This window comes from Homalodisca vitripennis, chromosome X (genome assembly GCF_021130785.1).
Source record: "Homalodisca vitripennis isolate AUS2020 chromosome X, UT_GWSS_2.1, whole genome shotgun sequence".
NCBI classification, from domain to species: Eukaryota; Metazoa; Arthropoda; class Insecta; order Hemiptera; family Cicadellidae; genus Homalodisca; species Homalodisca vitripennis.
The window spans coordinates 138,476,443-138,887,892 of NC_060215.1; the positions used below are offsets into that span (position 1 = coordinate 138,476,443).

The 411,450-nt window shown below is 34.7% G+C and overlaps 3 protein-coding genes and 1 non-coding gene across 12 annotated transcripts; all 4 read right to left on the reverse strand.

Moving 5' to 3' along the window:
- Positions 1–27,903: 27,903 nt before the first annotated feature.
- On the reverse strand, positions 27,904–53,796 carry LOC124369903 (mothers against decapentaplegic homolog 3-like). Its single transcript, XM_046828065.1, is given in 9 exon segments — positions 27,904–28,165; positions 32,995–33,139; positions 33,857–34,081; positions 37,336–37,485; positions 39,729–39,962; positions 41,934–42,127; positions 46,990–47,025; positions 53,496–53,638; positions 53,640–53,796. Coding segments are annotated over 9 exon segments (1,305 nt in total). The 5' UTR covers positions 53,694–53,796; the 3' UTR covers positions 27,904–28,041.
- Positions 53,797–67,077: 13,281 nt separating this feature from the next.
- On the reverse strand, positions 67,078–73,728 carry LOC124369904. Its single transcript, XM_046828066.1, has 3 exons — positions 73,595–73,728; positions 70,841–70,916; positions 67,078–67,970 (listed from the first exon to the last, which is right to left on the reverse strand). The coding sequence occupies exons 1-3, from the start codon at positions 73,711–73,713 to the stop codon at positions 67,848–67,850; spliced, it is 318 nt and encodes a 105-aa protein (XP_046684022.1). The 5' UTR covers positions 73,714–73,728; the 3' UTR covers positions 67,078–67,847.
- A 49,892-nt stretch (positions 73,729–123,620) lies between these two features.
- Trnav-uac lies at positions 123,621–123,691 on the reverse strand. The gene has a single exon. It is a non-coding gene; the product is annotated as a tRNA-Val (tRNA).
- A 35,546-nt stretch (positions 123,692–159,237) lies between these two features.
- Positions 159,238–410,533, reverse strand: LOC124369905 (probable nuclear hormone receptor HR3). Of its 9 annotated transcripts, XM_046828068.1 has the most exons (13): positions 246,422–246,719; positions 246,160–246,276; positions 245,055–245,301; positions 192,218–192,445; positions 183,869–184,052; positions 181,836–182,035; positions 175,550–175,681; positions 173,337–173,476; positions 171,679–171,811; positions 170,603–170,827; positions 167,328–167,481; positions 166,078–166,188; positions 159,238–163,246 (listed from the first exon to the last, which is right to left on the reverse strand). In XM_046828068.1, exons 3-12 carry the CDS (start codon positions 245,212–245,214, stop codon positions 166,083–166,085), a joined length of 1,662 nt encoding a protein of 553 aa, XP_046684024.1. In that variant the 5' UTR covers positions 245,215–245,301; positions 246,160–246,276; positions 246,422–246,719; the 3' UTR covers positions 159,238–163,246; positions 166,078–166,082. The 9 variants fall into 9 exon arrangements, with proteins under 9 accessions (XP_046684024.1, XP_046684032.1, XP_046684029.1 ...); XM_046828076.1 differs by lacking the exons at positions 245,055–245,301; positions 246,160–246,276; positions 246,422–246,719 and adding exons at positions 376,376–376,508; positions 379,396–379,461; XM_046828073.1 differs by lacking the exons at positions 245,055–245,301; positions 246,160–246,276; positions 246,422–246,719 and adding exons at positions 301,951–301,980; positions 340,182–340,260.
- Between the last annotated feature and the right edge of the window lie 917 nt (positions 410,534–411,450).

Below are 411,450 nucleotides of genomic sequence, written 5' to 3' on the forward strand. Positions count from 1 at the left end.
AAATCCTATGTAGATCGGTTTGTTAAATTTAACCTTTTGTTTATACATGTGACTCGCTATACAGTTGTCGTCAAAGATAGTGAAGCTTTTGAAGTTCGTTTTCTTGGCCTGTTTCATTGAAAATTCTTCATTTCCTAGTCTAATATCGCATCTATTTCGCACATTTTCCATACTTTTTCCAAAAACTGAGTTGTTCATCAGCTTATAAAAATCCTTCTCAAAGTCACTTGTAGCTTTGGTCCTCATATTAGTATTAAAATCAATGTACTCTTTCATAAAAGGCTTCTGATCGAATGCAATAACTCTATTCACATGTTTCAAAATCATACCTTGTTCCAAATAGAACTTCAAATTTCTCGAATGAACAACGTATTCAGTTTTATCCAGTAGAGTTGTGCAAAGTTTGTTTTTAAAATGTTCTGGAGCAAGAGGTAAATCCTTGTGATGTTCGTGTAAATTCGTTGGATATCCAAGATCAACTTCGAGAATATAGCCATAATCTTCGTCGCCAGTGAGTTCCAAAATTGTTTCTTTCCATTCTGCAGTTGTGTAAGTTTTTGGATCCATCCACTTGATATCACTAAACGGCAGTTTTTGCATTAGGCCATACCCATAAAGGTTATTAGCATCGACGTACAACAGATAGCTTTCTGGTTTTGTCTTATCGAAATCTTTCAAATATTTGTTATTTGCTTTAACATATCGTTTAATACATTGAGAAATGCCTCCGCGAATACCTTTTTTCAATCATTAAATACATATCGTAATCGTTAATTAGCTGAAGCTCAATTTTCGTTAATTTTAACATTGCGTCCCATGCGAGACTGGGAGCTGTTAGATAGTGTGCCGGATCGAGTTTATAACAATTAAGGCAAATGTTTCTGAAATTTTCGAATATATCAGCAAGCAATAAAACATCTTGGATATTGTACAAATCAGAGTAATTTCCAAGATTTTTCTCTTTTAATTTGTTCCAAACGCTCAAGTAGTGTTGATAATCTTTCTCAGATATGCTCTCGTCTGTCAAAAGTGAATAGAAATCTTGAATTTTCAGCTCTTCTGTGTAATCAAGTTTTTCAATACTATCGATAAATTCGTAAGGAAATATACCTTTCCCAGATAGAATTTTAAAGATTTCTTCTTCGTCATTTGGTTGTCTTTCTAGAATTGCGTTCAATATTCATCCATCTTGTATAAAATGATTTGTATGTTTGAAGTCTTCTTTCTTTAGATTTTTAGCTAATTTTTCAATAGACGAGGCCATGAATCTAAATGTGTCTACGAAAGAGAACTTTATAAATTTTCTAGGTTTATCATTGTCAAACTCATAGCCATATCCAGAATTTACTGAATAATTTATATATTTTTCATCGGTGTTTGCAATCAAATCAACATTTCCATATTGTTTAGCCAATTCTTTTATGTACAAATGAGTATCGTAATTTGACATATTGTGGCAGAAAACGGGAATATTCTGAGGAAATTTCAAATTTAGATTACAAATTCTATGAGCTGCTCCTCGAAACTTTCCAGTCAAATGACAATGATCTCTACATTTCTTGTACGTATCATCGTACCAATCATCTGGCATAAAACCTAAAGTTTTTTCTGTATCTTGATACGATATTTCTTCACAAATGTGGCAAAGACTAGAATTTTGATATGAAATTTCTTCTTCTTCAGTTAATTTCATAGGTTTTTTGTTCTTAGAATTATATTTTGTAGCTATGTATTTCGATAATTTATTGAGTTCTTCAAACAATTTTGCAGGAACATTTGGCAAATCTTCTTCATTTTTTTGCTCGATAACATATCGGCTTGTACATACGATTGGTCACATTTGACACTAAATATAGAGTAAAACCATAAGGAATGTGCCTCTGAATCTTGGTTGTAGTCGATCTTTGTGGATTGTTCTTGCATGTCGGAATTTTTTCTAATATGCTCTCAAAGTCCATATAAATTACGTACGGATGGTTAAATTTCTTTTGATAATTAGTAAATTTAGTTGTTTGACCTGGAAATGGCATAATTGGCTTACAAACTTCATGATTTTTACAAATTTCTAAGTGATCTGTTAAATCTCCAGATTTGTAAAAATGGCTTAAACATCTTCTACACAAAAATTTTCTTTCTTTATGTTTAGACAACTGCGAAGAAACAAGCTTATTTAAATCGGTTATCAAAACATAATGAGATTTATCATCTTGTTTAACATACAATAAATCAATGTTTGTTTCAGCGTCATATTTTTCAGAAATTTGTAACGGAACAATGTTAATATTTTCATCAAAACTGTAGACATTGATAGACATTGTTGGATACTTATACTTGGAATTGTAGCTTCGTTTTTCAAATATTTGTATATCTTTCAGAGACATTGGATACTCAAAACCTGAAAATATTTCGTCATTCACAAATTTTTCGTATTGCTTTACACGTTCACAGTCTCTTTCTGGTTTTTCAATAGCACATCTTATTGAGTAAATAAAGCAAAAATCATCTCTATTTTTTATATTTATACAAGCTTTTTTATCTTTGATATTCTTTGGTAAATCGATGTATGATCCTGCATTCATCATTTCGTGTTTGTTAAGGCTCAAAACTAGTTGTTTACAACTTTTAAATGTCCATCCGGAACCTTTATTTGGATTATTCGTTGTTTCTCGATGTGTTAATTTATTAAATTGCTTAGTAATAAAGTCGTTTACGTCAAAGATTTCGTCTGCTTTGATAGTAAAATACATTAGACATGTTTGCGGTTCACCATTCACTAAAGTTCGTTCGTATTCACATTCCAAAGAGAGATAGCCCTTCATATTTTTAACATTTTCTTGAAATTTCTCGATTAAACTTTTAATTTCTGACCGCATAATTGAAAGATATTTGTAAATTGACATGGAATTGTCGTTCAAGTTTGTTAAAATGTATTGCTTGAAAAGACCGTGTATTGAGGATAAAACTTCTACATCAATGATATTTTCGGATTTTACTTTAAGAGTTTTATCAATTTCTTCGATCATTTCAGACTTGGTTTTATCGTTAGTACCGATAGCCAACTTTTCAGCTATTGAATGAAGTTTTTCATCATTAAATAGGTCGAGATTTTTCTTTTCAACTTTGAAATTTCTCTTTAATTCACGTAATTTCTCAATATTAAACATGTTTTCGTGATCGGCAATTTTATTTTCTCTAGCCCATTGTCTTAAATAATTTAGTTCATTATCGTAAATTTGCTTGTTTTTTTCGTGACTTTTAGAATTATAATGGCGATCATAGTTTTTTCTTAAAATTTCTTTTTTGCAGAACGGACATGATATTTTTTCGCGCTCCATTTAGATAGAAAAATTTATTTAACTAAATGGTGCTTGTAAACCAACGATTGCGCCTCTCACGGCGTGATATCACTACGGATATGACGCAGGCGAAGCGATTATCGTGATGGTCGGTCTGTAGTAGCACACCTCGACTGTCATTGAAGATTTTTCCTTTATTCGTAGCAGATTTGACAACATTTTACAAAGCACAGCTTAAGAAAGTAGAAGCAAACAGCTGTAGATTTGGTTAATTTTTCATTCCACAGAGTAGATAGTAATGTACCGATCGCTTTTGGAGACGAACGACTGTAGATTCGGTTAATTTTTCATTGAGATTTGCTGTGTTATTTCTCAGCTTCCTTTATGGTACATTGAACAGTATTTTACATTGCTTTTCGGTCGGCTCCGAAAGTGCGCCAGGAACCCCATATTATTATCTACTTATATATATATATATATATATATATATATATATATGGTTCAAAGACTAATTTTACATGATAAATTCACTCCAGTCTCTGAAACCACCTCAACCTTACATGGTGGAGACACAACCTTACAACTGAGTCAGTAAGGTACATTTTCTGGTCACAAAAGAAATAATGAAACATTTCTGCAAGGAATTGTAAAGCAATAGGTATCTTGCAATCAGGTCCACAGAAAAACTGCGGAGATAAGTACATAGAGTGTTTAAAATATGAAAAATGACCAATGGGAGTGACATTTTTATATTTATGAAAAATATAATTTCCTTAAATTATTTTGCTAAAATACCTGATTAAAATAATCATTTTATTCAACTCATAAATAATTGTTTTAAATCTTATTCCCTAATAAAATGACATTAAAACATATTGTCAATTTAGACTTTCAAAATGTTTCATTAAAAAGTAAATCTGAGCATAAATCTACAAATATTCTTTCAATTTTTCACCAAAACATTCAGCACCTCGAATCGCGAAAAGAATCATTAGATATCATTTTAGATCTAATTAAACCGAATATTATTGTATTGACCGAGCACAATATGAAACCGAATGAATTACAAACATTTTATCTGGAAAGCTTTTCTATTACATCTGAGTACAGTCGTACCACCACCACTGGAGGCGGGGTGGTCATCCTGTCGGAGAGGAGTTTAAATTCAAAGGCTCTTAGACTTGAAAAGATTGAAGAGTTGACAGAAGATAAACTTTTTGAATGTTGTGTGGCTAAATATAAAATAAATAAAATATCTTTTGTTCTAGTGGGAATTTACAGGAAGCCACAGTTACAAAACTCTCGAATTTTTAAATAGGTTAGACAAATTATTTGAAACCTTAGCTGGTCTTAAGGATGTAAAAAACAGTGTAATAGCCGGAGATTTTAATCTCAATGTTCTAAACACTTCATCTGAAATTCAAAAATTTAAGAATATTCTTAAAAGGCATAATTTTTATTACTTAGTAGATTTTCCAACAAGAGTTACTTCAAATTCATCTACTGCTATAGATAATATTGTTACAAATTTTGATAAGTCTCTAACACAGGTGACTGGTATTGTAACTGCACTGTCAGATCATGATGGACAAATTTTTGAACTCAATCTACCAGTTGTGAATGGTCTTGAAAAAAAATTTGAATATGTAGAGTTTAGGGACTTTTCGAAAAATAATATGAGTGTTTTTAAGAATGTCTTGTCCAATGAAAATTGGTTGACAATGTATTTAGCTGATGTAGATAAAAAGTTTGAGGTATTTAACAGTATTTTTCAATACAACTTTAACTTAATTTTTCCTAAAAAAAAAGTAAAAAAATATCTTGGTAAAAGTAAATGCAGCTGGATTAGTGACAAATTGATTATGGAACAGAAGGATATTGTTGAGCTTACAAAACAAGCTAAACGTAGTGGTAGTGAAGATTTCATGAAATATTGTAAATTGAAAACCAAAGATTACAAAACTAAGCTAGTTAATGCAAAAAAAACCTTTTATGACAGACAAATTAGAAACTCAGATAATATCAGTAAGAAAACATGGCAAATTATAAATAAAGAGATTGGAAAAAGTTCTAATGTCCTAAAGGGTTCTATAAATTGTATAAAAAATGATAATGATGTAATAATATCAGACCCTTTAAGCATCTCAAATTGTTTTCAATAACTATTTCATAGATGTAATAGGAGATTTAATCCAAAATACAGCTAAGGAACCACAGTCCGCAAGTCATTCAGGTGCAAATGTTCTAGATCAAAATCTTATACAAAACCCTTTTCGGTGTAATCCGGTAGATGAAAAGGAATTAGATAGAATTATTTCATCATTAAAAAATAAATCATCGTCGGGCCATGACGAAGTTCCGCTGAAACTAATTAAGTATGTTGGTAAGTCCTTGTTGAAGCCTTTAGTTCATTTAATTAACTCGTCGCTTATAACTGGAAATTTCCCTGAAGTTTTAAAAGTGTCTAGAGTAATACCAATTTTTAAGAAGGGAGAAAAATTTAAAATGAATAATTATCGTCCGGTATCGGTTTTACCTTCTTTGTCAAAAATTTATGAGCGAGTTATGTACAGTCGATTAGTAGATCATCTAAAAAACAATGATTTATTTGATAGGCAGCAGCATGGATTCCGTAAAGGTAAATCCATTACTTCAGCTCTGCTAGAATTTACGGAAACTATAATAGATTCTATAGACAAGGGGGACAAGTCCATAGGGGTTTTCATGGACCTGTCAAAAGCATTTGACAGTATTTCTCACCAAGTCCTTCTTGACAAACTTAAAGTCATGGGTTTATCAAACCTTTCTCTAAACTGGTTTAGATCATACCTCTCGGACAGATCCCAGTATGTTGAGATTACGTCAAAACAAAATACTCTAGTAGTAAAACATAAATCTAGCACACTAAAAATCAAGCATGGAGTACCTCAGGGTTCTATTTTGGGACCATTGCTGTTTTTATGCTACATCCAAGGAATGCCCTCAATCTTAAACAACATTAATGGTACAAAAAGTAATTTGATCTTATATGCTGATGATTCTAACTTAATTGTGACTGCTAAAACTTATGAAAATCTGGAAATAGCCTGTAAAGAACAATTAAAAACCATTCAAACTTATTTTCAAAGAAATAGTCTATTTTTAAATGGCTGCAAGACTAATCAAATGATATTTTCCACTGTACAAAGTAAAGATATTTTAGAAATACCAATTTCAGTTAAACAAACTAAAATTGAAAAAATCAATAGTATCAAATTCTTAGGACTTAATGTGGACAATAATCTTAGCTGGGATGGTCACATAAAATATTTAGCGAGCAAAATTTCATCAGGGCTCTACATCTTGAGGCGCATGTCTTTACTGTGTAGCACTGAGACATTAAAGTCAATCTACTATGCACACGTGCATTCTCATTTAGCTTACGGGTTGGCCATTTATGGTGGAACATCTAAAAAAAATCTAGACACAATTTTGATACTTCAAAAAAAAGCACTAAGAACAATTCTAAATTTAGAAGAGAGAATCTCGGTAAAAGAAAAATTTTCCACTTTAGAAATCCCAACAATATATGATCAATACATTTTAGAGTGCATTATGTGTGTAGGAAGTAATCTTGACAAACTAGATACGCGTAGTAATATTCATTCTTATCACACTAGACACCGAAACAACCTAGATTTACCCCAACACAAACTTAGTTTCTACAAAAAGAAAGCCACTTATATGGGCATTAAATTTTTAAATCACCTGCCGACAAATATAAAGAGCAAAATCTATGAAAAGGGCTTCCGGTGTTTTTTAAAGAAATATTTGCTGCAACGCCCCTGCTACTCATTGGAAGAGTTTTTTTCCTAAATCCCAATAAAATATTTATATTTGAGATGCTTTTTGGTAAAATAATAGGACTTAGTATAATCTTAACTCAGAAATGTCATTTTTTATTTATTTGATTTAAAATAGGCTAACTAAATTGTAGTTTAGGTTAAATACATAATTTATGTACTATTCTACATATATGACACTATTCTTGTATGTATGTACAAACTGAATAAAGAATTGAGAATTGAATTGAATTGAATTGAATTCCCTGACATTCAACTCATATACAAGGTGTCCAAAAAGTGAACCCTCCTGAGGTTTTCCAGGACAGTTAATTGTAAGCACTAGTTATTTTTATAATAGGAGCATTTTGGTTTCAAGTGAAAAATCACCTTTAATCAACAGAGGTTAAACCTAAACTATCTTAGTGAGTTTAACGAGTTAAAACTAAGTTTCGGTGTAACCACTTCAGGCTAAAGCTGTTCACAGTAAGTCAGAAATATTTCAAGAGTTTAATTGTACTAATAATTTTTCAACGTAGTGTGAACTGGAAAACTCAGATGACAGTCATGTCACCGGACCTGGCTGATTTCTAAGAATTGAGAGAATATTCGGTCATCACAATATTTGTTCTGAGACTGCTTACACTTTCTAGAAATTTTTCAATGCAGAGCGTGAAACAATAGTACTCTTATGCATAGTTTTCTCAACTATCAAAAGGTCATCAAGTCACTTACCTGTACTTCATTCACATCTGCTAACCTCAAATATCCATTCTACGAGGGTCATTCAATAATTAAAGAGACAAACCGTTCTAGAAAGGAAAACCATTTATTTTTACAAAACAACACTTTTACTACTTTTTAGCATAATCCCCTTGAACATCTATGCACTCATTCCAACAGACCACAAGCTTTTTTATACCAGCTGCAAAGAACTTTTATTTTGGTGTTGAGCTAATTTTCCACTAACTTCTTGACGTCTTCATTATCCTGGAACCTCTTTCAAAGCAATGCCTCCTTCAGTGGACCAAAAATCACTTGGTGCTAAATCGAGACTGTAACAGGGATGAGGCAGTACTTCCCAGCCTATTTTTTTAGCGGTTTTCTCGGGTTAGTTGAGAAGTATGAGGACGTGCATTGTTTTGTTGAAGAATCACACCTCTCCTCTGAAATCCACAACGTTTCTCTCTCATGGATGGCTTCACTGTGTTCAAAAGCATATCCGAGTAGTATTAGCTGGTAATTGTAAGCTGCTCTTCAAGATAATAACAAAAACCGGACCTTCAGCATCCCAAAACACTGTCAACATGACTTTTCCTGCCGATGATTGGGTTTTAAATTTTTTCCTGACAGGTGAGCTGGTGTGCTTCCACTCCGTGCTTTGCCTTTTTGATTCTGGCTCATAATAGTGAACCAAAGTTTCATCACATGTTAAAATTTTGTTGAGGAAGTGCTCACCTTCTCTTTCATAACGTTCCCGTAGCTCTGTGCACACTCTCAACCTTGTTTCCTTGTGTAGCCGTGTGAACTCCTTTGGGACCCATCTTGCACATGTTTTACAGTATGTCATGATTTAATAATGTTATGAACTGTACCCATACTCACATGAACTTTTTCAACTATCATTTCCACAGTGACTCAGCGGTCAGTACGAATTACATCATCAATTCAACTTTCCAGTGAGAGAGTTGAAACTTCAACTGGTCAGCTAGAACGGTGTTCGTCAGTCGGCCATTTTTGAACTGTTCTACCCACTTGTAAAAATGTGCACGATTCAAACAATTTTCACTGTACACTTTAGTCATCCTAGAGTGCAACCACTCTAGGAACTTGTGATTCACAGGTTTTTAAACCTTCAGCAAGTAAAAAACAATAATAAAACATTGTTCAACTAAAGAGGACTTTACATAATTAAATGTATTTTTGAGGTCATAAAAACAACAATTTTAATCAATCAGCTGATCAGGGATTATCTCAGTTATGCCAACTTAAAGCTATAAAAGTACCAAAATTACCTTACCAACAGTTTTCTCCCCAGACCTGTTTGTCTCTTTCATTATTGAATGACCCTCATACTTAGTTCAGTATTATGTGGCAAGTAATTAACTTCTTGCAAGCAGCAAATGACTAAAAGTTTTAAAGCGTTTTAAGTCAACAGACAAAAAATACGGGGTATTCTGGAAAAAACTACTGTATGATTTTGGTTTTGCTCTCAGATATGGAAGATTTAAAGAGGAAGTTATGTTTAGAAACAGGTTTAAAAAACTAAAATGTAAGCAATGAAAAGTGATTTCATTTTACAACCAGTTTTACTGTATTGATAATAAAGTATATACATTATTTGAGTAATATTACTGAAAATGTTACTGCTTAGTAAAAAAGATCCATTCTTCTTACTTAACATTTGTGATTTTACTGAGGAAACAGCTTACTACTACCAGTGTTGAATATATACTGACAGTGCAGAGTGTATACCACATTCCAACATCACTATACACACAACTTATTTCAAATAAATTTATTTTTTCTATATTCAACAAATTATAAAGGTATGAATTTAAACCATACGAAATTTAACCTGAACTTGTGACCTGTCCAAATTACATATACAGTATTTTGTTATTAATGTTATATAAATTCTAAATATGAATCTTGAAAACGATTTACAGCTTTTGAAACATTCAACAAAGACTTTCTAGAATTCCTTATCACACAAGTAATAGCGTACATTTCCTCAGCAAAATATTTGGCCAACAAGTAGATTAATACAGTGAAAATTCTCAATCGGCAAAAACATTGAGGTGGAGAAGGATGAAACAAATACAGCACAATCACCGCAAGTGATACAATGTCTGCTATGGAGGAGTGGGAAGTTACAAAACTTATAAAACAAACACCATAAAAATTCAGTAATCAACATAAAAACTCAGTTGAAGTAGCTGTAGCTTAAATTGGCAAGTGTTAACTATACTATACATTTCTCTACAAAGTATGGCAGTATGTTTGTTACATATAAAATGTATTACAACTAAAATGCTCTGGGTAAACAAAAAGAGCATAAAAAATAAACATGTACAACATTTCATGGATTCAAATGCTCTAAGAGTCAGTTTAAAATTATATAAAAATGTTAATAAAATGTATTTAAATGGGATTTTTTTGAATTTTTATTTTACAGGTCAGATACAATCAAGAATTGACGTATTTAAAACTTGCTCCCTGCATAAAATATGGAACAGTGTTGAAATAGTTCCAATAATTTTTGTTCTATAATGTCCATCCAGCCTTGAAAACGTTGACCACACTTGGCATAAATGGAAACTCTAAAAACAGATAAATAAACGTAAAATGTACATATTTTTAATCAAGCCAACTTTCCAAGCCAAAGATTTTAAAATTATTTATTAAAAACAGCTATTTATTGATGAGCAATTGGCAATGTCAACAAACTATTAAAAGGAATTCCTCCCACATTATCTAAGAGCAATGAACTTCAAAAATATTTTCGAATCCCAGTTAGAAAAATGTATAAAAAATAACTGGTGTAAAGATCTGAAAAGCTCCTAAATCCTTCAATTTTAATAGTGAGATCTGGACGTTGTGAAGTGAAGGTAAATCAACTTGAAAGATTTTCTATATAAGAATTGCAATATTAATACAAGATGATTCAGACATCTATAAATTAAAAATTTTGATGTTTAAAACATTTCTTCTGGACCCTTAACATCCCTATACAATAATAATAAAATCTGCATTATTCAAAATTTTACATCATTTGAATTTTTTTCATTGAGCTTTGATTTATCCAAGTTCCTCTGTAGTGATAAAAATATAATAAAAACAAGTGTTAAAAAATATTAGTGAGATGTACAACAAATTTCTGTTACAAATTTGTTTAACTGTATTGTATAGTGTAATAACACAAATTAGTCCCCTGATTTAGCCACTTCTGCAAGTTTCATATATCCACTGTGGCTCACTCGGCTGATTTATGCTTTTAGGCTTCAACCTCAGTAAGTCATTATTGTTTTGCTCATCTGAAACGAATCGTAAGCCTTTGGGTATAACACCATATTTACCTTTTTTTCAAACCATTCATCAATGTATTTGAAAAAATATCTGTACCATTTCTGGAGGATTCTTCCGAATAACTTGAATTGAATTGACAACCTTATTAAAACTGATAAAGAATTAAACTGTGCAAACAAAAACTTAACTGGTAATTTAAGTATGCTTCTTTTGGTACTTTCTTCAGGTGGAAATTAGCATGAAGTAATAACAAAAATTACACATGATCACAGAAATCCTTTGCTGTATTAGCAGTGCAGTAAAAACCACATTGCGGCACTTTGGTAAAAAAAAGATTAGACTTCAGCTAAAGCATAAAGTACTACTACATCATCATCAGTAGTGAGAGGTAAAGCTGTCATCATGTTACGTTACCATCAAGCAACAATGATAGTAGGATACCTCCAGTGCAGGGTGATGATAGCAATTTAGCCTCCAACTAAAGCATGTGATAACTCCACTACATCGTCATTGGTAGTAAGAGGTAAAGCGGTCATCATATTACGTTACCATCAAGCAAAAATGATAGTAGGATAACTCCAGTGCAAGGGGATGATAGCCTCCAACAAAAGCATGTGATACTGTCAATACATCATCAGTATTAAGAGGTAAAGCTGTCATCATGTTACGTTACCATCAAGCGACAATGGTGGTAGGATTTCTCTAGTACACGGGTATAGTGGCATATAAGGCATACAGCTAAAGTATATTGTACTAAATTTTCATTGGTAGTAAGAGGTAAAGCTGTTATTGTGTTACGTTACCATCAAACAACATTAGTAGGATACCTCCAGTGCATCATCATTGGTAGTAAGAGGAAAGCTGTCATCATATTATGTTACCATTAAGCAATAATTGTAGTAGAGTACCTCTAGTGCAAGGGGATAATGGCATATAAGGCATACAGCTAAAGTATATTGTACTAAATTTTCATCGGTAGTGAGAGGCAAAGTTGTCATCATTTTACAATACCATCTAGTGGCAATGGTAGCAGGATACCTCTAGTGCGCGGAGATACTGGCATAAAAGGCATACAGCTAAATTATGTTGTACTACATCACAATTATTGAGAATTCGATAATAAATTGTTTGTAGAAATAAGACAATTTTAATGTCGAATGTAGGAAAATAATACATTTTTCTATTCAAAATACCTGCTTTTATATTTTTTTTATTTGATTTATTTTATTTTAAAAATAGAATTACCATCCATAGCAATAAAACAATGACAGTTGATATTAATACAAAATTGTAAGAGTGGTAAGGTTATAGTATGTTTAGTTCAGTAAATGTTCAATATCATTGTAGTACTGGAGGGATTTTCTTCTTACATTTGGTAGAGAGAACTACACTTTTTTATAAATCTTTGAACTGAGATAGTGATGCGGATTTAAGAAACAAGACAACCATCACAAAAAGGTCAACTAAAATGGTTCATCTACTCCTAACCTTCATCTCAACTGCAAATTTACAGTTCTCACCAATTATAGTTCTTCAAATCTTGATACAAAATGATCAAATAAAATTTTTCAATTTGGTTCACAGAGGTATAATTTGTTAAATTTAGTGTTAACTCTATTGGTTTAGCTTTTTGTACAAGACATTTGTAGTTATTTTGGTTAATCTGAAAATTCAGAAATCCAAACTGGGCTTAGTATCAATAATTTTTAATTAAGGGAACTCTATTGTACTTGATAATACTTATTATAATTTGATGCTTTGTAAATTTAGGTAAGAAAAACGTGAATATGCTGTTTTTGTATTTCATCCTGTAACAATTAACACTAATGTCATCTTCTTGAATAATTCTTATCAAATTGTTTACACTGTTATGCCACGTACATTATGTTATACGGGGTGATTTTTAACGATATGCACTCGAAGGCAATATTTACAATTTGTCCTTGGAGCTCATATATGGCCAGCTCTACTGGCCATCACCATTTTGTCGGAAGCACACATTCATTTTTGCCTTAATGTTATCTCAGCTCGTATGTCCAGCTGTACTGGCCAAGATATAATACGTTCATAGTTCGTAAGGCCAGCACCTCTGACCTCTAAACACAGGAATTATTTTCTAATATTCTCTTTGTTTTATAATGAATGGTGAGTGACAAAACCTATTGAGCAGCTTTATTTTAAAGTAATTTTTAAGTAAAGCAGTAAATTTTCAATTAGTCTATAATTCTTCTCTAAACATTGACTGTGCAAATAAGATGAATGATGTGTAGTGGGCCCATACACTTAAGTGATAGAAATCTAGAAAATTTAACTAGAAGATGTGTGCTAACTATTCTTGACTGCACATAGGTATGTATTTTTAAACGTGTTATTACGTAAGAATATGTTAAGATTGAGAAAAATATAAAATTGTTCATGTCTGAGTATAACATAACTGTAAAGGTCTACTTTATAACATTTTAATTACATATCTTTGTTAACACTATATGTATAAGAGTTAAATTTCCCAAATGTATGTTTATCTTTGTATTATAAAGATTCATTAAAAATAAATTTTAAATTATTTTTTACTTCTGTAACATTTTAAATTACCATGCAAATAACACTGAAGAAATTTAAAAATAATTCTGATCTGGGGAGGCAAACATCAAATATGGCCACTGAGCTGTAAATGAAAGCATGACCATATGTACTGGCCATAGGAGTTGAGAGGACGAACTATGGAAAAAACCAACACAAGCTGTCTGCAACCTTGGTGTGGCCAGTACTGCTGGCCTTTCGTCTGCAAAGGGTTAAGAAGGTGTAATTGGTATTTTTTGGGGTTAATGATTTTTTTTATACACCAGAAGAAAACAGGGGGTGTGTTTGATGTGTCTTCTTAAATCACAACCATAAGTCAATGACACCTACCTTAAACAATTAAATGAAACTTTTATCAATTGATGAGTAATTGTACAAATGTAAAGTAGTAATGCTATTTTATTGATTTCAAAATCCATGGAAAACATCTGATAATAAGGATGAGTTTTAAAGAATGTATATGAATTATAACTAAAAGGAATCATGGTTCATAATTGAAATGTCATGTAATTTCTTTATGTAATATTTCTTTAATAAAAATGTTGTTCCCTTAATCTTAATTCATATACCTGTTCTAAAATATTCTAATTGTTATCTTCAGATGTTTTTTTTAACCTGGTTACACAGTTCCAGAAAAAGACTCTAAATGCTGATCATTCCTTGTGGAGTGACCAACAAAATTTGAATCTCATCTTCAAGTACGGTACCTTAAAGAACTGTGAATCTGAAATTTAAAACCCTTATTAAACATATTATAGCCTAAACTAAACATTTCTTGTTGTGTAAATGCGGGTCCCAAGTCAGCCCATGACAATTGTTCTGCAGTTCAGTCTATTTCTCAAAAAGATTTTGGACTCCAGACTCAATTTTCTCAATAATGATTTGCCATTGTGAAAAAATGTTTCTTTAATAAAAATAAAATGTAATTTCTGCATTTTAACCAAGTATTTCCTTGGCAAACTTGACAAAAATTAACAAAATCATATTGGGATGTGACACAGACTTGTTATGCTTTAATCTAATTTCACTCATAAAAACCCCACGACATTGTAATTTTATGTTTAGCTGCTAAAATTTAAAAAAGATTGTTTTGAGGGTAACCAAGCGGGCTAGTAGGTCCAAAAGGGGGCATTTGTATATCTATGTTTACAGGATAAGGTCTTGTCCTGACCTTTAGAAAAGGATCTCAAGAAATTTTAAATAGGTTAAGAAATACTACATAAACAATCACAACCACACAAGTATTTAAATTTAACTATGTTTTGTCTTTATTTTGACGTAATCTTAAAGCAAACAATATCAATATTTGTTGGTAAGAATAATACCATTTTATAACTGATTACTGTATTTTTGTACCGAAATTAACTACTTTATCAGACAAACAATCTTATTCAATTTTACAACTTGATCACCTAATCAATAGATCTTCTGACTTTTTGTACATTCTAATACTTTCTCTCTGTAGCTCTATAATTAACTGTTTATATAACGGAACGTTTAGCCATATAACTTTTTGATTTAAGTATTATTTCTAAAATTTTGTAGAACTTGGTCAGCTGGAAATTGGTCTGCTTTAGCACTGGCAGTATTCGCAACCAAATCGGTGTGGAACACAGTGTGCAAAAGGCACTGTAAAAGCTCTGCAACCTGTGAAATAGGGATAGTAAAAACAATCATAACTAATCCTTTCCAATAAGACTTTCTAAAGTTACTCATTTTCAATACTGTTCATTATTTGAAATTATTCTTAAAAAATCTAGCTTTTGTTGATATGTCCATTAAAACTTCACTCCTTGCATTCTTATGTTGACATTTCCGATTCAGGAACAGCGAGTGCAAAGAGAACCTTTGAAGAACTAAAACTGTACATTTTGTACTTGATTTTGGGGTGCATGTCATCTGCCACATCCTTGTCATAAATTAATGTATTAATATGATTATATGCCAGTACATTGATGTTCACTATTGTTCATTAATGTACACTATTATTCAAGACTCTTTTCATAATATCATTTTTTTAAACGTTTTAAGTCTTATGGGCATATATTGGTGTTTGGTGGATAGTAGTCTTTACACTGCGTTTTCAAAGTCAATAACCGCATCCTCAGGAAATTCTAGCCATTGTCTTTACCAATCACAAAATTGAGAAAAATATGGTGAAGCATTTTAAAGGAACCTTTGTTGCATTAACCAGATACGGAAATGTCTCCATCGGCTTTCCTACAGCTTACCTAACTTTTATAAAAGTATGGTGTTTCGTGGGATGCCTCTTTTGATCACACCCTTTCTTGAAGAATTTATATTTGCAAAAGAATAATAGTGAGCTGTTTACCTTTACTTTTGGGTATCAAAGCTGTACCTCAGTATAAAACCAAGAGCTATTGGATTTAAAAATAGGTTACTGTGAGAATCTCATACGGTGAATTATTTAACGATCTTCGTCGTAAAGAGAAGAATAGTATAATATGATACTCATCAAAAACTTGATTAACATTGATTTTCACTCACAAAAACTATTCTATCAGAGTTTTTAGAGCAATAAAAACTAATGACAGCTTGGTCATAAAAACAAATTAGTGACATGTGCAGTAATATTACTAGCAAGTATTATTTCTTGGTGTATGAATTCTTGGTAGCCATGGGACAGTGATGACACACGAAAAAAAATAATAGTACTTTCCTTGTCACAACAGTTCACTTTTTGTAATGTAGCCTTTCAACTCGTGCTGGGATTGACCGAGTTTGTTAACTGCTGTCTGATCAGTTTGGGTTTTGATTAAGTTTGTGGTAAGCCTATACAGTTTGTGTTACTTTTTTGTCTTCATTGTTAATTAAATTTCCAATTCCATTAAGTTTCGTACATGTTGTGTGTACTGTTTCTGAGCTTTTGATAAGTCACAGTGTTAATCATTTGATGGCGAAACAATGGCCTCAAAAACAGGTTCTTGACAGACTACATAAACAAAAACATGTTTCACGTTGTTCTGATAAGTTAAAGTACCATTATTTTTTGTCAATTATTATCTTAGTTACCATGTACGTCATCTAAAAATAAACATTACAAAACTGTTTATTGCTTATTATGTGCTTATTGATTCTTTATAGGTGTCAGATGATTCCCATAAGTACTACATAAAGTATTTTTGAAAAGAGCCTTAATAAAATAACATTGGTACAAATACACTTCATTTGGATTTCGGAACCCTTTCAAATCCCACAACGAGCACAATCAAATTTTGCTCGGATTTTAGTTGAGTTTAAACAATTTTGGAAAAAACAAGAATCCATGAAACTGTGTTATATTGTGTATAATTACATTAATTAGTATAAATAGTTTCTACAACACAAACAAGAAACTATTGATGGTTTAACACAGAACAATGTCCTTGTTAATTTTTGACTTAGATCCTTCTTGTGTAACGATCCTTCCCATACGATGGTATTTTACAACATACAATACATGAAAACAAAGTGACACACATGTTTCACTTAGTTTAATGTCAACGCATACTTATAAAAAGGGTTAATATATCCACAAATTATTTTTCATAAGTGAAACGCTAATAAAAGTTTCATTTACATCAGATATAAAAAAATAATTTATATGTTTATCAAAATTACTTCCTAAATACATGTTCAACTAGAAAACTTAATTGATTGCTTTGTATATTTACTATTACATAAATCGGCAAACAACCTATTAACTTTTACATCTCGAAAATAAAAATAACTTAGAAACTAACCTGTAAAACTACTTCATTTAAGATTGGTAAATCGTCTGTGTGATTGAAATATTATTAAATCGGTTACAGGAATATATGCACAGTCATCAATGTTGATTATGTACAAGAAAAGGAAAGGCTATGATGTGGGCAAACTGTTGCCACACTCAAATTAATTGTAGGGACCAAACCATTGTGAAACTTTTATACTGTTTACAGCTTTCAAATAAATTTTAGTTTTAAACTAAAACAATTTACACTGTCACTAAACATACTGAAAAAACAAATCTCCATTAACTGTCACTTTTATGCTTCGCAGGACACATGCGTACTAGTGAATGTGTTACACATAAATACATATAAATTACGTACTGATATTATATATATTTTTAGCTATCACACCCGCAGAGAAACTTTCACAACATGAACTCTAGCGAATAATAATTCAATGACAATTAATTCAATAACAAATTAATGATGCAGATAAATCTTAGATAGAGATGAAGTTACAAAGAACTGTATCTACGAATGTTTTTGGCTAAAAATCCATACAGTAACCACTACCATGGAGAATTTAACATACAGTAATTATTGTGGATGGGTTAACATTAAACTTATTGTGGTTATTGTTATATTACACAAATACTTCTTATGTAGAGCATTTTGCAAAATTTATGGCAGTTTAAGACAATTTGTAGTATCAAAACTTCTGTACAATTGGAGCTTGGACAGTCTATGCTTTAATAAAAATGCTTTCTTATAACTGACTGACATAATTTCTTTGAGTTATAACTCCCTGTTTTTGATAGCACAAATCATTAGAAACACGCACATGATAAATACATTGGGGTTATTTGAATTGTTGATTTAATATATGGTAAAATCAAGCATAACACTTCAACTAGATTCTAGTTGGTAGCCAGTAAGACGGTTAACCCGTTCATGACTACTTGTCTATGCGTTCATAAGGAACATTGTATTTGTAATATTTATATAAATAAGATTTATATAATTCCTTTGTAGTTAAATTTCTGTTTTTATACGAATATTAATATGAGGAAACAAAGTTGCCTGCTTATGCATTACCAAATATTACCTAATTTAACGTGATGTTTTTAATACATTAAAAGAAGAGTACAACGGGTAACAGGAATATGAAACGTACAATTTTATCTAGCTCTAGCATTTATACTGTGCGGGACAATGTTTTTAAAACCGGCCTACAAACCCCTAAAACCAGCATGTCCAAGAATCCAGTACAGATGAAATGAGTTACAACTGTCTAGAACAAATGCAATCTTAGAGCAATCAGGAAGGAGACTAAAAGTTCATTTTATTCTAGTTTCCAAATTAATTGAAATTTAAACTACTCTTTCTTTTTTTCAATAATTCAATATGGTATTGAATTTTGGGGATCATCTTCTGACTTTGATAAAGTTTTTAAGATCCGGAAAAAATTATAAGATTTATGACTTTTTCATCATTTAGAACTCCTTGCGAACCTCTGTTTAAAGAATTAAAAATCTTATCACTTACAAAATTATGTATTCTGAAAACCCTACTAACAGTACAATCAAACTTTGAAAGCTTATCATGTGATAACTTTGATTATAATTACAATACAAGATTTAAAGCCAATTTTCAATATCCCATACATCGACTACTTTCCAATGTTTTTAAATGCCCAAAATGAGAACCATGGAGTGAAATGTAAAAAAAAACGTCAATATTCAGAATGTAAGTCAATTACGTGACACATTTTCATTAAAAAGCCCACCCACTGTGTTCTACCTCACTGCTGAGGTAGAGGTACCTCAGCAGTGAGGTAGAACAACCCTCTTAACAAATCACACAACCTAACAGAATTGTGTTGATCTAGAAGGTAGAACATATTTCTACATTACGATTTGAGAAGGCAGAACCAACAAATGTGATAGAATTGTGATAGAAATTCATCACTAGTTTTAAGCACCCTAAAGGGATTAAAATGTGTTAGAATTCCAATAACAACATTTCTCTTAAATGAGCATGTGAACATATATCGGGCACAAACCATCAACCAGTAATACATCACTTAGTTAAATCACACCATGAAGTGTAATTTTAATAACCTAAATATGAAAACTACTGGGGAAAATGCAAACAACTTACAACATTCTGTAGTCCTGGAATGAGGTGTGAATAAATTCTGTGTTTTGTATTAGGTTCAAACATATTTTAACTGATTAATTTATAATCTCTCTCTTTAATAATTGTGTTAATGTCAGATTAATTAAAACAGGGATAGATTATGTTATAAATAATTCATTAATAAAATTGATGCCAGAGGTAATAAAATTGAAGCTCAAACAAACACGGAACAAACAATATTACTAAAAATGGTATTTCTGATGTTACTATATACATTAACATATAAAACTTAAACTATATTAATACATTTGATAAAGTTTAATACAATTTCAATCCTTAATATAGTTCTCCACAAGACGTATCCTGAGGTTTTTCAAGGCAATATTCACTTGTACGCAATGTGTCTTACAAATGTATTGCAGTAGAACCCCTCATATCCGACCTCAGCAATTCCACTCTTAGGATATCCTAGCTAGCCAAAATCCAACCGTCTACTTGTTTCCAGTATCAGGCAATTATTTATAAAGTACGCTATATACTTTCATTTGTTAGCTCAAGTTTAATTCACTAATACACATGTTATATTATTGTACAAGTGTTCATCAAATTGTGGACTTTTTTTAATTGGAAAAGGGTTTTTTTTCTCTTCAGGTTATTTGACTTTTTACGGTTCCGACCACGGTCTGGTCATGTCAGGGTTGTATATAAAGGGGTTCTACTGTATGTCTTTTACTAGTGAATCAATGTTTCAGACTATTGTTTTTCTTAAAGTTACAGACGTCATTATTATTATGTTACGGGAAATAACTAATACAAAAAGTAACATAACAAGTTCCACACAAACAAACTAAAGCTAGGGACGGGCGAATTGTAGCCATTTTTATTTTAATTTCAATATTTTTGACTCGATTTTCAATTCTGATTCTCTCATTTTACTATTAAATTTGAATATGAAATTCTTATTCAAGTTTATATTCTGATTTGTCACTACATTGTGGATTTGAATAATTCTTTGATATTGTATTGTCATCATGAAGCATATTCATTTATCAAACTTTGACACTTTGCTTCATTCTTGTATATACTCAAAATTGAGATGTGATATCTCCAGTGGAGTGCTCAAATGTACATTAATAGGGATTCTACCGTGGTTTGGAGTTCCATCACTGCATCTACCAAAACCCAAAAACAAAGTGCTCTGACTTTCTAAAGTACTTTGTTACAGATTTTTCAACTTGCCAGAATACATGTGTAAAAGCATAATTTGTAAACAAAAATTTTTAATAATTTTACCACCACATAGTTGAACAGTTATTGTTAATTGAGAAAACTTATTTTATTGTATAAAATAAGTTATATTTACAAAATCTAAACAGTAGTAAAGATTACTGTAACTTTAAAAGCTAATAAACATAAAATGAATTGTAAATTTTTTTCATACATAATTAAGACACAAGATACAAAAACAATACAAACAAATTACAGTAAACTTAATTTTTACTGTCAAAGATATAAAATATATCTAATCCTTTTGTCAGTCTGTTTTATTTGTAGACAACACTTTATGAGTAGGCCTACATTCAAAATACAAACTGAGTTTTAATTTTAAATATAAAATCTTTAAACATTTTTCTACCATTTTTCTTTTGGCTGCAGAGTTTTTGTTCATAACTTTTTTTAAAGGCACTATGTATATAAAATTCCAGCAGTTTTTTTTAATTTTTTCCCATGTTATTATATTAAAACTTATAAATTGACTGCAGAAGATGAGTCAACCACCCCAGTGCGGCTCACTCAGCATAATTTCACAGAGTAATTAAATAAAAATCTTTCTTTATAAAATTGAGAAATATATTGGTGTCAAAAACTGAAAGAAAGAAAGCTACAAAGTACACATTTAGTAGTCCGGTATTTTAGTTGTTATTCATGTCTCCGTTTTATAGTTTTTATTCGTGTCCCTGAGTATTCTTACTTCTTCCACTGTGTGAAACCAGTCATCTGTTCAGTGCCATCTGCAGTTTTTCCTTTTTAAGTCTTGATCTTGGCTGTCAATGGGTTATATAACTTGCGCTCCATGTATGATGACTTACACCCATCAGAATCATACTCAGACAGACATACGTCATGTCCGTCGACACGGTCCAGCCCTGGTCCCGGTCAAATTATCCAAAAAAAAAACCGGACTGAGTACAGGACTGCCTCCAATACAGTGATGATTGTAGGTTATAGCTGGCAGAATGTAAGTGTTATAGTGGTATTCATCTGTTCCCTGAAGGAGTTAATATATTTTTGTAAACAGGACCACCTCCTGGATGTGTGAACGCTTTCTAGATGGAAAATAAAATTCTCTATTTTTCTTTATAGTCGCCTAACAGGTCCAAGCACCTTGTAACTTTTAAAGATCTCTGGCATTGGCAAACTGCTGAGATGCAAACTAATGCTTCATGTTCAGGGACAAGTGAAACTCGCTAGAAGCCAGGTCCAGGCTGTACAGGGATGATAAAAAATCATACCAAGAAGGAAGTCTATGGCAGAACTCGTTCTTTATGTCTTGTGGTAGTCGATAAGCAGTTTTGGTACCCAACGAGCACAGAAATTGTGTAACCTAGTTTTTTTGTTACTATCTCATGTAAAAGACTATGAAATTTCAGGAAAATGATCAGATAATTCAAATATTACGAGGCGACGGCTCTCACTAACCATTATTATTCACTTTTTTGAGTATGTCATTACTGACAAGAAAAGACCTACCACTCCTTTCTTCATTGTGAACGTATTTTTCTATATTTTTTTTTTAAATCGCATCAATTGATGGTCTATAACTTTAGTCATAATCTTCGGTCCAAAAACTATACACAATTCATGATGAATCTTCGCTGTTCAAATCTCGTAACACAACACGCTTCACACTTCGGCAGGATTTTCTATTATGGCACTTATGTTTTAAGGTTATATCTGAACAAAGATCAAACGTACAAGGCTCCGCCTTGAACAGTCAGAAGCGTGCTGAACTACTGTACACACCGATGTCAACAACATGGCGGCTCTGTTATGTGATGTTTGAATAAATTTAAGTCACTGATATGGTACTGTCTTTTGATGACAGACTGGTTAACTTCTTAAACAGGTTGTGAACATGCCATGTCTATCTATGAGACTTTCATTCATTGTCACATTTAGAAGATTTACACCTCGTCTCTTCCACCAAAATATCGTGCTTTTAACCATACTTAATAGTAATACTAATTATGACGTATCTAAATAGAAAAATAAACTTAAAACTGTAGTTATCTACATATGAAATATTTTATGTAAACTAATAAAAACTAACAACATAAACTTACAATTACACATTAAAACATATTTAAAACTTTAACAATAGCATTGAAAAAATTAATAAAAGAGACATAACACATTGCACTGTAATGTCACCGCAAACAGCAGCCCCAGCAGTCTTACAGGGGAAGTTGTTGACTAATTGAAAAAAATATTTACATGTCAATCCATCCAGTGATAAAAACAAAATACAGGAGGATAGAATATATTACGTTCAGCTTTCCAAAAACAAAAACGAAATAAACGAGTATAATAAAGAGAAATGAGAAATAAAGAAAAGATATCTCAACAAAATAGAACTGTGAAACATAACATTAAGTGAAGCACAGGCTCCATGACCCCAAGTGAGGCATTAATTAAGTGTTATTATCATCAAGAGCAATGACACATTGCCCTCTGAATTCAGATAGATTCCAGATCCATAATTTGAGAAAGTCCATAAAACAAAAGAAGAGTCACCTCTTGATCCATTTGCGTGAAGCTTCTTGTGAATTAATTACTCTGCAATTAAACATTTTTTAAATGCTCTCGATACTGTCTGTTAATTAAATATCGATTTAACCATTTATCAACTTGCTTAAATTTTAGATAAACTTAATACTGAGGCTTCGGATCAACTGTTCAGTTTTGCTGGTAAAGAGGTAACTTTCCGTTTGTTTTTACTGATCCTTTTAATATCAATTGCTTTCCCTAATATTATTTTTTTTAATATTGGTATTTATTATTACTGACAACACTGTCATGTAATATTAATATGAAACAACAATCTGTATTCCACACTGCAATAGAAAAACTTGATCGTACATCTCCGTTAATTCTCGGTGCATACCACTGAGAATGGAGAGCAGAAAACTGATTTGTACATTAGTTTTACACATTGGAAGAAACAGTAAATCTGATTTAAAAACAGCCGAGTTATCAATAATCTTTGATAACAGTGGGAATTGAGAGATATCAGAATTGAGAATCGTAACTGACCCACGAATGAAAAATACACATATATACTATGTGCTGGTTTTCAATACAAACGTGTCAAATAGTATGATATAAGTATAATTAATCATATTTTTTTCTGATGAATGGTTCCCAGTTGTAGACTTTGTGCATGTAACAAACGAGTTGAAAGACATGAGAACGTGTTGGGTGATTGGCACAAAAGTATCCTTCACTGCAAAGTCCTTCACCCTGCCCCTGTCCTGCAAACAGAAACGATACTTCACATACGATGTAATGTAGTAGAACAGTATCAAATCTACCAATGCTTCATCACACACAATTAGGGTAATGGTTTGCATTTTACTTCATTCTTCCTTGATTCTGGGGCATGTATCCAGATGGTTGTATGCATCCTGGCCACTTCGCCGACAATTATTAGCGATTACTGAATACTTATTTTCCTTATCGTCTCACTAACTATAAAGTACTGTGAAATGGAAAATTAAAACAGCTTATTCTGTTTTATCTCTAAAAATTATTTGTTCCTAAAACAAATCATTTCTCTACTAATACCCATATATTATAAACTAATAAACTGAAATGGTAAAACGTAAATATTGATGTAATTATGCACCTCAAATAAACAATACTTCACAATACAATTTTAACCTGTTGGGGAGTACTGACGGCTATAACCGTCATCCTACCTAGTGTATACTAGAGTAAGCAAAATTATCCTTAATGAACTCAAGGGAGTAAAGAAAAAATTTTTGTTGTCTTCATTCAAAATATATTGAAACCTTACAAAATATCATAATAATGCACTTTTTGGATCTACAACTGTATAAAATTCATACATTTTGATTTTTTTTAGAATTTTACAAACGTATGATAGTGTTCAAAACACGGGTACACACAAAGTGCTACTTCACATTTTGTGCACTCATAAGCAGTTTCTTTCCTTTTACGCTCACTCACCCCGTGTTGTATTTGTACACACAAAGCAGCGTTTTAGCTTCCTTCGGCCATTTTCCCTTCCTGGTAGTGGGCGGGGGGAAATGGCGACCTGACAAGCGTAGCGGCTGCTGGGCTCCGCCCAACGGACGCGTCACAGCTGCGGCCTCTTCTCTTGGTGCAACATGTGCTTCCAGTATCTGTCTGATAACGTTAATTCGGAAGTCCATGATGTGAACCTTAACATTTGGGTTTTTTGATTCCATGTATAGCCTATAAATGGACGTGGCGCGAGAAAATGACATTTGGCGGCAAATCTGTGATTATGTATTCCGTCACTAGGAGCCAGCACCATACAGCAATAATTACTTTGAACATTTCACAGTCAAAATAGTATGTAAGAACGCCACTAGAGTGCATAAACAGTTGCAATATTGATTGTTCTAGCAACCCCGTCATGGACGGTCATAACCGTCAATACTCTTTTGGGATCAAACGGCTATAACCGTCTGTACTCTTTTGGAACAACTTTCAGCTACTCCTCAACAGGTTAAACATTAAATCATTTTAAACTAGTATAAATTTACTTTGTATAATATGTGTATGAATCAAATCTGAATGAATAAAAATAACTTTCTTAGTTTTGCAAAATTACTTATAAAACAATTGGAATAAGAAAAATCAAACAAACATAGGTCTTAGATCTCAGTGATCTATAAACACTATCCACTGTCCATTTTTTAATTATGGATTAGGAAATGACAAGTTGTGTAATGAGTAGGAAATATCTACATACATAAAACGTCAAGTTAATTACACTATGAAACTTAAGAAAGGCTTTACAGATTGTAATGATCTCTGATTTGTTGGATTCGTCTCCGCCTGAATGGCAAAATAACTATTAAAATATCGTAAAGTTAAAAAAATCAGGTAAATACAAAAAGATAAACATTTTTTATATAATAGTACACAGACTACATCCACTGTTCTGTGTAAACATTGTTTTATAATAGCACAACCATATATTTAATTAATTAAACCAGTATTATTAAATTTGCTTACATTTATAGTCTTAAAGCAAAAAGTAAGCTTGAGAGTAACAACAGTTCTAATTTAAACTTTTTCTGCAACTACTGTTGATCACATAGTAAGAAAATACTCATATACAAGGTGTGTCCAAAAAGTATCCGACCTTGACGTCTGGCATGAACTGACGTTACTCTGCGGCAACGGCAATCTGGTCCCCTTCAAAGTACTCCCCTCCACAAGCCACTACCTTATTCCAACGCTCCTCCCACTTCCGGAAACACTCCTTAAATTCATTTTGCGGAATGGCTAACAGGTCCTTCGTCGCATTTTGTTTTATTTGTTCAAACATTGTCAAATCTTTTTCCTTTCAAAGGAATTTTAATTTTGGAAATAGCCAGAAGTCACAAGGAGCTATGTCAGGACTGTAGGGAGGCTGTCGTAGTTGGTTGATGTCGTGTTTTACCAAAAAACACTGAATAAGATTTGAGGAATGAGCTGGCACGTTGTCGTGGTGCAGGATCCAGTCACAGCTTGTCCACAGTTTCAGGTCGTTTCCTTCGCACTGCATCTCGTACCCGCCTCAGGACCTCAAGATAATACTCCTTATTCACTGTCTGGCCTCTTGGAGCATATTCGTGATGAACAACGCCGTCCTGGTAAAAAAAAACTGTCAGCATTGTCTTGACATTGCTTCGACTTTGTCTTACTTTTTCAGCCGTTGCTCTTCGCGAGTTTTCCACTGTGAAGATTGATCCTTTGTTTCAGGGTCGTAGCCATAAATCCATGACTCATCACCAGTAATAACTTTTTTAAATAGCCCTATGTCACTTTTTATCAAATCCAGATTTTCCTGTGCGATTTCAAGTCGACAGTTCTTTTGATCTTTTGTCAGCAGCCGAGGAACAAATTTTGCCAAAACACGATTCATTTTTAAATCTTCGTGTAAAATGTTACAAACTGACGATTTTGGTATTCCTAAATCTTCTTCCAGCTCTATCGAAAGCAGTCAATCGACAGTTTTCATTAATTGCTGCACAAACACGTTCATCATTTTCAGCGTTTCTGGCCGTTGAAGGCCTGCCACATCGGTAATCACTCTCCACTGATATAGGGCCATTTTTAAAACCGCCTAAACCACTCTTTTATTTGTGTATCGGCCATAGACACATCACCATAAACTTTCCGTATCATAGTAATCGTCTCTGATGCTGAATGGCCAAGTTTTTGGCAAACTTTAATGCAAATGCACTGCTCAACATGTTCAGTCATATTGAAATGCGACGCACACACACAGCAGTACTGTACGAAACAGAGCGCTGTGACTCACTGAGTGACCGGATCGTATTCAATGCCTAATATGGGAAGGAAGTAGGCTCGCCCCTCCCCTCCAATAACCGGTTCGAGACGGTCGGTTACGCCGCGGCACCTACTGGTCGGCAGTCGGATACTTTTTGGACAGACCACGTAAGGAAATTAAATTTTTAATAAAAATACACTTTTAACTGTACATTTTAACAAATATTAAGTATGTAGTTTAAATATCAAAGACAAAGTTACTTATATAAAATTTACTATACATTTAAAGACTGATATAAAACCCATGTTAGTTGTATTTTCACAGAAGTAGACATCTCAGACATATGTGTGTATATAAATTTCCTTAATCAGGGAAACAAGGCAAAATTAACTATGGCACAAAAAATACTTAGACCGGAATAAATTACAATGGCCATAAACTACACTTTTTTATATATTTTTTGGATTGTGGCATAAAGAAAAACTCAACATTGGCGTTAGAAATATAATTTACTCTAACCAAAAGTGTTTATACACATGCAAAGCCGATAAAATTGTGTGTAAAGCCACAAAATAACTATTACTTGTAAATAGAGAATAACTTAATTACCACATTAAGACATGGAGCTGCAAGGGAGGCGGGGGGAGCCCATCTGTGTGAGCACTCTATCCAACCACTGCAGGGGTCCGTTGAGATGCAACTCTATCCAGCAAGGGGTAGATGTCACAGTCTGTCTCCTGTAACACACCATTACACATCACATTAAGACATGGAGCTGCAAGGGAGGCGGGGGGAGCCCATCTGCGTGAGCACTCTATCCAACCACTGCAGGGGTCCGTTGAGATGCAACTCTATCCAGCAAGGGGTAGATGTCACAGTCTGTCTCCTGTAACACACCATTACACATCACATTAAGACATGGAGCTGCAAGGGAGGCGGGGGGAGCCCATCTGTGTGAGCACTCTATCCAACCACTGCAGGGGTCCGTTGAGATGCAACTCTATCCAGCAAGGGGTAGATGTCACAGTCTGTCTCCTGTAACACACCATTACACATCACATTAAGACATGGAGCTGCAAGGGAGGCGAGGCCATTTCTTAATATTGGAAAGTGGGTGGTAATCCAAAAAAAACCGAATTTGAAAATTGGGTGAGATATAAATCGAGCTAAAGCGATATCCCCTTCTTTTTTATGACCCCAATTAAAAAGAAATGAATTGGAGGGAAAAGAACTGTTTTTGATGGCTGTACAGACATTTTTCTCTTTGAACTATCATTTCAACCAGTGTAATAACAATGTACATTATAAAAACAAAAATAGCTTTTCAAATAAATAATATTTCCAAAATCAGTCCATTTTATCTTAGCTAGTTTAAAAACTATTATATTATTTAACAGCTGTAGTTTTATATTGTCGTGATTAATCAGTAATATGTTTGTGATTGAAAGTTGGTGATACTAATTTAACAAACTCCAAAAACATATCATTCTAATGAAGAGGCAATGTACTTGCAAAACTGATGCAAGTGCAGGACAATGATAATAGTGCGTGATGGCATCAGAAGAAAGCAGTCATCGGAGAAACCTCATACATGTTTCGAAACAGCTGTAAGAGTATCAGCATTTGCATTTATGAACAATATAAACCTAAAAAATTAATTACATTATTTAAAGGAACAAACTAAAATCGGATTTGAAAAAAGACGAACTGACTAATCAACTTATTACAGACGGTTTTATATTAGTTGAGTAAGCTTGACCCACATTTCTTAATTATTAACTTGTTGGGGGAGGGGGGATGTAATACATATGTTATTGTTGGTTACTTATTACTTATGTTACTTATTGTTTGTGTGGTGTAAAACGTAATAATTGCATAGCACCATTTTTTTTTTTAATGTGTCTACAATAAGTTTAGAAAACGTACAATAGTTTAATATGGAATTGGAAACATTATTCTGAAAGTGTACATGTAATGCATGTTGTCTTTAATAATGACTTGAAAAGGATGTAAGACTTATCGTTAAAGAAGATGAATGGAGGATTGGAAGTGAGAAGAAACAAGGAAACATACAAAGGCAGCAATGTTTAAGTCCAGCCCAGAAGATGTGTAAAATGACAAAAACACTTGACCTTCTTCCAATGTTTATAATTGAGTTTAAAACAACGAACCATTTAACATAACTGGCTTCTGCAGCAAACTTGGCTGGTTTCCCCAAATTGTATTAGATCTTGGTTGTATGTATACCTTGTGTAGTTAATTTTCTCCTTAGCTTATTGTAAACTGAATCCTTCCTCACATTTCACACAACTGTTAGTTGTTTGTCACACTTTTATTGTATGTAAGGCTAGTGATATTCTATTTACATTCTGTGTCACAGGACTGTCCCACAGACGAGTTTTTCTATTTCTATTTCACATTTAGTTAAAGTATTTCAATAATCTTTAACTCGTTGACATGCTCTGGAGAGAGTAAACTCCCGTTAAGAGTAAAACTACAATCATGCCCAGATGATACAGTCTTGCTACAAAGCTCTGATTACATAGTTGTACTGTTGTCTGCTACATAATAGTACTGAATAGGCTATCATATATTTAATGTTTCTGGTTGGCATAACTGCATAAAATGTTACTTTTTTGTAGTCAGCTGATATTTGTTGTTCTTTTGATGATTATTGGGGGGAGGGGAACTCATAGCTGTAGTTAGTGTGGTGTAAAATGTCATAATTCCATAGCAATGAAGGTTAAATATGGGTTATCTAGGTCATTGTGAATATTAAAAATAATACTTTTCAACATTTTTCAAGGTGATACACTACACTTATATTCTTTACATGTGCCTATATAGTAAGTATGTATGCATACATATGAAGATCACGAGGGAAAACTTGGTAAGTCAATTTTTAATATTTATTTGATTTTTTCATCCAATAGAAGCAACTGAGTACTTTACCATGTCATACTGAGGAATAACTTGATTAGTCCGGAGCAACAAGCGTTTGAAATTTTAGTGTACAAGGGGGAAAAATTTGGTAAGTCCATGTGATACAGGGGAAGAACTTGGCAAGTTAAGAGAAATTATTCTTTGTAATGATGGCTAGCCTGTCTTACATGACCGGTCAATTAAAAAACAGGGTTGTTTACTTGTTTATAGACTGTGTTTTAGTCTCCGTTTCACACATGTTCTGTTTATAGGTTATCTTCTAAGTTTTGTTTCACACACACTGTTAATTATAGTGATGTATTGTTGGATTGTGATTTGTGAGTTATAGTGAAGTGTTTGAAATACAATGGCCAGTGATCGTGAGGATTCCGATGATTCTGTGAAGGACAGGAAAAAGTTGTAAGAAAAGGAAGTTTTGGAAGATTGAAAGATGTACAGAAGAAGCTTAAGTTACAAAGTCATGAAATAGGTGAGCCTTGTTCTTGAATCAAAAAAATGTTTTGAATCATTACCAGAAAGGGGCAAAAAAGAAATTATCAGAAACATGAACAATATGATAAGTAATGATGAAGTAAACATGTACTTGGCTGGCCTAATTTCATTAGTAACAATTCAACGACGGAGGCCGAGGAAAAATGAAAATGAAGCAAGCTTTCGTGACTGTTCTGTTCATGAAATAAGCAAGGTGTTGTGGAGGAAATTCAAGTCTGTAAACAGGCCTTTATTTCCTTACACAGTATTACTAGGGGAAAGGTAGAGGTTCTCGTTTCAAAAATCGAAAAAGATGCGAAAGCGCCTAGAAATTTAAGAGGGACTCACCAAATCAGATCCAAGAAATTGAAAGATGAAACTTTTGCGGTAGTTAAGGAGCACATTAGTTCATTCCCAAGTAGGAACAGCCATTACAGCAGTAAGGAATCAGACAGGGTTTATTTGGATGAAGGCCTAAACATCCAAAAAATGTTTTATCTATACAAACCTTGTTAGCCAGAAGGTACATTTAAAAAAGTAAGAGACTTTTCGTGGTCAGAAGAAAAAGGCTAAGCGTACCGCAATGCAGTGTGAGACAAAATAAGCTATTTTTATGGACTTTGCCCGAAACTTTCCTTGCCCTAATATTGAAAAAAATGATGCATATTACAAGAGACAACTTTCTTTCTACATGTTAAATATACACGTTCTGTCAAATAGCGCCAGCTGTATCCAGAAACAGTGGGTAACAAAGGAGCGGATGAAGTTTGTTCATTCCTTTCTCATTTTGTCCTAAACTTTCTTCACCCATCAGTTACACAATTGGAAATATTTTGTGACTCGTGTGGCGCGCAAAATAAAAACAATGTAGTAATAAAGCTGTGTCACTATCTAGTTCACACTATGAAAAGAATTACCTGTATTAACGTTTTTTACTCTCTACAGGGACATTCTTATCTAGAATGTGACAAAAATACTGCTGTAATAAACAAAAGAGCAAGGTTTGAAATTCCAGCAGACTGGAGCCATGAAGTGGAATGTGGAAGAGTAAATCCATTTGAAGTGATAAATGTTGAGGAAACACCGGACATAATCAAAGGTTGAACGAATCATTTGCATTTAATCTAGGAAAAATCTCTTTCATTTGCAAGTAGGCCAATGAGAGAACTATTGTTTAATGAAACTCACACAGGATCAAAATATGTAATACTTTCCATGGAAGTACTGTACATGGGGAAATGTTCGGTTGAATAGGGGATTCAAAAAACAAGGAACAATAACTATGACCTATTGTCTATCAGATATTTCTTGGTTGTATTACATTTTTATGATTTATGAATTCACATTCAACCTAGACTAACCATTAGAATAACAACACTACAATCACACAAGTGTTTATTCTCAGCCAACAGTGTTATTTATTAATGTGTTTTTAGGTCTTTTACCAAAATCAAAAGATAAGTTCAACGACATATAAGCACTGAAGCAGTTTTGTGGGCCAGAAGCTAAGGCCTATTTTGACAGCCCACCTTAAAAACAACAGATGGACAAATGTACAGTTTTATATTCTGACAAAAACATTTCAATGTTATAATTCATTTACTCTTTACTTCAATTTAAAATATATTAAAACAGTTTTCTACTTTACAAACCTATACTAAGGTGGAAATCTATATTAAAGGGGAAAAACCTGATAAGTCTAGGGCGTGACTTTGAAAAAAATGAAGTAATTGGGACATATCAATAAAATAGTACAATTATAGGCGAAATAAGCACATACAACTAAATAAAGCTATTAAATAAATAGTTTAACATATTAATATTTTTCATGTTTTTTAAGTTTGAAAGTTAAAAATGCTCTCCTGAAATATTACCAAAATGTGACTTACCAAGTTCTTTCCCTGAGGTCTTTTTCATATGTATATAATACAATTGTAAATAACAGGGTACCCTTTAATTCACTGGGATATGAATAATATATTTCTCCTTCCTATAATTAATTTCAAACACTTAAAGTGTAATTTGGTAATGTTTTATAACTATATCTCCACTACAATTCTAAGCTATTATGATTTGTCAGTAAAACCGACCAAACCATGAAAACATTTGGAATTTCTAGAAGCTGAATCACCACTAAAAATTTAGCATGCGAATGGGTTAAACTAAGAAATTACACCACAATAAGATGCCAGCAATCAACAGAGCCTATATTACGTGAGTAAACAAGAAATCTAAAAGCAGGATAAAAATTACTGTAGCGAGGTCAGATGGACTCAGAAAATGTATGCATGGCCATCTCCTCACAAAATTTACTCAACACGCACTCCAGCTAAGTCTGCAACTCGACTCGCCCAATCGTCCACACTAGACATTTGAACTTGAATAGACAAGTTTACAGTCGTTTACTAACTTGCCTAAGGTAAACTAGCCTTAAGTGATGTAAAACTTACCTGTATTCTGCTCCCCATCCTTTCACAAATGACATGCGTATTGTGCACATCCGAGTTAGTTGATAGACTGCTTCAAAGCCCTGACCCACTGACTGAGACAGGAGTGTTGCAAATTCTTGGTTGTTGAAAATCTTCAAATTACACCCTAAAGAAAACGGAATACCCAATTAATTATTTGCCAGCATAAACAAAATCAATAATGAAAGGATGATTTTGGAAAAATGTATACACTGCATAAATTGCAATCCATTACCTAATTTTTATATCAAAAAGGAATATTGTTCTTTTTTTATATTACATCAATTTTTATAAACGTTTTGAATTTGGGTCTTCTTCGCCGGTAGACAAAATTGGAGACCAAATTACCACTTTATTTGCTGGGATTGCACAGGAGTCACTGTTACACCCACTGTTATTAATCTGATGTTAATGATTTTCAATATAGTTTGCGTTTTGAAATTTTGTTGTGTGTTGAAGGCACTTTTTCCTTGCAACACACCAAATTCTCCAAAAATTGAAATGATTCCAGCCAGTCAGAGACCTCTATCTGTTTGAAGCCAATATTGTTGATCCAGTGGTGAAAAATTAGGTAAATACGGTTCCTTAATAAAATTATTAGTCGAAAGCCTCATGAACTATAGTTAGGTAAACCACCAATACTACAGGTGGTGCTTGGAATTTTGGGTATTATTTTCCCATATCCTACAAAAGGGATTAAATAGAATGACACAACAGTATTAAATGTGAACATTATTACTCTTCTAATTCGTGCTTTTTTCTGGCGTTATTTTTTCATTCAACTGGCTGTTTCAAACTACTTCTAGTTTATAACTGAAAAATGAACAATATAGATTTGACGCACCAGGAGGTATTTTGCACACGGTAGCAGGATGCCAGCCATAGCGTTGGTTGCAGTTGGGGGATTGCACGAATATGGAAGAATCACTGAGGCATTCTGCGAACACCTCTCCCCCGATGTAGTAGAGCCGCACACCCTTGCCTATGTGCCTACGGATCTGCTCGACAACTATGTTGCGGTTCACATTCGAAAGCAGGCCCAGGCAGAATCTCTCTGAATTGCTTGGATCTGTTCAAATAATCTCGTATTACAAATAAAGTTTTCACTATTCCACAGCAAAGCATTAGAACCCAAATTACTTTACTTATAATGTACCGTACAATTAGGACAGTGTTGATATTAAAACAGAAATACAGGGTGGTTATAAATTATTGTACACATTTTAAGATTGAATAAATAAATAACCAATCAACTTAAAAACATGGGAATTGTTTTATTAAATTGTAAATTTAAAACAGTTTTATATACTGACTGAAAATTAATAATTGTACACATTACAATAATTATAAAAAGTAGTTATAAAAAGAAAGTAAAAATGTCACTTAAACTGTGGGTGTAAGGTATGATTCTTCTTAATGACTTGTGTTGTGACATAGTCAGCTGGTCAACAATGGATCTTTCCACACCAGCTGTTAATTACAGTTGACTAAACAAACACTAAACTAACCTCAGTATCAAAATGGCTAGTGTGCAAGAAAAAGCAAGGTGTGTTTCATTGGTTTCATGAAAGCAGATCTGTAATAACTGTTCAAAGAAGGTTTCGTTTAGAGTATGGCCGCAATCCTCCGAGTAACAATTCTATAAAACGCTGGTATAGGCAGTTTGAACAGACGGGAAGTGTCTAACATAGAAAAGGTGCTGGTAGACCTCCAGTTTCTGAAGCTATTGTTGATCAAGTCAGAGAATTGTTTACGAGGAGCCCTGGTAAGTCTACTCGGCGTGCAATTTTGGAATTAGGATTACCTCGATCAACAGTCATAAAAATTTTGCACAAACACCTTAAGCTCCATCCATACAAAATTCAGTTATTACATGAACTAAAACCTAAAGATAAACCTCGACGCTACGATTTTGCTGTTAGATTACTTGACCTCGAAGAACAAACAATAAACATTGGAGAAAGCAATTTCTTGAAAAAAGTAATTTTTTCTGATGAAGCAACCTTTCATGTTTCTGGTAAGGTGAATAGACACAATTGTAGGATTTTGGGTACTGAAAATCCTCATAATGTTCGAGAACAAGAAAGAGACAGCCCTAAAATAAACGTTTGGTGTGCATTGGCTATAGATGAAGTGATAGGACCCTTTTTCTTCGCAGAACCGACACTCACTAAAGAGGTATACCTCGACATGCTTGAACTTTTTGCAATACCGCAAATTGAGCATAGACAACCAAATTTTTTACTGGCAGCAAGATGGTGCCCCTCCACACTGGGGTAAGATAGTACGTGACTACCTAAATGACATGTTTCCTGGTCGTTGGATTGGACGGGATGGTCCAATTCCTTGGCCTCCACGTTCCCCAGACATTACACCCTTAGACTTTTTTTTGTGGGGCTATGTCAAGGACAGAGTCTTCACCAAAAAAGTTCAAGATATTGAGGAACTCAAGAATAGAGTTCGAGAGGTTATTGGAAGCATAACTCCAGCAATGCTCAGAAACACATGGTGTGAGGTTGAATTTAGACTACAAACTTTGCGTGCAAACCTCGGAGAGCACGTGGAATTAGTTTAGTTTCCTTGTAAAAGTATGAGTAACAGTAATCTTTTTGTCCTTCATTGGTAATAAAACTGTTTTAAATTTGCTATTTAATAAAACAATTTCCATGTTTTTAAGTTGATTGGTTATTTATTTATTCAATCTTAAAATATGTACAATAATTTATAACCACCCTGTATTTATGAGTACATTAGACAATGGACAATATATTTTTATTTCTCAGTCAATACATAGTGTACAAAGAGAATTGTCATAGATTTAATATAAAATCATAAGGTCTTCACTAAACATTTGTTTAGATAACATAAAGGTAATCAGTTCTTAATATAAAGATTCTGTAAGAAGTCTAAAATATTGTTGACTATAAACTATCATAATCTAAAACAATTATTACAATTTAAAATAATAAAAAACCCTATTTTATATGAAAGGGTCATCAAAAAATTCATTTACTAAATAGTATGCTTTCATTAACAAAGTTTTTTTTTTTTATTTTCCTTTAAAAACCTTTTGCTGGACACCAATTCTTTGTTGCATTTTAATATTTATTTATTATTTTACAAATCATGTAATTTATGGATTTTTGAAATTTGGAAGAGCTATGTTGTTTTATCTGTATAAAATTATGTCTGGTATTATGTTTATTGGTAGTTTGTATCATGAGAAAAATTATTTTTATGTTTTGTGTAATATTTGCATAACTCATACAGGTATAAACTCGATAAAGTCATGCTTTTTGAATACTGAAAAAGCTTCCTGCAAGGATCAGAGGGGTATTTTTTTATTAATAATTCTTACAGCTCTTCTTTGTATTAAGAATAATCTGTTAAAACTTACTAAAGTTGTTCCTCCCCAGATTCCTATACCACAGTTTACCAAACTTTGAAACAAAGCAAAACACACTTTTCTGAATACTTCAAAACTAATGGTGTTTGATAATATTTTTAAAGAAAAACAAATTGAATTAAGCTTAGTTATAATATAACATGCTGATCATAAATCAAAACTAGACAACGTTTTCCTAAGTAATATATTTTATTCAGTAAATCAGTTTTTATTGAATCAAATGGACTTGTTTATCTAGTAACGAATAAATATTAACATGACTTGTTTTGACCTGCTTATCTATTTACTTCAAATATTTTGTGGCCAATAAACTATTCTATTCTACAATAACCTGGTATAAAAAATAACCTAACATCAAACTCCTGTTTATAAAACAAGAGCTCTTTGGCAAAAAAAAAAAAACTCTTGTAATTCAATATCATACTTGATTCTTTTAAGAAGCTTTATTGGAAGGAATCATGAGATGTAGTTTGGAAAGAACGGGGATGCTCATTGCATAAAATAGTGCTAAAAAGAGATTAACGTTTTTCTGAACAACTATGAAAATATATATTACTGGTAATTTCAACAGATAATTCTCTCTAAAGAAAACTTGCATGAATATACTTTGTTCTTTTTAAACATGGTCCACCAGAAAAAGATGGTAGAGAATCAATTAGATGATGATAATAAAGTTTCAGTCAATTGGCAAGACTTTTATTTCAAAATTGAAATAAATAGCACCAATTAATGTTCTCACATTCCTTATATTTAAAACCTATGTGGGTAATAGCACAATACTAATCAACGTTCAGTGCACAAGTTGTGTTTGAATCACTTTTAGTATTACAATTTGTATTATTTGCTTTCATTTCGAAGACTTTTAAAATGATCCGTAAACTAGAAGGCCATATTTATCAGAGTGAAGCAGCACTAACCTGTGAATCCATCAACAGAGATAGAGGGCTGAGAGGCATGGAAGGTCTCTCCTACTCGTGTGTTGAGCTCATAGTAGCTGATGGAACACCAGAACACGGGCTCACAGTACATGACCGGCTGAGGATCCAAGGCTGGGCTGGGGCTCATGCCTTCAACACATACAAAATAATCAAGAACAGATGCAACAAAATTTGAAAATTGTATGTTTCATAATAGTCAAACAGACTTAGCTGATTATATGCTTAAATCACTAAGTAACTATGATCTATAACTAGGTTTCTGCTAATATCTCTGACTGTATTAACCTTTAAAGCTCGACATACGGATATGTCTGTACCATCACAATTGCATTAAACACGGCATACTGGGATATATTGACAACCTCCTCATATTGACAACCTACGCCGCAAATTAGGTAGCAGCGTCTATGTCATCAAGAGGATAAAATCCATAAGTAGTACCAGAGTAGCAAAAATTGCATATCATGCAATCTTTGAATCACACCTGCGGTACGGACTCAGAGTTTGGGGCAACTCATAGGCAACAAACTTGCAGCGTGTCCTGGTGCACCAGAAAAAGGCTATTAGAGTGTTTGCAGAACTCAACAACAGAGACAGCTGTCGACAGAAAATTAAAGAACTGAAGGTTCTATCAGTGGTTTGCCTGTACATCTTAGAGGTGGCCACTTACGCTAGCACTCTACAGCTACAGAGAGGTACCGATAGACACAAATACAACACTCGACAGGCCTCGAACTTTACTCTACCGACACATCATTTGACCATCTTTGAAGAGAAGCCTTCCTACCTGAGGCCCAAATTCCTCAACCTGCTGCCCGAGGCAGCCAAAGGAGAAGGTGCACACAGCGTGAGAAGACGAACTCACCACATGGTTATTAGATAGACGATTCTACACCATAAAAGAGTTCCTGAACTGGAGAACATCCCCTATTGACCTCTAACAAGAAATGATATTGACTCTACCATTTTATTGTACTATGTATAATTTTGTTAACTACTTGATGCCAATTCTGTACTCTAAGTTCATGAATAAAGTCTTCTAATTTCTGTATTGTCTTATTGTAATTAATTGTGTACATTATAATTCATGAAGGTGCCGAGAATGTGTAGGAATGCCTAAATGTATTGATTTATGACCAAGTAAATTGGATTGCGTGAAGCGTCAAAAATAAATCCATAACCAGTGATATTCTTGTATTTTCGTTTCGTCTGATGATATGTGGCATGGCATGCATATATATATGCATGTGGGATCGGCCTCTCCTTTAAATAAAAAAAAAAATACCCGCGTCCATGTGTAAAATGTGACCGCTAGTATCGGTAGAGCTTTAAAGAAATATATTTCTTTGTTTCTTATTTCTTATTCCAAGAAACAGAAAACAATTTTAACTTTGGGAAAAACAGATTTTTTTTAATTCTCAAAATGGACACTAATTAAAACCAGGCCAAATTTTCTTTGGGACTTTACGGGTTAATCAAATTAAACACCTTCGACAAATCTTATAAGAAAGATAAATTGGTAATAATACAGACATATGGCACAGCAAAATTTACCTTACCAGGCAGATAGACAAACTTATTTTCTATCTTAATTCAGATTTCCTCCCACTTTTTATTTAATATGTTTTTACACACACACAACTGATATATGTTGTCATCTATTCACTCCTTAATCTACATTAATCTAACTGTTTATCATGATGGATGTAAGCTACTTCGGTTTTCCCTAAAATATTCCGGTTACTTCTGACTCACCTTGTGACAAATACGACCGTGTTACTTTATTCATAGATAATACACTTGATATCGACAGACTGAGAGTCAGTACCACATACATCTCACGCATTTGGAACCTTCACAGGTTAGGACATCACAATTTGCTGCTATGAGAGATTAATAGCTCTTTAAGTCTGTTTCTCCTTCCGGAGTAAATTTCGTTTATTTGTACCATTCAAATTTCACTAAATTACAGGTCTAGAGTGAATAGATGACTCATCAGCTCCCTGCGGCAGCCAAGGTCCACCTTTAGTACAATGGCTTCTCTGTCCTTAAGTTACAAGATACTTCTTCTGGCCCATATTATTAATCCATATTGGCACATAATCAGCTGAAATTCCCTTGGGGATCCACTTAATACTCCCACAACTTTTGACTTTAGACCAAGTAATTATATTATGTTTATGCTAGCAATCTGTCACCTACACTCCTTAATTGGTTATTAAAATATCTAAATATAAGCAGACAAATAACTCCTTATCTTGCATTAACCTTTAGTAATTTTAATACACTATTTTTTGCCCCTCCCCCCCTCACGACTTTTTGTTATAATGGGGAGTGATTGTAATTATGAATAGTATCTGTCAAAGACTTACTGAGGTTATCATTATGGTCCATATTGTCGCCATCCTCGGACATGTATCCGGGGGGAGGTGTTTCTGTGGGTGGGCGGGTGGTTGTGGCCTCCAGGGCGAGAGCTAAGGGATGAGGAAGGGCAGGGGCTGACGTGTTTGTGGGTGGGGAAGCTATATGCTCCACCAGCTCCACTCCTCCACCACTCTCTACGCTCGACTCCCCACTAGATCGGGGCACAAGTATTGCTGGTAGAACTGAAACAGACATGGAAATTTCAACGACCAGCTACACTAGATAGCTTTGTACAGTAACATGTTTATAGGCAGGAACCACTGTCTACGCCGATTCCCCAATATATCGACTATTGTGGATCTGTATATGCATAGCAGAACAATCATTTTGATATCATCTCATGCCAACTGTCTAGATGCTATTTTAAGTGATTGAACATGTGGTAGTCACTAGGAGGGTAATCGAGTTGTTCAGTCAAATGATAATGACATTTGAGTTTGAGAATCCGCATGTGGATGGGCACTGACATGATGCAAACAAATCCTCTAACTAAGCATGCCAAGGCTTAAATTTTGGATTAAGCCATTGATGTTTCAACATCAATGACAGTTTAGCTAAGAACTCACCACCTTTATCCCCTTTATCACTACACTGCTGAAAAACGTTTTAATCACTGGCTACGCTAATCATTTAGTTTTGTGTACCTCAATTATTCGTCCACAGCATTATTACAATTTCCAATGATTTAAACATACTTATAAAAGTTTTACAAAGGAAATTTACATGGATCGGCACCTGTAACACTGCAGTGACCATGTTAAGAAGCAACGCACTAACTAACAAAATAACACACCTCGTAGTTTACATTCAGACTGAAATTTAACAATTAACATATGCTCGTGAGGAGGTTTTCATTAAGACTGTTTATGTGGCTTAAGTAACACAACTAAATAGCAGTAACAGTTGGAATAACGGCTGTGGCTTGTATGGCAATTATCGTGAGAGCTGTAACATTAAGAGTGGTTGCTGCTTGGATGAGTGACCGAGTGAGGATTATTTTTGGTTGTTCAGGGTAAAACTCAATGTAAAATTATGTATATTGTTTGACTGTGAAGAAATTTTACAATTACAAAATACCCACAACACAATTTGAGATATTTTATAATACAATTTATGGAGCCTTAGTAAAATAATGTCATTTATATTTGTTTGAATTTGTTATTTCTACAGAATATTTTGCTTGATTAGATGCAAACTGTGTGGGTGAAATATCCTCATGTACAAACTACTTTTAGCAGGTAATGCAATAAAAAAAAAGTAGAAAATCTAGCCAACCTAGTACATATACTTGTGCATGTAAAAATAGTATTAAAACATAAAGAAAAACCTAGCAGTATATTAATTTATAAAATGAAACACATTTTTCACACTTATAATACATTGAACAAATAGAAAGTTGTGCAGTGATCAATTCTTACAAGTAAAGTTCAAAATAATTCATCAATAAGTATTGTCTATTTTAATGCACAATCATTAAAATGTTTAAAAATATCTTACCCTGAAGAAAGGTTGTCTAAACTGTTTTTATAAATAGCTTTCTTACAAAATCCTTTTATAGCACTGACAATTCCTTTACTTTTTAGTATCTCGTTAATGTCATCACTGTTCAACTTATGTTTTGTTTTTTATTTGTTCATCTTAAATTAGTTTTGATCTTTTAGCCTATTTGTTGATTCTAAAAAGAAAAATTGTATAAATATTCTTTACTTTTCACATTTACTTTTCGAAACCTCTTGTTATTATTAAAGTTAATATTATTTATGATTGATCTGTGTTAAAAGCCAAACCTAAAACTGAACTGAACCTAGAACTTGTCACAGTTATTAAGTGATTCGGATAAAGTTTTGATCCAATATTGCTGATAAAAGCAAGGAAAATACACTTTTTAAGAAAATAATTGAAAATTGTAGTCATTTTCAACCAATGCAAATATGCATTAAATAACAAATACAATTTTAAAATTAAGGAAAAAACAAAGGAGTATGCAAACATGGGAAGAAGAGCAACAAATTACAAAACACTGTCAACATTAGGCCCCCTTAGGCACTGTAAGACAACTTTCACAATATCATTAGTGATAAAAGTAGAAACACATTGTTTATCTTGTGTTACAGTTTGGACATTCGGTCACAGAACCACAAGTGACCACTTACCTGGGGCTTCAATCCTGCAATAGTGGTAGGGATTGACACACACGTCGTCTCTCTTGAGCGCAAAGGCGTAGGTGCAAGTTTCTATAGCCCTCAGCTCGTGGTGAGACTGCACCTCAGGCCAACGCCACAGGCGGCAGTATATCACGTGAGGTAGCCCTTTCCTGTGTGACACCTGCACCCTTCCGTCAACGGTCCTACAACAACCGACACGTTATAACAAGTCAGGTCTACCAAGGTTTGTGAGTACTGTAGTCAGTAGTGAAAATATAGGGACTACAGACCGTGTCCGAGAACCCATAATGGGCACAGCAAAATTCGATAGGTCACTTAAATCTAGGCAACCTTATGGATGTCCAGGAGCGGCACATCACTAACTGCAAATGTCGAGATTCTGGAGCGCAAAAATAAATCGATAAATCTAGTCTACTGCAGGAGATGACTATTGGAGTAGGTGGGGTTCGTTCCCTGAGAGTCAAAGGTTCTTGCTAGCCTAGACATAAGTGAGCGGTGAGTCATCCCCTGTCTGCTTTGACTGAAGATGCTAGTTCAGAGCTGGTTTCCTCTTCTTCCAGAAGGGATATGGCTTGAGATTAGTGCCCTAAATTCTTCCCTCATAGATCTCGACAGGAGGCGTCCCCTAACCCCAACCTTACCCATCCAGCATATCCTGTCATTCCAGAAATAGTACAAAGGTCCTTACCTAGGTGCAATTTGCTAAGCTTCTTGTCCTAAGAGAACAAAAATAACTGTGTCCAAATATTGGAGACACCCCAATGATGAAGAAGAGAAGTCTATATACAGTAATAAGGTATTGCTAACAGTCTTGGCCAACACCACAGATATGTATATGGGAACGGTGAGAGTTAGAACAAAAGGATAAACAATAAGGAAACCTATTAACCTATTAGAAAGGCGATTTAATATGAGAAGACCTTCAACTGCTAAGGAGTTTGATGATATTAGATAACACATCTTCTGCAAAAAGTGGACGGGGAAAATGGTTGAGAATGAGCGGTGAGCTACAAAGGGTTGCACTTTACTTTGCAAGCTAAAAACAGAAGCCATCTGATAATCCAGATCTCCGCTATCTCTTCTCTCTTGACAGGATATGCTGGATGGGTAAGGTTGAGGTTAGGGGGCGCCTCCTGTCGAGATCCATGAGGAAGAATTTATGGCACTAATCTCAAGCCATATCCCCTTGGAAGAAGAGGAAACCAACTCTGAACCAGTATCTTCAGTCAAAGCAGACAGGGGATGACTCACCCTTATGTCTAGGCTATCAAAGAACCTTCAGCGGATCCTACTCATTCAAAAGCGAGCAGTAAGAATCATGGCTTCCCTCCAACATCAAGATAGTTGTAGAGAGGTATTTAAAACACTAAGAATATTGACAGTTGTGGCTATTTATATAATTGAAGTCATTGTACATGCCTCCAAACAAGGACTTACTAGAAATGGTGATCTTCATGGCCTGCAAACAAGACATGCTCAAGACTTCAGCCTGGCAATACACAGGACATCTCTATTTTCCAAAAAACCATCATATGCAGGAGCGAAACTCTATAATCTACTCCCACCTAAGCTGAAAGAAGACAATCCTGAAATTCTAAAACGAAGCCTGAAGACCTGGTTGCTGAGAGAATCAATCTACAGCCTGGAAGAATTTGTGACATGCTGTAGAACATCCCAAGGAGAGACATGACCTTATGCATTATTTAGATTTAATTTTTTTATTTGTTTTATTGATTGTTGACCCTTATTCTGTACTTGATGTTCACGAATAAAGCCTACTGATTGATTGATTAATTGTATTTTCTTAAGAGACACTACCAAATAAATATGAGAAGCGGATACTTATATATGTGTTTAATTAAGACTAAACATTTAACTCAATTGTAATTAACGTACTAAACACTATTGGAATCCTGAAGGCACAATTCTAGTGGGATTCCGACAAGTGCATCTAACTGTTCTTAGTAAAAAATGCTGAACTACAATAATGGTTCATTTCAACTCTTGTGGAGGAAACAGGATTTTTCTGGACATTTGCCATCGTTCAGTGAAACAAGAAATCAGTAACACCTGAAACTGAATGATGGCAAATGTTCGGAAAAATCCTGTTTCCTTCACAATCCTTCCAACATCAAAAATAACCTTCAACTCTTGTATCTGCTATTGTATCATAAGCCTGGGCTGTGGCATGAGGCTGGTTGAGCTGAGAATCACACAAGTTACATTCTGTTTACACACACAGCAAGCAAATAATCCTAATGTAGGTACCATTGAATTTTATATTGTATTTCTTACGATGGTTAGTCAAAACTTAAATTTAGAATTAAACTTGACAGAAGACTGACCTGGAATCAGTATGAATGACATAACCATAGAGTGAATCCAACTTAAAATGCTCGTGGTTTATATTACTCTAAGTGACAACTGGTCTCATTGAGTGTACCATCTTACTACCTCACATTTTCCTGCTTTTATTATTTCTGACGGCTGAATAATAAGCTATTCATTGCGTTACACAAGAAAATTACTATGAACAAACACGATATTGTACCCCCTTCGATAGGTTAAATGAATCACTGCACTGTATCAATAATACAATCTACTTTTTATAATAAACTACATGTGTTTGTTAGGCAGCTTAGTTTATTAGCTACAAATTTATCCGTAAATTTAAGGACCTTCTATCACGGCATTTGATACATCTTAAAAATTGACTTGGGCAGTATTTTCCAGATGTTAGGAAAGAGAGCTGGCAATTTAAGTTGACATTAGATACATTTAAAATTGATGTGGGTGTACTTCCTGACCACATTCAGGAACAAGCAATCGTCATAAAATTCTCATGCAAATGCGGAATTCCAAAACGTACATGTCAAATATTTTTGGTTGAGTTATCTACCTGTTTACCCGCAAGTTGCTTTGGAAGCTGCAGAGTTGTTAGTACAATTCTCATCCACACATCTCTAAGAGTGTATTTTCAACATTGGCTTAACTAAAGTCAAAAATCGAGCAAAAGTGGACGGCAAAAGTGATCTGCAGTATATGCTTTGTCACTGCTAAATCCAGATATTTAAAAACTTGTACAAGACAAACATTGCTAACCTTCCCACCAAGTTACAAAGTGACTGATTAAAGTGTTATTAACTAACTTTTGTAGATTTTATAACCAAAACTTAATTTGTGTTCTGTGTTTCATTGTTTTATTTTTAAAATCTTACTAGTGACAATAAGTGTAGGCAAAGACTATTCAAAAAGGTATTTGAGGTAATATTAAACATTTTATTAAAAATTATCAAGTATTTAATTTTAAAAAGTGCAAATCTAAAATCTACCCAAACCTTAAAGGTGCAAATTAAAAATTCCCCACTAGTGTTGACCACATAAGGTGATGATGGTAGAGGGGAGGTGTGACCAAATGTCAGTGTACTGAGGGAAGCATAAAGCCTGAAAGGTTGAGAACCCCTATTACAGATAATGAGGTACAAAATAATACTACAATTAAAATACTGTAATATTTGAGATATAATACCTCTAGACAACAAGTCTTTAATTAATTTTAGACACATTTAGTTACAATTTTTACAACAAAGTTGAGTAACATTTAAATATTTTTGTAGCTATATAGACTATGGCATGGAGTATATGAAATGGTGAACTCGTGTTGTGAATTGGCTCTGGTAGCTGTTTCTGCCCTTTAACCATTTGGGTCAGAAATCAAGGAAAGAACTATAAAGGGCTAAAGGGAAATATTACAAACAAAAGATAACAAGACATGTTCAAAGATATACTAGGGCCTAGTCATCTCTAGACAGTCTGGAATTTAAAATCAATAAGTTTTGACCTTGAGAAATCATACAGTGTTTTCATTGGAAGTAAAAACCCACAAACGCAGAGACGCCCCAGGAGGAAAGCCCCAACATTTTTCTACACAGACAGCTTGAGAACACATGGATTGGTTAAGAAGGTTAGTCATATAGAACACAGAGGCCCTGGAGGGATTTTCAAAATAGAAAAAAGGCCTATATATTATCCAGGGACCCTAGGATTGAAGAACACAGACATATCATTAGCCCTTTATGTAGTAGTATGTAGTGATTGATTAATCTAACAACTATAGCGAAAATTGGCAATATTTTACCTCATGGGGCTCAGCAGCCTTCTATCTTATAAGTTAGCGAAGCAGATTTGAAGGATTTCCAAGCCTATGAGTCTTATTCAAAGCCAGTGCTAAGCTGTCAAGTGCTGATGAAATTAGCACAACACAATCAGATATAGCTGGTATGAGTGCCAGGCCATGAAATGATGCCATCAGAAGAAATGATGAATTGGACTATTGGCAAAAAAAGAGGTCAGGATCCATTCTAACAGATCTAAACCCCTCAATTTGGTATACTCATTAGCTTCTGAAAGAGAATTGTGAAGAGAGGAATGTGTTGAGAGGTAGAAAAACACCCACATGTTAAAAGAGCCACAAGATTTTTACAGGCCCTCTTGTGGAGGACAATGTTATGGGTTTAGCCTTACCACAAGAAGCACTGAGACTTCTAATGGAAATATTAACAAACTATAGGCCTCTCAGAAAAAATTCAGGACCCTAGTACCAAATAACTTGGTTCAGTAGATTTTGTTATGAGCCATCAGAACACATCTGGCTGGATATCTCAAAGCGTCAACAAAAGTAAATGGTAAGTTTTCCTGAGCCCTTGGATGTGTGAGTGGCAGACACTAGAAAGTTAGCAGAATTCTGCTAATCCCAATTTAATGGGAACAAATAATTAGGAGAGCAAAAACAAATAATGTATAAACAAACTTTTCATAGGACAATTTTATCAAGATATTCCACTAAGATTTCAATACAAAATTTGACAAACAACTTTTGTGCTATCACATGTTGCAATAAGCCTTGCACATAGAAGAATTTAAAATTGCTTATCAAGTACTACAATATGGTGTGTGAAATAACTCAGCATTATTTATTACAGAGTGATATCAGTTAGTAAACACTAAATATGTTTGAAACTGCATACTTCATAGTGAAACTTACCTCAAATTACCAATGTCTCCTTTATCAGAACGCAAGCTGAAATCATAAACAACTTTGTTAGGTTTTTATTTAACAAGATAAACAATAAATTTACTATAATGTTCAACAAGTATAATCATGTGCTTGGGTTCTAAATAAAATTGGGGTTTATAAAATGGTAATGGCAAGGCCCCTTAAAGGTAATTTATAAAACATATTCTTGTTTAACTGTGTACAATAGATACTTAACTAACTTTTTAAGAGATGTTTCAACTAAATTATAACAAAATATTAAATAACCAATAACTAAAAATTCAATCTTACATTTTGGAAACCTAATAGGTACCTAGAGATCTACAGATACCTGGAATGTATAAATGATACTAAAACTGAGGTGTAGTGACAAAGGATGTTTCAAAATACATAATTTGTATTCATGGAATGGAAGCCTACCATTCCTTCAAATATTAGTACACCTAAGCAATCAGTTCTTTTGTTTTCATGGAAATGGAACATTTTTTAATAATTGTTTGTTAGGAAATGAAATACCTGTCTTCTTAGGTAAAAATAACAGTACAATTTTATTCATTTAAAGATAAACAATCAAATGATTAACATTTTCCTTAAATTAATATACGTCCTATAATTTTTTTCATCCTTTAGCTTCTAGCAAACTTCCTACAGAACGGAACTCTCTATTTTCAGATTCAAAGAATTGTTTAATTAATTCTTGCAATATTTGATCACCCAAGAAGAAGTTATTTTCAACTGGTTTGCATAATGGATTTTCTATGTACCAATGAGTGTTTCTTTCAATACCTAAGATGTTAAGTTGTTTACAAGTGAAAAGTAGAAATAGTTAAAAGAGATGACTAGGTACAGGTTTTCTTGGTGGCACATCATAACAATGAAAGATTATCATCGCGCAAATAAGGCAGCAAGATGGTGGATCATATTAAACACTGACATACAAGTATCAGGCAGAACCATCGCCTACTGGATCTGTCTATTAATGCAATGATAATATTGCAGTCTCATTATCTAATTTCTGGTGTAACCAGATTAGAAGATTACCCTACAGATTTTTAGGCAAGAGATAGAAAAAGAATTGTACCTTGAGCAGTAACATGACGCAATGTAGCTGTGAAAACAGGAATAGGAATAGGCTACTCTTAACCACTTCAGTTAAGGCTGTACAACGCACTAAAGGCAGAATTGTTTTATAGTGACTCAACCGTCATAATGTAATCTATTACAGCAGTAACTTTGATAAACTGAATTCAGCTAAAAACAATGACTCAGATACCATCCAATCACGAAACTTCAACACTTCTGCCAGTCACTGACTGTAACTAAGGAGACGAACCTTGATGCCATAAACTTTAACCATTTTAATCTCAATAAAAACTTAAAAACAAATCTTGCTTCCACAAATTCCTCGATAACACACATCTTCTTTTAGCACTTTAAATTATAATAACAATGATTATGTGTATGCTTGCTAACTAAAACAAGATATAAATAGTGGCCAGCTGACTTAAAACTTATGTAGGCCTACATTCATTTGAAAACACTCTCTGTTGAGAAGACACAATACTGTTAAGCAAATTTCTCTTATGAGATATTGTAAAGCAACTGGATAGGAAATTTAGTCCCACATAAGAAACTTAAGAAGATGAGAAATGTGGGACTGGAGGAAGTTATTAGAACGAAGGAACAAAAACGAATGTCATTCAAACAATAAACTAGGTTTCATAAACGACCCACTTGGAAGCCAATAAGGAGTTCTATCTATGCCTTAACAAGTTCCTAAATGATAAACTTATTTGTCAAAGGACCACTCTTAGCATAACAATAAACAATCTGTAGTGATATTTTTGAACTAGCATGATGTCCCTTGAAGTCTTCAGCCAAGAAACTTCATACGGCTTCCATGCCAGTTAGCAAGCACGTATTTTCATCTGCACCAATAAAATATCTAACTAGGCTTTTAAAATTAATAACATTCCAGACAGAAATGAGATTTACAATAAAAAAACATCATGTGTCTCCAAATAACCAGCCAAGCCCATCAAAGATCACTTGCAAGTCAACAAACCCTAAGCAATGCTGTCCCAGGGATAGTGGCTGTCTCCGCTTTACAAGGATACAATTTCTTCTAAATAACCTCATTTTGTTCCAAGTCACCAAGGAAAAGTACTAATGGATGAGAAATAATGTTGCCATCAAAGTTGTCCAATAACAAAATGTTAGTCATCCAGATATGTAAAAATGATCTGGGATTTCGCTGAGGAAGCCATACCCCATTACCTCTCCCTATTCATGTAAAAACAGGGTGGTGTTTTAGTGTGGGTGTTCTAGAGAATTGGTTATCTAGAAGCAGGCCTATATCATGCCAAATTCTAGTACATATCTTAGAAGGTAACTTGGCATTAAGCAAGCAAATATCTCATTTGATCAGTTCAACAAGGTCTTACAGAAGATGTTGAATATAATAGGTAAGAGGTAAGTTTTCATTTACTTCTGAGAATTAGAATTCAGTAAACAAATGAGCAGTGAATCATCCCCTTATTCTTTATTTGAGTTTTGTTTTTGAGGATGGATGGATTGTGAAAGAGACAGGATTTTTTTCAGACATTAGCCATCCATCGTCAGTAATACAAAAAAACCTATAGGTAGATTTATGTGGTAGGTCAGTGAGTGCGGACCTATTGTGACCTGTTACTGTAGTTCAGTTACAATTAGTGTTTTGTTATTATTAAGTCATATTTGAGTTATTCTACATGGAATTGACACAAAACGTTGTTGTTATAATTCCTGCATGTCACAATGTTCTGGTATGATTTGTTTATTTTAACCTAGATTGTAGTTATGTGTTAGGTTAGTTATTCACCTAAGGAAGAGACCAGATTTCAGATCTCGAAATGTAGTGTTACTGATTTTTTACATCACTGAATAATGGCAAATTTCTGAAAAATCATGTTTCCTTCACATCCCTTTATCTTTGCTTGTTTAGAAAAAATTACCTACTGTAGAAGAGGTAAATGACAGATCAGATCCTGGCAACTATCGACCTATTGCGTTACTTTCAATATTTTCTAAAATACTCTAAAAAGTTGTTAAGGCGAGGCTAGTGAATTTTCTTACAAAACATAGTTTTTATAGTAAAAAACAGTATGGGTTCCAAAGTAAGTTAAATACAAGTGCTGCCTTATTGGACTTCATGTCTCAGGTCTACACAGGCATGAATGAAGGAAAAGTATGCGCTGGACTATTTGTCGACGTCATGAAGGCGTTCGATACAGTGGATCATCGAGTACTTTTAAATAGAATGCATGACGCAGGCATCAGGGGAATTGCTTTGCAATGGTTTTGTTCTTATTTGACAGATAGAACCCAAGTAACTAGAGCTAATAAAACTTTCAGTGAAGTAGGTAAACTAGGTATAGAGATACCCCAAGGATCAGTTTTGTCTGGCCATCTTTTTCTAATTTATATTAATAATTTGTGCAATGGTAATTTCAAGGGCAAGATTGTAGCATTTGCGGATGATACTGCTTTATTTTATAAAGCACAAGTACAACTGAGTATCCAACATGATGTAAATGCTTTAAGATAGTGGTTTTCTAATAATTTCATGGTAATGAGCCCTAAAACCAAATACTTATTATTAACTTATGTAGAAAAGTATCCTTTATTTCACCTGTTTAAATACCATGTTTTGAGTTGTCATTCTAATAATAATATAGTGTGTAATTGTTCAAACTTAGAATAGGTTGATAGTATTAAGTATCTTGGATTACTGGTAGATTCAAAGTTGAATTGGAAATCTCATATAGCTGAAGTTAAGTCTAAACTAGTGAAGTATGTTAGACTTTTTTATTCTCTTAGAACGGTATGCTATACAGGATTGCTTAAACAAGTTTATTTTGCCTTTATAAATTCTAAAATTGAATACGGTTTAGAAATTTGGGGAGGAACTTATATTACAACCCTCAAACCAATTGTTACTCTGCAAAAACATTTCATAAGAATAATAAAATTTAAGAATAAAATGGAGAGTTCAGCTCCAATTTTCAGAGATTTAAAAGTGTTACCGATAAAAAATCTGTATATCTATAAAGTATTAAAATCATTTTATAATCAAAGCAGCAGTTTTTACAATGCAAATTCACATTATAGTCAGAGAAGATTAAACGTTCAAGTTCCGAGACCCCATCTAACCTTGTTTAAAAAATTCTATCTTTTTTTTAGGACCAAAGTTTTTTTATTGTTTACCAGAATATTTAAGAAAATGTAAAATCAAAAATAAGTTTGTTAAAATGCTTTTGGCATGTTTTGTTATTGGAAGAAGATGTAGACAGGTTTTACAACACTATAGTATGATCATTACACTTTTAAATTGTAACTTTATATTATAATTTACTTGAACATCTGATCAACATTTCACATATATTTCCGTTTTATGTTACTTTTTTTAGAAGTTAATCTAGTTATAGTTGTTTTAGAGTGTATCATTACGAGGATCTGGTAGGGCAGTCCTTTTTTTCGAGTTGCTGTTTCTTTATGTGTACTAGTGTAATTCCCGAACAGGTATTTTGTTACCTCGGGCTTTATTGTTGATTTTAGTTTAAGATCTACTGTATGTAAAATGTACAACTGACAACAATAAAGAAATTTTTTCATTCATTCATTTAGGTGCAGATCAATAAAAAATGTAGCCTACTGCTAATACGATAAAATATAATAATTAATTTGTACAATAACTTGGATCTGTAGCTTTCCCAAGATACATATTTTACAAATGACAGAATTAAGAAAAGAAGTTGTACATTTTCTAATTGAATTTTTTCTTGGATGAGATAGTAAAATTGTACGTAATATATGGTTCACTGATTTGATACGTGGTGGTTGCTTAACCCTACATCGGGCGCTAAACGGATTTTTTCCTCCGTGTATTTTTTATTATTAAAAATAGTACTACTTTTCTGATGTTGGCAGTCGTTTCCCGCAGTGTACTTCACGAGCATCTTTCGGGGAAGAAAAACAATAGCCTCCCGCATATCTTTGTCAAAATCTGTCAGTGTGAGGTCTACTTCCGTGCGAGACTGGACGATTCCTCCGTGAGCACCCGATGGTGTGTTTGTAGTGCTTGGACAAAATCTCCGTGAGCGCCTTATTGTGTTTAGTTTTTATGGAGTAATAATCTGTGTGCGCCTAAATGTGTGACCTGTGATGGTTTCTTTTTAAGTTTTACAATATATTTTATTTGAATTTTGTGAAATGGAGAATGAAGACGAGAGACTTGTCAGTACAGTACCAGGGTGCTAGGAAAGATTTCAGTACTCTTTATGGAGTGAACATTGTCGTTATAAGAACCAGAGGGAAAATGTTTTGAAACTTTATGTAGTGTGTAAAAAAAATTTTTAGTAAAGAATAAATTTTGATTTCAGAGTAATAATTGACATTACAATTGTATATTATCTCAAAAATAGAAGTAAGTTGTTTTTGTAACAAGTTAAAAACTAAGTTAATTTCCATATATTATTACAGTAGGTTAAACATTTTTACAATTAATTGCATTATTCCTTAAAATTAATCATGTTGTTATTATACAATAACATTTTTTAAGATTTTGAATTTCTTATTTGGAAAATTCATTACATAAGGGAGTAATTTTTATTTAATTTCTAAAAATGAATATATTACATTGTAATTAAATCAGTAAGAATATTTAAACAAATAAAAACAGTTTAAACGACTATGATATCCATTATTCGCTAACCTGGAGGAAACCTCCGTGAGCGCCTGATGGTGTTTCTAATTTTAAGCGCCTGATGGAGGGTTAATATACTACTGCAGCCCTCAAGACACATGAAAATTAAAAAATAACTAGAGACGCCTTATAAAAAATCTGTTGATACCATAGGCCTATTATTAAATTATTACAGATGAGCTGTGTTATGCAGGTATACAGAGAACACCTTACCGTGTGGAATTGGGACTCTTATAGCTTGCTGTGGATTTATGTCAGGCATTCATGTTTGCGGTATGGTTTTATTTTATTTCCTTATCTTGTAATATAATTGTAAAACTATAAACCAATTGAAGTTGATGCAGTCATGGCTCAGAATTAAATCTCAAAATGCTTTATTTTGAAATACGCCTTAGCTTTTGTCACTAAACATTATAATAAAAATATCAAATATGTCATCACCCTCTGCGACTAAGTGAAGATTTTGAAAGCATCTTCTCCTATAACTACAGAAACTAAAATAGTATAGACATACATATCTTAGAAGTCCATTTAGCGTTATCATACTACTAGTCAATCGTCGGCTCAATTACGTGGTAAGCTAGAATTATATTGTTATAGTACGTGACTTTCATGGCAAAACATTGTTTTTTAGTCTGTGGGCAACTTATTTACATGTAAAGTAAAGAAGAACCCTACCTTGGCTGATATAAAATACTAGGCATAAAAATTAGTTTAATCTTAATTGTTACCAAGAAGGTAAATTGCTTACCTAGGAATTGTAATGCACCTAGTATTAGGATCTTGAGTAGTTATAGCTTTTTCCAATTCTTCAAGCGCGTTCGTCTTCTTAAGTTTTTTTACTAAACTTTTCACTGCTTTTTCACCCCACTTATCTTCTCCTTCTCCTTTTTTTCCAGCCCAGAAGACGTTTAACAATTGGGGGAGTGAAGGGAAGCATAGACGTCATAGCTACATAACAAAATATTGTACTGACAATTTATTCAGTAGTTTAAAAAAGAAATTACGACTTTTATATTTCAACTAAGAACGAACAATATTAAATATTTATATTACACTAAGAACGAACGCACTATCGCTGTTCTTCACTCTTACGTCAGGGAAGACTGACCGTCTCTAGGAATATGGGATGATTAAAACCTTCATTATATATTTTTTGATTGGGGCAAAATATTATGATTTTATTTTATAAGAACTGTAAAATAGTTATCTTACAAAATTCAGCTGTAAATGTATTTAATACAAATTAACTAAGTGTTTTCAACAATTCACACAACACCTCTGCACCCAAATAATAAATACCAAAAATACCTTCAATACAATTCAGTTCTGCCAAGCCAGATTTTTTCAGTGTTACATCTGTTTTGTTGACTGGACAACATTTTTCCATAGAGGTAAAACATCAATTTCGATTACTGTACTACGATCATATATCTTAATTCAAGATTGAAATAATGAAAATCGTTGTTTTTATTAGTAGGATAGTGTTAGAGATGTTTAATTGCTAAATTATTTGGAGATTTTTTATAATGATAATGTGTTGTATGCTACATTTACATTATATTCTTCATGTTGTACCAACGTTTTCCACAAATTATAAACTTGTTAAAAGGTCTAGATAGCGAAATATTTTACAGCTAAATTAGTATGGACGTTTTAAAATAATTTCGAGAGTGTTTGCCGAATATAGGTGTTTTTTTACATTCGCTGGTACTCAAAGCATTTGTATTAAGCATTGTGATATTCAAACACTCCTTAATAAACAAGATTTATGAAAGAAACTCGTAATTTAAAATAATTAATCTAAAGAACCATAGGACTACACCATTATGAACCCTAGCTTTTCATTTGCCCGCTCTGCACTATAATCTATATCTCACTAAACAGTCAACAAATTATTAAATTTTGACTTTTTCCTCTTCTATCAATATATTTAAATACCTATGTATGTTTTTTTAATTGTGTATCTGAAAATAATTTGGTACTGTACTCGACTATGCAGTTTGTGCACTTGTTTTAGTTTATGTTATTTTTGTGAAAAATAATATATATATATATATAACTTACTTAGTTATTGCACTATATTGCACTCAAAGTAGTAAAAGGTTAGGAACATAACTCTATTGGAGAACGCTATACGTGTTTTTTTAAACATCAGTATCAAATGCGATTCAAATCAATTTAAGGCCATGTCTATATCCATAATTAAATCCAATCTGAGAAAATTTTGTCAATTAACCTAGGATTCTCCTAGATCTTCTTCAAGAACTTTACAAGCATTTCGATCCGTATTCATTGCATAGTCTTTAAAGTAAAATATCTACCACAATTCTGCAAACAGCATTAGGACGTAGTAACAGTTTTTTTAGGTTTAACAATATCATAGAACATTGTTCATGTTAGATATTCAACATTAGGTCCTAAACTATGACTGGAGTGTTTATCATCAAGTTTTTAGCTTGTCAATTTTCTTACAGGCTTAATCTCATATTTTAGGGTTAGACTCTTGTAAAGAGCAAATGCCAGTTCATGAGAAATTGTGATTCAGTTTCTGTAATGTAATAATAGTAAGTGCTCATATTTATATGGTCATAGATTCAGTATTATTAACACCACAGTGGAAACTTGTATGCCCTAGATGTTATACAAATCACGGATGGAGATAAGTAATGACTGGAATTAATCCAAATTTTAATAATGTCTCCTTTGGGTGCAATACAATTTTGTCTCCCTTTGTGGTTCTTATAGCAACAAGGTCTTGAATACTCAAGGCTAATACCTAATATCTAGAATCGCAGAGTAAACTATGGGCGGCCCGAGATAGTAACTTCAACCATTCAAGACCTTATTTCGGCGCCTCTCCCAAATCCGCCATCTTTCGACCTACCCATTCCATACTTATGACACATCCATGTTAGTTATATTTGGATATTTTTTTCAATTTTTGTAATAAATATCCACTCCATAACGAACATACCTCAAAACTTAACTTAACAGTAGTACCTTGTTCTAGTACAGGCAGTGGCGTAGCTACCTTGGGTGGCACCCGGTGCGGAAGTTGGTGGTGTCACCCCATCGAAAATAAAAAGCAATAAATTTTATATAATAAAGTTCTTTTTATTATCTATCACTATAGTATAATACACATTTAACAATTGACCCCAACCAAACACAACACACTTCACGAAACAAATGAGAAATGTTGCAACTGAAACGTCAAAGATCGCGAGTGTGGGACGGGGAATCGCCGAATTATACATAGAGCTGAGCCAGTGTTAGTGGAGGAATCCCCGAAAAAGAAATTTTTGTGCTAGCCATTTATTTTTTTGTTTGTTCTTAATTGTCCTTAAAGTTGAGAGACCGGATAAGTGTCACCCCAAAAAAGGTGACACCCGGTGCGGCCCGCCGGCCCCCCTTTGCTACGCCACAGAGTACAGGTATCTCTTATGAAAGGAGAATGGTGAGTGAGTTAATGTCGTATGAAATTACACAGCATAATTTGAGTTGAAGCCAGACCCAGTAACTCATATTTTGTGAGTCGAGTATTTTATGAACTTAATTGAATATTACATGTTAAAACAATATGATATTTATTGGAAAATATTGACTAAAAATACTACAAATAGGTAAACTTATTTTAACTAACTTAAATTTATTTCTATTAAATAAAAAAATCAAATTGAATAAAATTAGTTTACCTATTTGTAGAATTTTTAGTCATTAGAAGCTGCACAAAAGCAAGACAGCTTTTTTAATCATTATAATATGTACTCATCACCTCTTAATAGGGTCATCAAGGTATGTAAATCTACAACAAAGCATAATGTAGCCCCCTAGAAATTCCATATAACTTTGTTGATTCTGCCAATGGAAGGAATGAATTGATAATAATCCAAGAAAAGTTTAGAACTCAGCACACAATAGTCCTACTCCCTAAAATGCTACCTAGCTATCTGTGAATATGCTGATCGGCTTGCTCTTATATTGCAGATAAAGATTTTCATGAGTACATTTCATAATGGCTGGTACTTCTGACTGAACACTGTGGAATTATTTGACCCATATGGCCCACCAGTTCTCTGCATGGTCTCACTCCCACAATCCCAGTGCCTGTGCCAGTTTCTGTTTTAGAGCCATCTGTAAATCATTCAAGTTCAATTGATGGAATAGGTTTCTTTCCTTCCGACCAAAACTCCCTAAAAGGTGTCAAAATCCTGAAGAGATTTTTGAAGGGAGGCATCTGATCAGAGAATATGAGCAGAGCATTTCTCTAAATCAGGATGCGTATTTTGCAATACCCACTGTTGCAACCCGAGACTGACCGAAGCTCCACCTGCTGAAGACAGTAAGCACTCTACTTGGCATCATCCCGAAAAACAATATCCAAGGAGACAAGATTGAGATAGTAGTTTATAATTGCAACTAGTACACTTAGAATGGCCCCAGGGATAGCCAGGCAAGCCATCCTTTTGATGCTGGCCAGACCAGCTACCACACTCTTGGCCTCTGTTTTTGGTCTCCAGACAACAAACCCAAACGGTAATGAAGGTAAAGACGAAGACGTAAAGCCAGTACAGAAGCCTCGGTTTAAATCCCTAAGACCCGCTTATTCTATCTAGGACCATATATCTCTCTCTCTCTCTCTTTCCCCCCCCCCTCTCTCTCTCTCTCTCTCTTCCCCCCCCTCACTCTTTCTCTCTCTCTCTCGCAAAAACCTTTCCAACTGTGGCCCTCACTTCAGACCCCTATCAAGGATGATGCTTAGGTACTATTTGACTTTACACTTACACATCTCATCATACTTCATTGCACACTTCACTCCACTTTAATTTGCTAGACCTTATAAAACTTACTCCACTCCTGAAACCATATTTTCTGAGATGGAAAATGCCAACTGATTTTGATTGATCTACCCATTTCTGTAAAATACTTATTAATGTAATCTATTTTCATTTCAGGAGGAGGTAATATATTACAATTACTATTTATAGTTCCACATTGCATTAAGTTTGACAGCTAACGTTATTTTGGTCGCTTAGAGGGTGAACAATGTTTCTCAAAACATTTTTGTTTTTCACACCATGCCATTTAATCTGTTTCTTATAGTTTTATAGCAATACCTGTTTTCACTTGCCCTTTTCTTTCAGTATCTGTACCGAAATTTATTCTCTGTCCAGGTTTTTCCTACATCATTCACTTCTTAAATTTATTCTCTTACAAGCAACAGGAGCATACACAGCATAAATTCCTTGATGTTTGAGGTAATAAGCAGTTCAATATCATCTGCATCCTGCATAAAAACAACACTGGTTCAATCAGTTTCAGAAAACGGTTTTGTAACTTTCTGAATGTTGAAATTAAAACAGTCTTTGTGTTAAATTTTAAACAAACAAACCTAGTGTATTGTTTTCACAAACAAGAACATCGATATCTCGAGTTTTATAATGGATCGTTGTTTTCTTGAAAGCCTATATAGGCCTACTATATTTCTTTTTATATCATAATAACAAATCCATATCCTCCAGCTAATATAAAGCTTCTTGGTTAAATGAATCTTATGAAAAGTAATTGTTAACTCTCCTAAAATGGATCTCAGAGAGCAATCGTTAACGTTTAGCTGTTTTGAGAGGCCACTCCACTCCACAACAAAACTGGTCTTCTATTTCTCCCTATTTGAACATTCAACAGAGCCAGTTTTATGGCGTTGGCACCTTAGGCAAAAACAAGTTTTGCATCCTTATTAAGGTGCTTTTTATATATCTATGGCTTGGACAGGGTTTGCCGGGTACAAAACTTTCTAAAAACGGTTTTTTGTTAATAATTTGTATAACAAAGAATTTTATTTTTTTTACCTTTAATGATTGGGACAAGTAAATAAAACAAATATTAATCATACATACAATTTTATATCCACAAACCTCAATGTATTATGTTAATTAGAAAATTGGTTTTAACATTGACTTTGTATAGCTTAATAATTACAAATCTAAATTAGTATTAGAAAAGCTGCATAACATACAGTTTTACATACGGCTATATGGGTTTTATAATATCACCATGCACAGTTCTCTCAGAAACTCAGATAGATTAAGATAATAGTTTTTTATTTTAGTACTCTTAACAATATACATTAGTTCTTGTTTATGTACATTGATTATGTTTTCTTAATAATGGTCCAAAAGTTACTTAGAAAATACTGGTTAAGAGTACTGTATTTATACTCCTAAAGTTCTACTGGTACTTTTCTTGCTTTCTGTTTAGCAAATTCTTCCGCGAGAGCCTTTAAATCTGTTTGCTATCTCACTTTCAATAGAGATTGACGCCAGATCCACAAGTCTCTCCTGACAATTGTACTAGGCAGAGATGTTTTAATTATCTTAGTTTTTAAAATTGTTATTCAGCACTAGCTATGGTTAGTGGCAATGTAAACAAAATATGAAGGACTTCAAAAATGTTATGAAATCCATTTTCAAGATTATGTTGTTAAATGTAGTTTAGGACCTCTTCAGGGTTTTACACTGAGCCATGGAGATGATAAGAAATCACTCTTAGTTCAAACTACAGACCTATAGAAGCAATAAGATTTATTCAAACCTTCATCTTTTTCAATTCTCAATGCTTTTTTAAAAGTTTTTACACACCGAATTAACAGTATGACTCACTGAGTAACTGGGAAAAATAAACAAAAACAGTTTCACTGCCAAGTAACTCAGGGACCATACGGCTTACGATTACGAATAGAACACCCCATTAAATTTAATTAACATTTAATTTTAACCATAATCATTCTGTTAATCTAATTGTAAAACAAACGGTACCTTCCCATACTTACTAGAATTGTGACGTTTGTGCAGCCGACTACTCCATCACAACCTTTACGTATGTGCACTACCCAATTTCTCATCTGATTGCTTTAAAAATGTCTTATTCTATATACATTACCAGTGATAAAGACGTAAGAATGGTACTGCATCACCACAACCTCTCTCTGCATAGGAAGAACTTTGTGAAGATCTGGTGAATCTCATACACACACAAAAAAAAAAACATTGCAGGTCTGTAATTCAAAATTTGTAGGGCGAAAAATCAGTGAGTTTTTTTTTAAGTTGTCACTCTGGTAAAGCAAAAGTGCAATGATAAATTTATAACAGCTGAAAACAAATTCAATCCAAAGGTACTTGGGCAGTAACAAAAAATGAACTAGGAATAAACATTTTAAAAACCTGAAATACCAATTCGTATATTAATAAAAATTGATGCGAATGTCCACTACCTAACATTATTGGCTGATAAATGTAACGATTTTTTTAGTAATGTTCCAAAAAATGAGTAACAGGCAAGTCAACAAAACCAAGGCACAAAAACTTAACAATTTCCACCCCATTGCAAACACCAATTCAGAATTTACTTTTAAATTTTCACAAGATAACATTAGTGGAGTTAGGAAGTCTTAGCCCACCTAAGAAATTAAAAGGCTATGACCTTGGACGATATACCAATTCAGGTCTTTAAGGGCATCTTTCATAATTGGGGACCCTCTTTGTAAATTGATTGACCAATCACTTACACAAGGCATATTTCCAGAAAAATTCAAATATGCTGAGGTGAAACCATTATTTAAAAAAGGAAGAGTGAACGTCCCATCTTGCTACCGCCCGAGTGCATTACTATAGTTTTTTTCTTTTTTTAAATCTATGAAAAGGTAGTAGAAATTAAACTGAATAAATATTTAGAGTCCAACTGTCTTTTAAATCCATCACAATACGACTTTCATACAAATTTCAGCACTGGCAAAGCATTCTCAAATTTGATTGACCGTGTGTCTGGGGCTTTAGATAGGTCACAGAGGGCTGTTGGTGTTCTCTGTGACCTGTCTAAGGCCTTTGGCTGTGTCAGTCATGAAATCCTACAATGCAAGTTATCAAGCGTTGGGATAAAAAATACAGAATTGGGTTGGTTTATCCTTCCACTGACAGGTAGCGATAGCTACTAGGACTTTGACCCTTACCCAACACAAGGCAAAAGCCTAACGGCAGAGGCCTTGGAAGAAGTGGGGGATCCACCCCCTCCCCCCACAGTCACAGAGGACTGACTGATTGGTTTATCCCTTATTTAAAATCCAGAAAATAAAGAATAATTTTAAAATATTTGGTCTAAATTATAAATCAAACTGGAGTAGCCTTGAATATGGTGTACTACAAGGTTCTATTTTGGACCCTCTCTTTTCATAGTAATGCAAATGATTTGGTTGATAGAACACAAATGGAGGTTTACTAGTATGCTGATGGCACAACATTGATTTACAAGGCTGACAGCACTGTCTCTATGAAAAACATTGTAGAGACAGAACTGATTGTTTGAGGGATTGGATCTCTATCTGTCAATGAACTCTCCATGAATATGTCTAAGATCCAATTAATTGAATTTAAAGCAGTTAATTCTAATCCTTACAATATCTTAACATCATAAACTCTATCTATGTAATTGAGATAGAGTTAAATATTGTTGAATTCATTCAACAACATTAAAAACCCAACTTGCTGTTTACCATGCTTATTTCTCCTCACATATGAATTATGGTTTATCAGTATGGGATGTCTCTAGACATGCTGATAAAGTCTTTATCCTGCAAAAGAAGGCCGTGAGAATTTTAGCAGGCATACCTGCAAAACCAGTTTCATTAATCTAAAAATGTTAACACTTTACAGCCACTACATCTTGGAGATAGCATGTTCAGTAAAGTTAAAACTTAACACATTTATGGAGAATCCAACAGTCCACAGCCATAGCACAAGACACAAACATGTTACAAAACCGGTACAGTTTAGACTAACTTTGTTTGAATGTCTGCCTCAGTATGTGGGGCCAAAAGTTTACAACAGGTTACCTATGTATCTTCGGGACATTACTTGTCCAAGTAAATTAAAAAAATCTACATCAGTGGCTTGAGCAAAGGGCATTCTATTCTTTAACAGAATTTTTAGAATACCAATAAGAAAATACCCTATATTACTTAATATCATTTAACAAACTAATATGTTTCAATTGCTGTTTTATTTATTATATTTAGTTATTGTTTGTATTTGACATATTTTAATTTATTGTTCTATTGTATTGTTTAACTGAACAAATCAAATTATTGAATGTATTTACAATTTTTAATATGTCATATTTTAAAATTGTTGTTTCATTTATTATACTTATTGTTATTTGATTTTAATCCATATTTTGAGAATTTTAATTTACTTCAGTCTTTTACGTTTCATGATAAATCACCTGTCATAAAATTATGATGTAATGTGATGCTTATCAATAAATAAAGGTGCCATGTTTCATTCATACCCTTTAATTCCTCGATGAGATCTAGTGTAACACATTTATAGCTTTGATAGCTACATCTGACCCCTGGGAGTACACCATACCCTCTACGGTTACCTCTGGTATTTGCTACAAATCACCAAACAAACTCTCTAGAGTACAAAATATTCTACTAATTGAATATTAATAACAATAAGGGATCATGGCACATAACTCTCTCTTAATGCTAAATCAGTTTTACTTCTAATATCCAACAAGTTTTTAAAGAGTTACAAGAACAGGAGGTTGTTTTTGCATAATTTGAGCCAAAAGAACCTAAAGGGAAGGGAGAACAATTTTAAACACTTTCACGACCTGATTTTTTTGTCGTAGAATTATAGGTAATGTCTCATTTTAAATATATGTTTAATATACATAAAAAAATGTTTAGTTTACAACATTATGATGCATATTTAACTTATGACATCTCTCATAATTCTATGACCTACATTAAGGTCATAAAAGTGATTAACATTGCTCTTATCGAGCTAACATCTAGATGGATCAGTATAGCCGATCTTAAAAGATACAATAGCATCAAAGAAATAGTATTTAAGAGGATGTATGAAAGAATAGATGCACTCTGCTGGATATAGGTAGTTCCACATGGAGAGGAAGGTTCTTGACAGCCTATTAGTTTAATCTGTAAAGATTAGATTAGTATATTACATAAAAGGTCAATTAGACTAATATATCAGACCAAGCCCACTGTGCATCATGTTTTGTAGTATTAACCCTTAGAGTGCTGGATATAAATTTCTATGTTTCCCACTAGCATGCAATTAGTTTATAAAAAATTTATGTTAATCGGCTTAAAATTATATATGAATTAATATTTCTGTAGTTATTATAGAAAGTAAAAAAATTAAACCTAATGTTTTGAAAGACCTTTAAAATAATTTTTTTATAAATATATATATATATGTATAGAAAACAAAACATAAAATTTTCCAACTCAGCGAAAAATAAATAACAACCATTAAAAAAAACACACCAAATTGAAATCTTAATTAAAGCCATTCTGCAGTGACAGTAAATAATGTTCAGATGTAACATATAGCATGTGTAGGAACAGAGCTTGTGTGCAGATCTCAAGAATTGCATTGTCATCCTCCCCACACAGATGAAACCCTAAAACGTGACAGCGTACAACGGAAAAATGGTATTCTGTTGCTGTGACCACCAGTTTCGGATAGATCACATCTATTGTCTGACATCCAGTTAAAATTGTAAGACATTTATCACCAGTTTTACAAACTACATTTTGCGATTGAGGTTAAAATTTTAGCAGCGAGATTTGCTGATATACACATACTGAAATCTTTCCCACGCAGGATTTCCCGTAATATGCGAGACAAGGGTTAAGAATTCTTTCACTACCTTCTATTTGTGTCTTGTCTTATGCTATTCTATTCTAGAGGATTGTCCAAGATTTTTAGTTGTCATTACAGCACTTTAGTATAGTTTCTTTGTACAAATTTAATATCTAAATATATTAAAAGTAATGTAATTTCATCTTGATAATATCGGTTATTCAAATAAAACCATCTTAAACCACACATTAATTCATGTAACCTTTATATATTTAAAATATTGTTGTTTATTTTACAAAAATGTCATCTGTATATAGATTTATATAGAATGTGAAAAGAGAAATAAATAATTTATGACTGTTATAAAAAGAAAGGCACCCAGTACTGGCGCCGGTGGTACACCTATTTGAAAATTACTGTTTCTTTTCTCTCCTGTAAATAACCTCTTTCTAAAAATTAAAGATTTACTAGTAAATATATTTAAGTAATTGCAAATCACACTGCAACACAATAATTTATTTACAAGTGACTGAGTGACAGTAAATTTAGAGGTAAAAGGTTATCACCTTTTTTATACATACAGATAGTTTTAGTGATTTTCAATATAAGTCAGAAACTGAACAAAAATTATTGCTCAGGGAGAGACTTAAGTTTGATATTTCAAACGGTCTATCATTGACACAAAGATCAGGATTGAAGCTGACCAAATAAAATTCAAAAAGATTATCTGTTCCCTAGGACAAATAAGATTATGATTTTAACAGAAAATGTATATAACCTTTTGTAATATACGAGTAAAAACCCACAAAATAGATTGCCAAAACAGATAAGATTGATGCAATGTGCTATGGAAAGTAAGGTATGAAACCATTAACACATAACTTTCCTTACACAAAAATGGAAATAAATACAAGCACAATCTGATAATTTCTTTGATACTTCTGGAAGAATTGTCAACACCATTCTCTTGACAGATAAAAATCTTGGTGTAAGTGTGACAGAAATTACAATGAAACTTCACCAGGTGACTTTCAAAGTCAAAATATACAAGAAATTTCTAATAAAGCATAGTTTTATCTCGCTTAGTTTTCCATCTGTCTGTTTGTTTATGTTCTTAGCTAAAAAAAGTTTTATCTTTCAAGTCGATAAAGGTATGAACTCATAACTTTAGATACCTGTTAGTTTAAAAAAGACCAATATTAAAAAAAAGTGTTACAGTATATAATTATCACTTTCAGTTACAAAGTGCCGCCCATATGAAGTTTTCTATGCTATTTACCCTATTTAAAACCCTTAAATTTGTTAGTAAATACATAGGAGTAACATAACATGGTGAAGGTTTTTATTTATGAACATTTTAAGACCAAGTTTGTTGTACTACAATAATTAACGGAGAAATTTAAGTTTTTCTAGGCACACTCCTTTATTTACATTTAACACACTACAAGTTATTGATCACGGATCATGTCAACATCATTATCAGCTGATTATTATTTAATGACCTATAACTTTTGGAATAACCCGCCCATTGTTGTTGTCTTCATATAAACTTTAGTTCTTGTTTACATTTCATCCGTGATGGAGAATTTTTTTAATGCGGATTGTGTTGACATCCATTTTGTGTATGTATTGGCCAACGGTAATACTGGATTAGCCTGTAGAATGTATGCTAACCGCTTTCCACATAGAAGACACCCTAACTAAAAATGTTTATATCAATTAGTAATCGACTTAGGATTCCCCAGTAGGAGTAACTTCTGGTTGGTTTATATCATCCAGTTGAACCCACACTGGGCACAGCAAAAACCGATGTGTCACTTTAATCTAGGCAACCTTACGGATGTCAAAGAGCGGCACAACACTTGGTGAGGTTCGTTCCCTAAGTGTCAAAGGTTCTTGCTAGCCTAAATATAAGGGTGTACCACCCCCTGTCTGCTTTGACTGGAGAGACTAGTTCAGAGTTGGCTTCCCCTTTAACCACTGTCACTCCAGAAGCATCGCAAAGATCCTTACAGGACTAGGTGCAATCTAAGCTTCTTGTCCTGAGATTAAAAAATCGATTCGGGGAAAATGGAAAGTTTTAAAAGGGCATGAGTGTTGCAGGTGGGCCTAAAACAGTTTGTTTAGTAGATTTTGAAGAAAATATACTGCTTCAAGTCGAAAGAAATTCATCTATTAGTATGAGAGCGATTGCAAATAATATATAACACATAAAAATATACAGTATATAAATGCATTGCACCACAACCTTCAACATACTTTTAAATTGCAGAAATTGTAAGCTTTTAATGCTTAGGATTATTCTAAAAGAGTGGAATGTGCTCGTTGGTTTTTACGGTAAGAAACTCATCAAATTTTCTAAAAAATGGACTATTTACATACACAAAACAAGCTTTAATCGTGAGGGGATATTTAATGTAAGAGTCCAAGTAAATCCTAATGCTATTGTCGAAGTGGGCATCAAATCAGATCTTCAATTATTGTGTGTTGGAATTTGAAATGATATGCTTATTGGGCCTCACATTCTACCTAACAGGCTGAATGCTCAGTCATATGTTGTGTTTCTTAGAGATGTTTTACCTGACCTATAAAATGTGCCTCTTCAACAGAGACTAGACCTATGGTTGCAGCACCAGCACATTTTGTCATTGAAGTTCGAATATATAAATTTAGTGTTCAGAGAAAAATGGATTTCACATGGCGGCACTGTCCCATAGCTTCCACATTCTCCATATCTTATTCCTGTTGTAGGCATAAAGGACCTTGTTGCTTGAACTGTTGAGGCACGAGCTCATTTCCAGGAGACAAATACTTTCCAAGATATCTGACAATCGAGTTTGCGACGCTTCAGACTCGGCAACGAGGAGTGGGGTTGCCGTTTTCAACACTTAATGTGATACTTTGTTTCAAAAAATTCTAGAAGCATTAAAAGCTGTATTGTTTTTTTTATCTCTTAAAAGCTGTGTTTTATATTCTTGTCATACATCTTGTACTAATAAATTTTTTGTAAATAAAACAAATTTTAGGTTAAGATAATTTATTTATTTTTAGTGAAAATATCAAAATTGATAGTAATAGATGCTTATTTCAGGTGTAAAAAGTAGTAATGGCACTGATTCCTTTGGTAAAACTATGAATATTCGTGTGTTAAATGTAAACAAAGGAGTGTACTCAGGAAAACTTAAATTTCTCTGTTATTATTTATCGTAGCACAATAAACTTGGTCTTAAAATGTTCATAAATAAAAACCTTCACCATGTTATGTTACTCCTATGTATTAACTAACAAATTTAAGTGTTTTAAATAGGGTAAATAACATAAAAAACAAGATGGACAGCAACTTAAAATCGGAAGTGATAATTTTATAAAACTTTTTTTAATATTGGTCTTTGTTATACCAACATGTGTGTAAAGTTTGAAGTTCATACCTATATCGACTTCAAAGATAAATATTTTTAGTAAAACACACAAACAGACAGACAGACAGACAGAAAACTAAGCGAGTCAAGACTATGGGTTATTAAATTTCTTGTATATTTTTTTCAAAAAACCCCTGGTGAAGTTTGATACCATAATTATTACTGTACATCCTGTACAGGTAAGGATTAACCAGGGAAGGGAGAAGGTTTTTGCTGACATTTAGGTATGAAATTAAATCACAAATTGAGTATCTCTTGCATTTAATAAAGTTATTCTAAAATGTAAATATAAATTACTATAAAAACGTAACTCACTGAACAGAAAATAGTGAATATAAAACATTCAATCAATAATCCAAGTACTATAACATTGTATATTAAATAATTTCAAAACGATTTTTAACATTTTGTTACAGAGATTATTAATTTGTAGGTCTCAAGTTCAAACATAAAATGGATCAAGTAATTCACAGTTATAATTCTCAATTAAAATGCTATCCTGAGAGTCACGTAAATAACAATTTTTAAACTTGCATTCTTGTTAATAGTAAAAAAATCAACTATTCACTATTTTATACAACACAGTAGGATTACTGATTGAGATTCATCAAGAAAACTGTGATCCAAAAAGTGGACACACAGAAGCAACTCAGTTCATTCCATCTATAAAAAGTAAATTATACAACATACAACATCTTAAAAATAACAGTAATAACGCAAGAGTTGTGCTTATTTTAAACCTGCAAGACAAACTTCAAGCTATAAAAAAATATATATAAATTTTACGACACACTTATTCTAACAAGACTTCAAAATTTGTACAGCTACTTTCAACTAACACACATTTGGAATAAAAGATCATAAATTTCACTATACTGACATAAAAACTGTATACAAGACTCGGATGTTATAATACTCGATATTTCAATGTACAAGAGAATTGCTTGACATAGTCTGAGGAAGATGAGCGGAAGCGATGTTGGAGTGGCCGGTTGTGTTGTGGGGAAGGTGGGGCTAGTTCTGTCGTTTAGTGGCAAGCAGCTGCTTCACACTGAATGACGAAAGGGTAATACCCAGGCCAGCCAACACGATGGCCGAATGCATCACAAGTTTATCTTGTGGCGTTCTTACTCCATTCTGCAACAAATGACAACCCAGGTGTTCAGTTATTATTATGACCCAAACAATATACAATTTAACACTTCTATTACAATTGTGTTTGAAACCCAATTTTTATAAACAGAAAAATAGAACTTTTGAAAATATGTGTATACTTTTCAAGCAAACTCATATTTTTTCTTATTTGTGAATCAGCACAAAGATTACACCCAACAACACGACTTTAATATAGTGCGAGTACCAGTTCTATTGGTGTGAGGAAGTGTATATGGAGGGTGTGGGGTTTAGAGTCCGAATCACTCTGAGTCTGGTAGTGATCATTAAAGTCAATCAACTACGACTTGTAATATCCCTGAAAGTGTGAATTACAGTAGTGTCATGATCAATTTGATTCTTGTGACCATTACTTTTGTGACTGGTAAATTGTGGCTCACATGCAAAAGAAATGTTACAATGGTGGTATTGGGAAAAAACTTAAAATGTGGCTTTTACAACCCACATGGAACCTACTTTCCAAACAATCCTTCATGAGATAATTTTACAAATTTTGATTCAGCTTACATATTGTAAAATTACATAAAAATGTGGGGATGGTTTTTTAAACCAAAATGTTAACGCCTCTGCTAATTTGTGGACAATAATATAGGGAATATTTGTGAGTCAATAGTATATATCTACTACATTTTGACACATTGTAGAAACAAAATTTGTAGAAAACAAATCCAGAGCATCACCCAGTTTATATGGCTGAAGCTAAATAGAGTTTTCTAAGACTTCACAATTTACTGTTAATATTATTATTTGCTGTATTATTTCAACTTGTTTACAATGTAGGCTTTCTTTTGGCTTGAATACTTCTTTGGTTCCAATAGCCTAGTCCACCAACATAAACTAAATTTTGTTGTAATTGTGTCTAATTACATTTTTGGTAAAACGATAGCTGTCATTGTGCACATGTAAAATGTTAATTTACTTAAAATATAATTTGATTACTTTATTAGAATAAAAACTCAAACAAAAACAATTTTTAAGCTAAAATGTGCACCATGTAATCAATATTCCTTTAATAATTAAACTTTAAGTACAATTAAAAGTTACTGTCTGAAACAAACCCATTTGCTCTCTAAGACAAGCCATGTATCTCAAGCTAAATTCTGGACCATTATAAACTTTTTTTGACAATTTAAGTAAAAAGAGTAAACAGATTCTTATTTACAATTATTGCAAAAATTTGCAAATTTATTTGGTGACAGTAGTTTTTAAACACCAAAACTACTTACTTGAGCAACATACTTTATGGTTTTGAACAAAATCAGTATTATGTACACACTGATAAGGCCTTGATGCTGATACAAAGCAAGTTGATAAACAAGCATGCAGTTTGGTGATACCATACCACCTATCGTTGTCATAGCTCAGGGCAAGTTTATAATCAAGCACGAAGTTAAGCGATACCGCCTAGTACTATCTACCAGGCGTGCTCGTGTTGCAAACGTGACTACACAATGTTTCTGGTTGTCAAACATTTCTGCCTATTTGGAAGTACTGTAAGACACTGTAATACGTACATCATACGTACTGCGATTACATTGTCCAGAACCACATGACCCACTTTGACCACTTCTCAATATTTATGAGAGTTATTAAAAATAGTTTACTCCAATTACATCAATAACAAATTTTGGTAGCTTGAGATGAAAGTTATAAAGGAATCGCCGTAAACAAAATGATATCAATTCAAAAGGTATGAATCCATTGTTTTTCAACCAGTTGGAAAGTTCCAAAAAGCCTTGCTCTTTGACACAATTCAATCCCCCCTCGCCTGCCAATAAAAAGTAAACACTTTAATGTTTGCGTGGTTTCAAATCAATGCTCAAATTAAATTTAAGCTGCCCAAGACACCTAAAGTGAACTCATGTTATATTCTTTTACATCACTGAATAAATTTGAGAAGCAATTCTGTATTTATTACTAAACAACTAGATTAGGGGGAACAGGCTAATTCAGAGTCACTAGCAACTAGTTTCCTCTGCTGTCTTTGGAGTTGGTTACTTTACTTCATTCATGACATTAAAATTTGGCATGTTATAAATAAAATAAAACACAAAAAATTAATTCAATTAAACAGTTACTTTTTTATTAATTATACATATAATTAATAAAAAAATACAATATCTTTTTATGTGGTAACCATTACCAAAGGTAAACCACTATTTGGACTTTTGAAAAAAATTAATTTATATAAAAATTTAGCGTTTGTTTCAAATTTTGTCTTCATGTGTAAAATATTTTGGAACAGATTCAATTATAGTGTTTAGTTATAATCTAGTCTTTCAATATAAACAGAATTTGAAGAAATTTGGTTTGACACTTTTTTGTAATAATTAGAGGAAATCCCTGTAAGATCAATGGGTAATAACTTTTATGTATTTCTAATTTGAACTCTTTCTGTAAAGTGTTGCCTTGTTGAAGAATAAGCAATGCTTTGTTGTTCCCAGTGATGATCCCTTGACTCTTCCAGTTTCTTAGTTTAAAGATAAAGACTTCATTGACTGTACAGTGTGAGTGCTTTCATGTTATCTTGGCCTTCATGCTCAGAAAATAAAGGGCTACTAGCATTCTTTCAATAGTATTTCAGCGTGGTGTTTTTTAGGGTGACTTTTTTTGGGGTGGGTAAAGGTGCATATTTTGATTTTACCAAAAATATGAGGTGAATATTTTATTGATAGATTTATTTGATCTCTTCAATCTGGTTTGTCTCTTTCAATGATGCAAAATATATTTGTTACAAATCACATATTTTTAATTAGATACACATTATGTAAGCAATAAAAACTGTCCAAATTGCAGTATTTCCTATTCGATTACTGTATACAATTAATACTGACCTGAGCGTAAGAGAATCTCACAGCATACTGGAGTGAGCGCGACAGATGCATTGCCTTGAGCTCACCGTTTGTCACCCTGCAAAATTGCACTCTTGGTAAAATATTGATAGATAATCCTTACGTTACATACTAGAAACAAGTTTACAGCATTCAACAAATCAACATTACATTAAACTTAGGTTTTAAGATATTAAGAACTTTAAGAATATGATACATATGTCAATATTTAGAATAAAATGTTCAAATGCAGAACTTCTTGTAGAGAGTAAGTAAAATTTTGTTTCCCAACAGTACTTAAAAAACACAATAGGCTACATTTTCCTAGGATGAATTTTGCCCAAAATGAAATACAATCTCCACAATGATAACTGTATTTTCCACTGCACACATCTATTATCCGACTGAGATTCAAGACTTTAGCTCTGGTCATAGACTTTAGTCTTTCTATTTCAGATCATTTTGACCCTATATTGAAATTATTTTTCCGTTTTAATGATTTTGTAATAAGCTAACGTGTACTTGAGATATAAAATATATTGTTTTAATATACTGGCTGTCCAAAACATTAACCCAGTCTGAAAAATGAACTATGGCATGGACTGATAACGAGCTACATAAATAGCTACAATCTTGTCTGGACGAATGCACATTTTATCACAAAAATTTACCTCTTACTGTACCGAACCTTCTTCATCTTACTCTGCTTATTAAGTTCCTTACGCAGGTCAATAGTCTTTGGGGAATGGCAGAATAAGCTTAAAGAAAGAAATTGCCTCTCCTTTAAACTTTTGTTACTATAGATAGATTAGTAAGGCAAATTGACTTTGAGCGAGTGACCATTACATAAAGTATGAGGTGCTGCCACCAGCATTGTTACTGCAAAGGCTACTTCTCAGCAGATAGTACAATGTCCTACATGTTTGAACAAAACTAGTTGTGTTATTGCAGCTCACAGGGACTTCATAAATGAGTGTGGTTAGTAATTTCAATCATCCTAATACAATTTTTGAACAGATAAAATAATTAGTGCCATTCCAGAAATATGGTGCCCAGCCCCAGTATAACAATTGCGTAGCTTTGGACATTGTGATGCCCAACTGCATGAACACAGGATTCCAAAACAATAAACCTAATACTTCTAGTTATGTTAGTTAGAATATGTTTAATGATCGGCGTACGTACGATATTAATCACTTTTAAGGGCAACCTGTATGGTATTGCACTAAAGTATATTTGTAAATGACATGTGCAATTAATAAAGTGCTTAAGGTAAAGAGGAGGTAAAACAATTAAAATACTACCAAGCAATCTGGAAGAGTTTGTGAATTACTACCAAATAATTTTCCTGAACTGGTGCAATCAACGTATATTGAGGTGGATTATGAAAGTACAGAGTCATGCGCAGTTACAACAAACGTAAATACATATCGAGATAAGTAATAATCTGTTAATGCTGTGGTGTTATTGAAGCCACTTGACCTTTCCTTCATTCATAAAGTCTCCACAATTCATAACTGTCTTATATAACCAGTGTTTGACACTTCACAACACTTATACAAATCCTGTAATACAGTGAAGCCATTATGGATATTCCTTCATTCATAAGTCCACCACAATTCATAATTAGTTACTCATTTGCCACTGAAAATATAACTTAAATAAAACTTCATTACTTAAAATGTTTAGAGAGAAAAGATATTTAATATATATTTATATATGAAGGAATGTTTCAATTCAGCTTATTAAAGTTATATATTATTATTGCTTTCCATTAGACTAATTTATTGATATAACAATGTGGTAGTGTGCTTTTATTTATAAAATGCCCTTTTATGCTCAAAGTTAGTTTTAAATTACAATTATCACTATAACTATTAAGAACATAGAAAGGCAATTTACAAATTTATTTTGGGTTCAGAAATTTAATTTAGCCGTAACGAGAATTAAGTATAGGCCTACAAAGAAGTGGCATTTTGAAGTAGTATTTACAAATGGTTTAGTTACATTAATCAATATTTTAATTTGATTATTGAAAACACAACATATTTAAATTTTTTAATAGTTATATTGATAATTGTAATTTAAAACTAACTTTGAGCATAAAAGGGCATTTTATAAATGAAAGCACACCACCACATTGTTATATCAATAAATTAGTCTAATGAAAAGCAATAATAATATATAACTTTAATAATATGATAATGTACAATATACACCATTGTATTCACTAATGACTCATTTCAAAAATTCCATCACCTATTAAAAATGTGTTACCTTCCTCAAATAGTATTGACTAAGCTTCTTGTGACAATTATTCTTCTTGTTGAAAATTTCTCAGAGAAATAATCTTAGCGTATAGAAGAAAAAACTGTAATAATAGTTTTATTCTACATTATCAACCATTCTAGAAATGTAATCACTTGTGAGAATATTTTCTGACAGCGAGGTTTACGAAAGACATTTTTTAACTCAATTAGAGCTTTAAAATAAATAATATTTGTTGTACTTTCAGAATATTCATTGAAAAATAAAAAACATTTAATCAAATTTATCGTATGTAAAATCTTTATTATGTGATCGATAATGGATTGAAAAAATTGCAATAGCAGACAAAATATCTAACGTTAGGATTAATATTAGTAAAATTCTAATAAGATAAAGCATGCAAGCGTAGAGCAATTATCTTTTCAACTGTTATCTTGAGAGACAGTATAAGAGGGACACACGTGACACAGAGAATTGTCAAGGACATACAAATGTGATAACGACAACAGCCGTGCCAAGTACGTCACTGTCGCACACGTTTGGCAGGCACCATTGACTAAACACATATCTTGGGCCTCCACCTCCTGATATGAGTGTGTACAACACATGTGACTCAAAGTGGAGATTAAGACATGAGCTCTTGCTACACATGTGATGGATCTCAACATCAAGAAGGAAATATGTATGAAGCCTAATACGACTCCTGGGAGAGATTTAATAAGTCACGGTGAGGGCAAAGCGAATGTGATTTCCTCACTGAATGTCTATCTTTACAAGCGGACCTTCTCCTTGTTTATTTGAGAAGCTGCCAGACTGGGTTGGAAGTTGGCAGTGATCAGAAGTCTCTGTGACCTAACGCCATGGAACGCCTTGCAAAACAAACATGTTTAAGTAGTTTCAATCACACCCTCTGACCACATTGGATTCTAACTTGAAATTTATGTGCCACGATAAGTCTTGACCAAAGTCTTTAATTGATAACTTTGCTGTAAATAGTCTCAAACTGGGTTAAGCGAGATACAGGGCTTAATGAATTGTCTAAGTTTTATTGCTCAAACAAAGTTCTAAGTTCTGTTCTTAACATGGTAGATCACCTTCCCAATCAAATCTAAACAGTTTAAGTTATAGGGTTACAATGTTACATGGCTCAGTGAGGCATGACTTAAAAGTAAACATTTAAAAACAGTTTTTTAATTTCAAAATGGTAACAGTATTTAATTTTAGATGTAAAACTTCACAAACCAAACAAAATAGCAATAAAACGTCAAATAACAAAAATTTTTTTTTAATGTAAAATATTTGCTACCTAGTTGTTATGAATGTATAATAAAGACATCACTCTTTACCTATTTGGAATAATATTTTATGTTGCTTGAACATTTTTGGTATTATGTTAGTTTACGTAAGAGATGACATACAAAGAATGCTGTAACTGTATTTATAAGTAGTGACTTTTGGTCAGACAGACAGACAAAAACAAGATAAAATCCCATTTTCGTAGGAATTTGTTTTATTTGCATGCCATCAATCACTCCCTCTAAACGTGCTTCATAGACACACTGCTAGTGTTACGAAAGTGAGAGAGATAGTGGAATTGTTAAATTTTGTATTCAAACGGGATCTATAGAGTCTGAACAAGTGTAGACTGAACCGGTATAAAGTGGATACATTGATCACAAATTTGATAATCACGGGCTTTACGAGACCTAGACTAGCCCAACTATTATCTTGTTGTTTAGTGACAGTCATGGGTACAGTACAGTGAGATGGACTTTAAGGAAGTTTTTATGTCATTCAATCTTGTTACATTGAAATACTTAACACATCCTATTTGTTTTCTGCTGTAGTTTTAATGAATTACATCACAAAATAATTTTACATCAATTAGAATTCAACATTATTACATAAGAAACTAACCGTTTCTACACCACCAGAGATTTTATAAAGTTTTGGTCATTGATAGTGTTATACACGCTTCCAACATTAAAGTTTACACAAAATCAAACTTCCATAATTTTTACAGGAATTTTAATGGAGGTGTCATTCTAAAACCATGAAATGTGGTAAAAATGTTAATATTTGAACAGGTTTTCTTCAAACAATGCACACATATTTTGCATATCAATCGACTGATTGGTACTTAACTTCTTAACAGTAGAGATTTTCTAAGCTTCAGTTTTTAACAAGAATATGTTGAGTGAGATGAAATGGGAAAAAGTAGTTATTTTTTGTATCAAAGAATTAATACAAAATTGTCCAGGGTATAAGCAAATTAGACTGAAAATGTAAGTATTAATTGAGGGTAATTTTCATGTACTCTCTCTATAATTAGGGTTGCACAGCTTGAACACTTGCTACTAAACCAGGTACCGGTTACAAATCTGTAGCCAACCTGTATGCTTTATCCTGTGATTTTAAAATGTTTAAAACTATAGAATTGGCCGCCACTTACAAGATATGACCAATGATACATTTTGTGACGAAAATCTATTTGGGCTGCAGACATTAATCAACATATATTTCAGGTATATTGGTCCTAATGCTATTAGTGAAGGTAAAGTATGACAATGAATCAGGGGATTTCAAGATGGCTGTGAAAATGTTTATGACAAAGCTTGTTCAAGACTAACCGTCTGTGATCACCACCAATTTCCTGCGACTGAATTTAAAATAAGTGAGGACAGAAGATTCATGATTATCACAGTATTTCCAAGTAACCTATCTTAGTGACTTACAACGTTGTGTCTGAAAATCTTGGACTTTAAGACACAGTGATTTCATTGGGTCCCTATATTCCTAACTTGGGACCATACAAAAAAAGGAGAAGCGTTTACATGACATTTTTGACTTGTTATGAAGAGGAAAGTGATGGTCCCCTGTCGATTCAGAATGATCAGAGGAGATGGAAACTTCGGTATAACATATTACCTCTTAATTGAAGCAACGATCTATAGAAAGAAGGAACACAAACATATCCTATTGTCGAAGACAAACAGACATTCAAAATGCTAGGTAATGGTACATTTATTAAAGGATAGACATGGTATTTTGCTAGAGGACTTTATGCCCCAAGAAACAACTATTAATGCAGAAACGTGCTGCACAACCCTGACTCGTAAACAAAGTATTTCAAACAAAAAACACATTATGTTGGAAAAAGATATTTAGCTTCTTGATGAGAACACCAAGTTTTACTCTGCTAAACAGACCCACAGTTTAAAAAGTTTTTGGCTGAGAAATTTTGGATAATTTATTGTACAGTTCTGACCTTGCACAGACTGAAATCCAACCTTTTCTGCTTCCCAAACACCACCATGACAATAAGTACTAACAACAATGACAGAGAACTGAAAAGTGTTGTGAATTCTTGGTTATCGCAATAGATAGCACTTTGGAATGAAGAGGGCTTTTTTTAACTTTAGCTGGAAGGATTAACAAGTGACTAAACAAAGAAGAAAACTGTGTAAAAAGTACAGAAAATATACAATAAAAATATATGTTTTCTTTAGTTTAATAAAACGATGTTCTAACTTTAAAATCTGAATAAAATTTGGCCCCAGTAGTTAACCTCTATAAATTCACTTACATATGAACAATTATACAATCTATATATAATTCAAATTTTGTAAAGAAATACTTTTCCAGTACTAAGAAACCCAAAACAGATGTTTAACACAACATACAAAATTACTGTATAGATGGAAGCAATATTTGCTCTCCTATTTATTTTCAGGAGGGATAAGTGAAAAGTTCTTATAAGAAAAGTAAAATATTAACAAAACATGCCAGAATGAAAGCTATTGCATGTTGGATACTGAATAAGTCATGATACACCACATTTTGCTCTCACTATAGAAATCTATTTTTAGTATAAATTATAATGAACAGTCTATATGAATTGATATGGCTCATTTAATAGCATAACAGAGTTAAACAACCTTAAATAATTGTTACTAGAGTGATACAAATCAAACTCTTCTCATGTCATTATTCTCGTTTTATAAAATCTTTAAATTTGCATAACAAATAGATCTCGGTTTAATTTAAGATTTTCCACAGACCTAATAGGCTGTCTATCTGATAACCATGATAACCATCTGATAACTACCGTAAAAACTACTCACTTTTATATTTTATGAAAGCAATCTGTATTGTTTATAAAACATTTTATATTTACATTATTATTCACTACTTATTATATGTTTTACCTATCTATCGCCAAATTGCTGTTTATTAACTCTGAGTTCAAGCTATTTTACATAAATATTTTACAGAAATGAAGTTGAACTTTCTTGTCAATACAGTTAAATGCAGCCTTTAAATATAGCCGTAGATAAACTATTATGCCCTACTAAGAGTACGCAGTTAAGTGTGAATACTAGAGACAATGTGTTACATAAGCTAGCTCACCGAGTAGCAGTGGTGTGTGTGTGGAGCTAGGAAGAGTCAGAGAGATACTGGTGAGGAAGTGAAGGCCGTACAACTACGACTCCTGGGAGAGATTGAATAAGTCACGGTGAGGGCAAAGCGAATGTGATTTCCTCACTGAATGTCTATCTTTACAAGCGGACCTTCTCTTTGTTTATTTGAGAAGCTGCCAGACTGGGTTGGAAGTTGGCAGTGATCAGAAGTCTCTGTGACCTAACGCCATGGAACGCCTTGCAAAACAAACATGTTTAAGTAGTTTCAATCACACCCTCTGACCACATTGGATTCTAACTTGAAATTTATGTGCACGATAAGTCTTGACCAAAGTCTTTAATTGATAACTTTGCTGTAAATAGTCTTAAACTGGGTTAAGCGAGATACAGGGCTTAATGAATTGTCTAAGTTTTATTGCTCAAACAAAGTTCTAAGTTCTGTTCTTAACATGGTAGATCACCTTCCCAATCAAATCTAAAACAGTTTAAGTTATAGGGTTACAATGTTACATGGCTCAGTGAGGCATGACTTAAAAGTAAACATTTAAAAACAGTTTTTTAATTTCAAAATGGTAACAGTATTTAATTTTAGATGTAAAACTTCACAAACCAAACAAAATAGCAATAAAACGTCAAATAACAAAAAATCTTTAAAAATGTAAAATATTTGCTACCTAGTTGTTATCAATGTATAATAAAGACATCACTCTTTACCTATTTGGAATAATATTTTATGTTGCTTGAAAATTTTTGGTATTATGTTAGTTTACGTAAGAGATGACATACAAAGAATGCTGTAACTTCAATGATTTATAAGTAATGACTTTTGGTCAGACAGACAGACAAAAACAAGATAAAATCCCATTTTCGTAGGAATTTGTTTTATTTGCATGCCATCAATCACTCCCTCTAAACGTGCTTCATAGACACACTGCTAGTGTTACGAAAGTGAGAGAGATAGTGGAATTGTTCAATTTTGTATTCAAACGGGATCTATAGAGTCTGAACAAGTGTAGACTGAACCGGTATAAAGTGGATACATTGATCACAAATTTGATAATCACAGGCTTTACGAGACCTAGACTAGCCCAACTATTATCTTGTTGTTTAGTGACAGTCATGGGTACAGTACAGTGAGATGGACTTTAAGGAAGTTTTTATGTCATTCAATCTTGTTACATTAAAATACTTAACACATCCTATTTGTTTTCTGCTGTAGTTTTAATGAATTACATCACAAAATAATTTTACATCAATTAGAATTCAACATTATTACATAAGAAACTAACCGTTTCTACACCACCAGAGATTTATAAAGTTTTGGTCATTGATAGTGTTATACACGCTTCCAACATTAAAGTTTACACAAAATCAAACTTCCATAATTTTTACAGGAATTTTAATGGAGGTGTCATTCTAAAACCATGAAATGTGGTAAAAATTTTAATATTTGAACAGGTTTTCTTCAAACAATGCACACATATTTTGCATATCAATCGACTGATTGGTATTTAACTTCTTAACAGTAGAGATTTTCTAAGCTTCAGTTTTTAACAAGAATGTTGAGTGAGATGAAATGGGAAAAAGTAGTTATTTTTTGTATCAAAGAATTAATACAAAATTGTCCAGGGTATAAGCAAATTAGACTGAAAATGTAAGTATTAATTGAGGGTAATTTTCATGTACTCTATCTATAATTAGGGTTGCACAGCTTGAACACTTGCTACTAAACCAGGTACCGGTTACAATTCTGTAGCCAACCTGTATGCTTTATCCTGTGTCTTTAAAATGTTTAAAACTATAGAATTGGCCGCCACTTACAAGATATGACCAATGATACATTTTGTGACGAAAATCTATTTGGGCTGCAGACATTAATCGACATATATTTCAGGTATATTGGTCCTAATGCTATTAGTGAAGGTAAAGTATGACAATGAATCAGGGGATTTCAAGATGGCTGTGAAAATGTTTATGACAAAGCTTGTTCAAGACTAACCGTCTGTGATCACCACCAATTTCCTGCGACTGAATTTAAAATAAGTGAGGACAGAAGATTCATGATTACCACAGTATTTCCAAGTGCCTATCTTAGTGCTTTACAACGTTGTGTCTAAAAATCTTGGACTTTAAGACACAGTGATTTCATTGGGTCCCTATATTCCTAACTTGGGATCATACAAAAAAAGGAGAAGCGTTTACATGACATTTTTGACTTGTTATGAAGAGGAAAGTGATGGTCCCCTGTCGATTCAGAATGATCAGAGGAGATGGAAACTTCGGTATAACATATTACCTCTTAATTGAAGCAACGATCTATAGAAAGAAGGAACACAAACATATCCTATTGTCGAAGACAAACAGACATTCAAAATGCTAGGTAATGGTACATTTATTAAAGGATAGACATGGTATTTTGCTAGAGGACTTTATGCCCCAAGAAACAACTATTAATGCAGAAACGTGCTGCACAACCCTGACTCGTAAATAAAGTATTTCAAACAAAAAACACATTATGTTGGAAAAAGATATTTAGCTTCTTGATGAGAACACCAAGTTTTACTCTGCTAAACAGACCCACAGTTTAAAAAGTTTTTGGCTGAGAAATTTTGGATAATTTATTGTACAGTTCTGACCTTGCACAGACTGAAATCCAACCCTTTTCTGCTTCCCAAACACCACCATGACAATAAGTACTAACAACTATGACAGAGAACTGAAAAGTGTTGTGAATTCTTGGTTATCGCAATAGATAGCACTTTGGAATGAAGAGGGCTTTTTTTAACTTTAGCTGGAAGGATTAACAAGTGACTAAACAAAGAAGAAAACTGTGTAAAAAGTACAGAAAATATACAATAAAAAAATATGTTTTCTTTAGTTTAATAAAACGATGTTCTAACTTTAAAATCTGAATAAAATTTGGCCCCAGTAGTTAACCTCTATAAATTCACTTACATATGAACAATTATACAATCTATATATAATTCAAATTTTGTAAAGAAATACTTTTCCAGTACTAAGAAACCCAAAACAGATGTTTAACACAACATACAAAATTACTGTATAGATGGAAGCAATATTTGCTCTCCTATTTATTTTCAGGAGGGTTAAGTGAAAAGTTCTTATAAGAAAAGTAAAATATTAACAAAACATGCCAGAATGAAAGCTATTGAATGTTGGATACTGAATAAGTCATGATACACCACATTTTGCTCTCACTATAGAAATCTATTTTTAGTATAAATTATAATGAACAGTCTATATGAATTGATATGGCTCATTTAATAGCATAACAGAGTTAAACAACCTTAAATAATTGTTACTAGAGTGATACAAATCAAACTCTTCTCATGTCATTATTCTCGTTTTATAAAATCTTTAAATTTGCATAACAAATAGATCTCGGTTTAATTTAAGATTTTCCACAGACCTAATAGGCTGTCTATCTGATAACTACCATGAGGTACTCACTTTTATATTTTATGAAAGCAATCTTGTGTATTGTTATAAAACATTTTATATTTACATTATTATTCACTACTTATTATATGTTTTACCTATCTATCACCAAATTGCTGTTTATTAACTCTGAGTTCAAGCTATTTTACATAAATATTTTACAGAAATGAAGTTGAACTTTCTTGTCAATACAGTTAAATGCAGCCTTTAAATATAGCCGTAGATAAACTATTATGCCCTACTAAGAGTACGCAGTTAAGTGTGAATACTAGAGACAATGTGTTACATAAGCTAGCTCACCGAGTAGCAGTGGTGTGTGTGTGGAGCTAGGAAGAGTCAGAGAGATACTGGTGAGGAAGTGAAGGCCGTACAACTACGACACAGGGGGACAGACAGTTAAATATAACCTAACCCAACAGTCATTACCAAGGCTGGTCAGATGACACTACCGGCATGGCGCCGCATCGCGACAGACATGTCACGTTATTTAGCTTATCGGATCCTTCATGATAATAATACTGCAGTTGTTACAGATTCATTTACTTGACAAATTTACCTAATTCTCTTTTGTAACATCCTATCACTTAATCTCCAGTACATAGTACAGGCCAGTTTGCAACGATTAAAACAAATGTTAAAATTGATTCTTAGTGGAAACATCCGTTTTAGGATCACTCGGTTTTAAAAAGTACTTTTTTGTGAAAATCATAACAGAAAACAAACAATATGTCTGTACATTTAAATGTACATGTAAGCACAGGGTATAATAAAACAAACCTACCAGTTTTGAACAAATTTGGCATATACCTGGAAACCTTTCTTTTGGGTACCACCTTTTGGGTGTTATAACCTTCTGTAAAATACAACGATGGCAAATGTCCAAAATACCGTTATCCTTTCTTATACGTTTACAGATGTTTACTCAAAAATGTTTTTTGAGCTAAAAATTAAAGTGTCCTAAAATAGCTTACAAGTATTAAATTTTGATGCCATTGAGATCAATATCTAATAATATTATATGTTTGCACATGTAGCAAATATGATGAACTGATGTATCAGAAGTTAAAAAATGGTTTACATCACATTACCGTGAATTAATTCAATAAAATGTTTAGGAAATACTCAAGAGATAATAACAGTAAAATATAATGTTTTTGAAAATAATTTTAAACTTGAAGATCATACATTCTATACCTACATTCATGTTTGCTATTAATCTGCTACATTGACAGGAGCTAAATAACAAAAAGACGATATGACTCATCTTGAGTGCCACTTGAGTGGTTGTACAAAAATATAACCTATATAAAAAAAGTTTTATGCCTCAAAAGTTTCTTTTGAACATTTGTAATTTACATCAGTGAGTACTTATTACAAGAGTATAAGTAATTATACTTATTGTAAGTACTATGAATGTACCATCTATGTACATATATATTTTCAGATAACAGTATATTCTGAATGTCCATTTATTGTCTGTTAGGTTAAAAATAAAAGATACGTCTTGCAGATTTGAAATATAGCCATTTCCTAGAAATTCGATAATTTCCTTTAAATAGTTTCCAAGTTTTGGTTTACTTTGTGTATTATTGGAACGTTCCAACGTTTTCAAGAGGAAACATCATGTAATGGCCATTAGATGCTGTGAATAATTGTCTTTAGAGATAACAAGTATTAAATTTTAATGTAATGTACAATTTAAACTACACACATGGTATGATGAGCTTCATGCAATATTTTTACTAGTAGATCTACTTAAGATTATCCCCAGTGGATATTTAAATTTTTAAGTTTTTCAAAACACAATGGATGGATTTTGTAATGTAAAAATGCAAATAGATACAATTGTAAATGCTATTTTTATTCAATTATAACTATTTAAATCTTTGTAATTATTAATAAAAAATGGAATATTTGCCAACAATTCTCAATTAAAATAATACAATAATTATTTCGTACATAAAATGACAATTTAATAAATAGATTCTAAAGAACATTTGAAGGTAAGGGTATACGCAGAATGGTCTACGAGCTGAAAGCCAATCTGAACACACACAATATAGTTTTTCAGAGGAATTTCCTCTAAAAAAAAATTACCGTCAGATGCGCTAGTTATAATGGGGACAGAAACAAAATTGTATTAAAAGGGTTAAAAATGTGTATTATAATTTTTAACTTTACACACGTAAAACTCTGATGTGGCTTTTGGCTCCTGGAATACAAAGAAAGAAAATGTGTACTATATTTTATACTTCACAAAATTCTAGGCCCCATCAGGAATGACATCAGACGTAAACAGCACGTCACACTTCACAACATTCTGTAGAACGTTTTAAAAATAGACAAAAGAATTCGTAAAGACGTTTAAAAATTTTTCCTGGGTTCCCACAACACCTTTAAAATAAGAAGCACAAGTTCTGGTGTATGTATGTCGCATATGCCTCAAAATAGGACTGTAATTATTATATAAAATGGTCTTGTCTACAACGGTAACAAACACGTCATGCCATTGAGCGCTATTCCTGGTTTTTCGTGGCAATGATAATGTATTGGCAGCTACCCAAAGTTTGGGATGTCATGTGAACAACGGAGAGATTAATGTGTGCAAGTGAAAGGTTGAATTGAAGATTAAACAAATCTTTGATACAGTTTGTTTGTGTGCTGATCTCTTTCAGATTACTTGGTTTTTATCACCAAGTTAATAAATATTAATTTTAAACAAAGCACAGCTGATAATTTCACTTTGAGGAGTTTAATCACTAATACTGACCAAAACAGAGTTTTATTTCTTTAATTTAGTTGAATTTGGTTTATTAAAACAGAAAAAACATTACATCACTTTTAAGCATTTTCAATTTATAAAAAATGTTAAATAAAAAAACACCATGCACACACAATGATGTAGAGATAATATAATGTAAGTATTTTTATGTAAAAAAATGGAACGTCCCCTAACAAGTTTATTGTCAGCCGATCTAGTTTTGGTTGGGTTTTAAACGGGAAGGTTTCATCAAAGATAAAAATAACAAATAATAGATTTTTCTCAGGTCTTAAGTTTTTAACTTGCCATATTTAATATCAACCACTATACACAAAAACAATACTTACGTCAGCATCAGACATCACAATAAATAAAATGAAGATTGAGACTTTCTTGGCTAAAATAACTTTATGAAATTTTTCCTTTAAATATATAATTTTGCTTGAGAAAATACACTAAACTAATGTCGAAGCCTTGCCTCTTCAGAGAACAAACTATTATACTAAAACAGTAATTTAAACTTTGACCTTTGGCTTTTTAATTAATTTTAAAGTTTTATAAACTTTGAATTTTACAGCAAAACAGTACATAGTACAAGTAAAAATACGTAAACAAGTAATACTTAACGTAATGCAGTTTCACATGCACAGTATTGATACTCTGCCCTTAAAGATTGATAATAGATACACAGTCCAGATGCACCGAACTTTGATTTCATGTCAATATATAGGAAAGTTCAATAATTCATTCGTATTATCATATTTATCTAATGGTAGCTTTTTCGTTACAAGGTGTACACATGATATAAAACTAGTTTTAAACAAACAATAAGTGAATTAAGCAATTAACAATTATAGTACTTAAATTCCCATAATGTATCATTTTATTTTGATTTTACTGTGATTAACATAAGGAGAATATAATTATTAAATGAAGAAAGGAATGTACCATTTATTTATTCATCCATTCATTCAATTTATATGATCATAAATAAAATTTAACTATTTATTAATATTAGACTATATACGTTTATTTTCCATTTCTAACTGGTAAAATACAATTGTACAGTAATTACAATGCAGTATAAAAGTGTTTAACCTATGTCAGACATTTATCAAAATAGAAATATTGATGAGATCCAAAAATACCCAACTGAAGATAAACCTAATCAATCAATCAATCAATCATCAAGTGACACATTCTGGTTAATCGACTATCATTTGTAGGTCGAATATATCAATTTTAGAGATAAAATAATAGCCTTATCTTTTCTTACAAACATTTTTCATTAAACTTTGAATCATTTCTATCTGTAAATATATTCATAAAATTTTAACCAAGGTAATCAATTACTTATTAACATAAAAAAGATTCACTTTAATAAACAACATATTGAACATCAACTTGCATTAATTTAACTCTGCATTACGGTTTAAGTAGAACACACCTTAAAAGTTTAACTGATATTGATTCATAAATATATTACTTAAGTATTCACAGTGAAATGTTAGGGGAAAGGCATCCACTCGGTGATAATCCAGAAATAGTTGTTTACAACTTAAAGTCCAAATGTAATGATAAACAGCTGAGTATGTGCTACAGGAGAATTTCTTACTACAAACATCATAAATACAAATTAAATTACTCTCATTTCTAAATTCATTTTTACAATACATGTGTTCAAATTCACAATGCTTGAATGCAATATTAAGTAATGAAAAAAATACCTTTTGGCATAATCAACAAACAGTCTTGAGTAACTCTGAATAATTCAATTGATTGTTATTTATTTTGTTGTAATATTATTTTTAATTCATAACAGTTTAATTCACCTATTTTTTTGAAAAATTATTTACTAAAAATATATTGCATTTTATTTTTTCTTGAAAATATATATTATATTCTTCGTTCTATTGCCAAAAAATGAAACAAAAGTTATAAAACTCTTTTAAATTATTATTGAACATAAAAAAGTGCAAATTTACAAAAATTAGGCGGGTAATTTAAGGGGAAAACATAGTAAACTATTTACGGCACTCAAAGGCTTAAATTGGCTCTTGAGCTTTTAAAGCAAAATTTGTGAAATAATGTCCTTATTTTAGCTGTTTTCGCCTCATACAAAATAGTTTAAACTATGTACAACTTGACTTTTGCAAACATTTGGAGTTAGTCATTTACTCATTATGAAATACTCAGGAAAAAGAAGCATTACCACAAATATTAAAGTACTTATCATATTGAAAAACCACCTTTCAAATATCATCAACATAGAAGTTTTCCGCTTGATTAACTGCAACACGATAGTATTGACACCATTGTCATTATCGCAGTACAGTAATTAAAGATGTTTTTTTAGGTGAGAAAACATACGGTAGTCAATAGACCCTAGATTGGGGCTATATGGAAACTTATTAGGATGTCCCCAGCCAAATGTTGTGACAAATTTTAAGTTTGTTTTGCCACAAGTGGATGGGCATTGTCATGCAGCAAAACAATCCTTTTTATTGATAGTTAAAACGTTCAATACAAATTTCATAGGCAAAACTTTTTGAAACTTAATAAAACTCGTCTGATAAAAAATAAATCATGAAATGTCTATTCACTCCGTTTCTCATCAAGAACATTCTTAATGCCATCTTTATGGCACAGCTCTAACCAATTTGCGTGCCATTCTATAAATCATTATGTTTGCACACTTCACAATTTTGACAGTGAATTTCAACCGCTTTCACACCTTTAGCACCAATAAAACATATAACCACATGTATATCACAGTCAGTATGATTCTCAATTGACGGAGGTATTTTCAATATGCAGAAACAGATGTAGACACTAACAATTTTTGCCATAATTGCCAAAAATGGCGGGACACTAACCGCAGTGGCTGAATTTCAAAATGGTACTTAACTCTCCTTGCATGACTTATATGAGTTATTGTACAAGTTTTATTTGTTTTGAACAATTTAGGAAATCTACACTGTTATTTGAACATTTAAATTAATATCCGAAGCACAAACTTGGTATTGTTCATTGATATCAATTTCATTGTTACATTTTTCTGTTTAAACCTCTTCTTTTCCTCCAAAGTTAATCAGTTCATCAATTAAGAATTTGGTGCTAACTTGTTGGATAAAAATAATTACAAACTGTTCAATACACATTTTTATTTAAACGTTTAATTTGAGATATTCCAAATATTATATCAACTCTTATTTTTCAGCTTGTGAAGTCAATAAACCTCATATAAAGAAATCCTTGTTTAAAAATTTTTAATGTAATACATAATGTAAGTGATTACACTGTGACTAAGACGAAATATATTTATATTATTGTGGAACGAATAAAGGGTTAAGCTAAAAGCTAACCATAGAAATGAATCGTTAAGAGAATGGAGGCTAACTAAGTAAATCTCACTATGAGTAAAAAACGTTTGACGATAGACTCGAGTGAAGACACACCACACCCATTGCAGTATCAAGTAACATATCACACTTCACATCTTGCTCTTGTATCGTGTTTCAACTGAAAACCTACCAAGCAAGGCTAACCAGCATTAAACTTTACTATAGTTTATCAATGTATAAAAATAAGTATAGTATGTTTAAATTAATCCAACTTTTTGAACATCTATACTGAAACCAATCAAATTATAAAAATATTTAAGTGAGATGAGATGTAACATAATTTAATTAATTAACCAACTACCTTCCACATCCAACATTAACTTATTTTTATTAAGATAATGGTTTCCTTTGAATTGTTTTTAGTATGTTATTCCTATTTTTAGTTATATATATATTCTTAATTTTTACCCTGAATTCTGTAAATTTATTTCAGTAACAAATATCAAACAAAGAAACATAAACCTACAATGAACGATGTTGAGGGCATTTTAGGGAGAGATAAGAGCTTAGAAACACAACAGAAGAGAGAAACAGATTCTTTTAAATCCATAAAGAAAGAATTCTACAACTATCATTGGAGCACACTGCACAACAACAAACACAATGATTCATGGCAACCTACAACCAGTCTCAATCTGATCAGATATAATTAAAGGAAAGTAGGCAAAGCCTGGCCGTTGAGCAAAGATGCACCCGTAGCAACCTACAACCAGTCTCAATCTGATCAGATATAATTAAAGGAAAGTAGGCAAAGCCTGGCCGTTGAGCAAAGATGCACCCATAGCAACCTACAACCAGTCTCAATCTGATCAGATATAATTAAAGGAAAGTAGGCAAAGCCTGGCCGTTGAGCAAAGATGCACCCGTAGCAACCTACAACCAGTCTCAATCTGATCAGATGTAATTAAAGGAAAGTAGGCAAAGCCTGGCCGTTGAGCAAAGATGCACCCGTAGCAACCTACAACCAGTCTCAATCTGATCAGATATAATTAAAGGAAAGTAGGCAAAGCCTGGCCGTTGAGCAAAGATGCACCCGTTAGCAACCTACAACCAGTCTCAATCTGATCAGATGTAATTAAAGGAAGTAGTAGGCAAAGCCTGGCCGTTGAGCAAAGATATGTAGGCAACCGTAGCAACCTCCATGACCAATCTCAATCTCAGCAGATGTAATTAAAGGAGTGTAGGCAAGGCTTGGTCATTGAGCAAAAGATGCAACCACAGGGCTGGATTTACATATGGGCTGAATGGGCTATAGCCCAGGGCGGAAGAATTCAGGGAGCAGCAAATTTTGGTAAAAAAATAAATTATTCCAAAAGTAAAAAATATATGAAAAAATAACTTGTAATACATTTGTAAACATAACAATTTGTAAATGTTGTTACCGCCGCCGACGTCATGTCGACCCACCGCGGTACCAAGGTAAGCCTACATGGTTGGTGGGTCGGGGGGGGGGGGGGGGGGGAAGGCGGCAAATTGTGGATAGCCCAGGGGCTGCAAATCTTCAAATCCACCTCTGTGCAACCATAGCAACCTATGACCAGTCTCAACCTCATCAGATGCGATAAACTGAGTATAGGTAATGCCTGGTTGATGAGCAAAAGATGTACCCAGGTAACATATGACCAGTCTTAATCTCATATGATGTAATCAAGAGAGTGTAAGCAAGGCCTGGTGATTAGGCAAAGGTGAAAATTGAAAACTAGCTCACTGCTTCAACGACAATGCACTATAATTCAATTGCAACAGGAGTATTAGCTCTCAACATTATACGTTTGATTTTCCTCAATTTCCTACAAAGAAAAAAAGAGATAAACTCATTACCTATCTAACACACCATATCAATGTATAACTTAAATTGTCTCTTGACAACTGCAATTTATGGATGAAGTTTATTGTCGTATATCAAGGAAATGCGTATCGTCTAATATTGATTATTTATTTTAAAAACTACGGCACTAATTATTTTCAAAATGTTATGACCACGGTAAATAGTATTTGACAATCTATAAACTTAATTATTAGGAACCAACTCGTCAATGAGTATAACAATTTTTGTTTTAATTTTTTATTAAACTATTTATCGTTGTATAAAGTATATATAAGACTGTTTTAAATAAAGGTACTCCAGCAAGAATTTTTAGAAATAATTTAAAATTTAATGCTGACAAAATCACTATGTTTGTGGGCTAATCTCTAATTGTCCACAAAAAAGTGACCGTGTTCTAAAAAAGTTCATAACCGTTACTAAAAAATATATTAAACATTTTAATGGCTGGTATGAGATGTGTTTGAACTATAGAAGAATGTCAGTGTTGCTTATTTATGTCTCCTGTGTTGTCCGCTGATATTGGTAATGAAACGCAATATACCGGGTGTACCATGAAGAGGTTTAAACATTTGATTTTATATTACTTGCCCATTTATGCACCAAACTTTTCAAACTTTAAAAAAATCATTAAATAGGGTTTTAAAATATTTTGTGAAAATTTCAGCTCTCTAGCAATGGTGGCATTTTGAAAAAACTATACTTTAAAAACAGTATTTTTGGTTTGTTAAAATTATTTATTGACATATTCTAGAGAAATAAAGCATTTCAATCCGAAATTACAACATAGCCTATTAAAAAACCTACAATTACAGTCAACAATTATTCAAACTGGAATCCATCCACAGCGATACACTGACAACAGCGCTTTAACAAATAAATAGTTATCTCTTACAAAGAAATTCTGTGGTATGCGGAGAAGTTCCTCTTCAATTGATTGTTTTAATTCCTCATCATTATTGAAGGTACGACTACAAACTTGTTCCTTTAAGTAACCCCATAGAAAGAAATCACACACAGTTAAATCTGGGGATCGGGGTGGCCAATCTAAAAATTCACTTCCACGATCAACCCAACAGCCATGAAGGTTGTAATTTAATAATTGCTTGACAGGATTTGCGAAATGAGGAGGAACACCATTTTGTTGGAAGATTGCTTGATCCATTTCTGGAACCGTAAAATGAGGCAAGACTTGTTCATTTAAAACCTGTTCATATCTATTACCTACCAGTCATTGTACTGTCTGAAATGTCCTAAGATAGCACCCCATTACAACTTACAGCTGCCCAAACAGTAATTCCTTTTGATTGGATAGAGTCTGTTCAAGAATGCGTGGATTACCAGTGTTGTAATAATTACAATTAATGCTTATTTACAGTACCTTTGTGGTAGAAAGTGGACTCGTCTGAAAAAACGATTTGAGTAAACCAATTAGGATCTAGCTCATGAAACTCAATGATAAGAGAACAAAATTCTACTCTACTGTCCGGATCATCTTCAAGAAGATTATGGACTTGGTGACTTTTGTAAAATTTAAGTTTGTTTTTCTTAATTATTTTCTTTACTGAAGACTTTGGAACACCAGTTTCAAGTTCAACCTTCCTTAGTGATTTCGGTTTACCTGGAGAGCAGAGCATTGATGTACATACTAGTACTTCTCTTTCCTAATTTGATCCTATGGAGTACTTTTTACAACACTTCTAGTTTCTAACAAAAGATTTTTCCACTTAGTTATTGTTAAATTGTTAGGTGGTTCAACTCCTGGGTAGGCAACCTGAAATTGTCTAATTGCTTCTGTAATGTTGCAAGAAGCAATAGCCCACGTACAACACTTCACTTTTTGTTCAACATTAAAAGCCATTTCTCAAACTTCAATATCAGTAAAACTGTAATGGTTGTTTTTATAGCACAAGCAATATTCTTTAATCAAACAGCTGTTTTCAACAATAAGCGTTATTAAACAGTTGTTCTTTAAAACTGCAACACAGAAATAAAATCAGGTAATTCATAAAATGAATTTCTATAGGAAGCAAAATTGTAAAATTTTCAATATGTCACTATTTTGTTTCTACAATTGTTAGGGACCTTTAATTTTCACAGAATATTTTTAAAACCTACTTTATTAATTGTGCAGAGTTTGAAAATGCTCGGTGTATAAATGGGCAAGTAATATAAAATCAAACGTTTAAACCTCTTCATGGAACACTCTGTATTTTGCAGCTGCAGTTCTCAAATGTCCAAAAGTACGTAGCCTACGTAATGTTCAGGATTAAATAAAAATGTTTATATGTTTGTTCAAGATTGGGTAGGAACTATATATTAATTTATAATTTTATTTTAATCAAACAAAATTTGTCGGTAAGTACTTCAAAGTGTAGCTTTTCCAAAAAGTAAAAGTTAGTCAAGGCACATTTCAATATATTCGTAACCTATATACTACTTCGGAGATCAAAAGTCCATATTAACATTATCAAAAAATATAACATAAGTTTGTCATAAAATCAATAGAAATCATATTTCACTCAAAGTTTTATGAAAGTGCATTTCCAAAGTGGACCATGCGTTTCAAAAGATCGAGGTATTTTTAAATAACCGCAATGAGTTGAGTTGAGCATCATGCATTGTAATCAAATAATTTAGGTGAGTTTTATTATTTTTGAAGTGAAAACTTCTTTAGGCGCGTTGAGCGTTTTGGTAGAGGGTAAAATCCTCGGTTCGCGTCACCTACATGCTAATGATACTAACCTGCATGAAAAAGTCAGTCTCGCTGTGTTTTTTAACCGTAGACTTGGCCGCGGACTACTAACCTGCATGAAAAAGTCAGTCTCGCTGTGTTAAAACTGTCCCGGCGGAGTATGAAAACAGCCTGCAAAAATCAGTGACCTTTACGGCTTCCTCTCGCGATTTAAAAGTGAAGCCAATGTTGTACAATTCTGTAAGATGCGTCAAATTAAAGCTCTTAATATTGGCAATCTATTGGTTACATTTTTAAATATTAAAAAAATTTCGAAATAATTTTGATTATTGTTTACATTTTACATAGCATTTACAATGACAAGAAAAAAGTAGTAAGCGAGGATTTTTTTTATATTTTTTGGTCAGACAAAATTTGTCAGCGAGAAAGTTGTGTGAAAAATAGATGAATATTTTTTTTTGTAATTTATCATTTTTTTATTGGAAGTTTAGTTTAGCCTGTAGTAGCGTATGAAGTGATGAGTGAACGTTTCTGCCGGAACTGTAGTTGGCGCATTGGCTCACTGATACCGTATTAACTCAATAAATTAGTTTATTGTGCAATAAAAATACCTTTACGAAAGAACCAAGTTAATTTAACTAATTTATTAGTTTTAAAAATATTGTGGGTTTAATTGTTATTGCAATTATATACTTTATCCGTAGCAATAACTATATTATTTACAACGGTGTTCAACTCACTGTTGTTCACTCGGTGTTTACTCACTTGTATTCTATGTTTAACTAACTATTAATATTGAGCAATTACAACATATTTTTATACAGATAAATGAATAATGAAAACAACGAATATATTTTTAAACATTTTTAATATTTGTACGAATATTTGTATTTAAAATTTAGCATTATTCATTTTAATTATGTTTTTAATATTTAACCTCTTCATCATGAAATGAGTATTATTACGGTATAAGATTTATCTTACTAGCGTGGTAAAATAGATTTCTAGTTATTTGATAATATTTTTTCGTGGATTTTAAAATTGGAAAATTAAAAACGCGTCACATTTACAATTACAGATGTACTGCTACTATAACGTATTGTTAATTACTCTCAACTTAATAGTTCCGTTTTCACTTCTATCGGCAGTCCCACGACTGCTACTGTTTTTTTTTAGCTCTCAAGCTTTCGTAATCAGACCTTCTAGAATTTTTATATTTTACTGATAATGTATTACCTCTAGGGACGTTTCATTTGTCACTGCTTCCACAGCATGTGCTTGTGGCCAGAGGCATTGCCATCAGTCCATACAACTAATAGTTCCTTTTACAACAGGAAAAGCTTAGAAAGTGAATGGGCTAAAAAAACAACATAAGACTATACATCTTGGGAAAGCCAAACAATCTTGAAAAAGGAATTATTGAACAGCTGAAATGACAGTAACGAATGAAAAACATCTCTCGTGACGGTATCTATCAGTAAAATTCTAGAGGATCTGATCATGAAATTCAATGCTTGAGAGCTAAACTAATATAATACAAACACACAAAACACATTAACGCTTTCACTACCGCCTCCTATTTTTGACAACTTTCTTACACTGCTACCAGTTTTAATGTTTTTTTTTAAAATAAATATAATTTGTTAACTAATATTATAAGACAACCATGAGAATTACATTTTTTTTAACTGAGTTCTTCCTCTTTCTACACAAATGCTCATGCATAAATATTTTCAAACAGAAAGTCTTGTTTTGACTAAAAAAACAAGGTATTTAGAAAAATAAAAACTTGACCAAAAAACATCACCATGTACTAGTCTATAGCATAAATATATTTCTCTTATTATTTGCTGTATTCAACATTGATATTACTATCACAATAGTTGCACATATTTACTATTGAAATCCACTTATTTTTAAATATTTTTTAGTGTGGAAAGTCTTGGAAGTCATCTAGGAATAAATCATCACTTCCACTGTCACTTCATTATTCACTCAGATTTTCGAGTTACTCTTCTAGCACTTTATTGTCTTCAATACTGTCACGATTCATTGTATTTACTCACAAAACAAATCGCTGTAAACTAAAGTAATAGTAAGCAAAACAATAACAATACAGACGACAAATTAGCAGAACACCAAAAACGGCCGACGTGACAGTGCGTTCGTAAACAAACCACTTTTTTCCAATATTCTAAATGACTGCAAACATTTCATAGATCGTATTCCATAGAGTAAGAAATAAAAACATGGAAATAGCGAATGACTATCAATGCCGAGGTCCAAATACGTTTAAATGCAGTTTTATTACTGTAAAAGTTGGCGCCCTCAAAAGGTGTTGTCGGCAGTGAAAGTGTTAAATGTCCTACGTACTAAAACTCCCATTGTGTGTAATCTTTAAATACAAGAGAGAAAAACATAAATTTATTTATAATTATAAATAATTTAATATTCTTCATGCTAAACGATAAACATATTGCAAAAAAAACATTGTGGGTGAAAAGTGAATGATATACAATTACCTAAATCTATTTTAAAAATTAACTTATCAGAGCAAATTGTGATTTAAGCTTTTTTTGCTGTTCTGGAAACATAAAAGAAGTTTACAATAGTTTCAGATTTTGTTTCTTACTGTTGTAAGAACAAAAAAAAACCAAAAACTATGAATTTTGAATGATGTTTAGTTTGAATTGTTCTTTAATAAAAGCTGTTAGGTTACAAAAATTGTTAAAAGAAGTAAATGTATTACTGAAGGTCCTAGTATATATAAAACAATTGAAAATGTATCAAAAACAAGCAAAACTGTCTAATGACCAAAATTGGGAAACGTTTTTAAAACCATACATAAGCATATACCATAAAGTATTTAGAGCAGCAAAAGCATACAAAGTAAATAAAAACTGCTTTAGTGACAAATCTCTGACAAACAGCTTACAAATTATTCTGAAAATGAAAAAATGTATTTACTATTTTAGATGCTCATAGATTACTGTATATTACAGCCTGTTTAATGAGCTAAAATACAGTATATAGCCTAAGTCTATCAAATACAATAAAATTTAATTTTTGTGTGAGAGTTTTGCTTAAATCTAGCATTTTTGCATATTTAAATTGATTTGTACAAGAAGGTTAGGTGCAAGAATATCGAGTGGCTAATAGGTTAATATTCCCAAAATAGGCCTAAACTTAAACATGTACAAACGTGAATGCAGGTATATCTCAAGTAACAAATGATTTCCCTTTTTTATGTACACTACTCTAAAAACAAAGATTAAGATATATTTCAATGCCTTAAATTAAAATGTACTAACTCAGGAAAATTATCGATGAATGAAACTGTTTTCTAAATGAGGATGCAGAAAAGTTAGGTTAGAAACTTTTTGTTTAAATTTAGTATTCAAACAAACTTTAATTATAATTATTATTATTACGGATGCAGTGTAAAATAACATATTTAAAATTGCTGCATTAATCTTGTACCATAAGACTAAAGAATACACAAAAATTTAAAAAATAACAACTGTCAACAAAATTACGACTCACCTCGGAAAAAATTCTCTTTGAAAAGAAAAGAATAGAAAAAAACAAATTGATTATACAACACAGAGCGGATACCGTGTGTGCCGAAGCTATGGAATTTCACGGTCGTCAAAGACGTTTAAGTTTCAAATGTCTTTTGATGACCTTACCTATATAATATTCTATATATATGTGTTTTGGCTCACTGCCCAAAATTGTTGTGAGTTCGCATAAACAACACTTATTCATAACCGTATTCTTTGTGCTACTGAGTTTATGTAAATAAATAGCTAAATACGTATAATTGTTGCTAAAATTGAATATTTCGTTTCTTATTTTTTTCCATTTGACTTATATCTTAAGATTGGCTCTTACAAGTAGTATGATAGTTTACTCAAATAGCACGTCCTTCTTAAATGTAATGTTATTGTTTTTACATAATTACATAGACGGTAAATAATTATTTTAGACGATTTGATCAATTATCGTAGGGAGGCATATTTTATATGTTCAACCCCTTGTAAAGTAACCAAGTAATTATTATTTTTAATACAAACGCTTCAATCAATATGCACGCATTTTTTTATTCCGACGATGAACAATTTATCGACTTTTATAGTAATTTGAACATTATTTCTTATAGGTATTTTAAAGGAAACTTTTGAGAGCTTTATAGCCTGAAAAGTATTTCAATTTATTTAGGGATTGCAGGCTTTTCTGTTAAAAGGTGTTAATAAACATTTTTATCCCTCCACAGTTCTTGTAGAAGTTGGTAATGTTATAACAGAAAACAGGATAGAGGAAAATATATTGACCAAATTATGACGTGTTTGAATTTAAATTACGACCTTGACATTATATTGAGGGTTCACACAGTCACGTTGCCAGAGCCAATCTTGTCTGAAAGGTTGATAGTAGTGCAACCATAATAATAATCTGTAAGTATCACATAATATATATTTTTCAATAAACTACGCATACCTATTAAATGTATTGTACATTTTTAAGTAATCTTAAATAAACCAAAATAACAAACGTAAGAACACCTCTTTAGACCTTAATCTCTATCCACCATTGTTCTACTTCTTTGGTAGCATACATAATCCTTTGCAGATACTACAACTATGTAATATGAGACTGGAGGCCTGACACTTAAAAGGTTAAAATGGATAACTATAAGTAGTTAGATAATATTATTTAATAAAGTACGAAGTTCGTAATTTCCCTCATAATATAACTATATAACTATGTAATTTCCCACGTAGTTAGTACTCCTTCCCGTGATATACCTCGTACTACATTTCTTCGGTACCTATTGATAATGTAGCGTGGCAAATGCCCATAGGTACATACTTTTGTATCTCTTTCCTTCACTAACATAAAGCACGGTTTAACTTTCTCAGCGATATGTTTCCAATAACAAAATTGTGTTGAAGGTTGCAAATAGGAATGAGCGCAATATTTTCAAGCGTTTTTAGTGTTTAAAAGGAAAATTACACTGTTTTTATGATGGTATTAGTTATTTAATTACAGTGGTAAAAACTCTCATAAGGTATTTTCCTGTGCCCTCTGCAACTAATACGCAATCTTTTTAAACTCAGTGTTTGAAAGTCAGTGTCATATCCAATTATATTCTTTTTCTTATCGTGCATTTCTTCATCTTTTTGCCGCTGAACTTTCGGCCTCTATCCCATTAATTGCTAAAAACAGCCAGGTAAAATATTGCTGTGGTTTGTACTATCCTTGGTATCTTTCCTAAATACATTTATTTTCTACAGAACAATCTTTACTATTACTATTTTCTGTTACTTGGAAATTCCTTTCCACTATCCATATTTTACTCTCTTATAAATAATTTCTTCGTTGAATTTGTCGTCTCCACTATGCGTTATTTAATTAATTCCACCCTTCTCAGATTTACAACCCTTGTTACTTGTAAGTCGCAAATTTGTAATGCTGATAGTCAGAGATGGGATATCTTGTACACCGTCGTGCACGGTAGTGGGGTAAAATATAAACATTGTTTTACTCTCTCCACTTTATCAGTGAACATTATGCTCCTCCTAAATAAACGTACGCATTTTAATAAGTATTTACTTGTTCATAATGCATATACTTTGTATTTCATATCCCTTACTTTTGATTGAAATGCAATTCAGATTTCGAATATTCATTTTAACTCGATCATACTCCGAAGATATGGTCATACGTGGATGATAGAAGGAAGAATCTTTTACCTGGACAGAGAAAATAATTACTTAGCCTAGATTCAAAGGCTTTATATGCTATCAGAACATATCGATAAGCGCTACAATACAATTCAAGAATTTGCTCTTATTTGTAAGTTTTTCAAATAAACATTTTATTGTTCATTGATTAGGTTTAAAATTAGGAACTGCAGTACATAATCGCTCAGTTTCATTGACCTGGCGAGACAATGTAAAGCGTATTATTTTGAGAACAAACAATATGTATGTAAGGAGACTGTGAGAAGTTTACTTGTTGTTGTTGGCTCTCAAAATAGACACATAACCAAACGAGATGCACGCAAATAGCTGTTTGGCTGTTTGTGCCAAAAAGTGATATAGAAGATCTCGACTTGCGGTCACATGCGTTTGTGACTTTCAAATACCCTCACACTGCATCGAACTGCCCAACTCCGCCACGCCTCACTAGCGTACTCAGCTGCCCCGCCTTCCTTACTTAACATGTCTGTACACAAGTACACACATATCACTTGTCTGCCTCTACTACGTTACATTATTGCAGTGTCAATCGTGTTTAGACATTGATTTTAGGAACGTAAACTAAGTGTAGCGATATAATATGACATAAACAACAACATATTACCCTCTACAGGGATAGAAACAAATTAGTATATTTTGCAAAGTCTAAACGTGATTTAAAAATAATTCTCGCAATGGCCTAATTTTCATTTTCACGTGCTTTATAACACATTATTAGCAACAGTCCCGCAATTAATTATATATTACTATTATAAAAATGTACTTTGAGGCTCATGTAAGTTTAAAATTCTCACATCTTATTCCTAGCGTTGAATTCTTTGACGTAATAAAACATAAACGGAATAATTTCTTTTGTAAACGGACTGTAGGTACACGTCTTCATACTGTCTTTTTTGACATCATATTTTTGTATCTTTTATCTTTATCTTATATTTATTTTTATTCATCGTATCTTATTCTATATTTTACATACCATATCGAAGATAGGTGTTAATCTGTATCAGTGGACAGTTTTAAGCGAACATCATGTAACCTGTAAAGAACTATACCTACATAGTCTGAAACCTAGAATTCTGTAAGTTTATTTTATAAGCCAAAGCCATATCTGCTTGACATCTTTCATAAACACAGTTGCAATGTTTACTTTTTAACTCAGAAATCAACAGGATTATGTTTTTTTGCTGTATTAAGAATTTAATAGATTTACGTCTATTGATCCATCTTATCAATGACGTCTTGTAAAAGATGCAATACCGCATTTTTATGTCAATCAGACAAGTAACCAAGGGGGTTGTAAACCCCCTCCCATACACGAATATTTAAGATCTTTTTAAACTTGTTTTAAACTGAAAATATGCCCGTAGTTCAGCTACTGAACACGGTTCAGTTTTGTTTACATTTGTTTCTATATTGCAAGACTTCCGCATGTTTTTTTTTTCACAGGAAGAAGAGCCCATCTGCATTTCGTACGAGTTCACAATACAGCCTCTGTTGCCTCACCTTCCGCGCTTCCAGCGAGAGAGGCAGCGAATAATGGCAATGGGTAGTGTGAACCTCGTTGAACGGACATCTATTCGCAGACGATAGCTGATGGGCCAACTACTTTTTTTAATTATTACGATTATTATTTACAATTATTGGGTAAATGTTTAGTGAGCCTGTACTGCCAGTTTCTGCCGGATTCTATCTGTCTGAAAGCACGAAATTGACTGTTGAAATGTGAGGTGAACCTTTATTTCTACTACCTTTACATCGATATTGAAAAAACACATATCGTTCCAATCGGGGGTCTAAAAATTTTTTTAAATAGCACACGTCATTAATTTTATTCTTTCTTTCGAAACTTTTCGGCCTGGACCACTCACTTCAGCTTTTTCCACAAAGTCTACTTTCGTCGACAGTATACACCTGGTCAGGACCAAGTTTCAAATCACTGACAACTTTTCACCATTTTAGTTTATAAGACTCACCTGCTGATTCATACAAAAATAGTAATAAACACGTAATAAATGCTGATTCCAATATCAGATTAAACCTAAAATAAAGGCACAGTACTAACTTTACTAGCATCCTGCGGCCTGCTCACTTAGTGTCATTTATATTATTCGGTAATGCGAGGCTAATTTAGTTTTTTATTCTTATTATATCTTATTTGAATGTTGAGTTCTGCTCCAGTTCATCTTCCTCTTATTCCAGTCTCTGAAATCTGACTCTGTCACAGACTTGACTCCAAGAATCTGGAGCCACGTTCGTAAGAAGGAATCCAAAATAAACCGACTTTATTCAGTAACAATTAATCAGAAATTATGTTTCTAAACATATTCACTTATTACGGTTCAATTTGTATACTTCTATACCTTTAAATAGCCACCATCTGGAAACCTGAAAAGTTATTGAAAAAATAAGTAGTCATCAACTTTGCTTGGAATTACTTGACAGTTTAATGAAAAGTCTCAATTTTGATTTTTCTTGTGAAATAGTCGGGATAAAGATTTTGCTCAAATGCCAACGACTGCCATCTTGAAAGGTTTTATTGGTTGAGACTGGTAAACGAACTCATCCAAATTGTGTACAAATAATGGTACTGTAGGAAGTTATAACTATAAATATGAAATTTTTATATATAATTTCATTTTCACGTAGTCAAAACAGTGATTGTTGACGGTAAATATTTTCATTTCTAAGTTTGAATCAAAGAAACATAAATCCTGGAATAGATAAGGATATTATGGCCACAGTTCAACAATATAATGTTATAATTACCTGATTAGAGCAACTAAAGTTAAAACAGATGATTATTGCGGCTTACACACAACACTGCTACCTGCTCACATTGACACTAGCGCTAGCGCTCCTGGCGGCCAGCTGCGGAGTGAGATACGGCAGGTTGCTACAGATAGAATGTTTTTATAGTACACATTGATTCATTATCAACATACTATTTGCATTTTAGTTATACACAAGTGTTAGAAGCAAAAAAGTAATGTAATTAACAGAATTCAACTAACTGGCAGACATGCGCGGTGGCTCTGCTCCTGGATGTGACGATTTGCCTTCTAATACGTTAAAAATAATGTTATACATTTTTATAACAAACAATTAATTAATCTTAGCCTAACTTCCGGCATGTTCCCCCAAAGATTTATACTGGATACAGTTATTCCGTTACACAAGGGAAACAGCAAATCGGACATGAACTACTGTAGACCCATCTCATTGCTTAGTGTAATCTGTAAAATGATTGAGAAATACGTAAAAAACAATTTCAAAATTACTTAAGAAATCTAATAACTTGAATAATCGGAATTACACTTTGATTTCAGACAGTGAAAAAATATTTCAGACGTTTTTTTCAAAATTAATAAACAACTAATGTATTTACTAAATGAACATTTTAATAGTGCTAACATTATAAGTAAACTACGGCGTCGTTCAAGGGCGTACGCTTGGTCCGTTACTCTTTCTTGTTTTACATAAACAACATAGCAAAGCTAAATATAACTGGAATTTTTATTTCAGTTGCAGATGACACAGTAAATTATTTACAAGGGAAGAACCAGGCAAGAAGTTTTATAAGGTTGCTTCGAACGATAATGCTACTATAAAATTGGTTTCGTACTAAAATTCTAACTATGAACGTCAGTAAAACAAAATGTTTACCAACCGCATTGAGGAATGTGAGTGAGCCACCCGCGGAGCTATAATTAGTACTGCACTCGTGCGGTGATTCAGCTAAAACCGCCTGTCACTGCCAGCCTATCGAGAGGGTGGATCAGTTCAAGTACCTAGGTATAAATTATTGATAAACAACTTAGATGAAACCGCACATTAATTATTTAAAATCTAAACTTAGAAAAGTGATTAATGAGTTTTATGTAACGAATTAAAAACTGTTTATTTTGTATATGTTCAGTCTATTTTTCAGTATGGAATCATAGAGTGGGGGAGGGGCGTTAAAAACCATCATTGATCCATTAAGTGATATTCAGAAATCGATATTCAAAGCAGGTCTAACTAAATAAACCTAAAAGTTTTTCATCAAATCAGTTGTTCATAGAATCAGATATTCTCACGATCCGTCAGTTATACAGGGTGAATATAAAGTCAGGACCCCCCCTCTACTTTTTTCTCTAGGTAATATAAGGAGATATCCTTTGGGTAGTGGTGCAATGTGGAAAGGAAGTTTCATTTTATGACATTAAAATTTTTTTTGTCCCCCAAAAATGCGAAATTTTGGGGCAACCCCAAAAATTTCGAATGTAAACCCCTATCAAGTGACCCCTCATTTTAAAGAGCATGAAAAAACTTAAATAGTGGTGAAACCCAGAGATCGCTATCTCTTTTCCAACAACATAGCCAATAAAAATTGTAATTAAGTCTTTACACCTAAATTTATTTTTGTTTGGGTACAGTTTCCATCTGCGGGGAAACAGCTTTATTGGTTGTTTGTGTTTCTCAATGAGTGAGGCATGCAATGGATGAAGAATCCCAATATTAGAAAGTAAACTGATAAGAAGTTTATTGTCAATGAGTGACTGGGCTTTCCCGGTTCGAAGTACAGTTAGTAAAAACTAGTCCATTTTTGCTTTGCTTATTTTGAGAAAATCTCGTTTCAAAGTTTTGATATTGTACAAAACGTACATTAAATTGTAATTATTGCGTAATTTTCAGTAGGTTTGTTCTTGATGTCAATAGCTACACCTGTCCACTAGTAAAATAAAATTATTTAAGTAATTTCATGATTTCTGGATATGCAATTTTTGCAGTTAAAAACTTATCAAACTATAATTTCTCAACTTTTTGGGATAGGAATTTCCAGAAGGATGTAAAGTAAACAGAAACCATTTAAGACTATTTTTATTTATTTAAATATTGTGCACAAAAACTTTTCCCAGAAGAATATTTTTGCGCTTGCAATGTTTTTCCCACTTCTTCCAGCCATTGTCTCATTCCATATAGCACAATATACTTGTTTGATTACACTGTAAGCTGTCATATTGTACACATTCAACTTTCTTGTATAGAAAAATGAACTTATAGATGCTCTGGGACATGTAATGACATTCTCTAAGTCAGAAAATAATACTTTCTTTATGATATTTTTTTTTATTTCTCCAAATAAATCACTGGATGAATTACTTTCTAAATCACTCTGTGCCATTTTTTAATTTCAAAAATTAAGAAATATTCACATCAAATCAACTGACTATCATCAGTGTACATAACCTCAAATGTAAATAAATCGTCAGAACACAATAAGCAGTATGAGTCAGCTGATGCATTATTATTTTATAATAGACAGTAGAGCTGGACACCACAGCTGATCATGCAGCTGGAACATTGTCACTTTCGTATCTTTATTATTAATGAAACATACGACAATGAGAGTTAGTGCATTAGATAGAGAGTGTTTTAAATAGAATAATTGCAAAATAAACTCAATTTTCATAAAAATATATAGTTGGAGGAACCTTTGTCAAGCCAAGGTAGCGAGTAGTTTTATAATCTTAGTAGAACATTATTATCCAGTGGTATTGTGGTTTACTGTTTCCGTGAAGTATTTTTGAGAAGGTTATATGTGTTTTAGTGTTATTACAATAATTTATTTAGATGCACTTTCGCATTGTGAGTTTTAAATAAATATTATCTAACTAATACTGATTACGAGTAAAAATGGCACGTAGTCACGAAGATAAAGTAGAAATGATATTTTACTTTCGGGGCTTCGAATGAAAATTATCATGAGGCAGAAAGGCGGTTTTAATTTGGCACATCCTGATAGACCTGTGACAAGGAAATACTTAAGAACTTTAGTAAATAAGTTCCGAGAATTTGGTTCCCATCAAAGATGCCCCACGCTCAGGTCGGCCTCCTTTAGGTGGTGACAAACAGTTCGAAATTGTTGCACAATTTTGGTTGAAGATCCGCAGCAGTCCACCAGATTAGCAGCAAATCTTTGTGAATGTTTCCCAAATGTCTGTGGTAAAATTACTGAAAAAAATAAATTTCACGCCTATAAAACTAAGCTTATCCATGAGTTAAACGAAGACGAATCCAGAACCGTCGTCGTCTACAATTTTGTGAAGAAATGGAAGCACTAATTTCTGCTCATCCATTGTTTGTTCGAAACGTTGTGTTTAGTGATGAATGTAGTTTTTCGGTCAATGGAGATGTGAACAAACACAACTGCAGGTACTGGGACACAATAAATCCCCATGTTTTTCCGTGAATCTCGCACGCAGTACCCAGAAAAAGTTAATGTTTGGGCCGGGATTTTTGGGAATGACATTATAGGACCATTTTTTATTAATGGAAATCTCAATGGTCAACTGTATATTTGGAAATGTTACAAAATCAATTTTTCCTGCAATAAATACTGTTATTACGGAGAAATCAACATGAATTTTGAAGAAGAACTCGTTCATTTCCAGCAAGATGGTGCCCCATCACATTATCATCGTGCTGTGCGACATTTCCTGGGAACTCAGCTACTACGTGGTCAGTGGATTGGAAGGCGTGGTGAAATAGAATGGCCTGCACGGTCTCCGGACCTTACACCCATGGACTTTTTTCTATGGGGTCACATAAAATCCGCAATTTACAAAACACCAGTAGCAAACATTGAAGATTTAAGAAACAGGATTATTAATTCTTGCAACCAAAATACCACCTCAGACTTTCATAAACGTCAGAGAGGCGTTCACCCTACGCTTGTCTCACTGCCAATATAGGAAGGGCTTCAGTTTGAACATTTGATTTGACTTCGTGACGTGGTGAGTTATTAAAATTGTTTTGGTAATACTGGCTATTATTTCGGATTAGGAAAGAGATAGCAATCTCTGGTTTTCACTACTACATTTAAGTTTTTTCATGCTCTTTAAAAATGAGGGGTCACTTGATAGGGGTTTACATTTGAAATTTTTTTGGGTTGCCCCCAAAATTTCGCATTTTTTGGGGGACAAAAAAATTTTCAATATCATAAAATGAAACATCCTTTCCATATTGCACCACTACCCAAATGATATCTCCTTATATTACCTAGAGAAAAAAGTAGAGGGGGGGGTCCTGACTTTATATTCACCCTGTATATTAGGAATGTGATGGTCTACACCTATAGGCACAGGGAGGCGGTACTCGGTCGAACTACTCACAGCTACTCTATCAGGGCCGCTGTGGGTGGTGGGGGGTGGTGTGCGGGCTCCTGTCATCGAGATGACTTGAACCTGACGAACGCATATTACGTGGCGAGTACATTGTACAAGCGCTTGCCTCCAGTGATAAGGGACCTGCGGGCCGAACCAACCGGTCTGTTCTAACAGCTGATTACTAACTGGCTGCGGATGGTCGGCTCTGATAACGCTGAGTCTCCTCACTCCCACTTATCGTTATAAACTAAATTTTACTATATCTACTTTCAGTTGCTTTGCCGTCGTTTCAGCATACATAACATGTTCAACTGCTTGATTAGATATTTATTTTTTATACGTAACTATTATGTCACTTCGTAAGACTTCATGTGAGAGCTGAATTATTGTGCGTACTGTATATATTTAAAAATGTCTATTCTATTAACATTATTTTAAATAAGAGCTCGCCGTCACGTACAGGCCTCGGCCCATGTGGTGGTATTTTCAGTATAGTATATTCTCGGAATTGTAATTATTGTATATTTGAAAATAAAGAGTAATTTGATTTAATCTCAAAATCAAAATAGTTTTCACTGTTTGTCTCTGACGAAATATTAAAGTCTTTAACATATTTTATAATACGATTGTTTTATCTATAAACATGTTGCTCGGAAAGGATAATGGAATATTTTACTAAATATAAGTGTCACAGTAAATAAGTTCGATTTATTTATTTGGTTGCAGTAAAATAAAATATACGCAACTGCGTAATCCGCCCAGTATTATTTTAAATCGCCGCACCATCTAATAAAAAATCTAACTTCCTAATTAAATGTGGTTTTTCTTAATGCATTTAAAAAACAAATACCTGAGAATCGAATTCATTATAAAATTTGTATAACAAACACAATTTAGTGGGAGGTGAATAATTTGTATAATCAATTATACAAATTGTCACTGACATTTTTTGTACATTTTTATAACTTAGTCCCAGCACTATACTAGCCATCTCAACTATAGGAGGCAGGACAATACATTGCATCAGCTCTTCATAATGATTCCAGGACAAAAAAGATAAAGATGACGCTAAAGTGGAGGATTATTTATTAGACTTATTTAAAAATTAGATCTGCTTAAGTTATGTTTTAGAAATAACTGCATTGTTTCTCGTGTTTAGTCCTTTAAAAGAATTATCAATGGTTATTTCAATTCATGACAATGTCAAGGAAGTCCAACACTTTGGTGTACCTTATGTGAAAACATCCACAGCTTTAATTATCAAGGTCGGTTTTAAATTGCAATGCGTTAGGTCTTATAAGTTCCCCACTGGTGCAAGCTTGAATGTGCTTGAGGTGCAACACATGTTGCTACTCATTTTTATTTATAAGATGTGTCAAATTGTAATCGTTCGTATGGCGATTATTTTATATAATTTACTATAACTGAGGTTGAACAAGTTTTAATATCTTCCCATGTTCAACATGTAAATTCATGGCAAGGGTTTAAATTGATGGAAAAGATTATGATCTGTTTAATAGAAATATAAAATAATTGTCTTAAATTAATCTGCCACGTTCTGTCCAATCTTTCCATGCTCCATATTTTATTCGGTTTATTTTTTTTAAAATCTCATATTTAGCTCACAAACTTACATCACATATATAATTGTGATTGTATTCTGTATAACATTTATCTGACAATTTGACATGAAATAGTTAAATTTGCCCGTTGAAATTATAAGACACGAGCGTGTCAAATTGCATTGTAGGACTTCGGGAAGTGTAAATATAAAAATATAGTTCTTATAAGGATTAGGTTTGAATAAAAAGTACTTTTATTTTTTGTTCAAGCCATAATACCAAATGTAAACTTTTTGTGATATCTGGAAGTGGGAGATTTAGTGGTGAGAGAGGGGTTTGTCTCTTTTATACAGTTGGAGTGCGATACTATTGCTGGTTTTTAGTGCACGGTATATACGGAGTTGAATTTGTACAGTTTTTAGATTCCAACTGCGATAAAACTATTAACAAACTGACATAAAAATGTAAAACTACTCTGAAATTAGACGAAAAAAATCAGCGACATTATTGAATCACGTGCAGGATTTGTAGTTTTGCCTAAAACATTATTCACATTCAAGGTAATTAATTCTTGGCGCCATCATCAGTTGGGATCACCAACCGCTGTGCGCCCTTCCGGGAAGCGTCACAGTTGTCTATCTCAAGTAGCCCTTGCCCTGTTTGTGTGGGGTTGGTAGACCTGGTCCTAACCTACAAACTCGTACTTTACGTCGCTCCCTGGTGTAATTTAGATTTGGTTCCACAACAGATATTTCTGACTCCGGAAATTGTTTTATTAAATTACACAGTTATGACCTCACAGTAAACAGGACATTTATTTTGTTTCCGTAAGTAATTACTAGCTGTACATCTAACCACCAGACTAACAAGGTTAGACGTGCATACAGCAATACAATCCACGCTTGATGTAAACCAGGAGCGCCGCGACTTAACCTTACCACACATGTAGCCGGTTCAAACTCGGCTTAAGCGGAATTTTTTGCACAAGATTTTACCTTCATCTTTATTCCTTCTTATTTTATTCTTACTGTAATTAGTTTTAAATAATTAAAAACCGTATCTAAAGTTTGTTAATTTTATTATACAGTAGTCAATCTTGTTATTATTGAAATATATTTTATTATTGTTAAAAAATACTTGTTTAGTTTTATATTTTAAACTCTTGTTATTTATTACCAAAATTTATTTTTATTCGTTGTTTTGTTTTGACATCAGAGACACCTGGAGTACAGTACAAAGAGGTCTATCAGGTTTCCCAGCAACCATCCAGTATTATCCAGATGAAGAGGTTCTCATCTGGTGTACAACTTCTTGATCGTCGACTTTTTGTATCTCTTAAGGTGTAGATAATTTGTATGCACGAGCACGATTCACATTTGTATTTTACGATTCTTCTAATCTAAATTGACTGCTTTGAGAGAACTGTATTATCTAGGTAATAAGATGGGAAACGTGAATTATTCGATGTAGACTAAGAAAATTGTATTAAGTTACCGTAAAGTAATAATTAAGTTAGTTGCTTAATAAACCAAATTTTCGTTGAGATAATATGCTTAATTAAGTTAGTGTAGTACTGTAGTCTCAATGTCAATCTATTATTGTAATTTCATACACCACTAGACACAATGTTTATGCAATGTTGCATTTTATGATTCAATAAAATTTAAATTGCTTACTTTGAGACAACTATTATCAGGTATCCAAGTAGCCAGATTGGGAACTTAAAATTCAAAATGTAGATTAATCACTAATCAAAAGTTAAGATGCTTCTCTTTTAAAATAAACTAGACTTTTGCCCAGAGTTATATTAAATCAAAATAACTTGATACTATTAACGTCTACATATTATTTGCATGTCAATAAAAGACAATTCAAACAAATTCAATCGCATTTATTAGTTAAGGAGAGATATATGCCTATAGGTATTTGGCTAAATAATCAACTTTTAAAAATAATGTTATTTAATGGTGCATTTAATAGTGAGTCCAGTAATGTGACATACAGGTATATTTAACTTTTTAGTGAAAGTGTATTCATTTTTAACTTACTTGCACAGAAATCTGAGATCGAAATCTACTTATACAACGGCATTTATAACTACATGTAACTTTAATAAACACTTATATAAACTCAAAATGCTCTAGATGAAACTATAAAACCAATACGCAAAGATCTAACTCAGCCAGAACTTATAAAAGAATGCTGTTACATGGTCGTACCCAAAGTGTCAAAGAAAGTTTCAATTCCGTATTGTGGTCCAGGGTTCTAAAAGTGAATTTTGTTGGCATTGAACTTTGAAGTGTGGCTGACATCAGTTTCAATGAAGAGCATAAGGATAAATTAAGTGTTGAAATATCTGGCAGTTTAAGTTGGAAAAAACTGTTTGCAATCAACTCTAAGCAAAATTGACCATGGCCAATTAAAAAACGCTGACAAAGCATGCGAAATGGAAGCAAAGCAGTCCAGGAAAAGATTCAAGAATGGCAAAGAAGTGTTTAAATACAAAACAGGAAAGGACAAGATTATAACGCAGGGATGTTTGAAAAAAGTAAGTTTACCACTAATAATGTAGACTTGCCTTCTTAATCTGTTCTAGGTTTTTGTAATTGGATGAAAAATAAAGAAAAATAATTAGCGTTAACAAAAATGTATATAAAAAGCTTTTTGTTAAAAATTCATATATAACATTTATTTTTTCAAACAAACACTTATAAAACTAGTAGGGACTCTAACAATGGGTTAAGGGTATTTTAAACGGTTAAGACACTGTTGATTAACCAGTTTCAAATAAGAATAACCAAAACGAATCAAAATAATCCTTTAGAAGAGTTTGAAGATGCTGTACAAGGCAGTATTGTGTTGAATAAAATGCGATTGTTTTTGAAACTACATCAGATTTTCTTTTATATGTTATACATAAAAGTCCGATATTATGAAACTATCCACATTTAAACTCAAAAATTATTATTTTACCTTTTACATATATGTTATAAATCTCTTCAGATAACTATACTATTTGCAAAATTCAATTCAAACTACCTATACGATAATCGTGTAATGTAAAATAATTGTAACTTGTTAGTTCCTTATTTTATTTGACAAGTAATCATTAATATTGAACTCGTTTTTCTAGCAAAATACTTTTTACTATCCATTTAATGTTTATATTACGTTAAACTATTTCATAACTATTTTTACGTTTGTCTTGCGTGATACGTCGGCCTATGTTTTGCCTTTACAATGTCGTATAAACATGAATTCTATTAATACTAGTTTAAAAACAAAATATAGATAATTATATTACTACTCGTATTTATTACTGATATATATATGTATGTATATATATATATATATATATATATATATATATATACATTAAACTGTATAAATGGCAAGAGCCTTATTTAATTTCAATAAACATTGAATCACAAAAAGTAGTCCCTCCGCCGGGAGTCGAACCCGGATCTCTCACTTGCCGGGTGAATGTGCTACCATTACACTACAGAGCGCTTACTTTTTCCGATTCAATAATTTTGTATTTGGCCGTATCTGTCATATTCTCATATATGCGTTTAAATAACCAAACTAACATGTGATCGGAAGACCAAATACCTGTCAAACGACTTTTATTTACATTAAATTGTATAAATGGCTATTGCCTTATTTAATTTCAATAAACATTGAATCGCAAAAAGTATTTATATATATATATATACCCCTTTTATATATATATACCCCTTTTATATATATATACCCCTTTTATATATATATATATATATATATATATATATATATATATATATATATATATATATATATATATATATATATAAAGGGGTTTCTTCAATTTTAGCAGGCATACTTGATTTCTGAAGATACTTATTTTGCGAAACACAAGATTGTATTACCAGCTCTACTGTGTGTCTAGTCTCTAGCAAATCGAATATTTAATGCACTTAGGTATATTCAAAACCGTATAGGAAAGTCATATAACATAGGACAAAATTAATTACATAACTATATTCAATAAAACACACACACACACACACACACCACACACACACACACACACACACACCACACACACACACACACACACACACACACACACACACACACACACACACACACGCACACGCACGCACGCACGCACAACAATAATATACAATAACAGGGAAGTCCCTGTTAATAAGAAAGTTTCTAAGTTGTGTTTGTAAATTTAGAATCGGAGGTGGTTTGTACATAAGGATTTGGCCTGTAATATAAATATTAATATGTATATATATATATATATATATATATATATATAATTTTTAATGACCTTAATAATTATAATAATTCATAATTTACAAATGATGTTAACTTTAAGAATATTTCCAGATAAACTAAGACCAAACCAAGAGAAGTGATGGATTTGTAACTTTTTATTTAAATTGTATGATTGTTAATAATATATTTACAACCGTATACCAATGACAGTGGCTAAGGAACGTGTGTACATGGTACGGTATGCTAGTTTAAGATCAAGTAATGAATATTTAACCGTTGTTCTTCGTTAATTGTTCGTAATGCCGGTTTCTCCAGTGCTGGTTTAAGTATTGTTTTATAAGTTACAAATAGTGGATTAAAAATACTTCTGTAACTAGCGCCAAACATTATGACCCCTCCCCCCCTTCAAATGAGATTGACCATATCCGAAAAACGGTTGTATATGGTTGTATTGTTTCTATTGTTATTTCTTCTAAAGTTACAAATTCTTGCATTTTACTTACAGCATAAATGGGTTTTGTACGTCTACCATTAAGATAAAAAAACATGTGCAGATAAATTCATTCTATTGTCCAATATATCACATAAATATTTATACTTGTCAACCCTTTCTGGAGATCTACACTGACAAACCTGACTAGTGGTATCACCATACATATGTAGTTTAATTAAATTAATAAGGGTCTCACTACTATCTCTCAGGGCAATGGGCATGAATTTAGACTTAGAAATATTTAAGAATAGCAAATGTTGATCAAACCATTTTTTAATTAGAAATAGATCACTATGCGCTTTTCGGAAAACTTCGTCCCAACTGGATCCCTCAAAAAATAAAGCAGTATCATCTACAAAAAGTGAAAGCTTCCCATAAATTATAATTTTAAAATATTAATTATGTGGATTAAAAAAAGAATAGGTCCTAAAGTGCTACCCTGGATTACTCCATAATTTACTGCCCTCAGAGAACTATTGACTCCGTTAGTTGTGCTTATTTGTCTACGATTTTCCAGATAGTTATCGAACCAAATAAACTAATTATTTGTTATTCCAACTACATTTAAATTTTGTATCTAACAACTGAATCAAATGCTTTGGCTAAATCGAGACACGCCAACAATCATTTTTTATTAGATGCCATTGGTTCGTCCAGATTCTTAGAGATGTTAAAAAAACATCAGCGATATTCTTAAATTTTCTTAACCCGAATTGACAATCAGTTAATCTATAATCTTCTATATAAGACACTTATTGGTCTTTAAGTACCTTTTCCAATACTTTTAATTTACCACACGCATACCTAAATTAACAATATGATGTGAACAAGCGGAATGCAATGGAACTGATAGATCAATCGAGAGGAACGCAGATATACAATCATACCCCGGAGCTGAGCCACCGCGCGTGCTAGTAACGTATCGGTGAAGTTCTGTCTCGGTGAGAGTGTGACGCAGATATACAATCATACCCCGGAGCTGAGCCACCGCGCGTGCTAGTAACGTATCGGTGAAGTTCTGTCTCGGTGAGAGTGTGACGCAGATATACAATCATACCCCGGAGCTGAGCCACCGCGCGTGCTAGTAACGTATCGGTGAAGTTCTGTCTCGGTGAGAGTGTGACGCAGATATACAATCATACCCCGGAGCTGAGCCACCGCGCGTGCTAGTAACGTATCGGTGAAGTTCTGTCTCGGTGAGAGTGTGACGCAGATATACAATCATACCCCGGAGCTGAGCCACCGCGCGTGCTAGTAACGTATCGGTGAAGTTCTGTCTCAGTGAGAGTGTGACGCAGATATACAATCATACCCCGGAGCTGAGCCACCGCGCGTGCTAGTAACGTATCGGTGAAGTTCTGTCTCGGTGAGAGTGTGACGCAGATATACAATCATACCCCGGAGCTGAGCCACCGCGCGTGCTAGTAACGTATCGGTGAAGTTCTGTCTCGGTGAGAGTGTGACGCAGATATACAATCATACCCCGGAGCTGAGCCACCGCGCGTGCTAGTAACGTATCGGTGAAGTTCTGTCTCGGTGAGAGTGTGACGCAGATATACAATCATACCCCGGAGCTGAGCCACCGCGCGTGCTAGTAACGTATCGGTGAAGTTCTGTCTCGGTGAGAGTGTGACGCAGATATACAATCATACCCCGGAGCTGAGCCACCGCGCGTGCTAGTAACGTATCGGTGAAGTTCTGTCTCGGTGAGAGTGTGACGCAGATATACAATCATACCCCGGAGCTGAGCCACCGCGCGTGCTAGTAACGTATCGGTGAAGTTCTGTCTCAGTGAGAGTGTGACGCAGATATACAATCATACCCCGGAGCTGAGCCACCGCGCGTGCTAGTAACGTATCGGTGAAGTTCTGTCTCGGTGAGAGTGTGACGCAGATATACAATCATACCCCGGAGCTGAGCCACCGCGCGTGCTAGTAACGTATCGGTGAAGTTCTGTCTCAGTGAGAGTGTGACGCAGATATACAATCATACCCCGGAGCTCAGCCACCGCGCGTGCTAGTACCGTATCGGTGAAGTTCTGTCTCGGTGAGAGTGTCAATTACGAATTCCGTGTTAATTGTATGATCATTGTCATCAACGACAGGTGGACAGCTTGAGGCAATATCACGAGCTAAATTGTAACCTACCTGTGCAAAATAATGATTAAATTCTTCAGCCACCAGGTCATAGTTTTATCACCTTTAAATTATAAAATGGAGGAAAGTTTCGTATTATTCTTACTACTAATACTTTTTTGATATGTAATAGTAAAACTTTGCTACTTTATTTTTCAAATTCAATCTATTCTCAGTTGTATGTAGTATTCTCTTAGATTTAGATTGAATGGCTGTTTTTAAGGAGTTTGCTTATTTTATCTTTTTTCCTAATGCCTCTTACTAAATCTTCTGTAATCCACGGTTTAATTTTTTAAATCTATGCTTCTCATGTGTAAGTGTTCTCTTCGACTGTTCAGTAAAACTGTTTAAAATTTGGAAGAATAAGTTTGAACAAACATTGACGTCAGTGATATTTGTTACACATATCTAGTCGCAGTTCTCTAAGTAATTGGTAAGTAGCTTATTGTCAATAAAGGTGTCTTGTGGTTATGTCTTGGCTTCTTAATGCTCATGGAAGTATAATAATGGTCAGTAATACTAGTCTAGATCACCGCTGTGTGTAAACTGACAAAATTATCGTGTTTAATAAAAATGTGGTCAAGACAAGTCTGACTGGTCCCTGCCTCTCTAGTTGAATTGTATATACCTCACATAAACGCACACTCACAGGTGTTGTTGTCAGGTATCAAAATGTTAGCGTCCATGTCACCAATAAGTATATACGTTTTAGTTTTGGTCAGGTGGGAGTAGTGCTCACTGAGCGCAGCAGTAAAGTCGTCAAGATCGTTATCATGAGTTCTGTACACCGCCAGTAGGTTGAATTGTTTGTTATTATAAGTAAAGTCGTACAATAGGCCATGCACACCGCCCACCTTCGCCTCTTGCACACTCACATCAGAAACACACTCTTTCACATACACTAATACACCATCATTCCGATTGGCACTTCTCAACGTTTTGTACCACTTATATCCCTCAAGCTCCATCCCCACTCCATTCTCCAAGACATGTTTCACTTAAAACAATAATATCCCAAGATACCTTAATAAACTAATAAGCAGTCAAAGTATTTAATCTAGCTTCTTAATATTTACAAGTCAACTTTAAGAAGTTAAAGTAACAAGTCTGCGAAAGTTAAACTGATATTTTGTAAATCAACGCCATCAGTTATGGCTCCCTAGCCAATTTGTCTACATATTCGTAGTGTGATATTCCACGCTGTTCCGGAATCCAATGAAGTATAATATTTTTGTCCTTGTACACTATTTTGTATAATACAGTAAGTATAACTTAATATAATTCTTGAAAATATCTTTTTGCATTATCAAGTGTTATTATAGTGAGTCACTATACAGTAAATGACAATTGTTGGCGCTATGAAAGTAGGTGTTATTTAAGTATTCTAAGAATTTCAATATTGCAATTAGTTCAACAGTGTAGTTTGAAATACTGCTGTTCAGCTTGTATTTAGCAAAGACGTGTAACTCGGGTATGTAGTACGCACACATACCTTTTTTTATCCTTGATCTATCAGTAAATATTATTGTACAATTTTGTTATTAGTAGTGGATAAATGACAGGAGTTTTTTCCTTCGACAATAAACTAGATTTGAAGTTAACATCCTAAAATAAACTTTATACTATGTTGTATCTTACAGAGTTTAGCCAAACTTAAGGTTTTGTTTACGAATGTTACCTTTGTATGTTAACCTCTTAAAATTAATATATAAAAAGACAAGTGTATATTTCTTGGCGCAACAATAAATTCAGAATATTATGAAGACAGCAATACCAATTACTTGATTTGTTAAGTATACAAATATTTGTTACGAATTTCTAAAATCACAACGCTAAAATGACACTCCTGTGTCCGCCAGGTGGACATACGAGTTAGTTATAACTGCGGCTACTAGGTGCGCTGACTTCTGTTTTAGTTCTGCAGTGAGCCGAGAGGTGCGGTAGTGTTTTGCGTAGTTCCGCTGTCCACATAAATAAATTATATATTTTAGTATATTGAATAAATAATAATTGATTGTTGCGAGTTGAATAAACTGTAAAAAACCATAGAAATCAGTAGTATTTAAAATAATTGTGCACAATGATATTCAGATTATATATTGTAATCGTAAGTATAGACCCTCTCGTTTTCATAAGATATTATTGTTTTCTACAAGTACCTCCCCATACCATCACCAAGTTACAGGATAATCAAGTAATTCACTTAATATTATTTGAAGGCTGCTGAACCGACACCTTCACCTAGGTGCGGGGAAGCGGCTGATTAAAATGAATTAAAGACTGAGAATGAAGAAGGTTGATTGTTAATGCTCAAAGTGTATCAGAGCGTAATACATACCAGACAATAAGTGTTTAACTAAAATTCATGGAATTGCCAACCTGAGTAATTGATAGCTTAACTGAAGAGATCAAATTGAGGATTATTGTTTACGAGAGGTTTAGAAACTAAAAATCCACTTTCTCTTCGTAAACGGCTTAAAATGTGGTCTACAGGAACTTTATCCCAATCTAGAAATATTAATAAGGATGTTTCTCTTTACTTAGTGACGAACGCATCAGCTGGGTGGTATGTATCAAAATAGAAACAGCCTAATTTAATACTTAAATTAAGTTTACTTCACTATGTAACACAGTTATATGATACATGAAAGTGAAACTATTACGTGACATATTATTTACTGTGATTAGTAACATATTTTTAGAAATAGCATATAAAACTAATATCATATGTGTTTTACTGTGAATGGTATCGTTATTATAACATTCGTTATTCGCATATTTGTAACGCTTTCAGTGCCAATAATAGTAAACCCTATGCTCCCTGTACTGTCACAGAGCTAAACATTGGTACTGTGAGGGTTAATAATAACCTAATCGCCTAGAATTGTTACTAATTATTGGTTTCTCTCAATGCAAAAAAATATCATCAGCAATACGCGTTTTGAAGAGTAAAGAAAAATATAAGGTTTTATTTTTAATGTGGGTTTGAGTGGTGTGTGGGTGGTGTGTTGCGGGGTGCGGTACAGTTTGGCTTAAAGGGGCGAAATACAAAAGTGTGGTCTAGGCCGCAAAAGGTGTTAATCGGGGCCTGAGTTAATGTTCGATTAACATTTTTAGCAATCTATCAAATCCAATTATTGTTCCATTTTTAATTTATTTTCTTACCCTGAGAAATTATACAGATACATGTAATTGCTGTGTACATTTAGATTAGAAAGTAGGTAAATAAGCATAGCATTTTCTTACTCATGTTACTTATGTTCTTATCGTGCTAGAATACCTGATTCTAACATGATATCTAAGTTTTGAAGTAAAAAAACACTGAAGATATTATTTATATCAGTGACATTTAAGGTCCAATATATACGTAATAATAGTACGCACACTTATACCTTTTTTGACCCTTGATCTATCAGTAAATATTGGTACACTTTTGTTATTAGGAGTGGATAAATGACATGAGTTTTTTCTTTCGCTAACAAACTAGCTCAAATAAGCTAATTTATACTATGTTGTATCTTACATAGTTTAGCCAAACTTAAGGGTTTGTTTACGAATGTTACCTTTGTATGTTAACCTCTTAAAATTAATATATAAAAAGACAAGTGTATATTTCTTGGCGCAACAATAAATTCAGAATATTATGAAGACAGCAATACCAATTACTTGATTTGTTAAGTATACAAATATTTGTTACGAATTTCTAAAATCACAACGCTAAAATGACACTCCTGTGTCCGCCAGGTGGACATACGAGTTAGTTATAACTGCGGCTACTAGGTGCGCTGACTTCTGTTTTAGTTCTGCAGTGAGCCGAGAGGTGCGGTAGTGTTTTGCGTAGTTCCGCTGTCCACATAAATAAATTATATATTTTAGTATATTGAATAAATAATAATTGATTGTTGCGAGTTGAATAAACTGTAAAAAACCATAGAAATCAGTAGTATTTAAAATAATTGTGCACAATGATATTCAGATTATATATTGTAATCGTAAGTATAGACCCTCTCGTTTTCATAAGATATTATTGTTTTCTACAAGTACCTCCCCATACCATCACCAAGTTACAGGATAATCAAGTAATTCACTTAATATTATTTGAAGGCTGCTGAACCGACACCTTCACCTAGGTGCGGGGAAGCGGCTGATTAAAATGAATTAAAGACTGAGAATGAAGAAGGTTGATTGTTAATGCTCAAAGTGTATCAGAGCGTAATACATACCAGACAATAAGTGTTTAACTAAAATTCATGGAATTGCCAACCTGAGTAATTGATAGCTTAACTGAAGAGATCAAATTGAGGATTATTGTTTACGAGAGGTTTAGAAACTAAAAATCCACTTTCTCTTCGTAAACGGCTTAAAATGTGGTCTACAGGAACTTTATCCCAATCTAGAAATATTAATAAGGATGTTTCTCTTTACTTAGTGACGAACGCATCAGCTGGGTGGTATGTATCAAAATAGAAACAGCCTAATTTAATACTTAAATTAAGTTTACTTCACTATGTAACACAGTTATATGATACATGAAAGTGAAACTATTACGTGACATATTATTTACTGTGATAAGTAACATATTTTTAGAAATAGCATATAAAACTAATATCATATGTGTTTTACTGTGAATGGTATCGTTATTATAACATTCGTTATTCGCATATTTGTAACGCTTTCAGTGACAATAATAGTAAACCCTATGCTCCCTGTACTGTCACAGAGCTAAACATTGGTACTATGAGGGTTAATAATAACCTAATCGCCTAGAATTGTTACTAATTATTGGTTTCTCTCAATGCAAAAAAATATCATCAGCAATACGCGTTTTGAAGAGTAAAGAAAAATATAAGGTTTTATTTTTAATGTGGGTTTGAGTGGTGTGTGGGTGGTGTGTTGCGGGGTGCGGTACAGTTTGGCTTAAAGGGGCGAAATACAAAAGTGTGGTCTAGGCCGCAAAAGGTGTTAATCGGGGCCTGAGTTAATGTTCGATTAACATTTTTAGCAATCTATCAAATCCAATTATTGTTCCATTTTTAATTTATTTTCTTACCCTGAGAAATTATACAGATACATGTAATTGCTGTGTACATTTAGATTAGAAAGTAGGTAAATAAGCATAGCATTTTCTTACTCATGTTACTTATGTTCTTATCGTGCTAGAATACCTGATTCTAACATGATATCTAAGTTTTGAAGTAAAAAAACACTGAAGATATTATTTATATCAGTGACATTTAAGGTCCAATATATACGTAATAATAGTACGCACACTTATACCTTTTTTGACCCTTGATCTATCAGTAAATATTGGTACACTTTTGTTATTAGGAGTGGATAAATGACATGAGTTTTTTCTTTCGCTAACAAACTAGCTCAAATAAGCTAATTTATACTATGTTGTATCTTACATAGTTTAGCCAAACTTAAGGGTTTGTTTACGAATGTTACATTTGTATGTTAACCTCTTAAAATTAATATATAAAAAGACAAGTGTATATTTCTTGGCGCAACAATAAATTCAGAATATTATGAAGACATCAATACCAATTACATGATTTGTTAAGTATACAAATATTTGTTACGAATTTCTAAAATCACAACAGTTACTCCTGTATTGGCCAGATGGACATACGAGTTAGTTATAACTGCGGCTACTAGGTGCGCTGACTTCTGTTTTAGTTCTGCAGTGAGCCGAGAGGTGCGGTAGTGTTTTGCGTAATTCCGCTGTCCACATAAATAAATTATATATTTTAGTATATTGAATAAATAATAATTGATTGTTGCGAGTTGAATAAACTGTAAAAAACCATAGAAATCAGTGGTATTTAAAATAATTGTGCACAATGATTAAAACTTGTGGCATTCCTGCTGTGGGGAACTATTATACAGTTTTGATATCTGTGACCATGATATGTAAAAATAACCATCGTTTACCAAAAACTAAATGTCCATTTAAATTATTTTAACATATCACAACTGTCAGAAAGCCATGAGTATTAATGGATTTGTTCAATTGGTATGTTTTAACCAAGTCTTCTTTTATGATAGTGATCCTGCAGCCTGTATTCAAGAGTAGGGTAAAGTGGTTTAGAAGTCTGATTCTACATAACATTTATTGTTAAAGAAAGCGTTCTACCGTAGTTTCAGTAACTCTCAACAGATGGCACTGATGGCAGGCAGGCAGGCAGGTTGTGTCTTTGAGTGTGTGGGGGTGGATCTCCCACTTCTGTTAAGGCGTCTGCCGGTAGGCACTTAGTGTTTGGTTCAAAGGTGGTTAAAATTACTATATATTCTGCAGTCGATATGCTTTTTAACTAATACAATACTTTGTACATTTCTTTATTAAAAAAATACAGCTAAAGTATACATATATTAAGTACATGCTTGCACTAATTAAATCTGAACTTTCATATAATAATTAATTATTGCTTAACAGAGTAATTATTATGTAATTACATCATATTGTACCCATGCTGCAGGATGCATCGCAATTAAATTTATTTCATTAAACCTTGATTTTACAATGTAACTAATGACAGGCAATTAATCTTGTCTACATACAAATAAACCAATACAACGGAGTATCGAAAGACCCAAAAAGACGTAAGGAAGTCTAATGTAACAAAGTAACCTCGTTACATTCAGTGGCGTAGCTAGAAAACATTTGAGGGTGGATTAAACATCCAGGAGGATTAAAAAGAACCCTACTAGCAAAATTTAGAAATTTGTTTGTTTACAAGTGTATTTTCAATTTAATTGTACTTTTTAATTTTCTTAGTCACTCAAATGTGATTGTAAGCATTCATGCTTGAAAACATTTAAACTTTTCAAAACATTCGAGACTTGTGTTCTTAGCATAGTAGTTAAATAATGATCTTCAGGGTCTCCAAAATACAAAATCAACAATTAAGTTGCGTTTTTTAATTGCATCCTTTGTATTAAAATGTAAACCAATAACATTGTTTTGTAACATTATATTTGGTTCATTGCATTTTCCAAGAGCCTTAATCAAATAAATATAATTTGTAGGCTAACTATTAGTTAGAAATTATTCGATAATTGCCATGTACTATAGATCAGGTCAGCATTATAATAATCGCGTACGCCAGACGACACATGACACATATCAGGCTTGGTCGAAGTTGCATGCACAATTTCAAGTCTATAGCTTATTTTTCATTCTCAATATATCCAACAAACAGACAGAGAGCTATTGCTATAGGTTAAAACTTGATCGTAATAATTTGAGGTTATTAAAATATTGTATTTATTAATGATGTCACGTGTTATGTTAGGTATTTAAGTCAGGTAGTTGTCATTGATTGTGTCATATTTCTATAATTATGTTTTTGGTTGAATATTTACTCACAATGTTTACTTCAATAAACTATATAAATCAGTGTAATTGTAATTGTATCATAAATCAGTATATTCGTAGCATTAGATATCGGTAGGACTAAATTATTTTCATCATCTGTATTACATAAATATTTCTGTAATATGAGTGTAATATTTCTTACATATATATATATATATATATATATATATATATATATATATAAGTGTTTAAAATTGTAAACCAAACATATACTCATATATGATCTTAAACTGAATTTGTCAGTTACAGTAATATAATATAATTAGGAAAATTTTGTATTTATTAATGATGTCACGTGCTATGTTAGGTATTTAAGTCAGGTAGTTGTCATTGATTTTGTCATATTTCTATAATTACGTTTTTGGTTTAATATTTACTCGCAAGTTTCTTTTTTAATACCCTTAGTTTATTACAGCTATTACATAACTCTTATTACAGATTTTGTAGCGTAATTATTAATTTATTTATTAGCAATTAAGGACTCCACATTATAATATGTTGCTTTTGCCCTATTAATTTGAATGTATTCCAATAGCACAACAAATATATTTACCGTCGTTTTAAGCCTATATGGAAAATATGATGAGATTATGACATTTTATTCGTTGTGCACCATCTCACATTTTGTAAAGTGTCTTTGGAGTTATAAAGAAAGTTCAATATTAATATAATTAATTCGATATAATTTCTATGTTTTGCAGATATGTTCGGATATAAAACGACTCATTAATTCGGATATAAAACGACTCATTAATTCGTAAGATAATAGAAATCAGAACCGTTCCGAACTGAGGTCGCTATCAGACGCATGTACAGGGTTTGTCAGGAATTTTCGGGATTTATCGGTACTGCTCGGCTCTGCCCCCACTCTTTGTTTCCGCCTGGCTTGATCGCCCCATTCTTCCACTGCATGAGGAGCTCGTGCCGCTACCGTCGCTGTCATTGCCAGTCTCATCGCATGTTGCATCGACAGTTCCGACTGAGCCCCACAGCCTGGCCTTAGACACTTACGCTGTGGTACTTAAAGGCCAACTTTCAGCTAACAACACTGACATTCCTGAACAAAAAACTGTATGTTCGTAAAAAATGCAAAAACAAGGTAGACGCAGAACTAAAGTGTCAAAATAAAAAAACCAAATTCGAACAAAAATTTCTCGGTGGAGAACAAAAACAACTAACAACAAGTCTACCACAAATAAGGCTGACTACTTATGGCAAGCGAGTTGAATGCTGATGTTTCTGTCATTTCAGATCTGAATTTCTGGATTGACAACTATGAATTGGCAAACGTCTTTTAATCGAGCACATTTTAAAGAGGAAGGTGTAGCTAATTTTCGGTGTTGAATTCCTTCCCTTCACAATCGATCACAGCGGTGATTTCAATTTTGAAGAGGATAGAGTAAAGTTCAGCCTGAATTCCGAAAACTAAATTACCATAATTGGTTTATATCGCTCTCCAAATGGATACAGCAAAATATTTTATGAAAAGTTTGAAATTCTAAATTCTCTTAGTTTAAAGTCGTCCAAGTTTATTATAATTAGCGATTTCAACATCGATGTTTTGGACCACACTGACCTATTAACCCAGTGGCTAAATGGTTCATAATTCTTTCAGTGTGATCTGGTCAGTAAACACGGCAACATGAGTGACCCACCATATTGAGCACAGCCATCGACAATGTCGTAACAAACATTCCAAACGCCACAATCTCTTTACTAGATGTGGCCGTATCTGACCACTTTACTCAGGAGACCATAATTGATGCCCAAAATTATAATTCCATCTTCCAAAATCAAAAGGGACTTGAGTTCGGAAATCATCGTCGTTATAAATTAATAAAATACAGTCATGTGAGTTTATAAATAACTTTGATAGTGTTGATAAAGCATTCCATGCATTACACGATTTTTTTCTTTTTAACGAAGCTTGTCCGTTTAAAAACTTTAGAGAGCGAAAAAAAAACAAAATCGAAGTCGTGGACGACTCAGGATTTCCTGAATGACGCTAATATTTGAAATTGTACGTTGAAATTGTACTGTTTTAATTGTAATTCCATCTACGTGCAAACCGAGAACGAACTATTTTAGGCGTTTTATAGAAACTTCAAGACCAATTATCGAAAAGCAATAATAAAAGCACGTGAAATATAAAACTTACAAATTCTGGAAATGTTTCCAAAACTGCTTGGAGCATCATGAAAAAATTTAACGACACAGCCCAATGAATCAACACTCCAAAATTCCGAAACTCAAAATACAGAACGAGTTAATTACAGACCCATTAAGAGTAATAGGCGAATTCAACGCCTTTTTTCGTCTGTTGCGTTATCGGAATAATCCTTCAAATGCTCCAACCAAGTGTCATTGATGGGACCGGTCCCTTCCATAGCACTGTCTTCAGTGAGTGAAGAGGAGGTGTCTCGTGAGATACAGAGATTCAAGGCAAAACAACCATATGACTTTAACGGCATATATATGTGGATGCTTAAACGCTGTTTTAAACACTGTCACAAGTGAAACATTTCATCAACATGTCTTTCGATCAAGGCATTTTTCCTTCCACCCTGAACACAACGAATTCTTTTTCGTTTCTTCACCATTCACTAAAATTCTTTTGTATTCGCATTTTAAAAATAAATATCCTTAAATATATTTAAATTTTCTATGAGTTTTAAGTAAAGAGTTATAATTGATTTGTTTAGTCAGAAAACTGTAGGCCAGCCGCACTTATAACCGCAGAAACTAACGGTTCTGTAAGTTATAGGCATTATACTAATAAATATGTTTCTATGAACTTTAATAGCTTACAGATTGATATCTTAGAGTAGGTTTCCTGCAATATAAGCTTTAGTTACATTAAACAGACCTGCCTACAATTTCACAATGAATAGAGTATATAAAGCAAATTATTTCCAAACAACTACCGTTATTTTTTATGGTAATAACAACGATAATAGTAGCTTTTTGGATCTGTTTAGTCAAACTGATACTTTCAAAATAAAACTGCGAAGATAAATGATGCAATTTTAACAGAATATAAGTGCACGAGTTCTACTTTCAGATAGTGACATATGTTATATTCATTTTAGTAAGTACTGTACTTATATTTTTATTTAAATATAATTTAATAACATTAAACTTTACGTATGTATATAATATAAATATTAATTTAATTTTAATAAACATTGAATCACAAAAAGTTCTTGCTCCGCCGGGACTCGAACCCGGATCTTTCACTTGTAGGGTGAATGTGCTACCATTACACCACAGAGCCCTTACTTTTTATGATTCGCCGTTTCTTTCATATATGTGTTTAAATTATTATTGACAGGTATTTGGTCTTAAAAACCGCACGATCAATTATTCTACTTACAATATCAAATATAATGTTCATAATTTCCTTCACGCTAGCGCCAACAGTGGTTAGTTCTTACATTCGCACACAGTGGCGCTGTTGCCCTCAGTTAGCACCTCGCAATGTAAATAAAATCCTATGTCGATCGTATAAATTAATTCACTGTAATTGTATTTCGAGGACCTCCATGCCCTCGACTAACAATATGTTACTCAATGACTCAAATGTTTGTGTGCTGCTCATTCAATCTTAACTAATATTAAGGTTTCAATTTACTGTTCTATCTCTAAAGTAATTAAGTGACAACTGTACATAAACCCATTTCCCCGATACATAAATATTCTAGAACCTCGACTTTGAATCCTTACAGAATCAGAGTAAAAAAAGTTGCCAAACATTTCTTACACTCAAATCCTGATGCTAAACATATTATATACACCACACGTCACTCAACGATCAGTATCTGACTGGTGTTTACTTATGTGTTTAGCTACGAACAAACAGGCATAGGACTCAGAATAATTCCTTGATTTTATTTTACTTTAATTATGTGTTTTGTAACATTTATTGTATTTTACAAGAATATATGTCTAATTTATAATCATAAAAAAAGGTTTTACAGAATTCTAGAGCGTATTTAGTTTGTTTAACATTTGAAGTTTTTTTTTTTGTATTTCAATATTGGGATATTAATAATAAATCATGCAACTAGTCTGAAATCTATCCCAGTTGTTCGAAAGGGGAGAGGTGTCAGTGGATGAGTCAATACAGCAGTCATGTCAAGAGTAAAGCGGTGAGTCCGATCACGAGTCACGTTACAGTAAAGGACGCGTAAATCGGCAGAGTGTCGGTGCGGGCCCGGCTCGGTTACCGTGAGGCCACACATGTCCGTACGCAATCCGAGCGCAAAAATCCCACTGTTTGTACTAGAGTATATTTCTTTTGGATTTTAAAATGAAAGATACTTAAAAAAATGCTCAGCAAGTAAAAAAGTAGTTACTTAGTCATTTTGTAAGTATTTTTATTACAACTAGTAAAACATAGTAAATATTTGTAAAATATATACTAGACTATAATGTTTTTTCATGCTGTCAAACCTTATGACTGCAAATGAAATAGTTTAATTTTAAGAATTACTGTAGTTTGAAGAATAAAATAAATATGAAAAGCCATAGTAATAGTTTAAATCTAAGCCCTACAAAATACAGGAAAGATTTTTGAAAACTAATTTCAATACATCAAAACTAAATATAGTTTTGCGCAAAATAAATAAACTCTTGTTATTTTTAAATGAAAAAAAAATATATAACTTAAATTGCTCTAATATCACTAAATATACAACATATTTTATAAGTTATGTGAATAAAACATGTTTTAATGTCACCTTGTGTGTTTTGTGGTAATTTTAGCACAGTAAGAAAGCATTACTAGTTTACTATAAAAAACCTCTTCCTCACTTCTTAAATAAATGTCTCTGTATCCATGACTATGCCGCTCCCAGACCGCACCTTACCCGTCAAAATTCAAACTTCACGTATCGGTAACGGAGCGGCCACGACGGTCTGGTGTCGGTGCGGACATGACGTGTGGAAACTGCGCTGTAATTCTTTCACCGTATGACTGCCAACTCACGGCCGACTCACGTGTCGGGCGCGGTGCGGGTATGTGTGATATGTTGTTTCATTAGTGACTTAGTGAGTAAACTAATAGTTATTATTTGTCTAACTTGGAAGCAATTAACTATTTTACAGTGACGTACCTGTAAGTAAATACGAGTATCTTGTTCAATACTCAGACTACACGACGCTCTGTCTAAGATCAAAGTCAAATATTACTTGGAAATCGAAACTTACATGGAAATATATTCAAGCATTTAATTCTTTGTCGAAAACACGTTACAATAAACAGTCAAAAACAAACTTTGTTAATTTCAACTTGAGACAGCCAAAAAAAGACATTCTGTGCGCCTACCAAGCAACAATAGCAGTATAAACATCTTCATAACTATAATTCTACAAGTAATGTTATAAAAGTTACAGCAGTCTATAAACATAATAGCTTATTTTTAGTGACCTTTATATATATATATATATATATATATATATATATATATATATATATATATATATATATATATATATATCTGCTGTCACTTGATAACAATTAAGTATGTCTACCTTAGTCTTCTTATACAAGCTAATAAATTTAAATGTGATCAGCCCACATCTCCTTAAGAATCAACTAAAGAATTCCAGCTTAAAAGTAATATGAAACAAAAATGAATGATTCATTATTTATAACTTTACGTTTTGTTATAACTAGGATATACTAATAATTGTACTACTGTATGTTTGAAACTAAATGGAGACTACTATAACTACTGTTTCCCCTTATATTCCCGCGATATTAAATGACATTAGTCATTTAGATATTAGAACTCTTACTTCGGGGCAATTACTTCTTACTAGTAATATCAACCTCCAATTAGAAGGTATATCGAGGTATTGCGGAGCTGCCTTCTGCATTCAGACAAGAATGACAGGGAGACAGCTTCCAAATAATACAATTCAATTTGTTTTGTTAAAGGTGTTACATAAATTGAGTGAACAAGATTATATAGTTTGCCACACGATGTTTTCAAAATGAGAACAATGATTAATCGCTTAAAGTTACAGCAATTTCTTATATAATATATTAAAAATTGATACAGAAATACATGTTAATATATTTTATTGTGTCATATTGATGCATGCTGCGCTAATATTCATAGTTTTATTGTATTTAAAATGCATTTTTGTTTTGATTTAATTAGTTTATTGTACAAGTAACTCAGCCGCTGGCCGCTAGGAGCGCTACTGTGGCTCCCCGTCTCATGCAACGAGCTCCTCATGCAAATTGGAGTGATCGCAACCGGCGCGCCGGTTTCGATCACCCCATTTTACCGCTGCATGAGGAGCTCGTGTCAAGTGCATGTTCCCCTGTTCACATTTTACTTCCAGAGGTCGTGTAATGTCGCTGTCTACCTACATATTGACTTTGGAATTAAAGGATACGTAGCAGCATTCACAGTAACCATATAACTGAAAATAAAATAAATATTAAATAAAATAGTATTTAATTTATTTTAATAGTCAAGTAGTATATAAGAAATAATCACATGTTGTGCTTTCAGAATGTACTTGTTACTTCGATAACATAGGTTATAGAATCATGACAACCAAATTGTTGTAGTACAATATGTTGCAGTTTTCATGTAAAATGCCCCTTTCAGCTCAGTTGGGCGAAAGGTAGATTTCACACGGAGCTGTCATTTCGTAATGTCAAACTGAAGATTAATTATTAGTTTAGATGTTAGATTTGCACAACTCTGATGGGACAATAACTATCATGTTGTTATGTTAATACTATAGTAATACTTTAAAACATTTAAAAAGTTCCAAAAACCTTGAAACTTTGAAGTAAAAGTGTGTTATAACCATATACATTGTGAAATGCTAGTATATTTAGTTAAATTATTCCAAAATTATGTTAGTAAACATTTTAGTTATAACGGTTTAATTGAATAATTTTATGTACAACAATAAACAACCACCATATTTAAGCTTTAAAAGGTATGAAATAATTAGTAGGAATAATTATTATTTGAAATTACTTAACAAAGGCCCTATTTTAGTATATATTGTAAAATATTCCAGATAAATTTTCACTTTTAAAATTGCGAATATACGCCATTTCGAAACCTTTTATCAGCTAAGTCTGGCTAATGAACTATCCAAGTTTGGTTCAAACGTATAAATACCTACGGTAGTTATCATGTCATTAATTATTCCCGAAAAAAAAAACTTTGTACGTCTGCTATCTGGAAAGCCTACGTGGTATTAAGAACACGTGCGGTTGAACATTATTGTAAATTACCTTACAATTCTACAACTCCTTTCATTTTTAAAATAATCTATATACATATTCCTTCTTTCAATAAAAATAATTTTTATCGATTTATCCATGTGACAACAAAGGTGTCTGACTGTGTATTCAACTGGCACTGCGGAAATTCCATTAAATTTTAAATGTATATTCGATTGCCAATACTAAAACTAAATCTACTGATGATTTTTCCAATTATTTCAATTGTGTTTTTTTACTCTTTTGGGTTGTGGTGATAGTCATGCACGCTTCATGGCTGGGATGAGTTTGGAGGCACATACGCAGTTTGGATGAGTTCGTTTACCAGTATTAACCAATAAAACCTTTTAAGATGGCAGTAATTCACATTTGAATTTAGAAAATTATTTTTGTTGAGAGGAGGCAATATATGCATCTTACACGCTGTTTGTCGGATGAGAAGTAATTTATTGCAGTTTGAGTTTTGAACTTGTTCGGATAGATAAAGTTTTAGTTGATTCACAATTGCACATTGTTAGTTCTGTTATTTACATAACTATTTTCGCTTGTAATACTTGTGTATAACTAAAATGCAAATAGTATGGTGACAATGAATCAATGTGTACTATAAAAACATACCATCTGTAGTGACCTGCCGTATCTCTTGAGCTCTAGCGCTAATGGCAATGTCAGCAGGAAACAGTGTTGCGTGTAAGCCGCAATAATCATCTGTTTTAACTTCTAACACTGTATAACTACTTGTTTTACTTATCGTGATTCCACTAATCCAATACACGGGTTATCTGTAATTAGTATTAGGACCTCTCCATCACCACTCTTCCTCTCCGCTGCGTATTATCACCCCATCCAGGTGGCCCATGAGGAGATCGATTAGCCCACCACCTTGCCTCACTATTCGCTTCTCATCATCAGCAAAAATCATCAGAAATACGCGTTTTGAAGAGTAAAGAAAAATATAAGGTTTTATTTGTAGTGTGGGTTTGAGTGGTGTGTGGGTGGTGTGTTGCGGGGTGCGGTACAGTTTGGCTTAAAGGGGCGTAATACAAAAGTGTGGTCTAAGCCGCAAAAGGTGTTAATCGGGGCCTGAGTTAATGTTCGATTAACATTTTTAGCAATCTATCAAAGTTCAATTATTGTTCCATATTTAATTTATTTTGTTACCCTGAGAAATTATACAGATACATGTAATTGCTGTGTATATTTAGATTAGAAAGTAGGTAAATAAGCATAGCATTTTCTTACTCATGTTACTTATGTTCTTATCGTGCTAGAATACCTGATTCTAACATGATATCTAAGTTTTGAAGTAAAAAACACTGAAGATATTATTTATATCAGTGACATTAAGGGTCCAATATATACGTAATAATAGTACGCACACTTATACCTTTTTTGACCCTTGATCTATCAGTAAATATTGGTACACTTTTGTTATTAGGAGTGGATAAATGACATGAGTTTGTTTCTTTCGCTAACAAACTAGCTCAAATAAGCTAATTTATACTATGTTGTATCTTACATAGTTTAGCCAAACTTAAGGGTTTGTTTACGAATGTTACCTTTGTATGTTAACCTCTTAAAATTAATATATAAAAAGACAAGTGTATATTTCTTGGCGCAACAATAAATTCAGAATATTATGAAGACAGCAATACCAATTACTTGGTTTGTTAAGTATACAAATATTTGTTACGAATTTCTAAAAGCACAACAGTTACTCCTGTATTGGCCAGGTGGACATACGAGTTAGTTATAACTGCGGCTACTAGGTGCGCTGACTTCTGTTTTAGTTCTGCAGTGAGCCGAGAGGTGCGCTAGTGTTTTGCGTAGTTCCGCTGTCCACATAAATAAATTATATATTTTAGTATATTGAATAAATAATAATTAATTGTTGCGAGTTGAATAAACTGTAAAAAACCATAGAAATCAGTAGTATTTAAAATAATTGTGCACAATAATATTCAGATTATATATTGTAATCGTAAATATAGACCCTCTCGTTTTCATAAGATATTATTGTCTTCTACAAGTACCTCCCCATACCACCTAGTGATGTTAAGTGATATACGCAAAATTTATTTGCGGACGGTAGATATTATTTGGAGGCTGCTGAACCGACACCTTCACCTAGGTGCGGGGAAGCGGCTCATTAAAATGAATTAATGACTGAGAATGAAGAAGGTTGTTTGTTTATGCTCAAAGTGTATCAGAGCGTAATACATACCAGACAATAAGTGTTTAACTAAAATTCATGGAATTGCCAACCTGAGTAATTGATAGCTTAACTGAAGAGATCAAATTGAGGATTATTGTTTACGAGAGGTTTACAGACAAGTTTAGAAACTAAAAATCCACTTTCTCTTCGTAAACGGCTTAAAGAATGTGGTCTACAGGAACTTTATCCCAATCTAGAAATATTAATAAGGATGTTTCTCTTTACTTAGTGACGAACGCATCAGCTGGGAGGTATGTATCAAAATACAAACAGCCTAATTTAATACTTAAATTAAGATTATTTCACTATGTAACACAGTTATATGTTACATGAAAGTGAAACTATTACGTAACATATTATTTACTGTGATTAGTAACATATTTTTAGAAATAGCATATAAAACTAATATCATAGGCCTATGTGTTTTACTGTGAATGGTATCGTTATTATAACATTCGTTATTCGCGTATTTGTAACGCTTTCAGTGCCAATAGTAGTAAACCCTCTGCTCCCTGTACTGTCACAGAGCTAAATATTGGTACTGTGAGGGTTAATAATAACCTAATCGCCTAGAATTGTTACTAATTATTGGTTTCTCTCATTTGCAAAAAAATCATCAGAAATACGCGTTTTGAAGAGTAAAGAAAAATATAAGGTTTTATTTTTAGTGTGGGTTTAAGTGGTGCGTGTGCGGTACAGTTTGGCTTAAATGGGCATAATACAAAAGTGTGGTTATTTATATCAGTGACATTTAAGGTCTAATAGTGTTATTAGATTAAAACTTGTGGCATTCCTGCTGTGGGGAACTATTATACAGTTTTGATATCTGTGACCATGATGTGTAAAAATAACCATCGTTTACCAAAAACTAAATATCCATTTAAATTATTTTGACATATCACAACTGTCAGAGAGCCACGAGTACATATTATTGGCTTTAAATCATTACGAGTTCATGTGATTTGTTCAATTGGTATATTTTAACCAAGTCTTCTTTTATGATATTGATCCTGCAGCCTGTATTCATGAGTAGGGTAAAGTGATTTAAGAGTCTGAATCTACATAACATTTATTGTTACATAAAGTGCTCTCCCGTAGTTTTAGAAATATTCAACAGATGGCACCGTTTGGTCCAAGGGTGGTTAAAATTACTTTATATTCTGCAGTCGAGTTGCTTTTTAACTAATACTATACTTTGAAGATTTCTTTATTAAAAAATACAGCTATAGTATACATATATTAAGTACATGCTTGCAGTAATTAAATCTGAACTTTGATATAATTTTATTGCTTAAAAGAGTAATTATTATGTAATTACATCATATTGTACCCACAAGTAGCGCGCATATCTGCTTTCTGTTGCCAGGGTAAATAAATACTTCCACGTATAGCACTTCTAGCGGCCGTTACAGAACTGAGTGGATATGGGTTACGACAAACTAGCAGTAATCCTGAAAAGCCTGCCGTATTTATATGACAGAGCAACAATATTAATTTGATTAATATAGCACTGTCCAAGAGAAGGGGCTGCAAACGAACAATTTTGGTTAAATGTGTTTGTGTGCGGCTCTTGCTGGGTGTTTTGTGCGGTGCATGGTCAGAGCGGCGGGGTACTTGCACTAGAGCTAGACTGTGGAAATAGCATTGAGCCAACACACTGTTTATGAATACCCGAATATTGACTTTAGTACTTCTTTATTAGGAGAAAAGGTAAACCGATTCTCTTTTGTCAGGAGCTGGAGTTGTGTGTGGCACAAGACGAGTTCTGGGATACGCTGATCACAAGTAGATCTTGGAATGAGAAATAATGGCGATATTCTGACTGTTACGATATAATATTAGAAGTATACAAAATAAAATAAACGAATTTACAGTTTTTCACATGTGGTTCCGGATGTTATTTGCCTTCAAGAATCTTGGACGACTGACGTTATTGAAGCACTACTCCGTCATATAAGCTTAGTTTATGTTTTATTTCTTTTACCAGGATTTCAAAACAATAATTTTTTCCAGCCTTTGAAAAACACATTGATTATATTATTGAATTAACTGTAAAAACAATATTACAAATTGTGACTTTAATATTAACTTCCTTTGTGGCAAGAACAAATCGTTAGAATTTATGAATAGTTTGTTTTTAGTTTTAGTTTTACAAATTTATTAGAAAAGGTTTGATAGTGCTAGGTAAACAAACAGTGATGAATATTGGATGGATAAACAATAACAATATTAGTCTACTGGAACAAATTACTGAGACTTGAACTTACATCAAAATCCTAATAAATCTTTGATGAAAGTAAACTTTTTGAGTCTTGAACCAACTAGAACACAACACATCAAATAAACGCGGAAATACCGGTTATGGAAGGGAATACAATCAGAAACGTTATGTCGGCGCTCAGTGACAGTGACATTGCCAACTCAAAATTTCCGTGATGCCCAAGCGCAATAGACCGTTGCATTTTGGGATACGATACGAAACATCTGATACGTAATTTTAGAGCAACTGAGTTAAAATAATGCAAAATATAATTTTTATGTAACTTTTACCACAACACAAATTCCATTTAAATATCATTATTTATTAATGAACAATAATCAGGTTATAGTTATTTGTCGTGGAATATATTCTCCAGAGGACCCAGTACATGACTAATAAATATATTTTATTAGTCCAACCATGTTACAAATAAATTGCGCAACTCTGCTGTAAAAATTAATTAATTCGATTTTGGAAAGAAACATAGAGTTGTGTATCTACAATAATTGAAGTTTGAGATTTTGAGAATAGGTGAACAGTTTAATTAGTTTCATTGATGAAGTGTAAAATTTGAAAATGTACTCAAAGTTGATATTTTCACAAAAGACGAACTTGTTTATGAATTACACACTTGTAAATACCCGTAAACTGGGTTATTCTTTCAATCCGGATCTAACTCTCCGCCTACAAGGCTAAACCACACTAGAAAATAAGTAGAGCTCTCCAGTAGTTTTGTTGTAGCAATACACCACAACTAGGTTTCTTATTGGTCGACAAGTTTCAGACCTCTGGACCAATAAAAATAGAAGTTATTAACAATGGAATACCATTGTTTTAAATGTACAGAATTCAACTTGTCCAATTCAAGCTTCAGGGATTACTTGTTTTAACATTATTTTATTTTATTTATTAACGGCAATATACCATTTTACATATAAGGATATTAAGATAACAATATATATTATAGAAAAAATACAAAAGTATAAATAAGGAACAATACAATAACATGTTGCAAGCACGCCAAATAATATATATTATATCAATATTCATTATATATTATCATTATATTATTTAATATTATATCAATATTAAATTTTATATTTATTAAACTAAACTCATTACATAAATTATAACAATTGTGTGTTAAATTTTCAATTTTTTAACAATGTATTATTGTAACTATTGACATATACGGTACAGCCATCAAGAAACCAAAGTAAATTAGTATATGCCCACATCATTACGTGATACTGCATTATAGTAGTTAAGGTGATACCAGATATCGGATAAGATGTTAAAAATACGACTATGCATCTGACTCGAGATAAATCCATCTACACTTTTGAAGAGTTAAAGATTGCAACAAACACTTAACCTTGAAAAGAAAAAAATGACTTGTATTTTAACAAATTTTGGATTTTTACGTTATTATCAAAATCATGTAAATCAATATATTTTGTTGCTAAATTAAAATTAGAAATTGTGCCATTTTCCTGCAATAAAATCACATTGTCAGCTTTAAGAGCACTACTTAAGGTTTCATCATGAATATTAATAGTTTGAATTTCATCAGATGTAGGATCACTAGTCAATGTTTCACTATTTATAACAGTTATAGTTTGAGTGTCCTCTTCATTGTCTAGTGCACTATCCAACATTAACATTATATCTTCATCTTTCAAAGCCATTATTAAATATAAGTAATTCACAGAACTGTCACTGAAATAAACAAAAATGATCATTGTAGACCTTGTTGTCTCATTATTTATTTTGTAAAAAATTGCTAGTTTTCTTTTAAAATAAATAATGGAATTAACATCCACATAATCAGCTATTTTTTTTTTGTTAATGGAATATTATCTTACTTTAGGTCGAGGGCATGCCTACTATTTTTACTTTTATATAATCTTGGTTCATATACTAGTCATTTAATAATGGTTGGCAAAGAATTAAACAATTTAAATTCATGTATTAAATTATTTAGTTCTTTGCCAAACAATTTAAAGTTGTCTAGAACATTAAAGATTAAAAATTAATCCTTTTTGACTCATAAACCTATATGAAATTAACGAATTTTACGGAATTGTACATGCTTGAGGTTAGGTTTATTGTGTATCTATTATTAGGCTAGCCCCAGTTGATGTTTCTTGTTATCTGTTTATTTTAAGTCAAGTAGATTAGTGACCTGCCGCTTCATAATCAAATTTAAATTAATAAAATCTCTTGCCATTGAATGAACTAACTAGGTACTACTGGAGTTAGGCCATCAATTTGTTTCAAAACACTAACAAGCAAAAGTCGTAACTCCTTTCTGGAATTAAAAGATAAATTTATAGCTTTTAAAAAAGGCTGAGCTTAATTTTAACTTAACAACAAGTTACAATGATCATTCTACAATGGAAAAACACTGCTGTACCTTGAGTAAAACACTGAAAAACTTATATAGTTAATCGAAACACAGCACAAGCACCAACCAACTGGACAATCATCTCACTTAGCATTCATCAAAGCATGGTTTGCGGAGTTACGACCTTTGCTAAATATTGGAATACAAGCTATTCCGATACGACTTCTGATAATTGTAATTTTTAATAGTTTAATCATTTTTTGGAGTTACGACACTGTCTAAGACAGCTCAGGCAGATCTCAAGATGGCTGTGGCACAAAACCATCAAAATGACAAAAAAGTGGAGTTACGACCTTTGCTCACTAAGCCGACGATATGTCACTTTTAAGGTACTATTAGAGCTAACAAAAAATCAAGTGAACTATCTAAAATACCACAAACAGATCTACAAAAAACAAACATAAAATTTCTTTTTAATCAAGGGGTTAATCTCAAAGTTAAACAAAACAATACACTGTTTCAAGGGGTTGAAAAGAGAACTAAGTTGCAAAATGTTCCAGAATTATAGTTACCGTATACATAACTTATTGTTTTAAACTGTGTTTTCAATCTAATTTCAAGCACTAACATATTAGGCCTACATTGTAATAACCTAGCCTTAATAGCACTACTATATTGGCAAAATAATAATAAATTCACATTTGTTTCTCCTTGTTTTATTTAAGTATCTCATTTTTTATTTATGAATATTTAATATGAAATTGTTTCTGTAGTGTCATGTGTGACAATTATATTTACCAAACTAAAAACGTTTGGTAAAATGGAAATACGTATATATTTTTTTACTATGGGATTGCGGTATTCTAATAACACTGAAATTTACAGTTTAAATATTTATTTATATTGTTGTGACTATAAATAACCTGCACCTACTCAAAATATTATACAGTCGTTGAAGAAGATAACTAATGATTATTCTAGATTAGGAGATGAGCTGCATATCAACAGTCATGTAAGAATGACTGATTGCAGCTTTCAAATAATAAAAGTTAAAAAATAAGAATCAATTTTGATATGTGTTGGGTGATGGCGTAGCATGATTGTATTTAAAAATAATACAGTTAAATCTGTAGACGGGAGGGTATCTAGTACGCTAGATTGTATTTGTTTGTTTGTATTTATATTGTACTATACCGAATTTATATTTATAGCGATAAACTTTTAAATATAACCACGTTTGATTTACTTTAAGAAAATTTTGTAATTTTATTTTAAATACCAATAAGTATTAACTAGAGAAGAAAAACTAACTACAACGACGCCCCTAACTTACTAATTGTAAACTAACTCAGCCCGTAACCTGGTGGACAGGAACTGAACTAGCAGTATAGAACACAGCAAGGTATAGAACTCCAGTATAGAACTCCAGTAACCTGGTAGACTCTGGCGTAATTTATTTGTAACATGGTTAGACTAATAAAATATATTTATTAGTTATGTACTGTATCCTCTGGTGGAGATACTCCATGACAAATAACTATAAGCAGATTATTCTTCATTAATAAATAATAATATTTAAATGGAGTCGGTGTTCTGGCAAATTAAACTAGTCTTGTCGTGTTAACAGATAAAAGAAACATTATTAATCTCGTAATCTTCAATTTACAATTTTATTTCAGTACAAACTGAGCTCAGTTAGTAAATTATATTATTTTTTATATAATTTTTGTTAGAGCACATTTCAGAATAAATTTTGAACACTTAAATCATTTTATAGTTCCTGAATTTAGCTTGGATTGGTATATTAAAAAAATGTTCTTCTTATAATAAACTAAAACAACTAACACCTTTTTATTTGGTTTCTTGTCCGGTTCACTGATAACCCCGTAACGTGGATTCTTCTTTCAATCCGGATCTAACTCTGTGCCTACAAGGCTAAACTATACTAGAACGTGAGTGAGTTCTCCAGTAGTTTTGTTGTACCTTTACATCACAAGTAACCAACTAGGTTTCCCATTGGTCAACAAGTTTCAGACCTCTGAACCAATCAAAACATTAGTTATTTACAATGGAATACTATTATTTTAAATGTACCTAGCTGAACGTGTCCAATTCAAGTTACTTCGGGAATAACTTGTTTTAAGATGATATTGATCCTAAATTTAATTTTTATTAAAATAAGCTTACTACATACAATAAGTTTGGTTAAATTTTTCATTTTTTTAAACGAAACATTGTGTTATTGTAACATACATACGGGACATATGTAAAACTTCCAAAGTGACATTCTGATCCGGTACTTGTCTAATCCTTATAAAATATTTAAGTAGACCGCTCTGGGGCACCCATCTTTTAATAAAAAAGAATACAAATTGGTTTCGTAGTTCTGAAAAAAATCGGTAGTTAAACATAAAAAACCAGAAACAGTTGAATTGTATACGCTCGTCCTACTTGAGGTCGGTTAAGAAGGGAGACAATGTTAGATAATAAACAGTATTATTGTAATAATAGACTTAACTGGCTGAATCTAACATCTAACATTCTACAAGTCTGTTAGTTTATTATGAAACTATAAATTACATTTGGGTATTTATGTAGCTGAATACAAATTACTAATCTATATATTTATGCTATAATGTTTAGTTTGTAGTAGATTAAATTTAATTAATAATAAATGTATTAATTGTTATTTGTCCTTCGTGTTTATATGGCATCTTTATTTATTGCCTTAATACCATGTCTCATAATAAATATCTCCATCTGAAATAATCTAAAAATGTATTTTCTTTTTCAGTTGAATAGATACTATTAGTTTAAATTTAAATTGAAAGAGTAAACTATTAACAGCCTTCTAGTTTACAATTTAAATATTTATTTTTGTTGGGGTCAAAAATTAGAATTTTTGGAGTTGGTTTGAATTGTTCCAAGTGTTAATGATATACATTAATGCTAATATTATGTAACTGAAAAACAGAAAAATATGCCTCTATTAAAGAGGCGGAGTTATGTTTATCAAACCCTCTCAATCACTCGCCCTCATATCAGTAAGGAAAATTAACAATAATTAACTACAAAGCAAGTTAAATTATTAAGACATCATACTTTATAATAAAATGTAAAAAGTTACCTAGTGAACTACATCTGCTTGTAATTAGTATTATAAGCCATACTCGTATCTTTTACAGCTTTTATAGTGTTATAGCGCAAACTACAAGTACCTGTATTTCTTATAAAATATATACTTTATTTCAAGTTTTTCAGTTCTTAATATAAAAAAACCATTAGGCTACATAATTATTATCATAGATAATTATTATCATTTGAATTGCCTGAAGAAATATTCTCATTTAAACTTGTTTTTCGTATATGTAATATCAGTTATCACGTCAAAATATTATAAATGTTGTGTGGTGATCTTGAATATTTTACTATACAATATTTTTCGTGGTTATATACTGAATTAGTCATGTTATAAATGAGTTTCGTCTACTTATAATCATTATTATACACGATATTTACTTCGTTCAAGTTAACTCAGCCTTTTTTGTTGGCCAAAGAAAGAACTTGTACAACAGATTGTACTGACGACACCTTCATAAAAGCTTACACCCTAATATTAAGGATTTTACCAGATATTTTCTCACTTAATTATTTTAGAGACAAAATAGAAAATTAAAACCCTAAACTAGTTCATATTTCTTTCAGGAACATAATAACTAGAGTCATACACTAAAATATGATATAGATGTTAAATATTTGAATAGCAGATTTAAAATTCTAGTAATATTGTATGTGATCTTTTGTGATCATATTACTATTCATAATAATACTATAATAACCCATTTGCTACACAAGAAATTTGATCACTTCTACCTTACTTTTGACCAATTGTTTTAAAAGATACCTCCCCATTTGATTCAAATATCTTGAACTTGTTAGCATTCGATAGTAAAATTACTTTAGTGTTCGTACAATATTAATTTGCAACATACATGCAATATGAGTTTATAAAATAAATCTATTAAACGCAGTATATCATAATATAGCTAATTAAAATATTCTTTATGATATACTTTGTGTTTATAGAAGCTTTAGCAATATGAGTAGGATCAAAGTAGAAAATAAACGCTCCAGAACAAGCACGAGTGACACTTGGTTGAACAATTTATTAATTTTAAGCAGCGAGACTAATATTTTAAACCACTTATCGCATGATGAAATCGTTGATCAGTTTTCCATAACCACTAAATATAGGAAAGAGTGGTTATCAATATGTTGAAACTCATTTAGCTAGTTCTTCTCTGATTTACTATCACCTCTTATTACTTTATTACATCGTAGAAAATAAATTTTCTACTAAAACAAACTAGTTACTACATTAAGTTGTCTAGCTTATTTTATAGTCAATAATCCCATTCCCGCTTGCTTAACAGGAAGAGGTGGAATATACTTTAATATTAGTATAAATTGTAAATTTGGAAGAAAATTCCACTCTCTCTTGGTCCTGTCTCTTGCGAGACCAACATATGCAAAGCATTGATCTAAGCTTTCAAGAACCTTAGGTGAAAATGTATTGAGGACTATAATTGGATTCTGGCTGTTCTTGAAAATTAGTTTGAGAGGTCTGACATCACCCAGCTATTTAACCTTACACCCAATCTAAACATCCTGCCAAAGCCTTTATTTTAGATGCATAGTGACTCATCCTAACCATTTTAAATAATCTTGAAGGATATGAAATGGATTTGCCCATGTCTTATACAACCGTTAGTTTCGGCAAGCACTAGGAGGTGTTGCAGTGTAGTTCCGTACTCTGCTACCAGAGCGCTGTACTGCTACACGCTGAAAACTGTATTTTAATACACGAACGCCAAACAGGCGGTGTCGACTGTCAGAGGTCTTATCGTTTAAATAAAGTGCACGTTAGACGTGCGTTCACGGTTAATTTATGTTTTATACGAACACTTAAAAAATAATTCCTATTTGTAAAGATAGTATGACCAATTAAAAGAGTTAATCGGCATGATAATTTTGGTGCATGTATTTTTTCAATGTCGGTAGGTATAAACATAAAACTTGTAAAATTACGTTTAAATGTAAGGCCCTTATTATATTATAAAAAAGTCTCGTTCTCTTTACCTGATTTTCCATGCACTTTTGCGATAATTTAATCCTTGTTCTGCTAGTCGGGTCGAAAACGTATCCAATATAGCAGACCATTATAATCAGTACAGCCATTCTTAAGTTATAAATGTTGTAACTAACCCGTCTTTGTTTTATGTATATAGATTTTGTTTAATTCTTCCTGTATTTGCCTTCTTCTGTAGTCTACTGAAAAGTATTTAGCATTATAGAGTATAGTTTTCGAAACATTCATTCAGGAGCTGCAGAGTGAATACAACTATCCCTTGTCAACTCCTCGTCATAAGAAACACGTGAGTCGGACAGTGGGTCAAAGGCCGGGACCGTCGTGGACCTACTGTCCACCCCTTAAGAGTAAGAAATTGTCCCGACAGTTTTACGACGTGGACCTACATTCCGTTTACCAGCACACAGATCAGTTATGAGGGCTTCCAAAAACAATTTTTGAAAATAATGGAAAAATGATCTTGTATGCACTATCGGAGATGCAGAATAATCTACACTACATAACACGTTTCATTAATATTACTGATAACAAGAATATTAGGTGATTTCATAAAAATAAGTAGAATTTAATATGTGCATGAGTTCCTGAAGTGAATAAAATTTTTATGAAAAGTTCTCTATAAACATGTTATGTTTTCAAAACTTTGTATTGTATTAAGTAAGCAGGAGGTAAGTTGTTGTCAAAAACGTGGAGGACACAAGGTACATTTTAATACACATCTCTGGACATACTGCTTGCAACAAAACTGGTTTTTTGAAACTATTTCAAAGAATATCATACCAGTAGTCATACCTTTTTCCACGTACCATTAACATTGTTACAATAATAACTCTACATTAATTTGTTGTGTGTGGTGAGTGAGGATACATGAAAAAGGTCTAGTAAGCCTGATTTTGGATATTGGAACGGTTTTCAACAGGTTAGTATATGCTTCCATTGAGACAGCAATGAAGAGAAAGTGTTGTGGAATAGAGACTCTTTAGAGAACCTCACCCAATCACCCTGGACTTTATAAATAACAGGTGTTATGGTGAGGGTCATTGAATCGACACAGTTATAACATACGTGGTAAACTTTAGCAAGGTAGCAACATGAAATCATCATTTAGAGAATATTATATCCAAAAGTTCGTGACGCTAGTAAGAGACTCTGGGGTATAAATGGAATTTAAAACCCAACAGTCACATATACAGCTGTTGTGTGTTCTTATAACCACAAAACATTGTAAACAAAATAGCAACTTCTTTTCACAACCACAGACCGGATCAAAATTAATTTAATGCGAATACATTGTATAGTTTATATCGTTGCCTGGATAATCAGTCGAGTGTATCAAAATTAAAACGTTACTATAACAAAGGTAGTCCCACAATAAAGAGAGAATATCTATAAAATAACAGTAGCAATAACAAGCATGAACGTAGCCAGTAAAAAATATTAGAGTTTATATATTGATGAGGAGTAGCATTGTTTTGTACATCACTTGTTGTAATGTCTAAATATATTTCTCAATGAATATCAGCCAGCCTGTATTCCATGATACAACAGAGTATCATACTCAGGTTGACAATTCCATGAATTTTAAACACTTATGTGCTGGTATGTATCACGCTCTGATACAGTTTGTGCATAACCTAACAACCTCCTTCATTCTCAATCATTAATTGATTTTAATGAGCTACTGACCATCACTTAAGGTGAAACTAAGTGTCAGTAGCTTTCAAATAATAACATTTCTTTATGCTTTCATATATAACTTAACGGCTTAATGAGGGTATGGGGAGGTACAGTAGTGTAGAAGACAATAATATCTTGTGGAAATGAGAGGGTCTATGTTTACGGTCATATTATATAATTAGAATATCATTGTCCACAACTATTTTAAACACGAATGATTTCCATTGTTTTTTTACAGTTTATTTATCTTGGAGCGATCAATTATTATTTATTTAATATACTAAAATATATAATTTATTTATGTGGACAGCGGAACTACGCAAAACACTACCGCACCTCTCGGCTCACTGCAGAACTAAAACAGAAGTCAGCGCACCTAGTAGCCGCAGTTATAACTAACTCATATGTCCTACTACATGTGTATACGGAATAAATATATAAGCTCGTAAAATATTATTAATATTAATTCATGTTCTTTTATTGAAAGATCTGTAAAAAATAAAGAACAACTGCCTGTTGTTCTGGACAGTAAATAAAATGTATGTTAATAAACATTCTGTTAATAATCAATTAAAACTTTTCATTCTACCCATTATTATAAAGAATTTTTGAATATCATTATAATAGACAATTATTCATAGATTCATTTGGAAAAAAACAAAAAGATTTATGAGAATTAATTAAATTATTTAAATTTAGCCCTAAGAAAATCAAATCGTAATAACTACCAAAATATGTATAATACAGAAAAATTACGGGAATTAAAGTAAATTTGTCAAGTTGAAAATCTATTTAGTAATGAAAAATACATTAACTGCTGATAAGTTATGTATTACAAAAATTAAGATCTGAAACGGTTGAAATTGTTAAAAACGAAAACCTAATTAACGTCGAGATTTTATCGCCGATTAAGGGAATATTTAAACAACATATTCAAACAAATTCATTTGTTCAATCGAAAATGGTATACCTCTTTACATATTTTTCTGCAATGAGACCTGATAATAAACATTTGATAGAAACATTCTTAGAAATAATAGCAATATCATGGGTTATAACTCTCTTTAAAATTCGAATATGAAAAAAATGTTAGTGAATAGCTAAACACAAACTTATTCAATGTATTTTACAATTGATTCTGACATGAAGTTTTTAATGCAAAATCATACTTTAATCTACCTGGATATAATAACGTTAAAAAGGCTGTATGATTTTCAAAAGTATTTTATAAAAAATTCAGATTATTTTAGTAAAAATAATCCTATAACTTCTACTATAACTAAGATACAGAAGCATATTCCTTAAGGTTTTACATTATATCACGTTGGCTTACAAATCCGACTTCTCAAAACAGCCAATAATTAGGATATTTTCATTTTTACTAATAACGTTAATGTTGTTAATAATATTTAAATTGTTTATAAATTTAAAATTACATTCATCATTGTTCAAATCTATAACTAATCCAACATCTCTCATAAAGTTTGTCCCTAATATCATATTCCAAGCAACATTTCCCCTTATTATAAATTTAACATACCTAGTAAAATTTCTAATTTTAATTTTAACTATGCAACTACCAACAAGCAATCATTTGTAGCAGAAAAACATTCCTTGTCAGAAGGATACAAATGTTTTACAAGTTTTTCCTTCACTAAATTTCTTGTGTAACAAATGGGTTATTGTAGTATTATTATGAATAGTAACAAAAGATCACATACAATACAACTAAAATTTTAAATCTGCTATTCAAATATTTAACATCTATATAATACTTTAGTGTATGACTCTAGTTATTGTGTTCCTTAAAGAAATATGAACTAGTTTAGGGTTTTAATTTTCTATTTTGTCTCTAAAGTAATTAAGTGAGAACATATCTGTTAAAATCCTTAATATTAGGGTGTAAGCGTTTCTGAAGATGTCGTCAGTACAATCTGTTGTATAAGGTCTTTCTTTGGCCAACAAAAAAAGGCTGAGTTAACTTGAGCTTTTGCCACCAGGTGAACGAATTAGCTCGCCCTGTATCCACTAAAAGTAAATACATTTAATTAATTTCAATTTCTTTTTGGCCACATCAATGCTTCTTGTCATGGTAACTGCATCTCTGACTGTTGATGCATCTTCCTCTTTTATTTGGAAACTATTTCTCCTGATGAAATTAAACAGGTTATAGTGCATAGTATATTTATACTTATATTCATTTTTATTTTATTATAAAAAATAACCTATTGTTTGGCGAAACGGTTACTTTCTGACGCTCTTTCGTGACTTTCATTTCAGCATGCCAGTTCATGATTTAAATGTTATGTTGAGGTCTGTGACTTACTAAATACCGGTAGTAAGTATTACATAACACTTACCTTAGATGAGGAAGTTCTAAAACACCAAAAAACTTTATAACGTTTTCCAAAACAATCCTGTCAGCTCAATACTCTTCCATACTCTTCTTTGTAAATACGAGAAGCAGTTGATACTTTTTCCGCCAGGTTACAGCACCACGCAACAGAGAAACAGCAGGTGGCTACTCTGATTGCCTATTGCTACATATTTTACTAACATACTCGTATTTTGCATCAATTTCCATTGTTACATAATTAATATGACTACATTTGAGTGAAAAAATGGTCATAAGATTCCATTATATTACGTAATAAATTATTTCACTAAGATGGACGCCCTTAGATCTTGAAAATTGAGTGCGAGGCCGTGGGTAACTGATATTAACAAATATAATAATAATTATTAAGTACTTCTGGATTATTTACATGCTGATTTAGAAGCAGCAAATAAAAGTTGGAGTGGTAGAAAAGGGTGGCAAATTTAGGGCTTGCCCCTCCTGGAAGAATATGTAGCTGCGGCTTTGTCCCTAATGGACTGCCTGTTGTTCTGGACAGTAAATAAAATGTATGTTAATAAACATTCTGTTATAATCAATTAAAACTTTTCATTGTACCCATTATTATAAAGAAGTTTTTGAATATTATTATAATAGACAATTATTCATAGGTTCATTTGAAAAAACAAAAAGATTTATGAGAATTAATTAAATTATTTAAATTTCGCCCTAAGAAAATCAAATCGTAATAACTACCAAAATATGTATAATACAGAAAAATTACGGGAATTAAAGTAAATTTGTCAAGTTGAAAATCTATTTAGTAATGAAAAATACATTAACTGCTGATAAGTTATGTATTACAAAAATTAAGATCTGAAATGGTTGACGTGTTTAAACACGAAGACCTAATTAACGTCGAGATTTTATCACCGATTAAGGGAATATTTAAACAACATATTCAAACAAATTCATTTGTTCAATCGAAAATGGTATACCTCTTTACATACGAAGGTCACATACGCGTACATAATAATTTACATTTTATAAACAAATAATTATATAATTTACATTATTTAAATCCAATTATATAATATTTTTATAATATGTTGTTCTATGGCTCAAGTTTTTGTATGTTTCTCAAAGCAATCTTAACTAATTTTAAGGTTTCAATTTTGTATTCTGTCTCCAAAGTAATTCAGTGATAAGATATCTCTAAAAATCCACAATGCCTGTATAAAGGTTTTCTAAATATCTCCTACAGTCTGTTGTACAAGTTCTTCGTTTGACCACCAGACAGACGGCTGAGTTAATTTTGAATTTTGCCACCAGACTGCCACCGACGAACTAGTTTGCGCTGTATCCGCAAGGTGCGCTGTTGTTGTGAACTATTTCGCAAAAGTAAATAAATATTTACTACTTTCAATCCAAATAAAAGGATTTAAGAACAAATATAAATGTTAAATTATTTTATTAAAAGCATTAGTTATAATAAGTATGTGTAGTAGTTTATTTTTTTTATAAATACAGCAAATATTTTCACAATGTCTTAATATGCTCTCGCTAGTAGAAAAACGTTTTGTTTTTTTATAATAACTGACTAATAACCGTCCTTCATCGACTGCCTGCCTGCCTTCGAGGTCCAGCTGCGGAAAACATCACTGACGTCCATCGTTTGGTCATATTTTGGAAGCTATTGTCAGACATTCTTAAATGAATGTTGACTAATAGCTCATATCAGAGTATAGGTGTATACATTTATGTTGGCATGGATGGGGAGTGAATGTTTGAATGTTGCAAGTTTGAATGTGGGATGAATGAAAAACTTGTATATGAAAATTGACGTTTGCTATGCAATGTGTATTGTTAACTACAATAAACGATTTGATTTGATTTATAAAATACTCTAACTAACAATTAGACTTAATTAGAAGTGGACTTCCAAATCACTTCACTCTTCCTGTGATTGCTAACCTATCACTATCATAAAAGACGACATAGTATAAAATATGTATACCAATTTACAAAGCTGATAATCCTATATTACTGTTGTACAACCAATAACACTCCTGTAAACATTAACGGAATCACGTTAGTCACTGTCAGAATGGAAAACAAACAACGCGGACAGATTTCACGTATCAAAATAAATAATTGGATATTTCATTTTTTGAAATCCAGAGGATATTTTAAAATAACACAGTCATAAATTTCAAGACTACAGTACTTGCTCACAACAGAACAGCTCGTAAGATTCAAATGAATTACCTACTCTTACTACACGGTACATGCTAGGAAATAATCGGCTTTAAATTGTTGTAATAAATACATAACAGTTATAGGGCTGGAATGTTCCCTACCTAAGTATAAATATAATCTTATTATATCATATACTATATACTTCTTTACTGACAGGAAATATATTAGAAGAAAACTGAACAATCTAAACACAATCAAAACAATGTGATCCATTTTGTCCACTTATTTTGAAAGTGTACACGTTTATATTAAGTTATAAACCAAACCAAGTCATTTGTATGATTTCCAAATGTAAACTAAATAGTATATAAGTTGTAGCACACTTTCTATAACATATTCTCTCAGTTCGTCAAAATTAAGGTGGTGAGTGATCCCATGTCTTGTACAACAAATGAGTTAATCCAGTATTAATTTGGATAGGCCTAAGTATGTAATTTTTTGTAGCAATGTGAAGGTCACATACATAATAATTTACATTTTATAAACAAATAATTATATAATTTACATTATTTAAATCCAATTATATAATATTTTTATAATATGTTATTCTATGACTCAAGTTTTTGTATGTTTCTCAAAGCAATCTTAACTAATTTTAAGGTTTCAGTTTTGTATTCAGTCTCCAAAGTAATTCAGTGATGAGATATCTCTAAAAATCCACAATGCCAGTATGAAAGTTTTTCTAAATATCTCCTAAAATCTGTTGTACAAGTTCTTCGTTTGACCACCAAACAGATGGCTGAGTTAATTTTGAATTTTGCCACCAGACTGCCACCGACGAATTAGTTTGCGCTGGATCCGCAAGGTGCGTTATTGTTGTGAACTATTTCGCAAAAGTAAAAAAACTGTAATTTAAATTACTAAGATGAATCTGACAAAATGAAAAAGTGATTGTAAAACAAATTCCAGAAATGACTGGTAAGTTATTACTTTGATAGATGAAGCAACATCTTGGAAGCAAAAATGTGTATATAATAGATTTAATATGTTAAGTCAGTAAAGAGAGATTCTTCACAATTTTTATTCTGTAATCTTGTTGAACTGTCTGATCAAATTGAAGACTATATCAAAGTGCCTCCTTGATTGTTTAAGAAACATGCAGAGAACTGTTAAATTACTAAACTTATAAAAATAAGAAATAAACTGTAATCTGCCATAACATTGAATTGTATTTTCAGAACCACATTTTTTAAAACATAAACAAAAAAACATCTGATGGATTAATTATAAAAAGCAAAATTAAATCAATCATATGTATCAATTCTCCCCCCCTAAACTTCACATTTCAATAGCTGGTCAACATGCCTCCTCCAAACACTTCCATCGTCCATTTTAACTTTGTACAGTAGCGAACTTTCTTTTTCCATAATTGTTCCAAAACTCCACTTGTATCTTGAGTTGGTGTAATCTCGAGCCTGTACTCTGTCTCCCACCTGAAATTGTCTGCGTACGATTCGTGTAACTTCTTGTGCATTTTTGCTATCTGGTAGTAATAGGCTCAAGTGAGTTCAAACACTTCTTCCAAACATTAAGTTGTATGAGTTTGAGCCAGTTGTGTTTGGAGATTGTCGAAGTTGCATCAAAAGCCTGTATAATTTTAGCTCAATCTTTCCCCCCTCATCTTCCATTGCCCTCAGTGATTTTTTTACTGTTTGGACATAACGCTCAGCTTGTCCATTAGACGAAGGATGGTAGGGAGCTGTAGTTTTGTGTACAACACCATTAGCAGATAAGAACTGGCGAAATATTGTAGATGTAAATTGGCTTCCATTGTCTGAAACTAAGACCAAAGGAAGGCCGAATGTAGAAAACATTTTTCTTAGCTCCTTCATACACCATTCTGCTGACGTGTTTTTAGTAGGGATTACTTCAACCCACTTGGTAAAGGCGTCCACAACAATGAAATACCACTGACCTTGTATCGGGCCAGCAAAATCTATGTGTAATCTCTCCCATGGTCCTTGAGGGGTCAGCCATGGATGATTCGGTTCTTTTGCAGGTTGATTTTGTTTTAGTCGACATTGTTTACATGTACGTACCATTTGCTCAATATCTCTGTCAATACTTTTCCACGTGCAAAAACTTCTAGCAAGGATTTTCATCTTCTCCATGCCTAGATGTCCAACATGTAGTTCATTTAACACTGAGTGTTGTAAAGCTTCTGGAATCATTATCCTGTAGCCCTTGAATATGCAACCATTTTGTAGTGTTAGTTCGTTGTCGTGGAAACCAAAAGGTTCGACCGTCTCTCCTGTTTCAAGGGCATGTAGTACTGGTTGTAAATATTTATCTTGAGCAGTTGTTCTGGATATAAGCATACTGTCAATCTGCAATGAATCAAGTTGATTAAGTTGAAAAAGGCTGCAATCGTCCACAAAGTTTGTAGTGCTATGTTCAGTAGGAAAACGAGACAAAAAGTCAACGTTGGCATGGTCAGAGGTTCTTCTATATTCAATTGAGTAGTCAAAACCTGATAAAAAGTGTGCATAATTGAACAGTCTTGTAGCAGATATTGTTGGAAGGGTTTTGGTGGGACTGAATATTGACACTAACGGTTTATGGTCAGTCACTAAAATGAACTTTCGCCCGTAGCAGTAAGGGAAAAATTTCTTGAGTCCCCAGTAAATACCTGTTGCTTCCTTATCAATTTGACTGTATTTTTGTTCACATTTGGTCAAAGTGCGTGAGGCAAAACTAATTGGCCTCTCACTTCCATCGCTGTATCGATGTGAAAGACAGGCTCCAAGGCCCACTGGAGACGCATCGGTTGCAAGCACTAATGGGAGTTCTGGATTGTAGTGGACAAGTACATTGTTACTGGTTATTTCCGACTTAACCTTCTGAAAGCTTTCTTCACATTTTGAAGTCCACATATAACGGTTGCCTTTCTTCAGTAAATTATTGAGTGGGTGGAGGATTGTTGCTAAATCTTTGATGAACTTGTTGTAATAGTTTGCCAGACCGAGAAATGTTCTAAGTTCACTTATGTTTTCCGGTCTTTTGCTGTTCATGATAGACAAGACTTTGTCTTTGGTTTTGTGAAGTCCTTGAGCATCAATGACATGCCCAAGATATTGGATACTCGTTTGAAAAAACTTGCATTTATCTCGGTTCATCTTTAAGTTATTGTTTCTTAATCGTTCTAGAACTTTACGTAATCTAGCCAATAATTCTTCAGCTGTTTTACCCTGAACGATAATATCGTCAAAGAAACATTGTACACCAGAAAGTCCCTGCAAGGTTTTGTCCATGAATTGTTGCCAGAGAGATGGTGCTACCTTCACCCCAAACATCAAACGATTTACTTTGTACATACCTTTATGGGTGCTGAGTGTCTGCATGTGTGCACTTTCTTCGTCCATTTTCATGTGGAGGTAAGCATTAGAAATATCCAAGGTACAAAATAATTTTCCTCCGTTCATTTGAGAGAAGATTTCTTCAATCCTGGGTAATGGATGGTTTTCGTCTTTGATCACTTTGTTTAATCACTTTATAGTCAGCACAAATCCGTGTTTGACCGTTCGGCTTGACAACAGGTACGATGGGTGTTCCCCAGTCTGAATGATCTACTTTTGTTATGATTCCACATTCTTCTAGTCTCGTAAGTTCATTTTCTACTTTACTTCTTAGGGAAAACGGTACTTGTCTTGGTTTTACAAATATTGGCGTCGCGCCATCAGTAAGTCTAAAATGTCCCAGATATTCAGGTATAACACCAATTTTTCCATCAAATAAGTCACTAAATTCACTTAACAAGCTTCCTAGATTTGAAGTCTGACTCGTTGTAAGACTTTTAATCTCACCCCAATCTAATTTAACTTCTCTCAACCAGTCCCTTCCGAATATGGCGTCAACGTTTTGATCAATTAGGTAAAGTTTTCCAACAAACTTCTGAGTCTTGTACGTGCATTTAACAAATGTTACTCCTTTCGGTTTTATGGTTTCTCCTGTATAAGTTCGAAGTTCAATGTTAGTAGAAAATATTTTCTGTGGGATGGCAAACTTTTTAAACTCGTTGTAAGACATTGTACTAAGAGCTGCACCAGTGTCTAATTCCATGGGTAATGTCCTGCCTTCGATGTTGATGTTAACCATAAATTTGTCATTATTTCTGTCACTAATTACATTAATCTCATATTCATTCTCACTATTCAAGTCACTTTTGTTTTCAGTTTGATGTTGTCCAGGTTTCATTTGTAATTGAGATTTACTTTGCAAACAAACACTAGCTATGTGTCCAACTTTTCCACATTTTCGACAAGTTGCATCTATGAATCTGCAGCTATTAGCACGATGGGAGGGTGAACCACAACGATAGCATTTTCCTTTGAGCTTTTCAATGGCTGAATTTGTTGAACGTGGACTAAGTAGAGGTTTTGGCCGAGGTGAGACTCTCTTAGATGTGTTTTCTTCATTTGAATGTCTTTGCTGAACCTGATTTAATTCAATGTGTTCAGTACGTGTTCGGCTAACAGTCATACTTTCTGCTTTGGCAAGCTCTATAGCCGAAGCTATGTTCACAATGTCCTGATAGGTGTGTTTCTCGCGGTCTTGGAGTAATTTAGTCCGAATATCTATGTCTTTCAATCCACGAATAAACTGTAACTTGAGAAATAAGTCTGCAACTGATTTACCGCAACCACAATTGAAGTTACAGTTAATTGTCATCTTCTTGAGAGCCACCGAGAATTCACTAACTGATTCATGTTCTTGTTGAGTCCGTGAAATAAATTTATGCTGCAAGGCCCACTGGCTTGGTTGCGGGTCGATAAAATCCTTAAGAAGCTGTACTAACTCGTCGTAATCTTTATCTAACGGGTCGTTGGGAGCACAAATATCGTATAGTTGTTGGTGCAGTTGGGGAGTGAGAGCATGTAGCAATGTGTAAACTTTAGTTTTATCATCAGCTCTTTGATTCTTTAGTTGTAAAAACACTTCTAATCTTCTCACAAAATTTGAAATGGTTTCATCAGGGTGGTAGGGATTGAAATTTATATTCCCTGAAGTGTAGTTTGAAACCGTACAAACAGCTTCACTTGGAGATGAAGTAGATGTAATGTTTGTGTCTTTGAGATTGTGTACCATTTCTTGTAATTTTGTTGTAAGGTTTAAATACTCATCCTCCACATTACATCTGTATTCTATTTCATGTTCTAAATAGTTTTCATCTGTCAAACAATCAATGCCATTCTGAACCTGCTTGTAACGTTCCCAGTATTCAGTCACAGCCTTGATTTTTATATTTAGTTCGGTTAATGTAGGGTTACCTTCAGCAAGTCTTTTGCCCTTTGAAAATTGGCCCTTAATAATAGATCGAGCTTTTTTTAGTTTTTGTAACTCTTCTTCCTCTTTAGTCATTTCTCCTTCTTTTTACCTCGTCGCCACTGTTAAATTACTAAACTTATAAAAATAAGAAATAAACTGTAATCTGCCATAACATTGAATTGTATTTTCAGAACCACATTTTTTAAAACATAAACAAAAAAACATCTGATGGATTAATTATAAAAAGCAAAATTAAATCAATCATATGTATCAAGAACGAGACATGTACATTGTACAGTGGTTTGTTAATAAGCTGTCATTTCCTGGTTTTTTATCTATTAAGTATGAGATTATGTGTTCTATTCCAATAAACTCTTAAGTAGAAGTGTCCGGATTTTAGAGCTTGTGAAAAAAAGTCTGACACCAATACTTCAGAAGCGGAGAGGAAAGAGTTAAATTAGGTATAGTTCCATGCCCATAAAATAAAATAACTTCAACAAAAACCGGACGATTTTAGAGTAATAGAGACAGAAAATCTGTGTAAAAAGTTCAAGTTAAAATATTACAACAAATTCTTAAATTTATGTTTTAGTATTTTTAATGGTATTAAGATTTTTTTGTCTTATTCGTACAAGCTAATAACAGAGTTTTTTTATTTACTTTTGTCTGTCTATTAACAGATTTACAGCATTATAACAATTGATTAAAAATTAATATTAACATATACAGTATTTAATAGATTTAATTTTACCTCCTCAGAAAAGTCATAGACGTTATTTTTTAAATATTTTTGTGGGAGGCTCCTCGAATTATTGAAGTAAGGTTTCAATGTGTCCCCCTCAGCCCCCCCCACCTTTGTGTTCCAGTACTGGAAAGTTTCCAATGCGCCCCTTACTACCCGTAAGTATTAAATTAAAATTGGCCTCAAAACTTTTTGTAAGACTTGATGTGTCACCAAGAAGAGTTTAGCTCCTTGGCTCCTTGGAGAAAAAAATTCTCAAGATCAAAATGTCAGGTATAGATAAGAAAGGAGTTTCAAAACGAAACAGCAGAAAGTAGAATGAACAAATGAAATAATGCTTGTAAAAAAAAACTTTTTCTATCTCCATACCTTAATGTAACTAGAATGTACAAAGCAGTTTTGGCTAAGTATACTCCCAACTACGTAGGAAAGTCCCCGGTTATCAGACAGTGGTATAATGAAATATTTTCTATCAAAGTTTAACCTGAGTTTTCAGGCACCAGAAGTTGACACTTGTGCAACTTGTGACTCTCTGAACATTCAAATTGACAAGTGATGCATCAGTAGAAGTACATCAAGAACCGCATCATCACAAAGTGGAAGCTGCTTTTACTGAAAAAGTAACAGTGAAAAAAGGTAAGAATTCAGAGGCCTATATTATAACCTTTGATTTACAGCAGCAAATTTACATCCCCCAACTTAGCCTTGCCAAAATGTACTAATCACTAGTTGCTTGTTGTAACTTTTGCGTAACAGTCTAACTGGGTTAACGGTGTGATTTATTATTTACATGATTGATACAACGTTTTGACTTGCACATGCCACAACATTTTGGATATTCAAAATGTTTTAAATATTTTTAATTACTATAATTATAATGAAAGGATATTTGTAAAAATAGTCTTACTTTGTGGTAATAAAATACGGTAAATTAAATTCTGTGGCTGTAACACATCTTTATTTTTACATGGATGATTTTTTTTCTTTTCCTGTAAAATTTGGAAACTAGAATAACTCACTTAAGCAAATTGGAGGTGTTGCAACTGGTGATATGGGAGGGATACTATGTCTCTAACCCTACAATATGATATACCAAAGGGTTGAAAAGGGTACCCGACACCACAACCCTGAGGGTCTGTTGTAACAACTCTGAAATCTAGACAACTGATGTTCCTAGTAGCTAGAATTCCCACCTCAAGGTTTAGAAATGTCCTGTTCAGGTGTCTCCAACACTTCAAAGTCACAAATGATGTCTATAGCAGTGTCCCTGGACTCTTTGCAGAAGTGATATATCTCAAACTCAGAAACACTCATCTTAAACTGGTAGTAGTTAAGCTGGCAATGTCTATTCATCAGACTAGAAAACAATCTGATGTCCAGTCTGAGGCCCTGAGTTGAAGAATAGCTTTGCTGTCAATCGATTTTAGGTCTGCAACAGCTTTTGCAAGTCTTAGGCTTGGAAAACTTCACAGTAAGGAAAAGACTCATCAGCCACCCATTTTGTGACAGTGTTCCTGACGTGACACTATGCCAAGCCATAAAAGGGTTCTGGGCCTGTGAGTCACGACATAGCTCCAGCTCTTGCCAACCTGTCCACTATCTCTTCCCACAATCCCCTCATGCCCCGGCACTCAAAACAGAATGCCTTTTTTTATTGGTAGCCATAGCTTTGAGAAATATTAGACAGTCCCAGACCACTTTGGACATAAAGATGCAGCTACTGAGATATCTCAGTTACACTACACCAACCCTCTGACCCAGTGACTACGGGATATTCTCGCTTCTTTCAGCTTAATTTGGTCCGTGAACTTGCCAACTCGAATGACCGCTTCATCGAGTACAGCCATCGACAACGTCATAGACTGTTCTGTTTCTGTCATAGATGCGGCCATCTCAGACCACTACGCACAGGAAGTCATAATATTACACCATAATCAAACATTTGAAACTCCATCAGTAACAAGAAAACGGGATCTAAAGCCGGCAAACATAAAGCTTTTTAAGAAGTTTCTAATGGAAACATCATGGGAATTTCTGGATTGCTTTAAGCGGGGGAAGGATGCCTTTAACGCGTTTTTCGACTGTTTAACTGACTGCTTAAATTTGACTTGTGCATTCAGAAATTTTAAAGAACTTAATAAGAAGAAGAGTAATACCTGGATTACTCAGGGTATAATCAATTCAAGAGACTACAATTTTATCATTCAATATGTGTTAAATCTGAAAATTAGGATTTCAAATACTTTTTTGGAAATTAAAATAAATTACTGCAAAGACATAAACGCCAAGGCTCGAGACGTTGAAAATCAACTAAAGCGATCCGATAATCTGTTAAAAAGCCCCTGAAATATAATTAACTTAAACACAAAACAACAAAATACTTCCATATTTTCAATTACAAAACTCAAAACTAATAATAAAATTATTGATGATGATCCATTAAAAGTGGCAATTGCGTTTAATGATATCTTTTCAACTGTTGCTGAAATAGACAGTTCTTTGAATCAGAATATCCCCTGCGGGGGTATTGACTAGATCGGCCTCATCCATGTTCCTTCGTCCTGTGAGTGAGGTAGAGGTGGCCCGTATCATGCAGGATCTCAAACCAAAGAAGTCTTGTGACATTAATGGAATGTCTGTGTGGTTAATCAAAAAGTGCTTCAAGCATATTTTGACACAACTCACAAAATTAATCAATCTCTCGTTTGCGCCTTGGTGTCTTTCCGTCTGCACTGAAGATATCCACTGTGATTCCAATTTACAAAAAGGCGATCCTTGCACCTCAAGCAACTATCGTCTAATTTCCATCCTCCCAGTTCTTAGCAAAGTTTTTGAAAAAGCTTTCTTCAATCAGCTTGATCAATTCCTTGACCGCTTCGAAACTCTCTGTGCTGAACATTTCAGGTTCAGGAAAAACAAATCGACCATCAATGCCATAACTGAACTTATTCATAATGTTGTTGATGGCCTGGAGAGAAGAGAATGTGTGAGGAGCATATTTCTCGACCTCTCCAAAAGCCTTTGACTGTGTGCACCATGCGACACTGCTGCACCAGTTATGGACTAGTGGTATTAGGGGTTTGCCATACAATTAGCTCTCGTATCTTAAAAATAGAGAACAATGTGTACGGATTGCAAATGCTCTGTCTAATAGGGTTAAGATGCCCTATGGTATCCCTCAGGGATCAATATTAGGGCCAGTTCTCTTCCTTATTTATGTCAACAAGTTGAATACGTCAATCCAGAATGGAAAGGTGATTCAATATGTTGATGTCACGACTCTCTGTATTAAATAAAAATTTTTAAATGATCTTGAAGTGAAATCATTTATCGATTTAAATTCATGCATAGAATATTTCTCAAGACTCAATTTGAAAACAAACAGCTTGAGTGTCGTCCCGCGGTAAAGATGGACAATGTTCTCTTGGAAGAGGCCAAATCTGTTGAGATCCTTGGAATGCACCTTGACTGAGGGCTGACATGGGACTTTCACATTGACAGCATCTGCTCCAAGGTTGCTTCTGGCATTTATGTTTTGCGTAACCTTGCAAAATTCTATTCTATTCATGTATAAAAAAATGGCCTACCTTGGCCTGATACATCCATATTTGGCTTATGGTTTAAGACTGTGGGGCAGCTGTTCTAAATACAAATTCAAAAGAGTATTTAGAACAGTATTTAAAGAGTCGACTCAAATGCGAGTTGGTCCAAGGAAGTGATGTCCACGAATATGAGACAAGAGGCAGGGTAGACTTTCGGATTGTACAACATAGAACGACGGCATTTGAACACATGCTGTCCCAAGTTGGTGTGGAACTGATAAACAAGCTGCCTGAAGGAATTAAACATCTCAGTGATTTTAAATGATACAAATCTCGATCAAAACACCTCCTGGTGCCACTCTTACTCCATTGAAGAGTGCATGTTGAGTTGCTGGGATAAAAATTATTGAACTATTGAAAACAAGAATAAAATAAAAACCCCATTTCTGTTATACAATTAAATAGCTTTAACTGCAATAGAATTAATGCAAATGTATATAATGATGAATGTACATGATGCATGCATGAAATCTTGTAATTATTGAAGCAATAAAGACTACTATTATCTCAGTGCATCTTGACGGTCCAGTAACCCAGCAGGGATCACTTCTGGCTGATTTACACCTTCCAGTTGAACCTACCACTGGGCACTGCAAATACCTATGTCACAAATCTGGGCAACCTTATGGATGTCCAGGAGCGGCACATCACTAACCGTAAATATCGAGATTCTGGGGTGCAAGGGCAATTTAATAGGTCTACTCTACTGCGAGAGATGACCGTTGGAGTTGGTGGGGTTTGTTCACTTACCTCAGAGGTTCTTGCTAGCCTCAACATAAGGGAGTGCCACTCCTTGCCTGCTCTGACTGGAGAGGCTGGTTCAGAGCTGGCATCTCCTTTTTTCAAGAGGACATGACTTGAGATTAGTGCCTTAAATTCTTCCTCAGGAACCTCGATAAGAAGGGGGCCCTCCCACATCCGAAATATTTTGGGCTAGATAATTTAATCCATACACACAGATATATTGCAAGCATTTCTGCCTGAAAGACATTGAAAAGGAATCCAGGGCCTTAGGACCCAGAAGTTTGGTTATTTGATACCCAGTGCCACCCCCTCATCTCTAAGAACCCTATTTGTGTACCAGATCTGTGTTCCCCTCTCAAAATAGGAGCCAATCTGCTACCATTCTTGGCGCTCTGGTTTGATCACTTGGAATGGGTGATAAAAGTAGAATTGTTTTGGCATTATATCCAAGCAAAATATGAGCAGATGTGGATTTCTCTAGTTATTGATTATATTGTATGCCCGCCATGTATCTTGGCTTTCTTGGATTTTTCCCTTGAAATAGTCTTATTGCACTAAGGGCTGTCTCACCCTTTACTTTTACGGGAGGGCAGTCAGCCCATAAGAGGCTTCCAGAGCTGCCGTGGGATAGAGCGCATGACTCTACATAGACAAGCTAGGCGCTAGACACTGTTAAGTTCTGCCTTCGCTGGTTTCCCTCTATCTTTGGCCTCCAGACAAAACAACCAAAAACAACCATTGGTCTCAGGACGGTCTTGTAAAGTCAGACAACCATCTTAGGTCTCATAACCCTGGATTTACTATAGAACTGTCTGCTGGTATGAAGAGCGACCACTGCTCAATTCAGTAGTGACTTCAACATGGGTCCCTAACCCTAACAACACTGAATTCTCTACAAGTACAAAGGAAAAGAAGAATGAACTGATGTCCCTGACACAGTACGAGGAACTCAGTACCCGGCTATAGAAGGTCATGAGATGTAGTAAGGAAGACAGTGGGTATCTAGTCGCTCTTTGAGTAGATAAGTAATAGATAACTTAATTAGGAAGAAAATTTTGTTGGTTTAATACAGATTGGGGAAATCTCCAATGTATGGTGTAGAAGACATAAGGGAAGATGCAACTGGACACCTCAAAATAAGCAGATAGGATGCTAAGTGAGCTATCCTAAGGAAGATTACCTTGATCTCTCAGCCCTCAACATGGCAACCCTCGCCACTCTCACAAGCGCAGAGTAGAAGATTCTGTGGGGGGGGGGGGCAGCTGGAGCTTTCAACTGACACTGAATAGTGTAAAGTTTCAAGCCTTGTGCAAGTAAATGCCCACCATTTTATTTTGTTCTCTTAGGACAAGAAGCTTATAAACTGCATCTAGTTGCGCTGCTTCCGGAGTGACAGGATATTCTGGATGGGTAAGGTTGGGGGTTGGGGCCGCCTCCTGGGGGAAGGGAAGGCCAGTTCTGAACCATCTGCCATCGAACCATTCCAGTCAAGGAAGGCAGGGAGTGGCACACCCTTGTTGAGGCTAGCAAGAACCTCTGAGGTTAGGGAACAAACCCCAACAACTCCAACAGTCATCTCCCGCAGTAGATAGACCTATTGAATTGCCCTTGCACCGAGAATCTCGACATTTGCAGTTAGTGATGTACCACTCCTGGATATCCATAAGGTTGCCTAGATTTGTGACAGATCGGTTTTTGCTGTGCCCAGTGGTAGGTTCAACTGGAAGGTATAAACAAGCCAGAAGTGATCCCTGCTGGGTTGAATGCCCACCATGCTGGAGGAGTATCTTCTACTGTGAAGAATGGGACTTGGAATTGTACTAATTCAGGAGCCTTGGACCAACAAGGAGAAGATCATAGGACATCCTCACTAGAATATCGAGGTAATTTGGAAACAAAGAGTGCTACAGCTAGGGCCTGTATCCTGATTTAAAATTTAATTGATTATGTTTGCTTAGTAAGATGTTTAACATGGAACTTCGTGCCATTTTGTACTAAACTATTCATTGAAAGCAGTCACTGAGAAATAGTAGCGAACTCTCAAGACTTGGAGAAGGAGAATTTCACTGGATGAAATGAAATGGCTGGTGAAGTACTGTAGTGGGCACAGAATTGCTCAGGTAATTGTACAATATGAATATTTCAGTGACAACTGGTTCATCTTCTAGCAGACCCGAACTGCTAGAAATCTTTAACACTTTGGCAATGTTTGCATGGAATTAAGTTAAATCTTTGTTTAAAATTTGTAATTAACAATACATGATTTAAAAAGATAGTGGGATTTCAGACATCTGCCATCGTTATTATAATTACCATAAAAGTATAATTTTATACTCTTTTGTAACATATAACGATGGCAGATGTCCGAAATCCCACTATCCTTTATATACCTATATAAATATACTTTTTGTAACATAACAATGGCAAATCTCCAAAATCGTACTATACTTTCGATTAAAATCTTTTGTTTGATTATTTGGAACCTGGAGGAAGACCTTGGGATCTCAAAAACTGTTTTTGTAATTTTAAAGATGAGTTACAAATTGGTTCATGTGGCAAAAGTGGCCTCAGCTTTGGAGAAGTTGTGGATGTTATGTTCACCATGACAATGCTCTAGCTTTTTTGTACAATCAATGCAACACTTATCAGTTAAATATGACATAACTATATCAGCTACCTTACAGTCTTTGCATGCAATTTTTCACTCTTTCCTAAAATGAATACTCTCATGAATGAACCAGATTTCAGAAAACAAAAATAAAAATAAAAGGGAGTATAATACAAGGAGTACTTCGAGTCCCTGATACCACAAAGTGACTTGCCTTTAGTGTGCCGAACAAGGACAGATACTTTTCGGACAGACCTTACATAGAACAATTTACTTTATTTTATTTTCACTTCAAAAACCTTAAAATGGTGAGATTGATGAAACACGTAAGCCAGTGGATTGAAATGAAAGTCAGCAAATGAATAGATACATCTTTATAATTTAAAATGAAAAAATAAACAATGCCAATAAATGTAATATTAAAGCTTTGTCAGAGTCAGCTTTGAAACAAAACAGAATTAATAAACATTTAAATATTTTCATAAAACAGTGGGGAGTATTCAGCAATGAGGCTCGGGTTTTTGTACGAATCTTACATCTAAAAGAGTCTGCTGAATGTTGAAACAAGGTGAAATGAGAGAGTTGTACTTCTGAATGGACCCAATAAACATATTTATTGAACTTATATAACACATTTGTCAGTTAACAGTTGTTCTGGACAAGGGGAAAATACCAATTTTGTTGATGCAAAATATCTACAAAATATTTACAGAACGAACATACGCTGTGACTGAGAACTGAGCCAGGTATTAATATAATTATCATAAAGCTTAAAGTATTTCATCCTCCCAAATAAACTCGATCATGAGACCGATACAAACAATTTACATTAAATTATTTCATCCGGTCATAACATTTCATAAACGTACAATAAATTTCTAACATACGAATTAATACATTCCAGCTCATATAAAAATAATAAATTCAACTCGGTGAGGGTGAATATAAACAATAGCTGGTATTTATAGAGTAATACGGTAGGTAATATGATCGCGTACATTGTAACATTGAAGAATGATTAACAATAGAAGTAGAGTGTTTCATAAGACATTGCCTGCGTAAGACACTTGCGGGAGCAGGACCATACGCGACGCGGCGCTCGACACGCCACCGCACGGCTCTATATCTATTGTCACAGCACAATGCAAAGCACTCTTGGCGACACCACACATCACAGGTACTCTAATCAGTACATTACGTTACATACGCGTACTTCCAACGTTTCTTATATAAAACCTCTATCGATACACACGCTTCTCTCAGTGCACAAAAATAAGACTAATAAAATACGTCATAACAGTGATCGCCTTTCTATTGTAAAACAAACAAGATCGTGTAAGTTTTAAAGTCTGGTCCTAAGTCAAGTGAAAAGTACAATGGCAGTGGAAATTTAAGTACAAACGCAAAGTGAATACTGATAATAAAACAGTAATATTCACAATTTCTAAGTTAACTTACTTTGATCACAATTGTACTCATAGGACTTTCTAATAGAGCTTTTGCAGTCTTTGCTTAAAAGTCTTTTGCACAGTTTATACTGGAGATAGAAATAAATTTAGATTAATAGATTATATCACCTACTTAAAATATCTATGTATTACACAGAGATACTTAAAACATAACACAATTTTACAAAGAGACATTTCTGAAAAGTACATTGAACAAGATATAAACATGTAAAAGCTTATGTTTTCTGTGAATGTATGCAAGAGTCACGGCATGAGAAAAATAAAACATGGAACCGACCAGGAGGCACCTCAAGTCTTATCACTATTTACTACAATATTAGTCGACTCCGACTGGTCCAATCACTCACTACTAACTATTTCATCGGTGTTTATCAATTTAATCGACTGTAAAAGCAAATTTTATTAATGAAAATACTACAATCTAACAACAGATATCCACCACTTCCGTCCATACTATACACATACATTGCTCAAATGAAAACAAACCACATATTTATGCAATAATAGACTGAAAATCATACCAAATAATATGTTCCGTTTCCCCCCTATTTCAAACCATGATATGTCACATAAACTATTTCCCTCCAACTTATCATACATTTTTGTCCCTTTAACAGTATATAATTATTTATATCTATATTTCTTAACTGTAAGAATTTTATGACCAACATGAATTTCACTCTTACCTAATTCAACATATAACTAGCTGTCACAGTGTCTTATTTGATCCTATAAACCAAGTCAAGGATGTGCATTCGTGTAAGGATTCGGGGTCATTGCAATACTTGTATAATATATAATTAGAATATATTGGCAAATTAATTTTAAATATTTATCAGAATGATGCCAATGTGTGACAATGAGCACTAATATATTGGAAACAAACATATCTGATGGTTTAAAGAACTTAAACTTTTATAATCGAGCGGTCTAAAGAACAGTGACTGAAGAAGGTTTAAAAATGCCGAAAATGTGCGTATTTTATCGTTGTAGTAATCATGGATTCATATAAAATAATTCATTTTAATATTTCCTATATTATCAGTGCAGATAAAAATGCTATACTTTGTAAAATGATCTCATTTTATTTTATTGAAAAAGTATCTGAAAAGAGGCAATAACATCTGGATCAGAGCTGATGTGATAAGGCAGTTGTCGGAATGGTCCATATGAAGAAACAACACTCTGTGGCAGCTAATAAAAAATATGAACAATCCATCTTCCTATTACATAATCGTACTTTATTACTGATCTTTGTGTTCTCACAAATTAATTTCATCAATGTTTATACACACTATACACAAGGGAGGGTGGCCAATTAAACATCTTCTTAATCAGTCATTATATGAAGAAAATATATAAATATATGTATATCAATATATTTTGTATCCATCAATTCGAGGTCAGTCAAGCTCCGCCTGTGATCAGATAAGACTGGCTTGTATAACTACACGACGCGTTCAGGCAAGGTCTTGTGAAACAGAATCATCACTTCTGTTTTGCAAGGGTATATATACATAAAAAAATAAAAAGTTCTCTTACGTTATGTATTTATCACATCGTACGGCACTATTATCAAAACAATTTCTGCCAAGCACTTGTACAGACGGATCACAGATTCACGCACTCATAACCCGTCCCATTGAAAAATTGTTCCTTACTTAATTTTACTAACTAGCTTACTTTAGATATATTTTCACATTTTCAAGAATAAGTGAACTTTTGTCGTAAAGACAGGTGAAACGATAATAATGAAATCAACGCGGTTCTTACGTTTTGAGTTGAAACGAACTGTCGATGGGACTCGGAAAAAGTATTGAGGTGAACGTATCATTCAAATCTCACTCCGTTAGTAGAAATCTTTGAAGGCCTTGTCTAAGAGAACAAAATGGAAGTGGACTGATGAAGACGACAGTGAATGAAAAGCGATCGCTCTGGCCGAAAAGCGTTTATGGCTTGGTTTTACAAAACTCTACATTCACCCGATATTAAATATTATTAAAAACACAACAAGTCGAGATGTATCATTTTAAAAGTCAAATAGAATAATTAACTATGTCCAAAATCTGTGTCGATATCAAACTATTCTAAATTATCTGTACTTTACTCGTAGGAAGTCTAGACGAGCTGAGGTAATTCTTCGTACCAGTTCAACAAATGTAACAACATCACAGATAATTCCATATAAATATTATATATATATTTATCCATATATTTAACAAACTTGAAAATATTTTAATCCCCTTTCCAGTTTACTTATATTATTAACAATGGAGTTGCTACAAGGTAAAACTTGACATACACAAACTCACAACAATCTAGATTTCTCTTTAAATAAGATAATATGTACAAAAATACAAAACAAGACGAGTTAACTGTCGGAGACACCTCGACTCGACTGACACGACACGAGTTACAGCAGCTCCCGTGCCCGTGTAGCTTACGCTTTCAAATAATCAAAATAACAAGTAATAAACTTTACTGGAAGGAAAATTAGCTCAGCTCAGTTCCTAGGCGTAACAGAACTATATACTAATACAGTACTTTACAAAATATCTAGCTTAGCTATCACTCGGCCCTTGGAGGCATACATGTGACTCCTAGTTCCTCTTCTTTTAAAACAAGATGTGTTAGTAAGAACCCATTCCCAACATCCATTCAAATATTACTACAGTAAGAATAACAATTAAATTATAGCTAATATAAAAAAACTTAATTTTAGCGTTGTCATGGTGTTCAAAAACACTCGTTGCACTGCTTTCAGAGTTCACTGAATTATTTGATGGGTACACTAAAGTGTGGAGGCTAGTCTTGTTGATACACACAGTCGAGGGCTTGTTGTATCAGAAGCGAGTGGCAACTCAGCATGCTGCTCACAGTCTGACTATCGTTGGTACACCTGCAAACACAACAGTGGCGTGAACAACAATCAGTTACAGTACAATCAGTAAGATTGATACACTAAAGTGTAAAGGTCAGTCGGAAGCCAGTGGCAACTCAGCAACCACAGCTGAATTATGAAGCCTATACAAAAGATATCTGACCTGTTATCTTATCTTTGTTGATAAGCCACAACAAAAGAAACATGGCAGAGTCGAACTTTGCACTTCAACTGGCTTACTTGCAATGTTGGGTGAACCTTCACTGATTATATCTTAGACAGTTCATTGCATACTGATGTCAGAAAATTATCATTCAGCCTGTCTATATTCAATTCCGTCAAGAAATCTATGAAATTTGTAAGAAGACTGATGAAAAAATATTTGTTTTTGATGACAAACACATTAACTTACATATTTGTGTGGACAGCTTCAGACGAGTTGAGACCCTGAATAGTTCAGCAAAATTATTGTACAGATTGTATTAAATAATAATTCTTGGGTAACTGGATTACCGGTGGAAGGAGTAGGCCCATATGAATGATAAGGGCTGGACTGTACAAAAGAGGCTGCTATCGGCGAGGCGCGCATCGCAGATGGCAGTGTTTGATAACGAAATTGAGAGGTGGGGTGAGGTAGACGTGCCGTACCTCCGTCTCAGTTCATCGGAAGTGATTGTAACGAGTAGAGTAATTATTGCTTAGAGTAAATCTTTTTGCTAATTGTCATCGAACCTGCGGGTAAGTGAACCTTTTAACTGGAGTCCAGTCAATATTCATTCTTAGTTATTTTGGAATAATTTTGGGAAAGAAATATTGTACAAATTAAATTTAATGGGAATTTAGGAACTTTCCTTTTGATCTGTGCAATATAAAACTTGTTGGTTCAGTGAGCACATGTATATAAAATTTTATGTAAAAATACTAAAAGAGTTTTGTGGTTGTTACACATGCTTTCAGCAATATTTTTGATTTATAAAATCTCTAACACTGAAGAACTTTTTTATTTTAAATCTCTAACACTGAAGAATAATTATAAAGTAAAGTAGAGAAAATTATTAACAAAATAAAAATTGAATTTTGAAGATAAATTAAAGTGAAGAATTGATCAGATTAGAGTGTGAAAGTTTTGAATTTTGAAAATTAAATAAAAAAACAAGCTGTAAGAACTTTGTACATTTTGGGAGTGAAGAATATATTACAAGTTTGAATTTAAAAGTCATCAAGAAGTTTTTATTTTAATTTTAATTCCAGTTATTATTTTTGAGAAGAAGTTTTATTTTAGTTTGAACTTTGTTTATTTCAGAAGATTTACTTTTATTCTTTTTAAACCTTCACAAAAGTTTATTTTAAATTTCAAAGCTAACCCCTCATGTGCCAGTAAAACGGTACATTATAATAAGGTTAAAAAGAATCTAACTGTAATTTTAACTGTGAAGGGATTGATCACTACCAGTATGCCCTCGTATGGATCAAACCTACTACCGTAAATGTATATGTTGTTTACAACATGCAAGTTTGCCATCAAAGTTCATAAACGGATCCACGTGGGAATCGGCAAATTTATTATGATATGAACAGTTTTTGGCTACACCTCAATTCCCACAGTTCCTAAGGCCTCTTCTACTTACCTTATGCATCTCTTTGTGAGTTTTGTCCAGTCAAACTTCAAATGAACAGATTTCAAGATATCGTAAAGACCCCAAAAACTGATTTTGGAAACCTGCTTAAATCAAGGGAAATGAGCTGGCCATGACATTCTGTGATACAAGAAGGAGGACTTTCATGAGTCCTCAAACCCTTAAGTCAAATAATTAAATCCCACATTTTAACTGTGAATAGACCCTTGTAGTTTCTTAAGTCCCACATACCAACCACTGCTTAGCGAAGAGGCACACTTTTAAATAAACAATGAAATAGATAGTGAAATTACTGTTAACACAAAGGAAAAGAAACGATTAGTCATGTACAGAAGAGGTAACCCCTAGTGAATAAGGCTATAATTACTAATTATAACCATTGCTATTATTGCCTAACAAATATTCCTTTACAGTTTTTAAATTGAATTATGACACAAGTTTTCATTTTCTATCTACAATTATGCAAAAATTTGAAGTAAATGACATTAAATTAATTATATCTTATCAATCTATAAATAATTTACAGAGTAGCTTGTAAAGGCTGTGTGAAAAATAACAATGAAATAGGCTGTATAGTATATAATATTTATTTATTGTATGTGACATGATGAGTAAATTATCATAAAAATAAAGGGCATTTGTGTAAAACCTCTGCACCAAATGTGGTCCAAACTCGGAATGAGAAATAATTTTGCTATAAATTCATGTTCATAATAGATATTTTGTCCATAGTACCAAAGTTTCCATCAGTTCATGTTGATAATAAAATTACTGGATGAGCAAGAATGCTATAATTTATTACAGGTGGTTGAATTTCAACGTTTTATTTCCCCAATCCCAGTTCCATCAAAGTGCCTTTCAAGGCAAGGCATTCTGCTAACTAGATAAATACACTAGTTTTAACAAAAGCTTAACTCTCTGGATTGATACTTTATAATGTTCCACTGTAAATAAACTCCATAACTCTATTCATTACATAAAAGATGTTAGTGTGGACTTTGTTTACAAGAAATTCACTATCTCGGCCAACTTAACCTTCTTCAACGTCAAGGTAAAAAGTATTAGAGCTTAATGGAGCAATGAAAAACTTCATGTCTATCAAAGCATCATCTCTAAAAAATGAGGATATAATTTCTAAAGGAATATTATTTATGAAAATATCACTATTCTCAGTTTTGGATGCGTACTTAAATCTAAAATCTGTGTACTTACGTTGCTCAGCTGTCCACTGAAAATAGTTCTTTGTGCAGTGCCGGGAATTCCAGGTGAGGAGTTGTCCTTTTGAACTTTGCAAGAGCTTCCATGTGTAGCATACTGAGGTCTCTGTAAACAAGGAGAAAAATATCCAATAAGATTCAGAGATTACCGTACTGGGAGGGAGTTCAAATTTGAAGGGATCAAATAATAAGACAACAAACACAGGTTACCTGAAGTTAATAAAGAACTCTATAGACAGTCCATTCAATATGTAGGCCCAAAATTATGTAATCAAATGACTGATGAAATCAAATTGAATAGTAACTGAAAACGATTCTGCTCCTTACTAAAATCCTGGCTATTTACAAAACCTGATATCGCTTTTTTAACAAGAAGTTTTATGCAACCACTTATTACATTATTTACATTATTATTACATCATTTTTAACCTGATTGTGTAAAACTATCATAATTATAGTAATGTGTGTGTGAATGTTTGTTTTAGAATAGGTGGATGTTCTATCGTATGTGTATGTATGTGATTTTTCTGATATTTGTATGTAATTTTATATAATACATTAATTAAATTTTTAATTATTTTAATATATTTGTTTATACATTTTTGGACAATTATTTATGATTTTAGTACGTAAGATTGTATTTATGTATTATGTATGTTTTTTAACTGTTTTTTTATTCTTTAAATTGTCTAATTACTTTCTAATAACCACTTTATATTGTATAAAAATCTGCTATAAGTCTTTCTTTTGGTTGTAGCCTTGTGCAGATGTTGCGGAGAGCAGTCTGTTGACTTTTTAGTTTTTTTTATGTGAGAGCAAGCTATAAGCTATAAACTGTTTATTTATGTATTGTTAGTCTGTTACACTGACCAGCTACTTGATTTTGGTCAGTGACTTCCTAAGTTTGTCATTTATTGTAAACACGTATGTAAATGTTGGAAAATAATTATTTATTTATTTTATTTATTAGTTACCATTACTGTTACACTGTTCAATGTAGTTCTTATATTTACTCTTTGAAAGGTGACAGTAAACTCGAATACTCTAGCTAACTTTCGGTACTGGGAATCACTAATTTCTAAGACATATTTGAGAAATGAGCTCTTTCTATTATAGTAGAAAGTCAGCCTGTGTCAAGGATAGCACACTGGGTAAAAGTTTGTCAATATTCTTCCAACACTTCTTCCAAGATGGTACAAAGAAACAACATAACAATTTCAAGAATTTATACAGTAAAGTGCTCACCTAAGCGTAGGTATTTTATTCATGAGAGCATCACAGACTGTGACATCACCCTTGATGGGCATCGTATGGTTCCGTTCCAGTTCCGTACGCAGAGCGCGCAGACATGCCTGCCCCAGTCGTGTTATCTCAGCCAGCCCCTTCAGCCCTTGCCGATCTGTAACATTAAGAGTTTCAGCATGTTCAAAGAAGTACTACAAAAATTACAAATCTCACAGAAATGCAGTAATGAGGGGGAGGAAATGAGTTGGTGGGTTATGATGGATTGATGAAATTCTCTCCCGCAAAAGTCAATCTACCTAAGATCCTCCATCTTTCAGACAACCCAGTGGCTCATCATGAATGTTTTTGGACATAGCCCCTGTCAAAAATGCTGAACATCCCATGCCATAATGCCATAATGATGAACATTCCTGCAGCAAACCAAAATACGTCTTCATTGGCAATACATGGATATTTAAATAAGAGACAGAGCAGAACTTCCTCAGTTCCTTGAAATATTCACTGCACATCTCACTATGGTTAAACTTTCCAGTAATTTTGATAGTCTTTTCTGAATTTGAAAAGAAAATACTGTGTGTTTTTTTGTGAAAATAAAACACTCTCCATTTTGCTTTTGGCACAACTTCTCCAAATCTCACTGTATGTACAAAATGTGAGTGTATTATGCCATAGTAGGCCATTTTGAAGACTTCTGAGAATCAGAATTTTGCTAGGCGATGAAGAGCTTTATACCAGAGATAACTTAAGCAGAGACATTAACAATGTGGTCATCCAAAGTCAGTCCTCTCTCATTGAATATCCTAGGAAACTTATGCAGTTATTTCCTCTAAAAAGAAACCATAAAGACAGTAGGCGACAGTACATCTTCATATGGTCAAAGGCAGAATTTGATGACAATGACTTTGGTAAATTTGCTTTCTTATGAGTCAAGAACCGCCCTTTTTAATATTTGAATCACTTTGGCTGTCTTAAAAAAAACAAGGGACAGTCTCGTTTCAAATGACAAATAGATCAATTTGGTAAGAGGTGTCAACATGTGTCTAAGGCAATACTCAAGTAATCATACTGACATTTCGTTGGTGTCATCTGTTTTTTTTTTATTTTAGTCTCTATATGACGTGAGTCATCTCTTCCTTCCCTTGCCTAACAAGCATGAAAAAGAGGAAGAATAATTGTTATATACAGGGTGATGCAAAAGAACGCATGTATTTTAAAATACTATAGGTTTATTTTAATCACAGAAAAATTGTATTAACATCGAAACAATCAGTAAACATTTTGCATTTTGAGGATTCGCATTACGAATTCCAAAGTGCTTAGTTATTAAAAAAATTGTAACATCATAAAAATTGTGTCATTCTATGTTAGTACACATTCCTTTGCGTATTGCAGCCATCAAATTTTCAAGTGAATGAGGTTTAAGACAATACTCTTTGAATTTCAAGTTATTTAATAAGAAGAAGTTGCACGTTGGTGAGCGAGCAGGCCAACGGAGATCACCGAGACGTGAAATCACGTGATTAGGAAACATTTCTCTAATGACTTCCATAGATGTATTACTCGTGTGGGCTGTAGCTCCATCCTGCGTACCATTTCCTAACAACGTTAAAAATTAACTGTGATAGTTGCAGCACTGTCTTCAAAATATAAGGTCTAACAATACCAATTTTCAGGACCCCAAACCACACCGTAACCTAAAGACTGCAGTTGTTTTGGCATTTCTTGTGAATTGTTAGTTGCCCAATAGTGTCGATTCTGCTTGTTTACAGATCCATTCAAATCACTCATCATTAAAGCCTTATTATTATTTGCAACGAAATCAAGCAGTGTCTTACAAAAACTTCTTGGTTGATCAAAACATTCGTAAAGCTTCTGAACAATCATGATCTTGTTGGGATAGAATTTCAACTCACATGACAGGATGCGCTGTAGCGATCGATGTGATATCCCCTAGGTCAAAACACGCCATCCAGTCGAGCAGTTAAGAACTGAAGCTCTGAAGTTTGTGATGTTTGCGCTCTAAGAGGATGATCAGTTGGTTTATTCTTTGTAACCGATCTTGTTGCACGAAACGTACTTACCCAACGATGTATCATGTTGTGATCAGGAATCGAACTATTGCACTCGACATTAAACTCTCTACAAAAGCTTCGTTGAACATTGATGATACATTCGTATGATTTGAAATACTGTTCACCAGCAAATACCCGATGTTACATGGTCCATTGCGCCATTGCTTTTAAAACTGGACGAGCTGGCCTACAAAATGGTGTCGCTCAGTGGTCAATGACAGATCCACTCCACTGACACTATGCTACTCAAATCCTAGCGTTCTTTTTGTGGCACCCCGTATATTTATACACAAAGATGTATAAACTTGTATGCATAGGATTATATGTGTTTATAAGAAAGGTACATTCTGACAATCCCATTAATTGTTTCCATGAAGTGGAACAATGAATAATGAATTTCCCACCAAGATGGCCTCCCCAAATTTTGCATTAATCAATTCACACATGTCTTATGGTATAAGCATGTATGGAGCTACAACAAAAAGGAATCTAGACTGAATTCTTCACCAAAAAAGAAGGTATTAGAATAATGTTAAATTTGGAACGCAATGAATCTGTCAAACAGCATTTTTATAAATTAAGAATCCTTACCGTATATGGTCTATATATTTTTCAAACTATCATGCTTGTGAAATCAAATGAAGATAGTATACCTAAATTAGGAGCAAATCATGATTATAACATCACCATAGAAATTATCCATCAATCTCAAAACATACTTAGAACTTTTTAATAAAAATCCCACAGCTACAGGATCCAAATTCTTGTTATTTCTTCCAAAAAAGTTTCTAGAAATTTAACAAATTTGCATATTTAATACAAAGTTAAAATAATTTTTAATTGAAAAATCAGTATACTCATTTAAAGAATATTTTGAGGTAACACAGTTTATCTTACAATTTATTAGTTAATATGACATATTATAAATAGTAACCAAATTGTAAAATCAATGTTGTCATTTACATAACATTTTGAGGTAAACTTCTTTATTTCATGATTTATGTAGTCACTAAATAGCCATATTGTAATATAATAGTTGACGCTATTCTGTATTTATACTGTATGTATACATTTTTTAAATCTTGAATAAAGTTAATTTGAATTGAATTGAAAAGCCTTTTTCTCCTCAAGCACAATAAATAATAGCTCCACCTTATATTCTTGGCAGGAGAAAATAAGATATCTGTATACACTGTGACTTACCAGGAGAGAGCAGCACAACAGCTGAGTAGAGCGCCAGCTCTGTTTCTGTGAGTTTGAGTTCTGCAACTCCTCTGGCCACGTCGAATGCGAGTGACACCAGCTTCTGCTCGCTTTGGTCGGTGGTGAAGAACGCTTCCCGTGGCAAAAGTGAATCCGTACACAGGACAGCATCCTGGCTCAACTCGTAGTAACGGCTCATACGCAGAATGGCCAGCTCAAAACTCCCTGAAAGTTATAATTGGAGGTTAATTTCGATACAACACTCTGCAAACAGGACAGCATCCTGGCTCAACTCGTAGTAACGGCTCATACGCAGAATGGCCAGCTCAAAACTCCCTGAAAGTTATAATTGGAGGTTAATTTCGATACAACACTCTGCAAACAGGACAGCATCCTGGCTCAACTCGTAGTAACGGCTCATACGCAGAATGGCCAGCTCAAAACTCCCTGAAAGTTATAATTAATTGGAGGTTAATTTCGATACAACACTCTGCAAACAGGACAGCATCCTGGCTCAACTCGTAGTAACGGCTCATACGCAGAATGGCCAGCTCAAAACTCCCTGAAAGTTATAATTGGAGGTTAGGGTCAATGAGACAAGATAGGCAATATGATTTTAGAATTATGGTTCAGTTTTGAAATAGAATTTCTAAACATTTTACGGACATAATGTCATATTGATCACCAATATTTACTAGTTGTTACTGCCCTCTTCTTCATATTTCAAACCCTATGCATTTGAATGTTAAACCTTCTGTGTTTATGGTTTGAAATCTTAAGAAGACAGCCGATACCAGTTTTAAAACTCTTGGATTTCTGTTGCTATAACACAAAAATGGAACGTCTATAAACGTGTTAATTTTTTAATACATTTCTCTCCAATATACATTAAATAAAGAACTGAGAGTTATGCTACTTTTCATTATATTTCCTCCCTGTTTTATTCCAGTGCCTCGCTCAATAAATGTGTATGATTGCTAATGCACTCGTAGCTGGTAATTTAACATTAGAAAATGTGATAAAACTTGATTTTTCATCACCAATTTACAAATTTCAGTTTCTATGTTTACACTTACCAGCTTTAAGAAGTACTATCTGGTCATCTTGAGTGAGCTTCATGAAACCCGGGACCATCTTGGCGAACTCGATGATTTGTTGGATGACAGTTGTCAGTTTCTGGGCGCACTCCAGCCATAGTTGTTCATGCGGCTAAACACACAAAACACATCAGTTGTCAGGGGGAAATCTACAAGTTGAAGGTTCACTGCAGTGGTTATGACTGTGAAACAAGGTAGTTTCTACCATTGGTTTTATGTCTTTTACGATATCAGAATTTAAAATTTAGAAAATAAAAAACAAATATTTAAAAAAAAACTTAGATACACCATCCTTGCTAACCTAATATTATTCCGCTAGGCTTATAGGTGAATGATGTCAAGACAACATAAATGTGGCTAAGAGCCGGTGTATAACTGTAACTTAGCTAGTGATATTTAGAAGCTGAGTAAATCAAACTTAAACAGTTTCAGTTTCATGTCTTGTATATGGCTATTTTGTATAAAAATCAAGAAAAACAAAATAAATAAGTATATGCCCTATCTAACTTTTGAAAAGTCTGTTTATGCTTCATATTAAAAAATTGCAATTAAAACATAACTCGATTTTCAGCTGCATACATTTTTGTGAATCTTTTTGAGGTAAAAAGAAAAACTCACTATTCAAAGATTTTACGTAAATTTTACAATATTAGTGATATAATGAAACACAATATACACAACATTTTACAAAGAAAGTCTGATAATTTATCCATTATAATTGTATGAGAGAGGAAATAGTGTTTTGTAACTCTGATGAGGCTCTACAAAGCTATTAAGAATTTATATTCTTTTAGGTAAAAATGCATATTTCAGTTAAGACTTGGCTATACTTGCGGCCATCTTGGTGTATGCTTCCAAACTTTTTAACCGTAATGTTACTAATAGAATTATACCTCTATGACTAAAAACCTCTCAATACACTACATTGTATTTTTATAGAATATAAATTTTCTTATTTCAGAATCACCAAAACTGTTTCTGGAGACATTAACTCTGATGAAAGAGCGAGGCTCTTTGAAACAAGCGTGTGAGTTCATTTATATCTTAACTGATAATAGAGACTTGAATGGGATGTATCCATAGGCTTTGAGCTCCCTCCCCACTGAAATACATACTCCTTGTATTTTAAGGACGATCTAGTCCCAAAAGGGATTCCTTAACAAATAATTTAGAAAATGCTTTAAAAATGGTTTCTATGACCTACTGCAAAAAATAATCGGCTAAATCTAAAAAAAGTTACGGAAAGCCATGGGCACACACATCATATATAAATTTGGTTTCTGTAAATACAGCGATTTTGGCTCAGGTCTTAAAAACCAACAATATCACAAAAGAAAAGACATTCAATAACCAAATTTACATAGGGATAAAATAAGGGGCAACAAATTTGTAATTTTTTCTTAATCAAAACACAAGAATAGTTTTGGATAACTCTGGTTAGCAAATATGAAAAGTTCAAAGCAAATAGGAATAATTTTCAATAATAAGGCAGTATTATAACACTTCATGAGATTAAATCTATTAATTGTTATCAAATGTAATATTTTTCCTTAGATGTTAAATGATTAACTCACTAAACGTTTTATTGAGCTTACATAACTACTTCTCCACTAAGCATATGTATTGTAGATACAAACCAGTTCTTTGTAATACATGATTTTGGTTACGTCTTGAGGTTTTCGGAACATACTGTGGATGTGTTCCAAGGAGTAGAGGCAGGTTCTGGCGTGGGCGTCGGCTATGGTCTTACTCAGTAGTTCTGTGATCTGAGATGGATCTGGAGACACAAACAACTGGTCACTTTAGAACTGTGTCTAGCCCGTTATCGTTGCAACTACCCCCAGATTCTGGCTCTAAGCTAGTGGACCACGGATTGTAAAGCTGCATGCAAACGGTAAGATATGAATAAAGCACAAGCTCGTGTTAAACCATACCAGTAGGCATTCACTTTCCAGTCACTGGATTGTTCTTGCTTGATGATCATAGTCATGGTTTTTTTCCTGAATTACTAATTAATGTATTCTTGCAATAAGCTGAGGTAACAAATCAAGTGTGCATTCCCGATTTATTAAAGTAGCTAACACCTCAAACGAAACTTATCTGAATTATCCAAAGCATGCTGAAATTCCTCAACTATTTCAATGAATTTATGTGATTATCTGTTGTTAACCCCTCATTAAAAACTATTTAACCTTGGTAAATTCTCTGGCATCATTTTGTAGTTCAAACCCTTACTAGTTTTATGTTTTTAAATAAACAACACGATTAAAAAACAAAATATGAAACATTTCTTCATTGGACGTGGAGATGAAATCACCTAGAAAAGGAAAACAACTTTCATTCTACATTGTTTTAGTTTCAAGTAATAGGCTAGATTTAAGAATATTCCAGCAATGTGCTAAATTTGATTCAAAACCTAAATTCTGTAGCACATGCATTTTTATTTGCTATTCCATTTGATTTTCCCATTTGGCAAGCAAAGTCACTTGTTTGAAACTAGGACAAAAATCGTGTAAAGTGTAAAGTAAAATGTTATAAACATGTTTATACATATTTTTCTTTGTTTTTAATGCATACGTATTACTTGGGTATATCACCCAATATACTTGAGCTTCTACGAAACATAATTAATACAAAAAAAGTTCAAGTAATTTTATACTCCCCTCCCACAAAACATAGGTTCATAATGCAATAATAAAGTTTATGTAAATGATTAACTGTCTTATAATACAAGTTGTTTTAGAAACTGACAATTTCAAATCTAAAAAATGTCTAATATAACATTTTAGTGAGGAGTTTCAAAATGGCCACTAAATGTGACATTCACAAAGAACCCTGAATTTTAATTTTAAATTATGCCAAACTAAAGATTATAAGCTATTTAGAGTTTAAAAAATCCAACATTATAACTTAAAATCACTTCTAACAATAATTTTTTATCAGAGCATTATTTATTTTTGAAAAGTTATAATAATATTGTAGCTGAATCGCGGTATCAAATGAAAACATATAAGTTTATAGTTGTTACTGTTATTTTACAAAACTATATAGATAGTGGAGGTTACTACTTTTTCTTTTGAATGAAAAGAATGTGATAGAGACAAAAACGAGACTTTTGTTTCCGCAGTTGAGTGAAGTGGTCAGTTACATAGAAGTATAGTGGAAGGGAAATTATGTAAACTTATCTCCACAATTAAGTCAGCAGTTCATTATTATCAAGCTTGTAATAAGGAGTTTACAATAATTTCTTATTCAGAAATATAGTGATATTTTATCTTACCGTAAATCAATGTTCTCATTTAAGCACCAATTACGGAATCTGCACAAAAATTTTCTTTTCTATCTTTCCTCCACTTATTTGCCAAAAGCTTATATGACGAATTCGTGCTAAATGCGTACTTCTTTCCTCGGTTGTGGCTGTGTAATACCGTTCATCTCCAATTACGAAGTACAGAAGATTAGTTTTCCTTTACTAATGTCTAAAATAACTGTATTGGTGACCATTAGATATTTTGTCCGCTGTAAAAACAGAAGTCTGGTTTATATCTGATTCATCCTCAAAACAAGGAAAAGAACATATTTATAGTACAGGAATTACCTTTTGTAACAAATTTAAATTATTTATTTTAAATTTTAAGGACACTGAAAGTTTTCTGTACCTACAATGAAAAATTAGTGTAAGACTGATTTTTTGACTGAGTTTACTTCATATATCGATAAAAGTTAGGTTGTGCCTTTAACAATTTCAGCATCGAAAAACTCAAGTTGTTATTAATTATTTCTTAAATGTCTCATTATTGAAATAGGGTTTGTTTACCAGAGAATCGGAATGATAAGGAAGTAGTCTTACGGGGTAGAGTGGGTTCCTCCAGTTGGCGTGACGTAGTGCTATCTACAAACGTGACGAGTGGAGAGGCTGGCTCAGTGACGGCTGACTCCACCTCCAGCTTCACAGGGCCCAGGGACACACATTTACCACCACCTTGTATTACACCACCCAACATTAGCATTAGATAAGCATCAGGCGTCACCCACAAGCAGTGCATTTCACGCCACCACAACACTACCACACTATACACACTCCGTTGGGGCCTAGATCACCGTACAGTCAAAATAGTTTAAATATACAACAACATGAACAACACTTAAAACCAATTTGGGAAACCGGGTTAACATTAATGAGTCTGCAAGAATTCCGAACAATGATTTTACAAGGAAATTTCTGAGTACACATATGTTTCACTTAATAATACAAAGTTTCAAAAAATGTGTACGTAGCAATTCCACTGAACAATTTCAGGAAATCATATTGCATTTGTATTCACACAGAGAGAGAATAAATCTACGTATAAACTCAAAAGAAAAACCTTTAAATAATAAGGTCAATCCTATGAAGAGCTCGAAACAATTGTTTTTGTAAATAATAATAACAAACTGTACAATTGAAATGTGTTTAGCAAACAAATATCTATGGAAGTTGTTTCCAAAATAGATTTACCTACCTAAGAAGGTGTTTGGCAAACATTTAAATTATAAATTTCACAATTAGCCTGATGAATTAATATAAAATGTTAATGAAGCTCGCAGTGCAGCGTACAAAAAAATTATGGCCAAGAAATTAGGAAATAATTACTATTCAGACATTGATTTACTAATTTATTTAATTTAAACATCTGACTTACTGTTTGCATTTAACAATTACAGACTGTAAATACATAGCGTTTAAGGATGTGTTGCTAACAGTTAAAGTAACGTTACAACTTTGTTTATTGTTTATTCTCTTCTAGCATACACAAGTTATCAATATATGGAATACTTATAAATGTAACCAAGCAATACGTATCAGTAAAATATTCGTCTACTTTAAAAACGATGAAGATTTAAACACCTGTCATAACTAAGAAATTGTAATTTCATCCCTCTTAAAGAAGATCGCTAACCAAAATGATGACTATTACAAAACTCCAATACATTTTCTCAACTTTAATTCAGTTTGTAGCAAATATAAAGCTTCCCTAAAGTACGCATTTTGTGTTACTCTTCATTTATATACGTGATATTTTTTCAACCTAAAGTTTAATCAAACCGAATACACTATGTAAAAGGATGAATAATAAATCAGATAAGTGTGTACTGATTATACTCTGATGGGGTGGAAAACGTATTTCATTCATTTTTACACGCAAAAATAGTATTTAAAATTATTTTTTTAATGAAAAATTATCGTTAAATACATTAATTAATCTTTTTATAGTAATTTATAAAGTTGCAACTTTATAAGTCAATTTATTGATTCTATAACCTTATTTTTGCTATGTGAAAGAGTAAAAAGACTGTTCATAAAGCTGACTTTGTTAAATGTTACAAAACATTTTAGTGATATAAACTCAATAATTATTTATATAATCAGCTGAAATACAAAAAGAATCTGATTACTACTTTGAGATAATGGTCTGATTCTGGTATTATACACCCTCTATTATTTGTAGGAACAATATTTAGTGAGGTTCTATTGAAAATTAATAAAATCTCTGTAAAAAGTTAGTTCTTGATAAAACAAAAACAAAAAACCTGGCATTTACTTGCTACAATTACATATACTTTTATCTTTAGCATTAACAACTTATTGACAATAGTACATTTACATGCAGCACGTTGCAGTTCATAGTTTTTTGAAAAAAATTATATTAGAAAAGCTTAATACTAAAAGAGATAAAAGCTGAGTTACATGAAGTTCATTGCATATCTGCATTTGTGTTTGCAACAGTTTACATTGGGTAAATGAGTTTAAACTGTCCAAACATCCATAAAAAATTAATCTCATCTGGAAGATTCAGTGAAAATTACTATCACCAAAATGGTTCACAAAATCCACAATATGGGTTGGAGTGAACAATTATCAATATGTGTGAAACAGCTGATGCTACATGCAACAGGAGGATAGGAAGTTGTCAGTTTTTTTATCAAAAATATGTCTGTAGTAAGGGTGTCATGGTTTTGCTTGGTGATGACCATAGATTTTGGGAATTATCTACACCGATTACTTAAGAAAGGATTAAATTAACTGAAGAGTATCGTGTGTCATTATTGCATCAATTAAGTGAAGAAATAACAAGAAGATCTCATTTGAAAAAGAAAAACATTATCTTGCACTCATCCATATTTTTGATAGCTATGACTATGAAATTGAAGTTAAAATTATTACAACATTGTTCTCATCAATTGTACATCATCTGTATTTACCAGATTTGGGCTCCAGCGACTTCCAAAAGTCGCAAAGTCCAAAATTTCCAAATTTAAAAAATGGTTCACTCACTGATTTAAACAGAACAAGATCACCGCCCAAACAAATACACTTTGAGGATTTCTGCAACCCTACTTTTTGGAAATGTTAAAAAAATCAGAAAAACAATTGGAAAAGTGCACTGAGCTGAAAGATGATGTTTAAAAATTTAAAATACCAACTCAAAATAATGTTTTACCTACCTTTTTCAAATGACTTATTGAACAACTCTCGTATTACACTGCAATGTTTTAAAAGTAAAAAATTATCATGTTCCTCAACATTTTTGTAAAAATATGAACTCTACTCTTTTAAGTAAAAAAATAAAAACGCACATAATTTCATTAGAGTAATAAATGATGTCATAGCAAATTTAAGGCGAAAAATGATATCATAACGAAATGTAAGTACATTTCGGTCATGATTGTTAGTACAAATGGTGCTAATGACTATATCTTGGTGCTAAAAATATAGAAATTTCATCAATACAAATCACCAGCACCAGATCTGAAGCTGACACTGTGCTATAAAATCTGGTATCTGTATAAAATGAACAAGTGGCATACACTGTAAAAGGTATGGTTGATATCTGATGTGGTTCGAGGAGTGGATAAATGTGAGATATGATCAGTAAGGTAAGTATCGTTGGTAAATGAATAAATCGCCTAGCTACACCTACTGCTCTTCAGGATACTACAAACAATTAATTTCATTCCCAATTCATGAGAATTTACACTTTTATATTGTATTGATGTTTATTACATTTTACGCTATCAGTATTCAACTGCCAACGTTTGTTTTTATCGCAAACAAATCTTTTCATGGGAACAGGGATCTGAAGCAGTGATGCACAGACCAACTTAGTGTTCTATTTGCACATGAAATTTGATTCATCAATTTATTTATCTAAATTATACAGTTTTCTTCAAAGGACCAAATAAGTGATTATTAAGGGCTGTGTGAGAAATAACGTGTTTTTCCAGTGGTATCCTCTTTGGTTTGTACCTGTCTAGTAGAAAGTTGTTGAAAAGACGCTGGGTAGTTTTGTAATAACACAGAGGTATCAGCAACCACTCTACCATTTGGTTCTTCTTTCTATTCTTCCAAAACTGTTTGGCATATTCGATTCCAAATGGATGCAAAAGTCGTACTTTTTCCCACATGGATGGTACAGCTCAGTGGGAAATTTATCTGTGTTTTATCGTGCTAACCTGGCCATCAAGAATGGATAAGACAGCATACCATCCCATTGTCACTGCTTTATCATAAAATGTTGGATCATGCCTACTTTCAGGAAAGCTAAGTTAGGTTCTGGTATGGTTTTGTCCAAGGATGTGGACTTTGGAGAGCTTCAGGGAATCGGTTAGGATTCACTGATTGATGAATGCCAAACCATTGACTGAATTTTGTGGGATTCTTAAACTAGTCCTTGTGAAAGACATTCTTAGCCTTGGCAACTCTTCACCAAGAACATGTCTTGATGACCTGAAGGATGAAAGCAAACAAAGTTTAATTAAGCAACAAAAAAATTCATCCCTTTGAATTCTTGGAATACACACCTTGCTAGTATAATGAAGGAAACATGATTTTTCCGGACATTTACAATCGCTGAGTGAAACAAAAAATCAGTAACACTACGTTTCAAGATCTGCAACCTGATTTCTTCTTCAGGTAAAAAAACTAACCTAACACATAATTACAAACTAGATTAAAATAAACAAATCATACCAGAGCGTTGTGACATGCCTACGTAGTGTTACTTATGTTTTGTTTCACTAACCGATGGCAAATGTCCGGAAAAATCCTGTTTCCTTCACAATCCGTCCATTGTAAAAAATAAACTTCAAACATAGACTTGCTAGTATATATTGTACATAAAGCGAGTTTATGCTCCTGGTTTAGAGACACCTCACTGGTCACTAGGTAGAGAGTCATAATTTTTCATCTTGATAAAAGAACTGAAATAGCTCTTCCTCTCTATGATAATTATATCAGCCCAGAGTCCTCTGGGATGATAAGCCGTAATGATGATTGCCTTATTGAGCTTGACCGGTGTCAGACTTTCAACACAAATGACTCAACTACTTTTGAAACCATAACATAAATTTGGAAAAGATCCTGCTACTGTAAATTCTGGCAGGGGAGTCCTTTCTGATTAAAAGATTCTAGCATTGCAAAAGAACTCCTGACTTATTAGTGTGGTAGTCTTTTTGTTAATGACTGATTGGCTTACTGACTGAAACCAAACATGCTTTTTCCATCATATCACTTTCCGTCAGTAATGTAACCAGGATTTATGAAAGGAGGAAGAGGAGGGTTTAATGAAGTTTTCTACATATAGACAATGGAACAATCCAAGCAAAAACCCTTGATTGTGAGTTTAGTCTAGCTTAAATTAGCTGGTTGGCAATTTTTTGATTGATACAGTGTAGATTTAATTTTTCCAATACTTTTTTTCTCTTCTATTATATTCGCAAATCTCCACGTGATGTATCCTAGGGGAAGGGTTAACCCTCACAACCACTTCCTTGGCTACACCTATATTTCTCATTTCTCTCAAATGGTAATAGCAACCGTTATTTAAAATTGGCGAATTAAATTTCCTGTTGGAGGCTGTACAAAGTTTATGGTACATTTAAGATACGCTTATCAGGTAATTCTGACCCTCCTAATCTTTAAAAGTATCTCTATGACCTCTATTAATGTCAAGTATTTAAATTAATGAAGGTACCTTGAAAAGCTATACATCCCATTCAGTATGTGACTAAAAACGTTAAGGTGATTCACCCCTTTGCCCAGCAGTAGTATTTACTGAAATGGCCACTGTTGTTGGAAAACCCTGCAAACTGTGTAGTAAACACTGTAGTTCTCTTTGGTTTGTGAACAATTTAAAGGTTGCAGAAACTCATCACTCCTTGCGTGCATATTGTGGTTGAAACATTACGAACAACATTGATGACTGAACATGGAGACAGTAGTATTTTCGGAATAGACATACCTATGTCCATGCCAACGAACAAAGTAGTCGGTTATCTTATGTTAGTGATTACGTTAACAGAAAGTTTGAGAATAGCGATGGGCCATTTATACATTTTTCTGCAGACCTTGGAGTAAGACATTCATCAGCTGAGTTTTATGACACTGGTATGAATAACTACTTCATCGTTGGGTAAAGTGCTTTAATGGGGTAAAATAACAATAATAAATATTTTTTTTTTTTTCCTTTCCTGAGGGAAGAGGACAGTTTGTCCCTGCGCTTTGTCCTAAAAAGGACCTTTGCGCCTCCCTTACTTTAATTTTGTGCCCTCAAAGACCGAGGCTTTTGCAAAAACCAATCAGATTTAAGGCCTTCTGTTCTCTAATGTCCTTGGGGCTGAGGAGATATGCTCCCAGGTATCTTTTCCGAGTCTCTACAATGGCAGTACAATCTAACCAAATGTGCTCCGCTGACTCCTCCTCCTCTCCACAGAGTCTACATTCGCTACTCTGACTAAGGCATACCTTCATAAGGTGCTTCCTCAGAGGGGCATGTCCTGTCAACATTCCTAATATCAGTCTTATATCCTCCTTATAATATTTAACCTTGGATTTATCTTTTGATCTACGTTTAGCCTTGCACTAGGCAAATTATCTGAGATGATTGTAATGGAAACATTTAGACAATTGATTATATAAGGGCTGTTACAGGGAAAAACCGGTGTCCGATTAATTTTAATATGAACAGCATGGACAAATTGATATAAATAACTCATGTTAACCGATTTTTGTATTTCCAGGCCAACATTCAGTACAGTATTGTGGTATGCGTGACTGATCACGAGGCAGTTAGTGTTATAGGAAGGAAGTGCAGTACCTGTAGTGATAGTATTGGAGATTATATTGGTGGTGTCGACGGTGTGTATGTTGTCTGTGAGACTGGGACGAGGCAGGTCATAACACGTCGTGCTGTCCACGGTGTACGGGTCCGTGCTGATGTACGGATCCTGTATCTGCTGATGGTAGTAGGTCGAGCCACTGTACACACCTCCTTCCACACTGCTACTGTAAGGATACCTGCACCGCATTAGACATATCACAATAACTTATACACATTGTATACGTACACAAGTAGTACACTATAAATAGTTACATCTTTCCATATTGCTGCTGTTAGAAATACTTGCTCCTCATCAGATAAGTTACATTAACTCATACAGGTTGTATACATACATAAATCATGTACTGTACACATATCCATCCTTTTAAACTGCTGCTGTAAGGATTCCTGCTCCGCATAAGATAAGTTAGATTAACTTATACAGGTTGTATACATACATGAATCACGTACTGTACACATATCCATCCTTTTAAACTGCTGCTGTAAGGATTCCTCCACTGCATTATAAATGTTACAAAAACTTATACACATTGTATAAATTCACATATAATGCACTGTAATATAAATCATAATAACTTTTATACACATTGGCACATACGCTAAAACACCCTGTCATAACGTAATAACCATTACATTTTCCAGATTGTATGTAATCATGTTAAATGTTTATAGAGATCCTGATAACCTCTTTAAATTCTCCATCTTTAAAAACTCAATCTTTAAATAAAGAAGTACTGTTCATACAGATATTGAGTAAGAAATTAGCTTTTTTGTTGCTATTAGCTGAACTGACGTTCAATGTCACTTTTATTGAAGATTTTATGAAATGATGTTGACATAGGAGGGTTATTATAATTCAAGTATGTAATCCATAATGAATAAGATATAACATATTTTATTGCTTATTAAAATAATAACAAAGTAGACTCATACCTAGAATAGAGGTTAATTGAGGGTAACCAACTCCCATAACATAGTTTTTCTCATTATTTATTTTTACTAATGGCAGATCAATACTTTATAGATCCCTGAAATCAATTATAATAGTTGCATTAGATTGTCCAGACAAGTCATTTCTCATCTTATACTCTCATTTTTCCCATTTAACAATTTTTCCGATAACATGCACCATGGGTACACTTATACTTAGGAGGCTGGAAATGCTGACCCAATAGGTAATCAAGGTAAATTTCCTCATTACAAGGTTTGATCACCCCCTTTCCTTGTTAGTGTGATGTATTTATTTTTGCCGTGTTTTTCATGAATACTTGGACTTATCCAATTAACCCAGTGTCTACTTCTGTGTTTTTAAATCTTCAAGTAATACTTTTAGTCCTGTTAATGTTAAAAGGCATAATAAAGAAAATATGTGTAACATAGTTCGTTTTAACAGTTTAATTGATTTGATAAAACAATCTAAAACCGGTAACACTGTAGTACACTTTTGTATGTCTCTTTTTCATTTATTTTTATTTTCATGATTACTCTTTTGATTGAATTCTCGGGCATACAAAGAAAAATTTTTTTGATTTTATGATTTTATGGAATTGCCTATTTATTTTTTAGTTCAGTAGTGTTAACTCATGGTATTTGGTGTGTGTGTGTGTGTTTTTAAATTTGTTATAAAAACTCATTTCTTCATAGAAAATATTTGTAGTATCAGTTATTTTTAGGTATGTGACAGGAAACAGTTTTGATGTTTTATTTTATTAGCCTGCAATACTTACCTCTTTTTCAGTATTCCTGTCTAGTTACAATTTAAACATATGGATTTGCTATAAAATATATATATTTATAACAAATTTAAATTCTCTGCAACAAGTATTATTGTTCAAGCATTGAACACATTCATACAGAAATATACTTATGAATGATTGTATAAAGGCATAACATGGTTCAAAACCAAACAGTTCACTCAAACTCAAGGGTTCAATAAACCAGAACATGCTCCTCCACAGAGAATGTGCCATCAATGTTTACAGAAGCAGGAATGTTATGGGTGGACCTACCCAGTAGTGTTGGGGAAGATGTGGTGGTCGGTGGAGGATGGGGTCTGGTGACCCTCGTTGTAGCTGCTGATGGTGGTGTCCGGGATCTCCACCTGCTGCGCCCTCTGCTGGGCCGCTCGGTGGTACCGTACCTCATCCTCCACCTTCTCCCTCTGCTTCTTCGACATCCGACCAAACTTGACAGCTGCAACATCACAGTTACGCTTACACACGTGTCACAACAGCAAGTGTACTCTTCCTATGGTTACAATTTACTTTTAATGAATCATAAGATTTTCTTCACTGTTCTTTAAATAGTTTGTGCAATAAAGAAAGTCAAGACTGCTTGCCTGAGTAGCTGACATATGTGGAAGATCAGATACCTACCATTAGAAATCGTTCAGTTAGAAACACCTGAGAATTCATGGAGCCTTGGGGATTGTAACCACACACAAGAATATTACTCGGTAAAAATCAAGTTTATCCATTTCGTAGATCTCATTTGAAGTGATTGCAAAACTTAATTACTGAGACATCATTTGAATCTTATCTTAAAGAATGTAACATGAAACAGAAATCTTTTAACAGTGAGTAGTTAGCCATTATTCCACATATATCAAAACAAAATGATAAAAAGCAAAGGTCACATTTGATATAACTGCACAATATATTCTTGAGACATTTTTTAATCTTGTCTTAAATAACATCACTAGAAAACCGATAAATCTTTTAATAAATAACGTAGCTATGGTGAGAAAGGTTGAATCAATGTTGAGTCTAGCTTCGGTTCAGTTTCCTCATAAGGCAACATCTAAAATCTTATGATGTTGCACAGACTTGACTCTTGAATCTGGAGTCATGATCGTCTGAAGGGATCCAAAAATAGTCGGACAATTGTAGTACCTAGGTGTCTATGGTGTTGAAACGATGCAAAGAGTTCATTGAGTTTCTTCGTCACCGATTATTTTTGGATCGCTTCAGACGTACTTAACTCCAGATTTTTCAGTAGTCAAGTTTGCGACAGCATCAAATTTCAGATACTGCTGTTAAGAGGAATGTAAACAGGAGTTAAACTCAACATTAAAATCTTTTAATGTTCATTAGTTAGCCAATATTCCACATATTGTAACAAAATAGAGAAATATAAAAGGTGATAATACAAAAATGAAATTAAGTAATTTAAATTCACTTACGAAGAACGTTACAGTTCACAGACACATCCTTTCAGGCCACAGAACTCTTTCCCAGGTTTTACCCGATTGATTTCACTTGTAGTATGGGGGGGAGAGGAGAATTGCGAGCTCATACGATTAAAGTAACAGTTACATTTCATTTTATTCTATTAGGGTGTAATAATAAATATTAAATTCAGTGGATTTAAAATGATATTATTTTCTGCGTCACAACCTCGATATTTTGCTATCTACATTTGATTTATTTATTGGAGGCTGAAATATTGATGCTGGTATTCATTTAAATGTAAGGAGTCTGAGATAATTATACCAGTATGCATTTATATATCGGAAGAGGCTGGGACATGCATACCGGTAACTTATGGAATAGGGTAGTATTTATAGTAATATTCGTGTATATATTAGAGGAGGCTAGGATATTCATACCAGTATTTATCTATACAGGGTGTCCCAGACCATCCATTTGTATAAGGAGAACGGTATGAGGTGGAACCGCCAAATAAATTTTAAACACAGAAGGGGGTAGGGGATTCAACCCAAAAAATGTAATAATCCTGGCTTATGGGATATCAATTGAAAGGAATTTTTATGTAGAAGAGTAAATCAAACAGAACTGATTAATAATAGCAACTCTAATTTGGGGTGGTAAAAATTTAAAAAATCCTAACTTTGGATATGTTTGGCCACCATTTTGAATTGGATACAGATAAAAACATTAAACATGTTTTTGAATGTTTGGCTTTAAACAAGATTTAATATTATGTAGCACTTGACCTATGAGAAATCTTTGAGATTAGAACCCATGACCCTTTATTCAGGAACAGCCTGTAAGTTTAAACAGTTAAAACTAATTGTATCATATCGCCAGTAGATTATTTTGTGGGTTTACAATTTATTTGGTGTTTCTAGTCCATACTTTCTCCTTATATAAATAGTGGATAAGTGTTTTGGGACACTCTGTATATTGGAAAGGGCTGATGTATGTATAATCATATTTATTTATATATCAGTGGGCTATTTCCCCTTCAAAAATATATCCTCAATTCACCAAAGGTCAAAATCAGAATCATTAGCAAAAATATGTTCGTGATATTGTATAGCACTCAGAGTCCACATCTCGGTAATGTAACATTTTGAAATGTATTTCTGCTAAAAGTGAAAAAGTCAGCACGTAAATATGTGAGGGATGAGGTGGGTCGCTGCCTGTACGGAGACAAAGGCAATAGCCTGGGGACAAGTGTGGATTAAAACTTACAAACTTTTATCCAGCTCCCACTCCACACTCTCGCTGCTTGTGTAATTGTAATCACTTGTTTTATATACTTCATTATGTTGCAGACATACATTTCACGTTTTTTGGATTTCTATATTTAGTCTTAAGTCTGTAGTTTGTTAAACCGATAGGAACATGTTATGTTTAATCGAAATATTGCAATTGATATAAAACGCCTTTATATTTCTGCTATTGTAATTTATTTGAACTTATTGACATTTTTGTGGTCTGCAAACAGCCCAATAAAATGTAAGTAAAATTTGAAATAAAAGAATATCCGTTTACAGGTCTCCATCAAAATAATAAATCTTTCAAACTTTATTCACGGTGTGAAAAATTACTTAGCAATTTCTTATTTCAGACTCAATGCACCAAGGCGAATGGATTCCTCCAATGGGATACCAGGTTCTCCATAACCTAAATTCAATTTATTCTTATATTTTAGAAGAAATGCACATTGGATTATTTTTAAAATATGTGGAAAGAGGGTCTTGGGTTTTAATTTGTTATCTAAATCTACAAGTTGTGTACAGTAAATTGAGTATTAGTGTCAAAATATTTATTTTGACCTTAATACGTTTATCAGTCTACTGTAAATTAAGTATCATCTGATTGTTGTAAATACAATATCAGTAATATAAGTTTCTCAGTGGACTGCCTATAAACAAAAGAGTATGTTTTTGGTGACATGCTCCTTAGAAAAGGCTAGATGCAAATGAGAAAGGAAAAGAATGAACGGTTAACGTTGTATAAATACAAGGATATACAATACATTGTTTAAACCACTGAGAAACCTTAATTATACGAGGGTTTCAAAGCGCAGGGCGTGAACGCCTGCAAATCGTTTATAGGCAAACCATGAGCTGTATCCAAATTGCCTATTTCTGGGCGCCTCCATAATATAAGTTTATCAGTGGATCGTCATCTATAAATAAAAAAGTAAAAAGGGTGTTCATGTTTTTGGAGACAGTCTCGTTAGAAAAGGCTAGATGCAGATGGAAAAGGAAAATAATGAACTGATCACGTTGGAGAAATATAATGATATAAAATATATTATTTAAACCACTCGTTGAAACTATTAATTTTAGATAAGGGTTTCAGAACGGGGGCATGAACGCCTGCAAATCTTCCATAGGCAAACCTTGAGCTGTGTCTAAATTGCCTATTTTTGGGCGCCCTCCACAACTAACGCCGTGTCCACTCTTGAACCTCGCTCGATTCAGTAAGGGAAAGATTAGCAACGATAAATTTAGAAAATGTTGTTTAAAATACAAGTAACCTAATTGCGAAACAATAAGTTTTTACGAATAAAATCCGCTCATAATTTTCTATAACAAATTAATGATATACAGTGACGTAATAGGTGTTAAACTGAGTTGAATGTAGCTTTTCAGCCGAACGCGACGAACTGTAAGGAGAGGAGAAAAGGAAAGATAAACCCTTTTGATAAGAAAGAGCAGTGACCGCCGCAGGTCGATGATCACACTACCCCAAGCTCTACTTCCGGGTTCCGCCAGCACCCCCCCACCCCCCAACTTCCGAATAATTTCAAATGTTCATATAAGAAACAGCGGTTTATTTTAGCGCTTAATTAATTCACTGCTGATCATTGTTGTTTAAAGAATCAATAATTTACCCTTAATGAACTTAAGAAATGCATCAAATTCCGGCAAAAGTATGGAAGCGAGGTCAATGTTCGGCCAACACCCCCCCCCCCCCCCACTGCGTGTCAACCCACCGCCCACCTAACAAGTTCACTTCCGGTTTGAACCTTACAACTACAAAGATTATAACAAGGCATGTATTCGAGGCTGTAGTTTTATTTAGTGCATTATTCTTTATAAAAGTTATACATATCTAATAAATTACCTATAAATAAGCTACTGACAAACTGTTATAGGTTATATCCTCCTATTTCTTGCAACCTTAATTTGTATTCAAGAATCATTTTGGTAATTATTATTCAATTAATTTAGATTAAATATGAATTGTTTTGTAAAGGGGGTTTATAAAATGCGAGAAAAGCTCACAAACAAGTAATTATAAATGTTTGGTAATGAGTAATAATATAGGGGAAATAAGAAACTTTGGGTACGTACTGAAAGTGCTTTATTTGCTGATAGAGTGATTACTAAAACGTTTATCCTGTACAAAATGGCGGGCGTTAAAATTTCAAATTGATCCTTTTTCAATATTCGCCATTAAAATGAATAGAGCTTAATTATTGTGGTTTGCTGGAGTATTTTACGACTTTTTACCAACATCAACAGTCATCTAATGTTGAACAATCGTATGCAAACAACGTGATAATTATTAAACAATTAACACATTAACACTACAAAGATGTTACAGATATTTAAATGTATTAAAAAAACACACAAATTCCAAGGACTGGTATCTAAATCTATTTACGTTTAACCCTTTGGGTTTATAGGATGAAGAAGAGAGGAGATACTAGTAACCGAAATGCCTGAATACCAATTAATTTTAATACTCAACGATGACCCGTAAGCCTTTTGAATAGCATGGTCTGTATTTTACGTAATGATCGAAGTTTCCCTGAACTACACTGTCTATAGTATCAGTTATTCTAATAGACGCCAAACGCTTATTAGCCAGAGATAATAACCGTCCTGCAGAACATACTGTATCTATAATTTTCAAAAACCTTTACGTTGTACAAGAGTAAGACAAATGGACGAAAAGTTAATGCGAGCTGGAATACCAAATCACATCTGAACTCTCCAAAACCGTGAGTCTGGAGATAATTAGACTCGTACAACTATTATAAAACTGATGTGAAACAAAATGAAATACAGAGCCCGGAGTCGTGAGTGGGGTAAGTAAGATCAGTGACACCGAAGTCCCCCCCCTTATCATACTACCCCCTCACACTCACCACACCCCCGCCCGTCATCCTACCCTTGTTTGGCACCTCACAGATACCTGCATTGTTCCAAGTCAACTTTCCGACACAAAACTTCTAGGCCGTTGTCATCTGTGATGTTATGCTACTAAACGTTAATTCTCATAATGAATATTAACGTATTGTTTTTTTTCATATCAAGAATTTAAAAACGTACAGAAAAGGTACCCACATATACGAAATAGTAGTTAATAACACAAAGAGGAAAGGTAGATAATATAGTTTAAAAAGGAATAAATGCTAGAGATGGCCTACTTTCTTGAGAGAAAATACAAAAAGGAAACATAATAAGTTAGCCATACACTTAATTATTATTTAGTTCTAGAGGAAAAATATGCCTGAGAAATAACCGTTAACACAACTGGATGGGATATATTTCTCTAGACACTTACCAGAAAAAAATACTTTTCTTACATTTGCAAGACAAAATACTTGATAAAAGGAAAGTCTTGCTTAAACCCGAGAATAAAACTACTACTAAGGAGGGGAGATGATCTCGCTGAGGTCGAGATTGCCGAAAGTACTGAGGGGATACTGTTACAAGACAATTAACGCCTCAACAGAGGTTTGTTCAACCCGGAATATTCACTTGCCTCTCCTAGCAGCAAGTAGCGTGGGGGGGGAGATGATCTCGCTGAGGTCGAGATTGCCAAAAGTATTGAGGGGATACTGTTACAAGACAATTAACGCCTCAACAGAGGTTTGTTCAACCCGGAATATTCACTTTCTTCTCCTAGCTGCAAGTAGGGTGGGGGGGGGTGATCTCGCTGAGGTCGAGATTGCCAAAAGTACTGAGGGGATACTGTTACAATACAATTAACGCCTCAACAGAGGTTTGTTCAACCCGGAATATTCACTTGCTTCTCCTAGCTGCAGGAAGTCGTCGACCTCTTTTAACAACGATCAAACATAACCAATACAGTGATACTTTGCACAAGGAAAACAGTTAAGAAAAATTAACTTCAAATAAAATTGAATGATGAGTGTTCGGTATATTACATTTACTCTATTTTTTATTCACCGAACAAATATTTAAATTGAAAACAATTTACGCGTTTTGCGTTGTTTGGAGTTGATGCCAATAAACTGTATGACTATTGGCCGGATAAACACACACTCCCTCGTATTTGTATTTGCATGGATTCTGTCAGATTTCTGCGATGTTTATCTCCACAGGTCGTGTGTTCATAAAGAAATGATTTCAAAGTAATACGATTTATCGATATAGTCTCGAAAACTGTTAATACATACACTAAGAAACTCTTACCTTCAATCTCTTAACTTTTACTGCTACATTTTTAAGGGAATTTTTATTTTAAGCAAAAAGTTGGATTGGATTGAAAAGAATTACGGAATATATGAAAACGATTTAATTACGATATACTATAAAAAATGGTTTAGGTTTTAACACTTTGGGACCATACATGATGTTATAAAACAAAATGGAGTTGAAAATTAAGTGAGAAATATCAAAATAAAATCAACTGGAATCAAAATGGAAAAAGCAACTGATATTCCACATATTATATTCCACGTAGACAAGTACACTCCATTATTTACTACTTTACCGCTAAACACGGTAGAAATTTACCACTTCCTTATGGATATCTGTACCGGAAATATCAAGACTCTACCGTTGAAAACATACGGCTCGTAACCCACATGAAATACGGCAAGCGCTGCTAGGGGATTGTCATTCCATGTCAAGAAGCGGTTGGAACAGCAAGTGATAAGAGGTCAATGACCTTGGGTGCGTTATCAGCTGTACGTGCTCCCCCATATCAGCGCACTGCAGTAAAAATCTGCCTGCAAACGTTTATGATATGGGAGAAGCAAATGTACGTTTAGTTTATTAATCTATTGTTGAATAATTCTTACTCAATAAAACATTCAATATAGGACATGTTCTATTTGCATCTCATGCACAAAATTTCAAAATTTTGGTGTAAACATTACGCAAAAGAGAAATCCAAATAATGGTTTTAAGAACCGCGGAGGGTGACCGGATCATAATCGTGTTGAAGTTAGGCGTTACATTCTGATTTTTGTTTTAAATTTTCATTTGGATAACGAATTTAGCTATTCAATTTTATTTGAGCATTTAAGTAAATAATTTAGACAGTATAAAACGTCCACTGAAATATTAAACGTCATAGAACCCTTTGCCCTAAGCGGAAGTCACCCGGTATTAGAGATCTAGGGAACCATAGCCTCATTGTTTGACCAGTTTTAGAATCATGACTTGTGCCAACTAATAAACACTCACTTTTTTAAATATTCTATTAGCAGAAAATAGCTCGTTGACTGTTAGTACACCAAACACTGGATATTTTTGCTATAATTGAATTTTTTAGCCTTCTTGCTTTATATTCATGAAAAAAGTATTTTAAGATCCAAACAATGTTCATTGATGAACAGATAGTGAAAAGAAGAAATACGGACGCATTACACTTTATTTCACGATTATATTCAATAATAATTCAATTCAATAATTCTTTATTGTCATTATTTAACAATTATACAAAATTGTATGACATGCGTCACTAATCCTATTTTTCAACCAATAAGCTTCGTAATGTATAAAAAATTTAAAATGAAAATAACATTTCAAATAAGTAATAGTAATAGTAATAATAATAAAAATGCATCCAATAAATAACTCCACATACACACATATGTTAAAATCATAAAGTCATATCAACTGAGTCGCACACCCTTCAGCTCCCCACATCTTTCAGCTCTGACAACGTTGGTTGCTGAGTTCCAGGAACTCGCCCACGGAATAAAATGTTTTTTCTATTAAATATTCTTTCAACGCCTTTTTGAATTTTGATTGATTAGTGATAGATTTGATTTTTTCTTGTAAACTATTAATAAATCTGACACCCATCTGAGATGGGAGATGGCCATGAAGCTGTAATCTGTGTTGAGCAACTCTATATCTCTTCTATACAGCCAGAGGTCGGTAAGGTACTCACCATCCCTGGACATGCCAAGTCGCAGACATTTCTGGAGCCTGCAGAATTGGCAGCGGTTCCGGTTGACGCGGTCAACGATGCAGTTCTTGTTACGTGGACACTGGTAGTTGACCACGGAGGACTGGCTGCGACGGAAGAACCCCTTGCACCCCTCGCAGGTGATCACCCCATAGTGGACCCCACTGCTCTTGTCCCCACACACTTTGCAAGGGATTATTTCAATTTGAGCTGCAACAAAGAAAGGGATTGCGTAAGTCGGCAGCGGTGTACAAATGAACTTGGATGGTTACAACAGAAATGGTGGCAAACCACTCAAACTTCCTTTAGGTGATTTAGTACAATTGTCAGCTGGTCCTTGGTTTTGAGGGTGATCATGGATGATTTCACTCACTGATGATAAATGATTATATGGATATAGGCATTAAAGTAATCCATAAACATCGCCTCCGTAATTCCGAAAAAAGTTCAGGGTCAACATTTTCAAAGGCAGGGCTGTTGGTATTAAAGGACCTCTTCAACTATCAATACAAGCTGTGCTTAGTATTGGCCTCAATCCTTATATGCTATAAATTCACGTTTAAAATTATTTACTCACTTGATATTAAACAAACGTTATAGGAAAGTAAGTCAATTTAAAAATGGAACGTAAAATGTAAAAAGACATTACACAGCTTTGAATTCAAAGTATTGGATACCTTCAAAAGTCCATTGCCTTCTTCCAAGTTACTTAAAATCCGGCTGTAGTGAAACAACCTTGAGGAGTACCTAACAAGGATATTGTATTGTTACCCTTAAAACATTTTTACACCCTTCTGTTTGTCATATAATTGTGTAAAACGTACCATTTTAAATATATGATCAATACAATCCAAATGCCTTTTTGGTTTTTCTTGTAATGTATATACTTTTTGATTACTTAAACGATGATTTACAAAAAAGTTTGAGACTTTCTTACAGGAGTAACCAGTAAAAATAACTAAAACGCCAGAAAGAGTTTGGATGTGTATTAAGCATATATTCAAAATGGTAAATCCACAATTCTACGACTAAATTATGGTCGTAAACGTGTATGAAGTTTAAATTTACTCTTAGTGGGCTAAAATGAAGGTGGCCAGTTCTTAATAATTAAAATAAACAATATTAAATAGTCTTTAGACATACAAGATTTAAATTAAACTTAGCTGTGACTCATAGTATACTTCTATACACAAAACTACTTTACCCTTTAAAATTAAAATTTTAAAATTTTTTATCTTAAATTTAGTACTGACTTTTAATACGAATTGACCTTATCTTAATAACTTAATTTCTTAATATATGAAAAGTATATAGCAGTTATTTAAGTAAGTCAATACTTCATGAACAATAAAGATTTAAGTATAGACCAAAACATTGTATAGAATTATAGTTTTCTATTGTTGCTTCTAAAACGACAAATCGAATATAAAGACTATATAATCTGACATATTCTTTAAAGTTTGTGAAAATCATACATGATAAACACGAGTGTATGACATTAAGTTTTGTATGGTGATACCCCCACGGAGATATTTAACAGAATTGTAATAAAAACACGTGTCTTTTGATTATTCAACTATTTAGTTACACCTTGATCACACCGTTTCATAAAGTCTGATTGATACTTTCTATATATCTCGAACAAAACTGATCAACCAACTTGGTCAAAACTAATTGGTTGACACAAGGACTTATCAGGTTTTATCAGGGTCAGATCAAATTTTGATTACAAGGGAGTATACTGTAACAGCAGAGTATTTTATACTCTACGTTTACCTTGTCTGGCACTAAGTGAAGCAGGTTGGAAGTAAAGGAATTAATAGAATTAGTTCATTCATATTCAGTATCTACTGGTTTACAAAATCACGTCATCTTAACGGATTAATATAAACTAACTATTCACAAGAACTGCAAGTAAGTGAAGATTGATAATAACAAAAAGAACATGAAACATGACTAAATACTAAGAGGTTACCAACTATAGCATTAAACATTTTTGGAACGGAAGATACCACTGCCAGACCCAAGTCTCGCCTCACCTACAGGAACATGGATTACAAGTGGAAAACCCGATCGCTATCCAGAAGTCTTTCATAAGTATTCTGGTTCACTTTGCGTAAAGATCTCGTATGATGCGGTATGTTAGTACTGAGCAAACAACTTCTTCAGGAAAAGTCCGCTATCCGACACAAAATCAGAAGACTTGAATAAGACACTCCCTTACAGCTCTACACGATGCTTGGTATATCCTTGTAAGGAGCACCTGAATCTGTACAGATGGATTCCTCTAATAGCTCATTAAGTGGTGTACGTGACATGAGCCCGCAATCCAACACAATACCGAGAATCACAATTGCGATGCTCAGAGCTTCTCCTCATCAAGCCTGGTAGATTTCGGTAACTAGCTCCTGAATTTAAAAGCTCTTTGGATGGTGTACGTGACATGACCGGTCAGATAAGGCGGACTATTAAGAGTCTGCAATTCGACATGATACATGACTCTTTACTGAGTACAACATCTCACCACCAAGCATGATACTCACACGTTTTTACTCCAGGTCTGTACAACGCAGTGCGGTGTAAGTGGGGGGACACTGCGCTTGGCTACCTTAAGTTTGATACAACCTTGCTGATAACCTCCAAAAGATTGAAAAACCACACTTTTGGTATGGAATTTTCTGTTTTTCTCAGTTTCGGTTCACAAAAATATTACTATTCGTGGTTTATAATACATCATCGTACAGTAACTTCAGTTTTGACAGAGGTTCGTTCGAATTGTCTTAGAAGAAAATATAGATTTCATATTTCCCGGTCGACCTATTCCAAGGAGTATGTTCCTATTATCCGTGATAGTCTTGAGTTGTTCGGTAGTTACTTTTACAAGTTCCAAGTGAAAGTTGCACACGCTTTACTTATTACTTACACCCAGCTTGCTTTAATACTTGTTTCTTAAAATATTACATGTTGGGTCAGAGCACCACATCAGCCCGCAACAGCATCGACCAACCTACCAGCCTCTCTAGTCTTCCGGTGCCTCATGCTGTCACTCCCACACCCTCAGCAGACCGTCGGGACTGCAGTTTTAAGAATGTTTTGTTGATAGGTGACTCACATTTGAGACACGCTAGTAGTAAGTGCGTTTTCAAAGGGGCCTATCTTGAGTGCTGTCCTGGGGGGAAAATAGTAGATATTAAGAATAGATTGTTAAATTATGTAGGTTTAAGTTTATCTGTAATTTATATTCATGTTGGTGCCAACAACTTGAGGAAAGGGTATCGGGGGGGGTCCTGGGTACAACGGAGGGCATGGTAAGCGGGAGGCCCTCCACAGCATGGCGGATCTGCTGTTCACTGTCAAAACCAATTTTCAAAATTCTAAAATTTTCTTGGACAGTGTACTAATTCGACGTGACATTGGCTATAAAGCTCTACATGACTTCAACCTTCAGTTGGAGCTCATGTGCAATAACTTCGACGTTGAATTCGTCGAAGCTAACACTTGTGTTAGCAGGCGGGACCTCACCCGGGATGGTGTGCACTTCTCCAGGAGAGGTGTTACTCGCTTGGGATCTCTATTTGTGAACGCTATTACTGCGGGTTTGCGGTATCTGGATGCAGCACCAGCCGATGACCTGGGTGAGGACATGTCTAGTCTCGATTTGAGTCCCGGGCCTGGGAATACCATCAGCGGGGACCATGACCCCTCTGGGAGCTGCGATGTTTCTCTGGTCCCGGGAAACTAACTGGGATGGGGGGCACGGGGCGTCTCAAAGTCGCGCACCTCAACATTAGATCCCTCAATACAGGGTTTGAGGAAATGTGTTCATTTGTGCGTGACTTTGACTTTGATGCAATTGGGATATCTGAGACATGGCTTCACCCCGGCACCCCATCAGACAATTATCAGATGACTGGGTACACACTTCTGCGATGTGATCGGCGTGCTGACTTACACGGCATTGCAGACGCGGTGACAGGTGGTGGCGTTGCCTTGTATATTAAGGAGGGAATCTCCTTCGAGCAGCACACACTTACTGAGGATGTGGGCCCTGGTATCGAGTCTCTTTGTGTTTGTCCTGAGGATAAGGGGAGTAAGGCTTGGTTTATGTGTGGTATACAGGCCACCACATGTAAGGTACACCTCACTGTCAGCTTTGTTTCACTCTATCTTTGTTAACTTGGCTATCGGATCGAACTCCATTATGTACTTGGGCGACAACAACATAGATTTATTGTCAAATAGTTGTAATGAAGCCAAGTACTTACGCCGACTCTTGAAAGAATACAATGCAATACAATTAGTAAATGAACCAACAAGAGTGACAGCAACCTCTTCCACCTTGTTAGACCACATAATAGTGGACAGGTCGGTCGAGGTCGAGAGGACCGGCGTCATCGATGCAGCAGGCATTAGGGACCATAGAGGGGTGAAGATAACGGACCACAAGTTGATATATTGTTGCGTAAAAGTTAAGAAAGAGAAAAAAGGGCCAAAAATGATAACCTACAGAGATTTTTCAAAATTCAACCCAGAAAGTGCTGTCAAAGCAGTCGCGGAGATTGACTGGGAGAGAGCAATGCACATTGACGGGGTTGACAATATTGAGCACTTCATCACTACCCATGTTAAAAGTGTATTTGATTCACATGCTCCAATTGTATGCAAGAGAGTGACAAAAAAGAAAGCCCCGTGGAGGAACGATGTCATAAACAAGCAGACTAAACTAAAAAACAAACTCCGTAAGATATATTGGAAAACCAGGGACAGTAAAGATTGGGAGATGTATAAAAGAACACGCAATGAATTGAATGGGATGGTGTGGAGAGCAAAGAGAGATTTTTTCACTGAGAAATTATCCACTAACAAGGATCCCAAAGATTTTTGGACTTGTTTGAAACAGTGTAATATAGTTATGAAAAACAGAAATGAAAACATTCCACACCAACTGAAGCTTGATGACATCAATCAGTATTTTGTCAATATGGGGAATGGAAATGAAGCCAGAGTTGAAGAAATCGATGTCTTCAGAACTAGTAAGAGAATTGAATCGATGAATGATTTTAGCTTTTCTGCTGTCACTGAAGATGATGTAAAAAAAGCACTAAATGAAATAAAATCTAGAGCTGTTGGTAGTGATGAAATATCCATCCAAATGATTAAGGCCGTGAGTCCGTATGCTTTGGGTGCAATTACTCATCTTATTAACAAATCATTGATGAGCGGTGTGTTCCCGCAGAGATGGAAAATGAGTGTTGTTCATCCATTGCCAAAAGTAACGTCCCCTAAAAGTGTCCAACAACTGAGACCCATCTCGATTTTACCAGCAATATCGAAGATTATGGAAAAAATAGTAACACGTCAAATAGCACAGTATATGAACGAAGTAAACATATTGCCAAAAACACAATCTGGATTTAGAAAAAATCATAGCACATGCACTGCCCTGGTAAGTCTGTTCAGTGACTTAATTGATGCGAAAGATAAAGGGATGTGTAGTTCACTAGTGATACTGGACTACTCACAAGCATTTGATTCCCTTAACCATGAACTTTTGTACGCTAAGATGCATTTTTATGGCTTTGGCAAAAATTCAATCGAGTGGGTAAAATCATACCTAGGAGACAGAAGTCAGGTTACAAAGATGGGAAGTGAGACGTCAACTTCACTTGTCAAAAGGCGAGGTGTTCCTCAAGGAAGTTGTCTTGGACCTATATTGTTCAACTTATATACGTCTGACTTCCCAAGTTGTGTTCAAAGCTGTGCAGCTCACCTGTACGCAGATGATTGTCAGTTGCGCTTGTCATACGAGCCTGGCTCCATTGATGAGGCTATTGAGAAAATAAATTCCGACCTAGTGAACATCAACACTTGGTCGGTTAACAATGGCCTTAAACTCAATATAGGTAAGTGCATTGTCCTTCATCTTGCCCCACACAATCTGGTGCAGGCCCTTGGTCAGAGAGGAGTGAGAGTAAGGCTCAGTGGGGAGAGCCTGTCTGTCTCTGAGTCAGTCAAGACTCTCGGAGTTGTGCTTGACAGTAAGCTCACCTTTTCTGATCATGTCACTCATGCTATCCAGCGTGCCCTTGGTAGGCTGAGGGGTCTGTACAGATTTAGAAGTCTGCTGCCAGAATCCGCTAAGCTCCGGCTTATGAGTTCTCTTGTTCTGTCTGTATTTTATTACTGCTATCCTGCATACGGCAACAGTATCTCTAGGGGAGACATAGATCGGATTCAAAGACTGCAAAACTCTGCAGTTCGATTCATTTTCAATTTGAGGCGCTTTGATCATGTGTCTCCCTTCCGAGATGCTGTCAGTTTGTCCCCCATGGAAAATGTATGCAGGATCCTGACATGTGGCATGATCCACAAGGTGCTTGCGCTGGGTGAGCCGCGGTACCTGGTCGAGAGGCTCCAATTTCGGGAGGAGGTCTCTCAACGCAGTGTCCGCCATGGTGACTTGCTTCACTTTCCCAGAGTCAAGCATGAGTTTGGGAGGAGGAGCTTTTCTTACTTTGGCCCAAAGTTGTACAATGACCTCCCCCAGAGCCTTAAACAGACTTCTGTTACTGTTTTTAAAAGTAAACTAAGAAAAATGATTGTACAGTAATTTATTTGTCTTGATTGGGTGTTATATTTAGTCTATAGGTTTTAGTTTTTAATTTTATTTCCCAGTATTGTAAATAGTGTAAGATATGACAAGAGTTGTTCTGTAAAGCAGTTGTTATACTGAGAAACGCTTGCAATAAAGGCATTTTTATTTATTTATTTATTTATTTGGGTCTCAGGACTTACTTGGTCAGTTAATTCTATTTACTACTTCTATTCGCATATCACTCGTTAGTGAAACGAAAAATATGAAAAAAGGACTAAACATCTAGTGGGAGGATCGAAGGATGTTGGACCCTACTATTGAACAGTCTGCCAGTAGATGGAAATACAGCAGTCTTCTTGTGGCAGACCGATGTGGAAACTAAATTGACTTTGAAAATTCCAACTATACTAACACCGAGTAATGTGTAATGTTAATGTTAATGTAACCTCTGGATATTACACTAGTTGGCAACACTGCATCGACGTCAGTCATGTCTAATCATACAAACCCCAAGAATCTAAATTATCTTATCATCGGGACGTTCAACTAAACCAAAACCAATTTAATGTAACCTCTGGATATTACACTAGTTTGAAACACTACAAGAACATCATTCATACCTAATCATTTAAACTCCTAGAATCTAAATTATCTTATCATCGGGACGTTCAACTAAACTAAAACCATTTTAATGTAACCTCTGGATATTACACTAGTTTGAAAACACTACAAGAACATCATTCATACCTAATCATTTAAACTCCTAGAATCTAAATTATCTTATCATCGGGACGTTCAACTAAACTAAAACCATTTTAATGTAACCTCTGGATATTACACTAGTTGGAAACACTACAAGAACATTATTCATACCTAATCATTTAAACTCCTAGAATCTAAATTATCTTATCATCGGGACGTTAAACTAAACCAAAACCATTTTAATGTAACCTCTGGATATTACACTAGTTGGCAACACTACAAGAACATCATTCATACCTAATCATTTAAACTCCTAGAATCTAAATTATCTTATCATCGGGACGTTCAATTACACCAAAACAATTTTAACTTAAGATCTGGAAATGGCAGTAGTTGGCAACACTGCAAGGACGACAGTCAGGCCTAATCATTTAACCTCTTACAATCTAAATTATCGTATTATCGGGATTACCAACAACACCAAACCCGTTTTAACTTAACCTCACTTAAAGCCATTCAGGCCTAATCATATCAACCCTAGAATCTTATCTTATCATCGGGACGCCCAACTACACAAAACCGTTTTAACTTAACCCCCTGGATATTACACTAGTTGGCAAAACTAAGATGCGTCAATCAGACCTACAAATAAAAATAGTTCTCGAAGTTTGACATTGTTCTTATGGGATACATTTCAAGATCATGTCACTTTAACTGGCTCTTAAGATCCGACTGTAGAAAATGGCCTTGAGTTGTTCCCATAAGAACAATGTTAAACCTCATGCAGTAATGCACCATTAATTTCAGTAGTAGAATTATGGGAGGTGTCTAATTTTAAAGGTACAATTAATATAAATCCAAATGTTTTCTATTTTTTTATAAATGGGTTAGTCAGAAAAAATCTCAAAGTTTGTTGTAGTCTATCGTTCAAATATTCTAAAAGCACCCACTTTACAAAAAAACTAAAAAAACGTTTGGATGTGTGTTAACAATATCTTTAAAATCTACACATCCCATAACGCTACGATTTAAAATAAGGGCGTAAACTGTTTGAAGTTTTTTGTTCTTACGGAAAAGAACTCAAGGTTATTTTACTATGACTGGCTTTTAAAAAGGACTTTCGACACATAGCATGTCGGAGTGGTATAGTTTAGCTATCATAATTAAATAAACGTATTATCCACATTGATGTCCCAACAGGGCTCCCCTCAGTTTACAGTCCCATCAGTGGGTGTACACAGAATTAAGTTGTTGCACAATGTTCAGGGACATGACGACACCGTGCAAGGATGTGGATAACTTTCTCTCCTCACTACACTAGCGCCATTGTCGGAGTGTTGGGCCATTTCTTTTGCATTGCCACCAGTGCCAGATGGCACGAGGGTGAGTAACGACCAGAATAGAAAACGAAAGGATGGTAACGGTGCCTACAATAATGACCCCTGGTCAGTTCATACAACTCTCACATGAGGCCTCTACAACCCTTAAAGTTCTCTGGTGGTCATTGTTTGACCTACTGAACTTCATACAGCTGCCTCCGAGACAACTAGGAGAGATGCCTCCCAGGAAATAAGAAGTTAATCTCAACAAGAACTCAGAGGTCTGAGATAACGAAGTTATCTCCAGCGATAGTCCAGGATATTATCCCACACCAAGCGAGTCCAGGAGTAGATAAAATACCATTAAAAGATCAAATAGTTGGCTAAAAATGGTGATTTTAGTTTCTATATAGTTTATATTATTTACATTCTGAAGGTTTTTAAAGTGTACCTAGCAATAAAAAATATCACCTGAGGGAAAAAATGGTCGTTTACTATTTTTAACCCTTTTGATAACTTTCCGTTTCGGCCCTCCACCTAAGCTAGCAAATTCACGAAAAAGTAGGTTCCTTCTTGAATAAGATAGTGAGTAATGAGATAATTTTACTGGATTCGACTGTGGACTTCGAAGATTGAGCCTTAGGGTGGTACAATCAGTTTATGGTTAGCTATTTTTTTTTTTTTTTTTTTTTATTTAAAGTCACAGCCCTGTAAGACAGCTTTCGTGAAACTAGGAGAGTTTAACACTTTTTTATCACTAATAGAGAAATTAAAAGCATTTTAAGTACGAAATTTAGGCAATTTTCTTAACCAGACCAAAATATAAACGGCTGAAGATAAAGAGTTATTTTTTAAGTGATTTTTATCTTTAGGTTTTTCTGAAGGGTTTTCAAGTGTACCTAGCAATAAAAAATATCACCTGAGGGAAAAAAATGGTCATTTACTATTTTTAACCCTTTTGATAATTTTCCGTTTCGGCCCTCCAGCTAAGCTAGCAAATTCACAAAAAGTAGGTTCCTTCTTGAATAAGATAGTGAGTAATGAGATAATTTTACTGGATTCGACTGTGAACTTCGAAGATTGAGCCTTAGGGTGGTACAATCAGTTTATGGTTAGCTATTTTTTTTTTTTTTTTTTTTTTATTTAAAGTCACAGCCCTGTAAGACAGCTTCCCTGAAACTAGGAGAGTTTAACACTTTTTTATCACTAATAGAGAAATTAAAAGCATTTTAAGTACGAAATTTAGGCAATTTTCTTAACCAGACCAAAATATAAACGGCTGAAGATAAAGAGTTATTTTTTAAGTGATTTTTATCTTTAGGTTTTTCTGAAGGTTTTTCAAGTGTACCTAGCAATAAAAAATATCACCTGAGGGAAAAAAATGGTCGTTTACTATTTTTAACCCTTTTGATAATTTTCCGTTTCGGCCCTCCAGCTAAGCTAGCAAATTCACAAAAAGTAGGTTCCTTCTTGAATAAGATAGTGAGTAATGAGATAATTTTACTGGATTCGACTGTGAACTTCGAAGATTGAGCCTTAGGGTGGTACAATCAGTTTATGGTTAGCTATTATTTTTTTATTTAAAGTCACAGCCCTGTAAGACAGCTTCCCTGAAACTAGGAGAGTTTAACACTTTTTTGATCACTAATAGAGAAATTTAAAGCATTTTAAGTACGAAATTTAGGCAATTTTCTTAACCAGACCAAAATAAAAAACGGCTGAAGATAAAGAGTTATTTTTTACGTGATTTTTATCTTTAGGAAGTAATATATTTCTTAATAATTGATGACTTACATTGCTTTTTTATATAATATAAAATATTGCAAGAATTATATTTATAACTTGCATATTTGAAGTTATATTTTTCAATTACATATAATTGAAGAAATTGGTATATGTTTAATAAGATTCTTGTAACACCAAAGGTTTTGTATAAATAACAAATTTCATTTGTACAAGTTATTCTTTGGTGTTATACTGCACGAAATTCATATGCTTATCTTGAACCGTCTTTCATTGGGCTTAATTATAAGATGATCTCTAATTCTGCTTTGAAAGCCTACCCTTTCTCGTGGAATGATCAAAGTTTTTTGACCACTGTTCAGAAAATGTATCTGAACTGGCTGTGAGCAAAATTAATTTTCCCAATCAAAAATCGATCGCACCACATTGATGAATACTTATTAGAGAGGGCGCCTTCGCGGGATGCAAACAAGTTAACACGTCACTTATCACAGCAGTCACTTAACGGCCTACTTTACAATCAGAATCTGGCTTACAGCGTCGTTTTTAGGACTAAATACTGCTTTTGTGCTACCATCCAAATAAAGACGCATCAATGTACTGCAGAAGCATCATTGTTGGACATCCGAATGGCACATTCCACTTGTTATGCATAGGCAGTTCGAATCGATCGTAATCTCGACCCAGGATTGAAAGAAAAGCAGAATCCACTCTTGGACTGATCCAGTGACTCTTAAATTTCAATACCATCCCTCGAATCATGATATTTTCTAGCCCACCACAGAAGATGTGTTGAACCAATCTAGCCCACCACAGGTACTTTGCAAATAGCTCTACTATCCTGAGTAAGAGAGTTCTCAGTCCAATATATCCAATACTTGGTGGGTTAGGAACAGAAATTGCTGTAACAATCGGGGATAATAACTCATACAAGCTTAACAACCTGCTAAGAATATAAACGGGATGGTGGATTCCAGAGATGAGCGCCATCATCCTACCAGGTAATGTATAAACACACCTGGGCGAAACCGAGCCAAAAATTGTAATAAATACAAGAAATGAGAATTTATGGATATTTATCAACCGTTTCTGGGATTTTAAAAGAGTTTCGCTAGGACACAAGTGAATGACTCCGACTTTTTCGGTCCCCACTTGATCTTGAAGCCAACTCTCAGGCAACTTTTCCTCCAGAATCGTCTAGGTAAAATCACATCTTCTTCCATACTGAATGTGGGAACTGTGACTATACCGATTTTACTGTACTAGGAGAAGATTCTAAGCCCTAAACTCGGCCGGATAGAAAATATGCCCACTTTGATAAGCAAACAAAACAAGATCGTCAGCCGATCCCAAAAAATGACTAACAAACGCTCATTCAAAAGGAGATTAAACGCTACTATATCCTAATTTGACTCACATTAGTGCCACCGTTGTTGTGTTGGCCCACGGTCAACTGATATTCCTCGCACTCAAATTAAAGGGGAAGTGGAAGAGCACAGGGACATAGATAACGTTAACACCTCGCCACATTAGTGCCACCGTCGTAGTATTGGGCCACAATCAGATGATGTTCCTCGCATTAAAATTCAAGGAAGTGGAGGAGCACAGGGACATAGATAACGTTAACACCTCGCCACATTAGTGCCACCGTCGTAGTGTTGGGCCACAATCAGATGATGTTCCTCGCATTAAAATTCAAGGAAGTGGAGGAGCACAGGGACATAGATAACGTTAACACCTCGCCACATTAGTGCCACCGTCGTAGTGTTGGGCCACAATCAGATGATGTTCCTCGCATTAAAATTCAAGGAAGTGGAGGAGCACAGGGACATAGATAACGTTAACACCTCGCTACATTAGTGCCACCGTCGTAGTGTTGGGCCACAATCAGATGATGTTCCTCGCACTCAAATTCAAGGAAGTGGAACAGCACAGGGACATACATAACGTTAACACCTCGCTACATTAGTGCCACCGTCGTAGTGTTGGGCCACAATCAGATGATGTTCCTCGCACTCAAATTCAAGGAAGTGGAACAGCACAGGGACATACATAACGTTAACACCTCGCTACATTAGTGCCACCGTCGTAGTGTTGGGCCACAATCAGATGATGTTCCTCGAATTAAAATTCAAGGAAGTGGAACAGCACAGGGACATAGATAACGTTAACACCTCGCTACATTAGTGCCATCATAGTAGTGTTGGGTCGCGATCAGATGATGTTCCTCGCACTCAAATTCAAGGAAGTGGAACAGCACAGGGACATACATAACGTTAACACCTCGCCACATTAGTGCCACTGACGTAGTGTTGGGCCACGATCAGCTAGTGCTCCTCTCACTAAAACTCACAATTTATGATAAAAAATATCAAAAACAAAATAATGAACGAGAGTTATGACTATAATTATGATAGTAAAAATATCAATTAGTAATATGCTCATGGAGTTATATAATAAATACGTGATGTAAAAGAAGATATTTTAAAAGGAACACGGCGACTTCCGAAAGAAAACACAGCCAACAATCACGTATGTGTCTCGAGTTGCAGCACCAACGTGCAGGCGCAAGATTGCAAGTAAATTGGGAAACGTCATCTTCAAAGAACTATATATAAATAATAAGATAGAATTCCATTAGAAGAGTAAAATATATAATCTTTCATCGAAGTTACGTGTTGGTTTGAGGGATGAGGTGAAACAGTTAAACCTGAGAAACCCATAAAATTTAAGGAAATCAATAACGTTAATGGATTTTACTGTGTTGTAGTTAAATGCATATGGGCGTACCAACATTGGGGAGCCAAATAAAACTATTTAGATGTGTTAGCAAGTGAACTGTTAATTTTTGGAAATATAGTTTAACCATTGGTGCTGTATCGTTTCTCGAAAAATACAAGCAGAGAGGTAAAATGTCCAATTCTGCAAATAAAACCTACCATTTCATTTGCAAGCCCAATTTATCAATAAATGATAGCAAATAATTATTACAAAAAACAATAACTGTTCGGTTTAAATGTAGAAGATAATACGAGGTAATGAAGATGTAATGAATGGGAGAGGTAATATCCAATTGTCAAAGAATGTGACAAAATAAACATAGAATAACAGTCACCAAAATTTACATGAACTTCTACTTCAGTTGAAACGAATAAGAGTAAGGGTTAACAAAAGATTATATCTTCGGTGCAAAAACGTTGGAGATGAGTTTCAGTCGAATAGAAAAATCCAGCCCTCTGTAGTGTAATGCCCTTGAATTGTATTACATAAGAACAATTTTAAACTTCTTACACTTTCACGCCCCAATTTTTGTCGCAGGTTTACGCGAGGTGTCTGATTTTCCAATGCCCATCCAGAGGGTTTTTTTAGTTTTTCTTGTAGTGTTCACATTTTGAATATTTATACGATAAAGTACAAAATTAAAAAACATTAAACCAATAACAATATCATAAATACAAAAGGCGTTTGGATGAGCCTTAATTGCATTAAAAAGATTAGTATCGCATAGTTCTACGACTAATAAGAACGTCGTAAAAGTGTTTGCTGGAGTTTAAAATTGATCTTATGTTTAAAGTTTAAAATCAAAATGGCCGCAACAGAGTCGGCTCTTAATGTGGTGCAATCGATTTTGATTTTTGAAAAATTTTTTATGTAACATTCCTAAGCCATTAAGTCGTTAACATTCGTAAATACAAAAATACACAATTATTGATCAAATCCACGTGAATTTACACGCATTCAAATTGAGAAATTTAGGACATTTTGCAATCAGGCCCAAATCAAAACTACTGAAAAAATTAAAATTTTAAAATTTTATAACCTAACGTAAAATTGCCTACTTTAAATTCAATAATGTCACGTGGAGTGGTCAAAATAAATGTTTATTTTTTTATATTCAGGAGAGTTATATCAGGGCTATGAATTTAACACGAAAAAAGTTTCCCAACCTCAAAATCGACTGCAACATCTTAAATGTGCTAATTGTGTCGCAAAGTTGTTCCCTGAATAACTGCGGAAGGTTACCTGACATGTTTATGGTACTGACGAATTTAGACATATAAGTTTAGTGTTGTCGTTTTGAAAATTATAAACAATAAACCGTTTACGTTTTGAAAATTAACTAAATGTTCACAAGGCAGATACTATAGTTTTATGTACGAACTTATACTGTAACCCCCCCCCTCCCCACCGTGTGATAACATCCACTCACGGACACGCACAAGCATGTGGCTCTTGGACAAAGGCAGATAACAGACATGGTTCAAACCCGGCCTGCCTAGATAAGGCCAGTCGGTCTAGGTTGATGCCTTTGCAAAGGTGTGGGCTGCGGAGGGTCACGACCATAAAACATAACCATAACTTTATCTAACTATACATCTAATCTTATTCTGTATTAGATAGACGCAACAAGCCTCATCGCGATCAGTTTTCTTAAAGCAAATTATTTAAAACCAAATCGAAAAACTAGGTTACAAGTTGCGTCATAAGTTTGTAATGTTATCACATAAGTAGTGGTACAGTGTACAGGCAAATACTATTGTACAAATATGTACTGATATACACATGCAAGGCAATGCTATAGTAAGCCAGTCGTAATTATTGTAAGCCACTCGAAGATTAATAGCTCATGGTCTTTGGCGAAAGTCACATTTAATTTAGTGACGTATGAAAGATTTCAACAATATAGTGTTGTGTTGGTTTAAATGGTTACATTTCACAATATTTTTAATGTTTTACAAATCTAAGAAATCTACGGTAAAGTAGAAATTCGCGTTAATACTGTGGGAGGCAAGATTTGTAAGCAGTGAACACTAGTTTTCCTCCTACAGTCCTCTGTACAGTTTAGTTCAGCAGTGCGGTACGGTATATCGTATCTTACGCCCGTGGTTGATGCAGAGGCCTGGTCTAGTGGGCACAACGACATCGCTACGATAACCAAGTCAAGCAACGCCGAGCTTGACTGCTGCTTGGATGGGTGACCGGTGAGCGATCCTGTCCTTGCTAACAACCCTCCTACCAGATTGTGGTGGATTGGAGGTCACCCCTGCCGTCGGTCCGTGGGTTATATAGAAAGAGTTTCTTAGTCCTCACTTCGCTGACTAAATAAGAACTCCTTTGACCTCCTGGGGAATCTGAAGGAGTGACGTCAAAGTGACGTAGCCAGGGCCTGGGGCATGCTGCCCGCAGGCCGGACCTAGCCCTCTTGCTCCACATGTCCGTCGATTGTTGTATAAATCAGTGCCCGGGTGGTTGGCGCGGTGAGGGGAGGGGAGGGGAGGGCTGTGGCGGCGGCTAGGGCCACAGAGTTGAGTAAGGTACCTGTTTGGCGGGTTCCAGGACCAGGAGTACGGACTTTCACCCGCCAAGCCGCAGCTACAGACGGCTACAAACACCTACAAGCTTTCTTCTCAGGCCTCGCCGCGGCTAGCTGGCGTTGGGCGCCCGCGGCTGTACTTGCCCCCCCAGACAATCGAACTGGGTACGTTTGTTCCACAATATCTGATTTTAATAAATCCGACATTTTACTTCAGACGCGAGGCCGGGCGAGCTGGTCTACCAAAGCTAGGGAGATTCGATCTGGCTATTATGATTTAAGAGCGTGTTCTAAAACACGATCCGGTGCTCGTACGTAACAGATCATCCTATCCCAGCATCGAATTATTTACATCCCGGAATACGTAACAGGCCCCAACATTTTATTCTAACGTCCCATTACCTTTCCTGCTGTAAGTTATTGTCTATTCTATTCTGGTTTCAAAATGACGATAACAGTTGGAGATTAGGACAATATAACGTCGAATGGTCCGTTCAAAATACGTAGTGGAATGGTCGAACGTTCTTACAACGAGGAATTGTTACACCTGATCTAAATCAGTATTCGTCCCTAAATAATAAGAACTAAGAATGCAAATATCTAATGAGGAGGGAAGTCTTATGTGAGGGATAAGTCCCGATAAAACGGCTTTTAAAATAACATTTTAGGACATCCTTTGATTATACACGAGAATATTATACAGGTACGGGATAAAATCTGATGCACAGCCGAGTTGTAAGGCATTATTAAAGGACACTGTGTTTGCACACGAGAATATCAGATGGGTGTGGGATAAACTCTGATGCACAGCCGAGTTGTAAGGCATTGTTAAAGGACACTGTGTTTGCACACGAGAATATCAGATGGGTGTGGGATAAACTCTGATGCACAGCCGAGTTGTAAGGCATTGTTAAAGGACACTGTGTTTGCACACGAGAATATCAGATGGGTGTGGGATAAACTCTGATGCACAGCCGAGTTGTAAGGCATTGTTAAAGGACACTGTGTTTGCACACGAGAATATCAGATGGGTGTGGGATAAACTCTGATGCACAGCCGAGTTGTAAGGCATTGTTAAAGGACACTGTGTTTGCACACGAGAATATCAGATGGGTGTGGGATAAACTCTGATGCACAGCCGGGTTGTAAGGCATTGTTAAAGGACACTGTGTTTGCACACGAGAATATCAGATGGGTGTGGGATAAACTCTGATGCACAGCCGGGTTGTAAGGCATTGTTAAAGGACACTGTGTTTGCACACGAGAATATCAGATGGGTGTTGGATAAACTCTGATGCACAGCCGGGTTGTAAGGCATTGTTAAAGGACACTGTGTTTGCACACGAGAATATCAGATGGGTGTTGGATAAACTCTGATGCGCAGCCGAGTTGTAAGGCATTGTTAAAGGACACTGTGTTTGCACACGAGAATATCAGATGGGTGTTGGATAAACTCTGATGCACAGCCGAGTTGTAAGGCATTGTTAAAGGACACTGTGTTTGCACACGAGAATATCAGATGGGTGTGGGATAAACTCTGATGCACAGCCGAGTTGTAAGGCATTGTTAAAGGACACTGTGTTTGCACACGAGAATATCAGATGGGTGTGGGATAAACTCTGATGCACAGCCGAGTTGTAAGGCATTGTTAAAGGACACTGTGTTTGCACACGAGAATATCAGATGGGTGTGGGATAAACTCTGATGCACAGCCGAGTTGTAAGGCATTGTTAAAGGACACTGTGTTTGCACACGAGAATATCAGATGGGTGTGGGATAAACTCTGATGCACAGCCGAGTTGTAAGGCATTGTTAAAGGACACTGTGTTTGCACACGAGAATATCAGATGGGTGTTGGATAAACTCTGATGCACAGCCGGGTTGTAAGGCATTGTTAAAGGACACTGTGTTTGCACACGAGAATATCAGATGGGTGTTGGATAAACTCTGATGCACAGCCGAGTTGTAAGGCATTGTTAAAGGACACTGTGTTTGCACACGAGAATATCAGATGGGTGTTGGATAAACTCTGATGCACAGCCGGGTTGTAAGGCATTGTTAAAGGACACTGTGTTTGCACACGAGAATATCAGATGGGTGTTGGATAAACTCTGATGCACAGCCGAGTTGTAAGGCATTGTTAAAGGACACTGTGTTTGCACACGAGAATATCAGATGGGTGTGGGATAAACTCTGATGCACAGCCGAGTTGTAAGGCATTGTTAAAGGACACTGTGTTTGCACACGAGAATATCAGATGGGTGTGGGATAAACTCTGATGCACAGCCGAGTTGTAAGGCATTGTTAAAGGACACTGTGTTTGCACACGAGAATATCAGATGGGTGTGGGATAAACTCTGATGCACAGCCGAGTTGTAAGGCATTGTTAAAGGACACTGTGTTTGCACACGAGAATATCAGATGGGTGTGGGGATAAACTCTGATGCACAGCCGAGTTGTAAGGCATTGTTAAAGGACACTGTGTTTGCACACGAGAATATCAGATGGGTGTGGGATAAACTCTGATGCACAGCCGAGTTGTAAGGCATTGTTAAAGGACACTGTGTTTGCACACGAGAATATCAGATGGGTGCGGGATAAACTCCGATGCACAGCCGGGTCTTAAGGTAATGTTAAAAGGCACTTTGTTTGAGTACGAGAATATCTGATGGGAGCGGGATAAACTCCGGTGCACAGCCGGGTTTTAAGGTATTGTTAAAGGACACTGTGTTTGCATACAAGAATATCAGATGGGTGCGGGTTAAACTCCGGTGCACAGCCGGGTCTTAAGGTAATGTTAAAAGGCACTTTGTTTGAGTACGAGAATATCTGATGGGAGCGGGATAAACTCCGGTGCACAGCCGGGTCTTAAGGTATTGTTAAAGGACACTGTGTTTGCACACGAGAATATCAGATGGGTGCGGGATAAACTTCGGAGCACAGCCGGGTCTTAAGGTAATGTTAAAGGCACTTTGTTTGAGTACGAGAATATCATATGGGTGCAGGATAAACTTCGGAGTACAGCCGGGTTTTAAGGTAATGTTAAAAGGCACTTTGTTTGAGTACGAGAATATCAGATGGGTGCAGGATAAACTCCGGTGCACAGCCGGGTTTTAAGGTAATGTTAAAAGGCACTGTGTTTGAGTATGATAATATCAGATGGGTGCGGGATATACTTCGGAGCACAGCCGGGTTTTAAGGTAATGTTAAAAGGCACTTTGTTTGAGTACGAGAATATCATATGGGTGCAGGATAAACTCCGGATTTCAGACGAACAATTGAAGAACAATTAAAAATCAATGGGCCCGCGCACAGATTGTGTGTGTTTTGTCGGGTTTAGGTTAATCACAAAACACGCTATACCCCACGTTGAAATCAAAAGTAATTCTAATTTAAATATTAAATCATTCTGCGTATACGTACTAGTGGGCTATTATCTTTAGTGCACGTACATGTGGACTTGAACAGTTTATTTTTGATCCGTCATAAAGCTTATTTCAAAGAATATTTAAGCTTTTACAGTCTAGAGGACAGGTGCCGATTTGCATTATATTAGCAGCAATTCTCGTTTTTAATGAAATCGATAAGGGAATTCACCCCAAGAAAGAAATCCATTTAGCGGGGGTCGAAATGGGAGGGTATCGAATTGGTTAAAATATAAAATTATAATGTGTTACTTTTTTCTATCAGACACGTAAATGACAGTTAAATCAGCTTCCAGTCAATCAAATAAAGACCAAAATTTCTGTCTAATAGCATATATATTAATCCTAAGATATCGGCATACTGTTTAAGGTTAAGGAATAGGTTTGTAGACTAAAGATCTACATAGTACTTTAATCTCTTACAGTTTGGGATTTATACGAACACTAGGAGGTAGCTAATAAGAGTGTCAATGGTCAATATCTTTAACAAAATGGACATTAATATCAACAAAACTATGGAACTTTATTATTTAGGATTTCGTACCTCCTGTCATAAAAATTAAACGATAATTTTATTTTATAAATTTAATCCTTTCAGTAACCGCAAAATATATGTAGCGGGATTCACAAAATACGAATTGGTGAACGTGATGAGCAATTTGGATTTACGGATATTTAAAATCTTTCCAGTCATCTCTACAAGGTAAACTAAAGGTAGTAAACTGAGTTTATATACACCAAAAGACATTACACTTATTAGTAAACCACATACGTTCTCAAAGTACCCTTAAACCCCATAACTACTTAATTCCAAATTTTGTAAAATGCGTCCTTTTTGAGTGACTATGATGACTATGCCTGGCCGGAAAATTCCAACTATAAAACCATTTTAAAACGGAAAATTTAGAATGCTTATTAAAACAAATTAACAGATTAGATGTTTTGAATGAGAACACGTTAAATTCTACAGGGTTATTCGTAACTCTGTTGAATTAATGTAATATGTTACAGTCATTGGCTTTTGTATACTTTGTATATTTGTAATATTGGTCCCATGGACGAATCCTGGGATTCCTGGATTTTGTAGACGAGCGGACTACATTGTTGGTATTCAAATTTTAATTTTATACATTTGCATTACGATGTTTAATATCAAGTGGTATACTTTATTTAAAAAACCTAAACGTTGAATTATATTTTAATACTAATTCTTAAACCTTTTCGTTGATAAAAGGGATTTGTGTGTGTATCCGCAATGACCAATTCCAGAAATGTTATTAAATTTTGGACTGTTTATAAATTAAACCCTTAACGTATACATAGTACCCATATATTTCTGGTTCTCTGGACCTTGATACTTTGAGATACTCAACGGTGGGTTATTTTATTCAAATTCGGAAAGTTTAACAGCTACAAAATTACAATATTTTTAAGCACCCACTTACGTAATGAAGTCGTCAATGTGTAGGTACTGTACAGTAAGCGCTTGCGGAAATTTAAACTGCCCAACACAGGGCCCTGTTGTCCTTACGTCTAATTAGTACCGCCGGAGCTCACACCGTAGGGATTTGCTATTTTCTGGGGACCGTGGCTCTGTAAGGACGAAGTCCTCAAAAACGGCCGATAATGGAACATGGAACCTTGTACGCGCCAGATTTGTGTGAAAGTGGGGACAGTTTCGGCATTGATGGGCGAAGCGGCGACGGCCAGTCACTCACCTCTGGGCCTTGCCGCTCACCGACCGCCCAAGGTCTTCGCCCCATTAGGCATCAGGCGGACTCCTGGATCCGTGCAGAACCTGCAGTAACACGCGAGTATACTCACGCACTTGTGGAAAATAGCAAACGGAAAGTGGTAAATTTCATTTGACAGTAGGAAGGTGAAAAATTTCACTTGATAGTAGGAAGGTGGAAAATGTCATTTGACAGTAGGACAGTAGGAAGGTGAAAAATGTCATTTGACAGTAGGACAGTAGGAAGGTGGAAAATGTCATTTGACAGTAGGACAGTAGGAAGGTGGAAAATGTCATTTGACAGTAGGACAGTAAGAAGGTGGAAAATTTCATTTGACAATAGGACAGTATAAATGTGGAAAATGTCATTTGATAGTAGTTACCGGGCTCTACATCTGAACCATGACAATTTATAAACGTCGGTTATTTTGGTTGTATATTCATACAACAAAAATATTTTTTTGAATAGACTAAAATCATGGCTCTTTCATTTGGAAGATATTGAGTTTTTGTTTAATATTATACAATAGCTTACTTATTCAGATGATCAGTGTTTATCAGTAATGTATGGTTAATATTTGTATGTAAATATTTATTTATTGTTAATACAGTAATGTTGTGAAGTCAATATTTTTGTTTTTATTATGTATCTGTAGTCTATGTTCTGCTTCCTCGTGGATGGTGGTACGGGAAGTCAGGTGTTGTTATTTTCTCTTGTTGCAAGTTGCATTTGTTTATTTTGTTAACTGTGGATAAATTTTTTGCTAAGGCACAACATGTTTGTTTTTTTGAGACCATCTTTGTCAATTTTCTTTAAAGCAATAATTTTTTCTGAGTGCTATTGTTTTTTTTTGTAAGTACTGTAAAGGAACCTCTGAACAGGCTTGCCTTAGAGGCCCTAGATTTTCTTAAATTTCCTTCTTGTGTCAATATTTACCTACTGTAATATGTACATACTGTATATTGTAATAGTTAAGGCTGTTTTCAAGCAAAACTACTAAGTTAAGTAATAAAATAATGGTCAGCCTGACAAGAGAATTATTAAATGTTGAAATAAAAGTATACATTTTGTTAAATGTTGAAATTTAATAAAATAAAATTCTTTATTCTTTATTCTTTTATATTATTTATTTTCATTGTTACAATATACTTTATGTATACAGACATACTGACAAAGAATCCTCATCCAACTGATAAAATGACACGTGGAAAGTAGGCCCTATAGTTTGTGCGGACGCTCAGGAACCCCAGAGGATTATGGCGGACTCCGCGCCCCGACGCGCACACACCGTCACACGCGCATCCCAGCCAACCTGCCGTTACTTTTATTTCGGTGACGCACATCCCTCGATTTAGTCTGCAAAATTTTTAATTCTGATTTTTATGTAATGAAAATAAAGTCCAAACACGAATTGACTATGACATTCCTGACGTATCTTATAAATAAAGGGGTCATTTATCACTTTTCCACCTGTTAATAAAGCAAACCAATAATACATTTTGCAAAACGTTAACGATAATACCAAATTGTTAATGATGAATAAAGATAATAATACACTTTTAATTTTATCATTCATGTTAAATATTAGAGAGATAGATCGTTCATTCTCGTTATTACATTAACAGTAAGCTAATTTCGTTTTCCTTTTGTAAGTCCTACGTATTTATTTAAATATTATTTATTTGCTTTATTAACATGTGTTTATTGATATAACGTCTAGGTAACTGATATTACAAAGTTGAGCTGATCATTGACCTCTTTATATCTAGATACGTAGGGAATGTCGTAGTCATTGCAGTTTTGCAGACTACGGCCTAGGCTTGTGTGAGTCATAGGGACAGTGACAGGAGCTAGGCCGGGCTGCGCGCGTGACGGTGTGCGTGCTTTCGTGCACGAGGGCCACCTAATCCTCTGGGGTTCCTGAGGCTCCGCTCAAACTATAGGACCTACTTTCCGCGCTTCATTTTATCAAACTTTCTTTCATTAGCAGCAGGATGAGGATTTAGTCAGTCTTGTAATCCTCTGGGGTTCTTAAGCCTTCGCAAAAACTACAGGACCTGTTTTCCACGCTTCATTTTATCTTGGTCTTTTATTCATAGTCTTTAATTAATTAGGAGTAGGATGAGGAGTTGTTTAGTATTGTAATCCTCTGGGGTTCCTGAGGCTCCGCACAGAATATAGGACCTACTTTCTACGCTTCATTTTACCAGTCTAATTATTGGCAATAGGATGAGGAGTTTGTCAGTCTTGTAATCTTCTGGGGTCCATAATCCTCTGGGGATCCTGAGGCTCCGCACAAACTATAGGACCTATCTTCCACACGTCATTTTATCAGTCTTTAATTAATTGGCAGTAGGATGAGGATTTTATCAGTATTGTAATCCTCTAGGGTTCCTGAGGCTCCGCACAAACTACAGGACCTATCTTCCACACGTCATGTTATCAGTCTTTAATTAATTGGCAGTAGGATGAGGATTTTATCAGTATAGTAATCCTCTAGGGTTCCTGAGGCTCCGCACAAACTACAGGACCTATCTTCCACACGTCATGTTATCAGTCTTCAATTAATTGGCAGTAGGATGAGGATTTTATCAGTATAGTAATCCTCTAGGGTTCCTGAGGCTCCGCACAAACTACAGGACCTATCTTCCACACGTCATGTTATCAGTCTTTAATTAATTGGCAGTAGGATGAGGATTTTATCAGTATTGTAATCCTCTAGGGTTCCTGAGGCTCCGCACAAACTACAGGACCTATCTTCCACACGTCATGTTATCAGTCTTTAATTAATTGGCAGTAGGATGAGGATTTTATCAGTATTGTAATCCTCTAGGGTTCCTGAGGCTCCGCACAAACTACAGGACCTATCTTCCACACGTCATGTTATCAGTCTTTAATTAATTGGCAGTAGGATGAGGATTTTATCAGTATTGTAATCCTCTAGGGTTCCTGAGGCTCCGCACAAACTACAGGACCTATCTTCCACACGTCATGTTATCAGTCTTTAATTAATTGGCAGTAGGATGAGGATTTTATCAGTATTGTAATCCTCTAGGGTTCCTGAGGCTCCGCACAAACTATAGGACCTACTTTCTACGCTTCATTTTATCAGGCTTTTTTCATAGCAGCAGGATGAGGATTTTGTCAGTCTCTTAATCCTTTTGGGTTCCTGAGACTCCGCACAAAGTATAGGACCTACTTTCCACATGTAATTTTATCAGTCTGTAAGTATTTAGCAATATGATGAATACTGCCTCTTGAGGCAGCGGACAAAATATAATTTTTGATGGGGTCAAAGTGTACAAGAGATGTACATGAAAGGATGGCGCCTCAAACTCAAAATTTAATTAGTATATTAAGTAGTAATTTAATTAGTACATACAATGATGATTTAATTTGATTACTCTGATCTTGTTAGTCTTTATTAATTCAATTGAACATGAATAAAGATTTGTCGGTTTTGTTCCAAACGTTTTTTGGTAATTAAAAACTTTTAGAGCTGAGAGCAAACCAATTGACCCCCTTTGGGAGGATAATTTTTGAACATTAAATGCACCTAAATGCGCCAAAGCAAATTGTATGTGACATAAGATTAATTTTTAATTTATTATTGTTCAAAACATAATCTGGGGGGAGGGTACGGATGTTTCCACCCCCTCCCCTGTATACAATAATATTCAGAGCATATTAATAAGTATGTACAACATGGACTATAATTTGAATACTTTTATCTTGTTAGTCTTATCAGTTGAGTTTGATCTCATTTCTAGCTGAGGGTCTTAGGATTAGTCGAGGATGTTATAAATAAGAACAGAGGAAAGAGTATGAATGGAACTGTTGACCAGTGCTTTCATCAATTCTGTAGTGTATTTTCCGCAATCCTCGAAGTACGGAAAATACTTGCAACGAAATTTGTATAGCAAAATGTAACAGTCGTTTTGTACCTTGCGAGGACGTTCAAGAAATCCTTCTGCGCGGCGACGCAACGCAACGCGATGTGTGTTCAACTCGAAAAAACTCACTCGAACAGTGCAATCCATGCAGCAACAAATTCAAGGATTAAAAATTCATTGGCAACCCCTATTTCTCATATATGTATTAAAAAATGTCTTTTGGAGGAACACGTCCTAAAACAGGCCACTGATTGTATATCCTACTGTGTGAAATCAATGTAGAAACTCTCTAAAAAGAAATTAACAGTAAAGGTTCCCATAGCTCTTTTAAGCCCCAGACCAAATTTTGATACAAAATACAGTGCTTTTAGAGATTAACAAGGACGTGCTGTACTATTGTATGACATGGCTACAACACGTCCGAGCAAGTGTCACTTCTGGGCAAACTGTCCAATCCAGAAGCTCCACCACTCTATCACTAAACTGCCTTCTGAACATAAAATGATTGAAAGGAACTTGAATTTTAGTGTTGTGTTTCATTTTACATAATTTTGTAAATTAAGGAATCATTTTAGATTTTAGGAAAATGTGGAGTTGCATCGGGATTTAACAGACCGATCTTCGCAAGTACGTACGGTACACTGTACGATGGATGTAAAGATACATTAGAGAATGGACGTTGGATGAATTACATGATCTATTACACGTTGAGCGCATTACATAAAGCGCGATGCACGCAACTTGCTTCACAGGCTTCCTCCTTCTGAAAGTGCAACACATGGAAAAATACATTGGTACTTAAATACTGACATGCAGTAACACATTTTATTACGTAACAAATAACTACTATACTATAACTAATGTCCTTAATTACATAATTATGTTAAAAAGAGCACAAGTAAAATACTCATTCTTACAGTAGCCACCTAGCAAATCAAACAGCAGTAGTCAATGTCAACCTATACAGTGTAGATAGAGACGTATAACTTAAAATCGCTTTGGACATTGCAGTACATTAGTGACCGCAGATAATACCAACAGTAATCTCATTTCTTTTGAATTGCTCGACTTTCTTCTCAGTTAGAATGCTTAATTCTAAAATATAAATATGGACCACAAACCGTAACCCCTCCACCAACGGCACATGTTTTACGGCCCAACTTATAAAAGTGAAATGTTACACTCAACTTGAGAACTTTTACGGTTCAAACTCATAAAAGTGAAATTTTGCACTTAACGTGAGAATTTTACTTCGGCTTGACTTATAAAAAGGCTATTTTGCACCTAAGTGAGAATTGTTACGGTTCAACTCATTAAAGTGAAATTTCAGCCTCAACGTAATAACCTTTTTACGGCTCATCTTGTAAAAGTTAAAATTTTGCAGTTAACGTGAGAACTATTTTTACCATTCAACTTAGAAAAGTGAAAGTATAACTAAAAGTTGCTTTGGACACTCTCAACCGTGTAGTACATTGGTGACCGCAGATTAACCAACAAAGATAAAATACCAACAGTAATCTCATTTCTTTTGAATTGCTCGACTTTCTTCTCAGTTAGAATGCTTATGTTTAAAACAAAATATGGGCCACAAACCGTAACCCCTCCACCAACTGCACATGTGTTTACGGCTCAACTTATAAAAGTGAAATTTTACTCTTAACGTGAGAATTTTACTACGACACGACTTATAAAAGAGCGAAATTTTGCAGTTAACGTGAGAACTTTTTAACGGCTCAACTTGTAAAAGCGAAATTTTGCAGTTAACGTGAGAACTTTTTTACGGCTCAACTTGTAAAAGCGAAATTTTGCAGTTAACGTGAGAACTTTTTTACGGCTCAACTTGTAAAAGCGAAATTTTGCAGTTAACGTGAGAATTTTTTACCGCTCAACCTACAGAAGTGAAAGTCTGCACTCAACTTTTTATGCCATCAGTTACTCTTCGCCACTCCGGGGGGGCGGAGGGACTGTGACGACTCAGCGGAAAATCCCCATTGTAGAAACTAGGTCACGTTGCATACAGTGTTAAAGGTATTGATGAGACCGATCCCTGGAAATGAGGAAAATGAGGTTTGGATATCGCCGACAAATTGGCGCCCCCTCTATGACCTTTATATTTAATTATAATTAAAACTACAATAGTTACAAGTGGTACTTTTTTAAATTTCATATTTTCAAAAGAAAATCTTCCTCTCCCTTGCACGAATTTTCGTAGTATTGTCTCCCGACCAGAACCTTGGAAATAAAGTGAAAATTTAGATAAAAAATACCACTTATAAAAGATGCTACCTTACCAGAACATCTGTACAGCCAAGTATAGAATTATTTGCTATAGTTTCGTCAATGTTTACTTATAAATGTGATGACTACGGGCTATAAAAAGTGTAACCGTAGGCTTAGTCGTATTATTCTTCAATATAGCAATGTCTAGTTTGAGGTTAAGTGGTAGATAGGTCTCAATAACGTTCTAATTCATTAATTTTTAATTTATGCAAGTGTCGTGGAAGAATCGCTAAGCTAATCACTAACGGTACAGAAGCAAATGTACACGTCTTTTTATTTTACAGATTAACTTCCATTTTCTCTGTACAATGATCAATACTGAAATTACATTACAGAGTTCATTTACGCGTATCTCTACGTTTGAATTAGGGCCCAACGCACAATTCTGTAAGAATACAAGAAACCTTTATTGCTCGGAACAATTATACAATTGTATTGCAATCGTCAAAATTAGTACTCTATATTGTGTGTATCTCTTAATTAAGTGATATTTCAATATTAATCTTATATCTTTTTCGAAAAGATGTGTTGATTTACAATTTTTAGGATTCATTTTTTTATAATTCCATACCCTAATAATATACGAGTAGTTCATTCAGGTAATTCAATATTAAGTCATATTTTGGATAGATTCACCAAAATATTAGTTAACTCCCCCTCCTTATCAATTATCTTTTCATCCGTACCAGTAATAATATTCTCTCTTACGAGATGCGATTCTGTGAAGTCAGGTAGGAAGAGTGTTTATTACAATGCATCCCTCCTCTCCCGGTATGAATTAGCTTTCATTCCGTAGCATTAAAAATTGTCCCCCCTTACGAGATGCGATTCGTGAAGTCAGGTAGGAAGAGTGTTTATTACAATGCATCCCTCCTCTCCCGGTATGAATTAGCTTTCATTCCGTAGCATTAAAATTGTCCCCCCTTACGAGATGCTATTCTGTGAAGTCAGGTAGGAAGAGTGTTTATTACAATGCATCCCTCCTCTCCCCGGTATGAATTAGCTTTCATTCCGTAGCATTAAAATTGTCCCCTCTTACTAGATGCGATTCTGTGAAGTCAAGTAGGGAAGGTGTACAGGTGTTTATTACAATGCATCCCTCCTCTCCCGGTATGAATTAGCTTTCATTCCGTAGCATTAAAATTGTCCCCTCTTAGGGGTTGTGATTCTGTAAAGTCAAGTAGGGAGGGTGTACAGGTGTTTATTACAGTACTTGCCCTCGGTATGAATTAGCTTTCAATCGGTAGCATTAACATTGTCTCCCCTTAGGGGTTGTGATTCTGTGAAGTCAAGTAGGGAAGGTGTACAGGTGTTTATTACAGTGCTTGCCCTCGGTATGAATTAGCTTTCATTCCGTAGCATTAACATTGTCCCCCCTTAGGGGTTGTGACTCTGTAAAGTCAAGTAGGGAGGGTGTACAGGTGTTTATTACAGTGCTTGCCCTAGGTATGAATTAGCTTTCAATCGGTAGCATTAAACATTGTCCCCCCTTATTGGTTGTGACTCTGTAAAGTCAAGTAGGGAAGGTGTACAGGTGTTTATTACAGTGCTTGCCCTCGGTATGAATTAGCTTTCAATCGGTAGCATTAACATTGTCCCCCCTTAGGGGTTGTGACTCTGTAAAGTCAAGTAGGGAGGGTGTACAGGTGTTTATTACAGTGCTTGCCCTCGGTATGAATTAGCTTTCAATCGGTAGCATTAACATTGTCCCCCCTTAGGGGTTGTGACTCTGTAAAGTCAAGTAGGGAGGGTGTACAGGTGTTTATTACAGTGCTTGCCCTCGGTATGAATTAGCTTTCAATCGGTAGCATTAACATTGTCCCCCCTTAGGGGTTGTGACTCTGTAAAGTCAAGTAGGGAGGGTGTACAGGTGTTTATTACAGTGCTTGCCCTCGGTAATGAATTAGCTTTCAATCGGTAGCATTAACATTGTCCCCCTTAGGGGTTGTGACTCTGTAAAGTCAAGTAGGGAGGGTGTACAGGTGTTTATTACAGTGCTTGCCCTCGGTATGAATTAGCTTTCAATCGGTAGCATTAACATTGTCCCCCCTTAGGGGTTGTGACTCTGTAAAGTCAAGTAGGGAGGGTGTACAGGTGTTTATTACAGTGCTTGCCCTCGTTATGAATTAGGCCAGTGGCCCATGAGGACGGGCAGAATAAGGCTTAAAAGGGGATCGGCTTCTCCTTTTTTTTTTTTTTTTTTTTTAAAAAAAAAAAAGCTTTCAATCGGTAGCATTAACATTGTCCCCCCTTAGGGGTTGTGACTCTGTAAAGTCAAGTAGGGAGGGTGTACAGGTGTTTATTACAGTGCTTGCCCTCGGTATGAATTAGCTTTCAATCGGTAGCATTAACATTGTCCCCCCTTAGGGGTTGTGACTCTGTAAAGTCAAGTAGGGAGGGTGTACAGGTGTTTATTACAGTGCTTGCCCTCGGTATGAATTAGCTTTCAATCGGTAGCATTAACATTGTCCCCCCTTAGGGGTTGTGACTCTGTAAAGTCAAGTAGGGAGGGTGTACAGGTGTTTATTACAGTGCTTGCCCTCGGTATGAATTAGCTTTCAATCGGTAGCATTAACATTGTCCCCCCTTAGGGGTTGTGACTCTGTAAAGTCAAGTAGGGAGGGTGTACAGGTGTTTATTACAGTGCTTGCCCTCGGTATGAATTAGCTTTCAATCGGTAGCATTAACATTGTCCCCCCTTAGGGGTTGTGACTCTGTAAAGTCAAGTAGGGAGGGTGTACAGGTGTTTATTACAGTGCTTGCCCTCGGTATGAATTAGCTTTCAATCGGTAGCATTAACATTGTCCCCCCTTAGGGGTTGTGACTCTGTAAAGTCAAGTAGGGAGGGTGTACAGGTGTTTATTACAGTGCTTGCCCTCGGTATGAATTAGCTTTCAATCGGTAGCATTAACATTGTTCCCCCATTAGGGGTTGTGACTCTGTAAAGTCAAGTAGGGAGGGTGTACAGGTGTTTATTACAGTGCTTGCCCTCGATATGAATTAGCTTTCAATCGGTAGCATTAACATTGTCCCCCCTTAGGGGTTGTGACTCTGTGAAGTCAAGTAGGGAGAGTGTACAGGTGTTTATTACCGTGCTTGCCCTCGGTATGAATTAGCTTTCAATCGGTAGCATTAACATTGTCCCCCCTTAGGGGTTGTGATTCTGTGAAGTCAAGTAGGGAGAGTGTACAGGTGTTTATTACAGTGCTTGCCCTCGATATGAATTAGCTTTCAATCGGTAGCATTAAAATTGTCCCCCTTAGGGGTTGTGACTCTGTAAAGTCAAGTAGGGAGAGTGTACAGGTGTTTATTACAGTGCTTGCCCTCGGTATGAATTAGCTTTCAATCGGTAGCATTAACATTGTCCCCCCTTAGGGGTTGTGACTCTGTGAAGTCAAGTAGGGAGGGTGTACAGGTGTTTATTACCGTGCTTGCCCTCGATATGAATTAGCTTTCAATCGGTAGCATTAACATTGTCCCCCCTTAAGGGTTGTGACTCTGTAAAGTCAAGTAGGGAGGGTATTTGTTACTTCAACGCAATTTCTCTCAATGGAATTAGCTTTTCATTTCCTAGAATTAAAACACTCTCTTCAGATTATATGAATGCCTCGTGTCATGTAAGAATGGTCTGTTATTTTAGTTCATATGATCAACTTATTCACGATCTAAAATAGCGTAAATAGCACCAAATGTACTACAGAACTTTGAGGCTACAATAAAAAAATCGCATTATATTTAGGAGGTACTGTCATTAAATACAAGTTATGTTTATCACTGTGACAAAAGCGACCCAAATCATGGTCTTACAGATCGCTGCATATTACAAGATGTGTATGAAACTCAAAATAAAATTAAGCTTTACTATAAGAATTGATTTTGTACTACTTAACTTTGACATCAATTTATCGTACACATTGTCTAAACACTGTTTCAACACTCAATGTTGGAAATATAATTTTAAAAAAAAACGAAAATATAAAATATTATCTGTGTACAAAGTGTCTGAAATTCGGTTTCATTTTACGATCTGGAACTGATTAGGGCTTTTTACGCACTCGAAAATTTAAATGCAAATTTTACAACTTAAAATCTTAAGTATTTTAATAATGTTGTAGTGTAAGTTTTAGGCCGTATTACAGACAGCATGAGCGTACGAGTAAGTATTCGGTGTGCACGTACGTTTACAGACAACACGTACGTTTACAGACAACACGTACGTTTACAGACAACGATACCTCGATTGGCTTTTATTTTAGCAAATTGAATAAATAACTTGAATATTGTAATTTCATTTTTAGATAAAGAACAGCCGTGAGAAACATAAATAAACTCGTAGTTCGGTAAGAGTCAAGCACATCTTTAAGTTATCTTTCAAGGTCGTGCGAGTTGATAAATAGGTTTATACTGCAGATAAATTTATATTCGTACAACGAAATAGGTAAAAATCGTTCCACTAGGTACATAAGCTACCGAAATGGTATTTACACTGTTCTTATGATTTATATAGCATGCATGTGATGCTTGTTAGAAATTAGCATCTGAACTGGTTCTCAGGTTGAAAGTCTTCTTTGGAAATTTCAATACGGTACAATATTTCTGATAATGCTCGAGGAACTGCATTTTGCTTAGCTGACAGATCGAAGTATTCCACCGTTGTGACCATACTGTCAACAATAGCACGGTTCGGATCTACAACTGCGGATATAGACCTACTCTACTATCTATACCACTCCCTGCGGTATCCATAGTGTCTATACCAAAAAAATAGAAGAAGGGACATTTTTTCTAGGGTTTGAGGGACCTGGCCCTACAGTCGCATAAGAGAGGAGGCGGTCCTGTTATACAGCTACTCGGAGATCAGATCTTCATGGTGGATTGAGGATAGGTGAATTGGAATCGAGTTTCCTGTGTCCTGACTTCCGCACTACTCGCTTCCTGGTTTTGGAAACGGAAAGAGTTTACCGATACAACAAAAATTTGAATTTCCTGATTGATCTCTATAGGCCCTGTAGAACTAATTTTGTTGCCATACAATATTTTGCTATCAATAAATGCCACTAGTACCAGGTCTCAGCCACAAGCAACACTCCACACCATGCATCCATTCTCAAATCTTTTATCCTTATTTGCTCCGGATAAAAACGTACGTCATCAACGTACGCAAATGATAATTTATAATAGTTCATCAAGATTTTACAATGTTAACCTAAACGTGTTTTCGAAGTTTATTGGGGACATTTTTCGATATTAATTTTACTATAGATGCTCATTATCAGAACCATCGCAATAGACAATACTGATTTACCATGAATTTGACAATAGGAGATGGCCTTGAGCTATTGCGACCATGTGGGTAATATCACACAGGTGTGAATCATATTACACATACTTACGGGTTCCATCTATTCTCAGTTCAGTAACAACATCTGAGTTAGCAAAAGCCGACTAAACTCTGTCTTATTATTGGACCGATTGGTCCGGCAGGTACAAATCCGGCATTAGATGGGCAAATTGCTAACCATTACGTAGCTTTGCTACGATGCGGTTTGTATCAGAATGCAAAATATTTAGACCCTCTTATTAATTCCTTCTAAATTGTTCATTAAGAGGCACGTTATTGAAAGTTTAAATCTACATTCGACAAGGTAAGAACTAAAAGTCTGGGTTCATAGCAAAAAGTCCTTGGACCGATTGGTCCGGCAGGTACAAATCCGGAATTAGATGGGCAAATTTCTAACTAATACATAGCTTAGCTACGACGCGGTTTGCATCAAAATGCAAAATTTGTTGACCCTCTTGAAAGTTTAAACCTGCCTTGGACAAGGTATGAACACAACTCTGAGGATTTATCAAACAAATCCTTGGACCGATTGGTCCGGGAGGAGCTTGGCACATTTCTAACCAATACGTACTTTAGCTAAGACGCGATTTGCATCAAAATGCAAAATTTGTTGACCCTCTTGAAAGTTTAAACCTGCCTTGGACAAGGTATGAACACAACTCTGAGGATTTATCAAACAAATCCTTGGACCGATTGGTCCGGGAGGAGCTTGGCACATTTCTAACCAATACGTAAATTCGCTAAGACGCGGTTTGCATCAAAATGCAAAATTTGTTGACCCTCTTGAAAGTTTAAACCTGCCTTGGACAAGGTATGAACACAACTCTGAGGATTTATCAAACAAATCCTTGGACCGATTGGTCCGGGAGGAGCTTGGCACATTTCTAACCAATACGTAAATTCGCTACGACGCGGTTTGCATCAAAATGCAAAATTTGTTGACCCTCTTGAAAGTTTAAACCTGCCTTGGACAAGGTATGAACACAACTCTGAGAATTTATCAAACAAATCCTTGGACCGATTGGTCCGGGAGGAGCTTGGCACATTTCTAACCAATACGTAAATTCGCTACGACGCGGTTTGCATCAAAATGCAAAATTTGTTGACCCTCTTGAAAGTTTAAACCTGCCTTGGACAAGGTATGAACACAACTCTGAGAATTTATCAAACAAATCCTTGGACCGATTGGTCCGGGAGGAGCTTGGCACATTTCTAACCAATACGTACTTTAGCTAAGACGCGATTTGCATAAAAATGCAAATTTCTTTTACCCTCGTAATAATTCCTTGTAATGGGGCAACTTGTTCGCTGCTATGAATATTGTGACATTGGTGCGTTCCCCAAATCCACGTGATTGTCCAGAACACCGAAGCGAATTATTTTTAGCCTTAGTGCTAACGAAGCCAACTTACAGAGAGTGCTGGAAAATGGAGATATACACTTCTCGAAAGTGTTCATAACAGTGTGCAGGTTGTGTTCAAACGTCCACCCCTGAGAAGTTTTGGAGGATCGTATTGTTGGAAAACTCGGAAAATACATCAAGCTCAGTGGGGCCTATTTTTCGGCATACGTCGTTCCAAAATTTGGAACTGATTATTAGAAAGGGGTCACTAATAAAAGCTGACTATCGCCCTTTTTGATACTGAAAAGAGTGAAGGGAGTGGCACATAAAAGATTACTTTAATATCTTTATTTTAAATGATTATTTTTCAAAATCAAACATTAAATTGAGCTCATTAAAAAAATATACTTCTGTCCACGGCCATTCCAAATTGGCAGAACTTTTAATCGTGACGTATTCCGTAGTTGGGCTAAAAATATATTAGTTTGAATGAAAATCGTTTGACGGTATAAATATTGCACGTTTGGCATTGTACTAGAATAGTCAAGTCACCAGTACGTGTTGAGGCTATTTTTGTTACACTTAAGCCCTTCCCCAGTTCGACCCTCTAGGGCGGAATGCGGTAGCGGTATCTCAGTCAGGCATTTCAACACATATTTCCCATAGTAATACCGCTCAGACCAGGTAGCCCACGGAGAACTACAATAGTACATCTTTGTGCTAGAATCAGGGTTTTTAGTATTTTACGCCAGCACAGTTGCGATTTTCGAGGAAGAAGAACGATAGGATGTTGAATCCGAATCAGTTGATTTTTCTGAAATTCCCAAATTTCTTTGAACGAATTCTCAACTTCTGAGTCATGAATTAGCTAGTAAGAAGCTAAAAGATCATTTAAGCAGCTAGATTCTAGTCTAAGATTGCACAAAAATAGTTAATGTTAAGTTTTATCCACAACAAAATTAAAGGTAATTCTATTCAACTACACAGAAATTCAAGGAATACACGAAATGTTAGAAAAGAAATGTTGATAGCTTCGACCTTGCAATGTACACTTAAATTTGTTTTACAGTGATTAAGTATATTTTAAGTAGTGCCTACGTGTACATGTAGAGGATCATGAATTTATAACAAGCGATATTTTTCAAGTTACCGAAATTTATACGAAGATTTATTATTTATATATAAAGTTCAAGACTGGAAGAAAATAAACAACACCTGATAAATTTGACATCTAAGACATTTTACAACATGAAATTGGACTTTCATCTTATATGTCTATATGGGTTGTATTGATATAGGCATTTTATTCTCATTCATTTAAAAACAAACTGCTGAGGATAATATTCAATAATCAGGTATTATAATTCCGACCATTCGGATACATCAGAATCAGGGTCAAACGCAAAGAAGATTTCTGTGAAGATATCCATATGATTAGGGGGCTTCCGCAAAATTCGAGTTCAGTAAACCGTTGCTATACTGAACGATTGTTAAATTAGTGGAAAACTGAATTTAGTTTCTAAATAAAACATTTTAAATCTATGTTACATTCTCAATTTTTAAAATGTACATATAATTATGAAAGAAAAGCGTTGAAACGACGAAAGGCAAAAATACTTTTTCCTGGTATTTTGTAAAAAATTCAAGTCAAACCCACAGAAAACGTCTACGCTTGTTTTCAAGTAAAAGCAGTAAAATGTTGGGAAGGTCACTGTGTTTGTCCGGCTTATCAGTCCGGTGCGTCCGGATTATCGTTGAGCTAAACCGGAAGTGAATAGGCCGCCGTGGTACGGCCACCGGGACGCGACTCACGGACCGGCCGTGCCCGAAAATCTGGAAGTTCCGCAATCTCCAACAGGAAAACGGGGTATAACGGGACTTCCCCGTCGGTAACGGGCATTTGCATTACAACAGATGGAAACGGAGAGAGAGAGAGAGATAGAGAGAGAGAGCTCGCGCAAACAAGGTGCAAGAACAACCGCGTAAACAAAGTCAACGAACTGCCGGAGTAATAATAAACAGAATGTTGATAGCGACCGGGACATCATTAAAAGAAACATCAATTAATAGTGTAGTTGGGCAAAGATTGGAAGACTTCCGTATAGGGTATGGCGTAAGAACGGACCGGGTGGGGAGTAGTGTTGAGCGGGTGGGGAGGGGGGCCGGGAGGGGGGGAAGGCCGGTCATCGCCCTGTCGGGTGTAAATAGCACAAACCAAGCCCAGCCGTTCTGTGTTGCCGGCGAGCATTGCCCTATAGCCACGCTAGCTTTGCTCGTTCGCTTGCTAGTACATACTCGCTTTTACACCCTCCCCCCACACCCCTCAACCATTATATCGCGACGTTTACAATAATTTGCATTATTTTCTGCGATAATTAAATCATACGGCCGCTACATACGTATGCGTGACTTGCCACTCTCGCATTTAATTAACTGATGCCGTTTCCTTAAGTCGTAAACGTACGTGACATAAAAAAATAATGACCTTATCTCCAGTCGTTTATTGGAGCCTAAGAAATTTCCCAAAATTACAATTTTAATAGCCTGAACATTCTAGTGAATGAATAGAAAGTGCTTTATTTGTTTCTGAATCGAGAGAGTATTAATTATAAAACATTGTGACAGTGACATAAAAAAATTACAACACTTCCAAAAACCCAGTGCACCACCTCAATAAGGCCCCTGCTAATTTAGTGCTCGTTGATAATTTGAAAAAAACTTATCATACACAATTTACACATACCTACATCTATATAGGACAGGATAATACACAAAACTAATAAAACGAGAAACCAAAGTGGTACAAAAATACACCACTGTACCGACTACCAACATATATATTTTAAAATAGATCAGCAAAATTATATACTTCCTTATGTGAATAAAAACGTGTCACATATTTGGTCATCTGAAAAAAAAACACCTGTAAAGTATAACAAATTAATTTATTGTTTAAGAATGTTTTACGAAATATTGTTTCAGAAGTATATTTGCTTCTATTTAAAAATCCAACCCTATTACACAAAACCCATTAGGGAATAGGCTAACTAGAAATCTTCATTAATTCAATTTTCAGCAGGTTTCTAAAATATTGCCCAAAATTTAAAGTTACAATTTTACTTTTTAAATCAAATCATTCAGCGGTTATAAAAAAATTGAGGAGACAACATTTTGAAAGATTGGCAGTCTGGTTGGTCATTGCTAAGTGATCATTGAGGTACTGATTACTCAATTGATGTTGAGTTCAGTACGTTCCACCAGTGCGTGAAAAGGGTGCTACGGAACTCGATTTATTGCGTGGGTCAAATAATGGATATATTGCGTGAGGGGTGGGTTTAGCCGTATCTCACATTTGATACTACACATGACACCAGGGGCGAATACTGTGGGGAGCAAAGGGGGGCTATTCCACCTGCGCTTTAGCGTCTATGTAAAATATAGGACGCTAGGCACCCCCAGGAGGGTTCACTTCTGGTTGGTTTATACCATCCAGTTGAATCCACAATGGGTACAACCAAAATACCGCTTATGGGGTCTTATGGGTCACTTAAATCTGGGCAATCTCATGGATGTCCAGGAGCGGCACATCACTAACTGCAAATGTCGAGATTCTGAGGTGCAAGAGTAATTCGATAGGTCTAGTCTAATGCGGGAGATGACTGTTGTAATTGGTGGGTTTTTTCCCTAAGAGTCAAAGGTTCTTGCTAGCCTAGATATAAGGGTATGGCACCCCCTGCCTGCTTTGCCTGGAGAGGCTGGTTCAGAGCTGGCCTCCCCTTCTTCCGAGGGGACATGGCTTGAGTTTAATGCCCTAAATATTTCCTCATGAATCTCGACAGGGTGCGGTCCCTACCCTCAACCTTACGCATCCAGAATTTCCTGTCACTCCGGAAGCAGCATAAAGGTCCTTATAGGACTAGGTGCAATTTTCTTACCTTCTTGTCCTAAGGGGAACAATGCTAGGCACGATACCGACCCACTGTATTCTTGGCCACCTACAGGTATTTTCGAGAAAAGCAAAATTATAAATGCCTACTCTGCATTTGAAGATCCAATCACTGAATATTGTACTTAAATATCCATACGATTAGGATTAGAACGTACCTATATAGAATTTGGAAAATTATACAGCTAGTTGTTTTCCACCGATGTTTTTCAAGGGGATTTGATGCATCAGTTGATTCACATATCTGCAACGACACAAGAGTAAATACAACTTCAGGAGCGTAGCTAGGGAGAATAAGTGCGGGTGCTACTCCAAATAAATGTTCAAATTTGACTTTTGTCACGGTTTTTAATTTATAGAATACTCCGAAATATTGTTTAAAATTGTTACATTTATGCATTATCTTTGTAGTAATTAATGTTCTCCTGATTTCATGTTTTATATGAAGTATGTCCGTATATTTTAGTAGCACGTATCAAATTTGCCTCATATTCATATATTTAAGAGAGGTATGTTTGACTTTAGAGTCCATAAAGAACATTCTTATAAAATGTCCATCACGTTTGAAATAGTAAATAATTTACACGACATTGGGTAAACTGGCGAGCAAAAAAAAGCAATCGCAAAATAATCTTAAATTAAAAGTTCTTAAATTTGGTCCTAATAATTTAAAAGATTTTTTTGGTCTACACATAACAATGTGAAGGCCTTTTATAAAATATTTTTTAGACAACGCTTGGTACAACTGAAGTGACTTTGTCAACAGCCGGAATAGTCGATGCTGGTAGGGCGCATAAACTCCTCATGCATCAAAACAGCCTTAGGCTATAAAAAATTATTTAAAAATTTAGGCTATAAATAATCCACAAGATAATAATCATCAATTTAAGACAAGCAGAATAAATATAATAAGTTGAAATAACAAGACCTAATAAAGGGGATATTTTCCGAAATTTGCTAAAGAGAGCAGAACTTTGCATTAATTCTAATGGCGGTCTGTATTAAAACCAAAACCGAAGAAAATATTATCAAACTTAATGTAAGTAGTTGCACTAAGGGCCAATAGCAATAAAAAAGCAAGATATATTATTTTACCCATTACAAGCCCCTTGATCTTTTCTGCCTTATTTGTTGAGATTTGTAAATTGTGTGAATGAATCCAACAGGTGGGAATTGAAAATGAATCGACTTATGAAAATGTATGGAAATGGAAAATTTCGAAGGTGGTGACGACATAGTTGGTGATTCATGGATCAATAGCGGTACCAGGGCTCTGGCCTGAGTCAACGGCCCGCTGTGCTGCCGACCCACATTACCGCCGCTCACAACACATACCGGTACAGTCGATCCTCACAGTTTTCTGAGATTGGGCATAGGAGGCCCCTCATTCAGGCCAGTCTTACCCACATTACCGCCGCTCACAACACATACCGGTACAGTCGATCCTCACAGTTTTCTGAGATTGGGCATAGGAGGCCCCTCATTCAGGCCAGTCTTACCCACATTACCGCTGCTCACAACACATACCGGTACAGTCGATCCTCACAGTTTTTTGAGACTAGGCATAGGAGGCCCCTCATTCAGGCCAGTCTTACCCACATTACCGCCGCTCACAACACATACCGGTACAGTCGGTCCTCACAGTTTTCTGAGACTGGGCATAAGGAGGCCCCTCATTCAAGCGTCTTACCCACATTACCGCTGCTCACAACACATACCGGTACAGTCGATCCTCACAGTTTTCTGAGACTGGGCATAGGAGGCCCCTCATTCAAGCGTCTTACCCACATTACCGCTGCTCACAACACATACCGGTACAGTCGATCCTCACAGTTTTCTGAGACTGGGCATAGGAGGCCCCTCATTCAAGCGTCTTACCCACATTACCGCTGCTCACAACACATACCGGTACAGTCGGTCCTCACAGTTTTCTGAGACTGGGCATAGGAGCCCCTCATTCAAGCGTCTTACCCACATTACCGCTGCTCACAACACATACCGGTACAGTCGGTCCTCACAGTTTTCTGAGACTGGGCATAAGCCCCTCATTCAAGCGTCTTACCCACATTACCGCTGCTCACAACACATACCGGTACAGTCGATCCTCACAGTTTTCTGAGACTGGGCATAGGAGGCCCCTCATTCAAGCGTCTTACCCACATTACCGCTGCTCACAACACATACCGGTACAGTCGATCCTCACAGTTTTCTGAGACTGGGCATAGGAGGCCCCTCATTCAAGCGTCTTACCCACATTACCGCTGCTCACAACACATACCGGTACAGTCGGATCCTCACAGTTTTCTGAGACTGGGCATAAGCCCCTCATTCAAGCGTCTTACCCACATTACCGCTGCTCACAACACATACCGGTACAGTCGGTCCTCACAGTTTTCTGAGACTGGGCATAAGCCCCTCATTCAAGCGTCTTACCCACATTACCGCTGCTCACAACACATACCGGTACAGTCGGTCCTCACAGTTTTCTGAGACTGGGCATAGGAGCCCCTCATTCAAGCGTCTTACCCACATTACCGCTGCTCACAACACATACCGGTACAGTCGATCCTCACAGTTTTCTGAGACTGGGCATAGGAGGCCCCTCATTCAAGCGTCTTACCCACATTACCGCTGCTCACAACACATACCGGTACAGTCGATCCTCACAGTTTTCTGAGACTGGGCATAGGAGGCCCCTCATTCAAGCGTCTTACCCACATTACCGCTGCTCACAACACATACCGGTACAGTCGATCCTCACAGTTTTCTGAGACTGGGCATAAGAGGCCCCTCATTCAAGCGTCTTACCCACATTACCGCTGCTCACAACACATACCGGTACAGTCGATCCTCGCAGTTTTCTGAGACTGTGCATAAGAGGCCCCTCATTCAAGCGTCTTACCCACATTACCGCTGCTCACAACACATACCGGTACAGTCGGTCCTCACAGTTTTCTGAGACTGGGCATAAGCCCCTCATTCAAGCGTCTTACCCACATTACCGCTGCTCACAACACATACAGGTCCAGTCGATCCTCACATTTTTTTGAGACTAGGCATAGGAGGCCCCTCATTCAAGCGTCTTACCCACATTACCGCTGCTCACAACACATACCGGTACAGTCGATCCTCACATTTTTTTGAGACTAGGCATAGGAGGCCCCTCATTCAAGCGTCTTACCCACATTACCGCTGCTCACAACACATACCGGTCCAGTCGATCCTCGCAGTTTTCTGAGACTGGGCATAAGAGGCCCCTCATTCAAGCGTCTTACCCACATTACCGCTGCTCACAACACATACCGGTACAGTCGGTCCTCACAGTTTTCTGAGAATGGGCATAGGCCCCTCATTTGAGGGGAATAACAGCAATATAATTACGTTATCATCTCATCTCGTTTTTTTAAGATTTTCAATGCAAATGCAACAAAGTAATTTATCTTATTTATCACCGATAATCTGTATAAGGTAAAATAAATGTAAAGGATACAGGATTTTTCAGGACATTTGCTATCATTCAGTGGAAAAAATTAGTAACACTACGTTTCGAGATCTGCTATCAGATCTCTTCTTCAGGTAAATAACTAACCTAACACATAATTACAAACTAGGTTAAATAAATAAATCATGCTAGAGCGTTGTGACACGCGTTTTTTTTTATTAAGTACATGTTTTAGAGTTAGTAAAGTTGATACACAACACGGTGGTTGTGATTCTTGACTTACGCGTGTCACAACGCTCTAGTATGATTTGTTTATTTCAACCTAGTTTGTAATTATGTGTTAGGTTAGTCATTTACCTGAAGAAGAGATCAGATTGCAGATCTCGAAACGTAGTGTTACTTATTTTTTGTCACTGAACTATGGCAAATGTCGGGAAAATCATGAGTCCTTCACGATCCTTCCATCGACAAAAACAAACTTCAAACAAAGAATAAATCAACTATCTTATATATTTCTATCTTTGTTCCGTTAGCTATAACAGTTTTGATATTGCGTTAGGGGGGGGGGGGTTTGATCGTGTGAACGCCCCCAATCAGGTAACGAAGAGCAAGAGTCTACTCAGGTTTAATACTGTTACTGACGTTGTCATGCCTGGTGCGGATCTGGGTCTACTAAACAGTTTAGTATTTCAATAATACCTTGTACTAGTCACTTATTTTTAGAATATCTCAATAGCAGAGAATGCACATCAGTTATGTCAGATTAAATAAACAACGCGATCATTTCAGCAGTGTACCGCCATTGAAATGTGAAATGTGCCACGTGCAACTAGCAAACTGTGTACTGAATTAAATACCGATCTTATAAATGCAATTTATTGAAAACGGAATCCTATCAAACAACAACTGGGCAGTATTAACTGTCGGTTGCGCGTTCGGAATACAAATTCGTTTACCCGTGTCTATGCAATTTAATTGTTATACCCGCACTCCTCTGTGCAATTACTCGGGAGTTATTTTGAGGAAAACGTATTACTCTTCGTCTGCAGAATGTAAAATACGACATTCTTGAGTAAAAGTGAACAATTACTAACCATCAAAATGAAGAGATAGATAACGAAATTACATTCAGTATCCAAATCTTGTTTCAAATTCATAAACTTTCAATTTGATTATTTTTCGTTAAATTTAACTTTTGGCTGATAAAAAAACCAATACGCCTTATTTTAAAAACAAAGTACGTTTCATCGCTAATTACATTATAACTAAGAAATTATAATTAGCATTATAAATAACATTATAACCTTTGATACCACTAGTGAATTACATCTTCCAATATAAATTTAATTTTTCGAAGCCTTTCAGAATTCCATCGTAATTTTTGTTAAGTGTTTTCACTAAATTAGAAAAAAACCATTTTGTAATTTAAGACAAGTGTGTTTAATAAATTACGCTATAGATTGGCTGCGAGTTAATAAAAAAATTTATAATAAACATAAAATATCTGTAAATACAAATAACAGAAGTTCGATGATAAACATTGGTTAGAAGAACAATGGTTGTTAAGTTATTAAAAACTGTACGTTATCAAATTGAAAGTCATGTGCATAGTGTGGGAAGATAATTCAGGATTTCAAAATAATTTTATTCATGAACGTTCCAACTGAATGCGGATGATCGTCCAACATTAAATGTCTCTCAAAAGGTGTGAAAACATAAAATGCGGACAATCTGAAAATTAACACCGTGCATAGCTTAAATCTTTGGTTAATATAAGGATGATAGTAAACCAACCATTGGAATACAATACAAAATCGAATCATCATTTAAAATTAACTATAGCATTAGATACAGTATTAAGGCATCAAAATTATTGTAATTAACTTGGACCCGAATAGGTACAATACAAAAACCCCGAAATTGTGACTGTTATACTTTATCGATTACAATACAACAATGTGAAAATTAGAACATACTCATAAATATTTAGAGACTACTGTAAATTATACTAACTTGTAACCATATTACACTGTGAAGGTCGTTTGAGACAATTGTAGCCTCATGATACTGTGTTGGTTATAATACGTATTTGTAATATATCGGTTTCCAATGTTATAATACAACAGCACAAAAACCAGAACATAATTTAAAAGTTTTGGGATTAAGTGTATAATAAGTATTAACTTGTAATCATATTACACTATGACAGTAATCTGAAAGCATTGAAGCCGCCCACTTGATACTATGTTATTTACAATTTATACTTGAGACCAGGTGATATTTTAGTATAACACAAACTTGTACTGTATATGATGGCTACAAATGTTACAATACGATAGCACGAATACCCCTTCACCGTAGTTATAGACGTTCAGTTATTAGCTCTTATTGTAACCTTCATATAACTGAATCGTCACAAGTACCTGTTATGTCCTTGACAATTATACTCAGTTATTAGCTCTTATTGTAACCTTCATATAACTGAATCGTCACAAGTACCTGTTATGTCCTTGACAATTATACTCAGTTATTAGCTCTAATTGTAACCTTCATAACTAAATCGTCACAAGTACCTGTTATGTCCTTGACAACAATTATACTCAGTTATTAGCTCTTATTGTAACCTTCATATAACTGAATCGTCACAAGTACCTGTTATGTCCTTGACAATTATACTCAGTTATTAGCTCTAATTGTAACCTTCATAACTAAATCGTCACAAGTACCTGTTATGTCCTTGACAACAATCGTACTCAGTTATTAGCTCCTATTGTAACCTTCATATAACTAAATCGTCACAAGTACCTGTTATGTCCTTGACAACAATTGTACTCAGTTATTAGCTCTTATTGTAACCTTCATATAACTAAATCGTCACAAGTACCTGTTATGTCCTTGACAACAATTGTACTCAGTTATTAGCTCTTATTGTAACCTTCATATAACTGAATCGTCACAAGTACCTGTTATGTCCTTGACAATTGTACTCAGTTATTAGCTCTTATTGTAACCTTCATAACTAAATCGTCACAAGTACCTGTTATGTCCTTGACAATTGTACTCAGTTATTAGCTCTTATTGTGACCTCCATATAACTGAATCGTCAAAAGTACCTGTTATGTCCTTGACAACAATCGTACTCAGTTATTAGCTCCTATTGTAACCTTCATATAACTAAATCGTCACAAGTACCTGTTATGTCTTTGACAATTGTACTCAGTTATTAGCTCTTATTGTAACCTTCATATAACTAAATCGTCAAAAGTACCTGTTATGTCCTTGTCAACAATTGTACTCAGTTATTAGCTCTTATTGTGACCTCCATAACTAAATCGTCACAAGTACCTGTTATGTCCTTGACAATTGTACTCAGTTATTAGCTCTTATTGTGACCTTCATATAACTAAATCGTCACAAGTACCTGTTATGTCCTTGACAACAATTGTACTCAGTTATTATCGCTTATTGTAACCTTCATATAACTAAATCGTCACAAGTACCTGTTATGTCCTTGACAACAATTGTACTCAGTTATTATCGCTTATTGTAACCTTCATATAACTAAATCGTCACAAGTACCTGTTATGTCCTTGACAATTGTACTCAGTTATTAGCTCCTATTGTAACCTTCACATAACTAAAACGTCACAAGTACCTATTATGCCTTTCCAAACAATGGTATACTCTATTGTAACCGTCATATAAGTACTAAATCGTCACAAGTACCTGTTATGTCCTTGACAATTGTACTCAGTTATTAGCTCTTATTGTGACCTCCATATAACTAAATCGTCACAAGTACCTGTTATGTCCTTGACAACAATTGTACTCAGTTATTAGCTCTTATTGTAACCTTCATATAACTAAATCGTCTCAAGTACCTGTTATGTCCTTGACAACAATTGTACTCAGTTATTATCGCTTATTGTAACCTTTATATAACTGAATCGTCACAAGTACCTGTTATGTCCTTGACAATTGTACTCAGTTATTAGCTCCTATTGTAACCTTCACATAACTAAAACGTCACAAGTACCTATTATGCCTTTCAAAAACAATGGTATTACTCTATTGTAACCGTCATATAAGTACTAAATCGTCACAAGTACCTGTTATGTCCTTGACAATTGTAGTCAGTTATTAGCTGTTATTGTAACCTTTATATAACTAATAAATCGTAACAAGTACCTATTATGTCCTTCAAAACAATTGTATACAATTATAAGCTTCCATGTTATCCTTCATAAAATTAAATCGTCACAAGTACCTGTTATGTCCTTGACAATTGTACTCAGTATTAGCTCTTATTTTGACCTTCATATAACTAAATCGTCACAAGTACCTGTTATGTCCTTGACAATTGTACTCAGTTATTAGCTCCTATTGTAACCTTCATATAACTAAATCGTCACAAGTACCTGTTATGTCCTTGACAATTATACTCAGTTATTAGCTCTTATTGTAACCTTCATATAACTGAATCGTCACAAGTACCTGTTATGTCCTTGACAATTGTACTCAGTTATTAGCTCTTATTGTAACCTTCATAACTAAATCGTCACAAGTACCTGTTATGTCCTTGACAATTGTACTCAGTTATTAGCTCTTATTGTGACCTCCATATAACTGAATCGTCAAAAGTACCTGTTATGTCCTTGACAACAATCGTACTCAGTTATTAGCTCCTATTGTAACCTTCATATAACTAAATCGTCACAAGTACCTGTTATGTCTTTGACAATTGTACTCAGTTATTAGCTCTTATTGTAACCTTCATATAACTAAATCGTCAAAAGTACCTGTTATGTCCTTGTCAACAATTGTACTCAGTTATTAGCTCTTATTGTGACCTCCATAACTAAATCGTCACAAGTACCTGTTATGTCCTTGACAATTGTACTCAGTTATTAGCTCTTATTGTAACCTTCATATAACTAAATCGTCACAAGTACCTGTTATGTCCTTGACAATTGTACTCAGTTATTAGCTCCTATTGTAACCTTCATATAACTAAATCGTCACAAGTACCTGTTATGTCCTTGACAACAATTGTACTCAGTTATTAGCTCTTATTGTAACCTTCATATAACTAAATCGTCACAAGTACCTGTTATGTCCTTGACAATTGTACTCAGTTATTAGCTCTTATTGTAACCTTCATATAACTAAATCGTCACAAGTACCTGTTATGTCCTTGACAATTGTACTCAGTTATTAGCTCTTATTGTGACCTTCATATAACTAAATCGTCACAAGTACCTGTTATGTCCTTGACAACAATTGTACTCAGTTATTAGCTCTTATTGTGACCTTCATATAACTAAATCGTCACAAGTACCTATTATGTCATTGACAACAATTATACTCAGTTATTAGCTCCTATTGTAACCTTCATATAACTAAATCGTCACAAGTACCTGTTATGTCCTTGACAATTGTACTCAGTTATTAGCTCTTATTGTGACCTCCATATAACTAAATCGTCTCAAGTAGGCTACCTGTTATGTCCTTGACAACAATTGTACTCAGTTATTAGCGCTTATTGTAACCTTTATATAACTGAATCGTCACAAGTACCTGTTATGTCCTTGACAATTGTACTCAGTTATTAGCTCCTATTGTAACCTTCACATAACTAAAACGTCACAAGTACCTATTATGCCTTTCAAAACAATTGTATACTCTATTGTAACCGTCATATAAGTACTAAATAAATCGTCACAAGTACCTGTTATGTCCTTGACAATTGTACTCAGTTATTAGCTGTTATTGTAACCTTTATATAACTAATAAATCGTAACAAGTACCTATTATGTCCTTCAAAACAATTGTATACAATTATAAGCTTCCATTGTATCCTTCATAAAATTAAATCGTCTCAAGTACCTGTTATGTCATTGACAACAATTATACTCAGTTATTAGCTCCTATTGTAACCTTCATATAACTGAATCTTCACAAGTACCTGTTATGTCCTTGACAATTGTACTCAGTTATTAGCTCTTATTGTGTGACCTTCATATAACTGAATCGTCACAAGTACCTGTTACGTCCTTCACAACTATTACCGTAGACAGTTATTAAGGTCCTATGGTAACCTTCATATAACTAAATGGTCACGAGTCCCTACTATCCTTCACAACAGGCATAGAAGGTCATTGGAACTGCATCTCACGCAGTATCAGATAAATATAGAATATGCATTCAGTATTACGAAGCGGCAAAGTTCGCCACTCAATCGTTATTCACAGTATTCCACAGATTCGAGTTTCAATTTTACAGTGTCCTATTTTACAGCAGTATCAGAAACCACAATCCCGTATTGTTCGGTATCCACATGTTTTTATTATACTAGGAAATAAATGTTTTTTTTATTGCCGTTTCATGTAATACTTGGGAAGCGCGATATATAGCTATTAGAAGGCCTTTGCGTAGTACAATTGCATAAACCACATTTTCCTAAAAATGTTCATAGGCATTGTTTGTTTGCGTTACTGTTCTGAAAAAAATTTGTAAAAATAAAGTGGTAAAAAATAGTATTACAACCAAAACAGTATCATATTGCCACAAGATTTTATAGTAACCAATAATATATTTATATCGTATTATTAGAAGATTTTATTGTAACAAATTACAGTATCTTTTAATCCCTGAGCTGTAACCAACACAATATCCCATAGCCACACATTTGCATTGTAACACAGTATCATATTAGCTACAAGATTTTATACGAGACAACAATCAATCAGAATGTTTTTAGAACATTGTATTGTAACCAACACAGTATTACATAGTCAAACATTTGCATTGTAACACAGTATCATATTAGCTATAAGATTTTATACGAGACAACAATCAATCAGAATGTTTTTAGAACATTGTATTGTAACCAACACAGTATTACATAGTCACAACACGTTTTCAGGACGTACGTAGTAGGTATGTGTACTAGTAGGCGTCTATTAAATAAGTTATTGCTTCCCGAGTTGGTGGTTTCGGAATTTCCTGGAATTGGGCTGTGTCTGTTTTAGTCAAAAAGGTTTTGATTATTTGCATAAATCTTTTCTGGTGGTCGACAAATCGAATTGATAATCTACCTAACTACTTTTTACGGGTATTACAGTTTTTCGTTAGTAATTTCTTCCTCCTTAAAACAGGAGAGGTATGGAGATAGTTTACAACTTGAATCAATTTGTACTCAAGGAAGTATCCATTTTGGGATCCCCGGAAAAAAGACTTTTTTCAAAATTGTAATTCAGTGTGTTGTAACTATCGCCCGTGTTGCAATCCAACTTCGATTTCGATCAAATTTGGCGTGTGAATATTATTTTTTGCCATCTACTAAAATATAAATGTCTTATGATTTTAATCCAACACGTTTTAATCAAAACCTTCTTTGGGTATTTTTATTTAACTTTCACAGTATTTTAGTACATTAAACGGTTACCGAACAGACACAAACAGTATTTTTCTAGAAATTTTGTTTGGGAGTTATGAACGCTTTAATCGTAGTCGCGGATGAAATGTATTTAGATCTTAAGCCTCTACGCAAAAGGTTGCGGCATAGACTTTACCGATACAAACAACGACGATCATCGCTTGGCGAATATACTGACACGTATAATGGTTGGATACCGTATCATACGCTATTTGGTTTTATGGTGCTTTGTTTTGTATACTTCCTTAGCCACTCTATATACGTACAACATATCGTATACATTACAAGCATTTTATTTAGAAATTAAAAATAATCTACATTAAAACGGTCCTCGAAATTATCATTACATCAGTTTGGGGGTTAATACTGGTTATGAGAAATAAAAATAGTTTACCGCGATTAAGAACAAGAATCAAAACAATTTACGTTAATTTTTCAAAACGAATTTTGTAAACCAATATTTATGAATATTGGGAGGGTTCAAACCTATGTTTAAATAACATGGTAGTGAATAATGGAACCAATAAACGAGAGAACCCGATTTCTTCAACAAATTAAGAACCAGCTGTCCAGGCAGCCATCTTGATTTCATGCCCATAAGAACAATGTTAAACCTCGTGCACTTTTGTAGCCAGATCTATGGGAGATGTTTTATTTTAAAAATATAATAAGACGCACTGAAATGCTTTTTAGTTTCTTAAATATTTTTAAAAGCTATGTAAAAGAGAACACTTTACAGGGAAAACAAAGAGCGTTTGAATGCGTATGAATTATATCTTTAAATTGAGAAATTGTTGTAATTATACACTCTCTAACTACGAAGAAGTAAATTAGGTTTAAAATTGTTCTTATGGGGAAACCTTAAGGTCATTTTACTACATTCCGCTCTTAACATTGTGTATGATCTATGGTTAAAATATGTTTTGACCCCCATCAATGCGAACGTATTGCTGTGTACCTGCAGCGCTACAATCTCGATGGAAGAACAACTGGAGGAAGTAGTTTAGCTAATGGTAGTGGTTGTAGTGCCACAGCACAGGTGCTCGAACATCTGGTATCTGCAGATGGTTTGGCACGTGGGACGTGGAACGGAGGGGTGTCCTCTTGTCCCCACCGAGTTAGCCAAACATAATTATGTCTTCCCAGACCAGACGGGTGGAGAGGGATACAATCGCGTGTGCGTGTGTGCGCGTGTGTGTGACAAGGCGTGTACTGGTACCAGTACCTTCTGTTGTGCTTACAACTCGGCACGGGTATACCGTTAGCAGTCTTGTACACCGTTGACTAACTTTGGTCTCTCAAATTAGATCCAAATACCTTTTCATTTAGAGTTAGTTATTTGGAAATTCACAGCCGTTCCATTCAGAATGGTTAACATTAGGAATTGTGTCTGAGAAAAAGTTGGATCCCATCCGGAAACAGGGAGATCTTGCACACGTAATCTTCAATTTTTCCAATTCGAATCAGATCATATTTCCTGACTATCTTGACCATAACTGACTGAAATGGGATCACACGTTGAAATTTCATGCATTTATGCATGAAAGCTTTCTTGGGGCTATCATGCCTGACGCCACCTGGCGCCTAGATGCGAGAATGGATAGTGACAAAACTAGAGCTCACTGCCTGGAGGCGACCGGCAAAGCTGCCTCAGGAAATGGGAGGGTACTCGGCAATCATCTCAAGTACGGTCTTGAATAGCTAATGGACAATTCGTGGCCATATATTTCTGGAAGTGTAACGGCAGTAGAACCCAGGAGTGGTAGCGAGGCCACTAGAGACTACTGGCGTCGGTTTCCTGCCCCGTAACCGCGTAAACATCCCCCATTGTGAAAAGTTCATTTGTTGGTGATGGAAAATGGGAAATGGTAGTGATCATCTTGCGACCGACACACAAGTAGGAACTCTACTAGAGTGTTCCTACCAACGATCTCACTGCAACACCACGGTGATCTTTGCACATCGTTGGCAAATGCCATGAACCAGTCACCCTATTATGGAAACTGCATCAAAGATCCGGCTTTCTTTATTACTGCAACATACCGAAGCCAAAAACTCAGGATATTTGGCTTAAAATCAGCTAAAAATAGAAGGCTGATAGATCCAAATAAACTTGCATTCCTAAAATCCACTTTTCTAGTGCATGATGAATCATGGAAGTTTGATTGTTTCATAGGGAAAGAATGTCAGTTTATTTAACTAAATTTTAATCAACGTACTTAAAGACGAGTTAATTCTTTCAAAAATCCTCCGTTTCTTCAAAAATTCCTACTGAAACGAAGCGAAACAGATTGATTGCCGTTGATCTTTATTCAGCCAGTCGGGTAAGAAGTGTTTATTCTGACATGACCTTTTAGAGTTAGTTCACGCGAACGCCTTCAGATCATGTAGACGGCTTTCTTTTGGAGATATATTCGAGCAGTATTGCATGTGTTCTGAGTTCCTGACTCTGGAGGGGGGGGATTGGTATATTAACAAGTCTACCAATAACTGATTAGCAGGCAGTATGAGAAACACTTACTTCAGATATGGCCGCTCTAATTTACAGATTGACAAAACTGTGTGAACTACAAAGCATAAATATGAACCATATGCACACGAACGATGCGTACAAAAGTACAATACGCACTTTTATCGTTTCCTATCAAGAATTTAATACTCCAAATGCCTACGTCATGAATCAACATCATATTTACAGGAGTGATGTTAGCTGTGGAGTTGATTCACAAAACATCCTAATGTACAGCACCAATGAAGAGAGTCATTAAACGCACTGATGACACAATATTAAAATGAGACATCCGCAGGGGGAATCCCACTAATGGACTTACTGGACAGTGTTCAAGAAACCGTACGTTTACGAATATACATTCTGACCGGTAATTTGTTCATGCATGAGTCGTCCAACAGTTTTAGACATATACGGCACAATTAAACAGTGTAACACGTAACGGTACAGGGATTTCGTGCTTTAACATAATAAACTAACACAGAAAATCAAGTGGGTTTAATTGGCAATTACTTTTTTCCCAACCTTGTTTAAATAACTAACCAACACTCGGTTTTGAAGAGGAAAATTGAAGATATACTTTTTGATTTATCAAGACAGTAAACATATTTATAAACATTTACTTCGAATTTAGAAATTTCAAAATCATAAGAACTTCGAATCGTAGACAAACTGGTTATGAGTTTAGTGACCACAATTGCTATTATGGTGAAGTTTTACATTTGGTTTTTTCCGAAGGGTACTTCAAACCAGATAAGGTATTTCGTTTTTAAACCAGGTGGTTTGTATCAGTGGCGTAACTAGGGATTTGGTTTGAAGAGGTTCAAATCCACTAAACGGGCTCGGAGGGGAGATATGAAATAAATCTAAATTTGAATAAATTATATAGGCACAAACAATGAAAAACTATTAACCGTTTTAATTCAAACAAGTTAAATTACTTTTTGTATTTTAAAGAAGTTCTTGGCTGGGTTCCAACTCCCCCCTTCACCACATAGTTACGCCACTGAGCATAATTGCCAAGCGTTTAATGCGAAAAGTAACAACAATTTTTAGTTTCTAAATTTTAACCACACCTATATGCTATACGTATTTTAGTGAAAAGTTAAAAAAGTGAATAAAATTTTGTCGTTTTTGAGCCACCTACCTGGAAGTCTGTGCATTAAAGCGACACTTAAAAACATAACCAGCGATTTTCAGAATAAAAGAGAAGGAAGAGACTTTGACAAGAAAATAAAATGTCATACGAGTATAGTGAGTCTCAAAATGGGAACCAATTACATGCAAATGATAACCACAAAAAAAGGTTTTTGGACATCCCTAGAAAGATTAAAAATTTATCATTATTAAATGTAGTTAAGTTGGGATTACTTTTTTACATTCTTTTTGTTAGCTATGAGGGTAGCTAATCAAATTAGGAATCTGCATTCGGAAAGATATGATAATGTAGATTGATTTCGCATGATCCATCTGATTGATTAAAGTGGAAAAAAATGTTTTTTTTCTCAATTGCGTTCCATCTATTTTGCATTATAGGGCTTTGATTGTTCGTTTTCTAAATGTTTCTTGAGGATTTGAGGATCCTTAAAACTGGAAATTTGATTTTAACTTTTTAGGACGATTTATCCCTGGTCATAGACGAAAAAAGCGAGGTGTACTGTATAATAATTTACTACAACCCCCCATACATTGACTCGTACGTCTCATTCTACTTGCGTGACAATGACAAACTGGCCGTGCTGTACTTGCCACCGGCTACCAGAGCGCTTCAGTTGTTCTCTGGTGACGTAGGCCTACCTCTGATGGAGTTGTTGGTGTGTTGATGCGTCGGCGAGGCAGCAGCGGGGGCAGCGGTGGGCGGGGGGGTGGTACTCGTGACATCGTCACCTCTCACTGCCCCCCAGCTCCCGGTCTCTCCCCCCGCCCCCGCCCCCAGTAGTTCCTCCAATTCGTCCATAGGCGCATACTGTCCACTTCCCGTCTTCCAGTCACCCAAATTCCATGGGAGATATTAGCCTCTGTATCCACGGCCGAGACACCCCTGCTGCAGTGGGGGAGTGCGGTTACACCAGACCACCTAGCAGACTCAGACTCCCGGGACGTTTACCGCGTACAGATGGGAAAGACTGGAGTTTCTCGAAATTTCAATCACTCAAACGGAAGTTTTGTAATCATTAAAAACAAAACTTGAGTAGCTTAAAACGGGTTTAAATCCGAACTATTTAACTAAGAAAACGATTGGGTATTTTATTTTCGAACCACGTGATGAGGGTGTATTAAAATATTGTTGTAGGAATATAGAAACCTTTTGTTCTTGTTCCTACAGTAATGATCTATTCATATCCACTGTTCCTTTGTGCATACGAATTGTACATATCAACTGACACAGATATTATTGCAAACCTCCTTATTAATGTAAACAAGACAAGGAAAAGCAGTACGATTTAAAAAAATCTATTTGACAAAACCGATTGGGGCTTCAGTACTAACACGGAAAATGAAATTGTTATAACTCAGGAAGTAATTGGTGAGTTTAACAATAACAATACATAAACAGCCAGAGAGAGGTTTCCAAAGTGAGATAACTAGTTACTGATAACTATAAAGGCGTCGCGAGATTAGATAACGGAATAAGGCAATAACCTACGTTCGGCACAGGGCAAGCCCGGCCCAGCACTGCACACAGCCAGCCAACTGTAGTTATCAACGGAATTTTAACAGTGGACGATGAAAGTTCATTCCCCTCCGTCTGCGGCGACAGTGTGCCGCCTTTAACACTTCCACACTACCGATCCACCAGTCTTTCCCATTTTCCAAGTAAAAACGTACCTACTTAACCTCAAAATTCAACTTTGCACTTTCAATAAAAAATTAAAATTAAACTTGAAATAAATACTTTTACCTGTGTCGACCTCTTATAATTGGGAATTGAACGCAGAATTAGCAAAATACAAGAAACTGCACTCGATTATAATAAACTAACAAACACTCATACAGCTGCCGATGTTGTACAGTATACCTGTCAACAAAGAATAAAAGAGAAGAAAGATTGTGAAACCAATTAAGGCAGTACGGTATTACCTTAATTAAGGTTCCATTTCATATTTAACAAAACTACATACAAATTATCCTAGCATCGTTATCTATTTTATTTTACTAATTACGGTTAAAACGTAAATTTTCCTGTAAGTCGAATGATAGTTTTTAATGTAAAATAATAATTTAGCAAATTGGAAATTGTAAAAAATGCTCAACGAATTGTTATTATGCTGATGACAACAGAGATTCTATTTCTGTAGCCAACACTCCCCCACTATATAAACGAAACAGGTGATGTCGATGATACGTAAATGATAAGATATTCCGCAGACACTGTACACTGAACACTGGACATGCACTGTCGAGCACAATTCACTGAAATAATGACCACTAACGGCAAAACTTAGCGCGAAACTGGTGTGTGTTTTTTGTAGCCAGGGAAGGGGGTCATTGACCGGCGACACACGGAGTAGAGCCGACGCCGCCCGAACACCTCCGGAAACTACCGAACACCACGCAGTTATGTAATGTGAGGTTATGAGCAGGCAGCGCTCACACTCACACACTCACACTCACACTAACACTCGCATTGCACCATCTAATAATTTCAGCAGTGTGTTTTTTAAAGCCCCATCATTTTTTCGCGTGGATTCGATTAAGTAAAACCGGATTTTGTCGCATCACGGAGAACTCGTGATTCATCTCTGTGGCGCGATGTTTTCACGTTTTAAGGAAACTCCGCAGCAAAGGTGAACGTCCTGAGTTCCTCAACTCTAGCTCCGATGAGCACATTAACTTTGCATTGAATCAGTGTCTTCCATTAATTTCTCTACCTTGATGAAAACGCGTTTTATAATTTATTGTCCCTTTATTCACAGTACAATTTTCTATTGATTACAGCTTTGATAACACATAAATTTTAATTTATGTATCCAAAACTTTATATTCCATAGGAATTACGTATTTATATTCATAAAAATATATCTCCAAAATTTAAAACTTTACAATTGTTTTATACTTACAATTGAAAATCGGAATATACTAGGCACTCAATATATATATAATTTAAATTGTCATATGCACATTTTGTTAAAAATATTATTTTGTTATTGTAATAGGAAAATAGATTAAATGCAGACATATATAGTACAGCCTCGCCTGTAAAACAAAATCAACATGACAATGTATTTTCTTAAACTCAAAACATACGCATGTGTTTGTCGATGTACAATACAACATTTAAAATATCACACAGAGGGTTTTTTACGAAATATTAAATTTATTACTTCATATTTGTGTTATTTCCAGTACTTAAGTGTGCAAAATCTTGTACTATTATACTATTTTCCGCATTTTTAACAAATTTTGGTTCTCATTGCACCCTAAACCCCTTGTTGAGTAGGAAACAGTAAATTTAACAAGTCAATGCATTTCGGCCAACATCTTGGAACCAACTCACATACAAAAACGCATTTTTATAAACGATTTTGAGTGACCTATGAAGGTGAAAAAGTTTTTGACCTAGGACTCGAATTATTGTTTATCAGCCATTGCTTAAACTGTCTTTATTTACCCAACATTTATTATTTTTCCCTATTATCCCCAACTAAGACTAGAACAAATTGTAGAATTGTAGACTTTAATAAGTAGAATAGTTTTAGAATAATACAATTAGTTTGTAGAGAATAGAGAATAGGATTGGAGGCTTAATATAACCTAAGCAGATTGATATAGCTTTATAGCTTTTTATGTTGGGTTTTACATAATTTTCCCAAACTGTACCAATAACACTAATGTTACCTACATTGCTAAATTGTTCAGTTATTTAGACAATACGAAAAGCAATAAACGTAATAATTTTTAAATTCTCACCGTTCATTTTCAAATTCAAACACATAGGCAATATCTGATATATATATATATATATATATATATATATATATATATATATATATGTATATGTACATATATACTCGTATATATTTTAATCTTTCAGACGAAATTAAATATAAAATTATATATTGAATTCTGCAAGAAAAAAACTGTCTGCACATTATATGTCCCTTCTATATATATATTGACATATTATCTATTAGATCATTACGGGAATATATTGAAATACCTAATATAAAGTTATATTAATTTCAAAGCTTCAATGTTTGAAATTGTGCAGTTACGCTTTTGTTGATGCTTCAACAAAGGTGGAATCACGTAGGAAAATGCGAATGAGGTTTTTTTCGCTCACTCGTACACGGCGAAATCGGAAACTATCGCTGCACCGCAATCCACAATGATTCACTTCCGCCAAGCGAAGAGATGCAATGCATTCCGTGCGTTTTGAAGGAATTGTTCAGCTTGTATCTTATAAATGAAGGTATAGTACGACAATGCAAAAATTATTAATAATTATTTACAATTTGCCCTGTGTCTTTACTCATATACGAATTTTAAAAAATCTAACTATGAAATAATTCACAGTGAGCAAAAATGTTGCAATCGTCGAAAAAAGCTTAAACTGTTTTTGTACGTACGAAATGGTGTGTTTAAAAACTGTCCGATTCAATCGTAAAATTTTCTTCATAAAAACACACACACACACACACACACACAAATATATATATATATATATATATATATATATATATATATATATATATATATATATATATACAGTATATATATTGAAGGGAGAATTAATAATGTAAATACATCTAATGTGCAGATTGTTTTTTTCTTGTAGAATTCAATACATAATTTAATATTTAATTTCGTCTGAAAAATTAAAATATATACGAGTACACCCTACACTCAATACAAAACACACCCAATTTGTGTGTGGTTTTTAAACACACACACAGTACAAAATTACTGTTAAACAATTATTTCAACAATGTAAATTTTTGCTATGTAAGTTTTGTAAATTGTTTTGCTGTATTTTAAACACGAAAAGTTATAATTGTGAATTTTAAAGAAACGTATAGAGAAATATAAGATACTAAGCGTGCACATAGTAAAACCACAGTTAACAATACATTATGTATCCTTAATCATTCCAACTGCGAAACACTGGAAATAAAACTGTAGATTGGCTACGAATAAATTTTGCTGTAATTTAAGAGGGTGAAGATGAACACAACCCAGGCTCGCCTATTATTGTTATTATTAGCCTATAATTGTCCATGGGCGTTTATTATTTTTTGGAGTTTGGAAGACCATAATACGATATCATAGATTGATTTGCTCCTGAACAAAAAAATTGTTGCTTCTGGGGCGTTTTCATATTTTTTATTCAAGTACTTTTCGGTTTTCAAAATGTACGAGGATTGCAATTATCATTTGCTGGTGTTTCGGAGTACGTTGGTTAGGGAAATCTCTTTAGAAACGTCTTGATTTAAATAAACTTCAATAAAACGCTGGGTTTTGATATTTTTACGCACAAGGTCAAAATGAAATTGATTTTTTTTTTAAAGGCTCACAACTTTTGTTTAGCACGTACATTAATTGTTATTAGCTAATAAGGAGAGGATTAGGAACGATTTAAATAGTTGTTCGAACAGGCGGTGGAACATTGCCGTGCGTAGTGGCGTAGAGTATTGCGGTGTTGAGCAACTCAGCTGATGTCGGTGCATGTGCGTGTGTGAGCGCGCGGCCGCGAGTCCGACACCAAGTGGCTGATATACCGTTCTAACAGTGGGACAATGACCTGACCTACTTTCTTGCCAGGCTGGCCTCGCGCTGCGCGGCAACGGGGAATTTCCCTGCCCACACTTTCCGCCTTGTGCGAAATTTTACCGCTCCTTTCCGGCTCCTCACAGGAGTACCACTAGGTAGGCACTCTTTGTGTCTATAACCTAACCTCTCCTTTCTGAAATCGGTCCAGGATCCACTGAAACTGTAAATTATTTCGACATTTTTGTCACAATTTTACTACAACGTCCCTTGTTTGATTTTAATTTAAATTAATAAAAAAAAACATTTAGGTTTATCAACTTTACCCAAATAAAACATTTGCTTTACGGACATTTGAATATTTAAGGATGGTCTTTACGAATTTCTATGTTATATCTATCATAGCAAGATTTAAAAGCGCCAACTTGAGAGAACTACCATATAATATGTATGACCTGACTAGTTTGTATGTTTTATATATTCATTATGAGTTCGTTACGATTTGTATTATTCTTTCCATCAACTTTACCTTAATTGACCCATTTTTACTGATAAGAAAATTACCAGTGCTTTTGCACTTCTAAGTAAGTATTTTATAATAAACATCTACTTATTATTACACAGCAGCTAGTTATTATTAAACACAGAACAACAACCATATCTCTTTTACTTGTATCCTTTACAGAAATAAGATTAGAAGATCAGATATAAATTTATGGATAGCAATTATGTCTTGGACTTCGGCTAAAAAAATTTCTTAGAAGTAGACTTTGATCCGAAGTCGTTTAAAAAGTTAATTATGCGCATAACTGAAACATAAAATTAAATCTTTAGTAAAAGCACAAATTCTCGTTTATGACTAAGCGTAAATTTGCAAGTACATGAGAATAATCTGTATCTTACTAAAAAATAATAAAATTTTGAAATCTTCGAATTTGTGTACAATTAAGTGACATAATATCTACTGCAAGTCTCGAATTATCATCATTAGCCACCGACCTTTTTATTAGCAAAAATATTATCTATTGTTGTATGCTAATAACCTGAAGAGCTTTTTCACTTGTTTGTTATTTAAAAAAATGGTGATAAAACATTTCCCTTCACATCGCATTGCAGCTCTTTCCCCTAATAATCTGCCATTTTTGTCTTTATCATTTATTTTGATTATTAATTTTTAATATTATTTCTCATTATTGTAAATATAGTTTGGCTTCGATAAAGGTTTAGTCCGATTAAATTTTAAGATTATTGAGAGGGTTTATTTCTTAAATCACCCATCACCCTCACGGGTATAACCTCTGAACACTGATACCATTAATGAAGAGAGGGAAAACGGAAACAATCATTCTAAAAGAAGCTGTAGGCCTTTAAAGCTGGAGTTTTTTCAGAAATTTTGTAACCAGGCCAAAAACGCCAATCAAGGATTTGGAGTTTTATTTTATGTACGATGTATGAACTGTCACTTCTAGGAGATAAATATTTTTAATGATTTATAACTTAAGGAAATGCTTTGTTTGAAGTTTGTTTTTAATGACTTTGCTTTAATAATTAGTGTTTACTCTTATCAAGTGTATGTTTTATAATTATTGTGAATAGAATAGACACACAACATAGCTGTTGTTATTCCTGACTTATGCGTGTCACAACGCTCTGGTAGTGATTTGTTTACTTTAACCTAGATTGTAGTCATGCATTAGTTTAGTCTTGTACCTGAAGAAGAGATCAGATTGCAGATCTCGAAACGTAGTGTTACTGACTGTATTGTATCACTAAACGATGGCAAATGTCTGGAAATCCTGTTTCCCGAAGAAAATGGCTTTTCTTCTAAGTAGAATTTAATAAACTTACGGGGTTTTTAATAATATATTAGTTGAAGACAATTTTTTCCCAGTAATAATTCACATGTCTGACCACCTTCTACATGGTTTATATATCCGATATTAACCTGTTTACATTTGTTTTATTCTTTCTATAAATTTGACCTTATTTTGCACATTCTTACTGGTAGGGACATTACAAGTGATTTTGCCAGTGATAATTTAAATAATATCTTCATCAACGGCAGTATTTCTGGGGTTATGATTTCGAGATAGACCCCATAACTACCTGAATGTTCACGATTACTCATGGAGTGATAAAAAATCGCCCTCAGAAAAGGTACCTTAAAAGGGTGCGAGTACAAAATTTAAATATTCAAAGGTCCAACAGAAATCCGATTGCATACGTAAAGTTTAACTTAAGTAGACATGTTTAATGACTTAGTTAAATGTTATGGTAAGAATCGGGATTATTCATAAATTATAGCATTGGTACCTCATGCACGAGAAACACATTTGGTGGGCCATAAAAAAATACTAGTAAAAAAATTTTAAATTCTAGTATTTTTCTTACCGATCGATGAGGTATTGGCAGCTGAAGAGAAAAATTGGAAAATGCCAAAGTAATGTTCCTAAGCACAACTTATGTTTACATAGCCAAGCAAAGGAAATCGGCGACCATAGAGGAGTTGAAAGAGTTAAGCAAGGACGAGTTAGTATACTTACACGGGAGACGGCTACGGGAGGGAAATGCGTTGTTGGGTTGGTACTGGAGGTTGTCCATTCTTCTATTTCAGTCAGCTTGACCAGTACATCAAAGCTCTACTACTTAAATAGCCAAGCTCGCATCAATCGCTCAAAACGTACGCCCAAAACTATAAAGCTTTCGCTACGCGTAACTCAGGTACCAATCCAAGCGGTCAAATGTTTAAATATTTTTCAATACTTCTCGTTAAATGTTGAATTACTAATGTATTCTTAGATTGGGCAGAAATTAATACACGAATAGATTATCATTGCAAAATGACTCATGATACAAATAACTGAAAATTAATAAACTCCTAATTTTAATATGAATACTAATTACGTTTCTTATTTCGGTATTAATATTTCGAATGTTTATATAAAATCAAAAATATCTTATGCAAATTTAGAAATGTTCAACATTTTAAAACCTGTAGCGCCAAAAACTACGTAAATTTCAAATTTCATTATTCCGCCATGCCCCCCACTATCCAAATAAAATAAAATAAGTATCCAAGTAAAATCCAAGTAAAATAAATATGTTTGCCACAAACTTTTGTATATAAGGTATGTAAGAAGATTTAATTAATTTAACAAATTAAACATTATTACTGAAAATACGGAATATTTTTTAAACTTTAAACTACTACTAATTAAAAATTAAACTTACTAAGTAAAATTGAAATATTCACATTTCATATATGGATATAATGCATTTTAGAAACAATATGGGGTGATAGGATTTCGGACATTTGCCATCGTTATGGTTACAGAAGCTATAACACACTATAAAGTATAACAGTGTTATACCTTTTGTAACCATAACGATGGCAAATATCCGAAATCCTGTTATCCTGTCAAACCTTCCATGTCAATAACAAACTTTAAACAAGCAATATGGGCTGTAATAACCTTCAAAATATAATTTATGTCATTGAGAGACTTCCAGGTGAGCTCAACGATGAGTCAGCCAACGAGATAAAACGACTGAAAGTCGCCATTTTTAGCCAGACGGTCTCCATATGGTTGGCTGACGCGGATTTAACTTTTACTTACGCGTTTGAAGATTGGTTTTAAGTGTGTCAAGCTAAAATATATGATATAGGAATAGATGTTGTTGAACATTTTAATCCTTTCTGTTAGCGACCGATTTGTTTCTTACGAAAAAAGTCACGAATTCGTAGACTGTGTACTCAACAATGCTAATTGGTTCTTGGAACGTAGACTAAAAAGGTTAATCAGGATTACTGCACTATTCTCTGTAATGAAAGTAATCATATACACGTTGCTGTGGTCTAAATAATCTGTACAGCAAAACAAAGCTACGAAATGCTCTCCAGATCAGAAGATGAGATAAAATGTCTTGCACTTATGCCTTAATGTTTCGATGTGGGCACAACTGGTTGCAAAATTCTGTAAAGCCAAGCAAAGCTAGGAGATGCTCTCCAGATCAGATGATTAGATAAAATGTCTTGCACTTATGCCTTAATATTTCGATGAGGGCACAACTGGGTGCAACATTCTGTAAAGCCAAGGAAAAGATAGGAAATTCTCTCCAGATCAGATGATGAGATAAAATGTCTTGCGCGCTTATTGCATGTTTCGATGAGGGCACAACTGGGTGCAACATTCTGTAAAGCCAAGGAAAGATAGGAAATTCTCTCCAGATCAGATGATGAGATAAAATGTCTTGCGCTTATTGCATGTTTCGATGAGGGCACAACTGGGTGCAACATTCTGTAAAGCCAAGGAAAGATAGGAAATTCTCTCCAGATCAGATGATGAGATAAAATGTCTTGCGCTTATTGCATGTTTCGATGAGGGCACAACTGGGTGCAACATTCTGTAAAGCCAAGGAAAGATAGGAAATTCTCTCCAGATCAGATGATGAGATAAAATGTCTTGCGCTTATTGCATGTTTCGATGAGGGCACAACTGGGTGCAACATTCTGTAAAGCCAAGGAAAGATAGGAAATTCTCTCCAGATCAGATGATGAGATAAAATGTCTTGCGCTTATTGCATGTTTCGATGAGGGCACAACTGGGTGCAACATTCTGTAAAGCCAAGGAAAGATAGGAAATTCTCTCCAGATCAGATGATGAGATAAAATGTCTTGCGCTTATTGCATGTTTCGATGAGGGCACAACTGGGTGCAACATTCTGTAAAGCCAAGGAAAGATAGGAAATTCTCTCCAGATCAGATGATGAGATAAAATGTCTTGCGCTTATTGCATGTTTCGATGAGGGCACAACTGGGTGCAACATTCTGTAAAGCCAAGGAAAGATAGGAAATTCTCTCCAGATCAGATGATGAGATAAAATGTCTTGCGCTTATTGCATGTTTCGATGAGGGCACAACTGGGTGCAACATTCTGTAAAGCCAAGCAAAGCTACGAAATTCTCTCCAGATCAGAAGATGAGATAAAATGTCTTGCGCTTATTGCTAAATGTTTCGATCTAGGCACAACTAGTTGCAACTGTTTGCATTAATCATTAATCATTAATACTATACTATGTATTTATTTACATAACATTAATTATATTATACCCGTCTAAACTACACTGATGCCAATGAGAGTAGTGATCGTAGTGTCGTCTATAAATTACAGATTCCGCAAAAATTAACAGATTTTAATCTCCACGACAAGATCACGATTGAACATACTTTCGATACACTCAGGACTGTCTTAAAGTTTATGGGCAATATACATCAAAAGTGCAAAGTCTTCGATCATACATGTTGTAACCAAATGTTTTTACCTTTATCCGACATGAAGGTAAGGAAACCCTACCTTTTCAGCCTACTCTATCAACGTATTTGCTAGTCTTCCTTCCTAATCAATCAGTAATGGGATTGTAAATTCGGAAATGACATTGTAAGTGGCCACATGACTAATCGTTTAATAGTTGGAAATCTTCCCCGTTTCATTTAACGACTATGCACGATTTTTATATTTATCATACGCTTCAGAGAAGATATTGTGTTCCGTCAGTTTAAACATTTTTAATTTTGACCAATTGGAAAAGTCTCATTGTAATTTTTATGTTAGCTATAAACATTGTGAGTCTGAAAGCGTTGCGCCCTGTATTTTAAAAGTGTTGCTCCATTTCTCGTATGATATTTAGGGACATAACAGTTTATTTAAACTTTTCCGTTGCTTGTTGAGACCGCAATCAGACTAAAGTTCAGCTTACAAGAGGTACCGTTATATTGTGGAACAGACGTCAATTTATGCAATACTAGAACGGTACAATTTATGCGTCAATTATTCGGACGCCAGTTCAAGATTAAAGTGCAATTCGGTTGGCTTTATTTTTCAATTTTTAGTCGCGGTCCTTCAGATGATTTCTTTGAAGGCAGAACAAATATAACTGTTTTTAGATCACCCCATGAGGAATCGTTTATAGATAGATATTCAAAATAGTAATTGTGAGCCATGTTGTACACAGATACAAAAACATTCAGCTGAAAACGTAAATACTTTACAATATGTACGTTACGACTTCAAGGAATTATATGTTTATGTATGTCAAAAATGAAATATAATTTAAGAAAATGGCATGTTTATTATGACATATTACTTAAGCACACCAAATTTGTTATCAATAAAAAACACTCCCTTCTGTCAGGCTACATATAAGTACATAAGAATCCAATATCTTTATATCCAGTCGTTATTCTGTTGGGCTGTTTACAAAATCTTCCCGCATATACAAAAATACAAATTCCTCGTGGGATAATAAAACATTTAAAAATATATTTTTTACCTGTCTTCTAGAAAGGTACCCTAAAGGATTGAGACAAAAAAGTTTCGAAATAAATCAAAAATAAATTAACACAGCTGAACATCTAATGGACCATTTTGAGCAAGAAGACTGATATTCACTATTCACAGACACCTTCGACCCTAGGAGTGATTACAGGACTCATGAACCATTTAATTTTCGAATTTGGAATAAGCTAAACTTAGATACCGAGTAATTACTTAAAATGGCTTTTACAAAATTAGATAACACTTAAAATTAGCCTCAAGGCTCATTGTCGTATCCCTTGGATACACCGTAATATTCTGCGGACAAATTGAGCAGGCTCTGTTTATTTATACGATTAAAAAGCTTTCAATATGTATGAGCGTCAGTTGCATTGGTGTAACAAGAGATAAAGATTGGGGGGGGGGGATCATACCGTGGTCGTTCAAGTTGTAACGGAAGTTTAGAACGAAAAAGATGAATAGAACCAACATTTTTAGAAAATCACACGTCATGCCTCTACGCACTCCTGGATTTTTACACCATTTCAGAAGGGTAAACAACTGATTATTCACCTATGCTCTACATAATATTAATTTAAAACCATATACAACTATAATTTTGCTTCTTCGGGAGGGAGAGGGGGGCAGGTTACTGTCCCTCGCTGGGTACGCCCATGGTCACTTGTAGTAAAATACACCACCCATCGCAGAACCACGTCCAGCGCCTCAAGGAGGTAAAATCAATTTTTGTTTAGGTTAATATTTTTAAAGTTCCGAAATCTTAGCCCTTTAAGGTGGCCTAGACGACAGGTAAAACAGAAAACTGTTCGATAGGAAATATCACTATACAAGGAATTACAGGCATTGGACATTTTTTTATGTGGCCCAAATAAAAGAAATTAACATGTAAAATGTCATATTAACAGTGTACACGTTATTGTCGTAGTTATATCTTCAGGGAGTAGCAGTTTTAGTGGGGTTTTAATGATTTTATAACTTGTGGAAATCATATTTTCCTAATGACATGTAATAAAATATTATAAGAAGATTACAATTACAACTCACGCGAGCGCGCTATATACTTTTGGGACCAATTAGCTCGACTAGCTAGTGAAAGTAATGCCTTATTTTACCAAGGCGAAGTTAGAGCTAAGAACCCCTCTCTAACACTTAACCTGGGGACCAACGGCTTAAAGGTGACTTCCGAACCACCACCAACGGCCAGGCAGGCGGACTGCTTGCAAGGACAGGATGGGTCAGCGGTCACCCATCCAAGCAGCAGCCACGCTCGACGTTGCTTGACTCGGTTATCTCGCGATAACCACCGTACCCGCTAGTACTCTGAAGATATGGTGAGAAATCAGGTTTATTACAAATAAACTCCAGGTTATTCCCTCATGTAAACTTTCATCTACATAATATTATAAATATCCTCATCTTCAACAGTTTTTCTTTGGATCAGGTTATAAGGTACCACTAAGTACTTATTTAAATACGAAACACTCTTTTAGGAATGATCAACCACGTCATTTCTATTTTTATTCAAATCTGTAACAGTTTTCTTTTGGTCTTGATTACAAGATGCCACAAAAATAAAATGTTACATACCACCAACTCCAAGTGGGATGATAACAAATGATTGTTTCCATCTTCCATGTCGTTCTCGTTTCTTATAAGAGGTAAAAAGATGGTGCTGCATTCGTAAAATGAAAAGGAAACAGGATTTTCCGGACATTGCCATCGTTCAGTGAACAAAAAATTAGTAACACTACGTTTCGAGATCTGCAATCTGATCTCTTCTTCAGGTAAATAACTAACCTAATACATAATTACAAACTAGATACATAATTCACTGAACGATGGCAAATGTCCGGAAAAATCCTGTTTCCTTCACAATTCTTCCATCGTCAAAAATAAACTTCAAAAAAAGAATAAAATGAAAATATGGAAAACACCAAAATTGTTGATATTGCATTAGAGCTTTAAATCTGTAACTTTTAACTGATGTAAAGATATTGTGATGCTTATACACACATCATTTGAATAAAATTACACTACCAAATACAATCGTAATATAGAGTAAATGAATGACGCCTGCTTTGAAATGAGAATCTTATTCTAAGAGATTGCCTGTAGTAATATGATTCATTACCAAGGCGGTAAAGTTATGTGATATGTCTCTATACTTGATCAATCATTACTGACATCATAAAGAGTTGGTCGTAAACAAATGATTGACTATTAACACACCATCAATCAACAACACAACTTTTTTTTATTCAACTAACACAATTTACTTTAATTAAACATAATAAACATGCCAAACAATTCAAACATTTTCTGCACATCTAGTGTATGTGTAACGTGGTATGCAAATATTTTGATATTAAAGCATTGGGATATGTCTACATTGGTTAAAGCAGGCACCATTTGTTTTTCTACTTTAATTTACTGCTACTTCTTTCCACTTTATCATTACGTGGTGCGCCACACTATGTGTTGTAACAGGCTACACAGAGATTGCGTGCAAAATTTCAAATCTAAAGGGAATTTCATTTTGAGGTTTCCTGCGGACATATAGCCAGAAAGAAAATCATACAAAAAGGAAGTTGGCATATAAGTGACGCATCAAATAACCCATTCTTGTAGATATGAAGTTTAATGCAAAATTTAAACTCTACAAAGGACATCTTTCTTGGCATATCTATCCACATGGTAAGTTCATGTTTTTGTTCATTTAATTTTATCAGTGTTTAAATAAAAATATCAAAACACAACATCACTATAACATGATATATGTATCAGGATAGTTAGGCACATGTGTTCATATGTCACATGTTTGAATCTCCTATGGGTGTATTGAGTTTATCTACAAGTGCATCTCTTCTGTGTATAAAGACGTACCACCAATGTATAAATATTATATTCGCTAACGCTCAGCCAAATTGTATGGAATGGCATGCACCATCATCGAACTCAGTTCCTCATATAGATGTAAAGCTTCATACACAATTTCAATCTGAAGGTCAGTTCGTTTTCGAAATATCGACAGACAGCAGATAGACAGACAGACAGAAATGAAATGTTTCCTACTCCATGAGTGATAGGCTTCGCTAAAGCTCAGCCAATTATTATTATGGATTACTTGTTGCAAACTTTCATTGTGATAAACTAGCGATCAGGAAGTAACCCATATTCTTATTATGTCACACTACTAGTACATTCACGTTTTTTAATGTGTGCTATTCACTTTGAAAAAATGATCTTTGAAAGAGATTAATTGATAAATTACATAACGCTTTGAAGCATGAGAAGTTTCGTGCACATTATATGTGTTATATAATGAAAATTGAATTTTGCCATAAGTAATTATTATTATAGCGTTTTATGCCGCGCCAGCCGATTTGGATACTTATACTGTTGGTCTAAAAGCATTGTATAATATTGCAGTGTTGGATAAAAATAAAGAAAGAGTATCAGATACGGAATTACCAGTTGAATGAACCATTTAAAACCAATCATATGAACCAACTAAAATGGTTGAGTGTATGACAATGCCTTATAGGCAGATAAAACGAATTGTGTGTTTCAGATACACATTTATATACCAGACGAGCCATATAGTATATGAAAACAATTAACTGATAGATGCTCATTTACTATACTGATTGAATATATGCCAATGTCTTTTCGTGCAATATAACGAATTGTGTGTTTCAGATACACATTTATATAGCAGACGAGCCATTTAGTATATGAAAACTATTAACTGATAGATACACCTTTACTATACTGATTGAATATATGCCAATGTCTTTTCGTACAATATAACGAATTGTGTGTTTCAGATACACATTTATATAGCAGACGAGCCATTTAGTATATGAAAACAATTAACTGATAGATACACCTTTACTATACTGATTGAGTATATGCCAATGTCTTTTCGTGCAATATAACGAATTGTGTGTTTCAGATACACATTTATATAACAGACGAGCCATATAGTATATGAAAACAATAAACCGATAGATGCTCATTTACTATACTGATTGAGTATATGCCTATGACTTTTCGTACAATATAACGAATTGTGTGTTTCAGAATACACATTATATAGCAGACGAGCCATTTAGTATATGAAAACAATTAACTGATAGATACACCTTTACTATACTGATAGAGTATATGCCAATGTCTTTTCGTGCAATATAACGAATTGTGTGTTTCAGATACACATTTATATAGCAGACGAGCCATTATAGTATATGAAAACAATTAACTGATAGATACACCTTTACTATACTGATTGAGTATATACCAATGTCTTTTCGTAGCAATATAACGAATTGTGTGTTTCAGATACACATTTTATATAACAGACGAGCCATATAGTATATGAAAACAATAAACCGATAGATGCTCATTTACTATACTGATTGAGTATATGCCTATGACTTTTCGTACAATATAACGAATTGTGGTTTCAGATACACATTATATAGCAGACGAGCCATTTAGTATATGAAAACAATTAACTGATAGATACACCTTTACTATACTGATAGAGTATATGCCAATGTCTTTTCGTGCAATATAACGAATTGTGTGTTTTAGATACACATTTATATAGCAGACGACGAGCCATTTAGTATATGAAAACAATTAACTGATAGATACACCTTTACTATACTGATTGAATATATGCCAATGTCTTTTCGTGCAATATAACGAATTGTGTGTTTTAGATACACATTTATATAGCAGACGAGCCATTTAGTATATGAAAACAATTAACTGATAGATTACAACCTTTACTATAACTGATTGAATATATGCCAATGTCTTTTCGTGCAATATAACGAATTGTGTGTTTTAGATACACATTTATATAGCCAGACGAGCCATTTAGTATATGAAAACAATTAACTGATAGATACACCTTTACTATACTGATTGAATATATGCCAATGTCTTTTCGTGCAATATAACGAATTGTGTGTTTATAGATACACATTTATATAGCAGACGAGCCAATTTAGTATATGAAAACAATTAACTGATAGATACACCTTTACTATACTACTGCTTGAGTATATACCAATTCTTTTCGTGCAATATAACGAATTGTGTGTTTCAGATACACATTTATATAACAACGAGCCATATAGTATATGAAAACAATAAACCGATAGATGCTCATTTACTATACTGATTGAGTATATGCCTATGACTTTTTCGTACAATATAACGAATTGTGTGTTTTCAGATACACATTATATAGCAGACGAGCCATTTAGTATATGAAAACAATTAACTGATAGATACACCTTTACTATACTGATAGAGTATATGCCAATGTCTTTTCGTGCAATATAACGAATTGTGTGTTTTAGATACACATTTATATAGCAGACGAGCCATTTAGTAATATAAAACAATTAACTGATAGATACACCTTTACTATACTGATTGAGTATATGCCAATGTCTTTTCGTGCAATATAACGAATTGTGTGTTTCAGATACACATTATATAGCAGACGAGCCATTTAGTATATGAAAACAATTAACTGATAGATACACCTTTACTATACTAATTGAGTATATGCCAATGTCTTTTCGTGCAATATAACGAATTGTGTGTTTCAGATACACATTTATATAGCAGACGAGCCATTTAGTATATGAAAACAATTAACTGATAGATACACCTTTAACTATACTAATTGAGTATATGCCAATGTCTTTTCGTGCAATATAACGAATTTTTGTGTTTCAGATACACATTTATATAGCAGACGAGCCATTTAGTATATGAAAACAATTAACTGATAGATACACCTTTACTATACCTGATTGAGTAATACCAATGTCTTTTTCGTGCAATATAACGAATTGTGTGTTTCAGATACACATTTATATAACAGACGAGCCATATAGTATATGAAAACAATAAACCCGATAGATGCTCATTTACTATACTGATTGAGTATATGCCTATGACTTTTCGTACAATATAACGAATTGTGTGTTTCAGATACACATTATATAGCAGAACGAGCCATTTAGTATATGAAAACAATTAACTGATAGATACACCTTTACTATACTGATAGAGTATATGCCAATGTCTTTTCGTGCAATATAACGAATTGTGTGTTTTAGATACACATTATATAGCAGACGAGCCATTTAGTATATGAAAACAATTAACTGATAGATACACCTTTACTATACTGATTGAGTATATGCCAATGTCTTTTCGTGCAATATAACGAATTGTGTGTTTCAGATACACATTATAAAGCAGACGAGCCATTTAGTATATGAAAACAATTAACTGATAGATACACCTTTACTATACTAATTGAGTATATGCCAATGTCTTTTCATGCAATATAACGAATTGTGTGTTTCAGATACACATTTATATAGCAGACGAGCCATTTAGTATATGAAAACAATTAACTGATAGATACACCTTTACTATACTAATTGAGTATATGCCAATGTCTTTTCGTGCAATATAACGAATTGTGTGTTTCAGATACACATTTATATAGCAGACGAGCTATTTAGTATATGAAAACAATTAACTGATAGATACACCTTTACTATACTAATTGAGTATATGCCAATGTCTTTTCGTGCAATATAACGAATTGTGTGTTTTCAGATACACATTTATATAGCAGACGAGCCATTTAAGTATATGAAAACAATTAACTGATAGATACACCTTTACTATACTAATTGAGTATATGCCAATGTCTTTTCGTGCAATATAACGCAATATAACGAATTGTGTGTTTCAGATACACATTTATATAGCAGACGAGCCATTTAGTATATGAAAACAATTAACTGATAGATACACCTTTACTATACTAATTGAGTATATGCCAATGTCTTTTCGTGCAATATAACGAATTGTGTGTTTCAGATACACATTTATATAGCAGACGAGCCATTTAGTATATGAAAACAATTAACTGATAGATACACCTTTACTATACTGATTGAGTATATGCCAATGTCTTTTCGTGCAATATAACGAATTGTGTGTTTCAGATACACATTTATATAGCAGACGAGCCATTTAGTATATGAAAACAATTAACTGATAGATACACCTTTACTATACTGATTGAGTATATGCCAATGTCTTTTCGTGCAATATAACGAATTGTGTGTTTCAGATACACATTTATATAGCAGACGAGCCATTTAGTATATGAAAACAATTAACTGATAGATACACCTTTACTATACTGATTGAGTATATGCCAATGTCTTTTCGTGCAATATAACGAATTGTGTGTTTCAGATACACATTTATATAGCAGACGAGCCATTTAGTATATGAAAACAATTAACTGATAGATACACCTTTACTATACTGATTGAGTATATGCCAATGTCTTTTCGTGCAATATAACGAATTGTGTGTTTCAGATACACATTTATATAACAGACGAGCCATATAGTATATGAAAACAATAAACCGATAGATGCTCATTTACTATACTGATTGAGTATATGCCAATGTCTTTTCGTGCAATATAACGAATTGTGTGTTTCAGATACACATTTATATAGTAGACGAGCCATTTAGTATATGAAAACAATAAACTGATAGATGCTCATTTACTATACTGATTGAATATATGCCAATGTCTTTTCGTACAATGTAACGAATTGTGTGTTTCAGATACGCAGTTAACTAATAGGTGAACGTTTGTTATACTGAGTTATTATAGGGAGGATTATAGGTATTAGGGCATTTGACCCGTGAGGAAGACGGTAGATTTCAATCCTCGAAACGATGTCTACTTTTTAAGATATAACGATGGCAAATGTCCCAATCCTATTGTCCTTTCACATATATCATCAGTCAACAAAAAACTTTAAACAAAGAACCAATTTATATAGTGAATTTATAGATTAACGATACGATGTTAACTTCCAGACACACCTTTGTTATATTGATGGAGGCCTATACCAAGAGTATAATATAATGAATAGTAGATTAGGCAGTTAACTGTGGGATGAATCCGTAATGACTGAGTATATGACCATGTCCGATAGTACGGTGTTGAACAATTTGTTTTAGTCATAAAGTTAACTAACAGGCGAACCGTTCTATATTGACTACATGACCTGATTATGAGTATGACCCAGTAAATTACAATTTAACGCCAAACTGTATTAGCTTTCAGAATTGCTTCGGGTAAGAAAGTCGAGCTTACGATATTTTCACATATTAAGATATAATTTCAAATTTTGTTCTGAAATTCGGATTAATTTTCTTCAGTTCGATTCTGAACGATACGGCTAAGTGTTATCAGCCACCGAGTTTATCTGACATCTTCTGCTCTGGGACGCGAGGTTGGAAAAATGTTGACACATCTGGGACACATCGGTCCCAGCGTGTACAGGTAGTTCCCAAAATCAAAACTGATCACAACTGCGAATGTTGGGTTTGTTCCATTTCGCCTTCCGCTTAATCTGAAATATGACACTGGCAGAATCTTGACTCCTGGAATCTAGAGTGTATACGTCCGAAGAGATGCAAAAAACAGTCTGCGACGAAGAAGTTCAAAAACGAACTCATTGCATCGTTTCGACATTAGAGGCACCTAGACTGCAAAATAGGGAAATCCAAATGATGAGGTGTCCACGTTGTCTCATCAGGTGCAAAATTGATTCCAGATATCAGATCTCTGACAGTGTCAGGTTTAAGACGCTGCACTCAACTGAAGGTGAAATGGAGTTAATAGTCAATAGTCAATTTTTTATTGCGGAGACAAAATACATTTGTATAGCAAACGTCAAATATGTTAAAATTTGGACATACATACCACATCGAGCTCTAATTCAGACATACATTTGATCATTCATTCCACGTTCATCCATCACCAATAATTCCCACTTCGTTCGAGAGTCAGTCTTGTTATTGTGTGGTCTCCCACAGTTAACTCAATATTCCCATAGAATCGACCCTTCTCACCTTAGCTACGTTATGTGTATCCACGACTGTCATTCGATGTATTGAAACATTTGAGTTCCCAGATTTGTCGCCTTACACTGGCAACATTGTCGGGCTGTCAAAAGTACTCAGATGTTGGCACCCGACAATGAGGGTATCCGGTTTTGTCGCTCCGAACTCTGCAACCTCTGAGAGATCACCACAGTGTACATAAGCTTGCCAGAGTTGACGTAAGGTTACGGTGTGTAATATACGTACTGACAATCGTGTGAATGACGACAGATCGCCATCTGTCACTACTGCAGGACTAGAACAGGTGGTGGTGACGTGGTGATAGTTTTTACATCGACCGGAGAAGGAACGGGCACGGGTAGGAAGGCAGGGGCTATTGTACTGGTCGACTCCCACGTGACGGACCCCGTTACTCCGCTTCTGTCTCTATATACCTGGCCCTAGCCCGGCCTAACGGGACCCCGTCTATCATCTGTTGCCTACAGCCCTTCCCCGGCCCCGAGATATGATTGAGACTCCAGATTAATATCGGAGCCCTTCCTTTCTCTCACGCACACCGACACGTCCTCCTGAGAGGACATCGATAGATTTGAGATGTATAAAAAGTTCCAAAAGAATAAATGTTAACCAAAATAGAATAGCGTACAGTCTTACTGCAACAGAATTAATTAACAACTTAATTTAAATAAACATTATTCATATCAATTGAGTTGAATGTTCAAGTAAATACATAAATGCTAACACATAACCACGCCTAAACTTTCTCCTGCCACTCTTGTAATAAAAACACTGCTCGTCATACTCGGTGGCACTGGGCCATGAAGTACCGCCTTGCCCTGAACCCATCTTGTCATCCGCCATAAAACACACATACGTACTTGATTAAGATGTCAGCACTCTGCCCACATTACCGTCAACGTAGTACTGAGTGTATACTTCATTCATCAGCAGCCATTCCTCCTACCAGCCACAAGAGGGTATATAGCGTACTAAGTACTTGATTGAAATGTCAGCAATCTACTACATCGTCCTCAACGCAATATTTAGAGTAACACATTAACCGGTACTCATTCCTCCTACCAGCCACAGACGTGTATGTGGTGTACTAAATACTTGATTCTAATGTCAGCACTCTGCTATATCGTCCTCAACGTAGTATTGAGTGCAACACATTCACCTGGACTCATTCCTCCTACCAGCCACAGGATGGTATTTAGCACACTAAATACTTGATTCTAATGTCAGCACTCTGCTATATCGTCCTCAACGTAGTATTGAGTGCAACACATTCACCTGGACTCATTCCTCCTACCAGCCACAGGATGGTATTTAGCACACTAAATACTTGATTCTAATGTCAGCACTCTGCTATATCGTCCTCAACGTAGTATTGAGTGCAACACATTCACCTGGACTCATTCCTCCTACCAGCCACAGGATGGTATTTAGCACACTAAATACTTGATTCTAATGTCAGCACTCTGCTATATCGTCCTCAACGTAATATTGAGTTCAACACATTCACCTGCACTCATTCCTCCTACCAGCCACAGGATGGTATTTAGCACACTAAATACTTGATTCTAATGTCAGCACTCTGCTATATCGTCCTCAACGTAGTATTGAGTGTAACACATTCACCGGCACTCATTCCTCCTACCAGCCACAGGATGGTATTTAGCACACTAAATACTTGATTCTAATGCCAGCACTCTGCTATATCGTCCTCAACGTAATATTGAGTGCAACACATTCACCTGCACTCATTCCTCCTACCAGCCACAGGATGGTATTTAGCACACTAAATACTTGATTCTAATGCCAGCACTCTGCTATATCGTCCTCAACGTAGTATTGAGTGTAACACATTCACCTGCACTCATTCCTCCTACCAGCCACAGACGTGTATGTTGTGTACTAAATACTTGATTCTAATGTCAGCACTCTGCTATATCGTCCTCAACGTAATATTGAGTGTAACACATTCACCGGCACTCATTCCTCCTACCAGCCACAAAAGGGTTGTGGCATACTATATACTCAGATATCAGCACTTCGCCACATCGCCCTAAATATTGTACTGAACTTGTACCACATTTACCGGCAGCCAGCTCTCTTAAGAACCACAAAATGGAATTCGCGTTCTATGCACAGATGTCGTTGTACTACTTGTCTTGTACCAATCTGCCAGCATCCCTTCGTCTCGGCCTCCCATCCCGGAGGTACTGTAGGTCAGACCAGCAAGTGTACACCCCAGTGAGGTGCCTGAGGCTCACCTGTGTGCCGGTGAGAAGGTGTGTGTCTGCACAGACCCAACAAGCTGTTGCGTACCTCTACTTTCTCCCCTTACGTCACTGCATCGCTCACGCAAGCTCTTTAATTACTAACCCACACACTTTCGCTTTCTTCACCTTGCCGGATTTCTGAATATTCAAATTTTAATTCGTAAAAAATCGCGTCCAGGTGTATGTAGTTTGTACTGGGGAAATGGCAAAGTTGGGCCTCTTTTACAGGGGAACTCTTCCGATGAACGTTCAGAACACAACCTTTGTGAAAAACTGTGTAAATACACTGTAAATATGCGTACTTAATCACAACAAAGCCGTAGCTCGGGATAAGGCATGAATTTATGGCCTTGCATTAGTTAACATGATTTTAGTGGCATCTAACATTACGCTGTTGTACTAACTGTTACAAGTAACATATCAGGTCTGTTGCGTGTGTGTAAGATCCATTCAAATTTCTTTATTTATATCTGTTTATAAAACAAACACGGATGTCAAGGTATTTATACCCTGCGGCTCTAAACTTTTAAATTATAAGAGATACAAAAGTTTATTTTAATGCACTTACATATGGCCTACAATATTGATATTTTGTGGGTGACATATTTTGCCCCATTCCAAAATAGACGTTGGGATATAAGCTCAATTATAACTACCCTCATTACGTCTTTATAAATTAAAAGTAACTGTGAAAACTAGAAGAGCATGTACATAACGTAACTATGGCAAGAAGTGTTGAATTTTGCTCCAGTTCTCCTTTCAATTATTGCAGCGTCTGGTATCTGACGCTGTCTCAGACCTGACTCCTGGAATCTGGAGTCATGTTCGTCTGAAGAGATACTTGAAAGTCGGCACCGAAGAAGCTCAAAACTAATTTCAAATTTAATCAACCCTTCCTAACATACCTATGTTAATTGAGGTTAATTTTACGTAAATGTGTCTGTAAATTTTAGAATGAGGTCTATAGAGAATACATTGTTGGATGCAAACTGCGCTTCGGGTATAACAACAAATCTTAACTTATAATCACGAACAGAACATATTATGTTCATACAGTTTAGATATAAATTAATTATACATAACATGTTTTCAATGAGAAGATTTAGAAGACGTCTAAAACATTTAAATCGTTGAAAAGGTAATGACTGGTACTGGCACCAAAACGAATCAAAGTTATTCGAAATTTTAATAGCAGAAGTTAATCTAAAGATTCTACGGAGGCTGTTGTAAGATTTCTCAGAATTATTACTTTTGGGCTTAAAAAACCAGGTATTTCATTTTGCGCTGAAAAATTTGTAAAGCAGAGCGAAATTGACTTTAACGTTGTGGACTTGTTGGTCTATAGTCTATACTATTCTTCACGATGACACGAGGCTCGGGGAAGCCACAAACACGGCAAAGAATTTCGTAATGCCTCATGAGTGTCGTTTTGGAGAAATAACGAAATAACAACGACATACTATGCAATCGTTCTAGAGGAGAATATCACGAAGATTTTACCCAGAAGTGGATAAGATGAGGCGCCCCTCAACGTTTTTATGTACCAGGCCTCGTTAAACGCTGTGCCTTCGTTTTATGGCGATGTGCTTCAGATGACGTTTACAGAAGAGACCCAAAGTTACCACTTCGGGATTTTGAGTTAGAAATAACAGAAGTTAACACAAGCATCCCAAAAACTTTTGCCGTAATGGCCCAGGCCCCGAGAGCAAATTTGCATTATATAAAGACAATAGCCTTAAGAAAGAGTTTGTTCTTAGGCGTCGTCAGTTTTGAACGGGGTTGAAATAGATGAGTGTAAAAAGCGTTGTTGAAATCGATATTTTTCACATCATACTTTTTAACCCACTTCACTTAAAACAAACCTTAACACACGTAAAGAAAAGTCAAATCAGCGTTAGGGAACCAAAAAAGTTGTTTTGATATGTTAACCCTCACGATACCATCCTATTTCGACCCCCGACAAAGCGGGGCTGATGATAGATGTATTTATCACTGATCATTCTTCTATCCATTTCACGAAATACTGGGTGTTGGCCTACAAAGCAAATTGGTTTCCAACTCATACACTATAATTTGGTAGAAAATGTTGACGTAAGATATGATATGGGTTGTAAACGAAGGTGCATATGTTTGCTATACAATGATTGTTATTTACTCTCTCCCAGATGTTTGAGATTGTGTAAATTTTAAATGTTTAAAATCGAAATTTTACAGAATTGTGTAACTTTACGGACACAGCATTGTTTGGATCCAATCAACATGTATACTCTCGATGAAATACTTTGATTTTAGAGGCAAGTTATTATATAAATGGCTTAAGTAAAAAAAATTAAAGCAATTAGCCAACTGGCCAATTTAGCCAAATTTTCGTGTAAAATAGTTTTATTATGAGTTCTTTACCAATTTTAATGACGTTTTAAACGTTATATTTAATGGGCATTAGCGTTTTTTAATCAATATCCACTTATAATATTTGCTTTTATAAACTATCATATTTAGAATTATTGAAAGCTACTTTATATACATTTATTGTCAAGCCGTTTTATCACGGTCCAAAACGCGTTACGGATAATAGAGCACAGTTGTAAAAATGTTCGACGTTTATAATTGTTTACAATTTCGCGCCTCCTTTTTAACACTTGTTCTTTTGATTGATCTTGTTTACCGACTCGCTTCTGTGTACTTTTCAGCCAGCATTGTACGTCGAATCCTGATTTTGTTGGAAAAGCAATTTGGAGATCGGCTGAGTCAGGTGAATTATTAGTGGGATGAAGTGCGGGTGCAGAATAAGCTAGACAAAATCAATAGTGCAGCTGCAAGGTTGGGGGGTTGGTGGGGGGAGGGGATGCATCCCGGGCACACTCCCGGTCCCGACCTGCCCCACTGTGGCTTCTGCCTGTCAGAGCCAGACTAGACTGTGTCTACATCTACATTTGAGTCTACATCTACATCTTGCATGCATAACGGGGATTTATTAAAACACAATACAGAGTATTTATATCGACCAAAGTTCTAAGATAATTGGAGAATATAAATGTATAACGAATATCTTCAATCTGACAATAATATTGTGGAAAGGCAAAATTTATAAACTCGTTCCGCTCACCCTCACTGGCGACGTAACTGGCCTGAATCTTATCATGATGATCCTATAAAACAAGATAAGAGGAGGAATGCTGATAAATCTGCTCAGTTGCAGATAGGCTTATCCTTCTTACCTCTGTTCAATCTTTGTTTATTATTGTTGGGCTATTCGTCAACTTCTGTTCGGTAGGCCTGCTCAGTTGCAGATAGGCTTATCCTTCTTACCTCTGTTCAATCTTTGTTTATTATTGTTGGGCTATTCGTCAACTTCTGTTCGGTAGGCCTGCTCAGTTGCAGATAGGCTTATCCTTCTTACCTCTGTTCAATCTTTGTTTATTAATTGTTGGGCTATTCGTCAACCTTAACAGCAATATAGGTTTATTACTATTTTTTAATTTTATTTCGTCACACACTTCGAACCCCTCTACGTCTAAATATGATAGAAAACGTTTAAAATTGCGCACCAACACACTGTATTGGATTTCACACCTACACAGTGAGCTAATAAAAAGGTTCAGAAACCTTTCCATCGAAGTAATTACACAGTTTGTACGTGGAATCAATTTGTGATTATTGCTTTCACATTCCCAACTAATTCAGAGCCAACTCTGAATTTACCCGTCTGATAAATTGTTTTTTTCTAACAACACAATGATTAAACGATCAAAATCGACTTTAATGTTTGTGTCAAAAAATATTTACTTTGTGTATGAAACAACAGTTACAAGTCGATAAAAAATGAAAACTTACGGAATTTTCAAAAATGTTCTGAAATTTGCCTTCAGCAAGTAGTTGACATCAGGATCAAAGAGAGGAATTTTCCAAAGAAAATACCAAAGTGTATCGCTTCCAAATACTATTTTAATAACGATCATTGCTTTCTTAATTTTTATTACGAGTGGTTAACCAGGAACGGCTTCATCCATGGTGGTGTTCTCCGCGGTTTGGAGCTGACAGGACTTTCCGAAAACTCCAAGAGGTAGAGTATTACTACTCTAGAGAAATGAGATGAAGCCCCAGGAGGGGTCTCTAACTTTAACTGCAGTAAAGTTGGCTATGGATTCTAACTCATGGAAGTGAATTACATCTCTGTGAAATTACCTTTAATGCAATAGGTCGGTTCTATTTCCAGGATGTGGGCTCTAACTTTAGAGAGGTCTCTAGGCACCAATATTCTGGATTCTAATACCAGAAAGTGGATTACAAGTCAAGAATAATATCTCTAGTTCCAAAAAGTGGGATTAACTCCAGAAGATTGGCTTAAATCAACTTCAGTTAAGTACATCTCAAGTTTTACCAGGAAATGGGATTCAACTGCACTGGTTAGCAGAGGAATCTAGACACCAATATTCTAGATTCTAACAGCAGAAAGTGGATTACAAGTCAAGAGCAACATCTCTAGCTTTAGAAGATTAGCTTAAGTCAACTTCAGTTAAGTAGATCTCAAGTTTTACCAGGAAATGGATTCAACTGCCCTCAGTAAAACTGGATTCTACCGTATCACAATTCAAAAAGCCCTGGGCTTATCTGAAATAACTCTGATATACAGTATCATTTTTCATTCATTCTGCATTTGATCTAAATAAAGTAAGTTTACTAACGTTTGAAGTTTTATTCAAATATCGAAACACAATTTTACGACTAAAAAGAAGAACATAACAGGTCTATAGTTCTGACTACATCGGTGACGCAGACACACATTTCAAAGAATGGAGTCTATTCCAGAAGAACCTGCAGTCAGTGAGGTGCCAATCACCAACACTTGTAGTGGCTAAGAGATAGAGGAGGTTCACATCTTGAATTAATACGATTATTTCAATTGGCTTTGCCGTGATCATTCTCTCCTGATACCTGTATAAGGGTAGGATTAGTCTAAAAAGAACATTGATATCTAAAAGCTTTTCGTTGTCATGAATCAAAGTCAAAGGGTTAGAGTCAATAATAGTGACACAACAAATGGAAAATTGCAAGAGATTGAAATATTTAGGAAGGGTCAAAGATTTTGGATGAAAGGACACTCGTGATTAGGGTAGTGTGATATTTTGGGCAATCTCCACAATTCGAGAAATTTTAATGGCATTCGATATTTTAATACTTCAGGTATGTTAAACAAATTCAAGGAATGATGTGACAGAACACTGTGAGGAAATAAAACATTTTTCAGAGTATCAAACAACAGCCAATGTGTGATTTAGGAAAGAAACTAAATGTTTGACGCCAAAAGTCCGGTTGATTGACAAAAATTGCAACCACATTATCGGTTGAATGTAATTTGGTTATAACTTTACCCAACTAATTAAAAAAAAGTGTTTCCAGAGCTAGATGCTGGACTCGCGTCGTCATGACCTCAGCCTTCTGAAGGACTGGCAAGCAGAAACGTCTGGGTTGACATCTACCACTACAGTCCCACATGAAAACATCGACCTCCACACTCGAGTGCCTTCTAAATCTGCCCAGGTTGCGGAGTAGTCATGGCGCAAAGTCAGGGTAAGTACATATAGGCATATGTCGCTCATGAACTACCGGTATTGCAAACATCGGCCGATAAACCGAGTTTGAAAACATCCCCTTTAACGCGGAAGTGCGGTCGTCCCGGCAGGGTGGTGTCTGGAGCGGCGCCGACTAGGCCAACCGCTACTACCCGTCCTGAAAACATCCGCCACCCAACCACCCACTCCACGTCGATTAATCTGATACCTATCATTCCGTCCCGACGCCACATCACAGAAGCCGGTCACCAACACCAGCAGCGGGCTATGGAGGCGCGGTTTTCACGGATCGTCCAATCTAAAAGTTGAGATAAAAAGAAATTAAATTTTAACGTGGACGTGTCACATCCCTGATTGTAAAGGATTTTTTTCACTTTAATCACGAAAAAGACGATTTCACACATGAAACTGTAAACAATTCATATTTGGCCAACATACAATTTGTGGTTTCTGAAAGGTTTTATAAGTGGGAAGGACAAAACGTCTGAATTGCATCCCCAAACAGAATGGTCTATCAAAACTGCAACGGATTTTAGGCTAAATAATTTTTAAAATGATTGATTTTGTTAACAATCAAGTGTTTAATATCAACACAAATACCCAGATTTTATTGGCGTTTGGCGATTAGACGTTATGAAAGACACTATAAACCAAACTTAACGATGCAAAGCAAATCCGGTGATGAATTCCACTTTGCATTCGGGCTTGTTTATGGATTAGAGATCAATGAGCAAAACAATTAAGAACTGTACGGAGTATTAAGATAACGAATCGGAATCAATGGCATGGATACTGATTATTTCTTAACAATTTCTATTGTTATGTAAACCTTAATGATCATTAATTGACTATAGAGCAACGAAACTATTATAAGAAACATACAAAAATATGAATACCTTTGTTTTAGGTTGTTTAGCCTTGCACTTCGTGTTAACTAGAACTGTTCAGGATAAGCATCTTTGTTACCCACAATATCTTGTACCATATTACAGGCTAGCTTAACATATATTTATTTACTTATTAGAGATTGCATAAAAAATATTGATTTTAACTTATTTATAAAATTCACGGTATTTAAGTTGCTTTTAGTTCAATTTTTAAAATTTTTGCAACATTAATATTGCTTCGTTATCAAGGATGTTAACAACGGCATTACTGGAGTTATCACACGCTCGCACTTCGGTCAAATATCACGGAAAGTGCCTTAACTTCTTAATACGGATTTGATAAGACTTTTGTAAGTCCAAATTGGACATTGTAGATCGTAACCTCCACAAATTGAAAATTTGAAAAATTGGTCGCAAAGCATCTTGGTTAAAATTTGCTTGTTTGGCCAAGATGGTGTGTGCCAGAGATAGCTGGTTCAGGAATGCCTCCAAATCTTGCTTTGCTTCCATCGGTCGCAAAGCATCTTGGTTAAATTTGCTTGTTTGGCCAACATGAAGTGCCAGAGATAGCTGGCTCAGCCATGCCTCCAAATTTTGCTTTGCTTCCATCGGTCGCAAAGCATCATGGTTAAATTTGCTTGTTTGGCCAACATGAAGTGCCAGAGATAGCTGGTTCAGGCATGCCTCCAAATCTTGTTCTGTTGTTATGTAAAGGATTCTAAGCAAGATGACTTGTCTGCCCAAGTGAAATACACGTGATATTTTCAAACGCTGTTCCTGCAACCTGAGTTAATACCACAATTGATTCTAAATACGTAAATGATCCGAAAGTCAACGTTTATCGTAGAGTAACTCTGGCTTTACAAGGAAGTCAAAATATACATATTGGTGGAGAACTGATGACAGTCTGAAACACTGCACTGGGTCGTAGAACTATCAGGGCCAGCTAACATATATACATATTGTTAGGTATACAGCCGTGGTTAGATGTGTGGACAAGCAAGTAGTAAAACCGGATTAAGCTAGTATCCTCCAAATGTGGTCTGAGGGTAACGAATCTGTTTAGAGATTGATTATTTACGAGAGAGTAAGTTATTTAAATAGGATCTGGGGATAAAGTATCTATTTGGAGATTGACTAGTTACGGGAAAGTAAGCTAGTATTCTTTAAATGTAATCTGGGGATAACGGATCTGTTTAGAGATTGACTACTTAGACGAGAGTTAGCTAGTATTTTCCAAATGTGTTCTGGGATAACGAATTTGTTTAGAAATTGACTAGTACTTGTGAGTAAGATAGTATTCGCCAAATGTATTCTGGGCTGAGATTATCTGATTGGAGATTGACTAGTTTTCGAGAGTAAACTAGTATTCAACAAATGTGATTTGGGGGCAACAGATCTGTTTAGAGAGTGACTAGTTACGCGAGAGTAAGATATTATTCTACAAATGTGGTCTGGGGATAATGAATCTGTTTTAAGATTCACTAGTTACGCGTGGGTAATCCAGTATTGTCTAAGTATCATACAGTCAGTACGACAGTATTCACAGAAAAAGTATGACAAAGTAAAGTATTTGTCAACACGGGAGAGAAACGATCCTTCAAGAGTTCATTGAAGATTGGTATTGAATATCTTAAGTTATTTTTAAATTATATTTTTCTGCATTTTCAGAATGTAGGCGTTAGTTTTTTAATTAAAATATACTCTCTTGAATTTTATCTTTAGACATTCTCAGATTTTGTATACGTACTAACAAATGTTTATATTTTTTGACGTTTAAATCTGAATAAGTAGCCAAACAGCAGTTACAGTTTTAATAGATTTGAATTGGTTCAACTCTTAGTCCAAGGGGTTTGTCACTGGAATGCTATCTCCATATTTTGGGTCAAAGTTTTCTACGAATGTAATTTGACTTCTAGTGGTTGAACACAAATCAAGATGTATGTAATCTGTTTAACATCTAGTATGAAGTATACGACACAGATGGATGAGATACAGACCTTTGATGGATCCCGTGGAAGTGTGCGGCTGCTGGTGGCCGTTCTGTCTTTGAGAGTCCTCTGTCACTTCGGCCTCCAGTTTGGAGTTGACGGTGCTCCACATCTCAAACATGTTCACTAGCACTAGGTCACTACACTACGTTAAGGTACGGTAACTCTTCACCACAACTGTTCACTGGTACGGAGTATTGAGATCTTCGATGGCCGGGGTTGTTGGAGGTCACAGTAGGAGTCCGCTGCTATGTGTTATCCAAGTGATCGCTTATCGTAGAGTCATTTTTGTCACAACTAGTGGCAGTGCGAAGACCACTTTCGGAGAGATACATTTTACAGCGGCGGCAGTGGAACAACTTCCGTCCGGTCGATCCGATTCCCATGCACCACGTATTCCATCCCCCAGGCTGCTGAAGAAAAAACCATCAGGATGCCGCTCTCATCCTCTCTCTCACCTACGTTAGGCAAGAATGGGGTACCTACTGGCTAACTCTGAAACCCTACGACTTTGTCTTTCACTGCTTGCACCCCCACTCTGTTTAGACGCCTGCGGGAGATGAGACCCCAAAAAAATTCTTACTGCACGAAATATCACCTAAAATTTCAACGCCAGCAGGGTTACAGTGTGACAATAAACCTACACATAATTTATAAAATGATGCATTTCGAATGAGCTAATACACGATGTCGAAACGTAAAATGGAAAAAGTTTTCACCACCCAAATTTACACGCCACTGCAGAATACCCACTCATAAGAGACCCCTGGAATTTTAGTGAACTTAGAATTCTTCATTGAGTTACAAGATTGCAACAAGTAATGCAGACCTCCTTAAAAAATTTTTGATGAGGCCTAAGATTAATTTATGTTAAATTTTGGAAAGAGGATGAGCGTCGTTTCAGTCCAATGTGGTAGAAACATATGAAAAGACGTTACTTAGAAGGATCAGATTTATGATGATCAAAAATCTACTATGGATACTGTATGAGAGCCAGGATCAAAATTTTCAAATTCCTCCGGATCGAATTCAGATCCAGGTACACATGACTTTTAGTATGCGGTCTTTACTTCTTTAATTGTTTGATTTTTTTTAACTTTAAAAGGGATATCGTTGAAAGCTGGAGAGGGGTAACAAGGAATGTTAGAGTAGAGGGGCTACGGAGAGCAGGCGGGCAGGTACAAGGTACTGGGTACTGGGTACGAGCGCTAGCGGTGTGCCGCTGCCACCGCAACCTTGTGCCATATTCCAGGGCACTGACTGCAGACCGTCCTTCATAGTCATTATACCATGCGCACTCTGGCTCGCGCGTCGCCACAGGACGGATTAGGCCACCCGGTCTCTCGGCGTCGACTTCTGAATCGGAGGCCGCGGCCGCGGGTTGCCGTACACTACGCCGTGGGAGGACGCCACGTCTTTACAGGATGTGGTTCACGCAATTCTGTGGATCAGTCGAAAACCGAAGTATAAAGATCATTTTATGAATCACCTGAAAGAATAACACTTATGTATCCAGATGGTTACGTATCCAGTTAGCCATTTAAGGAAGTTCGGAAGATGAGAAATCATTATTTTTCTGTACTCTGTTTCATTGTGATTATTATAAACAATATACGATTCGATCAGTACTTTTCCTTTATAACACTGTTATTGAAAGTGTGGAAGACCGATTTTGAGTCCATGGTGTTCACGAAGCTAGGTTTAGCGGGCACTTTTCGTAGTAGGGCCTACTCACTTAGTTTATTTCCTAGGGTCGATTGACGAGTTAATACCCATTTTCAGTGCGTCGGCCAAAGCTTGAGCTACTCAAAAAGTGTCCTCATGGGGGCACTCAAAATGCTTGTCGGAAGATGAAAAATCATTATTTTTCTGTACTCTGTTTCATTGTGATTATTATTAAAAAATATACGATTTGATCAGTACTTTTCTTTTATAAAACTTTTATTAAAAGTGTGCAAAACCGATTTTGAGTCCATACTGGTGTTCACGAAGCTAGGTTTGGCAAGTACTTTTGATAGTACTCACTTCGTTTATTTCCTATGGTCGATTGATGAGTTAAAACCCATTTTCAGTGACTTAGCCAAGCCTGAGCTACTAAAAAATGGGGTACTCAAAATGCTTGTCGAGTAACAATGTTCTTGGATCTAGGCTACCCAAAACTACATTCGTTATGAGAAATGCCCTAGAATTAGGTGTAAATGAATCTATTTCCACATACACCGAGGGAAATTTAGTGAAGTGTAAAATTTTGAGTCAGCTTGGCATCCCACCAGGAGCTAACTGTGTCGATAGAATGAATAAACTGGGCGAACTAAGAATAGTGAAAGCTATTAAAGAAATTCGAAGAAAATGTAGACATAAAATGGATTGTGTAAAAAAAGAATCTGTATGACCTCTATATTGAACAGAAAGACCCAGACAACCCCTCCTATGGTGTTGGGATGCATTAATGTTAATTTATTTTCAAACAAAATTCCTTTCTAAAAGCTTTTCTGTTTCCCAAAAGATCAATTTTTTACATAAATCTTCCCTTTGCTCAGGAAACATTTCAGATATCATGGTATATTTTTCAGTATAGTTTACTTTTCAAAAATAGAAAGAAAAAAATCAAACTTTTCAAAAATTTCCGAAATAAAAACTACAACTATTGTAAATTTCTCTTTTAAGAATAAAAACAAGAGTTATTACTTAAAAAATGGAAGGTGATCCTTTGACTTACTTAGAAAAAAGCACATTTAATATAGGTAATCTATCATATGCGGCATAGGAACTTCCAAATCCCCTTAAGCTATCTGAAAAAAACCTGTTTGATTCCAAAAATTCCACAAAGCAGACGATGATCCCAATAGGTCCAACACTGACTGTACACATTTTAAACGTCAATGGCTTAATTTGGGTTCGCTAATTGTTTAACATTTAGTCAATTCTGTTCCAATATTACAGTGGTTGTGTGGCAGATGTGACTTATAGGTCTGAACCCATCTTTTTAATGAAGTGTCTTACTCTGCTCAATGTAATCTGGCGCATGTCCTGGGCTAACAAGTAAGCTTGAAAAGAAGTCCTGCCACTCAAAAAGATGTCAACATTAAAATTAATTAAACCGAGAAAAGTCACGCTTCAATGGCACTCGCCATTCGTCTCGTGTTACTGAAATGGGTAACAGAATGGCACCGAGGTTGCACGTACCATTTGTTTATTTCATATTTACAGTGTTCAATGGTAGAATTTATTGTTTACCAATGCAGATAAGTAAGTTTCTTAGGAACACAATTAATTACAATAAATTGCCCTTTTGATATAAAAGAACTGCGAGATAGTCATATTTGTAAACTCCAAATGTTCGGAGTAATCGATTTTTCTGATAATCTTAATTTTAAACATTTCAATTCGCGTTTAAAACGAACGATGAAACTGAATAGTGTGAGGAACTCGAATTGATTTGCATCGATTGTCGTAAAAGTAAGCGTTTCGGTTTGGACGAATTTGGATACAACACTTTAAAAAGTTTTAGTACCAGTTCTTAAACACAGGAAAATTAGAACAACATTTTTTGGATAATTCCAAGAGGAGTTGGAGTTGTGGGGATTTAAAGTTCGAGAGGTACTTAGGGGGGGAGCCTTATAATCAGGCCCAAACAATTATAGAAAATATGAATAAGAATATTTTACAGTATTTATGTTTGTTTATTTACGAAAGTATTTAATTTCCGTAGGTGATATTGTATTCAAAACATACAATTTAAAAAGAAATAGTATTTAATTTTAAAATTTAGTTTTCTTACATCATAAACCATTAAATACATGTCACTCCGTGAAACTGCAGCCATATATACGGTATTTATATTGCCAGCAGTTTTTATTGGGCCCTGTTTGTAAAATTGCTTAAATTTCCCACTTAAAATGACTGTATTCCCTTTTCGAGAGTTAAAAAAGGGTTTCTATTTTTGTTTTCAGCTAAGTTAACTTACCAACCAAAAGCCAACTGCGCTACCCTAAACTCTGACTCTTCTATAATAAAGCAAACATCGTTGGATTTGGATTTAAGTGGTTTCAGGCTTAGGCGTGAGTGCATGGACATCTATCGATAGTATTGTACTGCTGATACACAGCCTATGGAGTCAGCATATATAAAAAAGGGAAGGTAAGAGTCCGAAGAATGGAAAATACCGCCATTGTTTGTTTACTCCTTTTATGATTATTGCCAGAATCATAAACGGAATAAACAGAAAAAGGGTAATGATAGGGAAAAATAGATGACAGGAGAGAAACTGTTAATCAGAGTGGGAAGTGTGACGGAAACCTGGAAGCTCTCGCAGCCCTGGTGAACATATTGTTTTTATAATGCATTCACCGAATGTTGAGAGTGAAGCCCGACCCACAGGCGAGTATCCATAGACCAATTGGGGAGCGAAACTAAGGTAAGTCCTCATAGACTGTGTGATTCCCAGAATGTCGGTATGTCAAGTTCACAACCGTTCAATTTTGCTTTGTTTTTTTTTCTCTAAAGTGAGTGACTCTTGACATGGTGGTTGGCGTCTCTTCAATGGCTGTTTACAAACGAGCCAGGAGTGGTATCAGTGATAAAACATTTAACAGTATAAAGTCTTGAGCAGTATAGTAAGGTTCATACAACAGGATCGTAGAACCCTATTGGTCCAGATACTTCTCAACCTTCGCGGCGTGCAGACCACTTAACACAGTGCAATACGCGTTTATCGTACTCATCATCATCGTACAGCTGCTCATGTGCCACAGTCCAACCAGCATCGGATACGACCGCCATACAGCGTCATCATGATGCTTAGTGTGACCACCATACGATCTGTGCATCAAAAGACTCCGATGCGTAGCGATCGTCACGGCATTGACAATCCAAACGCCATATTTTCTACACTGTACTTTGGGATGATGTTGATTCGAACGTGGGTGTACCCAAGCTACTGGCCTGGGACTTGAAGAAAGGCAGAATCCACCCTAACTATTTAAGGTAGTGTTCTGGATTCCTCTCATGTTTAAACCCTTCCACAGAACCCGGGGTGTTATAGAATTAATACTATATGGTGTCAATGGAAGTATACTATGTTTATGAACTGCGTCTTACAAAAAACCGCCCACTCAATGAACTAATGGTTCGTAACGGGAGGATGTCTTCATTGCATCGTCTATCTTTAATGACAGACAGCCTTACCTGCCCCAAGGGCGACATGTATGAGGATTTGTCCTAACACCTCGAGGCTTAAATAACGCCATTTTAGGCGTTCATTATTATTTTAGTGTTTGCTTTATGATGATAGTTGTCCGTCAGTTGTATTCAATTGAGCTAGAAATAAACATACATGTTTATTCCCTTAAGTCACAAAACTTGCAAAGCATCAATGTACGTGTTCCGAGTATTCGGAATGTTTAGTGGCAATACATTATTTTTACTGTATAATACATTTATCAATAATCTTTATGTTTCTGTTTAGTTTTTAGTGTAAATGTCCTTATCCTAACGAAGGGTTTTGTTTTACAGTAAATGCATATAAGAAGCATTCTCCAGCCCATATATACGAGACGTTTGTTTTCCAAAACCGTTCCACCTAGATCAATCATGTCCCAAAAAGAGTCCCAGCACTTTTCTATGTACCCCAAGTTCATGACTTAAATTTTACATAATTTTAAATTGCATTATTGACAACATCTTGACATTTAAAATACAAAAAAAAAAACATATGACCTGTATTTACTGCATTCAGTGTCTGATGCGTATCTTGGCGCTTTACATTCAATTTGAGGCTTCCCTAATTCGCTCTAAATTTTATTTTGAACGAATCAACTGGATTGTCTTTATCGCACAGTTCATTTTTTAATTTTCATGGTTCAGATATTCAATGGAAATTTAAACACATCAATATTATGGCGTTAAAAAGAGGACACGTAGTAGGAATGTCTCATTCTGAAACGGACCCTAATCAAATTAAATTTAAATGATGAATTTATTATTATTGATGGTGACTACAGAATTGCCTTAGACTTTGATTGCAACTTTTGCAAGTTTCGATTAAATGTTTGGAGCGTCGCGGCGTGGCGGCGTCGCCACCTAGGCGCCAAACGCTGTGGCACACAGACTGGGAGTCCCTGCTAAAGATAATTTGCGGTTGTATTTCATATACATTTACTCAATAGTTAAAATATAAAAATATAAGTACGCTACAACACGTGTCGTAACAGGTTGAGGTTGTATGCAAAATTTCTAGTATGTAGCTCAACCCATAAGTATAAAAAGACACACCATAGAACTCATTCTTGTAGAAAAGAAGTTTCATGGAAAATGTAAAGTTTAAATATTAAATCTCTCTGGACATATCTTGCCACATGGTTTTAATTAAATTAGATTTCGCCCAAATTCAGTTTTTAAATAATGAAAGTATTCTTTGTTTGAAGTTTATTTTTGACGAAAAAATCAGTAACACCACGTTTCGATATCTGCAATCTGATCTCTTCTTCAGGTAAATAACTAGCCTAAAACATTGCTACTGATTTTTTGTTTCACTGTACGATGGCAAATGTCCGGAAACCCCTGTTTCCTTCGATAAAAGTAAACACAAAAAGTCACTATATAATGTTGTACGTGTTGGGGGAGTTAGACTACATGTGTTCGTAAGTCACACGTTTGTATCTTATGGGTATTATCGAGGTTGTTTACAAATGTACTTTTCTGCTATTTTCTCGTTGCCATCACGTTTACCCATAAAATAAATTCAAAAAATGTGCTAACGCTCAGCCAAATTCCATGGCGTGACGTTCTCAATTGATCATATTTCACTAACATAGATATATTCATTTTATATACCACTTGCTTTTTTACTACCTGAGTGAACGGCTTATTAACGTTCTACAGTACATCATGAAATGATACCGCACATTAATCACAATATTCATAATTTATTATTAATTACTCATATTCGCACTTAGTTATATCCGGTGTTTAATGATCAAGATTAAGTAAATAGAGTATTTCAATACTTAGTGCCGTTAACGACAATAAAATTGTAACATTGGCTAGGAAAATCTTCAAAGTTTATTTAATTAATAAGGCTTAGTACAGAGGCAGAATTTCCAAAATTTATTGCTTGCTTTGGCAAGCATCATCTTTGGATGATCTTTCAAGAAACTGACAGAAGTTCATTTCTACTGAATATTAAGCGCTGTCCTCTTATCGGTTCTGTTTACTTTAACCGGAGAACCTATTCATAATATTATTGCGATTACGGTTCTAAGCTAGTAGTCGTTATGTCAGCAGCGAAGGACGCGGGAAAAGAAAGTGCGCGAATTAGAAAGTTGTGTGAATGTCTGGCTAGCAGGCTGCTAACGCAATCCTGGCGCTTTCCAGCCCGCTTGCGTAATGCTACAGTGCGTCCGCCGCGGGATGGACCGCCACACAGTGCTGGCCGCTCATTATGCCAAGGGTCACATGGGGTTGATTGCCAATATTTTATCAGATACTGTGGAAAAGGTATATTGGGTGCGCAAACCGCTCATAACAAGCCTAATGCTGTAATGAAAATAATTTAAAATAAAATGCTGAAATCTAAATTCTTTTTTGAGAAAATGCAATTTTAAAACAAACGTTCTACGATTTAAATTATGACGCTAACTTTGTAATTTAATATATAATGTAAACATATATCCCTAAGAATAGAAACAGTTGACATACTGGATCTGTGGATATTACGGTTGACATGAAAGAAGCACGTTATTATTAGCACAAATGGAATCTATAGTCGTCATTAAAGTGACAATTAACATGTTCAAATTCATTGAACTTGTAGACATACATTGCAGAATCGTGTATACTAGCTGCACACGTGGAAGTTATCACAAACAGAAATTAAAGATTTGGTTATTATAATTGACGGTAACTAAGTCTGTGATTATGAGTCACAAAAAGTATCTTGACCGGTTAACATTATCACTGATAGTAATTAACTATGTCTACGTCATCACTGACAGTAACTAAAAATTTAACATTATCCATTATAGTAACTAACTCAACCTACGTCATCATTGACAGTAACTGAAAATGTGAACTTTATCAATGAGAGTAACTGTACCAGTTGACATAGTTTATAAGTAACGCTAAGCATGTGCACGTTTTTACTAAGAGTAAATCTGTGGAAGTTTGCTAAGACAGTAACAAACCTTTAAATCGCTAATCTCTAACAGTTACAGAGCTTTTGTACATCATATCTGAATTTGGGAACTTTATTAGTGACAGTACGTGAACCGCTGTACATAATCCCTCAAAGGCACATATATTGTGTAATTATCTGAAGCCGTGGACGTTATCACTGACAGTACGTGAACCACTGTACATAATCCCTCAAAGGCACAGATATTGTGTAATTATCTGAAGCCGTGGACGTTATCACTGACAGTCCGTGAACCATTGTACATAATCCCTCAAAGGCACAGATATTGTGTAATTATCTGAAGCCGTGGACGTTATCACTGACAGTACGTGAACCACTGTACATAATCCCTCAAAGGCACAGATATTGTGTAATTATCTGAAGCCGTGGACGTTATCACTGACAGTACGTGAACCACTGTACATAATCCCTCAAAAGCATCGATATTGTGTAATTATCTGAAGCCGTGGACGTTATCACTGACAGTACGTGAACCACTGTACATAATCCCTCAAAAGCATCGATATTGTGTAATTATCTGAAGCCGTGGACGTTATCACTGACAGTACGTGAACCACTGTACATAATCCCTCAAAGGCACAGATATTGTGTAATTATCTGAAGCCGTGGACGTTATCACTGACAGTCCGTGAACCACTGTACATAATCCCTCAAAGGCACATATATTGTGTAATTATCTGAAGCCGTGGACGTTATCACTGACAGTACGTGAACCACTGTACATAATCCCTCAAAACCACCGATATTGTGTAATTATCTGAAGCCGTGGACGTTATCACTGACAGTACGTGAACCACTGTACATAATTCCTCAAAGGCACAGATAATATGTAATTATCTGAACCCGTGGACATTATCCCTCAAAGGCACAGATATTGTGTACATTATCTGAACCCGTAGCCGTTATTACTGACAGTACGTGAACCGCTGTACTTAATCCCTCAAATGCACAGATATTGTGTAGTTATCTGAACCCGTAGCCGTTATTACTGACAATACGTGAACCGCTGTACATAATCCCTCAAAGGCACATATATTGTGTACATTATGTGAACCCGTTTGCGATATCATGACAGTACGTGAACCACTGTACATAATTCTTCAAAGGCACTGATAATGTGTAATTATCTGAACCCGTGGACATTATCCCTCAAAGGCACAGATAATGTTTACATTATATCTAAACCTGTGTAATTTATCACTTACAGTGTCTGAAACAGGACGTTATAAAAGTTTTTCTCTGGGTGGACACTTAGTTTGTTTCGTGTGCAACTATAATGAATGCAAGTTGCACTTCGCGTGTGGCGAGATTACGGAGGCAACATGAAATGGGACGCGACGAAAGGGTAGATTTGAATGGAAGTCCAGTCAATTTCTAAGTAACTAGGTGCTATTCCTGGTAACATTGCTGAATATAATTAATGAGTTGTATTAATACTGTCATAAATGGAATCGCCTTCTAGTAAAAGCTATCCTTGTAAGAGTAAGTGCAGATAAAAATTCAAACGTTTTCTTTTAGTACCACTCGAGTTTCTCCATAAACACAGCCTAACTCTAGTACCAATTTCATTGTTTTGTATTCCCAAGATACACAACTGTTAGTTACTGTGACTGACTTAGGTTCAGTGATGGTGCCGACCACCGTATGTCACCGTTCACCCTGGTCGGGTGATTAGATGATTCGTCGTGTTCACATACCGGATTCCTCGAATACCAAAGTCAGTAATGTCGAGCGCCTAGAAGCCTCTTCAGACTAACGAGACTTAACGGTTCATCCATTTAGGAAATAGAAACGAGCCTTGTCGTTTGTCCATCAAAAGGAGAAACCTGCCGGTGAGGTCTGACGAGTGACGTCACGGCAACACATGGTCTGAATCTTTAATAATAAATTACCAACAATGTACCGAAGTTTTCCATTGCTTACCAATTTCGTTTTCCACCCAAAGGTGGGCTTCGAATAATTTAATTTACCACATACAAGTAAAATTAAAATAGAATAAACCGGTAAATTATTACGCTTTTGACATTTAAAACTTTAAAGCTTTTTTAAAAATGCTAATTCATTTTCAATTTCATTTTAATGTACGTAGTACTGGAAGGTTGAGGGTTGACGAAATGTGAATTAAATGGGCGTACGTACAACTTCTTTACACTTCCAAATCATCAATTAATAAATTTTTCACAGGTGTGCTAGAAGAATGGCCATATTTGTCCAGAAATCAAGGTGAGTCCTTCATATGTTACTAATTTTCTGATTCTTGACCAAAACCAGTTGGAAATTTTACTATCGAAGCGAAGGGATGAGTGTACTGTTTCCAAAACCAAGCAACCAACGTTCCATTTGAATTGGTCAAATATGGTGGGGGCGGGGGCTAAGTCAGTTTGGGTTCAAGCACAACTTAGACTATATATTTAGGAAATAACGGAATAACGTCTACCAGTTACTACTGAGGTGACTGGCCTGGCTAAATATACTACACATTGATCGTCATTGCCTCAGCAAGTGGTTGGATTTGAAAACTTTTAAAATAAAGTTTCCAAATCCAAAAAACAATTTTGTATTCGTCTATTAATCTCAGTACATACAGTATGTCGGAAAACGGTAACAAAAATGAAACGGGGCCCATAAACATGAAGACTAAGAAACTACTTTTCATACCATTCATGACTCTTCACCCGGTGGGGGGGGGGGTGCCAAGGGGAGCGGGTGTTGACTCAGTGTACCTGAGAGTCAAAGCAAGCATATCCATCAAATTAGCCACTTTCTAACATGTCCATAGGAAATGAACTGATTCATTTATCATTTAACAATAATTTCCCCATAACTTTGAACAGTATTATTTTAGAAGACCCTATTTGCGGCGTATGTACTGACCTACATTCTGTATTAATGTATTTAATGCAACCGCTTGGCCAAAGCACACGGACAAAACCATTCAACTTGATCCTAAAACACAACCTTTTAGCTGCTTTAAATCAAGCGAATTTAAATTCTTTTTTCGCGTCAGTCATGACTGAGAATCGTCGTATATTTTATACATATGTATATATATGTATGTGTGTGTGTATATATATATATCATGTTCACAATTATTATAACACAGTTTTTTGTTTTCACCGTGAATGCATTGATTTGCATGAAATCAATGTTATCAGTTTGGACATTGTCGAGCGCGAGTGACGAATTTCCACCTCGATTAATATAAATGCAAATATTAGCTCGTCAATCGGATTTCATCAACACTTCAATCACTTCTTAGAATTTATTCGGAATTTCGCTGTTTTACATTGTTTCCAGAACAGCGTATAGCCTACTCCTCGATAACTAATCGCAACTGGCGCGAAGTGTGAAAAGTCCCGTACTGCCTATTTCCCAACAGATGTTAAGGTTGCGAATAAAATGAATTGATAATCAACGACAAAAACTGGAAAGGCAGATGAAATTGGCCAATTGGTTTCAGCAGACTACTCGCGGGCTATAGCGAGTCCGCCGGAGGATGATCCGTGACGCTTCCATTCCTCCTACAGATAACAGTAACTGTGTGTGTGGTGCACATATTTACATTGTGTCCATCGCGCGTGGCTGTAAATTGCTTTGATTGCACATAAGTAAAATGTTGCACTTCTGTGTTTTATTGCACCCATAACCTCAACATGTCACACCCTAAATTCCCACATTTATGTCATTTTTGGTATAATGAAAATTCATTCTAGAACCAAATCAGGACGCATTTTGCGCAAAATCTAAGCCAGTGCGTTTTTATGTCTATACATTACAGTTGTACCGTGTACAGGATTGGTCTAAAGTTTTCACTTTTTTAATAGCCAGAGTTGCACAATTCACTCGTAACATTTCATGAGTTCATTCATATATGAGGGACAATATTTATAAGTGTATTTTGGTATTTGGAGGACAAAAAAAAAATGTTATGTTGTATTTATTTGATATTTGAGGGTGAATATGTTTTTTATCACTTCTGATACGTCTTATTTTGCATATTTTGGCGTTTCCTATCACTATTAAAATAAATTTAAATGTTTACGTTATCTGCACAAATTTTATTTTTTAAACGAAATCAAAATATACAAGAATAAAGTTTCCTCAAGACAGCAGTTAACCCAATTTAATCGGGAACATTAATTTACAATATTAATTAAAAAACTGCAGAAATATTAAAAAAAGCAAAATTATTTTTAGGATGAGAGTACAAAAAACTTTGCCAGCTCTTCGAAGTAAAACTTTAATCCTAATATGTCCTAATAGGGCTTACTAACTGTATTCTAAAACATTTGCCTAGCTTTTAAGAATACTTGGTAACTAAAATAATGTTTTAATTTTTGTAATAATATCTTTATTCTCTATTCTTGAAACTGAAATCAACTTCGAATGTTACCAAAATCACTCTAGACGCATCGGTAAATGTTAACTAATGCTAAATATGAGGATAATTCTTTGGTTATATTGTAACTAGTGTTTTTACGTATAAGAGTTTTCACTGTTGGTAAATTACAGTTCTTAACTACGCATACACTTCCCGAAAATTCAACTAAAACCCATTATGTGGTAGTAACCATAAATTTGACCTTAAGGTGAAAGAGATAGCTAGTATTTAGGCAAGGAAATCCTGTTTTACATTACAAACAAACATTTGAGTATCGCAAGATAAAGAGGGAATATTTAGTAACCTTTTTAAACTGTATATAAACCAGTTATCGACATAAGGAAAAGTTGCTTTTTCGAATTTGGATACTTTAAGATTTGGTATTGGCGTCTTAGCATCTGAGATATCAGTGTGGCTCTGAAATTATGAAATATGAAACAATCGATTCATATCCTCTTAAGATCAATTTCCTCTAGGACTTAATAAACTTGACAATGAATATAAAATTTGTTATCACAATGAATTATTTACTGGACCATTTAAAGTATGTATTTTGGAAAATGTTCAGGCCCTAGTAAAACAGGCTGAGATAAAAAACATAACAACTTTAGGGAGTGACATGTATCTAATTACTAAGTACTTAAAAAGGTTAAATATTTGTAATATAATATAATTTATGGAAATGAAAATATCAATATTTTTATAATTAAGACAAGTAATTCCCTACAATCACCTTTCTCATGCATATCACAATCTTCAACAGATTTTTTGTTATGCCTAATTATAATATTATCCCAAATTCTCCTCAAAATTTCTACAACTACCTGTGAAACCAAAATGCATACGTTTTCTACTATGGATAAAGGTACAAAAAGGGCTGTACCCAAAATTTACACCACGCCCAAAAACTATATCACACTCGAAAATAGATTGCATCACTAGCGCACATATACGGGCGACCTAGCGTATTTACTTTACTTGACGACGCAATGTACATAAAATCCAGTGGTAAGAGTGCACCAACAAACCCTCTGAGGATGGCTGTAAAATGTCCATTAGAGAAAATTACATTTGATTATAAACCTGAATCGTATGGTAACTTTATATGTTTGTTTTTTTAGTATATTTAACATATATGCCTCCTTCCTCAGTATTATATGAATTGCTTTTTAATACGTGTTTAAATCAAGAAAATTTGCGACGCAATGTACATAAAATCCAGTGGTAAGAGTGCACCAACAAACCCTCTGAGGATGGCTGTAAAATGTCCATTAGAGAAAATTACATTTGATTATAAACCTGAATCGTATGGTAACTTTATATATTTGTTTTTTTAGTATATTTAACATATATGCCTCCTTCCTCAGTATTATATGAATTGCTTTTTAATACGTGTTTAAGTCAAGAAAATTTGAAGGAAACTCCACGAATTTAGAACGTGAGCTAAAATTAATTCTTTGAGTCTGATCCCAAATCCCAGAAGCCACGATTATTCCTATCGGCGACATAGAGCGCTCCTTCTTTTCTCTTGGGAGAATCCTAACTAACATCGCTGGAGACCCACGCCCATACCAGCATCAAAGGGGGTACCAGGTGTTTGTGGTAGTCTCTATTTATGTGGGGCTCTACCTTAAAGAGCAATTGTCAAAATGAGTAGAGAAACCTTTGCTGCGTCATGACTCTCTGTGCAGACCTTTGCATTCTGAGAATGCCTCGAGATAAGATCTGTAACTTTGAAAACAAACCGGCTCTTACCTGAAGTTAAGCCTCAGGCACGTCATTTTGTATCTGTTGACGTCATCGCGTTGTACACAATGGATGTACAAAATATTTCGATTTTACCTAATGAAGTCATCGTTTTTCTCAGTTTTTAGTGGAGTCTACGGATTTGAAAGGCTTATAGGATGTTTTAAGCCCCTCTCCAAAAGCTTCGGAGAATGACCTCGGATAAAGTGAAGACGCAATTTTAATAAAACCGTGGCTCTTATTATTAGCTGGCTGTTGTACGTTTTATTTAAAAATTCGTAATTCATAAAATGTTTAGGTTCCTTTGATGTATTTATCCTTGGATGTTTATCTTGATATCATCTTACACTTAATATAAATCTCTTAAATTTAATATCATGGTATCAATTTACAATAACGTGACCATGGAAAGGTATGTTCATTTTTTTTTCCTGAAAACTACAATTTTTCCTGAAAACAATAGTGAAGAAAAAATTCGTCGGCAACGAAAATCAAAGGAGTTACGATTTTTTGAAATCCTCTGAAAACTCTGTTTTTGACAGTACCTCTGGCAATTTTATTGAAATGATGACGTTAATCTTGTCAACGATGCCTGCCCGCTGCGCAGTGCTGCGCACTGCTTGCTCTTTTAGAAAAAAATTAACTCGAGCTTGCAAAAGTCGAATCGCAGATCACGTGATGCCCCTGATCCTTAACCCTCCAAGTGTTGTTCGACAAAATTTTGTCGGTTATTTTCCATTCTTAATGCAATAATGCCCGAAAGGCATAAATATAATACAATGATATACTTTCCCCCCAGTTTATATGCACCTGTGATAATAATACTTGGCTATAAATGCCCAACCCATGAAAAAAAGTCCATTTTTCATGGTCACGGTATTGTAAATAAATACCAATATCATAAAAACGAAAACTATAAAAACAAATTGTAAAGTCATAAATTTATAAAAAGCACAGAAAAGGAAAAATGCTCGATGTCAGTTTTTGAGTTTAGGAGTATGGTTTTTTAGCACATCACAAGAAAAAGTGTCTGCCTTAAAAGGGTTAAAATACACTACCAAGAAAATATATTTTCGCTGATCATGTCCAACACATTTTCGTTGAGTATAAATAGGGTTTATGTTAATATAAACGATAAAAAGCTATTCTCAACGGAGCCTAGTAAAAAAGAAAAAGAAAGACTTTTTTGGATTAAATTGTATTTTACGTATTATATATATTTTATAATATTATATTTTAATTCTATTATATTGGTTATAACTTATACTGAAAAGTTTAAGTTATAATTATAACAAGGTGACCATTTTCAAATTAATACAAACAATTTCGTACACATTTTGGCAAGCATCTTAGTAACGTGAACTGTAGTCTAAATGACAGTGCTGTGAGTTAATCCATACATGAGTTATGATGTTTTATAAAAAAACACGAGAAAAATTATATAAGTTCTTTGTGTATTAAGCTTTTTTTACTGAGGATACATGTATAATGTCCCGAAATGTGAAGGACAGATTAGGAACGTTTTATATTTCCCCCTAAAATGCCTACCATATGAGTATCACTAACTACGAGCAGATTTTCTAATACGCACAAAAACCATTGCACTTCATATTACGTCTAAAATCTGTGATTTGAGGAACCCTAAAAGACGACTTATAAAGTAGTATAGTATAGTAGCTATTTAAAGCAGTGTAACCAGATGTACGCACATTTGCAAACTATAGTCAACAGTAAACTTAAACAGTCCTACGTCTCAATTTGACAAAATGACTACTTTTTCAATTAAACTTAAAACATTCTCAGCATCCAGTGGGAATCTAGTAGAATATATTTAATTTTAATGAACACAAACAAGAAAGGTAAAAGAGCTAGCGGTAAAAAAGAGTATTGTTTAGTCTATGCACAAACAGCTGATCATGCTAAACACCCGAGCAACTTTAGAGTAATGTTTTCCCTTTAGTTTTGGGATGAACACCGAATTAAAACCTGATTCAAAACAAAATTCACGTACATGCCGAAATTACGTGATTTCCGTCAAATGAGTTTAAATCAGGTACGTTTACTCGAGTTCGAAACCGGTTTACTGAAGCCGTTTTCATCAGAGGCAAATGGACTTCGCGTTGACCAGGACCGCGTGTAAATATTACAACATTGCAAGATACGGCTGCAATTCCAGAAGGAACCACACCCCATTTGCTGAAAGAGGCACCGACACGGCGAAGGCGCGAAACCTGCTCGTACAGACAAGAGGCCGGAGGACCGAGAACCGAGGCCACGGACCGAGCCGGAGTGCCAAAATTGGCGAAGGGTCCGTACCATTGTTGGGGTAGACGAGGGTGTACTGTCAGGGCTGTAAACGTACGGGCAGGCCGCAGACACGATAGACCTGTGGACTCGGTGCTCGCGACAGGCCCGTGAGTGACCAGCGACAATGTCGCAGTAGAGCACTAGACAATAGAACCCAATCTAAAGGTACACATCCAGTCCTCATTGTTCCAATGCACAGTTTACAATGTGGACTGGACGGGCTAAAAGTGTCATGGGGAGTCCCATCTCTTCCATTATTTGTTATGGTGAAAATTTATAAAGCTGGGCAAATTAAAGTAAATCATTACATGTACACAGGGGTCTGCATTACTGTTCTAAGTTTTTGGATTTGACATGGAAAATAACAAAAAAAATACAGTAAATAATGAGTTTACACTATAGTAGTTTGTAACTCCTGCATGCTGGAAAATGGATTGTTTCATAAACCACCCGAGTGATTAAATTTTGTGATTTACGCTAATGCGAGACAAAATACTTAGAATAATCGTAAATAATTTTAATTGAAACTAACGTTATTTTTATAAATTATTTATGGCTAATTGTGCTCTAACACGGCTACTATTATTGTTGTGAGCGTAAAGATGACACCTCTGATAAAGGTGTTAAAACTTTAATTCCACAAATATTTTCTTACAAAAAATGAGGAGCGGTAATCAGAGCAATATTGGATCCAAATGCGAGGTGAGAGAGGACGATAGTGGCACTAATCACTGCACAGCACTTCGCGATAAGGTCGGACACCACACACGCGTGAGTACGGAGTACGCGAGAGCGGGCGCGAAGTAGTAGGAGTCACGGCCACAGAGACACTACTGAAGGACCGAGCGCAGTGTTGCGGGCGGCAGCTCCCCCTCCTCCCCCTCCCCCTCCACCACTCGGTGCGACCGAAATCCACCAAAACGTTTCGTACCCCAAAGTAAGACCTGGGTATGACAGGGTTGTTTCCTAGGTACAGCAGAGGTAGACAGGTTCGGACGCCTTGAATAGTTCCAAAACTCAACGAAAACCCGGTTTTATTTGAAACGGGCAACCTTGTACAGAAACGAAAGAAAAATAATAAAAATGGTTTTTTTGAGAGAGCGACCATGTATATGTCTTTCATCAAAATACCACCACATCATCGACCTGATGAACCCAAAAGACCAAGGGAAGTACGCGAAAGACTTGTAAACTACGAGGATTTATTGACCACAGACGCATCTTAAATTCTAGTTTGACTCCCCATTCAGTGTATCCGAAACTGGACACTCACGTATATTTATGCCTTAAATGTAGAAGAAAGAATATCAAATTAGCGTACCAACCCTTTAAAGAAACAATACAATTAGAGGATTTTCCAAGAGTATATTGTCGCTTATAAGCATGACAAAAAGTGTATCTAGAAAACGTTTTAAGAGACAAGAATAAATTAGAATGATTTGTTACCTGATTCAAGTGAGTAACTAAGAATTATTGTATGAGATTCAGATCAACCAAACCCACGTGTTCTTTATGTTAGTTCTTAAATACGCGTTAGATGAAACTTATTGACTGTAGGCGTCTAAATGTCACCACAGTGGTTCTTCGGTACACGTTTGTGAATAAATAAACAAGAAATCACATTTACTGTTAAATTCATCGCAAAATTGCCTTTTCATTAGTTCATTGGATAAACAAGAAACAAGTAGTGGATATTAGGAGGCAAAGAAAGTAAAAGATAACGTTACTATTTCTACCGGATATGTTTGTCTGTAAATGATCAGGAAATCGACAAGTTTTCTGTTAATACATTGCAAAATACTTGTGTGACTGACAGGATCAACAAGAAATATTAAAATATACGAGTATACTTCAGTTGTTTACTTACACACTATACGAACGGTATGACTGTTTGTATTAGGTGGATAAAAATAATGAATAACATTACTTTGTATACCGGATATGTTGGTCTGTAAATGATCAGGAAATCGACAAGTTTTCTGTTAATACATTGCAAAATACTTGTGTGACTGACAGGATCAACAAGAAATTAAAATATACGAGTATACTTCAGTTGTTTACTTACACACTATACGAACGATATGACTGTTTGTATTAGGTGGATAAAAATAATCAATATTACTTTGTATACCGGATATGTTGGTCTGTAAATGAACAACAAAAATCAGCAATTTTTGGGAAATGAATTGCGAATTACTTGTTCATATATTTATTGGATGAACAAGAATTAATAAAATATATAGTTTTTAAATATATTACATATCACCATATTTATTTTGGATGGAAAAGAACTTAATAACAAATATATGATTGTTTTTTATGTACATTGTAGATTAAATAACATAATTAGATTAGTTGGGACGGGAATTAGCAGGTGATGCACAGGTAACATGTTAGTTGTGTGTAACAAATGCATTTCATGGAGGATGAAATTTATGCACTTTTCAATTAGTGTACATTAATCTACATTTCATGTAGACTTTTATGCGTATAGCTAATTCTTACATGAACTAAAATCTCTTTGGCAGTTCTAGGTTTAAATAAATTAACATCATAGAAAGTTGTTGAGTGTATGGTTAATTTCTGGGATCGATTTCATTTCAGAATGCTGAATGGAAAAGATTTTGTTGGTAACGTGTGTGATAGCGTTAACTTAGACATACTATACACATATCTTGTACCATAGACATACTATACACCCTGTACCATAGCTACAATATATAATATGAACCATAGTCACAATATACACCCTGCACCATATGCATAATATATACCCTGTACCATATGCATAGTACGAGTATATACCCTGCACCATAGGCAAAATATATACCATGCACCATAGGCACAGTATATACCATGTAACATAGGCACAATATAACTATGCGCCACATGCACAATATACACCCTGCACCATGCGCACAATATATATCACACACCATGGACATAATATACAGGGTGTTCATTTGAAAACTTCAAACTCATATTAAAAGACTTATAGTCCAAGTATCAAAATTCTGTAAACGGGAGTGTATGTACTAATGGGGGGAACAAAAACAATATATTTTCAAAATGGGAGTGCTATCCCCATGCCCCCCGTACCCAAAGCCAACTTTTTGAAATGGTACCTTATACCTTGTGACACCTGAAATTGAAGCTCATAAAAGATGTTGTATTTTGGTAAAAAAATTGAAATCGGCCAAGCCGTTTGGTATCAGCAGCCAATAATGTAACTTCTTACACAGCAATTATTGGTCTAAAACTACTGTACTACTGCTAATAACAACAAAATTACTCACTGAATACTCTTGTAAATCCTTTGTAAACTTCAAATCAAATGTTAAAATTGGTATCCATTGTTGCCAAGAAAAAAAAACTATTGTCAAATTCTTGCCTAACCTTTCTAAAAGTTTCTCTGGTTAAGCTTCTGCACTCAGCAGTGATCCTGTTTTTAAGTCTTGGATACCAGTGGGGTGTGATTTAAAAACTACTGATTTCAAGTGACCCCACAAAAAAGTCTAAGGGTATTAAGTCTGGAGTCATTTAGCACGACTATCATCGAGGGATTCTCAATCGTAATGTTAATACAGTTTGAAATATTTAGGTCTAAGGTATTTCTTACGTATCAGGTCTGTGGAGAGCCATGATTGATAAACAGAGTAAATCGAAACTACTAGTTATACATTACCGGTTATACGTGTAATTTAATGACTGTTTCGTGATTGGTTGAAGCTTGACCAATCAGTGATAAATATGACCAAAAACCGGAGATCTTCTTTATCATAGAGTGCCTGCTTCTTGATAATTTTATGTTATCTCCTTTGTTACGGTACGGTATTTCCTATCTGGCGAGCCCGACTAGAATTTTGTAGAACACCTAGAGTTTGTAGAACACCTACAGTGTGTAGAACTACGATGACGTTTGTGACTTTCCGTACTTTTGTCACTAGTGTTGAAGTAAATAGTGATGGATGAGTTGAATTTTCAAAAACTGTCCTTGTCCAATACAAAAATTCGAGAAAACTGATTCAACCATATTGTATGCAGGAAATCGAACTAAACTAGTATCTTATTTAAGAGTGTATTAAAAAGCAATCTTGTTTCTAAACGTTCTTGTCTCCTACTAATGTAGTCATAAGAACTAACATCTATTTTTAAAGTTCAATTTGTCACAATGATGAGAATAATTGACTTCAGCTCAATCTCTTAGAGGCAATATAACTTTATAATTTTTAACAGGGAGCTTATCTATTTTAGATGTTATATTTCAGTTTATGGTGTGGTTTCAAACGTTAATAATATATAATATAATATAGTATGTATATATATATATATATATATATATATATATATATATATATACATACTATATAAATGATAGCATATGTTTAAAGGAAACTCTACGTCAATGTTGAGGCGTGAAAATGAGTGTGGCAAATCGTTTATGAATTAATAATTTGCCAATTATTGGCGGAATCTTGATATAACCAATATCTTATTTTAGAGGACATATCTATTGTAAATATTTGTCGTCTCACTATTGAGGTGACACACATTTATCACATTAACAGTTTAACGTATACGAGACGCTCTACCTCAATGTTGAGGCATAAAGCGTAAGGGAGATCAATGGCCACAGATTACCTTGATAAATATTGATATATTAGTAACAATGACAATAGCTTATGTTTAGTAGACGGTGTACCTCACTACTAAGACATAAACTATAGGATATTAATTATCAGAGTTTAACTTGACAAATATTGACATATTCATCACATTAATTCATGAGACGCTCTACTTCAATCTTGAGGTATAAAGCGTAAGGGAGATCAACGACCACAGAATAAATGGACGAATATTGACGTATTCTTCACATTAACTTAGGGGGCGCTCTACCTCAATGTTAAAGCATAAAGCGTAAGGGAGATCAATGACCACAGATTAACTTGACAAATATTGACATATTCATCACATTAACTTAGGGGGCGCTCTACCTCAATGTTGAGGCATAAAGCTTAAGGAAGATCAATGACCACAGATTAACTTGACAAATATTGACATATTCATCACATTAACTTAGGGGGCGCTCTACCTCAATGTTGAGGCATAAAGCGTAAGGAAGATCAATGACCACAGATTAACTTGACAAATATTGACATATTCATCACATTAACTTAGGGGGCGCTCTACCTCAATGTTGAGGCATAAAGCTTAAGGAAGATCAATGACCACAGATTAACTTGACAAATATTGACATATTCATTACATTAACTTAGGGGGCGCTCTAACTCAATGTTGAGGCATAAAGCTTAAGGAAGATCAATGACCACAGATTAAATTGACAAATATTGACATATTCATCGCAGTAACTTAGGGGGCGCTCTACCTCAATGTTGAGGCATAAAGCGTAAGGGAGATCAACGACCACAGAATAAATGGACAAATATTGACATATTCATCACATTAACTTAGGGGGCGCTCTACCTCAATGTTGAGGCATAAAGCTTAAGGAAGATCAATGACCACAGATTAACTTGACAAATATTGACATATTCATTACATTAACTTAGGGGGCGCTCTAACTCAATGTTGAGGCATAAAGCTTAAGGAAGATCAATGACCACAGATTAAATTGCCAAATATTGACATATTCATCGCAGTAACTTAGGGGGCGCTCTACCTCAATGTTGAGGTATAAAGCGTAAGGGAGATCAACGACCACAGAATAAATGGACAAATATTGACGTATTCTTCACATTAACTTAGGAGGCGCTCTACCTCAATGTTGATGCATAAAGCTTAAGGAAGATCAATGACAAAAGATTAACTAGACAAATATTGATATAATTGTTTCAATGACAATAGCTTACGTTTAGTAGTCAGAGTACCTCACATAAACCATGCGTATGGAGATTAATGATGAGTGATAAAATTGACAATCATTGACGTATTTGTCGCATTTGAAAGTGCATAAATGCAATATTCATAGTAAACCATTGCATTGATGTCCGTGATGTTTGCAAACCTCGCCTCGCCATTGCTTTGAATGGACATATTATCTCAAAGAGCTGTTTCACGCATTACTTACAACGCACTTAACACTTCATACGTTTATACCATGAGACTCACATATCTAAAGAACTCACCGGTGGAGCTGCGGGTAACAACTAGGAATATTCATAACAGCTTTATATACCCGTTCTATTAAGCGATAGTTATAAGGAATTAACCAACAGAAACGGAACCCTTCGGGTTTGTTTCTGTTATTTTTCAATTCCTACTCATAACCCTTTACAATACCTTCCCTAATAAAGAAACCAGAAAAAAGCTATCTGCAATGTAGGTGTTAAAATAGGTAGTTATTTTGAGCAATTGTATGCAAGCCCAAAGAAAAAACGGTTTTTTTACAGTACACATGTGTAATTTTTACCTCAGAGATTGACATGTTTTTCAGTGATTTCTTATTTGAGGAAATGTCATTTTTTTAATTAGATTTTTATATTGGTAAATTTTCCCTTCGGTTTTTGTTCGGTTATTTTTCAATTCCTAATCATAGCCCGTTCCCTGTATTACCTTCCCTAATACAGAAACCAGAAAAAAACTATCTGTAATGTAGGCATTAAAATAGTTATTTTAAGAAATTGTATCCAAATCCCAAATAAAAACGGCTTTACAGAAAGGGTTTTTTTACAGTACACATGTGTAATTTTTACCTCAGACATTGACATGTTTTTCAGTGATTTCTTATTTGAGGAAATGTCATTTTTTTTAATTAGATTTTTATATTGGTAAATTTTCCCTTCGGTTTTTGTTCGGTTATTTTTCAATTCCTAATCATAGCCCGTTCCCTGTATTACCTTCCCTAATACAGAAACCAGAAAAAACTATCTGTAATGTAGGCATTAAAATAGTTATTTTAAGAAATTGTATCCAAACCCAAATAAAAACGGCTTTACAGAAAGGGTTTTTTTACAGTACACACATGTGTAATTTTTACCTCAGAGATTGACATGTTTTTCAGTGATTTCCTTATTTGAGGAAATGTCATTTTTTTTAATTAGATTTTTATATTGGTAAATTTTCCCTTCGGTTTTTGTTCGGTTATTTTTCAATTCCTAATCATAGCCCGTTCCAATACCTTCCCTAATACAGAAACCAGAAAAAACTATCTGTAATGTAGGCATTAAAATAGTTATTTTAAGAAATTGTATCCAAGCCCAAAGAAAAACGGCTTTACAGAAAGGGGTTTTTTTACAGTACACACATGTAATTTTTACCTCGGAGATTGACATGTTTTTCAGTGATTTCCTATTTGAGGAAATGTCATTTTTTTAAATTAGATTTTATATTAGTAAATTTTCCCTTCGGTTTTTGTTCGGTTATTTTTCAATTCCTACTCATAGCCCGTTACAATACCTTCCCTAATACAGAAACCAGAAAAAACTATCTGTAATGTAGGCATTAAAATAGTTATTTTAAGAAATTGTATCCAAGCCCAAAGAAAAACGGCTTTACAGAAAGGGGTTTTTTACAGTACACATTTGTAATTTTTACCTCGGAGATTGACATGTTTTTCAGTGATATCCTATTTGAGGAAATGTCATTTTTTTAATTAGATTTTTATATTTAAAAACGTGGCATGTTTCCTAATAAGACACTGCGCGGGTAAATAAAATTGGTCTGAATATAAAAACAACGTAATTGTTTCTAATAATATTTAAAGTATAATAAAAATGTAGAGCGTATTGTGAAAAATATTATAACCTCGCCTTTAAATGTTTACTGTTAGCCAGTTTACTGCTTCAAATACGTACAATTCTTCATCTTAAGACTAGCCTAACCATTATTTTTTTCGGTCCTCCAAGAAGGAATTTATAGTATCGGCTTTGGAATTTAGAATAAATATAACAATAACTATCCGATTTCACCACCTTACTCACAGTTCGAGTGAGTAATGTTTGAAAGCCAGTTCGGTCGTCGACACCAAAGACGGAGACTCCCTACGTCCTGAGGTGTTGCAACTGCCTTCCTCGTACGGTCCGTGGTGACGACACAGTATGAGAACTTTACGTTTGCAGACCGAACCGCAGTCGCAACTGTACGGTATCACTCGCGTACAGTTTCGAAACTCGGAGTTGTGTTCAGTCGGAGAAAGAATTTCGGTGAAATCTGATTGGAAAGAAATCCGACCGAGTAGGTTTGCTCGCGTGGATTTGGAGAAAGCGGCGCGGAGCGGCGGGGAATTTTCGCTAAAGGCGCTTAGTTAAGTTGGCATTACTGGGCGTATCAACTGAGCAGTTGGACGGAGAGGTCCAGGTTATGGTTACGTTATAAACACTGTAGGCAATCGTAAGCTACTTTGGCATGCCGCAATGCTATCTTGCGTTTTGTGTTCTTTTTTACTGTCAGTATTAAATACAAATACTTCAATAAAACATAAACCACGCATCATTCGGTTTATAATTCTAAAAATATTTATATTGACAAAAGGAAGAAAGATCATATTCATTAAACGCAGTGAATATACAATAATCCAGGTTATACAAAGATGGTACAACTAATTTTATGAAAGTTAAAAAAATTTTGTTTAAACTTTTTAGTCTCAGGTCTTCAAAATCTGTTACAAGCAGGAAAGTTACATTAAAAAATTAATTTCATAAAAAATTGTAGCCAGTTAAAGTAATATCTTGGGTTTCTTATAATCAAGCGCACAGGAATTTATAACGTATATATATGAAAGGTAACTAAATTTAACTACATGTTTACTTTTTTCATAAAAAATGTAATTTCCTCAAGTAGAATTTTTATTACTTTTCTAGAATTATACACACACAAAAATGTTACTTTCTTAAGAGATTAAGCCATTAAAAACACATATCATTCCCGTGATTTAAAATTCAAATACCGTAAGGCAAAAGTCTGCATTCCTTCTAACGTTTTCTTTGAGCCCGGTTAAATATTACTAAAATTTAGTCTAGACCTCGTGGAGTACTTAGACATTTTTTTAACGATTTTGTGTCTTCGAAAAAGCTCTCAGCGATATGATTGTGAAAAAAGTAACCCAACCAAAACAGTTTTCACCATTTCTTGACCTACTACATATTTTAAATGAATACAAACGGCCATTTTACTTTATTAGTGCCAAATTACCGTTAAAACTTCAAAATTTTCTTCCGCATAAGTATAATGATTGACTATATTTAAAGCCTGCAGTGTACGCTTGTAGAGTCTACTCTTAGCCTAATTAAAGTAACCGCATAAAAATACGCAACGAATGATTTTTATAAATCAATTATATACTCACAAGACTGTTTCTCGTTTTGTGGCCACATACCTAGAACAAAAAAGAAACATTAGTAAATTAAAGCAACTAGAAGTTTCAAATGGAGGATTATCAGCTGCCCAAGTTTGACGTACCTTGTGAAAGGCGTCATCAAGGAACCATACTTACAGTTATCTAACTGTCTTGAAAACATTTGTTTAATTCCACACATAACCAACATACACAATACGTCAGCCTACGCAACTACTGTAAGTATACAAAATGTGCAAAAAGAGGGGAGGGGAATATTTGTTAATTAGCTGAAAATTTTTTAATTGCCTTTGAGAATATGTAATAACACCACGCAAAGGTGTGTTTGATGGATTTTAAATCACCCTCCTCTGCCTCAAAATAAATTTTGGGGTGAAAGGGAATTCAGTTTAGAATGTGATGACCCATTTAGTAAAATCTGAAACTAATGGTTATGATGAGACAAAATCATCGACGCAAAGAAAATATATTTCTGGTAATTATTTACAAAATGAGTTCAGTGTGAACAAAGCTAAAATTCTAACTTCTTGTTTGATTGAGAACACTTAAATACCACAAATTTTCTCCATCTTTTTCTTTGATGAAAAGTTTTAAATTCAAGTGCCACACGATGGGTTAAATACAAGTTAAATACATCTAACATGAATTGAAAACTCTGTTTTTGTTCAAAACTTGGCCATTTTTGAAATAATGGTAGCTAATTAGATTTTTTTCGATGGTTTTTAATTTGAGATACCGCCAGATGTGTTACCTCATGGGAAATTTGAAAATTCCCAACCATTCAAAAGTTTAGGGGGGTAGAACTTTTAATACGGCTAGTACATTGTACATATAAGTCAACGTATACATACATACATATATATATACACACACACACACACACACATATATATATATATATATATATATATATATATATATATATATATATATATATATATATATATTCCAAATTAGACTCCATGTTGCTAACAAAAAGAATAGTTACCCCTCTAAATATTCAATTACACTACTGTATTAAAAGTTTTCCTATTTTTGTGTGTCCTGTATTAAGAAATTTTTTAAATAAATTATAATATCAGTTGTTGAACTAACTCGTGTGTTTTAACATCACAGCCCATATTTACAAGTTCCAAACTTTTTTTGTGCAATTATAAAAGTTTTTAAGAGCTGTGCCACAGATTGAAGAATGGCCAGAAATTCTAGACTATGATCTTGCACTAGCTAAGCAAAAATGACCCTATTATATTTTGTTGCACATCTAGGGTGCAAACAAAAGTAGGTTAACTTAATTCTGACGGAAAAAACACAAGTGTTCATGTTTTAACATGGTTCCTTGTATAAATATTCGTGTAAATAGAATACATTTTAACTTTGCATTCGAAATTAAGACAAAAAAGAACAAAAACTACATTACACTGAACACAACAAGAACAAGAACTGATTAATACATTATGACTAAATAAATAATACTAGTTCCACATATAAGGTGAAAAAGGTAACATTTAATTTACTGGCCGAAGGTTAATATAATAATACATTAGATAATTAATTTAAAAATATTTTATACAATGTATTTTATTACGCTACAGTATAAGGAAATACACCGTGGCAGCAGGATCTGCCGGTTGCAGGTATTGGTCTTCTGTTGTATAATATATCCTGTATTGAGGACTAACAGGTTTCTAGGGTTACAGTCGGGAAGCTTTCAGGCAAAACTGCGGGACAACCAGTTAAATAATTATCTCTTCCGTATGTAACAGCTGCTGGTTCTTATTTACACGGTTGGAGTTTTCGTCTCTCTCGGTATTTCGGATATTTTGGGGAATGGTAGGCTCAGGAGACTGATATTGTGTCAGTGCACCTCCTCTAATACTACACCCCTGGTGCCTCTGACGTCATTGTAACGTCACACATGTGGAGGTATAACTCCAAACCTGGATGTACAAGGATTGATATTACACACACCTTAAGGGGGGTATAGTTCCACTGTTGTACACATAAATGGTCTGTATAACGGGGGGGGGGGGGTGTAGTGCTAGAGTGTGGAGACGTTCAAGAACTGGCGCTACACCCTCTCGTTGCTAAGGGGGTAAAAGTCCAAAGGTACGTAACCAGGACACAGACCCCTCGAGGAGTGACGTCACAGGCTACAGAGGGTGTAGTTCCAGAGCCTGTACATGTACAAGGACTGGAACTAAATCCCCCCAGGGGGTGTAGTTCCACAGGTGTACAAGTATACGGTCAGAATAACAGTACCAGAGCCTGGCCATGCCCATGGTCTGCCGCTACACCCAACCCCCGTTGCTAAGGGGGGTAAAAGTCCACACAGACCCCCCAAGCAGTGACGTCACAGGCTCCAGAGGGTGTAGTCCCAGAACCTGTATATGTACAAAGACTGAAACTAAATCCCCCGGGAGGTATAGTTCCACTGCTGTACACGCTCTGAATAACGTCCCCGGGGTTTAGTGCCAGAGCCTAGTCATGTCCATGAACTGCCGCTGCACCCCCCCCCCCTGTTGCTAAAGGAGGTAAAAGTCCACACAGACCCCCCGAGGAGTGATGTCACAGCTTCCGGAGTCTGCAGTTGTAGGGGGTACGACGGTGGTGACCCAGACCGACTACCGCTATTGTGCCACTTCAGGCCAGGATCTACAATGAAGCCATCGATGTCAACAGTTTACTCGGGCCGGACAGGAACGTGCCCTATACCGAGTAACAATGTCCGGTCGCCGAAGTGGTTTACATTGGGCACACACGTCCCAGACAGTTGGTGCTGTAAAAACAATTACAGTTGGTTTACAATGTAGCGTGTACTTCTGTACACTCAATGTCTTAGGCAATATCCACCCACTCTGTGACTCATGCGGTGACGTTAGGCAACGTTAGGGATTAGGCTATAACAGAGATTCGTGCATTAATATTATTGTTATGAATTAAAAACATGTTAAATAAAAATAATGAAGAGTGAAATAAATAAACAGCTACTGAACTTGCTGTTTCTCTTCGTGTATGGGGTCTAATGACATTTACGCAAATTAAAGTCTTAAACACACAGTGTATTACTGAAAAATCGATTCCTTACTGACTTAAACATTTGAAAATATATTCATTAAGTATATTGATTATATTAAAAGAACAAATTCACTGTCTAAAATTTTAAGGTGTTGAAAAACAGTCTGAATGGACAGTGTAGAGATTGAATATAGTTCTAAAAAAAATCATATAAATTTTATATTTGTTCCGCGTTTGTTATTAGCGGTATAATATCTGAAAGAAGAACAACAGTACGAACATTTTGCTCTCTTCATATCTCACACACAGTATGACGTTTCGAGAATACCGTCTGCTGTCTTTTTCAGGTTTCAAACCTTAAAAGGTTAAGAAAGCTTAAGTTCTGTCCGAGAAATAAAGCACTGTAAAACTCAGTGTCAATTATTATCAACAGAAATGTAAGGTTTTAAACACTACAAAAAAGTAAAAAACAAAAAAATTTAAAAATCTTTGTACACACAAATCGGTGACTCACGCAGAACAGAGAGGCCTTTTTTCACTAGTTGCCGGAAAAAAGAAATGACAACACCCGTATTCGTAGGAGAAACATATTCAAGCCTTTCAATCAACAAATAATATGTTCCCATAGTTAAACTGCGTAGTAATTATATTGATTTAGGACAGTGTTAACGAAAACGAGGTAACGATGTTCTTATAATCTTAGTGGAGAATTGTACCTCTTAAGCATATTGATAAATGTAGAATTAGAATCAACCTTTTAAACATTGAAGCTATTGGGTAGTAATATTAATTAATTGTATTAATTAATCATTTGTAACTTTTACTGATCTTATGTGAGGACGTGTTCCGCATATACAAATTTTTATTTTATAACTTTCAGAATATTAAGACTTAAATTCAAATTAGATCTTGTAAATAGGTAATCACGCTTGATGACTCTGGGTTCTGGGTAATAGATGAATGTTTTGCCGTTGTACTTTTCCTTACATGATAAATGGCGTGATCGTAGTAATCCAAATTATTTTTGCGTGTTAAAAAATTAGCGTTTTGCTAAATAAAGTTTGTTTCTAAATATTAAATTACAACTTTTGAAATATTTCAAAAAAGGTTCAATTTTGTTTGTTTCGTGCTTTTTAGCAATTCAGCTGTTAAGAATACACTAATATTTTAGAGTCAAACGCTTATAAAACATTTCAATTCTAACACAATTTTATATTTACCCAACACACACGTGGCTCTAGTAAAATCGAGTAACTTGATATGAGAGATTCAAATTAGCCTAAACCTGCATGGCGCTGCACAGTTTACGTATACGGCCCAGTAGGTAATCACTGTGAATTCTACATAGCATATTAGAGTCAATACTTTGTAAAAACGTACGTTTTACAGCTTAGCCACTGGTAACAGCAAGTGGTACAGAAACAATAATTGGCGTACAGGAGTTGGAAAGGATACCCCTACAGGGTTGGTTGTACAGGTAATCCGAAGCTCTTTGGGCCGTTGAACCCGATGTTGCCGAGGGCAAAACCCTCAAGTTAACTCGTGGGTCGGAGCGGTGGGCGAGGGGTAGGGGTCGGGGGTGGAGAGAGAGGAAAAATAAAGAAGATTGTAAATCACTGTCACCTCTATAACTTTAAAGTTGCTCTCTAAAACTACTGAAATACACTGAATGTTTTAGAACGAAAGGATTATTTCACGTAATGGAAATTAATTTATCTGTGTACCAGTTTTGCCTCTGGGTACTATCTCCAGGTTACTGCTATCCTCTATTCAGTTTCTGTTATAGTTTAAACGTGAGTTTTCGTCCCAAGCAGAACTTCGCATAGTTCAGAGTAGATTAATTATAACAATTATAACAATAACAATTAAAAAACAGTCTGATAACTTTATACGTTAAAAATAGGATTGGTCGAAAACCGGGAAAATACGTTTATCCAAACTTGAAACAACCGCTGTCAGAAACTGAGCGAACAATTGCATAATTTATGAGAAGATTCAAAATCGAGAGTACTATTGGGCGAAAGGTTAACTCATTTCCCGGAAGCAGCGTCAGCCGATGATTGGATACTGGATGAACCACTGAGCAAAATGGACAATGGAGGAAGAGCAAGAGAACTATTGGCCATAAACCACGAGAGGCAGTGATTCGGAACCGGTAAAGCTAACCCAAGAATGGGAGACAAACATAATTATGGCAAACTACAAGAGCCACTATCCAGAACATGGGATGGCCACTCGCCTAAAACAGGAAGTTTCATGATGCACTGGATCACATTAGTTTCATGTTCGGTTCACATGCCGTAGTGTCGTTACTATCTTCAATTTTATCTAACTATCCACGTCTTATTGTTTATATTTATAATATTAAAAGTCTAAGAACATAGAAGTCAATTCTGAGGAATGATATTCCTGTGGACGAATGATGTTTATTCCTAAAACGCCTTTTATTCACCTCTGAGATGAGATAGGGAGACCTAGCGATAAAATAGAACGACCTCATCCATGAGGAAGAACGTTCTCTGGAACATCCAGTTGAAATTACATTAGTTTCCATCGTAACTTTGAAAACAGCTGGAGCGACTAGTTAGGACGCTGTAAACAATTTATCGCTTCATAAAAAACTAGGCAATACCACCAATGTCGTGAAGAGAATCAAATTAACGTATCAATGTATTTCTTAACATAAGAACTAGTTAGAAAACCAAAGTAATTTATAATTTAATTCAAAATCGATTGAATAAAACGCATAAGTTTTTTTTCGTTTATGTAAAATTGCCATCGACTAGTTATTATTTGAAGAGGTTGCAGGGGGTGTTTTGCAATTGTTACTTAATATTACGTAACACATAGAAACGAGGAAAATGTCCCTAGAATTGTGCAGAATGTGTCCTGTGCTGTGTTGATGACTGATTAATCTACTCTTGGAAAACATTGAATCTGGAGACTGCAGAAAGGCGGTGATTTCAAACAGTGTAATAGCAAGCAACCATATACTCATGTAGACCTACTACAAATTCCCACTTTTCAGAACTAATTAAAAATTCAAGGGCCAAAATATACCGCAAGATTTCATCTGCCTGCCATTTCTGCGTAGCGAATAATGTAATATTTCGTTGTTGAGTATGATGAATAGTTTCATTCTCACAAATTGTTGCAGATAAATATTTGAAAGTAAATGCATAATAATGTATGGTACTTCTAACAATGCACATGTTACTAAAGTTAACTTAAAATTTACTTTGAATAATTGACACTGTCTTTGAAGGTTGTACAAAAATTGAACACCTTTGATTCGAACAGAATCGTGGGCTTTTTGAACTTATTAGAATCGATTTTGAGTATCAGGAAATAAAATGAAGAGATTTCGATAAAAAAAAAATCTACTTATCGGTTTTCAGTTATAAAGGACACGAAAATATCGTGTTCAGTTGTCAGTTATTAAGAACCCCACAATATCGTGTTCAGTTGTCAGTTATTAAGGACACGACAATATCCTGTTCAGTTGTCAGTTATTAAGGACCGACAATATCGTGTTCAGTCGTCAGTTTTTGAGGAAACGACAATATCGTGTTCATTTATCAGTTATTAAGAACACGATATTATAGTGTTCAGTTAACAGTTATTAAGGACACAATAATATCGTGTTCAGTTCTCAGTTATAAACGACACGACAACATCGTGTTCAGTTGTCAGTTATAAAGGACACGACAACATCGTGTTCAGTTGTCATTTATTAAGGACACGACCAAAATAAGTCTTAAATTAGTGTAGTTGTCTGTCCACCTGTGCAAAAACCCTTACTAGGAAGGTCCTAGAGACTTTAAACTCAGTAAAGAGTTTCCTCATGGTTGAAGGAAGAACTCTATTACTTTTGGAATCAAAAGGTCAAAGGGAAATAAAGTCGCCCTTTGATAATCTGTCATGTCGTCCAAAACTGTTTGTTTTTACTAATAAGTGATTTATACAATGTAGACCATACCATAAATCAAATTATGTGTAAGTTCAAATAGGATTTATTATCTAAGTAATGTATTAGGACACACAATTATCAAAATTATTATAAATTGTAAAACCTATTCAGGAATCCCCGTAACACGCCTTGGCGCGTCCACAAAAACTGCACTGTCCCACATGTGTGGACATCTGTAGTGGCCGCTGACTGTTATCTCAGAATGTCTGAATGGAATACCTGTTTACTAAGTGTCCAACAAGTGCTGATGTTTCATGCTGCCGCAGGAACTAGCCATTATGTAGGCGTTTTCATACCGCCCTTCTTTAGAAATTTCAATGCCGCCTTAAGAAACTCTTCATAACAATGAACCTTTCATGAGATATTAAAAAACGTACCAATAAATGGTTCGATTGTGGATTTATTTCTTTAGGTTATAATGAAAACAACATTTCAACGTTATGAATGTTGGGTTTAGTTCCAATCCAATTCACTCTTACTGCAGCCTCTAGACTCTGACGTTATTACAGATTTGACTTCTGGGATCTGGAGCCATGTTCTTCCAAAAAATCGACGAACAATATACATTTTTTCATTATCAGAGAACCTAGATAACAAAATATAAAATATAGTGTAATCCAGGAGAATTAGCATTGTAATTATCTCATCAGGTGCACAATTGAGTGCACTGATGTTTCCGACATGATCTCTAAGCACGGTGGAGCAACTGAGTTTTCTAATAAAATAACGTAGCCATGGTGGGAAGGGTATGGGATGTAAATTGTTCGTTTTGAGCTTCGTAGTCGACTGTTCGGATCTCTTCGAACGAACAGCTGCAGATTCCAGGAGTCAAGTCTGTAACAGCGTCAGAGTTTAGAGGCTGCAGTAAGAGGGAATTGGACTGGAGCTGAACTCAACATTCATATCGAACCAATCCTTCCAACCATGGCTAAGTCATGTGTCCAATATTTCAACGTATGAACAGAAATGGCTATGAATATTTAAAATTAAAAAGGTGTGCAGAGTTACTTACTGAAATTGAGCTATAAATGTACCATTATTAACTCTATAGAATTGTTTAAAAATATAACACTGATCTGATGTCTGATGCTAGTCAGAGATTTCGAAAGTTAGCGTTTAAAGAATTGCTATCCCAATCACGAATAAAACGTTTTAGAAAACATTTCCACTGTTTAGGAGGTTTCAAAAACCTCAGAAACGTAATTTATGTTGACTAGGTCTACTATATTTTAAAGGACAACATATGAGTCTGTTAGTACTTCAATGTGTTGAACTTCTGAAATGATAAACTGGCTTCTAGGAATAAGTAAAAACCCCACACATATTAAGTAATAGAGAGTCGGAATGCAACAGAGGTACTCTGAAAAGTGATTGGAGAGCCTCTCGTATTACTTTATTACTAAAATCGCCAACAAAAAAAGTAATAAACTGTCAAATTTTAATGTTTTGTAAAGAAAAATTTCGGACTATGACTAGCTTCAAAATTTTCTACTCCACATCACCCCAAATCATTGCTAACACAATTATAATATTGAGATATTTCGACGTCTCCCTGGAGAACCACAATCAGTTGAGAGGTGTTAAACTGAACTTTACCTTGAAGACAAATATGATACCGTTGCAGTATAACAACTAATATTTAGTGATCATACTAATCCTAAAACTATTAAAAGTCCCGTATTAAAATTCTAAATAGTTCTAGATCAACAAGTTTTGCCTTATAAAGTGAAATTGGAAAAAGCATATTTACTTGTTGGACAATAAAAATAAATATTTAAGCGACAGCTGTCTAAATTAGAGATGTAGCCTCGAAAAGTGTTTGATATAAATATACATTAATACATCTTTTAACACTTTCTTATAGATTTTGTTTTGTATAATGTACATTTCGAATTCAATAAATTCATCATCAGGTACTACTTGTAGGTTAAGGTAAATGACGTAAATAAATAATTGAAATAATTTTCATATGTTTTTATCTACCTTGGTGGCTATATTTTTATATTTAATTTTATATGTAATCAATTTATATGTTTTTGATGTCTATCGAATAATACATTTTCTTTCAGAAAATCTTTGTCATTTAATAGTAAATTAAGATTAAATTTGGCACTTTTATAATTTCAAAATGTTCTAAAGCTGACAATGAATGACTTGTTTTGCATGTGCGTAAAAGTTCAAGATTGTTTTCGATGTTTATGTATGTATGGGAAGTGTCATATAAATGGCCAGCATATTTTGAATTTCATGATGTCTTCAATGCTTTGATGTGTTCATTAAATATAATTTTAAAGGATCGGCCGGTTTGTCTAATATAGTGGTTTTGTCAATTATTGGAATTTAATTTTTATACTCCACTATTACAAAATTAATTAGGTATGTCTAATTCGTGTCATGTTACACATATTATTCTTTTGGGTTATTTATTTTCAATGACATGTTTTATACTTATTGAGTATTCATGAATTAAAACTCAGCACAGCCATAAACTATTTGAAATAATCGCTTAAATTTCTAATTTCAAAGTATGAAAGCCTTACTGGTAAAGTAATTAAGAATGGGTGAGGCTGGACCACGGAAAGACTTTTAGCTTTCCAAGAAGGGATTGAAATATAAATCTCTAAGAACATTTCGTAGATTTCAATGTAGGCCTATAACGAAATATATAATTAGCCAATAACGAACCGTTGCACCTCGTGAAGGATCTAGTCGTTAATTACAAAGAGATAAAATTTCAGAAGACAATCACACATAGGCTGTAATTTGGAAACCATAAGCACGAAGAGACTAAATTGGATGGTAGTAAGCCGTTTAGAGAAGCCCTTTCCAGAGCGGACCGAAAACCCGCTGACTGTCCTATTACCTCATGTATATGTGGGTGTACACTCGTGTGCACTGTTAAAAGTGAACAGGCGTGAGCACTGTCAAACTTTTTAAATCTAATTAAATCAGCGTATGGCCAAATAGCTTAAAATATCTTGGTTCATTCGGCGTCACCAATAATAACTGTACGAGCAAAATATGCTTCGCTCTCAAAGATATTTCTTTATATTACCAACAAGCATTCGGTAGGGAAGATCAATAAGCATGTAGGCAGAAAATAAATTGCAGTTGACTGCTACTCAGATTCTACATCTCTGTTCAATTCTCCGCCTCTAAAACTAGATCTACACGTTGCGTACTAAGATTCAATCTTAGACCTTTTGCTGGTGGGGAAAATTGACTCTACAGAATAGTTGTTTAGTGTTTTTCAACACAAGACTACGCCACTAATTTAAAATGTCCTTCATCTGTTTTATATTTCCATTATTAAAAATGAGTAAGCTAACCCATTGACATTAAAGACACTATACAAACCATACCTATAGATAAATAACTGAAACTGTACAACAGTAATATAAACAGTACAGATTTATATCCAACTATATGTAATAATTACATACCGAGACTCCAAAATGCACTCCACTTAAATTTTGAAAACATTAAAGTTTTAAATTTCCTGTAATATATGCAATCTTATCACTTAGAGGAAGTGCTTGACGGTTTTTCAAACCACCCCACTTTCCAAAACAGTTAGGGATGATTTACTATCACTGGTAAATGAATAAAACATTTCCCAATATTTATTTTATTATTGCGCAAAGCCTTTCAGAATCAATGATTCCATCATCAGGCACTTCACAAATTCCTTCAGTTAGGGGATGGTCAAAACATTTTTCTTCTCTCGCAGTAAATACATGGGTGATTTAATGGGCGGTTTCTAGTAAAAATAATGGGGTAAGTAAACCTTTGTCATTATATACTTCAGTGTGTGAGATTATTTATTTTTATATTGATGAAAGAAGAAGAAATGTGAAAAGTAGAGGTCTCTAAGTTACCCTTGCTCAACATGATTCCAATTTGAATAAAATTTTTGCACAAGTGGTACCAATTTGGGGATAGAGTGGTCAATGTTCTTGATGGCATTGCTTTTGTCTCTTCAATAACATACGTTAGATATATCTTTCGATGGTTCATCTCATTTAAAATTTTCTCCTCCACCCGTCATTTTGGGTGAGAGCAGGTTATCTTGAAGTCTTGAAGTATAACGTTTATAATTACAATATAATTAGTTCAAACTATGTATATATCATCAAAAGAGATTCAACCGTTAAAATCTTTAAGTAGGGGGCTATTGCGATGCCATTTGTACTGCATTTATCAGCTAATGTATTATTATTGTTCCCACTTAGTACTAACAATAATAGTTACCTACATGCATATCAAATAATACTAGCAAAAATTCCTCCTATCAGTGTGTCAAAGAAATATGTTTTCTCCATTTTAATGCTATTACTTGGACACTAGCCGAGCATTTGTACATCGTATATGTAAAGATTTTTTGACGTGACAACGTCTTAAATTAGGTTGCGGCTCGGAGTCACTCATGAAAAAGTGTAACGCCCGGTAACGTTACGATGCCCGTCCAGTGGGTCCGCCGCACGGGATCCGCACGGGATAAAGCAGATAACTGTGGGTCCGCCGCACGGGATAAAGCAGATAACTATGTTTATTCGTGAAAATGTGGAGTGCTTAGATTCGTCATTTACAACAACTACAACAATAAAGGTAAATAATTGTACACTGATATTTCATTATCGTAAACTATGATTGATTGATTAATTGTTAGATTGACACAAAAGTTGAGAAAACTGAGTTTATAGGTTATGTCATACTATTGACAAATGTTGATAGTGTTAAGTAAATTATTAGTTTAAATCACTCTGCAATCAATCGTAATTCAGTCGATTGAGAAGAAACAGCGCGTATTGCTAGTCAAACATTGAAAATAACAAATTATAACCTCTAACCTGTCATAACAGTGCGACCAAACAAACGAACAAACGAACTAAACCGACCAATCACCACGCGCGAAGTTAGAATTTAACTGTGTTTAGCAAGAATTTCAAATTCCAATTTTAGTAAATGTTTTATTCAACTTTACCATTTACAATAAAAATTTTTTATTAATTTCAAATTATGTACAATGTTTTAGTAAACAAAATATATTTCTATAGTTAAAATTTGTGCAATTCTTATTTTCATTCAATTCCTTGTTCCTATTGTGCAATTTAATAATATTCATATCAATAAATATTATACCGAGAAAAAGACGTTGTCACGTAAAATCTTCGCCCGTAAAACCGACTTTACAGGTAACCATAATTTTTTATTACAATTATTTTCTTTTCAACACTTTGAGAAGCTATGCGTGTTGAAGAAACGGTCTAAAATACCTTGGTAGGTGGGGTCACTACACAGGTTACACACACTAAGGTTACAGAGTTAGAATTTAACTTTTGCTGAAGTGATAACAATTCGGGGTGGATTGGGAGAAAAGTTGGTCTTCTTGGTGTCATAGGTTTTGTCTCAAGTGCGACTAATTTCAGGCTTAAATCAATGGGTCATCTCAATTAAAATTTTGCTGTTGCTCTTCACTACCTTTAAGTAATTTTTATTTAACCGAAAGGTAGAATTTTGATCACTATATACGTGATAACAATCAGGACAAAACAAGTATTTAAAGTTAAAAAAATTAGAAAAATCTGCAATCATCTTTCACTAACGAGCCTTCAACTTAAGAGGAATTCCGAACCATCGTCACTACCTCATGGCATCTTCACAAAGAGAATTCTTTCCTCTGGCATCCGAGCAGGAATAGAGGCCAGAAACTTTCGGACCACAGGTTGACGCCTTCCGACACGAACAATCTGTGCGTACAAATTGTGAAACGTAACACAAATACGCGACTTTGCAATGATTGAACCTTTTCCAGTTGATGAGTTCAAACTTGAGTTGAAAGGTTACGGAGAAATATAAAAAACATCGTGCGAAAACCACAGAAAATTGGTGCTAATAATATTTTTTTTTTCGTTTAAAAGAACACCATCACTTGTATTAAGAGTGAACTCTTTAAGCGATAAAACTACAGAAAGAGATTATTACATTTAAATCTCAGAAACATCAGAAAACATTAATACGATACAACATACTCAATAGTAAACGCCTTTATAGGGAATCGTATTAATAGCTAATGTTTTTAGAAAATTTCCTCAAATAAATTAGTAACTGAAACTTAATATAATGTTTGCCATTCCAAAACATATTGCCACCAAATACTTCTCTGTCTTCATTTCAAGGTGAAAAACGTGCTACAAAATATGGAAGTAACCTTTATTTTCCAAATACCATTCACTTATTAATCTAGTGATCATTGTACCTCAAAAACAACACCTATGAAACTGGTAATTTTCAATGCTGTTCTTTCTGTTAGTTAAAGAATTATTTCTAAAGGTTAAAATTCACAAGTTTACAGTTTTTTACCCATTTTCACTGCGGAATACTAGATTAACACCAAAGTTTTTCCGCTTCTGTTTTTCATGTTTGAGAAGGCTTTGTGCAGGTTGAAAGTATTAAACGTATTTCTGAATCATTAACTTTGTTTTATTAAAGCAGAAATGACGTCAACTTACACATATTTGACAGACCTTTGATCACAAACATATACTACACTGTTAGAGCTTTGGAAAGGTATTTAGCTAACTGTTATTAACGTTTGAAATTACCGGTCAGATTCCGTTATATGCCCCCAACGCTTAAACCTTTTTTCAATGAAGTTTAAGCGTTGGGGGCATATAACGGAATCTGACCCAAAATATATTATGACAAGCTCAAAGTTGTTATTAAAAAATTCATGAAAAATTTAATATTGGATTTTTTTGCCTCATGTTTTTTTCACGTGGATTTTTATAAACGTGTTCCACCATTACGTTGAATTAGGTGTGAGAGTTGGAACTGTCAAACGCCTTTTTAAAACAAAATAGTTGGATTTTTAAACTTTTGTTGTTATTTAATATTATGATCTATCGCTCATATGAACAGGAGCAATTTTTTTTATAACGATTGGGAATTTGATTTACGATATCTTAAGGAATAAAAAGAAGAGTAATTTTACAAAGACAGGATTCATCTTATCAACTTAAACAATAATAAACTGAATTTTGAAAAAAAGAACGTTCACTAAATACATCTCAAGTTTTGTCTAGTTACTAATGGAAAGATACCAATAACTTGATAAAAAATGTATCAATGATAGAAATTACAATATGGCAGTGGGTTATATGTATAAAATCTGTAATAATTCGAGAATTTTATAAACCCATGCGATAAAAAGGTGCTTTAGAAATAGTGCATAGTATATTTCAAGTTGCATTGCAGACCATAAAGCTGGTAATGTCTAGAAACTAAAACGTTAGTGCTGAGTGATCACTGTTATGGATACTGGCTACTGTATGTATGTCCCTCTATGTCACATATGCCACCCACAGTTAAAATCAGCTGCAAGCGAAATATATCCTTACTTTCTGCAGTTCTGTGTGATGGTAAGGTAGTTCTACATCTAGACGTTATGTGCGGAAAGAGGATATTACGGTTATAACTATACGGCCTATGATGTGTTCACTCACCCCTCATCACATTCCTCTACAATACACATCTGTTGAGCTTATTCATCCCATCTGGCTCACCACAGCAGTGAAAGGCCTTATAATCCAGTAAATGACCATTTTCCCATGTATTTATCCCATACAGCACCGATTCCCATAAACATTTGGATTTAGGTTCTAGTTGTCCTCTATTTCAAAGTCCGAAGAAGAGATCATATTGCAGATCTCGAAACGTAGTGTTCATAATTTTTTTGTATCACTAAACGTTGGCAAATGTCCGGAAAAAATTCTATTCCCTTCAGAATGGGAAAGCTACACTGAACTATACAGGGTGGCCTAAAAGTCTTTCTTGTCACAAGTCATTTTGGGGAATGGTATATTATTTTTTTACTGGTTAAAATATTGATTTTACAATAAAGTTTGAAGAATACAAAAATTTTGCAACTAAACGGGATCCGAACCACGCAAGCGTCGAAATATTCAAAATAGGTTGTATCTGTGGAACAAGATTTTTTCTGTTATACTATACAGGTCATTCACAGTCATTCTACCCGTCCGGAAGAAAAGTTGCTTGTGGGGATAAGGGTTTGCTGAGAACAATGTGAGAGGTTGGGGCTGCGAAGCAGGTAGAATCCGAACCACATAAAGACGGTGAAATTAATTTAATTGAAATGTACTTGCAATGCGTTATATCACTCGCTATAACACCGAGGGTGATAGATCTTAAATTTATACAAGTCCATGTAAAAATAATAAAAATCTCAGAGAAATACAGTTAAATATGGTTATAACTTCAACTATATCAAAGTCAGTAAAGAAATAGAGGTAAAAGTTTTTCCATAAAACAAATGTAACCTAAGTGATTCTTATTTGATTTTCAAATATGAGATATCGTTTTAATCCAAATTAAAAGCACGAATTTTTACCTCCCTTGGGATTTTCCGCTGAAACTGTTCGTTTTCTTGTAAACTGGCTTTAAAATTTTAAATGGTCGTCATGGGTGAAGCAAATTTAAACTTTTGTTGTAGTCAAATACAAATATGCAGAGTTGGTTAAAATTTGGATTTAATCTGTACAGTAATTTATTGCTATTTATTTTGAATAAAACCCACAGGCATAAATACAAAAACCGTTTTTTATCGGATTTTTCGATAAAAATCCTGTTTTCTTAACGAAACAAGATAGACCATTGGTTACATTTGTTTGTTTTTTTTTTTCATTTCATCTAAGGAACAATATCCTAAATTTGTGTAATGAGTTTTGCCACTCTCTGTATATTTATAAGATAGCCCACAATTTACCAACACAGAGATGTTACAAATATAAATTTATCACATGAATCATTTACTTTTATTATTTTGCTGTTTCGAAACTTACAGTCATGTACATTTAAGACAGAAGGGCTTCCTCAGTACACAAATTGCGCTGTAAAACTGCCCTTCAGTAACAATATAACACATCTGATTGTTCTACAATGTCTAAACTGAAAACATTGGGAAATGATAGAACTAATGCTTTTTAGGTGATCTCTCTTGTTTCACGCTCCGTCGAATTGTAATTTATTATATAGTTAGTTACACAAAACTTTCACCGAATACTCAACGATAGCACCAGAAGTAAAACGGGAATACTTTGTCAATGTAATTGTCGTTAAAAGACACTGCCATTGCAAAAATGAATGACATTCGTAGAATTTTAAGAGGTATTCAAACCAGTCCAAAAAGTGTTTTCACGTTGATTAAGTATATTTGTCGATGTGAAATTCTACAAGAAATATCTATTATATGTTAGCTTGACCTTAGTTTTAATCTTATGAGTATGTTTTTCCACCTGAATAAGAGATTAGACCCCATATCTTGAAATACAGTATTTCTCGTTTTATTAGGTCAAATAACCTGTGAGTGTACAAATTGTTGTTTAATGTATAGAACTGCACAAGATGGTTTTTAAGGACGAGTTTTTATCTTTCGTTCTCCCTTATAAAGGAATTTAAAATTAAATATTTAAAGGGGCGAGATGTAGGTTTACTCTTTAAAATATTGAGATGTTCACCATGTAAAACAGAAAAGAGGCAAAATAGTCAGTCTTAGGCCCCACAAATGTTTCAATCATATATTATTGAAAAAGGCGAGAATTTATGAACACCTGATATATATTTAAGTAAATTATTACGGCATCTATCGGCAAAAGTTAAGTCAAATTCAACCAAATTATTCAATCATTGATGTAAAAGTAACTTTTGTGATGTGAAGAATGGCAGCGACTTGGATTAACTTGGTTTGTTTTTAAATTTTACTTAAATTTAGTATTGTAAGATGTATTTTAATCATTTTTTAGTAGCAGAATAGTGTTTGGGTGATTATAAATATTTTTCAAAACATTTCAATAATTCTCCGGCTTCCAAAAGCACTGGTTATGAAATACTGCCAACTCGTGGGTCAGCAGGGTAAAGCGCTCTGTAATTTTTACCTACTGAAACACTGCTGTGTTTTAGAATTTACGTTGAAGAGGACGCTCTGACCTGAGAGAGTCATAAATCTTCTTCGGTGCAAAGTTCAAAAGAGTCAATGTTTTCAGTGCGCTTGCAGACTCTCCGAGGTTAATGAGAATGTACCAGGTACTATGGCGAACATAAGTCCAATTTAATAGCTCCAATACTTTGGAGCACACATTAATGTGTTGAACCACGGTCACTGTTTTCTTATTCGCTTGTCAGAGACTCCGGGTTTGAGGTAGAGCCCAGCTCACCAACAAGTGCTGTGTTTAGAATTTACTTTGAAAAGTAAGGTAAAGGCAACTAATGTGTCTGTTTTTTTTTCGGAAGTTAGGTCATAATTTGTTGTGTTCCTTTCATGGACGCTACCTGAAATAACAAATTATTCACCTTTTTGCTTTTTAGTTTTGAAAATCAATTTTGAAGATAACATTTTCACCCTCAGCTCATGGATACATACAGAAACCTCCCCCCATATGCAACTCAATTTAACCCCACCCTCGTTCTTGCCTATTCTAAACACAAAAGGTTGACACATCTCTGAACTTCTTCATCGTGTTTACATACAAAAAGTTGACACATCTCTGAACTTCTTCATCGTGTTTCATAAAAAAAGTTGGCACATCTCTGAAATTCTTCATCGTGTTACATACAAAAAGTTGACACATCTCTGAACTTCTTCATCGTGTTTCATACAAAAATTTGACACATCTCTAGACTTCTTCATCGTGTTTCATACAAAAATTTGACACATCTCTAGACTTCTTCATCGTGTTTCATACAAAAAGTTGACACATCTCTAGACTTCTTCATCGTGTTTCATACGAAAAGTTGACACATCTCTGAACTTCTTCATCGTGTTACATACAAAAAGTTGACACATCTCTGAACTTCTTAATCGTGTTGCATACGGCATTTAACGCTTTTCGTTACAGTCCGCTGAAGTATTGCAAAAATGCCCATTAGTTATAGGTACCCTATAAGAATAATGTTAATCTTCACACACTTTTATACCCTTATCATCGAAGTATGAGATATGCCTACTTTAAAGATATGATTAATTCGCATTCAAACACTTTTTTTAGTTTATTTTTATATGCGTTTTTTAGTCATTCAGAAAATAAAAAGTGTTTCGACGTGTTAAGCCTTTTTTAGTTTTTCTTTTAAAGTGTTTACTTTCGGAATATTTCAACGATGAAGCCCAAGAAGGTTTGAGATTTCTCTTCTGAACATGTCAAAAAGGATTTCGATCCGTAAAACTAATATTTTTAACATCACATCTTTAATAATTCTGCGGATAAACTCAATAAAGTCATAAAAAACTTGAACTTGAACATTGTCCTTATAGGGTTAAAATGAAGATTACCGGATCTTAAGGTCGACAAATGCACTGTTTAAGGTGTTATACATTGCCGTAGGGTTTCAAAATCCATATTTCAACGATGGAACACAAGAAGGTTTGAGATTTCTATTCTGAACAAACTAATAAACATATACAAAAATAGGTTTGACCGTAAAACTAATATTTTTAAAGTGATATCTTTTATATATTTTGCAGATAAATTTAAAGTAATAAAAAACTCTAACCTTAACATTGTCCTTATAGAGCTAAATATCAAGAATGCCGGCTCTTAAGGTCGATAACTGCAGTGTTTTTATTACGACGTAAATGTTACAGTTATTAGTTTTGCCATACTTTTCCGTACGCAACACGAGTGAACGCAACATAATACTCGTTTTGTTTAGTTGCGTACAGATATAGCGGCGCAGCCGGACTGTCCCTGGGTACCGTTTGTTTGTCCCGGACAGGACATTCGCAAACACAAACACAAACACAAACACGGAGCCGGACACGGAAGCTGGGGAGGAGCGGCGGCGTCTCTTGAGAGATGCAAACAGCTGCGTTCGCTCACAGGTAGCGAGAACCGGGTACTCCTCCCCATTGTGCTTCGACAGCTGACGGAAGGAGGGAGGCGCAGCACAGGTTCGGATTCCGAGTGAAGGATGGAGGTACCGTTCGGCGATCAGGTGGGCCCACAAAAACTACCGGTACCCTCCCACGCTCCCAGCCCGGCTCCCACAGTCAATATTGATAGTCCATTCAGTTAGGATCAGGATATTGGAGATGAATGGCATTTAACAGGATGGACAGATGAGCACTCCAGGCGAGCACAGTGCGCTAACTAAGAGTAACACTAGTGCTAGTAAGCACATTTATAATGTGCTAAATTCCACCGTTCGCTTTCTTGGACAGACCAAACTGCAATGAAAACCAAATTTTACTACCAACTGAACACGACCTAAATTAATAATCCTTTAGAAACCCCACACTAGGCATTACTGGTGAGCCGTTCGTTATCAGTCAATATGTACTAAAGGACCAAACAACAGCGGTAATATACAGAGTGTTCCTGAACTTTTGCAACATCAATTAAAACAAAATTTTACTACCAACCGAACACTACCTAAATAAATAATCCTTAAAAACCCTCAAATCCGACGCTAGGGCATTACTGGTGAACTGTTCGTTATCAGTTACTATATATTAAAGGACCAAACAACAGACAAGCGGTAATATACAGAGTGTTCCTGAACTTTTGCAACATCAATTAAAACAAAATTTTACTACCAACCGAACACTACCTAAATAAATAATCATTAAAAACCCTCAAATCCGACGCTAGGGCATTACTGGTGAACTGTTCGTTATCAGTTACTATATATTAAAGGACCAAACAACAGACAAGCGGTAATATACAGGGTGTTCCTGAACTTTTGCAACATCAATTAAAACAAAATTTTACTACCAACCGAACACTACCTAAATAAATAATCCTTAAAAACCCTCAAATCCGACGCTAGGGCATTACTGGTGAACTGTTCGTTATCAGTTACTATATATTAAAGGACCGAACAACAGACAAGCGGTAATATACAGGGTGTTCCTGAACTTTTGCAACATTGGGTGCATATACCGGTGATCGTGACTAAAATTCGTCTTTCGTTCTTAAGAGCAAATTAATTGAATAGTTTGAAACTTCGAGCGTTTTTATGAGACATATTTGGCAATAAACATATGTAGGTATAAAATTTCTGGGTTGGTTTTGAATGGCCCTGTACCTACATAATTTAATAGTAAGAGGACAAAAATTCGGGAATTTTCATTTTAACATGAGCGACAACGTCAACACTGGAAGTTTTAATACAGACTGAATCAGACAGATTCCTTAGACACCTCCTTGTTGACTTTTCAGATAATCAAATTGGTAATATATGGCCAACTGGCCAAAACAACCAATGTTGGCTTCTACGACGTTTACCCGAAGGTTATTCCAAATATTTATTTTTCCGAAATATAGTTTTTTACTTAAAAAAGTTCCTAAGGGGTCTTTCAAAATTTCGAGATGTGTCAGCAATTAGTTTGCAGGAAAGGTTTTGTACGCTGACTTCGGAGGATGGTGGTAGATAGAAGATGAGGCAATCGCAATTCACGTTCATAGTAAGAAAGGTATTTTGAATCATTTTATGTGAGTTTTGACACATTCTGTACACGAAATCATCATATCTTCAACATTCTGGATGAGTAATGTGTATGGGGTTATTAAAAATAAATGATGTCCACATAGAAAAAATGAACTCTGTGGAAAAGGCCAAATCCATTTTCAAAACAAACTATATTACATGTGTTCTGTATAGAGAGACGATTTAATATGCGGGAGTTATATTATTAAAGTCCTTACTACTTAGAATCTCATATTTAATACTTGTTTAATAATGCACTCTTAACTGCGTTTCATATGTGAAATGTTTAATGCATTATTAGTATTTTCGTACTTTACAGACACTTTGTGGTCACAGGACAGTATAAACCATACTGACATTAATATGTTTGATACATTAGTCTCCCAAATAGAAATGTAGATTTATAGTTTGCACACACCGCAACGTAATTAAGAAGTAAAAGTAAAGTTGATTCAGGAATTACTTATCTGGAAAAAGGTTTTTCTATTTAATTTACCATCTAAAAGTAAATATTACTAATGTTAGCTGATCTGGTCATCTGGTTATAGAAGAATACATGAGAACAGATATATAACTTTATACTTTAACCTTTTAAACATTTATTTTGGATTTGATAGGTCTCATGAAAACCATATAACTTTTTCAATGCTATACATCATTAGGGTTTCTCCACAAAAATGGTAAGTCCCTAACCTACTTTTTTCAGCCTCTATAATTTTTGTTTCAATATCAAAGGTGATAATAGATGTTTAACAGATATTTCCAAAAATCTACACTACAAATAAATAAACTTCTGTATCGATCCATAATGCAGTTTTCATGAAAGATATAACACCTTAGAAAGAGGTGTAGAATATTGTTTGTGAAATGACTAACTCACGCAGTTAAGATGTTTATAATTTTTCATACTGGTTGATAAAAGATAATATAGATTTTATTTTATTACGGGTTGTTTCCATGATTGCTTAAAGGTCCCCAAGCAATCCTATTTCCTATTCCTTTAAGGGTATTCTAACATCATGGATAGTTAAAGATATATTGCAATTATGCCAATTATAATTAAAATAATAGAATCTTGTGTAGTGAACCAGCTCCATGAGTAATTTGTGATTAGCTTTATAAATTTCAGTTTGGTTTTATAAAAATTCCTTTATGGAAACAGTTGAAACTAGAGTTGAATATTTTTAACGTGGTCTCACATGTTAACCTATGTAAAATAAGAGTACTATGGACTCTTGAAAAATAAATTAAAAGTTTTAAAAAGTTATCTGAGTAATATAAAACAATTGGTTATTTTCGAAAATAATTGCTCAGATTCTGTGATGTCCATGCAGGTATACCACAGGGTTCTGTGTTGTACCTTTCTTTTTTCTTGTATTTTCGAAAATAATTGCTCAGATTCTGTGATGTCCATGCAGGTATTCCACAGGGTTCTGTGTTGTACCTTTCTTTTTTCTTGTATTTTCGAAAATAATTGCTCAGATTCTGTGATGTCCATGCAGGTATCCCACAGGGTTCTGTGTTGTACCTTTCTTTTTTCTTGTATTTACCAATGATTGGAAGTTTAGTGTCCCTTCGTCTCTTTGTAATGTATGCTGGTAACACTACCTTAGACCACTCGGATATAAATATATCTAGTGTTGAGGGTGAACTCAATAGTTCTTTGGTTACAGCCTGGTACTCAACAACAAATTAGTGTTGAATTGCAGTAAACAAAAAAATATACTTTCACTTAAAAATTGTGTTTCTAAGTGATAATTGTTTTAACCCTTTTAAGCTTCTTGGTGTCTATTAAGAAAGTAACCCTTTTTCTAAAAAAATTAAAAATATGTGTAAGTTGAGGAATTCTATTCATGGCACACTTTGGATTGTCGTAATCATGAAATATATGGATTACGCTTATGAGAAACTCAACATCAGCCTAAAAAGGCACTTCAAACTATTGCTGGAACTATTCCGAACGTATCCTTAACTAACTAATGTGGAGCTGTTTTCCATGAATGTAAAATAATGACTGTTGCATTTATTTAAGTGCACAGTAATAGTACTAAAATAAATCAAACCAATCCTTCATTACACTGAATAAGTATTTTAAGGACTATAAGTATCAACAACTTCCAGTTACCAGAATCCGTAAAACACGTTCCACTTAAAGACATTTAACGTAGTATTATCTGACTGACCTCAGTAAAAGTGTTTTTATACAATCGATGAATATCTGACTTGTGGTATAAGTAATTTAATCTTGACGATGTCTATTGTAAATTTTACTTAATGGCAAACAAATGTTCTTGATTCTTGAAAAACTACAAGATCTGTTCTCAAAAGGCACCAGTTGAAAAAATATAAAAAAGAATAACAACATACGCACACTAAACTGAGTATGAAGACCATCCTCTAATTATTATAAACAAAAAATTAAAATCTTTTTTTTTAATTAAAATTAAAAAAAAATTTTATCACAATTCGTGAGTGTTAGAAAAATATATCTAATTTATACTAAACAAAAAATTGAGTGAAATTTGAACTTTTCTAGTTTTGAATTGGCTACTGTGAAAAGCAGATAATAATATGTAAGCTAATTGAACGTGGTTTTGGAGTTGTCCTCATTTTCTTAAAGTTATCGGACAAAAGTTAGTATAAAACCTTTTAATAATTGTAAATAGCAATGGGAATATGGCCAATAAGGAATTTTAAGCCAGTTTTTTTAGGAATAGGTAAAAAATTAAAGAATAGCAATTGTTATGGTTTAGAAAAAGCCAATAAAAGACGATTGAAGTAGATCCGGACATATTCTACTGATACATTTTCACTTCTGGAATGCAGTTATCTGTTAGTGTCTGAGGTAGGGAATAGTGTAAATAATATATACGTGTGCCTATATTAATTATATATATATACCTATAAGGAACAAAAATGTGTGTTATAATAATTGTGCAAATTAAAATAATCGGAAGCTGCAGCTACAAGTCACGTAATGTCACATCAAGGAATGGTGTCTGTAGCACGATCACGAAAGGGTAGTTGGTTAAACTACGCCAGAACGTCACTTCACGGAACGTCAAGTAATGTTTGCCGACCATGCGACTTTGGAACGTTACAGCATGACACGTCACATCAAGGAAAAATTATAGGCTACTCGACAACGGCACTTAACGTCATGGACGTAACGTAAAATATGATTGTTGGCTACACGATACCGGAACTTTACATCATGGCACGTCACGTAACAGAAATATGGGTAGTTTCATGAAATTGGAATGATGTTACTTGACGTTACGTGAATACACAACACTGGAACGTTTTGACACAGCATGTCACGTCAAGGAAAGATGTTAGAAACACAACACCGAACACAACGTCTCGAAATAGTTTAACTGTGCAGTTACCGCAACGTTACGTTACAGCACGTCAAGTCAAGGGAAGGTGTTGGCCACACAACACCGAACACAACGTCTTGAAATAGTTTAGCTGTACAGATATCGCAACGTTACGTCACAGCACGTCACGTCAAGGGAAGGTGTTGGCCACACAACACCGAACACAACGTCTTGAAATAGTTTAGCTGTACAGATATCGCAACGTTACGTCACAGCACGTCACGTCAAGGGAAGGTGTTGGCCACACAACACCGAACACAACGTCTTGAAATAGTTTAGCTGTACAGATATCGCAACGTTACGTCACAGCACGTCACGTCAAGGGAAGGTGTTGGCCACACAACACCGAACACAACGTCTTGAAATAGTTTAGCTGTACAGATATCGCAACGTTACGTCACAGCACGTCACGTCAAGGGAAGATGTTGGCCACACAACGCCGAACACAACATCTTGAAATAGTTTAGCTGTACAGATATCGCAACGTTACGTCACAGCACGTCACGTCAAGGGAAGGTGTTGGCCACACAACACCGAACACAACGTCTTGAAATAGTTTAACTGTGCAGTTACCGCAACGTTACGTTACAGCACGTCAAGTCAAGGGAAGGTGTTGGCCACACAACACCGAACACAACGTCTTGAAATAGTTTAGCTATACAGATATCGCAACGTTACGTTACAGCACGTCAAGTCAAGGGAAGGTGTTGGCCACACAACACCGAACACAACGTCTTGAAATAGTTTAGCTGTGCAGATACCGCAACGTTACGTCACAGCACGTCACGTCAAGGGAAGACGTTGGAAACACAACACCAAACACAACGTCTCGAAATAGTTAGCTGTGCAGATACCGCAACGTTACGTCACAGCACGTCACGTCAAGGGAAGACGTTGGAAACACAATACCGAAAACAACGTCTCGAAATAGTTTAGACGTTCAGAAATCAACTGTGACTCCAAATTAAAGTGTTTCATTTTCACTTTAGAGTAAACAATATTACATCAAGTAAGATAAGGGTTTCTAGTGCAAATAAAATAAAATCGTTTAACAATATAAATTAGTTCAGAATGTTCTTTATGCCAACCTACTAACGCAGTGACAGAAATCGAATTTTAAATTATTATAAATTGTGTTTTTTTGACAAGGTATTACAAAATTACATGTCTACCTGCCCTTAGTTAAACATTGTAAGATATAACGGAATGGTCTGTAATATATTTCTTGAGATTGTATCATGTAATTGTGTATCACTACCCAAGCTAAGAAATACTTAATATACTTGATTTTAATCTATGCTTGTGTGTGCCCTCTTCACAATGAAGCCTCTTAAACGCGTAGGTTGTATAAAGCTTCGCAGAGCAATAATTCTACTTTGATAAATGGGGCCGAATGAGAACGCAGTAAGCTATTCTGAGAATAGAGGACAAGATAATTGCTCTAAAAACCGAACTAAAGGTTTTATTGAAAACAAATCAAATTTATTTTCTCATGCCAATTAACACTTCTATTCTATTCATTATTGGTATACTACTGTTAAATCGGATGGCAGTAAGCCATCCGAGTAAAAAATGGATAGCATAAATTCACGTGTTTAAACGATTGTGAATTTCACATATAACTGGAAAACGAATGGATGGAATAAACTGATGTTTCTATAAATAACCCGAGCTCGGCCGAAGATGGCACGAGTGCTCCCGATGTCCCGATGTCTGTCAACCGTTTCCACTACTGAAGGGATGGCTACAACCTTTGATTGTACTTTTTACACAAACAAGAATAGTTTTTTATCGTTTCTGGAGGGTGCGGATGTGTTGTTCAGTTTTTGTGTGCAATGACACGGTTGGTACTTGTTTTAGGCACCCTGGTCCCTCAGATATATACCTGAGTTTTTTGACCAATTTGTCTTGTGATCACCGTGACTTTGTCAATTAGTTTCTAACATTTATATATGCTTAACCCAATAACTCAACATTTGGTACTTGAAGAAGGGATTAGATTCCAAACTTTGAAACGTAGATCCATTTCAGATAACAATCTATTATCGTTTCAAATCGTCCATCGTCAATAATAAACTTTAAAAATAGTGATCTATCTATTAAAACAGAAGCTCAAATGTTATTAAATGTAATTTAATAAAAACATAGATTTCAACAGTTTGAAAGGGTTTTCTGTAGTTTTAGTGAAAACCCTCAATTGAATGGGAGAATGCAATTGACTGATTCGTCCATTTAGCCCTAAAAGAAAATAACTGATATAACTAAATAAATGAACCGATTGAAACCGGTTTCACTCATTTCCGAAACAATTGAATTATGGTATATGTCTAATTTTAATGCCGAATTATGGATGCGCATATTAGTTTTTCTTCTTAAGTGTATACGTTTTCGACATTTAAATTTACAGTGCAGGGTAGTTTGAGATTCTTTTTAATAACCAATAAAATATAAAAAAATACGAAACCTTCTTTGAGTACTCATCAATTATATCTTTAAAATGAGATATATTCTATATTTCTATGGCTAAGATCATTAAAGTGATTAAAGTTTAACTTTATTGTTATTACATCAATAACAAGCCGGCTGGCTCTTAAACAAAAAATGCCGGCTCTTAAACCAAAACTGGCGGCCTTTAAACAAAAAACGCCGGCTCTTCAACCGAAACTGCCGCCTCTTAAACAAAAACTGCCGGCTCTCAAACCAATAATATATATCCCGTTATACATGTGAGTTTAGGGGGGTGAAAACTGTACCACGATTGGCTGAAGCTTGACCGTTCAAGGACCAACACGACCAAACAGTGATCATTATGGCCTCTTATCACGATGCTGCCAGATTTTTTATAATTTGATGCTACCTATCTTTTTGAAGCTATACGCTACAGCGAAAATAGAATATTGTATAAGTGGACATGGGCGAACTAATTGTGTTAAAGATTTCGACTCTGTGTGAATCAGAAAACCGCTAATAGTCATGAAACAGGCTGCTTAAACCTGAGACTAAGCTTTTTTTTTTTTTTCCTTTGGGATATTGGGGTGGATTCATAGATCCTCACACGTCAACCTGAGCTTATTGTGTGCCCCTTTGATGTTAGAGGGGTAAGCCTATCTTCGTGCCCTTAATTAGGCTAAGAAGCTTTTCCCCGATACTAGCATCTGGTTCGTCGCCTGGTTGTTTGTCACCGAAAAGAGCCCTTCTCCTTGCTCCCAGTCTCTCACAGTCCAGTATTATGTGTTTTGCAGTCTCTTCAGACTTATTGCAGAGTCTACACTCCGAGGCCTCATTTCGTAAACCTAGAGTGTTTAGGTGTTTCCTGAAGTGGCCGTGTGTCCAGTGATCAAGGCAATCACTTGCTTAACCCGATCCCTGCCCAGACCCATCAGCCATCTGGTGAATCCGGAGCTAGAATCGGCAAGCAGTCTTTTGCCGAGTGCTTGTCCTTGGTGACTCTGCCACCGCACGCGGTGTGTCTTCCTGGACCATTTGTTTATACTTTGGTAAGCGGCTGACTTGCTTATACCACAACTCGGTTCTGGACCGGTGTATGGCATGCTTGCTCCGCTTTTGGCAAGCCTGTCGGCGCATTCGTTGCCACCTATGCCTGTGTGGCCCGGTACCCAACCAAGACGCACACAGTTGCGTGATCCAAGCTTGCAGAGAGTGTTAAAGCACTCCCACACAAGCCTGGATGAAATGCTGTTGGAGAGACTAAGCTTACAAACACAAGTACGGAACAATTTAAAAATAATATTGGGGTGACATTCCAGTAAGTAGTTTTAATTTAAGATGGATTTTGCAGAATAAAGTAACTTTAATTAGTGGTAGTGTTAATGCAAAGTAGTTAATTAGTTGAATAATATACTCAGACTAATTTAAAAAAAAAAAAAAAAAAAAAAAAAAAAAAAAAAAAAAAAAAAAAAAAAAAAAAAAAAAAAAAAAAAAAAAAAAAAAAAAAAAAAAAAAAAACCAAAATTAATACTTCATGGCAAAATAATTACAAGGAGTATTATTATACTTGAAATATTTAGTGGTCTACCACCAGTTACTCTAACATATGCAAACCACTTCCATAACTCAACTAGTACGTTTCGCATTCAATGGCTATTAAACACATTAAGGTAACACACATACGCAATTTGATTGCAATTAGTGTTTGAGTGCAGTGGTTAGATGCTTCGTTTATGCAACTACTAACTCCTTTATGCAACTAATTGAAGCCTGCGCTTCGGTTTACCTTTGCTCCATTGGAGTTTTTTGCTCTGGGAATTAGTGCTGGAGCAGAGAACCAATTTTAATTTCCCCCAAGAAAGAAACTCACTGTCAGCCACGTTATTGTAGTATTGGTGGAGGCCGAAATAGGCAGGTATCAAAAGGGTTAAAAATATGAAATGATCTTTTTTTGTCAGATGATATTTTTCTTAACATGACACATTTAAAACAAACCCATATAAAAGTAAATACATGTTAAAACAGCACAAGCTATCTTATACAGACCTGCCAAGTGGTGACTTTAATTATAGTTATGGCAATCAGTTTCAATTACGAAAAATTTAAGACGAGAAAAATTATCGTTTTGTATTTTTACCCTTTTATACTCTCCCATTTCGACCTTTACCAAGATTATCCGTCTGACGATTTATTTTCCTCTTAGGAAAAATTCCTCCATTGATTATAGAAATCGAGTTGTCAGCTTGTACAATGCAATTTCTTTTCTTGACTATATGGTCTATTTGTATTCACTCAAGTACATAGATGACCCTATTACCAAACAACGATTCCCATATCTTATTAGCCAATTAACTAAGACTACCGTCAAAATTAGGTAGAGAAACCAATTGGTAATACTTAACAATAAACTGCTAAGAACATAACATTACAAGACAAGAGGGGGTGAGCTTTTATCACTAAATCGAAGCCACAATTTGTTTCGACAATTCTCTATTTGAATACAGTTACTAATTAACACACACAAAAACCACACACCGAAATTAAAAATTATTGATATGCATATACATAATTTATTAATGAGCCTCTAAAACAAGGACTACTACCAATACACTGCGAATTAATTAATTATTGATGTATCCAGATTTAAAATTAACAGTCTCAATTAGAACGAGTTACCTAAGATTAAAACAACAACAAAACTAATGCAAGTAGTAGAAACAATTAACAAAACTATTTCTGCTAACTCTATTTTAAGTACAGCAAAATGTGTATATACTGATACATCGAACTGATTATTAAAGAAAGAGGATTTTTCCGGACATTTTGCCATCGTTCAGTGATACAAAAATTCAGTAACACTACGTTTCGTGACCTGCAATCTGATCTCTTCCTCGGCTGGATAACTAACCTAACATATAACTACAATCTAGATTAATGAAACAAATGTAATAATGTGTCATGTTAGTTATCCATTTGAGGAAGGGATCAGATTGCAAATCTCGAAACGTAGTGTAACTAATTTTTTTGTATAACTTTTTTGAGTAATTGTACACGATGGCAAATTACGGAAACATTCTGTTTCATTCAAAATTCTACGAACATAAAAATTTTTAAACAAAGAGCTGATTATGCAACCCAATAACATAGGTGCATTTTGATATGGAAATAGCCAAATTGAAAATGATGAAATAAGAAATAAAGATGGCAAAATCCGAATTGGCCTAAAAATAATAAAGTTATACAAAGCAAATCTATTCAGAGTTATTCTGTGTAGGAGCAGTCTTCTAATTAATCATTTATGCAATCCAGATCCGTAATTTAACTGATTTTGCGTCAATGACAATTAATCATCCCATTTCCTTGTACTCATCAACCGATTATACCGACGTTAAGTTTCAATCGAATTCAAAGTTGATTTGGGTTTTGCGTTAGATGCATTCAGTGATTAACAATCACTTTGAGACAGCAGATGTGCAAATGATGTCGTCATATGTTATTTTCGGAGGTGGCCCCCCACCTCTTGCTCCATACTAGTAATTATCTTTGACTATGCCTGGAGATACATAATCACCTCCAAGACACACAGACAGCGTGACTGTATCAATTTTGCATCAGGATGGTGCAATACATTTTCGGTTGGACTATATTTCACATATTTTTTCTAAAGACAAAAAATAGGAAAAAACTTTTATTGTTCCACGAGGAGAGATTCAAAGCAGAATTAGAGACATATTATAATCAAGCCCAAAGATAAACAGTCGAAGATAAGAATGTAAAGTTTTGCAGTAATCATATTAAGTATAACTGGAGGAAATGACATGTTTTTCATTTATACACAAATTTCCTTCAGACAAATTTCATAAAACAATGTCATTGTATTAAATTAAATCTTTTTTAAAAATATGACTTTAGGTAACTTATCACTTAAATTAAGTAATTAACACTTAAAAAGTCATAAATCAATAAAAAGCATAAAGTGGCTATGGTGGGAAGGGTTGATTTAATTAGAATGTTGAGTTTAGTTCCAATTCACCTTCCACTCAGTGCAGCGTCTGGTATCTGACTCTGCCACAGACTTGACTCCTGCAATCTGTGAGTGATCCAAAAAATTTATCTCATGCATCTTTTTTATCAGTTTGGATTCCCAGATTTTACCCAGTTGTAATCTAGATAAAGAGGTATTCTCATTGTCTCATCAGGTGTACCCTACAACTGAGTGCACTATGATGTTTCGGACACGATCTAAAAATATTACCCAGTGAATTAATTGACTTCAGATCCGCTGCATCAGGTCATAAAAGATCAAAATAGTGAATTATAAGATCTTCAGGGAGGGAAACTTTGGTAAATTATGTCACTGGCTGAGGCAAGTATATTACAGAGTACGTTAATATGACCATTTCAAGTGAACTCATGGTTAATGATTCTACGAACTTTCGTATATTGCATCATTCCGGTAGTCGTACCGGTTCAAAACCCGACGAAACATTGATAGCATGATTAAAATCGAATTATTTCGGCGGTCAGATTCCGTTATATGCCCCCAACGCTTAAACTTTTTTCAATGAACAATTCAACAAAAACAAACAAAAACTAAACTCTTTATTGAAAAAACACACAAAACTTGTTTTTATTCTTGATCAAATTCCGCCACCCAAAATGCGAGTGCCTCCGGCCATCAGCGCGGGCTTCTGCCCCGCGCTGATCTCAACGAAAGAAAAACATCCCTCGAGATAGTACCTATCAGTAAAATATCAAATTCTAGAGGGGCTGATCATAAATATAAATTGAATTGTAATGGAAAGGCAATTATGTACCGTGTAAAAAACTTAAATAATCATGTGATGCTGCGCGGCCTGCCGTAATCGGGATTCTCGAGAAAGATAAGATAACAGCGACAACAATACCGACCGCAATACCTGGAAATGCTTGTTGATTGATGGAATGTTACTTCTGTTACTCAAATACATCGTTTTATAACGTTCTAAGTTCATTGACAAAAGTTTTAAGCGTTGGGGGCATATCTGACCATTTCGGCTTCTCTATAGAGAGTGATCTTCAGTCAAAATATGTTAAATCGAGTGGTGAGTATACAGGCTTATGAGTTAAGTATGAAGATATATGACGAGAACGACTGCTTAATTTTGTTTCGGTAATTTGTTTTGTGAAGAATTGTTTTTAATTTTTGAGCAAACGTTTAGAAGAAAAACACTTTAGAATAATTAGAAAAAGATTAGGAGCATTTGTAATCAGGCTTAATAAAAACGGTGGAAGATAAGGATACGCTTTTATTACAGTACGTTTATAAAGTGTGTGGAGAGAATGCAATGTTTTTTTTTATATTTTTTTTCACTTACAAACAAAATTCAGTTCTTAGAGTTGTATTATATTTATAATCGCCACATTGGAATATTACCTTTATTTGAAAAAAATAATTTCCTCAGATAATTAATACACGTCATTCCCTGAAGATACAGTCTATAAGCATACTGTGAAAATTGCATCTTCGCTCGTCTATGGTTGATCACAAAATTGTCTACATATCCTACTTTAATGCCTGCATTTCGATGTAGAGGAATCAATTAACACCTTTTCTACTTTTTCTGCCATCAAGGAAGTTATCATAAAGATCCATGAGTAAATCAATAAATTTACGTAACTCACAGCACAACTGAATTATCATTTCATAATTCACAATTCAAATAACAGATTTACGAGTTTTTTTACTTAAAAATACTTTGAAGCAGTTACCTAATATTAATGCACTGGTAATTTATTTTACGAAGGCATATAATAAAATAAAGGGGTTTGTCAAAGTGTGTGGTGTTTGGGTTTCTAACTCCAAACCTATCAGCATTTCTGAATTCAATTTTACATTAGTTACCTAGGAAAGTAGTGTTATTCATGATGCCATAGTAATTTCCATAAATTCATATTTAGACTCAAATGGATAAGGTGTTAAATATCATTTGTATATCTTTTTCTACATGATTTTTCTTAGGTTAAAATATATTTAATGTCAATAATAATGGAAATATTCCATTGAATGCGGTTTTCAGTGGGAGCTAAATGTAATATTTGTTATTTATTTTTGTTAGATATATTTCTTAAAATAAAAGCCTAATAATACTGTAGACCTTACATTTGGCAATGCCCACACGGTTTCTTCACATATTTAAGGGTCTAAATAAAAGGCAATTATGAAGAGTGCGCGAACGGAAAAGCCAGGGGCTTAGTGGGTGCCATCGTCTACATGCACTGCACCGATATTCCCAATCATGAAAAAACTTCTTAATAATATTAATATGTAAAGTAAAATACATTCCCCCCTCTTCTTTATAACAGGAAAATCTAAACATAATACAATTAAGAGTACAAAAAATTAATATAAATACTTTTATGTAACGAATATTATACTTCAATGCTGGCAAAAAATTGTCAATAATATTAATATTTGAGACCCACGACCAAGAAAATTTCGCCATTTGGTTTTTAATTGTTTCAAGAAATAATTACATTGAACACAACTGAACAGTAAGCTATTTTAATAGTCTTTTCCCATTTCACATTTGAACAGTGAGCTATTTTAATAGTCTTTACAAATTACAACACTGAACAGTAAGCTATTTTAATAGTCCTTTCACATTAGACAATTGAACAGTAAGCTATTTTAATAGTCTTTTCACGATAGACAATTGAACAGTAAGCTATTTTAATAGTCTTTCACGATAGACAATTGAACATTAAGCTATTTTAATAGTCTTTTCACGATAGACAATTGAACAGTAAGCTATTTAAATAGTCTGTGGAACAACAGTTGAAAGAGCCGTTACACCTGCCTATGTGACAAAAGGAGTGTGTGCGCTGGGGAGGAAAGTGAGCTATAATTAGTCATATAATTAGCGAGTAAGATAGTCATTAGAGTATTAGTGAGCGACAACTAACCGATTCAGTAACTGTTAGACTGTGTGAGTTAAATATAGTATAGCTATGCTAATTACAGTGATTGAGTTGAATTCACAATGGGGACGTAGCTGTATTGGATGCAATAGTAAAATGATATACCAGACATGGTTGGTCAAACAATTTGGATTCAAAAGTTGAAAAGTATGAGAGCGCGTGGTTAAATTCAGGAAGTAAATTGGATTAGACAAATTTAGTGAGAGAGTAATTTGAAACTTCTGTGATAAATCAATTGTAGTCCATTAGTGATCCTGTGTTCCGGTGGGGGAAGTAGCTAAGTCCTTGACATAGTCAATATTCGTTTGTATCAGACAGTAAACTGTATAACTATAACGTGAGTCCATTAGTGATCCTGTGTCGGTAGGGGAAGTAGCTAAGTCATTGGCATAGTCAAATCCGGCTGCGTCAGACAGTATGTTAGTAAAAAACTGTATAACTATAACGTGAGTCCATTAGTGTTCCTGTGTCGGTAGGGGAAGTAGCTAAGTCATTGGCATAGTCAAATCCGGCTGCGTCAGACAGTATGTTAGTAAACAACTGTATAACTATAACGTGAGTCCATTAGTGTTCCTGTGTCGGTAGGGGAAGTAGCTAAGTCATTGGCATAGTCAAATCCGGCTGCGTCAGACAGTATGTTAGTAAACAACTGTATAACTATAACGTGAGTCCATTAGTGTTCCTGTGTCGGTAGGGGAAGTAGCTAAGTCATTGGCATAGTCAAATCCGGCTGCGTCAGACAGTATGTTAGTAAAAAACTGTATAACTATAACGTGAGTCCATTAGTGTTCCTGTGTCGGTAGGGGAAGTAGCTAAGTCATTGGCATAGTCAAATCCGGCTGCGTCAGACAGTATGTTAGTAAACAACTGTATAACTATAACGTGAGTCCATTAGTGTTCCTGTGTCGGTAGGGGAAGTAGCTAAGTCATTGGCATAGTCAAATCCGGCTGCGTCAGACAGTATGTTAGTAAACAACTGTATAACTGTAACGTGAGTCCATTAGTGTTCCTGTGTCGGTAGGGGAAGTAGCTAAGTCATTGGCATAGTCAAATCCGGCTGCGTCAGACAGTATGTTAATAAACAACTGTATAACTATAACGTGAGTCCATTAGTGATCCTGTGTCGGTAGGGGAAGTAGCTAAGTCATTGGCATAGTCAAATCCGGCTGCGTCAGACAGTATGTTAGTAAACAACTGTATAACTATAACGTGAGTCCATTAGTGTTCCTGTGTCGGTAGGGGAAGTAGCTAAGTCATTGGCATAGTCAAATCCGGCTGCGTCAGACAGTATGTTAGTAAACAACTGTATAACTATAACGTGAGTCCATTAGTGTTCCTGTGTCGGTAGGGGAAGTAGCTAAGTCATTGGCATAGTCAAATCCGGCTGCGTCAGACAGTATGTTAGTAAACAACTGTATAACTGTAACGTGAGTCCATTAGTGTTCCTGTGTCGGTAGGGGAAGTAGCTAAGTCATTGGCATAGTCAAATCCGGCTGCGTCAGACAGTATGTTAGTAAACAACTGTATAACTATAACGTGAGTCCATTAGTGATCCTGTGTCGGTAGGGGAAGTAGCTATTGGCATAGTCAAATCCGGCTGCGTCAGACAGTATGTTAGTAAGCAACTGTATAACTATAACGTGAGTCCATTAGTGATCCTGTGTCGGTAGGGGAAGTAGCTAAGTCATTGGCATAGTCAAATCCGGCTGCGTCAGACAGTATGTTAGTAAACAACTGTATAACTATAACGTGAGTCCATTAGTGATCCTGTGTTCCGGTAGGGGAAGTAGCTAAGTAACTGGTATAGTTAAAATCCAGAAATGCTTGTTGAGTACATTGGTGGAATTCAGACCGCTTCCTGACGATATCAGGTGGGATAGCACTCTTGGTAGGAAAGACACCAAGAATGGGAGGCTAGCTCTATTCTAACCTCTACAGATAAAGCGGAAAGAATAGGTATATCCCACTCGTTTAAGCTTGTTCCCACCCACTTCTACCGCCATGCTCCGCTATAAACCAGTCCTATATTGAAAGTGATCACTTTAATTCAACGTTTCCACTTTTGCAGTGAGTGATGTGCTGCTCCAGGTTATCCATGAGTAAATGACAACATTGACTTTTACTGTATCCAGTGTTGTTTCTCCAGCCAGGAATGAACCGTTCTTGGGATACGCTCTCCTCTAATCCTGTCCTGGAGATGGCGAGCTACACTGAATGTTAGGTAACAGTTCACCCAATCACAGAATTGGGGTGATTGGATGGATTATCCAAACATGTAAACCTCCCGCAGCTCTTTTCCATTGTTCCCTTGTTCCTCCTATAAACACACACATAGTTGCTCCATACAAAAACGTTGGTGTCGATTCACTCAATCAGTCAAGAATCACACTTTGCAGCCACAGATGACGTTATTCCACGGCAATTAATATAACGATAAAAGACAATGTTATCACAGCTGCACAAAATCAGTAGGTCAGACAACAATAGGTCGTATAACACAGTGTTAATGTGTCAAGTACTTATCGAGCCAGTTTTATTAACACAGCCCGAAACGATTCCGCAGTGCGAGCAAAGAATTGGTTAAGCTCCATTTCACATTTCGTTTAGTGCGAGGCGGCCCTTGGTGCATGGAGTCTGGAGTTGACGCGACGACCGTCTGAAGAGGTCCATAAAATGTTGGCGACAAAGACTTTCATTGTAGCTTTTGCATTGTTTCGGCATTAGACACAACAATGTTAAAAAGGAGCTCAGTCTGGTTGCCCAGCTGTAATCTAGATGAGGAGGTAATCTAGCTGTCTTATCAGGTGCACAGATGAGTGCTCTACGATGTTATAAACTCTAGATTCTCAAATATTAATTGGTTCCTAGTATATTAACTGGTTCCAACTCCGCTGCAGCGCGTCTTTCGGTCCGAGGTACCAACATCTCCGGGCTGGGATTACATATATCCGGAGTGTCGAAAGTCTGTTATTGGACTCGTGTGAGGATACCATGCCGAGAAACCCTCTCAGTGAGTCACCCAATTCCGGTACTTTATCAGGTAGTACGCCATGGATGTAAAGGTCAGCACGGAGATCTTGAAAAGTATACAATTTGCCTCAGGTTAACCGTTTCTGGTTATTCCGACCCGTCCCTTGACTCAGGTCTATGAAATACTCTATTTATCCTACAAGAACACAACACCTTATAGGAACGATGGTACATTCACAGGATCGGTTAATCTGAGATGAAAATGGTCAGGCTATTAAGGACAAAGCCAATAGTACATAGTCGTCTCTATCTAAAACTGACTGTTAAAAACTCAATAAACGTAGAACTGTAGTTTGCATACCTTGCGAATTTCGGGTGCCACCTCGACACAGTTCTGACACACCTCTGAATCATTGTCTAGGGCAGATTGAATGATCTCGAGGTTACCAGTAAAGTTTTAAACGACATAAAGGCTATTTTTCGGATAAAGTATCGGGTGTCAATATTTATGAAGACAGAGGCGTGAATCCTAGAGGAATTGTAATAGAACATGAGCGTCAGGCGGATGCCAATGCACAAAAGAGGATTGGTCAATCAATAGGAAGACCCTTTCTTGAGTAATCTAAGACCCTTGTAAAAGGAAAAACACCACGGAATATTCTTTGAACATCAATAGGATTGAAAAATATACTAGGATGAATTTCTAACAAAGGGATAACTACAACACAAAACATCCAAGCCCACCCAAAAATAAAATCGGCCTCGCCTAAAAGCCTAAGGCCAGTATTGCAGAGCCTATTCCTAATCTATTCCTCTAATTTTGTGAGACGTGATGAACCTACTTTGCAGAAGAACATAGTGAAGAAAGCAAAATGCAATACGATAGCTGAGATAAGGGCTGAAGTGGTGAAGTTCTCCTTTAGCATGTCACTTCACCGCATAACAGAGGTAAAGTGTCATTCGGCCTCATCGTGAAGCGGTCTTCATTGAGCCTGTGACCAGACTTGTTTAAGAAGATTCGTAGAACTTGAAACCAAAAGACTGAACAAAGAGGTTCCATGAGCCATGGGTGGATACATTACTCGTGGAATTCTCAACAGGGGCTCCAATTAATAACGTAACATTATCTCCTTTGAATAATTCGAAAGCGGTGCGAAAGGGAGTGGTGGCTGGACCGGTGGGGTAGTGAGCTGTCAGCCGGTCGGTCAGACATTGTACCCACACTTCCACTTGTTCCGGTTGGCACTGAGGGGAGTGTCAGAAGAAGCTAAGAAGTCACTAGGAGGGCCAGACACTTGGTGCGTACAGTGTTACGTCACTATCCAGTCACTTAGACCATCCTGGTATTACAGTGTTGTCCAGGATATTTACGGCACGTTCACCATGTTTGCGTAGTTAATGTATTGGAAGAAGAGACTGTACTAGATGCAATCCACTCGGTTTCAATAGATTATGGCGTTTATACGAGTTATTTAGTACTTCATGAATATTTATAGATAGTGGATTTAGGTCAATTATGTTGTTTATTATACCATAAACAACTGCAAGAAGCAATTTGTTTTTTTAAATGTTATAGAACAATAAAGACTCTTCTTGTGGAATAAACTTACGAAATTACAAAACAACAATTGATTCGTTTTAAATTTATTTAGTGACGAACCGAACCAAAAGAAAAATGTATTTATTTAAAAAAACACTATGGTGGTCGGAAATACACTTTGAACAGTATATCGGCCGGAATGAGGCAGGGTTTTAAGCGACACAATGATTATTCAGTGATTCGGTTAGGTTCTTTAATTTGATACTCTGCATATTAACATTGTACTTCTCTACTGTCATTTTGACCACCTCAGGTCAAAACCAGAGCCGATGGTACATTGGAGCCGATGTTTAATATGAAATGGAAACACAAATTATATCGAATATAATTCTACGTTATTTTAAAGAGAGATCAATCATACAAGATAAACAATACTTACGATTCTAAAAATAGCAGCGGGCATTTAGAATGGTTATCGAATAACCATCTTTAGATTCGGAAAACCCCAGTTTCGGAAACTAATATCAGGGTACTCTCGAGTAGTGAACTCCATGGCAGCCTACACTTAACTAAATTGAGCAGAGAAATAGTTTATTGGAGGTAGAAGTAATTCATGTGGACACTGGTCTTACAAAACAAGATAAGGAATGAATGTGCAATACTGGTGAAAGTGATAAGATAAGGAATTAAAACATTGATAAAGGATGTGACCATTAATCCGTAACTAGCATCCACAAATTATTTTAAACTGCTTTACTTTTTTGTAATATTCAATTCCTTCTTTTATGAGGCAGTTTTATAAAACATAAAAATTAAGTACAGTTGTTACTAAATTGTTTTAATCTTTTCGTAGGCTTGCATGTTTTTTTAATATTCAAACCGATAAAAGTAGGTAACCGAATACTTAACTATGGTCATATGGCATACCATTTTAAAGCCTATTAAATGGCAAAGTTTTTAATATCACTTGACACATTCTTGTGTACAGGGTGTGGTAAAAAGATGGGGTTCAATGATATTTAAGTTTTTCAGAAACTTAGCAACTTTACAATTTGAATCAACCTGAAGCTTAATTTTCTTTCTTACCGTTTGAACCGATAACTTTTTCAAATTGAAAATTTAACGGAGAATCTAAAAATGATGTAGATTGCTCACATATGTCTATACGTTGCTGATTTACGTACAAAAACACGGGTTTTTTTTAGAAAAATACTGAAAATAATTTATTTCACACCAATTTTTTGGAGTTAGACTTTTTTATAACCGCCATTGTATCACATTTACATTGCGTTATAACCCAAAACATTTTGTCACACCAAGAGCCACTCACCCTGTATATGTATATGTAAACGAATAAAATACTATATTTATATATTATACACTTTATATAGTGTAACCCCTATAATTCGTTGGATTCTACACCCACATCTTCAGGAAGCAAAATAAGAATATAAAAAGAACAAGAAACACAACAAACAAGAAGAACCACAAAAGTAAATACGCAACTTAAACATTCAAAGACCCATCTGCTATATCTATAATGTCACAGAAAGGAAATTTGGAAAAGTTACTTTTATCTTACATTGTATATATATATATATATATATATATATATATATATATATATATATATTACTGTATTTACATATATTATAGCTAATTTGGTCTTGGCCAAAAAACAAGTGCATGAATGGTTCTTACAGAATTTCCCTATAATTTACAAAAACACATTTGAAATATTTTAATTTTTTCTGTTTTTATAAAATTTTCTACAATTGTTCAAAAAACTATTGTAAATTGTAACATTTCAAATTAATGCCAACAATTGTTGTAAGTTTTCGAAAAACCACTTTCAATGGCCCCACGAGACACCAAATTTTCATAGCGAAAAAATGCATATGTGATTTTGAAGTATTTATTTCAAACTTGAAATATTTATATGAATTATATAAAAAAAAACTGTAGTAGCAGAGGACACTGGCCGCTGTACGCCATGCACCTCTGTTTCTATATTGCATCTTCATCGGTTAGGCGTTACGCTGTAATCGGTGAAGGGGCTAGCCTCAGATATACAATTGCCAATTTTCCATTTATTTATATATATATATATATATATATATATATATATATATATATTTTACAATTTAATATATTTTCAAAATTGTTCATGGTAGATTTGAAACATGACACTTCTAACGTAAAAATTACACATACGCACAAGTTAAATCTCTCGATGATAAAAACTAAATATAAAATACACCGTAAGTTTAGTTTTAAAATTGTTGTAATTTTTTTGTTCAATAATAGGTGAACTTGAGGATTATGGTTTTAATAACAAACAAATACGGCTATGTAAAACTTTTCATTCCCTTTGGCATAATTTCAAAACAGATAGATTAGACACTTTAAGTTCTTAAAATCGAGTTCATAACTCATTCTATTTAAGAGATTGGGTAACCGATGCTAAGGTTACAACATAGAACACTGCTCAGCTGTCAGTTCTAGTACAGCAGGTACACCGAATCTGTTTCTTAATCATTTCAATAAATATGTAAATGATTCTACTTCGAGTTCATAATCAGGTGTTGGATAAAGTATAAACACAAAATAAAAGTGGATACAGTTCATGCGCTCTTAGAACACTTTAAACTATGTTATATGTAGGGATTCGTGCATAATAGGCTCGGAGGTCTTGCACATAAGGGGTTGGGATAACTGATAAATATAATTTACTAGTAATATATTATAATATGGGAAATGGAGGACAAAAAAAGTACATCGAGAGACTTCTTTGTGTCATACATTTTGTTTATTAATAAAATAAAATAAAATCATTCTTATTATAATCTCCTATTGTCTTTCATTGGATATCAAGTATAATAACACATTTTTAATGCGAATCCTTGTTAATATTAAAATGTTTGGAACTTCTCTATTTGCCCCCCTCCCCCCAAATTTCACCTCACCGGAAGGTAGAGTGAGACTGATGCAGAGATATCTGACTTGAATTAGTTTTTATCATATTAGTGAATTAGTCGGAATCAGGCATTATACACCACTATAACTTCTATCCTCTCATAGTAAATAATATCCCTAATATTTTACTCCTGTTGCTCACAACTGCGGAGATACAAACTAATATTGTTCACCAAATTATTATAAATTCAATGATCTTAAAAAGAAATTTGAATTGTTTTTTAAATCTGTAAATATTTTAGGAATATGGACGTTTTCCTATCGTCTCGTTTGTGCTATTTTATATTACAAGTTACTAATCTCTGATGGCAGAAATTCTTAATTTGTACTAGTTTGCTAACGTTTCAGGAACGAACCGTTATTTTTGACAATTTTTAAGTCAATGGATGCTATGTCTGTATAGTTGTATTTAAATATAAGAGAGCTTCCTCCAAATGTTTATTTTAAAAAGCCCGTCACACATATTTGATAATGGCATACGCATTATCGGACTTGAGATTTCTTACTTAATTGTCTTGTACTACATCAAAGGCCAAAAATGAATTAGAACCTTACAAATTAATATCCGAAATTTTAAATGCCGTGAAAACTATGAAATATAGATGAAACATACATAGGATACCTAGTGTGGGAGTGCCGATGGCCGAGTGGTCTAAGACGTTGGACTTGGATCTGAGTTAAGCGCAGGTTCCAATCCTGTCTGACCGTTGCACTTTTTATCAGTACCATCGACCTTGTACTGTACCGGCTCTTCCCCTTGTTCTGTTTGATATGATCCTCGCACAGGCCAGTGGCCTATGAGGACGGACAGAATAAGGCTTAAAAGGGGATCGGCCTCTCCTTAAAAAAAGTAAAAAAAGTATTTTAAAAAGTTTGATTTGGGTTTTTTCTGTCGTCTTGGAAAAATTGAACACCTTCCAAGGACGCTGCAAGGTCACAAGTTTTGACATCCTTTTGAGGGAAAAGTCACCAATTTGGAACTTGGGAAACTCAACTTGGCAGTATTCACTTCAAAAACAAATGCAACGCAAAAATTATGTACCACTTTATTTTAACGCAATTTTTAATTACTAATTGTGAATTTTTACTGTTTCCAATTTACCTTATTAAACATTTCAATGGGTGTCCCTTTCTGCTGATGAGGTAACGAGCCTAATTTTAAAATTAACACAAAGTAGATTCCAATGAATCGTTATTTTATTTTCGATTGTACACACAATTCAACTATAATATACTCGCATGTAAACCCATGCGGTAAAAAGCAACCCGTTTTAATTTTTTAGTACATTGTTTTTGATTGCTGCTATGAAGTTTTATCGATGTTTCTCATACACGTTTGACGAAAAACTCTGTCAACATATGCGAACTGTAAAACGTGCCGTAACACAGGCAAGGCGGTTGCTAGTGGAGGAACTGCTGACTGAATATGCACACTACGAGTATTTCGCACTTTGAACCCAGATGTTGCCACCACAGCCCACGCCCGCCACATCGTCACTTTTGTCACGAGCTCTGTTTTTGTTGGAATAGCTTGCCACTTTCTATACACGTGTAGAAATCGTATGGGATCACTTATAACAGCATTATACCTATTCCGTCAGTGCCAGTGCTGTGATTGTATAATTAATCCAAACACCATTTCAGTGCCAAGATCTAGAATCTTGAGTTAAGCTCACCAGAAGGCACAGTGTCTGCTTAACGGGAGATTCAAGATTAATGCTTAACGAACTGACCAAATCAACATGACGAATATATATACCCATTTTGCACATTTCTATTTTGTGCTTTTTGTCTTGACAATAAAAAAATACTGAAGGTGAATAATTTTTTGTTGGGTTATACGAATCACCCTGTATTATGAAAGTTAAGAATATTCTCAAAGTGGGATACCTTTACCCACTTTGTCTATACCCGGATACCTTAAGATGGTAAAACTGATGTTTGGGTGGGGTATTTTTTCTGAGTTTTCTGACTACATAATAAGGGAAAACAGTTTGGTCACTCCACCACTATGTGCCGACACGCAAGCAGGACATTTAGGCAATTTCATGAACAGGTCTAATTAAGAAGGCGATGCCCCTTAATTCTACTTCGGTGTATATCAATCTTCATAGAATGATCAAAATAGCCTTTTCCGACTTTTCCTTTCATAAAAATGGCATTTTAATAGGGTGTGACTGAAATTTTGTAAAAACGTCAAAAACAACAAAATTATTCCAATCGAAATTATAATCGGTCATACAATCGAAAAACGATTGTACCACTTTTAGTTGTGCAATCGGCTTTTAGCTGGGTCAGTATTTTCCTTTACCACAGCTATGTCCTATAGACACAAAATATAACAACTCTTCTTTGAGGGATCAAAGAAATTTAAAGTTATAATTTGGGGTATTTTGCAATCATATATATATAGAAGAAAACTGCAATTATTGCATGTAAAATATTTCGCTGTTATTGCAACTTTCTCAAGTACACAAATATAAATAACACTTTATGAAAATAAACAAACAAAAGAAGAAACATCTGACAACGAACTTTCTCATATTTAAATAACAGTTTTGACATTCAAACAAATTTTTAATAGTTGTTTACTTTTAATAAAAGTTATGTCATATAATTTTGAATTTTGTACATTAACTAGACCAGAATCTAAGGATTCAAGTGGAAAACAGTTATTTAGTGAATGTTAAGTCTATATGGGTTTTTAGATTTTAATATGAGTAGATGTGCCAATTCATAATTCCTTATATTCAAACGATTCGAGAGATATTTTCACAAGGTTTAATTTTGTTTATAGCTTTGGGTTTATAGCAATACTCAAAGCTTTTGTTATGGTGAATAGCGTGTAAGGCTACTGGATTTTTTAAGCTTTGTGGTTTATTTAAAAACGATAACGGTCATTCTTACCCAGAAAAAATTGAGGTTTGCTCAGTGTAGTCCTTGGGAAAAAACCTACAGGTTAGCTGTTAAATTGCGTTGTTGGAGGTACAGTCCAATCTACAGCTATTAGATAAGTTTATTTATATAAAATATTAGAATATCTGCCTTCGGTCTTTGTTTTCAGCTTGTCATGACTACAAATTCGGCCACAAGTCTTATTTTAAATGCCTACAACTCCTCGTGGAATGGGCAAGCATATTTCTTATATGTTTCCTGCTTTTAGGAAATATACCAAGGTACCAAGTTACCTTGTAGGGACGTTGTTCTTAAATTTAAAAATAACCCATACAAAAACAGTTTTCAACAACCAAATAATGACCAGTTGCCGATGACAGATTAATTGTAGTGGATACCAAATAATTCTAGATGAACGTATTGCTACAAAAATTTATCATGTAAGAATGTTAAAACACAGCCTTCACCATAAGAATGTTATAACCAAACTGAGAATAGTCTGTCCCTCCTAGGCGGACCGTGGGGAGATCAGAAGAACCACCGTCTTCACGCAAGTTGACTGCCCATTAACAAACAATACCCAGAGACCGGTTCTTTACCCGCAGCATCAGACAGGCCACTACAACTTATAGTGTATTCATTTGCGTATCTATTGGTGCTAAGAGATATTGCATAATATTTCAGGACTTCAAAACTAAATGTTAGAGTTCCTCAAGATAAGTATGACCAAAAAGTTCAAGTTGCAAAACAAGGCAAAAGCCTAACCGGCCTTGAAAGAAGTGGGGGATCCACCCCCCCCCACAGTCACAACCTGCCTGCCTGCTGCAAATGCAAAATCCTCAACACCACCCTTTCTTAATACCTACAGTCTCTTTTGCTCGGCCTTACCTCGATGAAAAAGCAATGAGCTGAAATAGTAACAAATGCAGTTCTTTATGACCATCTGCCCCAACAGGTTTAGAGGAATTTATAATGTTTCACTATTTACTCTGCTTGATTGAAATATCACTAATTCACTTATAAGAGTGGTTACTAATGATAGTGTAGGAGTACGCCATACCACGTGTCGCGTCACAGTTGCTTCGCTACAGTTACGCGTTACAGTTACTCAGCTTCGCTAAGGTTGCATGCAAAATTTCAAATCTATGGCTCACCTTATTATCGAGATATCCTAGAGGCAGATAGATAGACAGACAAGTAATCATACAGAAAAAATTGATTCCAAATTTGTGCTCAGCAAAAATTCACGATTGGGCATTACAGAACTAATTTTCCTCTATGAGATTCAAGCAAAGTTTAAAGACTACGAATGGAATCTATCTCAGAATATTTTGCCACCTAATACAAATTTGTGTCCATTACGCCAGGTTTCATAGCAGTGGTCCAATAACAATAAAGTTCATGTGAGCTATGGAGAGTACTACAACGCAAAAGTACGCTGAAATGATATCTTGTCACTGACTTTTAATATTGACTTCCCACTCTAGTTTTTCTTTTACTCTCTGAATAAAAATGTCACACGTTAAAATCCCATACGGTTGTACTCAGTTTGCTTAAAAATGGATTTATTCTGTTATTTTACGTCGCCTTCATGGTTACCCATAAGACCAATGTAAAAATAGACGCTCAGCCAAATCCCATGGAGTGACATGCACCATCATCGAAGTCAGTGTTAATCATATAAAAATGAAGCTTCGTGCAAATTTTTCAGTGTACAGGTCAGTTCGTATTCGATACATCTGCGGACAGAGAGACAGACAGACAGACACAATGAAGTATTTTCCACCCTCTCGAGTGATAGGCTTCGCTAAAGCTCAGCCATTCAAGGCAACAAAATAAGTCAAAGCATATAATTTATCATAGCCTGTCCAATGAAGCATTTTTATACAGAGTATACTCTCTCAGGACTTCATAGACCTGAGACTTGCCAAAGACGCAGTGTAGCGGGTACGGTGGTTATCGCGAGATAACCGAATCAAGCAATGTCGAGCGTGGATGCTGCTTGGATGGGTGACCGCTGGGTGATCCTGTCCTTGCAAGCGGCCCGCCTGCCCGGCCATTGATGGTGGTTCGGAAGTCACTTTTAAGCCGTTGGTTCTCAGATTAAGGACGTCTTAGCCCTAATTTTACCTTTTAAAATAAGACATTACTTTACTCTGATGTAAATTTTGTACGGCTTAAATTAGGCTTAATATACTGTATTTAAGTAATATAGATTTAAATTTGTGTGTAAAAGAACGGGTACATATGCAACGAAGGGCCTTTTAGGTAATCAAAAGAATTCAAGGTTTAATGGATGGTATCCCAGATTCGCCTCCGAATTTTCGTGGTTAATTGTTGAAATTTAGATTTTAAATTATATAAATTATTTAACTGGTTATTATAACAGGGATTTGTCTTTTTTGTCCCTTTGGTACAAGCAAGACGTGTCCTAGATAGACAAAGATAACTAATAAAAAAGTGGGAAAAAATAAAAGTTGACTGAGGATGTGTGACCCCTGACCGCGGCGGTCACGTTTGCCCAAAAAAAAAAAACAACCTTGTCTAGGACGGAGGAAACCGAACCACACGGTAAGTTTCACTTTCGGTTTTTCGCGATTAGTTTCAATGCCTTTACGATGCCGGGATGAGGTCCCTGCCAGAAGCGGGAAGCAGCGAGTTGGTGGGGGGGGGGGGGGGGGTATAAAAGTAAGAGCGACTCCGAGTGCCGTGGTGGTGGGTTAGGGTAACGGTACGGGTGCGTTGACCGACACACCGAGCCTGCCTACTAACCCACCGGCCGGCGGGTCAACCACCGCCGCTGCCCGTTACCTCGGGATCCGTTAGAGGCACCGTACAGCGCCGCGTCATAGCCGTGCCGTAGTCGTGGGCCTGCGGTGCTGTCACTTGCGCAACTTCTCCGGGGGGGGGGACCCACACTCCCCACCACTGACAACCTGTACCGCTACTGCTATCAATTGAACCGCACAACACAGAGTCGTGGCAGCTCACTCAACTTCCTCTGTCCCTACCTCTTCTTGTCTTGCGGCCGATCAAAATCCGTTTCTGCTGATATAAATTTACGTTTACACGGTTCATTCCCGCTTTTTATGGCTATGATTCTCCCTAAGGGTGCCATCTGGTCCACTACTACTTCCGGATGCTGATGTTTCATTCATACAAACATATTTTCCCGTCTATTTTCAAACACAAGTAGCAGGGTATAAGGCGTTGGACACTGAGTCTGAGCTGAACATGGCTCACTATCAAATCTACTCGGACCAGGGTACTTTTCATCTAATTCTGTACCGGCCTTTCCCCATACTCTTCTTGTTAAGTTCCCCACGCATATCTGTAGTCTTTGGGGAACGGGCAAAATCAAATGGAGATCGGTCTACTTTTCTAAAAACAAGCGACTGACCTATTCCAAAGCGCTTGCTTGTTTTTATTTGGTACTGTCATTAATTATATTGATTTGAAATATTACCTTGGTGTTTTAATACTCAATTAAAATACAACATTAAAAGACTTAAATTTTGCCTATTTTCAAACCAATATGATTACAGAATCAACCTCACTACGCGTACCTGCTATGAATAGCCTGTTTTCCTTTGTTCACCCTATTCTGCCTATTCTTTATAATAGAATGTAAATATGTAATAGAGACTTGTAGACTCGCCAATCAGAAAAGAGGACGGATTTGAAGCCAAAGAGCAATCAATAAAATAACAAATTGAATGAGTACAAACAAAGTGTATTTTCAATACTTGTGGTCAAACAGAAACAAAAAAACATCATTAAAAGTTCCTGAACAATACAGTAGGTCACAAAGAATGAGCACTCTTATAAAAACGAAACTATTTTTGTATTAAAAATATTTATTTTAAGCCCAACCAGTAAAAATGGCTGTAGAATAATTATTGGTTGTTTTTTACATTCAGTTTGCACCCCTTATTGCATGTCGTACATCATTTTCACCATTATCGAGTCTATTAAAATAAATTGCTTTTACGGTTTTTTGGGAGTAAGATTGAGTAATAAATCTGATCCAAACATATCCCGGAACATTAGTTACTTATAACAAATCAAGTTATATGTCTTCTTTTGATTAATTCCACTGCTCTGATCAGTTCCAGAATAATTATAGACTCGTAATTAAATGCATAAAAAATGTTATTTTCATCGAAGCATTGAAGTTGGGGCACATTGTTTATTAGTGTTTACATGTCAAACAAATAGAGTTGACTGATTTGATATACGGGTACTTGTCCTATTTTTGACATACTATATTATCTAACACATTCTCCCCTTGTACCTTAAAACAACATCGAAGTACTTTTTAATGTTCTATATTGTTAGTTAAGTACGTACAGAATGTTTTTCTTCGTACGTGACATGAAAATTAGGGCTTAATTATAGGTATTGGCCGCTACTTTTTTGTGGTTTGAAATTAAATACAAATAATTTTTGATTCAGGGTTTGATCAGTTATAATCCTAATTATGTTAATTATTTTTATAATTCTTCTCCGCAATTTCAGAAATGCGATTAATGCATTATGTACCAATATAAATTTTACTTGTTAAAACTTTTTGAAACATACAGAATAGGGTGTCAGTTTTTAATATTGTTTCATAAAATGAACATCCTTTGCTTCCTCCTTAATTCAATGAAAGTAAGATTCGTCATATGTTTGAAACACAAAACACCCAAACTCTGAAACCATTTTTGGCCTCCATTTTTAAACGGATAGAGGAAGTCTATTTGTTTTTATATGCAATACGTTATAGAACTATTGAATTAACATTTAAAATATTGGGGAATGGAACGTTTTACTTCATCCATATGTAATACATAAAAATATGTGTTATATTATACATTTTTTTTATAACATGTAATACAGTTGATGCGTATTAAAAGATAAAACGTTTGCTGCTCCCAGCTTGTGTAAGCCTACCTTTAAAGTGGTCGAGCTCACCTATTTATTGACGGATTTTTTTGAAACAAGTGCCATTGGAATTCTAATACAATTCTTAAAATAGATGGTCTATATTAATTTTTTTATAACTATATTGGTTTTTTTGTTATTTGGCTTTAAAAATTTTTAAACAGACGCCATTTTTTTAATATTAAAAAAATAACACAATTATTTTGTTTCCTCTTATCTATTTAAAGCTATGTGCCAAATTTGGTTTTCTTAGCTTGACTATTTTTAGATATAATAATTATTTATAATAAATAAAAAAAATGGCGACTAACGTCTAAATGAGACATTTCTCGACCTATTTTTGTTTAAAACTGTGATTACCACCAATCACAGAAGTTTGTGACACCCTTTTGTGAAAACCCTGTATATGTTACATCAAGACTAAGGTGATGTTATTTTGATGTAAAATGTAATTGATGTGTTATCTGGAACATCAAATGTGTGCTTGCGTCACGTGGCAGGGAGGCGGTTGACGGCATATTTGCTGGAAGTGTGTTCCAGCGGGTGTTTGTTCTTGTATACAGGTCGATAACGCTGGAAATATTCACATACTTTAAAGTGTCAATAACCGCTCAGGCATTAATTGATTGAGTTCTGTATGGATACTAACAGGGTACGGAACAACTAAAACGGATGGTCACCAAAACACGAATTTCACGTTTTAATGCTATTCCGTGTAATTGGCTGAGCTTTAGCGAAGCCTTTCATTTGTGGATGCAGAAAATTTTCATTTCTGTCTGTTTATCCACATAATATAAAGAGAAAAAAATTGACCTACAGACTTGAAATTTTGCATGAACCTTCATTTCTATATGAGAAACACTGGGTTCGATTATTGTGCATGTCACTTAATGGAATTTGCCTGAGCGTTAGCGAATATCTTTACATCGGTCTTATGGTTACATTAGTATTATAGTGACGAGTAAACTCCTGAATACAAAATTTATAAACAAACTCGATACACCCAAGAGATTAAAAAAAAACGTGACTTATTAACACACGTAGCCTATGTACCCAACACACATACATTTATTTTATGGTAACTTCGTGTGTTGACTTTTATTGTTTAAACACTGATAAGGAACTCAATTTAACGAAAAAATCTGAATCTATCATGAGGAATATCATATGTCGAGATATATAACCAACATATCATAAGCGGACTTTAAATTTTGCATGCAACTTCATTTCATGAAACTACAAGAGTAAGTCCTATGATGAGTTACTATCGTGTCAGGTTCTTTTTATATTCTTATTATAAGCTATATATTTGAAAATTTGCATTTAACCTCAGTGAAAATAAACCTTCTACGACACGTGGTGTGGCGTTCTTCTACCTTCGAAACATAGGGTGGTAAGAAAACAGGATGAGGAAATGAAAATTAAGTACTAAGTGTAAAGGTTTGGTTACAACATGTTTTACTTCCGTTTCTCAATTCCGAAATGTTTTAACATCTTAAAGATTTATTCAAGAGAATCAATTATGAAAGTAAAAATGTAAGGGTATCCATGTAGTTATTTAAAATCGATTACCAGTGTTATAATATATAAATAAGTACATTTTGACCAAAGGTTAAAAACAAGTTTTATGGCCTAACTTTGGAAACACCCACATAATAACGTTATTAATGAGATATGCACATTTTTATCTTTACAATATATCCTACCAAATATAAAATACGCATAATGGCTTGTCTCGAAATATATAAAATATCCATCCCGTCCAATTGGTTTGCAAATGTCTGCCAATATCTAAGGCTATATAACAATTTTCGGAATTTAATTTCCTAGCGATAATATGAACCTATCCAAAGAGCAATTCTCCTCTCTCTTTGTAAGATTTTAATAAACGCTGCTAGCTTTCAAGCTATTACTTTGATGGCAATAAACGAGACAGTAAAAGACTAGATTCAGAGGTCTGAATGGACTGAACTCAGAATGCAGCTTAATTAAAATGTCACATAAGTATAGGAAAAGTAAAAGTCAATCATAGATTGATTATTTGATTTCGTCTATGGAACACAACTTGCAGGTAACGCAATTATGTGCAATACACATTACAGTTTCCAGTGAAATTATACAGGGTGTTCAGTAAAAGTGTTCCAATACTTTGGGATTTTGTTCTACACATAAAAATGAGCAAAAAAGTCCATATGAAGGTATGTACTAAAACGTTTAGTTTTCCGTCTGTCTGTCTGTCTGTATGTGTCTTTTATACAAAAATATATCTTTTGAACCAGTTAAGATAAAGTTATGAAACTTGAGAATCAAATTAAACTGTGGTAGACCTTCATTACAATAAAAACCCTTCTACCCGTTTCGAAATGGCGTATATTTCAAGTTTTTAAAGTCAAATAACAAAAAGAATCGGTATAGATATAAAAAATCCATATGATACCAACAATTTATTAATTTTTATACCAATTCCAACGGTACTCGTTTAAACAAAATGCGTGAATAAATAAGCGAGCTCGACCATTATAAAGTTCGGCCTGCAGAAGCTGGGAGCAGTGAACATTTTATCTTTTGATTGCATCAGCTGTTTTAAATAGGTTATACAAATTTTAAAATACCTACCTAAAATTTTGAAATTTTTATTAAAAAATCCAACTGTGCTTTTTTTAGCGAAATCCGTCCAAAAATAAGTGAGCACGACCACTTTAAAGACACGCTTGCACAAGCCAGGAGCGCCAAACATGTCACAGTTGAGAGGTATCAGTTATTGGTTGCTCCCGGCTTGTGCAAGCGTGTCTTTAAAGTGGTCGTGCTCGCTTATGCGTTAACTGATTTCGGCGAAAAAAGTACCGTTAGAATTGTAAAAGAAATAATTTGAATGTTGTAAAATTGTTATAACCCACTTAAACCGCTGATTCCTATCAAAAGACAAAAACAAAATGTTTGCTGCGCCTGACTTGTGCAAGCCTACCTATACAGTGATCGTCCTCGCTTATCCATTGACGGATTCTGTTGCAAAAATGTACAGTTGGAATAGGTATAAAAGATAATGAATAGTTACTGTCGTACAGAATGATTTTTAAAATTGTTTCTCTTATTTATCATTTATCGTTAAATAAATATTACAGTTACATTTATCATTACATTAACAGTTATAAACATATGTTCTAAATTTGATTTTGTGTGTGTGTGTGTGTGTGTGTGTGTGTGTGTGTGTGTGTGTGTGTGTGTGTGTGTGTGTGTGTGTGTGTGTGTGTTGCAGTGGAAATTTGCTGCTTTTACACAAAACTCTTCAGATGAAGAGACGAATTAAGGTTAAATAATACATATCATAACATAAAAGTATATTATCCAAATACAAATATCTACAATGTAAAAACAAATATCATTCAAATCTGAGGATTTCTGTGATATCAGAAACAATCTTCGTCACAGTGTTTATAAAAGTGAGGTGTTCCAAATAAAATATAACAATAAGCTAGGGCATGAGGTTTCACAATAATCTGAGTGTTTCCAAGAAAGTTAATAATGAAAAATCCCAAGAAACCAGGCGCAAGGAATTTACAAATTGAAAACATAAAACTGATCTTTTCGGTTTTTGACTTGGGGTTTACAAACATAATTTTTTAAAGAGGCGGTTTAAGCCTTGTTCTACCCATCCTGATGTGCCAGGATCTTATCGAACAGAATAAGGAGGAGAGTCGATACAGTACAAGGTCGATGGTACTGATAAAAAGTGCTACGGTCACAGACAGGATTAGAACCTCCACTATCTCTAACTCAGATCCAAATCCGACGTCTTAGACCACTCGGCGATCAACACTTCCACAATAATGATCTAGTATAAGAAATTTCACAGCGTTCCATGAGTGCTCACAAAAGTTAAGAATTGTCTGTAAAAACACATGGAAACTAACTCAATGTCTTGTATAAAATTGGAGGCCAAATTCTGTTAGCTACCCACACAGCTTTCAGGTTTTCTGTAGACAAATAACGATCTAGGACAATGTGATACATTATTCCAAAAAGAATCAGTTTTATGGCGCCATCAAGGAAAACTATTAAACGTCTTGTACCTATAAAAATAACGAACGTACAATTGGTTAGACGGACTGCATTGGTTTGGAACTGCAACTTTTCCTTATAGAATACACGTATATAAATTAGTGTATAATATTTAATATCTCAAATTCCTTATAAGAAATGTGTATTAGAATTGTATTTTGTTACATGGCAGGCACTATCTCAAGCGATCTTTTTCGTTGTAGTCACAATCAGTGGAGTCAATTGACTGTTTTTTTATATTTTTTATTTATTTATTTATTTTTTTTTAATTACCATTTCAGTATTTCTAGATCGTAATATATAATAAAAAGAAGTTTAAGCTTTATAGGATAAAACTTAATTTGACCGAAATTGTTATGACGTTATTTTTGAAATTGAACTTATAAAACATCAAAGAAAACGTAAACTTAAGTAGTTCTTACGGCAATATTGAGACGAACAGTGCGTCGAGCAAAACTGTCAGACACACTATATGTATTAAAAATTTGATGCAGTTCCCAACTTTACATAGACGAATATAAAAATTCATGCTATAATATACAAGGTGTCAATTAAGTCTGGAACCTCTTTTTTTAATTTTTGAACCATAATAGAAAGAAATACCAAAGTTCACACGTGCTTACTGGTAATAGTAACACACACATCTGCCCAATTACCGACCGGATAATCCCTTTGGGGGATGGTCCACAAAGAGTCGGACAAAATTCTTAAATAGCAGCATAGGTCAAGTTTGGTATCAAATTAAAGGTCTTACTTAGCAGAGTACAATGCCGCAAACCGGACTTCAAAAGGTGGATTCATTCAGTAGTTATAGCTATTTGATTTTTAAAACAATTGAACAATGTAAATTATTAAGTATTACAAGTAAACACCAATTTTTAAGTACCTGTGATCAAAGTAAGTGTTCAAAATGTTCCCCTCCCATCATCTGACAATGTAGTAATCGAAGCCAGGAATCAATAATTATTACCAATAACACAACTACTGTTAGAATGTGAAAGTGGCAGATTGAGTCATACACAGCATCCACAGAAACTTAACGTTTGGGCAGGTATTATAGGAAATCAAATTATGGGCCCATTATTTATCAATGGTAATTTAAATGGTGACTCGTATCTAGCAATGCTCCAAAATGAGATAATTCCTGCACTACAAGCTGCTCTTGGTCGACAATTTCAAAGAATTTATTTCCAACAAGATGGCGCGCCACCACACTTTGCTCTCCTTGTTAGAGAATACTTGGATACAATATTCCTTCACAGATGGATTGGAAGACGTGGTGTAGTAGAGTGGCCTGCTCGTTCCCCTGATTTATCTCCGCTGGATTTTTTTCTTTGGGGATACATCAAAGATAAAGTTTATCGTACTAAGCCTCGAGATTTGGCGCACCTAAGAAATCTCATAGTCCAAGAAGCTCAAGATATTCCTCGTGACTACCTTCAAAATGCAGTGGATGGCTTTTACAACCGCCCTAGGACATTGCCAGACGATGATAGGGGAACATTTTGAACACTTACTTTGATCACAGGTACTTAAAAATTGGTGTTTACTTGTAATACTTAATAATTTACACTTGACCTATGCTGCTATTTAAGAATTTTGTCCGACTCCTTGTGGACCGTCCCCGAAAGGGATTATCCGGTCGGTAATTGGGCAGATATGTGCGTTACTATCACCAGTAAGCACGTGTGAACTTTGGTATTTTTCGATATTGTGGTTTAAAAATTAAAAAAGAGGTTCCAGACTTAATTGACACCCTGTATAAGAAACAATGCGATACTCAACATATGTAGCTCCGGCATTTAAAGGCATAGAAAGATAGCTAAAACCCATTGTTGATGAAACGATGAAATATTTTGGCTTGCAGCGTTGAAAGGATTTTGGAAATCAAGTTTGTTTCAAGATCAAAATTAAAAATTTACTGCCCGATATGAAACTGAAAACTAACACTCATAGGAAATAGTAATAGAGTATTATATTTGGGCCGATTTAGGCCCAAACGGGATATTGCTGAAGAAGATATGATGTGTATTTACTATCCTCTTTTGTGTGAAAGATCCAACGTAAGCTTTCAATGTTCATAACTAAATATACGGATTTTTTCAAATCTAACTGATTATCGAATAAAAGTGAATCAAACTGTTTACTCACAAAATTAACACTTGGGAACAGTTTAACATTTTCATGAATTTTGTTTTGTACAGAATGTGACCAAAATGAACATTTATTGAATAACTTTTGATTATTCGAATAATAATCACCAGTCATTCAAGAAACGTTCATTCTTTCTGCTTTGTACTTGAAATAGATGGTTTTTGTATTAATGAAATACATAAATTTAAAAAGTAACACGAATTATGGTATCTATTTATTCCAAATAATAAAAGCACACAATACATTTTGTATTACATAATCCAATTAACCATTAACATTAGTATTTATTCCTCATAACCTTTTTTATGGGTTTAGAACCATTTTGAAATAATTCAATACGGGTTAACTACCTTAAACCTTTTTATAAATCTTAAAATAATTCGAAATTATTTTTAAAATAGATGAATACATTATTTCTTTTAACATGAACGCTATTACAGCTTGAAAAAACTAAAATGCAAAATTGATGTTATGCAAAGACGAAGAAAAATATTTATAATGTCCTGTATTTTATTGAAAGGATAATTCGTTGAGAAAATTAATATTTTGCATAAAAAACCCTGGGTTTGTTGTGAAAGTATTCGTATGATTTAATGTAAATTGTAAATATATTATATTATAAATAAAATATAATATAAATTTCGTATGAAAGTTATGTCCTTCTTTTCACATTTCACAATTTTTCAACCGGTGTTTTAAAAAGAAAAAGGTAGTTAAGTTTCGTTATTGTAAAGTTTATGGTTTACAAAGACGTTTAAATGATGTATAATATCTAAAAATGATAATTAAGGATTAAATTATACGAGTATGTTTATATTTGAGAAACTCAAGAACTTCAGACCTACGCTTTTTGTCACGACGTGACCTTTAAAAATGAAATATTTTAAAAACTGTTCTCAATAATTAATTTTTGTAGGGAAAACCGATGTAGTTTAAAGTTCGACAATCTTCTCTCTTACAATCGATTTGATACGTCTTACATAAAACACCATGTGACACTAATAGCATCAACATGTGAATAGCAAGAGCCCTTAGTAGATGTGTATACTCTTAAAAATTAATTTTCTCTTATCGATTTAATCTTATTGCTCTTATCTAATGTGATTTTATGAAATTCATCTTAATGTGACTTCCCTTATGTGGCCAGAAAGAGGCAAGTAAATCAAATCCAGTATAAAAAAAAACTAAACCTTTCAGAGTTTTAGTCTGGATTTTGTTGTTTACAGTAAAATCTATTTCATGAAAGAGACTACGTTGCGGTAATATGAAACTTTAGAGACATATCTCTCTTTCTTATACAAAACTTATCACTGAATTAAATTAACAATTTTAACATTAATTGAGAGGCATTTTTATGTTTCTCCAGAAAGTTTGCTTAGAACAATTCAAGAAGGTTGTTTGTACTAATGGTGTATCATCAATCCGAAACACGTCAACATAAAAATGTGTCTGCTGTTACTTTTATTTGTTGCCATTGCTAACTGTAGCCTGTTGTGCCTTTGGACGATTGTGTTCCAGAAAGGGCGTGAGAAGCTTTGTGATCATAATTTGAGAAATTCATGATTTTGGGTTTTTTCTAACATAATTCGATATGTTTAATAAAATGAATAGATATTTTATTCTTGTTCGATGTATGGAGAGCTATCACCTTAAACCGTTCAATCGTGGTCTGAATCAGGAACCGATCAGGAGCAAAGATTCTTCTTTGTTGTTTTGTTGGTATATACGAGTAGTTAGAAGAATCCACGATCAGGAAAAATGTAATACAATAATACAAATAATCGAGATCAAATTTATGTAGAAACAGAAAACTCAGGTCTTTTGTTTTATATATATATATATATATATATATATATATATATATATATATTTATATATATATTTGTTCAAACCGATCTAAATTGCAACTTGCAATAATTTTATTAAGAGCTTACCCTACATCTTTCGTCGCATCCACAGAATCACCGCAGTGGGTTTTTATAGCAAAGAAACGCTACATCATTAGTTATAAATATCCAACTTTTAAAAATGCACACAACTTTTTACTGCGATACAAATTAGAATATAATTGTATGAAGAATTTACTTATTATGATGCTGTGTCAAGATGTAAATCATAATTTATCTACATACAATTTTATAATCAAGCAATCATTTAAGATATATTGACATTTAATATGTCTGCTAGTTGGATTTACATGCTTACTAACATAGTTTGACTAGAATTCAACAAATATGTTGGAAATTCACAATGCTTATTCGTATAAATTAATATTTACAAAGCGTTGGATAGCATATTAGTTGAATATTTCTGTTTTAAGTTACTGATGAAAGCAAAAAAATGCCTTAAAATTTGCTATTTTAATTGTCATACAAGAAAATAAGCAGTTGGATCACATCACATGTAGAGAAATATTCTATCCCATATGAACTGGATATCTCAGCCCTAGATATGCGCCAAGAATTTCACTTATGAATTATTCCAGTCAATCGAATAGCACCTGACTTGATCTTTTTCATAGGATGTTGCATTTTCCTAGTATTACCATTGAACTGAGAATACACACGTTGGTATTCCAGGGCATGGGTTTTGATCTAAATCTATTTCATGTTTCGGAGTATGTATTGCGATCATTTGTATGTAATTAAATCTTTTTTCACGGGATTTTCTAATAACGAATTAGCAAGTAGTTCATTGTGTTGGAAACTAATTTTGAATAGGATTGTGTAACAAAAGCTTTTTGTGTGTGCTCAGTTTGTATTTAATACTCCATTAGTTAAAATACCCCGAGACTTCAAGAGAGCATAGTTCACTTGACTATTCAAAAGTAGTGATATGGTCAATTGTCTTTGGCTTTAATTACTGAAGGAGTAGAGGAGTATCTTCACAGCTCAAAAAATGAATAGTTACAAATTACTTATATACTTATTAGTCTTTTCAACTTTTACAGTAACATCTCTGTCCATATTTGTATAAAAAATGTAAATGAAAATGTGTAACCAACCAAAGTATATCTATATTTAAAAAGTACAGATTTACAAAAAGACATTGCAAAAGGATGCTAAATCGATGGTTATTAGTTGGGTAAAATTTGGAGTGAACAGTAAGTTGTAAGCAATGTACGTTCTTCTTTCATTGATATTTTTAGCGTAGTAGTGTTTCCTTGGAAAGAATAACTATTCGCCCACTTCAAGCGCTGGAGTCTTTCTAGTTAACAAGAGAATCCAACGACTTGGATTCTGGTTCTTTCAAGCACTCTTAAGGACATATGTTATCCGCAGCTTCCCATGAGTAGTTAGGATCGAGGCTTTACTCCTATCTGATGGTTTCGGATTAAAACGTCTTGGAAAGAACAGGGAAGTTTCCAGTATCCCCGAGACTCCAGTAAGTAGTAGTGTCTTGTCCGTGTTTAACTTGAAGATTGGTACTGTATCTCGAAACCCCCAAATTTCTTTGCTCCCGTTAATTTAGGAGGAACGAAACCCAGAGTAATCGCAGAAATACCGATCAGTTCTGATTATAACACAAAGAAAAGTTTCTCAACATTCTCAAAATTTTCACTCAAGACCATGACTTTTGATATAAGTATACATGATATATTGTTCTTTAAATGCGTTGTATATGTGAACACGTTTCATATATGTTGTATTTACTAATTCAGAGCCACTCGCCAATATTAGTCAATACACTTTACACAGAGGATTTGGCATTGGTGAAAATTTTGAGAGCGCAATCAAAGCTATCTCAATCAGGCGGAAATTTAGAGTAAAATTCACGCACCTATAGTGAAAACATGTAATATCCCAAACTAAGTTACTAACTGTATTAGTAGATTTATCAACAGTTTTAAAGCCTTCGCTTCAAATTAGCAAATAAACTGATATCTCAAAAACCATCTGATTCTATTTATATTTTCCACCGAGAACATTGGTTACGGAAGGTTTTGGGTTTGTTAATAATAAATAATACTCTGGCTTGTATAAGTATGGTGCATTATTTTGATACAATAAGTGCTTTACGGTGGCCTTTCTAATAATCTATTCACTTAGTATAGCTAAAGACATGAATGGATTAATGATACTCCAGCTGCGCATATTTACTACCCTAACGAAAGTAAACTAGAAAATTTACCTTCCATAAATATTGTTTATGAGTTAGAATGTAAATAAATGATACATTTGTAAATATCAGTTTCAGAAAAAATGTTATCAAAACCTCTCTTCCATACTTTTCTAAACCGTTCTAACTTTTTGGAAAGTAAAGGAGCCATAGAAGAAGAATTTAAAAGTAGTAAAGTTTGAAGTAAAGCGACATATATCTTGTTCCTAGATGAATCATACGATCAGATACACCTCAAATATCCCATATAAGATTAAATATTATTTTAGTATGTATTTTAAATTGCACAAAGAGTGTTATGTTACATTCGCTTGTAAGCGAGTCTGACAGTAAGTCAGCCTGGTCTGCCGATGGAAAATCGAGTCGGACCGCGATGGCCTGCCGGGGAGGTGAATGAACCTCAAATCCTCCTGTACCGGAAAACGGGACCCTCCATTACAGTTTCAATCCAAATGGTCTAAAGACCAGTTAGGGAAACTATCTAGGTTGGGCCGTTATGCTAATATATTAACCCATACAAGTAACGTTATTACGAGGTGCTTACCAATACCTTACACTTCCAAATTTGGGGGTGCGTTATCTTGCACGGAATTTTACTGTTTCTAAAAACATTCCGACCATTTCGAGACTGGATCCGTAAGGTGACTGGAAGCTTTCCTTCACCGAGTAAGGTTGACCGATTTGAATCCGATGTTTTAATATTTTTAATATGCGGGCAATCCTATGATAATACAGTGTTGTAGTGAGATTTTTCCTATGGGTTTTACAATAATTACATTCGTTCACCCTACAAGATTTACAAAATACATAGTTCAGTGAATCAAGAAATCAGAAATACTACGTACGTTTCGAGATCTGCAATCTGATATCTTCCTCAGATGGCTAACTAACCTAAGTTATAGAATAAAATATACAAACAATAACAAAACGTTGTGAATTGATTATGATTTGTTCATTTTAACCTAGATTGTAGTTATATATTAGGTTAGATATCCAACTGAAGAAGAGATAAGATTTCGGATCACAAAAAGTAGTGTTAATAATTTCTTATATCACTGACTAATGGGACAACTCCGGATATTGCTGTTTCTTTCACCATCATAAAACACAAATTTGAAACGAAGAAAATAAAAAAGTAACCAAATTTCCCTTAGTCGTGTTATTTATAAGGACACTAAAGTAAACAGTGGTAAGATTTGGATGGTTGTACAAAAATATGGGATGCACCTCATAACTTACGAATGTGTCCATTTATAATGTTGAAATATCATACACCACCATATATGAGACTTGTTTTTGAATAAATTGGCGAATTTTCCTACTTCATAATAGTCTATAGGGAGTAGGTGAAATTCTTTATGCATCATAACTCAAGATGGGAATTAATTTAAAGGTCGAAGGGAAGACGATAATGTGAAAACAGTGCCATTTGTACGCCTTTAAAAATCACAGGGAATGTTAGGTTACTTATTTTGATGTGTCAAAGTGAAAGTAATACTGAGCGCTTCCTTTGGTGGATGGCCGAAATTCCTTAGAATTTAAGGTTGATATACTGCACTATCCAAGTACCTTAAATTGCTGTCTCATATTAAGGATTTTCTAAATTAGATTGTTCTTATATGACGGTGTACGTTTTATTGAGATATGTAGAGGATGAGTGCTTGCCTAGTTGCTTAATCACTATCTCTATTACGTCACAAAGGGCAAAGTTGCACAAAGAAGCAAAGATAAGTTGCAGTGAAATCGGGCGGGTGCTGAATAGAGATTGCATGCTGTGTGCAGTAAAGTATTTTACCTAACTACATCTTTAGGGTGTTAAAAATAAGAGCTGCCTGTATCTTTTTATTTTTTACCAGAGTAATGTCTGTTCTTATGTTAACAAGGTAAGTAATTAGTCAATATTTTGGTCAATGTTTAGTTCGAGTATAACCTCAAGTAAGCGGCATTCACTGGCCAGTAATGAATACTGTATAACCGTCTCTTACCAATCAATACCTCTCACTCTGATCTTTGACATTGGCCAACTAATTGAAGTTTGATATAATATTAACGTAGTAACTGGGGTCATTAAGTCACTGACAGAATAGGAAAAATAGTTTAAATATATTCAAGCTTTACCTGGGAACCTTTAGCATTCAAAGGTATTAAATTAAATTAAAGCTTTGAAGGAACTTCCAAATTGAATTTTCCTGATATTACCGCTTTAATCCCATCAATACCACAGAATCCGATGGGGCACTAACATATACACATACATTTTCACGAAATCCACAATTAGAAAATATAACAATTTCCATTTGTGATGAAATTACCCGTTTTAAGTGAACAGTTTGGACGATTTGACTCATGACTCTTACATAGTTATTTTTACAAATTACCTCAGATTTATGCTGATATTTGACTTCTCAAGGATCTTATTTGCATCTTAGATGCAAGAATTTGAAAACTTAACGGTTTTACAATACTAGATGTAGTATTAAGTTCTGATTTGGAACTTAAAACTCATTAGTTTTCGTAATATCGCACGGCATACAACCATTCTAACACCTACCTAGCGAAGCTTGGTACAGAAGTAAGGCTGCTTGAAGTTATGGTTATGTTAGTGGCTCCAAGCGAAGCATACGATTTACTATGTTGAGCCAATTGATGGGATGGCTATGTTAGTGACTACTAATAAACATGTTAATGATATCTGAGCGTTAGTTCTGAGAGTAAGTTATTGATTTCTGAGCGTTAGTTCTGAGAGTAAGTTAGTGATTTCCAAGCGCTAGTACTGAGAGCAAGTTAATGATTCCTGAGCGTTAGTTCTTCTGAGAGTAAGTTAGTGATTTCGAAGCGTTAGTTCTGAGAGTAAGTTAGTGATTTTGAAGCGTTAGTTCTGAGAGTAAGTTAGTGATTTCCAAGCGTTTTTTTCTAAGATTAAGTTAGTGATTTCTGAACGTTAGTTCTGAGAGTAAGTGAGTGATTTTTGAGCGTTAGTTCTGAGAGTAAGTTAGTGATTTCTGGCGCAGCATGTTATCCTGTTAAGCAAATTAATGGCGTGAATATGTTGGTGGCTTTGGGTGAAGCATATTAGTACTTTTAGCCAGTTTACGATACATTTATGTTAATGGCGTTAATTCTATAACTTTCAGAATATAAAAGTCTTCGAATTGTTGAGAGAGAGATTTGAAAATGCGACACATTTTCCAAAGACGGTAGTTCGAACATTTTAAAATAAATAAATACGATGCGGAATATCAAAGTTGAAAGTGGTACTTCTAAAGTATATAAAATTTGACATATACGTGATTAATTGGCATGAGCCAACTTTAACATAAACTCTCCAAAAATGCTTAAAAAAGAAAGATTCTTGATATCTGAGAAGTAAATACTTATGTTTACTGTATTGGAGATATATTTTTGAACACACGCAACACATATTAATCTTAATGGCCAAGTAAGAAAAACACCATGACCAAATACTTGAACGTGTATTTATAGATTTAACAATGTTTAAGCCGTAGGACCACAAAAATAACCATTTGGAATATTAATACAACTATTAATACTGTCACAGTATAATCGAGGCACGCAACTAATTAAGGGCCGACCTAAGAGAAAAACACCGACTTTTGTAGAGTTATAAAATATGTTTAGTTTTAAAGATCAAGACGCATCTAAACTCATTTTAATTTAACGCTCTGTTAAACTAAACGCGAAATGTAACGTTTTTCCCATGGCGCTGTGTAGTGGGTAAGGAGCTTATAGCAAGATAACAGAATCAAGCAACGTCGAGAGTGGCTGCTGCTTGGATGGGTGACCGCTGCGCTGAGTGATTCTGTCCTTGCAAGCAGCCCAACTGCCCGGCCATTGATGGTGGTTCCTCCAAGCCGCTGGTTCCCAGGTTAAGTTTTGGAGATGTCTTCATAGCCCTCACTTCGGTTGGTAAAATAAAAAATTCTTTGACTTTAACCAGTTTAACTTTTTGATTATTTAAATAATGAATAAAATGTTTCAGATTTGTTCCAGAATGTGAAACCTATAATTTAAAAAAAGTGAAATCTTGAGGCATTTGACCCCAAAAACAAGAGTTTATAAACCAAACAACCTGTGAAGAGGGTGTTTTTTATAGTATTGAACAAATTAAACATTTTTGTAGCACCAGTGTATCATACCAAATTAAAAGCAATTCCTTGTCTACTCCGAAGACAATTCTCTTTTGGTAAAAGTCAAAATATGTAGCCCTTACTGCCAAAGTATATTTTAACTTGTAGAAAAATTAAATTGTATAAATGATACTTGCGAGAGGGACTTTATTAAAGTGCTTCTTAATGACAAATCGAATATAACTTAAAATATGCTACAGCACGTACCATCCACATCTACCAGAACTTTTCTCTCTTCCAGGTGTGCTGCATATTTAAAATTTGGTATTACGGTGCTATTAGCGATGTATATAAAAGGAAACGTTTAATATTCTCAAACTATTGAGTCATTTTAAGTCCTTATCTTTAAAGTTTAAAACACATCAACATTTCTTCTGATTCAATATATCTGGAGAAATATTTATACCGCTACAAAACCTGACGTATTTCGCGAAACGTATGGAACGAAATTAGCGTACTTACTCCTTGAGGGGTTCACATAAAAAATTTGGAAATTCCCAAAATCTTTATATTAGGCGTATTTTTGTGGGTTTAGAAAGAACAAAAATGTGATGCACCCGTTTCGCAACACAACCGCACAACGTTGAAAATACTGACTAAATTGTATTCTAGCAATTTGCCATATACTCGTAAGTGCCTATTTAGTTATTTAATATTTAGATATGTTAGCTCTCCAAATCCCCCTCCCAAAAAAATCCTTTAAAGTGAAAAGTTCATATTATACACCATCTGGAAAAAAGGCCCGTGTGACGTTCAAACTTAAGTAAGGATTCTTGTGCTACCCAGCAGGGATCACTTCTGGCTGGTTTATAGCTTCCAGTTGAACCTACCACTGGGCAGAGCAAAAAAACAATGTGTCACTTAAATCTGGGCAACCTTATGGATTTCCAGGAGTGGCAAATCACTAACAGCAAATGTAGAGATTATAGGGTTCAAAGGCAATTCGATAGGTCTAGTCCACTGCGGGAGATGACTGTTGAAGTTGGTCGGGTTTGTTCCCTAACCTCGGAGGTTCTTGCTTGCCTCAGCAAGGGATGTGCCACCCCCGGCCTACTTTGACTGGAGAGGCTGGTTCAAAGTTGGCCTCCCCTTCTTCCAGGGAGACATGACTTTGAGATTCGTGCCCTAATTCTTCCTCATGGGTCTCGATAGGAGGCGGTCCCTACCCCCTAACCTTACCCATCCTGAATATCCTGTCGCTCCGGAATCAGAGCTAAGGTTCTTATAGGGACTAATTGCAATTTATAAGCTTCATGAAGAAAACAGGATTTTTTCGGACATTTGCCATCGTTAAGTGAAACAAAAAATCAGTAACACTACGTTTCGATATCTCCAATCTGATCTCGTCTTCGGGTAAATAAAAAGCTTCTTGTTCTAAGAGAACAAAAAAGGTCTCTTGTGAACCTTAGACTAGTTTGGGTATATAAAAAGGAGAATGAACTTCTACTGAGTGTTGTTTGCCCAGTGGGTAAACTTCGTGGACAATGCACTCGTAGTTTATAGCCGCCGTGACCGGCTTTAGGTAACTTGCGGGTGCGATATTGAGTCTGCGTAGGAGTCAGAGTGGCCCCTAGACACGCGCAACGTGCTTATGTTCTTTCCAAGTTATCAGTCCATAAACTTCTTATCTGGATTAATAACAGGACACTGGCAATTTAGAATTTCAATTCCTCATTGTTCGAACATGCCAGTCAGTTAAACCGTAAATCAGATAAGTGAGATAAGAGAGTAAGATAACGTATGTATGACATAGTTATAACTCATAAATAGCCTTAATTGTGTTCTTATCTCGGACTATACTTTTGATCAAAAATACTGAAATCGTTATGAATAACTGAATTTAGATGGAGTACTGTATAATGTGAAATGTAAATAACCTGGATTTTCTATCAATTTTATCCCAACATTAATGTATTCCACGTATTTAATTAAATGGTAAGAAATAAGTAATAAATAATAACAGTTACTCAATTCTAAAATATGAATAGTATGAGTACTTATAAGCACCTCTTTACTGTTTATGTCGCATGAATGAATATTATGTCTGTCTTACTTGTGTAATTTCTAACTCGGTCTGACATGTTTATAGAAAAGGTGGCAACCATTTTACGTGGTATATCGTGTGAACCAGATTTTGAGTGGCCAGCCCATACATTATAAAATTTATTTTTTGTTAGAAAGTCTCTCCTATTCATGTTTTGTTGTTGATTAAGTTATTTCTCTATAAAAAAATATCAAATTATCATTTAATCCAAATTACTCTTTAGTAATGTGCAAATACACAAAATCTTATCTTAGCTGAAAGTGATTATGAGCTAGTATCAACATTTTTAATATATTCAATCGTTCATTAGTCTATTGGCTATAATTAAGAGTATGTATTTTCTCAGGACATAACCAAGAGATTTAAAAACGTGACGGAATTGTTACAAACACATGACTCGGTATGTGAACATAAATCTGAACAGTGTGAACAGCATTGCTTGTTTGTCTTCTGTAACATATATCGTTAGAAATACAAAACTGTTACATATATATGTTGTCGGCATTTTAACAGAAATCTAAACGAAATCTATATATATATATATATATATAACAGAAATATAAACGAAATATATATATATATACAAGTTCTGAAATAACATCTCGTATCGTTGCACAAAGTTTATATTGAGCCGTTACACAATTTAAGAGACCAATAATACTATATCATAAATAATTATATTGTTCAAAATCTGGTGTGGTTAAGTTTTTTTTATCGTTTTTAAATTAGTAACAATTGTTTTGTGTTTATCCAAGTTTGTACATATACATATATCTGGTGGATGCTCTAAATTTATTTATGACCAGTATTTTAAGTACGCTCCTTATCGACATGTAATATAAAAAACCAAACACACAATGCCGTTTAGATTTCTGTTAAAATGCCGACAACATATATATGTAACAGTTTTGTATTTCTAACGATATATGTTACAGAAGACAAACAAGCAATGCTGTTCACACTGTTCAGATTTATGTTCACATACCGAGTCATGTGTTTGTAACAATTCCGTCACGTTTTTAAATCTCTTGGTTATGTCCTGAGAAAATACATACTCTTAATTATAGCCAATAGACTAATGAACGATTGAATATATTAAAAATTTTGATACTAGCTCATAATCACTTTCAGCTAAGATAAGATTTTGTGTATTTGCACATTACTAAAGAGTAATTTGGATTAAATGATAATTTGATATTTTTTTATAGAGAAATAACTTAATCAGCAAGAAAACATGAATAGGAGAGACTTTCTAACAAAAACATTTTATAATGTATGGGCTGGCCACTCAAAATCTGGTTCACACGATATACCACGTAAAATGGTTGCCATCTTTTCTATAAACATGTCAGACCGAGTTAGAAATTACACAAGTAAGACTGTCATAATATTCATTCATGCGACATAAGCAGTAAAGAGGTGCTTATAAGTACTCATACTATTCATATTTTAGAATTGAGTAACTGTTTTTATTACTTATTTCTTACTTATATATATAACTTTTACACTTTTCGTATTATTACTATGATTTCGGTGCTTAGGAAAATAGTTTTTTTTTTAATAGTCTAAACACAGTTTATAACCATTAAGGAAACTAAAAAACCCTGTAAAACAACTGTAGAGTTTGGAAATATTTTCGAGAACATTATATAGAGCACGAAATATAAGACCTTCCAAAATATCAAATTTTTTTACTTATGGACTGGGTAATACGCTGTGATAAATTCCACACATTTTTCAGGTATTTCACTTCAACTGTTCGAATTGAATGAGGTATACATTTTTTTCATTTTTTCTATACAACAGTCATAAATAAGGGTGTAACAGTCGTATAAACAGTATAAGTTTTTGTTATAAAGGTACTGAAAAATGTTGGATCAGGAAGCTTTGTCATGCAATTTGTTTTGGGTTTGGAAAATAATTTTTTATTTTAAATTTACAGCCATTTCAGATAACTCCCAGTATGCAGAAAAAGTAAAATATTTTGTATCACTCCATGTGAAGTTACAAGCATTTATTTAGGATTGTATTATCAGCCGAAATAAAAACACCTAAAGATAAAATTGCGTATTTTAAAAGTATGTACATTCATATAGTTCCGATAGTTGACATGTTTCTTTTTAATTCATTTATTACTTAAGGAAATTATATTTTTAAATTAAATATACAGTTATTCAAATGTTTAAAAAATTTGTTTTTTAAACCATTTTTTATAAATAAAGACGTCACTAACTGAAGCTGTAACTAATGTACAGGCTTTAAAAATTAAACATTTTTATCTTCAGCCGTTTTTATGTGGGTATAAATACAAAATACCTGTTTCCAACTGTAAATGCAAGTAATTTTACGTAAAGTGATGAAGTGATAAAAGTGGTTTCTACTTTTCTTGTATTCAGGAAAGTTATCTTCAAAAAAGTAATTTTCAAAACCCGAAATCGATTGCGCCACCTGTATCTGAATTGTTTTACGACACTGGCGGTTCTTCGCGTACTGAGGAAGTTCCATCAATGGAAAATCTTAATTGCAAGCATAGGAATCTAAGTCAGAATAAATATTCAGGTGAAACAATTTGTAATATATGACATATTAATGACATTCAGGCAGTTATTTAAAAATTGGTGACCATATTAAGTTTTTCCAGTATGGGACGCTTACTAAATAGGCTTATAAAAACAGGTTCATAAAACAATCCAAGCTGAATTTAGAATAAAGAGACCCAACATAAATGCCAATGAGACACCCAGATCCCTCTTACAAAAAATACTTTTTGAGGGATCTCTACTTATTATACATGATAGTAATATCTTGTTGACTGTCATATATGCTTTAGTTCTTTGTTTTTTCTTTGCTATTTCGTATCCAGAATCGACCTTCTTCTGGCCTACAACGTACATGTTGTCAATAGCATTATTCTCTCATCACAAAAACACTTCTAATTATATCCAGTTTCCGTATTATAGCATTTGACATTTGTATCCGCCAACTCTTCAAAGGCCATTCCTCTGAGAAGTTGAAGAACAGCCAATTGCGTCTTCTAGACCGCAGGGAGCTTCATACTTGCATAGTTCACCATCCAAAATTTAACAATCATCCCGAAACTCATACTTTTCTGTATACCGTGTATGGAGTTTATGAGATTTTAATTTTTTATACATGTTTAGAAAATTTGATCTCATTGGAAAAACGTGGATCAAAAACATCATTGAATATTTTCCTCAAATTTGGTCTCTTTACAAATGCCAATAAATAATTCAGAAAGAAAATAATTATGTTTAGTACATAATCAAGCTGGTGACTTGGAAGGTCTGGACTTTTACACCGCTCTGTGATCAATGGCAATAAATTGCAAAGAGCGAACCCCGGCCTTCCTGGAAGCCCTCTGATCGAATTCAATGTGCTCAAGACATTTCCCGTCGTTGCTGACCAGTTTAACGCAGCATCTGGTCGCTCACCAAACTATATTGGGTTAGACGGGCTTATTATTGTTGTGACGGGTTTGCCTCACTCGTAATTGGAAATGTTGTTAGTAAGCTATTTGTTATTTTAAATTGAATGCGTCTGTTTCTGGCAAAAGACCCATACTAGTAGGTGAGTCACCTCGTTGCAGGACAGGGTTGCTGTTGCTGGAAGATGGAAATAATTTTCATCAGTTAAAAAAATATAAAATGAAAAAAATAAAGAAATAAGAAATGAAACAAATACAAAATAAAATAAAAATAAATAAATACTAAGACTACATACAAAAATAAATAAATAATATAATAAAAATAAAAAATAAATACTACGACTAAATAAAAAATACTAAACAAATACAAAAAGAAACACACGAAAATAAAAAATTGGTGTGTTTGTTTTAGATAAGAACCGATAAATGGTAATCGGTTCTTTTTGGGTAAATGTTACATTTTAGGCCATTAAAACTCCTCTACATGAATTTATGGGGAGCTCGCATTAAAAAATCCGTATCGGTCTGCTTAATTAAAATTCATTGCTTATAAAAGAATTGTATATTTTAATTTAATACTCTGCTATAGCCCCAGAGAAGACTATCAATGATTATCTAAAAGAAATCCCAGGAAGAACATAATTATAAGCGAGTGTATGATGAATGCCTTTTCAAAGTAATGATGATACAAAAGCACACGGATATAATTCTATTTGAACTGCCCTTTTAATGACAGGAATATGTTTTGAGCTTCCACAAACTTTATGGCGTTCCGGTATTGTCCTCCATATAGTGTTCTGGTCATCAAACAACAAAAGGAGTGAACGATGACCCTTCTACAGTAAGAATAAGTGTACTCTTGGTATTAACTAACCGTACCAAACTTTACTACCAAGAGTAAGTTTGAAAATACTGATGATTAGTAAATAACACGTAGTTACAATGATTGCTAACTAGTCTCAAGCAAGATGCATTCTAATTGCAATTTATTAATAAGATTCAAGACCTGTTTATTATTTGAGCTTCTCTTGGAGGGAACTTATCTATCCAAAGATCCAGAGATTCCTGAATTCCTTTCATAATCACCGATTATTTCAAACGAAATAATTTTTAAACAGCATTTTTTTATCACGGCTTTATATGTTTTACAAAAAGATCTCACACGCATTACTTGGATTTATCCGATATAAAAAAAAAAATCAATGATTTATATTTTCCTCCTTTTTCTGTCCTGCCCAATAAATTAGATTCCCTAAGATTCTAAACATTAGTGCTTTGATCATTGTCTTTGATTTTGTCCTGTCGGAATAAAATTCAACTCCAAACAGCTATATTAAAGAATCCAAACTTTCCAATCCAATCTTAGTAAATAAAAAAAAACAGCCAAATAAGAAAAACCAGGGAAAGAACATCTTTAAAACAACTATTATCAGTAACACTAGTTGCCACTTTTTACAACCTCGCGCTATGAAATCTGATATAACAACCGCGGTGACACTGTGCGTGAGAGTGGGGGGGGGGGGGGGGGGGGGGGTGAGTGACAGGAAAAGAAGCCGCTAACGCTATCTATGAAGATAGCTCCGTACTACAGGTTTTTATAGAGGGAGTTTGAAGACAAATGGTAGAATTTCCGAAAAAGCGCCCGCCTTCAGCTTTGAAGTTGATTATATGAGCCTGGGAAATTGATGATTACGGTTCAACCGATGGACATAATCTTAGTTCTTAGACTCATGCGGCTGCTACCATAACTGACAATTAGGGAAAAACTGACCATAGCTTAACCCGGTTGCAAAAAAACAAGCAATAGAATTGGCCAAGTAAAATTACTTTAAAACGTCCATATTATTATACAGAACCCGGTTGCAAAATCAAACATGCAATGGAATTAACCAAAACAAAATTACTTTCAAAAATTCCATACTATTATATAGAAACCGGTAGCAAAATTAAACATTCAATGCAATTCTTAAAACAAAATTACTTTAACAATTCCATACTATTATACAAGGAGAAGTATAATAAGAGAAATAACGTAACAGAGAAACCTTAAGAATAATCTAGAAAGAAAACACTTTAAACAAGAAGATAGTTATTGTCTACTTACTATCTTATTACTCAGTATCTTTGGTTACTATCTGGAGGATAGTTAAACCTGCCACGACATCCTACACATTTACATTTGTCATTGCATTGTTAAGTTTTCACATTCCTGAGTTTATATGCATACTGTAAGCGTGCACTGTCACTTAGCATTGTTTATTACGGTTTACTGTCGTTGTTATACTGCTGTTACGTACATTATTTGTTATTTGTATTGTTTATCTATTGCTACTGTTATACTACTGTTATTATACTTATTTATCATTGTTATTAGGTAATACTATTTATAATTTAGAAGTTCAACCGCCGTATATTACTGATATTTTAATACAGCAGAAAAAGACTGTAATGTTATTATGACATTTTTGAAAATATAATTTTATTTATTATTTTATTTGCCTATGTTGCGTCTAAAATATCCGTTACTTATTTTTTTACACCATGAAAGTAACACCATGGTTTTACACCGTGATTAATTCACATGTGCCGTCTTTTTGTTGAAGAACTGTACATATATTGGGTTGATGATGAGATCAATATATTCATTACTAAATAACTTGTGTTAAATTGTCAAACAGTTGACAGCCTCTGAGAAAGAAGTTGATCACTGTTCCACACATTGTTTTAGATTAGATAAGATTCAGCCAATCACGATACAGCTCGGTCCCTTTTAATGGGCGGTTATGTATTATTGTCAGTTTCGGTTTAACATATGTTGAATGAAGATAGCTCCTCAGCGAAACCAAAATATTTCCAAAAATTAAATGGACACACCAGTGCAAATGTTGAATTGACCTCCATTTCACCTTCCTCTTGTTGTAGCGTCTGAAGTCCGACACTTTCACAGATTTGACTCCTGGAATCAGGAGTCCACGTCTGTCTGAAGGGACAGAAGTCGGTGACGACAAAGATGTTCAACCCGAACCTAATGCATCTATTAGACATCAGAGACACCTAGACTACAAAATAAATCTGTCCGGTTTATCTAGCAGCATTCCAATGAAATCCAGCTGAAGCGTTATTCTCATTGTCTCATCGGATGCATAGGCCTTTTCTATCTATTCTGCTGTGAACTCCAGATTCCAGGAGTCAAGTCTGTGACAGTGTCAGATCCCAGATGCTGCACTAAGTGGAAGGTGAACTGGAGGTAAAATAACATTCACATTGAACTAACCCTTCCCGTCATAGCTGCGTCATCTGTGTTACCTTTGTTTTGACGCAGAGTAACCTGGCAAACTGTGTCACGATTGTCTTTTACAAATACGCGTTTCACATGTAACCGTATTATTTAAATTTAAATTGAACTTTCTTGTTTTTTTAATGTAAGAATATTTGATAAGTGAGGCGTATATAACTAAGCAAAAGTCCATTTTAAACACTATTTTTACGTTGATATAGATTTTTCTATTTCATATATACGATACTGCCACAAGACATGAGCTGGTAAACAGACAATTATTTTATCCTAATCTTCTGAGGTCAACACTTTAGTGTTGGTTTTTACGGTTATTACTTTGCAAAAGACTATCATGCTTGTGGTAGAACACTCTTTAAATACTTGGCTTATTGTATTTTGTAGTAATTTATATAAGATATCTTTAGCAAAAAATAATCACCACAAAACATCCCCAATAAAATCCCAAATAATACGTGCTAAATCCCGACAGCGGTCTGAATGCTGGAGACCTCCCACAGAGCTGATTTCAACTCTTGCCAACTTTTCCCCATACCAGTAGTAATATTCCTCCACATTTCCTGTTCAATACGAAATGAGGTAGGTGTTATTAAGCACGGTATTCACAGATCTTAAAAAACATAGCAACTAAACAGTATTTGGCCAAGGAAGGACTTAGTAACGTTTACAAAAGACGAGCTCTATTCATAATCAGATTAAAACCTATTGTCACCGAGGAGATTGTTCGTAGCATTGTAAAAGTATTAGACGTGCCACAAACTGCGGTGATCAGGCTAAATCTAGCCAACAGCTACAATTCTCTTCACCATATGTACCTCAACAAACAAGTTACCATTTCCGAGAGTCTTCTTTTATTATGTCCTTTCAGAGTGTGTGTTCTATGGTAACCAACCACAAATGTGGGTATTTAGAACTATAAAGTTGTTGGGTGCTATAAACACACGGAAACAATGGTTAAATGAACTATTCATTACTAGAGCATCCTTGATATACAGACCAAATCTTTTTTCTTTGGTCAGTACTAGTTCAGCTTTGTTGCTCCGTATGAAATATAGGTGGGATAGGAAGTTACCTCTGTCAGCTGATGTTATCACAATGAAAATATTGGTCATCTGAAACCATATTTTTGTGGTTACATAGTTCTTGTCGATAAGTTGACTGACGAGTAAGTTTTTTTCACCTGGAAAAATTCCTACAGTGCTTTTTAGTTAGTTAAGTTAGTTAAAATTAGATATGAAGCAATAAAATATATCCAGCTTTTAAAAATTTATAAAACATTAAGAATCCCATTCAAAAAACTAAAAAAGTATGCAAGTAAAAACATATTGTTATTAGAACAGCTATAAACATTATTCAAAGACAAAACAAACCCAAAAATTATGTATTTAAATATTAAAAATATTTTTAAGAAAATCAATAGTTTCATTAAGGAAATCCCATTAATTTAGTTAAATAACATTTTATTAAAAGACATATTAAATCACACACTCGTCTTCAGCCATTTGTGCTTGGACCTGATTACCACATTATCCAAAATGGCTACTTTATATGTCCTAAGGAGGCATCTTCAAGGAATCTTAATGAGCTGTGACTAACCAAAAACATATTGAACCACCACAAACTTTCCACCATCAGTATTAACAGTAGCCGGTTTAGTTGTAGTCAGATTAATAACCATCGGTCTTGAATTCTAAAGAAAATCCTCACCTCCTCATCCAAGCTCATCCTCTCTTGTTGAGGAGGTTTTGGCTATTGCGTTCTGACCTTAGTCGATGAATTAAACCGATGTATAATTACTATCGGTTTATTAAAGTGTATCGTTATAGTTTTCTTGCTAATTGATATTTTCTAAATGAACCAATTTGGTATCTTTGTGGTTCCTATTTATAAATTACTATATCTACCCTAAACTACGATGTGCAGACTTATGCTCCAGATTTGTATACCGAATAGCTAGAGTAGGGGACAAATCGACTCTTCAGTCAACAATTGATTATGATGCAGGATAAACTGAAACCAACCTTATCTTCAATCTTTCATTCAGAAAGAATGAATAATATTATAGTATTTAGACCGGGGGATCGAGGGAAAGTACTCATGCAACACCCTAACGTTCTCACAAGATTGGTCCGAGATAGTCTAATCTTAATAAGTAACAATACTAAACGCACCTGTCATAACTGTGGAGGATAGTAGGGGACCATCCCAGCTGCAGCAGCCTGACAGGGTGATTAGACCTCCACACTACTGTTATTGTTAATAAACTCACCTGTCATAACTGTGGAGGATAGTTTAGGGGCGCCATCCCCGCTACAGCAGCCTGACAAGGTGTCTAGACCTCCACACTACTGTTATTGTTAATAAACTCACCTGTCATAACTGTGGAGGATAGTTTAGGGGCGCCATCCCCGCTACAGCAGCCTGACAAGGTGTCTAGACCTCCACACTACTGTTATTGTTAATAAACTCACCTGTCATAACTGTGGAGGATAGTTTAGGGGCGCCATCCCCGCTGCAGCAGCCTGACAAGGTGTCTAGACCTCCACACTACTGTTATTGTTAATAAACTCACCTGTCATAACTGTGGAGGATAGTTTAGGGGCGCCATCCCCGCTGCCGCAGCCTGCCAGGGTGTCTAGACCTCCACACTAATGTTCTTGTTACTGTTCATGTCCGAGCCTCTAGTGGTATCTTCCTCCTAGATGCTGTCCGGGTGTAACACAATTAGAACAATCGAGGAAAGGAAAAAACCAGGGAACTACTGTACAAGGAGTATCAGCTTACCATGCGATCTAACTAGTCCTGATGAATTCTGAATTAGATCATTACGGTAATATAAAAAAAGACTGAACCTAATCAGTCAATTCATGACCAAGGAATTGGTCTCAGAATATGTTAAATAACCAAAACTACTTGGAATGATCGGGGTAAATAAGAATAGATTCTATTTGGCTAGCTAAATGGGAAAAAATGAAATAAACGAGGATGACGTACTATAATTAACATATTTAATTTTAACATAAAACCGGTTACGCGATATAAAAAGGTCTGTAAAATTCTGATAGTTAATATTGGTAATGTAGCTTCCAAAAGTGTTAATTAACTGGAGTATTACGGAAACTGCACCGCTTTAAGCAATTACTTGTAATAATTACTATGTGAATTTCGGACTTGAAGAGGTACTGTATAAAACCATCGGTGGAACAGATATAATGAGGGCCGCGTATTTATCTTATGCAAATCGAATCTTTTCTAATGACATTGTTCAACGTTGTAAATATAAATTTGACAACTGATTAACTGTAGGCGGAAGTACAGGTTAAAAAGAAACACCGAGTAGGGCACGAAGAAAAAGGTCAGTTTTTGTAATAAACCACAATAAAGGACCTCGGTGACAAAATATTTAGTTCTCACCAAAACTATAGAATATATGTAAAAGCATCTTTAATGATAACAGAGTAATACTAATAATTCTTTATACCTTGAGTTTCCTCGTGCCAACATCGCTTTAGGTTAGGTCACGCTCTCTGCGAGTTGCCATGGCAACACATCACTAACTCGAAAGATTAGGTTCTATATCTCATTATAACCCCACGTTGATGCTAGTTAGAGGCCCTGAGAACATGCCGTTGTTATTCGTTATCCTTTCCCGCTTCTTTTTATCTGTTCTTGAGTTTCAACAGTTCAGTGACTTCTTAGACTCGTAGTTTTCATATTACGCCCCAAGCGAATGCTTAAATTTAACCGATACTTTTGCCACTCATGTTGTTTCACACTCCTTTCGTTTACACCAATAAAGCATCGTCTTCGAAACAAGAAAAACAAGCGTAACACAGTTTAACCTTAATGGTTTAAAGTGTTATGACTAAATATTGATTGATACTGTCCATTAACACATTATTTAACAGTATTATTTAGAGCCACTGTGAACTCTTTGAAGTAACGGTTTCTAGCCATTTTACGATTAATATTAATGTTTAAAATGGTGCAATAGTTGGAATATTTCTTTTTAACGTTTAAAGCAAATTTTGTCACAACCCTTTAGAATACCATTTCTGAAAAAGAAAAACGTAATAATAAAATGGGTTCATTGCTCTACAAGAAGGGGTAAGCATTTGAAGTGGAAATTACGGGCATCTTATAATTAGACCTAAAGAATAACTGTTGAAGATAAAGTTCCAAACTTTTCACATGATGTACACGAAAAAATGACTTAAAAAATGAGAGAGTGATGTGTTTTTTATTTATAGAAAAATTGAATGCCTTAAAAAATTATTACGTGCATGAAAGTATCATAAAATACATTTCCTTAAAAGATAATTTTTTAAGTTATGAATGAATAAAAAACATGTTATTCCCTTATTTACATACTGTAACATTACACGTTTTTATACTCGTGAGTTTTTATTTGAACCTAATCAAAACGTTTCTAACGCTAAGTGCCTGTAATACTTCGTTTAAAAATTTTAATACTTTTAATACTTACTTTAAAATATTTTTGACTTCAGGGAGGTTAATATGCTAAAGAGAAATAAATTTAAAATAAAAAATAAATTTCCTATTAAAAATCGATTTCACCATCTATGATGATGATCTACGTTGAATTAAATACATGTTTTTTATATTAAATATTTCAAATAATATTATGCCTGACTGCTATTTTATTTCAAGGGAACTATTGAAATTCTTTGTAAATTAAGGTGTAAACAAGTTTACTTGGCTCAATAATTATCAAGTTATAGTAGGTATTTTTAAATTGTGGATTGAGCGATATTTCTAACAATTTCTAATACGCAATGTAAAGTCTGGTTTCTTGTGTCTTGTTACATTACTAATTACAAGAGACGTAAGCTGTATTGTGTTGTCGGTTTTAGGTTATGTTCACCATAGCCTGGAGCGCGGTGGGGCGACTGGTGGGGTATAATGATCACTAGACCAAGTGGACCACCCTCCACCACCCCCTGCAGAGTTAGGTTATGTTTGCATCCTCTTAGCGTAGTTAAAACTCTTCAAAACCAATAATTCACGAGTTAAAAATGCAGTTAGGTGTACTTAAGAGGGACTATTTTGTTACTACTTAATTAAAACCAACGTCATTGTTACTACTTAGACAATTTTACTATTAAATTGGTCGGGTTGAAAGGACAGAAACAAAGAAATACAATGCAGTCTATGTTGTATTTTACGTAGCTATTGTTGCTTTATGGATAATCATCTATAATTTACAAAATTTTGAGTATAAAGATATTATTTGTGCTAACTAACCCAAATGTTTGTTGTTACCTTGGTTGATTAGAAGTATTGATTAAGGGATATGTAACTCGTGTCGCGGTCGGCTTATAACTCGTGATCTCGGTGTACGCGAGTTAACTAATGTGTAGAAAACTAGCGTGCGAACCACCACGGTGAACCCGGGTTTAGCGAAAAGGTCTCCGGAAAACCAGCGAAATAAAACACTCGAGTAAATTGAGCCACAAAACTTTGGATGGAAGTAGTAACAAAAATAATACTACGGGGTACCTACTGGAGTGGAGGGAAATGAGGTGTGCTAGGAGTTAGGGGTAGAGGTGACCTAAACACTAAGTGACGCACATAGTCACGCAAGGTAGGCAGGATGACGCACTGAACAGTATACACGAGTGAACGCTTGTCAGCTGGAGGATCAGGACGACCTGCGTACTCGGGCCCAGCTCAGAGTCTTCGATCGGTACTCGCTTCCGACACTCTTTACTCTTACTCATCGATTCTTTCAAATTGCCTACGGAATCCCTTCTTTTAATCTAGCAGAGTGTCTTACCAGCCGATTAAAAATAGGTTTTCGGTCACAAATGTTTTTTCTTATTCTTCTTCGTTTCTTTACACCAAAAGTTCGATCAATGCGATTCTTGTGAAAGACAATTATTTTTTGGATGTGTGTATAATTTTGCGTAAAACAGTGTTGAGATATGCGTTAGCAAAATAACTTAAATACCGTTGTATTTTTGTGCTGATTTTATAAATAAACTACAAATATTTTGATTTTTTTTTATCCGCAACTTTATTTGCGTAGCCCTCCATCTGTCCATCTGTATCGGAAGTGAACCGAACATAAATCGATACAACTAATAAATAACTCAATTCCTGTCAAATGTCACAGAATTGTTATTGATCTATTTAAAAATGTGTTCCTGCTCTCGCTGTAAATTGAATTTTATATTTTTAGGATTCGTATTTAGACAGACGCAAGATTTCCCAGAGCCCAAAATATTTGGCCGGGAATTTATTTTCAGTTAAACGACACTGCTACAAAAAAACAAACATAATAAATTTAATTCGATTCTAAATTTAAACCTGTTACTGCGATGTAGTTGAAATTCAGGAGTATAAGTAAAATATAGCACACAATTTAATTATTGCATATTATTGAACACAGGACAAACACAGATTCATAAAGAATTAGCCAAGTTTATTATAATTGGCGTATTCGGGGATGTGTGTTATCGATATATCCGAGCCTCGTCAAAAGGCATCGTTGTACTGAAGGCCGTGCGAGTCTACAACGATGGTGCGTAGACTAATCGGATTGATGCGTATATCCGAGCCTCGTCAAAAAGACATCGTTGTACTGAAGGCCGTGCGAGTCTACAACGATGGTGCGTAGACTAATCGGATTGATGCGTATATCCGAGCCTCGTCAAAAGACATCGTTGTACAAGTTCAGTCTAATCGGATTGATGCGTATATCCGAGCTTCGTCAAAAAGTACAGTTGTACTGAAGGCCGTGCGAGTCTACAAGTTCAGTCTAATCGGATTGATGCGTATATCCGAGCCTCGTCAAAAAGTACAGTTGTACTGAAGGCCGTGCGAGTCTACAAGTTCAGTCTAATCGGATTGATGCGTATATCCGAGCTTCGTCAAAAAGTACAGTTGTACTGAAGGCCGTGCGAGTCTACAAGTTCAGTCTAATCGGATTGATGCGTATATCCGAGCTTCGTCAAAAAGTACAGTTGTACTGAAGGCCGTGCGAGTCTACAAGTTCAGTCTAATCGGATTTATGCGTATATCCGAGCCTCGTCAAAAAGTACAGTTGTACTGAAGGCCGTGCGAGTCTACAAGTTCAGTCTAATCGGATTGATGCGTATATCCGAGCTTCGTCAAAAAGTACAGATGTACTGAAGGCCGTGCGAGTCTACAAGTTCAGTCTAACGGATTGATGCGTATATCCGAGCTTCGTCAAAAAGTACAGTTGTACTGAAGGCCGTGCGAGTCTACAAGTTCAGTCTAATCGGATTGATGCGTATATCCGAGCTTCGTCAAAAAGTACAGATGTACTGAAGGCCGTGCGAGTCTACAAGTTCAGTCTAATCGGATTGATGCGTATATCCGAGCTTCGTCAAAAAGTACAGTTGTACTGAAGGCCGTGCGAGTCTACAAGTTCAGTCTAATCGGATTGATGCGTATATCCGAGCCTCGTCAAAAGGCATCGTTGTACTGAAGGCCGTGCGAGTCTACACGTTCAGTCTAATCGGATTGATGCGTATATCCGAGCCTCGTCAAAAGGCATCGTTGTACTGAAGGCCGTGCGAGTCTACAAGTTCAGTCTAATCGGATTGATGCGTATATCCGAGCTTCGTCAAAAAGTACAGTTGTACTGAAGGCCGTGCGAGTCTACAAGTTCAGTCTAATCGGATTGATGCGTATATCCGAGCCTCGTCAAAAGACATCGTTGTACTGAAGGCCGTGCGAGTCTACAAGTTCAGTCTAATCGGATTGATGCGTATATCCGAGCTTCGTCAAAAAGTACAGTTGTACTGAAGGCCGTGCGAGTCTACAAGTTCAGTCTAATCGGATTGATGCGTATATCCGAGCCTCGTCAAAAAGTACAGTTGTACTGAAGGCCGTGCGAGTCTACAAGTTCAGTCTAATCGGATTGATGCGTATATCCGAGCTTCGTCAAAAAGTACAGTTGTACTGAAGGCCGTGCGAGTCTACAAGTTCAGTCTAATCGGATTGATGCGTATATCCGAGCTTCGTCAAAAAGTACAGTTGTACTGAAGGCCGTGCGAGTCTACAAGTTCAGTCTAATCGGATTTATGCGTATATCCGAGCCTCGTCAAAAAGTACAGTTGTACTGAAGGCCGTGCGAGTCTACAAGTTCAGTCTAATCGGATTGATGCGTATATCCGAGCTTCGTCAAAAAGTACAGATGTACTGAAGGCCGTGCGAGTCTACAAGTTCAGTCTAACGGATTGATGCGTATATCCGAGCTTCGTCAAAAAGTACAGTTGTACTGAAGGCCGTGCGAGTCTACAAGTTCAGTCTAATCGGATTGATGCGTATATCCGAGCTTCGTCAAAAAGTACAGATGTACTGAAGGCCGTGCGAGTCTACAAGTTCAGTCTAATCGGATTGATGCGTATATCCGAGCTTCGTCAAAAAGTACAGTTGTACTGAAGGCCGTGCGAGTCTACAAGTTCAGTCTAATCGGATTGATGCGTATATCCGAGCTTCGTCAAAAAGTACAGATGTACTGAAGGCCGTGCGAGTCTACAAGTTCAGTCTAATCGGATTGATGCGTATATCCGAGCCTCGTCAAAAGGCATCGTTGTACTGAAGGCCGTGCGAGTCTACACGTTCAGTCTAATCGGATTGATGCGTATATCTGAGCCTCGTCAAAAAGCATCGTTGTACTGAAGGCCGTGCGAGTCTACACGTTCAGTCTAATCGGATTGATGCGTATATCCGAGCCTCGTCAAAAGGCATCGTTGTACTGAAGGCCGTGCGAGTCTACACGTTCAGTCTAATCGGATTGATGTGTATATCCGAGCCTCGTCAAAAGGCATCGTTTGTACTGAAGGCCGTGCGAGTCTACAAGTTCAGTCTAATCGGATTGATGCGTATATCCGAGCCTCGTCAAAAGGCATCGTTGTACTGAAGGCCGTGCGAGTCTACAAGTTCAGTCTAATCGGATTGATGTGTATATCCGAGCCTCGTCAAAAGGCATCAGTTGTACTGAAGGCCGTGCGAGTCTACAAGTTCAGTCTAATCGGATTGATGTGTATATCCGAGCCTCGTCAAAAGGCATCGTTGTACTGAAGGCTGTGTTTTCACGTCCAAATTTGTATATGTTCAGAACTTTAGCCATTTCCATATTTAGTGTGATTTTTCTCTCAAGTAATTCTGTGAGAATAATTGTAGAGGGGAAACTGGAAAAAGTTGTAATAAACTTCCCATTACTAATAGCGCCTGTAAGTAATTACGAAATTATCTATTTATCTGTCCATGGGAATCTTTTTAACTGTATGGATAAGAACAATACACAGACAAATGTATTAAACGCAAGGGATACAAGCTATTAGGGTCGTTTTGATCACATTTGTTAATTGTTCACAAAATTCGTCTACAAAAATGCCGAATAAATATTCCACAAGATCTAAAAATGAAATTAGAGATTACAAGTTAAGTAATTCTGGTTGCTACATTGGGTTGAATACTATTGTTTCAATTATTTGTAGAGTATAAAAGTTCTCCATTTAACACTGTGTCGAATATCCCATAATACTTCGACCTCACTGTAGAGATCCATCTTTAGTTGTCGGCGAACCGAAAACACATGATAACCACGATACTAACATTTAAAAAATCGTTAAAAAAGTAAATATCTTGCATTCGTTTGAACGGTTTGGGGACCGATTTCTTTTAGGTCAAATACAAGTGTTTGTAATAAGATCAGACTTTTGAGGATAATATCCAATCTATATCCCTAAAGTTTCCAGTAAAAAAGGAATACGAGGATTTTGCTTCAAATAATGTAGTCTACAAGCCGAGAAACAATGTACTGTACAAACACTCAACGCGCCTTTTCTAGAAATTGATAGAAGCATTTTTCCTTCAAAAATCGATCACGAGCTAAGCCCAGAACGCAACTAGGAAAACATTTTTGGGAAGGTCAAGACGTCTGATATTTTCCCGTAGTGGACAAAAAGTAAGGCAGATGCAGTCAACCGCTCATTCCCCATTTTGTTCCTCAACACTAAAACGGGTCAAGAACGATCTTTCGTACATATCAGTAATACTGAATTATTTAAATAATAATAATAAATTAAATATTTGGAGGGGGTCTGGATCCTTTGGACCCCCTTGCTGGCTACGACCTTGAGCCAAGGACAAATGCAGTCAACCACTCATTCCCCATTTTGTTCCTTAAAAAGTTCTTGACCCATGTCAATGTTGAGAATAATCTTTCAGCAGTACATACATGTCAGTAGTATTGAATTATTTAAATAATAATAATAAATTGAAAATTTGAAGGGTGTCCGCACCTCTTGAACTCCCTTGCTCGCTACATTCTTGAGCGAAGGACAAATGCAGTCAACCGCTCATTCCCCATTTTGTTCCTTAATACGTTCTTTATCCATTTCAATTTTGAGAACAATTTTCATCAGTACATGTCATTAGTACTGAATTATGTAAATAATAAATTTGAAAGGGGTCTGGACCCCTTGGACCCCATCGCTGGCTACGTCCTTGAGCCAAGCTAGGTTTAGTGGGGTCCAAAATGGAAAGGTATCGTAATGGTTAAAATTTTATTATGAAACAATAATTTTTCCTCAGATTAGTATTTTTCATAGTTTGATACACTTAAAACTGACCGTTAGATACAAAAATAATGTATATACCATCGTGAAATAACTAGATAAAACAAAACTGCAGTCACCACGTTCAATGGTCCGCATATTGTAAGCTAACGCCGATTTAATATATATAAATGTATCTTACGATTTAAGTGTGTCAATCTAGATAAAGTGTGATCTGTAAAAAAACTATAATTTATATTTTTAACACCCTCCTATTTCGACCTCCGTCAAAACTAATGTGGCTACAATTGATTACTTTCGGAGGGCGAATGTGTCGAGAAAAAGCAGGTTGTCTGATAATACGATGTAAATTGGCTCAGGCTCCTGGGCTAATGTCATTCTCTCTCTCCTGATACCACGGTATGCCATAACGTTTTATTGTTGCAGTAGTTGCAATACACAACTTTTGATTGATTTCGAACCCCATTTCAACTGTTAACCTGATGACGCAATGGGTCACGTTCTTCGACAAAAATATGCGTGATTACTATGCATATTTGAGCAATTCGTTATGCAATTGGACAAGAGATAGTACTGCCAAAACTAAACACAGTAAAAGACTGCAATGAATTTCCCCTTAGAATTGATAAAATAAAAGTGAAATATCGATATAAGTAATATAATATAATATGGATTTTACACCTAATGGAATGAAAGAGACCTGCCCCCTCATCCCACTATAGCAGATTACACGTCAAATACTGTACTAAGCTTGTTTAAGGAACCTAATATATAACAAATGGATCCGCTTCTCTAATATGCAACTGGATACGGAATTTATATATCGGATACTATCCTTCATTTAGTCTATAGCATTATCAAAAACACATATCTGAAATACAACGTCACTTCAACAAGATAGTTTGAAACAAGTGTAAATACGACTGTGTACCGTGCACCGCGTAACAGCCGATATCGTATTTTATTGTGGGGGGGGGGGGGAACAGACCGTTCTTATTTCCGAGTAATCTGTCAATGTTTGACACAATTGTAAATACGACTGTGTACCGTGCACCGCGTAACAACCGATATCGCATTTTATTGGGGGAGGGGGGGAGCAGACCGTTCTTATTTCCGAGTAATCTGTCAATGTTTGACACAATCATAAATACGACGGTGTACCGTGCACCGCGTAACAACCGATATCGCATTTTATTGGGGGAGGGGGGGAGCAGACCGTTCTTATTTCCGAGTAATCTGTCAATGTTTGACACAATCATAAATACGACTGTGTACCGTGCACCGCGTAACAACCGATATCGCATTTTATTGGGGGAGGGGGGGAGCAGACCGTTCTTATTTCCGAGTAATCTGTCAATGTTTGACACAATCATAAATACGACGGTGTACCGTGCACCGCGTAACAACCGATATCGTATTTTATTGTGGGGGGGGGGGAGCAGATCGTTCTTATTTCCGAGTAATCTGTCAATGTTTGACACAATCATAAATACGACTGTGTACCGTGCACCGCGCGTAACAACCGATATCGCATTTTATTGGGGGGGGGGGGGAGCAGACCGTTCTTATTTCCGAGTAATCTGTCAATGTTTGACACAATCATAAATACGACTGTGTACCGTGCACCGCGTAACAACCGATATCGTATTTTATTGTGGGGGGGGGGGGGGAGCAGATCGTTCTTATTTCCGAGTAATCTGTCAATGTTTGACACAATCATAAATACGACTGTGTACCGTGCACCGCGTAACAACCGATATCGTATTTTATTGTGGGGGGGGGGAGCAGATCGTTCTTATTTCCGAGTAATCTGTCAATGTTTGACACAATCATAAATACGACTGTGTACCGTGCACCGCGTAACAACTGATATCGTATTTTATTGTGGGGGGGGGGGGGGAGCAGATAGTTCTTATTTCCGAGTAATCTGTCAATGTTTGACACAATCATAAATACGACTGTGTACCGTGCACCGCGTAACAACCGATATCGTATTTTATTGTGGGGGGGGGGGGGGAGCAGATCGTTCTTATTTCCGAGTAATCTGTCAATGTTTGACACAATCATAAATACGACTGTGTACCGTGCACCGCGTAACAACCGATATCGCATTTTTTTTGGGGGGGGGGGGGGGAGCAGATCGTTCTTATTTCCGAGTAATCTGTCAATGTTTGACACAATCATAAATACGACTGTGTACCGTGCACCGCGTAACAACCGATATCGCATTTTATTGGGGGGGGGGGGGGGAGCAGACCGTTCTTATTTCCGAGTGATCTGTCAATGTTTGGCACAATCGTAAATACGACTGTGTACCGTACACTGGTATCGCATCCTATTATGAGGGTAGGCAGACCGTCCTTATTTGGTAATGTCTGAAATAATCGTAAATACGATGGTGTAATGTACAGTTCGTCTCAGTCGATATTCCGAAATTTAGATGGCTGAAGAAAATGTATGTCTCTTAAATGTTTTAAAAAATTGGTAAAAAGTTCCGCCTTCGCTAGTTTTTAATCTATTACACATTAGAATAGTACCTTTGAGAAATATTTTCTTGTAAATAACACTCACTTTTTGATACATCAAGAGGAAAAACCCAAGAATTTCAGGATGGATAAAAGGCATTGTTGGAATGAAACATTTGAAGAAGCACAGTCGTTATAAATTGTTGAGGTTTATATAAGTGTAAATAACTTTTAAAAACTGAATAGTTTGCGTTTAAAACTGATAATAGTTTAAACTGATTTGTATTGCACAAAAGTTGTGAACATACATGTTTGTAGCAAATTTTGTACATTTTGAACGTGGTATTGTTTTGAGGACAGTTTTCCGGAATTCAACCTAAATGATTTGAGTTACATCTGAGCTAGCTGTACAAAACTCTATAGTGCGATATAACCAATTTAATCTTTTGTGCGAAAATCGGTTTCCAGTGCGTATTGCACCACATTGTGGAATTAAAGAAAATGCGGAACAAAGTTTAATGCTGAATGATGAGATCGCTAAAATATTTCGTATTGGTCTAAATAACCACACACATTTTTAATTGAATATATACAAATAACTGTATTTTACATATTTAGCCCTACCCACTACTAACATTTTTAACCCGCTCCTTAGCAACCGAGGAGAATAATTGGCGAGACAACCTATAATGAAAACTGGGACATAACCAATTTAATGTTGTGATGGAAAAATATTTTTACGAAATAGCTTTAATAAAGTATGCTTGATACACCCTAATTATCCTTAACCAACTGGAATTCTATTATAATAATTTATTGACATTCATGACCGTATCCTTCGCTCAAGCGTAATCACATTGTAGGTTCGACAGAAGAAGAGCTTTGGAAACGTATTTATACAAGGGTGTGCTCACGAATCTGAAAATGTATAGTCGCGGTTTTTTGACAAATTAGTGGCATTTGGAGTGTGGTGCGATGACGAGACTGCCTCTCGCAATCAATACCCTGACCGCCCCCCTTTCAACCCACCCCCACCCCCCCACCACCACATTAAAGGGGAAGGAACCAACCACTAGACACCGCACATGTCATAATTTGCAAAACATTTCTTATTAACTAAATACAAAATTTCTATTTTCATCCCGAATTTAAAAGTCTGCACACAAACGTACCTATAATTTATTTGAATATTTTGATCCAAGTATTGCCATAACAATGAAAATGCGCATTAAAGTCAACCAATACATGGTGTGCATGTGAGACGTTCTCATAAAGCACGCGTAAACAAAGATGTTCTGTCCATGAGCAGGTTTCAAAATATAATTACTTAAACGTATTCAAGTTTGGAGCCTCAGCTTTACAATACCGAATTAACAGTTATTGAAAACATTTACGGTCACGCAAACCAATAGTTTCTACATGTCAGTCTTCCATGCTATCGTTCGAAATAGAGACATTATCGTAAATCATGCATAACTTTCATTGAGGGCCAGTTTGCTTATCAGTAAGCTTCTTTTCAGGTTTTTATATGCGTTGTATTTATTGTTCTGTACCACACGATCTACTCACCGGTTTACCATTCGAATCAGACCAGGCTGCACTTAGAGATTAATAGTGGTAAAAAATATATTACTGTGTTGTTCAATTTATGTTTTCGCCCAATTTCGTTCTTCTCATGCCAAAGAAACCCCATTTGATACCATAAAAAATTATATCAATTTCTTTTCAATTTACGCGTAGGCGGGGTTAAGAAAGGCCACGAAAGTGGACGGAAGTCCTTCTTAGAAGTCGCTTCCCTCTTTTGATGAAGATGAGGGGCAAGGGTGAGTTAAATCTACTCAAGAAAAACTCCAGCATATAATTGAAGGTTCCATTGTTCGTGCAAAAATGTTCATACAAGTAGTACTAATGACAAATTTAAATGTGATGCTTAAAATACTGATTTTAAGATGATTAATTAGACGTGTTATAACTGTATTAAAATGTAATTCTAAGTGCGTTGCTTTTAAGTGACTAGTATTACTTTTTGCATCTTCACTACCAGGAGAACAAAACCATTGGTGGACAAAGATTACTTTGTCACGTCCGTTTTGTCGAGTCACGTAAAAACATTTATTAACGTTGTTTTAACAGAGGTGGGTGTCACTGTTTTTGACAACCTTTTGTACTTTAGTGGCGAATAAAAAGTCTCGTAATTATTTAATGGCAAATATGCCATAACGGTTTGCGAAAGTTATGTACCAGATATCTCAAACCAGATAGAGTCTTCCAGATCAGTTTTGCAACCTCGTGTCGTCGCGACTGGAAGAGGGCGGCACCTTTCCAGAGGACTAATTATTAACCGTGGATCCGCCACTAGATTTCCTCTATCCAAACTCAACCACCTTTGATGAAGAAAGTTAAACTAATAATTTAGATACGGTTCCCAAAGTTAACTAACTAATATACGCAAACCTAGACAATGTACATACACATCTACCCGGTCTACTCTACCCGATAGCCTCACAACGACTCCAACACAACCTCCGCTCTCCGATTGCTAACATAGACAGGAATCATCCTACCAGAACCTGTCCAGTAGAATTCCCGATAGTAGGAGGCTCCCATTGTTAAAACTATGACCTAAAGGTCGGCGCAGCTGGCTACCATGTTCGCGACTACGATAGATTACGCGCGCCAAATTCAAATCTATCCAAGTTTACGATACACTGTTATCGTATTTGAAAAATTGAAATCTGTGCTTCAGAAAAACGATTCTTATTTAATGGTAAAGATGCAATAACGGTTTGCGACAGTTATTTGCCAGAGATCTCAAACCATAGACAATCTCCTGGATCAATTCTTCGAATGCTTAGATCCAAATGTACGATGATACACTGTTATCGTATTTGAAAAATTGAAATATGTGCTTCAGGAAAACGATTCTTATTTAATGGTAAAGATGCGATAACGGTTTGCGACAGTTATGTACCAGAGATCTCAAACCAGAGAGAACCTTCCTGGATCAATTCTTTGAATGGTTAGATCCAAATATACGATGATAGAATGTTATCGTATTTGAAAAAATTAATTGTACTCCTAAAGAACAATTGTTATGGTTTTATTTGATGTCCATTACAAGCATTTTACCCATCAACCAGCATTATTATCGTTGCATTTATTGCACCACACGCCTGATGTAGCATTTTTAGAAGCTTTTACTGTAATAAGCCATTCAATTGCCCACCGAAAGGACACAGTGCGAAATACCTAATACGAGAACTTCCGCCACCACAGTCCCTAACGTTATTTTTTATGTGGTAGGTTAAAACAAATAAACACGCATAGACTATACAGGGCGAGTTGGTATATTTCCCCGTCTACTTATCTCTGCATTCCATATAAATACCGAGTCACCGCTGGTTATTACTAAGCAATAATATCCTTATCTTGACGTCTGGGATAGGCCATCTTGGAATCATTATTGATGCAAGTATAATGTTGTGACTTATGAGTCCAGATTGCGTTGTTCTGGACACATAGCCACCATAAACCGATTCTGATTACCTCGTTCTTGAGTTCTAAGAATCAGAATGATAAGAACTGTTTAGAGTTAATTGGTATCGATTAATGAAGGAATGTATATAAAAGTAATGGAGAGAGAGACCTGTATATTCCATACCTTCTACACGTCTGTTTGTTTCAATTTTTTACTTAAATTCGCTACTTAGCTTTTAAATGACATTGACCTTATTTCTTAGCTCTAAAAAGTGCCATCGATTTGAAAACGTCCGCTTGTATTGAAATATCAATGAGGGATTTCACGAAAACCGATATAACAGCAAATTTAATTTAGCAACATTTTTATTTTTAAAGATGTTTGGCACATCAGTTTTACTTTCATGTAAAAAATACAGTATTTGAAGGATTACATGTATAAAACATCTCAGTCTATATTCAATATTTTAAAATACCTGCATTTAAATTACGTAACTTTAAGACGATTGTAACAAATTAAGTAGCAAATTATTTTCTTTACATGGCTAACTGTCGCGTTTCTTTAAAATCTATTCATCTCCTGTTATAAACGAAACATAGATTTTATGTCAATAAGTAACTTCCTAACAAATCTAAATAGCTATACAAATTTAGATTTTGTGACTGAAGTGTTTAATTAATTGTTACATAGCAAAAAAAAAAAAAAAAAAACTGTGAGAGACATAATATTGAATTAATAGCACTTTTGTAATTGCTGTAATGACTAACCAAAGCAATAGTATAGGGCACTTTTGATAGAACACTCTGTATATTCGACTATGAAACATGCAGGATCTCTCAGAAGTGAAGTAATACTTTGTACGGTGTACAATGTCCACTACAAGATTTAACAGAGTAACAATTTGATCCGTGAACCTTTTATGTTATGGTAATATTTAACTTGTTTTTATATAAATGTATAAAATTGGAAAGTTATAAATTATAAAGAAGTGGAATTTTATGTTATGCAGGATATCATTTCTTTTTCGTACTACGTCTATTATGTACCACATAGCGTGTTTCACGCTTTAAAAGAACTAAAATCTCTATTATTAAATAATTAATACTTTAATATAATTAAATTAATAGAAAAAATGTGCATCCGGTGTATTGCGTTGTTTTTTAACACACAGTTATAATACAAAAAGATGCGGCAATTGTAAGAGATAAGGGTGTTGAAAAAATGCAGATTTGTGGTAGAATGTTGGAATTCGTTGCGGGCTCTGACGTGCCCAACTTTAGCTACTGTTGTAATGAATACACACTTATTAGTTCTAAATATAAATATTACATTTTAAACGTCTATTAATCAGTTAACACTGTACTTACCTATAAATGTTCAAAGTTTTATTTGAATTCCTATGGTTTCTACCAATAATGATACTGAAACCTAAAAAATAGTTGTTCAGTGTGAAAATACGAGATAAGATCTTCATCCAGATTATTCGCTTCCAATGTACAGTTTCTTGTAATCGACTTTGTTGGGACCGAAATAACTCGGTTAAAAACTCTGTCGATACGAAGTAATATATAAAATCGTCCTTTTGAAAGCAAAATGAGCCTGCTGATCCTTACTATTTCACTGAAAAATACACCGAGCTTTGTTTCATGCTGCGTTATCGATTCGGTTGCTCATTATCGATAATATTAATCGATTCTGTTAACCAGGAATTCGATCGATTGGGTTTGAGACTATTGTGTCTTTCAACTTCTTTCAATTCAAATTCAATTCTAAACAGCATTATTCATTTGGCATATACACATACATACAAGAATGGTGTCAAGATCTAATTTATATTCTTACCAAATTATAGAGAAAAAAAAACAAGTATACATAACAGAAAATACAAGATTTATCAACAGGAAATAGAAAAAAATGTAAAATTACAATTATTACAGTTATTAAAGGGTTACAATTAAAACAGTTAACACTAAAATTGAAAGAGTTAAAATTAAAACTAAAACAGTTACAATTAAAAACAGCTTTTGGCATAAAACTACTAATTATAGAGTACTCCACCTCCAGAATCATCACAGAAATTCATTAAAGGAATATATAGCTTGTAGATGAGAAACTTTTAAAATTGTATTTTAAATTTATTGAACTTGAATGCAAGTAGCGCTTGAGGTAATGTAAAAGAAAGAAGACGACCGAATTCGCGGTGCCAGGTCAAGTTGATCACATATGGTTGGAGGATGTGAAGAATGGACAGGCCAACAAACAGAAGATACATGTGTAGCCTCCAGCGTGCTGAATCAAAACACACAATTCAATTCACTAGGTCAATTAACTGTTGATCATTGCAATTGGACTGGATTGTAAAAATCGTAAGTGACCACTGATAATCAAATTTATTTAAGGTTCATCACTATCAGATCACTGTAACGTGTTTATACGGTTACGGTCATTATCAAGAAGTAAGTACAATGCTATTATGTGTTGTACCATTTTGATAACGGAAAATACCGAAATATTAAATTTATTGTACATAAATGGAAGTTTAATTTATTATTTGTATATCGAAATTGGTTGTTTCTTTCTTACATTTATCAACACAAAAAGTATTTCGTAGTCTTGACTTTCAAAAGTTATACTTATTACAGAAAATCTTCTATCTAGTATATCTACTTGACCGTGGCCATTTCTGGGTTAGATACTTCAGTAGTACTATGCATTATCTGTATAATTTGGAATTCTACAAGTAATTTTGAGAAAACTATCGTTTTTCAAATTGTAGCGCATGGTTTTGTTTATTTATTTAAAACTCCGGACACAAATGTTATAATCTAAAGAATTACGATTTTGCATTGATAGAGCCTAATAACCCCGGTATAAATGAAATCACCTGTGGTGTTAAAAAAGTGGTTTAAAAATTCATGTCAAATGTGAACATCGTCAAAAGACCAATCTAATTTCTCAAACTGTTGTCTCTAAATTAAAAAGAAATAACGAATAAAATACATTTTAATGGCTGTCACAATTGAATAGCAACCAATTCACATCCATTAAGCTTTTATACCGTTTATTCTGACGACAAAAATATAATATCCGATAAGAATAAATTAGAGACTAAATAACGTTTTTTATGATTATCAGTATATCTTATATTTATACATATTTTGGTGAGACTCAATAATACAGGTTTAAAATAACCTCCGTTAAAAAATGACACAACGTTATTATACTACATTATATTTGTAGTGTCTTGAATATAAAATATTCAAGCGAAATTACTATTATTTATCTCAAACTGTCCATGAGTTAAGAAGCACAACTAGGGAGATGCGCATTCCTAAATTGGCTACAGATAGCCATTCTCCAGATTAGGAGAGGAATTTGAATATGTATAAGCAGAAACCACCTGCCGGTTTAGACACGACGCGTCTGTTACCAACGCGACGCCAACTTGACACCACCTGTACATTGGCCACTATTCATGATCCTTTCCTAGAATACGTCGCAGGGACTTTGTTTGCATTTTATCGTCGAAAATGTAACTATTACAGAGAGACACATCGGCAAATTTATATGCTTAAACTGCACACGGTCTGTTTGAACTGTCAGTTCGCTGTGTGTGCAAACCATTGTAAATACAAAGTCATTTCTAACAATCAGTTCGGTATGAGCGCAAACTATTGTATATGTAACGTCACTTCTGACAATCAGTTCGGTATGAGCGCAAACTATTGTATATGTAACGTCACTTCTGACAATCAGTTCGGTATGTGAGCGCAAACTATTGTATATGTAACGTCACTTCTGACAATCAGTTCGGTATGAGCGCAAAAAACTATTGTATATGTAACGTCACTTCTGACAATCAGTTCGGTATGAGCGCAAACTATTGTATATGTAACGTCACTTCTGACAATCAGTTCGGTATGAGCGCAAACTATTGTATATGTAACGTCACTTCTGACAATCAGTTCGGTATGGGTAGTCAGTGATAAAGTTGGAACAGACAGCTCGTTCATTACCGTTCAGTTTTTTACCAAGGCTCTTGAAATGTATACATCTATAGATGTAGATTTGGATAAAAGATTATTTCTTGTCATTATTCTTGTTAATGAGAGCCCACATGTTAAATTTTTTCCCATCTAATTTTCGTGTTCATAATACATAACAAAATACTTATATCACCTTTCTGGTACGATTAAAACGTATAATCTATCAAAAATATTGGCAATAGTTTATTAAGTGCTTATCAAGAGTTTATCAATTCTTTTATCAAGTGACCCAAACGCTTTTTCTCTTTTTCGAAATGACATTTAAGATGTTCATTCAGATTAAGGAAAGCACTTTTGTTTTGATAACTCTCGCTATTATATCAGGACAAAGACGGAAATAATTAATTATATTTCAGAAATGTGTATAGTTTCTGGTGCTCCAGACTTAAAATGAAAAAAGGTTTTCCGTAAACGTTTACGTTATTTATATTTAAAAAATACAGACAGATTGGACATTTTTTAGATATTTTACATCAGGTAACTTGAATCTTTCATGTTTCAGCGCTTTTTTGTACGCATTTACTAAAACTTGGTATATACAATTATATTATTTTAATAATATAACTACAGTTTACTACTTTTAACTCATTGTGTTTTTAATTATTAATGAATGTTTCGAGCAATTATTCTTAATTTAAAGTATGATTTTGTTGCCCAATACTCCCCCAAATATCATTATGGAGCCATTTTTATATGTTTTAAGGATGTACATGCTGCAGTAAATATTAATGTTAAAGTTTTTTTTGTTTAATTTATTACATCAGTTTTTACAAATATTTGGAAATGACCTCTTGTATGTTTATGTCAAGTTTTGTATAGTATGACCCTCCAGCAATAAAATTTAAGTAGAATATCTCGAATTTTGACTTTACCTTTTATGTGCATTCTTGACTGTACAGAATTTTCAGTGTATAGCTCATTAGAAGTGCCTAATATTCTATATCAGTCAGTACCTGAGCAAGTCGGTCAGTGGTTTCGATTAGTTTTATTAGTATCACTGAAAAGTTTTCGAGATGATCTTGGTTTTTGTGTTCACAGCATAATTTGTTTAAATCATCTCATCCGTTTATGAAAAGTAGGTCAATCTCTCTGAAAGCTTCGTGGAGAAAGATTCAATGATTAGGCTTCTCTAAAAGCACTCTGGCTATGAGCGTTGCGTGGCAAGACAAGACAACTAGGATGGCTGGAGCCAGGTCTGAGCTCGAGAGTTTGGGGGTCGATGACCCGTGCCAGGGGCCTGCGGTACCACACGGTATAGCGGTAAGCCGTTGAGCGGTACTATTACAGGTGTGTGTCCCGGGCCTGCTGCCCTAGCGTGCCCAGCTCTCTCGCTGTAGAGTTCGGCTCAACAGAAGGCGAGGGCGAGGCCAGAGGAGACTAAGAAGGAGATTCGAGAAGGGCTTCGATAATTGGATGTTAGAATGATTGTATTCGTGGACAATTATGAGAATTTAATAAGTATAAGTGAGAAAATAAGGTATGACTAAGGTAGAAACCTCCAGCAGGGATCACTTCTGGCTGGTTTATACCTTCCAGTTGAACCCAACACTGGGCAAAACAAAAACTGATGTGTTACTTAAATCTGGGCAACCTTATGGAGGTCCATGAGCGCTACATCACCAACCGAAAATTTCTAGATTCTGGGGTTCAAGAACAATTCGATAGGTCTAGTCTACTGCGGGAAATGACTTTTGGAGTTGCTGGGGTTTGTTCCCTAACCTCAGAGGTTCTTGCTAGCCTCAACAAAGCTGTGCCATCCTTACTTTGACTAGAGAGGCTGGTTCAAAGCTGGCCTCCCCTTCTTCCAGGGAGACATGACTTTGAGACTAGTGCCCTAATTCTTCCTCATAGATCTCGATAGGAGGCGGCCCCTACTTCCCTAACCTTACCCATCCTGAATATCATGTCACTCTGGAAGCATAGCAAAGGTTCTTATAGGACTAAGTTCAATTTATAAGCTTCTTGTCTTAAGAGAAAAAAGGTTCATACTGAACTGATTGTCAGAAATGACTTTTTATTTACAATGGTTTGCACACACAGCGAACTGACTGTTCAAACAGACTGTGTGCAGTTTAAGCAGATAAATTTGCCGATGTGTCTCTCTGTAATAGTTACATTTTCCCCGAGACCAATCCATGGAAAGATTTATAGTTGATGGGTCCTCGCCACCAGAGATTAAGAAAGAGTCCAAAGGATGAAGAGTTGGGAAGAGACTATGAATTTATGAACTAATGGTGGATTTGCAGGATCTAAAACTGGACTGTATAAATGATTGTACGGGGGAGGTTTTGGATTGGTAATCATGAAGTTTAAGCATGGGATGAAGAAACGAGTAGTAAAACACAGCATATTCAACGAAGAAAGCACGGTTAGTATGAGGAGTTTATAATCAGAAAATTGCAAAGGTGAAGATGTTTTTATGAAGAATTTGGGTTACCACCTCAGCAATATTTTACAGCGCTGTTGTTAGCAGTTAAAAGGACGGGTGACGAAAACCTCGGTGGTAAAGAGATGAAAAATGCCTGATAGTTGGGATTAGTTTGGTTTTCATTAAGAGTGGAAATTGAGTTGAAAAAATTGCCTATGAATTTCAGAGAATGGGTGAAAAATGCCTTATGAGAGTTTTACATACATCTCTGAGTCATTCCAAGAACCGCAGTATGGACATTACTTCACAACATAACTCGTATCTTGTCCGAATAGCAAAGTCTCCTTTGAAACCCTAGCAGAGCTTGAATATTTTGCTCTAATCCTCATTCCACCGTCTTCCATACAGTTTGGTAAAGAGTCACTGAAGAATTTTTGGTTTGTGTGCACTTCCGATCATCGAAGGCTACAGCTACAAAAGGATATACTGCTGCTAAGCAGATGACTAGCCGTACCGTCTCTGCCTTTCATCAACTCTGCTTTGATACTTACAAGGCTCCAGAACAGTACAAGTCATCACCCGCAGTCGTCATAGTGGCGTTCATTCAGAATAGGTTGGACTATTCATATTACGGTGAAATCAGTAATGTTGAATAGTTTATAACTTCAACTATTACTGTTTACTGATAAATCCTAACAAGATTTTAGTACTTTAACTACCAAAGCCAATGTGCAGTATCTTGAATGGCAGGAAATCAAAGACATGTCAATGTTGATTTATTTAAAGGTTGTTCGCAAATAAGCAGCAACCTGATACAACTTTTAGCCAACATACAGTCCTTATTAGGGCGATACGACATGGGCGACAGTTTCAAGGGAGGACCTGCGAACTTGGCCGGTACGGACGAACGGGACACTGCCACAGGACACGTACGAGCAAATAGAACTGATTGAACTAGTAAAAATATGTTATATAAAAATTAAGTTTACTATAGAAAAATTAAAAAGAAACCGTGTCAAATTAACACCTTTAAATATAAAAATTGTTGATATTGACATGATATATTCTATAAGTTTTGCAAACGTTAAAACATTATGAACAGTAATATTGTTAAGAATCACGTGAATTTTCAAACAAAATAAGCAAGACGGAGTAACATAAGTGGTTTTAAACCAAAAATACTATAATTTGATAAATTTGTTGGGAACACGCTGCAATGTTTCATTTTGTTGTACATGATTCAAAAGGTAATTGAAAATGACATTTTTATATTTACGCTATTATGCAATTGTTCATTGGTCCTATAACAATAAAGAAAATGTATTTTTAACTTATTCTTCCAATGTGTTTGCCTTTGTTATTTGCACGAGAGCTGTAAAAACCGCAGAGTAGACGCGTGGAAAATCAGAAACGTTCCGAAATTCGATTTTTTGTCGTTTTCAAGGTGATTTTTTGTCGATTTTAACGTTAATTAAGGTGACGTCCCTCCCGCCGTAGAGATACGCTCATTTGATCCAAGTTCAGATATATTAACTTTTGAAAATTAGTCGCCCTACTAATGCGTTTACGAACACTCGTGCGTTCTTTTGGCCATGACATTCTTTTATTTTTCATTTGCAAAAAGGTATGTTTGGGTGTATTTCTTACTTCAAACGACGAACCCACAAAACATCAATAAAAAAGTACTTGAGTGGGACATAACACTCATATTTGGTAATATGTATGGGTTATACTAATTATAGTTCAACCTACCAGTTTAAATATTTACATTGCGCTAAAATATTGCGTGTTTTATTTATTTGCTCGTTTAATATGAATTTCTTTTACGTGAAAATAATTTGTGTCATAAATAATAAGAAAGGTGATCAATGCTTATTTTAAAATGTTCTACCGAATACTCCCAAGATGTCTCTCGGAGGAAGAGGAGGATTTAGATGGACAACATAGGGTTTTAGCTCGAGTTGGTGTGGAGAGTTTTACTATATTTTTACACGATTAAAACATTAAGTCGCCTTCCACGTTTAAATGCCCCTATCTGCTTAAATTGCCTATTAACCTAATTCAAAGTTTATCATGTGCTACTAAACGTTTATGGCTTTTACGTGGGCACTTAGCAAATCAATTTTCTTCGAAAACGATCTCTGGTATGTTCCATTCTATATACCTTTACATAGTGGAATAATTATCGCGAACTATCTTTTGATAAATACTGATTTCGCAAAACTTAATTGCGTGAAAAATTACGGATTTATGTTTAAGAGAGACGTTTATAACGTGAAAATATACACAAGAGAAATATAAACTAGCAAAAGTGTTTCATCGATTCTATCCTCTCATGGAAATTGAGTGAGTGTACAAAATTAATTGGTTTACAATTTTTGTAGGAAAATAGATATGGGCATGACCCCTAGCTTGTAAATAAGCTTGCAGTCTTTGACCTAAATCATCAGATAAGAAAGAGACGTTTAAAAATTAAAAAAAAGTTTTACCAAGTTTATAAATTTTGCTCACACGAGGGAGGGCAGATTAAAATATCTTACTCTACCTACACAATTAAATTGTACACTGTTAAAATTACCTTGAATCAAAATCTTTAGACAGTAACCTATAATTAATTATAAATATCGTATTAGACGCAAATTAAAAGGACAAACACTACGAAACATTGTGTTTATTTCATATCTGTAGGGTTTTTATAAGCTTCATGAAGAAGATTTGATGGGTTCCCACATACCCAAACTATACCGGAAGTTAGTAGATGATTCCAAACAGGGCAGTTTTCGTTTTATTTCTTAGGTACTGTATTATAATTCTTACATTACAGATAACAGTGCAATGAAAGCTGAAAGTGAAGTCAAAACTGAGTGATCACTTTTGATTTGCACCAAATGAAATGATACGAAAATCTTCCGAACTACTCACAACTTTGGTACTGTAAGCTTTTTGAAAGTTTTAAAAATGACGAAATGTTTAAGAAACTAATGAAGTTTTGGAAAGAGCGAATATAATTCATGCACGTGTCTTAAAAATTATGATGTATTCGCCTTAAATAAATTGTGTGATTAATTTCAAACGGACACAAATGCCAACGCTCAATTGTAATCACTTATATTTGCTAAGATGGTAGCAAAATTAAATAGAATTACCTAGGCTAACTATTTCCTCTATTTTGTTAAACTTTCATCTTAAATATATATTGCTGATTACCATTTTGTGTTTATGGTTTACTTATTGAAATTTATTTTTTAACTCAAAATTTAACTTTTACCGTAGACGTCATACATTAACGGCTTTCATATTAAAATAATTGTTATATAGGTATAAAAATAAGATACCATTAAAACCAACGAGCTCAAATGCAATTCTACATGCAACAGTTCTTGTAATCGCGAGGGTTTTAATAGACTTTTTAATTTTTAACTATGTTGTTCTAAGCTGAAATGGGTGACAATTGTCACTTCGTTTTTTTTCTGTAAACATAATTTTACAAGTTTTATTTCTGAACTCTATAACACGCTATATTTTTGTGTTCACAACTAAATGTCCTACAATTCAGCTTTTTATGGGCGTTGAAACGTGGATAACAATATATGCTGTAATTTTTGTTTACTTTTCCCCAATTATATACTTTTGTCTCTGATTCTTAAGAAGAAAAGTCATATATAACACTTTATATATATACTACATAAACAAATTTTTATGAAATTTACAAAGAGAACCTGTAAGACCTACAAACATCAGCGCACATTTTAGAATTTCCTATATACGCTTCTAGGGTTAAAACAATTAAATAAAAAAGTAAAGTAAAATCCTCGTCTCTTCTTCGAAGGCAATGCGAGGACTGCTCTGGGTGGGTAACCACCGCTTTTAAGGATTTTGTTACTTTGCTTTGTAAGTAGAAAAGGTAATTCGATTTGAATAGAACTTCTTAGAGCAGGTGAACGTTTTCTTGGTCATGAACCAACTCATTGACTGAGTCACGAGGAGTCATATTAACTCACGCGCACGCAGTGACCCGCACCCGCACGCGGCCGCACGCGCACCTCCACATTTGCTTATTCGGCGAGTCCGATCGGGTCACGGGTCGCCGACTCGCGGTCACTTACTGCGGTGTCACTTTTCCGATCAATTATTGCACAACTACAGCGTTCACAAATACCTGCTTTGCGAGAATCCGCGTCGTACAGTACACAGGTCCTTATCGATCGTTGAGACCTTACTGCGGTGTCACTTTTCCGATCAATTATTGCACAACTACAGCGTTCACAAATACCTGCTTTGCGAGAATCCGCGTCGTACAGTACACAGGTCCTTATCGATCGTTGAGACATTACTGCGGTGTCACTTTTCCGATCAATAATTGCACAACTACAGCGTTCACAAATACCTGCTTTGCGAGAATCCGCGTCGTACAGTACACAGGTCCTTATCGATCGTTGAGACATTACTGCGGTGTCACTTTTCCGATCAATTATTGCACAACTACAGTGTTCACAAATACCTGCTTTGCGAGAATCCGCGTCGTACAGTACACAGGTACTAGACTTATCGATCGTTGAGACATTACTGCGGTGTCACTTTTCCGATCAATTATTGCACAACTACAGCGTTCACAAATACCTGCTTTGCGAGAATCCGCGTCGTACAGTACACAGGTACCTGATCGATCGTTGAGACATTACTGCGGTGTCACTTTTCCGATCAATTATTGCACAACTACAGCGTTCACAAATACCTGCTTTGCGAGAATCCGCGTCGTACAGTACACAGGTACTAGACTTATCGATCGTTGAGACATTACTGCGGTGTCACTTTTCCGATCAATTATTGCACAACTACAGCGTTCACAAATACCTGCTTTGCGAGAATCCGCGTCGTACAGTACACAGGTCCTAGACTTATCGATTGTTGAGACATTACTGCGGTGTCACTTTTCCGATCAATTATTGCACAACTACAGCGTTCACAAATACCTGCTTTGCGAGAATCCGCGTCGTACAGTACACAGGTACTAGACTTATCGATCGTTGAGACATTACTGCGGTGTCACTTTTCCGATCAATTATTGCACAACTACAGTGTTCACAAATACCTGCTTTGCGAGAATCCGCGTCGTACAGTACACAGGTACCTGATCGATCGTTGAGACATTACTGCGGTGTCACTTTTCCGATCAATTATTGCACAACTACAGCGTTCACAAATACCTGCTTTGCGAGAATCCGCGTCGTACAGTACACAGGTCCTGATCGATCGTTGAAGTATACTGCAAAAATTAAATTGCAAATATATGGAAAAATAAAATAGACAACTTTTTACAAGTTAGTGAAAATTTCACAATTAATATTTAAACTCCAAATGAACGCTTGAATTTTCAAAATGGTTTTGTTAAGGGAACTCAGAACATTTTTAGTTTGTCTGCAAAACCTTCTTGTGCAGCAAGCTTTCATTACAACTGTTGTACAATTTAAAGCTCTAGCTTATTTGAAAGATTTTTACATGTAGATGAACTATAAAATCTGTTTATATTTAACTTTTTCGTTCGACTTCAAAGAAAATGAATGGAAATCAGTCAGTAACAGTGTATTTTAGTAAACATACAATATACGAAAATATTACTTCCGGTTCATTGGGAAGAAATGCAGATTTCACATGAGGCTGTCATCTCGAAATGTCAAACTGAACATGCATTATTAGTTTAGATGTTAGATTTGCACAACACTTATGGCACAATAACCGTCAATGTTGGTTAATATATTCGTAAAACGGTTACACAGAACATGACCTACATTGTAAAGGTTTCAAACTTTAAACCAGCGTAATGTTTTAAAGACTGAACCTTTTGAGGTCGGATTTGCGGCATTGTACTGTACTAATAGAGACCTTTAATTTTGATGTACTACTCATCAAATGCTCTCATTTAGGATTTTCTTCTGACTCCTTTCGTACCATCCCCTGGACTTGACAAAAAAATGGTAGTTACTTTCAAGTAGATTTATAGGTGCAGTAATGATTTACTCAGATTTATTGTTTTACCTGTAATCGTTCGAGAGTTACCAAGCCAGTGCGGGAGTTTTTATATCATGTATTATTCTATAAATTCACTTCATTGTTCTAATGCTCAATTGATTTTATATGAAAGTAATAAACTGCTTGCATACCAACTCAAAATCAGAAAAATCAATCGTTTCCAGGGTTCTATTCGCTATAGATATACTGAGTGTATTTCAATTTGAATTTCTGTTTTGTTTTACAAGTAATTAGTTTACAAGTAGTAATTATTTTACAAGTAATTACTACTGAGTTTATAAAATTAATTGAAATTGATTAGTGGATCTAACCGGAATGGGGACATTAACGTTTTGAAATATGAATGTGCTCATATTAAAATATAGATTAGTTTTACTTTATATTTGGAGGAAAGTTGAACTAAAATAATAATGCTTAGTCATAATAAGATTAGTTGCAATGGTTAGAGAAATAAAAAGTGGTTAAAGGAGGGGAAGGAAAGCATTTGTAAAAATAATAAAAAAAACACTATAACAGTTCAATTGAATACTCTTGGCTTTGGAAATAAATAGATAAAATGAGTTAGTGAAGAGTTTGTAACTTTTGAACGCTGTAATATGGATACTCATCACGAGAACTTCCTAGCTTTTGGAATGAACGTAACATTAAATTAAAACATGAAATTACGTCCCGCAAATTTTTTATTGAGGTTAGCCAATCAGGAATTTCCAAAGCCTTTTATAGCTTCAATTTACGTTCATCGGAATTATATTAAACGATAAATGATCATAATTTCACCCAAATAGGCTAAACGAGTGATTTCAATTAAAAATATTCTACGAAGAAGCAAAAACATAAATATACGTAATGGAAAACTTCACTGACAGTTTAGATTAAACAATGCTGAGTTTTATTATAGTACAATTTTCTAATTAAATTGTAACCTCAGTGTAATACTGTATAATTTATTGAATTTATGAAATAATTTTTTTACTGACTGTTTTACCTCTTAGTGTATTACGATACTAGAATGTGAAATTATCAATATGGTTGAAATCGATAACAGTAGACATTGTAGTTTAACCTTTAATGTTTACAAATATTTTACTCTATACGCAATATCAGGTGCAATAAAATTTGCTTTTTGGAAACATGTTGTATGATAAAGTCATAGCCCTTTAAAATGGTAAAAAATAACTTTGATATTTCATCACTCCACGTGATATTACGAGCATTTAAAGTAGGCATATTAGGTCATTTTGTAATCAGGGTCAAATAAAAACGTCTGAAGGCAAAAATGTGAAAGTTTTACAGTATGTAAATGAGTTACAGGTTAAGAGAGTGACATTTTCCAATTCACTTATTACTCAAAAGAAATATATTTTTAATCAAATATAATTTAAGGAAATTAAATCAAATAATATGATAATTAATTATAATATGATATAAAATAAATTAAATAAATATTTATTTTATATCATTTTTTAACAATTAATCTTTTCATTGAATCCCTGAAGCTATAAGTGATGTAGATGCTGTAAACATTTCACATTTTTATCTTGAACAGTTTGAATTAAGACATGATTAAAAAATGTCTACATTTCATAATTTAAATAACTGTAAATTTCACGTCTAATTTTTCTAAAGTTTCTACTTTTTCTGTATTCAGGGAAGATATTTTAGAACTACGAATTTAACATAAAAAGGTTTCCAAATCCAAAATTTGACAACCTTAACTGTACACGTAGAATCTCGTACAGCCCTTGCTAAAGTCCAGTCAGACAATAAAGCACAGCAAGCAGGTAAAAGCATGATTGTACTCATTTGTTAATTCACAAAACCGATATAAATTTTACCTTCCTTCATGAACTCTCTTTACATTTTATTTTTCTCATTTTAATTATTTAGGAAAAGGAGTAATCATTATTTCCAAATGGCAACTTCAAAACTGTGATCTATTTCATAAAAGAAGAAAAGAACTTAGACTAATACACTTTGTAAAAGCGAAAATATATTTCCACCTTACAAAACAACGACGTATGAAAACTGGAATTTTGAACGTTCGTTTGAAAGTGCGAAACCTGTTAGTTTTGTGATAAAATGGAATTACAGTTAGTCATAAAAATAAAAAAATTTTCAGCTGAGTCTTATTTCAAAGCATTTTTTAGTTTTTCTCCATTTTAGAAACTAGGGACAACTGAACAAAGTAGTGCAGTAATTTTTGTTTTTTAAGTTGCAGCTCTTCAAAAAACTTCCCTAAGACAACTTTTTTATATCCCTGCCAGGAATCACGTACATTTATGGTACTATTTTGAGGGTCAAATAAAAATGGCTGAGTGTAAAAACGTAAATTTTTGTATAACATGTAATGAGATATAGCTTTAAAGAGTGATGTATTTGCTAATGATTTATGACTTAAGTACATTACACATTTCAAATAAGGTATAATTTAATGAAACTACCTGGTAAGTAACATTAAATTGCACCATTGGTTGTCGGTGCAACTTATTTCAAGTTGGGATCATTTTATATTTTTAAGTCATAGCTCTTTAACATAACTTCCTTGGGGACACAACAATATAAAAAAATGTTTTTGATCCCCTCACGATAGTTTAAAATGATGTTATAGCCATAAATTGTAAACAAAAGTGTGACAAGGCCCAAGTATAATTTCAGAAGTCAAAAACGTTAATTTTAAAAGCATTTATATGACTTAAAGCTTCTGGGAGTGATGTATTTTTATTGATTTATGACTTGAGGAAAATAAACTTTTGATCAAATACAATTTAAGAAAATGAGAAGTATATCAATAAAATTGTGTTAGGAATCTATTTTTAATCAATAAATACAGACCATACCTTCCAGTAATGTTTTACATAGGTACTGTAAACATAAAGACGAAATTAAAAACACAGGCGTAACAGAAACTTCAAAAGTGTTAAAGTATGTGGCGGTGTTGAATCCAGAAGAGGGGCCATGGGCCCCTCCTAGATTTTGACACACTCATTTATGGAAAAACTTAATGACTCTCCTATTGTAACTAAACATAAATTAACTTACTTTAATTAAGTACTCTTTAAGCATGAGTAAATTGTTTTTAAACATTGAATTATTTATTACATTGAAATGCAAGAATGGAAGCATTGGAACATTTATCCAAATGAAAATATCCAAAATCCCTGTTATTATGAGTAGAGTATTATTTGTGACACGTAAGGAATCCCTAAAACCAATCTGCAGCAGTATCACAGGTCAATGGTCTAATCAGTGAAAGGAAGTGGCCAAAGTCAGAACCAAAGTATTCGGGGTCAGGAGAAGAATGTAGTCCAGTTTGTTGAGTGAGAGCAGGCGAAGTGGCCGCGAACTCTGACATCGGCGGGTTTATGAATGGAAGCTGTTCAAGCTCAAGGTCACCCTTACGCGACGTCAGTCGGCCTCGCATCTGCTACGTCACAGTTTAACGTCCTCCTGCAAAATGACCGTGTACATAGACGGCAAACAGGCGTATGACGTTTTGTACGCATGCTACGGCACGGATCTGCGGCACCGTAACAACAGGAGCTATAACTGTCTGATTGTGAAGGACAGCTCACATTCTGCCAGGATCAGGTCATTACAGTACAGATTTTTATCATCAACTGCCTTCGCTCAATCTCCAGATACATCTGAAAGTCACGTGCCACCAAAAGTCTTTCACAGCCTTGATGACTCCCGAAATCATGTGACCTATTTTCATCATTCCCCCATCAGTTAGTTCTATTATCAGTTTGTTCCCAGTCTATAATGACTGCTAATTTCTATCAATATTACTTTTTGGATTATTAAAGCATAATATTAATTTCTTCGTTGTAATTCCTAGCGTTTTGGGGGGGGGGGAATTAAAGGATCTTCCCTTTTGTTGTTAAACCGAATAACGAAATTCGATGGTATTGTTAAAACCTATACCAGTGTTGCACTGCATGTTTATTTACATAAATGAAATATCTATATTTTTCGTAGGTCGATTTTAGGGATTTTGTACGTTTATTTTAAGGAGCCCGAGGAAAACTATGAGGGATTTTTGCAAATTTTGATTTGGGAACATACTTTGGATTGGCATAGTGTTAAATACTAGACAGTTTATTTTTAATTGTATTAAAAAAAATTGGTTTCAGTCGAAAGCTGCATTATTATATATATTTTATGGATTTAAAATACACCTTACAGTAGGGCTTTATCCCATGGCTTTCCAAATTCCATTGTAATCTTATAAGGCATTCAATGTCATTCCAATAACGTTAATACCAGGTGATCGGTTATTGCAGCAACCACTAACCAGCTTAATATTAGTTTATTTCTTTATGATCTCGTTCATCTATAAGTGAATGAGAATTTTGTATACAATCATCATGACCTATCATTACAAATATTTCTAGTTATATCAAAGTGATACAAATTGGGTCGCATATTACACTATTTGACCTCATTGACAAAGGTCATTCATTGTTTACAGGTGCTTTGTCTAAGACATCGTTTGAATCCCAGTTCAAATAACCTTATCCACGATTTCCTGCTGTTTGCAGACTGTCGTAGGTATATATGTTGTGCATGTTACTCTGGGTAAATAAAATCTCAACCATACGATGAGTCCATACGATCTTTTCAAAAAAAGCTCCAAGAAGCTTTTTTTTTCTTGTAAAGCTGTACAGCAGAGTAAGAGGTTGATTGTACTGATAAAAAATGCAACGGTCACAGACAGGATTTGAACCTGCGCTATCTCTCTAGCTCAGACCCAAAGTCCAACGACAGACCGCTCGGCCATCGGCACTCCCGACTGTTTCTATAATCGTCAGATTACAATAAGTATCACTATAAAACAGGTGGGTATCTGATAATGTTTTGGTCCTTATCGAGCCGGATTTCCCGCGTTTGCAAAGAAGCAAGTAAGCTGATAAGTATTGGTATTATAAGCATTTGTTGTATATAAGGCAAAGTTATTGTCACAGTAGCGATATTCATTGGCAACCGTTTCTGTAATCAATACAAAGATACAATAATTATCACTATCAAACAGGTGGGTATCTGATAATATCTTGGTCCTTATCGAGTCGGATTCCTGAGTTTGCAAAGAAACAAGTAAGCTGATAAGTATTGGTATTATAAGCGTTTGTTATATACGAAGCAAAGTTATTGTCACAGTAGCGATATTCATCGGCGCCCGGTTCTACTCGGGTTACAAAATTATCATCGGAGTGTTGGAAATATCGTGTTGCACGGTGAAGGGTAGAGGCCAGACCGCAATCGAACGGACGCGAACGGAGCGAGCGAGAGGCACGGACGAGCGGTCCTACTATCATTAGACGACCACAGTACGGGTACTGGGATGGGATTCTCTAACGGCCCGACCCGTTCGGTCCCGTTACCTCGGCTCTGGCTGGGCCACGCTACGCCACACCGTCGGCCTACCCGGGACCAGAGCCGCCCAACTCCATTCCGACTGCTTACCGGTACTGGGAACGCTAACTGTTCTTGGCCCCCGCCCGGCCACTCCGTTCGTTTCTCATAGTTTTTCTTATCCTCCAATGTAATTCCGACACAATTACCTCACATATTTCACATGTCGTGAGGACAACTAAGATCAAGAACTCCATTTATAATCGGTTTTCGTGTTACAGATAATTTTGAAATAACACCTACTCTTATGTAAACAATAATCTATTATTCAAATTGTTTAAGGTTACTATTCGAAAAACTCTAGCAAAGACCTATAAGGAGCCCGAGGAAAACTATGAGGGATTTTTGTAAATTTTGATTTGGGAACATACTTTGGATTGGCATAGTGTTGTTGTCATTTAAATGTAAGTTCAAAAAAAAAAAATCGATTACAGAGAAATTAACTTGGAACGATTATTATGCGCTCTTCGTGTGGAGATTCTAGATACATAAATTCTCTACATAGGCTTAATGCCATAACAATAAATACACCATATAAAAGAACTAAAAGTAAAATTTTAAAAAGTAATATTTTATTTATAGAGACAACCTAGTTTTTTTCAAGTCATCTACCCACTGATACGATACGAGTTCTTTTAATTTTTTTTCAACCCATACCCAATTTATGGCAAGAACATGTATTTTACTAGTCAGGTATACAATATATAATGGCATGTAAGTCCAATTGATTGGTCTGCTTTTCCAAAATTGAAGACAAAAATGCATTTTTTGAAATAAGTAATAGTGAATTTTACTAGAAGTTACAAAGACTAGTTTTTTACCATTTGTAATTGATTTGGTCTGTTGAAAGTACGTGTGAGGTTCTTTAACAAACTGTATTGCGTCATATTCGATATTTTTAACACTCGTTAAGATAATGCATTTTTCTACTGAAACTAAAAAAAAAACGAGTGATAGATGAAATACAAAAAGAATTTATAAAAGTTAATGTTCATTATTTCGTACATAGAATTGCAGACGTACTAAGCAATAACCTTGTTTTATTTATTGCTTGAAGTTTTTATTGTTTGCAGATCTTACAAATTCTCCGAGGTCTTTCGTGTTAAGGTGGCTGTCATTTTGAAATATACTTTACATTAATCTTAGAAGCATCAAGCCAAATAAGTATACTTCTTTTAATTTGCATTGAAATGCAAAAACAACTTCTACATCACTTCTGAAAATTGAAAAGTATTTTCTAATTTGCTACGAAATCAATGGTTATGCTGATGAAGCAGTTTCAAGAACTCACCATATTTGGAGGGATTTCATCTACACAGTTTACGAAAGAGGAAGATGAATTTTGCCGCCCAACAAATTTTATCGTGTTTGTTGTGTAAATTAAATTTATAAACCACATAAATATAGGACACATGTTATTCGTCGAGTAATGATGAATATACTTACAAAATTCATCAGAGTTCAAAATATCACCAGTATTTAGTCTTCACATATTCCACTATTTCACCACATCTGAAAAGCTACCCGCTTTTAAAATTATTTTATATGTACATACAAATTATATACATATGATTTAAACTAATACAGTATTTAAACTAAAATTTAAATGTTCAAGGTCATATGCTAATCCAAGAAGACCACAAACAGCCTGTTTGTTTGTAAATAAATTCACAAAAAAATGTTTGTTTCGAAATTGGCCTAAACAAAAAAGCGAGTTAATTAAACTATGTAACTTTTCTAGTCGACCCAATATTGGAAAAAACGCATTTTTTGTACTCCTTTTTTGTATTTGGATAATCAAGTCCTTATTTTATTATTAAAAAATATTTGATTTATTATACATTTATATTACTGTCCGGCGTGTGTTACGTAGTATAGATGAACAAAACTTAAAAGATTGATCTAAAGAATGGTAATAGTTTAAAATTATTGTTATACTTTAATTTTTTACTATTTGGAAATATTCTTTAAATTTGGAATGCGATAAAGTAAACAGGACAGAGCTCAGTGTACGTGGTATTCTGTCTGTTTGGGGGATGAAGCGGTGGAGTCGGCCCGGCCCGCGGTCCAGTAGCTTATGTAGGGGCCTAGTTAGGCCGCTCGCGGTAGCCTAACTTAGCCTAGGCCGCCTAGGTAATGTCGGACTTACCTCTGATAGTACTAGGCATATCCACTTCAGAGCATAATCCGGTAAGAACACTATCACTGAAGCCGGCCGGGGGTTGTGGTCCCGGCAGAGCGGGCGTCAGTACTTGAGCTTAACGTAGACTTCGGTTGGCGGTCCCACGAAAGTTCCGTCGAATTCGTACTCGCACTGCTGGAGAGTCATATCGCGACCGATGACATGACACAGACGCAACACGAACCACGCACTTCACTTCACTGCACGCTGCAGACGTACGAGCACGACCACGACCACGACGACGGCAGATCCTCACACGTCTTCAGCTCGCGGCCCGCGACCACTCAATGGGTACTAGCAGTGGCCGCGCTCTGCCGGCCCGACATAGCGGCTAGGTCAACGACCCTGGCACAACGGTTTGTTTATATTCCCTCTGCCTCTACCTACTGAGTCGCTTAACTTCGGTTGTTTTACCCCAACCGCAATCGCTCTTCGCGTACTTTTACTATAATTAGTTTTTTAATTCGATAGGAAAAATTCAGTGGACAATATATACGAGTGCACGAGTTCTAATAGTTTGAATACAATATTTACAATATATGAACACTTTTTATGTTAAATTTGTTGAAAATGATCAACTGATAAAGACAACAAAACGCCTAAGTGGAGGAAAATTTCGCCTAGCTGGGACGCTAGTGTGGTTTAAAAGCATTTAACTGCTTTTTGTATAATTATGCATTGCCATTGAACATAAAAATCCAATAGATCTGGAGATATATTCACAATAGTAAACAAGCAGCTATAGGAAAGCCGAAAAAAAGTTTGTAAACTCACCTTTTGAAAAATCTCTAAGCACATACAAATCAGTGGTTTCTTCTTTATTATTTTTGTATGCACTTCTTTTTTGCCTTGCTTATTACTTTGTGAGTTCTGATATACAATTTTTTGCCATTACATTCTGTTTTGACCTGCTTCAAAACATCCTAAGTTGGCACTATACCAAATCTTCGAAGCACTCTTGCCCCCACTACAGCCCAAATTATCGAAGATGATTACTTTATCTAACTCTCTAATTTTTTTAATAATTAAACCCTACCAATTTATAATTTGGAAACCTCCTCACCATATTACGCCCTTATTCGGTTGAAT

Bases quoted from the DNA above. Each gene is read 5' to 3' on its own strand.
- LOC124369904 (XM_046828066.1), bottom strand. From the start codon at position 73,713: ATGTGTTGTACACACTCATATCAGGAGGTGGAGGCCCAAGATATGTGT. The intron at 70,917-73,594 runs GTATGTCCTTGA...GCAATTTTGCAG, and splicing joins CTGTTGTCGTTATCACATTT to GGTGACAAACGGTGAGCTCA. The intron at 67,971-70,840 runs GTCAGTATTAAT...CATTTGTTGCAG, and splicing joins TGAGATTCTCTTACGCTCAG to AATGGAGTAAGAACGCCACA.
- LOC124369905 (XM_046828068.1), bottom strand. From the start codon at position 245,214: ATGGACGAATTGGAGGAACTACTGGGGGCGGGGGCGGGGGGAGAGACC. The intron at 192,446-245,054 runs GTAGGCCTACGT...TCTTTGTTGCAG, and splicing joins CACCAACAACTCCATCAGAG to CTCAAATTGAAATAATCCCT. The intron at 167,482-170,602 runs GTAAGTCACAGT...TTAATGTTACAG, and splicing joins TGTTGTGCTGCTCTCTCCTG to ATCGGCAAGGGCTGAAGGGG.